Here is a 463,974-nt window from a genome sequence, read left to right on the forward strand (position 1 = left end):
GAATGGCAGGAGTGGAACAGAAGCAGCCGTTGAGGGTAGGAATGACACCTGTGTTTGTGTCCAGGTTTCTCTCCTCTTTGTCCCACTGTCCTGTGGCCTTGGCCAGCATGGAGCTGCAGGGAAAATTTGCCTATGGTCAGGCTTCTGCCTGGCTGCAAACCAAAAGCCAACTGTGTAAATCTTTTCAGTAGAACATACACAGAATAAACCCTTCCCCCAGGCTCAGCCTTGCCAGCCCCAGCCCCTCCCTGCCCTGCATTTTTGCCCAGCCCAGGCAGCTCCTGCACCAGGGGGTCCCGCACAGCACAGAGGTACAAGGCACTGTCAGAGCCCTCGACTTCCTCCAGCTGCAGGAGGCTAGATTTCTCTGTGGGGTTCAGCGACGTGGTGAGACGGGCGCTCCGCTTGGAGCCAGCTCCTGCATGAGATGTGATCAGCTGGGGAGCCTGGCCTTTCTTCTGCTGGTACCAGAACAAGCCATAAAATCTGGAAGTCTGGTAGATGCAGTTTGTGTGAAAGGTGTCTCCCTGTTTCACTGTGACTTCTCCTTCTTGCTGGGTGACGGTGAGCTGCCCCAGGGTGCCTGGAGGAAAGCAAGGGTCAGCATCTATGCAGGGAAAGGCTCTGAGCTGCAAACCACGAGGGGACGCAAAGTGTGGGAGGAGAAGCATCCCTTTACCTAGCTGAGAAGGGAAAGCCTCAGAAGAGCACGGGAAAGGGAGATCCCCAAGGGCTGAGCTTGGCTCTCAGTCAGGCCATTGTTCTCCTCTGTGGTGCTGCCTGGAGTCTCCAGGGCACAGCCTGGAGTGCCTGACCCTCCTCTGCTGCCTCCAGGACACCACCAGCAGCGGCAGGGTCCCGGCAACTCCTGGAAAGCTGATACGTCATTCTCTCCCTACAGAGAATTGTTGTGGGGCTGAGGGTCTGCTGGGGAGAAGAGGAATTGTGCCTCCAGCCCAAGGCAATGCTCACCCAGTGGCTGCCTCAGGAAGGCAGTGAGGAGGAGATACGCAAGGTGCCTGCTGCAACCACTCATCCTGCAGGGGTGAGAGGGACTGAGAGACTCCCACATACCCCCCTCAGAATCTAAGAGAGCAGAGCTGCCTTCAAGGACTTTGCAACGGAAGCAGAGAGTGCAATGGGGAGGAGAAAATGCTTGTTCCTAGCACAGCTGCAATGCTTGTGCTGGGCTCCTCCCTCCTCCAGCAGTGAGCAGTGTGGCTCCTGCAGCCAAGACCTTCTGCCTTTCCAAGATGAGGACTCTAAGGGGGTCACCAGGGTCTTCCCCTCCTAATCGGCCTCTTGCACATGTTGTGCAATACCATTTCCTTTGGATACCATTCCCTTTCTGGGTTGCAAGAACACATTGTCAGCTCCTGCTGTGTTTCTCATCCTCTAGATCCTCAAGCTATTCTCTTCAGGGCTGCTCTCAGTCCATTCTCCACACAACCTGCGCTTGTCCTTGGCATTGCCCTGATACTCCAGTGTCCCAAGTCCCTGAGCCTGGACACCTCCCCCCCCACAATATAACCACTACCCAAACTCCTTTTTTCAGTTGTGCACAGGCTGGGGAGCCCCAGCTGAGATCCAGCCTTCCTTGGGCCCAGCTCTAAACCAGAGGCCGACTGCCTCTGAGCTGTGACTTTGGCAAACCTTGAGCCCCCGTGGGTCTGGACAATGCTCGTCCAAGCTTTCATCCTTTCTCTAGGACTCTACATACAGAATAAATGCTGCTGTGTTTTGCATAGAGGGAAATCCTCTGCAACAGCCTCATGTTCTGGAACCTAAGGAGAAACTGTGAAGGTTTCAGTCCCCTCTCCATCAGCTTCTCCTGCCTGCATTGAGCTGAAACTCATGACTCTGCAGGATGGTTCCCAGTGCTGTCTGAGAACCCTGGGGGAAAAAATGGAGAAGATTGGAAGAACAAGTAACCTGATTCCCCTGAGGTTTCTTGATGCCAGTGGCAGTGGTGATGGTGCTGACAATGCCTGGTGGCTGGGGAATCAGACCAGGACATGGGCCAAATGGGGCTGGGTGGGGTGAGGTGGCCCAGTGAACAGAGCAGCATCGACCCTGGTTGTTGAGATTGGGGCTATCAGAGAACCATGGAACCATGGACTGAGAGAATGATTGGTTTGGAGCAGACACAGAAAGGTCATTGGGTCCAACCCTCCTGCCACGTGGAAGGACGAACTGTCGGTTAATCAGGTTGCTCAAAGCCCTGTCCACCAGACCTTGAAGACGTCCAGTGATGGGGCACCCCCAGCTTCTCTGGGGAACTGGGCCCGTGTCTGTCAGCCTCAGCATGGGCAATCCTTCCTTCTGTCCCACCTCAATCTCCCCTCTTTCAGTTTATACCCGTTACCTTTTGTTCTGTCACCACAGCCCCACGTCTCTTGGTCTCTCTACATCTGGCCTTTAATCCCCTTCAAGTAACATTTCTTTCTCTTGGTAGAGAGGGGGTTTCTCTTCAAGCAACTTCCCCAGCACAGCTTCCTCCCTGCTGTCCCAGCCCCATCATCTGCAGGTGCAGGGCATCTGGGTTCCCCAGATACGCAGCCCTTTGCTGCCAGGGGAACAGGACAGGGTGGCTGCTATGCCTGCCCTGACCTGGAACAGCTCCCACCCCTCCCCACCAGCCCTACAGGGACCACCAGGGATGGCTGGAGCTTGTCAGCCCTTGGGATCCATTTGCCTTGGCCAGTGGAGAACCCTGGAGCTGCAGCAGTGGGGCTGGGGCTTTGATTTTGTCTCTCCTGCACAGACTTTGCAGAGGAAGGGGCTGAATGTGCAGCCAAGGTCCTGCAGATTGGACCCCGATCCACCTTATGTCTTGCCTGTAAGGAGAACACAAAGGATTGGCCCCAAGCCACCCTCTGAGGAGCACATCCCCACACTCCTCATGCTCACAGGATTGCTGCTGCTGCTGCAGGGTATATAGGGAATCGACTCCTGATGAGTCTTTCCCCACCTCTTTTAGAACCACTGATGGTGGGAGTGCTCTGCCAGAGTTCATTCACTTTTTATTTAGTATTTAAGGTCTACAGTGTATTTAATTTCCCTCAAGGGGTCACTGTTTAACCAGAAGGGGCTTTTATCCCTAAGCACAATCAGCATAAAAGCCCAAACTCTCAGATGCTCTGTGAAATCAAGTTTTATTGAAGTTATCACAACAAGAATGGTAACAAATGATTAGCAGTGATCAAAAAGTAAACTGGAACAGCTTTCAAAGGCAATATGTCTAATCATTACTAGAAGGCAATAGGAACAGTGGTTAAGAAAGATACATCACCAATTGTTCCTTTATCATCATCATTGTCATGCAGATCTGCATTCCCTGGGGAGGTTGATCTTCCCAAGGAGGATATGGACATCGAGTCCCTGGACAATTAGGAGAGCCTGCACAGTGTACCTACTTGTAGCTGAGGTCTCCGACCATTGCTGAGAGCTGCTGAACTTTTAGACTATTGAGCAAACCCCTGCTGCTCATGGCCTCTCTATCTCATGTTTCTGGCACCAGCAATAGATGTGCATAACCACATGGAGAATAAATAGCTTTCTGACTCATTTAAGAACAGCACTGTTCCTGTGATAACAGTGATGTAAGAGGCCACAGACTGACCAGCATATACTGCAAGGTAACACAAATCCCTGTTGGGGCACCGACATTGCTCTGTGCCTCTTGATTGGGCCCTGTAACCTCATTTCATCCTCAGGCCCATTGAGGATTGGTATCCTTAATAATTCATTCATTCATTCTAGATCTAAGTGCAATATAAAAAGTGCTCTGATTGTTCTAAACAGGAATCATCCATAGGTCACAGAAAGGTTGCTCTCCATCAGCCTGCAGCCAGCCTGGCTGGCCGGGACACACCATCCCCTGCTGCCTGGGCAGCTCAGCACAACAGCCCTGCTCCCTGGGGAGGATCTGGACATGATCCCAGAGCCCTCCAAATCCACTGAGGAGCCTGCAAGGAGCCTACAAGGAGCCTAGGACATTCCTGGGCTGCATTTGTGCGTTGGACTATTTGCTTCTGAGTTCTGAACATGGAGAGGTCTTGGGTCTTTGGCAATACTGGTACAGGTGGAAAAATACTGAAGGGCTTTTCTTCCCAGCAGCCCAAGTTGGGAAGATAGAAGCCCAGCTCCCCTCAGCCCCAAGTGCTGCTGCTGAGCAGGGTGAGCTCAGAGCTCCAGGCAAGCAGTGGCATGTTTGAGTGCAGCGCTGCATGCTCTGGGCACCAGGGTGGGCTCAGCGCACAGAAATAGGCAGGGCTGTCCTGGAGCTCCACATCTTGCACGTGCAGAAACACCTGGGAATCATCGGCAGATATCACAGAGAAGAATCTACCTGAATCCACATGACGTTTCCATTTGGCCACCCACAGCAGCTGCTGAGGGGACTGGGTCTGGTGCTGCTGGTACCAGGAGAGGTAGGGAGCATAATCGCTGGTGGAGAAATTGCAGTGCAGAGTTGCGCTGTGTCCTTCCTGGATGGTCATCTCTGCTGGGAACTGGAACACAGAGTCCTTTTGGGCACCACCTGGGAAGCCAGAAAGCGCTTTCAGCTTTGCTTGCCTGTCAGCCTGTCTGTCTGTCTCTCCAGCACCTTGCTCACTGTCCCCACTGCCCAGCTCCCTTTTCCCAGCCTCTCAAAGCCTGAGCTCTCTGTCCCTGCTCTCTTCTCTCTCCAGGACCCTGCCACCCCTCACACCCCACATCCCCATCCCTCCTGAGCTGGACCCCATCCTTTGCCATCCCCCCCGCACAGCCCCTGCTCTCCTGACACAAACCCTCGCAGGGCCCAGGGACTCAGCACTCCCGGCTCCTCCTTCCACCCCCAGCGCCACAACCTTGTGCCTCCTTCTGCCCAGCCTCCCGCTCCCATCTCACCCAAGGCTGCCAGTGCCAGCAACGCTGCCAGGAGAAGGAGGACCATGTCCCACTGTCCCTGTCAGCAGGAGGGATCTGATGCTCTGCCCTTGCCCTCTGCTGCCCCTGCCAGCTCCAAGAGGCGTCCAAGTCCCAGCCCCGAGGGTGGAGCCAAAGCCTGTCCCTGTGACTCCACCATGTCCTCAGCACAGGAGCCCTTGGGCTTGGCTCCTGGAGCTTCTTCCTTACAACGATGCTTCAAACACCACACCAGAGTGACCCAGGCTGACAACACTTTATTTTTCCAGATGTGACCATCTCTGGAGCTGAGTTTTCTGCCCACAGGGCTGCGTTGCTGCCCTGGAGATCCTTAGACCTTTCATCCCAGGACTCAGAAGAAGCCTTCTTTGAGGAATGGGCATGGAACACATGTGGAAATGAAAAGGCAGCAGTGATGGAAACCAAAGCCCAGTCCATATCATCAGCTGTGATGCTTTGCATTCAAGATGAGCTTGTCAGAACATTGTTGCTTCTGCAAAGGTGCCTCTTGCCCTGCGGCAATGAAGGGCAGGGATAAAAGCCAGCCCAAGCCTCTGCTCGCTCAGTCCATTCCTCTGCCTCCTTCTGCTTGGGAACCAGGTGAGTCTGAATCCTCTCCATCCCCACTCAGGAGTGCATTTGGCTGCTCCTCACACATTCCTGTGCTCTGTTTCCTCTCTCTTTCCTCTCCCAGGTACCCTCTGACTCTGAGCCATGTCCTGCTACAACCCGTGCCAGCCCTGCCAGCCCTGCGGCCCGTGCCCGCTGGCCAGCAGCTGCAATGAGTGCTGTGTGCGGCAGTGCCAGAGCTCCACCGTCGCCATCGAGCCCTCTCCCGTGGTGGTGACCCTGCCTGGCCCCATCCTCAGCTCCTTCCCTCAGAACACCATTGTGGGCTCCTCCACCTCCGCTGCTGTTGGCAGCATCCTCAGCTCTCAGGGAGTGCCCATCAACTCCAGGGGCTTTGGCCTCTCTGGCATTGCCGGCCGCTACTGTGGCAGGAGGTCCCTCTTGTGAAAAACATGTTGGAGAATACCCAGGGAGACACCTTGAGGAACTTGGAGCATGGTGCTGGTCAGAGAACCAAGATCTTTCATTGTGGATACCAAGAGAGTTTGAACAGTTTTGCCTTTCTTCCCTTTTCCTTCCTTGTTTTGTTCCACTTGACAGCAAGTTCTACCAAGGCCAACCTGGTGGGGACCCTCTGTCTTCTTTCCCTCCATGGGGCAGATTGACATGGGAACTTCACTACAGCAAGGATCTCAAACTCTACGCTGGTCACTGGACTCCCTGCACTTCTAACTTCCACTTGGAGTGACTTGGTTTCCCGCTGCTGACTTATTAAATTCTGCTCCATTCAAGCCTGGACTCCATGTGCTTGTTCCTTCTTGGGTGCTGCCCATGGTTTCAAAGGAGAAAGGTGCTGCTCTGGTAGAGAAGTGGAAGAGGGCACGAGGAGACCCAAACAGAGCTGATCACAAACATACAATGTAGAGAACCCCTATGGGAACACAATGTACCCTGGAATCTGCTGAGGAAACTAAGGACAAGGACAGCAGGACAGGAATGTGCTGGGGAAGGCTAAGTCCACGGCATTGTTTGTGTGCTCACAGGCTGCACAGAGAGGGGACCTGGCAAATCGATCCAGTATTTCTCCTGCGGGCAGTGTTAGGCAGGATGGGGTGAAAACCCATCAGCAAACGCACCCACCTGGGGAGGCAACAACCAGGGACAATCAGGGTGAGCTGAGGAGGGCGGGAAAGAGAAGGACAGGGCATGTCCTCCTCCTGACCATGGGAACCTACTGCTCCAGCAGATGTTTTGCTTTGCAGAATGGCAGGAGTGGAACAGAAGCAGCCATTGAAGGTAGGAATGATGCCTGTCTTCGGCTCTAGGTTTCTCTCCTCTCATACCTGCAGTCCTGTGGCCTTGGCCGGCATGGAGCTGCAGGGAAAATTTGCCTATGGCTCAGGCTGCTGCCTGGCTGGAAACCAAAAAACAACTGTGCAAAGCTTTTCAGTAGAACATACACAGAATAAACCCTTCCCCCAGGCTCAGCCTTGCCAGCCTCAGCCCCTCCCTGCCCTGCATTTTTGCCCAGCCCAGGCAGCTCCTGCACCAGCGGGTCCCGCACAGCACAGAGGTACAAGGCACTGTCAGAGCCCTCGACTTCCTCCAGCTGCAGGAGGCTGGATTTCTCTGTGGGGTTCAGCAACGTGGTGAAACGGCCGCTCCGCTTGGAGCCAGCTCCTGCATGAGAGGCGATCAGCTGGGGAGCCTGGCCTTTCTTCCGCTGGTACCAGTACAGTTGAGGAGGGTAGGATGTTTGGTAGGTGCAGGTTGTTCGAAATGTTTCTCCCTGTTTCAAGGCGACTTCTCCTTCTTGCTGGGTGATGGTGACCTGTCCCAGGGTGCCTGGAGGAAAGCAAGGGTCAGCATCTCTGCAGGGAAAGGCTCTGAGCTGCAAACCAAGAGGGGATGCAAAGTGTGGGAGGGGAAGGCTCCCTGTGCCTGGCTGAGATGCCGGAGCTTCAAGGATGGAAAGAACAAGGCAGATGGTCCTTCAGGCAAGAGGTCTGAGATCTCAGCTCAGCGTGGCTCTCTCAGCACAATAATGACAGTTCCCTCCTTCACGGAGACCCCCAGAGCAGAGATGGGCTCTCACTCAGGTCTAGATTCTCCTCTCTGTTGCTTTGAGGAGTCTCCAGGACACAGCCTGCAGTGCCTGGCCCTCCTCTGCTCCCTCCAGGACACCTCCAGCAGGGGCAGGGTCCTGCCAACTCCTGCCAAGCTGATCCATCCTGCTCTCCCCACAGAGAATTGTTGTGGGGCTGAGGGTCTGCTGGGGAGAAGAGGAATTGTGCCTCCAGCCCAAGGCAATGCTTACCCAGAGGCTGCCTCAGGAAGGCAGTGAGGAGGAGATACACAAGGTGCCTGCTGCGACCACTCATGCTGATGGAATGGGAGAGACTGAGAAAACCCCACATCCCCTGAGAGCCTGAGAGAGCAGAGATGCCAGCAAGGATTGTGCTGAGAGTGAAATGGGGAGGAGGAAATGCCTGTTCCTGGCACAGCTGCAATGCTTGTGCCTGGCTCCTCCCTCCTCCAGCAGTGAGCAGTGTTGCTTCTGCAGCCCAGACCTTCTGCCTTTCCAAGGTGAGGGCTCTAAGAGGATTACCAGGGTTTCCTCTCCTGAGCAGCATCTCACACATGTTCTGCTGTGTGAACGATATTTGCTTTCTGGGCTGCAAGCACACATTGTCAGTTCCTGCTGTGCTTCTCATCCACAAGCTCCTAGAGCTCTTCTCATCAGGGCTGCTCTCAGTCCATTCTCTACACAACCTGTGTTTTCCTTGGCATTGCCCTGACACTCCAGTGTCCCAAGTCTCTCAGCCTGGACACTTCCCAAAACCACAATATAACCACCACTGCCAAACTCCATTTTTCAGATCTGTACAGGCTGTGGAGACCCAACTCAGATCCAGCCTTCCCTGCGCCATCTCTAAACCAGAGCCCGACTGCATCTGAGCTGTGACTTTGGCAACCTTTGAGCCCCAGTGGGTCTGCAGAACAAATGGATCTTCATTCTGTGGAGGGACATTCACTGTGAAATCCTCAAGTTCTGGAACATGGGGAGAAAGCGTGAAGGTTTCAGTCCCCTCTGCATCAGGTTCTCCTGTCTGCATTGAGCTCAAACTCCTGACACTACAGGGTGATTTGCAGTACTGGCAGAGACCCCTGGGGGAAATGATGGAGAAGCTTGAAAGAACAAGTAACCTGATACCCATGGGGTTTCTTGATGCCAGTGGCAGTGGTGATGGTGCTGACAATGCCTGGTGGCAAGGGAATCAGACCAGGACATGGTCCCACTCCTCCCCACCAGCCCTACAGGGACCACCAGGGATGGCTGGAGCTTGTCAGCCCTTGGGATCCATTTGCCTGGTGAGTGGAGAACCCTGGAGCTGCAGCAGTGGGGCTGGGGCTTTGATGTTGTCTCTCCTGCACAGGCTTTGCAAAGGAAGGGGTTGAATGTGCAGCCAAGGTCCTGCAGCTTGGACCCCGATGCACCTTGTATCTTGCCTGTAAGGAGAACACAAAGGATTGGCAGCAGAGCCCCAAGCCACCCTCTGAGGAACACATCCGCACACTCCTCATGCTCACACGATTACTGCTGCTGCTGCTGCAGGGTATAGAGGGAATTGGCTCCTGATGAATCTTTGCCACCTCTTTTAGAACCACTGGTGGTGGGAGTGCTCTGCCCAAGTTCATTCACTTTTTATTTAGTATTTAGGGTCCACCGGGTATTTAATTCCCCTCAAGGGGTCACTGTTTCACCAGAAGGGGCTTTTATCCCTAAGCACAATCAACATAAAAGCCCAAACTCTCAGATACTCTGTGAAATCAAGCCTTCCTGAAGTTATTACTGTAAGAAGGGTAACAAATGATTAGCAGTGATCAAAATGTTTAGAGGCATAGCTTTGAAAGGCAATGTGTCTAATCATTACTAGAAGGTAATAGGAACAGTGATTAAGAAAGATACGTTACCAATTGTCCCTTTACCATCATCATCATCATGCAGATCCACATTCCCTGGGGAGCTTGATCTTCCCAGGAAGGATTTAGACATCCAATCCCTCAACAACTGGTAGAGCCTTCACAGTGTATCGACTTGTAGCTGAGGTCTCCGACCCTTGCTGAGCTTTTAGATCATTGAGAAAAGACCTTACATCAGCCTAAAAACTTGGAGTCTCTGGGACCTGCTGCTCACAGACTCTCTTTCTCATGTTTTCTTGAAGCAACAATAGGCCAGCACAATAACACGGGAAATAAATCATTTTCAGACACTGTTATTTACTAAGAATAGTACAATTCTAGTGATAACAGCGATGTAAGAGGCCACAGATTGAGCAGCACATACAGCAAGGCAACAAAAATCCAGGTGCTGCTGCTGTGCAGGCTGAGCTCAGAGCTCCAGACAAGCAGTGGCAGAGAGGGAACCGCTCCCCAGAGCACCCACCATGTTTTTGTGCAGCGCTGCACGCTCTGGGCACCAGGGTGGGCTCAGCACACAGAAATAGGCAGCGCTGTCCTGCAGCTCCGCATTCTGCACGTGCAGAAACACCTGGGAGTTCTCTGCAGACAGCACAGAGGAGAATCTCCCTGCACCCGCACGAGGTTTGCTTTTTGCAACCCAGAGCAGCATCTGAGGGGACTGGGTCTGATGCTGCTGGTACCAGAGGATGTAGAAATCGGGATAACGGGTGGAGAAATTGCAGTGCAGAGTTGCGCTGTGTCCTTTCTGGATGGTCATCTCTGCTGGGAACTGGAACACAGAGTCCTTCTGGGCACCACCTGGGAAGCCAGAAAGGGCTTTCAGCTTTGCTTGCCTGTCAGCCTGTCTGTCTGTCTCTCCAGCACCTTGCTCACTGTCCCCACTGCCCAGCTCCCGTTTCCCAGACTCTCAAAGCCTGAGCGCTCTCTCCCTGCTCTCTTCTCTCTGAAGGTCCCTGCCACACCTCAAACCCCACAGACCCCTGCTTTACAGCCACACTCCCCACACTTTCCCTCCACTCCTTCTCCCCACATCTCTAAGGTTCTCCCCATCCACACAGAGACTGGTATCCTTGGATCCACTGCACACAGCAGAGCAGCTCCCTCCCACAGGGAGACCCCCAGAGCAGAGCAGGGCTCTCTCCCAGGCCTTCGTTCTCCTCTCTGGTTCTGCCTGGAGTCTCCAGGGCACAGCCTGGAGTGCCTGGCCCTCCTCTGCTGCCTCCAGGACACCTCCAGCAAGGGCAGGGTCCTGTCAACTCCTGCAGAGCTGATCCATCATTCTCTCCATACAGAGTATTGTTGTGGGGCTGAGGGTGTGCTGGGGAGAAGAGGAATTGTGCCTCCAGCCCAAGGCAATGCTTACCCAGTGGCTGCCTCAGGAAGGCAGTGAGGAGGAGGTACGCAAGATGCCTTCTGGAACCACGCATCCTGCCAGGCTGAGAGAGACTGAGAAACCCAAAGATGCCCCCTTAGAGGCTGAGAGAGCAGAGCTGGCAGGAAGGAATTTGCAAGGGTAGCTGAGAGTAAAATGGGGAGGAGAAAATGCTTGTTACTAGCAGAGCTGCAATGCTTGTGCTGGGCTCCTCCCTCCTCCAGCTGTGACCTTTGTTGCTCCTGCAGCCCAGACCTTCTGCCTTTCCAAGGTGATGGCTCTAAGGGGGTCACCAGGGTCTTTTGCCTGCCATATTCTACTGTGTGGATTGCATTCACTTTTTGGGCTGCAAGCATTCACTCTGGGGATCGTTGACCCTCAGTTGGATTTTGACAAGGCGTGTCCAAGCTTTCATCCAGGAAATTACCTGCAGAAGAAATGGCTCTGCATCTGGTGTGGAGGGAAGCGCTCTATGATAGCCTTATAGTCTGGAACCTTGGATAAAGCGTGAAGATTTCAGGCCCCTCTTCATCAGCTTCTCCTGTCTGCATTGAGCTGAAACTCCTGACACTGCTGGATGTCTTCCCAGTGCAGGCAGAGACCCCTGAGGGAAACAATGGAGATGTTTGTGAGAACAAGTCTGCTGATTTCCATGTTGTTGCTTGATAGTGTGGTCAGTGCTCATGGTGCTGACAATGTCTGCAGCGAGGGCCAAGTGGGGCTGGGAGGGGTGAGGTGACCCCAGCGAGCAGAGCAGCAGTGACACCAGCGGGTGAGCCTGGGGCTGTGAAAGAATCATGGAACCATGGAGTGAGAGAATGGTTGGCTTGGAACAGACTCTGAAAGGACATCGAGTCCAACCCGCCTGCTACATGCAGGGACATTTGTCGGTAGATCAGGTTGCTCAAAGGCTTGTCCAAGATACCTTGAAGAGGTCCAGCAATGGGGCACCCCCAGCTTCTCTGGGGAACTATGCTCGTGTCTGGCAGCCTCAGCGTGGACAAGTCTTCCTTCTGTCCCACTTCAATCTCCCCTTTAAGTTTAAACCCACTGCCCCATGTCACCACAGGCTCTGGAAAAATGTCTCGCTTCAAGTAACATTTCTTCCCCTTTGTAGAGAAGGGGTTTCACTTCAAGCAACTTCCCCAGCACAGCTTCCTCCCTGCAGTCCCAGCCCCATCATCTGCAGGTGCAGGGCATCTGGCTGCCCCAGACACACAGCCCTTTGCTGCCAGGGGAGCAGGGCAGGACGACCCCTCTGCCTGCCCTGATCTGGAACTGCTCCCACCTTTTATTTAGTATTTAGGGTCCACCGGGTATTTATTTCCCCCCAAGGGGTCACTGTTTCACCAGAAGGGGCTTTTATCCCTAAGCACAATCAGCATAAAAACCCAGGCTCTCAGATACTCTGTGAAATTAAGCTTTCCTGAAGTTATTACAGCAAGAATTTTAACAAATGATTAGCAGTGATCAAAAATTAGGAGGAAAAGCTGTGAAAGGCAACGTGCCTAATCATTACTGGAAGAAAATACGTACAGTGTTTAAGAAAGATACATCACCAATTGTCCCTTTATCATCATCATCATCGTCAAGCAGATCCACATTCCCTGGGGAGCTTGATCTTCCCAGGAAGGATTTGGACATCCAGTCCCTGGACAACTGGGCAAGCTTACGCAGTGTATTGACTTGTAGCTGAAGTCTCCGAGCATTGCTGAGAGTGACTGAGCTTTTAGATCATTGAGCAGACACCTTACATCACCCTAAAAACTTGGAGCCTCTGTGCCCTGCTGCTCACGGCCTCTCTTTCTCATGTTTTCTTGAAGCAACAATAATATGGGAAATAAATCACTTTCAGACACTGTTATTTACTAAGAATAGTACAATTCCAGTGATAACAGCGATGTAAGAGGCCGCAGATTGACCAGCACATACAGCAAGGCAACACAAATCCAGGTGCTGCTGCTGTGCAGGGTGATCTCAGAGCTCCAGGCAAGCAGTGGCAGGGAGGGAACTGCTCCCCAGTGCACCCACCACGTTTCTGTGCAGCGCTGCACGCTCTGGGCACCAGGGTGGGCTCAGCGCACAGAAATAGGCAGCGCTGTCCTGGAGCTCCGCATTCTGCACGTGCAGAAACACCTGGGAGTTCTCTGCAGACAGCACAGAGGAGAATCTCCCTGAATCCACACGAGGTTTCCTTTTGGTCACCCAGAGCAGCATCTGAGGTGGCTGGGTCTGATGCTGCTGGTACCAGAAGAGGTAGGGAGCAGAATTGCTGGTGGAGAAATTGCAATGCAGAGTTGCGCTGTGTCCTGTCTGGATGGTCATCTCTGCTGGGAACTGGAACACAGAGTCCTTCTGGGCACCACCTGGGAAGCCAGAAAGGGCTTTCAGCTTTGCTTGCCTGTCAGCCTGTCTGTCTGTCTCTCCAGCACCTTGCTCACTGTCCCCACTGCCCAGCTCCCTTTTCCCAGCCTCTCAAAGCCTGAGCTCTCTGTCCCTGCTCTCTTCTCTCTGCAGGTCCATGCCACCCCTCACACCACACATCCCCATCCCTCCTGAGCTGGCCCCCATCATTTGCCATCCCCTCTCCCTGCGCAGCCCCTGCTCTCCAGACACAAACCCTCGCAGGGCCCCAGGGACTCAGCACTCCCGGCTCCTCCTTCCACCCCCAACACCACAACCTTGTGCCTCCTTCTGCCCAGCCTCCCGCTCCCATCTCACCCGAGGCTGCCAGTGCCAGCAGCACTGCCAGGAGAAGGAGGACCATGTCCCACTGTCCCTGTCAGCAGGAGAGACCTGATGCTCAGCCCTTGCCCTCTGCTGCCCCTGCCAGCTCCAAGAGGCGTCCAAGCCCCAGCCCCGAGGGTGGAGCCAAAGCCTGTCCCTGCTGCTCCACCATGTCCTCAGCACAGGAGCCCTTGGGCTTGGCTGCTTGGGCTTCTTCCTTTCAACAGTGCTTCAAACACCACACCAGAGTGACCCAGGCTGACAACACTTCATTTTTCCAGATGTGACCATCTCTGGAGCTGAGTTTTCTGCCCACAGGGCTGCGTTGCTGCCCTGCAGATCCTTAGACCTTTCATCCCAGGACTCAGAAGAAGCCTTCTTTGAGGAATGGGCATGGAACACATGTGGAAATGAAAAGGCAGCAGTGACGGAAACCAAAGCCCAGTCCACATCATCAGCTGTGATGCTTTGCGTTCAAGATGAGCTTGTCAGAAAATTGTTGGTTCTGCAAAGGTGCCTCTTGCCCTGCGGCAATGAAGGGCAGGGATAAAAGCCAGCCCAAGCCTCTGCTTGCTCAGTCCATTCCTCTGCCTCCTTCTGCTTGGGAACCAGGTGAGTCTGAATCCTCTCCATCCCCACTCAGGAGTGCACTTCGCTGCTCCTCACACACTCCTGTGCTCTGCTTCCTCTCTCTTTCCTCTCCCAGGTACCCTCTGACTCTGAGCCATGTCCTGCTACAACCCGTGCCAGCCCTGCCAGCCCTGCGGCCCGTGCCCGCTGGCCAGCAGCTGCAATGAGTGCTGTGTGCGGCAGTGCCAGAGCTCCACCGTCGCCATCGAGCCCTCTCCCGTGGTGGTGACCCTGCCCGGCCCCATCCTCAGCTCCTTCCCTCAGAACACCGTTGTGGGCTCCTCCACCTCCGCTGCTGTTGGCAGCATCCTCAGCTCTCAGGGAGTGCCCATCAAGTCCGGGGGCTTTGGCCTCTCTGGCATTGCCGGCCGCTACTGTGGCAGGAGGTCCCTCCTGTGAATAAGATGTTGGAGAATACCCAGGGAGACACCTTGAGGAACTTAAGCATGGTGCTGGTCAGAGAACTGAGATCTTTCATTGTGGATACCAAGATAGTCAAGCAATTTTGCCTTTCTTCCCTTTTCCTTCCTTGTTTTGTTCCCCTTGACAGCAAGTTCCACCAAGGCCAGCCTGCTGGGGACCCTCTGTCTTCTTTCCCCCCATAGGGCAGATTGACATGGGAACTTCTCTACAGCCAAGGATCTCAAACTCTACGCTGATCACTGGGCTCCCTGCACTTCTAACTTCCACTTGGAGTGACTTTGTTTCCCTCTTCTCACTCATTAAAGTTCTGCTTCGTTCAAGCCTGGACTCTGTGTGCTCCTTCCTTCTTGGGTGCTGCCCATGGTTTCAAAGGAGAAAGGTGCTGCTCTGGTGGAGAAGTGGAAGAGGGCACGAGGAGACCCAAACAGAGCTGATCACAAACATACAATGTAGAGAACCCCCATGGGAACACAATGAACCCTGGAATCTGCTGAGGAATCTAAGGACAAGGTCAGCAGGACAGGAATGTTCTGGGGAAGGATAAGTCCACGGCATTGTTTGTGTGCTCACAGGCTGCACAGAGAGGGGACCAGGCAAATCGATCCAGTATTTCTCCTGTGGGCAGTGTTAGGCAGGATGGGGTGAAAACCCATCAGCAAACACACCCACCTGGGGAGGCAACAACCACTTCTTGGCACTACTATTTACTAAGAACAGCAGAATTCTAGTGATAACAGCAATGTAAGAGGCCACAGATTGACCAGCACATTCTGCAAGACAACACAAATCCAGGTGATGCTGCTGTGCAGGCTGAGCTCAGAGCTCCAAGCAAGCTGTGGCAGGGAGGGAAAGGCTCCCCAGAGCACCCCCCACATTTTTGAGCAGCGCCGCACGCTCTGGGCACCAGGGTGGGCTCAGCGCACAGAAATAGGCAGCGCTGTCCTGGATCTCCGCATTCTGCACGTGCAGAAACACCTGGGAGTTCTCTGCAGACAGCACAGAGGAGAATCTCCCTGCATTCACACGAGGTTTGCTTTTTGTAACCCGCAGCAGCATCTGAAGGGACTGGGTCTGATGCTGCTGGTACCAGAGGATGTAGAAATCGGGATAACGGGTGGAGAAATTGCAGTGCAGAGTTGCGCTGTGTCCTTTCTGGATGGTCATCTCTGCTGGGAACTGGAACACAGAGTCCTTCTGGGCACCACCTGGGAAGCCAGAAAGGGCTTTCAGCTTTGCTTGCCTGTCAGCCTGTCTGTCTGTCTCTCCAGCACCTTGCTCACTGTCCCCACTGCCCAGCTCCCTTTTCCCAGACTCTCAAAGCCTGAGCTCTTTGTCCCTACTCTCTTCTCTCTGAAGGTCCCTGCCACCCCTCAAACCCCACAGACCCCTGCTTTACAGCCACACTCCCCACACTTTCCCTCCACTCCTTCTCCCCACATCTCTAAGGTTCTCCCCATCCACACAGAGACTGGTATCCTTGGATCCACTGCACACAGCAGAGCAGCTCCCTCCCACAGGGAAACCCCCAGAGCAGAGCAGGGCTCTCTCCCAGGCCTTCGTTCTCCTCTCTGGTGCTGCCTGGAGTCTCCAGGGCACAGCCTGGAGTGCCTGGCCCTCCTCTGCTGCCTCCAGGACACCTCCAGCAGGGGCAGGGTCCTGCCAACTCCTGCAGAGCTGATCCATCATTCTCTCCATACAGAGTATTGTTGTGGGGCTGAGGGTGTGCTGGGGAGAAGAGGAATTGTGCCTCCAGCCCAAGGCAATGCTTACCCAGTGGCTGCCTCAGGAAGGCAGTGAGGAGGAGGTACGCAAGATGCCTTCTGGAACCACGCATCCTACCAGGCTGAGAGAGACTGAGAAACCCAAAGATGCCCCCTTAGAGGCTGAGAGAGCAGAGCTGGCAGGAAGGAATTTGCAAGGGTAGCTGAGAGTAAAATGGGGAGGAGAAAATGCTTGTTACTAGCAGAGCTGCAATGCTTGTGCTGGGCTCCTCCCTCCTCCAGCTGTGACCTTTGTTGCTCCTGCAGCCCAGACCTTCTGCCTTTCCAAGGTGATGGCTCTAAGGGGGTCACCAGGGTCTTTTGCCTGCCATATTCTACTGTGTGGATTGCATTCACTTTTTGGGCTGCAAGCATTCACTTTGGGGATCGTTGACCCTCAGTTGGATTTTGACAAGGCGTGTCCAAGCTTTCATCCAGGAATTTACCTGCAGAAGAAATGGCTCTGCATCTGGTGTGGAGGGAAGCGCTCTATGATAGCCTTATAGTCTGGAACCTTGGATAAAGCGTGAAGATTTCAGGCCCCTCTTCATCAGCTTCTCCTGTCTGCATTGAGCTGGAACTCCTGACACTGCTGGATGTCTTCCCAGTGCAGGCAGAGACCCCTGAGGGAAACAATGGAGATGTTTGTGAGAACAAGTCTGCTGATTTCCATGTTGTTGCTTGATAGTGTGGTCAGTGCTCATGGTGCTGACAATGTCTGCAGCGAGGGCCAAGTGGGGCTGGGAGGGGTGAGGTGACCCCAGCGAGCAGAGCAGCAGTGACACCAGCGGGTGAGCCTGGGGCTGTGAAAGAATCATGGAACCATGGAGTGAGAGAATGGTTGGCTTGGAACAGACTCTGAAAGGACATCGAGTCCAACCCGCCTGCTACATGCAGGGACATTTGTCGGTAGATCAGGTTGCTCAAAGGCTTGTCCAACATACCTTGAAGAGGTCCAGCAATGGGGCACCCCCAGCTTCTCTGGGGAACTATGCTCGTGTCTGGCAGCCTCAGCGTGGACAAGTCTTCCTTCTGTCCCACTTCAATCTCCCCTTTAAGTTTAAACCCACTGCCCCATGTCACCACAGGCTCTGGAAAAATGTCTCGCTTCAAGTAACATTTCTTCCCCTTTGTAGAGAGGGGGTTTCACTTCAAGCAACTTCCCCAGCACAGCTTCCTCCCTGCAGTCCCAGCCCCATCATCTGCAGGTGCAGGGCATCTGGCTGCCCCAGACACACAGCCCTTTGCTGCCAGGGGAGCAGGGCAGGACGACCCCTCTGCCTGCCCTGATCTGGAACTGCTCCCACCTTTTATTTAGTATTTAGGGTCCACCGGGTATTTATTTCCCCCCAAGGGGTCACTGTTTCACCAGAAGGGGCTTTTATCCCTAAGCACAATCAGCATAAAAGCCCAGACTCTCAGATACTCTGTGAAATTAAGCTTTCCTGAAGTTATTACAGCAAGAATTTTAACAAATGATTAGCAGTGATCAAAAATTAGGAGGAAAAGCTGTGAAAGGCAACGTGCCTAATCATTACTGGAAGAAAATACGTACAGTGTTTAAGAAAGATACATCACCAATTGTCCCTTTATCATCATCATCATCGTCAAGCAGATCCGCATTCCCTGGGGAGCTTGATCTTCCCAGGAAGGATTTGGACATCCAGTCCCTGGACAACTGGGCAAGCTTACACAGTGAATCTACTTGTAGCTGAGGTCTCCGAGCATTGCTGAGAGTGACTGAGCTTTTAGATCATTGAGCAGACACCTTACATCACCCTAAAAGCTTGGAGCCTCTGTGCCCTGCTGCTCACAGCCTCTCTTTCTCATGTTTTCTTGAAGCAACAATAATATGGGAAATAAATCACTTTCAGACACTGTTATTTACTAAGAATAGTACAATTCCAGTGATAACAGCGATGTAAGAGGCCGCAGATTGACCAGCACATACAGCAAGGCAACACAAATCCAGGTGCTGCTGCTGTGCAGGCTGAGCTCAGAGCTCCAGACAAGCAGTGGCAGGGAGGGAACTGCTCCCCAGAGCACCCACCACGTTTCTGTGCAGCGCTGCACGCTCTGGGCACCAGGGTGGGCTCAGCGCACAGAAATAGGCAGCGCTGTCCTGGAGCTCCACATCCTGCACGTGCAGAAACACCTGGGAGTTCTCTGCAGACAGCACAGAGGAGAATCTCCCTGAATCCACACGAGGTTTCCTTTTTGACACCCAGAGCAGCATCTGAGGTGGCTGGGTCTGATGCTGCTGGTACCAGAAGAGGTAGGGAGCAGAATTGCTGGTGGAGAAATTGCAGTGCAGAGTTGCGCTGTGTCCTGTCTGGATGGTCATCTCTGCTGGGAACTGGAACACAGAGTCCTTCTGGGCACCACCTGGGAAGCCAGAAAGCGCTTTCAGCTTTGCTTGCCTGTCAGCCTGTCTGTCTGTCTCTCCAGCACCTTGCTCACTGTCCCCACTGCCCAGCTCCCTTTTCCCAGCCTCTCAAAGCCTGAGCGCTCTCTCCCTGCTCTCTTCTCTCTGTAGGTCCCTGACACCCCTCACACCCCACATCCCCATCCCTCCTGAGCTGGCCCCCATCCTTTGCCATCCCCCCCGCCCCAGCCCCTGCTCTCCTGACACAAACCCTCCCAGGGCCCCATGGACTCAGCACTCCCGGCTCCTCCTTCCACCCCCAACACCACAACCTTGTGCCTCCTTCTGCCCAGCCTCCTGCTCCCATCTCACCTGAGGCTGCCAGTGCCAGCAGCGCTGCCAGGAGAAGGAGGACCATGTCCCACTGTCCCTGCCAGCAGGAGGGACCTGATGCTCAGCCCTTGCTCTCTGCTGCCCCTGCCAGCTCCAAGAGGTGTCCAAGCCCCAGCCCTGAGGGTGGAGCCAAAGCCCAGCCTTGCTGCTCCACCCTGTCCTCACAGTATTTCTCCTGCAGGCAGTGTTAGGCAGGATGGGGTGAAAACCCATCAGGAAACAAACCCACCTGGGGAGGCGACAACCAGGGACAATCAGGGTGAGCTGAGGAGGGAGGGAAAGAGAAGGACAGGGCATGTCCTCCTCCTGACCATAGGAACCTACTGCTCCAGCAGATGTTTTGCTTTGCAGAACGGCAGGAGTGGAACAGAAGCAGCCATTGAAGGTAGGAATGATGCCTGTCTTCGGCTCTAGGTTTCTCTCCTCTCATTCCTGCAGTCCTGTGGCCTTGGCCGGCATGGAGCTGCAGGGAAAATTTGCCTATGGCTCAGGCTGCTGCCTGGCTGGAAACCAAAAAACAACCGTGTAAAGCTTTTCAGTAGAACATACACAGAATAAACCCTTCCCCAAGGCTCAGCCTTGCCAGCCTCAGCCCCTCCCTGCCCTGCATTTTTGCCCAGCCCAGGCAGCTCCTGCACCAGCGGGTCCTGCACAGCACAGAGGTACAAGGCACTGTCAGAGCCCTCGACTTCCTCCAGCTGCAGGAGGCTGGATTTCTCTGTGGGGTTCAGCGACGTGGTGAAACGGCCGCTCCGCTTGGAGCCAGCTCCTACATGAGAGGCGATCAGCTGGGGAGCCTGGCCTTTCTTCTGCTGGTACCAGTACAGTTGAGGAGGGTAGGATGTTTGGTAGGTGCAGGTTGTTCGAAATGTTTCTCCCTGTTTCAAGGCGACTTCTCCTTCTTGCTGGGTGATGGTGACCTGTCCCAGGGTGCCTGGAGGAAAGCAAGGGTCAGCATCTCTGCAGGGAAAGGCTCTGAGCTGCAAACCAAGAGGGGATGCAAAGTGTGGGAGGAGAAGGCTCCCTGTGCCTGGCTGAGATGCTGGAGCTTCAAGGATGGAAAGAACAAGGCAGATGGTCCTTCAGGCAAGAGGTCTGAGATCTCAGCTCAGCGTGGCTCTCTCAGCACAATAATGACAGTTCCCTCCTTCACGGAGACCCCCAGAGCAGAGATGGGCTCTCACTCAGGTCTAGATTCTCCTCTCTGTTGCTTTGAGGAGTCTCCAGGACACAGCCTGCAGTGCCTGGCCCTCCTCTGCTCCCTCCAGGACACCTCCAGCAGGGGCAGGGTCCTGCCAACTCCTGCCAAGCTGATCCATCCTGCTCTCCCCACAGAGAATTGTTGTGGGGCTGAGGGTCTGCTGGGGAGAAGAGGAATTGTGCCTCCAGCCCAAGGCAATGCTTACCCAGTGGCTGCCTCAGGAAGGCAGTGAGGAGGAGATACACAAGGTGCCTGCTGCGACCACTCATGCTGCTGGACTGGGAGAGACTGAGAAAACCCCACATCCCCTGAGAGCCTGAGAGAGCAGAGATGCCAGCAAGGATTGTGCTGAGAGTGAAATGGGGAGGAGGAAATGCCTGTTCCTGGCACAGCTGCAATGCTTGTGCCTGGCTCCTCCCTCCTCCAGCAGTGAGCAGTGTTGCTTCTGCAGCCCAGACCTGCCTTTCCAAGGTGAGGGCTCTAAGAGGATTACCAGGGTTTCCTCTCCTGAGCAGCATCTCACACATGATCTGCTGTGTGAACGATATTTGCTTTCTGGGCTGCAAGCACACATTGTCAGTTCCTGCTGTGCTTCTCATCCACAAGCTCCTAGAGCTCTTCTCTTCAGGGCTGCTCTCAGTCCATTCTCTACACAACCTGTGTTTTCCTTTGGATGGATACCATCCCCCCTGCACAGACCCAGCGAGGAAAGATGCCACAGATTGACCAGCGTATTCTGCAAGGCCACAAGAATCCAGGTGCTGCTGCTGTGCAGGCTGAGCTCAGAGCTCCAGGCAAGCTGTGGCAGGGAGGGAACTGCTCCCCAGAGCTCCCCCCACATTTTTGTGCAGCGCTGCACGCTCTGGGCACCAGGGTGGGCTCAGCGCACAGAAATAGGCAGCGCTGTCCTGCAGCTCCACATTCTGCACGTGCAGAAACACCTGGGAGTTCTCTGCAGACAGCACAGAGGAGAATCTCCCTTCATCCACACGAGGTTTGCTTTTTGTAACCCAGAGCAGCATCTGAGGGGACTGGGTCTGGTGCTGCTGGTACCAGGAGAGGTAGGGATAGCGATTGGTAGTGGAGAAATTGCAGTGCAGAGTTGCGCTGTGTCCTGCCTGGATGGTCATCTCTGCTGGGAACTGGAACACAGAGTCCTTTTGGGCACCACCTGGGAAGCCAGAAAGCGCTTTCAGCTTTGCTTGCCTTTCAGCCTGTCTCTCCAGCACCTTGCCGACTGTCCCCACTGCCCAGCTCCCTTTTCCCAGCCTCTCAAAGCCTGAGCTCTCTGTCCCTGCTCTCTTCTCTCTCCAGGTCCCTGACACCCCTCACACCACACATAACCATCCCTCCTGAGCTGGCCCCCATCATTTGCCCTCCCCCCCACACAGACCCTGCTCTCCTGACACAAACCCTCGCAGGGCCCCAGGGACTCAGCACTCCCGGCTCCTCCTTCCACCCCCAGTGGCACAACCTTGTGCCTCCTTCTGCCCAGCCTCCCGCTCCCATCTCACCTGAGGCTGCCAGTGCCAGCAGCGCTGCCAGGAGAAGGAGGACCATGTCCCACTGTCCCTGTCAGCAGGAGGGATCTGATGCTCTGCCCTTGCCCTCTGCTGCCCCTGCCAGCTCCAAGAGGCGTCCAAGTCCCAGCCCCGAGGGTGGAGCCAAAGCCTGTCCCTGCTGCTCCACCATGTCCTCAGCACAGGAGCCCTTGGGCTTGGCTGCTGGAGCTTCTTCCTTACAACAATGCTTCAAACACCACACCAGAGTGACCCAGGCTGACAACACTTTATTTTTCCACATGTGACCATCATTGGAGCTGAGTTCTCTGCCCACAGGGCTGCGTTGCTGCCCTGGAGATCCTTAGACCTTTCATCCCAGAACTCAGAAGAAGCTTTCTTTGAGGAATGGGCATGGAACACATGTGGAAATGAAAAGGCAGCAGTGATGGAAACCAAAGCCCAGTCCCTATCACCAGCTGTGATGCTTTGCATTCAAGATGAGCTTCTCAGAAAATTGTTGCTTCTGCAAAGATACCTCTTGCCCTGCGGCAATGACGGGCAGGGATAAAAGCCAGCCCAAGCCCCTGCTTGCTCAGTCCATTCCTTTGCCTCCTTCTGCTTGGGAACCAGGTGAGTCTGAATCCTCTCCATCCCCACTCAGGCGTGCATTTGGCTGCTCCTCACACACTCCTGTGCTCTGTTTCCTCTTTCTTTCTTCTCCCAGGTACCCTCTGACTCTGAGCCATGTCCTGCTACAACCCGTGCCAGCCCTGCCAGCCCTGCGGCCCGTGCCCGCTGGCCAGCAGCTGCAATGAGTGCTGTGTGCGGCAGTGCCAGAGCTCCACCATCGCCATCGAGCCCTCTCCCGTGGTGGTGACCCTGCCCGGCCCCATCCTCAGCTCCTTCCCTCAGAACACCGTTGTGGGCTCCTCCACCTCCGCTGCTGTTGGCAGCATCCTCAGCTCTCAGGGAGTGCCCATCAACTCCGGGGGTTTTGGCCTCTCTGGCATTGCCGGCCGCTACTGTGGCAGGAGGTCCCTCTTGTGAAAAACATGTTGGAGAATACCTAGGGAGACACCTTGAGGAACTTGGAGCACGGTGCTGGGCAGATAACCAAGATCTTTCATTTTGGATAACAAGATAGTTTGAACAGTTTTGCCTTTCTTCCCTTTTCCTTGTCTGCTTTTGTTCCCCTTGACAGCAAGTTCTACCAAGGCCAGCCTGGAGGGGACCCTCTGTCTTCTCTCCCTCCATGGGGCAGATTGACATGGGAACTTCACTACAGCAAGGATCTCAAACTCTACGCTGGTCACTGGGCTCCCTGCACTTCTAACTTCTCCTGGAGTGACTTTGTTTCCCGCTGCTGACTTATTAAATTCTGTTCCATTCAAGCCTGGACTCCGTGTGCTTGTTCCTTCTTGGGTGCTGCCCATGCTTTCAAAGGAGAAAGGTGCTGCTCTGACGGAGAAGTGGATGCGGGCACGAGGAGACCCAAAAAGAGCTGGTCACAAACATACAATGTAGAGAACCCCTATGGGAACACAATGAACCCTGGAATCTGCTGAGGAAACTAAGGACAAGGACAGCAGGACAGGAATGTGCTGGGGAAGGATAAGTCCACGGCATTGTTTGTGTGCTCACAGGCTGCACAGAGAGGGGACCAGGCAAATCCATCCAGTATTTCTCCTGCAGGCAGTGTTAGGCAGGATGGGGTGAAAACGCAGCAGCAAACGCACCCACCTGGGGAGGCAACAACCAGGGACAATCAGGGTGAGCTGAGGAGGGAGGGAAAGAGAAGGACAGGGCATGTCCTCCTCCTGACCATGGGAACCTACTGCTCCAGCAGATGTTTTGCTTTGCAGAATGGCAGGAGTGGAACAGAAGCAGCCATTGAAGGTAGGAATGATGCCTGTCTTCGGCTCTAGGTTTCTCTCCTCTCATTCCTGCAGTCCTGTGGCCTTGGCCGGCATGGAGCTGCAGGGAAAATTTGCCTATGGCTCAGGCTGCTGCCTGGCTGGAAACCAAAAAACAACCGTGTAAAGCTTTTCAGTAGAACATACACAGAATAAACCCTTCCCCAAGGCTCAGCCTTGCCAGCCTCAGCCCCTCCCTGCCCTGCGTTTTTGCCCAGCCCAGGCAGCTCCTGCACCAGCGGGTCCTGCACAGCACAGAGGTACAAGGCACTGTCAGAGCCCTCGACTTCCTCCAGCTGCAGGAGGCTGGATTTCTCTGTGGGGTTCAGCGACGTGGTGAAACGGCCGCTCCGCTTGGAGCCAGCTCCTGCATGAGAGGCGATCCGCTGGGGAGCCTGGCCTTTCTTCTGCTGGTACCAGTACAGTTGAGGAGGGTAGGATGTTTGGTAGGTGCAGGTTGTTCGAAATGTTTCTCCCTGTTTCAAGGCGACTTCTCCTTCTTGCTGGGTGATGGTGACCTGTCCCAGGGTGCCTGGAGGAAAGCAAGGGTCAGCATCTCTGCAGGGAAAGGCTCTGAGCTGCAAACCAAGAGGGGATGCAAAGTGTGGGAGGGGAAGGCTCCCTGTGCCTGGCTGAGATGCCGGAGCTTCAAGGATGGAAAGAACAAGGCAGATGGTCCTTCAGGCAAGAGGTCTGAGATCTCAGCTCAGCGTGGCTCTCTCAGCACAATAATGACAGTTCCCTCCTTCACGGAGACCCCCAGAGCAGAGATGGGCTCTCACTCAGGTCTAGATTCTCCTCTCTGTTGCTTTGAGGAGTCTCCAGGACACAGCCTGCAGTGCCTGGCCCTCCTCTGCTCCCTCTAGGACACCTCCAGCAGGGGCAGGGTCCTGCCAACTCCTGCAAAGCTGATCCATCCTGCTCTCCCCACAGAGAATTGTTGTGGGGCTGAGGGTCTGCTGGGGAGAAGAGGAATTGTGCCTCCAGCCCAAGGCAATGCTTACCCAGTGGCTGCCTCAGGAAGGCAGTGAGGAGGAGATACACAAGGTGCCTGCTGCGACCACTCATGCTGCTGGACTGGGAGAGACTGAGAAAACCCCACATCCCCTGAGAGCCTGAGAGAGCAGAGATGCCAGCAAGGATTGTGCTGAGAGTGAAATGGGGAGGAGGAAATGCCTGTTCCTGGCACAGCTGCAATGCTTGTGCCTGGCTCCTCCCTCCTCCAGCAGTGAGCAGTGTTGCTTCTGCAGCCCAGACCTGCCTTTCCAAGGTGAGGGCTCTAAGAGGATTACCAGGGTTTCCTCTCCTGAGCAGCATCTCACACATGTTCTGCTGTGTGAGCGATATTTGCTTTTTGGCATTGCCCTGACACGCCAGTGTCCCAAGTCTCTCAGCCTGGACACTTCCAAAAACCACAATATAACCACCACTGCCAAACTCCATTTTTCAGATCTGTACAGGCTGGGGAGACCCAACTCAGATCCAGCCTTCCCTGCGCCATCTCTAAACCAGAGCCCGACTGCATCTGAGCTGTGACTTTGGCAACCTTTGAGCCCCAGTGGGTTTGCAGAACAAATGGATCTTCATTCTGTGGAGGGACATTCACTGTGAAATCCTCAAGTTCTGGAACATGGGGAGAAAGCGTGAAGGTTTCAGTCCCCTCTGCATCAGGTTCTCCTGTCTGCATTGAGCTCAAACTCCTGACACTACAGGGTGATTTGCAGTACTGGCAGAGACCCCTGGGGGAAATGATGGAGAAGCTTGAAAGAACAAGTAACCTGATACCCATGGGGTTTCTTGATGCCAGTGGCAGTGGTGATGGTGCTGACAATGCCTGGTGGCAGGGGAATCAAACCAGGACATGGTCCCACTCCTCCCCACCAGCCCTACAGCGACCACCAGGGATGGCCAGAGCTTGTCAGCCCTTGGAATCCATTTGCCTGGTGAGTGGAGAACCCTGGAGCTGCAGCAGTGGGGCTGGGGCTTTGATGTTGTCTCTCCTGCACAGGCTTTGCAAAGGAAGGGGCTGAATGTGCAGCCAAGGTCCTGCAGCTTGGACCCCGATGCACCTTGTGTCTTGCCTGTAAGGAGAACACAAAGGATTGGCAGCAAAGCCTCAATCCACCCTCTGAGGAACACATCCCCACACTCCTCATGCTCACACGATTACTGCTGCTGCTGCTGCAGGGTATAGAGGGAATTGGCTCCTGATGAATCTTTGCCACCTCTTTTAGAACCACTGGTGCTGGGAGTGCTCTGCCCAAGTTCATTCACTTTTTATTTAGTATTTAGGGTCCACCGGGTATTTAATTCCCCTCAAGGGGTCACTGTTTCACCAGAAGGGGCTTTCATCCCTAAGCACAATCAACATAAAAGCCCAAACTCTCAGATACTCTGTGAAATCAAGCCTTCCAGAAGTTATTACTGTAAGAAGGGTAACAAATGATTAGCAGCGATCAAAATGTTTAGAGGCATAGCTTTGAAAGGCAATGTGTCTAATCATTACTAGAAGGTAATAGGAACAGTGATTAAGAAAGATACGTTACCAATTGTCCCTTTACCATCATCATCATCATGCAGATCCACATTCCCTGGGGAGCTTGATCTTCCCAGGAAGGATTTAGACATCCAATCCCTCAACAACTGGTAGAGCCTTCACAGTGTATCGACTTGTAGCTGAGGTCTCCGACCCTTGCTGAGCTTTTAGATCATTGAGAAAAGACCTTACATCAGCCTAAAAACTTGGAGTCTCTGGGACCTGCTGCTCACAGACTCTCTTTCTCATGTTTTCTTGAAGCAACAATAGGCCAGCACAATAACACAGGAAATAAATCATTTCCAGACACTGTTATTTACTAAGAATAGTACAATTCTAGTGATAACAGCGATGTAAGAGGCCACAGATTGAGCAGCACATTCTGCAGGGCAACAAAAATCCAGGTGATGCTGCTGCGCAGGCTGAGCTCAGAGCTCCAGGCAAGCAGTGGCAGGGAGGGAACTGCTCCCCAGAGCACCCACCACGTTTTTGTGCAGCGCTGCACGCTCTGGGCACCAGGGTGGGCTCAGCGCACAGAAATAGGCAGCGCTGTCCTGGAGCTCCGCATTCTGCACGTGCAGAAACACCTGGGAGTTCTCTGCAGACAGCACAGAGGAGAATCTCCCTGAATCCACACGAGGTTTCCTTTTTGTCACCCAGAGCAGCATCTGAGGTGGCTGGGTCTGATGCTGCTGGTACCAGAAGAGGTAGGGAGCAGAATTGCTGGTGGAGAAATTGCAGTGCAGAGTTGCGCTGTGTCCTGTCTGGATGGTCATCTCTGCTGGGAACTGGAACACAGAGTCCTTCTGGGCACCACCTGGGAAGCCAGAAAGCGCTTTCAGCTTTGCTTGCCTGTCAGCCTGTCTGTCTGTCTCTCCAGCACCTTGCTCACTGTCCCCACTGCCCAGCTCCCTTTTCCCAGCCTCTCAAAGCCTGAGCGCTCTCTCCCTGCTCTCTTCTCTCTGTAGGTCCCTGCCACCCCTCACACCCCACATCCCCATCCCTCCTGAGCTGGCCCCCATCATTTGCCATCCCCCCCGCCCCAGCCCCTGCTCTCCCGACACAAACCCTCGCAGGGCCCCAGGGACTCAGCACTCCCGGCTCCTCTTTCCACCCCCAACACCAGAACCTTGTGCCTCCTTCTGCCCAGCCTCCCGCTCCCATCTCACCTGAGGCTGCCAGTGCCAGCAGCGCTGCCAGGACAAGGAGGACCATGTCCCACTGTCCCTGTCAGCAGGAGGGACCTGATGTTCAGCCCTTGCCCTCTGCTGCCCCTGCCAGCTCCAAGAGGCGTCCAAGCCCCAGCCCTGAGGGTGGAGCCAAAGCCTGTCCCTGCTGCTCCACCATGTCCTCAGCACAGGAGCCCTTGGGCTTGGCTGTTGGAGCTTCTTCCTTACAACGATGCTTCAAACACCACACCAGAGTGACCCAGGGAGGCAACACTTTATTTTTCCACATGTGACCATCTCTGAGTTTTCTGCCCACAGGGCTGCGTTCCGGCCTTGGATATCCTTGGACCTTTCATCCCAGGGCTCAGAAGAAGCCTTCTTTGAGGAATGGGCATGGAACAAATGTGGAAATGAAAAGGCAGCAGTGATGGAAACCAAAGCCCAGTCCATATCATCAGCTGTGATGCTTTGCATTCAAGATGAGCTTGTCAGAAAATTGTTTCTTCTGCAAAGGTGCCTCTGGTCCTGCGGCAATGAAGGGCAGGGATAAAAGCCAGCCCAAAGCCCTGCTTGCTCAGTCCATTCCTTTGCCTCCTTCTGCTTGGGAACCAGGTGAGTCTGAATCCTCTCCATCCCCATTCAGGAGTGCACTTGGCTGCTCCTCACACACTCCTGTGCTCTGCTTCCTCTCTCTTTCGTCTCCCAGGTACCCTCTGACTCTGAGCCATGTCCTGCTACAACCCGTGCCAGCCCTGCCAGCCCTGCGGCCCGTGCCCGCTGGCCAGCAGCTGCAATGAGTGCTGTGTGCGGCAGTGCCAGAGCTCCACCGTCGCCATCGAGCCCTCTCCCGTGGTGGTGACCCTGCCCGGCCCCATCCTCAGCTCCTTCCCTCAGAACACTGTTGTGGGCTCCTCCACCTCCGCTGCTGTTGGCAGCATCCTCAGCTCTCAGGGAGTGCCCATCAACTCCGGGGGCTTTGGCCTCTCTGGCATTGCCGGCCGCTACTGTGGCAGGAGGTGCCTCCTGTGAATAAGATGTTGGAGAAGCTCCAGGGAGACACCTCGAGGAACTTGGAGCGTGGTGCTGGACAGAGAACCAAGATCTTTCATCATGGATACCAGGATAGTTTGAAGAGTTTTGCTTTTCTTCCCTTTTCCTTCCTTGTTTTGTTCCCCTTGACAGCAAGTTCCACCAAGGCCAGCCTGGTGGGGACCCTCTGTCTTCTCTCCCTCCATGGGGCAGATTGACATGGGAACTTCACTACATCAAGGATCTCAGACTCTACGCTGATCACTGGGCTCCCTGCACTTCTAACTTCCACTTGGAGTGACTTTGTTTCCCTCTTCTCACTCATTAAAATTCTGCTCCATTCAAGCCTGGACTCCATGTGATTGTTACCCCTTGGGTGCTGCCCATGCTTTCAAAGGAGAAAGGTGCTGCTCTGGTGGAGAAGTGGAAGAGGGCACGAGGAGACCCAAACAGAGCTGATCACAAACATACAATGTAGAGAACCCCCATGGGAACACAATGTACCCTGGAATCTGCTGAGGATGCTAAGGACAAGGACAGCAGGACAGGAATGTTCTGGGGAAGGATAAGTCCACGGCATTGTTTGTGTGCTCACAGGCTACACAGAGAGGGGACCAGGCAAATCCATCCAGTATTTCTCCTGTGGGCAGTGTTAGGCAGGATGGGGTGAAAACCCATCAGCAAACGCACCCACCTGGGGAGGCAACAACCAGGGACAATCAGGGTGAGCTGAGGAGGGAGGGAAAGAGAAGGACAGGTCATGTCCTCCTCCTGACCATGGGAACCTACTGCTCCAGCAGATGTTTTGCTTTGCAGAATGGCAGCAGTGGAACAGAAGCAGCCGTTGAAGGTAGGAATGACGCCTGTCTTCAGCTCTAGGTTTCTCTCCTCTCATTCCTGCAGTCCTGTTGCCTTGGCCAGCATGGAGCTGCATGGAAAATTTGCCTATGGCTCAGGCTGCTGCCTGCCTGGAAACCAAAAGCCAACTGTGTAAAGCCTTTTGGCAGAACATACACGGAATAAACCCTTCCCCCAGGCTCAGCCTTGCCAGCCTCAGCCCCTCCCTGCCCTGCGTTTTTGCCCAGCCCAGGCAGCTCCTGCACCAGTGGGTCCCACACAGCACAGAGGTACAAGGCACTGTCAGAGCCCTCGACTTCCTCCAGCTGCAGGAGGCTGGATTTCTCTGTGGGGTTCAGCGACGTGGTGAGATGGCTGCTCCGCTTGGAGCCAGGTCCTGCATGAGACGCGATCCGCTGGGGAGCCTGGCCTTTCTTCTGCTGGTACCAGTACAGTTGAGGAGTGAAGGGTGACTCGTAGATGCAGTTTGTGTGAAAGGTGTCTCCCTGTTTCACGGTGACATCTCCTTCTTGCTGGGTGACAATGACCTGTCCCAGGGTGCCTGGAGGAAATCAAGGGTCAGCATCTCTGCAGGGAAAGGCTCTGAGATGAAAACCAAGAGGGGATGAAAAGTGTGGGAGGAGAAGGCTCTCTGTGCCTGGCTGAGATGCCAAAGCCTCAAGGATATGAAGAACAAGGCAGATGGTTCTTCGGGTAAGAGGTCTGAGACCTTAACTCAGAGCGTCTCCCTGAGCACACTAATGCCAGTTCCCTCCTTCAGGGAGACCCCCAGAGCAGAGCTGGGCTCTTATCCAGGTCTTTGCTCTCCTCTCTGGTGCTGCCTGGACTCTACAAGGCACAGCCTGGAGTGCCTGGCCCTACTCTTCTGCCTCCAGGACACCTCCAGCAGGGGCAGGGTTCTGTCAACTCCTGCAAAACTGATCTATCATTCTCTCCCCAGAGAATTGTTGTGGGGCTGAGGGTGTGCTGGGGAGAAGAGGAATTGTGCCTCCAGCCCAAGGCAATGCTTACCCAGAGGCTGCCTCAGGAAGGCAGTGAGGAGGAGATAGGCAAGGTGCCTGCCGCGACTACTCATGCTGCTGGACTGGGAGAGACTGAGAAAACCCCAGGTCCCCTAAGTGTCATAGAGAGAAGAACTGCCTGTAAGGACTTTGCAAGAAAAGCAGAGAGCGCAATGGGGAGGAGAAAATGCTTGTTCCTGGCACAGCTGCAATGCTTGTGCTGGGCTCCTCCCTCCTCCAGCAGTGACCCTTGTTGCTCCTGCAGCCCAGACCTTCTGCCTTTCCAAGGTGAGGGCTCTAAGGGGGTCACCAGGGTCTTCCAGTGCTGAGCAGTCTCTCACACAATATTCTGTTGTGTTGATACCCTTTGCTTTCTGGGCTACAAGCACACATTGTCAACTCCTGTTGTGCTTCTCATCCACCAGCTCCTCAAGCAGTTTTCTTCAGGGCTACTCTCAGTCCATTATCCAACCACTCTGTGTTTGTCCTTGGCATTGTCCTGACACTCCAGTGTCCCATGTTCCTGAGCCTGGACACCTTCCCACCCCACAATATAACCACCAAAAATAAACTCCTTTTTTAAGTTCTGCACAGGCTGAGGAGCCATAGCTCAGATCCAGCCTTCCCTGGGCCCAGCTGTAAACCCGAGCCCGACTGCCTCTGAGCTGTGACTTTGGCAACCCTTGAGCCCCAGTGGATATGGACAAAGCGTGTTTAAGCTTTAATCCTGTCTCATGTTCTGGAACCTGGGGAGAAAGCCTGAAGGTTTCAGTCCCCTCTCCATCAGCTTCTCCTGTCTGCATTGAGCTCAAACTCCTAACTGCAGGATGGCTTCCCAGTGCTTGCAGAGCCCCCTGGGGGAAATGATGGAGAAGCTTGGAAGAACAATTAACCTGATTCCCCTGGGGTTTCTTGATGCCAGTGGCAGTAGTGATGGTGCTGACAATGCCTGGTGGCAGGAGAATCAGACCATGACGTGGGCCATATGGGGCTGGGTGGGGTGAGGTGGCCCAATGAGCAGATCAACATCGACCCTGGTGGGTAAGGCTGGGGCTATCAGAGAATCATGTAACCATGGACTGAGAGAATGGTTGGTTTAGAATAGACACCGAAAGGTCATCGAATCCAACCCTCCTGCCACATGGAAGGACAAACTGTCAGTCGATCAGGTTGCTCAAAGGCCTGTCCACCAGACCTTGAAGAGGTCCTGTGGTGGGTCACCCCCAGCTTCTCTGGGGAACTGGGCCCATGTCTGGCAGCCTTAGCATGGACAAGTCTTCCTTCTGTCCCACCTTAATCTCCCCTCTTTCAGTTTAAACCGCTGCCCCTTCTTTGGTCACCACAGGCCCGGGTGAAATGTCTCTCTCCATATGTCCTTTAAGCCTCTTCAAGTAACATTTCTTCTCTTTGTAGAGAGGAGATTTCTCTTCAGGCAACTTCTCCAGCGCAGCTTTCTCCCTGCTGTCCCAGCCCCATCATCTGCAGGTGCAGGGCATCTGGCTGCCCCAGACACACAGCCCTTTGCTGCCAGGGGAGCCGGACAGGGCGGCCCCTCTGCCTGCCCTGATCTAGAACTGGTCCCACCCCTCCCCACCAGCCCTACAGGGACCACCAGGGATGGACGGAGCTTGTCAACCCTTGGGATCCATTTGCCTTGGCCAGTGGAGAACCCTGGAGCTGCAGCAGTGGGGCTGGGGCTTTGATTTTGTCTCCCTGCCTGGAGGAGAGGGACCTGGGGGTGTTGGTTGACAGCCGACTGAATATGAGCCAGCAGTGTGCCCAGGTGGCCAAGAAGGCCAATGGCATCTTGGCTTGGATCAGAAACGGCGTGACCAGCAGGTCCAGGGAGGTTATCCTCCCTCTGTACTCGGCACTGGTGAGACCGCTCCTCGAATACTGTGTTCAGTTCTGGGCCCCTCACCACAAGAAGGATGTTGAGGCTCTGGAGAGAGTCCAGAGAAGAGCAACAAAGCTGGTGAAAGGGCTGGAGAACAGGCCTTATGAGGAGCGGCTGAGAGAGCTGGGGTTGTTTAGCCTGGAGAAGAGGAGGCTGAGGGGTGACCTCATTGCTCTCTACAACTACCTGAAAGGACGTTGTAGAGAGGAGGGTGCTGGCCTCTTCTCCCAAGTGACAGGGGACAGGACAAGAGGGAATGGCCTCAAGCTCCGACAGGGGAGGTTTAGGCTAGACGTTAGGAAAAAATTCTTTACAGAAAGGGTCATTGGGCACTGGAACAGGCTGCCCAGGGAGGTGGTTGAGTCACCTTCCCTGGAGGTGTTTAAGGCACGGGTGGACGAGGTGCTGAGGGATATGGTTTAGTGTTTGCTAGGAACAGTTGGACTCGGTGATCCGGTGGGTCTCTTCCAACCTGGTTATTCTGTGATTCTGTGATTCTGTGATTCTCCTGTACGGACTTTGCAGAGGAAGGGGCTGAATGTGAAACAGACTATTCTGAGGCTCACATGGTCCTCTTCGGGACCGATCATCCTCCCAGTGTGCAGGGAGCTGTGCTGGGATGGAGCTCAGCAGAAGATGACCTTGAACTCCACCACAATCCGTGTGGAGAGAAGAGAGGGAATCAGGGGAGAGGGAATCAGAGAGAGGCACAAGAGCCTGGGGCTGCTGCCTGGGTTTGCCAAGGGGGTGCCAGGAGTTCCCTAATCCCTGCTCTTCACTGCAGCGTGTTTGGAGAGTGCCTGCCCCTAGGGAAAGGGACCCATGGATCTGCTGCAAGGAAGGGCTGCACTTTCTGAAACACCTCTGCCCAGGGCCTGGCTCAAGGGTTTCCTTGGCAGCAGAGCCCCAATCCACCCTCTGTGCAACACATCTGCGTGTCTTCTAGCACCACACATCATTTCCTGTGCATCTGCTTCCTGCAGAGCCAGCCACAAAACCTTGCCTTGCTCTTTCTGAGCTTAATGACATTCCTGTCAGCCCATTCTTCTATGGTCAAAGCTCTTTGAGCCTGGCAGTCTGGATAATTTTTCATCTACCTTATAGCTTCTGACTGAATGCGTTAATCTCCACTTTGGTCATAAAAGAAGAATGAGAGAGGCTCACAAATTTGTTCCTAAACTCTAGGCATCTCAGGAGAACAGAGCAGAGGGCAAGAATCAGCTCCCTCCACCTGCTGGCCATGATTCCTTGGACACAACCCAGGCTTTTGGGGTTAGCAGCACACATTATCAGCTCATTCTCAGTTTTTAACCCACCAATACCTCCACGTTCGTCTCCACAGAGTTGCGCTCAATCCATTCTTTACCCAGCCTTTATCCAAGACTGGGATATCCCTGACCCAGGTGCAAGACGATTTATTTGGGTTGTTGAATTTCCTGAGGTTTGCACTCTACACCCTGTCAGGTTAAGCACTGAAAGCACCTGCCACGTTTCTGTGCAGTGTTGCACGCTCTGGGCACCAGTGTGCGCTCAGCGCACAGAAATAGGCAGCGCTGTCCTGGAGCTCCACACCCTGAACGTGCAGAAACACCTGGGACTTCTCTGCAGACAGCACAGACGAGAACCTCCCTGCATTCACACGAGGACTCCATTTAGCCATTTCCAGCAGCCGCTGAGGGGTCTGAGTCTGGTGCTGCTGATACCAGAAGACGTTGGGATAGCGATCGGTAGTGGAGAAATTGCAGTGCAGAGTCGCGCTGTGTCCTGCCTGGATGGTTATCTCTCCTGGGAACTGGAACACAGAGTCCTCTTGGGCAACACCCGAGGCTGCCAGTGCCAGCAGCACTGCCAGAACAAGGAGGACCATGTCCTGCTGTCCCTGCCAGCAGGAGGGACCTGATGCTCGGCCCTTGCCCTCTGCTGCCCCTGCCAGCTCCAAGAGGCGTCCAAGCCCCAGCCCCGAGGGTGGAGCCAAAGTCTATCCCTGCTGCTCCGCCATGTCCTCAGCACAGGAGCCCTTGGGCTTGGCTGTTGGAGCTTCTTCCTTACAACGATGCTTCAAACACCACACCAGAGTGACCCAGGCTGACAATTTTTATTTATTTTTCCAGATGTGACCATCACTGGAGCTGAGTCTTCAGCCACAGGGCTGCATTCTGGCCCTGGAAATCCTTGGACCTTTCATCCCAGGACTCGGAAGAAGCCTTCATTGGGGGTTGGGCATGGAACACATGTGGAAATGAAAAGGCAGCAGTGATGGAAACCAAAGCCCAGTCCATATCATCAGCTGTGATGCTTTGCATTCAAGATGAGCTTGTCAGAAAATTGTTTCTTCTGCAAATATGCCTCTGGTCCTGCGGCAATGAAGGGCAGGGATAAAAGCCAGCCCAAGCCCCTGCTTGCTCATTCCACTCCTTTGCCTCCTTCTGCTTGGGAACCAGGTGAGTCTGAATCCTCTCCATCCCCACTCAGGAGTGCACTTGGCTGCTCCTCACAAACTCCTGTGCTCTGTTTCCTCTCTCTTTCCTCTCCCAGGTACCCTCTGACTCTGAGCCATGTCCTGCTACAACCCGTGCCAGCCCTGCGGCCCGTGCCCACTGGCCAGCAGCTGCAATGAGTGCTGTGTGCGGCAGTGCCAGAGCTCCACCGTCGCCATCGAGCCCTCTCCCGTGGTGGTGACCCTGCCCGGCCCCATCCTCAGCTCCTTCCCTCAGAACACCGTTGTGGGCTCCTCCACCTCCGCTGCTGTTGGCAGCATCCTCAGCTCTCAGGGAGTGCCCATCAACTCCGGGGGCTTTGGCCTCTCTGGCATTGCTGGCCGCTACTGTGGCAGGAGGTCCCTCCTGTGAATAAGATGTTGGAGAATACCCAGGGAGACACCTTGAGGAACTTGGAGCATGGTGCTGGTCAGAGAACCAAGATCTTTCATTGTGGATAACAAGATAGTTTGAACAGTTTTGCCTTTCTTCCCTTTCTTGTCTGCTTTGGTTTATCTTGACAACAAGTTCCCCTGAAGGCCCTCCTGGAGGGACCCTCTGTGTCCCATCCCTCCATGTGGGAGATTGACAGAAATTACATGGGAACTTCTCTACAGCCAAGGATCTCAGACTTTAAGCTGCTTGTTGGGCTGCTTGCTGCTGGCTGATGTCCTGTCTAAAGGCATGGTCTCGTATCTGAATTATCTTCTCTTTTTTTTTCTCCATCTAGCACTAATAAATGGCATTTAAGGAAAGCTTTCAGGAGCCTGAGTTCCTCTCTTACCCGGGTGTGTTGGTATCATTTGTGGTTTCTAAGCTTCAGTGTTTGCAGCCTGAGGGGATTTTGGCTTGTCCTAGGTACAGCACCCTCTCCTGTTGTGTGAATACACCCCTCTGGTTCCCCTCCCTTTACAGAGCTGGGTCTGCTCCCTCATCCCAACATCTCCCTGTCGGAGATCACTTGGGACATCAGGGAGCATCTAAGAGCAAGGGGATAAGAGCCATGTAAAGAACAGCTACTGCTCTTTCAGGAGATGGGTCCAATTACCACGAAGCAAACCCAACCTCTGGCTACCAGGCCATTGTCTGAGGTGTAAAACCTGTGTGGATCCTGCAGTTTTCTGCCTTTACAAGGTCTCTTGGGTTGGGCAGGCAAACCAGGGCTCATGCCAAGAGCCACAGCAGCACCTGGGCAGTGCCTGGACCAAAGGGCTCCTTGGTCTGTTAGAAGAAATGCCATCTCTCCCTCTCCAACAAGGATAATAGCAGATACCATTGTCATTATGAGATCTTTTATGGTGGGGATTGGAAGTCCAGCCGTGCTGCTGCAGGTGATGTTAGTTGATAGCTTGACTGGGGGAAACTGTTTCAGAACTGTTTTAGAACTGTTTCATCAAAGATTGGCCTTCAGTGGTTCTGAGATATGCTTCATCAGTCAGAATTCCCTGGAGGAGGATATTGGTGTCAGGGTTTATGTTCTTCCACTTGTATGTTTTTTTCAAGATATCTGGATTTTCATATCGGAAATAGGAAGGGAGACTAAAGTGGCTGCCAAGAGAAATTTCCACCAAGCAGAGGAATGAGATCTACATGTAACAACACCTCTCCCCAGAAAGGAAGCAATGTCTGAGCACAGACTCTCAAGGGGAATGAATGAAAGAGCAAATATCTCTGTATTCACCTACAGCTCTCCTGGGAAGTGCCCCCACTGTCCTTGTCTTTGTTGATCTTCACATTCCCCTGCATGCTATTTGAGAGAGCAACTTCCTCTCTTCCAGAACTAAACCCTTCCACCTTCTCCATTTCTGTGATGGTTGCCCTCAGCTCCCACAGACTCAGCTCTAATTTCCAGCCTTGATGAATTCAGCACCACTGATGTGAGGGCATATGATATAGAGGAAAAAGTCAGAAAAACTTAGAAGGTTTAGCTCACTGAAATACGCGCTGTCTGCTAGAAAAGGCCTTGAAGACCCTGGGAGAGGAAAGAGAGAGGAAACAGAGCACAGGAGTGTGTGAGGAGCAGCCAAGTGCACTCCTGAGTGGGATTGGAGAGGATACAGAATCAACTGGTTCCCAAGCAGAAGGAGGCAAAGGAATGGACTGAGTGAGCAGGGGCTGGGGCTGGCTTTTATCCCTGCCATTCATTGCTGCAGGACCAGAGGCACCTTTGCAGAAGAAATAATATTCTAACAAGCTCATCTTGAATGCAAAGCATCACAGCTGATGATATGGACTGGGCTTTGGTTTCCATCACTGCTGCCTTTTCATTTCCACATTTGTTCCATGCCCAACCCCCAATGAAGGCTTCTTCCGAGTCCTGGGATGGAAGATCCAAGGATTTCCAAGGCAGCAACGCAGCCCTGTAGGCAGAAGACTCAGCTCCAGTGCTGGTCACTTGTGGAAAAATGAAGTGTTGTCAGCCTGGGTCACTCTGGTGTGGTGTTTGAAGCATCGTTGTAAGGAAGAAGCTCCAGCAGCCAAGCCCAAGGGCTCCTGTGCTGAGGACATGGTGGAGCAGCAGGGACGGGCTTTGGCTCCACCCTCGGGGCTGGGGCTTGGACGCCTCTTGGAGCTGGCAGGGGGAGCAGAGGGCAAGGGCTGAGCATCAGATCCCTCCTGCTGACAGGGACAGTGGGACATGGTCCTCCTTCTCCTGGCAGCGTTGCTGGCACTGGCAGCCTCGGGTGAGATGGGAGCAGGAGGCTGGGCAGAAGGAGGCACAAGGTTGTTGCGCTGGGGGTGGAAGGAGGAGCTGGGAGTGCTGAGTCCCTGGGGCCCTGGGAGGGTTTGTGTCTGGAGAGCAGGGGCTGCACATGCGGGATGGCAAATGATGGGGGCCAGCTCAGGAGGGATGGGGATGTGGGGTGTGAGGGGTGGCAGGGACCTGGAGAGAGAAGAGAGCAGGGACAGAGATCTCAGGCTTTGAGAGGCTGGCAAAAGGGAGCTGGGCAGTGGGGACAGTGAGCAAGGTGCTGGAGAGACAGTTTGAAAGGCAAGCAAAGCTGAAAGCGCTTTCTGGCTTCCCAGGTGGTGCCCAAAAGGACTCTGTGTTCCAGTTCCCAGCAGAGATGACCATCCAGGCAGGACACAGCACAACTCTGTTCTGCAATTTCTCCACCCGTGATCCCGATCCCTACCTCTTCTGGTACCAGCAGCACCAGACGCAGTCCCCTCAGAGGCTGCTGTGGGTGGCAAAGTACAAAGCTCGTGTGGATGCAGGGAGGTTCTCCTCTGTGCTGTCTGCAGAGAACTCCCAGGTGTTTCTGCATGTGCAGAATGCAGAGCTCCGGGACAGCGCTGCCTATTTCTGTGCGCTGAGCCCACCCTGGTGCCCAGAGCGTGCAGCGCTGCACAGAAACCTGGGGGGAGCTCTGGGGAGCGTTTCCCTCCCTGCCACTGCTTGCCTGGAGCTCTGAGCTCAGCAGCAGCACCTGGGGCTGAGGGAAATCTGTGCTTCTCTCTTCCCACCATGAGATACTGTGAAGAAAATCGCGGCAGGACTTTTCCACCTGTACTAAAATTGACGAATGCCCAAGACCTCTCCATGTTAAGAACCCAGAAGCAGAGAGACCAATACACAAATGCAGCCCAGGAGTGTCCTGAGCTCCTTGCAGGCTCCTTAGTGCATTTTGAGGTTCTGGTTATTTCCAACCCAACCATTCTCTCAGTACATGCTTCCACGATTATCTGATATTCCCCAGCCTTGCCCAGCAGGGCCACTGCTACTCTGCTCACTGGGCCACTTCACCTCACCCAGCCCTGTTTTGCCCACGTCCCAGTCTGATTCTGCTGCCACCAGGCATTGTCAGCACCATCACCACTGCTATTGGCATCAAGAAATCCCACGGGAATTGGGTTTCTTGTTCTTAAGGGCTTCTCCATCATTATCCCCAGGAGTCTGTGCAAGCGCTGGGAAGCCATCCTGCAGAGTGAGGAGTTTGAGCTCAATGCAGACAGGAGAATCTGGTGGAGAGGGAACTGAAACCTTCACACTTTCTCCCCAGGTTTCAGAACATGAGGATTTCCCTCTACGCCAAATACTGAGCCATTTGTTCTGCAGGTAGAGTCCTGGAGAAAGGATGAAAGCTTGGACACGCCTTGTCCAGACCCACTGGGGCTCAAGGGTTGTCAAAGTCACAGCTCAGAGGCAGTCGGGCTCTGGTTTACAGCTGGGCCCAGGGAAGGCTGGATCTCAGCTGGGGCTCCCCAGCCTGTGTAGCTCTGAAAAAAGGAGATTTGGGGGGTGGTGGTTATATTGTGGGGTGGGGAGTTGTCCAGACTCAGAGACTTGGGACACTGGAGTGTCAGGGCAATGCCAAGGACAAACACAGGGTGGTTGAAGAATGGACTGAGAGCAGCCCAGAAAAGAAGGGCTTGAAGAGCTGTTGGATGAGAAGCACAGCACTAACTGTAACTATGTGCTTGCAGCCCAGAAGACAAATGGTATCTGCACAGCAAAACATGTACAAGAGGCCACTCAGTCGGGGAAGACGCTGGTGACCCCCTTAGAGCCCTCACCTTGGAAAGGCAGAAGGTCTGGGCTGCAGGAGCAACACTGCTCACTTCTGGAGGAGGGAGGAGCCCAGCACAAGCATTCAGTTGTGGTATGAAAAAACATTTTCTCCTCCCCATTTCACTCTCAGCTTCCCTTGCACAATACGTGCCAGCATCTCTGCTGTCTCAGGATCTAAGGGGGAACGTGGGGGTTCCTCAGTTTCTCTCACCCCTGCAGGATGAGCGGTCAAGGCAGGCACCTTGCATATCTCCTCCTCACTGCCTTCCTGAGGCAGCCACTGGGTAAGCATTGCCTTGGGCTGGAGGCACGATTCCTCTTCTCCCCAGCAGACCCTCAGCCCCACAACAATTCTCTGTGGGGAGAGCAGGATGGATCAGCTTTGCAGGAGTTGGCAGGACCCTGCCCCTGCTGGTGGTGTCCTGGGGGGAGCAGAGGAGGGCCAGGCACTCCAGGCTGTGCCCTGGAGACTCCAGGCAGAACCAGAGAGGAGAACGAAGGCCTGGGAGAGAGCCCAGCTCTGCTCTGGGGGTCTCTCTGTGGGAGGGAGCTGCTTTGAGAGGTGCAGTGGATCCAAGGGTACCAGTCTCTGTGTGGATGGGGAGAACCTTGGAGATGGGCGGAGAAGGAGTTGAGGGAAAGAGCAGGGAGTGTGGCTGAAAAGCAGTGGGATGAGGGGTGGCAAGGACCTGCAGAGAGAAGAGAGCAGGGACAGTGAGCTCAGGCTTTGAGCGTCTGGGAAAAGGGAGCTGAGCAGTGGGGACAGTGATCAATGTTCTGGGGAGACAGATGGACAGGCTGACAGGCAAGCAAAGCTGAAAGCCCTTTCTGGCTTCCCAGGTGGTGCCCAAAAGGACTCTGTGTTCCAGTTCCCAGCAGAGATGACCATCCAGGAAGGACACAGTGCAACTCTCCACTGCAATTTCTCCACAAATGATCCTTATCTCAACATCCTCTGGTACCAGCATCACCAGAACAAGTCCCCTCAGAGGCTGCTGTGGGTGAACAAGTACAAAGCTCGTGTGGATGCAGGGAGGTTCTACACTGTGATGTCTGCAGAGGACATACAGGTATTTCTGCACGTGCAGAACGCAGAGCTCCAGGACAGCGCTGCCTATTTCTGTGTGCTGGAGCCACCCTGGTGCCCAGAGCATGCAGCACTGCACAAAAACGTGGGGGGTGCTCTGGGGAGCGGTTTCCTCCTTGTTACTGCTTGTCTGGAGCTCTGAGCTCAGCCTGCCCAGCAGCATAACCTGGTGCTGAGGAGAAGTTGGGTCTCTTCCTCCCCTGCCTGGGCTGCTGGGAAGAAGAGCCCATCTGGACTTTTCCAGCTGCAGGCAGCTCCAGGGTCTTTGAAAAGAGTCTAAGAACCCTGACAGCTGCAGCCTAACCAAGCAAAAGCAGGCTTGGAAATGCCCTCTGCTTCAAAGAGCTGGACCACGGAGTGCAGTCTTAGTGCAAGGAACATCTCTGCTCATCTCCTTCGCTTGCCCTGTGCCTCCACTGGTGGTCACAGCTGGAGAATGAGGCTTTTGGGAGGAGGCTCGGGGCACTCATGGTTTTTTCCCCACGTCCATAGGGAAGAGCCCTTCCTTTCCCTGAATCTGGATATCAGCAAGTTGAAACGATCCATCAGTACTGGACAGGATTCCCTCTTCAAGCCCTTCCTGCACTCATCCATGACTGGAGAGTGGTCTCACTCTATTTTGAGTTTCTTCTCCTTGTCAGGGAAAAACCCACTGCTGGAGAGAGACCCTGTGTTCCTCTACCCATACTGGTTTATCTGTGCAACAAATGGTAACCACATCTCCTTGAACTTTTTTTTCCCCTGGGCAACAGAAATGGCCCCGGGGGCTTGTTGTCATGCACTGCCACCCCAGCCCAGCATGGGGAAGCTCAGCTGGAGCACGCTGACTTTCCAGCCCTGTCACTTGGAGTCTGTTGCTCATGAAGCATCATCCGCTTCCCCTGAGATGTCCCAGGGCGCTTAGTTGTTGTGGTCCTGCTGTTCCAGGACAGCTGCCTCTCGCAAGAGGTGTGCGGCTGCCCTGCCAGCCCTGCTGGAGGCTTTGACCACCCCTGTTTCTCTCCCAACAGGTCCAGGCAGCATTGGTGGGGAATTGATGGAGCCCTAAGTGTCCCGCAGTCTTCTGTGTCTCAGGTGCCTTGGACATTTCAGGTGCTGCTGTAGTTGCTCTCCGGGGCTGCCAATGGCTTTAACCCTCCACAGGCAGTTCTCCCCAAAGCAAGGAATGATAAGGAGTCCTCAGGACCTGAGGACAGACCCAGGCTCAGGCTCTTTCTCCAGCAGGGGCTTGGGCTGGCTTTTATCCCTGCCTTTCATTGCTGCAGGGCCAGAGGAACCTTTGCAGATGCAACAATTTTCTGACAAGCTCATCTTGAATGCAAAGCATCACAGCTGATGATATGGACTGGGCTTTGGTTTCCATCACTGCTGCCTTTTCATTTCCACATTTGTTCCATGCTCACTCCGCAATGAAGGCTTCTTCTGAGCCCTTGGATGAAAGGTCCAAGGATTTCCAGGGCAGCAACGCAGCCCTGTGGGCAGAAGACTCAGCTCTAATGCAGGTCAGGTGTTAAGAATAAAAGTGATGTCATCCTGGGTCATTCTGATGTGGTTTTTGAAGTGTCATTCTCAGGAACAACCCCCAGCACCCAGGCCCTTGGGCTCTGGTGCATGAGGACTGCTTATCTCAGGGAAGAGATTTCTCAGGGGAGACCTTCTTGCTTTCTACAATAACTTGTTCAGAGGAGAGAAAGGAGAGTGGTGCCAGCACATAGTGCATCCCCAGGGTGGAGCTGGTGGCAGTGATTGAAGGCAGCAGAGAGGAGATCCTGGGACCAGAGCAGAGAGCCCAGGCTGCTGATGGGCAGTGTGGCACAGGCAGCAGAGGGTGGGATGTGTAGGGCTGGTGGGGCTGCCTGCAGTCCCACTGAGTGTGCAGAGTGGACATCAGCTGTGAGTGGACAGTTCTTAATAACTCTCTTCCCCTCTCTCTATCTGTGCCATCTCACTCCCCAGTTTCCAGGCTCTGAGTCCCACCTTGCTATTCTGCTATTTTCCCATCAACTCTGCTGGTAAGAATGTGCTTGCATGGGTGGCTGCCTTTTAGCAGACGCACTCTCTCCCTTGCGCACTCAAAAGGTTTTGCCGTGAATATACTACTCTGTCTTTCACTGTAACACCCACTGCCCCTTCCAGTTTTACTCTTGCTTAATCCAGCCATCCTTTCATCCACACACCCATTCACCTTTTGACCCATCTCTCCTCCCATCTTCAATTTCTAACCCTCTTTTTCTTCACTCTCAGAGCCCCCCTCATCTTTCTCTGCTTTCTTCACATCAGTAGGCAGAAGATCACTTTCCTGCACCTTTCCATCATTCCACACATCTGTGCAGTCTCTTGTCCTTCCAGTATTCATTCTGGTTCTGAACTCGGGCCTTTCTCTGACACTGTAATGCTCCCTATTCTCCTGCCTGCTCTTCCTCTCTCTCCATCCATCCATCCATCCATTCATTCAACATTTCTGCCCTCTCTCCATAAACCTCTTCGAAATTCCCTCCCAGTCCTATCCCCTTGCTCCACAAAACCATACCAGGATCACTCTCTCTCTCACTGCCACTGTTCTTGACCATTCCTCTGGGAAAGGAGCAATCGGAGCCTGGGATCTCTGGAGATGTGGGGCCTTTCCTTCTCCTTTCTCAGCAGCACCTGCTGGTGGAGCAAATGAGGTGCAGATGAGGCGTTGGCAGAGACCACCAAGGGTAGCAGCATCAGCATCACCTGCTGATATCAAACACACAGCCCACTGAGTTCATCCCCTGGCAACATCTGCTCCCTGGCTGAGGTCTCATGGGTAATCTAAAAGGTCCAAGGTGCTGCTTGAGCCCCTGGAGCGGCCGTCAGCGGTGGCTGAGCAGTGGTCCAGAACCATGTGGCTCCTGCGGCCCTGGCACGGGGCTGTGGCCGTGCAGTCCTGGGAGACACGGGGAGAGGACCATGAGGGACAACTGGAGGTATTGCCACAGCACACGCCAGGGTCTCCTTGCCACACCTGTCCTTGGAAGACGGAAAGTCGAGCCCCGTCCCTGTCTCAGCCTAACACTGTGGTGGCAGCTTGAGGTGTCTGACAAGGGAATTCCTGGCAGACATTCAGTCCCTGGAGAGCAGAGGGCACTCAGTGTCCTTCTGCTATGGCCTCGAGTAAGCAACAGGAACTGAAGGTGCTGAGGGAGCTGGGCTGAGAGTGGGGCTGCTGTGCTGAGAACCTGCTTCCTGCAGACCCTGCCAGCCATGTGAGACAGACCCCTGAGAGAAGCGGCTGGAGGAGCCCTGCTCGCAGCACAGGCAAGAGAAGACATAACAGTCAAGCAGCCTTCTCGTTTGCCTGGATGTCAGGTTCTGGGGTTGGCGAGGGAAAGGCAGCTGGAGGCTGTGGGCAATGTGAGAGGGTGAAGGGAGACAGAGGGGCTGCCTGTAGAGCCAGGAGCTGTGCTCAGGGTCTGCCCCTGCCAGAGGGAGGGAGTGTGCCTATCCCCAGGGAAATGGGTTCTGCAGCAGACGCTCTTGAAAGAGATGTTTCTCTCCAGGAACCTTCTCCACAGCCAGAGGTGAAGAGAGTGTGAGTGGGACCTGGATCAACGCCCTTGAGCTGCCCCTGATCCTCCCTCCATGCCAAAGCCCAGAACACAGGGTGATGGCAGTGGTGCCTTCTGTGTCTCCTTGGGTCACTCTGGTGTGGTGTTTGAAGCATCGTTGTAAGGAAGAAGCTCCAGCAGCCAAGCCCAAGGGCTCCTGTGCTGAGGACATGGTGGAGCAGCAGGGCTGGGCTTTGGCTCCACCCTCGGGGCTGGGGCTTGGCTGCCTCTTGGAGCTGGCAGGGGCAGCAGAGGGCAAGGGCTGAGCATCAGGTCTCTCCTGCTTGCAGGGACAGTGGGACATGGTCCTCCTTGTCCTGGCAGTGCTGCTGGCACTGGCAGCCTCAGGTGAGATGGGAGCGGGAGGCTGGGCAGAAGGAGGCACAAGGTTGTGGTGTTGGGGGTGGAAGGAGGAGCCGGGAGTGCTGAGTCCCTGGGCCCTGGGAGGGTTTGTGTCTGGAGATCAGGGGCTGTGCGGGGGGGATAGCAAAGGATGGGGTCCAGCTCAGGAGGGATGGGGATGTGGGGTGTGGCAGGGACCTGGAGAGAGAAGAGAGCAGGGACAGAGAGCTCAGGCTTTGAGAGGCTGGGAAAAGGGAGCTGGGCAGTGGGGACAGTCGGCAAGGTGCTGGAGTGACAGACAGACAGGCTGACAGGCAAGCAAAGCTGAAAGCCCTTTCTGGCTTCCCAGGTGGTGCCCAAAAGGACTCTGTGTTCCAGTTCCCAGCAGAGATGACTGTCCAGGCAGGACACAGCGCAACTCTGTTCTGCAATTTCTCCACCAGAGATTCTGTTCCCTACCTCTCCTGGTACCAGCAGCACCAGACCCAGTCCCCTCAGAGGCTGCTGTGGGTGAACAAGTACAAAGCTCGTGTGGATGCTGGGAGGTTCTACACTGTGATGTCTGCAGAGAATTCCCAGACGCTTCTGCATGTGCAGAATGCAGAGCTGCAGGACAGCGCTGCCTATTTCTGTGTGCTGGAGCCACCCTGGTGCCCAGAGCATGCAGTGCTGCACAAAAACGTGGGGGGTGCTCTGGGGAGAGGTTTCCTCCTTGTTACTGCTTGCCTGGAGCTCTGAGCTCAGCCTGCCCAGCAGCATAACCTGGTGCTGAGGAGAAGTTGGGTCTCTTCCTCCCCTGCCTGGGCTGCTGAGAACAGTCCAGCGGGACTTTTCCAGCTGCACGAAGATCTGGGGTTGATGATGATGGAAAGAGTCCAAGACCTCTGATGGCTGCAGCCTAACTTAGCAAAGCAGGCTTGGAAGTGTCCTCTGCTTCAAAGAGCTGGACCACAGAGTGCAGTCTTAGTTCAAGGAACCTCTCAGCTCATCTTTTCCTTCCCTTGCTCTGTGCCTCCCATGGTGGTCACATCTGGAGAATGAGGCTTTTGGGAGGTGGGACAGTTGCACTCATGTTTTACCCCATGGCCCAAGTAGGGGGAAGAGTCTGCATGGAACGGGGCAAAACTGCACCCCTAAGAAGTCAGAGTGAACAGAGCAACCCAGGCCCTTTCCTAAAGCAGTGGGACAGCTGCTGGGATCACTCTGGGGATTCAAGTGAATCCCTGACGAAGTGAAGCACTGCGCAAACTGGAACACAAACCCGAGGGAGGAACCACTCCTCCCTTGTCTGGTTGGAGAACCCTTACTGCAGGGGTTGGTCACCCTTCCCAAGTGCTGCTCTTTTGAGCACTGTGAGGCATTTGGTGTTTACCCCAGAGAAAACAGAGGGAGGTGGGGGCTTTAGAAGTGAGGTTCAACCCAGATTAAGAGGACTGTAATGTGGGTGAGAGGAGCCCTAGGGGAACTGTTGTCTCCTCATGCCCTTGACGCACAGGGACACTTGCGCTTTGGTGAGAGATTGTGCAGGGACGTGGTGATGGGCGGGAGAGGGTGTCTCTCTCTTCTCCCACTGAGGCCCTTCAAAAGTCACTTCATTTTCTCTGGAAAGCCTGCCCAAGAGCTTGCTTCACTTCTTTGTTCCTGAGTGTGTAAATGAAGGGGTTCAAGAGCGGAGTTATAACTGTGTTGAAGGTATTGACGAGCTTGTTCAGCTCCAGGGAGTTCTGGGCCGATGGCTTGACATACAGGAACATGGCGGAGCCGTACCAGATCGTGACGACACCGAGATGGGCAGAGCAAGTGGAAAAGGCCTTTCTGCGGCCATGGGCTGACTGGATTCTCAGGATGGAGGAGATGATGAACACGTAGGAGAGCAGGGTGCCCACACAGGAGGCCACCACAACAACGATGGAGACCAGGAAGGTTGCCAGCTCCACGGGCCACGTGTCACTGCAGGAGAGGGCGAGGCAGGAATCGATATCGCAGAGGAAATGGTTGATGACATCTGGCCCACAGAACGTCAACCTGGAGGTCAGAAAGGCCAGCAGGGAAATGGCCAGAAAGCCTCCCAGCCAGGAGCCGAGCACCAGGCAAACAGAGAGGCCCCTGCTCATGAGGGAGCTGTATCTCAGGGGGCAGCATACGGCCAAGTAGCGGTCATAGGCCATGACAGAGAGGAGAAAACACTCAGTGGAGCCCAAAGAGAAAACGAAGAACAACTGCAGGATGCAGACACGGAAGGAGATAGTCTGGCTCGTTCCCAGCAGGACTCCTATGGCTTTGGGAACAACACCCGTAGTGTACCAGATCTCCAGAAAGGAGAGATTGCAGAGGAAAAAGTACATTGGGGTCTGGAGTTTCCTGGTTGTCCACACGAGGGCTATGATGGATGTGTTGCCCATTACTGTCAGGGAGTAGATCAGGGCAAATAGCACCGCAAGGGAGACCCGGAAATGCCACGTGCCTGGGAAGCCAAGCAGGATGAACTCTTCCACACTTGTCCCGTTCTCCACATCCTCCCGAGTGTCCAGTTCCATCTGCAAAGACAGGAAAGTTTTTGTTAGGGTTTTCTTGCCTGTGCTGATCCTTCAGGTGCTCCTGGTAGCAAGACAAAGCCATCACCTTGAAAAAGGGGTTGATGCAGAGCATGGGAAACAGCATGTGCCCCAGGTTCCACTGGTCAGGGAAATCCTTTGCTGCAGAGCCATGTTTGGAGAACTAGACCTCACCCTGATGGCAAGACCTTCACCATCTCATGCACGTGGAGAAACATTTCTCAGAGCACACACAGAGCTGTCTCCTTTAGAACACGGTGTCTGCAATCACCTCTGGGAGACGAATAACCAATTTAGGAAAGGGATGAGAGCTGAGGATCTGCAGCTCTGTGAGAGGCTGTTGCAGTGGGGGAGAGAAGAGCCCAGCTCCACTCCTTGGGGCAGCCAGGACTGATCTATGGTTTCAGCCAATGAGACCGAGGGTCTTGTCTATTTTCTTCCTCCCATGTTTCAGCACAGGAATCTTTTGCAAATCCCTCCAGGGCCTCCATCTGCTTCTCAGTACAGCATGGGTAGGATTCACCTCGGCCATCTCAGAGACAGGAGCAGGACTTTTGCTGACCAAAGATAAAGATCTATGATGAAATGCTCCTGCCTCAGCTCCTCTTTGCTGTCATTTCTGAGTGGGCTGAGAGATAGAGAATCCTAGAATGGTTTGGGTTGGAAGGGACCTTAGAAGCCCATCCAGTTCCAACCACCTTGCCTAGGCATGGACACCTCCCACTGGATCAGTTGTGCCAAGCTCCATTCCTCTTGGCTTTGAACACCTCCAGGGATGGGGCAGCCAGAGCTTCCATGGGAAATATGTGTCAGTGCCTCCCCACCCTTGTGAAGAATTTTTTCCTAATCTCTAATCTAAATCTTCCTCCTTCCAATCTGTAGCCATTCTGGCTTGTCCTATCAGTGCAGGCCGCTAAAAAATAGTCCCTCCACATCTTTCTTGTTGCCCCTTTTGGTAATGGAAGGCCACTATAAGTTCTCCTTGGAGCCTTCTCTACTCCAGGCTGAACAATGCCATCTCTCTCAGCTTGTCCTCATAGGAGAGGTGCTGTAGCCCTTGGATCATCTTCTTGGCCTCCTCTTGACCCATTTCAACAATTCCATATCTTTCTTATGTGGGAATTCCAGAACTAGATACAGGACTCCAGGTGGACATGGTTCATCTCACCTCACACACAGGGCTAAAATCCCTCTAGAAGTGCCAGACCAAGGCAGGACTCTAATGAGGAGCTCAGATAGGTCAGTTGGGCATCTCAGCTGGAGCAGAGTTATCTGTCACTTAGTGACTGAAGACAGAATTCTCTGAGCTGAATCCCCTGCTGAGGTCACTCTGCAGAGAAGCCAGCCCAGGTGCAGGGTATGATCTCTGCCCTCCCTGCTGACAACAGAGGATTCTTGACCAGATCCTTAGGGGAGAACTGATCTTAGCTTGGGTAGGTGCCTAAGACAGATGGTGTGGAATCCCCATCTGCAGGATCCCTTTCTCTCCTTTCTTCCTCCTTAGGGATTTATATCCCAGAAATCTCCTATTGTTGCTAAGGGACAGAGCAATCCCCCTTAACCTGGTTCTCCTTAAATGTTCACGGCATTGGAGGTCTGTGCTGTGGGTCTGGGAAGGCTTCACTCACCGGCTCAGCCAAAGGAAATGATCCAAGCGACATCTCTTCCTGCACCATCCTCCAGATGAAGCCAGGGTCTCCTTGGCTGAGGGAAAACATTGGGAAGAGTCTGATTTATTGGAGGAGCTCTGGAGCCATGACATCAGGAGAAGCTCCCACCTTGCCCACTCACTTCAAGCTGTCGACAACTGCCTGATGTTGTTTCCTCTCTTTCTACCCAGGAGGTATTAACAGCTTCTGCTCCTGCTTTTCTTTCCCCCTCACAGCCACCACTGCACTACCCCAAAGGGGACCCTGTGTGCCCACAGGCTGTAAACTCTCTCCCGGTCAGCTCCACACAGGGAGAGCAAACATCAGAATAACCAACATCGCTAGCATGAAACCGTCCCACACCCACCTCATGAGCTCACTGAAGCTCAACCTGGCCAGACAGAGATGTTTTCTGTTTTCCCTCTGTGCCCCAGGGAGTTTGATCTCTGAGGGATCTCCTATAGTTGGTGCGGATGGATGATGGTCTCTCTTCACAAAGGCCAATTAAAGAGCTGGAAGGCAATTCTCTGGAGTGGCTGGATGTTTGCTCCTTCCCCCAGCTGTGGTTCATTAAACTTGTGAGGAGCTTACTGCTCTCTTGAGTGACAAGTCACTGACATGCAGGGAATGTCTGAGCAACACACACCCCAAGAGACTGGGATCGAGAAACAGTTGGTGCTGGATGCTAACACAGTCTTGATACCACCCAGGTGGCACCTGTGGTCACCTGAATCCAGAGAGAGTAAGGGAAAGTATTCACATCCCTCAGTTCAGAGCCTGTAGCTGCAGTTAAGGCCCCAGCCTTCAGGCTTCCTGTAAGTGAAGATCTATGCACAAAGTCCAACAAGAATTGAGTAGGGGGGGGAACTGATCTCTGTCTGCAGAGCAGGGTCTCAAGTGAGTGACTCATCTTGCTCCTCTGATAATAAGCAGAGAGAAATAAGTGCTGTACAGCATCAGTTCAGCTCATTCAGAAGATGCTGTCTTACACATCAGGTGATCCATGACTTAGAAACACTTGGGTTTCTTCCATGGGTGCTCAAGATTAACTGGACAGCAGGCTTAAACAGCACACAGACATACAAATCTGGACCAAGGTCTGTGTGTTATGGGTAACATCAGAACTCTATTGGTGTAGCCAGAAAGAATCCCATCATTATAAGTTGGAACATTCTTACAGCCTTAGATGCTCCCTGCTGTCCCAAGTGATCTCCTTAAGGGAGATCTGGGGATGTGGGAGCAGCCCCAGCTTTGAAAAGAGAGGGGATCCTGAGGGGTGTATTCACACATCAGCAGAGGGTGGTGTGCCTGGGAGAAGCCAGACTCCCCTCAGGCTGCAAACTCTGAGGCTGGGACACCACAAATGATACCAAAATACCCCGGTAAGACAGGCACTCAGGCTCTTCAAGGCGTTCCTTAAATGCCATTTATTAGTGCTAGGTCTAGAAAGAAAGAGAAGACAATCCAGATGCCCTTCGATCCCTCCAGATGCTGGGAGCTCTGAGCTGCTCAAAATCAGCTGCTCTCACAGATTCAGAGAATTACGAATCACATAAGGTGGAGAGGGACCTCTGGTGGTCATCTGGTCCAACTACCTGCTCAGGCAGGGCCATCCAGAGCCAGGTGCTCAGGGCTGTCTTGAGGTAGGTGCTGAATATCTCTAAGGAAAGAGACTCTGCAACCACCCCAAGCACCACATGCCAGTGCTTGGTCACTCACACGACACACTCTGGGGCACAGGAGAGTGTGCGCATCCCATCCACAGAAGCGCTGGCCTATTTTTGTCAGTTGACGATTTCTTCAAAGGAAACAGTTCTGCTCCTCCTTTCAGCTGTCAAACATCCCTGCCAGTTGTTCATTGCATGGGAACAAATGCCAGCAGCTTCCACATCCCTGTTTCTCGGGAGCCAAATCACAGGGTTCAGCAAGGGGTAAGAGCCATGTAAAGAACAGCTGCTGCTCTCTCAGGAGATGGGTCCAATCACCATGAAGCAAACCCAATCTCTGGTTACAAGGCCCTTGTTTGAGGTGTAAAACCTGCATGGATCCTGTGCTTTTCCTCTGCCTTTGCAAAGTCTCTTCATTGGGCAGGCAAACCAGGGCTCCTGCCAAGAGCCACAGCAGCACCCGGGCAGAGCCTGCACTAAAGGGCTCCCTGGTCCATCAGATAAAATGCCATCCCTCCAACAAAGATAACTGCAGATGCTGCCATCATTAGGAAGGACCTTCTGCTTATTATGGGGTCTGCTATGGTGGACTTAAGAAGTCCAGCCGTGCTGCTGCAGAAGATGTTTATTGACAGCATGGCTACGGAAAAGGTATTTCAGACTTGATGGTGAAATCTTTATCAAAGATTGGCCTTCAGTGGTTCTGAGAGCACTAAGGAGGAAGTACTCAGCAGTGAGGGATCATGCCCAAAGAAAAGACCCTACAGGAGATCCCAGCTTCCCCTTCCTCTTTGAAAAGAAAAGGGTCTCCTCATGCCCTCTGTCTTCTCCACCAGAGCAACACCTTTCTCCTTTAAAAGCGTGGGGAGCACCCAAGAATGACAAAGCACAGGGAGTCCAGGCTTGAATGGAGCAGAACTTTAATGAGTCATAGAGGGAAACTAAGTCACTCCAAGTGGAAGTTAGAAGTGCAGGGAGCCCAGCAAGCAGCTTAGAGTCTGATATCCTTGACTGTAGAGAACTTACTATGTGTATTCTGTCAATTTGCCCCATGGAGTGAGAGGAGACAGAGGATCCCCACCAGGAGGACCTTGTTGTCAAGGAAAAGAAAAGCAAACAAGGAGAAGGGAAGAAAGGCAAAACCGTTCAAAGTGTGAAAGATAAAAGATGTCTGGTTCTCTGCTGGTTCTCTGCCTAGCACCACGTTATGAGTTCCTCAAGGTGTCTCCATGGGGTTTCTCCAACATCCTATTCACAGGACGTACCTCCTGCCACAGTAGCGGCCAGCAATGCCAGAGAGGCCAAAGCCCCCGGAGTTGATGGGCACTCCCTGAGAGCTGAGGATGCTGCCAACAGCAGCGGAGGTGGAGGAGCCCACAACGGTGTTCTGAGGGAAGGAGCTGAGGATGGGGCCAGGCAGGGTCACCACCACGGGAGAGGGCTCGATGGCGACGGTGGAGCTCTGGCACTGCCACACACAGCACTCATTGCAGCTGCTGGCCAGTGGGCACGGGCCGCAGGGCTGGCAGGGCTGGCACGGGTTGTAGCAGGACATGTCTAAGAGTCAGAGGGTACCTGGGAGAGGAAAGAGAAAGGAAGAAATGTACAGGCACATGTGTGAGGAGTCTGAGAGTGATGCTTGTAACAGCCCCATCAGAGTGACCCAGGCTGACAGCACTGGGACCTGACCAGCACTGGAGCTGTGTCCTCTGTCCTCAGGGCTGTGTTCTTGCCCTGGAAATCCTGGGGCCTTTGATCCCAAGGCTCAGAAGAAGCCTTCATTGGGGAATCAACATGGAACAAATGTGGAAATGAAAAGGCAGCAGTGATGGAAACCAACGCCCAGTCCCTATCATCAGCTGTGATGCTTTGCATCCAAGATGAGCTTGTCAGAAAATTGTTGCTTCTGCAAAGGTGCCTCTGGTCCTGCGGCAATGAAGGGCAGGGATAAAAGCCAGCCCAAGTCCCTGCTCACTCATTCCCTCTCTTGCCTTCTTCTGCTTGGGAACGAGGTGAGTCTGAAGCCCCTTTTCCTCCTCTTCCAAAGTGAGATCTCCACTTGTTGGATCTCTCTGTTGATGTTGGTTTTGTTACCTGTTTGGGCTTGTTCATCTTGTCATGACAGATTTAAGTGGGGAGAACATCTGCTTTGAGCGGTGCTGGGACATGGCTGAGCGGGCATTTTACTTCATAAACAAAGAAAGATCTTCCTTGTACCAGGCTGCTTTTTGTAGGACCCAGGCCGGATGAGGCACTGAAGACCATGTGGGTCCTGGCAGAGCTTCCAGTTCCCTCTTCCTCCTCTGTGACAGGATAACCAGCCTGCTCCTCACCCATTCTTCTGCTCTCATTCCTCTCTGCTTCTCCCCAGGTGCAGCTGCAGCCCCCAGACATGTCCTGCTACAACCCATGCCAGCCCTGCCAGCCCTGCGGCCCGTGCCCGCTGGCCAGCAGCTGCAATGAGTGCTGTGTGCGGCAGTGCCAGAGCTCCACCATCGCCATCGAGCCCTCTCCCGTGGTGGTGACGCTGCCTGGCCCCATCCTCAGCTCCTTCCCTCAGAACACCGTTGTGGGCTCCTCCACCTCCGCTGCTGTTGGCAGCATCCTCAGCTCTCAGGGAGTGCCCATCTCCTCCGGGGGCCTTGATCTCTCCTGCATCACCAGATGCTACAGTAGCAGAAGGTGCCCTCCCTACTAAAGCTGCTGGACGCAGCTCTTGGAAGTCTCCCCGAGATCTACAGACATGGTGCTGCATAAAGAATGAATATTCAGGCCGTTGCTTTCTCAGGACTTCACCATCTTTTTCTCCTCCTGAAAATGATGGGAGGAGGGGCAAAGTTTGGGGTCATGTATCTCCTTTCATTTTCCCACCTACTTCTCTTTCTCCCTTTGTTCTTTTTTGCTCCTCCCCAGGTCTGTTTGGCTCCCAAAGCCAGCCTTCACTCTGCAGGATAGGCAGAAGGGTGCCCTGCGTGAACTGTACCACATCCAAGTGGTGCAGTCTCTTGCATGCTCCTTGTCATCCTTGCACTGAGGGTCTTTGCTTGAAGTGACCTTCATTCCCTTTTCTGACTCATTAAAGATTTCTGCAACTCAGTTTGCATCTCTGGATGGTCCTTTTGTCCATGTGTGCTCTCACAAGGTGCCCAAGAAGAATGGCTTTGATTTTGGCTGGGTTAAGATAAGGGTACGAGGGGACCCTGATGACTCCCAGAAGACTGGGAGGTTGTGACACACTGCAGAGGGTCCTCTTGGGCTCCTCTCCTGTGGCAGAATGCAGAACATCCCTAGTGATCCACAGATGCTTGCCATGCAGCATCTGTGCCCACACACACCACTCAGGTCCTGCAGAAAAATACTAGGACAGTGGGAGTCCATTGAGACATGGCACCCAGCAGGCTTAAGGGACTGAGCGGCCTTCTCCTCTTGGTCAGTGCTATGCGGGGGAAGGAGGAGAAGGAACACGCCCCCAAAATATGGCAAGAATTTGGATGGGGGGAACAGACAAAGGGATGGGCCATGGACCCACCTTCACCTTCATCTCTTATCCATTGACCAGTCTGGGGCCATGGACAACATGCAGGGGCATGGGCAGCAGGGATCAGTGCCTCCTGCAGCCCCACTACCACTCCTACAGCACTTGGTGGGCCCCAGAATTTGTCAGGCGTGCAGGTCTCACATGGAGTTGTCTGCATCTGGTGAAACATGTGTTAAAGGAGATGGCTGAGAGGATCAGGAACTCAGTCACAACCAGGGAAAGGTGGAAAAAAAAGACTTTTCCAGGCAGCAGGAAACACAAATCGTGGTCCTGGTGATGAGGAAATTCTCCAGTATTTTGGGGACAAAGGTTGTGATGCAGAAGATCTCCAAGAAGGAAAGCCCTGAAAAGTAGAACTCTACTGAGATCCTCAGGACCTGCTTAATCCCAGAGGGACAAGGAGGAAGCTTTTCCCACCATGGTTAAGAGACACATGGAGAAGACAAAGACAAGCAGGACCATGCACAACCTGCTTGACTATGTCTGAATTTCTTTGAGGCAAGGCACTGTCCCATTGGGAACAACTGTCATGCCCAGAAGTGACGGAGACCAGCTCACAGGGACGTCTAAGAGAGACTAGACGGACTACTGCTCTGGTGGCAAGTAGCAAATCTTTATTCCTCAACCAGAGTTTTTATACTCTCCTGGGAGAGCTTGTCAGTTTCTACCAAGCTTGAGTGCGCTGTTTACATTACGGCTATTCTTACCGTGAGAATACAAGTTATGTAAGTTCTACAAGTGAGGGACTACGTGTCTGTTCAAGGATTCACACATTCTTCTGTTTGTGCTGGTCTTATCTTAGACCTGCAGGTGCCCTGGAAATATATTTAACTCGGGCCCTGGAATGATGAGAAACTAAGCATGTTGCCAAGAGCCCTGATAGTCCACAACCTCCCTTTCAGGAGGAGCAGCTTTGTTGTTGGCATGATACTCTGTTCCTGACCCTTTCAGGCCAGACAGAATATTGCTCTCCAGGCTCTTGGCTTTCATTATTCTGTCTTTGACCCTTTCAGGCCCCCAGAATGTCTAATAGTTCTCCTCATTCCACCCTTTCTTATTTGTTAAATTGAAAGTGGTATTGGCTTGTCTCTAATATGTTCCAATTTAATTTTTCTCAAATCTACTATTACTTGTTGGAATTGTTTTATGATAAGTCTTAGTACATATGGACAGACAAGTAGTCCCAACAAGATTACAACAGCAATTATAATCAGGCCATAAATCCCTTGTTTGAAAGATTCAAAAGACGGAAAAGCAGATTTTAAAGCATTGACAAAAGTTTCTGTCTGTTCAGCTACAGATAGATCTATCTTATGAGAATTTAACATATCTTGAATATGTTGCCTCAATTCACCCAGGTCCAAGGAAGTATTGGCATTATCCCAAATGCCTTGTAAGTGACTTTGGACTTTCTGCCATGAGAATACAGTGCAATTATATTTCACTGGAGTTACACAAATAGTACGATATTTTGCATGGCACAAAAGGGATTCTCGAGTTGCTAAGATCTGCAATTGTCTCCCCATAATATCAACAGTGTCTTTAAGCGAATTCAAACGTAGTTCAATTTTCTCATCCCAATTGATTTGATTTTGGAATGCCTTTGATATGTTTATTGATAGCTCATTGACATACGTGGCTGTTTGAATACTTGTGGTCAAAGAAATGGAGGCTACTGTTGTTACAGTAATAGCAGTAATTAAGGCTGTAATTCCTGCTATTATTAGTCCAATCATTCTCTTATGCCGGTGCATGAGTTGCTGCGTTGCCTTTTCCAATATTTCTGATCCTCTATCCGCATACCAGTTTGTGATAGTTTGACAGGTAAATACACATAATCAGGCTGTTTTACCAATAAAAAGGAATCACTAGTGCTGTTTATGCAATTGGAAATTTGACAGTTGGTACAATTAACTGTATTATTAATAATGGTCAACATTCCACTTAGGAACGCATAAGGTTCTGGAACACAAGCCCGCATATAAAACTGAATGACATTTTGTGTCTCTCCCATTGCCCATACTGATCCTATTTGAGTCCATGTAATATTTAGTTTTTTTGCCTTAACTTTTCCCATGGCGGCAACAGCCTTCCATAAATTAGAATAGAATGTACGATTATTTTTTGTCCATATTCCAGAAACTAAATTTATTTGCCGCAATTGTTTATTAATTATATTCCAGTCACATAGAGATGTATTTGAACACGTTGTTTCATTAGCGTGACACACTCTCCAAGATGGTGCAAAATCCATCTGTGGAGGAGATAAATTTCGACATGGGGGAATATGCGGAGGGGGTACTCCAGAACCTTTACTTCCATTCGTAAGATTTGGATAATAAAAATCTAAAGCCCAATGAATCCCTGCCGACACATTAGTATCCCAATCATGCTGAACAATCACTTCTTCACACAATAATTCAGTATGATTAGTTTGAAAACACATTGGATTCCCATCTATTTTCCCAGAAAAGTTAAAGTTTGCTGAAAAGGCCATAATATGTTTATCAGAATATTGTCCCATAAATATAGTCCGATTATTGTATACAGGTATGTCCACTGGTTCTTCCCATGTGACTGGATGGATAACAGGAGGATTGGGGACAAAAGCCCAATAGGTTTCTGCCTTACATCCGTGTTGTATCAGCCATAGGGTGCTCAGCAGCATTGCTACCAACCGGATCCTCGTCTCCCAGTCTCTGCTCAACGACAGTCTTTGCATTCGTCTCCGCAGCTTTCCCATTTTTGTTTTTGGCATGTCGGACGCACCGTTCTGGAATCCACCGGGGTGAGGTTTCATCTGTTGGAAAAACACAAACATACCCTCTGCCCCAGATTAGTACCGGATCAGGACCACGTATTTTTCCATCCATTGGATCTTTCCAATATATGTCAGGCTTATTGTTATTTTTATAATCCCAATGTCTGTCAGCAGCAGACTGACCATCTTCATCCAATGTTAAAAAATTTAGAACAAATAAGGCATGTGATAATAAGGAAAATGGGGTATCCTTTATTCCCCATGTCCCCCTTTTTAGTTTATTAATTTGAGTTTTTAGAAGGTGATTGTATTTCTCAACTATACCTTGTCCTTGCGGGTTATACGGAATGCCTGTCTTGTGTTGAATAGAAAATTGTTGACAAAAGGTTTTGAATCCTTGACTAATGTAGGCAGGGCCGTTGTCAGTTTTTATCGTTTTCGGAATCCCCATAACACTAAAGCAATGAAGTAAATGTGTACATACGTGCGATAATTTCTCCCCTGACAGAGCAGATGCAACGGAAAAATGTGAAAAAGTATCTATGGTGACATGAACATACGAAAGTTTCCCAAAAGCTGGAATATGAGTAACGTCCATTTGCCATAAATCATTAGGCAACAAGCCTCTAGGGTTAACGCCGTAGTGAGGGGCAGGCAGTAATGGAGCACAAGAGGAGCAATCTTTAACGATCAATCGTGCTTGTTCTCGTGTAATATTACACATTTTTCTTAAGGTACGGGCAGATAAGTGATGTAATTCATGGAGTTGTTTAGCCTTACATATATTGTATATTTGCGGTTTTGTCAGATCATCAGCTAATTGATTGCCTTGTGCCATAGGACCAGGCAGATTAGAATGACTACGAATGTGCCCCACAAAAACTGGGCAGTCCCTTTGCAGCAACAGGGACTGTATAAGACTTAAATGCTGTTGAATGAAAGTTACCTTAGAATGTATCATTGGTACTGTTTCAAGCATACACAGAGCCTGTACAATATACAAACTATCAGTAATAATGTTCAAAGGTTGCGCATATTTCAGTAATGCCTGGTAAACAGCATATAGTTCAGCCATTTGTGCAGAAACATCCTGTAAAATCCAAACAAAATGATCAGGTGGTGATAATAGTACAGCACGACCATTTGAAGATCCGTCAGTATATACAGTCAAAGCATCCTGTAAAGGTGCTTGTTTTACAATTTTGGGAAAAACAATAGAGTGATATGTTGCAAAACTGAGTAATTTGTTTAATGGGTACTTGTTAGATATTTCTCCTGGAAAATTTGCAAGGGATAAGGCAAAGTCATCCATCATATTGAGCAACCATGTAATTTGATCAGGTTTATAAGGCAAGATTATTTTTACTGGCTCTTTTCCAAGATAAGTTATACTTAGTTTTCGACCTTGTTGCACACACTCTGCAACTTTATGGGGGTACGATTTTAAGACAACATTCTGACCATGACGGCCATGAATCCAACAGAGGATTCCATCCTGATACAATACTCCTGTAGGAGATAATTTAGTGGGAAGAATAATTCCCAAGGCTTATTTATGTCAGCGTAATTTAATCTCGCATCTGTCATGGCCTTTTCTACTTTTGTCAAGGCTTGAGAGGCTTCCTCAGTCAAGCCACGAGGGGAATTAGGGTCAGGGTTTCCTTCCAATATCTTAAATAAAGGGCTGAGGTCAGAAGTGGTGAGTTTCAGAAACGGCCGTATCCAATTAATGTCACCTAAAAGTTTTTGGAAATCATTCAAGGTTGTTAGATGTTGTACTGAAAGAGCAATTTTCTGTGGTGCAAAATACTTAGGATACAATTGAAATCCTAGATATTTAAAGGGAAAGGTTCGCTGTATTTTATCTTGGGCTATCTTCAGCCCATTTCGCTCTAATTGTTGTTCCATGTGAGAATAGGCTGCTGTCAGTAATTCCACAGATTCAGCAGCCAACAAAATATCATCCATATAGTGAATGCAAATTAATGTTGGAAAACACAATCTAGTTTGTTCAAGACTTTTGTTTACAAATTTCTGACATAAAGTGGGACTATTAGCCATACCTTGAGGTAAAACTTTCCATTGATATTGGTCCATAGGTTCACTGTAATTGACAGAAGGAACGCTGAAAGCAAATCTCTGGCAATCATCGGGATCTAACAATATTGTATAAAAACAGTCCTTTAAATCAATTATTATTTTCTGATAATTTGGTGGTATTGCCATAGGGCTAGGTAGCCCAGGTTGCAGAGCACCCATAGGATGCATGGTCTTATTTACTGCTCGAAGATCTTGCAATAATCTCCATTTACCTGTTTTCTTTTTCACTACAAATATAGGAGAATTCCATGGAGATGTAGATGGTTCAATAATGTCATGACTGGGTAAATGGATGTCAATACTTTCTGGATAATCTATTAGATCTACTTATAAATTCAAAATATTTGCTATGCAGCACTTAGCATATTCATTTATCATTGTGATATAAATGATTGTTGAGCCTTGGCCTAATAACTGAACACTTCTTTTTCTTCCTTTAGTGATTATCATTATAATCATTTAAATTTTAGTGAATATAGTTTTTGGGGTTAATGTGGCAAAATATCTACTCAATAATTTGTAATGAAGCTTTTGAATTTTCGTCTATTATTGCCTCAATTATCCCTAAAGGTTGTCTGCACTAGGACCCAGCAATTGCTGACGAGCAACAGTGGAATGCAGAGCGTTCTCACAACATTTTCCTAGAACGATAACACCGTTAACTCCTTTAGACTGCTGCAAAGCTGAAAGAAAAAACTTAGAAAGGAAAGAGAAGGGTGGGAGGGCGGGGCGTCGGGGGGGCACTCACACACATACAGCTGCATGTTTTGCTAGGCATTTTAAAACTTTTTTTTTTACTAGGTATTTTAAAACTTTTCCTTCTGAAGCCTTTCATTCCAAAGATCTCCAGGTAAATCTACCTGTTTGCCGGCTTAGTGGACATTTGAGATTGAAAGGTCCCAGAGATATATTTTCAAGGTTAATCAAAAACAATTTTTAAGTCTTACAAACGTTTGAAGCGCTTCAAACACACACACGCACACCCACTCATTTCTCAGCTAGCCGAATACAGTCATACAATGTTGGTTATTACTATTGGATCCACAATTTTTCCATGTTACGGATGTTTAAATTACACACGGTACTGGGAACATACAACACTTAAATTACGTAGATGCATTATCTAATAAGGCTTATATCGATTGTCTAACAAATATTTCACTTATGGTAATCTTTTGTAGTTTCTGTATTGATAGAATCACGGACTGGTCAGTTGAACCACAGCCTCTGTCTCTTCATGGGGTACAACTGCTGAAAAACAAATCAGTTGAATGATTCTAGTGTCCTTTGATATAAAGTCAGGAGGCATAGGCATTCAAGCTATTACTTGCATCGCTCTCATAAAGTCGGCATCAGTCAATTCTGGTAAAACAAGCAATCTTTGTAACAGGTGATCATGCAATTAACAATGCACAAAGTCCATCTTTGGATTCTTTTAGGCTGATCATTTAAGCAACACTTATCTAGCGGTGATATTGTCTGCTTGCTTATCTAGGGTCTCTTGTAGTTTGTCTAGAAAAGTCATGTAATAAATGCCATTTTCTAGATTTCTTTTTTATTACAAATACGGGTATGTTCCAAGGACTATTAAATGGGACTGTATGCCCGTGATCTATTTGCTCTTCCACTAAATTTTGAAATGTACCCAATTTTTCACTCGTTCATGATTCCAATGTCTATTCCCATTGTATTTAACACATCTCTCCCCCACAAGATTAGTGGAACGTGCACAACTAAGGGTTACACTACATTTCAACATAAGAGGCTGAGTTTATAGGGACTAAGCCAAATGTATTTCAGGGATTCTAATGGACTCAAATCTTTGTGAGTCATGCTCTACAGAGTCAGCTTGGAACACAATTGCTTTGAATAAAATTAAATACACTATTCAGCTATCTGTTGGTATTAATACTAGTGGAAATGGTGTTCGTAACACTAGTGGAGACAGCATTCATACTCTTGCTTAAATCGTTCCAGTACAGCCTGCATTAATGACCCCAGGTAAAACAAAGATTCCCAATCGAATTATTGACAATCATTCTAATTACAAGTTAGTAAACCCACCCCCCAATGGTCCGTTTACGTTCCGTGGTGTTGTGTGAAGTGCAGACGATTGCAGCACCACTTGGTTTCGTGGCGGCAGTGGTGGTGGTGAGCGGCTGGAGAGGAGCTCTGTGACCCCGGGGGGGGGGGGGGTGGGGGGGGTGGGAAAGCATCCAGAGACTTAGAACAGGGAAGCGAATGATACAGTCGTTTAATGGAGGAGCGCGTTTCTCTTACCCACTTTTCATCACCTGTGTCTCCTCTTAAACATTCTTTAACCAGAGACCACAAGGTGAAGGCATCAATAGGGACCTTTTCAGGCCCATGAATAGTATAATAGCTTTGAATCTTATCTCCTACCTTATTCCAAGTTTCAATATTAATTGTACCATCTTTAGGAAACCATGGACAAACTTCTTGTATGAAATCTAAAAAATGATCAACTTGTTTTCTTGTAACTTTTACCCCCCTAGCACAAAGCAGGGACTTTAACATACTTGCAAAGATGTTACGTTCATTACTGAAAGCAATGCCCATTTTTTTTTATTTTTTTTTTTATTATTCTTCTCTTTTTTCCTTTTCTCTTTCTTTCTATTCTTCTCTCTCTTTCTCTTTTCTTTCGTCTGCCTCAAAATCCCTTGTCCTCGCCCTCGATTTCAACTTGCCAACCGCGGCTCGTGAAGGCGAGCGACGTCCTGTCCTTTAGCAACTGAGTATCCCGGGTTTCGGCACCAAATGACGGAGACCAGCTCACAGGGACGTCTAAGAGAGACTAGACGGACTACTGCTCTGGTGGCAAGTAGCAAATCTTTATTCCTCAACCAGAGTTTTTATACTCTCCTGGGAGAGCTTGTCAGTTTCTACCAAGCTTGAGTGCGCTGTTTACATTACGGCTATTCTTACCGTGAGAATACAAGTTATGTAAGTTCTACAAGTGAGGGACTACGTGTCTGTTCAAGGATTCACACATTCTTCTGTTTGTGCTGGTCTTATCTTAGACCTGCAGGTGCCCTGGAAATATATTTAACTTGGGCCCTGGAATGATGAGAAACTAAGCATGTTGCCAAGAGCCCTGATAGTCCACAACCTCCCTTTCAGGAGGAGCAGCTTTGTTGTTGGCATGATACTCTGTTCCTGACCCTTTCAGGCCAGACAGAATATTGCTCTCCAGGCTCTTGGCTTTCATTATTCTGTCTTTGACCCTTTCAGGCCCCCAGAATGTCTAATAGTTCTCCTCACAGAAGGAATCAACTACCCAGGCAAGAGGGAGGAAACACAGGTGTGCTCAGGTAAATCCTTTGTCTGCGTGGGTGTCAGAAACATAAAATGAACCATTGCTGCAAGGCAAGGGAACCAGTTCACCCCAGAGGAAGACCTGTCCCAGACAGAGTTGGAGAACTGTTGTGAGACCGCAGGAAGGAGAACTTGGCAGAGCTCTGAGAAAATTTTCTGGTTTGTTGGAGTGGAGCTTTGCCAGGTTAGAGCTGGCTCCTGTTGCAACTCATTCTATGTCTGATAATTCCTGGGTGCATTGGTTTCTTGATGGCCCATTTCCTACTTACCTCATTTTTAATTGCCTACTTGAAGTGTCAATGGAGCCCATTAATGATGATCTAAAACTTGTGTGGAGATCTTATCACATGTCCTCAGGAAGGGAAAAAAACCTGGGTGGAGCTCCTGGTGTGTTTGTACAAGGCAGATGAGATATAAGACAACACTGAATGAGCTGAGCATCCTCTAGAATCAATGAGGGTCAGGTTCTTCATATAACCATGAAATTCTTCAGCCATGTCTTCTTAACCTGCCCTCAAGGCAAGCCTGATGGGGACCATGTAGCTTCTCATAGTCTGTGGGGCAGGCAAACGAACATCATGGAGGAACCAGCATGAAAATCCATAGCTAAGCAGTGCAGGCTCTCTGCTTCCCACAGTGCTCCCTGCACTGATCACCTCCACTTTGACAGACTCTGTTTCCCTCTTTAGAAGGGAAAGTGACCTCCATGAGGACCTTTAATCCGTGGATGCTTTCCCAGTTCCTAAGGAGAGTGGAAGGGCATGAGAGAACAAGGAAACCCATTTCCATTCACTGAGGAAAGAAGGATCAGGACACCTGAAGCAGCTGTTCCTTTGAGGAGCATCCATTGGAAAAGAGGAAGACATCCCTGGCTTCTCTGCTGCCAGTGACCACCACTGCCGTGCCCAGGCCCACAGAAGCTATTAAACACAGGAGGCCCTGGAGAGTCAGGAGCCCCATGAGCTCTTGAGGAAGGACATTCCTGTTGCTATTCTTGGAGCTGCATGGGCATGATAAGAGGTGGGTGATCAGCTCTGGAATGTGATTTGCTTTTGAGATTGGCAGGAATTGTAGTTCAGGGAACAGCCTGATGGAAGCCATAAAGCAGTTGCTGCGTCCTCTGCCCCCCTGTATTTGAACAGGGGAAGCAAAAGGAGCTCTAAAATGCTTCCTCAGGACAGGGGAGGGCAGCAGGCAGCCTCCATAGGGAAACATTCTCTTTGTGCAGGGACAGAGGGAAAGAGAACAATCCAGAGAGGAGGCTTTTAAATTCTGTCAGTGCTGCTCTATCATGATCTCTGTAATGCTGTCACTGTCCACATTGACACTGTTACCCACCGTGAGATCCCTCTGGGCCTCCAAATGGGTCTTTTCCCTGCTTGTCACAATCAGAGCCATGTCTTTAACCTCTCCATCACACTCGTCTCGAGGCTGCAAGAAGCTGCAGGATTTAGGGGCTGGTGGCCAAAACTCCATGATCAGCTCATCCGGCAAACACTTGTGTGTCGAGGGGATCTCAATGCCCTGGACACCTCCCATGTGTCACTGAGGCTGTGTCAAGGTGAAGACAATGGTCTGGCACGGAACCTGAGAGACTGTAAAGCTCTGGGTGTGCACGTGCTGCTGGGAAGCACACTCCACAACTGCCAGGGCTGTCCTCCAGGGTCAGCTTCCCTTTGGCAGGATTCCATGAGACAGTAGCCACATCCTCAACAATAAAACCCAGAGAGGACACACCATAAGCTGGAGAGAAAAGAGAACCACTAGGGTCATCTGATTGCCTTCTGATGATGATGCTGAGTAGGTTGGATCTTTGTCCAGCCTTTCCCACAGAGAATTTATACCAGTTTGGCCATTTGGCATATCACAAGGCTTTTCTTACTGTGCTCAGATGACAAAGTGACATTTTTTCTGCCTGCCCAGGTCCAACAAATTTTGCGTAGTGAGTGATGCCTGATGTAATTAATAATTCTGTATCTTGGAGATATTGCTGAGCTACAAACCTGAAGCTCAGCGAGTGCTGCTGCCTGATGGACTCGATGGAAGCCGCGAGGTGGATGCTGCTTCCTCTGCCCCAACTGTATCTGAATGTAAGGGCCAATAGGGACTCTCAAATGCTTCCTCAGGACTGGGAAGGGAAGCAGGCAGCGTCCCTAGGAAGACCTCTTCATCATGCTGGGAGGGAGGGAAAGACCCAGTATGTCCTCCCTCAAGGACAGCCCTTGGGTGACCAGCAAAGGATTGCAGGGTCTCTGTTTCCAACGCGGCCACTGGCAACCCCACTACTGTGCCCCAGTCCAGCATCAGTTGCCTGCACAGCACCCATGTGGCACTTGAGCTGAGTCTTCTCCTGGCACTAACACATTCCTGACCCAGAAATCCTGGAACGTCTCCATCCCAGCACGCAGAAGAAGCTTCCAGGAGGGAAGGGACATGGCATAAGGCAGGAAATGAACAAGGAGGGTTGGGGAAAACAAGCACCCAGCCCATGTCATTAGCTGGGATGTTTTCCGTCCATCATGAGCACCTTCAGAAAATTGCCACTTCTGTGGAAGCTGCGTCTGAGCCTGAGGCGGGTCAGGGCCACCATAAAAGCCCGTGCAGCTACTCGCTCTCATCCACTTCTCTCTCCTCCTTCTCCTTGGGAACCAGGTGAGTCTGAAGCCCTTTCCTCCTGTCCTTCTTCTAGTCATGAAGATTCCTGCTCTTCAACCAACTGGGAGGGGGAAGAAGGGAAAATTTCTGACTGAACTTGTACTGGGGTCTTGCATGAAGAGGCTCTTCTTTGTAGAAATAGGCTGCAGCCTCACAGGGGCTGGCGACACCCAGGGGTAAAACGCTGTCTGAATGAAGCCAAGAAATCCTTTTCCTCACCACCCACTTTCTACCTCCCACCTCAGCAGATCCATTTGACCCCTTTGCAGTGGTGTTCTGGATTCATGACACACTTCTCCTCCCATGTTTCTGTGCTCTGATTCCTCTCTGCTCTCTTTCCTGGTTCACCTCCAGCCCCTAGACATGTCCTGCTGCAACCCGTGCCAGCCCTGCCAGCCCTGCGGCCCGTGCCCGCTGGCCAGCAGCTGCAATGAGTGCTGTTGCAGGCAGTGCCAGAGCTCCACCATCGCCATCCAGCCCTCTCCCGTGGTGGTGACCCTGCCTGGCCCCATCCTCAGCTCCTTCCCTCAGAACACCGTTGTGGGCTCCTCCACCTCCGCTGCTGTTGGCAGCATCCTTAATTCTAATGGAGTTCCCATCTCCTCCGGGGGCCTTGACCTCTCCTGCATCACCAGCGGCTACTGTGGCAGCAGATGTCGGCCCTGCTAAACCTCTGATGACAGCCCAGATAAGGATCTCCAGGACACCAGACCTCAATTCTGAACTAAGGACAGAGCTCCTGGCTATCACTTTCAGAGAAGCTCAGAATCCACTGCTGCACTTCCAAAGGAGAACAGCTGAGTCTCTCTGAAAACATGTCCAAAGTCTAACTTCGGTGCTTTCCTCTTTCTCCCATTCTTTCCTGTCTTGTGTTCTTCTGGGCTGTAAGATCCTCAAAGCCAGCATGGGGGATTTGCTGACCCCTTTCCCTCCATGTAGCAGCAGATGGATGCCCTGTGGGATCTCTGCTGTGGGCAATGGGCACAGACTTTAGAGAGCTGCCATGCTCTCTGTGCTCTGTCTGCCTCCTCCTCTAGAAGTGACCTCACTGCCCCCTTCAGAGTCATTAAAGTTTTCTGCATTCCAGTCTCTGCCTCCATGGACTTCTTCTGGTGTCATTGTCTTGAACTCTCATGGAAGAAAAGGTATTATCTTGGGTGGTGATGGCTCATGTGGCCCTTTTCATCATTTCCAGATGAATGGTAGGGTTGGACACAGAACAATCCGTCATATCCAGTTCCTGTCTGTTGGAGCTGAAGAACACATACTCATCTTCTCTTAAGCCAGTGATGATCAGGCCCTTCATTCTGGCATTAGGCCTTTGAAATTGTTCCCCACAACAACCTTTCCTGGAGGTATATATTTTTGTGGTTGGACTCTTTGGATTCAGTTGGATGGTCATATCCAGAGGGTATTTGTCAACAGCTTGATGTCCAGATGGAGATCTTTGACAAGTGATGTCCCTCAGGGGTTTGTACTGGAACTAGTGGCGTTTAATATTTCCATTAATGGTATAGACAGTGAGATCAAGGTCATGCTCTGTAAGTCTGTCACTGACACCAAGCTGAGTTTTGATGTTTTCATGCCAGAAGTACGGAATCTCATCCAGAGGGACAAGCTGGAAAAACGGGCCTGTGTGAACCTGAGTTCAAAGAGGTCAAGTATAGAGTCCTACACCTGGTTCAGGGCAATCCATGGTTTCAATACCAGCTTGGGGACAACATGATTGGGAGCAGCCTTGCAGAGAAGGGCTTGAGATGCCAGTAATGACAAACTCAAAATTAGCTAGCAATGTGTGTCACTACCCAGAAGGCCAACTGTGTCCTTAACTGCATCAAAAGAAGCATTTCCAGGAGGAAAAGTGAGGTGATTTTGCACATCTGCACATCTCCTATGACACCCCTCCAGAAGACCTGTTTCCTGCTTTGGAATTGTAAACACAAGAAGGGCAGGGAACTGTTGTAACAGATCCAGAGGAGTCTAGGAAAATGATCTTTGGGCTGGAGCACCTCTGCTATGAGGACAGGCTGTGAGACCTAGGCTAATGCTTGTCCCAATGACAACCTAGCTGGGGATGTCTAGGCCTTCATCCCTCTGAAGGGCAGGCAGATGGATGCCCCTGGTGCTCCTTCATGCAGACCCATGGAATGGGTTCAATCTATTCTATCTTATGCTTACTCAGGACCTTCCTGCTGATCAACAACACCCACTGACCCACCATCAAGGTCTGATCATACCTGGGCAGAGCTCAGGGTGAGTAACAAGTCAGAAAGGAAAGGCCCTGGCAGATATAGGACCATCAGTTCTAGTTTGCTGGAAATGAGCTTTGCCAGAAAATGACGGAATCCCATTGAACCTCATTCTATGTATGGAATTCGATGGGTGCACTGGTGTCTTAATTGCCTCCATGAAATGCCCAAAGGGCCTATAAGCTGAGACCTAGAGGAAGACGGATAATTCATGCTGGTAAAAGTGACTTTGCCCAAAGGAGCATATTTTTGGTGAGATACATGGTAACCAGGGAATGCTTAGGTAGCAATTAAGATTAGTTTGTTCAGGAAACCCTGAAATTAATTTACCGTGTTACCCAGTGAAAAGATCCATTGCAAGGATTCCCACCCTCCCCTTCCTCCACCTTTTCTTTCCCCTGAGCAGATGGGAAGAGTTGCCCAAAATAAGGAGGACTCAGAGGCCCAGGCTTAAATGCAGCAGAATTTTAATGAGTAAAAAGAAGGAAAGGAGGTGCCTCCCAGGGAGCATAGAGGCAGCCACCAAGACACATGGACCCCCTGTAGGGTTTCAGTCTTCTTGCCTTGTAGAGGGTGGGAGGCCAACATGTGTACATTAAGTGGCATTAGGAGAAAAGAACAGCAAGGAAAAGAGAGAGAAGAGAGAGGAAAAAAGAAAAAGAGTCCTGAAACTCTGAACACACTGTCTTAAGCTCTATCTCCTGTCCAGTGCCATATTCTCTTGTCTTGAAGGATCTTGTCCAGGGCTGTAGCCAGCAGATTTAGCAGGGGCGACACCTGTTGCCACAGTAGCAGCTGGTGAGGCAAGAGAGGTCACAGCAGCCAGTGTTGATGGACACTCCGTTAGAGCTGAGGATGCTGCCAATAGCAGCGGAGGTGGAGTTTCCCACAGCGGTGTTCTGAGGGTAGGAGCTGAGGATGGGTCCGGGCAGGGTCACCAGCACAGGAGAGGGCTCGATGACCACAACGGAGTCCTGGCACTGCCTGCAACAGCACTCATTGCAGCTGCTGGCCAGCGGGCACGGGCCGCAGGGCTGGCAGGGGCCGCAGGGACGGCACTGGTCACAGCCGGACATGTCTTGTGGCTGGAGGTGCTCCTGAGAGAGAAGTGATAAAAAAGAGCATGGGGACACATGAGGAGCAGCACTGCCAAGCCCAGGCCCTAGGGTGGCAAGACACCTCCTGGCCCACTAGAAGCTGCCCAGCTCAAAGCCCACCAGACACCTCAACCAAGTCCCAGCCCTTTTCCGGGAAAGGCCTCCTCTGCACTTCCCTATCCCAGCAGAAGCAGCTCCCAGCGCGGCGCTAGGACAGCCCAAAGGAGCTGAAACAGACAAGGATGAACAGACCTGGCCTTGAAGGAGGAGGAGAAGTTGCTTCACACTCACCTGGTTCCCAAGGAGAGGAGGCGAGAGAAGTGGATGAGAGAGCAGGGAGCTGGGCTGCCTTTTATAGTGCTCCTGCCCTGCCTCAGGCCCAGGGGATTCCTCTGGGCAAGGGAGAATTTTCTGACAAGCTCATGTCAAACGCAAATCATCCCAGATAATGGCATGGGCTCTGTCCTGCTTTCCTGCCCTGCTGCCTTCTCATTTCCTGCCTGATGTCATGGACTTCCTACATGAAGGTTCCTCAAAGTTCCGGGATAAGACACCTGAGGATTTCTGGGGTAGAAACACATCAGTGAGAGGGCATACTCCATCCCTTCTTCTTCACAGTAAATTGAAGTCACCATGGGCCTTTGGAAATGCTTGGACTCCTTTGGGAGTTCAGGCACAATCTTGTGCACACATGCGTGCCCTGACACCTGCCCAGCAGGCACAAGTATGCACAAAGATCTTCCCAGATGCATAAGAGAAAGCAAACATGAATGAGGGCACAGACCGGTGGAGATGAGTACAAGAACTCAGACCTAGGCAAAAATGTTCTCTCAGAAGCCGTTGGAGGACAAGGGAAGGCTGGCAGGGCTGGAAGAAGCGGAGGTCCTTCCTGTCCCAGCATCATAACAGAAGAAGCCACCGCAGTGTCCCAGGCTGATGCCATCACCAAATTCTTCTGGCACTCAGTGCGTGTCTGTGCCCGCACCAACTCATCCAACCCTGCAGATCACGAGGCCTCTCATCCCAGCATCCAAAGAAGCATCCCCGAGGCAATGGCCATGACATCAAGCAGGAAATGCAAAGGCAGCACAGGGGGAAACAGTCACGCTGCCATGTCATTACCTGGGATGTTTCCGTTCCTGAGGAGCACACAGGAAAATGCTTGTGGCTGCCTTTGGGCCCAAGGCAGGAAGAGGCTAGGATATAAGCAAGCCCAGCTGTTTGCTCTCTCCACCACTTCTGCCTCCTCCTTCTCCTTGGGAACCGGGTGAGTTGGAACACTCTTTGTCCTGTACCTCCCTCTCTCAGTCTGGTCTGGCCTCCAAGGACAAGTGAGCTGATCCCTGCTCCTTGGTCTTGTGTCGGTGCTCTGAGATGGTGGTGTTGGGAGAGGGCAGAGGAGAGGTGGTCTGTCCTGGAGAGAGGCTGGGGCTGGGCTGAGGTGCCTCTTTTCTCCCAGCTGGTCAGAAGGATCCCAGATCCTGTCTGCTGTGTGACGGACCGCGCTCGCTCAGGAAGAGAAGCCCTTGTTCAGTCCTGCACAGCCGCTGACTCTGTGCCTGGAAGGCGCCTTGGCTTTCATTTGGAGGGTTTGCAGACAGTTCCTGATGTGTCCCTGTGTTCTGTTTCCTCCCAGATTCACCTCCAGCCACAAGACATGTCCGGCTGTGACCAGTGCCGTCCCTGTGGCCCCTGCCGGCCCTGCGGCCCGTGCCCGCTGGCCAGCAGCTGCAATGAGTGCTGTTGCAGGCAGTGCCAGGACTCCGTTGTGGTCATCGAGCCCTCTCCTGTGGTGGTGACCCTGCCTGGACCCATCCTCAGCTCCTTCCCTCAGAACACCGCTGTGGGAAACTCCACCTCCGCTGCTGTTGGCAGCATCCTCAGCTCTAACGGAGTGCCCATCAACACTGGCTGCTGTGACCTCTCCTGCCTCACCAGCAGCTACTGTGGCAACAGGTGTCGCCCCTGCTAAATCTGCTGGCTACGGCCCTGGACAAGAACCTCCAAGACTTCAGAACCTGATGCTGGACAGGAGATAGAGCTTGAAGCACTGTGTTCAGAGTTTCAGGCCTCCGTTTCCACTATCCTCTCTCTTCTCTCTTCTTTCTCCTAATATTCCCTTGGTGCACATCTCTTTGCCTCTGTCCCTCTGCAGGGCAGGTAGACGGACACCCTGCAGGAGCTCCACAGTGTCTTGGTGGATGCTCCCTGGGAGCCACCTCCTTTCCTACTTGAGAGTCATTAAAGTTCTGCTGCATTGATGCCTGGGCCTCTGAGTCCTCCTTATTCTGGGGCAACTCTTCCCATCTGCTCAGAGGAAAGAAAAGGTCGAGGAAGGGGAGGATGGGAGTCCTTGAAATGGATCTTTTCTCTGGGTCACATAGTAAATTAATTTCAGGGTTTCCTGAACAAACTGATCATAATTGCTGCCAAGGAATGACCAGGTTACCATGTATCTCAAGGGAACTTTGCTGCTTTGGGCAAAGTCATTGTTACCAGCATGAAAATTCCACCCTCACTAGATCATAGCTAATATGTCCTTTGACCATTTCAAGGGGGCAATTAAGAAGGAGACAATTAAGACACCAGTGCATCCACCAAATTCCACACATAGAACTAGGTGCAACTGGATTCTGTCATTTCCCTGCAAAGCTCGATTCCAGCAAACCAAAACTGACGGTCCTGTATCTGCCAGATCCTTTCCGTTCTACTTTGCTACTTGCCCTGTGATCTGCCCAGGCATCGTCAGGCCTTGGTGGAGGGTCAGTGGATGTTGTCAGGTGGCAACAAGACCCTAAGAAAGCAAGAGGAAGAATAGATAGAACCCACTAAAGGTCTGAACCTTCACTCTTGTCTGGGAGCTGGTTCCTTCTGGTCACATACTGAGCCACAACAAAAGAGACCAAGACACCAGTAAAGGGTCTCCTTCTCCAAGCTCAGGAGGAAAGCATTCCAGCAAAGGGGAGTCAGGGGAAAACACCACAAAGAGGCCTCCACGGGTGAACAAGGGACACCTGAACAACCCAAATACAAACAGGCAGCCTTCAGAGGCTGGAAGCAAGGCCAGGTGACGTGGGAGGAACACAGGAATCTTGCCTGTGCTGCCAGGGATCGGGTTAGGAAAGCTAAAGCCCTGAGTGAATTCAGTTGGGTCAAGGATGTCAAGAGCATCAAGAAAAGTTCTCTAGGTATTCTCTTCTAGGATAAAAGGAGGACTAGGGAGAATGTGGGTCCTTTTCAGAAGGAAACGGGAGATCTTATGCCCAAGGCAGTGGAGAAGGCTGTGGTACTCAAGGACTCTTTTACCTCTGTTTCTACCAATGAGGTCTCAAGCCACACAACCCACTCCCCTAAAGGAAAATCACTGCTTCACTAAAGGGCAAATGTTCCTCACAAATGTGTTGATCTTCTGTGATGGGGCTATAGCTTTCTTGGACAAGGAAAGAATAACCAACACCCTCTGCTGGGACGGGTGGAAGGCATTTCTTCGTGTCCCTCACAACATTCTTGTCTCTACATTGGAGAGACAAGGAATTTACTGATGGACCACTCGTTGGATAAGGAATTGCCATGAGAGTCACACTCAATGAGTGATGGTCAATAGCTGAGTGTCTTAGTGGAGACCAGTGACAAGGTCACTACAAGGTTTTTGTAGGGGTCGGTATTTGGACTGATGGTGTTTAACAGCTTCGTTGTAGACATGGAAAGTGGGATTAGGGCACCCTCATCAAGTTCAGCGATGACACCAAACTGTGGGCACGGTCGACACTCTGGAGGGAAGGGATGCCATGTAGTAGGACCATGAAGGGTTGAGAGGTGGGTCTGTGTGAATGACATGCAGTTCCGTGAGGCCAAGTGTAAGGTCCTGCACCGGCGTTACAGATATCCCATGCAACACCACAGGCTCAAGGGAGAACAGTTTTGGAGCAGCCCTAAAGTGAAGGACTTTGAGGTGCTTGTGGATTAGAAGCTAACCTTGAGCTGGCAGTGTGTGCCTCCAGCCCAGACAGAAAACTCTTTCCCAGTTTGCATTAAAGGCAGTGGGAGTAGCAGGATTAGTGAGGGGATTCACCCTATCTCCTCTGCTCTCATGAGAGCTTACCTGGAGCTCTGAGTGCCCTTCTGGAGCCCTCAGCACTGGAAGGAAATGGGTCTGCATGAGTGAGACCAGAGGGGGCCAGAGAGATGATCCGAGGGCTGGAGAACCACCCATTCAAGGACAGTCTGAGAGAGCTGGGAGCACTGGTTTGGCTCCTCATCCACACAATGTGCTCCAAGGCACAGAGCTCCAACCTCATCTGGGAAGAGTTGCAGCAACGCTGGAAGGAGGGATGGCCATGGACTGAGGAGCAGCCAGGATTGTCTTCTGCAGCACCAGGGCACAAAGGACAACCCAGTGCTACCCTCTCCTTCCCTGGGGAATGAGGAAGACTCCTCTCTCTCATGCAGGCTTATCTAGTCAAAAAAGCCCCTTTTGCCCTGAGCAGATGGGAAGAGTTGTTGCAGAAGGAAGGAGGACTCAGAGACCAAGGCTTGGATGCAGCACAACTTTAATGAGTCTAATGAAGAAAAAGAGGTGGCTCCCAGGAGCACCAGGGGTAGCAACCAAGATGTGGTGGAGATACTTCAGGGTGTCCGTCTGCCAGCACTGCAGAGTGAAAAGGCCAACAGGCCACCACTAGGCTGGCATTGGGACTAGAAAAGAGCAAAGGAAAGAGAGAGAGAAGAGTGTGGAAGAAGGAAACTAATACTCAAAGATCTAAAGACAATGCCTCAAAATCCTATCAGGTGCCCAGCACGACATTCTCTTGTCTTGGAGGTTCTTGTCCAAGGCCATAGCCAGCAGATTTAGCAGGGGCGACACCTGTTGCCACAGTAGCAGCTGGTGAGGCAGGAGAGGTCACAGCAGCCAGTGTTGATGGACACTCCGTTAGAGCTGAGGATGCTGCCAATAGCAGCGGAGGTGGAGTTTCCCACAATGGTGTTCTGAGGGTAGGAGCTGAGGATGGCTCCGGGCAGGGTCACCAGCACGGCAGAGGGCTGGATGGCAATGTTGGAGCTCTGGCACTGCCTGCAACAGCACTCATTGCAGCTGCTGGCCAGCGGGCACGGGCCGCAGGGCTGGCAGGGTCCACAGGGACGGCACTGGTCACAGCCGGACATGTCTTGTGGCTGGAGGTGAATCTAGGAGGAAACAGAACACAGGGACATATCAGGAAAACCCTGTAAAACCTCCAAATGAAAGCCAGGCACCATTTACATGGACAGGCAGTGGCTGTGCCAGACAGAACTAGGGCCTCTTTCCCTGAGCCAACACGGTCCTTCACACAGCAGCCAGGATCTGGGATCGTCCTGAGCAGCCAGGAGAAAAGAGGCACCTCAGCCCAGCCCCAGCCTCTCTCCAGGACAAACCACCTCTCCTCTGCCCTCTCCCAACACCACCATCTCAGAGCATCAACACAAGACCAAGGAGCAGGGATCAGCTCACTTGTCCTTGGAGGCCAGACCAGACCAAGAGAGGGAGGTGGAGGACAAAGAGGGTTCCAACTCACCCGGTTCCCAAGGAGAAGGAGGAGGCAGAAGTGGTGGAGAGAGCAAACAGCTGGGCTTGCTTATATCCTAGCCTCTCCCTGCCTTGGGCCCAAAGGCAGCCACAAGCATTTTCCTGTGTGCTCCTCAGGAACGGAAACATCCCAGGTAATGACATGGCAGCGTGACTGTTTCCCCCTGTGCTGCCTTTGCATTTCCTGCTTGATGTCATGGCCATTGCCTCGGGGATGCTTCTTTGGATGCTGGGATGAGAGGCCTCGTGATCTGCAGGGTTGGATGAGTTGGTGCGGGCACAGACACGCACTGAGTGCCAGAAGAATTTGGTGATGGCATCAGCCTGGGACACTGCGGTGGCTTCTTCTGTTATGATGCTGGGACAGGAAGGATCCCAGTGATTACTGGGTGTCCTCACTGAGTTTGGTGTTGGGCTCAGGTCAAGCTGGGAAATCAGACGCATGCCAAGGTCCAAATGGAGAGCAGCAGGGTCTTTGTGCAGACACAGGCACAGATGTGTCACAGCTGGAGATGCATCTCATGTTGGGGTCAAGTGCTAGTACTGAAGCCTCAAAGCTTGCCTCATGGGAAGGGGTGAAGACCCTGGCTGAATTCTCCCAGCAGCGCCAACTGAAAATGGTCTCAGCAAGGCCAGGAGTGGGAAGGAGAAGCCCTCAACTCTGCTATGCCTACATTGGAAAACTCTCTTACATCTCTCGGACAAAGAATGTCTGGACGTTGGTGCGACCATGGGTAGCCTGTGTCCCCTCCCAGTCACTGGCAGCACAACTTCACAAGGGGATCCACTCAGTGACATTGGCCTGTGTGATGTGGGCAGGGTTTCTCAGCATTTCACCCTTTCTATAGAAACCTGGTAGCTTGTGGGGCTCATGAAGGTGCCAGGGCAGAGTCTCCCTGCAGACACATAAAGGGTCACAAAGGAGAGACAGACAGACAGACGAGTGGTAATGCACTGCGGTGGAGAGTCATGCAGAAATCTGTATGGGCACAGCAAGTTCCTATAGAGACAAGAATAAACAAAAAGAAAACTAAAGGCAGCTGTGGTCTCTGCTGAGGAGATGCTGGGGACCATAGAGGCAGAAGAGGACTAAGTAGCCCAGGGAAGGACCAGGCCCCAGAGAGGCTGATGGTGTTGCCTGAGGACCCGCAGAGACCATACAGAGAGGAGAGGAGGGAAATGAGCCCAGCAGAACTGTCCAGAGAACGCGGTCAGTGTTGTGATGAGGTCAAAGCCTTGTAGCAGAAGCCCCTCTGCATGCGACAATCAGCGGCCATCACAGAGAGGAAGAGGAAAAGGAAGAGATGGGGCGTGTCCTCTCATGTGGGAGACTTTAGGCACTAGGACAGGGAATGTGAGAGCGGTGCCCATTTCCTGACTCCTTTGTCACAAAGAAACTCAAAGCAATGATCAGGTGCACCTCATCTGCATGCATAGGATGACACCAGCTCCCTGGCTGAGCCGTCTGCCTTCACTGATGTGTTTCTACTCTGCAAATCCTCACGTGTCTTATCCCAGAACTTTGAGGAACCTTCATGTGGGAAGTCCATGGCATCAGGCAGGAAATGAGAAGGCAGCAGGGCAGGAAAACAGGACAGAGCCCATGCCATTAGCTGGGATGCTTTGCATTTGACATGAGCTTGTCAGAAAATTCTCCCTTGCCCAGAGGAATCCCCTGGGCCTAAGGCAGGGCAGGAGCACTATAAAAGGCAGCCCAGCTCCCTGCTCTCTCATCCACTTCTCTCGCCTCCTCTCCTTGGGAACCAGGTGAGTGTGAAGCAACTTCTCCTCCTCCTTCAAGGCCAGGTCTGTTCATCCTTGTCTGTTTCAGCTCCTTTGGGCTGTCCTAGCGCCGCGCTGGGAGCTGCTTCTGCTGGGATAGGGAAGTGCAGAGGAGGCCTTTCCCGGAAAAGGGCTGGGACTTGGTTGAGGTGTCTGGTGGGCTTTGAGCTGGGCAGCTTCTAGTGGGCCAGGAGGTGTCTTGCCACCCTAGGGCCTGGGCTTGGCAGTGCTGCTCCTCATGTGTCCCCATGCTCTTTTTTATCACTTCTCTCTCAGGAGCACCTCCAGCCACAAGACATGTCCGGCTGTGACCAGTGCCGTCCCTGTGGCCCCTGCCAGCCCTGTGGCCCGTGCCCGCTGGCCAGCAGCTGCAATGAGTGCTGTTGCAGGCAGTGCCAGGACTCCGTTGTGGTCATCGAGCCCTCTCCTGTGGTGGTGACCCTGCCCGGACCCATCCTCAGCTCCTACCCTCAGAACACCGCTGTGGGAAACTCCACCTCCGCTGCTGTTGGCAGCATCCTCAGCTCTAACGGAGTGTCCATCAACACTGGCTGCTGTGACCTCTCCTGCCTCACCAGCAGCTACTGTGGCAACAGGTGTCGCCCCTGCTAAATCTGCTGGCTACGGCCCTGGACAAGAACCTCCAAGACAAGAGAATGTTGTGCTGGGCACCTGATAGGATTTTGAGGCATTGTCTTTAGATCTTTGAGTATTAGTTTCCTTCTTCCACACTCTTCTCTCTCTCTTTCCTTTGCTCTTTTCTAGTCCCAATGCCAGCCTAGTGGAGACCTGTTGGCCTTTTCACTCTGCAGCGCTGGCAGACGGACACCCTGAAGTATCTCCACCACATCTTGGTGGCTGCCCCTGGAGCTCCCTGGGAGCCACCTCTTTTTCTTCATTAGACTCATTAAAGTTGTGCTGCATCCAAGCCTTGGTCTCTGAGTCCTCCTTCCTTCTGCAACAACTCTTCCCATCTGCTCAGGGCAAAAGGGGCTTTTTTGACTAGATAAGCCTGGTTGAGAGAGAGGCACCTTCCTCATTCCCCAGGGAAGGAGAGGGTAGCACTGGGTTGTCCTTTGTGCCCTGGAGCTGCAGAAGACAATCCTGGCTGCTCGTCTGCCCATGGATATCCCTCCTTCGAGCATTACTGGACCTCTTCCCTGACAGGGCTTAAGCTCTGTGCCTTGGAGCACGTTCTCTGAATGGGGAGCTGAAATACTGTTCTCAGCTCTCTCAGACTGTCCTTAAATGAGTGATTCTCCAGCCCATGAATTATCTCTCTGGCCTCCTCTGGATTCACTCACACAGATCCATTTCCTTCCAGTGCTGAGAGCTCCAGAACTGGACTCAGAGCTCCAGGTGAGCTCTCAAGAGAGTACAATAGAGGTGGGAAATCTCCTTCCTTCCCCTGCTGGTCCCACTGCTTTTAATGAAACCTGAGATGTGGTTGGCTCTCTGGGCTGCAGGCACACATTGCCAGCTCATGTCGAGCCTCTAATCCACCAAGACCCCAAAGTCTTCAACCCAAACTGGTGGTTGCTCCAAATCTATTCTCCCCTGAGCTGTTGGTTTTGAATGGGATTTCTGCCACCCCGGTGCAGGACTTTGTACTCAGCCTCATGGAACCTCATTCACACAACCCCACCTCTCAACCCTTCATGGTCCCGCTACATGGCATCCCTTCCCTCCAGCATGTCGACTGTGCCCACAGGTTGGTGTCATTGCTAAATTTGATGTGGGTGCCCTAGTCCGAATCCCTGTGTCTGCAACAAAGCTGTTAAATACCATTGCTCCCAATAATGATCCCTGTTGAACACAGCTTGTCACTGGTCTCCACTGAGACACTGAGCTTTTGACCACAATTTTCAGAGTGTGGCTGTCCAGCCAATTCCTTATCTGACGAGCGGCCCATCAGTCAATTCCTTGTCTCTCCAAATTAGGGGCAAGAATGTGATGAGGGACAATGAGAAATGCCTTCCACGAGCCACAGCAGAGGATGTCGGTTACTCTTTCCTCTTCCACAAAAGCTGTAGTCTCCATCAAAGTAGGCCATAAAATTTGTCAGGAACTATTGTCATTTAGTGAAGCAGTGATCATCCGTTAGTGAAGTGGGTGGTCTGGCTTGAGCCCCTGTTGGGGAAGACAGAGCCAAGGAAGTCACTGAGCACTGCAGTGTTCTGCACAGCTTTGGAAATAAGAACTCCCGTTTCTCTCTGGAGAGGGCCCAGATTCTCCTACTCCTATTTTGGCCTGGAAGGAATACCTAGAGAATCTTTTCTGGTTACTAGTGACATCTTAGGCCTGATTGAATTCAGTCAGGGCTTTAGCTTTCCTAACCTGATCCCTGGCAGCGTGGACAACGTTCCTGTGTTCCTCTGAGGTCACCTGCCCTTGCTTCCAGCCTCTCAAGGCTGCCTGTGTGTATTTGGGTTGGTTCAGTTGTCCCTTGTTCACCCCTGGAGGCCTCTTTGTGGTGTTCTCCCCTGACTTCCCCTTTGCTGGAATGCTTTGCTGGACTGCAACCGCTGACCCTCCACCAAGGTCTGACCACGCCTGGGCACAGCTCAGGGCAAGGAGCAAAGCAGAATGGAAAGGACCGGGCAGATATAGGAATGTCAGTTTTGGTTTGCTGGAATTGCTCCTCATCCTATGTGTGGTATTTGATGTGTGCAATGGTGTCTTAATTGCATCCTTCTTAATTGCCTGCGGGAAATGCTCTAAGGACCTATTAGCTGTGACCTAGAGAGGGTGGCAAATTCATGCTGGTGACAATGACTTTGCCCAAAGGAGCAATGTTCCCTTGAGATACACGGTAACCTGGTCATCCCTTGGCAGCAATTGTGATTAATTTTTTTCAGGAAACCCTCCATTTAATTTACCATGTGATCCAGAGAAAAGATCCATTTCAAGGATTCCCACCATCCCCTTTCTCCATTTTTTCTTTCCCCTCAGCAGAAGGGAAGAGCGACCCCAGAATAAGGAGGACTCAGAGGCCCAGGCATCGATGCAGCACAACTTTAATGAGTCTAAAGAAGGGAAAGAGGTGGCTCTCACGGAGCACCAGGGGCAGCCACAAAGACACATGGAGCTCCTGTGGGGTGCCGGTCTTCTCACCCTGCATAGGGTGGGAGGCCAACAAGTGTGCACTAAGGTGGCATTCAAAGAAAAGAGCAGGCAAGAGAAGAGAGAGAAAAGAGAGGAAAGAATTAATGTAGAGCCTCAAGATCTATCTCCTGTCCAGCAGCATGCTCTCAGGTCATGGAGGTTCTTGTCCAGGGCCATAGCCAGCAGATTTAGCAGGGGCGACACCTGTTGCCACAGTAGCAGCTGGTGAGGCAGGAGAGGTCACAGCAGCCAGTGTTGATGGGCACTCCGTTAGAGCTGAGGATGCTGCCAACAGCAGCGGAGGTGGAGTTTCCCACAGCGGTGTTCTGAGGGAAGGAGCTGAGGACAGGTCCAGGCAGGGTCACCAGCACGGCAGAGGGCTCGATGACCACAACGGAGTCCTGGCACTGCCTGCAACAGCACTCATTGCAGCTGCTGGCCAGCGGGCACGGGCCGCAGGGCTGGCAGGGGCCGCAGGGACGGCACTGGTCACAGCCGGACATGTCTTGTGGCTGGAGGTGAATCTAGGAGGAAACAGAACACAGGGACACATCAGGAAAACCCTGTAAAACCTCCAAATGAAAGCCAGGCACCATTTACATGGACAGGCAGTGGCTGTGCCAGACAGAACTAGGGCCTCTTTCCCTGAGCCAACACGGTCCTTCACACAGCAGCCAGGATCTGGGATCGTCCTGAGCAGCCAGGAGAAAAGAGGCACCTCAGCCCAGCCCCAGCCTCTCTCCAGGACAGACCACCTCTCCTCTGCCCTCTCCCAACACCACCATCTCAGAGCACCGACACAAGACCAAGGAGCAGGGATCAGCTCACTTGTCCTTGGAGGCCAGACCAGACCGAGAGAAGGAGGTAGAGGACAAAGAGGGTTCCAACTCACCCGGTTCCCAAGGAGAAGGAGGAGGCAGAAGTGGTGGTGAGCAAACAGCTGGGCTTGCTTATATCCTAGCCTCTCCCTGCCTTGGGCCCAAAGGCAGCCACAAGCATTTTCCTGTGTGCTCCTCAGGAACGGAAACATCCCAGGTAATGACATGGCAGCGTGACTGTTTCCCCCTGTGCTGCCTTTGCATTTCCTACTTGATGTCATGGCCATTGCCTCGGGGATGCTTCTTTGGATGCTGGGATGAGAGGCCTCGTGATCTGCAGGGTTGGATGAGTTGGTGCGGGCACAGACACGGACTGAGTGCCAGAAGAATTTGGTGATGGCATCAGCCTGGGACACTGCGGTGGCTTCTTCTGTTATGATGCTGGGACAGGAAGGATCCCAGTGATTACTGGGTGTCCTCACTGAGTTTGGTGTTGGGCTCAGGTCAAGCTGGGAAATCAGACGCATGCCAAGGTCCAAATGGAGAGCAGCAGGGTCTTTGTGCAGACACAGGCACAGATGTGTCACAGCTGGAGATGCAGCTCACGTTGGGGTCAAGTACTAGTACTGAAGCCTCAAAGCTTGCCTCACGGGAAGGGGTGAAGACCCTGGCAGAATTCTCCCAGCAGCGCCAACTGAAAATAGTCTCAGCAAGGCCAGGAGTGGGAAGGAGAAGCCTTCAACTCTGCTATGCCTACATTGGAAAACTTTCTTACATCTCTCAGACAAAGAATGTCTGGACATTAGTGCAACCATGGGTAGCCTGTGTCCCCTCCCAGTCACTGGCAGCACAACTTCACAAGGGGATCCACTCAGTGACATTGGCCTGTGTGATGTGGGCAGGGTTTCTCAGCATTTCACCCTTTCTATAGAAACCTGGTAGCTTGTGGGGCTCATGAAGGTGCCAGGGCAGAGTCTCCCTGCAGACACATAAAGGGTCACAAAGGAGAGACAGACAGACAGACGAGTGGTAATGCACTGCGGTGGAGAGTCATGCAGAAATCTGTATGGGCACAGCAAGTTCCTATAGAGACAAGAATAAACAAAAAGAAAACTAAAGGCAGCTGTGGTCTCTGCTGAGGAGATGCTGGGGACCATAGAGGCAGAAGAGGACTAAGTAGCCCAGGGAAGGACCAGGCCCCAGAGAGGCTGATGGTGTTGCCTGAGGACCCGCAGAGACCATACAGAGAGGAGAGGAGGGAAATGAGCCCAGCAGAACTGTCCAGAGAACGCGGTCAGTGTTGTGATGAGGTCAAAGCCTTGTAGCAGAAGCCCCTCTGCATGCGACAATCAGCGGCCATCACAGAGAGGAAGAGGAAAAGGAAGAGATGGGGCATGTCCTCTCATGTGGGAGACTTTAGGCACTAGGACAGGGAATGTGAGAGCGGTGCCCATTTCCTGACTCCTTTGTCACAAAGAAACTCAAAGCAATGATCAGGTGCACCTCATCTGCATGCATAGGATGACACCAGCTCCCTGGCTGAGCCGTCTGCCTTCACTGATGTGTTTCTACTCTGCAAATCCTCACGTGTCTTATCCCGGAACTTTGAGGAACCTTCATGTGGGAAGTCCATGACATCAGGCAGGAAATGAGAAGGCAGCAGGGCAGAAAACCAGGACAGAGCCCATGCCATTAGCTGGGATGCTTTGCATTTGACATGAGCTTGTCAGAAAATTCTCCCTTGCCCAGAGGAATCCCCTGGGCCTAAGGCAGGGCAGGAGCACTATAAAAGGCAGCCCAGCTCCCTGCTCTCTCATCCACTTCTCTCGCCTCCTCTCCTCGGGAACCAGGTGAGTGTGAAGCAACTTCTCCTCCTCCTTCAAGGCCAGGTCTGTTCATCCTTGTCTGTTTCAGCTCCTTTGGGCTGTCCTAGCGCCGCGCTGGGAGCTGCTTCTGCTGGGATAGGGAAGTACAGAGGAGCCCTTTCCCGGAAAAGGGCTGGGACTTGGTTGAGGTGTCTGGTGGGCTTTGAGCTGGGCAGCTTCTAGTGGGCCAGGAGGTGTCTTGCCACCCTAGGGCCTGGGCTTGGCAGTGCTGCTCCTCATGTGTCCCCATGCTCTCTTTCATCTCTCCTCTCTCAGGAGCACCTCCAGCCACAAGACATGTCCGGCTGTGACCAGTGCCGTCCCTGTGGCCCCTGCCAGCCCTGCGGCCCGTGCCCGCTGGCCAGCAGCTGCAATGAGTGCTGTTGCAGGCAGTGCCAGGACTCCGTTGTGGTCATCGAGCCCTCTCCTGTGGTGGTGACCCTGCCCGGACCCATCCTCAGCTCCTACCCTCAGAACACCGCTGTGGGAAACTCCACCTCCGCTGCTGTTGGCAGCATCCTCAGCTCTAACGGAGTGCCCATCAACACTGGCTGCTGTGACCTCTCCTGCCTCACCAGCAGCTACTGTGGCAACAGGTGTCGCCCCTGCTAAATCTGCTGGCTACGGCCCTGGACAAGAACCTCCAAGACAAGAGAATGTTGTGCTGGGCACCTGATAGAATTTTGAGGCATTGTCTTTAGATCTTTGAGTATTAGTTTCCTTCTTCCACACTCTTCTCTCTCTCTTTCCTTTGCTCTTGTCTTGTCCCAATGCCAGCCTAGTGGTGGCCTGTTGGCCTTGTCACTCTGCAGTGCTGGCAGACGGACACCCTGAAGTATCTCCACCACATCTTGGTGGCTGCCCCTGGTGCTCCTGGGAGCCACCTCTTTTTCTTCCTTAGACTCATTAAAGTTGTGCTGCATCCAAGCCTTGGTCTCTGAGTCCTCCTTCCTTCTGCAACAACTCTTCCCATCTGCTCAGGGCAAAAGGGGCTTTTTTGACTAGATAAGGCTGGGTGAGAGAGAGGAGTCTTCTTCATTCCCCAGGGAAGGAGAGGGTAGCACTGGGTTGTCCTTTGTGCCCTGGTGCTGCAGAAGACAATCCTGGCTGCTCCTCAGTCCATGGCCATCCCTCCTTCCAGCGTTACTGCAACTCTTCCCAGATGAGGTTGGAGCTCTGGGCCTTGGAGCACATTGTGTGGATGAGGAGCCAAACCAGTGCTCCCAGCTCTCTCAGACTGTCCTTGAATGGGTGGTTCTCCAGCCCTCGGATCATCTCTCTGGCCCCCTCTGGTCTCACTCGTGAAGACCCATTTCCTTCCAGTGCTGAGGGCTCCAGAAGGGGACTCAGAGCTCCAGGTAAGCTCTCATGAGAGCAGAGGAGATAGGGTGAATCCCCTCACTAATCCTGCTACTCCCACTGCCTTTAATGCAAACTGGGAAACAGTTTTCTGTCTGGGCTGGAGGCACACACTGCCAGCTCAAGGTTAGCTTCTAATCCACAAGCACCTCAAAGTCCTTCACTTTAGGGCTGCTCCAAAACTGTTCTCCCTTGAGCCTGTGGTGTTGCATGGGATATCTGTAACGCCGGTGCAGGACCTTACACTTGGCCTCACGGAACTGCATGTCATTCACACAGACCCACCTCTCAACCCTTCATGGTCCTACTACATGGCATCCCTTCCCTCCAGAGTGTCGACCGTGCCCACAGTTTGGTGTCATCGCTGAACTTGATGAGGGTGCCCTAATCCCACTTTCCATGTCTACAACGAAGCTGTTAAACACCATCAGTCCAAATACTGACCCCTACAAAAAACCACTTGTCACTGGTCTCCACTAAGACACTGAGCTATTGACCATCATTCATGGAGTGTGACTGTCCGGGCAATTCCTTATCCAACAAGTGGTCCATCAGTAAATTCCTTGTCTCTCCAATGTAGAGACAAGAATGTTGTGAGGGACACAAAGAAATGCCTTCCACAACCCCCTGCAGAGGATGTCAGTTATTCCTTCCTCATCCACCAAAGCTGTAGCCCCATCACAGTAGGCCAAGACATTTGTCAGGAACATTTGCCCTTTAGTGAAGCAGTGATTTTCCTTTAGGAATTTGGTGGTCGTGCTCAAGCCCCTTTTGGTGAAGGCAGAGGCAAGGAAGTCCTTGAGTACCACAGCCTTCTCCAAAGCCTTGGGAACGAGATCTCTTGTTTCCTTCTGGAGACGGCCCACATTCCCCCTAGTCCCCCTTTTAGCCTGGAAGAGAATACCTAGAGAAGCTTTTCTTGATGCTCTTGACATCCTTGACCCAACTGAATTCACTCAGGGCTTTAGCTTTCCTAACCTGACCCCTGGCAGCACAGGTAAGATTCCTGTGTTCCTCCCACCTCACCTGGCCTTGCTTCCAGCCTCTGAAGGCTGCCTGTTTGTATTTGGGTTGTTCAGGTGTCCCTTGTTCACCCGTGGAGGCCTCTTTGTGGTGTTTTCCCCTGACTCCCCTTTGCTGGAATGCTTTCCTCCTGAGCTTGGAGAAGGAGACCCTTTACTGGTGTCTTAGTCTCTTTTGTCGTGGCTCAGTATGTGACCAGAAGGAACCAGCTCCCAGACAAGAGTGAAGGTTCAGACCTTTAGTGGGTTTTATCTATTCTTCCTCTTGCTTTCTTAGGGTCTTGTTGCCACCCGACAGCATCCACTGACCCTCCACCAAGGCCTGACCACGCCTGGGCAGAGCTCAGGTCATTGGCTCCTTGAAATGCTCAAAGGATGTATTAGCTATGACCTAGTGAGGGTGGAATTTTCATGCTGGTAACAATGACTTTGCCCTAAGGAGCAAAGTTCCCATGAGATACATGGTAACCTGGTCATCCCTTGGCAGCAATTATGATCAGTTTGTTCAGGAAATCCTGAAATTAATTTACCATGTGATGCAGAGAAAAGATCCATTTCAAGGATTCCCATCCTCCCTTTCCTCAACGTTTTCTTTTCCTTGAGCAGATGGGAAGAGTTGCCCCAGAAAAAGGAGGACTCAGAGGCCCAGGCTTGGATGCAGCAGAACTTTAATGAGTCTAAAGTAGGAAAGGAGGTGGCTCCCAGGGAGCACCAGGGGCAGCCACCAAGATACGATGAAACTCCTGCAGGTTGTCCATCTTCCTGCCCTGCCGAGGGACAGTGTTCCTACAGATGTGCATCAAGGTGGCTTTAGGAGAAAAGAGCAGCAAAGAGAAGAGAGAGAAGAGAGAGGAAAGAAGAAACAGTGTCCTGAAGCTCTGAACGCAGGGCATCAAGCTCTATCTCCTGTCCAGCATCAGGTTCTGAAGTCTTGGAGGATCTTGTCCAGGGCTGTCGCCAGCAGATTTAGCAGGGGCGACACCTGTTGCCACAGTAGCAGCTGGTGAGGCAGGAGAGGTCACAGCAGCCAGTGTTGATGGGCACTCCGTTAGAGCTGAGGATGCTGCCAACAGCAGCGGAGGTGGAGTTTCCCACAGCGGTGTTCTGAGGGAAGGAGCTGAGGATGGGTCCGGGCAGGGTCACCAGCACGGCAGAGTGGCTGTCCAGCCAATTCCTTATCTGACGAGCGGCCCATCAGTCAATTCCTTGTCTCTCCAAATTAGGGGCAAGAATGTGATGAGGGACAATGAGAAATGCCTTCCACGAGCCACAGCAGAGGATGTCGGTTACTCTTTCCTCTTCCACAAAAGCTGTAGTCTCCATCAAAGTAGGCCATAAAATTTGTCAGGAACTATTGTCATTTAGTGAAGCAGTGATCATCCGTTAGTGAAGTGGGTGGTCTGGCTTGAGCCCCTGTTGGGGAAGACAGAGCCAAGGAAGTCACTGAGCACTGCAGTGTTCTGCACAGCTTTGGAAATAAGAACTCCCGTTTCTCTCTGGAGAGGGCCCAGATTCTCCTACTCCTATTTTGGCCTGGAAGGAATACCTAGAGAATCTTTTCTGGTTACTAGTGACATCTTAGGCCTGATTGAATTCAGTCAGGGCTTTAGCTTTCCTAACCTGATCCCTGGCAGCGTGGACAACGTTCCTGTGTTCCTCTGAGGTCACCTGCCCTTGCTTCCAGCCTCTCAAGGCTGCCTGTGTGTATTTGGGTTGGTTCAGTTGTCCCTTGTTCACCCCTGGAGGCCTCTTTGTGGTGTTCTCCCCTGACTTCCCCTTTGCTGGAATGCTTTGCTGGACTGCAACCGCTGACCCTCCACCAAGGTCTGACCACGCCTGGGCACAGCTCAGGGCAAGGAGCAAAGCAGAATGGAAAGGACCGGGCAGATACAGGAATGTCAGTTTTGGTTTGCTGGAATTGCTCCTCATCCTATGTGTGGTATTTGATGTGTGCAATGGTGTCTTAATTGCATCCTTCTTAATTGCCTGCGGGAAATGCTCTAAGGACCTATTAGCTGTGACCTAGAGAGGGTGGCAAATTCATGCTGGTGACAATGACTTTGCCCAAAGGAGCAATGTTCCCTTGAGGTACACGGTAACCTGGTCATCCCTTGGCAGCAATTGTGATTAATTTTTTTCAGGAAACCCTCCATTTAATTTACCATGTGATCCAGAGAAAAGATCCATTTCAAGGATTCCCACCATCCCCTTTCTCCATTTTTTCTTTCCCCTCAGCAGAAGGGAAGAGCGACCCCAGAATAAGGAGGACTCAGAGGCCCAGGCATCGATGCAGCACAACTTTAATGAGTCTAAAGAAGGGAAAGAGGTGGCTCTCACGGAGCACCAGGGGCAGCCACAAAGACACATGGAGCTCCTGTGGGGTGCCGGTCTTCTCACCCTGCATAGGGTGGGAGGCCAACAAGTGTGCACTAAGGTGGCATTCAAAGAAAAGAGCAGGCAAGAGAAGAGAGAGAAAAGAGAGGAAAGAATTAATGTAGAGCCTCAAGATCTATCTCCTGTCCAGCAGCATGCTCTCAGGTCATGGAGGTTCTTGTCCAGGGCCATAGCCAGCAGATTTAGCAGGGGCGACACCTGTTGCCACAGTAGCAGCTGGTGAGGCAGGAGAGGTCACAGCAGCCAGTGTTGATGGGCACTCCGTTAGAGCTGAGGATGCTGCCAACAGCAGCGGAGGTGGAGTTTCCCACAGCGGTGTTCTGAGGGAAGGAGCTGAGGACAGGTCCAGGCAGGGTCACCAGCACGGCAGAGGGCTCGATGACCACAACGGAGTCCTGGCACTGCCTGCAACAGCACTCATTGCAGCTGCTGGCCAGCGGGCACGGGCCGCAGGGCTGGCAGGGGCCGCAGGGACGGCACTGGTCACAGCCGGACATGTCTTGTGGCTGGAGGTGAATCTAGGAGGAAACAGAACACAGGGACACATCAGGAAAACCCTGTAAAACCTCCAAATGAAAGCCAGGCACCATTTACATGGACAGGCAGTGGCTGTGCCAGACAGAACTAGGGCCTCTTTCCCTGAGCCAACACGGTCCTTCACACAGCAGCCAGGATCTGGGATCGTCCTGAGCAGCCAGGAGAAAAGAGGCACCTCAGCCCAGCCCCAGCCTCTCTCCAGGACAGACCACCTCTCCTCTGCCCTCTCCCAACACCACCATCTCAGAGCACCGACACAAGACCAAGGAGCAGGGATCAGCTCACTTGTCCTTGGAGGCCAGACCAGACCGAGAGAAGGAGGTAGAGGACAAAGAGGGTTCCAACTCACCCGGTTCCCAAGGAGAAGGAGGAGGCAGAAGTGGTGGTGAGCAAACAGCTGGGCTTGCTTATATCCTAGCCTCTCCCTGCCTTGGGCCCAAAGGCAGCCACAAGCATTTTCCTGTGTGCTCCTCAGGAACGGAAACATCCCAGGTAATGACATGGCAGCGTGACTGTTTCCCCCTGTGCTGCCTTTGCATTTCCTACTTGATGTCATGGCCATTGCCTCGGGGATGCTTCTTTGGATGCTGGGATGAGAGGCCTCGTGATCTGCAGGGTTGGATGAGTTGGTGCGGGCACAGACACGGACTGAGTGCCAGAAGAATTTGGTGATGGCATCAGCCTGGGACACTGCGGTGGCTTCTTCTGTTATGATGCTGGGACAGGAAGGATCCCAGTGATTACTGGGTGTCCTCACTGAGTTTGGTGTTGGGCTCAGGTCAAGCTGGGAAATCAGACGCATGCCAAGGTCCAAATGGAGAGCAGCAGGGTCTTTGTGCAGACACAGGCACAGATGTGTCACAGCTGGAGATGCAGCTCACGTTGGGGTCAAGTACTAGTACTGAAGCCTCAAAGCTTGCCTCACGGGAAGGGGTGAAGACCCTGGCAGAATTCTCCCAGCAGCGCCAACTGAAAATAGTCTCAGCAAGGCCAGGAGTGGGAAGGAGAAGCCTTCAACTCTGCTATGCCTACATTGGAAAACTTTCTTACATCTCTCAGACAAAGAATGTCTGGACATTAGTGCAACCATGGGTAGCCTGTGTCCCCTCCCAGTCACTGGCAGCACAACTTCACAAGGGGATCCACTCAGTGACATTGGCCTGTGTGATGTGGGCAGGGTTTCTCAGCATTTCACCCTTTCTATAGAAACCTGGTAGCTTGTGGGGCTCATGAAGGTGCCAGGGCAGAGTCTCCCTGCAGACACATAAAGGGTCACAAAGGAGAGACAGACAGACAGACGAGTGGTAATGCACTGCGGTGGAGAGTCATGCAGAAATCTGTATGGGCACAGCAAGTTCCTATAGAGACAAGAATAAACAAAAAGAAAACTAAAGGCAGCTGTGGTCTCTGCTGAGGAGATGCTGGGGACCATAGAGGCAGAAGAGGACTAAGTAGCCCAGGGAAGGACCAGGCCCCAGAGAGGCTGATGGTGTTGCCTGAGGACCCGCAGAGACCATACAGAGAGGAGAGGAGGGAAATGAGCCCAGCAGAACTGTCCAGAGAACGCGGTCAGTGTTGTGATGAGGTCAAAGCCTTGTAGCAGAAGCCCCTCTGCATGCGACAATCAGCGGCCATCACAGAGAGGAAGAGGAAAAGGAAGAGATGGGGCATGTCCTCTCATGTGGGAGACTTTAGGCACTAGGACAGGGAATGTGAGAGCGGTGCCCATTTCCTGACTCCTTTGTCACAAAGAAACTCAAAGCAATGATCAGGTGCACCTCATCTGCATGCATAGGATGACACCAGCTCCCTGGCTGAGCCGTCTGCCTTCACTGATGTGTTTCTACTCTGCAAATCCTCACGTGTCTTATCCCGGAACTTTGAGGAACCTTCATGTGGGAAGTCCATGACATCAGGCAGGAAATGAGAAGGCAGCAGGGCAGGAAAGCAGGACAGAGCCCATGCCATTAGCTGGGATGCTTTGCATTTGACATGAGCTTGTCAGAAAATTCTCCCTTGCCCAGAGGAATCCCCTGGGCCTAAGGCAGGGCAGGAGCACTATAAAAGGCAGCCCAGCTCCCTGCTCTCTCATCCACTTCTCTCGCCTCCTCTCCTCGGGAACCAGGTGAGTGTGAAGCAACTTCTCCTCCTCCTTCAAGGCCAGGTCTGTTCATCCTTGTCTGTTTCAGCTCCTTTGGGCTGTCCTAGCGCCGCGCTGGGAGCTGCTTCTGCTGGGATAGGGAAGTACAGAGGAGCCCTTTCCCGGAAAAGGGCTGGGACTTGGTTGAGGTGTCTGGTGGGCTTTGAGCTGGGCAGCTTCTAGTGGGCCAGGAGGTGTCTTGCCACCCTAGGGCCTGGGCTTGGCAGTGCTGCTCCTCATGTGTCCCCATGCTCTCTTTCATCTCTCCTCTCTCAGGAGCACCTCCAGCCACAAGACATGTCCGGCTGTGACCAGTGCCGTCCCTGTGGCCCCTGCCAGCCCTGTGGCCCGTGCCCGCTGGCCAGCAGCTGCAATGAGTGCTGTTGCAGGCAGTGCCAGGACTCCGTTGTGGTCATCGAGCCCTCTCCTGTGGTGGTGACCCTGCCCGGACCCATCCTCAGCTCCTACCCTCAGAACACCGCTGTGGGAAACTCCACCTCCGCTGCTGTTGGCAGCATCCTCAGCTCTAACGGAGTGCCCATCAACACTGGCTGCTGTGACCTCTCCTGCCTCACCAGCAGCTACTGTGGCAACAGGTGTCGCCCCTGCTAAATCTGCTGGCTACGGCCCTGGACAAGAACCTCCAAGACAAGAGAATGTTGTGCTGGGCACCTGATAGAATTTTGAGGCATTGTCTTTAGATCTTTGAGTATTAGTTTCCTTCTTCCACACTCTTCTCTCTCTCTTTCCTTTGCTCTTGTCTTGTCCCAATGCCAGCCTAGTGGTGGTCTGTTGGCCTTGTCACTCTGCAGTGCTGGCAGACGGACACCCTGAAGTATCTCCACCACATCTTGGTGGCTGCCCCTGGTGCTCCTGGGAGCCACCTCTTTTTCTTCCTTAGACTCATTAAAGTTGTGCTGCATCCAAGCCTTGGTCTCTGAGTCCTCCTTCCTTCTGCAACAACTCTTCCCATCTGCTCAGGGCAAAAGGGGCTTTTTTGACTAGATAAGGCTGGGTGAGAGAGAGGAGTCTTCTTCATTCCCCAGGGAAGGAGAGGGTAGCACTGGGTTGTCCTTTGTGCCCTGGTGCTGCAGAAGACAATCCTGGCTGCTCCTCAGTCCATGGCCATCCCTCCTTCCAGCGTTACTGCAACTCTTCCCAGATGAGGTTGGAGCTCTGGGCCTTGGAGCACATTGTGTGGATGAGGAGCCAAACCAGTGCTCCCAGCTCTCTCAGACTGTCCTTGAATGGGTGGTTCTCCAGCCCTCGGATCATCTCTCTGGCCCCCTCTGGTCTCACTCGTGAAGACCCATTTCCTTCCAGTGCTGAGGGCTCCAGAAGGGGACTCAGAGCTCCAGGTAAGCTCTCATGAGAGCAGAGGAGATAGGGTGAATCCCCTCACTAATCCTGCTACTCCCACTGCCTTTAATGCAAACTGGGAAAGAGTTTTCTGTCTGGGCTGGAGGCACACACTGCCAGCTCAAGGTTAGCTTCTAATCCACAAGCACCTCAAAGTCCTTCACTTTAGGGCTGCTCCAAAACTGTTCTCCCTTGAGCCTGTGGTGTTGCATGGGATATCTGTAACGCCGGTGCAGGACCTTACACTTGGCCTCACGGAACTGCATGTCATTCACACAGACCCACCTCTCAACCCTTCATGGTCCTACTACATGGCATCCCTTCCCTCCAGAGTGTCGACCGTGCCCACAGTTTGGTGTCATCGCTGAACTTGATGAGGGTGCCCTAATCCCACTTTCCATGTCTACAACGAAGCTGTTAAACACCATCAGTCCAAATACTGACCCCTACAAAAAACCACTTGTCACTGGTCTCCACTAAGACACTGAGCTATTGACCATCATTCATGGAGTGTGACTGTCCGGGCAATTCCTTATCCAACAAGTGGTCCATCAGTAAATTCCTTGTCTCTCCAATGTAGAGACAAGAATGTTGTGAGGGACACAAAGAAATGCCTTCCACAACCCCCTGCAGAGGATGTCAGTTATTCCTTCCTCATCCACCAAAGCTGTAGCCCCATCACAGTAGGCCAAGACATTTGTCAGGAACATTTGCCCTTTAGTGAAGCAGTGATTTTCCTTTAGGAATTTGGTGGTCGTGCTCAAGCCCCTTTTGGTGAAGGCAGAGGCAAGGAAGTCCTTGAGTACCACAGCCTTCTCCAAAGCCTTGGGAACGAGATCTCTTGTTTCCTTCTGGAGACGGCCCACATTCCCCCTAGTCCCCCTTTTAGCCTGGAAGAGAATACCTAGAGAAGCTTTTCTTGATGCTCTTGACATCCTTGACCCAACTGAATTCACTCAGGGCTTTAGCTTTCCTAACCTGACCCCTGGCAGCACAGGTAAGATTCCTGTGTTCCTCCCACCTCACCTGGCCTTGCTTCCAGCCTCTGAAGGCTGCCTGTTTGTATTTGGGTTGTTCAGGTGTCCCTTGTTCACCCGTGGAGGCCTCTTTGTGGTGTTTTCCCCTGACTCCCCTTTGCTGGAATGCTTTCCTCCTGAGCTTGGAGAAGGAGACCCTTTACTGGTGTCTTGGTCTCTTTTGCTGTGGCTCAATATGTGACCAGAAAGAACCAGCTCCCAGACAAGAGTGAAGGTTCAGACCTTTAGTGGGTTTTATCTATTCTTCCTCTTGCTTTCTTAGGATCTTGTTGCCACCCGACAGCATCCACTGACCCTCCACCAAGGCCTGACCACGCCTGGGCAGAGCTCAGGTCATTGGCTCCTTGAAATGCTCAAAGGATGTATTAGCTATGACCTAGTGAGGGTGGAATTTTCATGCTGGTAACAATGACTTTGCCCTAAGGAGCAAAGTTCCCATGAGATACATGGTAACCTGGTCATCCCTTGGCAGCAATTATGATCAGTTTGTTCAGGAAATCCTGAAATTAATTTACCATGTGATGCAGAGAAAAGATCCATTTCAAGGATTCCCATCCTCCCTTTCCTCAACGTTTTCTTTCCCCTGAGCAGATGGGAAGAGTTGCCCCAGAAAAAGGAGGACTCAGAGGCCCAGGCTTGGATGCAGCAGAACTTTAATGAGTCTAAAGTAGGAAAGGAGGTGGCTCCCAGGGAGCACCAGGGGCAGCCACCAAGATACGATGAAACTCCTGCAGGTTGTCCATCTTCCTGCCCTGCCGAGGGACAGTGTTCCTACAGATGTGCATCAAGGTGGCTTTAGGAGAAAAGAGCAGCAAAGAGAAGAGAGAGAAGAGAGAGGAAAGAAGAAACAGTGTCCTGAAGCTCTGAACGCAGGGCATCAAGCTCTATCTCCTGTCCAGCATCAGGTTCTGAAGTCTTGGAGGATCTTGTCCAGGGCTGTCGCCAGCAGATTTAGCAGGGGCGACACCTGTTGCCACAGTAGCAGCTGGTGAGGCAGGAGAGGTCACAGCAGCCAGTGTTGATGGGCACTCCGTTAGAGCTGAGGATGCTGCCAACAGCAGCGGAGGTGGAGTTTCCCACAGCGGTGTTCTGAGGGAAGGAGCTGAGGATGGGTCCGGGCAGGGTCACCAGCACGGCAGAGGGCTCGATGACCACAACGGAGTCCTGGCACTGCCTGCAACAGCACTCATTGCAGCTGCTGGCCAGCGGGCACGGGCCGCAGGGCTGGCAGGGGCCACAGGGACGGCACTGGTCACAGCCGGACATGTCTTGTGGCTGGAGGTGAATCTGGGAGGAAACAGAACACAGGGACACATCAGGAACTGTCTGCAAACCCTCCAAATGAAAGCCAAGGCGCCTTCCAGCTACAGAGTCAGCGGCTGTGCAGGACTGAACAAGGGCTTCTCTTCCTGAGTGAGCGTGGTCCTCAACACAGCAGACAGGATCTGGGATCCTCCTGAGCAGCCAGGAGAAAAGAGGCACCTCAGCCCAGCCCCAGCCTCTCTCCAGGACAGACCACCTCTCCTCTGCCCTCTCCCAACACCACCATCTCAGAGCACCGACACAAGACCAAGGAGCAGGGATCAGCTCACTTGTCCTTGGAGGCCAGACCAGACCGAGAGAGGGAGGTAGAGGACAAAGAGTGTTCCAACTCACCCGGTTCTCAAGGAGAAGGAGGAGGCAGAAGTGGTGGAGAGAGCAAACAGCTGGGCTTGCTTATATCCTAGCCTCTCCCTTCCTTGGGCCCAAAGGCAGCCACAAGCATTTTCCTGTGTGCTCCTCAGGAACGGAAACATCCCAGGTAATGACATGGCAGCGTGACTGTTTCCCCCTGTGCTGCCTTTGCATTTCCTGCTTGATGTCATGGCCATTGCCTCGGGGATGCTTCTTTGGATGCTGGGATGAGAGGCCTCGTGATCTGCAGGGTTGGATGAGTTGGTGCAGGCACAGACAGAGACTGAGTCCCAGAATGATGCAGTGGAGTCAGGTGCCGTCAGCCTGGGGCACTGCGGTGGCTTCTTCTCTTGTAATGATGGGACAGGAAGGAGCCCAGAGATCTCCAGATGCCTTTACACAGATGGGGCCTGACTCAGGGAAAGCTGGGAAATCCTGTGGATGTCAAGGTCCAATTGGAGAGAAGTGAAGTCCTTGTGCAGACACAGGCACGGATGTGTCACTGCTGGAGATGCAGCTCAGGTTGGGATCAAGTGCTAGTACTGAAGCCTCAAAGCTTGACTCATGGGAAGGGGAGAAGGCCCTGGCTGAAGTCTCCCAGCAGCGCTAACTAACAGTGGTCTCAGCAAGGCCAGGAGTGGGAAGAAGCAGCCCTCAGCTGTGCTACTCTCCTGTTGAGAGTCATGCAAAAACCTGTATGGACACAGCAAGCTCATAGACAAATAAAAAGAAACGTAAAAGCAGCTGTGGCCACTGCTGAGGAGATGCTGGGGACCACAGAGGCAGAAGAGGACTAAGTACCCCAGGGAAGGACCAGGCCACAGAGAGGCTGAAGGTGTTGCTTGAGGAAATGCAGAGACCATACAGAGAGGAGAGGAGGGAAATGAGCCCAGCAGAACTGTCCAGAGAACACGGTCAGTGTTGTGATGAGGTCAAAGCCTTGTAGCAGAAGCCCCTCTGCATGCGACAATGAGCGGCCATCACTGAGAGGAAGAGGAAGAAGAAGGGATAGGATATGTCCTCTTACGTGGGAGTCTTTAGGTATTAGGACAGGGAATGTGAGGGTGGTGCCCATTTCCTGACTACTTTGTCACAAAGAAATACTAAGCCATGGACCAGGAATACATCAGCTGCCTCCACAGGATGCCGCCAGCTCCACAGCTGAATCTTCGGCCTTCACTGATGTGTTTTACCCCGGAAATCCTCAGGTGTCTTATGTCGGCACTTTGAGAAACCTTCATGTGGGAAGTCCCTGGAATCATCCAGGAAATGAGAAGGCAGCAGGGCAGGAAAGCAGGACACAGCCCATGCCATTAGCTGGGATGATTTGCGTTTGACGTGAGCTTTTCAGAAAATTCTCCCTTGCCCAGAGGAATCCCCTGGGCCTAAGGCAGGGCAGGAGCACTATAAAAGGCAGCGCAGCTCCCTGCTCTCTCATACACTTCTCTTGTGTCCTCTCTTTGGGAACCAGGTGAGTGTGAAGCCACTGCTTCTCATCTGTCAAGGCCAGGTCTCTCCTGGATGTCTGACCCAGCACCTTTCGGCTGTCCTAACACAGGGCTGGGATCTGCTTCTTCTGGGATAGGGAAAGACAGAGTAGGACTTGCCTGGAGAGGTTTTGGGACTTGATTGATGTGTCCAGTGGGCGTTGAGCTGAGCAGCATCTGTTTGGCCAGGAGCTGCCTTGCATCTCTCAGGCTTGGTTTCTGCTCGTCAGTTGTCCCCATGCTCTCTCTCCTCTCCACTCTTTCTCAGGAGCACCTCCAGCCACAAGACATGTCCGGCTGTGACCAGTGCCGTCCCTGTGGCCCCTGCCAGCCCTGCGGCCCGTGCCCGCTGGCCAGCAGCTGCAATGAGTGCTGTTGCAGGCAATGCCAGGACTCCATTGTGGTCATCGAGCCCTCTCCTGTGGTGGTGACCCTGCCCGGACCCATCCTCAGCTCCTACCCTCAGAACACCGCTGTGGGAAACTCCACCTCCGCTGCTATTGGCAGCATCCTCAGCTCTAACGGAGTGTCCATCAACACTGGCTGCTGTGACCTCTCCTGCATCACTAGCTGCTACTGTGGCAACAGGTGTCGCCCCTGCTAAATCTGCTGGCTACGGCCCTGGACAAGAACCTCCAAGACAAGAGAATGTTGTGCTGGGCACCTGATAGAATTTTGAGGCATTGTCTTTAGATCTATGAGTACTAGTTTCCTTCTTCCACACTCTTCTCTCTCTCTTTCCTTTGCTCTTGTCTTGTCCCAATGCCAGCCTAGTGGTTGCCTGTTGGCCTTGTCACTCTGCAGTGCTGGCAGACGGACACCCTGAAGTATCTCCACCACATCTTGGTGGCTGCCCCTGGTGCTCCTGGGAGCCACCTCTTTTTCTTCATTAGACTCATTAAAGTTGTGCTGCATCCAAGCCTTGGTCTCTGAGTCCTCCTTCCTTCTGCAACAACTCTTCCCATCTGCTCAGGGCAAAAGGGGCTTTTTTGAGTAGATAAGGCTGGGTGAGAGAGAGACACATTCCTCATCGCCCAAGGAAGGAGAGGGTAGCACTGGGTTGTCCTTTGTGCCCTGGTGCTGCAGAAGACAACCCTGGCTGCTCCCCTGCCCACGGATATCCCTCCTTTGAGCATTACTGGACCTCTTCCCTGACAGGGCTTAAGCTCTGTGCCTTGGAGCACGTTCTCTGAATGGGGAGCTGAAATACTGTTCTCTGCTCTCTCAGACTGTCCTTAAATGAGTGATTCTCCAGCCCATGAATTATCTCTCTGGCCTCCTCTGGATTCACTCACACAGATCCATTTCCTTCCAGTGCTGAGAGCTCCAGAACTGGACTCAGAGCTCCAGGTGAGCTCTCAAGAGAGTACAATAGAGATGGGAAATCTCCTTCCTTCCCCTGCTGGTCCCACTGCTTTTAATGAAACCTGAGATGTGGTTGGCTCTCTGGGCTGCAGGCACACATTGCCAGCTCATGTCGAGCCTCTAATCCACCAAGACCCCAAAGTCTTCAACCCAAACTGGTGGTTGCTCCAAATCTGTTCTCCCCTGAGCTGTTGGTTTTGAATGGGATTTCTGCCACCCCGGTGCAGGACTTTGTACTCAGCCTCATGGAACCTCATTCACACAACCCCACCTCTCAACCCTTCATGGTCCCGCTACATGGCATCCCTTCCCTCCAGCATGTCGACTGTGCCCACAGGTTGGTGTCATTGCTAAATTTGATGTGGGTGCCCTAGTCCGAATCCCTGTGTCTGCAACAAAGCTGTTAAATACCATTGCTCCCAATAATGATCCCTGTTGAACACAGCTTGTCACTGGTCTCCACTGAGACACTGAGCTTTTGACCACAATTTTCAGAGTGTGACTGTCCAGCCAATTCCTTATCTGACGTGCGGCCCATCAGTCAATTCCTTGTCTCTCCAAATTAGGGGCAAGAATGTGATGAGGGACAATGAGAAATGCCTTCCACGAGCCACAGCAGAGGATGTCGGTTACTCTTTCCTCTTCCACAAAAGCTGTAGCCTCCATCAAAGTAGGCCATAAAATTTGTCAGGAACTATTGTCATTTAGTGAAGCAGTGATCATCCGTTAGTGAAGTAGGTGGTCTGGCTTGAGCCCCTGTTGGGGAAGACAGAGCCAAGGAAGTCACTGAGCACTGCAGTGTTCTGCACAGCTTTGGAAATAAGAACTCCCGTTTCTCTCTGGAGAGGGCCCAGATTCTCCTACTCCTATTTTAGCCAGGAAGGAATACCTAGAGAATCTTTTCTGGTTACTAGTGACATCTTAGGCCTGATTGAATTCAGTCAGGGCTTTAGCTTTCCTAACCTGATCCCTGGCAGCGTGGACAACGTTCCTGTGTTCCTCTGAGGTCACCTGCCCTTGCTTCCAGCCTCTCAAGGCTGCCTGTGTGTATTTGGGTTGGTTCAGTTGTCCCTTGTTCACCCCTGGAGGCCTCTTTGTGGTGTTCTCCCCTGACTTCCCCTTTGCTGGAATGCTTTGCTGGACTGCAACCGCTGACCCTCCACCAAGGTCTGACCACGCCTGGGCACAGCTCAGGGCAAGGAGCAAAGCAGAATGGAAAGGACCGGGCAGATATAGGAATGTCAGTTTTGGTTTGCTGGAATTGCTCCTCATCCTATGTGTGGTATTTGATGTGTGCAATGGTGTCTTAATTGCATCCTTCTTAATTGCCTGCGGGAAATGCTCTAAGGACCTATTAGCTGTGACCTAGAGAGGGTGGCAAATTCATGCTGGTGACAATGACTTTGCCCAAAGGAGCAATGTTCCCTTGAGGTACACGGTAACCTGGTCATCCCTTGGCAGCAATTGCGATTAATTTTTTTCAGGAAACCCTCCATTTAATTTACCATGTGATCCAGAGAAAAGATCCATTTCAAGGATTCCCACCATCCCCTTTCTCCATTTTTTCTTTCCCCTCAGCAGAAGGGAAGAGCGACCCCAGAATAAGGAGGACTCAGAGGCCCAGGCATCGATGCAGCACAACTTTAATGAGTCTAAAGAAGGGAAAGAGGTGGCTCTCACGGAGCACCAGGGGCAGCCACAAAGACACATGGAGCTCCTGTGGGGTGCCGGTCTTCTCACCCTGCATAGGGTGGGAGGCCAACAAGTGTGCACTAAGGTGGCATTCAAAGAAAAGAGCAGGCAAGAGAAGAGAGAGAAAAGAGAGGAAAGAATTAATGTAGAGCCTCAAGATCTATCTCCTGTCCAGCAGCATGCTCTCAGGTCATGGAGGTTCTTGTCCAGGGCCATAGCCAGCAGATTTAGCAGGGGCGACACCTGTTGCCACAGTAGCAGCTGGTGAGGCAGGAGAGGTCACAGCAGCCAGTGTTGATGGGCACTCCGTTAGAGCTGAGGATGCTGCCAACAGCAGCGGAGGTGGAGTTTCCCACAGCGGTGTTCTGAGGGAAGGAGCTGAGGACGGGTCCGGGCAGGGTCACCAGCACGGCAGAGGGCTCGATGACCACAACGGAGTCCTGGCACTGCCTGCAACAGCACTCATTGCAGCTGCTGGCCAGCGGGCACGGGCCGCAGGGCTGGCAGGGGCCGCAGGGACGGCACTGGTCACAGCCGGACATGTCTTGTGGCTGGAGGTGAATCTAGGAGGAAACAGAACACAGGGACACATCAGGAAAACCCTGTAAAACCTCCAAATGAAAGCCAGGCACCATTTACATGGACAGGCAGTGGCTGTGCCAGACAGAACTAGGGCCTCTTTCCCTGAGCCAACACGGTCCTTCACACAGCAGCCAGGATCTGGGATCGTCCTGACCAACCAGGAGAAAAGAGGCACCTCAGCCCAGCCCCAGCATCTCTCCAGGACAGACCACCTCTCCTCTGCCCTCTCCCAACACCACCATCTCAGAGCACCGACACAAGACCAAGGAGCAGGGATCAGCTCACTTGTCCTTGGAGGCCAGACCAGACCGAGAGAAGGAGGTAGAGGACAAAGAGGGTTCCAACTCACCCGGTTCGCAAGGAGAAGGAGGAGGCAGAAGTGGTGGTGAGCAAACAGCTGGGCTTGCTTATATCCTAGCCTCTCCCTGCCTTGGGCCCAAAGGCAGCCACAAGCATTTTCCTGTGTGCTCCTCAGGAACGGAAACATCCCAGGTAATGACATGGCAGCGTGACTGTTTCCCCCTGTGCTGCCTTTGCATTTCCTACTTGATGTCATGGCCATTGCCTCGGGGATGCTTCTTTGGATGCTGGGATGAGAGGCCTCGTGATCTGCAGGGTTGGATGAGTTGGTGCGGGCACAGACACGCACTGAGTGCCAGAAGAATTTGGTGATGGCATCAGCCTGGGACACTGCGGTGGCTTCTTCTGTTATGATGCTGGGACAGGAAGGATCCCAGTGATTACTGGGTGTCCTCACTGAGTTTGGTGTTGGGCTCAGGTCAAGCTGGGAAATCAGACGCATGCCAAGGTCCAAATGGAGAGCAGCAGGGTCTTTGTGCAGACACAGGCACAGATGTGTCACAGCTGGAGATGCAGCTCACGTTGGGGTCAAGTACTAGTACTGAAGCCTCAAAGCTTGCCTCACGGGAAGGGGTGAAGACCCTGGCAGAATTCTCCCAGCAGCGCCAACTGAAAATAGTCTCAGCAAGGCCAGGAGTGGGAAGGAGAAGCCTTCAACTCTGCTATGCCTACATTGGAAAACTTTCTTACATCTCTCAGACAAAGAATGTCTGGACATTAGTGCAACCATGGGTAGCCTGTGTCCCCTCCCAGTCACTGGCAGCACAACTTCACAAGGGGATCCACTCAGTGACATTGGCCTGTGTGATGTGGGCAGGGTTTCTCAGCATTTCACCCTTTCTATAGAAACCTGGTAGCTTGTGGGGCTCATGAAGGTGCCAGGGCAGAGTCTCCCTGCAGACACATAAAGGGTCACAAAGGAGAGACAGACAGACAGACGAGTGGTAATGCACTGCGGTGGAGAGTCATGCAGAAATCTGTATGGGCACAGCAAGTTCCTATAGAGACAAGAATAAACAAAAAGAAAACTAAAGGCAGCTGTGGTCTCTGCTGAGGAGATGCTGGGGACCATAGAGGCAGAAGAGGACTAAGTAGCCCAGGGAAGGACCAGGCCCCAGAGAGGCTGATGGTGTTGCCTGAGGACCCGCAGAGACCATACAGAGAGGAGAGGAGGGAAATGAGCCCAGCAGAACTGTTCAGAGAACGTGGTCAGTGTTGTGATGAGGTCAAAGCCTTGTAGCAGAAGCCCCTCTGCATGCGACAATCAGCGGCCATCACAGAGAGGAAGAGGAAAAGGAAGAGATGGGGCGTGTCCTCTCATGTGGGAGACTTTAGGCACTAGGACAGGGAATGTGAGAGCGGTGCCCATTTCCTGACTCCTTTGTCACAAAGAAACTCAAAGCAATGATCAGGTGCACCTCATCTGCATGCATAGGATGACACCAGCTCCCTGGCTGAGCCGTCTGCCTTCACTGATGTGTTTCTACTCTGCAAATCCTCACGTGTCTTATCCCGGAACTTTGAGGAACCTTCATGTGGGAAGTCCATGGCATCAGGCAGGAAATGAGAAGGCAGCAGGGCAGAAAACCAGGACAGAGCCCATGCCATTAGCTGGGATGCTTTGCATTTGACATGAGCTTGTCAGAAAATTCTCCCTTGCCCAGAGGAATCCCCTGGGCCTGAGGCAGGGCAGGAGCACTATAAAAGGCAGCCCAGCTCCCTGCTCTCTCATCCACTTCTCTCGCCTCCTCTCCTTGGGAACCAGGTGAGTGTGAAGCAACTTCTCCTCCTCCTTCAAGGCCAGGTCTGTTCATCCTTGTCTGTTTCAGCTCCTTTGGGCTGTCCTAGCGCCGCGCTGGGAGCTGCTTCTGCTGGGATAGGGAAGTACAGAGGAGGCGTTTCCCAGAAAAGGGCTGGGACTTGGTTGAGGTGTCTGGTGGGCTTTGAGCTGGGCAGCTTCTAGTGGGCCAGGAGGTGTCTTGCCACCCTAGGGCCTGGGCTTGGCAGTGCTGCTCCTCATGTGTCCCCATGCTCTCTTTCATCTCTCCTGTCTCAGGAGCACCTCCAGCCACAAGACATGTCCGGCTGTGACCAGTGCCGTCCCTGCGGCCCCTGCCAGCCCTGTGGCCCGTGCCCGCTGGCCAGCAGCTGCAATGAGTGCTGTTGCAGGCAGTGCCAGGACTCCGTTGTGGTCATCGAGCCCTCTCCTGTGGTGGTGACCCTGCCCGGACCCATCCTCAGCTCCTACCCTCAGAACACCGCTGTGGGAAACTCCACCTCCGCTGCTGTTGGCAGCATCCTCAGCTCTAACGGAGTGCCCATCAACACTGGCTGCTGTGACCTCTCCTGCCTCACCAGCAGCTACTGTGGCAACAGGTGTCGCCCCTGCTAAATCTGCTGGCTATGGCCCTGGACAAGAACCTCCAAGACAAGAGAATGTCGTGCTGGGCACCTGATAGAATTTTGAGGCATTGTCTTTAGATCTTTGAGTATTAGTTTCCTTCTTCCACACTCTTCTCTCTCTCTTTCCTTTGCTCTTGTCTTGTCCCAATGCCAGCCTAGTGGTGGTCTGTTGGCCTTGTCACTCTGCAGTGCTGGCAGACGGACACCCTGAAGTATCTCCACCACATCTTGGTGGCTGCCCCTGGTGCTCCTGGGAGCCACCTCTTTTTCTTCCTTAGACTCATTAAAGTTGTGCTGCATCCAAGCCTTGGTCTCTGAGTCCTCCTTTCTTCTGCAACAACTCTTCCCATCTGCTCAGGGCAAAAGGGGCTTTTTTGACTAGATAAGCCTGGGTGAGAGAGAGGAGTCTTCCTCATTCCCCAGGGAAGGAGAGGGTAGCACTGGGTTGTCCTTTGTGCCCTGGTGCTGCAGAAGACAATCCTTGCTGCTCCTCAGTCCATGGCCATCCCTCCTTCCAGCGTTACTGCAACTCTTCCCAGATGAGGTTGGAGCTCTGGGCCTTGGAGCACATTGTGTGGATGAGGAGCCAAACCAGTGCTCCCAGCTCTCTCAGACTGTCCTTGAATGGGTGATTCTCCAGCCCTCGGATCATCTCTCTGGCCCCCTCTGGTCTCACTCGTGAAGACCCATTTCCTTCCAGTGCTGAGGGCTCCAGAAGGGCACTCAGAGCTCCAGGTAAGCTCTCATGAGAGCAGAGGAGATAGGGTGAATCCCCTCACTAATCCTGCTACTCCCACTGCCTTTAATGCAAACTGGGAAACAGTTTTCTGTCTGGGCTGGAGGCACACACTGCCAGCTCAAGGTTAGCTTCTAATCCACAAGCACCTCAAAGTCCTTCACTTTAGGGCTGCTCCAAAACTGTTCTCCCTTGAGCCTGTGGTGTTGCATGGGATATCTGTAACGCCGGTGCAGGACCTTACACTTGGCCTCACGGAACTGCATGTCATTCACACAGACCCACCTCTCAACCCTTCATGGTCCTACTACATGGCATCCCTTCCCTCCAGAGTGTCGACCGTGCCCACAGTTTGGTGTCATCGCTGAACTTGATGAGGGTGCCCTAATCCCACTTTCCATGTCTACAACGAAGCTGTTAAACACCATCAGTCCAAATACTGACCCCTACAAAAAACCACTTGTCACTGGTCTCCACTAAGACACTGAGCTATTGACCATCATTCATGGAGTGTGACTGTCCGGGCAATTCCTTATCCAACAAGTGGTCCATCAGTAAATTCCTTGTCTCTCCAATGTAGAGACAAGAATGTTGTGAGGGACACAAAGAAATGCCTTCCACAACCCCATGCAGAGGATGTCAGTTATTCCTTCCTCATCCACCAAAGCTGTAGCCCCATCACAGTAGGCCAAGACATTTGTCAGGAACATTTGCCCTTTAGTGAAGCAGTGATTTTCCTTTAGGAATTTGGTGGTCGTGCTCAAGCCCCTTTTGGTGAAGGCAGAGGCAAGGAAGTCCTCGAGTACCACAGCCTTCTCCAAAGCCTTGGGAACGAGATCTCTTGTTTCCTTCTGGAGACGGCCCACATTCCCCCTAGTCCCCCTTTTAGCCTGGAAGAGAATACCTAGAGAAGCTTTTCTTGATGCTCTTGACATCCTTGACCCAAGTGAATTCACTCAGGGCTTTAGCTTTCCTAACCTGACCCCTGGCAGCACAGGTAAGATTCCTGTGTTCCTCCCACCTCACCTGGCCTTGCTTCCAGCCTCTGAAGGCTGCCTGTTTGTATTTGGGTTGTTCAGGTGTCCCTTGTTCACCCGTGGAGGCCTCTTTGTGGTGTTTTCCCCTGACTCCCCTTTGCTGGAATGCTTTCCTCCTGAGCTTGGAGAAGGAGACCCTTTACTGGTGTCTTGGTCTCTTTTGCTGTGGCTCAATATGTGACCAGAAGGAACCAGCTCCCAGACAAGAGTGAAGGTTCAGACCTTTAGTGGGTTTTATCTATTCTTCCTCTTGCTTTCTTAGGATCTTGTTGCCACCCGACAGCATCCACTGACCCTCCACCAAGGCCTGACCACGCCTGGGCAGAGCTCAGGTCATTGGCTCCTTGAAATGCTCAAAGGATGTATTAGCTATGACCTAGTGAGGGTGGAATTTTCATGCGGGTAACAATGACTTTGCCCTAAGGAGCAAAGTTCCCATGAGATACATGGTAACCTGGTCATCCCTTGGCAGCAATTATGATCAGTTTGTTCAGGAAATCCTGAAATTAATTTACCATGTGATGCAGAGAAAAGATCCATTTCAAGGATTCCCATCCTCCCTTTCCTCAACGTTTTCTTTCCCCTGAGCAGATGGGAAGAGTTGCCCCAGAAAAAGGAGGACTCAGAGGCCCAGGCTTGGATGCAGCAGAACTTTAATGAGTCTAAAGTAGGAAAGGAGGTGGCTCCCAGGGAGCACCAGGGGCAGCCACCAAGATACGATGAAACTCCTGCAGGTTGTCCATCTTCCTGCCCTGCCGAGGGACAGTGTTCCTACAGATGTGCATCAAGGTGGCTTTAGGAGAAAAGAGCAGCAAAGAGAAGAGAGAGAAGAGAGAGGAAAGAAGAAACAGTGTCCTGAAGCTCTGAACGCAGGGCATCAAGCTCTATCTCCTGTCCAGCATCAGGTTCTGAAGTCTTGGAGGATCTTGTCCAGGGCCGTAGCCAGCAGATTTAGCAGGGGAGACACCTGTTGCCACAGTAGCAGCTGGTGAGGCAGGAGAGGTCACAGCAGCCAGTGTTGATGGACACTCCGTTAGAGCTGAGGATGCTGCCAACAGCAGCGGAGGTGGAGTTTCCCACAGCGGTGTTCTGAGGGAAGGAGCTGAGGATGGGTCCGGGCAGGGTCACCAGCACGGCAGAGGGCTCGATGACCACAACGGAGTCCTGGCACTGCCTGCAACAGCACTCATTGCAGCTGCTGGCCAGCGGGCACGGGCCGCAGGGCTGGCAGGGGCCACAGGGACGGCACTGGTCACAGCCGGACATGTCTTGTGGCTGGAGGTGAATCTGGGAGGAAACAGAACACAGGGACACATCAGGAACTGTCTGCAAACCCTCCAAATGAAAGCCAAGGCGCCTTCCAGCTACAGAGTCAGCGGCTGTGCAGGACTGAACAAGGGCTTCTCTTCCTGAGTGAGCGTGGTCCTCAACACAGCAGACAGGATCTGGGATCCTCCTGACCAGCCAGGAGAAAAGAGGCACCTCAGCCCAGCCCCAGCCTCTCTCCAGGACATACCACCTCTCCTCTGCCCTCTCCCAACACCACCATCTCAGAGTACTGAACCAAGACCAAGGAGCAGGGATCAGCTCACTTGTCCTTGGAGGCCAGACCAGGCTGAGAGAGGGAGGTAGAGGACAAAGAGTGTTCCAACTCACCCGGTTCTCAAGGAGAAGGAGGAGGCAGAAGTGGTGGAGAGAGCAAACAGCTGGGCTTGCTTATATCCTAGCCTCTCCCTGCCTTGGGCCCAAAGGCAGCCACAAGCATTTTCCTGTGTGCTCCTCAGGAACGGAAACATCCCAGGTAATGACATGGCAGCGTGACTGTTTCCCCCTGTGCTGCCTTTGCATTTCCTGCTTGATGTCATGGCCATTGCCTCGGGGATGCTTCTTTGGATGCTGGGATGAGAGGCCTTGTGATCTGCAGGGTTGGGTGAGTTGGTATGGGCACAGACAGAGACTGAGTCCCAGAATGATGCAGTGGAGTCAGGTGCCGTCAGCCTGGGGCACTGCGGTGGCTTCTTCTCTTGTAATGATGGGACAGGAAGGAGCCCAGAGATCTCCAGATGCCTTTACACAGATGGGGCCTGACTCAGGGAAAGATGGGAAATCCTGTGGATGTCAAGGTCCAATTGGAGAGAAGTGAAGTCCTTGTGCAGACACAGGCACGGATGTGTCACTGCTGGAGATGCAGCTCAGGTTGGGATCAAGTGCTAGTACTGAAGCCTCAAAGCTTGACTCATGGGAAGGGGAGAAGGCCCTGGCTGAAGTCTCCCAGCAGCGCTAACTAACAGTGGTCTCAGCAAGGCCAGGAGTGGGAAGAAGCAGCCCTGAGCTGTGCTACTCTCCTGTTGAGAGTCATGCAAAAACCTGTATGGACACAGCAAGCTCATAGACAAATAAAAAGAAACGTAAAAGCAGCTGTGGCCAATGCTGAGGAGATGCTGGGGACCACAGAGGCAGAAGAGGACTAAGTACCCCAGGGAAGGACCAGGCCACAGAGAGGCTGAAGGTGTTGCTTGAGGAAATGCAGAGACCATACAGAGAGGAGAGGAGGGAAATGAGCCCAGCAGAACTGTCCAGAGAACACGGTCAGTGTTGTGATGAGGTCAAAGCCTTGTAGCAGAAGCCCCTCTGCATGCGACAATGAGCGGCCATCACTGAGAGGAAAAGGAAGAAGAAGGGATAGGATATGTCCTCTTACGTGGGAGTCTTTAGGTATTAGGACAGGGAATGTGAGGGTGGTGCCCATTTCCTGACTACTTTGTCACAAAGAAATACTAAGCCATGGACCAGGAATACATCAGCTGCCTCCACAGGATGCCGCCAGCTCCACAGCTGAATCTTCGGCCTTCACTGATGTGTTTTACCCCGGAAATCCTCAGGTGTCTTATGTCGGCACTTTGAGAAACCTTCATGTGGGAAGTCCCTGGAATCATCCAGGAAATGAGAAGGCAGCAGGGCAGGAAAGCAGGACACAGCCCATGCCATTAGCTGGGATGATTTGCGTTTGACGTGAGCTTTTCAGAAAATTCTCCCTTGCCCAGAGGAATCCCCTGGGCCTAAGGCAGGGCAGGAGCACTATAAAAGGCAGCGCAGCTCCCTGCTCTCTCATACACTTCTCTTGTGTCCTCTCTTTGGGAACCAGGTGAGTGTGAAGCCACTGCTTCTCATCTGTCAAGGCCAGGTCTCTCCTGGATGTCTGACCCAGCACCTTTCGGCTGTCCTAACACAGGGCTGGGATCTGCTTCTTCTGGGATAGGGAAAGACAGAGTAGGACTTGCCTGGAGAGGTTTTGGGACTTGATTGATGTGTCCAGTGGGCGTTGAGCTGAGCAGCATCTGTTTGGCCAGGAGCTGCCTTGCATCCCTCAGGCTTGGTTTCTGCTCGTCAGTTGTCCCCATGCTCTCTCTCCTCTCCACTCCTTCTCAGGAGCACCTCCAGCCACAAGACATGTCCGGCTGTGACCAGTGCCGTCCCTGCGGCCCCTGCCAGCCCTGTGGCCCGTGCCCGCTGGCCAGCAGCTGCAATGAGTGCTGTTGCAGGCAGTGCCAGGACTCCGTTGTGGTCATCGAGCCCTCTCCTGTGGTGGTGACCCTGCCCGGACCCATCCTCAGCTCCTACCCTCAGAACACCGCTGTGGGAAACTCCACCTCCGCTGCTATTGGCAGCATCCTCAGCTCTAACGGAGTGTCCATCAACACTGGCTGCTGTGACCTCTCCTGCCTCACCAGCAGCTACTGTGGCAACAGGTGTCGCCCCTGCTAAATCTGCTGGCTACGGCCCTGGACAAGAACCTCCAAGACAAGAGAATGTCGTGCTGGGCACCTGATAGGATTTTGAGGCATTGTCTTTAGATCTTTGAGTATTAGTTTCCTTCTTCCACACTCTTCTCTCTCTCTTTCCTTTGCTCTTGTCTTGTCCCAATGCCAGCCTAATGGAGACCTGTTGGCCTTTTCACTCTGCAGCGCTGGCAGACGGACACCCTGAAGTATCTCCACCACATCTTGGTGGCTGCCCCTGGAGCTCCCTGGGAGCCACCTCTTTTTCTTCCTTAGACTCATTAAAGTTGTGCTGCATCCAAGCCTTGGTCTCTGAGTCCTCCTTCCTTCTGCAACAACTCTTCCCATCTGCTCAGGGCAAAAGGGGCTTTTTTGAGTAGATAAGCCTGTGTTAGAGAGAGACACATTCCTCATCGCCCAAGGAAGGAGAGGATAGCACTGCGTTGTCCTTTGTGCCCTGGAGCTGCAGAAGACAATCCTGGCTGCTCCTCTGCCCACGGATATCCCTCTTTTAAGCATTACTTGACCTCTTCCCTGACAGGGCTTAAGCTCTGTGCCTTGGAGCACGTTCTCTGAATGGGGAGCTGAAATACTGTTCTCTGCTCTCTCAGACTGTCCTTAAATGAGTGATTCTCCAGCCCATGAATTATCTCTCTGGCCTCCTCTGGATTCACTCACACAGATCCATTTCCTTCCAGTGCTGAGAGCTCCAGAACTGGACTCAGAGCTCCAGGTGAGCTCTCAAGAGAGTACAATAGAGGTGGGAAATCTCCTTCCTTCCCCTGCTGGTCCCACTGCTTTTAATGAAACCTGAGATGTGGTTGGCTCTCTGGGCTGCAGGCACACATTGCCAGCTCATGTCGAGCCTCTAATCCACCAAGACCCCAAAGTCTTCAACCCAAACTGGTGGTTGCTCCAAATCTGTTCTCCCCTGAGCCGTTGGTTTTGAATGGGATTTCTGCCACCCCGGTGCAGGACTTTGTACTCAGCCTCATGGAACCTCATTCACACAACCCCACCTCTCAACCCTTCATGGTCCCGCTACATGGCATCCCTTCCCTCCAGCATGTCGACTGTGCCCACAGGTTGGTGTCATTGCTAAATTTGATGTGGGTGCCCTAGTCCGAATCCCTGTGTCTGCAACAAAGCTGTTAAATACCATTGCTCCCAATAATGATCCCTGTTGAACACAGCTTGTCACTGGTCTCCACTGAGACACTGAGCTTTTGACCACAATTTTCAGAATGTGACTGTCCAGCCAATTCCTTATCTGACGAACGGTCCATCAGTCAATTCCTTGTCTCTCCAAATTAGGGGCAAGAATGTGATGAGGGACAATGAGAAATGCCTTCCACGAGCCACAGCAGAGGATGTCGGTTACTCTTTCCTCTTCCACAAAAGCTGTAGCCTCCATCAAAGTAGGCCATAAAATTTGTCAGGAACGATTGTCATTTAGTGAAGCAGTGATCATCCGTTAGTGAAGTAGGTGGTCTGGCTTGAGCCCGTGTTGGGGAAGACAGAGCCAAGGAAGTCACTGAGCACCGCAGTGTTCTGCACAGCTTTGGAAATAAGAACTCCCGTTTCTCTCTGGAGAGGGCCCAGATTCTCCTACTCCTATTTTAGCCAGGAAGGAATACCTAGAGAATCTTTTCTGGTTACTAGTGACATCTTAGGCCTGATTGAATTCAGTCAGGGCTTTAGCTTTCCTAACCTGATCCCTGGCAGCGTGGACAACGTTCCTGTGTTCCTCTGAGGTCACCTGCCCTTGCTTCCAGCCTCTCAAGGCTGCCTGTGTGTATTTGGGTTGGTTCAGTTGTCCCTTGTTCACCCCTGGAGGCCTCTTTGTGGTGTTCTCCCCTGACTTCCCCTTTGCTGGAATGCTTTGCTGGACTGCAACCGCTGACCCTCCACCAAGGTCTGACCACGCCTGGGCACAGCTCAGGGCAAGGAGCAAAGCAGAATGGAAAGGACCGGGCAGATATAGGAATGTCAGTTTTGGTTTGCTGGAATTGCTCCTCATCCTATGTGTGGTATTTGATGTGTGCAATGGTGTCTTAATTGCATCCTTCTTAATTGCCTGCGGGAAATATTCTAAGGACCTATTAGCTGTGACCTAGAGAGGGTGGCAAATTCATGCTGGTGACAATGACTTTGCCCAAAGGAGCAATGTTCCCTTGAGGTACACGGTAACCTGGTCATCCCTTGGCAGCAATTGCGATTAATTTTTTTCAGGAAACCCTCCATTTAATTTACCATGTGATCCAGAGAAAAGATCCATTTCAAGGATTTCCACCATCCCCTTTCTCCATTTTTTCTTTCCCCTCAGCAGAAGGGAAGAGCGACCCCAGAATAAGGAGGACTCAGAGGCCCAGGCATCGATGCAGCACAACTTTAATGAGTCTAAAGAAGGGAAAGGAGGTGGCTCTCACGGAGCACCAGGGGCAGCCACAAAGACACATGGAGCTCCTGTGGGGTGCCGGTCTTCTCACCCTGCATAGGGTGGGAGGCCAACAGGTGTGCACTAAGGTGGCATTCAAAGAAAAGAGCAGGCAAGAGAAGAGAGAGAAAAGAGAGGAAAGAATTAATGTAGAGCCTCAAGATCTATCTCCTGTCCAGCAGGATGCTCTCGGGTCATGGACGTTCTTGTCCAGGGTCGTTGCCAGCAGATTTAGCAGGGGCGACACCTGTTGCCACAGTAGCAGCTGGTGAGGCAGGAGAGGTCACAGCAGCCAGTGTTGATGGACACTCCGTTAGAGCTGAGGATGCTGCCAACAGCAGCGGAGGTGGAGTTTCCCACAGCGGTGTTCTGAGGGAAGGAGCTGAGGACGGGTCCAGGCAGGGTCACCAGCACGGCAGAGGGCTCGATGACCACAACGGAGTCCTGGCACTGCCTGCAACAGCACTCATTGCAGCTGCTGGCCAGCGGGCACGGGCCGCAGGGCTGGCAGGGGCCGCAGGGACGGCACTGGTCACAGCCGGACATGTCTTGTGGCTGGAGGTGAATCTAGGAGGAAACAGAACACAGGGACACATCAGGAAAACCCTGTAAAACCTCCAAATGAAAGCCAAGGCACCATTTACATGGACAGGCAGTGGCTGTGCCAGACAGAACTAGGGCCTCTTTCCCTGAGCCAACACGGTCCTTCACACAGCAGCCAGGATCTGGGATCGTCCTGAGCAGCCAGGAGAAAAGAGGCACCTCAGCCCAGCCCCAGCCTCTCTCCAGGACAGACCACCTCTCCTCTGCCCTCTCCCAACACCACCATCTCAGAGCACCGACACAAGACCAAGGAGCAGGGATCAGATCACTTGTCCTTGGAGGCCAGACCAGACCGAGAGAAGGAGGTAGAGTACAAAGAGGGTTCCAACTCACCCGGTTCGCAAGGAGAAGGAGGAGGCAGAAGTGGTGGTGAGCAAACAGCTGGGCTTGCTTATATCCTAGCCTCTCCCTGCCTTGGGCCCAAAGGCAGCCACAAGCATTTTCCTGTGTGCTCCTCAGGAACGGAAACATCCCAGGTAATGACATGGCAGCGTGACTGTTTCCCCCTGTGCTGCCTTTGCATTTCCTACTTGATGTCATGGCCATTGCCTCGGGGATGCTTCTTTGGATGCTGGGATGAGAGGCCTCGTGATCTGCAGGGTTGGATGAGTTGGTGCGGGCACAGACACGCACTGAGTGCCAGAAGAATTTGGTGATGGCATCAGCCTGGGACACTGCGGTGGCTTCTTCTGTTATGATGCTGGGACAGGAAGGATCCCAGTGATTACTGGGTGTCCTCACTGAGTTTGGTGTTGGGCTCAGGTCAAGCTGGGAAATCAGACGCATGCCAAGGTCCAAATGGAGAGCAGCAGGGTCTTTGTGCAGACACAGGCACAGATGTGTCACAGCTGGAGATGCAGCTCACGTTGGGGTCAAGTACTAGTACTGAAGCCTCAAAGCTTGCCTCACGGGAAGGGGTGAAGACCCTGGCAGAATTCTCCCAGCAGCGCCAACTGAAAATAGTCTCAGCAAGGCCAGGAGTGGGAAGGAGAAGCCTTCAACTCTGCTATGCCTACATTGGAAAACTTTCTTACATCTCTCAGACAAAGAATGTCTGGACATTAGTGCAACCATGGGTAGCCTGTGTCCCCTCCCAGTCACTGGCAGCACAACTTCACAAGGGGATCCACTCAGTGACATTGGCCTGTGTGATGTGGGCAGGGTTTCTCAGCATTTCACCCTTTCTATAGAAACCTGGTAGCTTGTGGGGCTCATGAAGGTGCCAGGGCAGAGTCTCCCTGCAGACACATAAAGGGTCACAAAGGAGAGACAGACAGACAGACGAGTGGTAATGCACTGCGGTGGAGAGTCATGCAGAAATCTGTATGGGCACAGCAAGTTCCTATAGAGACAAGAATAAACAAAAAGAAAACTAAAGGCAGCTGTGGTCTCTGCTGAGGAGATGCTGGGGACCATAGAGGCAGAAGAGGACTAAGTAGCCCAGGGAAGGACCAGGCCCCAGAGAGGCTGATGGTGTTGCCTGAGGACCCGCAGAGACCATACAGAGAGGAGAGGAGGGAAATGAGCCCAGCAGAACTGTCCAGAGAACGCGGTCAGTGTTGTGATGAGGTCAAAGCCTTGTAGCAGAAGCCCCTCTGCATGCGACAATCAGCGGCCATCACAGAGAGGAAGAGGAAAAGGAAGAGATGGGGCATGTCCTCTCATGTGGGAGACTTTAGGCACTAGGACAGGGAATGTGAGAGCGGTGCCCATTTCCTGACTCCTTTGTCACAAAGAAACTCAAAGCAATGATCAGGTGCACCTCATCTGCATGCATAGGATGACACCAGCTCCCTGGCTGAGCCGTCTGCCTTCACTGATGTGTTCCTACTCTGCAAATCCTCACGTGTCTTATCCCGGAACTTTGAGGAACCTTCATGTGGGAAGTCCATGACATCAGGCAGGAAATGAGAAGGCAGCAGGGCAGAAAACCAGGACAGAGCCCATGCCATTAGCTGGGATGCTTTGCATTTGACATGAGCTTGTCAGAAAATTCTCCCTTGCCCAGAGGAATCCCCTGGGCCTAAGGCAGGGCAGGAGCACTATAAAAGGCAGCCCAGCTCCCTGCTCTCTCATCCACTTCTCTCGCCTCCTCTCCTCGGGAACCAGGTGAGTGTGAAGCAACTTCTCCTCCTCCTTCAAGGCCAGGTCTGTTCATCCTTGTCTGTTTCAGCTCCTTTGGGCTGTCCTAGCGCCGCGCTGGGAGCTGCTTCTGCTGGGATAGGGAAGTGCAGAGGAGGCCTTTCCCGGAAAAGGGCTGGGACTTGGTTGAGGTGTCTGGTGGGCTTTGAGCTGGGCAGCTTCTAGTGGGCCAGGAGGTGTCTTGCCACCCTAGGGCCTGGGCTTGGCAGTGCTGCTCCTCATGTGTCCTCATGCTCTTTTTTATCACTTCTCTCTCAGGAGCACCTCCAGCCACAAGACATGTCCGGCTGTGACCAGTGCCGTCCCTGCGGCCCCTGCCAGCCCTGTGGCCCGTGCCCGCTGGCCAGCAGCTGCAATGAGTGCTGTTGCAGGCAGTGCCAGGACTCCGTTGTGGTCATCGAGCCCTCTCCTGTGGTGGTGACCCTGCCCGGACCCATCCTCAGCTCCTACCCTCAGAACACCGCTGTGGGAAACTCCACCTCCGCTGCTATTGGCAGCATCCTCAGCTCTAACGGAGTGTCCATCAACACTGGCTGCTGTGACCTCTCCTGCCTCACCAGCAGCTACTGTGGCAACAGGTGTTGCCCCTGCTAAATCTGCTGGCTACGGCCCTGGACAAGAACCTCCAAGACAAGAGAATGTCGTGCTGGGCACCTGATAGGATTTTGAGGCATTGTCTTTAGATCTTTGAGTATTAGTTTCCTTCTTCCACACTCTTCTCTCTCTCTTTCCTTTGCTCTTTTCTAGTCCCAATGCCAGCCTAGTGGAGACCTGTTGGCCTTTTCACTCTGCAGCGCTGGCAGACGGACACCCTGAAGTATCTCCACCACATCTTGGTGGCTGCCCCTGGAGCTCCCTGGGAGCCACCTCTTTTTCTTCATTAGACTCATTAAAGTTGTGCTGCATCCAAGCCTTGGTCTCTGAGTCCTCCTTCCTTCTGCAACAACTCTTCCCATCTGCTCAGGGCAAAAGGGGCTTTTTTGACTAGATAAGCCTGGTTGAGAGAGAGGCACCTTCCTCATTCCCCAGGGAAGGAGAGGGTAGCACTGGGTTGTCCTTTGTGCCCTGGAGCTGCAGAAGACAACCCTGGCTGCTCGTCTGCCCATGGATATCCCTCCTTTGAGCACTACTGGACCTCTTCCCTGACAGGGCTTAAGCTCTGTGCCTTGGAGCACGTTCTCTGAATGGGGAGCTGAAATACTGTTCTCAGCTCTCTCAGCCTGTCCTTAAATGAGTGATTCTCCAGCCCACGAATTATCTCTCTGGCCTCCTCTGGATTCACTCACACAGATCCATTTCCTTCCAGTGCTGAGAGCTCCAGAACTGGACTCAGAGCTCCAGGTGAGCTCTCAAGAGAGTACAATAGAGGTGGGAAATCTCCTTCCTTCCCCTGCTGGTCCCACTGCTTTTAATGAAACCTGAGATGTGGTTGGCTCTCTGGGCTGCAGGCACACATTGCCAGCTCATGTCGAGCCTCTAATCCACCAAGACCCCAAAGTCTTCAACCCAAACTGGTGGTTGCTCCAAATCTATTCTCCCCTGAGCTGTTGGTTTTGAATGGGATTTCTGCCACCCCGGTGCAGGACTTTGTACTCAGCCTCATGGAACCTCATTCACACAACCCCACCTCTCAACCCTTCATGGTCCCGCTACATGGCATCCCTTCCCTCCAGCATGTCGACTGTGCCCACAGGTTGGTGTCATTGCTAAATTTGATGTGGGTGCCCTAGTCCGAATCCCTGTGTCTGCAACAAAGCTGTTAAATACCATTGCTCCCAATAATGATCCCTGTTGAACACAGCTTGTCACTGGTCTCCACTGAGACACTGAGCTTTTGACCACAATTTTCAGAGTGTGGCTGTCCAGCCAATTCCTTATCTGACGAGCGGCCCATCAGTCAATTCCTTGTCTCTCCAAATTAGGGGCAAGAATGTGATGAGGGACAATGAGAAATGCCTTCCACGAGCCACAGCAGAGGATGTCGGTTACTCTTTCCTCTTCCACAAAAGCTGTAGCCTCCATCAAAGTAGGCCATAAAATTTGTCAGGAACTATTGCCATTTAGTGAAGCAGTGATCATCCGTTAGTGAAGTGGGTGGTCTGGCTTGAGCCCCTGTTGGGGAAGACAGAGCCAAGGAAGTCACTGAGCACCGCAGTGTTCTGCACAGCTTTGGAAATAAGAACTCCCGTTTCTCTCTGGAGAGGGCCCAGATTCTCCTACTCCTATTTTGGCCTGGAAGGAATACCTAGAGAATCTTTTCTGGTTACTAGTGACATCTTAGGCCTGATTGAATTCAGTCAGGGCTTTAGCTTTCCTAACCTGATCCCTGGCAGCGTGGACAACGTTCCTGTGTTCCTCTGAGGTCACCTGCCCTTGCTTCCAGCCTCTCAAGGCTGCCTGTGTGTATTTGGGTTGGTTCAGTTGTCCCTTGTTCACCCCTGGAGGCCTCTTTGTGGTGTTCTCCCCTGACTTCCCCTTTGCTGGAATGCTTTGCTGGACTGCAACCGCTGACCCTCCACCAAGGTCTGACCACGCCTGGGCACAGCTCAGGGCAAGGAGCAAAGCAGAATGGAAAGGACCGGGCAGATATAGGAATGTCAGTTTTGGTTTGCTGGAATTGCTCCTCATCCTATGTGTGGTATTTGATGTGTGCAATGGTGTCTTAATTGCATCCTTCTTAATTGCCTGCGGGAAATGCTCTAAGGACCTATTAGCTGTGACCTAGAGAGGGTGGCAAATTCATGCTGGTGACAATGACTTTGCCCAAAGGAGCAATGTTCCCTTGAGATACACGGTAACCCGGTCATCCCTTGGCAGCAATTGCGATTAATTTTTTTCAGGAAACCCTCCATTTAATTTACCATGTGATCCAGAGAAAAGATCCATTTCAAGGATTCCCACCATCCCCTTCCTCCATCTTTTCTTTCCCCTCAGCAGAAGGGAAGAGCGACCCCAGAATAAGGAGGACTCAGAGGCCCAGGCATCGATGCAGCACAACTTTAATGAGTCTAAAGAAGGGAAAGAGGTGGCTCTCACGGAGCACCAGGGGCAGCCACAAAGACACATGGAGCTCCTGTGGGGTGCCGGTCTTCTCACCCTGCATAGGGTGGGAGGCCAACAAGTGTGCACTAAGGTGGCATTCAAAGAAAAGAGCAGGCAAGAGAAGAGAGAGAAAAGAGAGGAAAGAATTAATGTAGAGCCTCAAGATCTATCTCCTGTCCAGCAGCATGCTCTCAGGTCATGGAGGTTCTTGTCCAGGGCCATAGCCAGCAGATTTAGCAGGGGCGACACCTGTTGCCACAGTAGCAGCTGGTGAGGCAGGAGAGGTCACAGCAGCCAGTGTTGATGGACACTCCGTTAGAGCTGAGGATGCTGCCAACAGCAGCGGAGGTGGAGTTTCCCACAGCGGTGTTCTGAGGGAAGGAGCTGAGGACGGGTCCGGGCAGGGTCACCAGCACGGCAGAGGGCTCGATGACCACAACGGAGTCCTGGCACTGCCTGCAACAGCACTCATTGCAGCTGCTGGCCAGCGGGCACGGGCCGCAGGGCTGGCAGGGGCCGCAGGGACGGCACTGGTCACAGCCGGACATGTCTTGTGGCTGGAGGTGAATCTAGGAGGAAACAGAACACAGGGACACATCAGGAAAACCCTGTAAAACCTCCAAATGAAAGCCAGGCACTATATACATGGACAGGCAGTGGCTGTGCCAGACAGAACTAGGGCCTCTTTCCCTGAGCCAACACGGTCCTTCACACAGCAGCCAGGATCTGGGATCGTCCTGAGCAGCCAGGAGAAAAGAGGCACCTCAGCCCAGCCCCAGTCTCTCTCCAGGACAGACCACCTCTCCTCTGCCCTCTCCCAACACCACCATCTCAGAGCACCGACACAAGGAGCAGGGATCAGCTCACTTGTCCTTGGAGGCCAGACCAGACCGAGAGAAGGAGGTAGAGGACAAAGAGGGTTCCAACTCACCCGGTTCGCAAGGAGAAGGAGGAGGCAGAAGTGGTGGTGAGCAAACAGCTGGGCTTGCTTATATCCTAGCCTCTCCCTGCCTTGGGCCCAAAGGCAGCCACAAGCATTTTCCTGTGTGCTCCTCAGGAACGGAAACATCCCAGGTAATGACATGGCAGCGTGACTGTTTCCCCCTGTGCTGCCTTTGCATTTCCTACTTGATGTCATGGCCATTGCCTCGGGGATGCTTCTTTGGATGCTGGGATGAGAGGCCTCGTGATCTGCAGGGTTGGATGAGTTGGTGCGGGCACAGACACGCACTGAGTGCCAGAAGAATTTGGTGATGGCATCAGCCTGGGACACTGCGGTGGCTTCTTCTGTTATGATGCTGGGACAGGAAGGATCCCAGTGATTACTGGGTGTCCTCACTGAGTTTGGTGTTGGGCTCAGGTCAAGCTGGGAAATCAGACGCATGCCAAGGTCCAAATGGAGAGCAGCAGGGTCTTTGTGCAGACACAGGCACAGATGTGTCACAGCTGGAGATGCAGCTCACGTTGGGGTCAAGTACTAGTACTGAAGCCTCAAAGCTTGCCTCACGGGAAGGGGTGAAGACCCTGGCAGAATTCTCCCAGCAGCGCCAACTGAAAATGGTCTCAGCAAGGCCAGGAGTGGGAAGGAGAAGCCCTCAACTCTGCTATGCCTACATTGGAAAACTTTCTTACATCTCTCAGACAAAGAATGTCTGGACATTAGTGCAACCATGGGTAGCCTGTGTCCCCTCCCAGTCACTGGCAGCACAACTTCACAAGGGGATCCACTCAGTGACATTGGCCTGTGTGATGTGGGCAGGGTTTCTCAGCATTTCACCCTTTCTATAGAAACCTGGTAGCTTGTGGGGCTCATGAAGGTGCCAGGGCAGAGTCTCCCTGCAGACACATAAAGGGTCACAAAGGAGAGACAGACAGACAGACGAGTGGTAATGCACTGCGGTGGAGAGTCATGCAGAAATCTGTATGGGCACAGCAAGTTCCTATAGAGACAAGAATAAACAAAAAGAAAACTAAAGGCAGCTGTGGTCTCTGCTGAGGAGATGCTGGGGACCATAGAGGCAGAAGAGGACTAAGTAGCCCAGGGAAGGACCAGGCCCCAGAGAGGCTGATGGTGTTGCCTGAGGACCCGCAGAGACCATACAGAGAGGAGAGGAGGGAAATGAGCCCAGCAGAACTGTCCAGAGAACGCGGTCAGTGTTGTGATGAGGTCAAAGCCTTGTAGCAGAAGCCCCTCTGCATGCGACAATCAGCGGCCATCACAGAGAGGAAGAGGAAAAGGAAGAGATGGGGCATGTCCTCTCATGTGGGAGACTTTAGGCACTAGGACAGGGAATGTGAGAGCGGTGCCCATTTCCTGACTCCTTTGTCACAAAGAAACTCAAAGCAATGATCAGGTGCACCTCATCTGCATGCATAGGATGACACCAGCTCCCTGGCTGAGCCGTCTGCCTTCACTGATGTGTTTCTACTCTGCAAATCCTCACGTGTCTTATCCCGGAACTTTGAGGAACCTTCATGTGGGAAGTCCATGACATCAGGCAGGAAATGAGAAGGCAGCAGGGCAGAAAACCAGGACAGAGCCCATGCCATTAGCTGGGATGTTTTGCATTTGACATGAGCTTGTCAGAAAATTCTCCCTTGCCCAGAGGAATCCCCTGGGCCTAAGGCAGGGCAGGAGCACTATAAAAGGCAGCCCAGCTCCCTGCTCTCTCATCCACTTCTCTCGCCTCCTCTCCTCGGGAACCAGGTGAGTGTGAAGCAACTTCTCCTCCTCCTTCAAGGCCAGGTCTGTTCATCCTTGTCTGTTTCAGCTCCTTTGGGCTGTCCTAGCGCCGCGCTGGGAGCTGCTTCTGCTGGGATAGGGAAGTGCAGAGGAGGCGTTTCCCGGAAAAGGGCTGGGACTTGGTTGAGGTGTCTGGTGGGCTTTGAGCTGGGCAGCTTCTAGTGGGCCAGGAGGTGTCTTGCCACCCTAGGGCCTGGGCTTGGCAGTGCTGCTCCTCATGTGTCCCCATGCTCTCTTTCATCTCTCCTGTCTCAGGAGCACCTCCAGCCACAAGACATGTCCGGCTGTGACCAGTGCCGTCCCTGCGGCCCCTGCCAGCCCCGCGGCCCGTGCCCGCTGGCCAGCAGCTGCAATGAGTGCTGTTGCAGGCAGTGCCAGGACTCCGTTGTGGTCATCGAGCCCTCTCCTGTGGTGGTGACCCTGCCCGGACCCATCCTCAGCTCCTACCCTCAGAACACCGCTGTGGGAAACTCCACCTCCGCTGCTGTTGGCAGCATCCTCAGCTCTAATGGAGTGTCCATCAACACTGGCTGCTGTGACCTCTCCTGCCTCACCAGCTGCTACTGTGGCAACAGGTGTCGCCCCTGCTAAATCTGCTGGCTACGGCCCTGGACAAGAACCTCCAAGACAAGAGAATGTTGTGCTGGGCACCTGATAGAATTTTGAGGCATTGTCTTTAGATCTTTGAGTATTAGTTTCCTTCTTCCACACTCTTCTCTCTCTCTTTCCTTTGCTCTTGTCTTGTCCCAATGCCAGCCTAGTGGAGACCTGTTGGCCTTGTCACTCTGCAGCACTGGCAGACGGACACCCTGAAGTATCTCCACCACATCTTGGTGGCTGCCCCTGGTGCTCCTGGGAGCCACCTCTTTTTCTTCCTTAGACTCATTAAAGTTGTGCTGCATCCAAGCCTTGGTCTCTGAGTCCTCCTTTCTTCTGCAACAACTCTTCCCATCTGCTCAGGGCAAAAGGGGCTTTTTTGACTAGATAAGCCTGGGTGAGAGAGAGGAGTCTTCCTCATTCCCCAAGGAAGGAGAGGGTAGCACTGGGTTGTCCTTTGTGCCCTGGTGCTGCAGAAGACAATCCTGGCTGCTCCTCAGTCCATGGCCATCCCTCCTTCCAGCGTTACTGCAACTCTTCCCAGATGAGGTTGGAGCTCTGGGCCTTGGAGCACATTGTGTGGATGAGGAGTCAAACCAGTGCTCCCAGCTCTCTCAGACTGTCCTTGAATGGGTGGTTCTCCAGGCCTCGGGTCATCTCTCTGGCCCCCTCTGGTCTCACTCGTGAAGACCCATTTCCTTCCAGTGCTGAGGGCTCCAGAAGGGGACTCAGAGCTCCAGGTAAGCTCTCATGAGAGCAGAGGAGATAGGGTGAATCCCCTCACTAATCCTGATACTCCCACTGGTTTTAATGCAAACTGGGAAATGGTTTTCTGTCTGGGCTGGAGGCACACACTGCCAGCTCAAGGTTAGCTTCTAATCCACAAGCACCTCAAAGTCCTTCACTTTAGGGCTGCTCCAAAACTGTTCTCCCTTGAGCCTGTGGTGTTGCATGGGATATCTGTAACGCCGGTGCAGGACCTTACACTTGGCCTCACGGAACTGCATGTCATTCACACAGACCCACCTCTCAACCCTTCATGGTCCTACTACATGGCATCCCTTCCCTCCAGAGTGTCGACCGTGCCCACAGTTTGGTGTCATCGCTGAACTTGATGAGGGTGCCCTAATCCCACTTTCCATGTCTACAACGAAGCTGTTAAACACCATCAGTCCAAATACTGACCCCTACAAAAAACCACTTGTCACTGGTCTCCACTAAGACACTGAGCTATTGACCATCATTCATGGAGTGTGACTGTCCGGGCAATTCCTTATCCAACAAGTGGTCCATCAGTAAATTCCTTGTCTCTCCAATGTAGAGACAAGAATGTTGTGAGGGACACAAAGAAATGCCTTCCACGACCCCCTGCAGAGGATGTCAGTTATTCCTTCCTCATCCACCAAAGCTGTAGCCCCATCACAGTAGGCCAAGACATTCGTCAGGAACATTTGCCCTTTAGTGAAGCAGTGATTTTCCTTTAGGAATTTGGTGGTCGTGCTCAAGCCCCTTTTGGTGAAGGCAGAGGCAAGGAGGTCCTTGAGTACCACAGCCTTCTCCAAAGCCTTGGGAACGAGATCTCTTGTTTCCTTCTGGAGACGGCCCACATTCCCCCTAGTCCCCCTTTTAGCCTGGAAGAGAATACCTAGAGAAGCTTTTCTTGATGCTCTTGACATCCTTGACCCAACTGAATTCACTCAGGGCTTTAGCTTTCCTAACCTGACCCCTGGCAGCACAGGTAAGATTCCTGTGTTCCTCCCACCTCACCTGGCCTTGCTTCCAGCCTCTGAAGGCTGCCTGTTTGTATTTGGGTTGTTCAGGTGTCCCTTGTTCACCCGTGGAGGCCTCTTTGTGGTGTTTTCCCCTGACTCCCCTTTGCTGGAATGCTTTCCTCCTGAGCTTGGAGAAGGAGACCCTTTACTGGTGTCTTGGTCTCTTTTGTCGTGGATCAGTATGTGACCAGAAAGAACCAGCTCCCAGACAAGAGTGAAGGTTCAGACCTTTAGTGAGTTTTATCTATTCTTCCTCTTGCTTTCTTAGGATCTTGTTGCCACCCGACAGCATCCACTGACCCTCCACCAAGGCCTGACCACGCCTGGGCAGAGCTCAGGGCATTGGCTCCTTGAAATGCTCAAAGGATGTATTAGCTATGACCTAGTGAGGGTGGAATTTTCATGCGGGTAACAATGACTTTGCCCTAAGGAGCAAAGTTCCCATGAGATACATGGTAACCTGGTCATCCCTTGGCAGCAATTATGATCAGTTTGTTCAGGAAATCCTGAAATTAATTTACCATGTGATGCAGAGAAAAGATCCATTTCAAGGATTCCCATCCTCCCTTTCCTCAACGTTTTCTTTCCCCTGAGCAGATGGGAAGAGTTGCCCCAGAAAAAGGAGGACTCAGAGGCCCAGGCTTGGATGCAGCAGAACTTTAATGAGTCTAAAGTAGGAAAGGAGGTGGCTCCCAGGGAGCACCAGGGGCAGCCACCAAGATACGATGAAACTCCTGCAGGTTGTCCATCTTCCTGCCCTGCCGAGGGACAGTGTTCCTACAGATGTGCATCAAGGTGGCTTTAGGAGAAAAGAGCAGCAAAGAGAAGAGAGAGAAGAGAGAGGAAAGAAGAAACAGTGTCCTGAAGCTCTGAACGCAGGGCATCAAGCTCTATCTCCTGTCCAGCATCAGGTTCTGAAGTCTTGGAGGATCTTGTCCAGGGCCGTAGCCAGCAGATTTAGCAGGGGCGACACCTGTTGCCACAGTAGCAGCTGGTGAGGCAGGAGAGGTCACAGCAGCCAGTGTTGATGGGCACTCCGTTAGAGCTGAGGATGCTGCCAACAGCAGCGGAGGTGGAGTTTCCCACAGCGGTGTTCTGAGGGAAGGAGCTGAGGATGGGTCCGGGCAGGGTCACCAGCACGGCAGAGGGCTCGATGACCACAACGGAGTCCTGGCACTGCCTGCAACAGCACTCATTGCAGCTGCTGGCCAGCGGGCACGGGCCGCAGGGCTGGCAGGGGCCACAGGGACGGCACTGGTCACAGCCGGACATGTCTTGTGGCTGGAGGTGAATCTGGGAGGAAACAGAACACAGGGACACATCAGGAACTGTCTGCAAACCCTCCAAATGAAAGCCAAGGCGCCTTCCAGCTACAGAGTCAGCGGCTGTGCAGGACTGAACAAGGGCTTCTCTTCCTGAGTGAGCGTGGTCCTCAACACAGCAGACAGGATCTGGGATCCTCCTGACCAGCCAGGAGAAAAGAGGCACCTCAGCCCAGCCCCAGCCTCTCTCCAGGACAGACCACCTCTCCTCTGCCCTCTCCCAACACCACCATCTCAGAGTACTGACACAAGACCAAGGAGCAGGGATCAGCTCACTTGTCCTTGGAGGCCAGACCAGGCTGAGAGAGGGAGGTAGAGGACAAAGAGTGTTCCAACTCACCCGGTTCTCAAGGAGAAGGAGGAGGCAGAAGTGGTGGAGAGAGCAAACAGCTGGGCTTGCTTATATCCTAGCCTCTCCCTGCCTTGGGCCCAAAGGCTGCCACAAGCATTTTCCTGTGTGCTCCTCAGGAACGGAAACATCCCAGGTAATGACATGGCAGCGTGACTGTTTCCCCCTGTGCTGCCTTTGCATTTCCTGCTTGATGTCATGGCCATTGCCTCGGGGATGCTTCTTTGGATGCTGGGATGAGAGGCCTCGTGATCTGCAGGGTTGGATGAGTTGGTGCAGGCACAGACAGAGACTGAGTCCCAGAATGATGCAGTGGAGTCAGGTGCCGTCAGCCTGGGGCACTGCGGTGGCTTCTTCTCTTGTAATGATGGGACAGGAAGGAGCCCAGAGATCTCCAGATGCCTTTACACAGATGGGGCCTGACTCAGGGAAAGATGGGAAATCCTGTGGATGTCAAGGTCCAATTGGAGAGAAGTGAAGTCCTTGTGCAGACACAGGCACGGATGTGTCACTGCTGGAGATGCAGCTCAGGTTGGGATCAAGTGCTAGTACTGAAGCCTCAAAGCTTGACTCATGGGAAGGGGAGAAGGCCCTGGCTGAAGTCTCCCAGCAGCGCTAACTAACAGTGGTCTCAGCAAGGCCAGGAGTGGGAAGAAGCAGCCCTCAGCTGTGCTACTCTCCTGTTGAGAGTCATGCAAAAACCTGTATGGACACAGCAAGCTCATAGACAAATAAAAAGAAACGTAAAAGCAGCTGTGGCCAATGCTGAGGAGATGCTGGGGACCACAGAGGCAGAAGAGGACTAAGTAGCCCAGGGAAGGACAAGGCCCCACGGAGGCTGATGGTGTTGCCTGAGGACCCGCAGAGACCATACAGAGAGGAGAGGAGGGAAATGAGCCCAGCAGAACTGTCCAGAGAACATGGTCAGTGTTGTGATGAGGTCAAAGCCTTGTAGCAGAAGCCCCTCTGCATGCAACAATGAGCAGCTATCACAGAGAGGAAGAGGAAGAAGAAGGGATAGGATATGTCCTCTTACGTGGGAGTCTTTAGGTATTAGGACAGGGAATGTGAGGGTGGTGCCCATTTCCTGACTACTTTGTCACAAAGAAATACTAAGCCATGGACCAGGAATACATCAGCTGCCTTCACAGGATGCCGCCAGCTCCACAGCTGAATCTTCGGCCTTCACTGATGTGTTTTACCCCGGAAATCCTCAGGTGTCTTATGTCGGCACTTTGAGAAACCTTCATGTGGGAAGTCCCTGGAATCATCCAGGAAATGAGAAGGCAGCAGGGCAGGAAAGCAGGACACAGCCCATGCCATTAGCTGGGATGATTTGCGTTTGACATGAGCTTGTCAGAAAATTCTCCCTTGCCCAGAGGAATCCCCTGGGCCTAAGGCAGGGCAGGAGCACTATAAAAGGCAGCCCAGCTCCCTGCTCTCTCATCCACTTCTCTTGTGTCCTCTCTTTGGGAACCAGGTGAGTGTGAAGCCACTGCTTCTCGTCTGTGAAGACCAGGTGTCCTGGATGTCTGTCCCAGCTCCTTTTGGCTGTCCTAACACAGGGCTGGGATCTGCTTCTACTGGGATAGGGAAAGACAGAGTAGGACTTGCCTGGAGAGGTTTTGGGACTTGATTGATGTGTCCAGTGGGCGTTGAGCTGAGCAGCATCTGTTTGGCCAGGAGCTGCCTTGCATCCCTCAGGCTTGGTTTCTGCTCGTCAGTTTTCCCCATGCTCTCTCTCCTCTCCACTCTTTCTCAGGAGCACCTCCAGCCACAAGACATGTCCGGCTGTGACCAGTGCCGTCCCTGCGGCCCCTGCCAGCCCTGCGGCCCGTGCCCGCTGGCCAGCAGCTGCAATGAGTGCTGTTGCAGGCAGTGCCAGGACTCCGTTGTGGTCATCGAGCCCTCTCCTGTGGTGGTGACCCTGCCCGGACCCATCCTCAGCTCCTACCCTCAGAACACCGCTGTGGGAAACTCCACCTCCGCTGCTGTTGGCAGCATCCTCAGCTCTAACGGAGTGTCCATCAACACTGGCTGCTGTGACCTCTCCTGCCTCACCAGCAGCTACTGTGGCAACAGGTGTCGCCCCTGCTAAATCTGCTGGCTACGGCCCTGGACAAGAACCTCCAAGACAAGAGAATGTCGTGCTGGGCACCTGATAGGATTTTGAGGCATTGTCTTTAGATCTTTGAGTATTAGTTTCCTTCTTCCACACTCTTCTCTCTCTCTTTCCTTTGCTCTTTTCTAGTCCCAATGCCAGCCTAGTGGTGACCTGTTGGCCTTTTCACTCTGCAGCGCTTGCAGACGGACACCCTGAAGTATCTCCACCACATCTTGGTGGCTGCCCCTGGTGCTCCTGGGAGCCACCTCTTTTTCTTCATTAGACTCATTAAAGTTGTGCTGCATCCAAGCCTTGGTCTCTGAGTCCTCCTTCCTTCTGCAACAACTCTTCCCATCTGCTCAGGGCAAAAGGGGCTTTTTTGAGTAGATAAGGCTGGGTGAGAGAGAGACACATTCCTCATCGCCCAAGGAAGGAGAGGGTAGCACTGGGTTGTCCTTTGTGCCCTGGTGCTGCAGAAGACAATCCTGGCTGCTTCCCTGTCCACGGATATCCCTCCTTTGAGCACTACTAGACCTCTTCCCTGACAGGGCTTAAGCTCTGTGCCTTGGAGCACGTTCTCTGAATGGGGAGCTGAAATACTGTTCTCTGCTCTCTCAGACTGTCCTTAAATGAGTGATTCTCCAGCCCATGAATTATCTCTCTGGCCTCCTCTGGATTCACTCACACAGATCCATTTCCTTCCAGTGCTGAGAGCTCCAGAACTGGACTCAGAGCTCCAGGTGAGCTCTCAAGAGAGTACAATAGAGGTGGGAAATCTCCTTCCTTCCCCTGCTGGTCCCACTGCTTTTAATGCAAACTGGGAAACGGTTTTTCTGTCTGGGCTGCAGGCACACATTGCCAGCTCATGTCGAGCCTCTAATCCACCAAGACCCCAAAGTCTTCAACCCAAACTGGTGGTTGCTCCAAATCTGTTCTCCCCTGAGCCGTTGCTTTTGAATGGGATTTCTGCCACCCCGGTGCAGGACTTTGTACTCAGCCTCATGGAACCTCATTCACACAACCCCACCTCTAAACCCTTCATGGTCCCGCTACAAGGCATCCCTTCCCTCCAGCATGTTGACTGTGCCCACAGCTTGGTGTCATTCCTAAATTTGATGTGGGTGCCCTAGTCCAAATTTCTGTGTCTGCAACAAAGCTGTTAAATACCATTGCTCCCAATAATGATCCCTGTTGAACACAGCTTGTCACTGGTCTCCACTGAGACACTGAGCTTTTGACCACAATTTTCAGAGTGTGACTGTCCAGCCAATTCCTTATCTGACGAGCGGTCCATCAGTCAATTCCTTGTCTCTCCAAATTAGGGGCAAGAATGTGATGAGGGACAATGAGAAATGCCTTCCACGAGCCACAGCAGAGGATGTCGGTTACTCTTTCCTCTTCCACAAAAGCTGTAGCCTCCATCAAAGTAGGCCATAAAATTTGTCAGGAACGATTGCCATTTAGTGAAGCAGTGATCATCCGTTAGTGAAGTGGGTGGTCTGGCTTGAGCCCCTGTTGGGGAAGACAGAGCCAAGGAAGTCACTGAGCACCACAGTGTTCTGCACAGCTTTGGAAATAAGAACTCCCGTTTCTCTCTGGAGAGGGCCCAGATTCTCCTACTCCTATTTTAGCCTGGAAGGAATACCTAGAGAATCTTTTCTGGTTACTAGTGACATCTTAGGCCTGATTGAATTCAGTCAGGGCTTTAGCTTTCCTAACGTGAGCCCTGGCAGCGTGGACAACGTTCCTGTGTTCCTCTGAGGTCACCTGCCCTTGCTTCCAGCCTCTCAAGGCTGCCTGTGTGTATTTGGGTTGGTTCAGTTGTCCCTTGTTCACCCCTGGAGGCCTCTTTGTGGTGTTCTCCCCTGACTTCCCCTTTGCTGGAATGCTTTGCTGGACTGCAACCGCTGACCCTCCACCAAGGTCTGACCACGCCTGGGCACAGCTCAGGGCAAGGAGCAAAGCAGAATGGAAAGGACCGGGCAGATATAGGAATGTCAGTTTTGGTTTGCTGGAATTGCTCCTCATCCTATGTGTGGTATTTGATGTGTGCAATGGTGTCTTAATTGCATCCTTCTTAATTGCCTGCGGGAAATGCTCTAAGGACCTATTATCTGTGACCTAGAGAGGGTGGCAAATTCATGCTGGTGACAATGACTTTGCCCAAAGGAGCAATGTTCCCTTGAGATACACGGTAACCTGGTCATCCCTTGGCAGCAATTGCGATTAATTTTTTTCAGGAAACCCTCCATTTAATTTACCATGTGATCCAGAGAAAAGATCCATTTCAAGGATTCCCACCATCCCCTTCCTCCATCTTTTCTTTCCCCTCAGCAGAAGGGAAGAGCGACCCCAGAATAAGGAGGACTCAGAGGCCCAGGCATCGATGCAGCACAACTTTAATGAGTCTAAAGAAGGGAAAGAGGTGGCTCTCACGGAGCACCAGGGGCAGCCACAAAGACACATGGAGCTCCTGTGGGGTGCCGGTCTTCTCACCCTGCATTGGGTGGGAGGCCAACAGGTGTGCACTAAGGTGGCATTCAAAGAAAAGAGCAGGCAAGAGAAGAGAGAGAAAAGAGAGGAAAGAATTAATGTAGAGCCTCAAGATCTATCTCCTGTCCAGCAGCATGCTCTCGGGTCATGGACGTTCTTGTCCAGGGTCGTTGCCAGCAGATTTAGCAGGGGCGACACCTGTTGCCACAGTAGCAGCTGGTGAGGCAGGAGAGATCACAGCAGCCAGTGTTGATGGGCACTCCGTTAGAGCTGAGGATGCTGCCAACAGCAGCGGAGGTGGAGGAGCCCACGATGGTGTTCTGAGGGAAGGAGCTGAGGATGGGTCCAGGCAGGGTCACCACCACGGCAGAGGGCTGGATGGCAATGTTGGAGCTCTGGCACTGCCTGCAACAGCACTCATTGCAGCTGCTGGCCAGCGGGCACGGGCCGCAGGGCTGGCAGGGTCCACAGGGACAGCACTTGTCACAGGAGGACATGTCTTGTAGCTGGAGGTGAATCTGGGAGGAAACAGAACACAGGGACATATCAGGAAAACCCTTTAAAACCTCAAATGAAAGCCAGGCACCATTTACATGGACAGGCAGTGGCTGTGCCAGACTCAACTAGGGCCTCTTTCCCTGAGCCAACACGGTCCTTCACACAGCAGCCAGGATCTGGGATCGTCCTGACCAACCAGGAGAAAAGAGGCACCTCAGCCCAGCCCCAGCCTCTCTCCAGGACAGACCACCTCTCCTCTGCCCTCTCCCAACACCACCATCTCAGAGCATCAACACAAGACCAAGGAGCAGGGTTCAACTCACTTGTCCTCGGAGGACAGACCAGACCAAGAGAGGGAGGTAGAGGACAAAGAGGGTTCCAACTCACCTGGTTCCCAAGGAGAAGGAGGAGGCAGAAGTGGTGGAGAGAGCAAACAGCTGGGCTTGCTTATATCCTAGCCTCTCCCTGCCTTGGGCCCAAAGGCTGCCACAAGCATTTTCCTGTGTGCTCCTCAGGAACGGAAACATCCCAGGTAATGACATGGCAGCGTGACTGTTTCCCCCTGTGCTGCCTTTGCATTTCCTGCTTGATGTCATGGCCATTGCCTCGGGGATGCTTCTTTGGATGCTGGGATGAGAGGCCTCGTGATCTGCAGGGTTGGATGAGTTGGTGCGGGCACAGACACGCACTGAGTGCCAGAAGAATTTGGTGATGGCATCAGCCTGGGACACTGCGGTGGCTTCTTCTGTTATGATGCTGGGACAGGAAGGATCCCAGTGATTACTGGGTGTCCTCACTGAGTTTGGTGTTGGGCTCAGGTCAAGCTGGGAAATCAGACGCATGCCAAGGTCCAAATGGAGAGCAGCAGGGTCTTTGTGCAGACACAGGCACAGATGTGTCACAGCTGGAGATGCATCTCATGTTGGGGTCAAGTGCTAGTACTGAAGCCTCAAAGCTTGCCTCACGGGAAGGGGTGAAGACCCTGGCTGAATTCTCCCAGCAGCGCCAACTGAAAATGGTCTCAGCAAGGCCAGGAGTGGGAAGGAGAAGCCCTCAACTCTGCTATGCCTACATTGGAAAACTCTCTTACATCTCTCGGACAAAGAATGTCTGGACGTTGGTGCGACCATGGGTAGCCTGTGTCCCCTCCCAGTCACCTGCAACACAACTTCACAAGGGGATCCACTCAGTGACATTGGCCTGTGTGATGTGGGCAGGGTTTCTCAGCATTTCACCCTTTCTATAGAAACCTGGTAGCTTGTGGGGCTCATGAAGGTGCCAGGGCAGAGTCTCCCTGCAGACACATGAAGGGTCACAAAGGGTAACAGGACAGACAGTGCTCATGCTCTCCTGTGGAGAGTCATGCAAAAACCTGTATGGGCACAGCAAGCTCATAGACAAATAAAAAGAAACGTAAAAGCAGCTGTGGCCACTGCTGAGGAGATGCTGGGGACCACAGAGGCAGAAGAGGACTAAGTACCCCAGGGAAGGACAAGACCCCACGGAGGCTGATGGTGTTGCCTGAGCACCCGCAGAGACCATACAGAGAGCAGAGGAGGGAAATGAGCCCAGCAGAACTGTCCAGGGAACACGGTCAGTGTTGTGATGAGGTCAAAGCCTTGTAGCAGAAGCCCCTCTGCATGCGACAATCAGCGGCCATCACAGAGAGGAAGAGGAAAAGGAAGAGATGGGGCATGTCCTCTCATGTGGGAGACTTTAGGCACTAGGACAGGGAATGTGAGAGCGGTGCCCATTTCCTGACTCCTTTGTCACAAAGAAACTCAAAGCAATGATCAGGTGCACCTCATCTGCATGCATAGGATGACACCAGCTCCCTGGCTGAGCCGTCTGCCTTCACTGATGTGTTTCTACTCTGCAAATCCTCACGTGTCTTATCCCGGAACTTTGAGGAACCTTCATGTGGGAAGTCCATGACATCAGGCAGGAAATGAGAAGGCAGCAGGGCAGGAAAGCAGGACAGAGCCCATGCCATTAGCTGGGATGCTTTGCATTTGACATGAGCTTGTCAGAAAATTCTCCCTTGCCCAGAGGAATCCCCTGGGCCTAAGGCAGGGCAGGAGCACTATAAAAGGCAGCCCAGCTCCCTGCTCTCTCATCCACTTCTCTCGCCTCCTCTCCTTGGGAACCAGGTGAGTGTGAAACAACTTCTCCTCCTCCTTCAAGGCCAGGTCTGTTCATCCTTGTCTGTTTCAGCTCCTTTGGGCTGTCCTAGCGCAGCGCTGGGAGCTGCTTCTGCTGGGATAGGGAAGTGCAGAGGAGGCCTTTCCCGGAAAAGGGCTGGGACTTGGTTGAGGTGTCTGGTGGGCTTTGAGCTGGGCAGCTTCTAGTGGGCCAGGAGGTGTCTTGCCACCCTAGGGCCTGGGCTTGGCAGTGCTGCTCCTCATGTGTCCCCATGCTCTCTTTCGTCTCTCCTCTCTCAGGAGCACCTCCAGCCACAAGACATGTCCGGCTGTGACCAGTGCCGTCCCTGCGGCCCCTGCCAGCCCTGTGGCCCGTGCCCGCTGGCCAGCAGCTGCAATGAGTGCTGTTGCAGGCAGTGCCAGGACTCCGTTGTGGTCATCGAGCCCTCTCCTGTGGTGGTGACCCTGCCCGGACCCATCCTCAGCTCCTACCCTCAGAACACCGCTGTGGGCTCCTCCACCTCCGCTGCTGTTGGCAGCATCCTCAGCTCTAACGGAGTGTCCATCAACACTGGCTGCTGTGACCTCTCCTGCCTCACCAGCTGCTACTGTGGCAACAGGTGTCGCCCCTGCTAAATCTGCTGGCGACAGCCCTGGACAAGATCCTCCAAGACTTCAGAACCTGATGCTGGACAGGAGATAGAGCTTGATGCCCTGCGTTCAGAGTTTCAGGACACTGTTTCTTCTTTCCTCTCTCTTCTCTCTCTTCTCTTTGCTGCTCTTTTCTCCTAAAGCCACCTTGATGCACATCTGTAGGAACACTGTCCCTCGGCAGGGCAGGAAGATGGACAACCTGCAGGAGTTTCATCGTATCTTGGTGGCTGCCCCTGGTGCTCCCTGGGAGCCACCTCCTTTCCTACTTTAGACTCATTAAAGTTCTGCTGCATCCAAGCCTGGGCCTCTGAGTCCTCCTTTTTCTGGGGCAACTCTTCCCATCTGCTCAGGGGAAAGAAAACGTTGAGGAAAGGGAGGATGGGAATCCTTGAAATGGATCTTTTCTCTGCATCACATGGTAAATTAATTTCAGGATTTCCTGAACAAACTGATCATAATTGCTGCCAAGGGATGACCAGGTTACCATGTATCTCCTGTAAACAGGAGATCTTATTCCCATGGCTGTGGAGAAAGTTTTGGTAGTCAAGGTCTTCTTTACCTCCCTCTTTCCCAACAGGGGCTCAAGCCAGACAACCCACTTCACTAAAGGAAAATCACTGCTTCACTAAAGGGCAAATGTTCCTGACAAATTTGTTGTCCTTCTGTAATGGGGCTACAGCTTTTGTGTATGAGGAAAGAGTAACCGACATCCTCTGCTGGGGCTTGTGGAAGGCATTTCTCACTTCCCTCAAAACATTCTTTTCTCTAAATTGGAGAGGCAAGTACTTAACTGATAGGCCACTTGTCGGATAAGGAATTGACTGGATGGTCACACTCAAAGAATTGTGGCCACAATATTACTGTCTCAGTGGAGACCAGTGACAACTGGAGTTTGACAGGGGTCATTATTTGGACCAGTTGTGTTTAAGAGTTTTGTTGCAGACATAGAAATTTGGACCAGGGCACCCACATCAAATTTAACAATGACACCAAGCTGTGGGCACAGTCGACATGCTGGAGGGAAGGGATGCCATGTAGCGGGACCATGAAGGATTGAGAGGTGGGGTTGTGTGAATGAGGTTCCATGAGGCTGAGTACAAAGTCCTGCACCGGGGTGGCAGAAATCCCATTCAAAACCAACAGCTCAGGGGAGAATAGATTTGGAGCAACCACCAGTTTGGGTTGAAGACTTTGGGGTCTTGGTGGATTAGAGGCTCAACATGAGCTGGCAATGTGTGCCTGCAGCCCAGACAGAAAACCGTTTCCCAGTTTGCATTAAAAGCAGTGGGACCATCAGGGGAAGGAAGGAGATTTTCCATCTCTATTGTACTTTCTTGAGAGCTCACCTGGAGCTCTGAGTCCAGTTCTGGAGCTCTCAGCTCCGGAAGGAAATGGATCTGTGTGAGTGAATCCAGAGGAGGCCAGAGAGATAATTCGTGGGCTGGAGAATCACTCATTTAAGGACAGTCTGAGAGAGCTGAGAACAGTATTTCAGTTCCCCATTCAGAGAACGTGCTCCAAGGCATAGAGCTTAAGCCCTGTCTGGGAAGAGGTCCAGTAATGCTTAAAGGAGGGATATCCGTGGGCAGACGAGCAGCCAGGATTGTCTTCTGCAGCACCAGGGCACAAAGGACAACCCAGTCCTACCCTCTCCTTCCTTGGGGAATGAGGAAGGTGCCTCTCTCTCACCCAAGCTTACCTACTCAAAAAAGCCCCTTTTGCCCTGAGCAGATGGGAAGAGTTGTTGCAGAAGAAAGGAGGACTCAGAGACCAAGGCTTGGATGCAGCACAACTTTAATGAGTCTAATGAAGAAAAAGAGGTGGCTCCCAGGGAGCTCCAGGGGCAGCCACCAAGATGTGGTGGAGATACTTCAGGGTGTCCGTCTGCCAGCGCTGCAGAGTGAAAAGGCCAAAAGGTCTCCACTAGGCTGGCATTGGGACAAGACAAGAGCAAAGGAAAGAGAGAGAGAAGAGTGTGGAAGAAGGAAACTAACACTCAAAGATCTAAAGACAATGCCTCAAAATCCTATCAGGTGCTCAGCACAACATTCTCTTGTCTTGGAGGTTCTTGTCCAGGGCCGTAGCCAGCAGATTTAGCAGGGGCGACACCTGTTGCCACAGTAGCAGCTGGTGAGGCAGGAGAGGTCACAGCAGCCAGTGTTGATGGACACTCCGTTAGAGCTGAGGATGCTGCCAATAGCAGCGGAGGTGGAGTTTCCCACAGCGGTGTTCTGAGGGAAGGAGCTGAGGATGGGTCCGGGCAGGGTCACCACCACAGGAGAGGGCTCGATGACCACAACGGAGTCCTGGCACTGCCTGCAACAGCACTCATTGCAGCTGCTGGCCAGCGGGCACGGGCCACAGGGCTGGCAGGGGCCGCAGGGACGGCACTGGTCACAGCCGGACATGTCTTGTGGCTGGAGGTGCTCCTGAGAGAGGAGAGATGAAAGAGAACATGGGGACACATGAGGAGCAGCACTGCCAAGCCCAGGCCCTAGGGTGGCAAGACACCTCCTGGCCCACTAGAAGCTGCCCAGCTCAAAGCCCACCAGACACCTCAACCAAGTCCCAGCCCTTTTCCGGGAAAGGCCTCCTCTGCACTTCCCTATCCCAGCAGAAGCAGCTCCCAGCGCTGCGCTAGGAGAGCCCAAAGGAGCTGAAACAGACAAGGATGAACAGACCTGGCCTTGAAGGAGGAGGAGAAGTTGCTTCACACTCACCTGGTTCCCAAGGAGAGGAGGCGAGAGAAGTGGATGAGAGAGCAGGGAGCTGGGCTGCCTTTTATAGTGCTCCTGCCCTGCCTCAGGCCCAGGGGATTCCTCTGGGCAAGGGAGAATTTTCTGACAAGCTCATGTCAAACGCAAAGCATCCCAGCTAATGGCATGGGCTCTGTCCTGCTTTCCTGCCCTGCTGCCTTCTCATTTCCTGCCTGATGTCATGGACTTCTCACATGAAGGTTCCTCAAAGTTCCGGGATAAGACGCCTGAGGATTTGCAGAGTAGAAACACATCAGTGAAGGCAGAAGGCTCAGCCAGGGAGCTGGTGTCATCCTATGCATGCAGATGAGGTGCACCTGATCATTGCTTTGAGTTTCTTTGTGACACAGGAGTCAGGAAATGGGCACCACCCTCACATTCCCTGTCCTAGTGCCTAAAGTCTCCCACATGAGAGGACATGCCCCATCTCTTCCTTTTCCTCTTCCTCTCTGTGATGGCCGCTGATTGTCGCATGCAGAGGGGCTTCTGCTACAAGGCTTTGACCTCATCACAACACTGACCATGTTCTCTGGACAGTTCTGCTGGGCTCATTTCCCTCTTCTCCTCTCTGTATGGTCTCTGCGGGTCCTCAGGCAACACCATCAGCCTCCGTGGGGCCTGGTCCTTCCCTGGGGTACTTAGTCCTCTTCTGCCTCTGTGGTCCCCAGCATCTCCTCAGCAGTGGCCACAGCTGCTTTTACGTTTCTTTTTATTTGTCTATGAGCTTGCTGTGCCCATACAGGTTTTTGCATGACTCTCCACAGGAGAGCATGAGCACTGTCTGTCCTGTTACCCTTTGTGACCCTTCATGTGTCTGCAGGGAGACTCTGCCATGGCACCTTCATGAGCCCCACAAGCTACCAGGTTTCTATAGAAAGGGTGAAATGCTGAGAAACCCTGCCCACATCACACAGGCCAATGTCACTGAGTGGATCCCCTTGTGAAGTTGTGCTGCTAGTGACTTGGAGGGGACACAGGGTCTTCATGTTCATGCCAATGTCCAGACATTGTTTGACTGCGAGATTTAAGAGAGTTCGCCAGTGCAGAGGCAGCACAGATGAGGGCTGCTTCTTCCCACTCCTGGCCTTGCTGAGACCATTTTCAGTTGGCGCTGCTGGGAGACTTCAGCCAGGGCCTTCTCCCCTTCCCGTGAGGCAAGCTTTGAGGCTTCAGTACTAGCACTTGACCCCAACGTGAGCTGCATCTCCAGCTGTGACACATCTGTGCCTGTGTCTGCACAAAGACCCCGCTGCTCTCCATTTGGACCTTGGCATGCGTGTGATTTCCCAGCTTGATCTATGTTCAGACCCATCCATGTAAAGGCACCTGGTGATCACTGAGGTCCTTCCTGTCACATCATCATAACAGAAGAAGCCACCGCACTGCCCCAGGCTGATGGCACCTGACTCCACTGCATCCTTCTGGGTTCTCAGTCCGTGTCTGTGCCCACACCAACTCATCCAACCCTGCAGATCACGAGGCCTCTCATCCCAGCATCCAAAGAAGCATCCCCGAGGCAATGGCCATGACATCAAGCAGGAAATGCAAAGGCAGCACAGGGGGAAACAGTCACGCTGCCATGTCATTACCTGGGATGTTTCCGTTCCTGAGGAGCACACAGGAAAATGCTTGTGGCTGCCTTTGGGCCCAAGGCAGGGAGAGGCAAGTATAAAAGCAAGCCCAGCTGTTTGCTCTCTCCACCACTTCTGCCTTCTCCTTCTCCTTGGGAACCAGGTGAGTTGAAACCCTCTTTGTCCTCCATCTTGCTCTTTTGGACTATGTCTGTCCTCCAAGGACAAGTGAGCTGATCCCTGCTCCTTGGTCTTGTGTTGATGCTCTGAGATGGTGGTGTTGGGAGAGGGCAGAGGAGAGGTGGTCTGTCCTGGAGAGAGGCTGGGGCTGGGCTGAGGTGCCTCTTTTCTCCTGGCTGCTCAGGACGATCCCAGATCCTGGCTGCTGTGTGAAGGACCATGTTGGCTCAGGGAAAGAGGCCCTAGTTCTGTCTGGCACTGCCACTGCCTGTCCTTGTAAATGGTGCCTGGCTTTCATTTGGAGGTTTTACAGGGTTTTCCTGATATGTCCCTGTGTTCTGTTTCCTCCCAGATTCACCTCCAGCCACAAGACATGTCCTCCTGTGAAAAGTGCTGTCCCTGTGGACCCTGCCAGCCCTGCGGCCCGTGCCCGCTGGCCAGCAGCTGCAATGAGTGCTGTTGCAGGCAGTGCCAGAGCTCCAACATTGCCATCCAGCCCTCTGCCGTGGTGGTGACCCTGCCTGGACCCATCCTCAGCTCCTTCCCTCAGAACACCATTGTGGGCTCCTCCACCTCCGCTGCTGTTGGCAGCATCCTCAGCTCTAACGGAGTGTCCATCAACACTGGCTGCTGTGACCTCTCCTGCCTCACCAGCTGCTACTGTGGCAACAGGTGTCGCCCCTGCTAAATCTGCTGGCAACGACCCTGGACAAGAACGTCCATGACCCGAGAGCCTGCTGCTGGACAGGAGATAGATCTTGAGGCTCTACATTAATTCTTTCCTCTCTTTTCTCTCTCTTCTCTTGCCTCTTCTTTTCTTTGAATGCCACCTTAGTGCACACCTGTTGGCCTCCCACCCAATGCAGGGTGAGAAGACCGGCACCCCACAGGAGCTCCATGTGTCTTTGTGGCTGCCCCTGGTGCTCCGTGAGAGCCACCTCCTTCCCTTCTTTAGACTCATTAAAGTTGTGCTGCATCGATGCCTGGGCCTCTGAGTCCTCCTTATTCTGGGGCCGCTCTTCCCTTCTGCTGAGGGGAAAGAAAAGATGGAGGAAGGGGATGGTGGGAATCCTTGAAATGGATCTTTTCTCTGGATCACATGGTAAATTAAATGGAGGGTTTCCTGAAAAAAATTAATCGCAATTGCTGCCAAGGGATGACCAGGTTACCGTGTATCTCAAGGGAACATTGCTCCTTTGGGCAAAGTCATTGTCACCAGCATGAAATTGCCATCCTTTCTAAGTCACAGCTAATAGGTCCTTAGAGCATTTCCCGCAGGCAATTAAGAAGGATGCAATTAAGACACCATTGCACACATCAAATACCACACATAGGATGAGGAGCAATTCCAGCAAACCAAAACTGACATTCCTATATCTGCCCGGTCCTTTCCATTCTGCTTTGCTCCTTGCCCTGAGCTGTGCCCAGGCGTGGTCAGACCTTGGTGGAGGGTCAGCGGTTGCAGTCCAGCAAAGCATTCCAGCAAAGGGGAAGTCAGGGGAGAACACCACAAAGAGGCCTCCAGGGGTGAACAAGGGACAACTGAACCAACCCAAATACACACAGGCAGCCTTGAGAGGCTGGAAGCAAGGGCAGGTGACCTCAGAGGAACACAGGAACGTTGTCCACGCTGCCAGGGCTCACGTTAGGAAAGCTAAAGCCCTGACTGAATTCAATCAGGCCTAAGATGTCACTAGTAACCAGAAAAGATTCTCTAGGTATTCCTTCCAGGCTAAAATAGGAGTAGGAGGATCTGGGCCCTCTCCAGAGAGAAACGGGAGTTCTTATTTCCAAAGCTGTGCAGAACATTGTGGTGCTCAGTGACTTCCTTGGCTCTGTCTTCCCCAACAGGGGCTCAAGCCAGACCACCCACTTCACTAACGGATGATCACTGCTTCACTAAATGGCAATAGTTCCTGACAAATTTTATGGCCTACTTTGATGGAGGCTACAGCTTTTGTGGAAGAGGAAAGAGTAACCGACATCCTCTGCTGTGGCTCGTGGAAGGCATTTCTCATTGTCCCTCATCACATTCTTGCCCCTAATTTGGAGAGACAAGGAATTGACTGATGGGCCGCTCGTCAGATAAGGAATTGGCTGGACAGTCACACTCTGAAAATTGTGGTCAAAAGCTCAGTGTCTCAGTGGAGACCAGTGACAAGCTGTGTTAAACAGGGATCATTATTGGGAGCAATGGTATTTAACAGCTTTGTTGCAGACACAGAAATTTGGACTAGGGCACCCACATCAAATTTAGCAATGACACCAAGCTGTGGGCACAGTCGACATGCTGGAGGGAAGGGATGCCATGTAGCGGGACCACGAAGGTTTGAGAGGTGGGGTTGTGTGAATGAGGTTCCATGAGGCTGAGTACAAAGTCCTGCACCGGGGTGGCAGAAATCCCATTCAAAACCAACAGCTCAGGGGAGAATAGATTTGGAGCAACCACCAGTTTGGGTTGAAGACTTTGGGGTCTTGGTGGATTAGAGGCTCGACATGAGCTGGCAATGTGTGCCTGCAGCCCAGACAGAAAACCGTTTCCCAGTTTGCATTAAAAGCAGTGGGACCAGCAGGGGAAGGAAGGAGATTTTCCATCTCTATTGTACTTTCTTGAGAGCTCACCTGGAGCTCTGAGTCCAGTTCTGGAGCTCTCAGCACCGGAAGGAAATGGATCTGTGTGAGTGAATCCAGAGGAGGCCAGAGAGATAATTCGTGGGCTGGAGAATCACTCATTTAAGGACAGGCTGAGAGAGCTGAGAACAGTATTTCAGCTCCTCATTCAGAGAACGTGCTCCAAGGCACAGAGCTTAAGCCCTGTCAGGGAAGAGGTCCAGTAATGCTCGAAGGAGGGATATCCATGGGCAGACGAGCAGCCAGGATTGTCTTCTGCAGCACCAGGGCACAAAGGAATACCCAGTGCTACCCTCTCGTTCCTTGGGGAATGAGGAAGGTGCCTCTCTCTCACCCAAGCTTACCTACTCAAAAAAGCCCCTTTTGCCCTGAGCAGATGGGAAGAGTTGTTGCAGAAGGAAGGAGGACTCAGAGACCAAGGCTTGGATGCAGCACAACTTTAATGAGTCTAATGAAGAAAAAGAGGTGGCTCCCAGGGAGCTCCAGGGGCAGCCACCAAGATGTGGTGGAGATACTTCAGGGTGTCCGTCTGCCAGCGCTGCAGAGTGAAAAGGCCAAAAGGTCTCCACTAGGCTGGCATTGGGACTAGACAAGAGCAAAGGAAAGAGAGAGAGAAGAGTGTGGAAGAAGAAAACTAACACTCAAAGATCTAAAGACAATGCCTCAAAATTCTATCAGGTGCCCAGCACGACATTCTCTTGTCTTGGAGGTTCTTGTCCAGGGCCGTAGCCAGCAGATTTAGCAGGGACGACACCTGTTGCCACAGTAGCAGCTGGTGAGGCAGGAGAGGTCACAGCAGCCAGTGTTGATGGACACTCCGTTAGAGCTGAGGATGCTGCCAATAGCAGCGGAGGTGGAGTTTCCCACAGCGGTGTTCTGAGGGAAGGAGCTGAGGATGGGTCCGGGCAGGGTCAACACCACAGGAGAGGGCTCGATGACCACAACGGAGTCCTGGCACTGCCTGCAACAGCACTCATTGCAGCTGCTGGCCAGCGGGCACGGGCCACAGGGCTGGCAGGGGCCGCAGGGACGGCACTGGTCACAGCCGGACATGTCTTGTGGCTGGAGGTGCTCCTGAGAGAGGAGAGATGAAAGAGAACATGGGGACACATGAGGAGCAGCACTGCCAAGCCCAGGCCCTAGGGTGGCAAGACACCTCCTGGCCCACTAGAAGCTGCCCAGCTCAAAGCCCACCAGACACCTCAACCAAGTCCCAGCCCTTTTCCGGGAAAGGCCTCCTCTGCACTTCCCTATCCCAGCAGAAGCAGCTCCCAGCGCGGCGCTAGGACAGCCCAAAGGAGCTGAAATAGACAAGGATGAACAGACCTGGCCTTGAAGGAGGAGAAGTTGCTTCACACTCACCTGGTTCCCGAGGAGAGGAGGCGAGAGAAGTGGATGAGAGAGCAGGGAGCTGGGCTGCCTTTTATAGTGCTCCTGCCCTGCCTCAGGCCCAGGGGATTCCTCTGGGCAAGGGAGAATTTTCTGACAAGCTCATGTCAAACGCAAAGCATCCCAGCTAATGGCATGGGCTCTGTCCTGCTTTCCTGCCCTGCTGCCTTCTCATTTCCTGCCTGATGCCATGGACTTCTCACATGAAGGTTCCTCAAAGTTCCGGGATAAGACGCCTGAGGATTTGCAGAGTAGAAACACATCAGTGAAGGCAGAAGGCTCAGCCAGGGAGCTGGTGTCATCCTATGCATGCAGATGAGGTGCACCTGATCATTGCTTTGAGTTTCTTTGTGACAAAGGAGTCAGGAAATGGGCACCGCTCTCACATTCCCTGTCCTAGTGCCTAAAGTCTCCCACATGAGAGGACATGCCCCATCTCTTCCTTTTCCTCTTCCTCTCAGTGATGGCCGCTGATTGTCGCATGCAGAGGGGCTTCTGCTACAAGGCTTTGACCTCATCACAACACTGACCGTGTTCTCTGGACAGTTCTGCTGGGCTCATTTCCCTCCTCTCCTCTCTGTATGGTCTCTGCGGGTCCTCAGGCAACACCATCAGCCTCCGTGGGGCCTGGTCCTTCCCTGGGGTTCTTAGTCCTCTTCTGCCTCTGTGGTCCCCAGCATCTCCTTAGCAGTGGCCACAGCTGCTTTTACGTTTCTTTTTATTTGTCTATGAGCTTGCTGTGCCCATATAGGTTTTTGCATGACTCTCCACAGGAGAGCATGAGCACTGTCTGTCCTGTTACCCTTTGTGACCCTTCATGTGTCTGCAGGGAGACTCTGCCATGGCACCTTCATGAGCCCCACAAGCTACCAGGTTTCTATAGAAAGGGTGAAATGCTGAGAAACCCTGCCCACATCTGCTACCCATGGTCGCACCAATGTCCAGACATTCTTTGTCTGAGAGATGTAAGAGAGTTTTCCAATGTAGGCATAGCAGAGTTGAGGGCTTCTCCTTCCCACTCCTGGCCTTGCTGAGACCATTTTCAGTTGGCGCTGCTGGGAGACTTCAGCCAGGGCCTTCTCCCCTTCCCGTGAGGCAAGCTTTGAGGCTTCAGTACTAGCACTTGACCCCAACATGAGCTGCATCTCCAGCTGTGACACATCTGTGCCTGTGTCTGCACAAAGACCCCGCTGCTCTCCATTTGGACCTTGGCATGCGTGTGATTTCCCAGCTTGATCTATGTTCAGACCCATCCATGTAAAGGCACCTGGTGATCACTGAGGTCCTTCCTGTCACATCATCATAACAGAAGAAGCCACCGCACTGCCCCAGGCTGATGGCACCTGACTCCACTGCATCCTTCTGGGTTCTCAGTCCGTGTCTGTGCCCACACCAACTCATCCAACCCTGCAGATCACGAGGCCTCTCATCCCAGCATCCAAAGAAGCATCCCCGAGGCAATGGCCATGACATCAAGCAGGAAATGCAAAGGCAGCACAGGGGGAAACAGTCACGCTGCCATGTCATTACCTGGGATGTTTCCGTTCCTGAGGAGCACACAGGAAAATGCTTGTGGCTGCCTTTGGGCCCAAGGCAGGGAGAGGCAAGTATAAAAGCAAGCCCAGCTGTTTGCTCTCTCCACCACTTCTGCCTCCTCCTTCTCCTTGGGAACCAGGTGAGTTGAAACCCTCTTTGTCCTCCACCTTGCTCTTTTGGACTGTATCTGTCCTCCAAGGACAAGTGATCTGATCCCTGCTCCTTGGTCTTGTGTCGGTGCTCTGAGATGGTGGTGTTGGGAGAGGGCAGAGGAGAGGTGGTCTGCCCTGGAGAGAGGCTGGGGCTGGGCTGAGGTGCCTCTTTTCTCCTGGCTGCTCAGGAGGATCCCAGATCCTGGCTGCTGTGTGAAGGACCGTGTTGGCTCAGGGAAAGAGGCCCTAGTTCTGTCTGGCACAGCCACTGCCTGTCCATGTATATAGTGCCTGGCTTTCGTTTGGAGGTTTTAAAGGGTTTCCCTGATATGTCCCTGTGTTCTGTTTCCTCCCAGATTCACCTCCAGCCACAAGACATGTCCTCCTGTGACAAGTGCTGTCCCTGTGGACCCTGCCAGCCCTGCGGCCCGTGCCCACTGGCCAGCAGCTGCAATGAGTGCTGTTGCAGGCAGTGCCAGAGCTCCAACATTGCCATCCAGCCCTCTGCCGTGGTGGTGACCCTGCCCGGACCCATCCTCAGCTCCTTCCCTCAGAACACCATTGTGGGCTCCTCCACCTCCGCTGCTGTTGGCAGCATCCTCAGCTCTAACGGAGTGTCCATCAACACTGGCTGCTGTGACCTCTCCTGCCTCACCAGCTGCTACTGTGGCAACAGGTGTCGCCCCTGCTAAATCTGCTGGCTATGGCCCTGGACAAGAACCTCCATGACCTGAGAGCATGCTGCTGGACAGGAGATAGATCTTGAGGCTCTACATTAATTCTTTCCTCTCTTTTCTCTCTCTTCTCTTGCCTGATCTTTTCTTTGAATGCCACCTTAGTGCACACTTGTTGGCCTCTCACCCTATGCAGGGTGAGAAGACCGGCACCCCACAGGAGCTCCATGTGTCTTTGTGGCTGCCCCTGGTGCTCCGTGAGAGCCACCTCCTTCCCTTCTTTAGACTCATTAAAGTTGTGCTGCATCGATGCCTGGGCCTCTGAGTCCTCCTTATTCTAGGGCCGTTCTTCCCTTCTGCTGAGGGGAAAGAAAAGATGGAGGAAGGGGATGGTGGGAATCCTTGAAATGGATCTTTTCTCTGGATCACATGGTAAATTAAATGGAGGGTTTCCTGAAAAAAATGAATTGCAATTGCTGCCAAGGGATGACCAGGTTACCGTGTATCCCTCATAACATTCTTGCCCCTAATTTGGAGAGACAAGGAATTGACTGATGGGCCGCTCGTCAGATAAGGAAGTGGCTGGACAGTCACACTCTGAATATTGTGGTCAAAAGCTCAGTGTCTCAGTGGAGACCAGTGACAAGCTGTGTTCAACAGGGATCATTATTGGGAGCAATGGTATTTAATAGCTTTGTTGCAGACACAGAAATTTGGACTAGGGCACCCACATCAAATTTAGGAATGACGCCAAGCTGTGGGCACAGTCGACATGCTGGACGGAAGGGATGCCTTGTAGCGGGAACATGAAGGGTTGAGAGGTGGGATTGTTTGAATGACATTTATTTCCATGAAGCCAAGTGCAAGGTCCTGCATTGGGGTGACAGATATCCCACGCAAAACCAAAGTCTTAGGAGAGAATAGAATTGGAGTGGTCCTCAAGTGAAGGACTTTGGGGTGTTGGTGGATTAGAGGCTCGACATGAGCTGGCAATGTGTGCCTGCAGCCCAGAGAGCCAACCATGTCTCAGGTTCCATTAAAAGCAGTGGGACCAGCCGGGGAAAGAAGGAGATTTTCCATCTCTATTGTACTTTCTTGAGAGCTCACCTGGAGCTCTGAGTCCAGTTCTGGAGCTCTCAGCACTGGAAGGAAATGGATCTGTGTGAGTGAACCCAGAGGAGTCCAGAGAGGCAATCTGAGGGCTGGAGAACCTCCCATTTGAGGCTGAGAGAGCTGGAAGCAGTACTTCATCTCCCTATTCATGGAATGTGCTCCAGGGCACAGAGCTCAATCCTTATCTGGGAAGAGGTGCAGTAATGCTGAAAGGACTGATGGCCATAGGCTGAGGAGCAGCCAGGATTTACTTCTACAGCTCCAGGGAACAAAAGACAACCCAGTCCTACCTTCTCCTTCCTTGAAGAATGAGGAAGGCTCCTCTCTCTCACTCAATATCATATTACAAAAAAAGCCCCTTTTCCCTTAGCTGGAGGGAAGAATTGTCACACAAGGAAGGAGGACTCAAGGGACACAGGCTTGGGTGCAGCACAACTTTAATGATTCCAATGAAGAAAAGGAGGTGTCTCCCAGGAATCTCAAGGGGGAACCACCAAGATACTTTGGAACTCCTACAGGGCATCCATCTGCCAGACTTTCAGAGGTAAGGAGGCCAACAGGTCCCCCACTAGGCTAGTATTTAGAGAATACAAAAGCAAATGTAAGAGACATAGAGAAGAGTGTGGAAGAAGGAAACTAAAACTCGAAGATATAAAGACAATGCCTCAAGCTCTATCTTGTGTCCACCAACATGTTTTCTTATTATGGATGTTCTTTTTCAGGGCCGTTGCCAGCAGATTTAGCAGGGGCAACACCTGTTGCCACAGTAGCAGCTGGTGATGCAGGAGAGGTCACAGCAGCCAGTGTTGGTGGGCACTCCGTTAGAGCTGAGGATGCTGCCAACAGCAGCAGAGGTGGAGTTTCCCACAACGGTGTTCTGAGGGAAGGAGCTGAGGATGGGTCCGGGCAGGGTCACCACCACAGGAGAGGGCTCGATGACCACAACGGAGTCCTGGCATTGCCTGCAACAGCACTCATTGCAGCTGCTGGCCAGTGGGCACGGGCCACAGGGCTGGCAGGGGCCGCAGGGACGGCACTGGTCACAGGAGGACATGTCTTGTGGCTGGATGTGCACCTGAGAGAGAGCGGAGAGGAGAGAGAGAATGGGGACAACTGATGAGCAGAAACCAAGCCTGAGGGATGCAAGGCAGCTCCTGGCCAAACAGATGCTGCTCAGCTCAACGCCCACTGGACACATCAATCAAGTCCCAAAACCTCTCCAGGCAAGTCCTGCTCTGCCTTTCCCTCTCCCAGAAGAAGCAGCTCCCAGCCCTGGGTACCTAGGACAGCCGTTAGGAGCTGGGACAGACATCCAGGAGAGACCTGGTCTTGAAGGATGAGAAGAAGCTGCTTCACACTCACCTGGTTCCCTAAGAGAGGACACAAGAGAATGATGGATGAGAGAGCAGGGAGCTGCGCTGCCTTTTCTAGTGCTCCTGCCCTGCCTCAGGCCCTGAGTCTCCCTCTGGGCAAGTGCAGAGGATATGGACACCACACGACCAATATGATCTAGTGAAGGCATTTTATTCAGATTTCACATTACATTTGTACCCCTCTTCAGCAGGGGTGAGCCATGGTGTTACAAGCTGATTTGTCAGTTCTCCTTTAGCAGTAAACAATCATTGCTTACCTACAGTATTATGCTTTCCCATGAGAAACGGCTATGTGAGCACTTCTGGACTACAAAACAACAAGTCACGGACTACTGAGGAAAGCTTCCCTTGAGAAGTGAGAGGAGTACAAGGCAGAGCAAACTTCCAATAATACAGAGAGAAACCTTAAAGGCAACATGTCCTCTACAGTAAATAATTCTTTTACAAGGCTAACTTTATTCAGCTGCAAAAGCTGGGTTGTGCACATCTAAATATCCATGCCCATTTTGATCTAAAAATTCCTCAAGAGGCAAGGGAGAATTTTCTGACAAGCTCACGTCAAACGCAAATCATCCCAGCTAATGGCGTGGGCTCTGTCCTGCTTTCCTGCCCTGCTGCCTTCTCATTTCCTGGATGATTCCAAGGACTTCCCACATGAAGGTTTCTCAAAGTGCCGACATAAGACACCTGAGGATTTCCGGGGTAAAACACATCAGTGAAGGCCGAAGATTCAGCTGTGGAGCTGGTGGCATCCTGTGGAGGCAGCTGATGTGTTCCTGGTCCATGGCTTAGTATTTCTTTGTGACAAAGTAGTCAGGAAATGGGCACCACCCTCACATTCTCTGTCCTAATACCTAAAGACTCCCACGTAAGAGGACATATCCTATCCCTTCTTCTTCCTCTTCCTCTCTGTGATGGCCGCTCATTGTTGCATGCAGAGGGGCTTCTGCTACAAGGCTTTGACCTCATCACAACACTGACCGTGCTCTCTAGACAGTTCTGCTGGGCTCATTTCCCTCCTCTCCTCTCTGTATGGTCTCTGCGGGTGCTCAGGCAACACCATCAGCCTCCGTGGGGCCTGGTCCTTCCCTGGGCTACTTAGTCCTCTTCTGCCTCTGTGGTCCCCAGCATCTCCTCAGCAGTGGCCACAGCTGCTTTTACGTTTCTTTTTATTTGTCTATGAGCTTGCTGTGCCCATACAGGTTTTTGCATGACTCTCAACAGGAGAGTAGCACAGCTCAGGGCTGCTTCTTCCCTGTCTTGGCCTTGCTGATACCATTGTTAGTTAGCGCTGCTGGGAGACTTCAGCCAGGGCCTTCTCCCCTTCCCATGAGGCAAGCTTTGAGGCTTCAGTACTAGCACTTGACCCCAACCTGAGCTGCATCTCCAGCAGTGACACATCTGTGCCTGTGTCTGCACAAGGACTTCACTTCTCACAATTGGACCTTGACATCCACAGGATTTCCCAGCTTTTCCTGAGTCAGGCCCCATCTGTGTAAAGACACCTGGAGATCTCTGGGCTCCTTCCTGTCGCATCATCATAACAGAAGAAGCCACCGCAGTGCCCCAGGCTGACGGCACCTGACTCCACTGCATCATTCTGGGACTCAGTCTGTGCCCATACCAACTCATCCAACCCTGCAGATCACGAGGCCTCTCATCCCAGCATCCAAAGAAGCATCCCCGAGGCAATGGCCATGACATCAAGCAGGAAATGCAAAGGCAGCACAGGGGGAAACAGTCACACTGCCATGTCATTACCTGGGATGTTTCCGTTCCTGAGGAGCACACAGGAAAATGCTTGTGGCAGCCTTTGGGCCCAAGGCAGGGAGAGGCTAGGATATAAGCAAGCCCAGCTGTTTGCTCTCTCCACCACTTCTGCCTCCTCCTTCTCCTTGGGAACCAGGTGGGTTGGAACACTCTTTGTCCTCTACCTCCCTCTCTTGTTCTGGTCTGTCCTTCAAGGACAAGTGAGCTGATCCCTGTTCCTTGGTCTTGTGTTGATGCTCTGAGATGGTGGTGTTGGGAGAGGGCAGAGGAGAGGTGGTCTGTCCTGGAGAGAGGCTGGGGCTGGGCTGAGGTGCCTCTTTTCTCCTGGTTGGTCAGGACGATCCCAGATCCTGGCTGCTGTGTGAAGGACCGTGTTGGCTCAGGGAAAGAGGCCCTAGTTCAGTCTGGCACAGCCACTGCCTGTCCATGTAAATGGTGCCTGGCTTTCATTTGGAGGTTTTACAGGGTTTTCCTGATGTGTCCCTGTGTTCTGTTTCCTCCCAGATTCACCTCCAGCCACAAGACATGTCCGGCTGTGACCAGTGCCGTCCCTGCGGCCCCTGCCAGCCCTGCGGCCCGTGCCCGCTGGCCAGCAGCTGCAATGAGTGCTGTTGCAGGCAATGCCAGGACTCCGTTGTGGTCATCGAGCCCTCTCCCGTGGTGGTGACCTTGCCCGGACCCATCCTCAGCTCCTACCCTCAGAACACCGCCGTCGGCTCCTCCACCTCTGCTGCTGTTGGCAGCATCCTCAGCTCTAACGGAGTGTCCATCAACACTGGCTGCTGTGACCTCTCCTGCCTCACCAGCTGCTACTGTGGCAACAGGTGTCGCCCCTGCTAAATCTGCTGGCTACGGCCCTGGACAAGAACCTCCAAGACTTCAAAATGTGGTGCTGGACAGGAGATAGAGTTTTCAGTCCTCTACAGTTTTGACCCATTCTTTCCTTCTTCGATTCTCTTCTCTCTCTCTTTCCTTTGCTTTTGTCTTTTCCAAGTTCTGTCCTGTGGTGACCTATTTGCCTCCCTTCCTCTGCAGGGCAGGCAGATGGACACCTCATAGGAGTTCCATGTGTCTTTTTGGCTGCCCCTGGTGCTCCGTGAGAGCCACCTCCTTCCCTTCTTTAGACTCATTAAATTTGTGCTGCATCCAATCCTCAGTCTCCGAGTCCTTCTTCCTTCTGCAAAATCTTTTCCCGTCTGTTCACAGGAAAAAGGGGGCTTTCTGGAGAAGATTGATTTCGGTATAACAGAGGAGCCTTCCTCATCTTTTAAGGACAATGATGGTAGCGCACATTTCACAGGGTTATCTTTTGCGCCATGTTCCTTGGTGCTGCAGGAGATATTTCTGGCTACTACTCAGCCCATGTTCATCAGTTCTTCCAATCTTGCTGCAACATCTCTCAGATTAGCCCAGATGCTTCTAGATGCTTCCTAGAAGCATCTATGGGACTCTAGAGGGATGCTGGGACTCTGTTCAGGGGTCCTGAGGGCCCTAGATAGGTACCCATGGGCTCTAGATAGGTCTGGGTGCCTTTAGAAGGGTCCCAGAGGTCTTGGGAGTCTATTGAGGGGTCCTGTTGGTTGTAGAAGGGTCCTGGAAGGTCTTAAGGGGGTGCCAGGGTGCTCTTGGTGTGGTCCTTGGAGTCCAAGAGGGGTGCTTGGAGGCCTTAAAGGGGTTCCAGGGCTATCTATATGGGTCCAGAGGGTCCCAGATGGGTCCTAGGGTCCTAGAAATGTCCTGGAAGGCCTTAAAGGTGTCCCAGGGGGCACTAGAGGTGTCCAGGTGTTAAAAAAGTGGTCCTAGAAGGCCCTAAATAGGTCCCAGGAGGGCTCTAGAGGGACCCAAGGAGTGTAAAAAGGGTCCTGGAAGGCCTTAAAGGGATTACAGGGCCATCTATAGGGGTCCAGAGGGTCCAAGATGTGTTCTGCATGTCTCTAAAGGGGTCGTGCAGGTCCTTATTTGGTCCTAGAATGCCCTAAAGTGGTCCCAGGGTGCTCTAGAGGGGTCCTGATGGTCCTAGAAGGGTCCCAGGGAGATCTAGAAGGGTCCAGGGAGTCTCTGTAAGTGTCCTAGAGGGCTCTAGAGCGGTGCTGGGGATCCCAACAGGGATCCTGAATGCCCTAGAGGGGTAATTAGGGGCTCTAGATAGCTCTGGGTGTCTTTAGATTGGTCCTAGGAGTTTCTAAAGGGATCCTGGGTGTCTCTAGTTGGGTGCTGGGGGTCCTAGAAGGGTCCAGGGCGTCTCTGCAAGTGTCCTAGGGGGCTCTAGAGCGGTGTTGGGGATCCCTACAGGGATCCTGAATGCCCTAGAGGGGTACTCAGGGGCTCTAGATAGCTCTGGGTGTCTTTAGATTGGTCCTGGGGGTCTCAAGATCCTGGGTGTCTCTAGTGGGGTGCTGGGGGTCCTAGAAGGGTCCTAGAGAAGTCCAGGGGGTCTCTACAAGTGTCCTAGGGGGCTCTAGAGGGGTGCTGGGGGTCCCTACAAGGGTCCTGAGTTCCTTAGATGAGCATTCAGGGGATCTAGAAAAGTCTGGGTGCCTTTAGAAGTGTCCTGTGGGGTCTCTAGAGAGACCCTGCAGATCCAAGAGTGGTCATGGGTTAGTCTATAGGGGTCCAGTGGGTCCTGGATGTCCAAGAAGGGTCTGTGAAGGCCCTAAAGGGGTAACAGAAAGTTGTAGATGTTTCCTGGGGTACTGGAAGGGATCTAGGGGGCCCTGGAGTGGTCATGAGGGACCCTAAAGGCGTACTGAAAGACCTAGATGAGTACTCGAGGGCTCAAGATAGGTCTGGGATAGGACCTAAGGGTCCTAGAAGTATCCTAGGGATCTCTAGGGGTGTCCTGGGGCTCTAATAGGGGTCCTGGAGGGCCTTAAAGTGCTCCCAGGGTGCTCTAGAGGGGTCCTGGTGTTCTAAGTGGAGTCCTGAAAGGACTTAAAGGGGTCCCAGGGGGCTCTTCAGTGGTCAGGGGTGTCCTGGAGTGGTCATGGAAGTCCTTAAAGGGGCCTCTGTTTGCCCTGTAAGGGTCCTAGAGATCCAAGATGAGTTATGCATTGTTCTAGAGTGGTAGGGTCCTCATCCCTAGAAGCATTCAAAAGATGTGTAGCCATGGCACTTCAGGATATGGTTTATTTGGCATATTGGGCTCAAGTTGAAAATATAATTTCATGGGCTTAAGGACCTCTCCCAACCATAACGATACTATCATTTCCTAAGAGCCAGAGGGGCTGCTGACATCATCCATTGCCTTCCCACAGCCATAGGACCCTCCCTCAAGGGCAGCAGTGGTTGGGCTCATCATTCAATGACCTCCAGGTCCATCAGGAAAGACGTAAAGTGAGGCTGGAAGGACTGGTGGCTGTGAATCCGGAGTAACTAGGAATGATTTCTACGGCTCCAAGGGATGGGGAGAAACGGACAATCCATTGCGATTAGTTGTACCCTCTCCTTCCTCGTGGAATGTGGAAGGCTCCACTGTTGCATCCAACACAATCTTCTATAATAAAAACCTCCTAAGCAGACACAAAGAGTTTACCCAGAAGAAAGGAGGACTCAGAGACCCAGGCGTGGATGCAGTACAACTTTAATGAGTCTAAAGAAGGGAAGGAGGTGGCTCCCAGGCAGCAGCAAGTGCATCACCAAGATGCTGTGAAGCTCCTGCGGGGCATCCATCTGCCTACCCTACAGAGAGAGGAAGGCCAACAGGTCCCCACTAGGCTGGCATTGGGACAAGGCAAAAACAAATGAAAGAGAGAGAAAGGACTGGAAGAAGGAAGCAATGGCTCAATGCTTTAGCAGGGCTGACATCTGCTGCCACAGTAGCCACTGGTGATGCAGGAGAGGTCAAGGCCCCCGGAGGAGATGGGAACGCCGTTAGAATTAAGGATGCTGCCAACAGCAGCGGAGGTGGAGGAGCCGACGGCGGTGTTCTGAGGGTAGGAGCTGAGGATGGGTCCGGGCAGGGTCACCACCACGGGAGAGGGCTCGATGACCACAACGGAGTCCTGGCACTGCCGCACACAGCACTCATTGCAGCTGCTGGCCAGCGGGCATGGGCCACAGGGCTGGCAGGGCTGGCACGGGTTGCAGCAGGACATGTCTCTGGGCAAGAGGTGCACCTGGGAGAGAGGAAAGAGAGCATGGGGACACCTTAAGATAAACACTGCCCAGACCAAGCCCAGGAGAGGCAGGGTACCACCTAGTCCAGCAGACACTGCCCAGCTCAAAACCCAGCAGACAACTCAAACTAGTCCAAGCCCCACTCCGGGCAAGACCTGCTATTCCGTTTCTTCTCCCAGGAGAAGCAACTCCCAGCCCTGTGCTAGGACAGCCCACAGCAGTTGAGACAGACATGGATGAACAGACCTGGTCTTGAAGGAGGAGGAGAAGCGGCTTCACACTCACCTGGTTCCCAGGGAGAGGACACAAGAGAAGTGGATGAGAGAGCAGGGAGCTGGGCTGCCTTTTATAGTGCTCCTGCCCTGCCTCAGGCCCAGAGGCTCCCTCTGGGCAAGGGAGAATATTCTGACAAGCTCACGTCAAACGCAAAGCATCCCAGCTAATGGCATGGGCTGTGTCCTCGGTTCCTGCCCTGCTGCCTTCTCATTTCCTGCCTGATGCCCTGTGCTTTCCCACATGAAGGATTCTGTCAGTGCTGGGATGAGAAGGCTGAGGATTTCTGGGACAGAAACACCCAAGTATGGGCGGAAGGCTCAGCTTCAGTGCTGGTGGCATCCCGTGCAGGCAGCTGATGTGTGCCTGGCTCATTGCTGCGGGCTTGGTTGTGGCAACGTTGTCAGGAAACAGGCACCATTCCTGTGTTTCCCCTTGGATGCCCAAGGAATCCCACATGACAGAGAATCTCTGGACACAGAATCACAGAGAGCTTTAGATGAGAGGGATCTTTCCCAGGGTTTTTTTCCAAGCCCCCTGCTAAAGAAGGAACATCTTTGACTTTTCACATCTTCGTCTTTCCCTCCCAACTCTTTCTTGTCTTCCATTCTTCTGGGCTACGCGACGCTCAAAGCCAATGTGGGGGATCTTCTGACCTCTCTCCCTCCACGTAGAAGCAGGTGGATGCCCTGTGGGATCTCTTCTGTGTGGAATGGGTACAGATTTTTGTGTGGTGTCAGTGCTCGCTGTGCCCTGGCTGCCTCCTCCTCTCAAAGGGACCTCAGTGCTCCATTCCAAATCATTGAAGTCTTCCGTAACCCATCTCTTCCTACATGCAATTTATTTTCGGGGTCATTGTCTTGACTATTCAAGAAAGAAGTGCATTGTCTTGAATGGTGGGATGAAGGAGGTTGCACAAGTGGTCCTGGGACCATTCCCAGAGGAAGTGGAGGCTGGGACACAGGACAATGGTTCATCGAGAGTGGGATCAAGTGCAGCCTCTGTAAGTCTGCAGGTGACACCAAGATGACTAGCATAGTTGACATAGCTGAGGGAGGGGATGTCATGCAGAGGGTCCTAGAAAAGCTCGATGGAAGCTGTGAGGTGTATGTTGGTTCCTATGCCCCTACTCTGTTTGAACAGGGGTGCAAAAGGGACACTCAAATGCTTCCTCAGGACTGGGCAGGGCAGAAAGCAACAACCCGAGGAAAACCTCATCACCATGATTAGAGGGAAAGACAGAGAAAGACCAGGCATTTCATCCCTTCAAGACAGCCCTCAGGTGACCAGCCAAGGACTGCAGGGTCTCTGCCGGCAAACACAGCCATGGCCAGCCCCTCCACTGCACCCCAGTCCAGAATCAGTTGCCTGCACAGCACCCATGCGGCACTTGAGCTGAGTCTTCTCCTGGCACTGACACATTCCTGACCCAGAAATCCTGGAATGTCTCCAACCCAGCATGCAGAAGAAGTTTCCAGGAGGAAAAGGGCATGGCATAAGGCAGGAAAGGATCAAGGAGGGTTGGGGAAAACAAGCACTCAGCCCATGTCATTAGCTGAGATGTTTACCATCCATCATGAGCACCTTTAGAAAATTGCCATTTTCGTGGAAGCTGCGTCCGAGCCTGAGGCAGGTCAGGGCCACCATAAAAGCCCGTGCAGCTCCTCGCTCTCTCATCCACTTCTCTCTCCTCCTTCTCTTTGGGAACCAGGTGAGTCTGAAGCCCTATGCTCCCCTCCCTTTCCTGGTCCTGCAGATTCCTGCTCCTCCATCCTCTGCAGGATAGTGGTGCTGCTTATCATGGGAGGGTGTAGAAGAGAAAATTTCTGACTCAAGTCGTATTGAGGACTTGCTGGAAGAGGTTCTTCCTTGAAGAAATAGACAGCAGCTTCACTGGGGCTGGTGACACTTTTCAAGACCGAATCTGGATGAGGCCAAGAAAATCCTGTGCCTCACTGGCAATGTTCTAACTCCCATCTCAGCAGATCTGTTAGACCCCTTTGCAGCGATTAGTAGTGAAGTGCTCCTCCCAGTCTCTGTGCTCTGATTCCTCTCTGCTCTCTCTCCAGGTTCACCTCCAGCCCAGAGACATGTCCTGCTGCAACCCGTGCCAGCCCTGCCAGCCCTGCGGCCCGTGCCCGCTGGCCAGCAGCTGCAATGAGTGCTGTGTGCGGCAGTGCCAGAGCTCCACCATCGCCATCCAGCCCTCCGCGGTGGTGGTGACCCTGCCCGGACCCATCCTCAGCTCCTTCCCTCAGAACACCGCCGTCGGCTCCTCCACCTCCGCTGCTGTTGGCAGCATCCTTAATTCTAATGGAGTTCCCATCTCCTCCGGGGGCCTTGACCTCTCCTGCATCACCAGCGGCTACTGTGGCAGCAGATGTCGGCCCTGCTAAACCTGCTGGAAATGTGCCTGCAAAAGCACCTCCTAAAACCTCAGAACGTGGTGGTGCACAGAAGTGCTTTGAGGCATTGTGTTTAGAGCTTTAAGCCATTTATTTCCTTCTTCCACTCTCCTCTCTCTTATTCCTTTGCTGTTGCCAATTAAAGGCGTGCTGCATCCAAGCCTGGGCCTCTGAGTCCTCTTTTGTTCTCTGTCAACTCTTCCAGTTTCTTCAGGGGAAAAGGAGTTTTTTCGGAGGGCATTTGGCTTAGTGCAACCAGAGAGCCTTGCTCAATGCCCAAGGAACCAGAGGGTAGGACTCGGTTCACTGCCTTGCATTTGTTTTTGACATGACTTTGGAGGTGCCCAAGACATTCCTGCTTCTCTTCAGCCCATGGCCATTGGTCCTTCTTGCCTTACTTCACCTCTTCCCAGATGAGTCTGGAGTGCTTGGTTCCAGAGTACATTCTCTTCATGGGAAGTCCAAGCACTTCTGGGCCTTGTCGCTGGGAGGCCACTGGTAGCGTTCAGCAGCTCCTCTGGCTTTTGGGAATCATAGAACCATAAAGGTTCAAGCAAACCTCTAAGATCATCACATCTTTCCGTCAGTGCAACCCTTCGATGTCTTCAAAGCCACGTCCTTACAGGTCACGGCCATGCATTCTTGTAACACTTCCAGGTATTTAGACTCAACTACTGACCTGGTTGGCCTCTGCCAGGGCTTCACCTTCTTTCAGTCGGGAAATATTTCCTTATACCCAGTCTAAACTTCTCCTGGGGACACTTGTGGCCATTTCCTCACATCTTATCTCTTTCCAGTAGGGAGAAGAGACCAACATGCACCTCACTGCAATCTCCTTTCAAGGAGGTGATGAGGTCTCCCCTCCATACAACTCTCTGGACTTGCCTAGACAGCCAGTTTTTTTTCCCCAATAAAAATTTGGCCCAACCAAGCCAGGAAGAAGACGAGGAAGAGGAGACTTTGAGGTCTAGTGAAGTTGAATTCTCCTAGTATACTCTCCTTCCATCCTTACAGCCATCATCTGACAAAGGCTTCTCCCACAGCACAGCTCCCTCCTAAGCAGGAGGAACAGCCCTGAGTACTTGTGCGGCTGCTGACCTGCCAGGTCCTCCTGCAGCACTGGGATTCTCCCACGAAGGCAGCATGAGCTGAGATCAGCTTCTGAGGCCAAGGGGAATATTTCTGGTCCGTGAGGGATACGCCGATGGTCACTGGCTGTGGAGAAGCCAGAGATGTAGCTCTCAGAGCTAAGGGAAAGGGGGAGGCCCACAGTCAGTGTGTCCTGCCCTCCCATCAATCCAGGAATGAGAGAGGGCCCATTGCTCACCCATTTGTTCCCTCCCAGTACAATTTCTTTCTTCCTAGGTCGCTTTAGAGAGAATCCAGGAAGGAAAGGATCACTCAGATTTTGTGGCTGGGCTGCAGCAGGGGTTAAGGAGTGTAAAGAGGGGACTAAGATGTCTCTGAGGACAGAGGTCTGATTGGTAAGATTGACCTGGGCAGCCAAGAGTCAGTGCCCAACAGAGAAAAGGCCAGGTAGGTCCCCCTCCATGTAAACTGGCCTTGGAAGAAGCCTCAAGATCTGGAGAAGTGCAAAAGAAGAAGGGAAAAGGAAGGAACGGAGTGAGTGGAGGAAGGCAATGAGAAACATTGGCCATGTTATCAGAGAGTTCAGGCTGGCCCCTCTCGCAGAGCTCAAACCCGTTGCAGGAGAAGAGAGTCCAGGTCCACCCCTCTCACAGAAGTGGCCATCATCTCCCTCCTTCTGCCTGGCATCATCATCACCTGGGAGGCTGTGAACCCAAGGCAACAGTTTTCATGCTGTCTCCAGGCAGACTTGGAAGGGCTAGATTCCTTGATCAGGTCTTTGCTCTTGACCCATTAAAATCTTGGAGGTTACAGTGTTGTCCTGTCTCTGTTGAGATGGTAGAGCCCTATCTACTGACTGGCCCTTGTGACTGACCCTTGTGACTGTCCCTTGTGTCCCTAGCTTTTGTTTCAAAGCAGGTTCCTTATGGGCATCAGGTTCCTGATAGGCATTGTTCAGCTGCTGTGTGGCATCAGCCTGGAAAGGTGAGCCATTCAGATTCCTCCCTGATGCCTCCAGTGTTCAAGCCCAAAGTGTCCACCATTTGAATTGATGTTTCCCCTCCTATCCAGACAACAGGGGTCAATGAGACTGGAAGGACTGATGGCTGTGGGCTCAGGAGTAACCAGGAATAACTTCCGCAACTCCAGGTTTCAAGGCACAAAAGAAATACCAGTGCGCTGAGTCCTACCCTCTCCTTCCACGGGGAATGGAAAACGATCCTCTGTTGCCCCCAAGACAATCCTGTCCAGAAAGCCACCTTTTCCCATGAGCAGATTGGAAGAATTGTCACAGAAGGAAGGACTCGGAGGCCATGGTGTGGATGCAGCACAACTTTAATGAGTCTAAAGAAGAAAAGGAGGTGGCTCCAAGGTAAAACCATGGGCAGCCACCAAGGCATGGAGCAGCTCCTGCAAGGTGTCCATCTGCGTGCCCTGCAGAGGGAGGGTGGCCAACAGGTCCCCACTAGGCTGGCATTGGGACAAGGCAACAGCAAAGAAAAGAGAGAGAAAGGACTGGAAGAAGGAAGCAGTGGCTCAAAGCTCTAAACACAATGCCCCGGCGCTCTGTCTCTCGTCCAGATCGACATTCCGAGGTCTTCAGAGGTTCTTGTCCATCGATGTTGTGAGCAGGTTTAACAGGGCCGACATCTGCTGCCACAGTAGCCGCTGGTGATGCAGGAGAGGTCAAGGCCCCCGGAGGAGATGGGAACGCCGTTAGAGCTGAGGATGCTGCCAACAGCAGCGGAGGTGGAGGAGCCGACGGCGGTGTTCTGAGGGTAGGAGCTGAGGATGGGTCCGGGCAGGGTCACCACCACGGGAGAGGGCTCGATGACCACAACGGAGTCCTGGCACTGCCGCACACAGCACTCATTGCAGCTGCTGGCCAGCGGGCACGGGCCACAGGGCTGGCAGGGCTGGCACGGGTTGCAGCAGGACATGTCTCTGGGCAAGAGGTGCACCTGGGAGAGAGGAAAGAGAACATGGGGACACCTGAAGAGAAGCACTGCCCAGACCAAGCTCAGGGGAAGCGAGGCACCTCCTGGACCGGCAGTCACTGCCCAGCTCAAAGCCCACCGGACAACTCAAACAAGTCCCACATGCTCTCTGGGCAAGACCTGCTCTTTCCTTCCCTCTCCCAGGAGAAGCAGCTCCCAGCCCTGTGCTAGGGCAGTAAACAGCAGCTGAGACAGACACGGATGAACAGACCTGGTCTTAAAGGAGGAGGAGAAGAGGCTTCACACTCACCTGGTTCCCAGGGAGAGGACACAAGAGAAGTGGATGAGAGAGCAGGGAGCTGGGCTGCCTTTTATAGTGCTCCTGCCCTGCCTCAGGCCCAGAGGCTCCCTCTGGGCAAGGGAGAATATTCTGACAAGCTCAAGTCAAACGCAAAGCATCCCAGCTAATGGCATGGGCTGTGTCCTCGGTTCCTGCCCTGCTGCCTTCTCATTTCCTGCCTGATGCCCTGTGATTTCCCACATGAAGGATTCTGTCAGTGCCGGGATGAGAAGGCTGAGGATTTCTGGGACAGAAACACCCAAGTATGGGCGGAAGGCTCAGCTTCAGTGCTGGTGGCATCCCGTGCAGGCAGCTGATGTGTGCCTGGCTCATTGCTGCGGGCTTGATTGTGGCAACGTTGTCAGGAAACAGGCACCATTCCTGTGTTTCCCCTTGGATGCCCAAGGAATCCCACATGACAGAGAATCTCTGGACATAGAATCACAGAGAGCTTTAGATGAGAGGGATCTTTCCCAGGGGTTTTTTCCAAGCCCCCTGCTAAAGAAGGAACATCTTTGACTTTTCACATCTTCGTCTTTCCCTCCCAACTCTTTCTTGTCTTCCATTCTTCTGGGCTACGCGACGCTCAAAGCCAATGTGGGGGATCTTCTGACCTCTCTCCCTCCATGTAGGATCCCTGTGGGATCTCTTCTGTATGGAATGGGTACAGATTTTTGCGTGGTGTCAGTGTTGGCCGTGCCCTGGCTGCCTCCTCCTCTCAAAGGGACCTCAGTGCTCCATTCCAAATCATCGAAGTCTTCTTTATCTCAGCCGCTGCCTCCATCCAATACTTTTTTGGGGCCGCTCTACTGACTGTTTAAGAAAGAAGCAAAATATCTTGGATGGTGGGAGGAAGGAGGTTGCACAAGTGGTCCTGGGACCATTCCCAGAGGAAGTGGAGGCTGGGACACAGGACAATGGTTCATTGACAACGGGATCAGGTGCAGCCTTTGTAAGTCTACAGGTGGCACCAAGATGATTAATGTGGCTGACATAGCTGAGGGAGAGCATGGCACCCAGAGGGTCCTACACAAGCTCAAAGGAAGCCTTTGATGTATATGCCAAGCCCTCTGCCCTTGCTGTATTTGAATGGGGGTGCCAAAAGGGACTCTCAAATGCTTCCTCAGGATCGGGCAGGGAAGCAGGCAGCATCCCTAGGAAAAACTCTTCGTTATGCAGGCAGGGAGGGAAAGAAAAAGACCCACCATATCTTCCCTCAAGGACAGCCCTTGGGTGACCAGCCAAGGATTGCAGGGTCTCTGCCTGCCAACGCAGCCACCGGCAGCCCCACCACTGTGCCCCAGTCCAGCATCAGTTGCCTGCACAGCACCCATGCGGCACTTGAGCTGAGTCTTCTCCTGGCACTGACACATTCCTGACCCAGAAATCCTGGAACGCCTCCATCCCAGCACGCAGAAGAAGCTTCCAGGAGGGAAGGGGCATGGCATAAGGCAGGAAATGAACAAGGAGGGTTGGGGAAAACAAGCACCCAGCCCATGTCATTAGCTGGGATGTTTTCCGTCCATCATGAGCACCTTTAGAAAATTGCCACTTCCGTGGAAGCTGCGTCCGAGCCTGAGGCAGGTCAGGGCCACCATAAAAGCCCGTGCAGCTCCTCGCTCTCTCATCCACTTCTCTCTCCTCCTTCTCTTTGGGAACCAGGTGAGTCTGAAGCCCTTTCCTCCCCTCCCTTTCCTGGCCCTGCAGAATCCTGCTCCTCCCTCCTCTGCAGGATAGTAGTGCTGCTTATCATGGGAGGGTGAAGAAGAGAAAATTTCTGACTCAAGTCGTATTGAGGACTTGCTGGAAGAGGTTCTTCCTTGAAGAAATAGGCAGCAGCTTCACTGGGGCTGGTGACACTTTATGATAGTGTGTCTGGATGAGGCCAAGAAACCCTTTTGTCTCACTGGCAATGTTCTAACTCCCATCTCACCAGATCTATTTGACCCCTTTGCAGTGATGTGGTGGATTCGTTGTAAAGTGCTCCTCCCATGTCTCTGTGCTCTGATTCCTCTCTGCTCTCTCTCCAGGTTCACCTCCAGCCCCCAGACATGTCCTGCTGCAACCCGTGCCAGCCCTGCCAGCCCTGCGGCCCGTGCCCGCTGGCCAGCAGCTGCAATGAGTGCTGTGTGCGGCAGTGCCAGAGCTCCACCATCGCCATCCAGCCCTCCGCGGTGGTGGTGACCCTGCCCGGACCCATCCTCAGCTCCTTCCCTCAGAACACCGCCGTCGGCTCCTCCACCTCCGCTGCTGTTGGCAGCATCCTCAGCTCTAACGGCGTTCCCATCTCCTCCGGGGGCCTTGACCTCTCCTGCATCACCAGCGGCTACTGTGGCAGCAGATGTCGGCCCTGCTAAACCTGCTGGAAATGTGCCTGCAAAAGCACCTCCTAAAACCTCAGAACGTGGTGGTGCACAGAAGTGCTTTGAGGCATTGTGTTTAGAGCTTTGAGCCAGTTTTTCCCTTCTTCCACTCTGTTCTCTCTTATTCCTTTGCTGTTGCTAATTAAAGGCGTGCTGCATCCAAGCCTGAGCCTCTGAGTCCTCTTTTGTTCTCTGTCAACTCTTCCAGTTTCTTCAGGGGAAAAGGAGATTTTCGGAGGGCATTTGGCTTAGTGCAACCAGAGAGCCTTGCTCAATGCCCAAGGAACCAGAGGGTAGGACTCGGTTCACTGCCTTGCATTTGTTTTTGACATGACTTTGGAGGTGCCAAAGACATTCCTGCTTCTCTTCAGCCCATGGCCATTGGTCCTCCTTGCCTTACTTCACCTCTTCCCAGATGGGTCTGGAGTGCTTGGTTCCAGAGTACATTCTCTTCATGGGAAGTCCAAGCACTTCTGGGCCTTGTCGCTGGGAGGCCACTGGTAGCGTTCAGCAGCTCCTCTGGCTTTTGGGAATCATAGAACCATAAAGGTTCAAGCAAACCTCTAAGATCATCACATCTTTCCGTCAGTGCAACCCTTCGATGTCTTCAAAGCCACGTCCTTACAGGTCACGGCCATGCATTCTTGTAACACTTCCAGGTATTTAGACTCAACTACTGACCTGGTTGGCCTCTGCCAGGGCTTCACCTTCTTTCAGTCGGGAAATATTTCCTTATACCCAGTCTAAACTTCTCCTGGGGACACTTGTGGCCATTTCCACACATCTTATCTCTTTCCAGTAGGGAGAAGAGACCAACATGCACCTCACTGCAATCTCCTTTCAAGGAGGTGATGAGGTCTCCCCTCAATACAACTCTCTGGACTTGCCTAGACAGCCAGGTTTTTTTCCCCAATAAAATTTGGCCCAACCAAGCCAGGAAGAAGACGAGGAAGAGGAGACTTTGAGGTCTAGTGAAGTTGAATTCTCCTAGTATACTCTCCTTCCATCCTTACAGCCATCATCTGACCAAGGCTTCTCCCACAGCACAGCTCCCTCCTAAGCAAGAGGAACAGCCCTGAGTGCTTGTGTGGCTGCTGACCTGCCAGGTCCTCCTGCAGCACTGGGATTCTCCCACGAAGGCAGCATGAGCTGAGATCAGCTTCTGAGGCCAAGGGGAATATTTCTGGTCAGTGAGGGATACGCCGATGGTCACTGGCTGTGGAGAAGCCAGAGATGTAACTCTCAGAGCTAAGGGAAAGGGGGAGGCCCACAGTCAGTGTGTCCTGCCCTCCCATCAATCCAGGAATGAGAGAGGGCCCATTGCTCACCCATTTGTTCCCTCCCAGTACAATTTCTTTCTTCCTAGGTCGCTTTAGAGAGAATCCAGGAAGGAAAGGATCACTCAGATTTTGTGGCTGGGCTGCAGCAGGGGTTAAGGAGTGTAAAGAGGGGACTAAGATGTCTCTGAGGACAGAGGTCTGATTGGTAAGATTGACCTGGGCAGCCAAGAGTCAGTGCCCAACAGAGAAAAGGCCAGGTAGGTCCCCCTCCATGTAAACTGGCCTTGGAAGAAGCCTCAAGATCTGGAGAAGTGCAAAAGAAGAAGGGAAAAGGAAGGAATGGAGGGAGTGGAGGAAGGCAATGAGAAACATTGGCCATGTTATCAGAGAGTTCAGGCTGGCCCCTCTCACAGAGCTCAAACCCGTTGCAGGAGAAGAGAGTCCAGGTCCACCCCTCTCACAGAAGTGGCCATCATCTCCCTCCTTCTGCCTGGCATCATCATCACCTGGGAGGCTGTGAACCCAAGGCAACAGTTTTCATGCTGTCTCCAGGCAGACTTGGATGGGCTAGATTCCTCGATCAGGTCTTTGCTCTTGACCCATTAAAATCTTGGAGGTTACAGTGTTGTCCTGTCTCTGTTGAGATGGTAGAGCCCTATCTACTGACGGTCCCTTGTGCAGAGGGGAGGAGCTTTTGTTTCAAAGCAAGCGTCCTGGGAAAGTGGTTTGGCATTGGCCAGCTGATGTCCTTCCGCAGGAGAAGCCGGAGCTGCATGTTTTGAAACCTCCAGCAGGATTCTTGCCAAGTCCAGCTGCTTGTTGTCAGTGTTCCTAGGTTACCATTTCTTCCTTTTGGGAAGACACCACAACGCAGAGTGATGGCATCCTGTCTCTAACTCTTTAGTGCCTCAACATCCTCCTCCTGCGGGGAGAGTCCAAGGGAAACTGCTCCTGTCTGTGTCCTGGCAAACACCCACCCTGCAAAGGGCACTTGACAGCCTGGGCTGCCTTGGCTGCTCTGCTCAGCGAGACTGATGAGCAGAAACCCCTCAGGTTCCTGATGGGCATTGTTGAGCTGCTGTGTGGCATCAGCCTGGAAAGGTGAGCCATTCAGATTCCTCCCTGATGCCTCCAGTGTTCAAGCCCAAAGTGTCCACCATTTGAATTGATGTTTCCCCTTCTATCCAGACAACAGGGGTCAATGAGACTGGAAGGACTGATGGCCATGGGCTCAGGAGTAACCAGGAATAACTTCCGCAACTCCAGGTTTCAAGGCACAAAAGAAATACCAGTGCGCTGAGTCCTACTCTCTCCTTCCACGGGGAATGGAAAACGATCCTCTGTTGCCCCCAAGACAATCCTGTCCAGAAAGCCACCTTTTCCCATGAGCAGATTGGAAGAATTGTCACAGAAGGAAGGACTCGGAGGCCATGGTGTGGATGCAGCACAACTTTAATGAGTCTAAAGAAGAAAAGGAGGTGGCTCCAAGGTAAAACCATGGGCAGCCACCAAGGCATGGAGCAGCTCCTGCAAGGTGTCCATCTGCGTGCCCTGCAGAGGGAGGGTGGCCAACAGGTCCCCACTAGGCTGGCATTGGGACAAGGCAACAGCAAAGAAAAGAGAGAGAAAGGACTGGAAGAAGGAAGCAGTGGCTCAAAGCTCTAAACACAATGCCCCGGCGCTCTGTCTCTCGTCCAGATTGACATTCCGAGGTCTTCAGAGGTTCTTGTCCATCGATGTTGTGAGCAGGTTTAACAGGGCCGACATCTGCTGCCACAGTAGCCGCTGGTGATGCAGGAGAGGTCAAGGCCCCCGGAGGAGATGGGAACGCCGTTAGAGCTGAGGATGCTGCCAACAGCAGCGGAGGTGGAGGAGCCGACGGCGGTGTTCTGAGGGTAGGAGCTGAGGATGGGTCCGGGCAGGGTCACCACCACGGGAGAGGGCTCGATGACCACAACGGAGTCCTGGCACTGCCGCACACAGCACTCATTGCAGCTGCTGGCCAGCGGGCACGGGCCACAGGGCTGGCAGGGCTGGCACGGGTTGCAGCAGGACATGTCTCTGGGCAAGAGGTGCACCTGGGAGAGAGGAAAGAGAACATGGGGACACCTGAAGAGAAGCACTGCCCAGACCAAGCTCAGGGGAAGCGAGGCACCTCCTGGACCGGCAGTCACTGCCCAGCTCAAAGCCCACCGGACAACTCAAACAAGTCCCACATGCTCTCTGGGCAAGACCTGCTCTTTCCTTCCCTCTCCCAGGAGAAGCAGCTCCCAGCCCTGTGCTAGGGCAGTAAACAGCAGCTGAGACAGACACGGATGAACAGACCTGGTCTTAAAGGAGGAGGAGAAGAGGCTTCACACTCACCTGGTTCCCAGGGAGAGGACACAAGAGAAGTGGATGAGAGAGCAGGGAGCTGGGCTGCCTTTTATAGTGCTCCTGCCCTGCCTCAGGCCCAGAGGCTCCCTCTGGGCAAGGGAGAATATTCTGACAAGCTCACGTCAAACGCAAAGCATCCCAGCTAATGGCATGGGCTGTGTCCTCGGTTCCTGCCCTGCTGCCTTCTCATTTCCTGCCTGATGCCCTGTGCTTTCCCACATGAAGGATTCTGTCAGTGCCGGGATGAGAAGGCTGAGGATTTCTGGGACAGAAACACCCAAGTATGGGCGGAAGGCTCAGCTTCAGTGCTGGTGGCATCCCGTGCAGGCAGCTGATGTGTGCCTGGCTCATTGCTGCGGGCTTGATTGTGGCAACGTTGTCAGGAAACAGGCACCATTCCTGTGTTTCCCCTTGGATGCCCAAGGAATCCCACATGACAGAGAATCTCTGGACATAGAATCACAGAGAGCTTTAGATGAGAGGGATCTTTCCCAGGGGTTTTTTCCAAGCCCCCTGCTAAAGAAGGAACATCTTTGACTTTTCACATCTTCGTCTTTCCCTCCCAACTCTTTCTTGTCTTCCATTCTTCTGGGCTACGCGACGCTCAAAGCCAATGTGGGGGATCTTCTGACCTCTCTCCCTCCATGTAGGAGGGATCCCACAGGGGTGGGATCTCTTCTGTATGGAATGGGTACAGATTTTTGCGTGGTGTCAGTGTTGGCCGTGCCCTGGCTGCCTCCTCCTCTCAAAGGGACCTCAGTGCTCCATTCCAAATCATCGAAGTCTTCTTTATCTCAGCCGCTGCCTCCATCCAATACTTTTTTGGGGCCGCTCTACTGACTGTTTAAGAAAGAAGCAAAATATCTTGGATGGTGGGAGGAAGGAGGTTGCACAAGTGGTCCTGGGACCATTCCCAGAGGAAGTGGAGGCTGGGACACAGGACAATGGTTCATTGACAACGGGATCAGGTGCAGCCTTTGTAAGTCTACAGGTGGCACCAAGATGATTAATGTGGCTGACATAGCTGAGGGAGAGCATGGCACCCAGAGGGTCCTACACAAGCTCAAAGGAAGCCTTTGATGTATATGCCAAGCCCTCTGCCCTTGCTGTATTTGAATGGGGGTGCCAAAAGGGACTCTCAAATGCTTCCTCAGGATCGGGCAGGGAAGCAGGCAGCATCCCTAGGAAAAACTCTTCGTTATGCAGGCAGGGAGGGAAAGAAAAAGACCCAGCATATCTTCCCTCAAGGACAGCCCTTGGGTGACCAGCCAAGGATTGCAGGGTCTCTGCCTGCCAACGCAGCCACCGGCAGCCCCACCACTGTGCCCCAGTCCAGCATCAGTTGCCTGCACAGCACCCATGTGGCACTTGAGCTGAGTCTTCTCCTGGCACTGACACATTCCTGACCCAGAAATCCTGGAACGCCTCCATCCCAGCATGCAGAAGAAGCTTCCAGGAGGGAAGGGGCATGGCATAAGGCAGGAAATGAACAAGGAGGGTTGGGGAAAACAAGCACCCAGCCCATGTCATTAGCTGGGATGTTTTCCGTCCATCATGAGCACCTTTAGAAAATTGCCACTTCCGTGGAAGCTGCGTCCGAGCCTGAGGCAGGTCAGGGCCACCATAAAAGCCCGTGCAGCTCCTCGCTCTCTCATCCACTTCTCTCTCCTCCTTCTCTTTGGGAACCAGGTGAGTCTGAAGCCCTTTCCTCCCCTCCCTTTCCTGGCCCTGCAGAATCCTGCTCCTCCCTCCTCTGCAGGATAGTAGTGCTGCTTATCATGGGAGGGTGAAGAAGAGAAAATTTCTGACTCAAGTCGTATTGAGGACTTGCTGGAAGAGGTTCTTCCTTGAAGAAATAGGCAGCAGCTTCACTGGGGCTGGTGACACTTTATGATAGTGTGTCTGGATGAGGCCAAGAAACCCTTTTGTCTCACTGGCAATGTTCTAACTCCCATCTCACCAGATCTATTTGACCCCTTTGCAGTGATGTGGTGGATTCGTTGTAAAGTGCTCCTCCCATGTCTCTGTGCTCTGATTCCTCTCTGCTCTCTCTCCAGGTTCACCTGCAGCCCCCAGACATGTCCTGCTGCAACCCGTGCCAGCCCTGCCAGCCCTGCGGCCCGTGCCCGCTGGCCAGCAGCTGCAATGAGTGCTGTGTGCGGCAGTGCCAGAGCTCCACCATCGCCATCCAGCCCTCCGCGGTGGTGGTGACCCTGCCCGGACCCATCCTCAGCTCCTTCCCTCAGAACACCGCCGTCGGCTCCTCCACCTCCGCTGCTGTTGGCAGCATCCTCAGCTCTAACGGCGTTCCCATCTCCTCCGGGGGCCTTGACCTCTCCTGCATCACCAGCGGCTACTGTGGCAGCAGATGTCGGCCCTGCTAAACCTGCTGGAAATGTGCCTGCAAAAGCACCTCCTAAAACCTCAGAACGTGGTGGTGCACAGAAGTGCTTTGAGGCATTGTGTTTAGAGCTTTGAGCCAGTTTTTCCCTTCTTCCACTCTGTTCTCTCTTATTCCTTTGCTGTTGCTAATTAAAGGCGTGCTGCATCCAAGCCTGAGCCTCTGAGTCCTCTTTTGTTCTCTGTCAACTCTTCCAGTTTCTTCAGGGGAAAAGGAGATTTTCGGAGGGCATTTGGCTTAGTGCAACCAGAGAGCCTTGCTCAATGCCCAAGGAACCAGAGGGTAGGACTCGGTTCACTGCCTTGCATTTGTTTTTGACATGACTTTGGAGGTGCCAAAGACATTCCTGCTTCTCTTCAGCCCATGGCCATTGGTCCTCCTTGCCTTACTTCACCTCTTCCCAGATGGGTCTGGAGTGCTTGGTTCCAGAGTACATTCTCTTCATGGGAAGTCCAAGCACTTCTGGGCCTTGTCGCTGGGAGGCCACTGGTAGCGTTCAGCAGCTCCTCTGGCTTTTGGGAATCATAGAACCATAAAGGTTCAAGCAAACCTCTAAGATCATCACATCTTTCCGTCAGTGCAACCCTTCGATGTCTTCAAAGCCACGTCCTTACAGGTCACGGCCATGCATTCTTGTAACACTTCCAGGTATTTAGACTCAACTACTGACCTGGTTGGCCTCTGCCAGGGCTTCACCTTCTTTCAGTCGGGAAATATTTCCTTATACCCAGTCTAAACTTCTCCTGGGGACACTTGTGGCCATTTCCACACATCTTATCTCTTTCCAGTAGGGAGAAGAGACCAACATGCACCTCACTGCAATCTCCTTTCAAGGAGGTGATGAGGTCTCCCCTCAATACAACTCTCTGGACTTGCCTAGACAGCCAGGTTTTTTTCCCCAATAAAATTTGGCCCAACCAAGCCAGGAAGAAGACGAGGAAGAGGAGACTTTGAGGTCTAGTGAAGTTGAATTCTCCTAGTATACTCTCCTTCCATCCTTACAGCCATCATCTGACCAAGGCTTCTCCCACAGCACAGCTCCCTCCTAAGCAAGAGGAACAGCCCTGAGTGCTTGTGTGGCTGCTGACCTGCCAGGTCCTCCTGCAGCACTGGGATTCTCCCACGAAGGCAGCATGAGCTGAGATCAGCTTCTGAGGCCAAGGGGAATATTTCTGGTCAGTGAGGGATACGCCGATGGTCACTGGCTGTGGAGAAGCCAGAGATGTAACTCTCAGAGCTAAGGGAAAGGGGGAGGCCCACAGTCAGTGTGTCCTGCCCTCCCATCAATCCAGGAATGAGAGAGGGCCCATTGCTCACCCATTTGTTCCCTCCCAGTACAATTTCTTTCTTCCTAGGTCGCTTTAGAGAGAATCCAGGAAGGAAAGGATCACTCAGATTTTGTGGCTGGGCTGCAGCAGGGGTTAAGGAGTGTGAAGAGGGGACTAAGATGTCTCTGAGGACAGAGGTCTGATTGGTAAGATTGACCTGGGCAGCCAAGAGTCAGTGCCCAACAGAGAAAAGGCCAGGTAGGTCCCCCTCCATGTAAACTGGCCTTGGAAGAAGCCTCAAGATCTGGAGAAGTGCAAAAGAAGAAGGGAAAAGGAAGGAACGGAGGGAGTGGAGGAAGGCAATGAGAAACATTGGCCATGTTATCAGAGAGTTCAGGCTGGCCCCTCTCACAGAGCTCAAACCCGTTGCAGGAGAAGAGAGTCCAGGTCCACCCCTCTCACAGAAGTGGCCATCATCTCCCTCCTTCTGCCTGGCATCATCATCACCTGGGAGGCTGTGAACCCAAGGCAACAGTTTTCATGCTGTCTCCAGGCAGACTTGGATGGGCTAGATTCCTCGATCAGGTCTTTGCTCTTGACCCATTAAAATCTTGGAGGTTACAGTGTTGTCCTGTCTCTGTTGAGATGGTAGAGCCCTATCTACTGACGGTCCCTTGTGCAGAGGGGAGGAGCTTTTGTTTCAAAGCAAGCGTCCTGGGAAAGTGGTTTGGCATTGGCCAGCTGATGTCCTTCCGCAGGAGAAGCCGGAGCTGCATGTTTTGAAACCTCCAGCAGGATTCTTGCCAAGTCCAGCTGCTTGTTGTCAGTGTTCCTAGGTTACCATTTCTTCCTTTTGGGAAGACACCACAACGCAGAGTGATGGCATCCTGTCTCTAACTCTTTAGTGCCTCAACATCCTCCTCCTGCGGGGAGAGTCCAAGGGAAACTGCTCCTGTCTGTGTCCTGGCAAACACCCACCCTGCAAAGGGCACTTGACAGCCTGGGCTGCCTTGGCTGCTCTGCTCAGCGAGACTGATGAGCAGAAACCCCTCAGGTTCCTGATGGGCATTGTTGAGCTGCTGTGTGGCATCAGCCTGGAAAGGTGAGCCATTCAGATTCCTCCCTGATGCCTCCAGTGTTCAAGCCCAAAGTGTCCACCATTTGAATTGATGTTTCCCCTCCTATCCAGACAACAGGGGTCAATGAGACTGGAAGGACTGATGGCCATGGGCTCAGGAGTAACCAGGAATAACTTCCGCAACTCCAGGTTTCAAGGCACAAAAGAAATACCAGTGCGCTGAGTCCTACTCTCTCCTTCCACGGGGAATGGAAAACGATCCTCTGTTGCCCCCAAGACAATCCTGTCCAGAAAGCCACCTTTTCCCATGAGCAGATTGGAAGAATTGTCACAGAAGGAAGGACTCGGAGGCCATGGTGTGGATGCAGCACAACTTTAATGAGTCTAAAGAAGAAAAGGAGGTGGCTCCAAGGTAAAACCATGGGCAGCCACCAAGGCATGGAGCAGCTCCTGCAAGGTGTCCATCTGCGTGCCCTGCAGAGGGAGGGTGGCCAACAGGTCCCCACTAGGCTGGCATTGGGACAAGGCAACAGCAAAGAAAAGAGAGAGAAAGGACTGGAAGAAGGAAGCAGTGGCTCAAAGCTCTAAACACAATGCCCCGGCGCTCTGTCTCTCGTCCAGATCGACATTCCGAGGTCTTCAGAGGTTCTTGTCCATCGATGTTGTGAGCAGGTTTAACAGGGCCGACATCTGCTGCCACAGTAGCCGCTGGTGATGCAGGAGAGGTCAAGGCCCCCGGAGGAGATGGGAACGCCGTTAGAGCTGAGGATGCTGCCAACAGCAGCGGAGGTGGAGGAGCCGACGGCGGTGTTCTGAGGGTAGGAGCTGAGGATGGGTCCGGGCAGGGTCACCACCACGGGAGAGGGCTCGATGACCACAACGGAGTCCTGGCACTGCCGCACACAGCACTCATTGCAGCTGCTGGCCAGCGGGCACGGGCCACAGGGCTGGCAGGGCTGGCACGGGTTGCAGCAGGACATGTCTCTGGGCAAGAGGTGCACCTGGGAGAGAGGAAAGAGAACATGGGGACACCTGAAGAGAAGCACTGCCCAGACCAAGCTCAGGGGAAGCGAGGCACCTCCTGGACCAGCAGTCACTGCCCAGCTCAAAGCCCAGCGGACAACTCAAACAAGTCCCACATGCTCTCTGGGCAAGACCTGCTCTTTCCTTCCCTCTCCCAGGAGAAGCAGCTCCCAGCCCTGTGCTAGGGCAGTAAACAGCAGCTGAGACAGACACGGATGAACAGACCTGGTCTTAAAGGAGGAGGAGAAGAGGCTTCACACTCACCTGGTTCCCAGGGAGAGGACACAAGAGAAGTGGATGAGAGAGCAGGGAGCTGGGCTGCCTTTTATAGTGCTCCTGCCCTGCCTCAGGCCCAGAGGCTCCCTCTGGGCAAGGGAGAATATTCTGACAAGCTCAAGTCAAACGCAAAGCATCCCAGCTAATGGCATGGGCTGTGTCCTCGGTTCCTGCCCTGCTGCCTTCTCATTTCCTGCCTGATGCCCTGTGCTTTCCCACATGAAGGATTCTGTCAGTGCCGGGATGAGAAGGCTGAGGATTTCTGGGACAGAAACACCCAAGTATGGGCGGAAGGCTCAGCTTCAGTGCTGGTGGCATCCCGTGCAGGCAGCTGATGTGTGCCTGGCTCATTGCTGCGGGCTTGATTGTGGCAACGTTGTCAGGAAACAGGCACCATTCCTGTGTTTCCCCTTGGATGCCCAAGGAATCCCGCATGACAGAGAATCTCTGGACATAGAATCACAGAGAGCTTTAGATGAGAGGGATCTTTCCCAGGGGTTTTTTCCAAGCCCCCTGCTAAAGAAGGAACATCTTTGACTTTTCACATCTTCGTCTTTCCCTCCCAACTCTTTCTTGTCTTCCATTCTTCTGGGCTACGCGACGCTCAAAGCCAATGTGGGGGATCTTCTGACCTCTCTCCCTCCATGTAGGATCCCTGTGGGATCTCTTCTGTATGGAATGGGTACAGATTTTTGCGTGGTGTCAGTGTTGGCCGTGCCCTGGCTGCCTCCTCCTCTCAAAGGGACCTCAGTGCTCCATTCCAAATCATCGAAGTCTTCTTTATCTCAGCCGCTGCCTCCATCCAATACTTTTTTGGGGCCGCTCTACTGACTGTTTAAGAAAGAAGCAAAATATCTTGGATGGTGGGAGGAAGGAGGTTGCACAAGTGGTCCTGGGACCATTCCCAGAGGAAGTGGAGGCTGGGACACAGGACAATGGTTCATTGACAACGGGATCAGGTGCAGCCTTTGTAAGTCTACAGGTGGCACCAAGATGATTAATGTGGCTGACATAGCTGAGGGAGAGCATGGCACCCAGAGGGTCCTACACAAGCTCAAAGGAAGCCTTTGATGTATATGCCAAGCCCTCTGCCCTTGCTGTATTTGAATGGGGGTGCCAAAAGGGACTCTCAAATGCTTCCTCAGGATCGGGCAGGGAAGCAGGCAGCATCCCTAGGAAAAACTCTTCGTTATGCAGGCAGGGAGGGAAAGAAAAAGACCCAGCATATCTTCCCTCAAGGACAGCCCTTGGGTGACCAGCCAAGGATTGCAGGGTCTCTGCCTGCCAACGCAGCCACCGGCAGCCCCACCACTGTGCCCCAGTCCAGCATCAGTTGCCTGCACAGCACCCATGCGGCACTTGAGCTGAGTCTTCTCCTGGCACTGACACATTCCTGACCCAGAAATCCTGGAACGCCTCCATCCCAGCACGCAGAAGAAGCTTCCAGGAGGGAAGGGGCATGGCATAAGGCAGGAAATGAACAAGGAGGGTTGGGGAAAACAAGCACCCAGCCCATGTCATTAGCTGGGATGTTTTCCGTCCATCATGAGCACCTTTAGAAAATTGCCACTTCCGTGGAAGCTGCGTCCGAGCCTGAGGCAGGTCAGGGCCACCATAAAAGCCCGTGCAGCTCCTCGCTCTCTCATCCACTTCTCTCTCCTCCTTCTCTTTGGGAACCAGGTGAGTCTGAAGCCCTTTCCTCCCCTCCCTTTCCTGGCCCTGCAGAATCCTGCTCCTCCCTCCTCTGCAGGATAGTAGTGCTGCTTATCATGGGAGGGTGAAGAAGAGAAAATTTCTGACTCAAGGCGTATTGAGGACTTGCTGGAAGAGGTTCTTCCTTGAAGAAATAGGCAGCAGCTTCACTGGGGCTGGTGACACTTTATGATAGTGTGTCTGGATGAGGCCAAGAAACCCTTTTGTCTCACTGGCAATGTTCTAACTCCCATCTCACCAGATCTATTTGACCCCTTTGCAGTGATGTGGTGGATTCGTTGTAAAGTGCTCCTCCCATGTCTCTGTGCTCTGATTCCTCTCTGCTCTCTCTCCAGGTTCACCTCCAGCCCCCAGACATGTCCTGCTGCAACCCGTGCCAGCCCTGCCAGCCCTGCGGCCCGTGCCCGCTGGCCAGCAGCTGCAATGAGTGCTGTGTGCGGCAGTGCCAGAGCTCCACCATCGCCATCCAGCCCTCCGCGGTGGTGGTGACCCTGCCCGGACCCATCCTCAGCTCCTTCCCTCAAAACACCGCCGTCGGCTCCTCCACCTCCGCTGCTGTTGGCAGCATCCTCAGCTCTAACGGCGTTCCCATCTCCTCCGGGGGCCTTGACCTCTCCTGCATCACCAGCGGCTACTGTGGCAGCAGATGTCGGCCCTGCTAAACCTGCTGGAAATGTGCCTGCAAAAGCACCTCCTAAAACCTCAGAACGTGGTGGTGCACAGAAGTACTTTGAGGCATTGTGTTTAGAGCTTTGAGCCAGTTTTTCCCTTCTTCCACTCTGTTCTCTCTTATTCCTTTGCTGTTGCTAATTAAAGGCGTGCTGCATCCAAGCCTGGGCCTCTGAGTCCTCTTTTGTTCTCTGTCAACTCTTCCAGTTTCTTCAGGGGAAAAGGAGATTTTCGGAGGGCATTTGGCTTAGTGCAACCAGAGAGCCTTGCTCAATGCCCAAGGAACCAGAGGGTAGGACTCGGTTCACTGCCTTGCATTTGTTTTTGACATGACTTTGGAGGTGCCGAAGACATTCCTGCTTCTCTTCAGCCCATGGCCATTGGTCCTTCTTGCCTTACTTCACCTCTTCCCAGATGGGTCTGGAGTGCTTGGTTCCAGAGTACATTCTCTTCATGGGAAGTCCAAGCACTTCTGGGCCTTGTCGCTGGGAGGCCACTGGTAGCGTTCAGCAGCTCCTCTGGCTTTTGGGAATCATAGAACCATAAAGGTTCAAGCAAACCTCTAAGATCATCACATCTTTCCGTCAGTGCAACCCTTCGATGTCTTCAAAGCCACGTCCTTACAGGTCACGGCCATGCGTTCTTGTAACACTTCCAGGTATTTAGACTCAACTACTGACCTGGTTGGCCTCTGCCAGGGCTTCACCTTCTTTCAGTCGGGAAATATTTCCTTATACCCAGTCTAAACTTCTCCTGGGGACACTTGTGGCCATTTCCACACATCTTATCTCTTTCCAGTAGGGAGAAGAGACCAACATGCACCTCACTGCAACCTCCTTTCAAGGAGGTGATGAGGTCTCCCCTCAATACAACTCTCTGGACTTGCCTAGACAGCCAGGTTTTTTTCCCAATGAAAATTTGGCCCAACCAAGTCAGGAAGAAGACGAGGAAGAGGAGACTTTGAGGTCTAGTGAAGTTGAATTCTCCTAGTATACTCTCCTTCCATCCTTACAGCCATCATCTGACCAAGGCTTCTCCCACAGCACAGCTCCCTCCTAAGCAAGAGGAACAGCCCTGAGTGCTTGTGTGGCTGCTGACCTGCCAGGTCCTCCTGCAGCACTGGGATTCTCCCACGAAGGCAGCATGAGCTGAGATCAGCTTCTGAGGCCAAGGGGAATATTTCTGGTCCGTGAGGGATACGCCGATGGTCACTGGCTGTGGAGAAGCCAGAGATGTAACTCTCAGAGCTAAGGGAAAGGGGGAGGCCCACAGTCAGTGTGTCCTGCCCTCTCATCAATCCAGGAATGAGAGAGGGCCCATTGCTCACCCATTTGTTCCCTCCCAGTACAATTTCTTTCTTCCTAGGTCGCTTTAGAGAGAATCCAGGAAGGAAAGGATCACTCAGATTTTGTGGCTGGGCTGCAGCAGGGGTTAAGGAGTGTAAAGAGGGGACTAAGATGTCTCTGAGGACAGAGGTCTGATTGGTAAGATTGACCTGGGCAGCCAAGAGTCAGTGCCCAACAGAGAAAAGGCCAGGTAGGTCCCCCTCCATGTAAACTGGCCTTGGAAGAAGCCTCAAGATCTGGAGAAGTGCAAAAGAAGAAGGGAAAAGGAAGGAACGGAGGGAGTGGAGGAAGGCAATGAGAAACATTGGCCATGTTATCAGAGAGTTCAGGCTGGCCCCTGCCTCAGAGCTAAAACCCGTTGCAGGAGAAGAGAGTCCAGGTCCACCCCTCTCACAGAAGTGGCCATCATCTCCCTCCTTCTGCCTGGCATCATCATCACCTGGGAGGCTGTGAACCCAAGGCAACAGTTTTCATGCTGTCTCCAGGCAGACTTGGATGGGCTAGATTCCTTGATCAGGTCTTTGCTCTTGACCCATTAAAATCTTGGAGGTTACAGTGTTGTCCTGTCTCTGTTGAGATGGTAGAGCCCTATCTACTGACGGTCCCTTGTGCAGAGGGGAGCAGCTTTTGTTTCAAAGCAAGCGTCCTGGGAAAGTGGTTTGGCATTGGCCAGCTGATGTCCTTGCGCAGGAGAAGCCGGAGCTGCATGTTTTGAAACCTCCAGCAGGATTCTTGCCAAGTCCAGCTGCTTGTTGTCAGTGTTCCTAGGTTACCATTTCTTCCTTTTGGGAAGACACCACAACGCAGAGTGATGGCATCCTGTCTCTAACTCTTTAGTGCCTCAACATCCTCCTCCTGCGGGGAGAGTCCAAGGGAAACTGCTCCTGTCTGTGTCCTGGCAAACACCCACCCTGCAAAGGGCACTTGACAGCCTGGGCTGCCTTGGCTGCTCTGCTCAGCGAGACTGATGAGCAGAAACCCCTCAGGTTCCTGATGGGCATTGTTGAGCTGCTGTGTGGCATCAGCCTGGAAAGGTGAGCCATTCAGATTCCTCCCTGATGCCTCCAGTGTTCAAGCCCAAAGTGTCCACCATTTGAATTGATGTTTCCCCTCCTATCCAGACAACAGGGGTCAATGAGACTGGAAGGACTGATGGCCATGGGCTCAGGAGTAACCAGGAATAACTTCCGCAACTCCAGGTTTCAAGGCACAAAAGAAATACCAGTGCGCTGAGTCCTACCCTCTCCTTCCACGGGGAATGGAAAACGATCCTCTGTTGCCCCCAAGACAATCCTGTCCAGAAAGCCACCTTTTCCCATGAGCAGATTGGAAGAATTGTCACAGAAGGAAGGACTCGGAGGCCATGGTGTGGATGCAGCACAACTTTAATGAGTCTAAAGAAGAAAAGGAGGTGGCTCCAAGGTAAAACCATGGGCAGCCACCAAGGCATGGAGCAGCTCCTGCAAGGTGTCCATCTGCGTGCCCTGCAGAGGGAGGGTGGCCAACAGGTCCCCACTAGGCTGGCATTGGGACAAGGCAACAGCAAAGAAAAGAGAGAGAAAGGACTGGAAGAAGGAAGCAGTGGCTCAAAGCTCTAAACACAATGCCCCGGCGCTCTGTCTCTCGTCCAGATCGACATTCCGAGGTCTTCAGAGGTTCTTGTCCATCGATGTTGTGAGCAGGTTTAACAGGGCCGACATCTGCTGCCACAGTAGCCGCTGGTGATGCAGGAGAGGTCAAGGCCCCCGGAGGAGATGGGAACGCCGTTAGAGCTGAGGATGCTGCCAACAGCAGCGGAGGTGGAGGAGCCGACGGCGGTGTTCTGAGGGTAGGAGCTGAGGATGGGTCCGGGCAGGGTCACCACCACGGGAGAGGGCTCGATGACCACAACGGAGTCCTGGCACTGCCGCACACAGCACTCATTGCAGCTGCTGGCCAGCGGGCACGGGCCACAGGGCTGGCAGGGCTGGCACGGGTTGCAGCAGGACATGTCTCTGGGCAAGAGGTGCACCTGGGAGAGAGGAAAGAGAACATGGGGACACCTGAAGAGAAGCACTGCCCAGACCAAGCTCAGGGGAAGCGAGGCACCTCCTGGACCGGCAGTCACTGCCCAGCTCAAAGCCCAGCGGACAACTCAAACAAGTCCCACATGCTCTCTGGGCAAGACCTGCTCTTTCCTTCCCTCTCCCAGGAGAAGCAGCTCCCAGCCCTGTGCTAGGGCAGTAAACAGCAGCTGAGACAGACACGGATGAACAGACCTGGTCTTAAAGGAGGAGGAGAAGAGGCTTCACACTCACCTGGTTCCCAGGGAGAGGACACAAGAGAAGTGGATGAGAGAGCAGGGAGCTGGGCTGCCTTTTATAGTGCTCCTGCCCTGCCTCAGGCCCAGAGGCTCCCTCTGGGCAAGGGAGAATATTCTGACAAGCTCAAGTCAAACGCAAAGCATCCCAGCTAATGGCATGGGCTGTGTCCTCGGTTCCTGCCCTGCTGCCTTCTCATTTCCTGCCTGATGCCCTGTGCTTTCCCACATGAAGGATTCTGTCAGTGCCGGGATGAGAAGGCTGAGGATTTCTGGGACAGAAACACCCAAGTATGGGCGGAAGGCTCAGCTTCAGTGCTGGTGGCATCCCGTGCAGGCAGCTGATGTGTGCCTGGCTCATTGCTGCGGGCTTGATTGTGGCAACGTTGTCAGGAAACAGGCACCATTCCTGTGTTTCCCCTTGGATGCCCAAGGAATCCCACATGACAGAGAATCTCTGGACATAGAATCACAGAGAGCTTTAGATGAGAGGGATCTTTCCCAGGGGTTTTTTCCAAGCCCCCTGCTAAAGAAGGAACATCTTTGACTTTTCACATCTTCGTCTTTCCCTCCCAACTCTTTCTTGTCTTCCATTCTTCTGGGCTACGCGACGCTCAAAGCCAATGTGGGGGATCTTCTGACCTCTCTCCCTCCATGTAGGATCCCTGTGGGATCTCTTCTGTATGGAATGGGTACAGATTTTTGCGTGGTGTCAGTGTTGGCCGTGCCCTGGCTGCCTCCTCCTCTCAAAGGGACCTCAGTGCTCCATTCCAAATCATCGAAGTCTTCTTTATCTCAGCCGCTGCCTCCATCCAATACTTTTTTGGGGCCGCTCTACTGACTGTTTAAGAAAGAAGCAAAATATCTTGGATGGTGGGAGGAAGGAGGTTGCACAAGTGGTCCTGGGACCATTCCCAGAGGAAGTGGAGGCTGGGACACAGGACAATGGTTCATTGACAACGGGATCAGGTGCAGCCTTTGTAAGTCTACAGGTGGCACCAAGATGATTAATGTGGCTGACATAGCTGAGGGAGAGCATGGCACCCAGAGGGTCCTACACAAGCTCAAAGGAAGCCTTTGATGTATATGCCAAGCCCTCTGCCCTTGCTGTATTTGAATGGGGGTGCCAAAAGGGACTCTCAAATGCTTCCTCAGGATCGGGCAGGGAAGCAGGCAGCATCCCTAGGAAAAACTCTTCGTTATGCAGGCAGGGAGGGAAAGAAAAAGACCCAGCATATCTTCCCTCAAGGACAGCCCTTGGGTGACCAGCCAAGGATTGCAGGGTCTCTGCCTGCCAACGCAGCCACCGGCAGCCCCACCACTGTGCCCCAGTCCAGCATCAGTTGCCTGCACAGCACCCATGCGGCACTTGAGCTGAGTCTTCTCCTGGCACTGACACATTCCTGACCCAGAAATCCTGGAACGCCTCCATCCCAGCATGCAGAAGAAGCTTCCAGGAGGGAAGGGGCATGGCATAAGGCAGGAAATGAACAAGGAGCGTTGGGGAAAACAAGCACCCAGCCCATGTCATTAGCTGGGATGTTTTCCGTCCATCATGAGCACCTTTAGAAAATTGCCACTTCCGTGGAAGCTGCGTCCGAGCCTGAGGCAGGTCAGGGCCACCATAAAAGCCCGTGCAGCTCCTCGCTCTCTCATCCACTTCTCTCTCCTCCTTCTCTTTGGGAACCAGGTGAGTCTGAAGCCCTTTCCTCCCCTCCCTTTCCTGGCCCTGCAGAATCCTGCTCCTCCCTCCTCTGCAGGATAGTAGTGCTGCTTATCATGGGAGGGTGAAGAAGAGAAAATTTCTGACTCAAGTCGTATTGAGGACTTGCTGGAAGAGGTTCTTCCTTGAAGAAATAGGCAGCAGCTTCACTGGGGCTGGTGACACTTTATGATAGTGTGTCTGGATGAGGCCAAGAAACCCTTTTGTCTCACTGGCAATGTTCTAACTCCCATCTCACCAGATCTATTTGACCCCTTTGCAGTGATGTGGTGGATTCGTTGTAAAGTGCTCCTCCCATGTCTCTGTGCTCTGATTCCTCTCTGCTCTCTCTCCAGGTTCACCTGCAGCCCCCAGACATGTCCTGCTGCAACCCGTGCCAGCCCTGCCAGCCCTGCGGCCCGTGCCCGCTGGCCAGCAGCTGCAATGAGTGCTGTGTGCGGCAGTGCCAGAGCTCCACCATCGCCATCCAGCCCTCCGCGGTGGTGGTGACCCTGCCCGGACCCATCCTCAGCTCCTTCCCTCAGAACACCGCCGTCGGCTCCTCCACCTCCGCTGCTGTTGGCAGCATCCTCAGCTCTAACGGCGTTCCCATCTCCTCCGGGGGCCTTGACCTCTCCTGCATCACCAGCGGCTACTGTGGCAGCAGATGTCGGCCCTGCTAAACCTGCTGGAAATGTGCCTGCAAAAGCACCTCCTAAAACCTCAGAACGTGGTGGTGCACAGAAGTGCTTTGAGGCATTGTGTTTAGAGCTTTGAGCCAGTTTTTCCCTTCTTCCACTCTGTTCTCTCTTATTCCTTTGCTGTTGCTAATTAAAGGCGTGCTGCATCCAAGCCTGAGCCTCTGAGTCCTCTTTTGTTCTCTGTCAACTCTTCCAGTTTCTTCAGGGGAAAAGGAGATTTTCGGAGGGCATTTGGCTTAGTGCAACCAGAGAGCCTTGCTCAATGCCCAAGGAACCAGAGGGTAGGACTCGGTTCACTGCCTTGCATTTGTTTTTGACATGACTTTGGAGGTGCCAAAGACATTCCTGCTTCTCTTCAGCCCATGGCCATTGGTCCTCCTTGCCTTACTTCACCTCTTCCCAGATGGGTCTGGAGTGCTTGGTTCCAGAGTACATTCTCTTCATGGGAAGTCCAAGCACTTCTGGGCCTTGTCGCTGGGAGGCCACTGGTAGCGTTCAGCAGCTCCTCTGGCTTTTGGGAATCATAGAACCATAAAGGTTCAAGCAAACCTCTAAGATCATCACATCTTTCCGTCAGTGCAACCCTTCGATGTCTTCAAAGCCACGTCCTTACAGGTCACGGCCATGCATTCTTGTAACACTTCCAGGTATTTAGACTCAACTACTGACCTGGTTGGCCTCTGCCAGGGCTTCACCTTCTTTCAGTCGGGAAATATTTCCTTATACCCAGTCTAAACTTCTCCTGGGGACACTTGTGGCCATTTCCACACATCTTATCTCTTTCCAGTAGGGAGAAGAGACCAACATGCACCTCACTGCAATCTCCTTTCAAGGAGGTGATGAGGTCTCCCCTCAATACAACTCTCTGGACTTGCCTAGACAGCCAGGTTTTTTTCCCCAATAAAATTTGGCCCAACCAAGCCAGGAAGAAGACGAGGAAGAGGAGACTTTGAGGTCTAGTGAAGTTGAATTCTCCTAGTATACTCTCCTTCCATCCTTACAGCCATCATCTGACCAAGGCTTCTCCCACAGCACAGCTCCCTCCTAAGCAAGAGGAACAGCCCTGAGTGCTTGTGTGGCTGCTGACCTGCCAGGTCCTCCTGCAGCACTGGGATTCTCCCACGAAGGCAGCATGAGCTGAGATCAGCTTCTGAGGCCAAGGGGAATATTTCTGGTCAGTGAGGGATACGCCGATGGTCACTGGCTGTGGAGAAGCCAGAGATGTAACTCTCAGAGCTAAGGGAAAGGGGGAGGCCCACAGTCAGTGTGTCCTGCCCTCCCATCAATCCAGGAATGAGAGAGGGCCCATTGCTCACCCATTTGTTCCCTCCCAGTACAATTTCTTTCTTCCTAGGTCGCTTTAGAGAGAATCCAGGAAGGAAAGGATCACTCAGATTTTGTGGCTGGGCTGCAGCAGGGGTTAAGGAGTGTAAAGAGGGGACTAAGATGTCTCTGAGGACAGAGGTCTGATTGGTAAGATTGACCTGGGCAGCCAAGAGTCAGTGCCCAACAGAGAAAAGGCCAGGTAGGTCCCCCTCCATGTAAACTGGCCTTGGAAGAAGCCTCAAGATCTGGAGAAGTGCAAAAGAAGAAGGGAAAAGGAAGGAACGGAGGGAGTGGAGGAAGGCAATGAGAAACATTGGCCATGTTATCAGAGAGTTCAGGCTGGCCCCTCTCACAGAGCTCAAACCCGTTGCAGGAGAAGAGAGTCCAGGTCCACCCCTCTCACAGAAGTGGCCATCATCTCCCTCCTTCTGCCTGGCATCATCATCACCTGGGAGGCTGTGAACCCAAGGCAACAGTTTTCATGCTGTCTCCAGGCAGACTTGGATGGGCTAGATTCCTCGATCAGGTCTTTGCTCTTGACCCATTAAAATCTTGGAGGTTACAGTGTTGTCCTGTCTCTGTTGAGATGGTAGAGCCCTATCTACTGACGGTCCCTTGTGCAGAGGGGAGGAGCTTTTGTTTCAAAGCAAGCGTCCTGGGAAAGTGGTTTGGCATTGGCCAGCTGATGTCCTTCCGCAGGAGAAGCCGGAGCTGCATGTTTTGAAACCTCCAGCAGGATTCTTGCCAAGTCCAGCTGCTTGTTGTCAGTGTTCCTAGGTTACCATTTCTTCCTTTTGTGAAGACACCACAACGCAGAGTGATGGCATCCTGTCTCTAACTCTTTAGTGCCTCAACATCCTCCTCCTGCGGGGAGAGTCCAAGGGAAACTGCTCCTGTCTGTGTCCTGGCAAACACCCACCCTGCAAAGGGCACTTGACAGCCTGGGCTGCCTTGGCTGCTCTGCTCAGCGAGACTGATGAGCAGAAACCCCTCAGGTTCCTGATGGGCATTGTTGAGCTGCTGTGTGGCATCAGCCTGGAAAGGTGAGCCATTCAGATTCCTCCCTGATGCCTCCAGTGTTCAAGCCCAAAGTGTCCACCATTTGAATTGATGTTTCCCCTCCTATCCAGACAACAGGGGTCAATGAGACTGGAAGGACTGATGGCCATGGGCTCAGGAGTAACCAGGAATAACTTCCGCAACTCCAGGTTTCAAGGCACAAAAGAAATACCAGTGCGCTGAGTCCTACTCTCTCCTTCCACGGGGAATGGAAAACGATCCTCTGTTGCCCCCAAGACAATCCTGTCCAGAAAGCCACCTTTTCCCATGAGCAGATTGGAAGAATTGTCACAGAAGGAAGGACTCGGAGGCCATGGTGTGGATGCAGCACAACTTTAATGAGTCTAAAGAAGAAAAGGAGGTGGCTCCAAGGTAAAACCATGGGCAGCCACCAAGGCATGGAGCAGCTCCTGCAAGGTGTCCATCTGCGTGCCCTGCAGAGGGAGGGTGGCCAACAGGTCCCCACTAGGCTGGCATTGGGACAAGGCAACAGCAAAGAAAAGAGAGAGAAAGGACTGGAAGAAGGAAGCAGTGGCTCAAAGCTCTAAACACAATGCCCCGGCGCTCTGTCTCTCGTCCAGATTGACATTCCGAGGTCTTCAGAGGTTCTTGTCCATCGATGTTGTGAGCAGGTTTAACAGGGCCGACATCTGCTGCCACAGTAGCCGCTGGTGATGCAGGAGAGGTCAAGGCCCCCGGAGGAGATGGGAACGCCGTTAGAGCTGAGGATGCTGCCAACAGCAGCGGAGGTGGAGGAGCCGACGGCGGTGTTCTGAGGGTAGGAGCTGAGGATGGGTCCGGGCAGGGTCACCACCACGGGAGAGGGCTCGATGACCACAACGGAGTCCTGGCACTGCCGCACACAGCACTCATTGCAGCTGCTGGCCAGCGGGCACGGGCCACAGGGCTGGCAGGGCTGGCACGGGTTGCAGCAGGACATGTCTCTGGGCAAGAGGTGCACCTGGGAGAGAGGAAAGAGAACATGGGGACACCTGAAGAGAAGCACTGCCCAGACCAAGCTCAGGGGAAGCGAGGCACCTCCTGGACCGGCAGTCACTGCCCAGCTCAAAGCCCAGCGGACAACTCAAACAAGTCCCACATGCTCTCTGGGCAAGACCTGCTCTTTCCTTCCCTCTCCCAGGAGAAGCAGCTCCCAGCCCTGTGCTAGGGCAGTAAACAGCAGCTGAGACAGACACGGATGAACAGACCTGGTCTTAAAGGAGGAGGAGAAGAGGCTTCACACTCACCTGGTTCCCAGGGAGAGGACACAAGAGAAGTGGATGAGAGAGCAGGGAGCTGGGCTGCCTTTTATAGTGCTCCTGCCCTGCCTCAGGCCCAGAGGCTCCCTCTGGGCAAGGGAGAATATTCTGACAAGCTCAAGTCAAACGCAAAGCATCCCAGCTAATGGCATGGGCTGTGTCCTCGGTTCCTGCCCTGCTGCCTTCTCATTTCCTGCCTGATGCCCTGTGCTTTCCCACATGAAGGATTCTGTCAGTGCCGGGATGAGAAGGCTGAGGATTTCTGGGACAGAAACACCCAAGTATGGGCGGAAGGCTCAGCTTCAGTGCTGGTGGCATCCCGTGCAGGCAGCTGATGTGTGCCTGGCTCATTGCTGCGGGCTTGATTGTGGCAACGTTGTCAGGAAACAGGCACCATTCCTGTGTCTCCCCTTGGATGCCCAAGGAATCCCACATGACAGAGAATCTCTGGACATAGAATCACAGAGAGCTTTAGATGAGAGGGATCTTTCCCAGGGGTTTTTTCCAAGCCCCCTGCTAAAGAAGGAACATCTTTGACTTTTCACATCTTCGTCTTTCCCTCCCAACTCTTTCTTGTCTTCCATTCTTCTGGGCTACGCGACGCTCAAAGCCAATGTGGGGGATCTTCTGACCTCTCTCCCTCCATGTAGGATCCCTGTGGGATCTCTTCTGTATGGAATGGGTACAGATTTTTGCGTGGTGTCAGTGTTGGCCGTGCCCTGGCTGCCTCCTCCTCTCAAAGGGACCTCAGTGCTCCATTCCAAATCATCGAAGTCTTCTTTATCTCAGCCGCTGCCTCCATCCAATACTTTTTTGGGGCCGCTCTACTGACTGTTTAAGAAAGAAGCAAAATATCTTGGATGGTGGGAGGAAGGAGGTTGCACAAGTGGTCCTGGGACCATTCCCAGAGGAAGTGGAGGCTGGGACACAGGACAATGGTTCATTGACAACGGGATCAGGTGCAGCCTTTGTAAGTCTACAGGTGGCACCAAGATGATTAATGTGGCTGACATAGCTGAGGGAGAGCATGGCACCCAGAGGGTCCTACACAAGCTCAAAGGAAGCCTTTGATGTATATGCCAAGCCCTCTGCCCTTGCTGTATTTGAATGGGGGTGCCAAAAGGGACTCTCAAATGCTTCCTCAGGATCGGGCAGGGAAGCAGGCAGCATCCCTAGGAAAAACTCTTCGTTATGCAGGCAGGGAGGGAAAGAAAAAGACCCAGCATATCTTCCCTCAAGGACAGCCCTTGGGTGACCAGCCAAGGATTGCAGGGTCTCTGCCTGCCAACGCAGCCACCGGCAGCCCCACCACTGTGCCCCAGTCCAGCATCAGTTGCCTGCACAGCACCCATGCGGCACTTGAGCTGAGTCTTCTCCTGGCACTGACACATTCCTGACCCAGAAATCCTGGAACGCCTCCATCCCAGCATGCAGAAGAAGCTTCCAGGAGGGAAGGGGCATGGCATAAGGCAGGAAATGAACAAGGAGGGTTGGGGAAAACAAGCACCCAGCCCATGTCATTAGCTGGGATGTTTTCCGTCCATCATGAGCACCTTTAGAAAATTGCCACTTCCGTGGAAGCTGCGTCCGAGCCTGAGGCAGGTCAGGGCCACCATAAAAGCCCGTGCAGCTCCTCGCTCTCTCATCCACTTCTCTCTCCTCCTTCTCTTTGGGAACCAGGTGAGTCTGAAGCCCTTTCCTCCCCTCCCTTTCCTGGCCCTGCAGAATCCTGCTCCTCCCTCCTCTGCAGGATAGTAGTGCTGCTTATCATGGGAGGGTGAAGAAGAGAAAATTTCTGACTCAAGTCGTATTGAGGACTTGCTGGAAGAGGTTCTTCCTTGAAGAAATAGGCAGCAGCTTCACTGGGGCTGGTGACACTTTATGATAGTGTGTCTGGATGAGGCCAAGAAACCCTTTTGTCTCACTGGCAATGTTCTAACTCCCATCTCACCAGATCTATTTGACCCCTTTGCAGTGATGTGGTGGATTCGTTGTAAAGTGCTCCTCCCATGTCTCTGTGCTCTGATTCCTCTCTGCTCTCTCTCCAGGTTCACCTGCAGCCCCCAGACATGTCCTGCTGCAACCCGTGCCAGCCCTGCCAGCCCTGCGGCCCGTGCCCGCTGGCCAGCAGCTGCAATGAGTGCTGTGTGCGGCAGTGCCAGAGCTCCACCATCGCCATCCAGCCCTCCGCGGTGGTGGTGACCCTGCCCGGACCCATCCTCAGCTCCTTCCCTCAGAACACCGCCGTCGGCTCCTCCACCTCCGCTGCTGTTGGCAGCATCCTCAGCTCTAACGGCGTTCCCATCTCCTCCGGGGGCCTTGACCTCTCCTGCATCACCAGCGGCTACTGTGGCAGCAGATGTCGGCCCTGCTAAACCTGCTGGAAATGTGCCTGCAAAAGCACCTCCTAAAACCTCAGAACGTGGTGGTGCACAGAAGTGCTTTGAGGCATTGTGTTTAGAGCTTTGAGCCAGTTTTTCCCTTCTTCCACTCTGTTCTCTCTTATTCCTTTGCTGTTGCTAATTAAAGGCGTGCTGCATCCAAGCCTGAGCCTCTGAGTCCTCTTTTGTTCTCTGTCAACTCTTCCAGTTTCTTCAGGGGAAAAGGAGATTTTCGGAGGGCATTTGGCTTAGTGCAACCAGAGAGCCTTGCTCAATGCCCAAGGAACCAGAGGGTAGGACTCGGTTCACTGCCTTGCATTTGTTTTTGACATGACTTTGGAGGTGCCCAAGACATTCCTGCTTCTCTTCAGCCCATGGCCATTGGTCCTCCTTGCCTTACTTCACCTCTTCCCAGATGGGTCTGGAGTGCTTGGTTCCAGAGTACATTCTCTTCATGGGAAGTCCAAGCACTTCTGGGCCTTGTCGCTGGGAGGCCACTGGTAGCGTTCAGCAGCTCCTCTGGCTTTTGGGAATCATAGAACCATAAAGGTTCAAGCAAACCTCTAAGATCATCACATCTTTCCGTCAGTGCAACCCTTCGATGTCTTCAAAGCCACGTCCTTACAGGTCACGGCCATGCATTCTTGTAACACTTCCAGGTATTTAGACTCAACTACTGACCTGGTTGGCCTCTGCCAGGGCTTCACCTTCTTTCAGTCGGGAAATATTTCCTTATACCCAGTCTAAACTTCTCCTGGGGACACTTGTGGCCATTTCCACACATCTTATCTCTTTCCAGTAGGGAGAAGAGACCAACATGCACCTCACTGCAATCTCCTTTCAAGGAGGTGATGAGGTCTCCCCTCAATACAACTCTCTGGACTTGCCTAGACAGCCAGGTTTTTTTCCCCAATAAAATTTGGCCCAACCAAGCCAGGAAGAAGACGAGGAAGAGGAGACTTTGAGGTCTAGTGAAGTTGAATTCTCCTAGTATACTCTCCTTCCATCCTTACAGCCATCATCTGACCAAGGCTTCTCCCACAGCACAGCTCCCTCCTAAGCAAGAGGAACAGCCCTGAGTGCTTGTGTGGCTGCTGACCTGCCAGGTCCTCCTGCAGCACTGGGATTCTCCCACGAAGGCAGCATGAGCTGAGATCAGCTTCTGAGGCCAAGGGGAATATTTCTGGTCCGTGAGGGATACGCCGATGGTCACTGGCTGTGGAGAAGCCAGAGATGTAACTCTCAGAGCTAAGGGAAAGGGGGAGGCCCACAGTCAGTGTGTTCTGCCCTCCCATCAATCCAGGAATGAGAGAGGGCCCATTGCTCACCCATTTGTTCCCTCCCAGTACAATTTCTTTCTTCCTAGGTCGCTTTAGAGAGAATCCAGGAAGGAAAGGATCACTCAGATTTTGTGGCTGGGCTGCAGCAGGGGTTAAGGAGTGTAAAGAGGGGACTAAGATGTCTCTGAGGACAGAGGTCTGATTGGTAAGATTGACCTGGGCAGCCAAGAGTCAGTGCCCAACAGAGAAAAGGCCAGGTAGGTCCCCCTCCATGTAAACTGGCCTTGGAAGAAGCCTCAAGATCTGGAGAAGTGCAAAAGAAGAAGGGAAAAGGAAGGAACGGAGGGAGTGGAGGAAGGCAATGAGAAACATTGGCCATGTTATCAGAGAGTTCAGGCTGGCCCCTCTCACAGAGCTCAAACCCGTTGCAGGAGAAGAGAGTCCAGGTCCACCCCTCTCACAGAAGTGGCCATCATCTCCCTCCTTCTGCCTGGCATCATCATCACCTGGGAGGCTGTGAACCCAAGGCAACAGTTTTCATGCTGTCTCCAGGCAGACTTGGATGGGCTAGATTCCTTGATCAGGTCTTTGCTCTTGACCCATTAAAATCTTGGAGGTTACAGTGTTGTCCTGTCTCTGTTGAGATGGTAGAGCCCTATCTACTGACGGTCCCTTGTGCAGAGGGGAGGAGCTTTTGTTTCAAAGCAAGCGTCCTGGGAAAGTGGTTTGGCATTGGCCAGCTGATGTCCTTCCGCAGGAGAAGCCGGAGCTGCATGTTTTGAAACCTCCAGCAGGATTCTTGCCAAGTCCAGCTGCTTGTTGTCAGTGTTCCTAGGTTACCATTTCTTCCTTTTGGGAAGACACCACAACGCAGAGTGATGGCATCCTGTCTCTAACTCTTTAGTGCCTCAACATCCTCCTCCTGCGGGGAGAGTCCAAGGGAAACTGCTCCTGTCTGTGTCCTGGCAAACACCCACCCTGCAAAGGGCACTTGACAGCCTGGGCTGCCTTGGCTGCTCCGCTCAGCGAGACTGATGAGCAGAAACCCCTCAGGTTCCTGATGGGCATTGTTGAGCTGCTGTGTGGCATCAGCCTGGAAAGGTGAGCCATTCAGATTCCTCCCTGATGCCTCCAGTGTTCAAGCCCAAAGTGTCCACCATTTGAATTGATGTTTCCCCTCCTATCCAGACAACAGGGGTCAATGAGACTGGAAGGACTGATGGCCATGGGCTCAGGAGTAACCAGGAATAACTTCCGCAACTCCAGGTTTCAAGGCACAAAAGAAATACCAGTGCGCTGAGTCCTACCCTCTCCTTCCACGGGGAATGGAAAACGATCCTCTGTTGCCCCCAAGACAATCCTGTCCAGAAAGCCACCTTTTCCCATGAGCAGATTGGAAGAATTGTCACAGAAGGAAGGACTCGGAGGCCATGGTGTGGATGCAGCACAACTTTAATGAGTCTAAAGAAGAAAAGGAGGTGGCTCCAAGGTAAAACCATGGGCAGCCACCAAGGCATGGAGCAGCTCCTGCAAGGTGTCCATCTGCGTGCCCTGCAGAGGGAGGGTGGCCAACAGGTCCCCACTAGGCTGGCATTGGGACAAGGCAACAGCAAAGAAAAGAGAGAGAAAGGACTGGAAGAAGGAAGCAGTGGCTCAAAGCTCTAAACACAATGCCCCGGCGCTCTGTCTCTCGTCCAGATCGACATTCCGAGGTCTTCAGAGGTTCTTGTCCATCGATGTTGTGAGCAGGTTTAACAGGGCCGACATCTGCTGCCACAGTAGCCGCTGGTGATGCAGGAGAGGTCAAGGCCCCCGGAGGAGATGGGAACGCCGTTAGAGCTGAGGATGCTGCCAACAGCAGCGGAGGTGGAGGAGCCGACGGCGGTGTTCTGAGGGTAGGAGCTGAGGATGGGTCCGGGCAGGGTCACCACCACGGGAGAGGGCTCGATGACCACAACGGAGTCCTGGCACTGCCGCACACAGCACTCATTGCAGCTGCTGGCCAGCGGGCACGGGCCACAGGGCTGGCAGGGCTGGCACGGGTTGCAGCAGGACATGTCTCTGGGCAAGAGGTGCACCTGGGAGAGAGGAAAGAGAACATGGGGACACCTGAAGAGAAGCACTGCCCAGACCAAGCTCAGGGGAAGCGAGGCACCTCCTGGACCGGCAGTCACTGCCCAGCTCAAAGCCCAGCGGACAACTCAAACAAGTCCCACATGCTCTCTGGGCAAGACCTGCTCTTTCCTTCCCTCTCCCAGGAGAAGCAGCTCCCAGCCCTGTGCTAGGGCAGTAAACAGCAGCTGAGACAGACACGGATGAACAGACCTGGTCTTAAAGGAGGAGGAGAAGAGGCTTCACACTCACCTGGTTCCCAGGGAGAGGACACAAGAGAAGTGGATGAGAGAGCAGGGAGCTGGGCTGCCTTTTATAGTGCTCCTGCCCTGCCTCAGGCCCAGAGGCTCCCTCTGGGCAAGGGAGAATATTCTGACAAGCTCACGTCAAACACAAAGCATCCCAGCTAATGGCATGGGCTGTGTCCTCGGTTCCTGCCCTGCTGCCTTCTCATTTCCTGCCTGATGCCCTGTGCTTTCCCACATGAAGGATTCTGTCAGTGCCGGGATGAGAAGGCTGAGGATTTCTGGGACAGAAACACCCAAGTATGGGCGGAAGGCTCAGCTTCAGTGCTGGTGGCATCCCGTGCAGGCAGCTGATGTGTGCCTGGCTCATTGCTGCGGGCTTGATTGTGGCAACGTTGTCAGGAAACAGGCACCATTCCTGTGTTTCCCCTTGGATGCCCAAGGAATCCCACATGACAGAGAATCTCTGGACATAGAATCACAGAGAGCTTTAGATGAGAGGGATCTTTCCCAGGGGTTTTTTCCAAGCCCCCTGCTAAAGAAGGAACATCTTTGACTTTTCACATCTTCGTCTTTCCCTCCCAACTCTTTCTTGTCTTCCATTCTTCTGGGCTACGCGACGCTCAAAGCCAATGTGGGGGATCTTCTGACCTCTCTCCCTCCATGTAGGATCCCTGTGGGATCTCTTCTGTATGGAATGGGTACAGATTTTTGCGTGGTGTCAGTGTTGGCCGTGCCCTGGCTGCCTCCTCCTCTCAAAGGGACCTCAGTGCTCCATTCCAAATCATCGAAGTCTTCTTTATCTCAGCCGCTGCCTCCATCCAATACTTTTTTGGGGCCGCTCTACTGACTGTTTAAGAAAGAAGCAAAATATCTTGGATGGTGGGAGGAAGGAGGTTGCACAAGTGGTCCTGGGACCATTCCCAGAGGAAGTGGAGGCTGGGACACAGGACAATGGTTCATTGACAACGGGATCAGGTGCAGCCTTTGTAAGTCTACAGGTGGCACCAAGATGATTAATGTGGCTGACATAGCTGAGGGAGAGCATGGCACCCAGAGGGTCCTACACAAGCTCAAAGGAAGCCTTTGATGTATATGCCAAGCCCTCTGCCCTTGCTGTATTTGAATGGGGGTGCCAAAAGGGACTCTCAAATGCTTCCTCAGGATCGGGCAGGGAAGCAGGCAGCATCCCTAGGAAAAACTCTTCGTTATGCAGGCAGGGAGGGAAAGAAAAAGACCCACCATATCTTCCCTCAAGGACAGCCCTTGGGTGACCAGCCAAGGATTGCAGGGTCTCTGCCTGCCAACGCAGCCACCGGCAGCCCCACCACTGTGCCCCAGTCCAGCATCAGTTGCCTGCACAGCACCCATGCGGCACTTGAGCTGAGTCTTCTCCTGGCACTGACACATTCCTGACCCAGAAATCCTGGAACGCCTCCATCCCAGCATGCAGAAGAAGCTTCCAGGAGGGAAGGGGCATGGCATAAGGCAGGAAATGAACAAGGAGGGTTGGGGAAAACAAGCACCCAGCCCATGTCATTAGCTGGGATGTTTTCCGTCCATCATGAGCACCTTTAGAAAATTGCCACTTCCGTGGAAGCTGCGTCCGAGCCTGAGGCAGGTCAGGGCCACCATAAAAGCCCGTGCAGCTCCTCGCTCTCTCATCCACTTCTCTCTCCTCCTTCTCTTTGGGAACCAGGTGAGTCTGAAGCCCTTTCCTCCCCTCCCTTTCCTGGCCCTGCAGAATCCTGCTCCTCCCTCCTCTGCAGGATAGTAGTGCTGCTTATCATGGGAGGGTGAAGAAGAGAAAATTTCTGACTCAAGTCGTATTGAGGACTTGCTGGAAGAGGTTCTTCCTTGAAGAAATAGGCAGCAGCTTCACTGGGGCTGGTGACACTTTAGGATAGTGTGTCTGGATGAGGCCAAGAAACCCTTTTGTCTCACTGGCAATGTTCTAACTCCCATCTCACCAGATCTATTTGACCCCTTTGCAGTGATGTGGTGGATTCCTTGTAAAGTGCTCCTCCCATGTCTCTGTGCTCTGATTCCTCTCTGCTCTCTCTCCAGGTTCACCTCCAGCCCCCAGACATGTCCTGCTGCAACCCGTGCCAGCCCTGCCAGCCCTGCGGCCCGTGCCCGCTGGCCAGCAGCTGCAATGAGTGCTGTGTGCGGCAGTGCCAGAGCTCCACCATCGCCATCCAGCCCTCCGCGGTGGTGGTGACCCTGCCCGGACCCATCCTCAGCTCCTACCCTCAGAACACCGCCGTCGGCTCCTCCACCTCCGCTGCTGTTGGCAGCATCCTCAGCTCTAACGGCGTTCCCATCTCCTCCGGGGGCCTTGACCTCTCCTGCATCACCAGCGGCTACTGTGGCAGCAGATGTCGGCCCTGCTAAACCTGCTGGAAATGTGCCTGCAAAAGCACCTCCTAAAACCTCAGAACGTGGTGGTGCACAGAAGTGCTTTGAGGCATTGTGTTTAGAGCTTTGAGCCAGTTTTTCCCTTCTTCCACTCTGTTCTCTCTTATTCCTTTGCTGTTGCTAATTAAAGGCGTGCTGCATCCAAGCCTGGGCCTCTGAGTCCTCTTTTGTTCTCTGTCAACTCTTCCAGTTTCTTCAGGGGAAAAGGAGATTTTCGGAGGGCATTTGGCTTAGTGCAACCAGAGAGCCTTGCTCAATGCCCAAGGAACCAGAGGGTAGGACTCGGTTCACTGCCTTGCATTTGTTTTTGACATGACTTTGGAGGTGCCCAAGACATTCCTGCTTCTCTTCAGCCCATGGCCATTGGTCCTTCTTGCCTTACTTCACCTCTTCCCAGATGGGTCTGGAGTGCTTGGTTCCAGAGTACATTCTCTTCATGGGAAGTCCAAGCACTTCTGGGCCTTGTCGCTGGGAGGCCACTGGTAGCGTTCAGCAGCTCCTCTGGCTTTTGGGAATCATAGAACCATAAAGGTTCAAGCAAACCTCTAAGATCACCACATCTTTCCGTCAGTGCAACCCTTCGATGTCTTCAAAGCCACGTCCTTACAGGTCACGGCCATGCGTTCTTGTAACACTTCCAGGTATTTAGACTCAACTACTGACCTGGTTGGCCTCTGCCAGGGCTTCACCTTCTTTCAGTCGGGAAATATTTCCTTATACCCAGTCTAAACTTCTCCTGGGGACACTTGTGGCCATTTCCACACATCTTATCTCTTTCCAGTAGGGAGAAGAGACCAACATGCACCTCACTGCAATCTCCTTTCAAGGAGGTGATGAGGTCTCCCCTCAATACAACTCTCTGGACTTGCCTAGACAGCCAGGTTTTTTTCCCAATGAAAATTTGGCCCAACCAAGTCAGGAAGAAGACGAGGAAGAGGAGACTTTGAGGTCTAGTGAAGTTGAATTCTCCTAGTATACTCTCCTTCCATCCTTACAGCCATCATCTGACCAAGGCTTCTCCCACAGCACAGCTCCCTCCTAAGCAAGAGGAACAGCCCTGAGTGCTTGTGTGGCTGCTGACCTGCCAGGTCCTCCTGCAGCACTGGGATTCTCCCACGAAGGCAGCATGAGCTGAGATCAGCTTCTGAGGCCAAGGGGAATATTTCTGGTCCGTGAGGGATACGCCGATGGTCACTGGCTGTGGAGAAGCCAGAGATGTAACTCTCAGAGCTAAGGGAAAGGGGGAGGCCCACAGTCAGTGTGTCCTGCCCTCTCATCAATCCAGGAATGAGAGAGGGCCCATTGCTCACCCATTTGTTCCCTCCCAGTACAATTTCTTTCTTCCTAGGTCGCTTTAGAGAGAATCCAGGAAGGAAAGGATCACTCAGATTTTGTGGCTGGGCTGCAGCAGGGGTTAAGGAGTGTAAAGAGGGGACTAAGATGTCTCTGAGGACAGAGGTCTGATTGGTAAGATTGACCTGGGCAGCCAAGAGTCAGTGCCCAACAGAGAAAAGGCCAGGTAGGTCCCCCTCCATGTAAACTGGCCTTGGAAGAAGCCTCAAGATCTGGAGAAGTGCAAAAGAAGAAGGGAAAAGGAAGGAACGGAGGGAGTGGAGGAAGGCAATGAGAAACATTGGCCATGTTTTCAGAGAGTTCAGGCTGGCCCCTGCCTCAGAGCTCAAACCCGTTGCAGGAGAAGAGAGTCCAGGTCCACCCCTCTCACAGAAGTGGCCATCATCTCCCTCCTTCTGCCTGGCATCATCATCACCTGGGAGGCTGTGAACCCAAGGCAACAGTTTTCATGCTGTCTCCAGGCAGACTTGGATGGGCTAGATTCCTTGATCAGGTCTTTGCTCTTGACCCATTAAAATCTTGGAGGTTACAGTGTTGTCCTGTCTCTGTTGAGATGGTAGAGCCCTATCTACTGACGGTCCCTTGTGCAGAGGGGAGGAGCTTTTGTTTCAAAGCAAGCGTCCTGGGAAAGTGGTTTGGCATTGGCCAGCTGATGTCCTTCCGCAGGAGAAGCCGGAGCTGCATGTTTTGAAACCTCCAGCAGGATTCTTGCCAAGTCCAGCTGCTTGTTGTCAGTGTTCCTAGGTTACCATTTCTTCCTTTTGGGAAGACACCACAACGCAGAGTGATGGCATCCTGTCTCTAACTCTTTAGTGCCTCAACATCCTCCTCCTGCGGGGAGAGTCCAAGGGAAACTGCTCCTGTCTGTGTCCTGGCAAACACCCACCCTGCAAAGGGCGCTTGACAGCCTGGGCTGCCTTGGCTGCTCCGCTCAGCGAGACTGATGAGCAGAAACCCCTCAGGTTCCTGATGGGCATTGTTGAGCTGCTGTGTGGCATCAGCCTGGAAAGGTGAGCCATTCAGATTCCTCCCTGATGCCTCCAGTGTTCAAGCCCAAAGTGTCCACCATTTGAATTGATGTTTCCCCTCCTATCCAGACAACAGGGGTCAATGAGACTGGAAGGACTGATGGCCATGGGCTCAGGAGTAACCAGGAATAACTTCCGCAACTCCAGGTTTCAAGGCACAAAAGAAATACCAGTGCGCTGAGTCCTACCCTCTCCTTCCACGGGGAATGGAAAACGATCCTCTGTTGCCCCCAAGACAATCCTGTCCAGAAAGCCACCTTTTCCCATGAGCAGATTGGAAGAATTGTCACAGAAGGAAGGACTCGGAGGCCATGGTGTGGATGCAGCACAACTTTAATGAGTCTAAAGAAGAAAAGGAGGTGGCTCCAAGGTAAAACCATGGGCAGCCACCAAGGCATGGAGCAGCTCCTGCAAGGTGTCCATCTGCGTGCCCTGCAGAGGGAGGGTGGCCAACAGGTCCCCACTAGGCTGGCATTGGGACAAGGCAACAGCAAAGAAAAGAGAGAGAAAGGACTGGAAGAAGGAAGCAGTGGCTCAAAGCTCTAAACACAATGCCCCGGCGCTCTGTCTCTCGTCCAGATCGACATTCCGAGGTCTTCAGAGGTTCTTGTCCATCGATGTTGTGAGCAGGTTTAACAGGGCCGACATCTGCTGCCACAGTAGCCGCTGGTGATGCAGGAGAGGTCAAGGCCCCCGGAGGAGATGGGAACGCCGTTAGAGCTGAGGATGCTGCCAACAGCAGCGGAGGTGGAGGAGCCGACGGCGGTGTTCTGAGGGTAGGAGCTGAGGATGGGTCCGGGCAGGGTCACCACCACGGGAGAGGGCTCGATGACCACAACGGAGTCCTGGCACTGCCGCACACAGCACTCATTGCAGCTGCTGGCCAGCGGGCACGGGCCACAGGGCTGGCAGGGCTGGCACGGGTTGCAGCAGGACATGTCTCTGGGCAAGAGGTGCACCTGGGAGAGAGGAAAGAGAACATGGGGACACCTGAAGAGAAGCACTGCCCAGACCAAGCTCAGGGGAAGCGAGGCACCTCCTGGACCGGCAGTCACTGCCCAGCTCAAAGCCCAGCGGACAACTCAAACAAGTCCCACATGCTCTCTGGGCAAGACCTGCTCTTTCCTTCCCTCTCCCAGGAGAAGCAGCTCCCAGCCCTGTGCTAGGGCAGTAAACAGCAGCTGAGACAGACACGGATGAACAGACCTGGTCTTAAAGGAGGAGGAGAAGAGGCTTCACACTCACCTGGTTCCCAGGGAGAGGACACAAGAGAAGTGGATGAGAGAGCAGGGAGCTGGGCTGCCTTTTATAGTGCTCCTGCCCTGCCTCAGGCCCAGAGGCTCCCTCTGGGCAAGGGAGAATATTCTGACAAGCTCAAGTCAAACGCAAAGCATCCCAGCTAATGGCATGGGCTGTGTCCTCGGTTCCTGCCCTGCTGCCTTCTCATTTCCTGCCTGATGCCCTGTGCTTTCCCACATGAAGGATTCTGTCAGTGCCGGGATGAGAAGGCTGAGGATTTCTGGGACAGAAACACCCAAGTATGGGCGGAAGGCTCAGCTTCAGTGCTGGTGGCATCCCGTGCAGGCAGCTGATGTGTGCCTGGCTCATTGCTGCGGGCTTGATTGTGGCAACGTTGTCAGGAAACAGGCACCATTCCTGTGTTTCCCCTTGGATGCCCAAGGAATCCCACATGACAGAGAATCTCTGGACATAGAATCACAGAGAGCTTTAGATGAGAGGGATCTTTCCCAGGGGTTTTTTCCAAGCCCCCTGCTAAAGAAGGAACATCTTTGACTTTTCACATCTTCGTCTTTCCCTCCCAACTCTTTCTTGTCTTCCATTCTTCTGGGCTACGCGACGCTCAAAGCCAATGTGGGGGATCTTCTGACCTCTCTCCCTCCATGTAGGATCCCTGTGGGATCTCTTCTGTATGGAATGGGTACAGATTTTTGCGTGGTGTCAGTGTTGGCCGTGCCCTGGCTGCCTCCTCCTCTCAAAGGGACCTCAGTGCTCCATTCCAAATCATCGAAGTCTTCTTTATCTCAGCCGCTGCCTCCATCCAATACTTTTTTGGGGCCGCTCTACTGACTGTTTAAGAAAGAAGCAAAATATCTTGGATGGTGGGAGGAAGGAGGTTGCACAAGTGGTCCTGGGACCATTCCCAGAGGAAGTGGAGGCTGGGACACAGGACAATGGTTCATTGACAACGGGATCAGGTGCAGCCTTTGTAAGTCTACAGGTGGCACCAAGATGATTAATGTGGCTGACATAGCTGAGGGAGAGCATGGCACCCAGAGGGTCCTACACAAGCTCAAAGGAAGCCTTTGATGTATATGCCAAGCCCTCTGCCCTTGCTGTATTTGAATGGGGGTGCCAAAAGGGACTCTCAAATGCTTCCTCAGGATCGGGCAGGGAAGCAGGCAGCATCCCTAGGAAAAACTCTTCGTTATGCAGGCAGGGAGGGAAAGAAAAAGACCCAGCATATCTTCCCTCAAGGACAGCCCTTGGGTGACCAGCCAAGGATTGCAGGGTCTCTGCCTGCCAACGCAGCCACCGGCAGCCCCACCACTGTGCCCCAGTCCAGCATCAGTTGCCTGCACAGCACCCATGCGGCACTTGAGCTGAGTCTTCTCCTGGCACTGACACATTCCTGACCCAGAAATCCTGGAACGCCTCCATCCCAGCATGCAGAAGAAGCTTCCAGGAGGGAAGGGGCATGGCATAAGGCAGGAAATGAACAAGGAGGGTTGGGGAAAACAAGCACCCAGCCCATGTCATTAGCTGGGATGTTTTCCGTCCATCATGAGCACCTTTAGAAAATTGCCACTTCCGTGGAAGCTGCGTCCGAGCCTGAGGCAGGTCAGGGCCACCATAAAAGCCCGTGCAGCTCCTCGCTCTCTCATCCACTTCTCTCTCCTCCTTCTCTTTGGGAACCAGGTGAGTCTGAAGCCCTTTCCTCCCCTCCCTTTCCTGGCCCTGCAGAATCCTGCTCCTCCCTCCTCTGCAGGATAGTAGTGCTGCTTATCATGGGAGGGTGAAGAAGAGAAAATTTCTGACTCAAGTCGTATTGAGGACTTGCTGGAAGAGGTTCTTCCTTGAAGAAATAGGCAGCAGCTTCACTGGGGCTGGTGACACTTTATGATAGTGTGTCTGGATGAGGCCAAGAAACCCTTTTGTCTCACTGGCAATGTTCTAACTCCCATCTCACCAGATCTATTTGACCCCTTTGCAGTGATGTGGTGGATTCGTTGTAAAGTGCTCCTCCCATGTCTCTGTGCTCTGATTCCTCTCTGCTCTCTCTCCAGGTTCACCTCCAGCCCCCAGACATGTCCTGCTGCAACCCGTGCCAGCCCTGCCAGCCCTGCGGCCCGTGCCCGCTGGCCAGCAGCTGCAATGAGTGCTGTGTGCGGCAGTGCCAGAGCTCCACCATCGCCATCCAGCCCTCCGCGGTGGTGGTGACCCTGCCCGGACCCATCCTCAGCTCCTTCCCTCAGAACACCGCCGTCGGCTCCTCCACCTCCGCTGCTGTTGGCAGCATCCTCAGCTCTAACGGCGTTCCCATCTCCTCCGGGGGCCTTGACCTCTCCTGCATCACCAGCGGCTACTGTGGCAGCAGATGTCGGCCCTGCTAAACCTGCTGGAAATGTGCCTGCAAAAGCACCTCCTAAAACCTCAGAACGTGGTGGTGCACAGAAGTGCTTTGAGGCATTGTGTTTAGAGCTTTGAGCCAGTTTTTCCCTTCTTCCACTCTGTTCTCTCTTATTCCTTTGCTGTTGCTAATTAAAGGCGTGCTGCATCCAAGCCTGGGCCTCTGAGTCCTCTTTTGTTCTCTGTCAACTCTTCCAGTTTCTTCAGGGGAAAAGGAGTTTTTTCGGAGGGCATTTGGCTTAGTGCAACCAGAGAGCCTTGCTCAACGCCCAAGGAACCAGAGGGTAGGACTCGGTTCACTGCCTTGCATTTGTTTTTGACATGACTTTGGAGGTGCCCAAGACATTCCTGCTTCTCTTCAGCCCATGGCCATTGGTCCTCCTTGCCTTACTTCACCTCTTCCCAGATGGGTCTGGAGTGCTTGGTTCCAGAGTGCATTCTCTTCATGGGAAGTCCAAGCACTTCTGGGCCTTGTCGCTGGGAGGCCACTGGTAGCGTTCAGCAGCTCCTCTGGCTTTTGGGAATCATAGAACCATAAAGGTTCAAGCAAACCTCTAAGATCATCACATCTTTCCGTCAGTGCAACCCTTCGATGTCTTCAAAGCCACGTCCTTACAGGTCACGGCCATGCGTTCTTGTAACACTTCCAGGTATTTAGACTCAACTACTGACCTGGTTGGCCTCTGCCAGGGCTTCACCTTCTTTCAGTCGGGAAATATTTCCTTATACCCAGTCTAAACTTCTCCTGGGGACACTTGTGGCCATTTCCACACATCTTATCTCTTTCCAGTAGGGAGAAGAGACCAACATGCACCTCACTGCAATCTCCTTTCAAGGAGGTGATGAGGTCTCCCCTCAATACAACTCTCTGGACTTGCCTAGACAGCCAGGTTTTTTTCCCAATGAAAATTTGGCCCAACCAAGTCAGGAAGAAGACGAGGAAGAGGAGACTTTGAGGTCTAGTGAAGTTGAATTCTCCTAGTATACTCTCCTTCCATCCTTACAGCCATCATCTGACCAAGGCTTCTCCCACAGCACAGCTCCCTCCTAAGCAAGAGGAACAGCCCTGAGTGCTTGTGTGGCTGCTGACCTGCCAGGTCCTCATGCAGCACTGGGATTCTCCCACGAAGGCAGCATGAGCTGAGATATTTCTGGTCCGTGAGGGATACGCCGATGGTCACTGGCTGTGGAGAAGCCAGAGATGTAACTCTCAGAGCTAAGGGAAAGGGGGAGGCCCACAGTCAGTGTGTCCTGCCCTCCCATCAATCCAGGAATGAGAGAGGGCCCATTGCTCACCCATTTGTTCCCTCCCAGTACAATTTCTTTCTTCCTAGGTCGCTTTAGAGAGAATCCAGGAAGGAAAGGATCACTCAGATTTTGTGGCTGGGCTGCAGCAGGGGTTAAGGAGTGTAAAGAGGGGACTAAGATGTCTCTGAGGACAGAGGTCTGATTGGTAAGATTGACCTGGGCAGCCAAGAGTCAGTGCCCAACAGAGAAAAGGCCAGGTAGGTCCCCCTCCATGTAAACTGGCCTTGGAAGAAGCCTCAAGATCTGGAGAAGTGCAAAAGAAGAAGGGAAAAGGAAGGAACGGAGGGAGTGGAGGAAGGCAATGAGAAACATTGGCCATGTTTTCAGAGAGTTCAGGCTGGCCCCTCTCACAGAGCTCAAACCCGTTGCAGGAGAAGAGAGTCCAGGTCCACCCCTCTCACAGAAGTGGCCATCATCTCCCTCCTTCTGCCTGGCATCATCATCACCTGGGAGGCTGTGAACCCAAGGCAACAGTTTTCATGCTGTCTCCAGGCAGACTTGGATGGGCTAGATTCCTTGATCAGGTCTTTGCTCTTGACCCATTAAAATCCTGGAGGTTACAGTGTTGTCCTGTCTCTGTTGAGATGGTAGAGCCCTATCTACTGACGGTCCCTTGTGCAGAGGGGAGGAGCTTTTGTTTCAAAGCAAGCGTCCTGGGAAAGTGGTTTGGCATTGGCCAGCTGATGTCCTTCCGCAGGAGAAGCCGGAGCTGCATGTTTTGAAACCTCCAGCAGGATTCTTGCCAAGTCCAGCTGCTTGTTGTCAGTGTTCCTAGGTTACCATTTCTTCCTTTTGGGAAGACACCACAACGCAGAGTGATGGCATCCTGTCTCTAACTCTTTAGTGCCTCAACATCCTCCTCCTGCGGGGAGAGTCCAAGGGAAACTGCTCCTGTCTGTGTCCTGGCAAACACCCACCCTGCAAAGGGCGCTTGACAGCCTGGGCTGCCTTGGCTGCTCCGCTCAGCGAGACTGATGAGCAGAAACCCCTCAGGTTCCTGATGGGCATTGTTGAGCTGCTGTGTGGCATCAGCCTGGAAAGGTGAGCCATTCAGATTCCTCCCTGATGCCTCCAGTGTTCAAGCCCAAAGTGTCCACCATTTGAATTGATGTTTCCCCTCCTATCCAGACAACAGGGGTCAATGAGACTGGAAGGACTGATGGCCATGGGCTCAGGAGTAACCAGGAATAACTTCCGCAACTCCAGGTTTCAAGGCACAAAAGAAATACCAGTGCGCTGAGTCCTACCCTCTCCTTCCACGGGGAATGGAAAACGATCCTCTGTTGCCCCCAAGACAATCCTGTCCAGAAAGCCACCTTTTCCCATGAGCAGATTGGAAGAATTGTCACAGAAGGAAGGACTCGGAGGCCATGGTGTGGATGCAGCACAACTTTAATGAGTCTAAAGAAGAAAAGGAGGTGGCTCCAAGGTAAAACCATGGGCAGCCACCAAGGCATGGAGCAGCTCCTGCAAGGTGTCCATCTGCGTGCCCTGCAGAGGGAGGGTGGCCAACAGGTCCCCACTAGGCTGGCATTGGGACAAGGCAACAGCAAAGAAAAGAGAGAGAAAGGACTGGAAGAAGGAAGCAGTGGCTCAAAGCTCTAAACACAATGCCCCGGCGCTCTGTCTCTCGTCCAGATCGACATTCCGAGGTCTTCAGAGGTTCTTGTCCATCGATGTTGTGAGCAGGTTTAACAGGGCCGACATCTGCTGCCACAGTAGCCGCTGGTGATGCAGGAGAGGTCAAGGCCCCCGGAGGAGATGGGAACGCCGTTAGAGCTGAGGATGCTGCCAACAGCAGCGGAGGTGGAGGAGCCGACGGCGGTGTTCTGAGGGTAGGAGCTGAGGATGGGTCCGGGCAGGGTCACCACCACGGGAGAGGGCTCGATGACCACAACGGAGTCCTGGCACTGCCGCACACAGCACTCATTGCAGCTGCTGGCCAGCGGGCACGGGCCACAGGGCTGGCAGGGCTGGCACGGGTTGCAGCAGGACATGTCTCTGGGCAAGAGGTGCACCTGGGAGAGAGGAAAGAGAACATGGGGACACCTGAAGAGAAGCACTGCCCAGACCAAGCTCAGGGGAAGCGAGGCACCTCCTGGACCGGCAGTCACTGCCCAGCTCAAAGCCCAGCGGACAACTCAAACAAGTGCCACATGCTCTCTGGGCAAGACCTGCTCTTTCCTTCCCTCTCCCAGGAGAAGCAGCTCCCAGCCCTGTGCTAGGGCAGTAAACAGCAGCTGAGACAGACACGGATGAACAGACCTGGTCTTAAAGGAGGAGGAGAAGAGGCTTCACACTCACCTGGTTCCCAGGGAGAGGACACAAGAGAAGTGGATGAGAGAGCAGGGAGCTGGGCTGCCTTTTATAGTGCTCCTGCCCTGCCTCAGGCCCAGAGGCTCCCTCTGGGCAAGGGAGAATATTCTGACAAGCTCACGTCAAACGCAAAGCATCCCAGCTAATGGCATGGGCTGTGTCCTCGGTTCCTGCCCTGCTGCCTTCTCATTTCCTGCCTGATGCCCTGTGCTTTCCCACATGAAGGATTCTGTCAGTGCCGGGATGAGAAGGCTGAGGATTTCTGGGACAGAAACACCCAAGTATGGGCGGAAGGCTCAGCTTCAGTGCTGGTGGCATCCCGTGCAGGCAGCTGATGTGTGCCTGGCTCATTGCTGCGGGCTTGATTGTGGCAACGTTGTCAGGAAACAGGCACCATTCCTGTGTTTCCCCTTGGATGCCCAAGGAATCCCACATGACAGAGAATCTCTGGACATAGAATCACAGAGAGCTTTAGATGAGAGGGATCTTTCCCAGGGGTTTTTTCCAAGCCCCCTGCTAAAGAAGGAACATCTTTGACTTTTCACATCTTCGTCTTTCCCTCCCAACTCTTTCTTGTCTTCCATTCTTCTGGGCTACGCGACGCTCAAAGCCAATGTGGGGGATCTTCTGACCTCTCTCCCTCCATGTAGGATCCCTGTGGGATCTCTTCTGTATGGAATGGGTACAGATTTTTGCGTGGTGTCAGTGTTGGCCGTGCCCTGGCTGCCTCCTCCTCTCAAAGGGACCTCAGTGCTCCATTCCAAATCATCGAAGTCTTCTTTATCTCAGCCGCTGCCTCCATCCAATACTTTTTTGGGGCCGCTCTACTGACTGTTTAAGAAAGAAGCAAAATATCTTGGATGGTGGGAGGAAGGAGGTTGCACAAGTGGTCCTGGGACCATTCCCAGAGGAAGTGGAGGCTGGGACACAGGACAATGGTTCATTGACAACGGGATCAGGTGCAGCCTTTGTAAGTCTACAGGTGGCACCAAGATGATTAATGTGGCTGACATAGCTGAGGGAGAGCATGGCACCCAGAGGGTCCTACACAAGCTCAAAGGAAGCCTTTGATGTATATGCCAAGCCCTCTGCCCTTGCTGTATTTGAATGGGGGTGCCAAAAGGGACTCTCAAATGCTTCCTCAGGATCGGGCAGGGAAGCAGGCAGCATCCCTAGGAAAAACTCTTCGTTATGCAGGCAGGGAGGGAAAGAAAAAGACCCAGCATATCTTCCCTCAAGGACAGCCCTTGGGTGACCAGCCAAGGATTGCAGGGTCTCTGCCTGCCAACGCAGCCACCGGCAGCCCCACCACTGTGCCCCAGTCCAGCATCAGTTGCCTGCACAGCACCCATGCGGCACTTGAGCTGAGTCTTCTCCTGGCACTGACACATTCCTGACCCAGAAATCCTGGAACGCCTCCATCCCAGCATGCAGAAGAAGCTTCCAGGAGGGAAGGGGCATGGCATAAGGCAGGAAATGAACAAGGAGGGTTGGGGAAAACAAGCACCCAGCCCATGTCATTAGCTGGGATGTTTTCCGTCCATCATGAGCACCTTTAGAAAATTGCCACTTCCGTGGAAGCTGCGTCCGAGCCTGAGGCAGGTCAGGGCCACCATAAAAGCCCGTGCAGCTCCTCGCTCTCTCATCCACTTCTCTCTCCTCCTTCTCTTTGGGAACCAGGTGAGTCTGAAGCCCTTTCCTCCCCTCCCTTTCCTGGCCCTGCAGAATCCTGCTCCTCCCTCCTCTGCAGGATAGTAGTGCTGCTTATCATGGGAGGGTGAAGAAGAGAAAATTTCTGACTCAAGTCGTATTGAGGACTTGCTGGAAGAGGTTCTTCCTTGAAGAAATAGGCAGCAGCTTCACTGGGGCTGGTGACACTTTATGATAGTGTGTCTGGATGAGGCCAAGAAACCCTTTTGTCTCACTGGCAATGTTCTAACTCCCATCTCACCAGATCTATTTGACCCCTTTGCAGTGATGTGGTGGATTCGTTGTAAAGTGCTCCTCCCATGTCTCTGTGCTCTGATTCCTCTCTGCTCTCTCTCCAGGTTCACCTCCAGCCCCCAGACATGTCCTGCTGCAACCCGTGCCAGCCCTGCCAGCCCTGCGGCCCGTGCCCGCTGGCCAGCAGCTGCAATGAGTGCTGTGTGCGGCAGTGCCAGAGCTCCACCATCGCCATCCAGCCCTCCGCGGTGGTGGTGACCCTGCCCGGACCCATCCTCAGCTCCTTCCCTCAGAACACCGCCGTCGGCTCCTCCACCTCCGCTGCTGTTGGCAGCATCCTCAGCTCTAACGGCGTTCCCATCTCCTCCGGGGGCCTTGACCTCTCCTGCATCACCAGCGGCTACTGTGGCAGCAGATGTCGGCCCTGCTAAACCTGCTGGAAATGTGCCTGCAAAAGCACCTCCTAAAACCTCAGAACGTGGTGGTGCACAGAAGTGCTTTGAGGCATTGTGTTTAGAGCTTTGAGCCAGTTTTTCCCTTCTTCCACTCTGTTCTCTCTTATTCCTTTGCTGTTGCTAATTAAAGGCGTGCTGCATCCAAGCCTGGGCCTCTGAGTCCTCTTTTGTTCTCTGTCAACTCTTCCAGTTTCTTCAGGGGAAAAGGAGTTTTTTCGGAGGGCATTTGGCTTAGTGCAACCAGAGAGCCTTGCTCAACGCCCAAGGAACCAGAGGGTAGGACTCGGTTCACTGCCTTGCATTTGTTTTTGACATGACTTTGGAGGTGCCCAAGACATTCCTGCTTCTCTTCAGCCCATGGCCATTGGTCCTCCTTGCCTTACTTCACCTCTTCCCAGATGGGTCTGGAGTGCTTGGTTCCAGAGTGCATTCTCTTCATGGGAAGTCCAAGCACTTCTGGGCCTTGTCGCTGGGAGGCCACTGGTAGCGTTCAGCAGCTCCTCTGGCTTTTGGGAATCATAGAACCATAAAGGTTCAAGCAAACCTCTAAGATCATCACATCTTTCCGTCAGTGCAACCCTTCGATGTCTTCAAAGCCACGTCCTTACAGGTCACGGCCATGCGTTCTTGTAACACTTCCAGGTATTTAGACTCAACTACTGACCTGGTTGGCCTCTGCCAGGGCTTCACCTTCTTTCAGTCGGGAAATATTTCCTTATACCCGGTCTAAACTTCTCCTGGGGACACTTGTGGCCATTTCCACACATCTTATCTCTTTCCAGTAGGGAGAAGAGACCAACATGCACCTCACTGCAATCTCCTTTCAAGGAGGTGATGAGGTCTCCCCTCAATACAACTCTCTGGACTTGCCTAGACAGCCAGGTTTTTTTCCCAATGAAAATTTGGCCCAACCAAGTCAGGAAGAAGACGAGGAAGAGGAGACTTTGAGGTCTAGTGAAGTTGAATTCTCCTAGTATACTCTCCTTCCATCCTTACAGCCATCATCTGACCAAGGCTTCTCCCACAGCACAGCTCCCTCCTAAGCAAGAGGAACAGCCCTGAGTGCCTGTGTGGCTGCTGACCTGCCAGGTCCTCCTGCAGCACTGGGATTCTCCCACGAAGGCAGCATGAGCTGAGATCAGCTTCTGAGGCCAAGGGGAATATTTCTGGTCAGTGAGGGATACGCCGATGGTCACTGGCTGTGGAGAAGCCAGAGATGTAACTCTCAGAGCTAAGGGAAAGGGGGAGGCCCACAGTCAGTGTGTCCTGCCCTCCCATCAATCCAGGAATGAGAGAGGGCCCATTGCTCACCCATTTGTTCCCTCCCAGTACAATTTCTTTCTTCCTAGGTCGCTTTAGAGAGAATCCAGGAAGGAAAGGATCACTCAGATTTTGTGGCTGGGCTGCAGCAGGGGTTAAGGAGTGTAAAGAGGGGACTAAGATGTCTCTGAGGACAGAGGTCTGATTGGTAAGATTGACCTGGGCAGCCAAGAGTCAGTGCCCAACAGAGAAAAGGCCAGGTAGGTCCCCCTCCATGTAAACTGGCCTTGGAAGAAGCCTCAAGATCTGGAGAAGTGCAAAAGAAGAAGGGAAAAGGAAGGAACGGAGGGAGTGGAGGAAGGCAATGAGAAACATTGGCCATGTTATCAGAGAGTTCAGGCTGGCCCCTCTCGCAGAGCTCAAACCCGTTGCAGGAGAAGAGAGTCCAGGTCCACCCCTCTCACAGAAGTGGCCATCATCTCCCTCCTTCTGCCTGGCATCATCACCACCTGGGAGGCTGTGAACCCAAGGCAACAGTTTTCATGCTGTCTCCAGGCAGACTTGGATGGGCTAGATTCCTTGATCAGGTCTTTGCTCTTGACCCATTAAAATCTTGGAGGTTACAGTGTTGTCCTGTCTCTGTTGAGATGGTAGAGCCCTATCTACTGACGGTCCCTTGTGCAGAGGGGAGGAGCTTTTGTTTCAAAGCAAGCGTCCTGGGAAAGTGGTTTGGCATTGGCCAGCTGATGTCCTTCCGCAGGAGAAGCCGGAGCTGCATGTTTTGAAACCTCCAGCAGGATTCTTGCCAAGTCCAGCTGCTTGTTGTCAGTGTTCCTAGGTTACCATTTCTTCCTTTTGGGAAGACACCACAACGCAGAGTGATGGCATCCTGTCTCTAACTCTTTAGTGCCTCAACATCCTCCTCCTGCGGGGAGAGTCCAAGGGAAACTGCTCCTGTCTGTGTCCTGGCAAACACCCACCCTGCAAAGGGCGCTTGACAGCCTGGGCTGCCTTGGCTGCTCTGCTCAGCGAGACTGATGAGCAGAAACCCCTCAGGTTCCTGATGGGCATTGTTGAGCTGCTGTGTGGCATCAGCCTGGAAAGGTGAGCCATTCAGATTCCTCCCTGATGCCTCCAGTGTTCAAGCCCAAAGTGTCCACCATTTGAATTGATGTTTCCCCTCCTATCCAGACAACAGGGGTCAATGAGACTGGAAGGACTGATGGCCATGGGCTCAGGAGTAACCAGGAATAACTTCCGCAACTCCAGGTTTCAAGGCACAAAAGAAATACCAGTGCGCTGAGTCCTACCCTCTCCTTCCACGGGGAATGGAAAACGATCCTCTGTTGCCCCCAAGACAATCCTGTCCAGAAAGCCACCTTTTCCCATGAGCAGATTGGAAGAATTGTCACAGAAGGAAGGACTCGGAGGCCATGGTGTGGATGCAGCACAACTTTAATGAGTCTAAAGAAGAAAAGGAGGTGGCTCCAAGGTAAAACCATGGGCAGCCACCAAGGCATGGAGCAGCTCCTGCAAGGTGTCCATCTGCGTGCCCTGCAGAGGGAGGGTGGCCAACAGGTCCCCACTAGGCTGGCATTGGGACAAGGCAACAGCAAAGAAAAGAGAGAGAAAGGACTGGAAGAAGGAAGCAGTGGCTCAAAGCTCTAAACACAATGCCCCGGCGCTCTGTCTCTCGTCCAGATCGACATTCCGAGGTCTTCAGAGGTTCTTGTCCATCGATGTTGTGAGCAGGTTTAACAGGGCCGACATCTGCTGCCACAGTAGCCGCTGGTGATGCAGGAGAGGTCAAGGCCCCCGGAGGAGATGGGAACGCCGTTAGAGCTGAGGATGCTGCCAACAGCAGCGGAGGTGGAGGAGCCGACGGCGGTGTTCTGAGGGTAGGAGCTGAGGATGGGTCCGGGCAGGGTCACCACCACGGGAGAGGGCTCGATGACCACAACGGAGTCCTGGCACTGCCGCACACAGCACTCATTGCAGCTGCTGGCCAGCGGGCACGGGCCACAGGGCTGGCAGGGCTGGCACGGGTTGCAGCAGGACATGTCTCTGGGCAAGAGGTGCACCTGGGAGAGAGGAAAGAGAACATGGGGACACCTGAAGAGAAGCACTGCCCAGACCAAGCTCAGGGGAAGCGAGGCACCTCCTGGACCGGCAGTCACTGCCCAGCTCAAAGCCCAGCGGACAACTCAAACAAGTCCCACATGCTCTCTGGGCAAGACCTGCTCTTTCCTTCCCTCTCCCAGGAGAAGCAGCTCCCAGCCCTGTGCTAGGGCAGTAAACAGCAGCTGAGACAGACACGGATGAACAGACCTGGTCTTAAAGGAGGAGGAGAAGAGGCTTCACACTCACCTGGTTCCCAGGGAGAGGACACAAGAGAAGTGGATGAGAGAGCAGGGAGCTGGGCTGCCTTTTATAGTGCTCCTGCCCTGCCTCAGGCCCAGAGGCTCCCTCTGGGCAAGGGAGAATATTCTGACAAGCTCAAGTCAAACGCAAAGCATCCCAGCTAATGGCATGGGCTGTGTCCTCGGTTCCTGCCCTGCTGCCTTCTCATTTCCTGCCTGATGCCCTGTGCTTTCCCACATGAAGGATTCTGTCAGTGCCGGGATGAGAAGGCTGAGGATTTCTGGGACAGAAACACCCAAGTATGGGCGGAAGGCTCAGCTTCAGTGCTGGTGGCATCCCGTGCAGGCAGCTGATGTGTGCCTGGCTCATTGCTGCGGGCTTGATTGTGGCAACGTTGTCAGGAAACAGGCACCATTCCTGTGTTTCCCCTTGGATGCCCAAGGAATCCCACATGACAGAGAATCTCTGGACATAGAATCACAGAGAGCTTTAGATGAGAGGGATCTTTCCCAGGGGTTTTTTCCAAGCCCCCTGCTAAAGAAGGAACATCTTTGACTTTTCACATCTTCGTCTTTCCCTCCCAACTCTTTCTTGTCTTCCATTCTTCTGGGCTACGCGACGCTCAAAGCCAATGTGGGGGATCTTCTGACCTCTCTCCCTCCATGTAGGATCCCTGTGGGATCTCTTCTGTATGGAATGGGTACAGATTTTTGCGTGGTGTCAGTGTTGGCCGTGCCCTGGCTGCCTCCTCCTCTCAAAGGGACCTCAGTGCTCCATTCCAAATCATCGAAGTCTTCTTTATCTCAGCCGCTGCCTCCATCCAATACTTTTTTGGGGCCGCTCTACTGACTGTTTAAGAAAGAAGCAAAATATCTTGGATGGTGGGAGGAAGGAGGTTGCACAAGTGGTCCTGGGACCATTCCCAGAGGAAGTGGAGGCTGGGACACAGGACAATGGTTCATTGACAACGGGATCAGGTGCAGCCTTTGTAAGTCTACAGGTGGCACCAAGATGATTAATGTGGCTGACATAGGTGAGGGAGAGCATGGCACCCAGAGGGTCCTACACAAGCTCAAAGGAAGCCTTTGATGTATATGCCAAGCCCTCTGCCCTTGCTGTATTTGAATGGGGGTGCCAAAAGGGACTCTCAAATGCTTCCTCAGGATCGGGCAGGGAAGCAGGCAGCATCCCTAGGAAAAACTCTTCGTTATGCAGGCAGGGAGGGAAAGAAAAAGACCCAGCATATCTTCCCTCAAGGACAGCCCTTGGGTGACCAGCCAAGGATTGCAGGGTCTCTGCCTGCCAACGCAGCCACCGGCAGCCCCACCACTGTGCCCCAGTCCAGCATCAGTTGCCTGCACAGCACCCATGCGGCACTTGAGCTGAGTCTTCTCCTGGCACTGACACATTCCTGACCCAGAAATCCTGGAACGCCTCCATCCCAGCATGCAGAAGAAGCTTCCAGGAGGGAAGGGGCATGGCATAAGGCAGGAAATGAACAAGGAGGGTTGGGGAAAACAAGCACCCAGCCCATGTCATTAGCTGGGATGTTTTCCGTCCATCATGAGCACCTTTAGAAAATTGCCACTTCCGTGGAAGCTGCGTCCGAGCCTGAGGCAGGTCAGGGCCACCATAAAAGCCCGTGCAGCTCCTCGCTCTCTCATCCACTTCTCTCTCCTCCTTCTCTTTGGGAACCAGGTGAGTCTGAAGCCCTTTCCTCCCCTCCCTTTCCTGGCCCTGCAGAATCCTGCTCCTCCCTCCTCTGCAGGATAGTAGTGCTGCTTATCATGGGAGGGTGAAGAAGAGAAAATTTCTGACTCAAGTCGTATTGAGGACTTGCTGGAAGAGGTTCTTCCTTGAAGAAATAGGCAGCAGCTTCACTGGGGCTGGTGACACTTTATGATAGTGTGTCTGGATGAGGCCAAGAAACCCTTTTGTCTCACTGGCAATGTTCTAACTCCCATCTCACCAGATCTATTTGACCCCTTTGCAGTGATGTGGTGGATTCGTTGTAAAGTGCTCCTCCCATGTCTCTGTGCTCTGATTCCTCTCTGCTCTCTCTCCAGGTTCACCTCCAGCCCCCAGACATGTCCTGCTGCAACCCGTGCCAGCCCTGCCAGCCCTGCGGCCCGTGCCCGCTGGCCAGCAGCTGCAATGAGTGCTGTGTGCGGCAGTGCCAGAGCTCCACCATCGCCATCCAGCCCTCCGCGGTGGTGGTGACCCTGCCCGGACCCATCCTCAGCTCCTTCCCTCAGAACACCGTTGTGGGCTCCTCCACCTCCGCTGCTGTTGGCAGCATCCTCAGCTCTAACGGCGTTCCCATCTCCTCCGGGGGCCTTGACCTCTCCTGCATCACCAGCGGCTACTGTGGCAGCAGATGTCGGCCCTGCTAAACCTGCTGGAAATGTGCCTGCAAAAGCACCTCCTAAAACCTCAGAACGTGGTGGTGCACAGAAGTGCTTTGAGGCATTGTGTTTAGAGCTTTGAGCCAGTTTTTCCCTTCTTCCACTCTGTTCTCTCTTATTCCTTTGCTGTTGCTAATTAAAGGCGTGCTGCATCCAAGCCTGGGCCTCTGAGTCCTCTTTTGTTCTCTGTCAACTCTTCCAGTTTCTTCAGGGGAAAAGGAGATTTTCGGAGGGCATTTGGCTTAGTGCAACCAGAGAGCCTTGCTCAATGCCCAAGGAACCAGAGGGTAGGACTCGGTTCACTGCCTTGCATTTGTTTTTGACATGACTTTGGAGGTGCCCAAGACATTCCTGCTTCTCTTCAGCCCATGGCCATTGGTCCTTCTTGCCTTACTTCACCTCTTCCCAGATGGGTCTGGAGTGCTTGGTTCCAGAGTACATTCTCTTCATGGGAAGTCCAAGCACTTCTGGGCCTTGTCGCTGGGAGGCCACTGGTAGCGTTCAGCAGCTCCTCTGGCTTTTGGGAATCATAGAACCATAAAGGTTCAAGCAAACCTCTAAGATCATCACATCTTTCCGTCAGTGCAACCCTTCGATGTCTTCAAAGCCACGTCCTTACAGGTCACGGCCATGCGTTCTTGTAACACTTCCAGGTATTTAGACTCAACTACTGACCTGGTTGGCCTCTGCCAGGGCTTCACCTTCTTTCAGTCGGGAAATATTTCCTTATACCCGGTCTAAACTTCTCCTGGGGACACTTGTGGCCATTTCCACACATCTTATCTCTTTCCAGTAGGGAGAAGAGACCAACATGCACCTCACTGCAATCTCCTTTCAAGGAGGTGATGAGGTCTCCCCTCAATACAACTCTCTGGACTTGCCTAGACAGCCAGGTTTTTTTCCCAATGAAAATTTGGCCCAACCAAGTCAGGAAGAAGACGAGGAAGAGGAGACTTTGAGGTCTAGTGAAGTTGAATTCTCCTAGTATACTCTCCTTCCATCCTTACAGCCATCATCTGACCAAGGCTTCTCCCACAGCACAGCTCCCTCCTAAGCAAGAGGAACAGCCCTGAGTGCCTGTGTGGCTGCTGACCTGCCAGGTCCTCCTGCAGCACTGGGATTCTCCCACGAAGGCAGCATGAGCTGAGATCAGCTTCTGAGGCCAAGGGGAATATTTCTGGTCCGTGAGGGATACGCCGATGGTCACTGGCTGTGGAGAAGCCAGAGATGTAACTCTCAGAGCTAAGGGAAAGGGGGAGGCCCACAGTCAGTGTGTCCTGCCCTCCCATCAATCCAGGAATGAGAGAGGGCCCATTGCTCACCCATTTGTTCCCTCCCAGTACAATTTCTTTCTTCCTAGGTCGCTTTAGAGAGAATCCAGGAAGGAAAGGATCACTCAGATTTTGTGGCTGGGCTGCAGCAGGGGTTAAGGAGTGTAAAGAGGGGACTAAGATGTCTCTGAGGACAGAGGTCTGATTGGTAAGATTGACCTGGGCAGCCAAGAGTCAGTGCCCAACAGAGAAAAGGCCAGGTAGGTCCCCCTCCATGTAAACTGGCCTTGGAAGAAGCCTCAAGATCTGGAGAAGTGCAAAAGAAGAAGGGAAAAGGAAGGAACGGAGGGAGTGGAGGAAGGCAATGAGAAACATTGGCCATGTTATCAGAGAGTTCAGGCTGGCCCCTGCCTCAGAGCTCAAACCCGTTGCAGGAGAAGAGAGTCCAGGTCCACCCCTCTCACAGAAGTGGCCATCATCTCCCTCCTTCTGCCTGGCATCATCATCACCTGGGAGGCTGTGAACCCAAGGCAACAGTTTTCATGCTGTCTCCAGGCAGACTTGGATGGGCTAGATTCCTTGATCAGGTCTTTGCTCTTGACCCATTAAAATCTTGGAGGTTACAGTGTTGTCCTGTCTCTGTTGAGATGGTAGAGCCCTATCTACTGACGGTCCCTTGTGCAGAGGGGAGGAGCTTTTGTTTCAAAGCAAGCGTCCTGGGAAAGTGGTTTGGCATTGGCCAGCTGATGTCCTTCCGCAGGAGAAGCCGGAGCTGCATGTTTTGAAACCTCCAGCAGGATTCTTGCCAAGTCCAGCTGCTTGTTGTCAGTGTTCCTAGGTTACCATTTCTTCCTTTTGGGAAGACACCACAACGCAGAGTGATGGCATCCTGTCTCTAACTCTTTAGTGCCTCAACATCCTCCTCCTGCGGGGAGCGTCCAAGGGAAACTGCTCCTGTCTGTGTCCTGGCAAACACCCACCCTGCAAAGGGCGCTTGACAGCCTGGGCTGCCTTGGCTGCTCTGCTCAGCGAGACTGATGAGCAGAAACCCCTCAGGTTCCTGATGGGCATTGTTGAGCTGCTGTGTGGCATCAGCCTGGAAAGGTGAGCCATTCAGATTCCTCCCTGATGCCTCCAGTGTTCAAGCCCAAAGTGTCCACCATTTGAATTGATGTTTCCCCTCCTATCCAGACAACAGGGGTCAATGAGACTGGAAGGACTGATGGCCATGGGCTCAGGAGTAACCAGGAATAACTTCCGCAACTCCAGGTTTCAAGGCACAAAAGAAATACCAGTGCGCTGAGTCCTACCCTCTCCTTCCACGGGGAATGGAAAACGATCCTCTGTTGCCCCCAAGACAATCCTGTCCAGAAAGCCACCTTTTCCCATGAGCAGATTGGAAGAATTGTCACAGAAGGAAGGACTCGGAGGCCATGGTGTGGATGCAGCACAACTTTAATGAGTCTAAAGAAGAAAAGGAGGTGGCTCCAAGGTAAAACCATGGGCAGCCACCAAGGCATGGAGCAGCTCCTGCAAGGTGTCCATCTGCGTGCCCTGCAGAGGGAGGGTGGCCAACAGGTCCCCACTAGGCTGGCATTGGGACAAGGCAACAGCAAAGAAAAGAGAGAGAAAGGACTGGAAGAAGGAAGCAGTGGCTCAAAGCTCTAAACACAATGCCCCGGCGCTCTGTCTCTCGTCCAGATCGACATTCCGAGGTCTTCAGAGGTTCTTGTCCATCGATGTTGTGAGCAGGTTTAACAGGGCCGACATCTGCTGCCACAGTAGCCGCTGGTGATGCAGGAGAGGTCAAGGCCCCCGGAGGAGATGGGAACGCCGTTAGAGCTGAGGATGCTGCCAACAGCAGCGGAGGTGGAGGAGCCGACGGCGGTGTTCTGAGGGTAGGAGCTGAGGATGGGTCCGGGCAGGGTCACCACCACGGGAGAGGGCTCGATGACCACAACGGAGTCCTGGCACTGCCGCACACAGCACTCATTGCAGCTGCTGGCCAGCGGGCACGGGCCACAGGGCTGGCAGGGCTGGCACGGGTTGCAGCAGGACATGTCTCTGGGCAAGAGGTGCACCTGGGAGAGAGGAAAGAGAACATGGGGACACCTGAAGAGAAGCACTGCCCAGACCAAGCTCAGGGGAAGCGAGGCACCTCCTGGACCGGCAGTCACTGCCCAGCTCAAAGCCCAGCGGACAACTCAAACAAGTCCCACATGCTCTCTGGGCAAGACCTGCTCTTTCCTTCCCTCTCCCAGGAGAAGCAGCTCCCAGCCCTGTGCTAGGGCAGTAAACAGCAGCTGAGACAGACACGGATGAACAGACCTGGTCTTAAAGGAGGAGGAGAAGAGGCTTCACACTCACCTGGTTCCCAGGGAGAGGACACAAGAGAAGTGGATGAGAGAGCAGGGAGCTGGGCTGCCTTTTATAGTGCTCCTGCCCTGCCTCAGGCCCAGAGGATCCCTCTGGGCAAGGGAGAATATTCTGACAAGCTCAAGTCAAACGCAAAGCATCCCAGCTAATGGCATGGGCTGTGTCCTCGGTTCCTGCCCTGCTGCCTTCTCATTTCCTGCCTGATGCCCTGTGCTTTCCCACATGAAGGATTCTGTCAGTGCCGGGATGAGAAGGCTGAGGATTTCTGGGACAGAAACACCCAAGTATGGGCGGAAGGCTCAGCTTCAGTGCTGGTGGCATCCCGTGCAGGCAGCTGATGTGTGCCTGGCTCATTGCTGCGGGCTTGATTGTGGCAACGTTGTCAGGAAACAGGCACCATTCCTGTGTTTCCCCTTGGATGCCCAAGGAATCCCACATGACAGAGAATCTCTGGACATAGAATCACAGAGAGCTTTAGATGAGAGGGATCTTTCCCAGGGGTTTTTTCCAAGCCCCCTGCTAAAGAAGGAACATCTTTGACTTTTCACATCTTCGTCTTTCCCTCCCAACTCTTTCTTGTCTTCCATTCTTCTGGGCTACGCGACGCTCAAAGCCAATGTGGGGGATCTTCTGACCTCTCTCCCTCCATGTAGGATCCCTGTGGGATCTCTTCTGTATGGAATGGGTACAGATTTTTGCGTGGTGTCAGTGTTGGCCGTGCCCTGGCTGCCTCCTCCTCTCAAAGGGACCTCAGTGCTCCATTCCAAATCATTGAAGTCTTCTTTATCTCAGCCGCTGCCTCCATCCAATACTTTTTTGGGGCCGCTCTACTGACTGTTTAAGAAAGAAGCAAAATATCTTGGATGGTGGGAGGAAGGAGGTTGCACAAGTGGTCCTGGGACCATTCCCAGAGGAAGTGGAGGCTGGGACACAGGACAATGGTTCATTGACAACGGGATCAGGTGCAGCCTTTGTAAGTCTACAGGTGGCACCAAGATGATTAATGTGGCTGACATAGCTGAGGGAGAGCATGGCACCCAGAGGGTCCTACACAAGCTCAAAGGAAGCCTTTGATGTATATGCCAAGCCCTCTGCCCTTGCTGTATTTGAATGGGGGTGCCAAAAGGGACTCTCAAATGCTTCCTCAGGATCGGGCAGGGAAGCAGGCAGCATCCCTAGGAAAAACTCTTCGTTATGCAGGCAGGGAGGGAAAGAAAAAGACCCAGCATATCTTCCCTCAAGGACAGCCCTTGGGTGACCAGCCAAGGATTGCAGGGTCTCTGCCTGCCAACGCAGCCACCGGCAGCCCCACCACTGTGCCCCAGTCCAGCATCAGTTGCCTGCACAGCACCCATGCGGCACTTGAGCTGAGTCTTCTCCTGGCACTGACACATTCCTGACCCAGAAATCCTGGAACGCCTCCATCCCAGCATGCAGAAGAAGCTTCCAGGAGGGAAGGGGCATGGCATAAGGCAGGAAATGAACAAGGAGCGTTGGGGAAAACAAGCACCCAGCCCATGTCATTAGCTGGGATGTTTTCCGTCCATCATGAGCACCTTTAGAAAATTGCCACTTCCGTGGAAGCTGCGTCCGAGCCTGAGGCAGGTCAGGGCCACCATAAAAGCCCGTGCAGCTCCTCGCTCTCTCATCCACTTCTCTCTCCTCCTTCTCTTTGGGAACCAGGTGAGTCTGAAGCCCTTTCCTCCCCTCCCTTTCCTGGCCCTGCAGAATCCTGCTCCTCCCTCCTCTGCAGGATAGTAGTGCTGCTTATCATGGGAGGGTGAAGAAGAGAAAATTTCTGACTCAAGTCGTATTGAGGACTTGCTGGAAGAGGTTCTTCCTTGAAGAAATAGGCAGCAGCTTCACTGGGGCTGGTGACACTTTATGATAGTGTGTCTGGATGAGGCCAAGAAACCCTTTTGTCTCACTGGCAATGTTCTAACTCCCATCTCACCAGATCTATTTGACCCCTTTGCAGTGATGTGGTGGATTCGTTGTAAAGTGCTCCTCCCATGTCTCTGTGCTCTGATTCCTCTCTGCTCTCTCTCCAGGTTCACCTCTAGCCCCCAGACATGTCCTGCTGCAACCCGTGCCAGCCCTGCCAGCCCTGCGGCCCGTGCCCGCTGGCCAGCAGCTGCAATGAGTGCTGTGTGCGGCAGTGCCAGAGCTCCACCATCGCCATCCAGCCCTCCGCGGTGGTGGTGACCCTGCCCGGACCCATCCTCAGCTCCTTCCCTCAGAACACCGTTGTGGGCTCCTCCACCTCCGCTGCTGTTGGCAGCATCCTCAGCTCTAACGGCGTTCCCATCTCCTCCGGGGGCCTTGACCTCTCCTGCATCACCAGCGGCTACTGTGGCAGCAGATGTCGGCCCTGCTAAACCTGCTGGAAATGTGCCTGCAAAAGCACCTCCTAAAACCTCAGAACGTGGTGGTGCACAGAAGTGCTTTGAGGCATTGTGTTTAGAGCTTTGAGCCATTTTTTCCCTTCTTCCACTCTGTTCTCTCTTATTCCTTTGCTGTTGCTAATTAAAGGCGTGCTGCATCCAAGCCTGGGCCTCTGAGTCCTCTTTTGTTCTCTGTCAACTCTTCCAGTTTCTTCAGGGGAAAAGGAGATTTTCGGAGGGCATTTGGCTTAGTGCAACCAGAGAGCCTTGCTCAATGCCCAAGGAACCAGAGGGTAGGACTCGGTTCACTGCCTTGCATTTGTTTTTGACATGACTTTGGAGGTGCCGAAGACATTCCTGCTTCTCTTCAGCCCATGGCCATTGATCCTCCTTGCCTTACTTCACCTCTTCCCAGATGGGTCTGGAGTGCTTGGTTCCAGAGTACATTCTCTTCATGGGAAGTCCAAGCACTTCTGGGCCTTGTCGCTGGGAGGCCACTGGTAGCGTTCAGCAGCTCCTCTGGCTTTTGGGAATCATAGAACCATAAAGGTTCAAGCAAACCTCTAAGATCATCACATCTTTCCGTCAGTGCAACCCTTCGATGTCTTCAAAGCCACGTCCTTACAGGTCACGGCCATGCGTTCTTGTAACACTTCCAGGTATTTAGACTCAACTACTGACCTGGTTGGCCTCTGCCAGGGCTTCACCTTCTTTCAGTCGGGAAATATTTCCTTATACCCGGTCTAAACTTCTCCTGGGGACACTTGTGGCCATTTCCACACATCTTACCTCTTTCCAGTAGGGAGAAGAGACCAACATGCACCTCACTGCAATCTCCTTTCAAGGAGGTGATGAGGTCTCCCCTCAATACAACTCTCTGGACTTGCCTAGACAGCCAGGTTTTTTTCCCAATGACAATTTGGCCCAACCAAGTCAGGAAGAAGACGAGGAAGAGGAGACTTTGAGGTCTAGTGAAGTTGAATTCTCCTAGTATACTCTCCTTCCATCCTTACAGCCATCATCTGACCAAGGCTTCTCCCACAGCACAGCTCCCTCCTAAGCAAGAGGAACAGCCCTGAGTGCTTGTGTGGCTGCTGACCTGCCAGGTCCTCCTGCAGCACTGGGATTCTCCCACGAAGGCAGCATGAGCTGAGATCAGCTTCTGAGGCCAAGGGGAATATTTCTGGTCAGTGAGGGATACGCCGATGGTCACTGGCTGTGGAGAAGCCAGAGATGTAACTCTCAGAGCTAAGGGAAAGGGGGAGGCCCACAGTCAGTGTGTCCTGCCCTCCCATCAATCCAGGAATGAGAGAGGGCCCATTGCTCACCCATTTGTTCCCTCCCAGTACAATTTCTTTCTTCCTAGGTCGCTTTAGAGAGAATCCAGGAAGGAAAGGATCACTCAGATTTTGTGGCTGGGCTGCAGCAGGGGTTAAGGAGTGTAAAGAGGGGACTAAGATGTCTCTGAGGACAGAGGTCTGATTGGTAAGATTGACCTGGGCAGCCAAGAGTCAGTGCCCAACAGAGAAAAGGCCAGGTAGGTCCCCCTCCATGTAAACTGGCCTTGGAAGAAGCCTCAAGATCTGGAGAAGTGCAAAAGAAGAAGGGAAAAGGAAGGAACGGAGGGAGTGGAGGAAGGCAATGAGAAACATTGGCCATGTTTTCAGAGAGTTCAGGCTGGCCCCTGCCTCAGAGCTAAAACCCGTTGCAGGAGAAGAGAGTCCAGGTCCACCCCTCTCACAGAAGTGGCCATCATCTCCCTCCTTCTGCCTGGCATCATCATCACCTGGGAGGCTGTGAACCCAAGGCAACAGTTTTCATGCTGTCTCCAGGCAGACTTGGATGGGCTAGATTCCTTGATCAGGTCTTTGCTCTTGACCCATTAAAATCTTGGAGGTTACAGTGTTGTCCTGTCTCTGTTGAGATGGTAGAGCCCTATCTACTGACGGTCCCTTGTGCAGAGGGGAGGAGCTTTTGTTTCAAAGCAAGCGTCCTGGGAAAGTGGTTTGGCATTGGCCAGCTGATGTCCTTCCGCAGGAGAAGCCGGAGCTGCATGTTTTGAAACCTCCAGCAGGATTCTTGCCAAGTCCAGCTGCTTGTTGTCAGTGTTCCTAGGTTACCATTTCTTCCTTTTGGGAAGACACCACAACGCAGAGTGATGGCATCCTGTCTCTAACTCTTTAGTGCCTCAACATCCTCCTCCTGCGGGGAGAGTCCAAGGGAAACTGCTCCTGTCTGTGTCCTGGCAAACACCCACCCTGCAAAGGGCCCTTGACAGCCTGGGCTGCCTTGGCTGCTCCGCTCAGCGAGACTGATGAGCAGAAACCCCTCAGGTTCCTGATGGGCATTGTTGAGCTGCTGTGTGGCATCAGCCTGGAAAGGTGAGCCATTCAGATTCCTCCCTGATGCCTCCAGTGTTCAAGCCCAAAGTGTCCACCATTTGAATTGATGTTTCCCCTCCTATCCAGACAACAGGGGTCAATGAGACTGGAAGGACTGATGGCCATGGGCTCAGGAGTAACCAGGAATAACTTCCGCAACTCCAGGTTTCAAGGCACAAAAGAAATACCAGTGCGCTGAGTCCTACCCTCTCCTTCCACGGGGAATGGAAAACGATCCTCTGTTGCCCCCAAGACAATCCTGTCCAGAAAGCCACCTTTTCCCATGAGCAGATTGGAAGAATTGTCACAGAAGGAAGGACTCGGAGGCCATGGTGTGGATGCAGCACAACTTTAATGAGTCTAAAGAAGAAAAGGAGGTGGCTCCAAGGTAAAACCATGGGCAGCCACCAAGGCATGGAGCAGCTCCTGCAAGGTGTCCATCTGCGTGCCCTGCAGAGGGAGGGTGGCCAACAGGTCCCCACTAGGCTGGCATTGGGACAAGGCAACAGCAAAGAAAAGAGAGAGAAAGGACTGGAAGAAGGAAGCAGTGGCTCAAAGCTCTAAACACAATGCCCCGGCGCTCTGTCTCTCGTCCAGATCGACATTCCGAGGTCTTCAGAGGTTCTTGTCCATCGATGTTGTGAGCAGGTTTAACAGGGCCGACATCTGCTGCCACAGTAGCCGCTGGTGATGCAGGAGAGGTCAAGGCCCCCGGAGGAGATGGGAACGCCGTTAGAGCTGAGGATGCTGCCAACAGCAGCGGAGGTGGAGGAGCCGACGGCGGTGTTCTGAGGGTAGGAGCTGAGGATGGGTCCGGGCAGGGTCACCACCACGGGAGAGGGCTCGATGACCACAACGGAGTCCTGGCACTGCCGCACACAGCACTCATTGCAGCTGCTGGCCAGCGGGCACGGGCCACAGGGCTGGCAGGGCTGGCACAGGTTGCAGCAGGACATGTCTCTGGGCAAGAGGTGCACCTGGGAGAGAGGAAAGAGAACATGGGGACACCTGAAGAGAAGCACTGCCCAGACCAAGCTCAGGGGAAGCGAGGCACCTCCTGGACCGGCAGTCACTGCCCAGCTCAAAGCCCAGCGGACAACTCAAACAAGTCCCACATGCTCTCTGGGCAAGACCTGCTCTTTCCTTCCCTCTCCCAGGAGAAGCAGCTCCCAGCCCTGTGCTAGGGCAGTAAACAGCAGCTGAGACAGACACGGATGAACAGACCTGGTCTTAAAGGAGGAGGAGAAGAGGCTTCACACTCACCTGGTTCCCAGGGAGAGGACACAAGAGAAGTGGATGAGAGAGCAGGGAGCTGGGCTGCCTTTTATAGTGCTCCTGCCCTGCCTCAGGCCCAGAGGCTCCCTCTGGGCAAGGGAGAATATTCTGACAAGCTCAAGTCAAACGCAAAGCATCCCAGCTAATGGCATGGGCTGTGTCCTCGGTTCCTGCCCTGCTGCCTTCTCATTTCCTGCCTGATGCCCTGTGCTTTCCCACATGAAGGATTCTGTCAGTGCCGGGATGAGAAGGCTGAGGATTTCTGGGACAGAAACACCCAAGTATGGGCGGAAGGCTCAGCTTCAGTGCTGGTGGCATCCCGTGCAGGCAGCTGATGTGTGCCTGGCTCATTGCTGCGGGCTTGATTGTGGCAACGTTGTCAGGAAACAGGCACCATTCCTGTGTTTCCCCTTGGATGCCCAAGGAATCCCACATGACAGAGAATCTCTGGACATAGAATCACAGAGAGCTTTAGATGAGAGGGATCTTTCCCAGGGGTTTTTTCCAAGCCCCCTGCTAAAGAAGGAACATCTTTGACTTTTCACATCTTCGTCTTTCCCTCCCAACTCTTTCTTGTCTTCCATTCTTCTGGGCTACGCGACGCTCAAAGCCAATGTGGGGGATCTTCTGACCTCTCTCCCTCCATGTAGGATCCCTGTGGGATCTCTTCTGTATGGAATGGGTACAGATTTTTGCGTGGTGTCAGTGTTGGCCGTGCCCTGGCTGCCTCCTCCTCTCAAAGGGACCTCAGTGCTCCATTCCAAATCATCGAAGTCTTCTTTATCTCAGCCGCTGCCTCCATCCAATACTTTTTTGGGGCCGCTCTACTGACTGTTTAAGAAAGAAGCAAAATATCTTGGATGGTGGGAGGAAGGAGGTTGCACAAGTGGTCCTGGGACCATTCCCAGAGGAAGTGGAGGCTGGGACACAGGACAATGGTTCATTGACAACGGGATCAGGTGCAGCCTTTGTAAGTCTACAGGTGGCACCAAGATGATTAATGTGGCTGACATAGCTGAGGGAGAGCATGGCACCCAGAGGGTCCTACACAAGCTCAAAGGAAGCCTTTGATGTATATGCCAAGCCCTCTGCCCTTGCTGTATTTGAATGGGGGTGCCAAAAGGGACTCTCAAATGCTTCCTCAGGATCGGGCAGGGAAGCAGGCAGCATCCCTAGGAAAAACTCTTCGTTATGCAGGCAGGGAGGGAAAGAAAAAGACCCAGCATATCTTCCCTCAAGGACAGCCCTTGGGTGACCAGCCAAGGATTGCAGGGTCTCTGCCTGCCAACGCAGCCACCGGCAGCCCCACCACTGTGCCCCAGTCCAGCATCAGTTGCCTGCACAGCACCCATGCGGCACTTGAGCTGAGTCTTCTCCTGGCACTGACACATTCCTGACCCAGAAATCCTGGAACGCCTCCATCCCAGCATGCAGAAGAAGCTTCCAGGAGGGAAGGGGCATGGCATAAGGCAGGAAATGAACAAGGAGGGTTGGGGAAAACAAGCACCCAGCCCATGTCATTAGCTGGGATGTTTTCCGTCCATCATGAGCACCTTTAGAAAATTGCCACTTCCGTGGAAGCTGCGTCCGAGCCTGAGGCAGGTCAGGGCCACCATAAAAGCCCGTGCAGCTCCTCGCTCTCTCATCCACTTCTCTCTCCTCCTTCTCTTTGGGAACCAGGTGAGTCTGAAGCCCTATCCTCCCCTCCCTTTCCTGGCCCTGCAGAATCCTGCTCCTCCCTCCTCTGCAGGATAGTAGTGCTGCTTATCATGGGAGGGTGAAGAAGAGAAAATTTCTGACTCAAGTCGTATTGAGGACTTGCTGGAAGAGGTTCTTCCTTGAAGAAATAGGCAGCAGCTTCACTGGGGCTGGTGACACTTTATGATAGTGTGTCTGGATGAGGCCAAGAAACCCTTTTGTCTCACTGGCAATGTTCTAACTCCCATCTCACCAGATCTATTTGACCCCTTTGCAGTGATGTGGTGGATTCGTTGTAAAGTGCTCCTCCCATGTCTCTGTGCTCTGATTCCTCTCTGCTATCTCTCCAGGTTCACCTCCAGCCCCCAGACATGTCCTGCTGCAACCCGTGCCAGCCCTGCCAGCCCTGCGGCCCGTGCCCGCTGGCCAGCAGCTGCAATGAGTGCTGTGTGCGGCAGTGCCAGAGCTCCACCATCGCCATCCAGCCCTCCGCGGTGGTGGTGACCCTGCCCGGACCCATCCTCAGCTCCTTCCCTCAAAACACCGCCGTCGGCTCCTCCACCTCCGCTGCTGTTGGCAGCATCCTCAGCTCTAACGGCGTTCCCATCTCCTCCGGGGGCCTTGACCTCTCCTGCATCACCAGCGGCTACTGTGGCAGCAGATGTCGGCCCTGCTAAACCTGCTGGAAATGTGCCTGCAAAAGCACCTCCTAAAACCTCAGAACGTGGTGGTGCACAGAAGTGCTTTGAGGCATTGTGTTTAGAGCTTTGAGCCATTTTTTCCCTTCTTCCACTCTGTTCTCTCTTATTCCTTTGCTGTTGCCAATTAAAGGCGTGCTGCATCCAAGCCTGGGCCTCTGAGTCCTCTTTTGTTCTCTGTCAACTCTTCCAGTTTCTTCAGGGGAAAAGGAGATTTTCGGAGGGCATTTGGCTTAGTGCAACCAGAGAGCCTTGCTCAATGCCCAAGGAACCAGAGGGTAGGACTCGGTTCACTGCCTTGCATTTGTTTTTGACATGACTTTGGAGGTGCCCAAGACATTCCTGCTTCTCTTCAGCCCATGGCCATTGGTCCTTCTTGCCTTACTTCACCTCTTCCCAGATGGGTCTGGAGTGCTTGGTTCCAGAGTACATTCTCTTCATGGGAAGTCCAAGCACTTCTGGGCCTTGTCGCTGGGAGGCCACTGGTAGCGTTCAGCAGCTCCTCTGGCTTTTGGGAATCATAGAACCATAAAGGTTCAAGCAAACCTCTAAGATCATCACATCTTTCCATCAGTGCAACCCTTCGATGTCTTCAAAGCCACGTCCTTACAGGTCACGGCCATGCGTTCTTGTAACACTTCCAGGTATTTAGACTCAACTACTGACCTGGTTGGCCTCTGCCAGGGCTTCACCTTCTTTCAGTCGGGTAATATTTCCTTATACCCAGTCTAAACTTCTCCTGGGGACACTTGTGGCCATTTCCACACATCTTATCTCTTTCCAGTAGGGAGAAGAGACCAACATGCACCTCACTGCAATCTCCTTTCAAGGAGGTGATGAGGTCTCCCCTCAATACAACTCTCTGGACTTGCCTAGACAGCCAGGTTTTTTTCCCAATGAAAATTTGGCCCAACCAAGTCAGGAAGAAGACGAGGAAGAGGAGACTTTGAGGTCTAGTGAAGTTGAATTCTCCTAGTATACTCTCCTTCCATCCTTACAGCCATCATCTGACCAAGGCTTCTCCCACAGCACAGCTCCCTCCTAAGCAGGAGGAACAGCCCTGAGTGCTTGTGTGGCTGCTGACCTGCCAGGTCCTCCTGCAGCACTGGGATTCTCCCACGAAGGCAGCATGAGCTGAGATCAGCTTCTGAGGCCAAGGGGAATATTTCTGGTCCGTGAGGGATACGCCGATGGTCACTGGCTGTGGAGAAGCCAGAGATGTAACTCTCAGAGCTAAGGGAAAGGGGGAGGCCCACAGTCAGTGTGTCCTGCCCTCCCATCAATCCAGGAATGAGAGAGGGCCCATTGCTCACCCATTTGTTCCCTCCCAGTACAATTTCTTTCTTCCTAGGTCGCTTTAGAGAGAATCCAGGAAGGAAAGGATCACTCAGATTTTGTGGCTGGGCTGCAGCAGGGGTTAAGGAGTGTAAAGAGGGGACTAAGATGTCTCTGAGGACAGAGGTCTGATTGGTAAGATTGACCTTGGCAGCCAAGAGTCAGTGCCCAACAGAGAAAAGGCCAGGTATGTCCCCCTCCATGTAAACTGGCCTTGGAAGAAGCCTCAAGATCTGGAGAAGTGCAAAAGAAGAAGGGAAAAGGAAGGAACGGAGGGAGTGGAGGAAGGCAATGAGAAACATTGGCCATGTTATCAGAGAGTTCAGGCTGGCCCCTCTCGCAGAGCTCAAACCCGTTGCAGGAGAAGAGAGTCCAGGTCCACCCCTCTCACAGAAGTGGCCATCATCTCCCTCCTTCTGCCTGGCATCATCATCACCTGGGAGGCTGTGAACCCAAGGCAACAGTTTTCATGCTGTCTCCAGGCAGACTTGGATGGGCTAGATTCCTTGATCAGGTCTTTGCTCTTGACCCATTAAAATCTTGGAGGTTACAGTGTTGTCCTGTCTCTGTTGAGATGGTAGAGCCCTATCTACTGACGGTCCCTTGTGCAGAGGGGAGGAGCTTTTGTTTCAAAGCAAGCGTCCTGGGAAAGTGGTTTGGCATTGGCCAGCTGATGTCCTTCCGCAGGAGAAGCCGGAGCTGCATGTTTTGAAACCTCCAGCAGGATTCTTGCCAAGTCCAGCTGCTTGTTGTCAGTGTTCCTAGGTTACCATTTCTTCCTTTTGGGAAGACACCACAACGCAGAGTGATGGCATCCTGTCTCTAACTCTTTAGTGCCTCAACATCCTCCTCCTGCGGGGAGAGTCCAAGGGAAACTGCTCCTGTCTGTGTCCTGGCAAACACCCACCCTGCAAAGGGCGCTTGACAGCCTGGGCTGCCTTGGCTGCTCCGCTCAGCGAGACTGATGAGCAGAAACCCCTCAGGTTCCTGATGGGCATTGTTGAGCTGCTGTGTGGCATCAGCCTGGAAAGGTGAGCCATTCAGATTCCTCCCTGATGCCTCCAGTGTTCAAGCCCAAAGTGTCCACCATTTGAATTGATGTTTCCCCTCCTATCCAGACAACAGGGGTCAATGAGACTGGAAGGACTGATGGCCATGGGCTCAGGAGTAACCAGGAATAACTTCCGCAACTCCAGGTTTCAAGGCACAAAAGAAATACCAGTGCGCTGAGTCCTACCCTCTCCTTCCACGGGGAATGGAAAACGATCCTCTGTTGCCCCCAAGACAATCCTGTCCAGAAAGCCACCTTTTCCCATGAGCAGATTGGAAGAATTGTCACAGAAGGAAGGACTCGGAGGCCATGGTGTGGATGCAGCACAACTTTAATGAGTCTAAAGAAGAAAAGGAGGTGGCTCCAAGGTAAAACCATGGGCAGCCACCAAGGCATGGAGCAGCTCCTGCAAGGTGTCCATCTGCGTGCCCTGCAGAGGGAGGGTGGCCAACAGGTCCCCACTAGGCTGGCATTGGGACAAGGCAACAGCAAAGAAAAGAGAGAGAAAGGACTGGAAGAAGGAAGCAGTGGCTCAAAGCTCTAAACACAATGCCCCGGCGCTCTGTCTCTCGTCCAGATCGACATTCCGAGGTCTTCAGAGGTTCTTGTCCATCGATGTTGTGAGCAGGTTTAACAGGGCCGACATCTGCTGCCACAGTAGCCGCTGGTGATGCAGGAGAGGTCAAGGCCCCCGGAGGAGATGGGAACGCCGTTAGAGCTGAGGATGCTGCCAACAGCAGCGGAGGTGGAGGAGCCGACGGCGGTGTTCTGAGGGTAGGAGCTGAGGATGGGTCCGGGCAGGGTCACCACCACGGGAGAGGGCTCGATGACCACAACGGAGTCCTGGCACTGCCGCACACAGCACTCATTGCAGCTGCTGGCCAGCGGGCACGGGCCACAGGGCTGGCAGGGCTGGCACGGGTTGCAGCAGGACATGTCTCTGGGCAAGAGGTGCACCTGGGAGAGAGGAAAGAGAACATGGGGACACCTGAAGAGAAGCACTGCCCAGACCAAGCTCAGGGGAAGCGAGGCACCTCCTGGACCGGCAGTCACTGCCCAGCTCAAAGCCCAGCGGACAACTCAAACAAGTCCCACATGCTCTCTGGGCAAGACCTGCTCTTTCCTTCCCTCTCCCAGGAGAAGCAGCTCCCAGCCCTGTGCTAGGGCAGTAAACAGCAGCTGAGACAGACACGGATGAACAGACCTGGTCTTAAAGGAGGAGGAGAAGAGGCTTCACACTCACCTGGTTCCCAGGGAGAGGACACAAGAGAAGTGGATGAGAGAGCAGGGAGCTGGGCTGCCTTTTATAGTGCTCCTGCCCTGCCTCAGGCCCAGAGGCTCCCTCTGGGCAAGGGAGAATATTCTGACAAGCTCAAGTCAAACGCAAAGCATCCCAGCTAATGGCATGGGCTGTGTCCTCGGTTCCTGCCCTGCTGCCTTCTCATTTCCTGCCTGATGCCCTGTGCTTTCCCACATGAAGGATTCTGTCAGTGCCGGGATGAGAAGGCTGAGGATTTCTGGGACAGAAACACCCAAGTATGGGCGGAAGGCTCAGCTTCAGTGCTGGTGGCATCCCGTGCAGGCAGCTGATGTGTGCCTGGCTCATTGCTGCGGGCTTGATTGTGGCAACGTTGTCAGGAAACAGGCACCATTCCTGTGTCTCCCCTTGGATGCCCAAGGAATCCCACATGACAGAGAATCTCTGGACATAGAATCACAGAGAGCTTTAGATGAGAGGGATCTTTCCCAGGGGTTTTTTCCAAGCCCCCTGCTAAAGAAGGAACATCTTTGACTTTTCACATCTTCGTCTTTCCCTCCCAACTCTTTCTTGTCTTCCATTCTTCTGCGCTACGCGACGCTCAAAGCCAATGTGGGGGATCTTCTGACCTCTCTCCCTCCATGTAGGATCCCTGTGGGATCTCTTCTGTATGGAATGGGTACAGATTTTTGCGTGGTGTCAGTGTTGGCCGTGCCCTGGCTGCCTCCTCCTCTCAAAGGGACCTCAGTGCTCCATTCCAAATCATCGAAGTCTTCTTTATCTCAGCCGCTGCCTCCATCCAATACTTTTTTGGGGCCGCTCTACTGACTGTTTAAGAAAGAAGCAAAATATCTTGGATGGTGGGAGGAAGGAGGTTGCACAAGTGGTCCTGGGACCATTCCCAGAGGAAGTGGAGGCTGGGACACAGGACAATGGTTCATTGACAACGGGATCAGGTGCAGCCTTTGTAAGTCTACAGGTGGCACCAAGATGATTAATGTGGCTGACATAGCTGAGGGAGAGCATGGCACCCAGAGGGTCCTACACAAGCTCAAAGGAAGCCTTTGATGTATATGCCAAGCCCTCTGCCCTTGCTGTATTTGAATGGGGGTGCCAAAAGGGACTCTCAAATGCTTCCTCAGGATCGGGCAGGGAAGCAGGCAGCATCCCTAGGAAAAACTCTTCGTTATGCAGGCAGGGAGGGAAAGAAAAAGACCCAGCATATCTTCCCTCAAGGACAGCCCTTGGGTGACCAGCCAAGGATTGCAGGGTCTCTGCCTGCCAACGCAGCCACCGGCAGCCCCACCACTGTGCCCCAGTCCAGCATCAGTTGCCTGCACAGCACCCATGCGGCACTTGAGCTGAGTCTTCTCCTGGCACTGACACATTCCTGACCCAGAAATCCTGGAACGCCTCCATCCCAGCATGCAGAAGAAGCTTCCAGGAGGGAAGGGGCATGGCATAAGGCAGGAAATGAACAAAGAGGGTTGGGGAAAACAAGCACCCAGCCCATGTCATTAGCTGGGATGTTTTCCGTCCATCATGAGCACCTTTAGAAAATTGCCACTTCCGTGGAAGCTGCGTCCGAGCCTGAGGCAGGTCAGGGCCACCATAAAAGCCCGTGCAGCTCCTCGCTCTCTCATCCACTTCTCTCTCCTCCTTCTCTTTGGGAACCAGGTGAGTCTGAAGCCCTTTCCTCCCCTCCCTTTCCTGGCCCTGCAGAATCCTGCTCCTCCCTCCTCTGCAGGATAGTAGTGCTGCTTATCATGGGAGGGTGAAGAAGAGAAAATTTCTGACTCAAGTCGTATTGAGGACTTGCTGGAAGAGGTTCTTCCTTGAAGAAATAGGCAGCAGCTTCACTGGGGCTGGTGACACTTTATGATAGTGTGTCTGGATGAGGCCAAGAAACCCTTTTGTCTCACTGGCAATGTTCTAACTCCCATCTCACCAGATCTATTTGACCCCTTTGCAGTGATGTGGTGGATTCGTTGTAAAGTGCTCCTCCCATGTCTCTGTGCTCTGATTCCTCTCTGCTCTCTCTCCAGGTTCACCTCCAGCCCCCAGACATGTCCTGCTGCAACCCGTGCCAGCCCTGCCAGCCCTGCGGCCCGTGCCCGCTGGCCAGCAGCTGCAATGAGTGCTGTGTGCGGCAGTGCCAGAGCTCCACCATCGCCATCCAGCCCTCCGCGGTGGTGGTGACCCTGCCCGGACCCATCCTCAGCTCCTTCCCTCAGAACACCGTTGTGGGCTCCTCCACCTCCGCTGCTGTTGGCAGCATCCTCAGCTCTAACGGCGTTCCCATCTCCTCCGGGGGCCTTGACCTCTCCTGCATCACCAGCGGCTACTGTGGCAGCAGATGTCGGCCCTGCTAAACCTGCTGGAAATGTGCCTGCAAAAGCACCTCCTAAAACCTCAGAACGTGGTGGTGCACAGAAGTGCTTTGAGGCATTGTGTTTAGAGCTTTGAGCCATTTTTTCCCTTCTTCCACTCTGTTCTCTCTTATTCCTTTGCTGTTGCCAATTAAAGGCGTGCTGCATCCAAGCCTGGGCCTCTGAGTCCTCTTTTGTTCTCTGTCAACTCTTCCAGTTTCTTCAGGGGAAAAGGAGATTTTCGGAGGGCATTTGGCTTAGTGCAACCAGAGAGCCTTGCTCAATGCCCAAGGAACCAGAGGGTAGGACTCGGTTCACTGCCTTGCATTTGTTTTTGACATGACTTTGGAGGTGCCCAAGACATTCCTGCTTCTCTTCAGCCCATGGCCATTGGTCCTTCTTGCCTTACTTCACCTCTTCCCAGATGGGTCTGGAGTGCTTGGTTCCAGAGTACATTCTCTTCATGGGAAGTCCAAGCACTTCTGGGCCTTGTCGCTGGGAGGCCACTGGTAGCGTTCAGCAGCTCCTCTGGCTTTTGGGAATCATAGAACCATAAAGGTTCAAGCAAACCTCTAAGATCATCACATCTTTCCATCAGTGCAACCCTTCGATGTCTTCAAAGCCACGTCCTTACAGGTCACGGCCATGCGTTCTTGTAACACTTCCAGGTATTTAGACTCAACTACTGACCTGGTTGGCCTCTGCCAGGGCTTCACCTTCTTTCAGTCGGGTAATATTTCCTTATACCCAGTCTAAACTTCTCCTGGGGACACTTGTGGCCATTTCCACACATCTTATCTCTTTCCAGTAGGGAGAAGAGACCAACATGCACCTCACTGCAATCTCCTTTCAAGGAGGTGATGAGGTCTCCCCTCAATACAACTCTCTGGACTTGCCTAGACAGCCAGGTTTTTTTCCCAATGAAAATTTGGCCCAACCAAGTCAGGAAGAAGACGAGGAAGAGGAGACTTTGAGGTCTAGTGAAGTTGAATTCTCCTAGTATACTCTCCTTCCATCCTTACAGCCATCATCTGACCAAGGCTTCTCCCACAGCACAGCTCCCTCCTAAGCAGGAGGAACAGCCCTGAGTGCTTGTGTGGCTGCTGACCTGCCAGGTCCTCCTGCAGCACTGGGATTCTCCCACGAAGGCAGCATGAGCTGAGATCAGCTTCTGAGGCCAAGGGGAATATTTCTGGTCCGTGAGGGATACGCCGATGGTCACTGGCTGTGGAGAAGCCAGAGATGTAACTCTCAGAGCTAAGGGAAAGGGGGAGGCCCACAGTCAGTGTGTCCTGCCCTCCCATCAATCCAGGAATGAGAGAGGGCCCATTGCTCACCCATTTGTTCCCTCCCAGTACAATTTCTTTCTTCCTAGGTCGCTTTAGAGAGAATCCAGGAAGGAAAGGATCACTCAGATTTTGTGGCTGGGCTGCAGCAGGGGTTAAGGAGTGTAAAGAGGGGACTAAGATGTCTCTGAGGACAGAGGTCTGATTGGTAAGATTGACCTTGGCAGCCAAGAGTCAGTGCCCAACAGAGAAAAGGCCAGGTAGGTCCCCCTCCATGTAAACTGGCCTTGGAAGAAGCCTCAAGATCTGGAGAAGTGCAAAAGAAGAAGGGAAAAGGAAGGAACGGAGGGAGTGGAGGAAGGCAATGAGAAACATTGGCCATGTTATCAGAGAGTTCAGGCTGGCCCCTCTCACAGAGCTCAAACCCGTTGCAGGAGAAGAGAGTCCAGGTCCACCCCTCTCACAGAAGTGGCCATCATCTCCCTCCTTCTGCCTGGCATCATCATCACCTGGGAGGCTGTGAACCCAAGGCAACAGTTTTCATGCTGTCTCCAGGCAGACTTGGATGGGCTAGATTCCTTGATCAGGTCTTTGCTCTTGACCCATTAAAATCTTGGAGGTTACAGTGTTGTCCTGTCTCTGTTGAGATGGTAGAGCCCTATCTACTGACGGTCCCTTGTGCAGAGGGGAGGAGCTTTTGTTTCAAAGCAAGCGTCCTGGGAAAGTGGTTTGGCATTGGCCAGCTGATGTCCTTCCGCAGGAGAAGCCGGAGCTGCATGTTTTGAAACCTCCAGCAGGATTCTTGCCAAGTCCAGCTGCTTGTTGTCAGTGTTCCTAGGTTACCATTTCTTCCTTTTGGGAAGACACCACAACGCAGAGTGATGGCATCCTGTCTCTAACTCTTTAGTGCCTCAACATCCTCCTCCTGCGGGGAGAGTCCAAGGGAAACTGCTCCTGTCTGTGTCCTGGCAAACACCCACCCTGCAAAGGGCGCTTGACAGCCTGGGCTGCCTTGGCTGCTCCGCTCAGCGAGACTGATGAGCAGAAACCCCTCAGGTTCCTGATGGGCATTGTTGAGCTGCTGTGTGGCATCAGCCTGGAAAGGTGAGCCATTCAGATTCCTCCCTGATGCCTCCAGTGTTCAAGCCCAAAGTGTCCACCATTTGAATTGATGTTTCCCCTCCTATCCAGACAACAGGGGTCAATGAGACTGGAAGGACTGATGGCCATGGGCTCAGGAGTAACCAGGAATAACTTCCGCAACTCCAGGTTTCAAGGCACAAAAGAAATACCAGTGCGCTGAGTCCTACCCTCTCCTTCCACGGGGAATGGAAAACGATCCTCTGTTGCCCCCAAGACAATCCTGTCCAGAAAGCCACCTTTTCCCATGAGCAGATTGGAAGAATTGTCACAGAAGGAAGGACTCGGAGGCCATGGTGTGGATGCAGCACAACTTTAATGAGTCTAAAGAAGAAAAGGAGGTGGCTCCAAGGTAAAACCATGGGCAGCCACCAAGGCATGGAGCAGCTCCTGCAAGGTGTCCATCTGCGTGCCCTGCAGAGGGAAGGTGGCCAACAGGTCCCCACTAGGCTGGCATTGGGACAAGGCAACAGCAAAGAAAAGAGAGAGAAAGGACTGGAAGAAGGAAGCAGTGGCTCAAAGCTCCAAACACAATGCCCCGGCGCTCTGTCTCTCGTCCAGATCGACATTCCGAGGTCTTCAGAGGTTCTTGTCCATCGATGTTGTGAGCAGGTTTAACAGGGCCGACATCTGCTGCCACAGTAGCCGCTGGTGATGCAGGAGAGGTCAAGGCCCCCGGAGGAGATGGGAACGCCGTTAGAGCTGAGGATGCTGCCAACAGCAGCGGAGGTGGAGGAGCCGACGGCGGTGTTCTGAGGGTAGGAGCTGAGGATGGGTCCGGGCAGGGTCACCACCACGGGAGAGGGCTCGATGACCACAACGGAGTCCTGGCACTGCCGCACACAGCACTCATTGCAGCTGCTGGCCAGCGGGCACGGGCCACAGGGCTGGCAGGGCTGGCACGGGTTGCAGCAGGACATGTCTCTGGGCAAGAGGTGCACCTGGGAGAGAGGAAAGAGAACATGGGGACACCTGAAGAGAAGCACTGCCCAGACCAAGCTCAGGGGAAGCGAGGCACCTCCTGGACCGGCAGTCACTGCCCAGCTCAAAGCCCAGCGGACAACTCAAACAAGTCCCACATGCTCTCTGGGCAAGACCTGCTCTTTCCTTCCCTCTCCCAGGAGAAGCAGCTCCCAGCCCTGTGCTAGGGCAGTAAACAGCAGCTGAGACAGACACGGATGAACAGACCTGGTCTTAAAGGAGGAGGAGAAGAGGCTTCACACTCACCTGGTTCCCAGGGAGAGGACACAAGAGAAGTGGATGAGAGAGCAGGGAGCTGGGCTGCCTTTTATAGTGCTCCTGCCCTGCCTCAGGCCCAGAGGCTCCCTCTGGGCAAGGGAGAATATTCTGACAAGCTCAAGTCAAACGCAAAGCATCCCAGCTAATGGCATGGGCTGTGTCCTCGGTTCCTGCCCTGCTGCCTTCTCATTTCCTGCCTGATGCCCTGTGCTTTCCCACATGAAGGATTCTGTCAGTGCCGGGATGAGAAGGCTGAGGATTTCTGGGACAGAAACACCCAAGTATGGGCGGAAGGCTCAGCTTCAGTGCTGGTGGCATCCCGTGCAGGCAGCTGATGTGTGCCTGGCTCATTGCTGCGGGCTTGATTGTGGCAACGTTGTCAGGAAACAGGCACCATTCCTGTGTCTCCCCTTGGATGCCCAAGGAATCCCACATGACAGAGAATCTCTGGACATAGAATCACAGAGAGCTTTAGATGAGAGGGATCTTTCCCAGGGGTTTTTTCCAAGCCCCCTGCTAAAGAAGGAACATCTTTGACTTTTCACATCTTCGTCTTTCCCTCCCAACTCTTTCTTGTCTTCCATTCTTCTGCGCTACGCGACGCTCAAAGCCAATGTGGGGGATCTTCTGACCTCTCTCCCTCCATGTAGGATCCCTGTGGGATCTCTTCTGTATGGAATGGGTACAGATTTTTGCGTGGTGTCAGTGTTGGCCGTGCCCTGGCTGCCTCCTCCTCTCAAAGGGACCTCAGTGCTCCATTCCAAATCATCGAAGTCTTCTTTATCTCAGCCGCTGCCTCCATCCAATACTTTTTTGGGGCCGCTCTACTGACTGTTTAAGAAAGAAGCAAAATATCTTGGATGGTGGGAGGAAGGAGGTTGCACAAGTGGTCCTGGGACCATTCCCAGAGGAAGTGGAGGCTGGGACACAGGACAATGGTTCATTGACAACGGGATCAGGTGCAGCCTTTGTAAGTCTACAGGTGGCACCAAGATGATTAATGTGGCTGACGTAGCTGAGGGAGAGCATGGCACCCAGAGGGTCCTACACAAGCTCAAAGGAAGCCTTTGATGTATATGCCAAGCCCTCTGCCCTTGCTGTATTTGAATGGGGGTGCCAAAAGGGACTCTCAAATGCTTCCTCAGGATCGGGCAGGGAAGCAGGCAGCATCCCTAGGAAAAACTCTTCGTTATGCAGGCAGGGAGGGAAAGAAAAAGACCCAGCATATCTTCCCTCAAGGACAGCCCTTGGGTGACCAGCCAAGGATTGCAGGGTCTCTGCCTGCCAACGCAGCCACCGGCAGCCCCACCACTGTGCCCCAGTCCAGCATCAGTTGCCTGCACAGCACCCATGCGGCACTTGAGCTGAGTCTTCTCCTGGCACTGACACATTCCTGACCCAGAAATCCTGGAACGCCTCCATCCCAGCATGCAGAAGAAGCTTCCAGGAGGGAAGGGGCATGGCATAAGGCAGGAAATGAACAAGGAGGGTTGGGGAAAACAAGCACCCAGCCCATGTCATTAGCTGGGATGTTTTCCGTCCATCATGAGCACCTTTAGAAAATTGCCACTTCTGTGGAAGCTGCGTCCAAGCCTGAGGCAGGTCAGGGCCACCATAAAAGCCCGTGCAGCTCCTCGCTCTCTCATCCACTTCTCTCTCCTCCTTCTCTTTGGGAACCAGGTGAGTCTGAAGCCCTTTCCTCCCCTCCCTTTCCTGGCCCTGCAGAATCCTGCTCCTCCATCCTCTGCAGGATAGTAGTGCTGCTTATCATGGGAGGGTGAAGAAGAGAAAATTTCTGACTCAAGTCGTATTGAGGACTTGCTGGAAGAGGTTCTTCCTTGAAGAAATAGGCAGCAGCTTCACTGGGGCTGGTGACACTTTATGATAGTGTGTCTGGATGAGGCCAAGAAACCCTTTTGTCTCACTGGCAATGTTCTAACTCCCATCTCACCAGATCTATTTGACCCCTTTGCAGTGATGTGGTGGATTCGTTGTAAAGTGCTCCTCCCATGTCTCTGTGCTCTGATTCCTCTCTGCTCTCTCTCCAGGTTCACCTCCAGCCCCCAGACATGTCCTGCTGCAACCCGTGCCAGCCCTGCCAGCCCTGCGGCCCGTGCCCGCTGGCCAGCAGCTGCAATGAGTGCTGTGTGCGGCAGTGCCAGAGCTCCACCATCGCCATCCAGCCCTCCGCGGTGGTGGTGACCCTGCCCGGACCCATCCTCAGCTCCTTCCCTCAGAACACCGTTGTGGGCTCCTCCACCTCCGCTGCTGTTGGCAGCATCCTCAGCTCTAACGGCGTTCCCATCTCCTCCGGGGGCCTTGACCTCTCCTGCATCACCAGCGGCTACTGTGGCAGCAGATGTCGGCCCTGCTAAACCTGCTGGAAATGTGCCTGCAAAAGCACCTCCTAAAACCTCAGAACGTGGTGGTGCACAGAAGTGCTTTGAGGCATTGTGTTTAGAGCTTTGAGCCATTTTTTCCCTTCTTCCACTCTGTTCTCTCTTATTCCTTTGCTGTTGCCAATTAAAGGCGTGCTGCATCCAAGCCTGGGCCTCTGAGTCCTCTTTTGTTCTCTGTCAACTCTTCCAGTTTCTTCAGGGGAAAAGGAGATTTTCGGAGGGCATTTGGCTTAGTGCAACCAGAGAGCCTTGCTCAATGCCCAAGGAACCAGAGGGTAGGACTCGGTTCACTGCCTTGCATTTGTTTTTGACATGACTTTGGAGGTGCCCAAGACATTCCTGCTTCTCTTCAGCCCATGGCCATTGGTCCTTCTTGCCTTACTTCACCTCTTCCCAGATGGGTCTGGAGTGCTTGGTTCCAGAGTACATTCTCTTCATGGGAAGTCCAAGCACTTCTGGGCCTTGTCGCTGGGAGGCCACTGGTAGCGTTCAGCAGCTCCTCTGGCTTTTGGGAATCATAGAACCATAAAGGTTCAAGCAAACCTCTAAGATCATCACATCTTTCCATCAGTGCAACCCTTCGATGTCTTCAAAGCCACGTCCTTACAGGTCACGGCCATGCGTTCTTGTAACACTTCCAGGTATTTAGACTCAACTACTGACCTGGTTGGCCTCTGCCAGGGCTTCACCTTCTTTCAGTCGGGTAATATTTCCTTATACCCAGTCTAAACTTCTCCTGGGGACACTTGTGGCCATTTCCACACATCTTATCTCTTTCCAGTAGGGAGAAGAGACCAACATGCACCTCACTGCAATCTCCTTTCAAGGAGGTGATGAGGTCTCCCCTCAATACAACTCTCTGGACTTGCCTAGACAGCCAGGTTTTTTTCCCAATGAAAATTTGGCCCAACCAAGTCAGGAAGAAGACGAGGAAGAGGAGACTTTGAGGTCTAGTGAAGTTGAATTCTCCTAGTATACTCTCCTTCCATCCTTACAGCCATCATCTGACCAAGGCTTCTCCCACAGCACAGCTCCCTCCTAAGCAGGAGGAACAGCCCTGAGTGCTTGTGTGGCTGCTGACCTGCCAGGTCCTCCTGCAGCACTGGGATTCTCCCACGAAGGCAGCATGAGCTGAGATCAGCTTCTGAGGCCAAGGGGAATATTTCTGGTCCGTGAGGGATATGCCGATGGTCACTGGCTGTGGAGAAGCCAGAGATGTAACTCTCAGAGCTAAGGGAAAGGGGGAGGCCCACAGTCAGTGTGTCCTGCCCTCCCATCAATCCAGGAATGAGAGAGGGCCCATTGCTCACCCATTTGTTCCCTCCCAGTACAATTTCTTTCTTCCTAGGTCGCTTTAGAGAGAATCCAGGAAGGAAAGGATCACTCAGATTTTGTGGCTGGGCTGCAGCAGGGGTTAAGGAGTGTAAGGAGGGGACTAAGATGTCTCTGAGGACAGAGGTCTGATTGGTAAGATTGACCTGGGCAGCCAAGAGTCAGTGCCCAACAGAGAAAAGGCCAGGTAGGTCCCCCTCCATGTAAACTGGCCTTGGAAGAAGCCTCAAGATCTGGAGCAGTGGAAAAGAAGAAGGGAAAAGGAAGGAACGGAGGGAGTGGAGGAAGGCAATGAGAAACATTGGCCATGTTTTCAGAGAGTTCAGTCTGGCCCCTCTCGCAGAGCTCAAACCCGTTGCAGGAGAAGAGAGTCCAGGTCCACCCCTCTCACAGAAGTGGCCATCATCTCCCTCCTTCTGCCTGGCATCATCACCACCTGGGAGGCTGTGAACCCAAGGCAACAGTTTTCATGCTGTCTCCAGGCAGACTTGGATGGGCTAGATTCCTTGATCAGGTCTTTGCTCTTGACCCATTAAAATCTTGGAGGTTACAGTGTTGTCCTGTCTCTGTTGAGATGGTAGAGCCCTATCTACTGACGGTCCCTTGTGCAGAGGGGAGGAGCTTTTGTTTCAAAGCAAGCGTCCTGGGAAAGTGGTTTGGCATTGGCCAGCTGATGTCCTTCCGCAGGAGAAGCCGGAGCTGCATGTTTTGAAACCTCCAGCAGGATTCTTGCCAAGTCCAGCTGCTTGTTGTCAGTGTTCCTAGGTTACCATTTCTTCCTTTTGGGAAGACACCACAACGCAGAGTGATGGCATCCTGTCTCTAACTCTTTAGTGCCTCAACATCCTCCTCCTGCGGGGAGAGTCCAAGGGAAACTGCTCCTGTCTGTGTCCTGGCAAACACCCACCCTGCAAAGGGCACTTGACAGCCTGGGCTGCCTTGGCTGCTCCGCTCAGCGAGACTGATGAGCAGAAACCCCTCAGGTTCCTGATGGGCATTGTTGAGCTGCTGTGTGGCATCAGCCTGGAAAGGTGAGCCATTCAGATTCCTCCCTGATGCCTCCAGTGTTCAAGCCCAAAGTGTCCACCATTTGAATTGATGTTTCCCCTCCTATCCAGACAACAGGGGTCAATGAGACTGGAAGGACTGATGGCCATGGGCTCAGGAGTAACCAGGAATAACTTCCGCAACTCCAGGTTTCAAGGCACAAAAGAAATACCAGTGCGCTGAGTCCTACCCTCTCCTTCCACGGGGAATGGAAAACGATCCCCTGTTGCCCCCAAGACAATCCTGTCCAGAAAGCCACCTTTTCCCATGAGCAGATTGGAAGAATTGTCACAGAAGGAAGGACTCAGAGGCCATGGTGTGGATGCAGCACAACTTTAATGAGTCTAAAGAAGAAAAGGAGGTGGCTCCAAGGTAAAACCATGGGCAGCCACCAAGGCATGGAGCAGCTCCTGCAAGGTGTCCATCTGCGTGCCCTGCAGAGGGAGGGTGGCCAACAGGTCCCCACTAGGCTGGCATTGGGACAAGGCAACAGCAAAGAAAAGAGAGAGAAAGGACTGGAAGAAGGAAGCAGTGGCTCAAAGCTCTAAACACAATGCCCCGGCGCTCTGTCTCTCGTCCAGATCGACATTCCGAGGTCTTCAGAGGTTCTTGTCCATCGATGTTGTGAGCAGGTTTAACAGGGCCGACATCTGCTGCCACAGTAGCCGCTGGTGATGCAGGAGAGGTCAAGGCCCCCGGAGGAGATGGGAACGCCGTTAGAGCTGAGGATGCTGCCAACAGCAGCGGAGGTGGAGGAGCCGACGGCGGTGTTCTGAGGGTAGGAGCTGAGGATGGGTCCGGGCAGGGTCACCACCACGGGAGAGGGCTCGATGACCACAACGGAGTCCTGGCACTGCCGCACACAGCACTCATTGCAGCTGCTGGCCAGCGGGCACGGGCCACAGGGCTGGCAGGGCTGGCACGGGTTGCAGCAGGACATGTCTCTGGGCAAGAGGTGCACCTGGGAGAGAGGAAAGAGAACATGGGGACACCTGAAGAGAAGCACTGCCCAGACCAAGCTCAGGGGAAGCGAGGCACCTCCTGGACCGGCAGTCACTGCCCAGCTCAAAGCCCAGCGGACAACTCAAACAAGTCCCACATGCTCTCTGGGCAAGACCTGCTCTTTCCTTCCCTCTCCCAGGAGAAGCAGCTCCCAGCCCTGTGCTAGGGCAGTAAACAGCAGCTGAGACAGACATGGATGAACAGACCTGGTCTTAAAGGAGGAGGAGAAGAGGCTTCACACTCACCTGGTTCCCAGGGAGAGGACACAAGAGAAGTGGATGAGAGAGCAGGGAGCTGGGCTGCCTTTTATAGTGCTCCTGCCCTGCCTCAGGCCCAGAGGCTCCCTCTGGGCAAGGGAGAATATTCTGACAAGCTCACGTCAAACGCAAAGCATCCCAGCTAATGGCATGGGCTGTGTCCTCGGTTCCTGCCCTGCTGCCTTCTCATTTCCTGCCTGATGCCCTGTGCTTTCCCACATGAAGGATTCTGTCAGTGCCGGGATGAGAAGGCTGAGGATTTCTGGGACAGAAACACCCAAGTATGGGCGGAAGGCTCAGCTTCAGTGCTGGTGGCATCCCGTGCAGGCAGCTGATGTGTGCCTGGCTCATTGCTGCGGGCTTGATTGTGGCAACGTTGTCAGGAAACAGGCACCATTCCTGTGTTTCCCCTTGGATGCCCAAGGAATCCCACATGACAGAGAATCTCTGGACATAGAATCACAGAGAGCTTTAGATGAGAGGGATCTTTCCCAGGGGTTTTTTCCAAGCCCCCTGCTAAAGAAGGAACATCTTTGACTTTTCACATCTTCGTCTTTCCCTCCCAACTCTTTCTTGTCTTCCATTCTTCTGGGCTACGCGACGCTCAAAGCCAATGTGGGGGATCTTCTGACCTCTCTCCCTCCATGTAGGATCCCTGTGGGATCTCTTCTGTATGGAATGGGTACAGATTTTTGCGTGGTGTCAGTGTTGGCCGTGCCCTGGCTGCCTCCTCCTCTCAAAGGGACCTCAGTGCTCCATTCCAAATCATCGAAGTCTTCTTTATCTCAGCCGCTGCCTCCATCCAATACTTTTTTGGGGCCGCTCTACTGACTGTTTAAGAAAGAAGCAAAATATCTTGGATGGTGGGAGGAAGGAGGTTGCACAAGTGGTCCTGGGACCATTCCCAGAGGAAGTGGAGGCTGGGACACAGGACAATGGTTCATTGACAACGGGATCAGGTGCAGCCTTTGTAAGTCTACAGGTGGCACCAAGATGATTAATGTGGCTGACATAGCTGAGGGAGAGCATGGCACCCAGAGGGTCCTACACAAGCTCAAAGGAAGCCTTTGATGTATATGCCAAGCCCTCTGCCCTTGCTGTATTTGAATGGGGGTGCCAAAAGGGACTCTCAAATGCTTCCTCAGGATCGGGCAGGGAAGCAGGCAGCATCCCTAGGAAAAACTCTTCGTTATGCAGGCAGGGAGGGAAAGAAAAAGACCCAGCATATCTTCCCTCAAGGACAGCCCTTGGGTGACCAGCCAAGGATTGCAGGGTCTCTGCCTGCCAACGCAGCCACCGGCAGCCCCACCACTGTGCCCCAGTCCAGCATCAGTTGCCTGCACAGCACCCATGCGGCACTTGAGCTGAGTCTTCTCCTGGCACTGACACATTCCTGACCCAGAAATCCTGGAACGCCTCCATCCCAGCACGCAGAAGAAGCTTCCAGGAGGGAAGGGGCATGGCATAAGGCAGGAAATGAACAAGGAGGGTTGGGGAAAACAAGCACCCAGCCCATGTCATTAGCTGGGATGTTTTCCGTCCATCATGAGCACCTTTAGAAAATTGCCACTTCCGTGGAAGCTGCGTCCGAGCCTGAGGCAGGTCAGGGCCACCATAAAAGCCCGTGCAGCTCCTCGCTCTCTCATCCACTTCTCTCTCCTCCTTCTCTTTGGGAACCAGGTGAGTCTGAAGCCCTTTCCTCCCCTCCCTTTCCTGGCCCTGCAGAATCCTGCTCCTCCATCCTGTGCCGGGTAGTAGTGCTGCTTATCATGGGAGGGGTAAAAAAGGACAATTTCTGATTCAAGTTGTACAGGTTTCTTGTGTGAAGAGGCTCTTCCTTGAAGAAACAGGCAGCAGCTTCACTGGGGCTGGGGACACTTTTCAAGACCGTATCTGGATGAGGCCAAGAAACCCTTTTACCTCACGGGCAGCGTTCTACCTCCCATCTCAGCAGATCTATTTGACCCCTTTGCAGTGATGTGGTGGATTTGTAGTGAAGTGCTCCTTCCATATCTCTGTGCTCTGATTCCTCTCTGCTCTCTCTCCAGGTTCACCTCCAGCCCCCAGACATGTCCTGCTGCAACCCGTGCCAGCCCTGCCAGCCCTGCGGCCCGTGCCCGCTGGCCAGCAGCTGCAATGAGTGCTGTGTGCGGCAGTGCCAGAGCTCCACCATCGCCATCCAGCCCTCCGCGGTGGTGGTGACCCTGCCCGGACCCATACTCAGCTCCTTCCCTCAGAACACCGTTGTGGGCTCCTCCACCTCCGCTGCTGTTGGCAGCATCCTTAATTCTAATGGAGTTCCCATCTCCTCCGGGGGCCTTGACCTCTCCTGCATCACCAGCGGCTACTGTGGCAGCAGATGTCGGCCCTGCTAAACCTGCTGGAAATGTGCCTGCAAAAGCACCTCCTAAAACCTCAGAACGTGGTGGTGCACAGAAGTGCTTTGAGGCATTGTGTTTAGAGCTTTGAGCCAGTTTTTCCCTTCTTCCACTCTGTTCTCTCTTATTCCTTTGCTGTTGCTAATTAAAGGCGTGCTGCATCCAAGCCTGAGCCTCTGTGTCCTCTTTTGATCTCTGTCAGCTCTTCCAGTTTCTTCAGGGGAAAAGGAGCTTTTTGGAGGGCATTGGGTTCAGCGCAACAGAGGAGCCTTGCTCAATCCCCAAGGAACCAGAGGGTAGGACTCAGTACACTGCATTGAATTCTTTTACATGAAACTTGGAGACACAGAAGATGTTCCTGGTTACTCTCCAGCCCAAGGCCATTGGTCCTTCTTGCCTTACTTCACCTCTTCCCAGATGGGCCTGGATTCCTTGGAGTCGGAACTCGTTCTCTTTATGCAAAGCCCAAGCACTGCTGCCCTAAATGAGAGGGGACCTGTCGCTGATAGGCAACTGGATGCGGTCAGCAGCTATTCTGGCTCTAGGTAAATCAAGGAACCATAAAGGTTCAAGCAAATCTCTAAGATCATCAGATCATCCCATCAGTGCAACCCTTCGATGTCTTTAAATATACGTCCTTAAACGCCACTGCCACGTGTTCTTGTAACACTTCTAGATATTCGGACTCAGCCACTGACCAGGTCGGCCTCTGACAGGGCTTCACCTTCTTTGACTCAAATAATTTTTCCTCATTCCCAGTGTAAACTTTCCCTGGGGACACTTGTGGCCATTTCCTCACATCTTATCTCTTTCCAATTGGGAGAAGAGACCAACATGCACCTCACTGCAATCTCCTTTCAAGGAGTTTTTCATGGTGATGAGGTCTCCCCTCAATACAACTCTCTGGACTTGCCTTACCAGCCAGTTTTTTTCCAATGAAATTTTAGCGAACACAAGCCAGGAAGAAGAAGAGGAAGAGGAGACTTTGAGGTCTAGTGAAGTTGAATTCTCCTAATATCCTTTTCCTCCATCCTTATAGCCATCATCTCCCAAAGGCTTCTCCGACAGCACAGCTCCCTCCCAAGCAAGAGGAACAGCCCTGAGTCCTTCTGCGGTCACTGACCTGCCAGGTCCTCCTGCAGCACTGGGATTTTCCCATGAAAGCAGCATGTGCCTCTGAGGCCAAGGGGAATATTCTGGACAGTGAGGGATACACTGATGGTCACTGGCTGTGGAGAAGCCAGAGACGTCACTCTCAGACTTAAGGGACCGGAGGAGGCCCACAGTCAGTGCGTTCTGCCCTCCCATTAATCCAGGAATGAGAGAGGGCCCATTGCTCACACATTTGTTCCCTCCCAATGCAACTGCTTTCTCCCTGGGTGGCTGTAGAGAGCAACCAGAGATGAAAGGATCACTCAGATTTTGTGGCTGGGCTGCAGCAGAGGTTAAAGAGTGTAAAGGAGGGATTAAGAAGTCTTTGAGGAGGGGGGACTGAGTGGTAAGATTGACGTGGGAAGCCAAGAGTCAGTGTCTAACAGAGAGAGGGCCAGGCACGTCCACCCCTCTCACAGAAGTGGCCATGATCTCCCTCCTTCTGCCTGGAATCATCATCACCTGGGAGGCGGTGAACCCAAGCCAACAGTTTTCATGCTGAATCCAGGCAAACTTGGATGTGCAAGGTTGCTTGATCAGGTCCTTGCTCTTGACCCATTAAAATCTTAGAGGTTACAGGGTTCTCCTGTCTCTGTTGAGATGGGAGAGCCCTGTCTACTGATTAGCCCTTGAGCGGAGGGAGGAGCTATTTTTTCAAAGCAAGCATCCTGGAAAAGTGGTTTGGCATTTGCCAGCTGAAGCCCTTCACCAACAGAAGCTGGAGCTGCATGTCTTGACTCTTCCAGCAGGATTCTAGCCAAATCCAGCTGCTTGTTATCAGTGTTCCTGGGTTGCCATCTCTCCCTTTCATGAAGACATCACTACTGACAGCGGTGGCATCCTGTCCCCAACTCTGTAGTGCCTCACCATCCTCCTCCTGCAGGATGAGTCCAAGGGAAACTGCTCCTGTCTGTGTCTTGTTTACCCACCCTGGCAAGGGCAGTTGACAGCCTGGACTGCCTTGGCTGCCCTGCTCAGCGAATTGGAGGAGCTGAAACCCCTCAGGTTCCTGACAGGAATTGGTGAGCAGCTGTGTGGCATCAGTCTGAGACCAAGTGCCGTTCAGATTCATCCCTGATACCACCAGTCTTCAAGCCTGAACTCTCCACCGTTTCCGTGGATGTTTCCCCTCCTATCCAGACACCAGGGAGTCTGTCAGCCTGTACTCAGTGACCATCGGGAGAGCAGGAGCTGGTCTCAGTAGGGCAAAATCTGCCCTGGACTGGTCATGAGCTCCACAGAGCAGCACCTTCCCGTTGCTACAAGGCTTGGTGGTCATAATGGAATCTGTACCCATTCACAGAAGGTGCTCCAGGGCACAGAGCACAAGATCCATCAGGGAAAAGGTGCAATAAGGCTGGAAGGACTGATGACCATGGGCTCAGGAGTAACCAGGAATAACTTCTGCAACTCCAGGTTTCAAGGCACAAAAGGAATACCAGTGCACTGAGTCCTACCCTCTCCTTCCACGGGGAATGGAAAATGCTCCTCCGTTGCCCTCAAGACAATCCTGTCCAAAAAGCCACCTTTTCCCATGAGCAGATTGGAAGAATTGTCACAGAAGGAAGGATGCAGAGGCCATGGTGTGGATGCAGCACAACTTTAATGAGTCTAAAGAAGAAAAGGAGGTGGCTCCCTGGTAGAAAAAACTGAAGTCACCAAGGCACGATTGAGCTCCTGTGGGGCATCCGTATGCCTGTCCTGCAGAGGGAGGGAGGTCAACAGGTCCCCACTAGGCTGGCATTGGGACAAGGCAACAGCAAAGGAAAGAGAGAGAAAGGACTGGAAGAAGGAAGCAGTGGCTCAAAGCTATAAACACAATGCCTCAAAACACTATCCCTTGTCCAGGTCGATATTCTGATGTCTTCAAAGGTTCTTATCCATCGATGTTGTGAGCAGATTTAGCAGGGCCGATATTCTGATGTCTTCAAAGGTTCTTGTCCATCGATATTGTGAGCAGATTTAGCAGGGCCGACATCTGCTGCCACAGTAGCCGCTGGTGATGCAGGAGAGGTCAAGGCCCCCGGAGGAGATGGGAACTCCATTAGAATTAAGGATGCTGCCAACAGCAGCGGAGGTGGAGGAGCCGACGGCGGTGTTCTGAGGGAAGGAGCTGAGGATGGGTCCGGGCAGGGTCACCACCACGGGAGAGGGCTCGATGACCACAACGGAGTCCTGGCACTGCCGCACACAGCACTCATTGCAGCTGCTGGCCAGCGGGCACGGGCCGCAGGGCTGGCAGGGCTGGCACGGGTTGCAGCAGGACATGTCTGGGGGCTGCAGGTGAACCTGGAGAGAGAGCAGAGAGGAATGGGAACAGAAAAACATGGGAGGATCAGTTTGCCACAAATACATCGGCTCACTTGAAGACGTTAAAGGTATTGCTGAGATGGGATATTTGAAAGTGGTCACTGAGGCCAAAGGTTTCTTGGCCTCATCCAGACACGGTCTTGAAAAGTGTCCAGCCCAGTGAAGCTTCTGCCTATTTCTTCAAGGAAGAACCTCTTAACACAAATCCCCAACACAAGTCGAGTCAGAAATTTGCCTTTCATCCCTCTATCATGGTAAACAGCACCACTACCCGGCACAGGATGGAGGAGCAGGATTCTGCAGGGCCAGGAAAGGGAGGGGAGGAAAGGGCTTCAGACTCACCTGGTTCCCAAAGAGAAGGAGGCGAGAGAAGTGGATGAGAGAGCGAGGAGCTGCACGGGCTTTTATGGTGGCCCTGACCTGCCTCAGGCTCGGACGCAGCTTCCACGGAAGTGGCAATTTTCTAAAGGTGCTCATGATGGACGGAAAACATCCCAGCTAATGACATGGGCTGGGTGCTTGTTTTCCCCAACCCTCCTTGTTCATTTCCTGCCTTATGCCATGCCCCTTCCCTCCTGGAAGCTTCTTCTGCATGCTGGGATGGAGGCGTTCCAGGATTTCTGGGTCAGGAATGTGTCAGTGCCAGGAGAAGACTCAGCTCAAGTGCCGCATGGGTGCTGTGCAGGCAACTGATGCTGGACTGGGGCACAGTGGTGGGGCTGCCTATGGTTGCGATGGAAGCAGAGACCCTGCAATCCTTGGCTGGTCACCCAAGGGCTGTCCTTGAGGGAAGATATGCTGGGTCTTTTTCTTTCCCTCCCTACCAGCACAACAAAGAAGTTTTCCTAGGGACGCTGCCTCCTACCCTTCCCAGTCCTGAGGAAGCATTTGAGAGTCCCTTTTGGACCCCTCCTCCACTCAAATTTAGCGGGGGCAGTGGAAGGAACGGCCTTCTCATGGCTTACATCAAGTCCATCAGGCAGTAGCACTGGCTGAGCCACAGGTTTGGAGCTAAGTAATGTGTGGAATAAATCAGACTTTTAATTTCTTTCAGGCATTGCTGATATTGTTGATGGGGCCTCATCGAGAGGGCTAAAAAGATTCACGTGCCCCACGGATGATCCATGTTGAGTTGCCATTTGTATATGTTCGCATTTTTCTTATCAATAGAATTGTGCTGTGTGAGAAGGAGTTTCCTGGCCGGCATTATCAGTAGAACTGGACTCTGCCACCTTACTTGTAGCTTCTCAAATATCCAAGAGGAGAAAAGAAAGCTCTCGCTAACCATTGTGACCAATCAACTCGAGCGTGGATGCTGTGAGATAGAGAGTGGAGCTGTGCAGGGAAGGTGCATCTCTACACCACCAGCTCCGAAACTGAGCCTTCTGCCTTTACTTAGGGGTTTCTGTCCCAGAAATCCTCAGCCTTCTCATCCCAGCACTTACAGAAGCCTTCATGTGGGAAGTCCATGGCATCAGGCAGGAAATGAGAAGGCAGCAGGGCAGGAACCGAGGACACAGCCCATGCCATTAGCTGGGATGCTTTGCGTTTGACTTGAGCTTGTCAGAATATTCTCCCTTGCCCAGAGGGAGCCTCTGGACCTGAGGCAGGGCAGGAGCACTATAAAAGGCAGCCCAGCTCCCTGCTCTCTCATCCACTTCTCTTGTGTCCTCTCCTTGGGAACCAGGTGAGTGTGAAGCCTCTTCTCCTCCTCCTTCAAGAACTTATCTCTTCTCTATATCTGTCTCAGCTGCTGTGGGCAATCCTAGCACAGGGCTGGGAGCTGCTTCTCCTGGGAGAGGGAAGGAAAGAGCAGGTCTTGCCCAGAGAGCATGTGGCACTTGTTTGAGTTGTCCGCTGGGCTTTGAGCTGGGCAGTGACTGCCGGTCCAGGAGGTGCCTCGCTTCCCCTGAGCTTGGTCTGGGCAGTGCTGCTCCTCAGGTGTCCCCATGCTCTCTTTCCTCTCTCCCAGGTGCACCTCTTGCCCAGAGACATGTCCTGCTGCAACCCGTGCCAGCCCTGCCAGCCCTGCGGCCCGTGCCCACTGGCCAGCAGCTGCAATGAGTGCTGTGTGCGGCAGTGCCAGGACTCCGTTGTGGTCATCGAGCCCTCTCCCGTGGTGGTGACCCTGCCCGGACCCATCCTCAGCTCCTACCCTCAGAACACCGCCGTCGGCTCCTCCACCTCCGCTGCTGTTGGCAACATCCTCAGCTCTAACGGCGTTCCCATCTCCTCCGGGGGCCTTGACCTCTCCTGCATCACCAGCGGCTACTGTGGCAGCAGATGTCGGCCCTGCTAAATCTGCTCACAACATCGATGGACAAGAACCTCTGAAGACCTCGGAATGTCGATCTGGACAAGAGACAGAGCTCCGGGGCATTGTGTTTAGAGCTTTGAGCCACTGCTTCCTTCTTCCAGTCCTTTCTCTCTCTTTTCTTTGCTGTTGCCTTGTCCCAATGCCAGCCTAGTGGGGACCTGTTGGCCACCCTCCCTCTGCAGGGCACGCAGATGGACACCTTGCAGGAGCTGCTCCATGCCTTGGTGGCTGCCCATGGTTTTACCTTGGAGCCACCTCCTTTTCTTCTTTAGACTCATTAAAGTTGTGCTGCATCCACACCATGGCCTCTGCATCCTTCCTTCTGTGACAATTCTTCCAATCTGCTCATGAGAAAAGGTGGCTTTTTGGGCAGGATTGTCTTGGGGGCAACGGAGGAGCACTTTCCGTTCCCCGTGGAAGGAGAGGGTAGGACTCAGCACACTGGTATTTCTTTTGTGCCTTGACCCTAGGAGTTGTGGAAGTTATTCCTGGTTACTCCTGAGCCCATGGCCATCAGTTCTTCCAGCCTTATTGCACCTTTTCCCTGATGGGTCTTGTGCTCTTTAACCTGGATCAACTTCTGTGAATGGGGAGCTACAGATTCCATTATGACCACCAAGCCTTGTAGCAACGGGAAGGTGCTGCTCTGTGGAGCTCATGACCAGTCCAGGGCAGAGTTGCCCTACTGAGACCAGCTCCTGCTCTCATGAGGGTCACTGAGTACAGGCAGACAGACCTCCTTGTCTGGATGGGAGGGGAAAAACCAATGGAAACAGTGGAGGTTTTGTGCTGGAACACTGGAGGTATCACGGAGGAACCTGAATGGCACTCAGTCCCAGACTGATGCCACACAGCTGCTCACCAATTCCTGTCAGGAACCTGAGGGGTTTCAGCTCCTCCATCTCGCTGAGCAGAGCAGCCAAGGCAGCCCAGGCTCACAACTGCCCTTTCCAGGGTGGGTGTTTGCCAGGACACACACAGGAGCATATTTTCCCTTGGACTCTCCCTGCAGGAGGAGGATGTTGAGGCACTAAACAGTGCCTCAGTAGTGATGTCTTCATGAAAGGGAGAGGTGGCAACCCAGGAACACTGACAACAAGCAGCTGGACTTGGCTAGAATCCTGCTGGAGGAGTCAAAACATGCTGCTTCTTCTTCTCTTGCTGAAGGTCTTCAGCTGGCAAATGCCAAACCCTGTTGATGGGGGCACCACGGAATCAAACGCAGAGATCAATATGATCAGCGAGTGTTCACTTTATTGAGCTTAGCTATTTCTTTATAAACCCTTTTTGATTACATAACTGGGTGCCTACGAGAGTATCTACAGTGTATTATTAGTTAAAGGTAGTTGTCCATAAAGCTGTTACTAACAAATCATTGGCTAATCTAATACACATGCTAAGAAACCAACTTACACTAAAATTAAATATGTTGATAGTTCTCTTGAATTATTTTTCTTTCAGCTGGTACTGGTCCCCACTGAATTAGCTGTTGTAATCCTTTCAGCTGGCATTATTTCATCTTTTGTCTCTCTGTTTCAAGGCCTTGTTAGAGTTGTTCAGTATCACAGCATCCAGGCCTTGTTCCCTGTAAAATGTACCCACAAAACCCCTTTCCCAGGACGCTTGCTTTGAAACAAAAGCTCCTCCCTCTGCACAAGGGACGGTCAGTAGACAGGGTGCTACCATCTCAGTAGAGACAGGAGAACCCTATAACATCCAAGATTTTAATGGGTCAAGAGCAAAGACCTGATCAAGCAATCTGGCCCATCCAAGTCTGCCTGGAGACAGCATGAAAACTGTTGCCTTGGGTTCACAGCCTCCCAGGTGACGATGATGCCAGGCAGAAGGAGGGAGATGATGGCCACTTCTGGGAGAGGGGTGGACCTGGACTCCCTTCTCCTGCAAAGGGTTTTAGCTCTGTGGCAGAGGCCAGCCTGAACTCTCTGAAAACATGGCCAATGTTTCTCATTGCCTTCCTCCACTCACTCCGTTCCTTCCTTTTCCCTTCTTCTTTTGCACTTCTCCAGATCTTGAGGCTCCTTCCAAGGCCAGTTTACATGGAGGGGGACCTACCTGGCCTTTTCTCTGTTGGGCACTGACTCTTGGCTGCCCAGGTCAATCTTACAAATCAGACCTCTGTCCTCAGAGACATCTTAGTCCCCTCTTTACACTCCTTAACCCCTGCTGCAGACCAGCCACGAAATCTGAGTGATCTTTTCCTCTCTGGATGCTCTCTACAGCGACCCAGGGAGAAAGCAGTTGCATTGGGAGGGAACAAATGGGTGGGCAATGGGCCCTCTCTCATTCCTGGATTAATGGGAGGGCAGAACGCACTGACTGTGGGCCTCCTCTTGTCCCTTAGGTCTGAGAGTTACATCTCTGGCTTCTCCGCAGCCAGTGACCATCAGCGTATCCCTCACTGACCAGAAATATTCCCTGTGGCCTCAGAGCCTCATGTTGCTTTCGTGGGAAAATCCCAGTGCTGCAGGACCTTGAAATTCAGTGGCCGCACAAGGACTCAGGCTGTTCCTCTTGCCTGGGAGGGAGCTGTGCTGGGGGAGAAGTCTTTGGGAGATGATGGCTATAAGGATCGAAGAAGAGGATATTAGGAGAATTCAACTTCACTAGACCTCAAAGTCTCCTCTTCCTCGTCTTCTTCCTGGCTTGGTTGGGCCAAATTGTCATTGGGAAAAAAAACTGGCTGTCTAGGCAAGTCCAGAGAGTTGTATTGAGGGGAGACCTCATCTCCATCCAAAACTCCTTGAAAGGAGATTGCAGTGAGGTGCATGTTGGTCTCTTCTCCCTACTGGAAAGAGATCAGAGTTGAGCTAATGGCCACAAGTTTCCTCAGGAGAAGTTTAGACTGGGTATAAGGAAATATTTCTCGACTGAAAGAAGGTGAAGCCCTGGCAGAGGCCAATCAGGTCAGTAGTTGAGTCTAAATACCTGGAAGTGTTACAAGAATGCATGGCTGTGACGTTTAAGGACGTGGCTTTGAAGACATTGAAGGGTTTCACTGATGGAAAGATCTGATGATCTCAGAAGTTTGCTTGAACCTTTATGGTTCTCAGATTTCCCAAAAGCCAGAGGGGCTGCTGACCGTATCCAGTGGCCTCCCAGCAACAGGGCCCAGCAGCTGTTGGGCCTCCCATTAAGAGAATGTGCTCTGGGTCCAAGCACTCCAGACCCATCTGGGAAGAGGTGAAGTAACACTGGAAGGACCAATATCCATGGGCTGAAGATTGTACAATGCAGTGTACTAAGTCCTACCCTCTGGTTCCTTGGTTATTGAGCAAGGCTCCTCTGCTGCACTCATCACAATCCCCGCCAAAAAGCTCCTATTCTCCTGAAGAAACTGGAAGAGTTGACAGAGAACAACAGAGGACTCAGAGGCCCAGGCTTGGATGCAGCACGCCTTTAATTAGCAACAGCAAAGGAAAGAGAGAGAGGAGAGTGGAAGAAGGAAATAAACAGCTGAAAGCTCTAAACACAATGCCTCAAAGCACTTCTGTGCACCACCACGTTCTGAGGTTTTAGGAGGTGCTTTTGCAGGCACATTTCCAGCAGGTTTAGCAGGGCCGACATCTGCTGCCACAGTAGCCGCTGGTGATGCAGGAGAGGTCAAGGCCCCCGGAGGAGATGGGAACGCCGTTAGAGCTGAGGATGCTGCCAACAGCAGCGGAGGTGGAGGAGCCGACGGCGGTGTTCTGAGGGAAGGAGCTGAGGATGGGTCCGGGCAGGGTCACCACCACCGCGGAGGGCTGGATGGCGATGGTGGAGCTCTGGCACTGCCGCACACAGCACTCATTGCAGCTGCTGGCCAGCGGGCACGGGCCGCAGGGCTGGCAGGGCTGGCACGGGTTGCAGCAGGACATGTCCGGGGGCTGGAGGTGAACCTGGAGAGAGAGCAGAGGGGAATCAGAGCACAGAGATATGGAAGGAGCACTTCACTACAAATCCACCATATCACTGCAAAGGGGTCAAATAGATCTGCTGAGATGGGAGGTAGAACGCTGCCCGTGAGGTAAAAGGGTTTCTTGGCCTCATCCAGATACGGTCTTGAAAAGTGTCCCCAGCCCCAGTGAAGCTGCTGCCTGTTTCTTCAAGGAAGAGCCTCTTCACACAAGAAACCTGTACAACTTGACTCAGAAATTGTCTTTTTTACCCCTCTCATTATAAGCAGCACAACTACCCAGCACAGGATGGAGGAGCAGGATTCTGCAGGGCCAGGAAAGGGAGGGGAGGAAAGGGCTTCAGACTCACCTGATTCCCAAGGAGAAGGAGGCGAGAGAAGTGGATGAGAGAGCGAGGAGCTGCACGGGCTTTTATGGTGGCCCTGACCTGCCTCAGGCTCGGACGCAGCTTCCACGGAAGTGGCAATTTTCTAAGGTGCTCATGATGGACGGAAAGCATCCCAGCTAATGACATGGGCTGGGTGCTTGTTTTCCCCAACCCTCCTTGATCCTTTCCTGCCTTATGCCATGCCCCTTCCCTCCTGGAAGCTTCTTCTGCGTGCTGGGATGGAGACGTTCCAGGATTTCTGGGTCAGGAATGTGTCAGTGCCAGGAGAAGACTCAGCTCAAGTGCCGCATGGGTGCTGTGCAGGCAACTGATGCTGGACTGGGGCACAGTGGTGGGGCTGCCTATGGTTGCGATGGAAGCAGAGACCCTGCAATCCTTGGCTGGTCACCCAAGGGCTGTCCTTGAGGGAACACGTACTGGGTCTTTTTCTTCCTCTCCCTCCCATCACGATGAAGGGATTTTCCTAGGCTTGCTGCCTTCTGCCCTGCCCCGTCCTGAGGAAGCATTTGAGAGTCCCTTTTGGCACCGATGTTAAAATACAGCAAGGGCAGAGGAATCAGCATAAACCTCACGGCTTCCATCGAGCTTGTGTAGGACTCTCTACATGACATTCTCTCCCTCAACTGTGTCAACCACACTATTCAGCTCGGTTTCACCTGCAGACTTGTAGAGGTTTCACTCGATCCCTTTGTTGATGAACCACTGTCATGTGTCCCAGCCTCCACTTCCACTTGCAATTGTCAAAGGACCACGAGTGGCACAACCTTCCTCCCACCATCCAAGACAACACACTTCTTTCTTGAGTACTCAAGACCATGACCCAAAAAAGGATTACATGGAGGCAGAGGCTGGGATACAGATAATTTTAATGATTCTGAAGGGGGTACTGAAGTCACTTCTAGAGGAGGGGGCAGCCAGAGCACGTAGAGTACTGGAAACACGCAAAAATCTGTGCCCTTTCCCAACAGAAGAGATCCCACAGGACATCCATCTGCTCTTACATGGAGGAAGAGGATTCAGCAGATCCCCCACGATGGCTTTGAGGGTCACATATAAGACGAGAGAGTTGGGAGAGAGAGGAAGATGTCAAATGTCAAAGATGTTCCTTCTTCAGCAGGGAGCTTGGACTAGATGACTGAGAAAGATACCCCTCATCTAAAAGCTCTCTGTGATTCTATGTCCAGAGATGCTCTGTCATGTGGGATTCCTTGAGCATCCAAGGGGAAACACAGGAATGGTGCCCGTTTCCTGACAACTTTGCCACAATCAAGCCCACAGCAACGAGCCAGGCACTCATCAGCTGCCTGCGCGGGATGCCACCAGCACTGAAGCTGAATCTTCTGCCCGTACTTGGGTGTTTCTGTCCCAGAAATCCTCAGCCTTCTCCTCCCAGCACTGAGAGAAGCCTTCATGTGGGAAAGCACAGGGCATCAGGCAGGAAATGAGAAGGCAGCAGGGCAAGAAACCAGGACACAGCCCATGCCATTAGCTGGGATGCTTTGCATTTGATGTGAGCTTGTCAGAAAATTCTCCCTTCCCCACAGGGAGCCTCTGGGCCTAAGGCAGGGCAGGAGCACTATAAAAGGCAGCGCAACTCCCTGCTCTCTCATCCACTTCTCTTGTGTCCTCTCCTTGGGAACCAGGTGAGTGTGAAGTCATTTCCTCACCTCCCATTCCTGGTCATGCAGATTCCTGCTCCTCCATCCTCTACTGTGTAGTGGTGCTGCTTATCATGGGAGAGGGAAGAAGGGCAAATTTCTGACTCAACTTGTGCTGGGGACTTTTGTGAAGAGGCTCTTCCTTGAAGAAATAGATGGCAGCTTCACTGGGGCTGGAGAAACTTTGCAATACTATGTCTGGATGAGGTCAAGAACCCTTTTTGCCTCTCTGCCCACTTCCTACATCCTGTCTCAGCAAATGCATTTTGTCACCTTTGCAGTGATGTGGTGGATTAGTGGCAAAATGCTCCTCCCATGTCTCTGTGCTCTGATTCCTCTCTGCTCTCTCTCCAGGTTCACCTCCAGCCCCCAGACATGTCCTGCTGCAACCCGTGCCAGCCCTGCCAGCCCTGCGGCCCGTGCCCGCTGGCCAGCAGCTGCAATGAGTGCTGTGTGCGGCAGTGCCAGAGCTCCACCATCGCCATCCAGCCCTCCGCGGTGGTGGTGACCCTGCCCGGACCCATCCTCAGCTCCTTCCCTCAGAACACCGTTGTGGGCTCCTCCACCTCCGCTGCTGTTGGCAGCATCCTTAATTCTAATGGAGTTCCCATCTCCTCCGGGGGCCTTGACCTCTCCTGCATCACCAGCGGCTACTGTGGCAGCAGATGTCGGCCCTGCTAAACCTCTGATGACAGCCCAGATGAAGACCCCTACAAATGCAGACATCAATTCTGAACTAAGGACAGATCTCCTGGACATTGCTTTCGGAGAGTCTTAGCATCCGTTGTTTCCCTTCCAACAGAGGGTGGCTGGATGTCTCTGAAAACGTGGCTACAGTCTGAGTTCCCAGTCTTCCTCTCTCTCTATCCCAACTCTTTCTTGTCTTCCATTATTCTGGGCTACATCACCCTCAAGGCCAATGTGGGGGATCTGCTGAGCTCTCTTCCTCCATGTAGCAGCAGATGGATGCCCTGTGGGATCTCCACTGTGGGGAATGGGCACGTGTTTTTGCATGCTGACAGTGCTCTCTGTGCTTTGGCTGCCCCCTCCTCTAGGATTGACTTCAGAGACATTCAGAGTGCCTCCTTGAGAGTCATTAAAGTTTTCTACATTCCATCCTCAGCCTCCATGTAATCCTTTTTTGGTGTCAGTGTCTTGAGTTTTCAAGGAATCAACACATATAAAGAACCATTGCTGCAAGGCAGGGGAACCAGTTCACCCCAGGGGAAGACCTGTCCCAGACAGAGTTGGAGAGCTGGTGGGAGACCGCAGGAAAGAGCACTTGGCAGAGCTCTGAGAAACTTTTCTGGTTTGTTGGAGTGGAGCTTTGCCAGGTTAGAGCTGGCTCCTGTTGCAACTCATTCTATGTCTGATAATTCCTGGGTGCATTGGTTTCTTGATGGCCCAGTTCCTAATTGCCTCATTTTTAATTGCCTACTTGAAGTGTCAGAGGTGCCCATTAATGATGATCTAAAACTTGTGTGGAGATCTTATCACATGTCCTCAGGAAGGGAAAAAACCCTTGGTGGAGCTGCTGGTGTGTTTGTACAAGGCAATGAGCTATAAGACAACACTGAATGAGCTGAGCATCCTCTAGAATCAATGAGGGTCAGGTTCTTCATATAACCATGAAATTCTTCAGTCATGTCTTCTTAACCTGCCCTCAAGGCAAGCCTGATGGGGACCATGTAGCTTCTCATAGTCTGTGGGGCAGACAAACAGACATCATGGAGGAACCAGCATGAAAATCCATAGCTAAGCAGTGCAGGCTCTCTGCTTCCCACAGTGCTCCCTGCACTGATCACCTCCACTTTGACAGACTCTGTTTCCCACTTTAGAAGGGAAAGTGACCTCCATGAGGACCTTTAATCTGTGGATGCTTTCCCAGTTCCTAAGGAGAGTGAAAGGGAACAAGGAAACCCTTTTCCATTCACTGAGGAAAGAGGGATCAGGGACCTTTGCAGTAGCTGTTCCTTTGGGGAGCATCCATTGGAAAAGAGGAAGACATTCCTGGCTTCTCTGCTGCCAGTGACCACCAGCACTGTGCCCTGGCCCACACAAGCTATTAAACACAGGAGGCCCTGGAGAGTCAGGAGCCCCATGAGCTCTTGAATGAGGGCATTCCTGTTGCTGTGGTTGGAACTGTATGGGCATTATTGAAACTAACTCCAGTTGGTGGCCGGTCGCAAGTGGGTTTCACCAGGCCTCAGTAAAAACATACAGCTACAGCTTCTCCTTCTGAGGGACATCAGATGGAAAATGCCCAAACCCTTTCCCAGGATGCTTGCTTTGAAACAAAAGCTCCTCCCTCTGCACAAGGGCTAATCAGTAGATAGGGTGCTACCATCTCAACAGAGAGAGGAGAACCCTGTAACCTCCAAGATTTTAATGGGTCAAGAGCAAAGGCCTTATCAAGGAATCTAGCCCATCCAAGTCTGCCTGGAGACAGCATGAAAACTGTTGCCTTGGGTTCACAGCCTCCCAGGTGATGATGATGCCAGGCAGAAGGAGGGAGATGATGGCCACTTCTGGGAGAGGGGTGGACCTGGACTCCCTTCTCCTGCAAAGGGTTTTAGCTCTGTGGCCAGGGCCAGCCTGAACTCTCTGAAAACATGGCCAATGTTTCTCATTGTCTTCCTGCACTTGCTCCATTCCTTCCTTTTCCCTTGTTCTTTTCCTCTGCTCTGGGTTTCAAGGCTCCTTCCAAATCCAGCTTAGGTTGTGGGGGGAGGGGACCCTACCTGGCCTTTTCTCTGTTGGGCACTGACTCTTGGCTTCCCAGGTCAATCTTTCCACTCAGACCTCTCTCCTCAGAGATATGTTAATCCCCTACTTTCAATCCTTAACCTCTGCTGCAGACCAGCCACCAACTCTGTGTATTTCCTTTCGTCTCTGGATGCTGGTTAAATCCACCCAGGGAGAAAGCAGTTGCATTGGGAGGGAACAAATGGGTGAGCAATGGTCCTTCTCTCATTCCTGGATTAATAGGAGGGCAGAACGCACTGACCTCCTCCTTTCCCTTAGGCCCGAGAGTGACATCTCTGGCTTCTCCACAGCCAGTGACCATCAGTGTATCCCTCACTGACCAAAATATTCCCCTTGGCCTCAGAGGCTGATCTTTGCTCGTGCTGCCTTCCTGGGAGAATCCCAGTGCTGCAGGAGGACCCTGCAGGCCAGCAGCCACACAAGCACTTAATGTGGTTTCTTATTTCTCAGGAGGGAGCTGTGTTGAGGGAGAAGCCTTTGGCAGACAATAGCTGTGAGGATGGAAGGAGAGGATGGAAGAAGAAATCATCTTTGCTACCACTCAAAGTCTCCTCCTCGTCGTTTCTCCTGGCTTGGTTGGTCGTAATGTTTGTTGGGAAGACCTGGTTTGCTAGCCACGTCTGGAGAGTTTTACTGAGTGGAGCTCGTTCCAGTTGGTGTCTGGTCACAAGTTTAATATCCTTATCAACGGCCTAGTTTTGAGGATTGATTGAACCCTCAGGATGCTTGCAGTTGACAGCAAGCTGGGCTGGATTGTCGATCAGCTCCAAGACAGGAAGGCTCTGCAAAGGAATCTGGGACAAGCTGGCTTGATGGACGGTTGGCAATAGGGAGGTGTTAAACAACGTCAAATTCTGGGTCTTGCACTTGGATCAAATAGCCCCATGAGGCTCTCCAGGCTTGGACAAGTGTGGCTGGATCACTGCCTGGAGGAAAAGGCCCTGGGGGTGCTGGTTGACTGTGGCTGAAGATGATCCAGCCGTTTCCCAGGTGTCTGAGAAGTCCAAAAGCATCGTGGCCTGGATCAGCCATGGTGTGTCCAGCAGGAGCAGGGAAGATCCTGTCCCCAGGCACGCAGCACTGATGACGCTTAACTTGAAATCTTGTCTATAGGTTTTGGACCCTTCCCAACAAGAAAGATATGGAGGGGCTGTAGCACGTGTCCACAGAAGAGGAACAGAGCTGGAGAAGGATCTGGAGCCAGGGAGTTCTGGTAGTGGCTGAGAGACCTGAGAATTTTTATCTAGAAAAGAGGAGCCTGAGGGCTAATCCACAACTCCTTGAAAGGAAATTGCAGTGAGATGCACACTGGTCTCATCTTCCAGTTGGAAAGTGATAGGAGTTGAGGAAATAGCCTCAAGTGTCTCCAGGGGTGGTTTAGACTAGGTATGAGGAAACATTTCTTGACGGAAAGTAGGTGGAGCCCTGGCAGAGGCTGACCAGGTCAGTGCTTGAGTCTGAATACCTCGAAGTGCTGCAAGAACACGTGGCTGTTGCGTTTAAGGACATGGCTTTAAAGACATCGAAGGGTTGCACTGATAGAAAGACCTGATGATTTTAGAGGTATGCCTGAACCGTTATAATTCTAGGATTTCCCAAAAGCCAGAGGGGCTGCTAACCACATCCAGTGGTCTTCAAGGGACAAGGTCTCCTCCCTTTTAGGGCAGCAGTTCTTGGGCTTATTAAGAGAATGTGCCCTGGGGCTAAGAACTCCAGGCCCATCTGGGAAGAGGTGAAGTAAGGCTGGAAGGACCAATGGCCATGGGCTGAAGAGAAGCAGGAATGTCTTCGGCACCTCCAAAGTCATGTCAAAAACAAATGCAAGGCAGTGAACCGAGTCCTACCCTCTGGTTCCTTGGGCATTGAGCAAGGCTCTCTGGTTGCACTAAGCCCAGTGCCCTCCAAAAAAACTCCTTTTCCCCTGAAGAAACTGGAAGAGTTGACAGAGAACAAAAGAGGACTCAGAGGCCCAGGCTTGGATGCAGCACGCCTTTAATTAGCAACAGCAAAGGAATAAGAGAGAACAGAGTGGAAGAAGGGAAAAACTGGCTCAAAGCTCTAAACACAATGCCTCAAAGCACTTCTGTGCACCACCACGTTCTGAGGTTTTAGGAGGTGCTTTTGCAGGCACATTTCCAGCAGGTTTAGCAGGGCCGACATCTGCTGCCACAGTAGCCGCTGGTGATGCAGGAGAGGTCAAGGCCCCCGGAGGAGATGGGAACTCCATTAGAATTAAGGATGTTGCCAACAGCAGCGGAGGTGGAGGAGCCGACGGCGGTGTTCTGAGGGAAGGAGCTGAGGATGGGTCCGGGCAGGGTCACCACCACCGCGGAGGGCTGGATGGCGATGGTGGAGCTCTGGCACTGCCGCACACAGCACTCATTGCAGCTGCTGGCCAGCGGGCACGGGCCGCAGGGCTGGCAGGGCTGGCACGGGTTGCAGCAGGACATGTCTGGGGGCTGGAGGTGAACCTGGAGAGAGAGCAGAGGGGAATCAGAGCACAGAGATATGGAAGGAGCACTTCACTACAAATCCACCACATCACTGCAAAGGGGTCAAGTAGATCTGCTGAGATGGGAGGTAGAACGCTGCCTGTGAGGTAAAAGGGTTTCTTGGCCTCATCCAGATACGGTCTTGAAAAGTGTCCCCAGCCCCAGTGAAGCTGCTGCCTGTTTCTTCAAGGAAGAACCTCTTCACACAAGAAACCTGTACAACTTGAATCATAAATTGTCCTTTTTTTACCCCTCTCATGATAAGCAGCACCACTACCCGGCACAGGATGGAGGAGCAGGAACCTGCAGGACCAGGAAAGGGAGGGGAGGAAAGGGCTTCAGACTCACCTGGTTCCCAAGGAGAAGGAGGTGAGAGAAGTGGATGAGAGAGCGAGGAGCTGCACGGGCTTTTATGGTGGCCCTGACCTGCCTCAGGCTCGGACGCAGCTTCCACGGAAGTGGCAATTTTCTAAGGTGCTCATGATGGACGGAAAACATCCCAGCTAATGACATGGGCTGGGTGCTTGTTTTCCCCAACCCTCCTTGTTCATTTCCTGCCTTATGCCATGCCCCTTCCCTCCTGGAAGCTTCTTCTGCATGCTGGGATGGAGGCGTTCCAGGATTTCTGGGTCAGGAATGTGTCAGTGCCAGGAGAAGACTCAGCTCAAGTGCCGCATGGGTGCTGTGCAGGCAACTGATGCTGGACTGGGGCACAGTGGTGGGGCTGCCGGTGGCTGCGTTGGCAGGCAGAGACCCTGCAATCCTTGGCTGGTCACCCAAGGGCTGTCCTTGAGGGAAGATATGCTGGGTCTTTTTCTTTCTCTCCCTCTCTGCTTAACGAAGAGTTTTAACCAGGGATGCTGCCTGCTTCCCTGCCCGATCCTGAGGAAGCATTTGAGAGTCCCTTTTGGCACCCCTGTTCAAATACAGCAAGGGCAGAGGAGCTGGCATACACCTCACGGCTTCCTTTGAGCTTGTCTAGGACCCTCTGCAGTTCATCCTCTCCCTCAGCTATGTCAATCACACTAATCAGCCTGGTGTCTCCTGCAGACTTACAGACGCTGCACTCGATCCCACTGTCAACGAACCATTGTCCTGTGCCCCAGTCTCCACTTCCTCTGGGAATTGTTAAAGGACCACTTATGCAACCACCTTCCTCCCACCATCCAAGATATTGTGCTTCTTTCTTAAATAGTCAAGAGAGTGGCCCCAAAAAAGTTTTGCATGGAGGCAGAGGCTGAGATACACAACAGTTGAATGACTCAGAAGGGAACACTGAGGTCCCTTTGAGAGGAGGAGGCAGCCAGGGCACGGTGAGCACTGGCACCACACAAAAATCTGTACCCATTCCACACAGAGGAGATCCCACAGGGCGTCCACCTGCTCCTACGTTGAGGGAGAGGGGTCAGAAGATCCCTCACGTTGGCTTGAGCATCACGTAGCCCAGAATGGAAGACAAGAAAGAGCTGGGAGAGAAAGAGGAAGATGTGAAAAGCCAAAGATGTTCCTGCTTCTGCAGGGGTCTTGGACCAAATCACTGAGAAAGATCCTCCTCATCTAAAAGCTCCCTGTGATTCTATGTCCAGTGATTCTCTGTCATGTGGGATTCCTTGGGCATCCAAGGGGAAACAACCAAGCCCACAGCAATGAGCCAGGCACACATCAGCTGCCTGCACAGGATGCCAGCAGCACTGAAGCTGAATCTTGGGTGTTTCTGTCCCAGAAATCCTCAGCCTTCTCATCCCGGCACTGACAGAATCCTTCCTGTGGGAAAGCACAGGGCATCAGGCAGGAAATGAGAAGGCAGCAGGGCAGGAAAGCAGGACACAGCCCATGCCATTAGCTGGGATGCTTTGTGTTTGATGTGAGCTTGTCAGAAAATTCTCCCTTGCCCAGAAGGAATCCCCTGGGCCTGAGGCAGGGCAGGAGCACTATAAAAGGCAGCCCAGCTCCCTGCTCTCTCATCCACTTCTCTTGTGTCCTCTCCCTGGGAACCAGGTGAGTCTGAAGCTTCTTCTCCTCCTCCTTCAAGACCAGGTCTGTGCTCCATGTCTTTCTCAGCTGCTGTGGGCTGTCCTAGCATAGATCTGGGAGCTGCTTTTCCTGGGAGAGGGAAGAAGAGAGGTCTTGAAAAGAGTTGGACTAAGACTTTTTTGATTTCTCTGCTGGTCTTTGATCTGGGCAGTGCCTGATGGGCCTGGAGATGCCTTGCCTCTCCTGGGCTTCATCTGGGCAGTGTTTCTCCTCAGGTGTCCCCATGCTCTCTTTCCTCTCTCCCAGGTGCACCTCTTGCCCAGAGACATGTCCTGCTGCAACCCGTGCCAGCCCTGCCAGCCCTGCGGCCCGTGCCCGCTGGCCAGCAGCTGCAATGAGTGCTGTGTGCGGCAGTGCCAGAGCTCCACCATCGCCATCCAGCCCTCCGCGGTGGTGGTGACCCTGCCCGGACCCATCCTCAGCTCCTACCCTCAGAACACCGCCGTCGGCTCCTCCACCTCCGCTGCTGTTGGCAGCATCCTTAATTCTAATGGAGTTCCCATCTCCTCCGGGGGCCTTGACCTCTCCTGCATCACCAGCGGCTACTGTGGCAGCAGATGTCGGCCCTGCTAAATCTGCTCACAACATCGATGGACGAGAACCTCTGAAGACCTCGGAATGTCGATCTGGACGAGAGACAGAGCTCCGGGGCATTGTGTTTAGAGCTTTGAGCCACTGCTTCCTTCTTCCAGTCCTTTCTCTCTCTTTTCTTTGCTTTTGCCTTGTCCCAATGCCAGCCTAGTGGGGACCTGTTGGCCTCCCTCCCTCTGCAGGGCACGCAGATGGACACCTTGCAGGAGCTGCTCCGTGCCTTGGTGGCTGCCCATGGTTTTACCTTGGAGCCACCTCCTTTTCTTCTTTAGACTCATTAAAGTTGTGCTGCATCCACACCATGGCCTCTGAGTCCTTCCTTCTGTGACAATTCTTCCAATTTGCTCATGAGAAAAGGTGGCTTTTTGGACAGGATTGTCTTGGGGGCAATGGAGGATTGTTTTCCATTCCCCGTGGAAGGAGAGGGTAGGACTCAGCACACTGGTATATCTTTTGTGCCTTGACCCTAGGAGATGTGGAAGTTATTCCTGGTTACTCCTGAGCCCATGGTCATCAGTTCTTCCAGCCTTATTGCACCTTTTCCCTGATGGATCTTGTGCTCTATGCCCTGGAGCACCTTCTGTGAATGGGGAGCTACCGATTCCATTATGACCACCAAGCCTTGTAGCAACGGGAAGGTGCTGCTCTGTGGAGCTCATGACCAGTCCAGGGCAGAGTTGCCCTACTGAGACCAGCTCCTGCTCTCATGAGGGTCACTGAGTACAGGCAGACAGACCTCCTTGTCTGGATGGGAGGGGAAAAACCAATGGAAACAGTGGAGGTTTTGTGCTGGAACACTGGAGGTATCACGGAGGAACCTGAATGGCACTCAGTCCCAGACTGATGCCACACAGCTGCTCATCAATTCCTGTCAGGAACCTGAGGGGTTTCAGCTCCTCCATCTCGCTGAGCAGAGCAGCCAAGGCAGCCCAGGCTCACAACTGCCCTTTCCAGGGTGGGTGTTTGCCAGGACACACACAGGAGCATATTTTCCCTTGGACTCTCCCTGCAGGAGGAGGATGTTGAGGCACTAAACAGTGCCTCAGTAGTGATGTCTTCATGAAAGGGAGAGGTGGCAACCCAGGAACACTGACAACAAGCAGCTGGACTTGGCTAGAATCCTGCTGGAGGAGTCAAAACATGCTGCTTCTTCTTCTCTTGCTGAAGGCCTTCAGCTGGCAAATGCCAAACCCTGTTGATGGGGGCACCACGGAATCAAACGCAGAGATCAATATGATCAGCGAGTGTTCACTTTATTGAGCTTAGCTATTTCTTTATAAACCCTTTTTGATTACATAACTGGGTGCCTACGAGAGTATCTACAGTGTATTATTAGTTAAAGGTAGTTGTCCATAAAGCTGTTACTAACAAATCATTGGCTAATCTAATACACATGCTAAGAAACCAACTTACACTAAAATTAAATATGTTGATAGTTCTCTTGAATTATTTTTCTTTCAGCTGGTACTGGTCCCCACTGAATTAGCTGTTGTAATCCTTTCAGCTGGCATTATTTCATCTTTTGTCTCTCTGTTTCAAGGCCTTGTTAGAGTTGTTCAGTATCACAGCATCCAGGCCTTGTTCCCTGTAAAATGTACCCACAAAACCCCTTTCCCAGGACGCTTGCTTTGAAACAAAAGCTCCTCCCTCTGCACAAGGGACGGTCAGTAGACAGGGTGCTACCATCTCAGTAGAGACAGGAGAACCCTATAACATCCAAGATTTTAATGGGTCAAGAGCAAAGACCTGATCAAGGAATCTAGCCCATCCAAGTCTGCCTGGAGACAGCATGAAAACTGTTGCCTTGGGTTCACAGCCTCCCAGGTGATGATGATGCCAGGCAGAAGGAGGGAGATGATGGCCACTTCTGTGAGAGGGGTGGACCTGGACTCCCTTCTCCTGCAACGGGTTTGAGCTCTGTGAGAGGGGCCAGCCTGAACTCTCTGATAACATGGCCAATGTTTCTCATTGCCTTCCTCCACTCCCTCCGTTCCTTCCTTTTCCCTTCTTCTTTTGCACTTCTCCAGATCTTGAGGCTCCTTCCAAGGCCAGTTTACATGGAGGGGGACCTACCTGGCCTTTTCTCTGTTGGGCACTGACTCTTGGCTGCCCAGGTCAATCTTACCAATCAGACCTCTGTCCTCAGAGACATCTTAGTCCCCTCTTTACACTCCTTAACCCCTGCTGCAGACCAGCCACGAAATCTGAGTGATCTTTTCCTCTCTGGATGCTCTCTACAGCGACCCAGGGAGAAAGCAGTTGCATTGGGAGGGAACAAATGGGTGGGCAATGGGCCCTCTCTCATTCCTGGATTAATGGGAGGGCAGAACGCACTGACTGTGGGCCTCCTCTTGTCCCTTAGGTCTGAGAGTTACATCTCTGGCTTCTCCGCAGCCAGTGACCATCAGCGTATCCCTCACTGACCAGAAATATTCCCCGTGGCCTCAGAGCCTCATGTTGCTTTCGTGGGAAAATCCCAGTGCTGCAGGACCTTGAAATTCAGTGGCCGCACAAGGACTCAGGCTGTTCCTCTTGCCTGGGAGGGAGCTGTGCTGGGGGAGAAGTCTTTGGGAGATGATGGCTATAAGGATCGAAGAAGAGGATATTAGGAGAATTCAACTTCACTAGACCTCAAAGTCTCCTCTTCCTCGTCTTCTTCCTGGCTTGGTTGGGCCAAATTGTCATTGGGAAAAAAACCTGGCTGTCTAGGCAAGTCCAGAGAGTTGTATTGAGGGGAGACCTCATCTCCATCCAAAACTCCTTGAAAGGAGATTGCAGTGAGGTGCATGTTGGTCTCTTCTCCCTGCTGGAAAGAGATCAGAGTTGAGCTAATGGCCACAAGTTTCCTCAGGAGAAGTTTAGACTGGGTATAAGGAAATATTTCTCGACTGAAAGAAGGTGAAGCCCTGGCAGAGGCCAACCAGGTCAGTAGTTGAGTCTAAATACCTGGAAGTGTTACAAGAATGCATGGCTGTGACGTTTAAGGACATGGCTTTGAAGACATTGAAGGGTTTCACTGATGGAAAGATCTGATGATCTCAGAAGTTTGCTTGAACCTTTATGGTTCTCAGATTTCCCAAAAGCCAGAGGGGCTGCTGACCGTATCCAGTGGCCTCCCAGCAACAGGGCCCAGCAGCTGTTGGGCCTCCCATTAAGAGAATGTGCTCTGGGTCCAAGCACTCCAGGCCCGTCTGGGAAGAGGTGAAGTAACACTGGAAGGACCAATATCCATGGGCTGAAGATTGTACAATGCAGTGTACTAAGTCCTACCCTCTGGTTCCTTAGGGATTGAGCAAGGCTCTCTGGTTGCACTAAGCCCAGTGCTCTCCAATAAAACTCCTTTTCCCCTGAAGAAACTGGAAGAGTTGACAGAGAACAAAAGAGGACTCAGAGGCCCAGGCTTGGATGCAGCACGCCTTTAATTAGCAACAGCAAAGGAATAAGAGAGAACAGAGTGGAAGAAGGGAAAAACTGGCTCAAAGCTCTAAACACAATGCCTCAAAGCACTTCTGTGCACCACCACGTTCTGAGGTTTTAGGAGGTGCTTTTGCAGGCACATTTCCAGCAGGTTTAGCAGGGCCGACATCTGCTGCCACAGTAGCCGCTGGTGATGCAGGAGAGGTCAAGGCCCCTGGAGGAGATGGGAACTCCATTAGAATTAAGGATGTTGCCAACAGCAGCGGAGGTGGAGGAGCCGACGGCGGTGTTCTGAGGGTAGGAGCTGAGGATGGGTCCGGGCAGGGTCACCACCACCGCGGAGGGCTGGATGGCGATGGTGGAGCTCTGGCACTGCCGCACACAGCACTCATTGCAGCTGCTGGCCAGCGGGCACGGGCCGCAGGGCTGGCAGGGCTGGCACGGGTTGCAGCAGGACATGTCTGGGGGCTGCAGGTGAACCTGGAGAGAGAGCAGAGGGGAATCAGAGCACAGAGATATGGAAGGAGCACTTCACTACAAATCCACCACATCACTGCAAAGGGGTCAAGTAGATCTGCTGAGATGGGAGGTAGAACGCTGCCTGTGAGGTAAAAGGGTTTCTTGGCCTCATCCAGATACGGTCTTGAAAAGTGTCCCCAGCCCCAGTGAAGCTGCTGCCTGTTTCTTCAAGAAAGAGCCTCTTCACACAAGAAACTTGTACAACTTGACTCAGAAATTGTCCTTTTTTTACCCCTCTCATTATAAGCAGCACCACTACCCGGCACAGGATGGAGGAGCAGGATTCTGCAGGGCCAGGAAAGGGAGGGGAGGAAAGGGCTTCAGACTCACCTGATTCCCAAGGAGAAGGAGGCGAGAGAAGTGGATGAGAGAGCGAGGAGCTGCACGGGCTTTTATGGTGGCCCGGACCTGCCTCAGGCTCGGACGCAGCTTCCACGGAAGTGGCAATTTTCTAAGGTGCTCATGATGGACGGAAAGCATCCCAGCTAATGACATGGGCTGGGTGCTTGTTTTCCCCAACCCTCCTTGATCCTTTCCTGCCTTATGCCATGCCCCTTCCCTCCTGGAAGCTTCTTCTGCGTGCTGGGATGGAGGCGTTCCAGGATTTCTGGGTCAGGAATGTGTCAGTGCCAGGAGAAGACTCAGCTCAAGTGCCGCATGGGTGCTGTGCAGGCAACTGATGCTGGACTGGGGCACAGTGGTGGGGCTGCCGGTGGCTGCGTTGGCAGGCAGAGACCCTGCAATCCTTGGCTGGTCACCCAAGGGCTGTCCTTGAGGGAACACGTACTGGGTCTTTTTCTTTCCCTCCCTGCCTGCATAACGAAGAGTTTTTCCTAGGGATGCTGCCTGCTTCCCTGCCCGGTCCTGAGGAAGCATTTGAGAGTCCCTTTTGGCACCGATGTTAAAATACAGCAAGGGCAGAGGAATCAGCATAAACCTCACGGCTTCCATCGAGCTTGTGTAGGACTCTCTACATGACATTCTCTCCCTCAACTGTGTCAACCACACTATTCAGCTCGGTTTCACCTGCAGACTTGTAGAGGTTTCACTCGATCCCTTTGTTGATGAACCACTGTCATGTGTCCCAGCCTCCACTTCCACTTGCAATTGTCAAAGGACCACGAGTGGCACAACCTTCCTCCCACCATCCAAGACAACACACTTCTTTCTTGAGTACTCAAGACCATGACCCAAAAAAGGATTACATGGAGGCAGAGGCTGGGATACAGATAATTTTAATGATTCTGAAGGGGGTACTGAAGTCACTTCTAGAGGAGGGGGCAGCCAGAGCACGTAGAGTACTGGAAACACGCAAAAATCTGTGCCCTTTCCCAACAGAAGAGATCCCACAGGACATCCATCTGCTCTTACATGGAGGAAGAGGATTCAGCAGATCCCCCACGATGGCTTTGAGGGTCACATATAAGACGAGAGAGTTGGGAGAGAGAGGAAGATGTCAAATGTCAAAGATGTTCCTTCTTCAGCAGGGAGCTTGGACTAGATGACTGAGAAAGATACCCCTCATCTAAAAGCTCTCTGTGATTCTATGTCCAGAGATGCTCTGTCATGTGGGATTCCTTGAGCATCCAAGGGGAAACACAGGAATGGTGCCCGTTTCCTGACAACGTTGCCACAATCAAGCCCACAGCAATGAGCCAGGCACTCATCAGCTGCCTGCACGGGATGCCACCAGCACTGAAGCTGAATCTTCTGCCCGTACTTGGGTGTTTCTGTCCCAGAAATCCTCAGCCTTCTCCTCCCAGCACTGAGAGAAGCCTTCATGTGGGAAAGCACAGGGCATCAGGCAGGAAATGAGAAGGCAGCAGGGCAAGAAACCAGGACACAGCCCATGCCATTAGCTGGGATGCTTTGCATTTGATGTGAGCTTGTCAGAAAATTCTCCCTTCCCCACAGGGAGCCTCTGGGCCTAAGGCAGGGCAGGAGCACTATAAAAGGCAGCGCAACTCCCTGCTCTCTCATCCACTTCTCTTGTGTCCTCTCCTTGGGAACCAGGTGAGTGTGAAGTCATTTCCTCACCTCCCATTCCTGGTCATGCAGATTCCTGCTCCTCCATCCTCTACTGTGTAGTGGTGCTGCTTATCATGGGAGAGGGAAGAAGGGCAAATTTCTGACTCAACTTGTGCTGGGGACTTTTGTGAAGAGGCTCTTCCTTGAAGAAATAGATGGCAGCTTCACTGGGGCTGGAGAAACTTTGCAATACTGTGTCTGGATGAGGTCAAGAACCCTTTTTGCCTCTCTGCCCACTTCCTACATCCTGTCTCAGCAAATGCATTTTGTCACCTTTGCAGTGATGTGGTGGATTAGTGGCAAAATGCTCCTCCCATGTCTCTGTGCTCTGATTCCTCTCTGCTCTCTCTCCAGGTTCACCTCCAGCCCCCAGACATGTCCTGCTGCAACCCGTGCCAGCCCTGCCAGCCCTGCGGCCCGTGCCCGCTGGCCAGCAGCTGCAATGAGTGCTGTGTGCGGCAGTGCCAGAGCTCCACCATCGCCATCCAGCCCTCCGCGGTGGTGGTGACCCTGCCCGGACCCATCCTCAGCTCCTTCCCTCAGAACACCGTTGCGGGCTCCTCCACCTCCGCTGCTGTTGGCAGCATCCTTAATTCTAACGGAGTTCCCATCTCTTCCGGGGGCCTTGACCTCTCCTGCATCACCAGCGGCTACTGTGGCAGCAGATGTCGGCCCTGCTAAACCTCTGATGACAGCCCAGATGAAGACCCCTACAAATGCAGACATCAATTCTGAACTAAGGACAGATCTCCTGGACATTGCTTTCGGAGAGTCTTAGCATCCGTTGTTTCCCTTCCAACAGAGAGTGGCTGGGTGTCTCTGAAAATGTGGCTACAGTCTGAGTTCCCAGTCTTCCTCTCTCTCTATCCCAACTCTTTCTTGTCTTCCATTATTCTGGGCTACATCACCCTCAAGGCCAATGTGGGGGATCTGCTGAGCTCTCTTCCTCCATGTAGCATCAGATGGATGCCCTGTGGGATCTCCACTGTGGGGAATGGGCACGTGTTTTTGCATGCTGACAGTGCTCTCTGTGCTTTGGCTGCCCCCTCCTCTAGGATTGACTTCAGAGACATTCAGAGTGCCTCCTTGAGAGTCATTAAAGTTTTCTGCATTCCATCCTCAGCCTCCATGTAATCCTTTTTTGGTGTCAGTGTCTTGAGTTTTCAAGGAATCAACACATATACAGAACCATTGCTGCAAGGCAGGGGAACCAGTTCACCCCAGGGGAAGACCTGTCCCAGACAGAGTTGGAGAGCTGGTGGGAGACCGCAGGAAAGAGATCTTGGCAGAGCTCTGAGAAACTTTTCTGGTTTGTTGGAGTGGAGCTTTGCCAGGTTAGAGCTGGCTCCTGTTGCAACTCGTTCTATGTCTGATAATTCCTGGGTGCATTGGTTTCTTGATGGCCCAGTTCCTAATTGCCTCATTTTTAATTGCCTACTTGAAGTGTCAGAGGTGCCCATTAATGATGATCTAAAACTTGTGTGGAGATCTTATCACATGTCCTCAGGAAGGGAAAAAACCCTTGGTGGAGCTGCTGGTGTGTTTGTACAAGGCAATGAGCTATAAGACCACACTGAATGAGGTGAGCATCCTCTAGAATCAATGAGGGTCAGGTTCTTCATATAACCATGAAGTTCTTCAGCCATGTCTTCTTAACCTGCCCTCAAGGCAAGCCTGATGGGGACCATGTAGCTTCTCATAGTCTGTGGGGCAGACAAACAGACATCATGGAGGAACCAGCATGAAAATCCATAGCTAAGCAGTGCAGGCTCTCTGCTTCCCGCAGTGCTCCCTGCACTGATCACCTCCACTTTGACAGACTCTGTTTCCCACTTTAGAAGGGAAAGTGACCTCCATGAGGACCTTTAATCCGTGGATGCTTTCCCAGTTCCTAAGGAGAGTGAAAGGGCATGAGGGAACAAGGAAACCCTTTTCCATTCACTGAGGAAAGAGGGATCAGGGACCTTTGCAGTAGCTGTTCCTTTGGGAAGCATCCATTGGAAAAGTGGAAGACATTCCTGGCTTCTCTGCTGCCAGTGACCACCAGCACTGTGCCCTGGCCCACACAAGCTATTAAACACAGGAGGCCCCGGAGAGTCAGGAGCCCCATGAGCTCTTGAATGAGGGCATTCCTATTGCTGTGGTTGGAACTCTGTGGGCATTATTGAAACTAACTCCAGTTGGTGGCCGGTCGCAAGTGGGTTTCACCAGGCCTCAGTAAAAACATACAGCTACAGCTTCTCCTTCTGAGGGACATCAGATGGAAAATGCCCAAACCCTTTCCCAGGATGCTTGCTTTGAAACAAAAGCTCCTCCCTCTGCACAAGGGCTAATCAGTAGATAGGGTGCTACCATCTCAACAGAGAGAGGAGAACCCTGTAACCTCCAAGATTTTAATGGGTCAAGAGCAAAGACCTTATCAAGGAATCTAGCCCGTCCAAGTCTGCCTGGAGACAGCATGAAAACTGTTGACTTGTGTTCACAGCCTCCCAGGTGACGATGATGCCAGGCAGAAGGAGGGAGATGATGGCCACTTCTGGGAGAGGGGTGGACCTGGACTCCCTTCTCCTGCAAAGGGTTTTAGCTCTGTGGCCAGGGCCAGCCTGAACTCTCTGAAAACATGGCCAATGTTTCTCATTGTCTTCCTGCACTTGCTCCATTCCTTCCTTTTCCCTTGTTCTTTTCCTCTGCTCTGGGTTTCAAGGCTCCTTCCAAATCCAGCTTAGGTTGTGGGGGGAGGGGACCCTACCTGGCCTTTTCTCTGTTGGGCACTGACTCTTGGCTTCCCAGGTCAATCTTTCCACTCAGACCTCTCTCCTCAGAGACATGGTAATCCCCTATTTACAGTCCTTAACCTCTGCTGCAGACCAGCCACCAACTCTGTGTATTTCCTTTCGTCTCTGGATGCTGGTTAAATCCACCCAGGGAGAAAGCAGTTGCATTGGGAGGGAACAAATGGGTGAGCAATGTTCCCTCTCTCATTCCTGGAGTAATGGGAGGGCAGAACACACTGACCTCCTCCTTTCCCGTAGGCCCGAGAGTGACATCTCTGGCTTCTCCACAGCCAGTGACCATCAGTGTATCCCTCACTGACCAAAATATTCCCCTTGGCCTCAGAGGCTGATCTTTGCTCGTGCTGCCTTCCTGGGAGAATCCCAGTGCTGCAGGAGGACCCTGCAGGCCAGCAGCCACACAAGCACTTAATGTGGTTTCTTATTTCTCAGGAGGGAGCTGTGTTGAGGGAGAAGCCTTTGGCAGACAATAGCTGTGAGGATGGAAGGAGAGGATGGAAGGAGAAATCATCTTTGCTACCACTCAAAGTCTCCTCCTCGTCGTTTCTCCTGGCTTGGTTGGTCGTAATTTTTGTTGGGAAGACCTGGTTTGCTAGCCACATCTGGAGAGTTTTACTGAGTGGAGCTCATTCCAGTTGGTGTCTGGTCGCAAGTTTAATATCCTTATCAACGGCCTAGTTTTGAGGATTGATTGAACCCTCAGGATGCTTGCAGTTGACAGCAAGCTGGGCTGGATTGTCGATCAGCTCAAAGACAGGAAGGCTCTGCAAAGGAATCTGGGACAGGCTGGCTTGATGGACGGTGGGCAATAGGGAGGTGTTAAACAACGCCGAATTCTGGGTCTTGCACTTGGATCAAATAGCCCCATGAGGCTCTCCAGGCTTGGACAAGTGTGGCTGGATCACTGCCTGGAGGAAAAGGCCCTGGGGGTGCTGGTTGACTGTGGCTGAAGATGATCCAGCCGTTTCCCAGGTGTCTGAGAAGTCCAAAAGCATCGTGGCCTGGATCAGCCATGGTGTGTCCAGCAGGAGCAGGGAAGATCCTGTCCCCAGGCACGCAGCACTGATGACGCTTAACTTGAAATCTTGTCTATAGGTTTTGGACCCTTCCCAACAAGAAAGATATTGAGGGGCTGCAGCACGTGTCCACAGAAGAGGAACAGAGCTGGAGAAGGATCTGGAGCCAGGGAGTTCTGGTAGTGGCTGAGAGACCTGAGAATTTTTATCTAGAAAAGAGGAGCCTGAGGGCTAATCCACAACTCCTTGAAAGGAAATTGCAGTGAGATGCACACTGGTCTCATCTTCCAGTTGGAAAGTGATAGGAGTTGAGGAAATAGCCTCAAGTGTCTCCAGGGGTGGTTTAGACTAGGTATGAGGAAACATTTCTTGACGGAAAGTAGGTGGAGCCCTGGCAGAGGCTGACCAGGTCAGTGCTTGAGTCTGAATACCTCGAAGTGCTGCAAGAACACGTGGCTGTTGCATTTAAGGACATGGCTTTAAAGACATCGAAGGGTTGCACTGATAGGAAGACCTGATGATTTTAGAGGTATGCCTGAACCGTTATAATTCTAGGATTTCCCAAAAGCCAGAGGGCTGCTAACCACATCCAGTGGTCTTCAAGTGACAAGGTCTCCTCCCTTTTAGGGAGTTCTTAGGGAGTTAGCAGTTCTTGGGCTTATTAAGAGAATGTGCCCTGGGGCTAAGAACTCCAGGCCCATCTGGGAAGAGGTGAAGTAAGGCTGGAAGGACCAATGGCCATGGGCTGAAGAGAAGCAGGAATGTCTTCGGCACCTCCAAAGTCATGTCAAAAACAAATGCAAGGCAGTGAACCGAGTCCCACACTCTGGTTCCTTGGGGATTGAGCAAGGCTCTCTGGTTGCACTAAGCCCAGTGCCCTCCGAAAAAACTCCTTTTCCCCTGAAGAAACTGGAAGAGTTGACAGAGAACAAAAGAGGACTCAGAGGCCCAGGCTTGAATGCAGCACACCTTTAATTAGCAACAGCAAAGGAAAGAGAGAGAGGAGAGTGGAAGAAGGAAATAAACAGCTTAAAGCTCTAAACACAATGCCTCAAAGCACTCTGTGCACCACCACGTTCTGAGGTTTTAGGAGGTGCTTTTGCAGGCACATTTCCAGCAGGTTTAGCAGGGCCGACATCTGCTGCCACAGTAGCCGCTGGTGATGCAGGAGAGGTCAAGGCCCCCGGAGGAGATGGGAACTCCATTAGAATTAAGGATGCTGCCAACAGCAGCGGAGGTGGAGGAGCCGACAGCGGTGTTCTGAGGGAAGGAGCTGAGGATGGGTCCGGGCAGGGTCACCACCACCGCGGAGGGCTGGATGGCGATGGTGGAGCTCTGGCACTGCCGCACACAGCACTCATTGCAGCTGCTGGCCAGCGGGCACGGGCCGCAGGGCTGGCAGGGCTGGCACGGGTTGCAGCAGGACATGTCTGGGGGCTGCAGGTGAACCTGGAGAGAGAGCAGAGAGGAATCAGAGCACAGAGATATGGAAGGAGCACTTCACTACAAATCCACCACATCACTGCAAAGGGGTCAAGTAGATCTGCTGAGATGGGAGGTAGAATGCTGCTGGTGAAGCAAAAGGGTTTCTTGGCCTCATCCAGACACGGTCTTGAAAAGTGTCCCCAGCCCCAGTGAAGCTGCTGCCTGTTTCTTCAAGGAAGAGCCTCTTCACACAAGAAACCTGTACAACTTGACTCAGAAATTGTCCTTTTTTTACCCCTCTCATGATAAGTAGCACTACTATCCTGCAGAGGATGGAGGAGCAGGAATCTGCAGGACCAGGAAAGGGAGGGGAGGAAAGGGCTTCAGACCCACCTGGTTCCCAAGGAGAAGGAGGTGAGAGAAGTGGATGAGAGAGTGAGGAGCTGCACGGGCTTTTATGGTGGCCCTGACCTGCCTCAGGCTCGGACGCAGCTTCCACGGAAGTGGCAATTTTCTAAGGTGCTCATGATGGACGGAAAGCATCCCAGCTAATGACATGGGCTGGGTGCTTGTTTTCCCCAACCCTCCTTGTTCATTTCCTGCCTTATGCCATGCCCCTTCCCTCCTGGAAGCTTCTTCTGCGTGCTGGGATGGAGGCGTTCCAGGATTTCTGGGTCAGGAATGTGTCAGTGCCAGGAGAAGACTCAGCTCAAGTGCCGCATGGGTGCTGTGCAGGCAACTGATGCTGGACTGGGGCACAGTGGTGGGGCTGCCGGTGGCTGCGTTGGCAGGCAGAGACCCTGCAATCCTTGGCTGGTCACCCAAGGGCTGTCCTTGAGGGAACATGTACTGGGTCTTTTTCTTTCTCTCCCTCTCTGCTTAACGAAGAGTTTTAACCAGGGATGCTGCCTGCTTCCCTTCCCAGTCCCGAGGAAGCATTTGAGAGTCCCTTTTGGCACCCCTGTTCAAATACAGCAAGGGCAGAGGAGCTGGCATACACCTCACGGCTTCCATCGAGCTTGTCTAGGACCCTCTGCAGTTCATCCTCTCCCTCAGCTATGTCAATCACACTAATCAGCCTGGTGTCTCCTGCAGACTTACAGACGCTGCACTCGATCCCACTGTCAACGAACCATTGTCCTGTGCCCCAGTCTCCACTTCCTCTGGGAATTGTTAAAGGACCACTTATGCAACCACCTTCCTCCCACCATCCAAGATATTGTGCTTCTTTCTTAAATAGTCAAGAGAGTGGCCCCAAAAAAGTTTTGCATGGAGGCAGAGGCTGAGATACACAACAGTTGAATGACTCAGAAGGGAACACTGAGGTCCCTTTGAGAGGAGGAGGCAGCCAGGGCACGGTGAGCACTGGCACCACGCAAAAATCTGTACCCATTCCACACAGAGGAGATCCCACAGGGCGTCCACCTGCTCCTACGTTGAGGGAGAGAGGTCAGAAGATCCCTCACGTTGGCTTGAGCATCACGTAGCCCAGAATGGAAGACAAGAAAGAGCTGGGAGAGAAAGAGGAAGATGTGAAAAGCCAAAGATGTTCCTGCTTCTGCAGGGGTCTTGGACCAAATCACTGAGAAAGATCCTCCTCATCTAAAAGCTCCCTGTGATTCTATGTCCAGTGATTCTCTGTCATGTGGGATTCCTTGGGCATCCAAGGGGAAACAACCAAGCCCACAGCAATGAGCCAGGCACACATCAGCTGCCTGCACGGGATGCCACCAGCACTGAAGCTGAATCTTGGGTGTTTCTGTCCCAGAAATCCTCAGCCTTCTCATCCCAGCACTGAGAGAAGCCTTCATGTGGGAAAGCACAGGGCATCAGGCAGGAAATGAGAAGGGAGCAGGGCAGGAAAGCAGGACACAGCCCATGCCATTAGCTGGGATGCTTTGTGTTTGACGTGAGCTTGTCAGAAAATTCTCCCTTGCCCAGAAGGAATCCCCTGGGCCTGAGGCAGGGCAGGAGCACTATAAAAGGCAGCCCAGCTCCCTGCTCTCTCATCCACTTCTCTTGTGTCCTCTCCCTGGGAACCAGGTGAGTCTGAAGCTTCTTCTCCTCCTCCTTCAAGACCAGGTCTGTGCTCCATGTCTTTCTCAGCTGCTGTGGGCTGTCCTAGCATAGATCTGGGAGCTGCTTTTCCTGGGAGAGGGAAGAAGAGAGGTCTTGAAAAGAGTTGGACTAAGACTTTTTTGATTTCTCTGCTGGTCTTTGATCTGGGCAGTGCCTGATGGGCCTGGAGATGCCTTGCCTCTCCTGGGCTTCATCTGGGCAGTGTTTCTCCTCAGGTGTCCCCATGCTCTCTTTCCTCTCTCCCAGGTGCACCTCTTGCCCAGAGACATGTCCTGCTGCAACCCGTGCCAGCCCTGCCAGCCCTGTGGCCCATGCCCGCTGGCCAGCAGCTGCAATGAGTGCTGTGTGCGGCAGTGCCAGAGCTCCACCATCGCCATCCAGCCCTCCGCGGTGGTGGTGACCCTGCCCGGACCCATCCTCAGCTCCTTCCCTCAGAACACCGTTGTGGGCTCCTCCACCTCCGCTGCTGTTGGCAGCATCCTTAATTCTAATGGAGTTCCTATCTCCTCCGGGGGCCTTGACCTCTCCTGCATCACCAGCGGCTACTGTGGCAGCAGATGTCGGCCCTGTTAAACCTGCTCACAACATCGATGGACAAGAACCTCTGAAGACCTCGGAATGTCGATCTGGACAAGAGACAGAGCTCCGGGGCATTGTGTTTAGAGCTTTGAGCCACTGCTTCCTTCTTCCAGTCCTTTCTCTCTCTTTTCTTTGCTGTTACCTTGTCCCAATGCCAGCCTAGTGGGGACCTGTTGGCCTCCCTCCCTCTGCAGGGCAGGCAGATGGACACCTTGCAGGAGCTGCTCCGTGCCTTGGTGGCTGCCCATGGTTTTACCTTGGAGCCACCTCCTTTTCTCCTTTAGACTCATTAAAGTTGTGCTGCATCCACACCATGGCCTCTGAGTCCTTCCTTCTGTGACAATTCTTCCAATCTGCTCATGAGAAATGGTGGCTTTTTGGACAGGATTGTCTTGGGGGCAACGGTGGAGCACTTTCCGTTCCCCGTGGAAGGAGAGGGTAGGACTCAGCGCACTGGTATTTCTTTTGTGCCTTGACCCTAGGAGTTGTGGAAGTTATTCCTGGTTACTCCTGAGCCCATGGTCATCAGTTCTTCAAGCCTTATTGCACCTTTTCCCTGATGGATCTTGTGCTCTGTGCCCTGGAGCACCTTCTGTGAATGGGGAGCTACAGATTCCATTATGACCACCAAGCCTTGTAGCAACGGGAAGGTGCTGCTCTGTGGAGCTCATGACCAGTCCAGGGCAGAGTTGCCCTACTGAGACCAGCTCCTGCTCTCATGAGGGTCACTGAGTACAGGCAGACAGACCTCCTTGTCTGGATGGGAGGGGAAAAATCAATGGGAACAGTGGAGGTTTTGTGCTGGAACACTGGAGGTATCACGGAGGAACCTGAATGGCACTCAGTCCCAGACTGATGCCACACAGCTGCTCACCAATTCCTGTCAGGAACCTGAGGGGTTTCAGCTCCACCATCTCGCTGAGCAGAGCAGCCAAGGCAGCCCAGGCTCACAACTGCCCTTTCCAGGGTGGGTGTTTGCCAGGACACACACAGGAGCATATTTTCCCTTGGACTCTCCCTGCAGGAGGAGGATGTTGAGGCACTAAACAGTGCCTCAGTAGTGATGTCTTCATGAAAGGGAGAGGTGGCAACCCAGGAACACTGACAACAAGCAGCTGGACTTGGCTAGAATCCTGCTGGAGGAGTCAAAACATGCTGCTTCTTCTTCTCTTGCTGAAGGCCTTCAGCTGGCAAATGCCAAACCCTGTTGATGGGGGCACCACGGAATCAAACGCAGAGATCAATATGATCAGCGAGTGTTCACTTTATTGAGCTTAGCTATTTCTTTATAAACCCTTTTTGATTACATAACTGGGTGCCTACGAGGGTATCTACAGTGTATTATTAGTTAAAGGTAGTTGTCCATAAAGCTGTTACTAACAAATCATTGGCTAATCTAATACACATGCTAAGAAACCAACTTACACTAAAATTAAATATGTTGATAGTTCTCTTGAATTATTTTTCTTTCAGCTGGTACTGGTTCCCACTAAATTAGCTGTTGTATTCCTTTCAGCTGGCATTATTTCATCTTTTGTCTCTCTGTTTCAAGGCCTTGTTAGAGTTGTTCAGTATCACAGCATCCAGGCCTTGTTCCCTGTAAAATGTACCCACAAAACCCCTTTCCCAGGACGCTTGCTTTGAAACAAAAGCTCCTCCCTCTGCACAAGGGACGGTCAGTAGACAGGGTGCTACCATCTCAGTAGAGACAGGAGAACCCTATAACATCCAAGATTTTAATGGGTCAAGAGCAAAGACCTGATCAAGCAATCTGGCCCATCCAAGTCTGCCTGGAGACAGCATGAAAACTGTTGCCTTGGGTTCACAGCCTCCCAGGTGACGATGGTGCCAGGCAGAAGGAGGGAGATCATGGCCACTTCTGTGAGAGGGGTGGACCTGGACTCGCTTCTCCTGCAAAGGGTTTTAGCTCTGTGGCAGAGGCCAGCCTGAACTCTCTGAAAACATGGCCAATGTTTCTCATTGCCTTCCTCCACTCACTCCGTTCCTTCCTTTTCCCTTCTTCTTTTCCACTGCTCCAGATCTTGAGGCTCCTTCCAAGGCCAGTTTACATGGAGGGGGACCTACCTGGCCTTTTCTCTGTTGGGCACTGACTCTTGGCTGCCCAGGTCAATCTTACCAATCAGACCTCTGTCCTCAGAGACATCTTAGTCCCCTCTTTACACTCCTTAACCCCTGCTGCAGACCAGCCACGAAATCTGAGTGATCTTTTCCTCTCTGGATGCTCTCTACAGCGACCCAGGGAGAAAGCAGTTGCATTGGGAGGGAACAAATGGGTGGGCAATGGGCCCTCTCTCATTCCTGGATTAATGGGAGGGCAGAACGCACTGACTGTGGGCCTCCTCTTGTCCCTTAGGTCTGAGAGTTACATCTCTGGCTTCTCCGCAGCCAGTGACCATCGGCGTATCCCTCACTGACCAGAAATATTCCCCGTGGCCTCAGAGCCTCATGTTGCTTTCGTGGGAAAATCCCAGTGCTGCAGGACCTTGAAATTCAGTGGCCGCACAAGGACTCAGGCTGTTCCTCTTGCCTGGGAGGGAGCTGTGCTGTGGGAGAAGTCTTTGGGAGATGATGGCTATAAGGATCGAAGAAGAGGATATTAGGAGAATTCAACTTCACTAGACCTCAAAGTCTCCTCTTCCTCGTCTTCTTCCTGGCTTGGTTGAGCCAAATTGTCATTGGGAAAAAAAACTGGCTGTCTAGGCAAGTCCAGAGAGTTGTATGGAGGGGAGACCTCATCTCCATCCAAAACTCCTTGAAAGGAGATTGCAGTGAGGTGCATGTTGGTCTCTTCTCCCCACTGGAAAGAGATCAGAGTTGAGCTAATGGCCACAAGTTTCCTCAGGAGAAGTTTAGACTGGGTATAAGGAAATATTTCTCGACTGAAAGAAGGTGAAGCCCTGGCAGAGGCCAACCAGGTCAGTAGTTGAGTCTAAATACCTGGAAGTGTTACAAGAATGCATGGCTGTGACATTTAAGGACGTGGCTTTGAAGACATTGAAGGGTTTCACTGATGGAAAGATCTGATGATCTCAGAAGTTTGCTTGAACCTTTATGGTTCTCAGATTTCCCAAAAGCCAGAGGGGCTGCTGACCGTATCCAGTGGCCTCCCAGCAACAGGGCCCAGCAGCTGTTGGGCCTCCCATTAAGAGAATGTGCTCTGGGTCCAAGCACTCCAGACCCATCTGGGAAGAGGTGAAGTAACACTGGAAGGACCAATATCCATGGGCTGAAGATTGTACAATGCAGTGTACTAAGTCCTACCCTCTGGTTCCTTAGGGATTGAGCAAGGCTCCTCTGCTGCACTCATCACAATCCCCGCCAAAAAGCTCCTTTTCCCCTGAAGAAACTGGAAGAGTTGACAGAGAACAACAGAGGACTCAGAGGCCCAGGCTTGGATGCAGCACGCCTTTAATTAGCAACAGCAAAGGAAAGAGAGAGAGGAGAGTGGAAGAAGGAAATAAACAGCTGAAAGCTCTAAACACAATGCCTCAAAGCACTTCTGTGCACCACCACGTTCTGAGGTTTTAGGAGGTGCTTTTGCAGGCACATTTCCAGCAGGTTTAGCAGGGCCGACATCTGCTGCCACAGTAGCCGCTGGTGATGCAGGAGAGGTCAAGGCCCCCGGAGGAGATGGGAACTCCATTAGAATTAAGGATGCTGCCAACAGCAGCGGAGGTGGAGGAGCCGACGGCGGTGTTCTGAGGGAAGGAGCTGAGGATGGGTCCAGGCAGGGTCACCACCACCGCGGAGGGCTGGATGGCGATGGTGGAGCTCTGGCACTGCCGCACACAGCACTCATTGCAGCTGCTGGCCAGCGGGCACGGGCCGCAGGGCTGGCAGGGCTGGCACGGGTTGCAGCAGGACATGTCTCTGGGCTGGAGGCGAACCTGGAGAGAGAGCAGAGGGGAATCAGAGCACAGAGATATGGAAGGAGCACTTCACTACAAATCCACCACATCACTGCAAAGGGGTCAAATAGATCTGCTGAGATGGGAGGTAGAACGCTGCCCGTGAGGTAAAAGGGTTTCTTGGCCTCATCCAGATACGGTCTTGAAAAGTGTCCCCAGCCCCAGTGAAGCTGCTGCCTGTTTCTTCAAGGAAGAGCCTCTTCACACAAGAAACCTGTACAACTTGAATCATAAATTGTCCTTTTTTTACCCCTCTCATGATAAGCAGCACAACTACCCAGCACAGGATGGAGGAGCAGGATTCTGCAGGGCCAGGAAAGGGAGGGGAGGAAAGGGCTTCAGACTCACCTGATTCCCAAGGAGAAGGAGGCGAGAGAAGTGGATGAGAGAGCGAGGAGCTGCACGGGCTTTTATGGTGGCCCGGACCTGCCTCAGGCTCGGACGCAGCTTCCACGGAAGTGGCAATTTTCTAAGGTGCTCATGATGGACGGAAAGCATCCCAGCTAATGACATGAGCTGGGTGCTTGTTTTCCCCAACCCTCCTTGATCCTTTCCTGCCTTATGCCATGCCCCTTCCCTCCTGGAAGCTTCTTCTGCGTGCTGGGATGGAGACGTTCCAGGATTTCTGGGTCAGGAATGTGTCAGTGCCAGGAGAAGACTCAGCTCAAGTGCCGCATGGGTGCTGTGCAGGCAACTGATGCTGGACTGGGGCACAGTGGTGGGGCTGCCTATGGTTGCGATGGAAGCAGAGACCCTGCAATCCTTGGCTGGTCACCCAAGGGCTGTCCTTGAGGGAACATGTACTGGGTCTTTTTCTTCCTCTCCCTCCCATCACGATGAAGGGATTTTCCTAGGCTTGCTGCCTTCTGCCCTGCCCGGTCCTGAGGAAGCATTTGAGAGTCCCTTTTGGCACCGATGTTAAAATACAGCAAGGGCAGAGGAATCAGCATAAACCTCACGGCTTCCATCGAGCTTGTGTAGGACTCTCTACATGACATTCTCTCCCTCAACTGTGTCAACCACACTATTCAGCTCGGTTTCACCTGCAGACTTGTAGAGGTTTCACTCGATCCCTTTGTTGATGAACCACTGTCATGTGTCCCAGCCTCCACTTCCACTTGCAATTGTCAAAGGACCACGAGTGGCACAACCTTCCTCCCACCATCCAAGACAACACACTTCTTTCTTGAGTACTCAAGACCATGACCCAAAAAAGGATTACATGGAGGCAGAGGCTGGGATACAGATAATTTTAATGATTCTGAAGGGGGTACTGAAGTCACTTCTAGAGGAGGGGGCAGCCAGAGCATGTAGTTCCCATCTCCTCCGGGGGCCTTGACCTCTCCTGCATCATCAGCGGCTACTGTGGCAGCAGATGTCGGCCCTGCTAAACCTCTGATGACAGCCCAGATGAAGACCCCTACAAATGCAGACATCAATTCTGAACTAAGGACAGATCTCCTGGACATCGCTTTCAGAGAGTCTTAGCATCCGTTGTTTCCCTTCCAACAGAGGGTGGCTGGGTGTCTCTGAAAATGTGGCTACAGTCTGAGTTCCCAGTCTTCCTCTCTCTCTATCCCAACTCTTTCTTGTCTTCCATTATTCTGGGCTACATCACCCTCAAGGCCAATGTGGGGGATCTGCTGAGCTCTCTTCCTCCATGTAGCAGCAGATGGATGCCCTGTGGGATCTCCACTGTGGGGAATGGGCACGTGTTTTTGCATGCTGACAGTGCTCTCTGTGCTTTGGCTGCCCCCTCCTCTAGGATTGACTTCAGAGACATTCAGAGTGCCTCCTTGAGAGTCATTAAAGTTTTCTGCATTCCATCCTCAGCCTCCATGTAATCCTTTTTTGGTGTCAGTGTCTTGAGTTTTCAAGGAATCAACACATATAAAGAACCATTGCTGCAAGGCAGGGGAACCAGTTCACCCCAGGGGAAGACCTGTCCCAGACAGAGTTGGAGAGCTGGTGGGAGACCGCAGGAAAGAGATCTTGGCAGAGCTCTGAGAAACTTTTCTGGTTTGTTGGAGTGGAGCTTTGCCAGGTTAGAGCTGGCTCCTGTTGCAACTCGTTCTATGTCTGATAATTCCTGGGTGCATTGGTTTCTTGATGGCCCAGTTCCTAATTGCCTCATTTTTAATTGCCTACTTGAAGTGTCAGAGGTGCCCATTAATGATGATCTAAAACTTGTGTGGAGATCTTATCACATGTCCTCAGGAAGGGAAAAAACCCTTGGTGGAGCTGCTGGTGTGTTTGTACAAGGCAATGAGCTATAAGACAACACTGAATGAGCTGAGCATCCTCTAGAATCAATGAGGGTCAGGTTCTTCATATAACCATGAAGTTCTTCAGCCATGTCTTCTTAACCTGCCCTCAAGGCAAGCCTGATGGGGACCATGTAGCTTCTCATAGTCTGTGGGGCAGACAAACAGACATCATGGAGGAACCAGCATGAAAATCCATAGCTAAGCAGTGCAGGCTCTCTGCTTCCCGCAGTGCTCCCTGCACTGATCACCTCCACTTTGACAGACTCTGTTTCCCACTTTAGAAGGGAAAGTGACCTCCATGAGGACCTTTAATCCGTGGATGCTTTCCCAGTTCCTAAGGAGAGTGAAAGGGCATGACGGAACAAGGAAACCCTTTTCCATTCACTGAGGAAAGAGGGATCAGGGACCTTTGCAGTAGCTGTTCCTTTGGGGAGCATCCATTGGAAAAGTGGAAGACATTCCTGGCTTCTCTGCTGCCAGTGACCACCAGCACTGTGCCCTGGCCCACACAAGCTATTAAACACAGGAGGCCCCGGAGAGTCAGGAGCCCCATGAGCTCTTGAATGAGGACATTCCTATTGCTGTGGTTGGAACTGTATGGGCATTATTGAAACTAACTCCAGTTGGTGGCCGGTCGCAAGTGGGTTTCACCAGGCCTCAGTAAAAACATACAGCTACAGCTTCTCCTTCTGAGGGACATCAGATGGAAAATGCCCAAACCCTTTCCCAGGATGCTTGCTTTGAAACAAAAGCTCCTCCCTCTGCACAAGGGCTAATCAGTAGATAGGGTGCTACCATCTCAACAGAGAGAGGAGAACCCTGTAACCTCCAAGATTTTAATGGGTCAAGAGCAAAGACCTTATCAAGGAATCTAGCCCGTCCAAGTCTGCCTGGAGACAGCATGAAAACTGTTGACTTGTGTTCACAGCCTCCCAGGTGACGATGATGCCAGGCAGAAGGAGGGAGATGATGGCCACTTCTGGGAGAGGGGTGGACCTGGACTCCCTTCTCCTGCAAAGGGTTTTAGCTCTGTGGCCGGGGCCAGCCTGAACTCTCTGAAAACATGGCCAATGTTTCTCATTGTCTTCCTGCACTTGCTCCATTCCTTCCTTTTCCCTTGTTCTTTTCCTCTGCTCTGGGTTTCGAGGCTCCTTCCAGATCCAGCTTAGGTTGTGGGGGGAGGGGACCCTACCTGGCCTTTTCTCTGTTGGGCACTGACTCTTGGCTTCCCAGGTCAATCTTTCCACTCAGACCTCTCTCCTCAGAGACATGTTAATCCCCTATTTACAATCCTTAACCTCTGCTGCAGACCAGCCACCAACTCCGTGTATTTCCTTTCGTCTCTGGATGCTGGTTAAATCCACCCAGGGAGAAAGCAGTTGCATTGGGAGGGAACAAATGGGTGAGCAATGTTCCCTCTCTCATTCCTGGAGTAATGGGATGGCAGGACACACTGACCTCCTCCTTTCCCGTAGGCCCGAGAGTGACATCTCTGGCTTCTCCACAGCCAGTGACCATCAGTGTATCCCTCACTGACCAAAATACTCCCCTTGGCCTCAGAGGCTGATCTTTGCTCGTGCTGCCTTCCTGGGAGAATCCCAGTGCTGCAGGAGGACCCTGCAGGCCAGCAGCCACACAAGCACTTAATGTGGTTTCTTATTTCTCAGGAGGGAGCTGTGTTGAGGGAGAAGCCTTTGGCAGACAATAGCTGTGAGGATGGAAGGAGAGGATGGAAGGAGAAATCATCTTTGCTACCACTCAAAGTCTCCTCCTCGTCGTTTCTCCTGGCTTGGTTGGTCGTAATTTTTGTTGGGAAGACCTGGTTTGCTAGCCACATCTGGAGAGTTTTACTGAGTGGAGCTCATTCCAGTTGGTGTCTGGTCACAAGTTTAATATCCTTATCAACGGCCTAGTTTTGAGGATTGATTGAACCCTCAGGATGCTTGCAGTTGACAGCAAGCTGGGCTGGATTGTCGATCAGCTCAAAGACAGGAAGGCTCTGCAAAGGAATCTGGGACAAGCTGGCTTGATGGACGGTTGGCAATAGGGAGGTGTTAAACAACGCCGAATTCTGGGTCTTGCACTTGGATCAAATAGCCCCATGAGGCTCTCCAGGCTTGGACAAGTGTGGCTGGATCACTGCCTGGAGGAAAAGGCCCTGGGGGTGCTGGTTGACTGTGGCTGAAGATGATCCAGCCGTTTCCCAGGTGTCTGAGAAGTCCAAAAGCATCGTGGCCTGGATCAGCCATGGTGTGTCCAGCAGGAGCAGGGAAGATCCTGTCCCCAGGCACGCAGCACTGATGACGCTTAACTTGAAATCTTGTCTATAGGTTTTGGACCCTTCCCAACAAGAAAGATATTGAGGGGCTGCAGCACGTGTCCACAGAAGAGGAACAGAGCTGGAGAAGGAGATCTGGAGCCAGGGAGTTCTGGTAGTGGCTGAGAGACCTGAGAATTTTTATCTAGAAAAGAGGAGCCTGAGGGCTAATCCACAACTCCTTGAAAGGAAATTGCAGTGAGATGCACACTGGTCTCATCTTCCAGTTGGAAAGTGATAGGAGTTGAGGAAATAGCCTCAAGTGTCTCCAGGGGTGGTTTAGACTAGGTATGAGGAAACATTTCTTGACGGAAAGTAGGTGGAGCCCTGGCAGAGGCTGACCAGGTCAGTGCTTGAGTCTGAATACCTCGAAGTGCTGCAAGAACACGTGGCTGTTGCATTTAAGGACATGGCTTTAAAGACATCCAAGGGTTGCACTGATAGGAAGACCTGATGGTTTTAGAGGTATGCCTGAACCGTTATAATTCTAGGATTTCCCAAAAGCCAGAGGGCTGCTAACCACATCCAGTGGTCTTCAAGCGACAGGGTCTCCTCCCTTTTAGGGAGTTCTTAGGGCGTTAGCAGTTCTTGGGCTTATTAAGAGAATGTGCCCTGGGGCTAAGAACTCCAGGCCCATCTGGGAAGAGGTGAAGTAAGGCTGGAAGGACCAATGGCCATGGGCTGAAGAGAAGCAGAAATGTCTTCGGCACCTCTAAAGTCATGTCAAAAACAAATGCAAGGCAGTGAACCAAGTCCTACCCTCTGGTTCCTTGGGCATTGAGAAAGGCTCTCTGGTTGCACTAAGCTCAGTGCTCTCCAAAAAACTCCTTTTCCCCTGAAGAAACTGGAAGAGTTGACAGAGAACAAAAGAGGACTCAGAGGCCCAGGCTTGAATGCAGCACGCCTTTAATTAGCAACAGCAAAGGAAAGAGAGAGAGGAGAGTGGAAGAAGGAAATAAACAGCTTAAAGCTCTAAACACAATGCCTCAAAGCACTTCTGTGCACCACCACGTTCTGAGGTTTTAGGAGGTGCTTTTGCAGGCACATTTCCAGCAGGTTTAGCAGGGCCGACATCTGCTGCCACAGTAGCCGCTGGTGATGCAGGAGAGGTCAAGGCCCCCGGAGGAGATGGGAACTCCATTAGAATTAAGGATGCTGCCAACAGCAGCGGAGGTGGAGGAGCCGACGGCGGTGTTCTGAGGGAAGGAGCTGAGGATGGGTCCGGGCAGGGTCACCACCACCGCGGAGGGCTGGATGGCGATGGTGGAGCTCTGGCACTGCCGCACACAGCACTCATTGCAGCTGCTGGCCAGCGGGCACGGGCCGCAGGGCTGGCAGGGCTGGCACGGGTTGCAGCAGGACATGTCTGGGGGCTGGAGGTGAACCTGGAGAGAGAGCAGAGAGGAATCAGAGCACAGAGACATGGGAGGAGCACTTTACAACGAATCCACCACATCACTGCAAAGGGGTCAAATAGATCTGGTGAGATGGGAGTTAGAACATTGCCAGTGAGACAAAAGGGTTTCTTGGCCTCATCCAGACACACTATCATAAAGTGTCACCAGCCCCAGTGAAGCTGCTGCCTATTTCTTCAAGGAAGAACCTCTTCCAGCAAGTCCTCAATACGACTTGAGTCAGAAATTTTCTCTTCTTCACCCTCCCATGATAAGCAGCACTACTATCCTGCAGAGGAGGGAGGAGCAGGATTCTGCAGGGCCAGGAAAGGGAGGGGAGGAAAGGGCTTCAGACTCACCTGGTTCCCAAAGAGAAGGAGGAGAGAGAAGTGGATGAGAGAGCGAGGAGCTGCACGGGCTTTTATGGTGGCCCTGACCTGCCTCAGGCTCGGACGCAGCTTCCACGGAAGTGGCAATTTTCTAAAGGTGCTCATGATGGACGGAAAACATCCCAGCTAATGACATGGGCTGGGTGCTTGTTTTCCCCAACCCTCCTTGTTCATTTCCTGCCTTATGCCATGCCCCTTCCCTCCTGGAAGCTTCTTCTGCATGCTGGGATGGAGGCGTTCCAGGATTTCTGGGTCAGGAATGTGTCAGTGCCAGGAGAAGACTCAGCTCAAGTGCCGCATGGGTGTTGTGCAGGCAACTGATGCTGGACTGGGGCACAGTGGTGGGGCTGCCGGTGGCTGCGTTGGCAGGCAGAGACCCTGCAATCCTTGGCTGGTCACCCAAGGGCTGTCCTTGAGGGAAGATATGCTGGGTCTTTTTCTTTCCCTCCCTGCCTGCATAACGAAGAGTTTTTCCTAGGGATGCTGCCTGCTTCCCTGCCCGATCCTGAGGAAGCATTTGAGAGTCCCTTTTGGCACCCCCATTCAAATACAGCAAGGGCAGAGGGCTTGGCATATACATCAAAGGCTTCCTTTGAGCTTGTGTAGGACCCTCTGGGTGCCATGCTCTCCCTCAGCTATGTCAGCCACATTAATCATCTTGGTGCCACCTGTAGACTTACAAAGGCTGCACCTGATCCCGTTGTCAATGAACCATTGTCCTGTGTCCCAGCCTCCACTTCCTCTGGGAATGGTCCCAGGACCACTTGTGCAACCTCCTTCCTCCCACCATCCAAGATATTTTGCTTCTTTCTTAAACAGTCAGTAGAGCGGCCCCAAAAAAGTATTGGATGGAGGCAGCGGCTGAGATAAAGAAGACTTCGATGATTTGGAATGGAGCACTGAGGTCCCTTTGAGAGGAGGAGGCAGCCAGGGCACGGCCAACACTGACACCACGCAAAAATCTGTACCCATTCCATACAGAAGAGATCCCACAGGGATCCTACATGGAGGGAGAGAGGTCAGAAGATCCCCCACATTGGCTTTGAGCGTCGCGTAGCCCAGAAGAATGGAAGACAAGAAAGAGTTGGGAGGGAAAGACGAAGATGTGAAAAGTCAAAGATGTTCCTTCTTTAGCAGGGGGCTTGGAAAAAACCCCTGGGAAAGATCCCTCTCATCTAAAGCTCTCTGTGATTCTATGTCCAGAGATTCTCTGTCATGTGGGATTCCTTGGGCATCCAAGGGGAAACACAGGAATGGTGCCTGTTTCCTGACAACGTTGCCACAATCAAGCCCGCAGCAATGAGCCAGGCACACATCAGCTGCCTGCACGGGATGCCACCAGCACTGAAGCTGAGCCTTCCGCCCATACTTGGGTGTTTCTGTCCCAGAAATCCTCAGCCTTCTCATCCCGGCACTGACAGAATCCTTCATGTGGGAAAGCACAGGGCATCAGGCAGGAAATGAGAAGGCAGCAGGGCAGGAACCGAGGACACAGCCCATGCCATTAGCTGGGATGCTTTGCGTTTGACTTGAGCTTGTCAGAATATTCTCCCTTGCCCAGAGGGAGCCTCTGGGCCTGAGGAAGGGCAGGAGCACTATAAAAGGCAGCCCAGCTCCCTGCTCTCTCATCCACTTCTCTTGTGTCCTCTCCCTGGGAACCAGGTGAGTGTGAAGCCTCTTCTCCTCCTCCTTTAAGACCAGGTCTGTTCATCCGTGTCTGTCTCAGCTGCTGTTTACTGCCCTAGCACAGGGCTGGGAGCTGCTTCTCCTGGGAGAGGGAAGGAAAGAGCAGGTCTTGCCCAGAGAGCATGTGGGACTTGTTTGAGTTGTCCGCTGGGCTTTGAGCTGGGCAGTGACTGCCGGTCCAGGAGGTGCCTCGCTTCCCCTGAGCTTGGTCTGGGCAGTGCTTCTCTTCAGGTGTCCCCATGTTCTCTTTCCTCTCTCCCAGGTGCACCTCTTGCCCAGAGACATGTCCTGCTGCAACCCGTGCCAGCCCTGCCAGCCCTGTGGCCCGTGCCCGCTGGCCAGCAGCTGCAATGAGTGCTGTGTGCGGCAGTGCCAGGACTCCGTTGTGGTCATCGAGCCCTCTCCCGTGGTGGTGACCCTGCCCGGACCCATCCTCAGCTCCTTCCCTCAGAACACTGCCGTCGGCTCCTCCACCTCCGCTGCTGTTGGCAGCATCCTCAGCTCTAACGGAGTTCCCATCTCCTCTGGGGGCCTTGACCTCTCCTGCATCACCAGCGGCTACTGTGGCAGCAGATGTCGGCCCTGCTAAATCTGCTCACAACATCGATGGACAAGAACCTCTGAAGACCTCGGAATGTTGATCTGGACAAGGACAGTGCTTGGACGCATTGTGTTTAGAGCTTTGAGCCACTGCTTCCTTCTTCCAGTCCTTTCTCTCTCTTTCCTTTGCTGCTGCCTTGTCCCATTGCAAGCCTAATGGGGACCTGTTGACCTCCCTCCCTCTTCAGGTCAGGCATACAGATGCCCCACAGGAGCTCCACTGTGCCTTGATTACTTCAATTTTGCTACCAGGGAGCCACCTCCTTTTCTTCATCAGACTCATTAAAGTTGTGCTGCATCCACACCATGGCCTCTGAGTCCTTCCTTCTGTGACAATTCTTCCCACCTGCTCATGAGACAAAGTTTCTTTCTGGACATGATTGTCTTGGGGGCAACAGAGGATCATTTTCCATTCTCCATGGAAGGAGAGGGTAGGACTCATCGCACAGAGTTTTGTTTTGTGCCTTGACCCTTGGAGCTGCAGAAGTTATTCCTTGCTACTCCTGAGACCATGGCCATCAGTCCTTCCAGCCTTATTGCACCTTTTCCCTGATGGATCTTGTGCTCTGTGCCCTGGAGCACCTTCTGTGAATGGGGAGCTACCGATTCCATTATGACCACCAAGCCTTGTAGCAACGGGAAGGTGCTGCTCTGTGGAGCTCATGATCAGTCCAGGGCAGAGTCGCCCTACTGAGACCAGCTCCTGCTCTCATGAGGGTCACTGAGTACAGGCTGACAGACCTCCTTGTCTGGATGGGAGGGGAAAGACCAATGGAAACAGTGGAGGTTTTGTGCTGGAACACTGGAGGTATCATGGAGGAATCTGAATGGCACTCAGTCCCAGACTGATGCCACACAGCTGCTCACCAATTCCTGTCAGGAACCTGAGGGGTTTCAGCTCCTCCATCTCGCTGAGCAGAGCAGCCAAGGCAGCCCAGGCTCACAACTGCCCTTTCCAGGGTGGGTGTTTGCCAGGACACACACAGGAGCATATTTTCCCTTGGACTCTCCCTGCAGGAGGAGGATGTTGAGGCACTAAACAGTGCCTCAGTAGTGATGTCTTCATGAAAGGGAGAGGTGGCAACCCAGGAACACTGACAACAAGCAGCTGGACTTGGCTAGAATCCTGCTGGAGGAGTCAAAACATGCTGCTTCTTCTTCTCTTGCTGAAAGGCTTAAGCTGGCAAATGCCAAACCCCTTTGCCAGCATGTTAGCTTTTAAACAAAAGTTCCTCCCTCTGGACAGTGGTGAGTCAGTAGATAGGGCTGTACAATCTCTACAGAGAGAGGAGAACCCTGTAACCTCCAAGATTTTAAGGGGTCAAGGTCCACAGCCAGTGACTATCATTGTATCCCTCACTGACCAGAAATATCACCCGTGGCATCAGAGGGGGAGCCCAGATTGTGCTGCCTTCATGGGAGAATCCCAGTGCTGCAGGAGGACCTGGCAGGTCTGCGGCCACACAAGCACGCAAGGTAGTTCCTCTCACTCTGGGGGTAGCTGTGATCGGGGAGGAGAATTTGGCAGATGATTGCTGTTAGGACAGAAGGAGAGCATGGTAGGAGAAATCACCTTTGCTAGACTTCAGAACCTCCTCTTCCTCATCTTCCTACTCATCTCCAGAAGGAGGAGGCATAGAATGCATCCAAGTGCAAAGACAGCTTGGGCAAGTCTTCTGTTTTCTGTCCTTCATCTTCTCCCACACTGCATTGTGTCCCGTCTCCTCTGGGGGCCTTGACTTCTCCTGCATCACCAGCAGCTAATGTGGCAGCAGATGTTGTCCCTGCTAAAGCCTCTGATGACAGCCCAGATGAAGACCCCCAGGAATCCAGACCTCAGTTCTCAACTAAGGACAGAGCTCCTAGATGTCACTTTCAGAGACCCTGAGCATCCACTATTGCCCTTCAATAAGAGGAAACCTGGGGCTCTCTGAAAACATGGCCACAGTCTGACTTCCCAGCTTCCTCTCTCTCTCCCACCTCTTTCTTGTCTTCTGTTCTTCTGGGCTACAAGACCCTCAAAGCCAGCGTGGGGGTTTTGTGTAACCCTCTCCCTCCTTGTAGCAGCAGATGGATGCCCTTTGGGATCTCTGCTGTGGGCAATCAGCACAGACTCTGAGAGCTGTCACTGCTCTCCCTGCTCTGGCTGCCCCCTCCTCTAGATGTGACCTCACAGCAACCTTCAGAGTCATTAAAGTTTACTGCATTCCAGCCTCTGCCTTCATGCAACCACTTTTTGGTGTCATTGTCTCAAGCTGTCAGGGAAGAAAATGGTATGTCTTGGATGGTGGGGAGAGGTACAGAAGTGGCATAGGTGGTTCTTTCATCATTGGCAGGGGAAAGGGGAACACAGAGCAATGGTTACCTTAATGTCCCTGTGTCTTGAAGCTATGCTAACAGATGTAAGCCCTGATAAATCTCCTGTCAATATCCATTGACAACAACCTCCTGTGACCTCAGAACATGGTGCTGGATATGAGATACAGCTTGGAGGAATTTTATTCAGATCTTTGAATAATTGGTTCCTCCTTCCACTCTCTTCTCTATCTCTTTCCTTTGCTGTTGCCTTGTCCCAGTGAAAGCCTATTAAAGACCTGTTGGCCTCATGTCCCCTGCAGAGTGGGCACACTGACACCCCACAGGAGCTCCACTGCATCATGTCTTGGGTACAGTTTCTGGTGGGGAAGAATTCCTGAAGCAGCAACCAAATATCTTCTGCTGCACAGGCCCTGAGGACAGAGGAGTTCCTCAAGCAGTTCAGTGAAACACAAATCCTCAATGATGCTGGGACTCTTGTGGAATACAGTGTACTCAAGGAGTCAGTGAACAGGAGAAACCCCTGTCTACTTGAATGGGCTGTGAACTTACGGCTTGAGAAGCCCAAAGGTTGGAACAAGTACAGGTGTAAGCGAACACGCTGGAGTTGTGGAAAGGCTGTGGAGGTTTTCTACCTAGACTTTAGTAATGCCAGAGGGGCTGCTGTCATTATCCATTGTACGTCAACAGCACGGGGCGCAAAGCCCATCTGGGAAGACATGCAGTAAGGCAAGAAGGACTTGTGACCATGGGCTGAGGAGGAGTTAGGAATATCTTCCTTAGCTCCAAGGGAAAGGGTACGAAAGACAACCCAGTGCAATGAGTCCCTACCCTCTACTTCCTCAGGGAATGATGAAGGCTCCTCTATTGTACCCAACAAAATCCTCTCCAAAAAACCACTTTTTCCACTGAGCAGACTAGAATTCTTCCCACAGAAGAAAGGAGGACTCAGAGGCCCAGACTTGGATGCAGCAAAACTTTAATGAGTCTAAAGAAGAAAAGGAGGTGGATCACAGGAAGAACCAGGAGCGGGCATGGAGATGCAGTGGAGCTCTTGCTGGGAGCCCCTGGATGGGGCTGGCATTAGGACAAGGCAACAGCAAAATAGAAAGAGAAGAGATTGGAAGGAGGAAACAATTATAGAAAGATCTGAATAAATGCCTCCAAGCTCAATCTCGTGTCCAGCACCATTTGCTGAGGTCATAGGAAGTTCTTGTCAGGTATGTTGCCAGCAGATTTAGCAGGGCCAACATCTGTTGCCACAGTAGCAGCTGGTGAGGCAGGAGAGGTCACAGCAGCCAGTGTTGATGGACACTCCGTTAGAGCTGAGGATGCTGCCAATAGCAGCAGAGGTGGAGTTTCCCACAGCGGTGTTCTGAGGGTAGGAGCTGAGGATGGGTCCGGGCAGGGTCACCACCACGGGAGAGGGCTCGATGACCACAACGGAGTCCTGGCACTGCTTGCAACAGCACTCATTGCAGCTGCTGGCCAGCGGGCACGGGCCGCAGGGCTGGCAGGGGCCGTAGGGACGCCTTCATCTCCTTTGCTGACCCTGGTGTTCCCTTGAGCCACTTCCTTTTCTTCTTGAGAGTCAATAAAGTTTTACTGCATCTGAGGCTGGGCCTCTGAGTCCTCTCTCCTTCTACGGCAGCTCTTCCAGTCTGCTTGTGGGAAAAGGTGGCTTTTTGGAGAGGATTGGGGTGAGTGTACAAACTGTGTGCAGAATCAAAGCAAAAAGATCTATTCTCTACTTGCCATCAGTAAAGGTATTTGCCAGCAAAGCCAAAATACTCCAGTTATGTTTATGTTGAATTTAACTAAGACTACACTTTAGTGTGAAACTCTCCTTGCTGGCACTTGAAATTTTCTGTTGCTGAGTGAGAAACCTGGAGAATCAGGAAGAGGGCTCAAGGAGACAAGATCCAGAGGAGGCCACAGAGATCATCCGAGCACCTCTGCTCTGAAGACAGGCTGAAAAAGTTGGCGTTGTTTAACCTGGAGAAGAGAAGGCTCCAGGGAAGCCTTAGAGCAGCTTCCAGTACCTGAAACATCTACAGGAAAGCTGAGGATTGGCTTTTTACAAGGGCCTTTAGTGAGAGGACAACTGGGAATGGCTTAGCAAGAAATTCTGAATGAAGAGGATGGGTAGGCCCTGGCTCAAGTTGCCTGGGGAAGCAGTGGATGCCCCCTCCCTGGAGATGTTTAAGGCCTGGTTGGATGGGGCTTTGAGAACCTGATACAGTGGGAGGTGTCCCTGCATAAGGCAGGAGTTTAGAACTGGATGGGCTTTAATGTCCTTTCCAATCGAAACTATTCTGTCATTTTGTGACAGTGCCTATGTGCTTGACAGATTTCCACCAGGTCACCATCATCACCGAACAGCTGCAGCTGGGCTCCTCCTGGCCTGGGGAAGCTGCTGCTCTGTGATGCTCATGGGCAGAGCAGTAGAGATTGCCCCTGCCATGAGCTGCATGTTCCCTCATGACAAGTGACACACAAGGATGTTGCAACTTGTAATTGCATGGACTCGTTCTGGGATGCAGAGTGAGACAACTTTATTCTCAACCTGACTACTTTTCTCGATAGAAATCATGTACTAAGTACAAAACTTATGTCCAATCACCATTGTTAGCGTATACCTATAAACCAATCAACTAACAGATCATGTGCTCGTTATGCACCTATTTACTGCTAACTTAACATAATTTTAAGTATTTTCCCACTACTATCAGCAGACAAGGCAAGTTTCACAATAAGAAATAACTTCCTCATAGAATCATAGAATCATAGAATCACAGAATAACCAGGTTGGAAGAGACCCACCAGATTATTGAGTCCAACCATTCCTATCAAACTCTAAACCATGTCCCTCAGCACCTCATCCACCCGTCCCTTAAACACCTCCAGGGAAGGGGACCCAACCCCCTCCCTGGGCAGCCTCTGCCAGGGACCAATGACCCTTTCTGACTAGTGGTTACATAGTTAAAACACCTATCTAAGCAATGCCACAATGCTTTATGCATTCATTGTGTGTACTAAATTCTTGCCTCCTCATCCCACGATTTTGTTCCAACAAGCATGACAGTGTCCTTCTCCCAAGGCCACTCTCACTCCATCCACGCATTTGAGCTTGCTCTGGAAATCCCCACACAAGGACACAGGAATACACATGACCATGCGTATCTCCATGGAGTCATGCATATCTCCATGGAGTCATGCACAATTTTGTGCACCCCCATGCATTCACAGAGATCTATATGCACGAATGCTCGCACAAGCAAGCACACGTGCCTTAAGCAAGTTAACTGTGGGCTTCAGAGAGAAGACGCTGCCTCAGTTTTGCTCAGAGCAGGTTGAATTGCCACAGAGACCTTGCTGGAGTTGTTGACACACTTTCCACCAGCTCATAATTTCCTTCTCACAGGGATTATTTACACAATGCTCACTCCCTGAAGTCCCGAGGGGAGAAGAGATGCAACAAGCATCTATAAGCAGCAGGAGAGTTTGGAGAGCAGGTACATTCAGGCACTGTTAACGACTCACAGCAGGAACTGCTGGAAGCAGAGAGCAGGAGTGAGGCTGCTTGTGTGGCAGGGCTCAGGGTCTGAAAGAGATAAGAAGGAAGGAAAGGAGGTGAACAGGAGGAAAATGAGTGTGAGATCCAGCACTTGGGTTTTGCTCACAGATACCATGAGAGAAGCCAGTGCTTCATGCTGAGGGTTAGAGGTAGGTGCTGTGTTTGCACAGGATAATCTTCTATTACTTAGCTTGTAGCTTTTGCATAGTGTCTGTTATACAATACCTGTGTCTGTCTTGTCCTTTTCTGGGTGTCTTCTCTCCTGAGATCCCTCCATCCTCATTTACTGCTTCTCTGTCTCTGTCATTGCTGATTTCTCAGGCAGTGAGGCTGTTACAGCTCAGAGCTGTGTTCCTACTGTGCGGGTACCAGCTCAGGGGCACTCCCACACCTCAGATGGACTGTAGGAAGGGTCTGGGAAGGTGTGTGGGTGCCTGAACATGTGACCTCATCTCTCACCATGAAATTCCACTGCTGTTTTTCTCTCTCTTTCATTTTTGTCTCTGGGATCAGTCTCTCATCTTCTGCTTTCTTACATTAGACCCTACACTGCTGTCCAGGTACAGCACTGATTTTGGGCCCTTCTCTTCATAGAAGTACATCACAGAACAACTCTTCCCAGCCCAAGAAGTGCTTGTCATGGAGTTGGTGTCATTGCCAGTTTTAAGGTACCCGTCCTTCCTCTCACCTCACTGCGGTCACTGTTTTCTATGGGTCCCTCCTCATTGTCTACATGCTGCCGAGAACAGTGCCACTGAGACAGCTCTGCAAAATGCTCTCCTTTTTTTACACAGTCCTCACACCTCTCATCAATCCACTCATCTACAGTCTGAGGAACAGAGAGGTCAAGGAGGTGCTGGAGAGGGTGCTCAGGAGGCCTGCTACTTGCACTGATGGCTCCAGCTAGGTGTGGATATCCCAGCATGAAGCCGATTCTCCTTCAAACTGACAAAGAGAACATGGCAAGGAACATCCTGGGCATTAACTGTCAGCTTTCACCTAATTGTGCAATGGCAAGAGGCAAAGGGAGAAGAGGGTCTTAGCAAAACCCAGTTAAACCAGGGTTAGGTTGGACAATAGGAAAAGGTTCTTCCCCCGGAGGATGGTGGAACACTGGAACAGCTCCCAGGAAAGCAGTCACAGCACCAAGCCTGACAATATTCCAGAAGCATTTGGACAACACCCTTAGACACATGCTGTGGATATTGGGGTTGTCCTGTGCAGAGACAGGACACAGGACTTGATGATCCTTGTCAATATGATTCCGTGATTGGATTTACCAACATTTTTCTGAACTCTTTCCCAGTTTATGCTTATAACCAAACTGTTGCAGTATAAGTTGGACAAGTAAAGTTTGAAGTGGATGAAAAATTCACTAGATATCTGGGCTCAGAGGATTCTCAAGGCACTTTGGTGGAATGAATTTGCAACATCCGAACGTTTTGCCTTTATTAGAAACAATAGGCAAAGATTGAGACTAAAGAAGACAGAAGAAAAGCTGTTGTGTTGAGAGCTAATTAAAATCTTACTGTTTACCATCTCCATTGCCAATAAAGACAAACCTACAAAACAGGAAAAGCTCACTAATTAGCCCCATGGGAATGGTTTGTTTTCCAAATCTTAATCAGTGGTAAAAAACATCCCACACTTCAGTAAGGGCGGGGCTGAGTGGTGCTAGCCTTTAGGTCTCGTCATCTCCTCTTTTTAGCCAAGATCTGGCTTTGTCCCAACTAAAGAGGGGCATTTAAATTAAGTGACCCAATTCAGAGTATGATTATACAGTTTTATACAACCTGGAGTCAGATGAGATGGGTAAGGTCCTCTGGTGGGGCCTCTCATGATTGCTTCCATTTTTTCAGGATTCCAAGGACTCAATCCTCCTTCAGGGTCCCATTGAAGTTCCTTCTACAGTGTTCATTCAGTTCTATCCCCATTTAACTTCAGAAAACAAAGCCAGGTGTGAATCTTCATGATGTCTGATTCGCTGCCCCTTGGTCATTCATCCACCACTGTCCCCGAAGACTGAGTACAAACACACAGACACAAGTTTGCTCTTCATCCAGAACATGGAGTTACACCTTAAGCACCCAGCTACAGACACCTCTCTCTGAAAGGCACTGCACATGACCAAAAGGAGATAAAGACCTCATGCTGCATCCTGTGGAGGGTGTTCTCTACCAACTAATAAGTCCTTTCCTGCAGCTGCATGATAGAATAGGTGTTTACTGAAAGGAAAATATGCTCCTTCATCTCCCAACCTAGATGCAGTGCCTTAGTCATCAGGTCCAATATGTAATGGCTCCTGCTAGAAAGGATCCCAGCAAACAAGTGGGGAATTGTTGAGACCACAACTTGGGCAGGATCTACAAAATGGTGAGGTAAAGGAAAGTCCCAGCTGCCACTCTTCCCAGGATGATGACTCCTAGATTGCTGACGTCCTTGTCAATTCAAGTGGCCTAGTGACCACAAAAAAGCAGATGAGGGACATGGATACAAACAGTACCATGCAGAGGAGATATCCTTGTCATCAGGTTCCTCTCTGCCTTAGCTTAAAGGCCAAATTGAACACGATCTACCTGTCTAAGATTCCTTGAAGAGCTTCAGCACTTCCTATTAAGGGGTACAAAATCTGGTAGCCCACTAGAAATACTTCCATAATTCTGTGTCCAAGCCAATCAGTAGGAAGGCTCAGAATATATTCCAAATAATCACAATGCTCACAAGCAAACCACACAGTTCAACACTCCAAGAACTGTGGTCAATGACTCAATGTCTAAGTGGAGACCAGTGATGAGTGGCATTCCTTGGAGGTCAGCATTGATGTTGTTGAACATCTTTGTCACAGACATGGACAACAGGATTGAGGGCAACCTCAACAAGTTTGCCAATGACACAAACCTATGTGGTGCCGTTGACATGCTAGAGGAAGGGACGCCATCCAGAAGGACCTAGACAGGCTGGAGAACTGGAGAGATGTTGAAACAAATCATCTTCGCCGAGGCCAAGGGTAAAGTCCTGCACTTGGCTCAGGGCAAGTCCAAGCAGGTTGGGTGGAAAAGAAATTGAGAGCAGCTCTGAGAGAAGGACTTGAGGTAGCTGATGGATGTGAAGCTCAACATGAGCCAGCAATGTGTGCTTGCAGCACAGAAAGCCTACAGTGCCTAGGCTGCATCACCCTCCCCTTCCTCTGGGAATGCCGATGGCTTTCCTTTATCCCTGGAAGATCACCCCAGAGTGACACCTTTCTCTGTGGCAGCCAGGGAGATAATCTGGTGAGAAAAGGGTCACACAGAAAACCAGGCTGTGATGCAGTGGAACTTTAATGAGTGAAAAGAGGGAAAGGAGAGAGGCTATGAGTGAAGGGTAGCAGTTCCTTCCTTGGATGGGGAGAGCAGGTGCTCAGGGTGCAGGGGAGCAGAAGACATCAGAGAACACAGAGAGAAACAGGTAAGACAGACAAAGCCCATGTTCTCAGAGAGACCAGGCGCGCCTCTTCTGCCTTTCTTTAAAAGTGGAGAAATGGATGCTCTCTCTGAAAGCGACAGCCAGGATCTCCATGCTCAGTCCATTACCGTCTTGTGGGTTCCTGGAGGTCCTTCTGGGGGGCAACCTGGGGCAGTCTTAGCAGGATAGGCATGGCCTGGCACAGTAGCTGCTGGTGATGCAGGAGACATCACAGCACTCAGTGTTGATGGACACTCTGTTGGAGCTGAGGATGCTGCCAACAGCAGCGGAGGTGGAGTTTCCCACGGCGGTGTTCTGAGGGAAGGAGCTGAGGATGGGTCCGGGCAGGGTCACCACCAGGGTCTTGAAGCAAGCGCTTCAAGCACTCAGAGATGTGAGTAGAAATGCTCCCTGTGGCAGAGCTGTGTGATGCCAGGAAACCCTCAGAATGTTTTTCTCCACCCTTTGGGCTGAGGTTTTAAGGCTGCTTTGATCAGGCAGGGTGAGGAGCACACAGGAGCCTGCAAACTTCAGGTCCAACTTTCAGGAATCTCCCTGGGAAAATAATTGAGCGGAGTGTGAAATGCTCCAGGGTTTCTCAGCTGTATTGCTAGCACTGGCAGAGGCTGGTGAGACAGGAGTGCCAAGCTGAGGAGGGACAGAGCAATTGTGTGCGTGGGACTGTCAGCAGTAGAGGGGGAAGAGGGGAGTCCTAACCCTGTGACAAAATCAAGAGCTGTCCTTTTGGGACAGCGGAGGCTGCAGATGGCAAAAGAGATCACCTGCACTTAAAACCTCTGCCTCTTTTGGCAAGGCTGGAGGAAACACTGGCAGTCTTACCAGGGACAGGCATATTCCTACACCACCTACAAGGAAAGCCAAGTCAACACAAGGACAGCTGAAATGCTGCAGAATCACTTGATTGTAGAAGAAAGCCACAATGGGAAGTGAATGAGGAACATTCCACTGCTCTTCCTCAGCTGAGAGACTAAGAGGTTGTAGCTGCAGATGTCTTGTGACCGGAACTACAACCAGCAGAGCTATCAGTGAGGAGCAGATGAGAAGAAACCCATTGCAGCACTGCCATCACAGCTGCCAGGTGGAGAGAAGCCCTCCTGAAGCAAGAGCCACCAATAGGCAGAATTCTCATGTGCTGCTGGATGCAGAAGCAGCTACCAGTGACACCCCAAACTGCCAGTGCAGCAGAAGAGAAGGGGACCTCACTCGGTCAGTGGTTGGGCTCCCCATCACCTGCAGGGCAAGCTCAAAGGTGATGAAGGGCATTTGTGCACAAAGATGCAGCAGGGCAGGCCCTGAGAGCTCCTGGTTCTGCAGGACCAGGGACATCTTCCTTAGCTGAAAGAGACGGTGTCTTGAAAGGAGCCACTGCCTGTGTCTCACCCTTCCATTACGCCAGGAATGCCGATGGCTCTCATTCATCCCTGTAAGATCTGCCCATGCTAACACCTTTCTCTGTGGAAGCCAAGGAGAGAATCCAGAGAGAGAAGAATGATCACGCAGAAGACCAGGCTGTGATGCAGTGAAAATTTAATGAGTGGGAAGTCTGACAGGAGGTCCTCTGAGTGAGGTCCACAGTGCAGGGAGCACCAGGGATACCAAGGAGCCTTTGTCTCTTGGCCGGGTAGGAGTTTGCACCAGGCGTCTGTGTGCCTGTGCCTGAGAGGGAGGTGGGCAGCAGTTCCTTCATTGGATGAGGAGAGCAGGTGCTCAGAGTGCAGGGGAGCTGAAGACAACAGAGAACACAAGGAGAGAAAAGGCAGAGGGAACAGGCATGTTGGAGAACAGCCATGGTTTCAGAGAGCCCAGGTGCTTCTCTTCTGTCTTCCTTTGTGAGCAGAGGTAGGGATGCTCAGCCTCTCTGAAAGTCATGGCCAGGATCTCCATGCTCAGTCCATTACCGTTCTGTGGGACTCTTGAGATCCTTCTTTTGAGTGACCTGGGGCAGCCTTAGCAGGGCAGGCATGGCCTGCCACAGTAGCCACTGGTGATGCAGGAGAGGTCAAGGCCCCCAGAGTTGATGGGCACTCCCGCATCACTGAGGATGCTGCCAACAGCAGCGGAGGTGGAGGAGCCCACAACGGTGTTCTGAGGGAAGGAGCTGAGGATGGGTCCAGGCAGGGTCACCACCACGGGAGAGGGTTCGATGACGACGGTGGAGCTCTGGCACTGCCGCACACAGCACTCATTGCAGCTGCTGGCCAGCGGGCACGGGCCGCAGGGCTGGCAGGGCTGGCACGGGTTGTAGCAGGACATGGCTTGGGATTGGAGGTGAACCTTGGAGAGAGAGGTCAATGAGGAACATTCAGGTGTGTGAGGAGCAACCCATCAACTCACCACAGGGGAGCCACAGCACATGATGAGAGCGTGAGGCTGTGCAGAAAAACCCAGGCACCTCTTCACCAGTTCCACCTGTCACCATGCAAAGAGATACAGACCCACAAAACATTTTCTCTAGACTAACGCCAGAAGGACTTCTAAGCCCAGACCCAGCCCCTCTCCACTGCCTTCTCCCCACTTCCCCTCCAAGGAGACGCAGTCTGGAGCCCCGAGATAGAACACAGCTTCCTACTCACTTGCTTCCAAAGGAGAAGAGGAGCGCAGCGGATGAGAGAGTGAAGAGTTGTGATGGCTTTTATACTGGTCCTGCTCTGACCTGTGTCCAGAGGAATCCTCTGGGGGAGCAATAATTTTCAGAGAAGCTCATCTCAAATGCAAAACATCCCAGCTAATGATACAGGCTTTGCCTTGGTTTCCTGCATGGTTGCCTTTCATTTCCTTGTTTGGCCATGTGGTCCATGTGCTCTCCCACTTGGAGGCTCCTTTTCATTTTCGGAGTGGGATGTCCAAGTGCTGGAGGGGTCGGGTGAAGGGTGGGGACTTTGGCATCCTCATGAGAGGATGCTTGCAGTCCCATTGTCAGGAAGGGTCCTGCTGCTCCCAACTCTGTAATACCTGTATGGAAGCCAAAGGACTCTTGAGGGGAGCAATGAGCTACCTCTTCTTCCTCCCACTCTCCAAACTCTCTCTGATGGTTTCCAGCCCTTGTTTCAGCAGACAGTTAGTACAACTGGGCCTGGATGCTCAGACAGAAGAAAATGAAGTGGGTGATCAGAAACACAACCCCCATGACCATCCTCAGCAGGGCAAAAGGCTCGATTCTTTGGTCACGTAGACTTTTTCATCATGTCTCTGTGGAATTACCTTTCACACTGCTCCAGTAGACACACAAGAGTAGGTAAGAAAGCACCCTTGCCTACATGTGAGCAACAATGGATTCATCCAAAAAGACATGGGGAATCCTCTTTTCAGGACAGTGCTGCAGCACCCAGAGGCAAGAGAAGGCTCCAGACACAAAGATGGCTTTGGTGTTAGTGTTGGTAGGAGACACTTAGAGAGAGGCCAGAGAGAGGAGGAGGCCCAACAAGCACACCAAGTCTTACCCACGCAGCATTAGGGGGAAGATAGTCTAAAGCAGCAGAGCTGAACACCTACCTCTGGAGGCAATGGCTAGTGACCATCAGAGAGGGCTTGGAGGGGGGGAGTAGGTAATTGTGGCACCTCATCATACTCAAGGGCCTTTGGCATCCAAATATTTCAGGACTGGGAGCAGCAGAGCCCTTCCTGAAAATGGGACTGCAAATATCCTCTCTTGAGGTTACCGATGTCCCCACCCTTCACCTGACCCCTCCAGCACCTGGACCACCCACCCCAGAAATGAGAAAAAACCTTCAAGGGGGAGTGGGCATGGCCAAACAAGGAAATGAAAAGGCAGCCATGCAGGAAAACAAAGCACAGCCTGTATCATTACCTGGGATGTTTTGCATTTGCAATGAGCATCTCTGAAAATTATTGCTCTCAAAAGGATTCCTTTGGACTTGAGGCAGTGCAGGACTAGTATAAAAGCCATCACAGTTCTTCACTCTCTCATTCACTGCGCTCCCATCTTCACCTTCAGAAGCAAGTGAGTAGGAAGCTCTGTCCTATCTCAGGGCTCCAGACTGCGTCTCCTGGGAGGGGAAGCAGGTGGAAGGTCTGGTGTGGAGAGGGGGGTGAGCCTGGTCTGAGTATGCTCTTGGGCATTCGTCTAGGAAAGAGCTTTTGTGGGCCTGGATTGCTTTGCAGATTTTCTGTCAGGACTGGCAAAGATGTGCCTGCACTTTCCTGCACAGCCTGCAGCTCTGAGGACATGGGGAGGGTGCCTTCTTGCATGAATTCAGGTTGCTCGTCACATGGCTCCATGTCCCACATCTCCCTCTCTCTCCCAGGTTCACCTCCAGACCCCAGACATGTCCTGTCAGCCCTGCCAGCCCTGCCAGCCCTGCGGCCCGTGCCCGCTGGCCAGCAGCTGCAATGAGTGCTGTGTGCGGCAGTGCCAGAGCTCCACCATCGTCATCGAACCCTCTCCCGTGGTGGTGACCCTGCCTGGACCCATCCTCAGCTCCTTCCCTCAGAACACCGTTGTGGGCTCCTCCACCTCCGCTGCTGTTGGCAGCATCCTCAGTGATGCGGGAGTGCCCATCAGCTCTGGGGGCCTTGACCTCTCCTGCATCACCAGTGGCTACTGTGGCAGGCCATGCCTGCCCTGCTAAGGCTGCCCCAGGTCACTCAAAAGAAGGATCTCAAGAGTCCCACAGAACGGTAATGGACTGAGCATGGAGATCCTGGCCATGACTTTCAGAGAGGCTGAGCATCCCTACCTCTGCTCACAAAGGAAGACAGAAGAGAAGCACCTGGGCTCTCTGAAACCATGGCTGTTCTCCAACATGCCTGTTCCCTCTGCCTTTTCTCTCCTTGTGTTCTCTGTTGTCTTCAGCTCCCCTGCACTCTGAGCACCTGCTCTCCTCATCCAATGAAGGAACTGCTGCCCACCTCCCTCTCAGGCACAGGCACACAGACGCCTGGTGCAAACTCCTACCCGGCCAAGAGACAAAGGCTCCTTGGTATCCCTGGTGCTCCCTGCACTGTGGACCTCACTCAGAGGACCTCCTGTCAGACTTTCCACTCATTAAATTTTCACTGCATCACAGCCTGGTCTTCTGCGTGATCATTCTTCTCTCTCTGGATTCTCTCCTTGGCTTCCACAGAGAAAGGTGTTAGCATGGGCAGATCTTACAGGGATGAATGAGAGCCATCGGCATTCCTGGCGTAATGGAAGGGTGAGACACAGGCAGTGGCTCCTTTCAAGACACCGTCTCTTTCAGCTAAGGAAGATGTCCCTGATCCTGCAGAACCAGGAGCTCTCAGGGCCTGCCCTGCTGCATCTTTGTGCACAAATGTCCTTCATCACCTTTGAGCTTGCCCTGCAGGTGATGGGGAGCCCAACCACTGACCGAGTGAGGTCCCCTTCTCTTCTGCTGCACTGGCAGTTTGGGGTGTCACTGGTAGCTGCTTCTGCATTCAGAAACACCTGAGAGCCCTTCCTGGCAGGTACCTCTTGCTTCAGGAGCACTTCTTTCCCTGTGGCTGAACCTCACGGGCCCCATCGTTTCAGGGGACTTTCCCAGGAGAAGCCACAGCTGGAATATTCAGCTGGACAGATCTGCAGCTTTGGAAATTTCTTTCCCCCAGCAGGTATGTGCATGATTACTCAGCTCAGCCAGGAGGTGTCTATGTCCAAACCATACTGAGCCTCCACACCAGCAGGAAAATCTGTAGTGATCTAACTTCCCTGGGTAGGAAGCTTGTTCTCATGAATACCTTCCGAAGTCAAAGTCTCCTCTTATCTTTTGAATCTGGACCCACTGGAAAACAAAAGGGCAGGTGGAACCTCGGGAGGAAAGGTCAGATGAAATTACATTTTCACGTACAGCTCCACCAGCTCAAAGATGGCTTTGTTTCCTAGAGGTATAAGTGTAAGCAATGGCCTTGCTGCATCCCATGTGATCACTGATAGATAGAAACCCTGTGTGAAAAACACACCGTTAAAACTGTCAGAAAATGAAACTACTCAAACGACGCTGAGCTGAAATTAGAAAACTGACACTACTTTAGCTCAAACCAGAAAAAATCATCCACTAAAACTTCTTGAATCATGGTGAAAGCTTCACAGCAGAGAAGGATTGCCAGGAAAATGACAAAATGCATCAAGAACAGCAATGTTCATGTCCAACATTGGTCAGTTGAATAGGACCACTTCTTCATGACAATGCCCAACCCCATGTCCTGCAAATAACTGCAGAATCTGCATGAACTGGGCCATGAAACACTACCTCACCCAGCTTACTCCACAGATCTCTCTCCTACCAATAACCACATTTTCAAGCATCTCAACAACATTCTGGAAAAGACAATTTTTCCACAACAAAGCAGCAGCTCAAAATGCCTTTGAAGAATTTATCAGTTCCAGGACTGCAGAATTCTGTGCTACCAGAATAAGTAGACTTGTTTCTCTTTGGCAAAAGAAACCCCATAGACTCTAGAGGTTCTTATTTCAATTAATAAATTTTATTCTAAATTGAGATAGATTGCTTCAAAGTTGATGGTTAAATGCAGCAATTACTTTTTCACCAATCTAATATCATTGTGCTACCATTCAGAGGGACCTTGACAGCCTGTAGAAATGAACAGGCAAGAGTCGTGCAGTTCAGCAAAGGGAACAGCAAAATCATAGAATCATTGAATCATTAAAGTCAAAAAAGACCTCTCAGCTCATCCAACTGTCAGGCCAACCCCACCGTGCTGACCAAACCATGCCCTAAAGTGCCACAGCCACATGTTTTTCAAAGACCTCCAGTGATGGAGTTGCCACCACTGCCCTGGGCAGCTTCTGTCAGGGCTTCACTACTCTGTCAGTAAAGAAATGTTTCCTGACATCCAATCTAAACCTTCCCTTCTCTAGACTAAGCCTCCACTTCTCCAGACTAAACAGTCCCATGTCCCTCAACCACTCCGCATAAGACTTTTTCTCCAAACCCTTCCCATACTTTGTCACCCTCCTCTGGAGATGTTCAAGCCCATTAATGTCTTTCTGGTACTGAGAAGCCCAAAACTATCCTGTACATGGAGAGAAATAATATCCTCCACTGGTACAGGCTGGGGCTGACAACATGATAAACAGTTTTGGACAAAAAATGTTGAGGGTCCTGGTGGTAGACACCACATTAGAATGAACCAGCAATGCTCAAAGGTAGCCAATAACATCCCAGGCTTTATTAGGAAAAGCATTAGCTGGAGACTGAGGGACACAATACCCCAGGTGGTGTCTCATGAGAGATGAGTACAGAAGGAGCATCAGCTCCCTCAACCTACTCGCAATGCTTCTTTTGCTGCAGCTGAGGACACGGTTGCCTTCTGGGTCGTGAGTGAGCATTGCTGGATCATGTTAAGCTTCTCATCATTCAGAACACCAAGTCCTTCTCAGCAGGGCTGCTCTCAGCTACATCGTCCCCCAACCTGTACTGAAACCAGGAATTGCCCTGACCCAGGTGTAGGACTTTGTGCTTGGCACAGGGGAGACCTTACTTAAGACTTTAAATACAAAACAGGACTTAGAGAGTAAGAGAGGGACTTTTTACCAAGGCCTGTAGTGATGGGACAAGGAGCAACAGTTCTAGCCTGCAGTTGGATAGGTATAGATTGGACTTAAGAAAGAAATTTATTATAGTGAGGGTGATCAGACAATGGAAAAGGTGCCCAGGAGAATGATGGGATGGCCCACCTTTGTATATGTTCCAGGTCAGGTTTAATGGAACTTTGAGCAAAGTGATCCAGTGACAGCTCTCCCTGCCCAGGGCCAGAGAGTTGGACCACAGGACCTTTGAAAGACTCTTGCAACCCACCCCAGTCCATGGTTCGATGACAACATGGTTCTATGCTGAGGCAGCCACTGCCCTGTGTTCCACCCTTGGACAATGCTATGGTCAGGACAGGTTCTCCAGCCTCTCCTGGGAAGGCAGTGCCTGTGTCTTCTCAATACCTCATTCCCTCCTGAATGGCTTGTGTCACCGTGTTGAGTTTTCTGAGGGAAAAAAAAAAAAAACCAACACCAAATGGACAGTTGTCACTAAACAACATTGGAAAAATTGATCTCGATCATTATCAGGATGACAATTCCAGACAATGAGAGGATCACTCAATGCTCAACTCAGCACAATGCACACAAGCCTGTGTTGACAATCACTGACAAAACCATCCTCCAAAATGCTTCCCAGAACCATCTCCTTCCCTGACCATCGAGGGAGAGAACCTGCAGGGGAAAGGATGAGACAGAAGCACAGGCTGGGATGCATCAGAACTTTAATGAGTCAAAGGAGGGAAACGAGGCCGATGAGAGCAGGGACCTCAGTGCAGGCAGCAGCTTTAGCAGGGGAGGCACCTGGTGCCACAGTTGCGGCCACCAAAGCCAGACAAGCCAGAGAGGCCAAAGCCCCCGGAGTTGATGGGCACTCCCGCTTCACTGAGGATGCTGCCAACAGCAGCGGAGGTGGAGGATCCCACGGCGGTGTTCTGTGGGAAGGAGCTGAGGATGGGTCCAGGCAGGGTCACCACCACGGGAGAGGGCTGGATGACAACCCTGGAGTCCTGGCACTGCAGCCTACAGGGCTCATTGCAGCTGTTGGCCAGCGGGGTCGGGCCACAGGGCTGGCAGGGCAGGCACGTGTTGTAGCAGGACATGGCTTGGGGCTGGAGCTGCACCTGGAGAGAGAATCATAGAATCACCAGGTTGGAAAAGACCCACCGGATCATTGAGTCCAAACATTCCCGTCAATCACTAAACCATGCCCCTCAGAACCTCATCCACCCATCCCTTAAACCCCTCCAGGGAAGGTGACTCAACCCCCTCCCTGAGCAGCATCTGCCAGTGCCCAATGACCCTTTCTGTGAAAATTTTTTTCCTAATGTCCAGCTTAAACCTCCTCCGGCAGAGATTGAGGCCATTCCCTCTCGTCCTGTCCCCTGTCACTTGGGAGAAGAGCCCAGCTCCCTCCTCTCCACAACCTCCATTCACGTAGTTGTAGAGAGCAATAATGTGTCCCCTCAGCCTCCTCTTCTCCAGGCTATACAATCCCAGACAAAAGTTTAGCTGGAGAAGGGAGCTTTTCGCTGTGTAGGGAGTCCACCAGGCTTTACCGCCCCCTCATCCCAAAACAGCCCTCCAAAAAGCAACCAAGTCCACAGACGTCCACACCTTCCTCACTGCTCAGGAGACACCTCAGCCAGGACCCAACCTCTCACCATCCCACCCATTCTGACCCCTTCCCTCTCCCACAGGGAGCAGTTCCGAAATCTTGCATAGGACAAAGGGGCAGATCTTGTCTGAGAAATCCCAGAGGAGAAGGACAAGGAGGAGAAAAGGATTCAGACTCACCTTGTTCGCAAGAAGGAGGCGAGAGGAGTGGATGAGAGAGTGAGGAGAAGGGCCTGCTTTTATACTGCTCCTGCACCGCCCCAGGCCCACACTCACTGCACACAGGCAGTAATTTTCCTGCAGAGTCATCTCCAAAACAAAACAGCCTCCCTAATGGCACAGGTTGTGGTTTGGTTTCTGTCAATGCTGCGATTCCATTTCTTCATTTCTGACGTGCTTGGTCTGCAATGCAGGCTCCTTTCATGTGCTGGGGTGAGCAGCCCCAGGATGTGCCGGGCATCTTGTTTGGAGAACAAGACATCTTCTTCCATGTAGGTTTAGCAGTGAAGCCTGGGTAAGACAACCCCAACACTGAATGGGGCAGTGTCACTGGGGACAAGGGCTGCATGCAGGGCAAAGATACTTGAAGTGTTCTTGGCCTTGGTCTTTATGGTAGGGAGTTGCTATGAACAAATTGGGCTCCTGACATTCTCAGAAGGTCTGCTGGGATAAAGGGATAAAGGGAATAAGGTGCCACTCAGCCTCCCCTCAACCTCCAGTGAGGTGATGAAGCAAATCATCCGTGAAGCCATTTCTCAAGATGAAAAGACAATAAGGTGATTGAGAGTTTCAGCACGGATCTATGGAGGGGAAAGCAGGCCTGACCAACCTCATGGCCATCTTTCCTAAGGTGCTTGGCTTTTGTGGGTTAGGAGGTGCAGTAAAAGCTGTTATCTCATCCAAAGAAGGCTTTTGATAGCATGTGCTGTGGGAGTCCTCACAGACCAACTGGGGAAACACAGGCTCGGCAAGAGGGCACTGCAGGGGCTGAGGGAACATTACAGTGGCATGTCTGCTGGTCTCCCAGCCTTTTGATGAGTGGCATGAAGTCCAGGTAGGAGACACTCACTCCTTGTGCACTGCAGGATACCCAGACTGGGGCCAAGAGCCTTATGCAAAGTCCTACGCTGCAGGAGGAAGAACCACCTGCCCCACTCCAGGCTGGGGCTGATGGGTGGTCAAAGAGCTTTGTGGTCATGGGTGTGAGTCCTGGTGGATACCACATATTACTGTCCAGCTCACAGCTCCTCAATATGAGATGGGTGCAACCAAACTGGAACGAGTTCAGCAAAGGGCCATGGAGCCCATGAAGGAACTGAAGACCCTGAGGCAGGAGGGGCTCCAAGATGTGGGGCTGTGTGCCCTGGAGGGGAGAAGGCGTCCTGCCAGTGAAGGGACAAGAGGTAATTGGCACATACTGAAATGTGGGAAATCCCACAAGAACATGAGAAAAGCTATTGCATGTGTGAAGGTGGTCAAGCACCATCGGCAGGACCATCTTCCCACACGAACTAACGCTCCAGTGCACCTCCTTTCTCATACACAAAAAGTCTGCCCAGCCTGGAAAAGAACCCAGCACCACTGGAGAGGGAAGGAACCTTCCTGCATTTCCCAACAAGTGAGGATGCCAGGACCCTGCAGTGTCCTGTGCCTGAGGATGCTCAGGAACTGGATATAATTAGAAGAACCCACAGTATGAAAGCAGCTCTCAGATGGCACCAAGGAGGTGATGCACTTGCCTGCCCTGCAGACATGGAGGGAACTGGGACTCATCCCAGGAGGGCCTTCAGTAAGCAAGATTCCTCTCCCTACCCATAGTGAATCACACTCTACTCTTGGATTTACCTGTGTCAGCCTTTTGGGGTGAGGCCAAGGCAGGACTGCCCGCTCTCTGCAGAGCCATGTCAACACTGGGCTGAGTTCCCCTCTGGCAAGGGCACATCCATGTCCTAGTGGTCATCTCAGAAATGAGGAAATGGAATGGGAAGATTTACAGACACCAAAACCCAACCTGTGCCATCAGGGAGGCTGTTTTGTTTTGGAGGTGACTCTGCTGGAAATACCCTATCCATGTGCAGCCTGATCCCTTTGGCCAGGAACATGAGACCTGTGTATCCATTCCCTTCCATCAGGCAAGTCTTTCCCAAGGTTGATTCTGCTCCTGCAGGCAGATCGATCCGAGGAGGATCAAGGACTCCAAGGTCATAGTACAGTTCAGTTCCCAGTCTGTTCTGCTACACAAGATGCTTCCTTTCCAGGTGTACGAATTGTAATTAGTCTTCCCTGAACACTACAGTGATCTCACAGCCCCTGTGCCCCACGCCAAGAACCCCGACTTGCTCGGGACCTCAATACCATTTAGGAGGCATCTTCTGGTAAAAGTAACTTAATCTTGCCTGGAGGATCCATGGGAAGCTCATCCTGGGACATGAAAGGAGCCTGCATCACAGACCAAGCAATTAAATGCAATAATAAATGCAAATTAATGCAATTAAATGGCAACACTTGTGACACCAAAACCCAACCTGTGGCATCAGGGAGGCTGTTTTGTTTTAGAGGTGACTCTGATGGAAAATTACTGCCTGCACACAGTGAGTGAGGGCCTGGGGTGGTGCAGGGGCAGTATAAAAGCAGGTCCTTCTCCTCACTCTGTCACCCACTCCTCTCACCTCCATCTCCATCGGAACAAAGTGAGTCTGAAAGCCCTATCCTGTCCTCCTCTTCCTCCTCAGGATTTCTGAGGGCACTACCACATCTTTTTCCTATGCTGGGTCAAGGGACTGCTTCTCATGAGAGAAGGAAGGGGGCAAAAAGTGTATCATGGACATGGGGTGGGGATTGGCTGAAGTGAGCAATGGTTTTGGAGAGGCTCTTCCTGGGCTTAGTCCTTTATGTTAGGGAACTTCTGGGTTGAAGGGAAGGAGAAGACATGGGTCTCCCTACAACAACTAAAACCCTCCTCTCCAGCTTGGTCTGTCTTGGCCCTTTCAGGGTAGGTTTATAGGCTGCTTTTCACTCACCCCTCATGCTCTTTTTACCCTGTCCTCTCTCCAGGTTCAGTTCCAGCCCCAAGCCATGTCCTGCTACAACCCTTGCCTGCCCTGCCAGCCCTGCGGCCCGACCCCGCTGGCCAACAGCTGCAATGAGCCCTGTTTCAGGCAGTGCCAGGACTCCAGGGTTATCATCGAGCCCTCTCCCGTGGTGGTGACCCTGCCCGGACCCATCCTCAGCTCCTTCCCACAGAACACCGCCGTGGGATCCTCCACCTCTGCTGCTGTTGGCAGCATCCTCAGCGAAGCAGGAGTGCCCATCAACTCCGGGGGCTTTGGCCTCTCTGGCCTCTCTGGCTTTGGCGGTCGCTCCTGCGGCAGGAGGTGCTTCCCCTGCTAAAGCTGCTGCCCGTGGCCCTGGGGAAGGTCCCCATGGACACCATAGATTGTCCCATATTGGGGACTAAGCATGGGTCTGCTGCTTTGAGAGGGTCTGAGCAACCTCAGCACCCCTTTCAAAAGGACGGGGCCAGCCTGGGCTCTCACAAAGCACAGCCCATGCCTGCCTTTCCCCTCTGCCACTCTCTCCTTTCCCTCCTGTGTCCTTGTTCTCTTGTGTCTCCTGGGATGTGAGCCCCATGCAGCCACTGTGAGAGGACCTGCTGGCTCTGTTCCCTCTTGGGGGCAGACAGATGGACACCTGGTGGCGTCTCTTCCACAGCTGTGAGACAAATGTTCTATTCTTCCCCTGGTTCTCCCTGTACAGGGATCACCACTCAAAGGGAACTTGTTTCCCCCTTTTTACTCATTAAATTCTGATGCATCCCAGATGGCGCTTCTGTCTTTTTCTCTGCAGATTTTCTCCCTACATGTCCAGGGAGAGAGATGTTGCTTGGGGTTGTTCTGGGAGGGGGTTGTTGGCCATGGCTGTGCAGCAGCCATGAACACATGCTTGCTTTGAGAATACATATACATGCATCAGGTGGATGACCCTTTTCTTTTAAAATTCTCAGCAGTTCTGTCCTGGACAGAATGATGTGATTCTTTTCATTGGCTGTTGCTACTCCAGTCATGATTTAGGTTTCTCTTCAAATATTGTCTTCTCAAAAATCAATAAGCTTTCAGCCTCTCATGAGCAGCGAAATCTTCAGGATCACTCACTTTCCTGACCCCTCTCCTATGAACACCCCCAATTTGGTAAAAGGTTGTTCTTCCACTACAGCCCAGCATTCACACTGTGTTCTTTATGGTCACGAAAACACAGAGCGCAGTGGGATCCTCAGTCCCATCAATCTCTTGGCTACACTCTTCTCATCTTGCACAGGCTGTTGATGACAGCCCATGGTATCCAGGAGCAGAGCTGACAGTCACAGCTCTCTGGGTGGAGTTCCTGCTAAAGCACCTTTCCCTGGCCCTGCTTTCGGGCTGCTGCATGTCAGGGGCTGAAGGATGTGTGGGGAGACAGGGCTGGCTGCTCCCAAGACAGCTGCAACTAGGCTAAGAGTGGATATGTGTCATCTCACCCAGCTGGGACCTGCAGCAGGTCAGCACCTCTCTTTTCTGGGCTGCAAGCTCTTGGCAGCCTTTGCTGCTGGTCTCCATACTGCTCTGGAGAGCTCCTGGCCAGTCCTTGGAGACACTCAGCCTGCACCTGCTGCCTCTCCTGACCTGAGTCTCTCCATGTCTCCCTGCCCACCCAGAACCTTTCCCAGGAAGCCCTGGAAACAGACAGGGGAGGAGCAAGATCAGGAGCACGCACACTGCCTTTTGGTCTGTGCAGTGCTTTTACCAGTGATCCCAATAAAGTCAAGAGAGAAACAGAAGAACAAAGGAGTGAAGGAGGGTAGAGAGCAGGGCAGTCTGTGAAGGAAGGGGACAAAAGAGAAAGACACAGGAGGTTCAAAGGCAATCACCCACCACCTTGCATAAGCACACCAAGATGCAGTGTCTGAAGAGCAGCCAGTTTGAAAGACCATCAACTGTTCATTTCTGAGCCTGATGTTCTGTGACAGGGAATTGCCTTTGGGTCGATTCAGGTCATCCATCCAGGTTGTGTCCCCTCCCAGGTGCTTGCCCATCCCTTGCCTCCTCTTTTGGGGAAGCAGAATGAGAAGGAGAGATGGCCTTGATGCTGTGCAAGCCCCGTGCAGCAAGAGCTAAAGCTTTGGTGTGTCATCTGCACTGTTTTAGCCACAACACCACATGGGCTGCTATAAAGACAGTTCCCTCTGGTGCAGCCTGGCTCCCCCACTGCCTCTGCTGATCTCCTAAGGGGTCATTTTCTGTTCACGTCTCCTCATCCAGCACAGGGACATCCATGGCAAGAAATTCTCGTTTCACCTCCTCCCCATTTTCGACCCCTTTCCTAGAGACTGTGGGACTGCTGCGTTCTCAGGGTTTTTCACAGAAATTTATGATGCTGAAGGTCAGACACTGGAGAAGGTGTCCAGGAGAACGATGGGATCTTTGGAATTGTTCTGGGTCAGGATTAGTGGAACTTTGAACAATGTGGTGCAGTGACAGGTCTCCCTGCCCAGGGCCAGAGGATCTTTGAAATTCCCTTGACATCCCCCCCACTCAAAGATTCAATGAAAACATGGTTCTATGCTAAGACAGCCACTGCCTTTCCTTCGCCTTTGGACAATGCTATGGTCAGGGCAGGTTCTCCCGCCTCTCCTGGGAAGGCAGTGCCTGTGTCCTCCAATACCTTATTCCCTCCTGATGACTTTTGTAACCATGTTGTGCTTTCTGAGGGAAAAGAACACCTGCACCCAATGAAGTGAATGGTTGTCACTGAATAATGTCATGAGAATTCATCCTGACCTTTTTTGGAATGAAAATTCCAAACAATGAGAGGATGACTCGATGCACAACTCGGTACAATCCACACAAGCCTGTGTTGACAATCACTGACAGAACCATCCCCACAAATGCTTCCCAGAACCATCCCTGAGTGACATCTCTTTCTTGACCATCCCGGGAGAACACCTGCATGGGAAAGGATGAGACAGAAGTACAGGCTGGGATGCGTCAGAACTTTAATGAGTCAAAGGAGGGAAACGAGGCCGATGAGAGCAGGGACCTCAGTGCAGGCAGCAGCTTTAGCAGGGGAGGCACCTGGTGCCACAGTAGCGGCCACCAAAGCCAGACAAGCCAGAGAGGCCAAAGCCCCCGGAGTTGATGGGCACTCCCGCTTCACTGAGGATGCTGCCAACGGCAGCGGAGGTGGAGGATCCCACGGCGGTGTTCTGTGGGAAGGAGATGAGGATGGGTCCGGGCAGGGTCACCACCACGGGAGAGGGCTCGATGATAACCCTGGAGTCCTGGCACTGCAGCCTACAAGGCTCATTGCAGCTGTTGGCCAGCGGGGTTGGGCCACAGGGCTGGCAGGGCAGGCACGTGTTGTAGCAGGACATGGCTTGGGGCTGGAGCTGCACCTGGGGAGAGGGCAGGGGGAGAAACAGAGCAGAGGAAATTCATGAGGAGCAGCCTTTGTCCCTCAGCCATGAAGGAGACAAATACGAGCTGGAGAAGAAAACTGAAAGTTGTGTCAGAAATCCCACTGGCTTGACCTTTCCATCATCAAAAAGGTGACCTGCCCAGAGGGACCAAGCCCAGGCTACCCACCGGTCAGGAGGAACTTCAGCCAAGCCACAACCTCGCCACATCCCATATCTTCTGCCTCATTCCTTTAACAAGAAACCCCAAACCCAAGCACAGTACTAAAATGAAAGAAAGTGTTGAGAAATCCAGTGGAGGAAGGAGAGGAAGACAAGAAAGAGGAGACAGGCCTTCAGACTAACCTTGTTCCTAAGGAGAAGGAGGTGAGAGGAGTGGATGAGAGAGTGAGGAGAAGGGCCTGCTTTTATACTGCTCCTGCACTGCCCCAGGCCCACACTCACTGCACACAGGCAGTAATTTTCCAGTAGAGTCACCTCCAAACCAAATAGACTCCCTGATGTCACAGGTTGCGTTTTGTTGTCTGCCAAAACTGTCTTTCCATATCCCCATTTCTGACATGCTTGGTCTGCAATGCAGGCTCCTTTCATCTGCCAGGATGACAATCCCAAGGATGTCCAGGGAAGGACTGTGTCAATTCGGGCAACAGGAATTTAGAGTGGGGTCATCAGTGTTTCACTGCTGGTGGTATTGCACCCTCAACAGATCTCTAGATAACACGCAGTTGCAGAGGCAGGATAGGACTAATACAGAAGAGAGATGTTGTGCTGTTCAGGGGGATGTTGACAGCAAGGAGACATGAGCGAGCAGGAATAGTATGGGTTTCTGACAATAGAAATGCTGGAAGAACTTCATGCACCACCAAAGATTGGGGTTGAGGGGCTGTGGATCAGCTTTGCACCTGAGGACGTGCATTCTGAGAGACACTACAAGGCAGCATGTGACCTTGTGTCAAAGACTATGACAGCACACTGGGCAGCGTTGAGAAGAGGGCTTCAAGATGAATAAGGAACCACAAGCAACAAGCACCAAGAACAGCATCCTCCCCTAGAAGAGAGGCTGAAGCCTGGCAGAGGGCCTAGGGCTGAATGGGATGGCTGATTTCCTGAGAAGTGGGCAGAGAGCAGGCTGGGGAAGTCAAGGCCTTCCATTTCTCAGTCCTCACCTACAAGATCCCACGCCACTGAGCCCTCTGAAAGAGTAGAGAAAAAAGTGGGTTCTTTCCTAGGATGGGGTGGGCATCAGATGAAATTGTGCCTGAGAAAAGCTGACCTACAAGGTGTCTGATGTGCTCCAGGTCAGGGCTACTGTAAACGGAGTCCTAGATTGGCTCCAGAAAAGGGTCTGTGTGATTGTAATGGCATACTAGGAAGACAAATGACAAGTTGTACACCTGGAAATGAAGCACCTCTTGCAGCAGAACAAACTGGGGACTGAACTACGCTACGAGTCCTTGAACATCCTCCAGATCAATCAGCCCACAGAGGCAGAAACAACCTTGGGTAAAGACTTGGCCAGTAGAAGGGAACGAACGCACAGGCCTCATCTTCCTATCCAAAGAGACCAGGGTGTTGTGAGGAGCTCTCCTGAATACACTCCATGGAGCGAAAGACAGGATGAGAGAAAATGTCTCCCCACTCATTGGGACTCATCCCTACGGCCCAAGCCATATGTCTTCTCCTGGCATTAGGGCTTTAGCATGACCCTTTCCCAGGCCCCAGAGGATTCCGCTGCCTGGAGGAGCACTCAACACCTTTGGTAACTTAAGGAACCTTCCCCAGCCTCCCAAGGAGTGAGGGCTGCCAGGACCCTGCAGCACCACACACCTGAGGATACTTATGGAGGAGATGCGCTCAAAAGGGCCGTAGGTACAAACCCACAGTCCGCATCAAGGAGGTGATGAACTTCCCTGCCCTGCAGACATGGAGGAAGATGGGATGTGTCCCAGAAGGGAGACAAAAATGCCTTCAGTAGGCAAGACTCCTGGGACAGACTCTCCCTACCCCTGAAGAGTCACCCTCTAATTTTGGTTCTCTTGTGGATCAGCCTTTTGGAATGAGGCCAAGCCAGGAGTACGTGCTGACATGTGTTATATGGGTCTGAGTTCCCTTCCAGACATGGCAGTTCCATTTATCCCCCCAAAAAAATGATCCTCAAGCACTGGGTTATACCCAAGTATGCAGCTCCTTGTAGCCCCAGCGGCAATTGCTCTCAGCTTGACCTCCTTGGCCACAGCTCAGGTGCTTTGCACAACAGTCCTCATGTTTTGGGCAACTGGACAGGCATCTGGGTGTGGTGTTTGTCAGGGTCTAAAGTGTGTGGCCAAAGCGCGTGGTGGTCTGGGGAGAGAGGGAAAAAGAAGGCCCTGTCTGAGTCCCAACCCATCGCTCAGGTAGTGAGGAGGGACTCGACTCCTCAGGGGCCGATGAAGAATCACAGAGTTCAGAAGGACAACATTCTCCTTCCACAGGCTGGTGAGGGCACTAGTTGGGAACCCCCAGAGACTGACAGGAGAGGCCACAACTTTGCCAAAGAAACCATTAAATTTCTCCCCAGAAGCAGAAATTTCCCTTGGGTGAAGGCATTTGAAAGCAGAAGCGCAGCCCAACTCAGGTCACATCATTAGGCACAGGAGCCTTGGGGCACCCAGGAGAGTCCTCAGTCGAAGGAGGACCCTCTTGCAAAGGGGACACGAAACAACCTCAGCAGATCCCCCACCACCCATATCCAACGTCTGCACAGGACTCCTGCAACTCTTGGGGGTGCGTCTTCTGCCTGTGTTATCATGGTCCTGCCTGCAACATTCTTGGACCTCTTATTGCAGTACTTGGAAGGACCCTCCATGACCTACTTGCTGTTTCATAAGCGAGGAAATGGAATGGCAGCATTGACGCAAACCAGACCACAACCTGTGCCATCAGGGAGTCTGTTTTGTTTTGAAGGTGACTTTGCTGGAAAATTACTGCCTGCATGAAGTCAATGTGGGCCTGGGGCGGTGCAGGAGCAGTATAAAAGCAAGTTCTTCACCTCACTTTCTCATCCACTTCTCTCGCCTCCTCCTTCTTGGGAACAAGGTGAGTCTGAAGCTCTTTCTCCTACTTCTCCTCCTGTGCATTTCTCAACGCATATTTGCCCCTCATCCATCTCCTGTGTTGTACTTTTTCCCTGTTTCTCTCCCAGGTGCAGCTCCAGCCACAAGCCATGTCCTGCTACAACCCGTGCCTGCCCTGCCAGCCCTGCGGCCCGACCCCACTGGCCAACAGCTGCAATGAGCCGTGTAGGCTGCAGTGCCAGGACTCCAGGGTTATCATCGAGCCCTCTCCTGTGGTGGTGACCCTGCCCGGACCCATCCTCAGCTCCTTCCCACAGAACACTGCTGTAGGAAACTCCACCGCCGCTGCTGTTGGCAGCATCCTCAGCGATGCGGGAGTGCCCATCAATTCTGGGGGCTTCAGTCTCTCCGGCTTGTCTGGCTTTGGTGGCCGCTACTGTGGCAGGAGATGCTTCCCCTGCTAAATATTCTGCCCATGGCCCTGGGGAAGGTCCCCATGGACACCCAAGACAGAACATGGGCTTGTTGCTGTGAGAGGGGCTGAGCAACCCCAGCACGCCTTGTTAAAGGATGGGGCCAGCCTGGGCTCTCCCAAAGCACGGCCCATGCCTGCCTTTCTCCTCTGCCACTCTCTCCTTTCCCTCTCATGTCCTTATTCTCTTGTGGTCCCCTTGGGCTTTAAGTCCCACCAAGCCAGCCTAGGGAGGGTCTACTGGCCCTGCTCCCTCTGTGGGTCAAGCACATGGACACCTGGTGACATCTCTGCCACAGCCATGAGCGGAAGACTCCGTTCTGCCCATTGTGCTCCTTGTACTGGCACCTCCACTCAGAGACCTTCATTGTACTTGTTTCACTCAATAAAGTTCTGCTGCATCCCAGCCTGTGACTTTGACTCATGCTTCCCTCTCGATAAGTTTCCCTATGATGTCCAGGGACAGAGTGTTTGCTCAGCTGTGGCTCTGGGAGCTGGGGGGTGGGGTAGCTGTGCAGTGGTTTTCAACAAAGTTTTGTTTTAAGCAGGCTTGGTCTGAATTGCCTCTACCCTCTGCTTTCTACACTTGTCTGCCTGCGTGGGGTGCGCAGGGATAGAATGACTCAATGTAGCTTGATCACTGCCTCCTCTTTGTTCTCAACACCTTTTCTTTCACTCAGTTAGCTCAGCAACATGCAAGAAGCTTTCAGGGAGAGGTGGGATAAAGGTGTTACTGACAAGGAAGAGATAACAGGTTCCCAGAGAGCCCAGGACAACCTGTCTTAACCACAGCGTTTGGGTTTAGAGGTACGGGATGAGGAGAAGAACGGATGGAAAGCACAAGCATGGCAACAAAAATGGGAATGTATGGCCACTTTACCTTCGAGTGAAGTGGCCCAATAGCTGGGGTCCAAAGGTCCTGTGGACTTGTAGACGGTGTTGTGATGCTTTTGGAAGGCTTGAGTTTCTAAGGGGAGAGCATTGAGGAGAGCTCCTTCACACAACTTGTGTCCTCAGATGGGAAGCTGACCCGTTCCTCCTCATTGCTGTCCCTCTCTCCAGTGGGCAGAGGCCAGAAAAGCCGTCCTGGGACCATACAATCAGAGAATAATCAAGTTGGGAAGGTCTTCCAGAGACCATTTGGTCATTCCCTTTGCTCCAAGCTCAGTCAGCCTTGAACTTCCATGGACAGTTACCACACAGCCTCCCCAAGCAATCTGTTCCACTGGTTGATGCTCCTCTTGGGGAAAACCACTTTCCTCTTATTGAGTATAAATGTCTCATCTTTCTGCATGAGTCCAGAGTTTTGAATCCCCCAAGAACACACTATCCCATTTTTAGCTCTGCTCTGCCTTGTGAGGGATCTCATCATAGCTACTCCAAATCTGCTCTTTAGACTCTCACCCAAGCATCCTGGTAACAATCAGCAAGCTGCAAGTCCTCAGCCTCTTCTCCCCATCCAAGGGCTCAAGATCTCTCTCCATCCTGGACCCTCTCTGCTGAACACACTCCTCTGAACACACTCCCCTCAGTCAAGGTCATTCATGCATCAGAGCAGGGTTTGAAGTGCCATCAGGAAAGCGCTGAGCAGAGTGGGACAGTCACTGCCCTCTGTCTCCTAGCTCAGGTCCTGCTTATCTTGCCCAGATTGCTGATGACATCTCTCAGTGTCCAGGAGCAGTACTGGCAGTAGCACCTTTTTGGATGGGGTTCCTGCAAAAGCCCCTTTCCCTGGCCCTGCTTTTGGGCTGCTGCTTGTCATGGGCTGAAGGATGTGTAGGGAGACAGGGCTGGCTGCTCCCAAGACAGCTGCTAGTGGGAGCTCAGCGTGGGCATGTGTCATCTCACCCCACTGTGTCCTGCAGCAGGTCAGCAGCTCTCCTTTGTGGGCTGCAAGGCTCTTGGCAGCCTTTGCTGCTGGTCACCGCACTGCTCTGGAGAGCTCCTGCCCAGCCCTTGCAGACACTCATCCTGCACCTGCTGCTTCTCCTGCCCTGAGCCTCTCCCTGCGTCCCTGCCTGCCCAGAACCTTTCCCACAAAGCACTGGGCACAGACAGGAGAGGAGCAATATCAGGAGGATATGAACCATCTCTGGGCCTATGTGGTGTTTTTACCAGTGTTCCCAGTTGGGTCAGGGGAGAAGTAGATGAGTCAGAGAAAAACACCCATGAGTGGAGGTCAGGGCAGTCTGAGAAGGGAAGGGGCAAAACTAAAAAAGACAAGCAATGCCCAGTAAATCACACACCATCTTGCACAATCAGACCCTGCCCAGCCATCCACAGCAGAACAAATGCTTTGGAAAGTCTGCCAAGAACCTTTCAGTAACAACCACTGTATTAACAACCCCTATAAAACTACCCCTAACAACCCCTGCCAGAATCACCACAAAGGAACAAGTCTCTCCCTGAACATCTTGGGAGAGCCCAGGGAAAGGATGACACAGAGGCGTAGGCTGAGATGCAGCAGAGCTTTAATGAGTTGAAAGAGGGAGATGAGGTCGCTTGGACAGGAGATTCTGTTGCAGGGAGAACCAGGAGCAGAGGAGAACCTGTGCCCAATGGCTGTGGGACAGAGATGCCACCAGGTGTCCATCTACCTGCCCACCAGAGGGAGGAGGGCCAGCTGGTCCTCCCTAGGCTGGCTTGGTAGGTGTCACATCCCAGGGGACACAAGCAAAAAAGGATATGGGAGGGGAAAGAGGGAGTGGCAGAGTGGAAAGGTAGGCATGGACCATGCTTTGTGAGAACCCAGGCTGGCCCCGTCCATTTACAAGGCGTGTTGGGGTTGCTCAGCCCTTCTCAAAGCAACAAGCCGGTCCCTAGTGAGGGACCATCTGTGGTGTCCATGGGGACCTTCCCCAGGGCCATGGGCAGAAGATTTAGCAGGGGAAGCATCTCCTGCCACAGTTGCGGCCACCAAAGCCAGACAAGCCAGAGAGGCCAAAGCCCCCAGAGTTGATGGGCACTCCCGCATCACTGAGGATGCTGCCAACGGCAGCGCCGGTGGAGTTTCCGACAGCGGTGTTCTGTGGGAAGGAGCTGAGGATGGGTCCGGGCAGAGTCACCACCACAGGAGAGGGCTCGATGATAACCCTGGAGTCCTGGCACTGCAGCCTACACGGCTCATTGCAGCTGTTGGCCAGCGGGGTCGGGCCGCAGGGCTGGCAGGGCAGGCATGTGTTGTAGCAGGACATGGCTTGTGGCTGGAGCTGCACCTGGGAGAGAAACAGGGAAAAAGTACAACACAGGAGATGGATAAGGAGCAACATGTATCCACTCCACAACAGGGAAAATCCACCAGCACGAGACAAAAGGACAGCTCTTTGTGGCTCATGGGTTCCTCCTTCCATTCAGCCCAAAAGAGTCCTTCCAAGAAGGACCCAGGCAGATCCCTACGTACCCACAGCTCAGGGGACACCTCAGCATATCCATGTCTCTTCATCTCACACATTCTGCCTCCTTCCCTCTCCAGTGACAAGCAGCCCAGAACCCAAGCACAGGAATAAAGGGGCAGGGGCGTGTGAGCAATCCAGTGAAGAAAGAAGAGGAAGAGAAGAAGGAGATGACACAGCTTGAAACTCACCTTGTTCCCAAGGAGATGGAGGTGAGAGGAGTGGATGAGAGAGTGAGGAGAAGGACCTTCTTTTATACTGCTCCTGCACCACCCCAGGCCCACACTCACTGCACACAGGCAGTAATTTTCCAGCAGAGTCATCTCCAAAAGGATACCATGTCTCTGATGGCATAGGTTGTGGATTGGTTTTCATCAACACTGACATTTCATTTCTTTGTTTCTGACAGGCTTGGTGTGTGACGCACGCTCCATTCATGAGCTGGAGTGAGAGCCCCAAGGATTTCCCAAACAGAATTATATCCCTGTGGGCAGAAGATGCCTCCTAAGTGGTCATGACATCCTGAGCAGGCAGGGGATATTGACTTGGGACAGTGGGGCTGTGATACTGGCATAACATTCAAGGAAGACAAATGACAAGTTGTACATCTGGAAAGGAAGGACTTATTGAAGCAGAACAGACTGGAGACTAAACTGTGATACAATCTTAGAGTCCTTGAACCTCCTCTGCCCTCATGGGCAGAACTAATTTTGGGGAAAGACTTGGCTGGTAGAAGGGGATTAGCATACAAAACTCATTTCCTTGTCCAAGGGGACACGGCTGTGGTGAGGAGCTCTCCTGAATGCTGCAAGGAAGATTGCCATCCCCAGTCAGTCAGACCATATATCTTATTCGGGCATTACAGCCTTAGTATTACCCTTTCCCATGACCCAGAGCAAGTGTACAATGCCAGCTGGATGGGGCCTTGAGCAGCATGACATAGTTGGAGATGTCTCTGCATATGGCGTGGGGGTTAGAATTAAATGATCTTTAAGGTCCCTTCAAACTCAAACCATTCTACGATGCCTCTGCCTGGAGGACAACCCAACACTTTTGGTTGGGTAAGGAACCTTCCCCGACCTCCCAAGGAGCAAGAGCTGCAAGGATCATGCAGTGCCACATGCCTGAAGATGCCCACGGAGGGGATGTGCTCAGAAGGGTCCTGGATACAAACCCAGCCCTCAGACCTCATCAAGGAGGTGATGAACTTCCCTGCCCTGCAGGCCTGGAGGCAGATGGGAGGCAATCAAGCAGGGAGACAAAATGCCTTCAGCAGGCGAGATTACTGGGACAGACTCTCCCTACCCATGTCGAATTACCGTCTCATTTTAGGCAGTTAGTGGGTCATCCTTTGGGAATGAGGCCAAGCCAGGAGTACGTGCTGACCACTGGCCCGTGTACTACTTTCATCTGAATTTCCCTCCAGCAAGGGCAGCTGCGTTCTTTCTTCAGGAAATTTGCAACTTGGGCTGTACCCAAGTACACAACTCCTGGCAGACCCAAAGGCCATTGCTCTCAGTTGACATCCTTGGCCACACTCCCACACCTCAGGTGCTTTGCACAACAGTCCTCATGTTTTGGGCAACTGGACTGGCATTTGGGTGTGGTGCTGGTCACATCCTTAGGCACAGGAGCCTTGGGGCACCCAGGAGAGGCCTCAGTCAGTGGGAAGAAATGCTCAGACTCCTGTAAAGGGAGCACAAAACAACCTCAGCAGATCCCCCACCACCCATGTCCAGTGTCTGCACAGGACTCCTCCAGCTCTTAGAACACCTCTTCTGCCTGTGTTTTCATGGTCCTGCCTGCAACGTTCTTGGGCCTCTTATTGTAGTACTTGAAAGGACCCTCCGTGACCTACTTGTCATTTCAGAAACGAGGAAATGGAATGGCAGTGTTGATGCAAACCAGACCACAACCTGTGCCAACAGGGAGGCTGTTTTGCTTTGGAGGTGACTCTGCAGGAATATTACTGGCTGCATGAAGTCAGTGTGGGCCTGGGGCGGTGCAGGAGCAGTATAAAAGCAGGCCCTTCTCCTCACTTTCTCATCCACTCCTCTTGCCTCCATCTCCTTGGGAACAAGGTGAGTTTTAAGCTCTTTCTCCTACTTCTCCTGCTTTGGCTTCTTTCAGATCAATCCTGGCCCCTTTGTCTTACCCTGGATCTTGGAACTGCCTGATATGTGTAGGAGGAGAAAAAAAGGTATTGTATGCATTGAGGTTGAAGTTTCTCTGAGGTGTCTCCTGAGCGATGGTCTTTTCAGGTATCTTGCTGGGCTTGGTAACTCTTGACACGGCTCTTCTGAGAGAAAGTAGAAGTTTTTGCATCTCTTATCTGTAGTTCATTCCTTAGGTTCCTTGTGGAAGGGATATGGGCTGCTCCTCACTCATCTCCCCTGCTCTACTTCCTCCCTGTTTCTCTCCTAGGTGCAGCTCCAGCCCCAAGCCATGTCCTGCTACAACACATGCCTGCCCTGCCAGCCCTGCGGCCCGACCCCGCTGGCCAACAGCTGCAATGAGCCCTGTTTCAGGCAGTGCCAGGACTCCAGGGTTGTCATCCAGCCCTCCCCTGTGGTGGTGACCCTGCCCGGACCCATCCTCAGCTCCTTCCCACAGAACACAGCTGTCGGAAACTCCACCGCCGCTGCCGTTGGCAGCATCCTCAGCGATGCAGGAGTGCCCATCAACTCCGGGGGCTTTGGCCTCTCCGGCTTGTCTGGCTTTGGTGGCCGCAACTGTGGCAGGAGATGCTTCCCTTGCTAAAGCTGCTGCCCATGGCCCTGGGGAAAGTCCCCATGAACTCCCAAGATGGTCCCACACTGGGGACAGAGCATGGGCTTGTAGCTTTGAGAGGGGCTGAGCAACCCCTGTACCCCTTGCAGAAGGATGGGTACAGCCTGGGCTCTCACAAAGCACAGCCCATGCCTGCTTTTCTGCTCTGCCACTCTCTCCTTTCCCTCCCGTGTCCTTGTTCTCTTGTGCTCCCCTTGGGCTGTGTATCTTACCAAGCCAGCCTAGGGAGGACTTGCTGGCCCTGCACCCTCTGTTGGGCAGGTAGATGGACACATGGTGGCATCTCTGTGACAGCCATGACGGGAAGACTTCTTTCTACCCTTTGTGCTCCCTGCAATAGGGCCTCCACTCTGATAACTTCATTGTAGTCTTTTCACTCAATAAAGTCCTGCTGCATCCTAGCCCATGACTTTGACTCATGTTTTCCTTTGCAGATATTCCTTTTCAGGCTTGGTATGGATTGCCCGTACCCTCTGGTTTCCACACTTGTCTGCCTGCCTGGGGTCCACGGGCATAGAACAACCCAGTGCAGCTCAGTCAGTGCCTCCTCTTTTCTCTCAATACTTTTTCTTTGCCTCGGTGAGCTCAGGACCATGCAGCAAGCAGTCAGGAGGTGGAGGGATGAAGGTGTTACTGACAAGGCAGAGGCAACAGCCTCCCAGAGAGACTAGAAGAACCTGTCCTAACTATAGCATTGGGGCTTAGAGGTGCAGGATGAGGAGAAGACTATGTGGAAAACAAATGCCTGAGAAAAGCTTGGGAACGTACAGCCACTGCACCCTTGGGAAAACATTGTCCCTGTAGCTGGGGTCCACAGGTCCTGTGTTCTTCTAGCTCATGTTGAGGTGCTTTTGGCAGGCTTGAATTTCTGAGCAGAGAGAGTTGAGAAGCGATCCTTCACACAACTTCTGTCCTCAGATTAGGATGATGAGCTCCTCCTCCTCATTGCTGTCCCTATCTCCAGTGGGCAGAGGCCAGAAAGGCCATGGTGGAACCATACAATCAGAGCATAATCAAGTTGAGGAGGACCTCCAGAGGCAATTACTTTGTTCCCCTTGCTCCAAGCTCAGTCATGAGCATCCAAGGACGGTTACTGCACAGCTTCCCCAGGAAACCTGTTCCACTGCTTAATGCTCCTCTTGGGGAAAGCCATTTTCTTTGTATTGAGTCCAAACCTCTCATCTTCCTGCATGAGCCTAATGTTTTGAATCCTCCAAGAAAACACTAGCCCATTGTTTGCCTTTATCTGTCTTGCATAGAACCTCATCATAGCTACTCCAAACTGGTCTTTAGTCTCCCTTCAAAGTTTCTTTTTACACTCAGAGAGCCCAGTCTCCTAAACCTCTTCTTCCCAAACAAGGGCTTAAATACCCTCACATCCCTGGACACACTCTTCTGAGATTCACTTCATCACAGTCGTTATTCCATTAGAACAGGGTTCAGGAGGCCATCCGGAGAGTGCTAGCAGAGTGGGACAGTATCTGCGTTCCTACCTCAGGCCCTGCTTATCTTTCCCAGGATGTTAACAATGGCCCTCAGTTTCCAGGAGCAGAGCTGTCAGTCACACCTCTTTGGACGGAGTTCCTGCAGAAGCACCTTTCCCTGGCCCCAGTTTTGGTCTGCAGCTTGTCGTGGTCTGAAGGATGTGTGGGAAGGGAAGTAGAGGATGCACATTGCAGGTCGAGGATGTAGCCTGGGGCAAACTGGCTGTGGTATTGTCGTGGCATTCAAGGAAGACAAATGACAAGCCCTAGGCCTGAAAAGGAAGCACCTCTTGCAGTAGAATACACTGTGAACTGAACTGTGGTACAGCCTTAGAGTCCTGAACCTCCTCTAGACTGATCTGCCCTCAGAGGCAGAATAAACCTTGAGAAGATGCTTGGCCTGTAGAAGGGACTGGACACACAGGCTTCAACCTTCTGGCCAAAGGTACAAGGCTGTGGTGAGGAGCTCTCATCAGTAAGCTCCATAGAGGGACTGAAAGTTTGCAGTCCCCCACCAACTGGGACTTATTCCTGGCTCCCAAGCCATATGTCTTCTCCTGGCATTAAGGCTTTAGCATGACCCTTGCCCTGGCCCCAGGGGATTCCTCTGCCTGGGGTAAAATCCAACACCTTTGGATGGGTAAGGAACCTTCTCCAGCTTCCCAGGACCCTGCTGCCAGGACCCTGCAGTGCCACACGCCTGAGGATGCTCAGGGAGGGGATGTGCTCAGAAGGTCCCTGGATACAAACCCAGCCTTCAGACCACATCAAGGAGGTGATGAACTTCCCTGCCCTGCGGACATGGAGGCAGATGGGATGTGTCCCAGCATGGGAGGCAATGCCTTCAGCAGTCATGCTTCTTCAGCAGACTCTTGCTACTCTTGGCAGCACATTCTGATTTTGGATCAGTTGTGGTTCAACCTTTTGGTGTGAGGCCAAACCAGGAGTATGTACTGTTTACAGACCTGTGTACTACACAGGGCAGAATTCCCCTGCAAGCAATGAAGCTCCATGTCTCTCCCATAAAAACCATCATCCGCCTTTGGGCTGTACCCAAATACACAGCTCCTGCTAGTCCCAACAGCCACTGCTCTCAGCTTGACCTTCTTGCCCACACTCCCACACCTCAGCTGCTTTGCACTACCAGCATCACATTCTGGGAAACTGGCCAGGAAATACAAGAATGAATGTGACTGAGTGGAGTGAGTTCAGTAGAGGATGTCCAGGATGCTGAGGACGTTTGAGTCCTTGGATGGGTAAGAGACGTTTAGGAGACTGGACTCTCTGAGTGTTAAGAAAACAGTTTGTGGCAGAACAAAGATTAGCTTCGGAGTAGCTAAACTCTCCCACAAGACAGATCTAGGCTCAGTGCTGTGGCGGCGTGTGGTTGTAGGAATTGAAACACTGCTCTCATGATGAAAGGTGAGAGTTTTGATTGGATAGGAGGAAAATGGTTTCCCAAGAGGAACATTAAGCAGTGGAACAGATTGACTGGGGAGGCTGTGCGGTAACTGTCCCTGGATGCTCATGACTGAGCTTGGAGCAAGAGGAACTGCCTAATGGCCTCTGGAGGTCCTTATCAACTTGATTATGCTCTGATTGTATAGTCTCAGGATGGTTTTTATGGCCTCTGCCCACTGGGGGCAGGGACAGCAATGAGGAGGATAGGCTCAGCTTCCCATCCTAGGACAGAAGCTGTGTCAAGGAGCTCTCCTCAATGCTCTCTTGACAGAAACTCAAGATAGCAGAAAGAATCTCTGGACTGGCTAGAAGACCACAGGACCTTTGGACCAGCTGTTGGGACAATGCTTTTGCAAAGATGCCGTGGCTGTATGATCCTATGTGGTTCCCAGGCTGCAGATTTATTCTCCATCTGATCTTCTCACCCCACGCTTCTAAACCTCAGTGCCACGGTTGGGATAGGTTCTGCTGGGTTCTGTTGCCTCTGCCTTGTGTAGTAACATCTTCATCTCCTCTCTTCCTGACTGGGTTATGCACAGTGATTAGCTCACCACAGGAAAGAAAAGATGTTGAAAGCAAAGAGGAGGCTGTGACCAAGCTGCATTGGGTCGTTCAATCCCCACGCAACACACACAGGCAGACAAGTACAGAAACCAGAGGGTACAGGCAATTGAGAACTTGTTCGCTCAAAGCAAACCTCTGTTCAAAAATCACTACAAAACTACCCCACTCCCCTGCTCCCAGAACCACAGCTGAGTAAACTCTCTGTCCTTGGACATCATAGGGGGAAAATCTGGAGATGAAAGCATGAGTCAAAGTCACAGGCTGGGATGCAGCAGAACTTTATTGAGTGAAAGAAGTACAATGAAATTCTATGAGTGGAGGCCACAGTGCAAGGAGCACAATGGGAAGAAAGGAATCTTCCCATCATGGTTGTGGCAGAGATGCCACCAAATGTCCATGTGCCTGACCCACAAGAGGGAGCAGGGCCAGCAGGTCCTCCCTAGGCTGGCTTGGTGGGACTCACAGCCCAGGAGACACAAGAGAACATGGACATGACAGGGAAAGGAGAGAGTGGCAGAGGGGAAAGGCAGGCATGGGCTGTGCTTCGGGAGAGCCCAGGCTAGCCCCATCCTTTTTCAAGGGGTGTTAGGGTTGCTCAGCCCCTCTCAAAGCAACAAGCCCACATTCTGTCCCTAGTGTGGGACCATATTTGGTGTCCGTGTGGAACTTCCCGAGGGCCATGGGCAGCAGCTTTAGCAAGGGAAGCACCTCCTGCCACAGTAGCGGCCACCAAAGCCAGACAAGCCGGAGAGGCCAAAGCCCCCAGAGTTGATGGGCACTCCCGCATCACTGAGGATGCTGCCAACGGCAGCGGCAGTGGAGTTTCCTACAGCGGTGTTCTGTGGGAAGGAGCTGAGGATGGGTCCGGGCAGGGTCACCACCACAGGAGAGGGCTCGATGATAACCCTGGAGTCCTGGCACTGCCTGAAACAGGGCTCATTGCAGCTGTTGGCCAGCGGGGTCGGGCCACAGGGCTGGCAGGGGAGGCACGTGTTGTAGCAGGACATGGCTTGTGGCTCGAGCTGCACCTGGGAGAGAAACAGGGAGGAGGTAGAGCAGGGGAGATGAGTGAGGAGCAGCCCATATCCCTTCTGCAAGGAACTCAAGGAACAAACTGCAGACAATAGGTGAAGGTATGCAGGGAGACCCACACACTTCTCCTATCTCTCAGATGCGTCCTGTCTAGTGTTGCCAAGCCCATCACTCAGGAGACACCACAGACAAGCCTCAGCTTCTCATGATGCAAAAACCTATTCCCCCCACTTTCCCATACCAAACAGTTCCAAGACCCATGGTGAAAGAAATGGGGCAGTATGGGCTGAGAATTGCACAGGAGGAAGATGAGAAGGAGAAAGAGCTTCAGACTCACCTTGTTCCCAAGGAGATGGAGGCGAAAGGAGTGGATGAGAGAGTGAGGAGAAGGGCCTGCTTTTATACTGCTCCTGCACCTCCCCAGGCCCACACTCACTGCATGCAGGCAGTAATTTTCCTGCAGAGTCACCTCCAAAGCAAAACAGCCTCCCTGTTGGCACAGGTCGTGGTCTGGTTTGCATCAATGCTGCCATTCCATTTCCTCGTTTCTAAAATGACAAGTAGGTCTTGGAGGGTCCTTTCAAGTACTGCAATGAGAGGCCCAAGAATGTTGCAGGCAGAATCACGACAACACAGGCAGAAGAGGGGCCCCCAGGGGCTGGAAGAGTCCTGTGCAGACTTTGGACATGGGTGGTGGGGGATCTGCTGTGGTTGTTTTGTGCCCCCTTTGAGGAGAGTGAGCATTTCTTCCCACTGACTGAGGCCTCTCCTGGGTGCCCCAAGGCTCCTGTGCCTAAGGATGCGCTGCATCCTTCCCCCTCCCCTCCTGCATCCCTGCTCACTCCAGCACTCAGTGGTCGTTGCTTCCAGAAGTAGTTGGGCTGTGCTGCTGCTTTTAAATGCCTTCACCCAAGGGAAATTTCTGCTTCTGGGGAGAAATCTAATGGTTTCTTTGGCAAAGTTGTGGCCTCCCTTGTCAGTCTCAGAGAGTTCCCAACCGGTGCCCTCACCAGCCTTGTGGAAGGAGAACGTTGCCTTTCTGAACTCTGTGATTCTTCATCAGCCCCTGAGGAGTCGAGTCCCTCCTCACTACCTGAGCGACGGGTTGGGACTCAGACAGGGCCTTCTTTTTCCCTCTCTCCCCAGACCACCACGTGCTTTGGCCACACACTTTAGACCCTGACAAACACCACACCCAGATGCCTATCCAGTTGCCCAAAACATGAGGACTGTTGTGCAAAGCACCTGAGCTGTGGCCAAGGAGGTCAAGCTGAGAGCAATGGCCTTCGGGTCTGCCAGGAGTTGTGTACCTTGGTACAGCCCAGTGCTTGAGGATGGATTTCATGGAGCTACCCTGCCCAGAAGGGAACTCAGACCTTTTCATCACCTCCTTGATGTGGTCTGAAGGCTGGGTTTGTACCCAAGGCCTTTCATGAGGACATCCCTTCCCTGAGCATCCTCACTTGTGTGGCACAGCAGGGTCATGGCAGCCTTACGCAGCCAAAAGTGTTGGGTTATTGTCCAGGCAGAGGAACTCTCTGGGGCATCAGAAAGGGTTATGCTGACACTCTGATGCCGGGAGAAGACATATGGCCTGGGAACTAGGAATGAGTCCAGACTGATGGGAGATGGGAAATATTTCTTTAACTCCATGGAGCTTATTCAAAAGAGCTTCTCAACACAGCCTGGTCTGTTTTGCCAGGAAGCTGAGACCTGAAGCATAGCCCAGTTCCCAGACTGTTCTGCTGCAAGAGGTGCTTCCTTTCCAGGTGTATGACTTGTCATTTGTCTTCCTCAATAGCCATGACAGTCCTACAGCCCCTTCTCCCCAAGCCAAAATCTCCTGCTTGGTCGGGAACTCACAACTACTTACAAGTCATCTTTTGCCCAAAGGGACATGACTCTGAGTAGGAAATGCTTGGGCCTCTCTTCCCAGTACATGAAAGGAGCCTGCAATGCAGACCAAGCATGTAAGAAATTAGGAAATGGAATTGCAGGGATGATGGACAGCAAAATCCAACCTTGTGCCATCAGGGAGGCCGTTTTGTTTTAGAGGTGACTCTGCTGGAAAATTACTGCCTGTTGTGCAGTGAGTGTGGGCCTGGGGCAGTGCAGAACAGTATAAGAGCAGGCCGTTCTCCTCACCTTCTCACCCACTCCTCTCATCTCCATCTTCTTCTGAACAAGGTGAGTCTGAAGCCCTGTCTCCCCTCTTTTTCTTCCCGTTCCTCCTCTTTCTCTGCTGGATTTCTCAACTCATACCTGCTACATTGGTACCATATTTTGGTTTGGGTGTGCTTGTCAGGGGAGACGGAAAGGGGCAGAAGATGTGAGATTGAGTCTTGGTGTGACTGAGCTGTCCTCTGAGCTGTGGGTAGGTAGGGATCTGCCTGGGCTTCATCCCGCCTGGAAGGGCTCCTTTGGGCTGCATGGAAAGTGAAAAAGATGGGCTCCAGCAGCTCCACATCTCGTCTCATGCTGGTGGACTTTCCTCATTGTGGTGGAGTGACAGGCTGCTCCTGACCCACCCCTCATGCTCTGTTTCCCCTGCTTCTCTTTCCAGGTGCAGCTCCAGCCACAAGCCATGTCCTGCTACAACACGTGCCTGCCCTGCCAGCCCTGTGGCCCGACCCCACTGGCCAACAGCTGCAACGAGCCCTGTTTCAGGCAGTGCCAGGACTCCAGGGTTATCATCGAGCCCTCTCCCGTGGTGGTGACCCTGCCCGGACCCATCCTCAGCTCCTTCCCACAGAACACCGCTGTAGGAAACTCCACCGCTGCTGCTGTTGGCAGCATCCTCAGCGATGCAGGAGTGCCCATCAACTCTGGGGGCTTTGACCTCACCGGCTTCGGCAGCCGCTACTGTGGCAGGAGGCGCTTCCCTTGCTAAAGCTGCTGGTTGTGGCCCTTGGGAAGATCCCAAGATGGTCCTGCACTAGGGACGGAGCATGGGCTTGTTGCTTTGAGAGGGGCTGAGCAACCCCAGCACCCCTTTCAAAAGGACGGGGCCAGCCTGGGCTCTCCCAAAGCACAGCCGATGCCTGCCTTTCTCCTCTGCCACTCTCTCCTTTCCCTGTTGTGTCCTTGTTCTCTTGTGTTCCCCTTGTGCTGTGAGCCCCACCAAGCCAGCCTAGGGAGGACCTGCTGGCCCTGCTCCCACCTGGGGACAGGCACATGGACACCCGGTGGCACCTCTGCCACAGTCATGAAGTGAAAACTCCTTTCTGGCTTTTCATGCTCCCTGCACCGTGGCCTCCACTCAGATAGCTTCATTGTACTCTTTTGACTCATTAAAGTTCTGCTGCATCCCAGCCTGTGACTTTGACTCATCCTTTTCATGCAATCACAGAATGGTTTATGTCAGAAACAACCTTTAAGCCCATACTGTTTTGACTCCCCTCCCACTGGATCTGGTTGCTCAAAGCCCTTCCAGTCTGGTTTTGAACACCTCCACGGATGGAGCAGCCATCGCTTCTCTGCACAACCTGAGTCAGTTCACCACCAACGTTGTAGTGAAGAATTTCTTCCTAATATCTAGTTTAAACCTTCCCCCTTCTGCTTAAAGTCAGCCCCAGCTCCCCTTGTCCTAACACTACAGGTCCTTTTAAAGGGCCCATTCCCAGCTTTTCTGTAGCCCTTTCAGTTACTGGAAGGCCACTATAAGGCCTCCCTGGAGCCTTCTCTTCTCCAATTTGAACAATCCCAACTCTCTCAGTCTGTCCTCATAGCAGAGGTGATCCAGCCCTCTGATCATCCTTGTAGCCTCCTCTAGACTCACTCCTACAGTTCCATGTCCTGGTTATATTGAGGATTCCAGACAATATTATATTGAGGATACCTGGACAAAGGAGTCCAGGTAGTCTCATAAGAGCAGAGTAGAGGGGCAGAATCCTTTCTTTTGATGCAGCCCAGGACATGTCTGGCCTTTTGGACTGTGAGTGCCCGTTGTCCGCTCATGTCAAGCTTCTCATCACTCAGCACCTCAAGCCCTTCTCAGCAAGGCTGGTGCCAATCACATCTCCCATCCTCTATTGAAACTACGGATTGCCTTACCCAGGTGTAGGACCTTGTATGTAGCCTTGTTGAACCTCATGAGGTTCACACAGCTCCACTTCTCCAGTTTTCCAGGTTCCTACGGATGATTTACAGTCCTTCTTTTGTGACAATGGCAGCACTCAACCTGGTGTCATCCACAAACTTGTTGAGGGTACACTCAATCTCACTGTCTATCTCATGAATGGAAACATTAAACAGCACTGTTCCCAGTACAGACCCCTGAGGGACACCACTTGTCATGAATCTCAATCTGGACATCAAAACGTTGATCACTACTCTCTGAATTCAACCATCCAACCAATTCCTTATCAACCAAGCAGACCACCCATCAAATCCGTATCTCTCCAATTTAGAGAGGTGGGTGTTGTGGGGGATTGTTTCAAAGGCTTCATCGATGTCCACGTAGACAACATCCATTGGTTTTCCAGTGTCCACTCATGTGGTCACCTATTGTAGAAAGCAACTAGGTTGGTCAGGCAGGACTTGCCCCTGCTGAAGCCATGCTGGTGTTCTTGAATCACCTCCCTGCTTTCCTTATGCTTTAGCATAGCTTCTAGGAGGATCTGTTCCATGATCTTCCCAGGCACAGAGGTGAGGCTGACAGGTTGGTAGTTTACAGGGTCATTTTTTCTACCCTTTTGAAAAATGGTCAAAATATTGCCCTTCATCCAGTCACCAGGGACTTATTCTGGCTGCCATGACTTTTCAGATATCATGGAGAGTGGCTTAACCACCACATCAGCCAGAGTCTTCAGGACTCTGGGATGCATCTCATCAGATCCCATAGACTTATATACGTTCAGGTTCCTCAGGTGGTCACAAACCTGATCTTCCCCTACAGTGAGAAGGACTTTACACCCTTGGTCCCCATCCTCTTGGCCATTGACCCTAGAGCAGTGAGGAGAGGGATTGTCAGTGAAGATGGAGACAAAATTTTATTGAGTACCTCAATCTTCTCCTCATCTGTTGCTATGAGGTCATCATTTTTGTTCATCAGTGGGGATATGCTTTCTTTAACCTTCCTCTTCTGGATGACAGACCTACAGAAGCCCTTCTTGTTATTCTATGCTTCCCTGGCCAAGTTAATATACTGCTGTCTGATGGCTTTCATGGCCCAAGCCTACACAACCAGGCAGCGTCCCTATACTGTTCCCAGGTAACCTGTTCCTGCTTGCACTGCTTGTGTAGTTCCCTGTTGTTCATCACTTTGATGAGAAGGTCTCAACTCAGCCACACTGATATCTCTTCACTCTCCAGATGTTCCCCCAAGATTTCCAAGGACAGAGAGATCACCCAGCAGTGTCTCTGGGAGCCTGGATGTGGCGTAGTTGTGCAGTGATTGTCAACACAGGTTTGCTTTGAGAAGGCGTGGTGTGATTTGCCTGTATCCTCTGGTTTCTACATTTGTCTGCCTGCATGCCTCAGCTGAAATCACTCCACTCACTCGAGGTTGTTCTTGCATTACAGCAGAGTTCAAGATGCCATCAGGAGAGTGCTGAGGAGAGTGGCACAGTCACTGTCCTTTGCCTCTTAGGTCAGGTCCTCCTGATCCAGTGCAGGATGATGATGACAGCCCTTGCTGTCCAGCAGAAGAGCTGGGATTCGCACCTTTTGGATGGGATTCCTACAAAAGCACATTTCCCTGGCCCTGCTTTAGAGCTACTGCTTCACAGGGGCTGAAGGGTGTGTGGGGAAAAAAGTAGAGGATGTGCATTGCAAGAAGAAGACAGTGGTTTGGGGGGAAGGGTCTATAGGATTGTCATGGCATTCAAGGAAGAAAATGACAAGTCATACACTTAGAGTCCTGCATCTTCTCTTGATTGATCTGCCCACAGGGGCAGCATCAGCCTTGAGAAAGCTCTTGGAGAAAGCAGAGACTGAGCTGCACTGAGTTGTTCTATCCCAGTGAACCCCCTGCCATCAGACAAGTTCAGAAACCAGAGGTTACACGAATTCAGACCAACCCTGCTCAAAGCAAGTCTGTGTTGACAATCACTGGAAAAATACCTCATGACCCAGACCCCAGAGCTACTGCTGAACAAACTCCCTGCCCCTGGACATCCAAGGGAAATATATGGAGAGAAAAGGAGGAGTCAAAGGCATGGGATAGGATGCAGCATAACTTTATTTTCTGAAAATAGTACAATGAAAGTATCTGAGTAGAGATACTGATGCAGAGAAAACAAAGGAGAGAAGACTTTGTCCCCCATGACTGTAGAAGAGATGCCAAAAGGTGGCACATGCTGGCCCCACAGAGGGAACAGGGCCAGCATTTCCTTCCTAGGCTGGCTTTGTGGGCGTCAGATCCCAGGGGACACAAACAAACAAGGACACAGGAGGGAAATGAGTGAGTGGCAGAGGGGAAAAGCAGGCATGGGCCGGGTTTTGTGAAAGCCCAGGCTGGCTCCAGCCTTTAACAAGGTGTGCTGGGGTGGCTCAGCCCCTCTCAAAGCAACAAACCAACGCTCTGTCCCTCTTACAGGACCATTATGGGTGTTCATAAGGACCTTCCCCAGGGCCATGGGCAGCAGCTTTAGCAAGGGAAGCATCTCCTTCCACAGTAGCGGCCACCAAAGCCAGACAAGCCGGAGAGGCCAAAGCCCCCGGAGTTGATGGGCACTCCTGCTTCGCTGAGGATGCTGCCAACAGCAGCGGAGGTGGAGGATCCCACGGCGGTGTTCTGTGGGAAGGAGCTGAGGATGGGTCCGGGCAGGGTCACCACCACAGGAGAGGGCTCGATGATAACCCTGGAGTCCTGGCACTGCAGCCTACAGGGCTCATTGCAGCTGTTGGCCAGCGGGGTCGGGCCGCAGGGCTGGCAGGGCAGGCACGTGTTGTAGCAGGACATGGCTTGTGGCTGGAGCTGCACCTGGGAGAGAAACAGGGGAAAAAGAGCATGCATTGTGGTTGAAAAGCAGCCTGCACCCTGACCCTAAAAGAGCCGTGAGAGGCCAAGCTGGAGAGGAGGGCTTTAATGGATGTAGAGATACACAGAGCTTCTCCTTCCCTTCATTCATAAGTTCCCCAAAAAAGGGACCAAGTCCAGGTAGAATCAAGTCAAGTCCATCATTCACTTCAGCCAAGTCCCAGCCATCTCCATGCCACATATTTTGCCCCCTTCCCTGTCCCATGAGAAGCAGTACCTTGACCCAGAGCAGGACAAAAGCGTGGAAGTGCACTGAGAAATCCTGAGGAGGAAGAGGAGGAGGAGGATGGGACAGGGCTTCAGACTCACCTTATTCCCAAAGAGAAGGAGATAAGAGGAGTGAATGAGAGTGAGGAGAAGGACCTGCTTTTATACTGCTCCTGCACTGCCCCAGGCCCACACTCACTGCATGCAGGCAGCAATTTTCCAGCAGAGTCATCTCCAAAACAAAAAAAACCCTCTCTAATGGCACAGGTTGCGTTTTGGCGTCTATCAATGACTCCGTTTAATTCCGCATTCCTGAGATGATCCGTAGGACATGGAGGTGCCCTTGCCAGAGGGGAATTCAGCCCCATGTGGGACATTCTACTGCAGACAACACTTGCTTCTGCCTTGGCCTCACCCCAAAAGGCTGACACAAGGCAAATCCAAAAGGAGAGCATGATTCACCATGGGTAGGGAGAGTCTCTCCCAGGAATCTTGCCTGCTGAAGGCACTACTTTGCCCTCCTGGGATGAGTCCCAGTTCCCTCCATGTCTGCAGGGCAGGCAAGTGCATCACCTCCTTGGTGTCATGAGAGCTGCTTTGTACTTTGGGTCCTTCTATTTGCATCCACTTTCTGGGCATCCCAAGGCACAGGACACTGCAGGGTCCTGGCATCCTCACTTGTCGGGAAATGTAGGAAGATTCCTTCCCTCTCCAGTGGTGCTGGAGCTGGTTCTAGGCTGGGCAGGCTCTTTGTGTATGGGAAGGTAGGTTCACTGAAGCCCTAGTGCCTGGGAGAAGATGGTCCCGCATGGGACCTGAGGATGAGTCCCAGATGGCAGGGAGGTGTTTTCCGCACCTCCTTCTTTCCCTACATGGAGCACTCAGGAGAGTTCCTCACTGCAACCCAATGCCTTTCACCAGGGAGAGGAGGCCTTTGTGTCCATTCCCTCCCAACCTCTACATCCCTGTTTCTTTCCCTGAGTGTTATTCTGGACCCTTCTTGCTCTTGGGCCATAAAGCGCCTCAGGTGGTGCCAGCTTTTCTGAGCTCTGTTTCACTGCACATCTGCCTGCGTGGCATCCAACCTCATTCCAGCTTTGCCAACCTGTTCTTTTTAGGGTCAGCTGTGCATCTCCCATCTTTTGCCCATGACCCAATCACTGGATCCTTGAGGCTGGAGTTCTGGAGATCATCAAATGCCACTCTCCTGCCCAAAGCAGAGTCAGACTTGTGAGGATGCTGAGGGCCAGGCCCTGTCAGGTTCTCAATACCCAGAAGGAAGAAGAACCTACCACCTCTCTAGACAACCCCAGTTCATGTTCGACAACCATGACACTAACAAAGTTTTTGTGGAATTTCTGACATTTCTCCAAGTGCTGATTACCTCCTGTTGTTTCACTGGCTAAGACTCCTACCTTTACTGGGCTCATTCCAGTTTGGTTGTACCCATCTCATACTGGGGAGCCGTAAACTGGACAGCTATATGCGGTATCAGCAGTGCAGAGAGAAGAAGAGGGATCATCATCCACTGTCTGATAACAGAGAACTTCCTAATGCAGCCCAGGATGCTGTCAGACTTTATTTCCTCAGGGCTGCAGGACTGCCTCGTGGTGTCCACCAAGACTCACATCCACAACCACAAAGCTCTTTGTCAGCCCATCAGCCCCAACCTGGAGTGGAGCAGGAGGTTCTTCCCCCCTCAATGCAGAACATTGCATAATGCAGTGAAACACTTTTGACCCCAGTGTGGAGCCCTACAGTGCACCAGGAGTGAGTGTTTGTTAGGTGGACTTGATGCCACTTATCACAACCATGGGAGACCAGCAGACACCTCTGGAAAGAAGGTTGGTGAGGCCTGCTTTCCTCTCCATAGATCCGTGCTGATGGCTCTCAATCACTTTCTTGTCTTTCTGTCTTGAGAAATGGCATGCGGGATGATTTGTTCCATCACCTCAGCGAAAGCCGAGGCAAGGCAGAGTGGCACCTTATTCCCTTTATCCTCCTCTATGCCCTTCCTGAAATCAGGAGGCCAGCTCTCTTCTCTCTTTCTACCAGATGTCCTCTCCGTTCCCTGACTCCTGGGACACTCAAAGGGAGGTGAGAGCAACCTTCGAGTGACACCAACAAATCCCTTCGAATGCACGGGGTCAGGCCAGTTACAATCATCTCAGTGTAATGTGTTTACATGTTCCCAGTCCTGCTCCTCCTCTACTGTGGGTAAATCTCAGCAACTCCAGACCTTCTGAGAATGTCAGGAGCCCATTCTCTTCACAGCAACTCCTTACAATAAAGACCAAGGCCAAGAACATTTCAAGTGTCTTTGCCCTGCACGCAGCCCTTGTCCCCAGTGACACTGCCCCGTTCAGTGTTGGGGCTGCCTTTACCCGAGCTTCACTGCTAAACCTACGTGGAAGAAGATGTTTTGTCGTCCAAACAAGATGCCCGGCACATCCTGGGGCTGCTCACCCCAGCACATGAAAGGAGTCTGCATTGCAGAACAAGCACGTCAGAAATGAAGAAATGGAATGGCAGCATTGACAGAAACCAAACCACAACCTGTGCCATTAGGGAGGCTGTTTTGTTTTGGAGATGACTCTGCAGGAAAATTACTGCCTGCGTGCAGTGAGCGTGGGCCTGGGGCGGTGCAGGAGCAGTATAAAAGCAGGCCCTTCTCCTCACTCTCTCATCCACTTGTCTCTCCTCATTCTCCTTGAAAACAAGGTGAGTCTGAATCCTTGTCTCTCCTTGTCCTTCTCCTCTGGAATTTCCCAGCCCAGATCTGTCACTTTGATGCATGCAATGTTTGGAACTGCTCCCTGTGGGAGAGGGAAGGAGTCAGAGTGGGTGGGATGGTGAGGGGCTGGGTCCTGGCTGAGGTGTCTCCTGAGCAGTGAAGAAGGTGTGGACGTCTGTGGTTTTAGCTCCTTTTTGGACGGCTGTATTGCGATGAGGAAGAGGTAAAGCCTGGTGGACTCCGTACAAAACCAGAAGCTCCCTTCTCCAGCTATATTTTGTCTTCCTCATGATGGCACAAAAAGCTGATCCTCAATCATCCTCTTGCTCTGTTTCTCCTTGCCCCTGTTTCTCTCCAGGTGCAGCTCCAGCCTCAAACCATGTCCTGCTACAATCCGTGCCTGCCCTGCCAGCCCTGCGGCCCGACCCCGCTGGCCAACAGCTGCAATGAGCCCTGTAACCTGCAGTGCCAGGACTCCAGGGTTGTCATCCAGCCCTCCCCAGTGGTGGTGACCCTGCCCGGACCCATCCTCACCTCCTTCCCACAGAACACCGCCGTGGGATCCTCCACCTCCGCTGCTGTTGGCAGCATCCTCAGCGAAGCAGGAGTGCCCATCAACTCCGGGGGATTCGGCCTCTCTGGCTTGTCTGGCTTTGGTGGCCGCTACTGTGGCACCAGGTGCCTCCCCTGCTAAAGCTGCTGCCTGCACCGTGGTCCCTGGTCTCATCGGCCTCATTTCCCTCCTTTGACTTATTAAAGTTCTGACACATCCCAGCCTGCACTTCTGTTTCATCCTTTCTCCCTGAGGTGCTCTCCCAGAATGGCCAGGGGAGATGTCACTCAGGGATGGTTCTGGGAGAAGGTTGTTTAGGATGGTTTTGTCAGTGATTGACAACACAAGCTTGAGTAGATTACGCCAAGTCTTGCACTGAGTGATCTTCTCACTCCTGAAATTGTCTTGCTTTTTCAGTTGGGATAGAATTTCCTAATGTCGTTTAGTGACAACCATTCACTTCATTGGGCACAGTCTTATTTTCGCTCAAAAAACACAACATGGTAAAACAAGTCATTCAGCAGGAAATGTAGGATTGACAGGACACAGGCATTGCCTTCCAAGGAGGGACTAAAGAACCTGTCCAGACTATAGCATTGCACAAGGGAGGAAAACTGTTTGGATGGCCGGGCCCAGAGAGTGGTGGGAAATGGTGTGAAATCCAGCTGGAGGCCAGTGACAAGTGGGGTTCCCCAGGGCTCAGTGCTGGGTCCAGCCCTGTTCAATGTCTTTATCAATGACCTGGATGAAGGCATCGAGTGCACCCTTAGCAAGTTTGAGGACGACACTAAGCTGGGTGGAAGTGTGGATCTGCTGGAGGGTCGGGAGGCTCCAAAGGGATCTGAACAGGCTCGACCGCTGGGCAGAGACCAATGGCAGGAGGTTTAACAAGGCCAAGTGCCGGGTCCTGCACTTGGGGCACAACAACCCTATGCAGTGCTACAGACTAGGTGAAGTCTTTCTAGAAAGCTGCCTGGAGGAGAGGGACCTGGGTGTGTTGGTTGACAGTCGACTGAATATGAGCCAGCAGTGTGCCCAGGTGGCCAAGAAGGCCAATGGCATCTTGGCTTGGATCAGAAACGGCGTGACCAGCAGGTCCAGGGAGGTTATTCTCCCTCTGGACTCGGCACTGGTGAGACCGCTCCTTGAATACTGTGTTCAGTTCTGGGCCCCTCACCACAAGAAGGATGTTGAGGCTCTGGAGCGAGTCCAGAGAAGAGCAACAAAGCCGGTGAGGGGGCTGGAGAGCAGGTCTTATGAGGAGCAGCTGAGAGAGCTGGGGGTGTTTAGGCTGGAGAAGAGGAGGCTGAGGGGAGACCTCATTGCTCTCTACAACTACCTGAAAGGAGGTTGTGGAGAGGAGGGAGCTGGGCTCTTCTCCCAAGTGACAGGGGACAGGACAAGAGGGAATGGCCTCAAGCTCTGCCAGGGGAGGTTTAGGCTGGACATTAGGAAAAAATTTTTCACAGAAAGGGTCATTGGGCACTGGCAGAGGCTGCCCAGGGAGGTGGTTGATTCACCTTCCCTGGAGGTGTTTAAGGGACGGGTGGACGAGGTGCTGAGGGACATGGTTTAGTGTTTGATAGGAATGGTTGTACTCGATGATCCAGTGGGTCTCTTCCAACCTGGTTATTCTATGATTCTATGAACACAGGGCAGTGGTTGCCTTAGCGTAGAACCACATTATCATTGAATCATGGAGTGAGGTGGATTGGAAGAAATGTTCAAAGATCCTCTGTTCCAAGTCTCGGGCCCTGAGCCGGAAGAACTCTTACTAGATCATGTTACAGAAAGTTCCATCACACCTGCCCATGAACATTTACATAGATGGGCCATCCTGTCATTCTCCAAGAAAACTTTTCCGGTGTCTGACCACTTTCATCATCATAAATGTCTTCCTTATGTCCTATATACATCCACTCTATTGTGGTCCAAAACTGTTGTTCCTTGTCCCATTGCTATGGGCCTTGATAAAAAGTCACTCCCAGTCTTTCTTACCATCTCTGTCCAGACTCCAATGAGATCTTCCTTGAGCTTTCCTTTCTCCAGTCTTAAGGACCTCCATTCCCCTCCCGTACTTTGTAGGATGGATGATTCGTCCATCCTTCCCTGGACCTGCTCTAAGAGCTCACAAAGGAGAGCTGCTGACCTGCTGCAGAACCCAGCTGAGTGAGATGAAATGTCTCCAACTGAGCTCCACATGGGATCTGGCTTGGGAGCAGCCAGCCTTGTTTCCTCACATGTCCTTCAGCCCCTGACAAGCAGCAGCCCAAAAGCAGGATCAGGGAAAGGTTCTTTAGCAGGAACCCCACCCAGAGAGCTGCAACTGCCAGCTCTGCTCCTGGACACCATAGGCTCTCATCAACAGCTTGGGTAAGATGAGAAGGGTGTGGCCAGGATATCGATGGGAGTGAGGACCCCACTGTGCTCAGCATTTTCCTGTGAGCATCAACAATAAAGCATGAGTTCTGGGTTCTAGTGGTAGAACAACCTTGACCGTATTACGGGTGATTAGAGGCTAGAGTCCAGGAAAGTGAAGGGTCTTGAGCACTTGGCTGGAGAGGAGAGGCTGAAATGTGCTGAGCTTTCAGAAGAAAATGCTTTCAGGAGACACCTAAAATCATTAGCTCTAGCCATTTAATGCCTCAGTACATTCTGTCTAGCCCAGAAATGCAGAGAATGCAGAAGGCTAAGGGTCACCCACTTGATGCATGGGTACGTACACTCAAAACAAGCATGTGTTCATGACCACTGCACAGCCATGGCAAACAACCCACTCCCAGAAAAACCCTAAGAAACATCCCCTCCCTAGGCATGTTGGCAGAAAATCTGCAGAGAAAAAGAGGAGACAGAAGCGTCATCTGGGATGCATCAGAATTTTAATGAGTAAAAAGGGGGAAACAAGTTCACTCTGAGTGGCGATCCCTGTGCAGGGAGAACTTGGGGAAGAGAAGAGACAAATACAGATGGCTGTGGGACAGAGATGCCATCAGGTGTTCAACTGCCTGCCCCCGGAGGGAGCAGGGCTAGTAGGTCCCCTCACACTGGCTTTGTGGGGCTTACAGCCCCAGGAACACAAGAGAATAATGACAGGGGAGGGAAAGAACAGAGTGGCAGAGGCAAAAGGCAGGCATGGGCCGTGTTTTGTGAGAGCACAGGCTGGCCCCATCCTTTTGAAAGGGGTGCTGGGGTTGCTCAGCTCCTCTCAAAGCAACAAACCAATGCTCTGTCCCTCTTACAGGAACATCATGGGTGTCCATGAGGACCTTCCCCAGGGCCATGGGCAGCAGCTTTAGCAAGGGAAGCATCTCCTGCCACAGTAGCGGCCACCAAAGCCAGACAAGCCAGAGAGGCCAAAGCCCCCAGAGTTGATGGGCACTCCCGCATCGCTGAGGATGCTGCCAACAGCAGCGCCGGTGGAGTTTCCTACAGCGGTGTTCTGTGGGAAGGAGCTGAGGATGGGTCCGGGCAGAGTCACCACCACCGGGGAGGGCTGGATGACAACCCTGGAGTCCTGGCACTGCCTGAAACAGGGCTCATTGCAGCTGTTGGCCAGCGGGGTCGGGCCGCAGGGCTGGCAGGGCAGGCACGTGTTGTAGCAGGACATGGCTTGGGGCTGGAGCTGCACCTGGAGAGAAACAGGGGAAAAAGAGCATGTATTGTAGGTGAAGAGCAACCTGTACCCTGACCCTGACAGAGCCACCAGAGGTCAAGCTGGAGAGGAGGGTTTTAGTTGTTGTAGGGACATCAGTGCCTTCACCTTCCCTTCACTGAGAAGTTCCCTGACAAAAGCAGACCACTGCCTTGACCCAGCAAAGGACAAGGGTTGTAAGTGCTCTGAGAAATCCTGAGGAGGAATAGGAGGAGGAGGATGGGACAGGGCTTCAGACTCACCTTGTTCCCAAGGAGATGGAGGCGAGAGCAGTGAACGAGAGAGTGAGGAGAAGGACCTGCTTTTATACTGCTCCTGCACTGCCCCAGGCCCACACTCACTGCATGCAGGCAGCAATTTTCCTGCAGAGTCACCTCCAAAACAAAAAATCCTTCCTAATGACACAGGTTGGGTTGTGGTGTCCATCAATGACTGCCTTCAATTCCACATTCCTGAGATGATCAGTAGGACATGGAGGTGCCCTTGCCAGAGGGGAATTCAGCCCCATGTGGGACATGGTACTGCAGACAACACTTGCTCCTGGCTTGGCCTCACCCCAAAAGGCTGACACAAGGCAAATCCAAAAGGAGAGTGTGATTCACCATGGGGAGGGAGAGTCTCTCCCAGGAATCTTGCCTCCTGAAGGTGCTGTGTTGCCCTCCTGGGATGAGTCCCAGTTCCCTCCATGTCTGCAGGGCAGGCAAGTGCATCACCTCCTTGGTATAATCTGAGAGATGCTTTCTACTCTGGGTCCTTCTATTTGCATCCGCTTTCTGGTCATCCCCAGGCACAGGACACTGCAGGGTCCCGGCATCCTCACTTGTCGGGAAATGCAGGAAGATTCCTTCCCTCTCCAGTGGTGCTGGGTTCTTTTCCAGGCTGGACAGGCTTTTTGTGTATGGCAAGGGAGGTGGGCTCAACCCTTAGTGCCTGGGAGAAGATGGTCCTGAATGGGACCTGAGGATGAGTCCCAGATGGCAGGGAGGTGTTTTCCACACCTCTTTCTTTCCCTTCATGGAGCACTCAGGAGAGCTCCTCACTGCAATCCAATGCCTTTCACCAGGGAAAGGAGGCCTGTGTGTCCGTTCCCTCCCAACCTCTACATCCCTGTTTGTTTCCCCCATTGTTGTTCTGGACCCTTCTTGCTCTTGGACCATGAAGTGACCCAGGTGGTGCCAGCTTTTCTGAGCTCTGTTTCACTGCACATCTGCCTGCGTGGCATCCAACCTCATTCCAGCTTTGCCAACCTGTTCTTTTTAGGGTCAGCTGTGCATCTCCCATCTTTTGCCCATGACCCAATCACTGGATCCTTGAGGCTGGAGTTCTGGAGATCATCAAATGCCACTCTCCTGCCCAAAGCAGAGTCAGACTTGTGAGGATGCTGAGGGCCAGACCCTGTCAGGTTCTCAGTACCCAGAAGGAGGGAGAACCCACCACCTGTCTGGATAATCCCAGGCTGTGTTTTACCAGCCTGACACTAACAAGTCTATCCCATGTTTTTGTGGAATACTCCACATTTCAGCATGTACCAATTACCTCCTGTCCTTTCACTGGATAGGAGTCCTCCTCATTGCTAAGAAGATGGGGCCTTCTCCCTTCCTGGGTGAACAACCCCACCTCCTGGAGCCCATCCTTCTTCAGGGTCTCCAGTGCGTTCATGGGCTCCATGCTCCTTTGCTGGACTCATTCCAGTTTGGTTGTACCTGTCTCATACTGGGGAGCCGTAAACATGACAGCTATATGTGGTGTCAGCAGTGTGGAGAGAAGAGAGATCATCACCCACAGAGAACTTCCTGATGCAGCCCAGGATGCTGTCAGACTCCATGTTGTCAGGGCTGCAGGACTGCCTCATGATGCCCACCAGGACTCACATCCACAACCACAAAGCTCTTTGTCAGCCCATCAGCCCCAGCCTGGAGTCGGGGCAGGAGGTTCTTCCTCCTCCAAAGCAGGACTTTGCATAAGGCATTGAAAAACTCTCGGCCTGAATGTGGAGCCCTGCAATGCACCAGGAGTCATTGCCTGCTACCTGGACTTCACACCTGTCATCACAACCCTGGGAGACCCGCAGCCATGTCAGACTTTAATCCCTGCCGTGCCCTCTTCCCAAGCCTCTGTTTCCCCATTTGGTCTGTGAGGAGTCTCACAGTAGATAGAGTGAAAAGCCTTGTCCAGATGAGATAACGACATTTGCTGCACCTCCTAAAGAAACGGAGCCAGGCACATCATGAAAGAAGGTCTTGAGGCTGGTCAGGCCTGCTTTCCCCTCCGTAAATCTGTCCAGTCCTTTCATCTTGAGAAATAGCTACCAGGATGATTTACTCCATCAACTTCCTTGAAAACATCTTGAGGACAAGAGGATCCTTTGGTTTCTTTCCTTGCTCAGATGCTCTCAATGACTGTGGGCACTTTCAAAGGGAGTTGACAGCAACCTTGTAGTGATGACAACCAACTCCCTCGGGTGCTTGGCATCAGGTTCCCTGCAGTCACATGGACCTCTTGCTGCAAGGGTGTTTTCAAACAATAACATTTCATTGACTCAAAGGCAAAATTTTCTTCATGCACAGGACCCCACCAACATGAAGGAGGAATCCTCTGCCCACACTGATGTGATTCAGAGTGGGAAATTCTTGGTACTCTCATCCCGGCACATGAAAGGAGCCTGCATTGCAGACCAAGCATCTCAGAAACCAGGACATGAAATGACAGCATTGACGGACACCAAACCACAACCCACTGTTTTGTTTTGGAGGTGACTTTGCAGGAAAATTACTGCCTGTGTGCAGTGAGTGTGGGCCTGGGGCGGTGCAGGAGCAGTATAAAAGCAGGTCCTTCTCCTCACTCTCTCATCCACTCCTCTCACCTCCATCTCCTTGGGAACAAGGTGAGTTTTAAGGCCTGTCATCTCTTTCTGTTCTTCCTTCTCTTCCTCCACTGGATTTCTAAAGACATTCCTGCCCCATTCATCCTGTACCTTGGTTGGGGCTCTTTCTCATTGGAAAGGGAGGGTTCAGAAGGTGTGGGATGGAGAGGGCTTCTTTCTGGGCTGAGGTGTCTCCTGAGCTGTTGGTGATTTTTCATCTGCCTGGGCTTGGTCCTTGTTGTTAGAGCTCTTTTGACTGGAACGGGATGTGAAACCACTGGGACTCCTGGCAAAACCAAAACCTCCCTTCTCCACCTTGTTTTTATCTATTTCATAGCATCTGCCATAGGCTGCTCCTCATCCATTTCCCCTACTCAATGCTTTGTTTCTCCCTTTCCTCTCTCCAGGTGCAGCTCCAGCCCCAAGCCATGTCCTGCTACAACCCGTGCCTGCCCTGCCAGCCCTGCGGCCCGACCCCACTGGCCAACAGCTGCAATGAGCCCTGTAACCAGCAGTGCCAGGACTCCAGGGTCTTCATCCAGCCCTCCCCGGTGGTGGTGACCCTGCCCGGACCCATCCTCACCTCCTTCCCACAGAACACCGCCGTGGGATCCTCCACCTCCGCTGCTGTTGGCAGCATCCTCAGTGAAGCGGGAGTGCCCATCAACTCTGGGAGCTTCGGCCTCTCTGGCTTTGGTGGCCGCTACTGTGGCACCAGGTGCCTCCCCTGCTAAAGCTGCTGCCTGCACTGAAGTCTCTGCTCGTGTCGTCCTCGTTTCCCTCCTTTCACTCATTAAAGTTCTGATGCATCCCAGCCTGCACCTCTGTCTCATCCTTTCCCCTGCAGCTGCACTCCCCGGGTAACCAAATAAGATGTAACTTAGGGATGGTTCTGGGACGAGGTTGTTTGGGATGGTTTTGTCAGTGATTGTCACCACAAGTTTGTGTAGATTACACCGAGTCTTGCACTGAGTGATCCTTCCTTTCCGGAAATTATCTGCCTTTTTCAGTAGGGATAGAATACTCTCATGTCACTCTGCAACAACCATTGACTTGCATGTAGACTGTTTTTTTCTCCTTGCAATGCTCTACACAGCGATGCACGTCGCCGGGAGGAAATATGGTACTGACCGGACATAGGCACTGCCTTCCCAGGAGAGGCCGAAGAACCCATCCTGTCCACAGCATTGTACAGGGGGCAAGGCAGGGCAGTGGCTGCCATAGCGTAGAACCACATTGCCATTGAATCATAGAGTGGGATGGATTTCAAGAGCCTTTCCAAGATCCTCTGGTCCAACTCTCTTGCCTTACACTGGGAAAGCTGTCACTGGATCACATTTGTGGTCCAAAATTCTTGGTCTTTGTCCCATTACTACAGGCCTTGATAAAAAGTCCCTCCCAGTCATTCTTACCGGCTCTGTCCAGACTCCAGTGAGGTCTCCCTTGAATTTTCCTTTCTCCAGGCTGAAATACACCCATTCCTTTCGTGTACTTTGTAGGATGAGTGATTCCTCCATCCTTTCTGGACCGGCTCTAAGAGGCCTAAGTCTTTCTTGTATTAGAACTGGACAACGAGCTCCAGGGGAGTCTCTCAAAGTTACACTATAAGTAGAGAATTGCCTCTCTCGACCTGCTGGCCACGCTATTTCAAGGCAGCCCAGTTTATGGTTGGCTTTCTGGCCGTTACACTGGGCTTGGTTGAAGTTGTGGAGTCGAACATGGGACTATTTCTCATTCCTGCCTGGATTGCATCCTTTCTCTCAGGCGTATCAGCTGTACCCTCAGCTTGGTGTCATGCACAGACTTGCTGAGGGTGTGCTCAATCCCTCACTCTCTCTGTCCTTGATGAAGGTGTTGGACAATACTGGTCAAAATATGAACCCTGGAATGACACCACTAATGGCCAGTTTCCTCTTCAACCTTGAGCTGTTGATTCTGCCTTTTTCAATGCCATCAAAGTGTCCGACGGTACCTGTCACTTAAAGGAGAGCGAAGCAACCATGAATTCTCAGAATCTCTGACCATCAGGCCCAGCTTTTTCTCAGGAGTTGTTATTGAAGCATCTGGGCTGTAACAAGTCCACTTCTCTATCCACTGTGCATCCCCCTCTGTGGAGGACAGGGATGGAGAAGCACGTGGGAGGGGACACAAGCAGGACAGCCTTCCTAAACCTATCCGATGTCTATCCCATGTCACCAGACACATTCAGCAATGAACTGTGGGTGGTCTTTCCAAAGTAGCCGCACTTTGGAGACTGAATGGGTATGGCTCTGCTGATGTGAGGGGAAGGAGAATTGTTTTGCACCTCTAGAGATTTTATCCCTTCCCTGTCCCAATCTCCACCCAAAGGTATTTTTCAGTCTTGCCCTTAAATTTGTCTCACCACCACACCGGGACACAGGATCAAGATGACAGAGGATGGTGAGTGTTGCATGCTGGTAAATTGACCACAACAGGTTTGGAAGGCAAGGACTCAGGGCAGGAGAGGCAGTGGGTTCCGGCTGAGTGTCTACAAGGGCTGGCCAGGACCTCTCCCGAGCAGTATGGAGACCAACTGCAAACACTGCCAAGTGCCTTGGAGCTCTAGAAAGAGAGCTACAGGAGCTAGCTGGGCGAGATGGCACACGTCCAGCCTGAGCTCCCACCAGCAGCTGTCTTGGGAGCAGCCAGCCCTGTCTCCCCACACATCCTTCAGCCTCTGACAAACAGAAGCCCAAAAGCAGGGACAGGAAAAGGTGCTTTAGCAGGAACCCCACACACAGAGCTGCAACTGCCAGCTCTGCTCCTGGACACTGCAGGCTGTCATCAACATCCTGGGCAACATGAGGAGAGTGTGGCCAGGATATCGATGGAAGTGAGTAACCCACTGTGCTCAGCGATTTCCTGAGAGCATCAAGAGAAAAGCATAAGCTCTGAGCTGTAGTGGAACAACAACCTTGACCAAATCAGAGGATGACCATAGGAGATGGGCCTGGAAAGTGAAGGGTCTTGAGCACTTGGCTGGGGAAGAGAGGCTGAAATGTGCTGAGCTTTGAGAAGACAATGTTTTGAAGAGACACCTGAAATCATGCATGGATGAGCTCTGGCCATTGGAGAGCCTCAGGACATTCTGTCCAGACCAGAAATGTAGAGAATTCAGAAAGCAAAGTGTCACCCACATTATGCATATAATGTACATTCAAAGTGGGCATGTGTTCATAGCCACTGAAAAGCGATGGCCAACAACCCCCTCCCAGAACAACCCCAATAACATCTTCCTCCCTGGACTAGTTGGGAGAAAATCTGCAGAGAAAAACAGGAGACAGATGGGCTGTCTGGGATGCTTCAGAATTTTAATGAGTAAAAAGGAGGAAACAAGTTCACTTTGAGTAAGGATCCCTGTGAAGGGAGAACTGGAGGAAGAAAGGAGACAGCCTCACTACTGTGGGGCAGAGATGAAACCAGGTGTCCATGTACCTGTCCAACGGAGAGAGCAGGGCCAGCAGGTCCTCTCACACTGGCTTTGTGGGGGTCATATCCCAGTGGGCAGAAGAGAACTAGGACATGGGAGGGAAAGGAGAAAGTGGCAGAGGGGAAAGGCAGACATGAGCCGTGCTTTGGGAGAGCCCAGGTTGGACCTGTCCTTTTGCAAAGGGTGCTGGGGTTGCTCTGCCCCTCTCAAAGCAACAAGCTCATGCTCCATTCCCAGTGTGGGACCATCTTGGGAGTCCATGGGGACCTTTCTCTGGGCCATGGACAGCAGCTTTAGCAGGGGAAGCATCTCCTGCCACAATAGCGGCCACCAAAGCCAGACAAGCCGGAGAGGCCAAAGCCCCCGGAGTTGATGGGCACTCCCGCTTCACTGAGGATGCTGCCAACAGCAGCAGAGGTGGAGGATCCCACGGCGGTGTTCTGTGGGAAGGAGGTGAGGATGGGTCCGGGCAGGGTCACCACCACCGGGGAGGGCTGGATGACAACCCTGGAGTCCTGGCACTGCAGGTTACAGGGCTCATTGCAGCTGTTGGCCAGTGGGGTTGGGCCGCAGGGCTGGCAGGGCAGGCACGTGTTGTAGCAGGACATGGCTTGGGGCTGGAGCTGCACCTGGGAGAGAAACGGGAAAAAGAGCATGTATTGTAGGCGAAGAGCAGCCTGTACCCCAAACCTGACAGAGCCAAGAGAGGCCAAGCTGGAGAGGAGGGGTTTAGTTGTTGTAGGGAGACCAGTGTCTTCACTTTTCCTTCACTGAGAAGTTCCCTGACAAAAGGGACCAGTGCCTTGACCCAGCATAGGACAAGGGTTGTAAGTGCTCTGAGAAATCCTGAGGAGGAAGAGAAGGAAGAGGTCTGGACAGGGATTCAGACTCACCTTGTTCCCAAAGAGAAGATGGTGAGAGGAGTGAATGAGAGCGAGGAAAACTACCTGCTTTTATACTGCTCCATCACCACCCCAGGCCCACACTCACTGCATGCAGGCAGCAATTTTCCAGAAGAGTCACCTCCAAAAAAAAACCAGCCTCCCTAATGACACATGTTGGGTTTTGGTGTCCATCGATGACTGCCTTTAATTCCACATTCCTGAGATGATCAGTAGGACATGGAGGTGCCCTTGCCAGAGGGGAATTCAGCCCCATGTGGGACATGGTACTGCAGACAACACTTGCTCCTGGCTTGGCCTCACCCCAAAAGGCTGACACAAGGCAAATCCAAAAGGAGAGTGCGATTCACCATGGGGAGGGAGAGTCTCTCCCAGGAATCTTGCCTCCTGAAGGTGCTGTGTTGCCCTCCTGGGATGAGTCCCAGTTCCCTCCATGTCTGCAGGGCAGGCAAGTGCATCACCTCCTTGGTATAATCTGAGAGATGCTTTCTACTCTGGGTCCTTCTTTTTGCATCCACTTTCTGGGCATTTCCAGGCACAGGACAATGCAGGGTCCTGGCATCCTCACTTGTCGGGAAATGCAGGAAGATTCCTTCTGTCTCCAGTGGTGCTGGTTTCTTTTCCATGCTGGACAGGCGTTTTGTGTATGGCAAGGGAGGTGGGCTCAACCCTTAGTGCCTGGGAGAAGATGGTCCTGCATGGGACCTGAAGTTGAGTCTCAGATGGCAACAAGTGTTCTGCATCCCTTACTTTCCCTGCATCGAGCATTTATGATTGCTCCTCACTGCAACCCAATGTCTTTCACCAGGGAGAGGAGGCCTGTGTGTCCATTCCGTCCCAACCTCTACGTCCCTGTCTGTTTCCCTGAGTGTTGTGCTGACCCTTCTTGCTCTTGGACCATGAAGTGCCTCAGGTGGTGCCAGCTTTTCTGAGCTCTGTTGCACTGCACATCTGCCTGCATGGCATCCAACCTCCCAGCTGCCTGAGGAGGCTGAGGTCAGTGTACCTGGAGCCCAGGGGCTGTGCTCTGCTATTCGCATCCCTTCTCTCCTCAGGACTTGAGCTACAGTGGTTCTCAGGTGTGGCAGCCATGGCTGCCCCTCATTCCAGCCTTGCCACCCTGTTCTTTTTAGGGTCAGCTTTACATCTCCGTCTTTTGCCCGTGACATAATCGCATGATCCTTGAGGCTGGAAGGGAGCTCTGGAGATCATCGATTGCCACCCTCCTGCCCAAAGCAGTCAGACTTGTGAGAATGCTGAGGGTGAATTCCTGTCTGGCACGGAATACTCACAAGGAAGGAGAATCCATAATTGTCTGGGGAACGGCCAATGGTGCTTGGCCACCTTTCCACATAAAATGGCTTTGCTCCTGTTCTTGTGGGATTTCCCACGTTTCAGTATGTGCCAATTACCTCCTGTCCCTTCAGTGGCTAGGACCCCTCCTCATTGCTAAGAACATGTTCCAGGGCCTTCTCCCCTCCAGGGTGAACAACCCCACCTCTTGGAGCCCCTCCTGCATCAGGGTCTACAGTCCCTTTATGGGCTCTATGATCCTCTGCTGGACTCGTTCCAGTTTGGTCGTACCCATCTCATAGTGGGGAGCTGTGAATTGGACAGATATATGTGGTGTCAGCAGTGCAGGGGGAAGAAGAGGGATCATCATCCACAAACTGATAACAGAGAACTTCCTAATGCAGCCCACAAAGCTGTTGGACTCTATGTCCTCAGGGGTGAAGGACTGTCTCATGGTGTCCACCAGCACTCATATCCACTACTACAAAGCTCTTTGTCAGCCCATCAGCCCCAGCCTGGAGTCGGGGCAGGAGGTTCTTCCTCCTCCAAAGCAGGACTTTGCATAAGGCATTGAAAAACTCTCGGCCTGAATGTGGAGCCCTGCAATGCACCAGGAGTCATTGCCTGCTACCTGGACCTCATGCCACCCATCACAACCCTGAGAGACATGGAGCCATTACAATCTTGAATCCCTGCCGTGCCCTCTTCCCAAGCCTCTGTTTCCCTAGCTGGTCTGCGAGGAGTCTCACAGTAGATAGAGTGAAAAGCCTTGTCCAGATGAGGTAACGACATTTGCTGCACCTCCTAAAGAAACGGAGCCAGGCACACCATGAAAGAAGACCATGAGGTTGGTCAGGCCTGCTTTCCCCTCCGTAAATCCATCCAGTCCTTTCATCTTGAGAAATGGCTACCAGGACGATTTACTCCATCACCTTCCTTGAAAACATCTCGAGGACTCAAGGATCGTTTGCTTCCCCCTCTTGCTCAGATGCTCTCAATGACTGTGGGCACTTTCAAAGGGAGTTGACAGTGACCATGTAGTGACGACAACCAACTCCCTCGGGTGCTTGGCATCAGGTTCCCTGCACTCATATGGACCTCTTGCTGCAAAGGTATTTTCAAACAATCACACTTCATTGCCGCAAAGCCAACATTTTCTTCATGCACGGGACCCCACCAACATGAAGGAGGAATCTTCTGCCCACACTGACGTGATTCAGAGTGGAAAATTCTTGGGACTCTCATCCCGGCACATGAAAGGAGACTGCATTGCAGACCAAGCATCTCAGAAAACAGGACATGAAATGACAGCATTGACGGACACCAAACCACAACCTGTGGAAACCAGGGAGGCTGTTTTGTTTTGGAGATGACTCTGCAGGAAAATTACTGCCTGCGTGCAGTGAGTGTGGGCCTGGGGCGGTGCAGGAGCAGTATAAAAGCAGGTCCTTCTCCTCACTCTCTCATCCACTCCTCTCACCTCCATCTCCTTGGGAACAAGGTGAGTTTTAAGGCCTGTCATCTCTTTCTGCTCTTCCTTCTCTTCCTCCACTGGATTTCTAAAGACATTCCTGCCCCATTCGTCCTGTACCTTGGTTGGGGCTCTTTCTCATTGGAAAGGGAGGGTTCAGAAGGTGTGGGATGGAGAGGGCTTCTTTCTGGGCTGAGGTGTCTCCTGAGCTGTTGGTGATTTTTCATCTGCCTGGGCTTGGTCCTTGTTGTTAGAGCTCTTTTGACTGGAACGGGATGTGAAACCACTGGGACTCCTGGCAAAACCAAAAGCTCCCTTCTCCAGCTTGTTTTTTATCTATTTCATAGCATCTGCCAGTGGCTGCTCCTCACCAATTTCCCCTGCTCACTGCTTTGTTTCTCCCTTTCCTCTCTCCAGGTGCAGCTCCAGCCCCAAGCCATGTCCTGCTACAACCCGTGCCTGCCCTGCCAGCCCTGTGGCCCGACCCCACTGGCCAACAGCTGCAACGAGCCCTGTAACCAGCAGTGCCAGGACTCCAGGGTCTTCATCCAGCCCTCCCCAGTGGTGGTGACCCTGCCCGGACCCATCCTCACCTCCTTCCCACAGAACACCGCCGTGGGATCCTCCACCTCCGCTGCTGTTGGCAGCATCCTCAGTGAAGCGGGAGTGCCCATCAACTCCGGGGGCTTTGGCCTCTCCGGCTTGTCTGGCTTTGGTGGCCGCTACTGTGGCACCAGGTGCCTCCCCTGCTAAAGCTGCTGCCTGCCAGAGGTCTCTGCTCGTGTCGGCAGCATTTCCCTCCTTTGACTCATTAAAGTTCTCATGCATCCCAGCCTGTGCTTCTGTCTCATCCTTTCCCCTGCAGGTGCTCTCCCAGGGCAACCAGGGAAGATGATATCACTCAGGGATGGTTCTGGGAGAAGGTTGTTGGGGATGGCTTTGTCAGTGATTGTCAACACAAGTTCATGTATAATATGCCTCATCTTACATGTAGTGATCCTCTCATTCCTGAAATTGTCTTCCTTTTTCAGTTGGGATTGTATTTCCTCATGTCCTTCAGTGAACACCATTCACTTCATTGTGCACAGTTTTTGTTTTCCCTCTGAAAACGCAACATAGTAAAAGAAGTTGTTGAGGAGGGAATGTTGGATTGAGAGGACACAGGTACTGCCCTCCCAGGAGAGACTGGAGAACCTATCCTGACCATAGCATTGCACAAGGGAGGAACCCAGGGCAGTGGCTGCCTTGGCCTAGAACCACGTTTTCATTGAATCATGGAGTGAGGTGGATTACAAGAGACTTCCAAAGATCCTCCATTCCAACTCTCTTGCCCCATGAAAGGAGAGCTCTCACTGGATCATGATATAGAAAGTTCCATCACACATGCCCATGAACATTTACATAGATGGGCAATCCTGTCATTGTCCATGGAAAAATTTCCAGTGTGTGACCACCTTCATCATAAATGTCTACCTTTTGTGGTCTAAAATCGTTGATTCCTGTATCCTTGCTATGGGCCTTGGTATAAAGTCCCTCCCAGTCTTTCTTACCAGCTCTGTCCAGACTCCAATGAGGTCTCTCCTGAGCTTTCCTTTCTCTAGGCTGAAAGATGCATACTTTGTAGGATGGATGATTCAGCCGTCCTTCTCTAGGGCCGTTCTAAGAGACCCAAGTATTTCTTGTACTAGGACTGGAAAAAGAGCTCCAGGGGAGTCTCTCGAAGGTACACTGTAAGTAGAGAATTGCCTCTCTTGACCTAAGGTCCAAGTATGGACCCTGTAAAAGCATCTCTAATGATGGTTTTCCTCTTCAACCCTGACATGTTGACTGTATGTCTTTCAATGCCGCCAAGGGTACCCGTCACTTAAAGGAGAGTGAAGCAACCATGTACTCTCAGAATCTCTGACCATCAAGCCCAGCTTCTTCTCTGGAGTTGCTGTTGAAGCTTCTGGGCTGTGACAAGTCCACCTCTCTGTTCATTGTGCATTACCCTCTGTGGATGCAAGGGATGGGCACGCACCTGGAGGCGACACTAGCAGGACGGCCTTCCTAGATCTATCCAAGGTCTATCCCATGTCACAGAATGTCACATTCAGCAATGAACTGTGGGTGGTCTTTCCAAAGTAGCCGCTCTTTGGAGACTGGCTTGGCATGGCTCTGCTGATGTGACGGGGAGGGGAATTGCTTTGCACCTCTTGGATTTTTGTTCCTTCCCTTCCCTGGCGAAATCTCCACACAAACATATTTTTCAGTCTTGCCCTTGAGCTTGTCCCGCCACCACACTGGGATACAGGGTAAAGATGACACAGGATGATGAGTTCTGCATGCTGGTAAATTGACCATAGGTTTTGGGAGGCAGAGAGAGACTCAGGGCAGGAGAGGCAGCAGGTGCAGGCTGAGTGTCTGCAAGGGCTGACCAGGAGATCTCCAGAGCAGTGTGGAGACCAACAGCAATGGCTGTCAAGAGCCTTACAGTTCATGAAGGAGAGCTGCTGACCTGCTGCAGGACCCAGCTGGGCAGGAGAACATGTGTCCATTCTGAGCCCTCAATGGCAGCAAGCTTGGGAGGAGCCAGTCCTGTCTCCCCACACATCCTTCAACCTCTGAAGAGCAGCAGCCCAAAAGCAGGACTGGAGAAAGGTGCTTTTGCAGGAACCCCACCCAAAGAGCTGCGACTGCCACCTCTGCTCCTGGATAGCAAGAGCTGTGCAAGATGAGAAGAGTATAGACAGGAGATCAATGGGAATGAAGATCCCACTGTACTCAGCATTTTCCTGGCAGCATTGACAACACAGTGCAAATTCTGTAATGCAATAACTGTCTTCACCAAGTGGAGGAAGATGACAGGCTGGGGGCCAAGAAAGGGAGGGGTCTTGAGCACTTGACTGCAGAGGAGTAGCTGAAGATTGCTGAGCTTTGAGAAGACGATGTTTTACTGAGAAACTGAAAATCATCTCGTGAGTAGCTGTGGTCACTGAAAACCATTGAATCATTCCATCCAGCTCAGAAACACAGAGAAATCAGAAAGAAAAGCATCACCAGCCTGAAGGAAGGATATGTACACTCAAAGCAAGCATGTGTTCATGGTCACTGCACAGCTGTGGCCAACAACCACCTCCCAGAACAACCACAAGCAACACCTCCCTCCTTGGACATGTCGGCAGAAAATCTGCAGAGAAAAAGAGGAAACAGAAGTACCAGATGGAATGCATCAGAATTTTAATGACTCAGAGTGGTAGGTAAATGAGTTCCCCTTGAGTGGCAAACCCAGTGCAGGGAGAACCAGGGGAAGAAGGTAGACTTCACCTCATGGCTATGGGGCAGTGATGCCACCAGGTGTCCATCTACATACCCACCAGACGGAGCAGGGCCAGAAGGTCCCCTCTAGGCTGGCTTGGTGGGTGTCACATCCCAGGGGACACAAGAGAAAAAGGACATGGGAGGGAAAGAAGAGAGTGACAGAGGGGAAAGGCAGGCATGGGTTGTGCTTTGGGAGAGCCAAGGCTGGCCCCGTCCTGACCAGCTGACCTGGCCAGCTTCGTGGCCTTGCTTGTTGATGTGCCTGGCACCAGGGTTTTAGGAGACGCACCAAATATGATTGATCTCATCGAAACAAGGCATTAGATGCTGTTTGCTCTGACAGTCCTTACAGGTGAATTAGAGGCTCAGAAAGAGGGCAGTGCAGGTATTAACATCTGGCATGGCTGCTGGTCTCCCAGGATTTGATGTGTAATTTGCACCTGGACGCCACTCTGTCATAGAGACAAGAGTTTTGAGTGGGTCAGCAGCTGTTTCACTGCCATATAGACGACCTCCAGGATGGGAGGTATTGCACCCTCAACAAGTCTGCAGATACCGTGCAGTTGTAGGGGCAGCAGAGGATCACTGTGGCAGAGACACTTTGTGTTGTAAAGGAAGAGCCTCCTGCAGCAGGAATGACTGGGAACTGAACTGTGCTGCATTCTTAGAGTCCTTGAACCTCCTTGGAATTGATCAGTCAGCAGGGGCATAATCAACCCAGGGAAAGGCTTGACCGGTGAAAGGGAATGGACGCACAGACCTCATCTTCCTGGCCAAAGAGACCAGAGTGTGTTGAGGAGCAATCCTGAATGATCTGTGCAGGGAAAGAAAAGAGAGCAGGAAACATCTCCATCTCCAAGTTGCATGTCTTCTCCTGCATTAAGGCTTTAACATGCCCCCTTCCCATGGCCCAGAGGATTCCTCTACCTGGGGTAAAACGTGACAACTTTGGCTGGGTAAGGAACCTTCCCAGACCTCCCAAGGAGCAAGGGCTGCCAGGACCCTGCAGTGCCACATGCCTGAGGATGCTCAGGGAGGGGATGAGCTCAGAAGGGTCCTGGCTACAAACCCAGCCCTCAGACCACATCAAGGAGGTGATGAACTTCCCTGCCCTGCGGACACAGAGGCAGATGAGAGGCAATCCAGCAGGGAAAGAAAATGCCTTCAGTAGGCAAGATTCCTGGGACAGACTCTGCCCACCCATGGTGAGTCGTCCTCTCATTTTGGGTTGTTTGTCAGTCATCCTTTTGGTATGAGGTCAAGCCAGCAGTACGTGCTGACCACAGCCCCGTGTGTTGCACAGGGCTGAACTCCCCTCAAGCCAGGGCAGCTCCATGTCTGCCCCAGGAAATCCATCCTCAAGCACTGGGCTGTGCCCAAGTACGCAGCTCCTGGCAGACCTACAGCCACTGCCCTCAGCTTGACCTTGGGGCACAGGAGCCTTGGGGCACCCAGGAGAGGCCTCGGTGGGAAGAAATGCTCACTCTCCTGCAACGGGGGCTGGAAACAACCTCTCCAAATTCCCCCAACACCCATGTCCAATGTCCTTACAGGACTCCTCCAGCCCCTTGGGGCACATCTTCTGCCTGTGCTGATGTGTTCCTGAATGGGACGTCCTTGGCCTCTCATTTCAGTACTTGAAAGGACCCTCCGTGACCTAGTGGTCATCTCAGCAACGAGGAAATGAAATGGTAGCGTTGATGGACACAAAACCACAACCTGTGCCATCAGGGAGGCTGTTTTGTTTTGGAGGTGACTCTGCAGGAAAATTACTGCCTGCGTGCAGTGAGTGTGGGCCTGGGGCGGTGCAGGAGCAGTATAAAAGCAGGCCCTTCTCCTCACTCTCTCATCCACTCCTCTCATCTCCTTCTCCTTGGAAACAAGGTGAGTTTTAAGCCCTGTCTCCTCCATCTTTACTTCCGCTTCCTCCTGTTCCTCCACTGGATTTCTAAACACATTCCTGCCCCTTTCATCCTGTGCTTGGGTTTGGGGCTGTCTCTCATGGGAGAGGGACAGGGCAGAAGGTGTGGGATGGAGAGGGGTCGTTGCTGGGCTGAGGTGTCTCTGGAGCTGTGGGTACATTGGGATCTGCCTGGGCTTGGTCTTTGTTGTCAGGGCTCTTTTGAGCAGAGAGGGATGTGAAGCCAGTGGGACTCCTGACACAACTTCCAGCTTTATTCTCCAGCTCGTCTTTTGTCTCCCTCATGGCTGAGAGACAGACTGCTCCTCATCCATTTCCCCTGCTCACTGCTCTGTTTCTCCCTGCCCTCTCTCCAGGTGCAGCTCCGGCCCCAAGCCATGTCCTGCTACAACCCGTGCCTGCCCTGCCAGCCCTGTGGACCGACCCCGCTGGCCAACAGCTGCAATGAGCCCTGTAACCTGCAGTGCCAGGACTCCAGGGTTGTCATCCAGCCCTCTCCCGTGGTGGTGACCCTGCCTGGACCCATCCTCAGCTCCTTCCCACAGAACACCGCCGTGGGATCCTCCACCTCCGCTGCTGTTGGCAGCATCCTCAGTGAAGCGGGAGTGCCCATCAACTCTGGGGGCTTTGGTCTCTCTGGCTTGTCTGGCTTTGGTGGCCGCTACTGTGGCACCAGGTGCCTCCCCTGCTAAAGCTGCTGCCTGCACTGAGGTCTCCACTTGCATCGGCCTCGTTTCCCTCCTTTGACTCATTAAAGTTCTGATGCATCCCAACCTGTGCTTCTGTCTCATCCTTTCCCCTGGAGGTTCTCCCAGAATGTCCAGGGAAGGAGATGTCACTCAGGGATTTTCTGGGGCCGAGGGGTGGGGGTTGTTTGGGACAATTTTTGTCAGTGATTTCAAAACACGCATGTGTAGATTCTGCAGAGCCATGAAGCTTCATTGGGCACAGGTTTTGTTTTCCCTCAGGAAACACAATATGGTTAGTCATCAGGAGGGAAAGTGGTATTGAAAGGACACAGACTCTGCCTTCCTAGGAGAGGCTGGAGAAACCATCCTGACCACAGCATTGTCTGATGGAGAAACACAGGGCAGTGGCTGCCTTAGCATTGAACCACATTGTCATAGAATCACAGAGGGGGGTGGATTGCCAGACTTTTGAAGATGTTCTGTTACACTCTCTGGCCCTGGGCAGAAATAGCTGTCACTGGATCATGTTGCTCAAAGTTCAATCACACCTGACCCTGAACACATCCAAAGATCCCATCATTCTCCAGAACACCTTTTCCAGTGTCAGACGCACTTCAGCATCATAAATATCTTCTTTATGTCCAATCTACATCTACCTTACTGTGGTCTACAACTGTTACTCCTGGTCCCATTGCTACAGGCCTTGATAAAAAGTCTCCCACAGCTTCTTATGAGCTCTGTCCAGGCTGCAATGAGGTCTCCCCTGAGCCTTCCTTTCTCCAGGCTGAATGACCCCAGTTCCCATTTCACACTTTGTAGGAGGGATGATTCAATCTCTCCTTTCCTGGACTTGCTCTTACAGGTCCAAGTCTTTCTTGTGCTGGGGACAGGATATAGGTCCCCTGTGGAGCCTATGGAGAGCAGTCTGGAAGCAGAGCACTACCTCTCTTGGCCCGCTGGCCACAGTATTTTGATGTAGTCCAGTTTACAATTGGCTTTCTGGTCTGGAATTGCACATTGCTGGCTCATCTCAAATTTCTCATTCACCAGTGTCTCCAAGGCTGTCTCTGCTGGGCTGCTCTCCTTCAGTTCATTGTCCATTTTGCATTGATATTGGGTACTGCTCCAACCCAGGTGCCCACCCTTGCACTTGGCCTTGTTGAAGTTGCTGAGTTTCACATGGGGCCACCCTCAGCCTGGTGTCATGCACAGACTTGCTGAGGGTGCACTCAATCCAACTATATCTGGCACCGAAAGCCTCGAGGAGAGCATTTAGCACTGCTGTCCTCAGGGATTTGATGGATTGACTGTAAATGTTTGAATGCTGCCGAAGTGTCCTTGGGGCACCATCACTTGCAGGTGAGCAAGGCAACTATGACTCCAGCACATCCCTTGGCCATCAGGCCCAGATTTTCTGATCTTCTGCCCAGACAGGTCATTTTGGCCTCCATGCCCGTGCTGCTGAAGGGGTAGCGCAGTTACTGCTGATGTTGGTTGAGGAGCGTGGATTATGGAAAGCCCTGGGAAGGCAGCAGACCCACAGGTTCCTGGAAAGGTGGTAAGAACAGGGAGGAAAAGAATTGAAAAGAGGGAGATAAATACCTCTTTCCCTGGATTGTTCCTGTGCTGGATGAGGAGACATGAGCAGAAAATTTCCCCTTAGGAGACCAGCAGAGGCAGTGGGGAGCCAGGCTGCACCAGAGGGATCTGTCTTCACAGCAGCCTGTGTGGGACTGTGGCTAAAACAGTGCAGGTGGCATGCCAAAGCTTTAGCTCTTGCTGTACGGGGCTTGCACAGCATCAAGGCCATCTCTCATTCTCATTCTGCATTCCCTAAAGAGGAGGCAAGGGATGGGAAAGCACCTGGGAGCAAACACAAACAGGACAGGTGACCTGAATTGACCCAAGGGCAATTCTATGTCATAGAACATCATTCTTAACAATGAACAGTTGATGGTCTTTCAAACTGGCCACTCTTTGGAGATCGCATCTCGATCTGCTTTTGCAAGGTGGTGGGTGATTGCCTTTGCGCCTCCTGTTTCTTTCTCTTTTGTCCCCTTCCTTCACACACTGCCCTGCTCTCCACACACAGTTGTTTCACTCTCTTGCTCTTCCAATTCTCCCTTGACCTTATAGGGATCACTGGTAAAAGCACTGCACAGGCCAAAAGGCAGTGTGTGTCCTCTTGGTATTGCTCCTTCCCTGTCTGCATCCAGAGCTTCCAGGGAAAGGTTCTGGGCAGGCAGGGACGCAGGGAGAAACTCAGGGCAGGAAAAGCAGCAGGTGCAGGCTGAGTGTCTCCAAAGCCTGGCCAGGAGCTCTCCAGAGCAGTGTGGTGACCAGCAGCAAATGCTGCCAAGAGCCTTGAAGATCACAAAGGAGAGCTGCTGACCTGCTGCAGAACCCAGCTGGGTGAGATTAGGCGTGTCCAATCCAAGCTCCTACCAGCAGCTGTCTTGGGAGCAGCCAGCCCTGTCTCCCCACACATCCTTCAGCCCCTGAAGAGTAGCAGCCCAAAAGCAGGGCTGGAGAAAGGTGCTTTTGCAGGAACTCCATCCAAAGAGCTGTGACTGCCAGCTCTGCTCCTGGATACCAAGGGCTGTCATCAACAGCCTGTGCAAGATGAGAAGAGTATAGACAGGAGATCAATGGGAATGAAGGTGCTCAGCATTTTCCTGGCAGCACTGACAACACAGTGCAAATTCTGTAATGCAATAACTGTCTTCACCAAGTGGAGGAAGATGACAGGCTAGGGGCCAAGAAAGGGAGGGGTCTTGAGCACTTGACTGTGGAGGAGTGGCTGAAGATTGCTGAGCTTTGAGAAGACGATGTTTTACTGAGAGACTGAAAATCATCTCATGAGTAGCTGTGGTCACTGAAAAGCATTGAATCATCCAATCCAGCTCAGAAACACAGAGAAATCAGAAAGGAAAGCATCACCAGCCTGAAGGAAGGATATGTACACTCAAAGCAAGCATGTGTTCATGGTCACTGCACAGCTGTGGCCAACAACCACCTCCCAGAACAACCACAAGCAACACCTCCCTCCTTGGACATGTCGGCAGAAAATCTGCAGAGAAAAAGAGGAGACAGAAGCACCAGATGGAATGCATCAGAATTTTAATGACTCAGAGTGGTAGGTAAATGAGTTCCCCTTGAGTGGCAAACCCAGTGCAGGGAGAACCAGGGGAAGAAGGTAGACTTCACCTCATGGCTATGGGGCAGTGATGCCACCAGGTATCCATCTACATACCCACCAGACGGAGCAGGGCCAGAAGGTCCCCTCTAGGCTGGCTTGGTGGGTGTCACATCCCAGGGGACACAAGAGAAAAAGGACATGGGAGGGAAAGAAGAGAGTGACAGAGGGGAAAGGCAGGCATGGGTTGTGCTTTGGGAGAGCCAAGGCTGGCCCCGTCCTGACCAGCTGACCTGGCCAGCTTCGTGGCCTTGCTTGTTGATGTGCCTGGCACCAGGGTTTTAGGAGACGCACCAAATATGATTGATCTCATCGAAACAAGGCATTAGATGCTATTTGCTCTGACAGTCCTTACAGGTGAATTAGAGGCTCAGAAAGAGGGCAGTGCAGGTATTAACATCTGGCATGGCTGCTGGTCTCCCAGGATTTGATGTGTAATTTGCACCTGGACGCCACTCTGTCATAGAGACAAGAGTTTTGAGTGGGGTCAGCAGTGTTTCACTGCCATATAGATGACCTCCAGGGTGGGAGGTATTGCACGTTCAAGAAGGCTAGAAGATCGCAGGACCTGTGGACCCTAGCAGCTGGGACAATGTTTTGCAAAAGATGCCAGGTTGGGATGTTCCCATGCTGTTCTCATGCTTTTCTTTTCCATCTGGCCTTCTCCTCGTCCCGCACCTCTAAACCTCAATGCTATGGTTAGGACAGGTTCTCCTGGGCTCTCTGGGAAGCTGTTGCCTCTGCCTTGTCAGTAACACTTTCATCCCTCTTCCTCCTGAAAGCTTGCTGCACAGTACTGAGCTCACTGAGGGAAATAAAAGGTGTTGAGAGCATAGAGGTGGCAAATACTGAGCTGTATTGGGTTGTTCTGTCCCTGTGCACCCCACGCAGGCAGAGGGTACAGGCAATTCAATCTGTGTCAGCAATCACTATACAGCTACCCCACCCCCCAGCAACCAGAGCCACCGATGAGTGATCTCTCTGACCCTGGCCATCTTGTGAGACCACCTGAAGAGAAAAAGATGAGTCAAATGCACAGGCTGGGATGCAGCAGAACTTTATGGTGTGAAAAGAGAACAATGAATGTATGTAAGTGGAGGTCCCAGTGCAGGGAGCACAAAGGGTAGAAAGGAGTCTTCCCGTCATGGCTGTAACAGAGGTGCCACCAGGTGTCCATCTACCTGCCCACCAGAGGGAGCAGGGCCAGCAGGTCCTCCCCAGGCTGGCTTGGTGGGGCTCACAGCCCAAGGGGAGCACAAGAGATCAAGGACACAGGAGGGAAAGGAGAGAGTGGCAGAGGGGAAAGGAAGGCATGGGCTGTGCTTTGTGAGAGCCCAGGCTGACCCCGTCCATTTGAAAGGGGTGCTGGGGTTGCTCAGACCCTCTCAAATCAACAAGCCCATGCTCCATCCCCAGTGTCCATGGGGACGTTCCCCAGGGCCATGGGCAGCAGCTTTAGCAGGGGAAGCATCTCCTGCCACAGTAGCGGCCACCAAAGCCAGACAAGCCAGAGAGGCCAAAGCCCCCGGAGTTGATGGGCACTCCCGCTTCACTGAGGATGCTGCCAACGGCAGCGCCGGTGGAGTTTCCGACAGCGGTGTTCTGTGGGAAGGAGCTGAGGATGGGTCCAGGCAGGGTCACCACCACTGGAGAGGGCTCGATGACAACCCTGGAGTCCTGGCACTGCAGCCTACAGGGCTCATTGCAGCTGTTGGCCAGCGGGGTCGGGCCACAGGGCTGGCAGGGCAGGCACGTGTTGTAGCAGGACATGGCTTGAATCTGGAGCTGTACCTGTGAAGAAAAAAAGGGACAAACAGGGAAAGACGAGTGAGGTATGCTTTGTTACCTCATCACGAGGGACCCTTTCCATCAGCTCAAAAGAGCCCCACCAATTGCAGACAAGCCCATTGACATCCCCAGAAAGCCCATGGCTGAGTCGAAATCACAGCTAATCTCCAGTGTCTCTCCATGCAACAATTTCTTCTCCCTTCCCTCTGTCAGGGCCAGCAGCTTCAAGAGCCACCATGAGACAAAGGGTCCAGTATGGGCTTAGGAGTCCCAGGAAAGGCAGAAGAGGAAATGAAGAAGAGGACAAAGGGATTATAACTCACCTGGTTTCCAAGGAGAAGGAGGCGAGAGGAGTGGATGAGAGAGTGAGGAGAAGGGCCTGCTTTTATACTGCTCCTGCACCGCCCCAGGCCCACACTCACTGCACGCAGGTAGTAATTTTCCTGCAGAGTCACCTCCAAAACAAAACAGCCTCCCTGGTGCCACAGCTGGAGTTTTGGTGTCCATCAATGCTGCCATTTCATTTCCTGGTTTCTGAGATGCTTGTTCTGCAATGCAGGCTGCTTTCATGTGCCAGGATGAGTGTCTCAGGGACTTGCCAGTTGCAATCATGTCCCTAAGGGCAGAAGATGCCTCCTACATGAAGGAGTGATCCCGTGAAGGCAGAGTATGTTGGCTTGGGGAAATTAAATGTGATTGTTTGCAAATACCTTTGCAGCAAGAGCTCCATGTGAGTGCAGGCAACCTAATGCCAAGACCCAAGGTAGTTGTTTGGTGTCACTACAAGGTTGCTGTCAACTCCCTTTGGAAGTGCCCACAATCAGGGAGTGCATCTGAGCAAGGAAAGAAACCCAACAATCCTCTTGTCTTCAAGAAGTCTTCAGGAAAGGTGATGGGGCAAATCATCCTGGAAGCCACTTCTCAAGATGAAAGGAAAAGTAGGTCATTGGGACCAGTCAGCATGGATTTATGGAGGGGAAAGCAGACCTGACCAAACTCACGGGCTTCTTGATGCACTGGCACTGGTGGATTAGGAGGTGCAGCAAATGTTGATCTCACCAAAAGAAGGTGTTGGATGCTGTTTGCTCTGACAGTCCTTACAGGTGAATTAGAGGCTCAGAAAGAGGGCAGTGCAGGGATTAACATCTGGCATGGCTGCTGGTCTCCCAGGATTTGATGTGTAATTTGCACCTGGAGGCCACTCTGTCATAGAGACAAGAGGAGTTTTGAGTGGGTCAGCAGCTGTTTCACTGCCATATAGATGACCTCCAGGATGGGAGGTATTGCACCCTCAACAAGTCTGCAGATACCGTGCAGTTGTAGGGGCAGCAGAGGATCACTGCGGCAGAGACACTTTGTGTTGTAAAGGAAGAGCCTCCTGCAGCAGGAATGACTGGGAACTGAACTGTGCTGCATTCTTAGAGTCCTTGAACCTCCTTGGAATTGATCAGTCAGCAGGGGCATAATCAACCCAGGGAAAGGCTTGACCGGTGAAAGGGAATGGACGCACAGACCTCATCTTCCTGGCCAAAGAGACCAGAGTGTGTTGAGGAGCAATCCTGAATGATCTGTGCAGGGAAAGAAAAGAGAGCAGGAAACATCTCCATCTCCAAGTTGCATGTCTTCTCCTGCATTAAGGCTTTAACATGCCCCCTTCCCATGGCCCAGAGGATTCCTCTACCTGGGGTAAAACGTGACAACTTTGGCTGGGTAAGGAACCTTCCCAGACCTCCCAAGGAGCAAGGGCTGCCAGGACCCTGCAGTGCCACATGCCTGAGGATGCTCAGGGAGGGGATGAGCTCAGAAGGGTCCTGGCTACAAACCCAGCCCTCAGACCACATCAAGGAGGTGATGAACTTCCCTGCCCTGCGGACACAGAGGCAGATGGGAGGTAATCCAGCAGGGAAAGAAAATGCCTTCAGTAGGCAAGATTCCTGGGACAGACTCTGCCCACCCATGGTGAGTTGCCCTCTCATTTTGGGTTGTTTGTCAGCCATCCTTTTGGTATGAGGTCAAGCCAGCAGTACGTGCTGACCACAGCCCCGTGTGTTGCACAGGGCTGAACTCCCCTCAAGCCAGGGCAGCTCCATGTCTGCCCCAGGAAATCCATCCTCAAGCACTGGGCTGTGCCCAAGTACGCAGCTCCTGGCAGACCTACAGCCACTGCCCTCAGCTTGACCTTGGGGCACAGGAGCCTTGGGGTACCCAGGAGAGGCCTCGGTGGGAAGAAATGCTCACTCTTCTGCAACGGGGGATGGAAACAACCTCTCCAAATTCCCCCAACACCCATGTCCAATGTCCTTACGGGACTCCTCCAGCCCCTTGGGGCACATCTTCTGCCTGTGCTGATGTGTTCCTGCCTGGGACGTCCTTGGCCTCTCATTTCAGTACTTGAAAGGACCCTCTGTGACCTAGTGGTCATCTCAGCAACGAGGAAATGAAGTGGTAGCGTTGATGGACACAAAACCACAAGCTGTGCCACCAGGGAGGCTGTTTTGTTTTGGAAGTGACGCTGCTGGAAAATTACTGCCTGCGTGCAGTGAGTGTGGGCCTGGGGCGGTGCAGGAGCAGTATAAAAGCAGGTCCTTTTCATCACTCTCTCATCCACTCCTCTCATCTCCTTCTCCTTGGGAACAAGGTGACTTTTAAGCTTTGTCTCCTCCATCTTTACTTCTGCTTCCTCCTGTTCCTCCACTGGATTTCTAAACACATTCCATCTCTTTCATTCTGTGCTTGGGTTTGGGGCTGTTTCTCATGGGAGAGGGACAGGGCAGAAGGTGTGGGATGGAGAGGAGTTGTGGCTGGGCTGAGGTGTCTCTGGAGCTGTGGGTACTTTGGGACCTGCTTGGGCTTGGTCCTTGTTGTCAGGGCTCTTTTGAGCTGAGAGGGAGGTGAAGCCAGTGGGACTTAAAACACAACTTCCAGCTTTCTTCTCCAGCTCGTCTTTTGTCTCCCTCATGGCTGAGAGACAGACTGCTCCTCATCCATTTCCCCTGCTCACTGCTCTGTTTCTCCCTGCCCTCTCTCCAGGTGCAGCTCCAGCCCCAAGCCATGTCCTGCTACAACACGTGCCTGCCCTGCCAGCCCTGTGGCCCGACCCCGCTGGCCAACAGCTGCAATGAGCCCTGTAACCTGCAGTGCCAGGACTCCAGGGTTGTCATCCAGCCCTCTCCCGTGGTGGTGACCCTGCCCGGACCCATCCTCACCTCCTTCCCACAGAACACCGCCGTGGGATCCTCCACCTCTGCTGCTGTTGGCAGCATCCTCAGCGAAGCGGGAGTGCCCATCAACTCCGGGGGATTCGGCCTCTCTGGCTTGTCTGGCTTTGGTGGCCGCTACTGTGGCACCAGGTGCCTCCCCTGCTAAAGCTGCTGCCTGCACTGAGGTCGCGACTTGCATCGGCCTCATTTCCCTCCTTTGACTCATTAAAGTTCTGATGCATGCCTGCCTGTGCTTCTGTCTCATCCTTTCCCCTGGAGGTTCTCCCAGGATGGCCAGGGAAGGAGATGTCACTCAGGGATTTTCTGGGGCCAAGGGGCGGGGGGGTTGTTTGGGACAATTTTTGTCAGTGATTTCAAAACACGCATGTGTAGATTCTGCAGAGCCATGAAGCTTCATTGGGCACAGGTTTTGTCTTCCCTCAGGACACACAATATGGTTAGTCATCAGGAGGGAAAGTGGTATTGAAAGGACACAGACTCTGCCTTCCTAGGAGAGGCTGGAGAAACCATCCTGACCACAGCATTGTCTGATGGAGAAACACAGGGCAGTGGCTGCCTTAGCATTGAACCACATTGTCATAGAATCACAGAGGGGGGTGGATTGCCAGACTTTTGAAGATGTTCTGTTACACTCTCTGGCCCTGGGCAGAAATAGCTGTCACTGGATCATGTTGCTCAAAGTTCAATCACACCTGACCCTGAATACATCCAAAGATCCCATCATTCTCCAGAACACCTTTTCCAGTGTCAGACATGCTTCAGCATCATAAATATCTTCTTTATGTCCAATCTACATCTACCTTACTGTGGTCCACAACTGTTACTCCTGGTCCCATTGCTACAGGCGTTGATAAAAAGTCTCCCACAGCTTCTTATGAGCTCTGTCCAGGCTGCAATGAGGTCTCCCCTGAGCCTTCCTTTCTCCAAGCTGAATGACCCCAGTTCCCATTTCACACTTTGTAGGAGGGATGATTCAATCTCTCCTTTCCTGGACTTGCTCTTACAGGTCCAAGTCTTTCTTGTGCTAGGGACAGGATATAGGTCCCCTGTGGAGCCTATGGAGAGCAGTCTGGAAGCAGAGCACTACCTCTCTTGGCCCGCTGGCCACAGTATTTTGATGTAGTCCAGTTTACAATTGGCTTTCTGGTCTGGAATTGCACATTGCTGGCTCATCTCAAATTTCTCATTCACCAGTGTCTCCAAGGCTGTCTCTGCTGGGCTGCTCTCCTTCAGTTCATTGTCCAGTTTGCATTGATATTGGGTACTGCTCCAACTCAGGTGCCCACCCTTGCACTTGGCCTTGTTGAAGTTGCTGAGTTTCACATGGGGCCACCCTCAGCCTGGTGTCATGCACAGACTTGCTGAGGGTGCACTCAATCCAACTATATCTGGCACTGAAAGCCTCGAGGAGAGCATTTAGCACTGCTGTCCTCAGGGATTTGATGGATTGACTGTAAATGTTTGAATGCTGCCGAAGTGTCCTTGGGGCACCATCACTTGCAGGTGAGCAAGGCAACTATGACTCCAGCACATCCCTTGGCCATCAGGCCCAGATTTTCTGATCTTCTGCCCAGACAGGTCATTTTGGCCTCCATGCCCGTGCTGCTGAAGGGGTAGCGCAGTTACTGCTGATGTTGGTTGAGGAGCGTGGATTATGGAAAGCCCTGGGAAGGCAGCAGACCCACAGGTTCCTGGAAAGGCGGTAAGAACAGGGAGGAAAAGAATTGAAAAGAGGGAGATAAATACCTCTTTCCCTGGATTGTTCCTGTGCTGGATGAGGAGACGTGAGCAGAAAATTTCCCCTTAGGAGACCAGCAGAGGCAGTGGGGAGCCAGGCTGCACCAGAGGGATCTGTCTTCACAGCAGCCTGTGTGGGACTGTGGCTAAAACAGTGCAGGTGGCATGCCAAAGCTTTAGCTCTTGCTGTACGGGGCTTGCACAGCATCAAGGCCATCTCTCATTCTCATTCTGCATTCCCTAAAGAGGAGGCAAGGGATGGGAAAGCACCTGGGAGCAAACACAACCAGGACAGGTGACCTGAATTGACCCAAGGGCAATTCTATGTCATAGAACATCATTCTTAACAAGGAACAGTTGATGGTCTTTCAAACTGGCCACTCTTTGGAGATCGCATCTCGATCTGCTTTTGCAAGGTGGTGGGTGATTGCCTTTGCGCCTCCTGTTTCTTTCTCTTTTGTCCCCTTCCTTCACACACTGCCCTGCTCTCCACACACAGTTGTTTCACTCTCTTGCTCTTCCAGTTCTCCCTTGACCTTATTGGGATCACTGGTAAAAGCACTGCACAGGCCAAAAGGCAGTGTGTGTCCTCTTGATATTGCTCCTTCCCTGTCTGCATCCAGAGCTTCCAGGGAAAGGTTCTGGGCAGGCAGGGAGGCAGGGAGAAACTCAGGGCAGGAAAAGCTGCAGGTGCAGGCTGAGTGTCTCCAAAGCCTGGCCAGGAGCTCTCCAGAGCAGTGTGGTGACCAGCAGCAAATGCTGCCAAGAGCCTTGAAGATCACAAAGGAGAGCTGCTGACCTGCTGCAGAACCCAGCTGGGTGAGATTAGACGTGTCCAATCCAAGCTCCTACTAGCAGTTGTCTTGGGAGCAGCCAGCCCTGTCTCCCCACACATCCTTCAGCCCCTGAAGAGTAGCAGCCCAAAAGCAGGGCCAGGAAAAGGTGCTTTTGCAGGAACTCCACCCAAAGAGCTGTGACTGCCACCTCTGCTCCTGGATACCAAGGACTGTCATCAACAGTCTGTGCAAGATGAGAAGAGTGTAGACAGGAGATCAGTGGGAATGAAGGTGCTTAGCATTTTCCTGGCAGCATTGACAACACAGTGTGAATTCTGTAATGCAATAACTGTCTTCACCAAGTCGAGGAAGATGACAGGCTAGGGGCCAAGAAAGGGAGGGGTCTTGAGCACTTGACTGCAGAGGAGTGGCTGAAGATTGCTGAGCTTTAAGAAGACAATGTTTTACTGAGAGACTGAAAATCATCTCATGAGTAGCTGTGGTCACTGAAAAGCATTGAATCATTCAATCCAGCTCAGAAACACAGAGAAATCAGAAAGGAAAGCATCACCAGCCTGAAGGAAGGATATGTACATTCAAAGCAAGCATGTGTTCATGGTCACTGCACAGCTGTGGCCAACAACCCCCTCCCAGAACAACCCCAAGCAACACCTCCCTCCTTGGACATGTCGGCAGAAAATCTGCAGAGAAAAGAGGAGACAGAAGCACCAGATGGAATGCATCAGAATTTTAATGACTCAGGGTGGTAGGTAAGAGAGTTCCTTTTGAGTGGCAAACCCAGTGCAGGGAGAACCAGGGGAAGAAAGTCATCTTCACCTCATGGCTATGGGGCAGTGATGCCACCAGGTGTCCATCTACATACCCACCACAGAGAGCAGGGCCAGAAGTTCCCCTCTAGGTTGGCTTGGTGGGTGTCGCATCCAAGAGCTCACAAGAGAAAAAGAACACGGGAGCGAAAGGAGAGAGTGGCAGAGGGAAAAGACAGGCATGGGTCGTGCTTTGTGAGAGCCCAGGCTAGCCCTGTGCTTTTGCAAGGAGTGTTGGGGTTGCTCAGACCCTCTCAAAGCAACAAGCCCATGCTCCCCAGTGTGGGACCATCTTGGGAGTCCATGGGGACCTTCCCCAGGGCCATGGGCAGCAGCTTTAGCAGGGGAAGCACCTCCTGCCACAGTAGCGGCCACCAAAACCAGACAAGCCAGAGAGGCCAAAGCCCCCGGAGTTGATGGGCACTCCCGCTTCACTGAGGATGCTGCCAACGGCAGCGCCGGTGGAGTTTCCGACAGCGGTGTTCTGTGGGAAGGAGGTGAGGATGGGTCCAGGCAGGGTCACCACCACTGGAGAGGGCTCGATGACAACCCTGGAGTCCTGGCACTGCAGCCTACAGGGCTCATTGCAGCTGTTGGCCAGTGGGGTCGGGCCACAGGGCTGGCAGGGCAGGCACGTGTTGTAGCAGGACATGGCTTGAATCTGGAGCTGTACCTGTGAAGAAAAAAAGGGACAAACAGGGAAAGACGAGTGAGGTATGGTTTGTTACCTCATCACGAGGGACCCTTTCCATCAGCTCAAAAGAGCCCCACCAATTGCAGACAAGCCCATTGACATCCCCAGAAAGCCCATGGCTGAGTCGACATCACAGCTAATCTCCAGTGTCTCTCCATGCAACAATTTCTTCTCCCTTCCCTCTGTCAGGGCCAGCAGCTTCAAGAGCCACCATGAGACAAAGGGTCCAGTATGGGCTTAGGAGTCCCAGGAAAGGCAGAAGAGGAAATGAAGAAGAGGACAAAGGGATTATAACTCACCTGGTTTCCAAGGAGAAGGAGGCGAGAGGAGTGGATGAGAGAGTGAGGAGAAGGGCCTGCTTTTATACTGCTCCTGCACCGCCTCAGGCCCACACTCACTGCACGCAGGCAGTAATTTTCCTGCAGAGTCACCTCCAAAACAAAACAGCCTCCCTGGTGCCACAGGTGGAGTTTTGGTGTCCATCAATGCTGCCATTTCATTTCCTGGTTTCTGAGATGCTTGGTCTGCAATGCAGGCTGCTTTCATGTGCCAGGATGAGTGTCTCAGGGACTTGCCAGTTGCAATCATGTCCCTAAGGGCAGAAGATGCCTCCTACATGAAGGAGTGATCCCGTGAAGGCAGAGTATGTTGGCTTGGGGAAATTAAATGTGATTGTTTGCAAATACCTTTGCAGCAAGAGCTCCATGTGAGTGCAGGCAACCTAATGCCAAAACCCAAGGTAGTTGTTTGGTGTCACTACAAGGTTGCTGTCAACTCCCTTTGGAAGTGCCCACAATCAGGGAGTGCATCTGAGCAAGGAAAGAAACCCAACAATCCTCTTGTCTTCAAGAAGTCTTCAGGAAAGGTGATGGGGCAAATCATCCTGGAAGCCACTTCTCAAGATGAAAGGAAAAGTAGGTCATTGGGACCAGTCAGCATGGATTTATGGAGGGGAAAGCAGACCTGACCAAACTCACGGGCTTCTTGATGCACTGGCACTGGTGGATTAGGAGGTGCAGCTAATGTTGATCTCACCAAAAGAAGGTGTTGGATGCTGTTTGCTCTTGACAGTCCTTACAGGTGAATTAGAGGCTCGGAAAGAGGGCAGTGCAGGGATTAACATCTGGCATGGCTGCTGGTCTCCCAGGATTTGATGTGTAATTTGCACCTGGAGGCCACTCTGTCATAGAGACAAGAGGAGTTTAGAGTGGGTCAGCAGCTGTTTCACTGCCATATAGACGACCTCCAGGATGGGAGGTATTGCACCCTCAACAAGTCTGCAGATACCGTGCAGTTGTAGGGGCAGCAGAGGATCACTGTGGCAGAGACACTTTGTGTTGTAAAGGAAGAGCCTCCTGCAGCAGGAATGACTGGGAACTGAACTGTGCTGCATTCTTAGAGTCCTTGAACCTCCTTGGAATTGATCAGTCAGCAGGGGCATAATCAACCCAGGGAAAGGCTTGACCGGTGAAAGGGAATGGACGCACAGACCTCATCTTCCTGGCCAAAGAGACCAGAGTGTGTTGAGGAGCAATCCTGAATGATCTGTGCAGGGAAAGAAAAGAGAGCAGGAAACATCTCCATCTCCAAGTTGCATGTCTTCTCCTGCATTAAGGCTTTAACATGCCCCCTTCCCATGGCCCAGAGGATTCCTCTACCTGGGGTAAAACGTGACAACTTTGGCTGGGTAAGGAACCTTCCCAGACCTCCCAAGGAGCAAGGGCTGCCAGGACCCTGCAGTGCCACATGCCTGAGGATGCTCAGGGAGGGGATGAGCTCAGAAGGGTCCTGGCTACAAACCCAGCCCTCAGACCACATCAAGGAGGTGATGAACTTCCCTGCCCTGCGGACACAGAGGCAGATGGGAGGTAATCCAGCAGGGAAAGAAAATGCCTTCAGTAGGCAAGATTCCTGGGACAGACTCTGCCCACCCATGGTGAGTTGCCCTCTCATTTTGGGTTGTTTGTCAGTCATCCTTTTGGTATGAGGTCAAGCCAGCAGTACGTGCTGACCACAGCCCCGTGTGTTGCACAGGGCTGAACTCCCCTCAAGCCAGGGCAGCTCCATGTCTGCCCCAGGAAATCCATCCTCAAGCACTGGGCTGTGCCCAAGTACACAGCTCCTGGCAGACCTACAGCCACTGCCCTCAGCTTGACCTTGGGGCACAGGAGCCTTGGGGTACCCAGGAGAGGCCTTGGTGGGAAGAAATGCTCACTCTTCTGCAACGGGGACTGGAAACAACCTCTCCAAATTCCCCCAACACCCATGTCCAATGTCCTTACAGGACTCCTCCAGCCCCTTGGGGCACATCTTCTGCCTGTGCTGATGTGTTCCTGAATGGGACGTCCTTGGCCTCTAATTTCAGTACTTGAAAGGACCCTCCGTGACCTAGTGGTCATCTCAGAAACGAGGAAATGAAGTGGTAGCGCTGATGGACACAAAACCACAACCTGTGCCATCACGGGGGCTGTTTAGTTTTGGAAGTGACACTGCTGGAAAATTACTGCCTGCGTGCAGTGAGTGTGGGCCTGGGGCGGTGCAGGAGCAGTATAAAAGCAGGTCCTTTTCATCACTCTCTCATCCACTCCTCTCATCTCCTTCTCCTTGGGAACAAGGTGACTTTTAAGCTTTGTCTCCTCCATCTTTACTTCTGCTTCCTCCTGTTCCTCCACTGGATTTCTAAACACATTCCATCTCTTTCATTCTGTGCTTGGGTTTGGGGCTGTTTCCGATGGGAGAGGGACAGGGCAGAAGGTGTGGGGTGGAGAGGAATTGTGGCTGGGCTGAGGTGTCTCTGGAGCTGTGGGTACTTTGGGACCTGCTTGGGCTTGGTCCTTGTTGTCAGGGCTCTTTTGAGCTGAGAGGGATGTGAAGCCAGTGGGACTTAAAACACAACTTCCAGCTTTCTTCTCCAGCTCGTCTTTTGTCTCCCTCATGGCTGAGAGACAGACTGCTCCTCATCCATTTCCCCTGCTCACTGCTCTGTTTCTCCCTTTCCTCTCTCCAGGTGCAGCTCCAGCCCCAAGCCATGTCCTGCTACAACCCGTGCCTGCCCTGCCAGCCCTGCGGCCCGACCCCGCTGGCCAACAGCTGCAATGAGCCCTGTAACCTGCAGTGCCAGGACTCCAGGGTTGTCATCCAGCCCTCTCCCGTGGTGGTGACCCTGCCCGGACCCATCCTCACCTCCTTCCCACAGAACACCGCCGTGGGATCCTCCACCTCCGCTGCTGTTGGCAGCATCCTCAGTGAAGCGGGAGTGCCCATCAACTCTGGGGGCTTTGGTCTCTCTGGCTTGTCTGGCTTTGGTGGCCGCTACTGTGGCACCAGGTGCCTCCCCTGCTAAAGCTGCTGCCTGCACTGAGGTCTCCACTTGCATCGGCCTCATTTCCCTCCTTTGACTCATTAAAGTTCTGATGCATGCCTGCCTGTGTTTCTGTCTCATCCTTTCCCCTGGAGGTTCTCCCAGAATGGCCAGGGAAGGAGATGTCACTCAGGGATTTTTTGGGGCCAAGGGGCGGGGGGGTTGTTTGGGACAATTTTTGTCAGTGATTTTCAAAACACGCATGTGTAGATTCTGCAGAGCCATGAAGCTTCATTGGGCACAGGTTTTGTCTTCCCTCATTACACACAATATGGTTAGTCATCAGGAGGGAACGTGGTCTTGAAAGGACACAGACTCTGCCTTCCTAGGAGAGGCTGGAGAAACCATCCTGACCACAGCATTGTCTGATGGAGAAACACAGGGCAGTGGCTGCCTTAGCATTGAACCACATTGTCATAGAATCACAGAGAGGGGTGGATTGCCAGACTTTTGAAGATGTTCTGTTACACTCTCTGGCCCTGGGCAGAAATAGCTGTCACTGGATCATGTTGCTCAAAGTTCAATCACACCTGACCCTGAACACATCCAAAGATCCCATCATTCTCCAGAACACCTTTTCCAGTGTCAGACGCACTTCAGCATCATAAATATCTTCTTTATGTTCAATCTACATCTACCTTACTGTGGTCTACAACTGTTACTCCTGGTCCCATTGCTACAGGCCTTGATAAAAAGTCTCCCACAGCTTCTTATGAGCTCTGTCCAGGCTGCAATGAGGTCTCCCCTGAGCCTTTCTTTCTCCAGGCTGAATGACCCCAGTTTCCCTTTCACACTTTGTAGGAGGGATGATTCAATCTCATGTCATAGAACATCATTCTTAACAATGAACAGTTGATGGTCTTTCAAACTGGCCACTCTTTGGAGATCGCATCTCGATCTGCTTTTGCAAGGTGGTGGGTGATTGCCTTTGTGCCTCCTGTTTCTTTCTCTTTTGTCCCCTTCCTTCACACACTGCCCTGCTCTCCACACACAGTTGTTTCACTCTCTTGCTCTTCCAGTTCTCCCTTGACCTTATAGGGATCACTGGTAAAAGCACTGCACAGGCCAAAAGGCAGTGTGTGTCCTCTTGATATTGCTCCTTCCCTGTCTGCATCCAGAGCTTCCAGGGAAAGGTTCTGGGCAGGCAGGGAGGCAGGGAGAAACTCAGGGCAGGAAAAGCTGCAGGTGCAGGCTGAGTGTCTCCAAAGCCTGGCCAGGAGCTCTCCAGAGCAGTGTGGTGACCAGCAGCAAATGTTGCCAAGAGCCTTGAAGATCACAAAGGAGAGCTGCTGACCTGCTGCAGAACCCAGCTGGGTGAGATTAGACGTGTCCAATCCAAGCTCCTACTAGCAGTTGTCTTGGGAGCAGCCAGCCCTGTCTCCCCACACATCCTTCAGCCCCGGAAGAGTAGCAGCCCAAAAGCAGGGCCAGGAAAAGGTGCTTTTGCAGGAACTCCACCCAAAGAGCTGTGACTGCCAGCTCTGCTCCTGGATAGCAAGGGCTGTCATCAACAGCCTGTGCAAGATGAGAAGAGTGTAGACAGGAGATCAGTGGGAATGAAGGTGCTTAGCAATTTCCTGGCAGCATTGACAACACAGTGTGAATTCTGTAATGCAATAACTGTCTTCACCAAGTCGAGGAAGATGACAGGCTAGGGGCCAAGAAAGGGAGGGGTCTTGAGCACTTGACTGCAGAGGAGTGGCTGAAGATTGCTGAGCTTTAAGAAGACAATGTTTTACTGAGAGACTGAAAATCATCTCATGAGTAGCTGTGGTCACTGAAAAGCATTGAATCATTCAATCCAGCTCAGAAACACAGAGAAATCAGAAAGGAAAGCATCACCAGCCTGAAGGAAGGATATGTACATTCAAAGCAAGCATGTGTTCATGATCACTGCACAACTGTGGCCAACAACCCCCTCCCAGAACAACCACAAGCAACACCTCCCTCCTTGGACATGTCGGCAGAAAATCTGCAGAGAAAAGAGGAGACAGAAGCACCAGATGGAATGCATCAGAATTTTAATGACTCAGGGTGGTAGGTAAGAGAGTTCCTTTTGAGTGGCAAACCCAGTGCAGGGAGAACCAGGGGAAGAAAGTCATCTTCACCTCATGGCTATGGGGCAGTGATGCCACCAGGTGTCCATCTACATACCCACCACAGAGAGCAGGGCCAGAAGTTCCCCTCTAGGTTGGCTTGGTGGGTGTCGCATCCAAGAGCTCACAAGAGAAAAAGAACACGGGAGCGAAAGGAGAGAGTGGCAGAGGGAAAAGACAGGCATGGGTCGTGCTTTGTGAGAGCCCAGGCTAGCCCTGTGCTTTTGCAAGGAGTGTTGGGGTTGCTCAGACCCTCTCAAAGCAACAAGCCCATGCTCCCCAGTGTGGGACCATCTTGGGAGTCCATGGGGACCTTCCCCAGGGCCATGGGCAGCAGCTTTAGCAGGGGAAGCATCTCCTGCCACAGTAGCGGCCACCAAAACCAGACAAGCCAGAGAGGCCAAAGCCCCCGGAGTTGATGGGCACTCCCGCTTCACTGAGGATGCTGCCAACAGCAGCGCCGGTGGAGTTTCCGACAGCGGTGTTCTGTGGGAAGGAGGTGAGGATGGGTCCAGGCAGGGTCACCACCACTGGAGAGGGCTCGATGACAACCCTGGAGTCCTGGCACTGCAGCCTACAGGGCTCATTGCAGCTGTTGGCCAGTGGGGTCGGGCCACAGGGCTGGCAGGGCAGGCACGTGTTGTAGCAGGACATGGCTTGGGGCTGGAGCTGCACCTGTGAAGAAAAAAAGGGACAAACAGGGAAAGACGAGTGAGGTACGGTTTGTTACCTCATCACGAGGGACCCTTTCCACCAGCTCAAAAGAGCCCCACCAATTGCAGACAAGCCCATTGACATCCCCAGAAAGCCCATGGCTGAGTCGAAATCACAGCTAATCTCCAGTGTCTCTCCATGCAACAATTTCTTCTCCCTTCCCTCTGTCAGGGCCAGCAGCTTCAAGTGCCACCACGAGACAAAGGGTCCAGTATGGGCTTAGGAGTCCCAGGAAAGGCAGAAGAGGAAATGAAGAAGAGGACAAAGGGATTATAACTCACCTGGTTTCCAAGGAGAAGGAGGCCAGAGGAGTGGATGAGAGAGTGAGGAGAAGGGCCTGCTTTTATACTGCTCCTGCACCGCCCCAGGCCCACACTCACTGCACGCAGGCAGTAATTTTCCTGCAGAGTCACCTCCAAAACAAAACAGCCTCCCTGGTGCCACAGGTGGAGTTTTGGTGTCCATCAATGCTGCCATTTCATTTCCTGGTTTCTGAGATGCTTGGTCTGCAATGCAGGCTGCTTTCATGTGCCAGGATGAGTGTCTCAGGGACTTGCCAGTTGCAATCATGTCCCTAAGGGCAGAAGATGCCTCCTACATGAAGGAGTGATCCCGTGAAGGCAGAGTATGTTGGCTTGGGGAAATTAAATGTGATTGTTTGCAAATACCTTTGCAGCAAGAGCTCCATGTGAGTGCAGGCAACCTAATGCCAAGACCCAAGGTAGTTGTTTGGTGTCACTACAAGGTTGCTGTCAACTCCCTTTGGAAGTGCTCACAATCAGGGAGAGCATCTGAGCAAGGAAAGAAACCCAACAATCCTCTTGTCTTCAAGAAGTCTTCAGGAAAGGTGATGGGGCAAATCATCCTGGAAGCCACTTCTCAAGATGAAAGGAAAAGTAGGTCATTGGGACCAGTCAGCATGGATTTATGGAGGGGAAAGCAGACCTGACCAAACTCACGGGCTTCTTGATGCACTGGCACTGGTGGATTAGGAGGTGCAGCTAATGTTGATCTCACCAAAAGAAGGTGTTGGATGCTGTTTGCTCTTGACAGTCCTTACAGGTGAATTAGAGGCTCGGAAAGAGGGCAGTGCAGGGATTAACATCTGGCATGGCTGCTGGTCTCCCAGGATTTGATGTGTAATTTGCACCTGGAGGCCACTCTGTCATAGAGACAAGAGGAGTTTAGAGTGGGTCAGCAGCTGTTTCACTGCCATATAGACGACCTCCAGGATGGGAGGTATTGCACCCTCAACAAGTCTGCAGATACCGTGCAGTTGTAGGGGCAGCAGAGGATCACTGCGGCAGAGACACTTTGTGTTGTAAAGGAAGAGCCTCCTGCAGCAGGAATGACTGGGAACTGAACTGTGCTGCATTCTTAGAGTCCTTGAACCTCCTTGGAATCGATCAGTCAGCAGGGGCATAATCAACCCAGGGAAAGGCTTGACCGGTGAAAGGGAATGGACGCACAGACCTCATCTTCCTGGCCAAAGAGACCAGAGTGTGTTGAGGAGCAATCCTGAATGATCTGTGCAGGGAAAGAAAAGAGAGCAGGAAACATCTCCATCTCCAAGTTGCATGTCTTCTCCTGCATTAAGGCTTTAACATGCCCCCTTCCCATGGCCCAGAGGATTCCTCTACCTGGGGTAAAACGTGACAACTTTGGCTGGGTAAGGAACCTTCCCAGACCTCCCAAGGAGCAAGGGCTGCCAGGACCCTGCAGTGCCACATGCCTGAGGATGCTCAGGGAGGGGATGAGCTCAGAAGGGTCCTGGCTACAAACCCAGCCCTCAGACCACATCAAGGAGGTGATGAACTTCCCTGCCCTGCAGACACAGAGGCAGATGGGAGGTAATCCAGCAGGGAAAGAAAATGCCTTCAGTAGGCAAGATTCCTGGGACAGACTCTGCCCACCCATGGTGAGTCGTCCTCTCATTTTGGGTTGTTTGTCAGTCATCCTTTTGGTATGAGGTCAAGCCAGGAGTACGTGCTGACCACAGCCCCGTGTGTTGCACAGGGCTGAACTCCCCTCAAGCCAGAGCAGCTCCATGTCTGCCCCAGGAAATCCATCCTCAAGCACTGGGCTGTGCCCAAGTACGCAGCTCCTGACAGACCTACAGCCACTGCCCTCAGCTTGACCTTGGGGCACAGGAGCCTTGGGGCACCCAGGAGAGGCCTCGGTGGGAAGAAATGCTCACTCTCCTGCAACGGGGGCTGGAAACAACCTCTCCAAATTCCCCCAACACCCATATCCAATGTCCTTACGGGACTCCTCCAGCCCCTTGGGGCACATCTTCTGCCTGTGCTGATGTGTTCCTGAATGGGATGTCCTTGGCGTCTAATTTCAGTACTTGAAAGGACCCTCCGTGACCTAGTGGTCATCTCAGCAACGAGGAAATGAAATGGTAGCGCTGATGGACACAAAACCACAACCTGTGCCACCAGGGAGGCTGTTTTGTTTTGGAGGTGACTCTGCAGGAAAATTACTGCCTGCGTGCAGTGAGTGTGGGCCTGGGGCGGTGCAGGAGCAGTATAAAAGCAGGCCCTTCTCCTCACTCTCTCATCCACTCCTCTCATCTCCTTCTCCTTGGAAACAAGGTGAGTTTTAAGCCCTGTCTCCTCCATCTTTACTTCCGCTTCCTCCTGTTCCTCCACTGGATTTCTAAACACATTCCTGCCCCTTTCATCCTGTGCTTGGGTTTGGGGCTGTTTCTCATGGGAGAGGGACAGGGCAGAAGGTGTGGGATGGAGAGGGGTTTTTGCTGGGCTGAGGTGTCTCTGGAGCTGTGGGTACATTGGGATCTGCCTGGGCTTGGTCTTTGTTGTCAGGGCTCTTTTGAGCAGAGAGGGATGTGAAGCCAGTGGGACTCCTGACACAACTTCCAGCTTTATTCTCCAGCTCGTCTTTTGTCTACTTCATGGCTGAGAGACAGACTGCTCCTCATCCATTTCCCCTGCTCACTGCTCTGTTTCTCCCTGCCCTCTCTCCAGGTGCAGCTCCAGCCCCAAGCCATGTCCTGCTACAACCCGTGCCTGCCCTGCCAGCCCTGCGGCCCGACCCCGCTGGCCAACAGCTGCAATGAGCCCTGTAACCTGCAGTGCCAGGACTCCAGGGTTGTCATCCAGCCATCTCCCGTGGTGGTGACCCTGCCCGGCCCCATCCTCACCTCCTTCCCACAGAACACCGCCGTGGGATCCTCCACCTCCGCTGCTGTTGGCAGCATCCTCAGCGAAGCGGGAGTGCCCATCAACTCCGGGGGCTTTGGTTTGTCTGGCTTGTCTGGCTTTGGTGGCCGCTACTGTGGCACCAGGTGCCTCCCCTGCTAAAGCTGCTGCCTGCACTGAGGTCTCCACTTGCATCGGCCTCGTTTCCCTCCTTTGACTCATTAAAGTTCTGATGCATCCCAACCTGTGCTTCTGTCTCATCCTTTCCCCTGGAGGTTCTCCCAGAATGTCCAGGGAAGGAGATGTCACTCAGGGATTTTCTGGGGCCGAGGGGTGGGGGTTGTTTGGGACAATTTTTGTCAGTGATTTCAAAACACGCATGTGTAGATTCTGCAGAGCCATGAAGCTTCATTGGGCACAGGTTTTGTTTTCCCTCAGGAAACACAATATGGTTAGTCATCAGGAGGGAAAGTGGTATTGAAAGGACACAGACTCTGCCTTCCTAGGAGAGGCTGGAGAAACCATCCTGACCACAGCATTGTCTGATGGAGAAACACAGGGCAGTGGCTGCCTTAGCATTGAACCACATTGTCATAGAATCACAGAGAGGGGTGGATTGCCAGACTTTTGAAGATGTTCTGTTACACTCTCTGGCCCTGGGCAGAAATAGCTGTCACTGGATCATGTTGCTCAAAGTTCAATCACACCTGACCCTGAACACATCCAAAGATCCCATCATTCTCCAGAACACCTTTTCCAGTGTCAGACGCACTTCAGCATCATTAATATCTTCTTTATGTCCAATCTACATCTACCTTACTGTGGTCTACAACTGTTACTCCTGGTCCCATTGCTACAGGCCTTGATAAAAAGTCTCCCACAGCTTCTTATGAGCTCTGTCCAGGCTGCAATGAGGTCTCCCCTGAGCCTTTCTTGACCTTATAGGGATCACTGGTAAAAGCACTGCACAGGCCAAAAGGCAGTGTGTGTCCTCTTGGTATTGCTCCTTCCCTGTCTGCATCCAGAGCTTCCAGGGAAAGGTTCTGGGCAGGCAGGGAGGCAGGGAGAAACTCAGGGCAGGAAAAGCTGCAGGTGCAGGCTGAGTGTCTCCAAAGCCTGGCCAGGAGCTCTCCAGAGCAGTGTGGTGACCAGCAGCAAATGTTGCCAAGAGCCTTGAAGATCACAAAGGAGAGCTGCTGACCTGCTGCAGAACCCAGCTGGGTGAGATTAGACGTGTCCAATCCAAGCTCCTACTAGCAGTTGTCTTGGGAGCAGCCAGCCCTGTCTCCCCACACATCCTTCAGCCCCTGAAGAGTAGCAGCCCAAAAGCAGGGCCAGGAAAAGGTACTTTTGCAGGAACTCCATCCAAAGAGCTGCGACTGCCACCTCTGCTCCTGGATACCAAGGGCTGTCATCAACAGCCTGTGCAAGATGAGAAGAGTGTAGACAGGAGATCAATGGGAATGAAGGTGCTTAGCATTTTCCTGGCAGCATTGACAACACAGTGTGAGTTCTGTAATGCAATAACTGTCTTCACCAAGTCGAGGAAGATGACAGGCTGGGGGCCAAGAAAGGGAGGGGTCTTGAGCACTTGACTGCAGAGGAGTGGCTGAAGATTGCTGAGCTTTGAGAAGACAATGTTTTACTGAGAGACTGAAAATCATCTCATGAGTAGCTGTGGTCACTGAAAAGCATTGAATCATTCAATCCAGCTCAGAAACACAGAGAAATCAGAAAGGAAAGCATCACCAGCCTGAAGGAAGGATATGTACATTCAAAGCAAGCATGTGTTCATGATCACTGCACAACTGTGGCCAACAACCCCCTCCCAGAACAACCCCAAGCAACACCTCCCTCCTTGGACATGTCGGCAGAAAATCTGCAGAGAAAAGAGGAGACAGAAGCACCAGATGGAATGCATCAGAATTTTAATGACTCAGGGTGGTAGGTAAGAGAGTTCCCTTTGAGTGGCAAACCCAGTGCAGGGAGAACCAGGGGAAGAAAGTCATCTTCACCTCATGGCTATGGGGCAGTGATGCCACCAGGTGTCCATCTACATACCCACCACAGGGAGCAGGGCCAGAAGTTCCCCTCTAGGTTGGCTTGGTGGGTGTCGCATCCAAGAGCTCACAAGAGAAAAAGAACACGGGAGCGAAAGGAGAGAGTGGCAGAGGGAAAAGACAGGCATGGGTCGTGCTTTGTGAGAGCCCAGGCTAGCCCTGTGCTTTTGCAAGGAGTGTTGGGGTTGCTCAGACCCTCTCAAAGCAACAAGCCCATGCTCCCCAGTGTGGGACCATCTTGGGAGTCCATGGGGACCTTCCCCAGGGCCATGGGCAGCAGCTTTAGCAGGGGAAGCATCTCCTGCCACAGTAGCGGCCACCAAAGCCAGACAAGCCAGAGAGGCCAAAGCCCCCGGAGTTGATGGGCACTCCCGCTTCACTGAGGATGCTGCCAACAGCAGCGCCGGTGGAGTTTCCGACAGCGGTGTTCTGTGGGAAGGAGCTGAGGATGGGTCCAGGCAGGGTCACCACCACGGGAGAGGGCTGGATGACAACCCTGGAGTCCTGGCACTGCAGCCTACAGGGCTCATTGCAGCTGTTGGCCAGTGGGGTCGGGCCACAGGGCTGGCAGGGCAGGCACGGGTTGTAGCAGGACATGGCTTGGGGCTGGAGCTGCACCTGGAGAGAAACAGAAGAAAAAGAGAATATGTTGTAGCTGAAGAGCAGCCTGTACTCTGACCCTGACAGAACCTAGAGAGGCCAAGCTGGAGAGAAGAGCTTTGCTTCTTGAAGGGAGACCCATGTCTTCTCATTCCCTTCACCAAGAATTTCCTCAACAAAAAGACCAACCCCAGGAAGAGCCTCTCCAAGTCCCTTGCTCACTTCAGCCAAGCCCAGCCCATCTTTGTGCCACACTTTTTGCCTCCTTCCCTCTCTCACAAACAGTGCCTTTACCTAACACAGGGCAAAGTAGTGGAAGTGCTCTGAAAAATCCTGAGGAGGAAGTGGAGGATGGGACAGGGCTTCAGACTCACCTTGTTTCCGAGGAGAATGAGGTGAGAGGAGTGAATGATCGAGTGAGGAGAAGGACCTGCTTTTATACTGCTCCTGCACTGCCCCAGGCCCACATTCATTGCACGCAGGCAGTAATTTTCCTGCAGAGTCACCTCCAACACAAAACAGCCTCCCTGGTGACACAGGTTGGGTTTTGGTGTCTGTCAACATTGCCATTTAATTGTCTCATTTCTGACATGCTTGTTCTCTGATGCAGCCTTACTTCATGTCCCAGGATGAGCTTCCCAGGTATCCCCCAGGCAGGACTACATCACTTTTACCAGAACATGCCTCCTCAAATGTCATGAGCTAGCAAGGGAGGAGGGGTTGTTGGCATTGAGCAAAGGGGCTGTGGGGTTGTTGTGATATTAAAGGAAGACAGATGACAAGTTGTACAACTGGAAAGGAAGCTCCTCTTGTAGCAGAACGGACGGGGAACTGAACTGTGCTACTATCTTAGAGTCCTTGAACCTCCTCTGGATAAATCTGCCTGCAGGTGGAGAATCATCCTTGGTGAAAGTCTGGGCCGAAGGGAATGGACACACAAGCCTCACATTCCAAAAGGCAGCAAATGGTTAGAAATTTTCCAGCAAAGCAACCTCCAAAACAAAACAGCCTCCCTAATGGCACAGGGATTTGCGTTTTGTGTCCATCAATGCTGCCGTTTCATTTCCTCATTTCTGAGATGACAACTAGGACATGGAGGTGCCCTTGCCGGAGGGGAATTCAGTGACATGTGGGACATGGGGCTCCAGACAGCACGCATTTCTGCCTTGGCTGCACCCCAAAGGGCTTACACAAGGCAAATCCAAAAGGAGAGCGTGATTCACCATGGGTAGGGAGAGTCTCCCAGGAATCTTGCCTACTGAAGGCACTGCCTTGCACTCCTGGGATGAGTCCCAGTTCCCTCCATGTCCGCAAGGCAGGAAACTGCATCACCTCCTTGGTGTCACATGAGAGCAGCTTTCGTACTGTGGGTTCTTCTAATTATATCCACTTTCTAAGCATCCCCAGGTACAGGACACTGCAGGGTCCTGGCATCCCCACTTGTTGAGAAATGCAGGAAGATTCTTTCCCTCTCCAATGGTGCTGGGTTCTTTTCCAGACTGGGCTGGCTTTTTGTGTATGGAAAGGGAGGTGGGCTCAACCCTTAGTGCCTGGGAGAAGATGGTCCTGCATGGGACCCAAGGATGAGTACCAGATGAGAAGGAGATGTTTTCTGCACTCATCACAACCATAGGATACCAGCAGTCACCTCAAGAAAGGAGGCCATGAGGTTGATCAGGCCTGCTTTCCCCTCCATAGATCTGTGCTGATGGCCCTCAGTCACCTTCTTGTCCTTTCCTCTTGAGAAAGCTTCCCGGGTGATTTGTTCATCACCTCAGCAGATGTGGAGGGGAGGCTGAGAGGCACCTTATTCCCTTTATCTTCCTCCATGCCCTTCCTGAAGTCAGGAGGCCAACTCTCATTCTACCAGATGTTGTCTCCATTCCTTGACTCATGAGACACTCGAAGGGAGATGAAAGCAACTTGGTAGTGACAGTAACAAATCCCTTTGAGTGCATGGGTTCAGGTCAGTTGCAATCATCTCACTGTAATCTGTTTACACATTCCCAGTCCTGCTCCTCCTCTACTGTGTCTCCAACTCCAGACCTTCTGAGAATGTCAGGAGCCCAGTCTCTTCATAGCAACGCCTTACCATAAAGACCAAGACCAAGAAAACTTCAAGTGTCTTTGCCCTGCATGCAGCCCTTGTCCCCAGTGACACTGCCCCGTTCAGTGCTGGGGCTGCCTTTACCCGAGCCTCACTGCTAAACCTATGTGGAAGATGTTTTGTTGCCCAAACAAGATGCCCGGCACATCCTGGGGCTGCTCACCCCAGCACATGAAAGGAGCCTGCATTGCAGACCAAGCACGTCAGAAATGAAGAAATGGAATGGCAGTATTGACAGAAACCAAACCACAACCTGTGCCACCAGGGAGGCTGTTTTGTTTTGGAGATGACTCTGCAGGAAAATTACTGCCTGTGTGCAGTGAGTGTGGGCCTGGGGCGGTGCAGGAGCAGTATAAAAGCAGGCCCTTCTCCTCACTCTCTCATCCAATCCTCTCACCTCCATCTTCTCTGGAACAAGGTGAGTCTGAAGACCTGTCTCCTCCTTGTCCTTCTCCTCTGGGATTTCTCAGACAAGATCTGCCCCTTTGACCCATGCGAGGTCTTGGAAGTGCTTCCTATGGGAGAGGGAAGGGTTCAAAATGTGTAGGAGAGAGGCTGGGTCCTGGCTGAGGTGTCTCCTGAGCAGTGAGGAAGGTGTGGACGTCTATGGGCTTGGTTGCTTTTTGGAGAGCTGTTTTGGGATGAGGGGGAGGTAAATCCTGGTGGACTCCCTATACGACATCCAGCTCCCTTCTCCAGATAAACTTTTGCCTTCCCTATGGCGGCGTGACAGGCTGATCCTCAATCACCCTCATACTCTGTTTCTCCCTGCCCTCTCTCCAGGTGCAGCTCCAGCCCCAAGCCATGTCCTGCTACAACCCGTGCCTGCCCTGCCAGCCCTGCGGCCCGACCCCGCTGGCCAACAGCTGCAATGAGCCCTGTAACCTGCAGTGCCAGGACTCCAGGGTTGTCATCCAGCCCTCTCCCGTGGTGGTGACCCTGCCTGGACCCATCCTCACCTCCTTCCCACAGAACACCGCCGTGGGATCCTCCACCTCCGCTGCTGTTGGCAGCATCCTCAGCGAAGCGGGAGTGCCCATCAACTCTGGGGGCTTTGGCCTCTCTGGCCTCTCTGGTTTCGGCGGCCACTACTGTGGCACCAGGTGTCTCCCCTGCTAAAGCTGCTGCCTGCACTGAGGTCCCTGGTCTCATCGGCCTCATTTCTCTCCTTTGACTCATTAAAGTTCTGATGCATCCCAGCCTGCGCTTCTGTCTCATCCTTTCCCCTGCAGGTGCTCTCCCAGGATGGCCAGGGAAGGAGATGTCACTCAGAGATGGATCTAGGAGAGGATTGTTGGGATGATTTTGCAGTGATTGTCAACACAGTTTTGCATAGATTTTGCTGAGCCATGCATTGAGTGGTCATCTCATTGCTGGAAACATCATCCCGAAATAGGTTGGGATTAATTTTCCGCATCTTTTTCAGCGACAACCGTACCAACTGCATTGGGTGCAGGGATTATTTTCCCTCAGAAAGCACAACATAGTGACACAAGTCGTCAGGAGGGAATGAGGTATTGACAGGACACAGGCACTGCCTTCCCAGGAGACGCTGAAGAACCCATCATTGCCCAAGGGAGGAACACAGGGCAGTGGCTGCCTTAGCATAGATCCACGTTGTCATTGAATAAAAGAGTGAGGTGGATTGCAAGAGATTTTCAAAGATCCTGCAGTCCAACTCTCTGGGCCTGGGCAGGGTGATCACCTTGCTCAAACTTCCATTAAACCTGACCTGACCATTTGCAAAGGTGGGCTATCCCATCATTCTCTCTGACACTTTTTCCAGTGTCTGACCATCCTTACTATCATAAATGTCTTCCTGAAGTCCAATCTATACTTACCCAAGTGCAGGCCAAAACTATTGCTCCTTGTCCCATCACTACCAGCCTTGGTAAAAACTTCTCCTCTTACCCTGAAAAGCCCCGTTTTATATTGAAGGGCTGCAGTAAGTTGTCCCCTAAGCCTTATCTTCTCCAGACTGAAAGATCCTAAGTCCGTAAGCCTTGCTTCATAAGGGCGATTCATGAACTCATAGAATCATTTGTTTTGAAAATAACTTCGAGATCATTGAGTCCTACCATACCTGGAATTCTTCCCTCTGACTGTATTTGTAGTCCTTTCCTGGATCTGCTCTAACAGGTCCACGTCTTTCATCTGCTGGGAATCACAGAGGGGACAGAGTGCTCTCTGTGGAGAGCTGACTAGAAGTTGAGAATCACCTCTCTCGTCCTGATGGACGTGCTATTTCAATGCAGCCCAGGCTATGGTTTCCTTTCTGGTCTGCAAGTGCACTTTGCTTGCTCATCTCTGAGTTTTCATCTGCCATATCCCTAACTCCATCTCTGCTGGGATGCTCTCCTTCAATTCATCCTCCAATCTGTATTGGTATTGGGTACTGCTCCAACCCAGGTGCTGGCCCTTGCACCCGTCTTTGCCAAAGCGTCTGAGTGTCACATGGGACCATTCCTCAGCCCTGCCACAAACCCTCTGGATTGCATCCCCTCCTTCAAGAACATCAGTTGCCCCCTCAGCCTGAAGACATGCACAGACTTGATGAGTCTGCACTCAAGCCCACTCTCTCTGTCCTTCATGAAGATTTTATATAATATTGGTGTCAGTATAGACCCCTGGAGGACACCATTCATCACTGGTGTCCTCTAGGACTTGAGCTGTTGACTCTAACTGTTTAGATGCTGCCAAAGTGTCCTTGTTTCACTGTCACTTGCAGGTGAGCAAGGACACCGTGACTCCACCAAAGCCTCTGGAAATCAGGACCAGCTTTGCTGAGTCTCTTCCCACACATGCCCTACTGTGCTCTGTGCCCATGCTGCAGAAGAGGTGGTGTGGCTGCTGTTGACACTGGTTGAGCACCATGGATTATGAAGAGCCCTGGGCAGGCAGCAGACCCACAGTCTCCTCAGAAGGCACCAAGAGCAGGCACAAAGAGAAATGAGAAGACGAAGACAAATTCCTCTTGCCCAGGAAGTCCCTGTGCTGGAGGACAAGACATGAACAGAAAATGTCCCCTTAGAAGACCAGCAGAGGCAGTGGGTGGAGGAGCCAGGTTGCACCAGAGGGAACTGTCTTCACAGCAGCCCGTGTGGGGCTGTGGCTAAAAAAGTGCAGGTGATATACGAAAGCTTTAGCTCTTGCTGCATGGGGCTTGCACAGCATCAAGGCCAACTCCCCTTCTCATTCTGCATCCCCCAAAGAGGAGGCAAGGGATGGGCAAGCACCTGGGAGGGGACACAACCAGGACCAATGACCCAAATCGACCCAAGGGCAATTCGCTGTCATAGAACATCACGCTCAAAAATGAACTTTGGGTGGTCATTAAAATTGGCCACTCTTTGGAGACTTCATCTCGGTCTTCTGCGAGGTAGTGGGTGATTGCCTTTGCACCTCTGAATTCTTTAAGTGCTCGTAGTGTTTATATTGCATTTCCCTGTCTGTGCCCAGGGCTTCCTGGGAAAGGTTCTGGGACAAAGGGAGAGGCTCAGGGCAGGAGAGGCAGTGGGTGCAGGCTGAGTGTCTGCACGAGCTGGCCAGGAGCTCTCCAGAGCAGCACAGTGACCAGCAGCAATGGATGCCAAGAGCCTTGCAGCCCACAAAGCAGAGCTGCTGACCTGCTGCAGGTCCCAGCTGGGTGAGATGACGTGTCCACCCCGAGCTCCAAGCGGCAGCTGTCTTGGGAGCAGCCAGCCCTGTCTCCCCACACGTCCTTCAGCCCCTGACAGGCAGCAGCCCAAAAGCAGGGCCAGGGAAAGGTGTTTTTGCTGGAACCCCACCCAGAGAGCTTTGACTGCCAGCTCTGCTCCTGGACACCCAGGGCTGTCATCAACAGGCTGTGCAAGATGAGAAGAGTGTAGCCAGGAAGCAAGGATCCCATCGTGCTCAGCATTTTCCTGACACCATCAAGAACAATACTTGAGTTCTGGGCTGTAATGAAAGAACAAACTTGACCAAGTTGGGGGTCATCATAGGAGAGGGTCTAGGAAAGCGAGGGATCTTGAGCACTTGTCTGTGGAGAAATGGCTGAAGCTTGCTGAGCTTTGAGAGGACTGTGTTTTGCTGAAAGTCTCAAAATCATCGGATGAGTAGCTATGATTACTGAAAAGTATTGAATCATTCTGTCCAGCCCATAAAAAAAGAGAATTTAGAAAGCAAAGGGTCACCTGCCTGGTGCATGGATATGTACACTCAGACCAAGCATGTGTTCATGGCCACTGCACAGCCATGGCCAACAACCCCCTCCAAGAAAAACCCCAAGCAACATCTCCCTCCCCAGGCATGTTGGCAGAAAATCTGCAGAGAAAAAGAGGAGACAGAAGCGTCGTCTGGGATGCATCAGAATTTTAATGAGTAACAAGGGGGAAACAGGTTCCCTCTGAGTGGTGATCCCTGTGCACAGAAAACTAGGGAAAGGAAGGACATTTAGCCTCATGGATGTGGGGCAGAGATGCAACCAGGTGTACATCTGCCTGCTCACTAGAGGGAGCAGGGGCAGCAGGTCCTCTCACACTGGCTCTGTGGGGCTTACAGCTCCAGGGATACAAGAGAAAAAGGACATGGAAGGGAAAGAAGAGAGTGGCAGAGGGGAAGGGCAGGCATGGGCCATGTTTTGTGAGTGCCCAGGATGGCCCCGTCCTTTTGAAAGGGGTGCTGGGGTCGGCCAGCCCCTCTCAAAGCAACAAGCCCATGCTCTGCCCCAGTGTCAACCCATCTTGGCAGTCCAAGGGGACCTTTCCCAGGGCCATGGGCAGCAGCTTTAGCAAGGGAAGCATCTCCTGCCACAGTTGCGGCCACCAAAGCCAGACAAGCCAGAGAGGCCAAAGCCCCCGGAGTTGATGGGCACTCCTGCTTCACTGAGGATGCTGCCAACAGCAGCAGAGGTGGAGGATCCCACGGCGGTGTTCTGTGGGAAGGAGCTGAGGATGGGTCCAGGCAGGGTCACCACCACCGGGGAGGGCTGGATGACAACCCTGGAGTCCTGGCACTGCAGGTTACAGGGCTCATTGCAGCTGTTGGCCAGCGGGGTCGGGCCGCAGGGCTGGCAGGGCAGGCACGGGTTGTAGCAGGACATGGCTTGGGGCTGGAGCTGCACCTGGAGAGAGGAAAGGGAGAAACAGAGCATGAGGGTATATGAGGATCAGCCTGCCATGTCACCATGAGGAAGACAAAAGTTTAGCTGGAGAAGGGAGCTTTTGGTTGTGTATGGAGTCCACCAGGATTTACCTCCCCCTCATCCCAAAACAGCTCTCCAAAAAGCAACCAAGCCCACAGACGTCCACACCTTCCTCACTGCTCAGGAGACACCTCAGCCAGGACCCAGCCTCTCTCCTACACATTTTTGAACCCTTCCCTCTCCCATAGGAAGCACTTCCAAGACCTTGCATGGGTCAAAGGGGCAGATCTAGGCTGGGAAATTCCAGAGGAGAAGGACAAGGAGGAGACAGGGCTTCAGACTCACCTTGTTCCAGAGGAGATGGAGGCAAGAGGCGTGGATGAGAGAGTGAGGAGAAGGGCCTGCATTTATACTGCTCCTGCACCGCCCCAGGCCCACACTCACTGCACGCAGGCAGTAATTTTCCTGCAGAGTCATCTCCAAAACAAAACAGCCTCCCTGGTGGTACAGGTTGTGGTTTGGTTTCTGTCAATGCTGCCATTCCATTTCTTCATTTCTGACGTGCTTGGTCTGCAATGCAGGCTCCTTTCATGTGCTGGGGTGAGCAGCCCCAGGATGTGCCGGGCATCTTGTTTGGACAACAAAACATCTTCTTCCACGTAGGTTTAGCAGTGAAGCTCGGGTAAAGGCAGCCCCAGCATTGAATGGGGCAGTGTCATTAGGGACAAGGGCTGCATGCAGGGCAAAGACACTTGAAGTTTTCTTGGTCTTGGTCTTTATGGTAAGGCGTTGCTATGAAGAGAATGGGCTCCTGACATTCTCAGAAGGTCTGGAGTTGGAGACACAGTAGAGGAGGAGCAGGACTGGGAATGTGTAAACAGATTACTGTGAGATGATTGCAACTGACTTGACCCCGTGCACTTGGGAGCATTGTTTGGTGTCACTCAAAGGTTGCTCTCAGCTCCCTTTGGGTGTCCCAGGAGTCAGGGAATGAAGAGGACATCTGGTAGAATGAGAGTTGGCCTCCTGACTTCAGGAAGGGCACGGAGGAAGATAAAGAGAACAAGGTGCCACTCAGCCACCCCTCCACCTCCGCTGAGGTGATGAAGCAAATCACCTGGGAAGCCATTTCTCAAGATGAAAAGACAAGAAGGTGACTGAGAGCCATCAGCGCTATGGAGGCGAAAGCAGGCCTGACCAATCTCATGGTCTTCTTTCCTGAGGTGCTGTGAAATCTGATGACTTAATCTAAACAAGGCTTTTGATGTCTTGTGCTTTGGGAATCCTCACAGACCAACTGGTGAAACACAGTGTTAGGGAGAGGGCACTTCAGTGATTGAAATCTTGCATGGCTGCTGGTCTCCCAGGGTTGTGATGAGGATCATGAAGCCCAGGTAACAGATAATCACTTCTGGTGCACTGTACGGGATCAGTACTGGGGCCAGGAGTGTCTCACAGCTTTATGCAAAGTCCTGCACTGGGAGAGGAAGAACCTCTTGCCCAACTCCAGGCTGGGGCTGATGGGCTGACACAGAGCTTTGTGGTAGTGGATCTGAGTCCTGGTGGACAGCACGAGGCAGTCCTGCACCCCTCTGGAAATGGAGTCTGACAGCATCCTCAGCTATGTCAGGAAGTTCTCTGTTATCAGATTGTGGATGATGATCCCTCTTCTCCTTTCCACGCTGCTGGCACCACATATTGCTGTACAGTTCACAGCCCCCCAGTATGATACATTTATGACCAAACCAGAATGAATCCAGCAAAGGGTCACAGGGCCCATGAAGGGACTGGAGACCCTGAGGCAGGAGGGACTCCAGGAGGTGGGGCTGTGCACCCTGGAGGGGAGGAGGCCCCGCAACATGTTCTTAGCAATGAGGAGGCATCCTAGCCAGTGAAGAGACAGGAGGTAATTAGCGCATGCTGAAATGTGAGAAATTCCACAAAAACATGGGAAAATACTTTTTTAGCGTGAGGGTGGTCAAACGTGGCCTGGGATTGTCCAGACAGGTGGTGGGTGCTCCTTCCTTCTGGGTAATGAGAACCTGACATGGCTTAGCCCTCATCATCCTCACAAGTCTGACTGCTTTGGGCAGCAGGCTGACACTCGATGATCTCCAGGGCTCCCTTCCAGCCTCAAGGATCCAGCGATTGTGCCATGGGCAAAAGACGGATGATGCACAGCTGACCCTAAAGAGAACAGGTTGGCAAGGCTGGAATAAGGGGCAGCTAATGGCTGTCACACCTGAGAAACGCTGGACTTCAAGTCCTGAGGAGAGAAGGGATGTGAGTAGGAGAGCACAGATCCTGGGCTCCAGGCACACTGACTCCAGCCTCATCAGGCAACTGGGAAGTTGGATGCCATGCAGACAGATGTGCAGTGCGAAAGAGCTCAGAAAAGCTGGCAGCACCTGAGGCAATTCATGGCCCAAGAGCAAGAAGGGCACAGGACAACACTCAGAGAAACAAAGAGACATAGAGGGTGGAAGGGATTGGACACACAGGCCTCCTCTCCCTGGTGAAAGAGGCTGAGTTGCAGTGAGGAGCTCCCTGCAAAGAAAATAAGGGATATAGAAAACATCTCCCTGCGACCTGGTACTCAGCCTGGAAAACAACTCAGCACCACTGGAGATGGAAGGAATCTTCCTGCATTTCCCAACAAGTGAGGATACCAGGACCCTGCAGTGTCCTGTGCCTGATGATGCTCAGGAATTAATATATTATATATATATAATTAGAAGAACCCAGATTACAAAAGCAGCTCTCAGATGACATCAAGGAGGTGATGCACTTGCCTGCCCTGCAGCCATGAAGGAAATTGGGACTCATCTCACGAGTGCAAGGCAGTGCCTTCAGTAGGCACGATTCCTGGGACAGACTCCCTACCCATGGTGAATCACATTCTCCTTTTGGATTTGCCTCGTGTCAGCCTTTTGGGGTGAGGCCAAGGCAGAAGCGCACGCTGTCTGCAGAGCCGTGTAAACACTGGGCTGAGTTCCCCTCCAGCAAGGGCACCTCCAAGTCCTAGTTGTCATCTCAGAAATGAGGAAATGGAATGGCACCATTGATGGATACCAAAATGAAACCTGTGTCATTAGGGAGGCTGTTTTGTTTAGGAGTTGTATCTGCTGGAATATTTCTAACCATTTGCTGCCTTTTCTCTTTGGAATGTGAGGCTTGTGTGTCCATTCCCTTCGGCCAAGACTTTCACAAAGGATGATTCTCCACCTGCAGGCTGATTGATCCAGAGGAGGTTCGGCGACTCTAAGATTAGGCATAGTTCAGTTCCCAGTCTGGTCTGCTACAAGAGGTGCTTCCTTTCCAGTTGTACAACTTGTCATTTGCCTTCCTTGAATATCACGACAAACCTACAGCCCCTTTGTTCCAAGCCAACAACCCCTCCTTGATCGCTATCTCATGACCTGGGGGATCGCTGGGAAGCTCATCCCAGGACATGAAAGGAGGCTGCATCACAGAACAAGCATGTCAGAAATGAGACAATTAAATGGCAATGTTGATGGACACCAAAACTCAACCTGTGACATTAGAGAGGATTTTTTGTTGGAGATGACTCTGCTGGAAAATTACTCCCTGAATGCAGTGAGTGTTGGCCTGGGGCGGTGATGGAGCAGTATAAAAGCAGGTCCTTCTCCTCACACTCTCATCCACTCCTCTCACCTCATTCTTATCGGAAACAAGGTGAGTCTGAAGCCCTGTCCCATCCTCCTCCTCCTCTTCTTCCTCTCAGGATTTCTCAGTGCACTTCCAATACTTTGTCCCACAATGGGTCAAGAGATTGCTTGTCATGACAGAGGGAAGGAGGCAAAAAATGTGGCACAGAGATTGGAGAGGGCTTGGCTGAAGCGAGCAATGGGCTTGGAGACGCTTTTCCCAGGGTTGGTACTTTTTGTTGGGGAACTTCTGGGTGAAGGGAACGAGAAGATATGTGTCTCCCTACAACAACTAATGCTCTCCTCTCCAGCTTCACCTGTCTTGGCTCTGGCAGGATCAGCGTACAGACTGCTCTTCACCCACAACATATGTCCATTTTCCCCTGTTTCTCTTCCAGGTTCACCTCCAGCCCCAAGCCATGTCCTGCTACAACCCGTGCCTGCCCTGCCAGCCCTGCGGCCCGACCCCGCTGGCCAACAGCTGCAATGAGCCCTGTAACCTGCAGTGCCAGGACTCCAGGGTTGTCATCCAGCCCTCCCCAGTGGTGGTGACCCTGCCCGGACCCATCCTCACCTCCTTCCCACAGAACACCGCCGTGGGATCCTCCACCTCTGCTGCTGTTGGCAGCATCCTCAGTGAAGCAGGAGTGCCCATCAACTCCGGGGGCTTTGGCCTCTCTGGCTTGTCTGGCTTTGGTGGCCGCAACTGTGGCAGGAGATGCTTCCCCTGCTAAAGCTGCTGCCCACGGCCCTGGGGAAGTTCCCCATGGACTCCCAAGATGGTCCCACACGAGGGACAGTGCATGGGCTTGTTGCTTTGAGAGGCACTGAGGGACCCCAGCACCGCTTGCAAAAGGATGGGGCCAGTCTTGGCTCTCACACAGCACGGCCCATGCCTGCCTTTCCCCTCTGCCACTCTCTTCTTTCCCTCCCATGTCCTAGTTCTCTTCTTTCTTATGGGATTTTAGCCCCACAGAGCCAGTGTGAGAGGACCTGCTGGCCCTGTTCCCTCTGGGGAGACAGCAGATGGACACCTGGTGGCATCTCTGCCCCAAAGCCATGAGGCTGTCTCCTCTTTTCCCCTGGTTCTCCCTGCACAGGGATCACAACTCAGACGGAACTTGTTTCCCCCTTTTTAGTCATTAAAATTCTGATGCATCCCAGACGGCACTCCAGTCTCCTGTTTTTCTTTGCAGATTTTCTGCCAACACGTCCAGGGAGGGTGATGTTTCTTGGGGTTGTTCTGGGAGGGGGTTGTTGGCCATGGCTGTGCAGTTGCTGTGAACACATGCTTGCTTTGAGTGTATGTATCCATGCATTAGGCGGGTCACACTTATCCTTCTAAGTTCTCTGCATTTCTGGTCTGGACAGAATGTTCTGACCCTTTTAAATGAACAGAGCTCACACATACATGATTTTAGGTGTCTCTTCACAACATTGTCTTCTCAAAGCTCAGCACATTTCAGCCTTTCTTCCCCAGCCAAGTGCTCAAGACCCTTCACTTTCCTGGACTCTAGCCTCTAATCACCCAAACTCAGTCAAGGTTATTCTTCCACTACAGCCCAGAACTCATGCTTTGTTCTTGATGCTCTCAGGAAACCACTGAGCACAGTGAGATCCTCATTCCCATCAGTCTCCTGGCCACGCTCTTCTCATCTTGTGTAGGCTGTTGATGTGTCCAGGAGCAGAGCTGGCAGTCACAGATCTCTGGGTGGGGTTCCTGCAAAATCACTTTTCCCTGGCCCTGCTTTTGGGCTGCTGCTTGTCAGAGGCTGAAGGATGTGTGGGGAGACAGGGCTGGCTGCTCCCAAGACAGCTGCTGGTGGGAGCTGGGGGTGGGAAAGTGTCACCTCACCTAGCTGGGTTCTGCAGCAGGTCAGCAGCTCTCCTTTATGGGCTGCTGTTGGTCTCCACACTGCTCTGGAGAGGCCCCGGCCAGTATTTGGAGACACTCAGCCTGCACCTGCTGCGTTTCTGGCCCTGAGTATCTCCCTGCCTTCCAAAACATTGTGGTAAATTTACCAGCATGCAGCACTCACCATCCGGTGTCACCTTGATCCTGTGTCCCAGTGTGGTGGAGGGAAGTGCTTAAGGGCAAGACTGAAAATTATCTTTGGGTGAAGACTGGGACAGGAAAGGGACAAAAACCCAAGAAGTGAAAAGCAAGAGGTAGAATCAACAGCTCCTGTTTGAAGACGACACTGGCCATTACTGGTGTCATTCCAGGGTCCGTAATTGGATCAGTATTGTCCAACACCTTCATCAAGGACAGAGAGAGAGGGATTGAGCACACCCTCAGCGAGTCTGTGTATGACACCAAGCTGAGGGTACAGCTGATACGTGTGAGAGGAGGGATGCAATCCAGGCAGGAATGACAAATGGTACCCTGTTCAACTCAGCAGCTTATACTAAGCCCAGTGTAACTACCGGAAAGCCAACAATAAACTGGGCTGCATCGAAATAGCGTGGCCAGCAGGTCGAGAGAGGCAACTTTCTACTTGTAGTGCAACTTTGAGAGACTCCCCTGGAGCTCATTGTCCAATCCAAGCACAAGAAAGAGTTGGGGCTCTTAGAGCAGGTCCCAGGAAGGACAGATGAATCATCCAGCCTACAAAGAATTGGAAAGGAGTTGGGGGGGGCATTATTCAGCCTAGACAAAGGAAAGCTCAAGGGAGACCTCATCGCAGCCTGGACAGAGCTGGTAAGAAAGACCAGGAGGGACTTATTATCATAGTGTGTAGCAATGGGAGAAAGAGCAATAGTTTTGGACCACAAATGCGATCCAGTAACAGCCTTCCCTGCACATGGTAAAAGGGTTGGACTAGAGGACCTTTGAAAGGCTCTTGAAATCCACCCCACTCTATGATTCGATGACAAAGTGGTTCTACATTATGGCAGCCACTGCCCTACATTCCCCACTTCGACAATATAATTCACAGGATGGGTTCTCCGGCCTCTCCTGGGAAGGCAGTGCCTATGTCCTATCAGTACCACATTCCCACCTGGAGACGTGCATTGCTGTGTTGACATTTGCAAGGAGGAAAACACCAGTGCCAAACAAAGTCAATGGTTGTTGCTGAATGACATGAGGAAATTCCATCACAGCTGAAAAAGCCAGACGATTTCAGGAGTGAGAGGATCACTCAGTGCAAGACTCGGCATAATCTACACAAGCTTGTGTTGACAATCACTGAAAAAACCATCCCCAACAACCCCCTTCCAGAACCATCCCTGAGAGAAATCTCCTTCCCTGGCCATCCTGGGAGAGCACCTGCAGGGGAAAGGATGAGACAGAAGCACAGGCTGGGATGCATCAGAACTTTAATAAGTCAAAGGAGGGAAATGAGGCAGATGTGAGCAGAGACCTCAGTGCAGGCAGCAGCTTTAGCAGGGGAGGCACCTGGTGCCACAGTAGCGGCCACCAAAGCCAGACAAGCCAGAGAGGCCAAAGCCCCTGGAGTTGATGGGCACTCCTGCTTCACTGAGGATGCTGCCAACAGCAGCGGAGGTGGAGGATCCCACGGCGGTGTTCTGTGGGAAGGAGGTGAGGATGGGTCCGGGCAGGGTCACCACCACTGGGGAGGGCTGGATGACAACCCTGGAGTCCTGGCACTGCAGGTTACAGGGCTCATTGCAGCTGTTGGCCAGTGGGGTCGGGCCGCAGGGCTGGCAGGGCAGGCACGGGTTGTAGCAGGACATGGCTTGGGGCTGGAGCTGCACCTGGAGAGAGGGCAGGGAGAAACAGAGCAGTGAGCAGGGGAAAATGGTGAGGCACAGTCTGTCTCTCAGCCATGAGGGAGACAAAAGACAAGCTGGAGAAGGGAGCTTTTGGTTGTGTCAGGAGTCCCACTGGCTTCACATCCCTCTCAGCTCAAAAGAGCCCTGACAACAACGACCAAGCACAGGCAGATCCCAATATACCCACAGCTCAGGACACACCTCAGACCAGCAACAACTCCTTTCCATCCCACTCCTTCTGTCTCCTCCCTCTCACATGATGAACAGCCCAAAACCCAAGCACAGGATGAAAGGGGCAGGAATGTGTTTAGAAATCCAGGGGAGGAAGAGGAGGAAGGGAAGAAGGAGATGACAGGACTGAAAACTCACCTTGTTCCCAAAGAGAAGTTGGTGAGAGAATTGTATGAGAGAGTGAGGAGAAGGACCTGCTTTTATACTGCTCCTGCACCGCCCCAGGCCCACACTCACTGCACACAGGCAGTAATTTTCCTGCAGAGTCACCTCCAAAACAAAACAGCCTCCCTAGTGGTCACAGGTTGTGGTTTGGTGTCCGTCAATGCTGTCATTTCATGTCCTGGTTTCTGAGATGCTTGGTCTGCAATGCAGGCTCCTTTCATGTGCCAGGATAGGAGTCCCAAGAATTTCCCACTCTGAATCATGTCAGTGTGGGCAGAAGATTCCTCCTTCATGTTGGTGGGGTCCCGTGCATGCAGAAAATGTTGGCTTTGGAGCAATGAAGTGTGATTGTTGGAAAATACCTTTGCAGCAAGAGGTCCATGTGAGTGCAGGGAACCTGATGCCAAGCACCCGAGGGAGTTGGTTGTCATCACTACAAGGTCACTGTCAACTCCCTTTGAAAGTGCCCACTTGAGAGCATCTGAGCAAGGAATGTCTCCAGGATGCCCTTCCAGATTGGGTCATGGACAAAAGATGGGAGATGCAGAGCTGACCCTAAAAAGAACAGGTTGGCAAGGATGGAATGAGGTTGGATGCCATGCAGGCAGATGTGCAGTGAAACAGAGCTCAGAAAAGCTGGCACCACCTGAGTCACTTCATGGCCCAAGAGCAAGAATAGTCCAGAATAACACTCAGGGAAGGAAACAGGGACGTAGAGGTTGGGAGGGAATGGACACACAGGCCTCCTCTCCCTGGTGAAAGACATTGGGTTGCAGTGAGGAGCTTTCCTGAATGCTCTGTACAAAGAAAGTAAGGGATGCAGAAAACATCTCCTTGCCATCTGGGACTCATCCTCGGGTCCAATACAGGACCATATCAGAATGGTTGGACTCCATGATACAGTGGGTCCTTTTCAACCTAGTCATTTTATGATTCTATGATTCGATATTCTCCCAGGTACTAAGGCTTCCGTGAACCTCCTTTCCCATACACAAAAAGCCAGCCCAGCCTGGAAAAGAACCCAGCACCACTGGAGACAGAAGGAATCTTCCTGCATTTCCCGACAAGTGAGGATGCCAGGACCCTGCAGTGTCCTGTGCCTGGGGATGCCCAGAAAGTGGATGCAATTAGAAGGATCCAGCATATAAAAGCATCTCTCAGATGACACCAAGGAGGTGATGCACTTGCCTGCCCTGCAGACATGGAGGGAACTGGGACTCATACCAGGAGGGCAAAGTACTGCCTTCAGCAGGCAAGATTCCTCTCCCTCCCCATGGTGAATCACGCTCTCCTTGTGGATTTGCCTTGTGTCAGCCTTTTGGGGTGAGGCCAAGGCAGGAGCAAGTTTTGTCTGCAGCCCCATGTCCCACATAGGGCAGAATCCCCCTCTGGCAAGGACACCTCCATGTCCTACTGATCATCTCAGGAATGCGGAATTAAAGGGAGTCAGTGATGGACACCAAAACCCAACCCGTGAAATCAGGGGTGTTCTTTTGTTTTGGAGGTGACTCTGCAGGAAAATTACTGCCTGCGTGCAGTGAGTGTGGGCCTGGGCCGGTGCAGGAGCAGTATAAAAGCGGGTCCTCCTCCTCACTCTCTCATCCACTCCTCTCACCTCCATCTCTTTCGGAACAAGGTGAGTCTGAAGCCCTGTCCCATCCTCCTCCTCAGGATTTCTAATTTCACTTACAACCCTTTGTCCTATGCTGGGTCATGAGAGAGGGAAGGGGGCATAAAGTCTGTCACGGAGATGGGCTGGGACTTGGCTGTGGCCAGTGATGGACTCGATGGGGCTCTGCCTGGACTGGTCCCTCTTGTTGAGGAACATCTAGGAAAAGTGAAGTTGAAGACATTGGTCTCAATGAAACAACTAAAGCTCTCCTCTCCAGCTCAGCTTCTCATGGCTCTTTCCCGGTGACTTAAAAGGCTGCTCTACCCTCACCCTTCATGCCCTTTTATCCCTGTTTCTCTCCCAGGTGCAGCTCCAGCCCCAAGCCATGTCCTGCTACAACCCGTGCCTGCCCTGCCAGCCCTGCGGCCCGACCCCGCTGGCCAACAGCTGCAATGAGCCCTGTAACCTGCAGTGCCAGGACTCCAGGGTCGTCATCCAGCCCTCCCCAGTGGTGGTGACCCTGCCCGGACCCATCCTCACCTCCTTCCCACAGAACACCGCCGTGGGATCCTCCACCTCCGCTGCTGTTGGCAGCATCCTCAGTGAAGCGGGAGTGCCCATCAACTCCGGGGGCTTTGGCCTCTCTGGCTTGTCTGGCTTTGGTGGCCGCTACTGTGGCACCAGGTGCCTCCCCTGCTAAAGCTGCTGCCCACGGCCCTGGGGAAGGTCCCCATGGACACCATAGATGGTCTTGCACTAGGGACAGAGCATGGGTTTGTTGCTTTGAGAGGAACTGAGCATCTCCAGCCCACCTTGCAGAAGGACAGGGCCATTCTGGGCTTTCACAAAGCAGGACCTATGCCTGCCTTTCCCCTCTGCCACTCTCTCATTTCCCTCCTGTGCCTTGTTCTCTAGCATCCCCTGGGATATGAGCCCCAAAAAGCCAGCGTGAGATGACTTTCTAGCCCTACTCCCTCTGGGGGACAGGCAGTTTGACACCCAGTGGCATCTCTGTCCCACGGCCATGAGGCTGACTCTTCTCTTCCCCTGATTCTCCCTGCACAAGATTGCCATTGAGAGGGAACTTGTTTCCACATTTTTTCTCATTAAAATTCTGATGCATCCCAGACAGTGCTTCTGTCTCCTCTTCTTCTCTGCAGATTTTCTCCCAACATGTCGAGGGAGGGAGATGTTGCCTGTGGTTGATGTGGGAGGGGGTTGTTGGCCATGGCTGTGCAGTTGCTGTGAACATGATTGCTTTAAGTGCATGTATCCATGCATCAGGCAGGTGACCTGTAGCCTTCAAAGTTCTCTGCCATTGTGGGCTAGAAAGAATGTTCTGAGGCTTTTTAAACAACCAGAGCTAATCCATACATGTTTTTAAGTGTCTCTTCAAAACATTGTCTTCTCAAAGCTCAGCACATTTCAGCCTCTCTTCCCCAGCCAAGTGCTCAAGTCCATTCACTTTCCTGGACTCTTGCCTCTAACCACCCAAACTCGGTCAAGGTTTTTCTTCCACTACAGCCCAGAACTCATGCTTTGTTCTTGATGCTTTCAGGAAGACTCTGAGAACACTGGGTCCTTGCTCCCATCAATATCCTGACCTCATTCTTGCACAGGCTGTTGATGGCAGCCCTCAGTGTCCAGGAGCAGAGCTGGCAGTTGCAGTTGTAGCTTGGTTGGGTTCCTGCTAAAGCAGCTTTCTCTGACCCTGCTTTTGGGCTGCTGCCTGTCAGGGGCTGAAGAATGTGTGGGGAGACAGGGCTGGCTGCTCCCAAGACAGCTGCCCCTTGGAGCTCCGTGTGGACACAGGTCATCTCACCCAGCTGGGTCCTGCAACAGGTCAGCAGCTCTCCTTTTTGAGATACAAGGCTCTTGGCAGCCTTTGCAGCTGGTGTCCACACTGCTCTGGAGAGCTCTTGGCCAGCCCTTGCAGACACTCAGACTGCACCCACTGCCACTCATGCCCCGAGTCTCTCCCTGCATCCCAAAACCTGTGTGGTCAATTTACCAGCACGCAGAACTCACAATCCTGTGTCATCTTGATCCTGTGTCCCAGTGTGGTGGAGGGACAAGTTTAAAGGCAAGACTGAACAATACCTTTGGGTGGAGATTGGGGAAGGGAAGAGAAAAAAGACAAAGAAGCAAGAGTTGCAAAGCAATTCCCCGCCCCCTCACATGAGCAGGGCCATATCCAGCCAGTATCCAAAGAGCACCTACTTTGGAAAGACCACACACAGTTCATTGATGAACATGATGTCCTGTGATGTGGGATAGACCTCGGATAGATCTAGGAAGGCTGTCCTTCTTGTGGCCCTCCCAGGTGCTTGCCCATCCCTGGCCTCCACAGAGGGGGATGCACAGTGGACAGAGAGGTGGACTTGTCACAGCTGAGATGCTTCAACAGAATCTCCAGAGAAGAAGCTGGGCCAAATGGTCAGAGATTCTGAGAATTCATGGTTACTTCGCTCTCCTTTAAGTGACAGGTACTGTCGGACACTTTGATGGCATTGAAAAAGGCAGAATCAACAGCTCAAGGCTGAAGAGGAAACTGGCAATAAGTGGTGCGCTTCCAGGGCCCATATTTGGGCCAGTATTGTCCAACAGCTTCATCAGGAACACAGAGAGAGGGATTGAGCACACCCTCAGCGAGTCTGTGTATGACACCAACCTGAGGGTACAGCTGATATGCCTGAGAGGAGGGATGCAATCCAGGCAGGAATGAGAAATGGTCCCATGTTCGACTCCACAACTTCAACCAAGGCCAGTGTAACAACCAGAAAGCCAACCATAAACTGGGCTGCATTGAAATAGTGTGGCCAGCAGGTCAAGAGAGGCAATTCTCTACTTATAGTGTAACTTTGAGAGACACCCTGGAGCTCATTGTCCAGTCCTAATACAAGGAAGAGTTGGGCCTCTTACAGCAGGTCCAGGGAAGGACAGAGGAATCATCCATCCTACAAAGTGCACGAAAGGAATGGGCGTCTTTCAGCCTCGTGTAAGGAAAATTCAAGGGAGATTTCATTGGAGTCTGGCCAGAGCCGGTAAGAAAGACTGGGAGGGACTTTATATCCATGCCCATAGCAATGGCACAAGAAGCAACTGTTTTGGACCACAAATGCTAGAAATGTTTAGGACATAAGGAAGACATTTATGTTGATGTAGGTGGTCAGACACTGGAAAATTTTTCCAGGAGAATGAAAGGATGGCCCATCTATGTAAATCTTCATGGGCAGGTGTGATGGAACATTCTATAACATGATCCTGTACAAGGTCTTCTTGCCCAGGGCCAGAGAGTTGGAGCAGAGTATTTTTGAAAGTCTCTTGCAATCTACCTCACTCCATTATTCAATGACAACATGGTTCTACACTGAGGCAGCCACTGCATCGCTGTTTTGCTCCCTTGGACAACGCTATAGTCAGGATGGGTTCTTGCAGAATGACATCAGGAAATTCCATTCCAGCTGAAAAAGGCAGACAATTTCAGGAGTGAGAGGATCACTCAGTGCAAGACTCGGCATAATCTACACAAGCTTCTGTTGACAATCACTGACAAAACAAACCAAAACAAAGCCCTCCCAGAACCATCCCAGAGTGACATCTCCTTCCCTGGCCATCCTGGGAGAGAATCTGCAGGGGAAAGGATGAGACAGAAGCACAGGCTGGGATGCATCAGAACTTTAATGAGTCAAAGGAGGGAAATGAGGCCGATGAGAGCAGAGAGCCCAGTGCAGGCAGCAGCTTTAGCAGGGGAGGCACCTGGTGCCACAGTAGCGGCCACCAAAACCAGACAAGCCAGAGAGGCCAAAGCCCCCGGAGTTGATGGGCACTCCCGCTTCACTGAGGATGCTGCCAACAGCAGCGGAGGTGGAGGATCCCACGGCGGTGTTCTGTGGGAAGGAGGTGAGGATGGGTCCGGGCAGGGTCACCACCACTGGGGAGGGCTGGATGACAACCCTGGAGTCCTGGCACTGCAGGTTACAGGGCTCATTGCAGCTGTTGGCCAGCGGGGTCGGGCCGCAGGGCTGGCAGGGCAGGCACGGGTTGTAGCAGGACATGGCTTGGGGCTGGAGCTGCACCTGGAGAGAGGAAAGGGAGAAACAGAGCAGTGAGCAGGCAAAATGGGCGAGGAACAGAATCTCTCTCATCCATGAGGAAGACAAAAGATGAGCTGGAGAAGAAAGCTGGAAGTTTTGTCAGGAGTCCCACTGGATTCACATCCCCTTTATCTCAAAAGAGCCCTGACAACCGGACCAAACCCCAGACAGATCGAAAATCACTCACAGCTCAGGAGACCAGTAACCTCAGACCAGTTACAAGCCCTCTCCATCCTACACTTTCTACCTCCTCCCTCTCCCATGACAAACAGCACCAAACTCAAGCACAGGACAAAAGGGGCAGGAATGTGTTTAGAAATCCGTGGGAGGAAGAGGAGGAAGAAGAAGAGAAGAAGGAGGTGACAGGGCTTAAAACTCACCTTGTTCCCAAAGAGAAGTTGGCGAGAGAATTGTATGAGAGAGTGAGGAGAAGGACCTGCTTTTATACTGCTCCTGCACCACCCCAGGCTCACACTCACTGCACGCAGGCAGTAATTTCCCGGTAGACTCACCTCCAAAACAAAACAGCCTCCCTAGTGGCCATGGGTCATGGTTTGGTGTCCGTCAATGCTGTCATTTCATGTCCTGGTTTCTGAGATGCTTGGTCTGCAATGCAGGCTCCTTTCATGTGCCGGGATGAGAGTCCCAAGAATTTCCCACTCTGAATCATGTCAGTGTGGGCAGAAGATTCCTCCTTCATGTTGGTGGGGTCCCGTGCATGCAGAAAATGTTGGCTTTGTGGCAATGAAGTGTGATTGTTTGAAAATACCTTTGCAGCAAGAGGTCCATGTGAGTGCAGGGAACCTGATGCCAAGCACCCGAGGGAGTTGGTTGTCATCACTACAAGGTTGCTGTCAACTCCCTTTGAAAGTGCCCACAGTCATTGAGAGCACCTGAGCAAGGAATGTCTCCAGGACACCCTTCCAGCCTCAAGGATCCAGTGATTGGGTCATGGGCAAAAGATGGGAGATGCACAGCTGACCCTAAAAAGAACAGGTTGGCAAGGCTGGAATGAGGTTGGACGCCATGCAGGCAGATGCGCAGCGAAACAGAGCTCAGAAAAGCTGGCACCACCTGAGTCACTTCATGGCCCAAGAGCAAGAAGGGTCCAGAACAATAGTCAGGGAAACAAACAGGGACGTAGAAGGATGGAGGGAATGGACACGCAGGCCTCCTCTCCCTGGTGAAAGAGGCTGGGTTGCAGTGAGGAGCTTTCCTGAATGCTCTGTACAAAGAAAGTAAGGGATGCAGAAAACATCTCCCTGCCATCTGGGACACATCCTCAGGTCCCATGCAGGACCATCTTCTCCCAGGCAGTAAGGGTTGAGCCCACCTCCCTTCCCATACACAAAAAGCCTGCCCAGCCTGGAAAAGAACCCAGCACCACTGGAGATGGAAGGAATCTTCCTGCATTTCCCGACAAGTGAGGATGCCAGGATCTTGCAGTATCCTGTGCCTGATGACGCTCAGGAATTAATATATTATATATATATAATTAGGAGAACCCAGATTACAAAAGCAGCTCTCAGATGACATCAAGGAGGTGATGCACTTGCCTGCCCTGCAGACATGGAGGGAATTGGGACTCATCTCACGAGTGCAAAGCAGTGTGTACAGTAGGCAAGATTCCTGGGACAGACCCTCCCTACAAATTGTGAATCACACTCTCCTTTTGGATTTGCCTTGTGTCAGCCAAGGGGTGAGGCCAAGCCAGGAGCAAGTGTTGTCTGCAGTACCATGTCCCACATGGGGCTGAATCCCCCTCTGGCAAGGGCACCTCCATGTCCTACTGATCATCTCAGGAATGTGGAATTAAAGGGAGTCAGTGATAGACACAAAACCCCAACATGTGCCATTAGGGAGGACTTTTCGTTTTGGAGATGACTCTGCTGGAAAATTATTGCCTGCGTGCAGTGAGTGTGGGCCTGGGGCGGTGATGGAGCAGTATAAAAGCAGGTCCTTCTCCTCACTCTCTCATTCACTTCTCTCACTTCCATCTCCTTTGGAACAAGGTGAGTCTGAAGCCCTGTCCCATCCTCCTCCTCCTCTTCTTCCTCAGGATTTCACAGAGCACTTCCAACCCTTTGTCCTATGAGAGAGGGTAATGCCACAAACTCTGGCATGGAGATGGACTGAGACTTGGCTGCAACCAGTGGTGGATTTCACGGGGCTCTAACTGGACTTGGTCCCTCTTGTTGGGGAACTTCTGGGTAAAGAGAAGGAGAAGACATTGGTCTCCCTAACACAACTAAAGCTTTTCTCTCCAGATTGGCCTCTCGTGGCTCATTCCCATTGGCTTCACAGTCTGCTCTTCGCTCACTCATCATGCTCTTTTTCCCCTGTTCCTCTCCAGGTACAGTTCCAGCCCCAAGCCATGTCCTGCTACAACCCGTGCCTGCCCTGCCAGCCCTGCGGCCCGACCCCGCTGGCCAACAGCTGCAATGAGCCCTGTAACCTGCAGTGCCAGGACTCCAGGGTTGTCATCCAGCCCTCCCCGGTGGTGGTGACCCTGCCTGGACCCATCCTCACCTCCTTCCCACAGAACACCGCCGTGGGATCCTCCACCTCCACTGCTGTTGGCAGCATCCTCAGTGAAGCGGGAGTGCCCATCAACTCCGGGGGCTTTGGCCTCTCTGGCTTGTCTGGCTTTGGTGACCGCTACTGTGGCAGGAGATGCTTCCCCTGCTAAAGCTGCTGCCCATGGCCCTGGGGAAGGTCCCCATGGACTCCCAAGATGGTCCCACACTAGGGACAGAGCATGGGCTTGTTGCTTTGAGAGGCGCTGAGCAACCCCAACACTCCTTTCAAAAGGACGGGGCCAGCCTGAGCACTCCAAAGCATGGCCCATGCCTGCCTTTCGCCTCGGCCACTCTCTTCTTTCCATCCCATGTCCTTTTCCTCTTGTGTCCCTGGGGCTGTAAGCCCCACAAAGCCAGTGTGAGAAGACGTGCTGGCCCTGTTCCCTCTAGGGGGGTAGGTAGTTGAGCACGTGATGGCATCTCTGTCCCACAGCATTGAGGGTGTCTCCCCTTTTACCCTGGTTCTCCCTACAAAGGGATCACCACCAAGAGGGAAATTGTTTCCTCCTTGTTACTCATTAAAATTCTGATGCATCCCAGATGGTGCTTCTGTCCCCTCTTCTTCTCTGCAGACTTTCTCCCAACATGTCGAGGGAGGGAGATGTTGCTTGGGGTTGTTCTGGGAGGGGTTTGGTGGCCATGGTTGTGCAGTTGCCATGAACACGTTTGCTTTGAGTGTACATATCAACACATCAGGCGGATGATGCTTAGCCTTCTGAATTCTCTTCATATGGGGGCTAGATTCAGTGGGCTAGACTGAATGTTCTGAGGCCAGAGCTCATCCATACGTGATTTTAGGTGTCTCTTCAAAATATTGTCTTCTCAAAGCTCAGCAGATTTTAACCTCTCCTCCTCAGCCAATTGCTCAAGACCCTTCACTTTCCTGGACTCTAGCCTCTAAGCACCCCCAACAAGGTCAAGGTTGTTCTACCACTACAACCCAGAACTCATGCTTTGTTCTTGATGCTCTCAGGAAACCACTGAGCACAGTCAAATCACCGCTCCCATCGATCTCCTGGCTACACTTTTCTCAGCTAACCAAAGCTCTTTATGAGAGTCTGCATTGTCCAGGAGCAGAGGTGGCATGCACAGCTCCCTCGGTGTGGTTCCTGCTCAAGCATCTTTCTCTGACCCTGCTTTTGGGCTGCTGCCTGTCAGGGGTTGAAGGATGTGTGGGGAGACAGGGCTGGCTGCTCCCAAGACAGCTGCCCCTTGGAGCTCAGGATGGACACATGTCATCTCACCCAGCTGGGTCCTGCAGCAGGTCAGCAGCTCTCCTTTTTGGTCTGCAAAGCTCCTGGCAGCCTTTGCTGCTGGTGTCCGCACTGCTCCGGTGAACTCCTGGCCAGCCCTTGTAGACACTCAGTCTGCACCCACTGCCATTCGTGCCCCGAATCACTTCCTGCCTTCCAAAACCTGTTGTAGTCAATTTACCAACATGCAGCACTCACTATCCTGTGTCATCTTGATCCTGTGTCCCAGTGTGTTGGAGGGACAAGTTTAAAGGCAAGACTGAAAAATATCTTTGAGTGGAGACTGGGACAGGGAAGGGACAATAGACAAAGAAGCAAGAGTTGCAAAGCAATTCACCTTCCCTGCACGTCAGCAGAGCCATGCCCAGCCAGTCTCCAAAGAGCAGATACTCTGGAAAGACCACTCACATTTCATTTCTGAACATGATATTCTGTGACATGAGATAGACCTTGGATAGATCTAGGAAGGCTGTCCTTCTTGTGGCCCCTCCCAGGTGCTTGCCCATCACTGACCTCCACAGAGGGGGATGCACAGTGGACAGAGAGGTGGACTTGTCACAGCTGAGATGTTTCAACAGAATCTCCTGAGAAGAAGCTGGGCCCAATGGTCAGGGGCTCTGAGAATTCATGGTTACCTCGCTGTCCTTTAAGTGACAGGTATCCTTGGACACTTCGGTGGCATTGAAAGAGGTGCAGTCAACAGCTCAAGGTAGAAGAGGAAACTGGCCATTAGTGGTGTCATTCCAGGGTCCATACTTGGACCAGTATTGTCCAACAGCTTCATCAGGAACACAGAGAGAGGGATTGAGCACACCCTCAGCGAGTCTGCGCATGACACCAAGCTGAGGGTACAGCTGATACGCCTGAGAGGAGGGATGCAATCCAGGCAGGAATGAGAAATGGTCCCATGTTCAATTCCGCAACTTCAAGCAAGCCCAGTGTAACAGCCAGAAAGCCAACCATAAACTGGGCTGCATTGAAATAGCGTGGCCAGCAGGTCGAGAGAGGCAATTCTCTACTTATAGTGTAACTTCGAGAGACTCCCTGGAGCTCATGGTCCAGTCCTAATACAAGAAAGACTTGGGCCACTTAGAGCAGGTCCAGAGAAGGATGGAGGAATCATCCATCCTACAAAGTACGGGAAGGCAATGGGCATCTTTCAGCCTAGAGAAAGGAAAACTCAAGGGAGACCTCATTGGAGTCTGGACAGAGCTGGTAAGAAAGACCGTGAGGGAATTTTTGTCAGGGCCCACAGAAGTGGGACAATGAAAAACAGTTTTGGACCACAAAAGGGTAGATGTATATAGGACATAAGGAAGATATTAATGATGATGAAGGTGGTCAGACACTGGAAATGTTTTCCTGGAGAATGAAAGGATGGCCCATCTATGTAAATCTTCATGAGTAGGTGTGATGGAACTTTCTGTAATATGATCCAGTAAGAGCTCTTCCTGCCCAGGGCCAGAGAGTTGGAACAGAAGGTCTTTGGAAGTCTCTTGCAATCCACCTCACTCCGTGATTCAATGACAACGTGGTTCCACCCTAAGGTAGCCGCTGCCCTGTGTTCCTTCCCTGGACAACGCTACAGTCAGGACGGGTTCTCGCTGAATGACATCAGGAAATTCCATCCCAACTGAAAAAGCCAGACAATTTCAGGAGTAAGAAGATCACTCAGTGCAAGACTCAGCTAGCTTGTGTTGACAATCACTGCTGCTCACTGCAAGAGGTGCAAAGCAATTCACCTCCCCTTCACATCAGCAGAGCCATGCCCAGCCACTCTCCACAGAGCATCTACTTTGGAAAGATCACCCACTGTTCATTGCTGAACGTGATGTTTTATAGCACAGAATAGACCTGGGATATATTCAGGTACACTGTCCTGCTTGTGTCCCCTCCCAGGTGCTTGCCCATCCTTTCCCTCCACAGTGGGGAGAGGTGGACTTGTCACAGCCCAGACGCGTCAACAGCAACTCCTGAGAAAAAGCTGGGCCCAACGGTCAGAGGTTCTAACAATTCATGGTTGCCTCACTCTCCTTTAAGTGACAGGAATCCTTGAACACTTCGGAAGTACTGAAAAATGGTACAGTCAACAGCTCAAGGTTGGAGGGTACAGCTGATACGCCTGAGAGGAGGGATGCAATCCAGGCAGGAATGAGAAATGGTCCACGTTCGACTCCACAGCTTCAACCAAGCCCAGTGTAACAGCCAGAAAATCAACCATAAAATGGGTTGCATCAAAACAGCATGGCCAGCAGGTCGAGAGAGGCAATTCTCTACTTACAGTGTAACTTCGAGAGACCCCTTGTCCAGTTCAAGCAGAAGAAAGACTTGGGCCTCTTAGAGCAGGTCCAAGGAATGACGGATTAATCATCCACCCTACAAAGTATGGGAAGGGAATGGCATCTTTCAACCTACAGAAAGGAAAGCTCAGAGGAGACCTCATTGCAGCCTGGACAGAGCTGGTAAGAAAGATCGGGAGGGCTTTTTATAAAGGCCTGTAGAGATGGGACAAAAAGCAACAGTTTTGGACCACAAATGTGATCCAATGACATCTTTCCCTGCACATGGCAAGACACCTGGACCAGACGACCTTTGAAAGGCTCTTGAAATCCATCCTACTCTATGATTCAATGGCAACGGGATTCTGCACAATGACAGACACTGTAGTGCCTTCTCCCTTCGACAATATTCATGACAGGACGGGTTCTCCGGCCTCTCCTGGAAAGGCAGTGGCAAAGTCCTATCAGTACCACATTCCCTCCTGTTAACTTGAATCGCTCTGTTGAGTTTTGCAAGGAGGAAAAAAGCAGTGCCCAAAAAAGCCAATGGTTGTTTCTGAATAACATGAGGAAATTCCATCAGAGCTGAAAAAGCCAGACAATTTCAGGAGTGAGAGGATCACTCAGTGCAAGACTCGGCATAATCTACACAAGCTTGTGTTGACAATCACAGACAAAACCATCCCCAACAACCTCCTCCCAGAACCATCCCTGAGAGACATCTCCTTCCCTGGCCATCCTGGGAGAGCAACTCCAGGGGAAAGGATGAGACAGAAGCACAGGCTGGGATGCATCAGAACTTTAATAAGTCAAAGGAGGGAAATGAGGCCGATGCAAGCAGAGACCTCAGCGCAGGCAGCAGCTTTAGCAGGGGAGGCACCTGGTGCCACAGTAGCGGCCACCAAAGCCAGACAAGCCAGACAAGCCAAAGCCCCCGGAGTTGATGGGCACTCCTGCTTCACTGAGGATGCTGCCAACAGCAGCGGAGGTGGAGGATCCCACGGCGGTGTTCTGTGGGAAGGAGGTGAGGATGGGTCCGGGCAGGGTCACCACCACCGGGGAGGGCTGGATGAAGACCCTGGAGTCCTGGCACTGCAGGTTACAGGGCTCATTGCAGCTGTTGGCCAGCGGGGTCGGGCCGCAGGGCTGGCAGGGCAGGCACGTGTTGTAGCAGGACATGGCTTGGGGCTGGAGCTGCACCTGGAGAGAGGAAAGGGAGAAACAGAGCAGTGAGCAAGGGAAATGAGTGAGGAGCAGCCTCACTCTCTAAACCATGAGGGAGACAAAAGATGAGCTGGAGAAGAAAGCTGGAAGTTGTGTTGGGAGTCCTACTGGCTTCAAAATCCCTTCAGCTCAAAAGAGCCCTGACAACAAGGACCAAGCGCAGGCAGAACGAAAATCACCCACAGCTCAGGAGACACCTCAGACCGACCACAACACCTCTCCATCCCACACGTTCTGCACCCTCCCTCTCCCATGACAAGCAGCCCCAAAACCAAGCACAGGATGAAAGGGGCAGGAATGTGTTTAGAAATCCAGTGTAGGAACAGGAGGAAGAGAAGATGACAGGGCTTCAGACTCACCTTGTTCCAGAGGAGATGGAGGTCAGAGAAGTGAATGAGAGAGTGAGGAGAAGGACCTGCTTTTATACTGCTCCTGCACCACCCCAGGCCCACACTCACTGCACGCAGGCAGTAATTTTCCTGCAGAGTCACCTCCAAAACAAAACAGCCTCCCTAGTGGTCACGGGTCGTAGTTTGGTATCCGTCAATGCTGTCATTTCATTTCCTGGTTTCTGAGATGCTTGGTCTGCAATGCAGGCTCCTTTCATGTGCCCAGATGAGAGTAGGATGCCATGCAGGCAGATGTGCAGTGAAACAGAGCTCAGAAAAGCTGGCACCACCTGAGGCACTTCATGGCCCAAGAGCAAGAAGGGTCCAGAACAACACTCAGAGAAACAAACAGGGATGTAGAAGGTGGGAGGAAATGGACACACAGGCCTCCTCTCCCAGGTGAAAGACATTGGGTTGCAGTGAGGAGGTCTCCTGAATGCTCTGTGCAAATAGAGGTATGCAGAAAACATCTCCCTGCCATCTGGGACTCATCCTCAGGTCCCATGCAGGACCATCTTCTCCCAGGCACTAAGGGCTGAGCCCACCTCCCTTCCCATACAGAAAAAGCCTGCCCAGCCTGGAAAAGAACCCAGCACCACTGGAGATAGAAGGAATCTTCCTGAATTTCCCAACAAGTGAGGATGCCAGGACCCTGCAGTGTCCTGTGCCTGGGATGCTAAGAAAGTAGATGTAATTAGAAGGACCCAGACCAGAAAGCAGCTCGCAGATGACACCAAGGAGGTGATGCACTTGCCTGCCCTGCAGACATGGAGGGAATTGGGACTCATCCCAGGAGGGAACTGGGACTCATCCCAGGAGGGCAAAGTAGTGCCTTCAGCAGGCAAGATTCCTGGGAGAGACTCTCTCTACCCGTGGTGAATCACGCTTTCCTTTTGGTTTTGCCTTGTGTCAGCCTTTTGGGGTGAGGCCAAGCCAGGAGCAAGTGTTGTCTGCAGTACCATGTCCCACATAGGGATGAATTCCCCTCCGGCAGAGGCACCTCCATGTCCTACTGATCATCTCAGGAATGCGGAATTCAAGGGAGTCAGTGATGGACACCACAACACGACCTGCACCACCAGGGAGGCTGTTTTGTTTTGGAGGTGACTCTGCAGGAAAATTACTACCTGCGTGCAGTGAGTGTGGGCCTGGGGCGGTGATGGAGCAGTATAAAAGCAGGTCCTTCTCCTCACTCTCTCATTCACTCCTCTCGCCTCCATCTCCTTGGGAACAAGGTGAGTCTGAAGCCCTGTCCCAGCCTACTCCTCTTCTTCCTTCTCACGACTTCTCAGTGCACTTCCACCCCTTTGACCTACGCTGGGTCAAGGCACTGCTCATCACGAGAGAGGGAAAGGGGCGTAAAGTCTGGCATGGAGATGGGCTGGGACTTGCCTGCAGTGAGTGATGGACTTGACGGGGCTCTGCCTGAGCTTGGTCTCTTTTGGTGGGGAACTTCTGGGTAAAGAGAAGGAGAAGATATTCGTATCCATATAACAACTAAAGCTTTCCTCTCCAGCTTGGCCTCTCATGGCTCATTCCCGGTGGCATTAAAGGCTGCTCTTTGCTCACCTGTAATGCTCTTTTTCCCCTGTTTCTCTCCCAGGTGCAGCTCCAGCCCCGAGCCATGTCCTGCTACAACCCGTGCCTGCCCTGCCAGCCCTGCGGTCCGACCCCGCTGGCCAACAGCTGCAATGAGCCCTGTAACCTGCAGTGCCAGGACTCCAGGGTTGTCATCCAGCCCTCCCCTGTGGTGGTGACCCTGCCTGGACCCATCCTCACCTCTTTCCCACAGAACACCGCCGTGGGATCCTCCACCTCTGCTGCTGTTGGCAGCATCCTCAGTGAAGCGGGAGTGCCCATCAACTCTGGGGGATTCGGCCTCTCTGGCTTTGGTGGCCGCTACTGTGGCACCAGGTGCCTCCCCTGCTAAAGCTGCTGCCTGCACTGAGGTCTCTGCTCTCATCAGCCTCGTTTCCCTCCTTTGACTCATTAAAGCTCCGCTGCATCCCAGCCTGCACTTCTGTCTCATCCCTTCCCCTGGAGGTCCCCATGGACTCCATAGATCATCTTGCACTACGGATAGAGCAGGGGTTTTTTGCTTTGAGAGGCGATGACTAACTCCAACACCCCTTTCAAAAGGACGGGACCAGCCTGGGCTCTCACAAAGCACGCCCCATGCCTCTCTTTCCCCTCTGCCACTCTCTTCTTTCTCTCCCGTGCCCTTTTTCTCTTGTGTCCCAGGGGCTGTGAGCCCCACAAACCCAATGTGAGAGGACCTGATGGCCCTGCTCCCTCTGCGGGGCAGGCAGTTGGACACTTGGTGCCATCCCTGTCCCACATACATGAGGATAAATCTCTTCTCATCCCCTGGTTCTCCCTGCACAGGGATCACAACTCAGAGGGAACCTGTTTCCCCCTTTTCAATCATTAAAATTCTGATGCATCCCAGACGGCACTTCAGTCTCCTCTTTTTCTCTGCAGATTTCCTGCCAACACGTCCAGGGAGGGTGATGTTTCTTGGGGTTGTTCTGGGAGGGGGTTGTTGGCTGTGGATGTACAGTGGCTATGAACAAATGCTTCCTTTTAGTGTACGTATCCCTGCATCAGACGGATAACCCTTAGCCTTCTAAGTTCTCTGCCTTTGTGGGCGAGACAGAATGCTCTGAGCCTTTTAAATGGCCAAAGATACTCCCTCCGTGATTTTAGGTGTCTCTTCAAAACATTGTCTTTTCAAAGCTCAGCAAGCTTCAGCCTCTCTTCCACAGCCAAGTGCTCAAGACCCTCCGCCTTCCTGGACTCTAACATCTAATCACACCAAATACGGTCAATGTCTTTCTTCCACTACAGCCCAGAACTCATGCTTTATCCTTGATGCTTTCAGGAAAACCCACTGAGCACAGTGGGATCCTCACTCCCATCAATATCCTGAGCACATTCTCCTCATCTTGCACAGGTTGTTGATTACATCCCTCACTGTCTGGGAGCAGAGATGGCAGTCACAGCTCTCTGGGTGGGGTTCCTGCTAAAGCACCTTTCCCTGACCCTGGTTTTGGGCTGCTGCTTGTCCGGGGCTGAAGGATGTGTGGGGAGACAGGGCTGCTTGCTCCCAAGACAGCTGCCCCTTGGAGCTCGGGGTGGACACGTCATCTCGCCCAGCTGGGTCCTGCAGCAGGTCAGACGCTCTCCTTCGTGAGCTCCAAGGCTCTTGGCAGCCTTTGCTGCTGGTGTCCACACTGCTCTGGAGAGCTCCTGGCCAGCCCTTGCACACACACAGCCTCAATCTCTCCCTGCCTTCAAAAACCTGTGTGGTCAATTTAGCAGCATGCAGCACTCACCATCCTGTGTCATCTTGATCCTGTTTCCCAGAGTGGTGGGACAATACAAGATACCTTTGTGGAGATTGGAACGTAGATAGGAAGGAAAAGGAAAAGAAAAGAAAAACAAGTGGTGCAAAGCAATTCCCCTTCCCCTCATATAAGCAGAGCCAAGTCCAGCTGGTCTCCAAAGAGCAGCTACTTTGGAAAACCATCCACAGTTCATTGCTGAATGCGATGTTCTGCGACATGAGATAGACCTTGGATAGATCTAGGAAGGCTGTCCTGCTTGCGTCCCCTCCCAGGTGTTTGCCCGTCCCTGGCCTCCACACAGGAGGATGCACAGTGGAAAGAGATGTGGACTTGTAGCCCAGCCCAGACGCTTCAACAGCAGCTCCTGAGAAAAAGCTGGTCCTGATTGTCAGGGGCTCTGAGAATTCATGGTTGCCTCGCTCTCCTTTAAGTGATGGGTGCAGCAGGTCGAGAGAGGCAATTCTCTACTTATAGTGTAACTTTGAGAGACCCCCTGGAGCTCATTGTCCAGTCCAAGCACACGAAAGACTTAAGCCTCTTACAGCAGGTCCAGGGAAGGGCAGAGGAATCATCCATCCTACAAAGTACACGAAAGGAATGGGTGTCTTTCAGCCTGGAGAAAGGAAAGCTCAGGGGAGACCTCACTGCAGTCTGGACAGAGCCGGTAAGAAAGACTGGGAGGGACTTTATATCAAGGTCCATAGCAATGGCACAAGAAGCAACAGTTTTGGACCACAAAAGCGTAGAGGTGTTTAGGACATAAGGAAGATATTTATGATGATGAAGGTGGTCAGACATGGGAAAAGCTTTCCCGGAAAATGACAGGATGACCCATCTATGTAAATGTTCATGGGCAGGTATGATGGAACTTTCTGTATCATGATCCAGTGAGAGCTCTCCCTTCCCAGGGCCAGAGAGTTGGAATGGAGGTCTTTGGAAGTCTCTTGTAATCCACCTCACTCCATGATTCAATGAAAAAGTGGTTCTACACTACGGCAGCCACTGCCCTGTGCTCCTCCCTTGGACAACGCTACAGTCAGGACGGGTTCTTGCCAAATGAAATCAGGAAATCCCATTCCAGCAGAAAAAGGCAGACAATTTCAGGAGTGAGAGGATCACTCAGTGCAAGACTCGGCATAATCTACACAAGCTTGTGTTGACAATCACTGACAAAAGCCATCCCCAACAACCCCCTCCCAGAACCATCCCTGAGTGACATCTCCTTCCCTGGCCATCCTGGGAGAGCAACTCCAGGGGAAAGGATGAGACAGACGCGCAGGCTGGGATGCATCAGAACTTTAATAAGTCAAAGGAGGGAAATGAGGCCGATGCAAGCAGAGACCTCAGTGCAGGCAGCAGCTTTAGCAGGGGAGGCACCTGGTGCCACAGTAGCGGCCACCAAAGCCAGACAAGCCAGAGAGGCCAAAGCCCCCAGAGTTGATGGGCACTCCCGCTTCACTGAGGATGCTGCCAACAGCAGCGGAGGTGGAGGATCCCACGGCGGTGTTCTGTGGGAAGGAGGTGAGGATGGGTCCGGGCAGGGTCACCACCACGGGAGAGGGCTGGATGACAACCCTGGAGTCCTGGCACTGCAGGTTACAGGGCTCATTGCAGCTGTTGGCCAGCGGGGTCGGGCCGCAGGGCTGGCAGGGCAGGCACGTGTTGTAGCAGGACATGGCTTGGGGCTGGAGCTGCACCTGGAGAGAGGAAAGGGAGAAACAGAGCAGTGAGAAGGCAAAATGGGCGAGGAGCAGACTCTCTCTCATCCATGAGGGAGACAAAAGACGAGCTGGAGAAGAATGCTGGAAGTTGTGTCAGGAGTCCCACTGGCTTCACATCCCTCTCAGCTCAAAAGAGCCCTGACAACAACGACCAAGCCCAGTCAGACCCCAATGTACCCACAGCTCCAGAGACACTTCAGACCAATTACAACCCCTCTCCATCTCACACTTTCTATCTCCTCCCTCTTCCATCACTAACATCCCCAAACCCAAGAACAGGACGAAACAGGTAGTAATGTGTTCAGAAATGCAGTGGAGGAAGAGGAGGAAGAGGCGGAAGAGAAGAAGGAGGTGACAGGGCTTAAAACTCACCTTGTTCCCAAGGAGAAGGAGGCCAGAGGAGTGGATGAGAGAGTGATGAAAAGGACCTGCTTTTATACTGCTCCTGCACCACCCCAGGCTCACACTCACTGCACGCAGGCAGTAATTTTCCTGCAGAGTCACCTCCAAAACAAAACAGCCTCCCTAGTGGCCACGGGTCGTGGTTTGTTGTCCATCAATGTGTCATTTCATGTCCTGGTTTCTGAGATGCTTGGTCTGCAATGCAGGCTCCTTTCATGCGCCGGGATGAGAGTCCCAAGAATTTCCCACTATGAATCATGTCACTGTGGGCAGAAGATGCCTCCTACATGTTGGTGGGGTCCCGTGCGTGAAGAAAATGTTGGTTTTGCGGCAATGAAGTGTGATTGTTTGAAAATACCTTTGCAGCAAGAGGTCCTTGTGAGAGCAGGGAACCTGATGCCAAGCACCTGATGGAGTTGGTTGCCATCACTACAAGGTCACTGTCAACTCCCTTTGAAAGTGCCCACAGTCTTTGAGAGCATCTGAGCAAGGAATGTCTCCAGGACGCCCTTCCAGCCTCAAGGATCCAGTGATTGGGTCATGGGCAAAAGACGGGAGATGCACAGCTGACCCTAAAAAGAACAGGTTGGCAAAGCAGGAATGAGGTTGGATGCCATGCAGGCAGATGTGCAGTGAAACAGAGCTCAGAAAAGCTGGCACCACCTGAGTCACTTCATGGCCCAAGAGCAAGAAGGGTCCAGAACAACCTCCCTTCCCATAAACAGAAAGCCTGCCCAGCCTGGAAAAGAACCCAGCACCACTGGAGACAGAAGGAATCTTCTTGCATTTCCCCAACAAGTGAGGATGCCAGGACCCTGCAGTGTCCTGTGCCTGGGCATGCTCAGAAAGTGGATTCAATTAGAAGGACCCAGAGCAGAAAGCAGCTCGCAGATGACACCAAGGAGGTGATGCTCTTGCCTGCCCTGCAGACATGGAGGGAACTGGGACTCATCCCAGGAGGGCAAAGTAGTGCCTTCAGCAGGCAAGATTCCTGGGAGAGACTCTCCCTACAAATTGTGAATCACATTCTCCTGTTGGATTTGCCTTGTGTCAGCCTCTGGGGTGAGGCCAAGCCAAGGGGCAAGTGCTGTCTGCAGTACCATGTCCCACACGGGGCTGAATGCCCCTCTGGCAAGGGCACCTCCATGTCCTACTGATCATCTCAGAAATGCGGAATTAAAGGGAGTCAGTGATGGACACAAAACCCCAACATGTGCCATTAGGGAGGACTTTTTGTTTTGGAGGTGACTCTGCAGGAAAATTACTGCCTGCGTGCAGTGAGTGTGGGCCTGGGGCGGTGCAGGAGCAGTATAAAAGCAGGTCCTTCTCCTCACTCTCTCATTCACTCCTCTTGCCTCCATCTCCTTGGGAACAAGGTGAGTCTGAAGCCCTGTCCCAGCCTACTCTTCTTCTTCCTTCTCAGGATTTCTCAGTGCACTTCCACCCCTTTGACCTACGCTGGGTCAAGGCACTGCTCATCACGAGAGAGGGAAAGGGGCGTAAAGTCTGGCATGGAGATGGGCTGGGACTTGCCTGCAGTGAGTGATGGACTTGACGGGGCTCTGCCTGAGCTTGGTCTCTTTTGGTGGGGAACTTCTGGGTAAAGAAAAGGAGGAGACATTGGTATCCCTACAAAAACTACAGCTTTCCTCTCCAGCTTGGCCTCTCATGGCTCATTCCCGGTGGCTTTAAAGGCTGCTCTTTGCTCACCCTTCATGCTCTTTTTCCCCTGTTTCTCTCCAGGTGCAGCTCCAGCCCCAAGCCATGTCCTGCTACAACCCGTGCCTGCCCTGCCAGCCCTGCGGCCCGACCCCGCTGGCCAACAGCTGCAATGAGCCCTGTAACCTGCAGTGCCAGGACTCCAGGGTTGTCATCCAGCCCTCTCCAGTGGTGGTGACCCTGCCCGGACCCATCCTCACCTCCTTCCCACAGAACACCGCCGTGGGATCCTCCACCTCCGCTGCTGTTGGCAGCATCCTCAGTGAAGCGGGAGTGCCCATCAACTCCGGGGGCTTTGGCCTCTCTGGCTTGTCTGGCTTTGGTGGCCGCTACTGTGGCACCAGGTGCCTCCCCTGCTAAAGCTGCTGCCTGCACTGAGGTCCCTGGTCTCATGGGCCTCATTTCCCTCCTTTGACTCATTAAAGTTCTGACGCATCCCAGCCTGCGCTTCTGTCTCATCCTTTCCCCTGGAGGTCCCCATGGACTCCATAGATGGTCTTGCACTAGGGATAGAGCATAGATTTTTTGCTTTGAGAGGCGATGAGCAACCCCAACACCCCTTTCAAAAGGACGGGGCCAGCCTGGGCTCTCACAAATTACGCCCCATGCCTCTCTTTCACCTCTGCCACTCTCTTCTTTTTCTCCCGTGCCCTTTTTCTCTTGTGTCCCTGGGGCTGTAAGCCCCACAAACCCAATGTGAGAGGACCTGATGGCCCTGCTCCCTCTGGGGGACAGGCAGTTGGACACTCGGTGCCATCCCTGTCCCACAGACATGAGGATAAGTCTCTTCTCATCCCCTGGTTCTCCCTGCACAGGGATCACAACTCAGAGGGAACTTGTTTCCCCCTTTTTAATCATTAAAATTCTGATGCATCCCAGACGGCACTTCAGTCTCCTCTTTTTCTCTGCAGATTTCCTGGCAACACGTCCAGGGAGGGTGATGTTTCTTGGGGTTGTTCTGGGAGGGGGTTGTTGGCTGTGGATGTACAGTGGCTATGAACAAATGCTTCCTTTTAGTGTACGTATCCCTGCATCAGACGGATAACCCTTAGCCTTCTAAGTTCTCTGCCTTTGTGGGCTAGACAGAATGCTCTGAGCCTTTTAAATGGCCAGAGCTACTCCCTACGTGATTTTAGGTGTCTCTTCAAAACATTGTCTTTTCAAAGCTCAGCAAGTTTCAGCCTCTCTTCCACAGCCAAGTGCTCAAGACCCTCCGCTTTCCTGGACTCTAACATCTAATCACACCAAATACGGTCAATGTCTTTCTTCCACTACAGCCCAGAACTCATGCTTTGTTCTTGATGCTTTCAGGAAAACCCACTGACCACAGTGGGATCCTTACTCCCATCAATATCCTGAGCACATTCTCCTCATCTTGCACAGGCTGTTGATTACATCCCTCAGTGTCCGGGAGCAGAGCTGGCAGTCACAGCTCTCTGGGTGGGGTTCCTAGTAAAGCACCTTTCCCTGACCCTGGTTTTGGGCTGCTGCTTGTCAGGGGCTGAAGGATGTGTGGGGAGACAGGGCTGGCTGCTCCCAAGACAGCTGCCCCTTGGAGCTCGGGGTGGACACGTCATCTCGCCCAGCTGGGTCCTGCAGCAGGTCAGACGCTCTCCTTCGTGAGCTCCAAGGCTCTTGGCAGCCTTTGCTGCTGGTGTCCGCACTGCTCTGGAGAGCTCCTGGCCAGCCCTTGCACACACACAGCCTCAATCTCTCCCTGCCTTCAAAAACCTGTGTGGTCAATTTACCAGCATGCAGCACTCACCATCCTGTGTCATCTTGATCCTGTTTCCCAGAGTGGTGGGACAATACAATATACCTTTTGTGGAGATTGGAACATAGACGGGAAGGAAAGGGAAAAAAAAGAAAAACAAGTGGTGCAAAGCAATTCCCCTTCCCCTCATATGAGCAGAGCCAAGTCCAGCCGGTCTCCAAAGAGCACCTGCTTTGGAAAACCATCCACAGTTCATTGCTGAATGCGATGTTCTGCGACATGAGATAGACCTTGGATAGATCTAGGAAGGCTGTCCTGCTTGCGTCCCCTCCCAAGTGTTTGCCCATCCCTGGCCTCCACACAGGAGGATGCACAGTGGAAAGAGATGTGGACTTGTAGCCCAGCCCAGACGCTTCAACAGCAGCTCCTGAGAAAAAGCTGGTCCTGATTGTCAGGGGCTCTGAGAATTCATGGTTGCCTCGCTCTTCTTTAAGAGATGGGTGCAGCAGGTCAAGAGAGGGAATTCTCTACTTATAGTGTAACTTTGAGAGACCCCCTGGAGCTCATTGTCCAGTCCAAGCACAAGAAAGGGCAGGTCCAGGGAAGGACAGAGGAATCATCCATCCTACAAAATACACGAAAGGAATGGGTGTCTTTCAGCCTGGAGAAAGGAAAACTCAGGGGAGACCTCATTGGAGTCTGGACAGAGCCGGTAAGAAAGACTGGGAGGGACTTTATATCAAGGTCCATAGCAATGACACAAGAAGCAACAGTTTTGGACCACAAAAGCGTAGATGTGTTTAGGACATAAGGAAGATATTTATGATGATGAAGGTGGTCAGACACTGCAAAAGCTTTCCTGGAGAATGACAGGATGACCCATCTATGTAAATGTTCATGGGCAGGTGCGATGGAGCTTTGAGTAACTTGATCCTATGACAGCTCTTCCTGCTCAGGCCCAAAGAGTTGGAACAGAGGATATCGGAAAGGCTCTTGCAATCCACCTCACTCCATGATTCAATGATAACGTGGTTCTACATTAGGGCAGCCACTGCCCTGTGCTCCTCCCCGGACAACGCTACAGTCAGGACAGGTTCTCGCTGAATGACATCAGGAAATTCCATTCCAGCTGAAAAAGCCAGACAATTTCAGGAGTGAGAGGATCACTCAGTGTAAGACTCGGCATAATCTATGCTAGCTTGTGTTGACAATCACTGAAAAAACCATCCCCAACAACCTCCTCCCAAAACCAACCCTGAGTGACATCTCCTTCCCTGGCCATCCTGGGAGAGATACTCCAGGGGAAAGAATGAGACAGAAGCACAGGCTGGGATGCATCAGAACTTTAATAAGTCAAAGGAGGGAAATGAGGCTGATGTGAGCGGAGACCTCAGTGCAGGCAGCAGCTTTAGCAGGGGAGGCACCTGGTGCCACAGTAGCGGCCACCAAAGCCAGACAAGCCAGAGAGGCCAAAGCCCCCGGAGTTGATGGGCACTCCCGCTTCACTGAGGATGCTGCCAACAGCAGCGGAGGTGGAGGATCCCACGGCGGTGTTCTGCGGGAAGGAGGTGAGGATGGGTCCAGGCAGGGTCACCACAACGGGAGAGGGCTGGATGACAACCCTGGAGTCCTGGCACTGCAGGTTACAGGGCTCATTGCAGCTGTTGGCCAGCGGGGTCGGGCCGCAGGGTTGGCAGGGCAGGCACGGGTTATAGCAGGACATGGCTTGGGGCTGGAGCTGCACCTGGAGAGAGAAACAGGGGACATAGGTGAGGAGCACCCTCTGTCTCTCAGCTATGAGGGAGACAAAAGATAAGCTGAAGAAGAAATCTGGAAGTTGTGTTGGGAGTCCCACTGGCTTCACATCCCCTTCAGCTCAAAAGAGCCCTGACAACAAGGACCAAGCCCAGGCAGACTGCAAATCCCCACAGCTCAGGAGATAACTTTGACCAGCAGCAACCCCTCTCCTTCCGAGAACTTCAGACCCATCCCTCTCCCATGACAAACAGCCCTAAACCCAAGCGTAAAATGAAAGGGGCAGGAATGTGTTTAGAAATCCAGTGCAGGAACAGGTGGAAGAGAAGTAGGAGATGACAGGACTGAAAACTCACCTTGATCCCAAGGAGAAGGAGGCGAGAGAAGGGAATGAGAGAGTGATGAAAAGGACCTGCTTTTATACTGCTCCTGCACCACCCCAGGCTCACACTCACTGCACGCAGGCAGTAATTTTCCTGCAGAGTCACCTCCAAAACAAAACAACCTCCCTAGTGGCCACGGGTCATGGTTTGGTGTCCGTCAATGTGTCATTTCATGTCCTGGTTTCTCAGATGCTTGGTCTGCAATGCAGGCTCCTTTCATGTGCCGGGATAGAAGTCCCAAGAATTTCCCACTATGAATCATGTCCCTGTGGGCAGAAGATGCCTCCCACATGTTGGTGGGGTCCCGTGCGTGAAGAAAATGTTGGCTTTGCGGCAATGAAGTGTGATTGTTTGAAAATACCTTTGCAGCAAGAGGTCCATGTGAGTACAGGGAACCTGATGCCAAGCACCCGAGGAAGTTGGTTGTCATCACTACAAGGTCACTGTCAACTCCCTTTGAAAGTGCCCACAGTCATTGAGAGAACCTGAGCAAGGAATGTCTCCAGGACGCCCTTCCAGTCTCAAGGATCCAGCAATTGTGTCATGGGCAAAAGACGGGAGATGCACAGCTGACCCTAAAAAGAACAGGTTGGCAAAGCTGGAATGAGGTTGGATGCCATGCAGGCAGATGTGCAGTGAAACAGAGCTCAGAAAAGCTGGCACCACCTGAGTCACTTCAAGGCCCAAGAGCAATAAGGGTCCGGAACAACCTCCCTTCCCATACACAAAAAGCCTGCCCAGCCTGGAAAAGAACCCAGCACCACTGGAGAGGGGAGGAATCTTCCTGCATTTCCCCAACAAGTGAGGATGCCAGGACCCTGCAGTGTCCTGTGCCTGGGCATGCTCAGAAAGTGGATTCAATTAGAAGGACCCAGAGCAGAAAGCAGCTCGCAGATGACACCAAGGAGGTGATGCACTTGCCTGCCCTGCAGACATGGAGGGAACTGGGACTCATCCCAGGAGGGCAAAGTAGTGCCTTCAGCAGGCAAGATTCCTGGGAGAGACTCTCTCTACCCGTGGTGAATCACGTTCTGTTGGAATTGCCTTGTGTCAGGCTTTTGGGGTGAGGCCAAGCCAGGAGCAAGTGCTGTCTGCAGTGGAATGTCCCACATGGGGCTGAATGCCCCTATGGCAAGGGCACCTCCATGTCCTACTGATCATCTCAGGAATGTGGAATTCAAGCGAGTCAGTGATAGACGCAAAACCCCAACCTGTGCCACCAGGGAGGCTGTTTTGTTTTGGAGGTGACTCTGCAGGAAAATTACTACCTGCGTGCAGTGAGTGTTGGCCTGGGGCGGTGATGGAGCAGTATAAAAGCAGGTCCTTCTTCTCACTCTCTCATTCAGTTCTCTCGCCTCCATCTCCTTGGGAACAAGGTGAGTCTGAAGCCCTGTCCCAGCCTACTCTTCTTCTTCCTTCTCAGGATTTCTCAGTGCACTTCCACCCCTTTGACCTACGCTGGGTCAAGGCACTGCCCATCACGAGAGAGGGAAAGGGGCGTAAAGTCTGACATGGAGATGGGCTGGGACTTGCCTGCAGTGAGTGATGGACTTGACGGGGCTCTGCCTGAGCTTGGTCTCTTTTGGTGGGGAACTTCTTGGTAAAGAGAAGGAGAAGACGTTGGTCTCCCTACAACAACTACAGCTTTCCTCTCCAGCTTGGCCTCTCATGGCTCATTCCCGGTGGCTTTAAAGGCTGCTCTTTGCTCACCTGTAATGCTCTTTCTCCCCTGTTTCTCTCCCAGGTGCAGCTCCAGCCCCAAGCCATGTCCTGCTACAACCCGTGCCTGCCCTGCCAGCCCTGCGGCCCGACCCCGCTGGCCAACAGCTGCAATGAGCCCTGTAACCTGCAGTGCCAGGACTCCAGGGTTGTCATCCAGCCCTCTCCCGTGGTGGTGACCCTGCCTGGACCCATCCTCACCTCCTTCCCACAGAACACCGCCGTGGGATCCTCCACCTCCGCTGCCGTTGGCAGCATCCTCAGTGAAGCGGGAGTGCCCATCAACTCTGGGGGCTTCGGCCTCTCTGGCTTGTCTGGCTTTGGTGGCCGCTACTGTGGCACCAGGTGCCTCCCCTGCTAAAGCTGCTGCCTGCACTGAGGTCTCTGCTCTCATTGGCCTCGTTTCCCTCCTTTGACTCATTAAATTCTGATGCATCCCAGCCTGTGCTTCTGTCTCATCCCTTCCCCTCGAGATCCCCATGGACTCCATAGATCGTCTTGCACTACGGATAGAGCAGGGGTTTTTTGCTTTGGGAGGCGATGAGCAACCCCAACACCCCTTTCAAAAGGACGGGGCCAGCCTGGGCTCTCACAAAGCACACCCCATGCCTCTCTTTCACCTTTGCCACTCTCTTCTTTCTCTCCCGTGCCCTTTTTCTCTTGTGTCCCAGGGGCTGTAAGCCCCACAAACCACATGTGAGAGGACCTGATGGCCCTGCTCCCTCTGGGGGACAGGCAGTTGGACACTCGGTGCCATCCCTGTCCCAAAGACATGAGGATAAGTCTCTTCTCATCCCCTGGTTCTCCCTGCACAGGGATCACAACTCAGAGGGAACTTGTTTCCCCCTTTTTAATCATTAAAATTCTGATGCATCCCAGACGGCACTTCAGTCTCCTCTTTTTCTCTGCAGATTTCCTGGCAACACGTCCAGGGAGGGTGATGTTTCTTGGGGTTGTTCTGGGAGGGGGTTGTTGGCTGTGGATGTACAGTGGCTATGAACAAATGCTTCCTTTTAGTGTACGTATCCCTGCATCAGACGGATAACCCTTAGCCTTCTAAGTTCTCTGCCTTTGTGGGCGAGACAGAATGCTCTGAGCCTTTTAAATGGCCAGAGCTACTCCCTCCGTGATTTTAGGTGTCTCTTCAAAACATTGTCTTTTCAAAGCTCAGCAAGCTTCAGCATCTTCCACAGCCAAGTGCTCAAGACCCTCCGCCTTCCTGGACTCTAACATCTAATCACACCAAATACAGTCAATGTCTTTCTTCCACTACAGCCCAGAACTCATGCTTTGTTCTTGATGCTCTCAGGAAAACCCACTGAGCACAGGGGGATCCTCACTCCCATCAATATCCTGGCCATACCCTTCTCATCTTGCACAGGCTGTTGATTACATCCCTCAGTGTCCAGGAGCAGAGCTGGCATTCACAGCTCTCTGGGTGGGGTTCCTAGTAAAGCACCTTTCCCTGACCCTGGTTTTGGGCTGCTGCTTGTCAGGGGCTGAAGGATGTGTGGGGAGACAGGGCTGGCTGCTCCCAAGACAGCTGCCCCTTGGAGCTCGGGGTGGACACGTCATCTCGCCCAGCTGGGTCCTGCAGCAGGTCAGACGCTCTCCTTCGTGAGCTCCAAGGCTCTTGGCAGCCTTTGCTGCTGGTGTCCGCACTGCTCTGGAGAGCTCCTGGCCAGCCCTTGCACACACACAGCCTCAATCTCTCCCTGCCTTCAAAAACCTGTGTGGTCAATTTACCAGCATGCAGCACTCACCATCCTGTGTCATCTTGATCCTGTTTCCCAGAGTGGTGGGACAATACAATATACCTTTTGTGGAGATTGGAACATAGACGGGAAGGAAAGGGAAAAAAAAGAAAAACAAGTGGTGCAAAGCAATTCCCCTTCCCCTCATATGAGCAGAGCCAAGTCCAGCCGGTCTCCAAAGAGCACCTGCTTTGGAAAACCATCCACAGTTCATTGCTGAATGCGATGTTCTGCGACATGAGATAGACCTTGGATAGATCTAGGAAGGCTGTCCTGCTTGCGTCCCCTCCCAAGTGTTTGCCCATCCCTGGCCTCCACACAGGAGGATGCACAGTGGAAAGAGATGTGGACTTGTAGCCCAGCCCAGACGCTTCAACAGCAGCTCCTGAGAAAAAGCTGGTCCTGATTGTCAGGGGCTCTGAGAATTCATGGTTGCCTCGCTCTTCTTTAAGAGATGGGTGCAGCAGGTCAAGAGAGGGAATTCTCTACTTATAGTGTAACTTTGAGAGACCCCCTGGAGCTCATTGTCCAGTCCAAGCACAAGAAAGGGCAGGTCCAGGGAAGGACAGAGGAATCATCCATCCTACAAAATACACGAAAGGAATGGGTGTCTTTCAGCCTGGAGAAAGGAAAACTCAGGGGAGACCTCATTGGAGTCTGGACAGAGCCGGTAAGAAAGACTGGGAGGGACTTTATATCAAGGTCCATAGCAATGACACAAGAAGCAACAGTTTTGGACCACAAAAGCGTAGATGTGTTTAGGACATAAGGAAGATATTTATGATGATGAAGGTGGTCAGACACTGCAAAAGCTTTCCTGGAGAATGACAGGATGACCCATCTATGTAAATGTTCATGGGCAGGTGCGATGGAGCTTTGAGTAACTTGATCCTATGACAGCTCTTCCTGCTCAGGCCCAAAGAGTTGGAACAGAGGATATCGGAAAGGCTCTTGCAATCCACCTCACTCCATGATTCAATGATAACGTGGTTCTACATTAGGGCAGCCACTGCCCTGTGCTCCTCCCCGGACAACGCTACAGTCAGGACAGGTTCTCGCTGAATGACATCAGGAAATTCCATTCCAGCTGAAAAAGCCAGACAATTTCAGGAGTGAGAGGATCACTCAGTGTAAGACTCGGCATAATCTATGCTAGCTTGTGTTGACAATCACTGAAAAAACCATCCCCAACAACCTCCTCCCAAAACCAACCCTGAGTGACATCTCCTTCCCTGGCCATCCTGGGAGAGATACTCCAGGGGAAAGAATGAGACAGAAGCACAGGCTGGGATGCATCAGAACTTTAATAAGTCAAAGGAGGGAAATGAGGCTGATGTGAGCGGAGACCTCAGTGCAGGCAGCAGCTTTAGCAGGGGAGGCACCTGGTGCCACAGTAGCGGCCACCAAAGCCAGACAAGCCAGAGAGGCCAAAGCCCCCGGAGTTGATGGGCACTCCCGCTTCACTGAGGATGCTGCCAACAGCAGCGGAGGTGGAGGATCCCACGGCGGTGTTCTGCGGGAAGGAGGTGAGGATGGGTCCAGGCAGGGTCACCACAACGGGAGAGGGCTGGATGACAACCCTGGAGTCCTGGCACTGCAGGTTACAGGGCTCATTGCAGCTGTTGGCCAGCGGGGTCGGGCCGCAGGGTTGGCAGGGCAGGCACGGGTTATAGCAGGACATGGCTTGGGGCTGGAGCTGCACCTGGAGAGAGAAACAGGGGACATAGGTGAGGAGCACCCTCTGTCTCTCAGCTATGAGGGAGACAAAAGATAAGCTGAAGAAGAAATCTGGAAGTTGTGTTGGGAGTCCCACTGGCTTCACATCCCCTTCAGCTCAAAAGAGCCCTGACAACAAGGACCAAGCCCAGGCAGACTGCAAATCCCCACAGCTCAGGAGATAACTTTGACCAGCAGCAACCCCTCTCCTTCCGAGAACTTCAGACCCATCCCTCTCCCATGACAAACAGCCCTAAACCCAAGCGTAAAATGAAAGGGGCAGGAATGTGTTTAGAAATCCAGTGCAGGAACAGGTGGAAGAGAAGTAGGAGATGACAGGACTGAAAACTCACCTTGATCCCAAGGAGAAGGAGGCGAGAGAAGGGAATGAGAGAGTGATGAAAAGGACCTGCTTTTATACTGCTCCTGCACCACCCCAGGCTCACACTCACTGCACGCAGGCAGTAATTTTCCTGCAGAGTCACCTCCAAAACAAAACAACCTCCCTAGTGGCCACGGGTCATGGTTTGGTGTCCGTCAATGTGTCATTTCATGTCCTGGTTTCTCAGATGCTTGGTCTGCAATGCAGGCTCCTTTCATGTGCCGGGATAGAAGTCCCAAGAATTTCCCACTATGAATCATGTCCCTGTGGGCAGAAGATGCCTCCCACATGTTGGTGGGGTCCCGTGCATGAAGAAAATGTTGGCTTTGCGGCAATGAAGTGTGATTGTTTGAAAATACCTTTGCAGCAAGAGGTCCATGTGAGTACAGGGAACCTGATGCCAAGCACCCGAGGAAGTTGGTTGTCATCACTACAAGGTCACTGTCAACTCCCTTTGAAAGTGCCCACAGTCATTGAGAGAACCTGAGCAAGGAATGTCTCCAGGACGCCCTTCCAGTCTCAAGGATCCAGCAATTGTGTCATGGGCAAAAGACGGGAGATGCACAGCTGACCCTAAAAAGAACAGGTTGGCAAAGCTGGAATGAGGTTGGATGCCATGCAGGCAGATGTGCAGTGAAACAGAGCTCAGAAAAGCTGGCACCACCTGAGTCACTTCAAGGCCCAAGAGCAATAAGGGTCCGGAACAACCTCCCTTCCCATACACAAAAAGCCTGCCCAGCCTGGAAAAGAACCCAGCACCACTGGAGAGGGGAGGAATCTTCCTGCATTTCCCCAACAAGTGAGGATGCCAGGACCCTGCAGTGTCCTGTGCCTGGGCATGCTCAGAAAGTGGATTCAATTAGAAGGACCCAGAGCAGAAAGCAGCTCGCAGATGACACCAAGGAGGTGATGCACTTGCCTGCCCTGCAGACATGGAGGGAACTGGGACTCATCCCAGGAGGGCAAAGTAGTGCCTTCAGCAGGCAAGATTCCTGGGAGAGACTCTCTCTACCCGTGGTGAATCACGTTCTGTTGGAATTGCCTTGTGTCAGGCTTTTGGGGTGAGGCCAAGCCAGGAGCAAGTGCTGTCTGCAGTGGAATGTCCCACATGGGGCTGAATGCCCCTATGGCAAGGGCACCTCCATGTCCTACTGATCATCTCAGGAATGTGGAATTCAAGCGAGTCAGTGATAGACGCAAAACCCCAACCTGTGCCACCAGGGAGGCTGTTTTGTTTTGGAGGTGACTCTGCAGGAAAATTACTACCTGCGTGCAGTGAGTGTTGGCCTGGGGCGGTGATGGAGCAGTATAAAAGCAGGTCCTTCTTCTCACTCTCTCATTCAGTTCTCTCGCCTCCATCTCCTTGGGAACAAGGTGAGTCTGAAGCCCTGTCCCAGCCTACTCTTCTTCTTCCTTCTCAGGATTTCTCAGTGCACTTCCACCCCTTTGACCTACGCTGGGTCAAGGCACTGCCCATCACGAGAGAGGGAAAGGGGCGTAAAGTCTGACATGGAGATGGGCTGGGACTTGCCTGCAGTGAGTGATGGACTTGACGGGGCTCTGCCTGAGCTTGGTCTCTTTTGGTGGGGAACTTCTTGGTAAAGAGAAGGAGAAGACGTTGGTCTCCCTACAACAACTACAGCTTTCCTCTCCAGCTTGGCCTCTCATGGCTCATTCCCGGTGGCTTTAAAGGCTGCTCTTTGCTCACCTGTAATGCTCTTTCTCCCCTGTTTCTCTCCCAGGTGCAGCTCCAGCCCCAAGCCATGTCCTGCTACAACCCGTGCCTGCCCTGCCAGCCCTGCGGCCCGACCCCGCTGGCCAACAGCTGCAATGAGCCCTGTAACCTGCAGTGCCAGGACTCCAGGGTTGTCATCCAGCCCTCTCCCGTGGTGGTGACCCTGCCTGGACCCATCCTCACCTCCTTCCCACAGAACACCGCCGTGGGATCCTCCACCTCCGCTGCCGTTGGCAGCATCCTCAGTGAAGCGGGAGTGCCCATCAACTCTGGGGGCTTCGGCCTCTCTGGCTTGTCTGGCTTTGGTGGCCGCTACTGTGGCACCAGGTGCCTCCCCTGCTAAAGCTGCTGCCTGCACTGAGGTCTCTGCTCTCATTGGCCTCGTTTCCCTCCTTTGACTCATTAAATTCTGATGCATCCCAGCCTGTGCTTCTGTCTCATCCCTTCCCCTCGAGATCCCCATGGACTCCATAGATCGTCTTGCACTACGGATAGAGCAGGGGTTTTTTGCTTTGGGAGGCGATGAGCAACCCCAACACCCCTTTCAAAAGGACGGGGCCAGCCTGGGCTCTCACAAAGCACACCCCATGCCTCTCTTTCACCTTTGCCACTCTCTTCTTTCTCTCCCGTGCCCTTTTTCTCTTGTGTCCCAGGGGCTGTAAGCCCCACAAACCACATGTGAGAGGACCTGATGGCCCTGCTCCCTCTGGGGGACAGGCAGTTGGACACTCGGTGCCATCCCTGTCCCAAAGACATGAGGATAAGTCTCTTCTCATCCCCTGGTTCTCCCTGCACAGGGATCACAACTCAGAGGGAACTTGTTTCCCCCTTTTTAATCATTAAAATTCTGATGCATCCCAGACGGCACTTCAGTCTCCTCTTTTTCTCTGCAGATTTCCTGGCAACACGTCCAGGGAGGGTGATGTTTCTTGGGGTTGTTCTGGGAGGGGGTTGTTGGCTGTGGATGTACAGTGGCTATGAACAAATGCTTCCTTTTAGTGTACGTATCCCTGCATCAGACGGATAACCCTTAGCCTTCTAAGTTCTCTGCCTTTGTGGGCGAGACAGAATGCTCTGAGCCTTTTAAATGGCCAGAGCTACTCCCTCCGTGATTTTAGGTGTCTCTTCAAAACATTGTCTTTTCAAAGCTCAGCAAGCTTCAGCATCTTCCACAGCCAAGTGCTCAAGACCCTCCGCCTTCCTGGACTCTAACATCTAATCACACCAAATACAGTCAATGTCTTTCTTCCACTACAGCCCAGAACTCATGCTTTGTTCTTGATGCTTTCAGGAAAACCCACTGAGCACAGGGGGATCCTCACTCCCATCAATATCCTGGCCATACCCTTCTCATCTTGCACAGGCTGTTGATTACATCCCTCAGTGTCCAGGAGCAGAGCTGGCATTCACAGCTCTCTGGGTGGGGTTCCTAGTAAAGCACCTTTCCCTGACCCTGGTTTTGGGCTGCTGCTTGTCAGGGGCTGAAGGATGTGTGGGGAGACAGGGCTGGCTGCTCCCAAGACAGCTGCCCCTTGGAGCTCGGGGTGGACACGTCATCTCGCCCAGCTGGGTCCTGCAGCAGGTCAGACGCTCTCCTTCGTGAGCTCCAAGGCTCTTGGCAGCCTTTGCTGCTGGTGTCCGCACTGCTCTGGAGAGCTCCTGGCCAGCCCTTGCACACACACAGCCTCAATCTCTCCCTGCCTTCAAAAACCTGTGTGGTCAATTTACCAGCATGCAGCACTCACCATCCTGTGTCATCTTGATCCTGTTTCCCAGAGTGGTGGGACAATACAATATACCTTTTGTGGAGATTGGAACATAGACGGGAAGGAAAGGGAAAAAAAAGAAAAACAAGTGGTGCAAAGCAATTCCCCTTCCCCTCATATGAGCAGAGCCAAGTCCAGCTGGTCTCCAAAGAGCACCTGCTTTGGAAAACCACCCACAGTTCATTGCTGAATGCGATGTTCTGCGACATGAGATAGACCTTGGATAGATCTAGGAAGGCTGTCCTGCTTGCGTCCCCTCCCAGGTGTTGGCCCGTCCCTGGCCTCCACACAGGAGGATGCACAGTGGAAAGAGATGTGGACTTGTAGCCCAGCCCAGACGCTTCAACAGCAGCTCCTGAGAAAAAGCTGGTCCTGATTGTCAGGGGCTCTGAGAATTCATGGTTGCCTCGCTCTTCTTTAAGAGATGGGTGCAGCAGGTCAAGAGAGGCAATTCTCTACTTATAGTGTAACTTTGAGAGACCCCCTGGAGCTCATTGTCCAGTCCTAATACAAGAAAGACTTGAGCCTCTTACAGCAGGTCCAGGGAAGGGCAGAGGAATCATCCATCCTACAAAGTACGCAAAAGGAATGGGCGTCTTTCAGCCTGGAGAAAGGAAAGCTCAGGGGAGACCTCATTGGAGTCTGGACAGAGCCGGTAAGAAAGACTGGGAGGGACTTTATATCACAGAATCACAGAATCACAGAATAACCAGTTTGGAAGAGACCCACCGGATCATCGAGTCCAACCGTTCCCATCAAACACTAAACCATGTCCCTCAGCACCTCATCCACCCGTGCCTTAAACACCTCCAGGAAAGGTGACTCAATCACCTCCCTGGGCAGCCTGTTCCAGTGCCCAATGACCCTTTCTGTAAAGAATTTTTTCCTAACGTCTAGCCTAAACCTCCCCTGGTGGAGCTTGAGGCCATATCAAGGTCCATAGCAATGGCACAAGAAGCAACAGTTTTGGACCACAAAAGCGTAGATGTGTTTAGGACATAAGGAAGATATTTATGATGATGAAGGTGGTCAGACACTGGAAAAGTTATCCTGGAGAATGAAAGGATGACCCATCTATGTAAATGTTCATGGGCAGGTGTGATGGAACTTTCTGTATCATGATCCAGTGAGAGCTCTCCTTTCATGGGGACTGAGAGTTGGAATGGAGGATCTTTGGAAGTCTCTTGCAATCCACCTCACTCTATGATTCAATGAAAACGTGGTTCTACACTACGGCAGCCACTGCCCTGTGCTCCTCCCTTGGACAACGCTACAGTCAGGACGGGTTCTTGCCAAATGAAATCAGGAAATCCCATTCCAGCAGAAAAAGGCAGACAATTTCAGGAGTGAGAGGATCACTCAGTGCAAGACTCGGCATAATCTACACAAGCTTGTGTTGACAATCATTGACAAAAGCCATCCCAAATAACCCCCTCCCAGAACCATCCCTGAGTGACATCTCCTCCCCTAGCCATCCTGGGAGAGCAACTTCAGGGAAAGGATGAAACAGTAGCACAGGCTGGGATGCATCAGAACTTTAATGAGTCAAAAGAGGGAAATGAGGCCGATGAGACCAGGGACCTCAGTGCAGGCAGCAGCTTTAGCAGGGGAGGCACCTGGTGCCACAGTAGCGGCCACCAAAACCAGACAAGCCAGACAAACCAAAGCCCCCGGAGTTGATGGGCACTCCCGCTTCACTGAGGATGCTGCCAACAGCAGCGGAGGTGGAGGATCCCACGGCGGTGTTCTGTGGGAAGGAGGTGAGGATGGGTCCAGGCAGGGTCACCACCACTGGGGAGGGCTGGATGACAACCCTGGAGTCCTGGCACTGCAGGTTACAGGGCTCATTGCAGCTGTTGGCCAGCGGGGTCGGGCCGCAGGGCTGGCAGGGCAGGCACGGGTTGTAGCAGGACATGGCTTGGGGCTGGAGCTGCACCTGGAGAGAGGGCAGGGAGAAACAGAGCAGTGAGCAGGCAAAATGGGCGAGGAGCAGACTCTCTCTCAGCCATGAGGGAGACAAAAGACGAGCTGGAGAAGAATGCTGGAAGTTGTGTCAGGAGTCCCACTGGCTTCACATCCCTCTCAGCTCAAAAGAGCCCTGACAACAAGGACCAAGCCCAGTCAGACCCCAATGTACCCACAGCTCAGGACACACCTCAGACCAGTTACAACCCCTCTCCATCTCACACTTTCTATCTCCTCCCTCTTCCATCACAAACATCCCCAAATCCAAGAACAGGACGAAACAGGTAGTAATGTGTTCAGAAATGCAGTGGAGGAAGAGGAGGAAGAAGAAGAGATGAAGGAGGTGACAGGGCTTAAAACTCACCTTTTTCCCAAGGAGAAGGAGGCCAGAGGAGTGGATGAGAGAGTGATGAAAAGAACCTGCTTTTATACTGCTCCTGCACCACCCCAGGTCCACACTCACTGCACGCAGGCAGTAATTTTCCTGTAGAGTCACCTCCAAAACAAAACAGCCTCCCTAGTGGCCACGGGTCATGGTTTGGTGTCTGTCAATGCTGTCATTTCATGTCCTGGTTTCTGAGATGCTTGGTCTGCAATGCAGGCTCCTTTCATGTGCCGGGATAGGAGTCCCAAGAATTTCCCACCCTGATTCATGTCCCTGTGGGCAGAAGATGCCTCCTACATGCTGGTGGGGTCCCATGCGTGCAGAAAATGTTGGCTTTGCGGCAATGAAGTGTGATTGTTTGAAAGTACCTTTGCAGCAAGAGGTCCATGTGAGTGCAGGGAACCTGATGCCAAGCACCCGAGGGAGTTGGTTGTCATCACTACAAGGTCACTGTCAACTCCCTTTGAAAGTGCCCACAGTCATTGAGAGCATCTGAGCAAGGAATGTCTCCAGGACGCCCTTCCAGCCTCAAGGATCCAGTGATTGTGTCATGGGCAAGAGACGGGAGATGAACAGCTGACCCTAAAAAGAACAGGTTGGCAAAGCTGGAATGAGGTTGGATGCCATGCAGGCAGATGTGCAGTGAAACAGAGCTCAGAAAAGCTGGCACCACCTGATTCACTTCATGGCCCAAGAGCAAGAAGGGTCCAGAACAATAGTCAGGAAAACAAACAGGGACGTAGAAGGATAGAGGGAATGGACAGACAGGCCTCCTCTCCCTGGTGAAAGACATTGGGTTGCAGTGAGGAGGTCTCCTGAATGCTCTGTGCAAATAGAGGTATGCAGAAAACATCTCCCTCCCATCTGGGACTCATCCTAGGTCCCATGCAGGACCATCTTCTCCCAGGCAGTAAGGGTTGAGCCCACCTCCCTTCCCATACACAAAATCCTGCCCAGCCTGGAAAAGAACCCAGCACCACTGGAGACAGAAGGAATCTTCCTGCATTTCCCAACAAGTGAGGATGTCAGGACCCTGCAGTGTCCTGTGCCTGGGATGCTAAGAAAGTAGATGTAATTAGAAGGACCCAGAGCAGAAAGCAGCTCGCAGATGACACCAAGGAGGTGATGCACTTGCCTGCCCTGCAGACATGGAGGGAATTGGGACTCATCCCAGGAGGGAACTGGGACTCATCCCAGGAGGGCAAAGTAGTGCCTTCAGCAGGCAAGATTCTCTCTACCCATGGTGAATCACGCTTTCCTTTTGGATTTGCCTTGTGTCAGCCTTTTGGGGTGAGGCCAAGCCAGGAGCAAGTGTTGTCTGCAGTACCATGTCCCACATAGGGATGAATTCCCCTCCGGCAGAGGCACCTCCATGTCCTACTGATCATCTCAGGAATGCGGAATTCAAGGGAGTCACTGATGGACACCACAACCCAACCTGTGCCACCAGGGAGGCTGTTTTGTTTTGGAGGTGACTCTGCAGGAAAATTACTACCTGCGTGCAGTGAGTGTGGGCCTGGGGCGGTGATGGAGCAGTATAAAAGCAGGTCCTTCTCATCACTCTCTCATTCACTCCTCTCGCCTCCATCTCCTTGGGAACAAGGTGAGTCTGAAGCCCTGTCCCAGCCTACTCTTCTTCTTCCTTCTCAGGATTTCTCAGTGCACTCCACCCCTTTGACCTACGCTGGGTCAAGGCACTGCCCATCACGAGAGAGGGAGGGGGGCATAAAGTCTGGCATGGAGATGGGCTGGGACTTGTCTGCAGTGAGTGATGGACTTGACGGGGCTCTACCTGAGCTTGGTCCCTTTTGGTGGGGAACTTCTGGGTAAATAGAAGGAGAAGATATTCGTATCCATATAACAACTAAAGCTTTCCTCTCCAGCTTGGCCTCTCATGGCTCATTCCTGGTGGCTTTAAAGGCTGCTCTTTGCTCACCCTTCATGCTCTTTTTCCCCTGTTTCTCTCCCAGGTGCAGCTCCAGCCCCAAGCCATGTCCTGCTACAACCCGTGCCTGCCCTGCCAGCCCTGCGGCCCGACCCCACTGGCCAACAGCTGCAATGAGCCCTGTAACCTGCAGTGCCAGGACTCCAGGGTTGTCATCCAGCCCTCTCCAGTGGTGGTGACCCTGCCTGGACCCATCCTCACCTCCTTCCCACAGAACACCGCCGTGGGATCCTCCACCTCCGCTGCTGTTGGCAGCATCCTCAGTGAAGCGGGAGTGCCCATCAACTCCGGGGGCTTTGGCCTCTCTGGCTTGTCTGGCTTTGGTGGACGCTACTGTGGCAGGAGATGCTTCCCCTGCTAAAGCTGCTGCACGTGGCTCTGATAAAGTCCCCATAGAGACCATAGATGGTCTTGTATTAAGGACAGAGCACGGGTGTGTTGCTTTGAGAGGCACTGAGCAATCCCAACACCTCTTTCAAAATCACGGGGCCAGCCTGGGCTCTCACAAAGCACGGCCCATGCCTGCCCTTCCCCTCTGCCACTCTCTTCTTTCCCTCCCATGTCCTTTTTCTCTCGTGTCCCTAGGGCTGTAAGCCCCACAAAGCCAGTGTGAGGGGACCTGCTGGCCCTGCTCCCTCTGGGGGACATGCAGTTGGACACCCAATGGCATCTCTGTCCCACAGCAAGAGGGCCTCTATTCTCTTTCCCTGGTTCCCCATGCACAGGGATCGCCATTGAGAGGGAACTTGTTTCCTCCCTTTTACTCAATAAAATACTGATGCATCCCAGACAGCGCTTGTGTCTCCTCTTTTTCTCTGCTGATCTTCTCCCAACATGTCCAGGAAGGGGATCACAGAATCATAGAATAACCAGGTTGGAACAGACCCACCAGATCATCGAGTCCAACCATTCCTATCAAACTCTAAACCATGTCCCTCAGCAACTCATGCACCCGTGCCTTAAACATCTCCAGGGAAGGTGACTCAACCACCTCCCTGGGCAGCCTCTGCCAGTGCCCAATGACCCTTTCTGTGAAAAATTTTTTCTTAATGTCCAGCCTGAACCTCCCCTGGTGCAGCTTGAGGCCATTCCCTCTCATCCTGTCCCCTGTCACTTGGGAGAAGAGGCCATCACCCTCCTCTCCACAACCTCCTCTCAGGTAGTTGTAGAGAGCAATGAGGTCTCCTCTCAGCCTCCTCTTCTCCAGGCTAAACAACCCCAGCTCTCTCAGCCGTACCCCGTAAGGCCTGTTCTCCAGCCCCTTCCCCAGCTTCGTTGCTCTTCTCTGGACTCGCTCCAGAGCCTCAACATCCTTCTTGTGGTGAGGGGCCCAGAACTGACCCCAGGATTCGAGGAGCGGTCTCCCCAGTGCTGAGTTCAGAGGGAGAAGAACCTCCCTGGACCTGTTGGTCACGCCGTTTCTGATCCAAGCCAAGATGCCATTGGCCTTCTTGGCCACCTGGGCCACTGCTGTTGCTCTGGGTTCTTCTGGGAGGGGGTTGTTGGCCATGGATGTGCAGTTGCCACGAACACATCCTTGCTTTGAGTGTACGTATCCATCCATCAGGCGGGTGACCCTTAGCCTTCTGAATTCTCTGCATCTTCGGGCTAGACAGAATGTTCTGAGGCTTTTAAATGGCCAGAGCTCATCCATACATGATTTTAGGTGTCTCTTCAAAACATTGTCTTCTCAAAGCTCAGCACATTTCTGCCTCTCCTCCCCAGCCAAGTGCTCAAGACCCTTCACTCTTCTGGACCCTAGCCTCTAACCACCCTCAACACAGGCAAGGTTGTTCTTCCTCTACAGCCCACACCTCATGCGTTGTTCTTGATGCATTCAGGAAAACACTGAGCAGAGTGGGATCCTCGCTCCAATCGATCTCCTGGCAACACTCTTCTCATCTTGCCCAAGCTGTCAATGACAGCCCATGGTGTCCAGGAGCAGAGCTGGCAGTCAAAGCTCTCTGGGTGGGGTTCCTGGAAACGCACCTTTCCCTGACCCTGGTTTTGGGCTGCTGCCTGTCAGGGGCTGAAGGATGTGTGGGGAGACAGGGCTGGCTGCTCCCAAGACAGCTGCCCCTTGGAGCTCGGGGTGTACACGTCATCTCGCCCAGCTGGGTCCTGCAGCAGGTCAGCAGCTCTTTTTTGTGAGCTCCAAGGCTCCTGGCAGCCTTTGCTGCTGGTCACTGTGCTGCTCTGGAGAGCTCCTGGCCAGCCCTTGCAGACACTCAGCCTGCATGTTCTGCCTCTCCTGCCCTGAGTCTCTCCTTGCCTCCCAAAACCTGTGTGGTCAGTTTACAGCATGCAGCACTCACCATCCTGTGTCACCTTGATCCTGTGTCCCACCGTGGTGGAGGGACAAGTTTAAGGGCAAGACTGAAAAATATCTTTGGGTGCATACTGGGACATGGAAGGGAAGGGACAAAACACAAAAAAACAAGAGGTGCAAAGCAATTCACCTCCCCCTCACATCAGCAGAGCCATGCCCAGTCAGCCTCCAAAGAGCACCTACTTTGGAAAGACCACACACAGTAAATTGATGAACGTGATGTTCTGTGACATGGGGTAGACCTCGGATAGGTTTAGGAAGGCTGTCCTGCTTGTGTCCCCTCACAGGTGTTTGCCCATCACTGACCTCCACAGAGGGGGATGCACAATGGAAATAGAGGTGGACTTGTCACAGCCGAGATGCTTCAACAGCAACTCCTGATAAAACATGGGCCTGATGGCCAGAGGTTTTGAGAATTCATGGTTGCCTCGCTCTCCTTTAAGTGACAGGTATCCTCAGACACTTTGGTGGCATTGAAAGAGGTACAGTCAACAGTTCAAGGCTGAAGAGGAAACTGGCCATTAGTGGTGCCCTTCCAGGGTTCATATTTTGACCAGTATTGTCCAACACTTTCATCAAAGACAGAGAGAGAGGGATTGAGCACACCCTCAGTGAGTCTGTGCATGACACCAAGCTGAGGGTACAGCTGATACGCCTGAGAGGAGGGATGCAATCCAGGCAGGAATGAGAAATGGTCCCATGTTCGACTCGGCAATTTCAACCAAGCCCAGTGTAACAGCCAGAAAGCCAACCATAAACTGGGCTGCATTGAAATAGCGTGGCCAGCAGGTCAAGAGAGGCAATTCTCTACTTACAGTGTAACTTCGAGAGACTCCCCTGGAGCTCATTGTCCAGTCCAAGCACAAGAAAGAGTTGGGCCTCTTAGAGAAGGTCCAGTGAAGGACGGAAGAATCATCCATCCTACAATGTACAGGAAGGGAATGGAGATCTTTAAGCCTAAAGAAACGAAAGCTCAGGGGAGACCTCACTGCAGTCTGGAAAGAGCTGGTAGGAAAGACTGGGAGGGACTTTTTATCAAGGCCTGTAGTGATGGGACAAGGAGCAACAGCTTTGGACCACAAAAGCATATATGTGGATATGATATAAGGAAGACATTTATGATAAGGAAGGTGGTCAGACACTGGAAAAGTTATCCTGGAGAATGAAAGGATGGCCCATCTATGTAAATGTTCATGGGCAGGTGTGATGGAACTTTGAGTAAAATGATCCAATAACTGCTCTTCCTGCTCAGGCCCAGAGAGTTGGAACAGAGGATATTGGAATGGCTCTTGCAATCCACCTCACTCCATGATTCAATAGGAATGTCATTCTACATTAAGGCAGCCACTGCCCTGTGTTCCTCCCTTGGAAAACGCTATTGTCAGGATGGGTTCTCACTGAATGACATCAGGAAATTCCACCCCAACTGAAAAAGCCAGACAATTTCAGGAGTGAGAGGATCACTCAGTGCAAGACTCGGCATAATCTACGCAAGCTTGTGTTGACAATCACTGACAAAACCATCCCCAACAACCTCCTCCCAGAACCATCTCAGAGTGACATCTCCTTCCCTGGCCATCCTGGGAGAGATACTCCAGGGGAAAGAATGAGACAGAAGCACAGGTTGGGATGCATCAGGACTTTAATAAGTCAAAGGAGGGAAATGAGGCCGATGAGAGCAGAGACCTCAGTGCAGGCAGCAGCTTTAGCAGGGGAGGCACCTGGTGCCACAGTAGCGGCCACCAAAGCCAGACAAGCCAGAGAGGCCAAAGCCCCCAGAGTTGATGGGCACTCCCGCTTCACTGAGGATGCTGCCAACAGCAGCGGAGGTGGAGGATCCCACGGCGGTGTTCTGTGGGAAGGAGGTGAGGATGGGTCCGGGCAGGGTCACCACCACGGGAGAGGGCTGGATGACAACCCTGGAGTCCTGGCACTGCAGGTTACAGGGCTCATTGCAGCTGTTGGCCAGCGGGGTCGGGCCGCAGGGCTGGCAGGGCAGGCACGGGTTGTAGCAGGACATGGCTTGGAGTTGGAGCTGCACCTGGAGACAGGAAAGGGAGAAACAGAGCACTGAGCAGGCAAAATGGGCGAGGAGCAGACTCTCTCTCAGCCATGAGGGAGACAAAAGACGAGCTGGAGAAGAATGCTGGAAGTTGTGTCAGGAGTCCCACTGGCTTCACATCCCTCTCAGCTCAAAAGAGCCCTGACAACAAGGACCAAGCCCAGGCAGACCCCAATGTACCCACAGCTCAGGACACACCTCAGACCAGTTACAACCCCTCTCCATCTCACACTTTCTATCTCCTCCCTCTTCCATCACAAACATCCCCAAACCCAAGAACAGGACGAAACAGGTAGTAATGTGTTCAGAAATGCAGTGGAGGAAGAGGAGGAAGAAGAAGAGATGAAGGAGGTGACAGGGCTTAAAACTCACCTTGTTCCCAAGGAGAAGGAGGCCAGAGGAGTGGATGAGAGAGTGATGAAAAGGACCTGCTTTTATACTGCTCCTGCACCACCCCAGGTCCACACTCACTGCACGCAGGCAGTAATTTTCCTGTAGAGTCACCTCCAAAACAAAACAGCCTCCCTAGTGGCCACGGGTCGTGATTTGGTGTCTGTCAATGTGTCATTTCATGTCCTGGTTTCTGAGATGCTTGGTCTGCAATGCAGGCTCCTTTCATGTGCCGGGATAGGAGTCCCAAGAATTTCCCACCCTGATTCATGTCCCTGTGGGCAGAAGATGCCTCCTACATGCTGGTGGGGTCCCGTGCGTGAAGAAAATGTTGGCTTTGCGGAAATGAAGTGTGATTGTTTGAAAATACCTTTGCAGCAAGAGGTCCATGTGAGAGCAGGGAACCTGATGCCAAGCACCTGACGGAGTTGGTTGCCATCACTACAAGGTCCTTGTCAACTCCCTTTGAAAGTGCCCACAGTCTTTGAGAGCATCTGAGCAAGGAATGTGTCCAGGACGCCCTTCCAGCCTCAAGGATCCAGTGATTGTGTCATGGGCAAGAGACGGGAGATGAACAGCTGACCCTAAAAAGAACAGGTTGGCAAAGCAGGAATGAGGTTGGATGCCATGCAGGCAGATGTGCAGTGAAACAGAGCTCAGAAAAACTGGCACCACCTGAGTCACTTCATGGCCCAAGAGCAAGAAGGGTCCAGAACAACAATGAGGGAAACAAACAGGGACGTAGAAGGATGGAGGGAATGGACACACAGGCCTCCTCTCCCTGGTGAAAGACATTGGGTTGCAGTGAGGAGCTCTCCTGAATGCTCTGTGCAAATAGAGGTATGCAGAAAACATCTCCCTCCCATCTGGGACTCATCCTAGGTCCCATGCAGGACCATCTTCTCCCAGGCAGTAAGGGTTGAGCCCACCTCCCTTCCCATACACAAAATCCTGCCCAGCCTGGAAAAGAACCCAGCACCACTGGAGAGGGAAGGAATCTTCCTGCATTTCCCAACAAGTGAGGATGTCAGGACCCTGCAGTGTCCTGTGCCTGGGATGCTAAGAAAGTAGATGTAATTAGAAGGACCCAGAGCAGAAAGCAGCTCGCAGATGACACCAAGGAGGTGATGCACTTGCCTGCCCTGCAGACATGGAGGGAATTGGGACTCATCCCAGGAGGGAACTGGGACTCATCCCAGGAGGGAACTGGGAATCATCCCAGGAGGGCAAAGTAGTGCCTTCAGCAGGCAAGATTCCTGGGAGAGACTCTCTCTACCCATGGTGAATCACGCTTTCCTTTTGGATTTGCCTTGTGTCAGCCTTTTGGGGTGAGGCCAAGCCAGGGGCAAGTGTTGTCTGCAGTACCATGTCCCACATAGGGATGAATTCCCCTCCGGCAGAGGCACCTCCATGTCCTACTGATCATCTCAGGAATGCGGAATTCAAGGGAGTCACTGATGGACACCACAACCCAACCTGTGCCACCAGGGAGGCTGTTTTGTTTTGGAGGTGACTCTGCAGGAAAATTACTACCTGCGTGCAGTGAGTGTGGGCCTGGGGCGGTGATGGAGCAGTATAAAAGCAGGTCCTTCTCATCACTCTCTCATTCACTCCTCTCGCCTCCATCTCCTTGGGAACAAGGTGAGTCTGAAGCCCTGTCCCAGCCTACTCTTCTTCTTCCTTCTCAGGATTTCTCAGTGCACTTCCACCCCTTTGACCTACGCTGGGTCAAGGCACTGCCCATCACGAGAGAGGGAGGGGGGCATAAAGTCTGGCATGGAGATGGGCTGGGACTTGTCTGCAGTGAGTGATGGACTTGACGGGGCGCTACCTGAGCTTGGTCCCTTTTGGTGGGGAACTTCTGGGTAAATAGAAGGAGAAGATATTCGTATCCATATAACAACTAAAGCTTTCCTCTCCAGCTTGGCCTCTCATGGCTCTTTCCTGGTGGCTTTACAGGCTGGTCTTTGCTCACCCTTCATGCTCTTTTTCCCCTGTTTCTCTCCCAGGTGCAGCTCCAGCCCCAAGCCATGTCCTGCTACAACCCGTGCCTGCCCTGCCAGCCCTGCGGCCCGACCCCGCTGGCCAACAGCTGCAATGAGCCCTGTAACCTGCAGTGCCAGGACTCCAGGGTTGTCATCCAGCCCTCTCCCGTGGTGGTGACCCTGCCTGGACCCATCCTCACCTCCTTCCCACAGAACACCGCCGTGGGATCCTCCACCTCCGCTGCTGTTGGCAGCATCCTCAGTGAAGCAGGAGTGCCCATCAACTCCGGGGGATTCGGCCTCTCTGGCTTGTCTGGCTTTGGTGGCCGCTACTGTGGCAGGAGATGCTTCCCCTGCTAAAGCTGCTGCACGTGGCTCTGATAAAGTCCCCATAGAGACCATAGATGGTCTTGTATTAAGGACAGAGCACGGGTGTGTTGCTTTGAGAGGCACTGAGCAATCCCAACACCTCTTTCAAAAGGACGGGGCCAGCCTGGGCTCTCACAAAGCACGGCCCATGCCTGCCCTTCCCCTCTGCCACTCTCTTCTTTCCCTCCCATGTCCTTTTTCTCTCGTGTCCCTGGGGCTGTAAGCCCCACAAAGCCAGTGTGAGGGGACCTGCTGGCCCTGCTCCCTCTGGGGGACATGCAGTTGGACACCCAATGGCATCTCTGTCCCACAGCAAGAGGGCCTCTATTCTCTTTCCCTGGTTCCCCATGCACAGGGATCGCCATTGAGAGGGAACTTGTTTCCTCCCTTTTACTCAATAAAATACTGATGCATCCCAGACAGCGCTTGTGTCTCCTCTTTTTCTCTGCTGATCTTCTCCCAACATGTCCAGGAAGGGGATCACAGAATCATAGAATAACCAGGTTGGAACAGACCCACCAGATCATCGAGTCCAACCATTCCTATCAAACACTAAACCATGTCCCTCAGCAACTCATCCACCCGTGCCTTAAACATCTCCAGGGAAGGTGACTCAACCACCTCCCTGGGCAGCCTCTGCCAGTGCCCAATGACCCTTTCTGTGAAAAATTTTTTCTTAATGTCCAGCCTGAACCTCCCCTGGTGCAGCTTGAGGCCATTCCCTCTCATCCTGTCCCCTGTCACTTGGGAGAAGAGGCCATCACCCTCCTCTCCACAACCTCCTCTCAGGTAGTTGTAGAGAGCAATGAGGTCTCCTCTCAGCCTCCTCTTCTCCAGGCTAAACAACCCCAGCTCTCTCAGCCGTACCCCGTAAGGCCTGTTCTCCAGCCCCTTCCCCAGCTTTGCTGCTCTTCTCTGGACTCGCTCCAGAGCCTCAACATCCTTCTTGTGGTGAGGGGCCCAGAACTGACCCCAGGATTCGAGGAGCAGTCTCCCCAGTGCTGAGTTCAGAGGGAGAAGAACCTCCCTGGACCTGTTGGTCATGCCGTTTCTGATCCAAGCCAAGATGCCATTGGCCTTCTTGGCCACCTGGGCCACTGCTGTTGCTCTGGGTTCTTCTGGGAGGGGGTTGTTGGCCATGGATGTGCAGTTGCTACGAACACATCCTTGCTTTGAGTGTACGTATCCATCCATCAGGCGGGTGACCCTTAGCCTTCTGAATTCTCTGCATCTTCGGGCTAGACAGAATGTTCTGAGGCTTTTAAATGGCCAGAGCTCATCCATACATGATTTTAGGTGTCTCTTCAAAACATTGTCTTCTCAAAGCTCAGCACATTTCTGCCTCTCCTCCCCAGCCAAGTGCTCAAGACCCTTCACTCTTCTGGACCCTAGCCTCTAACCACCCTCAACACAGGCAAGGTTGTTCTTCCTCTACAGCCCACACCTCATGCGTTGTTCTTGATGCATTCAGGAAAACACTGAGCAGAGCGGGATCCTCGCTCCAATCGATCTCCTGGCAACACTCTTCTCATCTTGCCCAAGCTGTCAATGACAGCCCATGGTGTCCAGGAGCAGAGCTGGCAGTCAAAGCTCTCTGGGTGGGGTTCCTGGAAACGCACCTTTCCCTGACCCTGGTTTTGGGCTGCTGCCTGTCAGGGGCTGAAGGATGTGTGGGGAGACAGGGCTGGCTGCTCCCAAGACAGCTGCCCCTTGGAGCTCGGGGTGTACACGTCATCTCGCCCAGCTGGGTCCTGCAGCAGGTCAGTAGCTCTTTTTTGTGAGCTCCAAGGCTCCTGGCAGCCTTTGCTGCTGGTGTCCACACTGCTCTGGAGAGCTCCTGGCCAGCCCTTGCAGACACTCAGCCTGCATGTTTTGCCTCTCCTGACCTGAGTCTCTCCTTGCCTCCCAAAACCTGTGTGGTCAGTTTACAGCATGCAGCACTCACCATCCTGTGTCACCTTGATCCTGTGTCCCACCGTGGTGGAGGGACAAGTTTAAGGGCAAGACTGAAAAATATCTTTGGGTGCATACTGGGACATGGAAGGGAAGGGACAAAACACAAAAAAACAAGAGGTGCAAAGCAATTCACCTCCCCCTCACATCAGCAGAGCCATGCCCAGTCAGCCTCCAAAGAGCACCTACTTTGGAAAGACCACACACAGTAAATTGATGAACGTGATGTTCTGTGACATGGGGTAGACCTCGGATAGGTTTAGGAAGGCTGTCCTGCTTGTGTCCCCTCACAGGTGTTTGCCCATCACTGACCTCCACAGAGGGGGATGCACAATGGAAATAGAGGTGGACTTGTCACAGCCGAGATGCTTCAACAGCAACTCCTGATAAAACATGGGCCTGATGGCCAGAGGTTTTGAGAATTCATGGTTGCCTCGCTCTCCTTTAAGTGACAGGTATCCTCAGACACTTTGGTGGCATTGAAAGAGGTACAGTCAACAGTTCAAGGCTGAAGAGGAAACTGGCCATTAGTGGTGCCCTTCCAGGGTTCATATTTTGACCAGTATTGTCCAAGACCTTATCAAGGACACAGAGGGAGGGATTGAGCACACCCTCAGTGAGTCTGTGTATGACACCAAGATGAGGGTACATCTGATACGCCTGAGAGGAGGGATGCAATCCAGGCAGGAATGAGAAATGGTCCCATGTTCAATTCCGCAACTTCAAGCAAGCCCAGTGTAACAGCCAGAAAGCCAACCATAAACTGGGCTGCATTGAAGTAGCGTGGGCAGCAGGTCAAGAGAGGCAATTCTCTACTTGTAGTGTAAGTTCGAGAGACTCCCTGGAGCTCTTTGTCCAGTCCAAGCACAAGAAAGAGTTGGGCCTCTTAGAGAACGTCCAGTGAAGGACGCAAGAATCATACATACTACAATGTACAGGAGGGGAATGAAGATCTTTAAGCCTAAAGAAACGAAAGCTCAGGGGAGACCTCACTGCAGTCTGGAAAGAGCTGGTAGGAAAGACTGGGAGGGACTTTTTATCAAGGCCTGTAGTGATGGGACAAGGAGCAACAGCTTTGGACCACAAAAGCATATATGTGGATATGATATAAGGAAGACATTTATGATAAGGAAGGTGGTCAGACACTGGAAAAGTTATCCTGGAGAATGAAAGGATGGCCCATCTATGTAAATGTTCATGGGCAGGTGTGATGGAACTTTGCGTAACATGATCCAATAACTGCTCTTCCTGCTCAGGCCCAGAGAGTTGGAACAGAGGATATTGGAATGGCTCTTGCAATCCACCTCACTCCATGATTCAATAGGAATGTCATTCTACATTAAGGCAGCCACTGCCCTGTGTTCCTCCCTTGGAAAACGCTATTGTCAGGATGGGTTCTCACTGAATGACATCAGGAAATTCCACCCTAAGGTAGCCGCTGCCCTGTGTTCCTTCCCTGGACAACACTACAGCCAGGACGGGTTCTCGCTGAATGACATCAGGAAATTCCATCCCAACTGAAAAAGCCAGACAATTTCAGGAGTGAGAGGATCACTCAGTGCAAGACTTGGCATAATCTATGCAAGCTTGTGTTGACAATCACTGACCAAACCATCCCCAACAGCCTCCTCCCAGAACCATCCCTGAGAGACATCTCCTTCCCTAGCCATCCTGGGAGAGCACCTGCAGGGGAAAGGATGAGACAGAAGCACAGGCTGGGAAGTGTCAGAACTTTAATGAGTCAAAGGAGGGAAATGAGGCCGATGAGAGCAGAGACCTCAGTGCAGGCAGCAGCTTTAGCAGGGGAGGCACCTGGTGCCACAGTAGCGGCCACCAAAGCCAGACAAGCCAGAGAGGCCAAAGCCCCCGGAGCTGATGGGCACTCCCGCTTCACTGAGGATGCTGCCAACAGCAGCAGAGGTGGAGGATCCCACGGCGGTGTTCTGTGGGAAGGAGGTGAGGATGGGTCCAGGCAGGGTCACCACCACGGGAGAGGGCTGGATGACAACCCTGGAGTCCTGGCACTGCAGGTTACAGGGCTCATTGCAGCTGTTGGCCAGCGGGGTCGGGCCGCAGGGCTGGCAGGGCAGGCACGGGTTGTAGCAGGACATGGCTTGGGGCTGGAGCTGCACCTGGAGAGAGGAAAGGGAGAAACAGTGAGCAGTGAGCAGGCAAAATGGGCGAGGAACAGAATCTCTCTCATCCATGAGGAAGACAAAAGATGAGCTGGAGAAGAAAGCTGGAAGTTGTGTCAGGAGTCCCACTGGCTTCACATCCCTCTCAGCTCAAAAGAGCCCTGACAACAACAACCAAGTCCAGGCAGATCCCAACGTACCCACAGCTCAGGACACACCTCAGACCAGTTACAATCCCTCTCCATCTCACACTTTCTATCTCCTCCCTCTCCCATGACAAGCAGCCCCAAACCCAAGAACAGGACGAAACAGGTAGTAATGTGTTTAGAAATCCAGTGGAGGAAGAGGAGGAAGAAGAAGAGAAGAAGGAGGTGACAGGGCTTAAAACTCACCTTGTTCCCAAGAAGAAGGAGGCAAGAGGAGTGTATGAGAGAGTGAGGAGAAGGGCCTGCTTTTATACTGCTCCTGCACTGCCCCAGGCCCACACTCACTGCACGCAGGCAGTAATTTTCCAGCAGAGTCACCTGCAAAACAAAACAGCCTCCCTGATGGCATAGGTTGTGGTTTTGTGTCCATCAGTGCTACCATTTCATTTCCTCGTTTCTGAGATGACCACTAGGTCACGGAGGGTCCTTTCAAGTACTAAAATGAGTGGCCAAGGACGTCCCAGTCAGGAACACATCAACACAGGCAGAAGATGTGCCCCAAGGGGCTGGAGGAGTCCCGTAAGGACATTGGATATGGGTGTTGGGGGAATTTGGAGAGGTTGTTTCCAGCCCCCGTTGCAGGAGAGTGAGCATTTCTTCCCACCGAGGCCTCTCCTGGGTACCCCAAGGCTCCTGTGCCCCAAGGTCAAGCTGAGGGCAGTGGCTGTAGGTCTGCCAGGAGCTGCGTACTTGGGCACAGCCCAGTGCTTGAGGATGGATTTCCTGGGGCAGACATGGAGCTGCCCTGGCTTGAGGGGAGTTCAGCCCTGTGCAACACACGGGGCTGTGGTCAGCACGTACTCCTGGCTTGACCTCATACCAAAAGGATGACTGACAAACAACCCAAAATGAGAGGGCGACTCACCATGGGTGGGCAGAGTCTGTCCCAGGAATCTTGCCTACTGAAGGCATTTTCTTTCCCTGCTGGATTACCTCCCATCTGCCTCTGTGTCCGCAGGGCAGGGAAGTTCATCACCTCCTTGATGTGGTCTGAGGGCTGGGTTTGTAGCCAGGACCCTTCTGAGCTCATCCCCTCCCTGAGCATCCTCAGGCATGTGGCATTGCAGGGTCCTGGCAGCCCTTGCTCCTTGGGAGGTCTGGGAAGGTTCCTTACCCCACCAAAGTTGTCGGGTTTGATTCCAGGCAGAGGAATCCTCTCGGCCATGGGAAAGGGTCATGCAAAAGCCCTAATGCCGGAAGAAGACCTCCGACTCAGAGATGGAGATGTTTCCTGCTCTCTTTCCTTTCCCTGCACGGGTCGTTCAGGAGAGCTCCTCAACACAGCCTGGTCTGTTTGGCCAGGAAGATGAGGTCTGTGCAACCATTCCCTTCCACTGGCCAAGTCTTTGCCCAAGATCCTTTCCTGCCCCTACAACTGCACGGTATCTGCAGACTTGTTGAGGGTGCAATACCTCCCATCCTGGAGGTCATCTATATGGCAGTGAAACAGCTGCTGACCCCACTCAATACATCTCTTGTCCCTACGACAGAATGCGTCCAGGTGCAAATTACACATCAAATCCTGGGAGACCAGCAGCCATGCCAGATGTTAATCCCTACACTGTCATCTTTCAAGCCTCTATTTCACCAGTAAGGACTGTCAGAGCAAACAGCATCCAACACCTTCTTTTGGTGAGATCAACATTTGCTGCACCTCCTAATCCACCAGTGCCAGGCACATCAACAAAGAAGGCCATGAGTTTGGTCAGGTCTGTTTTCCCTTCCATAAACTCATGCAGACTGATCTCAATGACTTTCTTGTCCTTTCATCTTGAGAAGTGGCTTCCAGGATGATTTGCTCCATCACCTTTCCTGAAGACTTCTTGAAGACAAGACGATCATTGGGTTTCTTTCCTTGCTCAGATGCTCTCCCTGATCGCAGGAACTTTCAATAGGAGTTGACAGTGACCTTATAGTGACACCAACCAACTACATGGGCCTTGGCATCAGGTTGCTTGCACTCCCATGACCTCTTGTTGCAAAGGTATTTGCAAACAATCACATTTAATTTCCCCAAGCCAACATACTCTGCCTTCACGGGATCACTCCTTCATGTAGGAGGCATCTTCTGCCCTTAGGGACATGATTGCAACTGGCAAGTCCCTAAGACACTCATCCTGGCACATGAAAGCAGCCTGCATTGCAGAACAAGCATCTCAGAAACCAGGAAATGAAATGGCAGCATTGATGGACACCAAAAATCCACCTGTGCCACCAGGGAGGCTGTTTTGTTTTGGAGGTGACTCTGCAGGAAAATTACTACCTGCGTGCAGTGAGTGTGGGCCTGGGGCAGTGCAGGAGCAGTATAAAAGCAGGCCCTTCTCCTCACTCTCTCATCCACTCCTCTGGCCTCCTTCTCCTTGGAAACCAGGTGAGTTATAATCCCTTTGTCCTCTTCTTCATTTCCTCTTCTGCCTTTCCTGGGACTCCTAAGCCCATACTAGACCCTTTGTCTCGTGGTGGCTCTTGAAGCTACTGGCCCTGACAGAGGGAAGGGAGAAGAAATTGTTGCATGGAGAGACACTGGAGATTAGCTGTGATGTCTACTCAGCCATGGCCTTTCTGGGGATGTCAATGGGTTTGTTTGCAATTGGTGGGGCTCTTTTGAGCTGATGGAAAGGGTCTCCCTCGTGATGAGGTAACAAACCATACCTCACTCCTCTTCCTCTGTTTGAACCTGCTTTTCTCCCAGGTGCAGCTCCAGCCCCAAGCCATGTCCTGCTACAACCCGTGCCTGCCCTGCCAGCCCTGCGGCCCGACCCCACTGGCCAACAGCTGCAATGAGCCCTGTAGGCTGCAGTGCCAGGACTCCAGGGTTGTCATCCAGCCGTCTCCTGTGGTGGTGACCCTGCCTGGACCCATCCTCACCTCCTTCCCACAGAACACCGCTGTCGGAAACTCCACCGGCGCTGCCGTTGGCAGCATCCTCAGTGATGCGGGAGTGCCCATCAACTCCGGGGGCTTTGGCCTCTCTGGCTTGTCTGGCTTTGGTGGCCGCTACTGTGGCAGGAGGTGCTTCCCCTGCTAAAGCTGCTGCCCATGGCCCTGGGGAAGGTCCCCATGGACACCCAAGATGGTCCCACATTGGGACAGAGCATGGGCTTGTTGCTTTGAGAGGGGCTGAGCAACCCCAGTACCCCTTTCAAAAGGACGGGGCCAGCCTGGGCTCTCACAAAGCACAGCCCATGCCTGCCTTTCGCCTCTGCCACTCTCTCCTTTCCCTCCTGTGTCCTTGATCTCTTGTGCTCCCCTTGGGCTGTGAGCCCCACCAAGCCAGCCTAGGGAGGACCTGCTGGCCCTGCTCCCTCTAGTGGGCAGGTAGATGGACACCTGGTAGCCTCTCTGGCACAGCTGTAAGGAGAAGACTCCTTTCTACCCTTTGTGCTCCCTGCACTGGGACCTCCACTTACATACATTCATTGTTCTCTTTTCACACCATAAAGTTCTGCTGCATCCCAGCCTGTGTATTTGACTCATGCTTTTCTCTCCAGGTGGTCTCACAAGATGGCCAGGGACAGAGAGATCACTCATCGGTGGCTCTGGTTGCTGGGGGGTGGGGTAGCTGTACAGTGATTGCCAACACAGATTGAATTGCCTGTACCCTCTGCCTGCGTGGGGTGCACAGGGACAGAACAACCCAATACAGCTCAGTATTTGCCACCTCTATGCTCTCAACGCCTTTTATTTCCCTCGGTGAGCTCAGTACTGTGCAGCAAGCTTTCAGGAGGAAGAGGGATGAAAGTGTTACTGACAAGGCAGAGGCAACAGCTTCCCAGAGAGCCCAGGAGAACCTGTCCTAACCATAGTATTGAGGTTTAGAGGTGCAGGATGAGGAGAAGACCAGATGGAAAAGAAAAGCATGAGAACAGCATGGGAACGTACTGCCCTGGCATCTTTAGCAAAACATTGTCCCAGCTGCTAGGGTCCACAGGTCCTGTGGTCTTCTAGCCATCACTAAGATGCTTTTTGTAATCTTGAGTTTCTGTGCTGAGAGCATTGAGGAGAGCTCCTTCACATGGCTTGTGTACTCAGATCAGGAAGCTGAGCCCCTCCTCCTCATTGCTGGCCCTATTCACGGTGGGCAGTGGCCAGAAAAGCCATCCTGGGACCATAGGATCAGAGCATAATCAAGTTGGGAAGGACCTCCAGGGGCCACTAGGTCGTTTCCCTTGCTCCAAGCTCAGTCAGCCATAAGCGTCCATGGACAGTTACTGCACAGCCTCCCCAGGCAATCTGTTCCACTGCTTGATGCTCCTCTTGTGGTTGGACTCAATGATCCGATGAGTCTTTTCCAACCTGGTGATTCTATGATTCTTGGGGAAAACCATTTTCCATCTACTGAGTCCGTAACTCTCATCTTTCAACATGAGCCCAGTGTTTCAAGTTCTCCAAGCATGCACTTCCACGACATTGAACCTGGATTTGTCTTCTAGGGAACATCATCATAGCTACTCCAAAACAGAGCTACACTCAACAAAGCTTCCTCTTAACACTTGTCAAACTCCAAGCTCTCAGTCTCTCCTCCCCATCCAAAAGCTCAAGTCCCCTCACATCCTGGACAACCTCTGCTGAACACACTCCACTTGGTCAAAAGTTGTTCATGCATTAGAGCAGGCTTTGAGGTGCCATCAGGAGAGTGCTGAGCAGAGTGGGACAGTCACTGCCCTCTGCCTCCTAGCTCAGGTTCTGCTCCTCTTGCACAGGCTGTTGATGACAGCCCTCAGTGCTCTGGTGCAGAGCTGGCAGTAGCACCTCTCTGGGTGGGGTTCATGATAAAGCCCCTTTCCCTGGCCCTGCTTTTGGGCTGCTGCTTGTCATGGGCTGAAGGATGCGTGGGGAGACAGGTCTGGCTGCTCCCAAGACAGCTGCTAGTGGGAGCTCAGCGTGGGCATGTGTCATCTCACCCCACTGTGTCCTGCAGCAGGTCAGCAGCTCTCCTTTGTGAGCTGCAAGGCTCTTGGCAGCCTTTGCTGCTGGTCACCGCACTGCTCTGGAGAGCTCCTGCCCAGCCCTTGCAGACACTCAGCCTGCACCTGCTGCTTCTCCTGCCCTGAGCCTCTCCCTTTGTCCCTGCCTACCCAGAACCTTTCCAAGGAAGCCCTGGGCAGAGACAGGGAAGGGTCAAGATCAGGAGGACGTAAACTCCCCGTGGGCCTGTGTGGTGCATTTACCAGTGTTCCCAGTGAGGTGTGTGGAGAATTGGAAGAGCAAGAGAACAAAATATCCTTGGGTGGAGGTCAGGGCAGTTTGACAAGAGAAGGGGCAAAACCAAAAAAAGACAAGCAATGCCCAGTCAATCACACACCATCTTGCACAAGCAGACCCTGCCCAGCCATCTACAGCAGAACAAATGCTTTGGAAAGGCTGCCCAGAACCTTTCAGTAACAACCACTGTATTAACAGCCCTTCACAACCACCTCCACCAACCCCTGCCAGAATCACCCCAAGGAACAAGTCTCGCCCTGAACATCTTGGGAGAGCCCAGGTAAAGAATCACACAGAGGCATAAGCTGAGATGCAGCAGAGCTTTAATGAGTCAAAAGAGGGAGATAAAGTCGCTTGCCGTGGAAATTCTGTTGCAGGGAGAACCAGGAGCAGAGGAGAGTCTGTGCCCAATGGCTGTGGGACAGAGATGCCACCAGGTGTCCATCTACCTGCCCACCAGAGGGAGCAGGGCCAGCAGGTCCTCCCTAGGCTGGCTTGGTGGCGCTCGCAGCCCAAGAGGACCACGAGAGAACAAGGACACGAGAGGGAAAGGAGAGCATTGCAGAGGGGAAAGGCAGATGTGGGGCATGCTTTGTGAGAGCCCAGGCTAGCCCCATCCTTTTGCAAGGGGTACTGGGGTTGCACAGCCCCTCTCAAAGCTACAAGCCCATGCTCTGTCCCTAGTGAGGGATCATCTTCGGTGTCCGTGGGGACCTTCTCCAGGATCCTGGGCAGCAGTTTTAGCAGGGGAGGCATCTCCTGCCAGAGTAGCGGCCACCAAAGCCAGAGAGGCTGAAGCCCCCGGAGTTGATGGGCACTCCCGCTTCATTGAGGATGCTGCCAACGGCAGCGGAGGTGGAAGAGCCCACAACGGTGTTCTGTGGGAAGGAGCTGAGGATGGGTCCAGGCAGGGTCACCACCACTGGAGAGGGCTCGATGACAACAGTGGAGTCCTGGCACTGCCGAACGCAGCACTCATTGCAGCTGTTGGCCAGTGGGGTTGGGCCGCAGGGCTGGCAGGGCAGGCACGGATTGTAGCAGGACATGGCTTGGGGCTGGAGCTGCACCTGGAGAGAGGACAGGGAGAAGCAGAGCATGGGTGAGAAGCAGCCTCTATCACCCCACCATAAGAAAGGCTAGGCTTATACTGGGAACTGGAGTTTCTACAGGGATGGAATCCCATGGGCTTCTCCCTCCCCTCGACGCAAAATTGCCCTGCCAAGAGCAATGAAACCCAAGGAGATCCCTACGAAGCCTACAGCTCAGGAGATGCCTAAGCCAACACCCAGCCTCTCTCCATCCCATCTCTTTTCCCTCCTTCCTACTTCCACAACAAGGACCACCATGTCCTGCCGAGGCACGGTGGAGCAGGCATCAGTCGAGGTGTCCACTAGTGTGAGACCTCAGCCTGGGGAAGCATGAGAAGCAGAAAGATCTGCAGACTCACCTGTTTCCCAAGAAGAGCAAGGCAAGAGAAGTGAATGAGAGAACAAGGTTTTTGACTTACTTTTATACTGCTCCTGCACCACCTCAGGGCCTGACGCTGTCGCTGTGTGGGCTGTAATTTTCCAACAGACTCATCTTAAATGGAGAATAAACTTCCTAATCACACGGTTTGTAATTTCTGTTTCCTTCATTGCCTACTTTTCATTTCCTCATTTTTCAAGCGCCCTTTGAGCCAGAGACGCTCCTTCTTTAAACTGGAATGGGAAGCCCAAGGATTTCTGGGGCAGGAATGCAACAGTGCTGAGGAGAGAACTCAGGTGCTGAAGAGGTCCCTCACAGGCATGGGACACCATTTGGAGCTATCCTGGTGGGCTCATTTGCAACTCTTCTTTCTTTCCAGTACTCCAAGCATTGCAATCCTCAGCTACCTATCTACAGATTCCCATGAATAAGGACTTGCTCAATCCTTCCCCTCTATCCCAGCTCACTCTGACAGTCAATGGTCACTCCTCAGGCTGGTGGGTTGTGCTTCTGGTTTAGCTCCCATTCTCCTCATCCTGCAATGTTTGAAGAGAAATTTCCTCACTCTCTCCTCTCTGGTCTCTCACTTACGTGTTCAATCCAGCCTGGGACATCTAAGTGGCTCTAGCACCTAGAAGCGGCAGGATTCCCACCCCCATATCCCAGGAACTGGATAAAATGCCTCATACCTTCCAACCTTAACTATTCTATGATTCTATAGTGGCCGTCCAGTACCTGAAGGGGCTACAGGAAAGCTGAGGAGGGACTTCCTCCAAATGCATGCAGTGACAGGACAAGGGAGAGCAGCTTTAATCAGAAGGGGGAAGATTTAGATTAGATATTAGGAAGAAATGACCCTCTCAATGAGGGTCAGGAGGCCCAGGTTGCCCAGGGAATTCATGGCTGCCCCTATCCTGGAGGTGATGAAGGCCAAGTTGGATGGGGCTTTGAGCAGCCTGATCCAGCAGGAGGTGTCAATGGCAGGGGGATTGGAACTAAAAGGGCTTTAAGGTCCCTTCTAACCCAAACCATTCCATGGTTCTATAAGTCTATGATCACAGAATCACTGAGTTGGAAAAGACCCACAGGATCATCAAGTCCAACCATTTCTATCATATGATTTTCAACACAGTGACAAACAGCCCCACAGGAGAATCTCAGGCCGTTGTTATTGGCCCCCATTGGATTTCTACAAAGCAACTGGGTCATGTCTTCAACCCACAATGATGCATTCCTGACTGAAAAACCCTTGGGTCTCTCATCTTAGCACTTGAAAGGAAACTCAAAGGGAAATGGCCATGGCATAGATCACAATATGAAAGTACTGCACTATGGAAAGCCAAAGCAGAGTCTGTGCCATTGGCTGGATGTCTTCAATTACAGAGTCTAGTGGAAAATTACTGCCTATATACAGCATGACTGCACACCTGGGGCAGAGATGGAGCACTATAAAAGCCATCCCAAACACCCAGTCCTTCATCCAGCTCTCTCGTCTCTTCCTTTTTGAGGATCAGGTGAGTCTGAAGCTTTCTCTTTTCCTTTCTCTCCTCTGAGCAGCATTCAGCTCCCCACCTAGCAAATGTCCTGCATCTCCTGTGGTGGGGTGACAGAGGCGGCTTCTCACTCAGAACCCATGCTCTGTTTCCCCTGTTTCTCTCCCAGGTGCAGCTCCAGCCCCAAGCCATGTCCTGCTACAATCCGTGCCTGCCCTGCCAGCCCTGTGGCCCGACCCCACTGGCCAACAGCTGCAATGAGTGCTGCGTTCGGCAGTGCCAGGACTCCACTGTTGTCATCGAGCCCTCTCCAGTGGTTGTGACCCTGCCTGGACCCATCCTCAGCTCCTTCCCACAGAACACCGTTGTGGGCTCTTCCACCTCCGCTGCTGTTGGCAGCATCCTCAATGAAGCGGGAGTGCCCATCAACTCCGGGGGCTTCAGCCTCTCTGGCTTTGGTGGCCGCTACTCTGGCAGGAGATGCCTCCCCTGCTAAAACTGCTGCCCAGGATCCTGGAGAAGGTCCCCACGGACACCCAAGATGGTCTCACACTGGGGACGGAGCATGGGCTTGTAGCTTTGAGAGGGGCTGAGCAATCCCAACACCCCTTGCAAAAGGATGGGGCCAGCCTGGGCTCTCACAAAGCATGCCCCACATCTGCCTTTCCCCTCTGCAATGCTCTCCTTTCCCTCTCGTGTCCTTCTTCTCTTGTGCTACCCTGGGCTGTGAGCCCCACCAAGCCAGCCTAGGGAGGACCTGCTGGCCCTGCTCCCTCTGGTGGGCAGGTAGATGGACACCTGGTGGCATCTCTGTCCCACAGCCATTGGGCACAGACTCTCCTCTGCTCCTGGTTCTCCTTGCAGAAGAATCTCCACTCAGAGTGATCTCATTTCCACCTTTTATTCAATAAAGTTCTGCTGCATCTCAGCCCATGACTTTGTGTTGTCCTTTTCCCTTGCAGTCCCTCTCCCAAGAAGATGCCGGGGGAGAGAGATGTTGCTCATGGGTGGTTTGGGGAAGGTGTTTTTTGGCGGTGGTTGTGCAGTGGTTGAGAGCACAATGATTGTTAACTACCACCAGGACCGTCTTTGTTGATCCTTTGTCCAGAAATGCCATCTTGGCCTCTGTGCGCATGTATGGAAGGACAGCAGCCACTCCAAGCTCAGCTGAGGACCTTGGGCAGTGCACAGTCCTGGGAGGGTAGCAGCCCCACAACATCTCGAGGAGGGGAGGAAAGGGAATTCTTCTTGCTCTGGATGCTGGTGTGCTTGGGGGAAAGGCTCAGGTAGAAAATGGACCATGAGAACAGCAGGAGGGAAAATGACACGAAGAGGTTCACAGTGCACATCATCTTCCTGCCTCCATCTGTGCTGAGAACCTGTAGCGAATAAGGCACGGACCCTGTCAATGAGGCAACACGTGAGATCACCTCTATTGAGAGGATGCAAACCTTACACAGTGTTTCTGTATCCAGTCAGCAGCTATCCCAGTGAATTTCCACCTGTGAGAAACCCACAATTACAGTGACAGAGTGCAACCTGCTATTTACCACAGATGTGCCCTTTATCTTTATGTTTTCCGTCTAATACATTCTTTTATTTTTAACTCACGGGTCTTAGCAAAGATTCCAAGGTCTCAACAAGCAAGCAAGCAGTAGAACACCAGCTGTTTGCTCTGTGCTTGCTGCCAATATCACTGCTATGTCAAGGCATCGGCTGCTTTCACCACAGTGAAATCTTTCATGCCTGCAAGGGCTTCTGGAAAGACACTGAGAGCAAGGAGAGAGACAGTGGGTTGTGCCCAATCATTCTTTAAGGGGAGTTGGGAAGCTCTCTGAAGCGGCGCTGTCACCAGCAGAAAGAGTGCATAGAGGGTAGCAGCTGAAGAAGGGAAGCTCCTCAACTGCTTCAGGACATCCCCGAGCATGATGAGGCCAGACCCTCCCAGAGCCTAACCAGCAGTGAACTTGGTAGTAGAGACACAGCCAACTTTCTGCACACAAGAAAATGTGTTCTGCTGGACAACTCCATCAATATAACCATGTTCCCCACTGTAGAGATCTTCCCACTGTGAGCAGGGTCTGCTGGGGTGATCAGTCTAAGAAGGAAACACACATGGCTTGGTTTCCTTGCCAAAGGGGCTGCTGTGTCCATGACATCTCTTGAATACACCACAACACACACCCCTGAACTTCAAGAATTGTCGGGACAGACTGTCAGGAGGTGAGCGAGTAGCTGCTTTCCCTTTTGCTTGCATTGTCTTCAAGAAAAAGAAGAGGTGAAGTCAGACATCACGGTAGAGGAGTTTGATTTCTCATGGACAACCAAATGGAAGATGAAATGGCAACTCAGCAATGCAAGCCCAGAGGAGACAATCAGCCAGAAAGTGAGCAATGGGCCTTTGATGCAGCAGCACAGCAGCAACGCACCTCCAGCATGGACTCCACGGCCTTCAGCAGGGTCTCCAGAGCCTTCAGTAGGGACTCCAGAGCCTTCAGTGGGGACTCCAGAGCCTCCAGCTCCAGGTATGTTTATCAGATGCTGATAGCGCTGAAGAGACAGTGATAGGAGAATTTCCAGTGCCCAAAAGAAGCCAGGATGGGGATGTGTCTCAGTTGAATATCTCCCTCCACGCTTTCAAATTCACAGGAGAAGGGATGTGTGTCCCCTACTGGGATCCTGGGAAACCAAGCACTTGCTGAGAACAGTGATGAGACCCCTTAATTGTTCAAGCCTCCTGGAAAGATCTCACAGTGCCTCTAGGGAGTGTTACTTGCATCAGAGTGGGCAGTGCAAGGTGGCCAGAGAGTCACCCTAACAGTAGGCCTTTCTGTGGACATCTCCAGTTCATGGCTCCTGTGTTCACCTGAAAGAGCTGCAGATGTGTCCCTCTGAGAGGGGCTTTCCAGCTCAGGGTTCCACTGGAATCAGTGAAAGTTCATGGCAGAGATGCAGACCTGGAAGCTCCAATGTGGAGGAGTCTGCATGGTGGACAGGAATGGAGGGGTTCTACGCCACCACGCTTTGATGCTCTTGGCCTGTTTATACCAGGAAACTTTGCAAGAGAGCCAACACACTGGAGCTACACTAACCTCCAAAGAGCAGCAAACTCTTTTCAGATGTTTGTTGTCCTTTCCTGCCCTGGAAAAAAAAGTGGGAAACTGGAGAGAGAAGCTATGACCACACTGCGGTGGAAAATATACCTCTTCTTCCAGTTATTCAGGTTTTGTTCCCTCATCCCTTAAGGAAACTAAGTCACAGAATCAGAGTCATTTAGGTTGGAGAAGACCTTTAAGATTGAGTCCAACCATGTAACATAAGGACAGAGATCTCTTCATGGAGCAGAGAACATCCATGCCCCTGAGGAGCTCATGAACTATATAATCTCCCATCTTCCACACACACATCCATGCTCCCCAGGTCTGTGTGTCCACAGCTAAACCGTGTCCCACTCCACAGCAGCACAGCCAGGCCTGAGACCTGCTTGTGAGTCCAGTCGACAGGAGCCAGTGCTCCAGCTGTGCTCCAACCACCGGGCTGCATCCCTGTGTGGCATCTGAAGGGACCTGGGTGGTGGTTTGCAGAATCCAGGCCTGTGCGTCACAAGACTTCTGCTTTGAATACGTATTGACAGTGGAATTGAGGGCACACTCAGCCAGTTTACCAATGACACGAAGCTGGTGGTGTGGTTGACATGCTGGAGGGAAGGGATGCCATGCAGGGGATCCTGGACACGCTGGAGAGGTGAAGCTGTGTGAATAACATGAAGTACAACAAGGCCAAGTGCAAGATTCTTATCCGAGGCCTTATGAAGAGCGGCTGAGAGAGCTGGGGGTGTTTAGCCTGGAGAAGAGGAGACTGAGGGGAGACCTCATTGCTCTCTACAACTACCTGAAAGGACGTTGTGGAGAGGAGGGAGCTGGGCTCTTCTCCCAAGGGACAGGGGACAGGACGAGAGGGAATGGCCTCAAGCTCCACCAGGGGAGGTTTAGGCTGGACATTAGGAAAAAAATTTTCACAGAAAGGGTCATTGGTCCCTGGCAGAGGCTGCCCAGGGAGGGGGTTGAGTCACCTTCCCTGGAGGGGTTTAAGGGACAGGTGGACGAGGCGCTGACGGGCATTGTTTAGTATTTGATAGGAATGGTTGGACTCGATGATCCAGTGGGTCTCTTCCAACCTGGTGATTCTATGATTCTATTCTGCACCTGGGTCAGGGCAATCCCAAGCACAGGCTGGGTGGAGAATGGATTGGGAGCAGCCCTGAAGAGAAGGACTTGGGTGCTGGGGGATGAGAAGCTCAACATGAGCTGGCAATGTGGACTTGCAGCCAAAAAGCCAACCACATCCACCACAGGGGAACCAGCAGAGCAAAGAAGGGGATTCTGCACCTTCAGTTCTGGACTCCCCAGCACAGGAAGGACAGGGAGCTGTTGGAGTGAGTTCTGACAAGGACATGGAGATGATCTGAGGGCTGGAGCATGTCCTGTACTAGGACAGACTGAGACAGTTGGGGTTGTTTTAATTTTAGACTAGACATTTGGAGGAAATTCTTCACGGTGAGGGTGGGGAGGCCCTGGCACAGGTTGCTCAAAGCAGTGGTGGCTGCTCCATCTCTGGAGGTTTTCAAGGCCAGGTTGGATGCAGCTTTGAGCACCTGGATCCAGCGACAAGTGTCCCTGCCCGTGGCAGTGGGTTGGAATCCAATCATCTTTAAGGTCCCTTCTGACTCAAACCATTCTGAGATTCAGCCTGCTGAAGAGAAGCCTCTGAGACCTTAGAGCAGCTTCCAGTGCTGAAAGGGGCTCCAGGAAAGCTGGGGAGGGGCTCTGGATCAGGGAGGGCAGGGACAGGACGAGGGGGAATGATTTTGAGCAGAAAGAGGGGAGATTGAGATGAGATTTTAGGGAGAAATGTTTTCTTGAGAGGGTGGGGAGGCCCTGGCCCAGGTTGCCCAGAGCAGTGGTGGCTGCCCCATCCCTGGAGGGGTTCAGGGCCAGGTTGCATGGGGCTTGGAGCAACCTGATCCAGTGGGAGGTGTCCCTGCCCATGGCAGGGGTGGGACTGGGACTGGGTGGGCGTTCAGGTCCCTTCCAACCCATCCCACGCCGCGAGGCGCTGCCCGGGGCGGCCCCGGGACCAGGCGCAGGCGCGGGAGGGACCGAGAGCGGCGGGAGCGGGGCCGGCATGGAGCTGGAGGAGGAGTGCGGTGAGGGGAGGGAGAGGGGAGAAAGGGAGGGGAAAGGAGGGAGGGGGAGGCGAAGGAAGAAAAGGGGGAAGGGGAAAGGAAGCGGGGAGGGAAGGGAAATCATAGAATCATAGAATAGTCTGAATCGGAAGGGACCTCGAAGCTCACCCAGCCCCACCCCCGGCCATGGGCAGGGACACCTCCCGCTGGATCAGGGGCTCCAAGGCCCATCCAACCTGGCCTTGAACCCCTCCAGGGATGGGGCAGCCACAACTTCCCTGGGAAACCTGTTCCAGGGCCTCCCCACCCTCATAGTGAAGAAATTTCTCCTTATGTCCAGTCTAAATCTGCCCCTCTGCAAGTTTATACCCATTGCCCCTTGTCCTATCACTTCATGCACTTGTGAACAGTCCCTCCCCAGCTCTCTTGTAGCCCCTTCAGGTACTAGAAGCTGCTCTAAGGTTTCCTCGGAGCCTTCTCTTCTCCAGGCTGAATAACCCCAACTCTCTCACCCTGTCCTCAGACAGGAGGTGCTTCAGCCCTCTGATCATCCTTGTAGCCTCCTCTGGGCCCGATCCAACAGTTCTATATCCTTCTTATGTAGAGGATTCCAGAACTGAACACAGTATTGCAGATGAGGTCTTACCAGAGCGGAGCAGAGGGGGAGAATCCCCTCCCTTGCCCTGCTGGCCACGCTGCTTTGGATGCAGCCCAGGACACGGTTGGTTTCTGGGCTGCGAGCACACACTGCTGGCTCATGTCAAACTTCTTATCAACCAGCACCCCAAGTCCTTCTCTGCAGGGTCACTCTCAATCACATCATCCCCCATCCTGTATTGAAACCAGGGGGTTCCCCAACCCAGGTGCCCCCCCCGTTTTACTCCTTTCCTCCTCTCTTTTTCTCCTTCCCCCCCTTTTTTTTCCTTTCCCCCTCTTTTTTTCTCCTTTCCCCCCCATAAAAAGAGCAGCAGAGCAGAAAGAATGAAAGAAGCTAGGTCATATCATGCATTTAGGCACTCCTGCTACTTCGCTGTTCAGTGCCTCAATTCACAGAGCCTCAATTCACAGATGTTTTAGCCAATTTACTAACTCCTTAGTTCCTAAATAATTGCATGACCTATGAAAAATTCCACTTAGAAGTCAGGTGCACTGTGTTAGGGATGCAGCTTCCTCAGCGATGAAACAACATTGTCTGGTATCCTTCCTCCAGTAAAACTGGCTGGTGATCAAAAGCAACTTGGTTCAGACTGAGGATGATCCTGCAGGCACTGGTAGGTGTCGGCATCCCACAGATTTTCCTCTGAGATAGCTGGAAAAGGGTTTTCGTCATGGAGTGAGTGTGGTTACAATCTAATATAGTGACTTAGAGTTGTTATGCTCAGTGCTGCTGACAGTTCTGTGTCTGCTCTGACCAACATCCAATCATGGCAAACTTCAAAATGCAGTTATGCAAAGCAGGCGCCTGCCTCAATGAATGGGTTCAAACTGGGAACAACTGGTTTCACTCCCGGAGGTCACAGCCCCGTTGTGGTGGAATGGCTTGTTCCCACCTGGCTGTGTTACTGTCACAAAGATCTTGTCTTTCTTACCTGTTTTTTTTCTCTCTCTTCTTCTGTTCTACAGATGTTTTGGATCCAGAGAGATTAATTCAATGTCCGTATAACAAACATCATCACATCAGAGCCTGCCGGTTTCCCTATCACCTTGTGAAGTGCCGGAAGGTAAGTGCCGAACGAGGCACTGGATGGGAGCGATTCTGTGCCTCTAAATCTGACATGTGTGTTCTCGCTCGTCTTACATTTTTGGGCTGGCTTGAGTACAAACAGCCTTTTTTTAGCCTTTATTCCATACACCTTTATTATTTGCTTAGGAATAGCTTCAAGCAAATATGAATTCACCCAAGCCCAGCGTGGCTGTGTTGAAAGGAGATGCAGGTTCTTCCTGGTTTGATCAGGGAGGGAATTCACTCTCTTCCAGTGGAGGCCAGATACATTTTCCCACATAGAGAGTCTGAGTTACGTGCACCCCTCTGGCTAAGGCAGAGAAGTGTTGGAATGCTGCAATTCACTCCTAAGCGCTGGAAATGCAGCTGCAGAGCAGGTTTTGGTGTTTTGTTTTGCTAATAACTGCTTGATGTGAGTCTGGAAGAAACTGCACATCCAGAGCTGAGTGCGTATGGGAGAGGGTTTTTCCCCTCTCCATCTTTTATCCAGAATTTGAATACAAGTCATTTAGTGGGAAAGGATTCTTTCCTCTCTTCTGTTGTCCCCGTGGTTTATTTTCTTTAAATCTTTCATCTGACTGAGTTCTGGGTTTTTGCTGAGACCTTTTAAAACCCAATTGCTCCTCTTTACATTTACCAGTAAGTTTGCCAAGTGTAATTTTAAAACAGTGTAGTAGTGCCAAGCCTCCCACGTTAGAAGGGTTTGTGTCCTGGCATCTGTACTGATAAATAATTCATTTTGTGCCTTAAAAATATTAAGTAACAAGAGAAAATGATGGACAGGGCTAAATAGCTCATACCTCCATCTTCCAGCATTCTGGAGGGCTAAAATTGTCCATCCTCTGAAAACTGTGGCAAGAGGGTGTATGCCAGCCAGGTGGACAGTGTTGGCGAGTAAGCTTTTCACCATGTTGGGTTTGTCCTTTTGTTTCATACCTGATGGCCACACAGTTGTGGTGAGACTGTAGAATTGTAGAATGGTTTGGGTTGGAAGTGACCTCAAAGCCCATCCAGTTCCAACCCTGCCACAGGCAGGGACACCTCAAGGTGCTCCAAGCCCCATCCAAACTGGCCCTGAACACCTCCAAGGATGAGGCAGCCACAACTTCCCTGGGCAACTTGGGCCAGGGCCTCCCCACCCTCATCAGGAAGAATTTCTTCCTAGTGTCTAATCTAAATCTTCTCCCTCGTTAGGATGATGTGGTGAGATAGTGATCACCAGTCCAACTGTCAGACGCAGCTGGTGTCAGTAAGCAATTAGCAAAAGAGCTCGGGATTATTATCTGATCCATCAAAAGATGCTACTGTGTGATTACTTGCAGTGGCAAGCGCCTGGGTGGAGATTGTCCTTCTTGCTTGGTAGTTTGTTGAATTCCCTATGCATGAAATCTAATTAAATGCTTCTACAAGCTTCCCATTGTTTATGTAAAATGCAGCCTTGCCTTGCAAATGAGGACGCTGCAAGCAGAGCAGGGTGAGTTCTTTCTGCTTGAACTGTGTCAGAATCACAGAATCATAGAATCGTTTGAGTTGGAAGGGACTTTAAAGTCCATTCGGTTTCAGGCCCCTGCCATGGGCTGGGACACCTCCCACTGGATCTGGTTGCTCAAAGCCCCATCCAACACGGCCTTGAACACCCCCAGGGATGGCGGCAACCTGGACCAGTGCCTCCCCACCCTCACAGGGCAACATTTCTCCCTAAGGTCTCATTTCAATCTCCCCTCTTTCAGCTGAAAACCATACCTCTTGGTCCTATCCCTGCCCTCCCTGATGAAGACCCCCTCCCCAGCTTTCCTGGAGCCCCTCTCAGCACTGGAAGCTGCTCTAAGGTCTCCCTGGAGCCTTCTCGTCTCCAAACTGAACAACCCCACCTCTCTGAGCCTGTCCTCACAGCAGAGGTGCGCCAGCCCTCAGATCAATTAGCATTGAGAAGCTTCTGCTGTGCAGCCAGAATAACTTGCTCTTGCTTGAAAGAAACAGTGGAGACATGAGGACATGACAACCCTGACTGTATCGATGTGGGAACAGCAGCTGCCTTGGGTGTCCTTGCAGCCTGTGCCACAGGGGAGGGGGTTCTGTACAAGACACCTGCATCCTGGAGTGTGAGACGGATCCCTGACCAGCAGAGCTGCCTCAGCCAGAACCAGGCAGTTGCTGGGACAGTGGAAGAGTTGTGCTTTACCCCAAAAGGCTTTATCATGAGGTTCAACAAGGCCAAGTGCAAGGTCCTGTACCTGGCTCAGGGCAATCTATGGTTTCAGTACAGGATGGGGCCTGATGTGATTGAGATCAGCCTTGCAGAGAAGAACTTGGGGTGCTGATTGATGAGAAGCTTGATGTGAGCCAGCTATGTGCGATTGCAGCCCAGAAGGCCAATTGTGTCCTAGGCTGCATCAAAAGAAGCGTGGCCAGCAGGGTGAGGGAGGGGATTCTGCCCCTCTATTCCTCTCTTGTGAGACCTCATCTGGAGTGTTGTGTCCAGTTCTGGAATCCTTAACGTAAGAAGGAGATGGAGCTGTTGGAACGGGTCCAGAGGAGGCTACAAGGATGATCAGAGGGCTGGAGCACCTCCCATACAAGGACAGGGTGAGAGAGTTGGGCTTGTTCAACCTGGAGAAGAGAAGGCTCCAAACGGACTGTATAGTGACCTTCCAGTACTTGAAGGGGGCCTACAGGAGAGCTGGAGAGGGACTTTTTACAAAGGTATGGAGTGATAAGACTAGGGGCAATAGGTACAAACTGGAAAGGGGCAGATTTAGACTGGACATAAGAAGGAATTTCTTCACTATGAGGATGGGGAGGCACTGGAACAGGTTTCCCAGAAAAGTTGTGGCTTCCCCATTCCTGGAGGTGTTCAGGGCCAGGTTGGATGGGCCTTGGGCAGCCTGATCCAGTGGGAGGTGTCCCTGGCTATTGCAGGGGGTTTGGAATTAGGTGGTCTTTAAGGTCCCTTCCAACCCGAACTGTTCCATGATTCTGTGATCATCTGCAAGGGTTGGGCTGATTTCCCGCAGGGACAGCCCGGTGCTGCCAGTAGAACCTGGGTCCAGGAGAGTTTTATTTGAATGGTGATCCTGTAGCACCAAAGTCCCCAGGGAGACCAACTCCCTGACTGTTTAGAAAGGTGTAAGGAATTTCTCTGCCTTCGGGCAGAAGTTTAAACTTCAGTGGGTTAGAGTTGCCTGACATCTCTCAGCTGTTGTTATTAAAATGTTTTCATCTGTGCTTTAAAACACCAGCCACGTGGCCAGCCTTGCAGCCAGCTACAGGGAGTTTGGCTGGGAATGTATTATTTTGGTCACATCCTGTGTGGCTCAGTTTCTCAGTGAACAATGTTTAAAGAGTGTCCTGTTGGTTTCATAGCATCAGCATTGCTTGGTTGGAAAAGACCTTTGAAATTGTCAAATCCAACCATACCTGTCCACTACTGAACCATCCCTGAGCTCCTCATCCACCCATCTGCTACGTCCCCGCAGGGATGGAGACTCCACCAACTCCCTGGGCAGCCTCTGCCAGTACCTCAGACCCTTGCAGTGAAGAAATTTTTCCTAATACCCAATCTAAACCTTCCCTGGTGCAACCTGAGGCCATTTCCTCTCATTATCACCCGTCACTTGGGAGAAGATACCAACACCCACTTCACCACCACCTGCTTTCCAGGAGCTGCAGAGGATGATGAGATCTCTCCTCAGCCTCCATTTCTCCAGGCTAAACAACCCCAGGTCCTTTAGCCACAAGGTTTCCCCTTGTATTTTCATTAAGTCTCTGGACAATATGTTGCCATTCCTTATTTCATCTTTTTTTTTTAAAGCAACAGCAAATATCCTCTTTTTTTTTTTTCCTATGGATCAGCAAGAGATAAGTGGACACAAGAGATACAGGACATGAGTTTTATGAGGAGCAGTTGAGGGACCTGGGGCTGTTTAGTCTGCAGAAGAAGAGGCTGAGGGGAGACCTCATCACTCTCCGCAGCTCCCTGAGAGGAGATTGTGGTGACGCCGGAGCTAGTCTCTTCTCCTGAGTAACAAGTGAGAGGAAATGGCCTCAAGTTGTACCAGGGAAGGTTTGGATTGGATATTAGGAAAAAATCCTCTCCCAAAAGGGCAGAGGTGAAGTCTCCATCCCTGGAAGAATTCAAAAAGTGTGTAGGTGTGGTGCTTGGAAACATGGTTTCGTCAGCACCGTGGTGTTGAGCTGACAGTTGGACTGGATGAGCTTAGAGGTCTTTTCCAATCTTAATGATTCTGTGATTTTATAGTTTTGTTTTTTCATTGTCTAGAGCCACCCTGAAGTTGCAAAGGAACTGGCCGTGTGCCCCTTCAACGCTCGCCATCTGGTCCCTCAGGCTGAGCTCAGCGATCACATCACGAAGTGCACTGACAGAGGGCTCATCGAACAAGTTGTAGGTAAGACACCCACCCCTGCTCTGAGATGTTTGTTCCTTCTAGAGACTGAGGGTTCCTGTTTGTCAGGACAGCTCATAGAACAACCAAAAAGTGGGAATCAAATTATTGTCTGTAATTTTGTATGACACAGCATTTTTGGGGAAAACTAAGTCTTATTTGTGTTGATTTATTGAGCAAGTTCATGAGAACATTGCAGTGCTCCCAGCAGGCCTTGTGCATGTTTTATCACCAGGTTTTTTGAATAAAAAGGACGTACCCTAGGCTGCACACACTGAAGAACCTCCAGCAGGAGCTTGGATGCCTTAATGACCAGGACAGGTCCTTCTTTTTGTCGAGCTTATCTCCCTTTGTTGAGGCTGTGCTTGCTCTGCAGCTGTGCTTCCTTCATCTGCCGTACAATTAAGACTTCAGTCTCCTACTCAGTGGGAGGGCGGCTATCCAAGAGCCCAAAAATATTTAGGAAGATATCATGTCCTATGCAATCTCTTCTATCCACTGCAGTGGCTCTGGTGATGCCAGCATTGGTGTGAGCGGGTTTCCTCTTCACTCAAGCATTCCTGCTGCAAAGTTCCAGTGGGCAGAGTCTTTTCCTGTTCTTTGACAAAGGACAGATTTGAAGTTGCTCTGTTTCAGATCAATACCAGGCTCCTAAGTGGACCCAACCCATGTGGGGTTTCCCCTAAAGCCAAGAGCTGTTCCACAGCTTAACCCAAAGCACTTTGTGCCTCTGAAGCAGGATGAGTTTCCTCTCTTCCAGAAATGAATCAGTCCTCTGGCTTCCAGAGAGAGCAGATGAACGCTGTGAGCACATGGCAGGCACCTCCGTGTGATGAAGACTGGGAAAGAGGTGAGGAACTTCCCATCTGCCACACTGCTGCCTGCTTCGTGGTCCTGTCCTTGAGGTCCACTTGTGAGTCCAGGGATGCTGTTCACTCAGGTCCCAGTTGTAGGACACCCTGCTTATGTTCATTCCAGAGAACACGCAGGCTTTTCATGGTGTAGAGAACTCAACGTGTCTGCGTAGGTGGCATGGAGGTAGATTACCCAACATTTGCTCCTTCCCAGATAAGTTTCTGTACGTACAATGATGGCAGTGGAAGTGGAACTTGAAATTCTGGAGCATGTCTAGAGGAGAGCAACAAAGCTGGTGAAGGGGCTGGAGGACAGGTCTTGTGAGGAACAGCTGAGGGAGCTGGGGTTGTTTAGCCTGGAGAAAAGGAGGCTGAGGGGAGACCTCATCGCTGCCTACAAATACATGAAGGGAGATTGTAGAGAGATGGGTGCTGGGTTCTCCTCCCAAGTGATAGGTGATAGGATGAGGGGAAATGGCCTCAAGTTGCCCCAGGGGAGGCTTCAGGCAGGATATTAGGAAAAATTTCTTCACTGAAAGGGTTCTCAGGCACTGTCTGAGACTGCCCTGAAAGGTGGTGATTCTATGATTCTATGTGGTGGGGCCACCATCCCTGGAAGTGTTTAAAAGGTGGGCGGATGAAGTGCTTAGGGATTTGCTTTAGTAGTGGACAGGTACAGTTGTGCTTGATGATCTCAAAGATCTTTGCCAACCTGGTGATTCTATGATCCTTTTCCTGTTCCTCAGTTAAATGACAGTGAAGCAGACACATTCATTATTAGATCAGCTTTTACTCCCCCTTGAACATGTAAAAGTGTGACAGAGATATTCCTGATCTGATGGTGGTTGCTGGAGCTTCAGTTCAGAGCCGTAACATGTGTTTCATTTTGCAGAGTTGTCGGAGCAGTCGGATTCTCCTTTTGTTTGGGGCATGACCAGTTTTGGCATGAACAGGTAGGGAATATGAGCTTCATTCCTTAAAACAATGCTTTGTCTAGTGGGAATACTGCAGCCCTCTCGCAACCCAGCCCCGATGGCTGGACACGGGCTAACTCTGCTGCTGTAAAGACCCCGGAGGAGCGATACTGATGAACAGCGAACATTCTTAGGGTGCTGCTCCACTGTTAACACGTTGTCCAGTGACTGGCGCCTACGAGAGAAGGAAGCCCTTAGGTGCACAGATACTCTGCTCTTGTGTGCACTTGGCATTCTGTTCCTGCTGGAGGCCTGGCCAATGCACTGGGAAGAGAAGTGGTGAGCCTTCAGCTGCCTTTGGAAATCATAGAATCATAGAAAAACGAGGTTGGAAGAGACCCACTGGATCATCAAGTCCAACCATTCCTATCAAACACTAAACCGTGCCCCTCAGCAACTCATGCACCCATGCCTTAAACCCCTCCAGGGAAGGTGAATCAACCAACTCCCTGCGCAGCCTCTGCCAGTGCCCAATGACCCTTTCTGTGAAAAATTTTTTCCTAATGTCCAGCATAAACCTCCCCTGGCGGAGCTTGAGGCCATTTCCTCTCGTCCTGTCCTGGCTAGAGAACAGGCCTTATGAGGAATGGCTGAGAGAGCTGGGGGTGTTTAGCGTGGAGAAGAGGAGGCTGAGGGGAGACCTCATTGCTCTCTGCAACTACATGAATGGAGGTTGTGGAGAGGAGGGAGCTGGGCTCTTCTCCCAAGGGACAGGGGACAGGACGAAAAGGAATGGCCTCAAGCTCCACTAGGGCAGGTTCAGGCTGGACATTAGGAAAAAGTTTTTCACGGAAAGGGTCATTGGGCACTGGCAGAGGCTGCCCAGGGAGGTGGTTGAGTCACCTTCCCTGGAGGTGTTTAAAGAACGGGTGGACGAGGTGCTGAGGGGCATGGTTTAGTATTTGATAGGAATGGTTGGACTCGATGACCCGATGGGTCTTTTCCAACCCAGTGATTCTATGATTCTAAATCAGACCCCCCCCCCGCCTCACCCTTTGTAAAGCACAGTCACAGTTTGGGGTTTGAGGGACTTGTCACTTGTCACGCTTTTGGGAAAACTTTCTAGTGTCGAAAGTGTACACAGCTCTCCAAGCACCACCCGACTGTCAGGGTACCCCTGTGGTTCTGCTCTCCATGCTCTAGTAAAATGCATAACTTCGAACAAGTGCATTTGTTGGGAGAAGTAACTGCTGCCTTTCAGTTCCAGTATCGCCTTGGCACAGAAGAACTGCTTGCCCTCTAGAGTGCGTGTCCCTGAGTCCCTCCCCTACACCGTATCGTGGAGAGTCTGTAAGTACACTCTGTGCTGACTTCTGTAGATGGCGAAAGTTGCTGAAATCTCTGGCTGCTTCTGAAGGAATCTGATTTCTGGAGCATCCTCCATGTCCTTTATTTCATATTCCTGACAGGCCCTTCTTTAAAGGGTTCCAGCTGGAGCAGCCTGGCTCCCCAGCCACTCTGGTTCTGCCTCTAAACATGTCCTTCCATGCTATCTTTTGCTGACTTTTTTAATCATCCCATCTTAAACCAAATTAGTGCCTTGCTTTTTGCAACTCCACTCACTGTCAGATGCTGCCAAGTCAGAACAGGGGTAAAACCAGGCTTAAACCAGCACAGCTTGGGGGAAAAACTATGTCTGGATGTGGGAAGGAGGGAGCTTCCCCTGTGGAAGTGCCTGATGCTGAAATCCCAGACCGTTATTTGCCATTAGCTGAAAGCAGAAGCTTGAAAGTGCTTTGAGGAATGACCATCTTGCTTCCCCATCAGAGATACTAAACCCAGTACTCTTGTTGCTTCGCAGACGTGGCTCTGCATGCACAGTCCAGGGACACTGCAATGGTGTCAGCCTCAACCTGCCAAACAAACTGAGATGCCACTTGTAGATAAGCGCAGTTACAAAGGTGACAAGTGCTGCCTCTTCAGCACAGGACGCTCTCACCTTGGGGAGTGGAGGAAATTCCCCTATTTTTCTGCAACTGATGCAAAAAACCCGTCTTAGTGTATTACTGTCTCGTCCTCCTGGAAGTCCGTTCCTTCCCAGCACTAAATTACTCCCTTTGTAGGACCACAGAGCTCCTGTGGATGACGCCTACAGGAGAGCTGGGGAGGGGCTCTTGATCAGACAGTGAAGGGATAGGATGAGGGGGATGGTTTTCAGCTGAAAGAAGGGAGATTGAGATGAGATCCTAGGAAGAAATGTTTCCCTGTGAGGGTGGGGAGGCCCTGGCCCAGGTTGCCCAGAGCAGGAGTGGCTGCCCCATCCCTGGAGGGGTTCAAGGCCAGGTTGGATGGGGCTTGGAGCAACTGGATCCAGTGGGAGGTGTCCCTGCCCATGACAGGGGGTGGAACTGGATGGGCTTTGAGGTGCCTTCCAACCCAAAGCAGAAGGGATGCAATCAATGCTGGGGCTAGAGGGAAACGCTCACCAAAAAAAGGCAGGTGGGCGTGAGTTCAGGCCTTGGTGTGGTAGAAACTCTGTAGTCCCATTTCAGTGGAAGTTAGGGACCACACACAAAGGAATTTCTACCCTGCACCATAAGGATGTGTCTTGCATCTGCGAAGGAACACTCTCTATTCCTATTTTTGGGCATTTGTGGTTTCTGGAGTGATTTCTGTGGAACTTACGCGGGCCATTAGTGAGAAGGTTTGGTGGTTTGCTGGGGAGGTGCAGAAAATCCTCTGCAGGGAGCTGTGGTCATAGCATGCATGGCTTGTGACCTCGTGTTTGAGGGCCTGCTACAATCTGCAGAGCATCAAGTCAGTCCTGAGAGTTTCTCCAGCCTGTAAAGAGGCTTCCAACTGGGTAACGTTGAATCAAAGTCATATGGATCAGCCAAACTTGAGAAGTATTTTTGTGTGCGTGACTGTTTGCATTTTGCCTTCTCCGTGTCCAAGCACATTCCTGCAGAGTGTGGGAAGGGGACAACTTGGGCTTCAAACCACACTGGCATTTACAGAGACTTCTACCTCCTTCTAGGAAGCATCCAGGTCACAGCTCTGCAGCATCAACCCTTCACTTTGTCACATGGGTGCTTCCAGCCAGATTCCCAACAGGAATCTTCAGGGAATTCTGTAGAATACGCTTAAAACCAAACAGGTGACATTTGAAGAGTACAGTTCAGTACTTGTTGAGTTTCCTTTAGGGTTTTGTAGTTTTCTTTAGACATCAAACACCTTTAAGAGCTCTACCTTAAATGTTCCTTGCTGGGATGGGGGTTGGGGCGGGAAGAACAGTTTAAATCATTAAAAATACATGTTTGCAATTGTGTAAACATTTGGATTAAGCAGTTTACATCTAAAAATTGAGGCAAAGTACAAAATTAAGTCTAAATATGCAAAGAATTAAGAAACCGGCCATGGGATCTGTCTAGAAAGAAATTAATGCCTCACATTTTGAAAAGGAAGGGTTTTTTTTAAGTTCTGTTCTGTCAAGGTTCTTGTTGGCAATTGAGAATAAAAAGGTTCTGAACCCTTGGCCCCGTGTTGTGTTTTTTAAAGACGTGAGCAGTGATTCATTACGCTCGTGTTCTGTTGAATAAGCAACCACTTACACAGTGAGCTCCACTCCACCTTCATTTTTGTGACTTGGATTGAAAGTGGTGACAAGTAGTGGCTGTTGGATGGTTCCTGGTTTGAACGCAGCAGCTCATTTCCAGGGTTTGTGGGCAGAGCTTTCTAATTCCACAGCTAGGCACCATAATTGGGCCTCATTATCCATTTAATTGTGGGTTGGTGACAGACCGGCAGTACTCAGTGCAGTAATTGCCTGCTTTTCCTTGTCTGCACTGCAGAGGAGGTGAGCCTGGCATGAACCTACTTCTGGGAGGCAGAGAATCATGGAATCATTAAGGTTGGAAAAGACCTCTAAGCTCATTCGGTCCTACCATGAGCCCAACTCCGCCATACCT

The 463,974-nt window shown here is 52.5% G+C and overlaps 88 protein-coding genes and 6 pseudogenes across 90 annotated transcripts; 50 read left to right on the forward strand and 44 right to left on the reverse strand.

Moving 5' to 3' along the window:
- The first annotated feature begins 5,625 nt into the window (after positions 1-5,625).
- Positions 5,626-5,928, forward strand: LOC138731026 (feather keratin Cos1-2-like). Its single transcript, XM_069876718.1, has one exon. It carries the CDS (start codon positions 5,626-5,628, stop codon positions 5,926-5,928), a length of 303 nt encoding a protein of 100 aa, XP_069732819.1.
- Positions 5,929-14,290: 8,362 nt separating this feature from the next.
- LOC138731027 (feather keratin Cos1-2-like) lies at positions 14,291-14,593 on the forward strand. The gene has a single exon (XM_069876719.1). It carries the CDS (start codon positions 14,291-14,293, stop codon positions 14,591-14,593), a length of 303 nt encoding a protein of 100 aa, XP_069732820.1.
- A 7,989-nt stretch (positions 14,594-22,582) lies between these two features.
- On the forward strand, positions 22,583-22,885 carry LOC138731028 (feather keratin Cos1-2-like). Its single transcript, XM_069876720.1, has one exon. The coding sequence runs from the start codon at positions 22,583-22,585 to the stop codon at positions 22,883-22,885; it is 303 nt and encodes a 100-aa protein (XP_069732821.1).
- A 5,297-nt stretch (positions 22,886-28,182) lies between these two features.
- LOC138731029 (feather keratin Cos1-2-like) lies at positions 28,183-28,485 on the forward strand. Its single transcript, XM_069876721.1, has one exon. The coding sequence runs from the start codon at positions 28,183-28,185 to the stop codon at positions 28,483-28,485; it is 303 nt and encodes a 100-aa protein (XP_069732822.1).
- Positions 28,486-34,796: 6,311 nt separating this feature from the next.
- Positions 34,797-35,090, forward strand: LOC138731030 (feather keratin Cos1-2-like). Its single transcript, XM_069876722.1, has one exon. The coding sequence runs from the start codon at positions 34,797-34,799 to the stop codon at positions 35,088-35,090; it is 294 nt and encodes a 97-aa protein (XP_069732823.1).
- A 10,734-nt stretch (positions 35,091-45,824) lies between these two features.
- On the reverse strand, positions 45,825-48,505 carry LOC138731169 (olfactory receptor 6F1-like). The gene is made up of 2 exons (XM_069876916.1): positions 48,416-48,505; positions 45,825-46,769 (listed from the first exon to the last, which is right to left on the reverse strand). Exons 1-2 carry the CDS (start codon positions 48,503-48,505, stop codon positions 45,825-45,827), a joined length of 1,035 nt encoding a protein of 344 aa, XP_069733017.1.
- Positions 48,506-51,355: 2,850 nt separating this feature from the next.
- LOC138731032 (feather keratin Cos1-2-like) lies at positions 51,356-51,658 on the reverse strand. The gene has a single exon (XM_069876723.1). The coding sequence runs from the start codon at positions 51,656-51,658 to the stop codon at positions 51,356-51,358; it is 303 nt and encodes a 100-aa protein (XP_069732824.1).
- Positions 51,659-80,928: 29,270 nt separating this feature from the next.
- Positions 80,929-81,893, forward strand: LOC138731277 (feather keratin Cos1-1/Cos1-3/Cos2-1-like). Its single transcript, XM_069877099.1, has 2 exons — positions 80,929-80,957; positions 81,249-81,893. Exon 2 carries the CDS (start codon positions 81,270-81,272, stop codon positions 81,582-81,584), a length of 315 nt encoding a protein of 104 aa, XP_069733200.1. The 5' UTR covers positions 80,929-80,957; positions 81,249-81,269; the 3' UTR covers positions 81,585-81,893.
- Positions 81,894-144,097: 62,204 nt separating this feature from the next.
- LOC138731323 (feather keratin Cos1-2-like) lies at positions 144,098-150,817 on the forward strand. Its single transcript, XM_069877177.1, has 2 exons — positions 144,098-144,113; positions 150,436-150,817. Exon 2 carries the CDS (start codon positions 150,457-150,459, stop codon positions 150,760-150,762), a length of 306 nt encoding a protein of 101 aa, XP_069733278.1. The 5' UTR covers positions 144,098-144,113; positions 150,436-150,456; the 3' UTR covers positions 150,763-150,817.
- Positions 150,818-153,474: 2,657 nt separating this feature from the next.
- Positions 153,475-153,827, reverse strand: LOC138731132 (feather keratin Cos1-1/Cos1-3/Cos2-1-like). The gene has a single exon (XM_069876871.1). The coding sequence runs from the start codon at positions 153,798-153,800 to the stop codon at positions 153,495-153,497; it is 306 nt and encodes a 101-aa protein (XP_069732972.1). The 5' UTR covers positions 153,801-153,827; the 3' UTR covers positions 153,475-153,494.
- A 2,332-nt stretch (positions 153,828-156,159) lies between these two features.
- LOC138731077 (feather keratin Cos1-2-like) lies at positions 156,160-156,595 on the forward strand. The gene has a single exon (XM_069876781.1). The coding sequence runs from the start codon at positions 156,189-156,191 to the stop codon at positions 156,492-156,494; it is 306 nt and encodes a 101-aa protein (XP_069732882.1). The 5' UTR covers positions 156,160-156,188; the 3' UTR covers positions 156,495-156,595.
- A 2,916-nt stretch (positions 156,596-159,511) lies between these two features.
- LOC138731153 (feather keratin Cos1-1/Cos1-3/Cos2-1-like) lies at positions 159,512-159,864 on the reverse strand. Its single transcript, XM_069876894.1, has one exon. It carries the CDS (start codon positions 159,835-159,837, stop codon positions 159,532-159,534), a length of 306 nt encoding a protein of 101 aa, XP_069732995.1. The 5' UTR covers positions 159,838-159,864; the 3' UTR covers positions 159,512-159,531.
- Positions 159,865-162,233: 2,369 nt separating this feature from the next.
- On the forward strand, positions 162,234-162,641 carry LOC138731084 (feather keratin Cos1-2-like). Its single transcript, XM_069876796.1, has one exon. The coding sequence runs from the start codon at positions 162,235-162,237 to the stop codon at positions 162,538-162,540; it is 306 nt and encodes a 101-aa protein (XP_069732897.1). The 5' UTR covers position 162,234; the 3' UTR covers positions 162,541-162,641.
- Positions 162,642-165,557: 2,916 nt separating this feature from the next.
- Positions 165,558-165,910, reverse strand: LOC138731141 (feather keratin Cos1-1/Cos1-3/Cos2-1-like). The gene has a single exon (XM_069876881.1). It carries the CDS (start codon positions 165,881-165,883, stop codon positions 165,578-165,580), a length of 306 nt encoding a protein of 101 aa, XP_069732982.1. The 5' UTR covers positions 165,884-165,910; the 3' UTR covers positions 165,558-165,577.
- Positions 165,911-168,228: 2,318 nt separating this feature from the next.
- Positions 168,229-168,678, forward strand: LOC138731087 (feather keratin Cos1-2-like). The gene has a single exon (XM_069876800.1). The coding sequence runs from the start codon at positions 168,272-168,274 to the stop codon at positions 168,575-168,577; it is 306 nt and encodes a 101-aa protein (XP_069732901.1). The 5' UTR covers positions 168,229-168,271; the 3' UTR covers positions 168,578-168,678.
- Positions 168,679-171,594: 2,916 nt separating this feature from the next.
- Positions 171,595-171,947, reverse strand: LOC138731148 (feather keratin Cos1-1/Cos1-3/Cos2-1-like). Its single transcript, XM_069876889.1, has one exon. The coding sequence runs from the start codon at positions 171,918-171,920 to the stop codon at positions 171,615-171,617; it is 306 nt and encodes a 101-aa protein (XP_069732990.1). The 5' UTR covers positions 171,921-171,947; the 3' UTR covers positions 171,595-171,614.
- A 2,360-nt stretch (positions 171,948-174,307) lies between these two features.
- Positions 174,308-174,715, forward strand: LOC138731086 (feather keratin Cos1-2-like). The gene has a single exon (XM_069876799.1). It carries the CDS (start codon positions 174,309-174,311, stop codon positions 174,612-174,614), a length of 306 nt encoding a protein of 101 aa, XP_069732900.1. The 5' UTR covers position 174,308; the 3' UTR covers positions 174,615-174,715.
- A 2,916-nt stretch (positions 174,716-177,631) lies between these two features.
- Positions 177,632-177,984, reverse strand: LOC138731152 (feather keratin Cos1-1/Cos1-3/Cos2-1-like). Its single transcript, XM_069876893.1, has one exon. The coding sequence runs from the start codon at positions 177,955-177,957 to the stop codon at positions 177,652-177,654; it is 306 nt and encodes a 101-aa protein (XP_069732994.1). The 5' UTR covers positions 177,958-177,984; the 3' UTR covers positions 177,632-177,651.
- Positions 177,985-180,344: 2,360 nt separating this feature from the next.
- On the forward strand, positions 180,345-180,752 carry LOC138731096 (feather keratin Cos1-2-like). Its single transcript, XM_069876809.1, has one exon. It carries the CDS (start codon positions 180,346-180,348, stop codon positions 180,649-180,651), a length of 306 nt encoding a protein of 101 aa, XP_069732910.1. The 5' UTR covers position 180,345; the 3' UTR covers positions 180,652-180,752.
- Positions 180,753-183,668: 2,916 nt separating this feature from the next.
- On the reverse strand, positions 183,669-184,021 carry LOC138731142 (feather keratin Cos1-1/Cos1-3/Cos2-1-like). The gene has a single exon (XM_069876882.1). The coding sequence runs from the start codon at positions 183,992-183,994 to the stop codon at positions 183,689-183,691; it is 306 nt and encodes a 101-aa protein (XP_069732983.1). The 5' UTR covers positions 183,995-184,021; the 3' UTR covers positions 183,669-183,688.
- Positions 184,022-186,363: 2,342 nt separating this feature from the next.
- Positions 186,364-186,789, forward strand: LOC138731160 (feather keratin Cos1-2-like). The gene has a single exon (XM_069876907.1). It carries the CDS (start codon positions 186,383-186,385, stop codon positions 186,686-186,688), a length of 306 nt encoding a protein of 101 aa, XP_069733008.1. The 5' UTR covers positions 186,364-186,382; the 3' UTR covers positions 186,689-186,789.
- Positions 186,790-189,705: 2,916 nt separating this feature from the next.
- Positions 189,706-190,058, reverse strand: LOC138731156 (feather keratin Cos1-1/Cos1-3/Cos2-1-like). Its single transcript, XM_069876900.1, has one exon. The coding sequence runs from the start codon at positions 190,029-190,031 to the stop codon at positions 189,726-189,728; it is 306 nt and encodes a 101-aa protein (XP_069733001.1). The 5' UTR covers positions 190,032-190,058; the 3' UTR covers positions 189,706-189,725.
- Positions 190,059-192,390: 2,332 nt separating this feature from the next.
- LOC138731095 (feather keratin Cos1-2-like) lies at positions 192,391-192,826 on the forward strand. The gene has a single exon (XM_069876807.1). The coding sequence runs from the start codon at positions 192,420-192,422 to the stop codon at positions 192,723-192,725; it is 306 nt and encodes a 101-aa protein (XP_069732908.1). The 5' UTR covers positions 192,391-192,419; the 3' UTR covers positions 192,726-192,826.
- Positions 192,827-195,720: 2,894 nt separating this feature from the next.
- Positions 195,721-196,073, reverse strand: LOC138731145 (feather keratin Cos1-1/Cos1-3/Cos2-1-like). The gene has a single exon (XM_069876886.1). It carries the CDS (start codon positions 196,044-196,046, stop codon positions 195,741-195,743), a length of 306 nt encoding a protein of 101 aa, XP_069732987.1. The 5' UTR covers positions 196,047-196,073; the 3' UTR covers positions 195,721-195,740.
- Positions 196,074-198,405: 2,332 nt separating this feature from the next.
- On the forward strand, positions 198,406-198,841 carry LOC138731098 (feather keratin Cos1-2-like). Its single transcript, XM_069876811.1, has one exon. The coding sequence runs from the start codon at positions 198,435-198,437 to the stop codon at positions 198,738-198,740; it is 306 nt and encodes a 101-aa protein (XP_069732912.1). The 5' UTR covers positions 198,406-198,434; the 3' UTR covers positions 198,741-198,841.
- A 2,917-nt stretch (positions 198,842-201,758) lies between these two features.
- LOC138731161 (feather keratin Cos1-1/Cos1-3/Cos2-1-like) lies at positions 201,759-202,111 on the reverse strand. Its single transcript, XM_069876908.1, has one exon. The coding sequence runs from the start codon at positions 202,082-202,084 to the stop codon at positions 201,779-201,781; it is 306 nt and encodes a 101-aa protein (XP_069733009.1). The 5' UTR covers positions 202,085-202,111; the 3' UTR covers positions 201,759-201,778.
- A 2,318-nt stretch (positions 202,112-204,429) lies between these two features.
- On the forward strand, positions 204,430-204,879 carry LOC138731110 (feather keratin Cos1-2). The gene has a single exon (XM_069876825.1). The coding sequence runs from the start codon at positions 204,473-204,475 to the stop codon at positions 204,776-204,778; it is 306 nt and encodes a 101-aa protein (XP_069732926.1). The 5' UTR covers positions 204,430-204,472; the 3' UTR covers positions 204,779-204,879.
- A 2,916-nt stretch (positions 204,880-207,795) lies between these two features.
- On the reverse strand, positions 207,796-208,148 carry LOC138731144 (feather keratin Cos1-1/Cos1-3/Cos2-1-like). Its single transcript, XM_069876885.1, has one exon. It carries the CDS (start codon positions 208,119-208,121, stop codon positions 207,816-207,818), a length of 306 nt encoding a protein of 101 aa, XP_069732986.1. The 5' UTR covers positions 208,122-208,148; the 3' UTR covers positions 207,796-207,815.
- Positions 208,149-210,509: 2,361 nt separating this feature from the next.
- LOC138731143 (feather keratin Cos1-2) lies at positions 210,510-210,916 on the forward strand. The gene has a single exon (XM_069876884.1). It carries the CDS (start codon positions 210,510-210,512, stop codon positions 210,813-210,815), a length of 306 nt encoding a protein of 101 aa, XP_069732985.1. The 3' UTR covers positions 210,816-210,916.
- Positions 210,917-213,832: 2,916 nt separating this feature from the next.
- On the reverse strand, positions 213,833-214,158 carry LOC138731327 (feather keratin Cos1-1/Cos1-3/Cos2-1-like). Its single transcript, XM_069877180.1, has one exon. The coding sequence runs from the start codon at positions 214,156-214,158 to the stop codon at positions 213,853-213,855; it is 306 nt and encodes a 101-aa protein (XP_069733281.1). The 3' UTR covers positions 213,833-213,852.
- Positions 214,159-216,527: 2,369 nt separating this feature from the next.
- On the forward strand, positions 216,528-216,953 carry LOC138731104 (feather keratin Cos1-2-like). The gene has a single exon (XM_069876818.1). The coding sequence runs from the start codon at positions 216,547-216,549 to the stop codon at positions 216,850-216,852; it is 306 nt and encodes a 101-aa protein (XP_069732919.1). The 5' UTR covers positions 216,528-216,546; the 3' UTR covers positions 216,853-216,953.
- A 2,916-nt stretch (positions 216,954-219,869) lies between these two features.
- LOC138731151 (feather keratin Cos1-1/Cos1-3/Cos2-1-like) lies at positions 219,870-220,222 on the reverse strand. Its single transcript, XM_069876892.1, has one exon. It carries the CDS (start codon positions 220,193-220,195, stop codon positions 219,890-219,892), a length of 306 nt encoding a protein of 101 aa, XP_069732993.1. The 5' UTR covers positions 220,196-220,222; the 3' UTR covers positions 219,870-219,889.
- A 2,318-nt stretch (positions 220,223-222,540) lies between these two features.
- LOC138731111 (feather keratin Cos1-2) lies at positions 222,541-222,990 on the forward strand. The gene has a single exon (XM_069876826.1). It carries the CDS (start codon positions 222,584-222,586, stop codon positions 222,887-222,889), a length of 306 nt encoding a protein of 101 aa, XP_069732927.1. The 5' UTR covers positions 222,541-222,583; the 3' UTR covers positions 222,890-222,990.
- Positions 222,991-225,906: 2,916 nt separating this feature from the next.
- LOC138731165 (feather keratin Cos1-1/Cos1-3/Cos2-1-like) lies at positions 225,907-226,259 on the reverse strand. The gene has a single exon (XM_069876911.1). It carries the CDS (start codon positions 226,230-226,232, stop codon positions 225,927-225,929), a length of 306 nt encoding a protein of 101 aa, XP_069733012.1. The 5' UTR covers positions 226,233-226,259; the 3' UTR covers positions 225,907-225,926.
- Positions 226,260-228,577: 2,318 nt separating this feature from the next.
- On the forward strand, positions 228,578-229,027 carry LOC138731136 (feather keratin Cos1-2). The gene has a single exon (XM_069876876.1). The coding sequence runs from the start codon at positions 228,621-228,623 to the stop codon at positions 228,924-228,926; it is 306 nt and encodes a 101-aa protein (XP_069732977.1). The 5' UTR covers positions 228,578-228,620; the 3' UTR covers positions 228,927-229,027.
- Positions 229,028-231,943: 2,916 nt separating this feature from the next.
- Positions 231,944-232,296, reverse strand: LOC138731326 (feather keratin Cos1-1/Cos1-3/Cos2-1-like). Its single transcript, XM_069877179.1, has one exon. It carries the CDS (start codon positions 232,267-232,269, stop codon positions 231,964-231,966), a length of 306 nt encoding a protein of 101 aa, XP_069733280.1. The 5' UTR covers positions 232,270-232,296; the 3' UTR covers positions 231,944-231,963.
- Positions 232,297-232,831: 535 nt separating this feature from the next.
- Positions 232,832-235,064, forward strand: LOC138731240 (feather keratin Cos1-2-like). Its single transcript, XM_069877052.1, has 2 exons — positions 232,832-232,915; positions 234,637-235,064. The coding sequence occupies exons 1-2, from the start codon at positions 232,832-232,834 to the stop codon at positions 234,961-234,963; spliced, it is 411 nt and encodes a 136-aa protein (XP_069733153.1). The 3' UTR covers positions 234,964-235,064.
- A 2,998-nt stretch (positions 235,065-238,062) lies between these two features.
- Positions 238,063-238,406, reverse strand: LOC138731089 (feather keratin Cos1-1/Cos1-3/Cos2-1-like). The gene has a single exon (XM_069876802.1). The coding sequence runs from the start codon at positions 238,384-238,386 to the stop codon at positions 238,081-238,083; it is 306 nt and encodes a 101-aa protein (XP_069732903.1). The 5' UTR covers positions 238,387-238,406; the 3' UTR covers positions 238,063-238,080.
- A 1,984-nt stretch (positions 238,407-240,390) lies between these two features.
- On the forward strand, positions 240,391-240,950 carry LOC138731088 (feather keratin Cos1-1/Cos1-3/Cos2-1-like). Its single transcript, XM_069876801.1, has one exon. It carries the CDS (start codon positions 240,422-240,424, stop codon positions 240,725-240,727), a length of 306 nt encoding a protein of 101 aa, XP_069732902.1. The 5' UTR covers positions 240,391-240,421; the 3' UTR covers positions 240,728-240,950.
- A 3,195-nt stretch (positions 240,951-244,145) lies between these two features.
- On the reverse strand, positions 244,146-245,158 carry LOC138730985 (feather keratin Cos1-2-like). Its single transcript, XM_069876675.1, has 2 exons — positions 245,009-245,158; positions 244,146-244,641 (listed from the first exon to the last, which is right to left on the reverse strand). The coding sequence occupies exons 1-2, from the start codon at positions 245,156-245,158 to the stop codon at positions 244,315-244,317; spliced, it is 477 nt and encodes a 158-aa protein (XP_069732776.1). The 3' UTR covers positions 244,146-244,314.
- Positions 245,159-247,061: 1,903 nt separating this feature from the next.
- Positions 247,062-247,434, forward strand: LOC138731167 (feather keratin Cos1-2-like). The gene has a single exon (XM_069876914.1). The coding sequence runs from the start codon at positions 247,081-247,083 to the stop codon at positions 247,384-247,386; it is 306 nt and encodes a 101-aa protein (XP_069733015.1). The 5' UTR covers positions 247,062-247,080; the 3' UTR covers positions 247,387-247,434.
- A 4,080-nt stretch (positions 247,435-251,514) lies between these two features.
- On the reverse strand, positions 251,515-251,940 carry LOC138731328 (feather keratin Cos1-2-like). Its single transcript, XM_069877181.1, has one exon. The coding sequence runs from the start codon at positions 251,919-251,921 to the stop codon at positions 251,616-251,618; it is 306 nt and encodes a 101-aa protein (XP_069733282.1). The 5' UTR covers positions 251,922-251,940; the 3' UTR covers positions 251,515-251,615.
- Positions 251,941-254,264: 2,324 nt separating this feature from the next.
- On the forward strand, positions 254,265-254,636 carry LOC138731330 (feather keratin Cos1-2-like). The gene has a single exon (XM_069877185.1). The coding sequence runs from the start codon at positions 254,265-254,267 to the stop codon at positions 254,568-254,570; it is 306 nt and encodes a 101-aa protein (XP_069733286.1). The 3' UTR covers positions 254,571-254,636.
- A 3,421-nt stretch (positions 254,637-258,057) lies between these two features.
- On the reverse strand, positions 258,058-259,004 carry LOC138730986 (feather keratin Cos1-2-like). Its single transcript, XM_069876677.1, has 2 exons — positions 258,855-259,004; positions 258,058-258,485 (listed from the first exon to the last, which is right to left on the reverse strand). The coding sequence occupies exons 1-2, from the start codon at positions 259,002-259,004 to the stop codon at positions 258,159-258,161; spliced, it is 477 nt and encodes a 158-aa protein (XP_069732778.1). The 3' UTR covers positions 258,058-258,158.
- A 1,170-nt stretch (positions 259,005-260,174) lies between these two features.
- LOC138730987 (feather keratin Cos1-2-like) lies at positions 260,175-261,233 on the forward strand (annotated as a pseudogene).
- Positions 260,527-302,996, forward strand: LOC138731318 (feather beta keratin-like). Its single transcript, XM_069877172.1, has 2 exons — positions 260,527-260,537; positions 302,565-302,996. The coding sequence occupies exon 2, from the start codon at positions 302,586-302,588 to the stop codon at positions 302,898-302,900; it is 315 nt and encodes a 104-aa protein (XP_069733273.1). The 5' UTR covers positions 260,527-260,537; positions 302,565-302,585; the 3' UTR covers positions 302,901-302,996.
- LOC138730988 (feather keratin Cos1-2-like) lies at positions 265,483-266,328 on the reverse strand. The gene is made up of 2 exons (XM_069876678.1): positions 266,179-266,328; positions 265,483-265,809 (listed from the first exon to the last, which is right to left on the reverse strand). Exons 1-2 carry the CDS (start codon positions 266,326-266,328, stop codon positions 265,483-265,485), a joined length of 477 nt encoding a protein of 158 aa, XP_069732779.1.
- Positions 266,467-268,438, forward strand: LOC138730989 (feather keratin Cos1-2-like; annotated as a pseudogene).
- Positions 271,862-272,330, reverse strand: LOC138731329 (feather keratin Cos1-2-like). The gene has a single exon (XM_069877184.1). It carries the CDS (start codon positions 272,328-272,330, stop codon positions 272,025-272,027), a length of 306 nt encoding a protein of 101 aa, XP_069733285.1. The 3' UTR covers positions 271,862-272,024.
- On the reverse strand, positions 277,857-278,340 carry LOC138731231 (feather keratin Cos1-2-like). Its single transcript, XM_069877042.1, has one exon. It carries the CDS (start codon positions 278,318-278,320, stop codon positions 278,015-278,017), a length of 306 nt encoding a protein of 101 aa, XP_069733143.1. The 5' UTR covers positions 278,321-278,340; the 3' UTR covers positions 277,857-278,014.
- On the forward strand, positions 280,676-281,039 carry LOC138731109 (feather keratin Cos1-1/Cos1-3/Cos2-1). The gene has a single exon (XM_069876824.1). The coding sequence runs from the start codon at positions 280,709-280,711 to the stop codon at positions 281,012-281,014; it is 306 nt and encodes a 101-aa protein (XP_069732925.1). The 5' UTR covers positions 280,676-280,708; the 3' UTR covers positions 281,015-281,039.
- On the reverse strand, positions 292,331-292,636 carry LOC138731033 (feather keratin Cos1-1/Cos1-3/Cos2-1-like). Its single transcript, XM_069876724.1, has one exon. It carries the CDS (start codon positions 292,634-292,636, stop codon positions 292,331-292,333), a length of 306 nt encoding a protein of 101 aa, XP_069732825.1.
- LOC138731034 (feather keratin Cos1-1/Cos1-3/Cos2-1-like) lies at positions 294,670-294,972 on the forward strand. Its single transcript, XM_069876725.1, has one exon. The coding sequence runs from the start codon at positions 294,670-294,672 to the stop codon at positions 294,970-294,972; it is 303 nt and encodes a 100-aa protein (XP_069732826.1).
- LOC138731175 (feather keratin 1-like) lies at positions 298,624-299,819 on the reverse strand. The gene is made up of 2 exons (XM_069876923.1): positions 299,691-299,819; positions 298,624-299,017 (listed from the first exon to the last, which is right to left on the reverse strand). Exons 1-2 carry the CDS (start codon positions 299,817-299,819, stop codon positions 298,682-298,684), a joined length of 465 nt encoding a protein of 154 aa, XP_069733024.1. The 3' UTR covers positions 298,624-298,681.
- A 2,530-nt stretch (positions 302,997-305,526) lies between the features above and the next one.
- Positions 305,527-305,952, reverse strand: LOC138731056 (feather beta keratin-like). Its single transcript, XM_069876752.1, has one exon. The coding sequence runs from the start codon at positions 305,914-305,916 to the stop codon at positions 305,602-305,604; it is 315 nt and encodes a 104-aa protein (XP_069732853.1). The 5' UTR covers positions 305,917-305,952; the 3' UTR covers positions 305,527-305,601.
- Positions 305,953-307,358: 1,406 nt separating this feature from the next.
- Positions 307,359-309,515, forward strand: LOC138731035 (uncharacterized). Its single transcript, XM_069876727.1, has 4 exons — positions 307,359-307,461; positions 308,006-308,031; positions 308,881-309,033; positions 309,140-309,515. The coding sequence occupies exons 1-4, from the start codon at positions 307,359-307,361 to the stop codon at positions 309,473-309,475; spliced, it is 618 nt and encodes a 205-aa protein (XP_069732828.1). The 3' UTR covers positions 309,476-309,515.
- Positions 309,516-312,362: 2,847 nt separating this feature from the next.
- On the reverse strand, positions 312,363-312,934 carry LOC138731036 (feather beta keratin-like). Its single transcript, XM_069876728.1, has 2 exons — positions 312,884-312,934; positions 312,363-312,698 (listed from the first exon to the last, which is right to left on the reverse strand). Exons 1-2 carry the CDS (start codon positions 312,932-312,934, stop codon positions 312,363-312,365), a joined length of 387 nt encoding a protein of 128 aa, XP_069732829.1.
- A 1,997-nt stretch (positions 312,935-314,931) lies between these two features.
- LOC138731314 (feather keratin 1-like) lies at positions 314,932-315,750 on the forward strand. The gene is made up of 2 exons (XM_069877166.1): positions 314,932-314,956; positions 315,300-315,750. Exon 2 carries the CDS (start codon positions 315,321-315,323, stop codon positions 315,633-315,635), a length of 315 nt encoding a protein of 104 aa, XP_069733267.1. The 5' UTR covers positions 314,932-314,956; positions 315,300-315,320; the 3' UTR covers positions 315,636-315,750.
- A 3,752-nt stretch (positions 315,751-319,502) lies between these two features.
- On the reverse strand, positions 319,503-322,378 carry LOC138731037 (feather beta keratin-like). The gene is made up of 3 exons (XM_069876729.1): positions 322,352-322,378; positions 320,544-320,696; positions 319,503-320,202 (listed from the first exon to the last, which is right to left on the reverse strand). Exons 1-3 carry the CDS (start codon positions 322,376-322,378, stop codon positions 319,867-319,869), a joined length of 516 nt encoding a protein of 171 aa, XP_069732830.1. The 3' UTR covers positions 319,503-319,866.
- A 412-nt stretch (positions 322,379-322,790) lies between these two features.
- LOC138731038 (feather beta keratin-like) lies at positions 322,791-323,096 on the forward strand. The gene has a single exon (XM_069876730.1). It carries the CDS (start codon positions 322,791-322,793, stop codon positions 323,094-323,096), a length of 306 nt encoding a protein of 101 aa, XP_069732831.1.
- Positions 323,097-326,531: 3,435 nt separating this feature from the next.
- Positions 326,532-341,550, reverse strand: LOC138731312 (feather keratin 1-like). The gene is made up of 3 exons (XM_069877164.1): positions 341,542-341,550; positions 340,695-341,277; positions 326,532-326,547 (listed from the first exon to the last, which is right to left on the reverse strand). The coding sequence occupies exon 2, from the start codon at positions 341,254-341,256 to the stop codon at positions 340,942-340,944; it is 315 nt and encodes a 104-aa protein (XP_069733265.1). The 5' UTR covers positions 341,257-341,277; positions 341,542-341,550; the 3' UTR covers positions 326,532-326,547; positions 340,695-340,941.
- Positions 326,750-327,627, reverse strand: LOC138730990 (feather beta keratin-like; annotated as a pseudogene).
- On the forward strand, positions 329,985-330,840 carry LOC138731309 (feather keratin 1-like). The gene is made up of 2 exons (XM_069877161.1): positions 329,985-330,116; positions 330,488-330,840. The coding sequence occupies exons 1-2, from the start codon at positions 329,985-329,987 to the stop codon at positions 330,821-330,823; spliced, it is 468 nt and encodes a 155-aa protein (XP_069733262.1). The 3' UTR covers positions 330,824-330,840.
- Positions 333,858-334,603, reverse strand: LOC138731313 (feather beta keratin-like). Its single transcript, XM_069877165.1, has 2 exons — positions 334,577-334,603; positions 333,858-334,310 (listed from the first exon to the last, which is right to left on the reverse strand). The coding sequence occupies exon 2, from the start codon at positions 334,287-334,289 to the stop codon at positions 333,975-333,977; it is 315 nt and encodes a 104-aa protein (XP_069733266.1). The 5' UTR covers positions 334,290-334,310; positions 334,577-334,603; the 3' UTR covers positions 333,858-333,974.
- On the forward strand, positions 337,129-337,931 carry LOC138731322 (feather beta keratin-like). Its single transcript, XM_069877176.1, has 2 exons — positions 337,129-337,218; positions 337,605-337,931. Exon 2 carries the CDS (start codon positions 337,626-337,628, stop codon positions 337,929-337,931), a length of 306 nt encoding a protein of 101 aa, XP_069733277.1. The 5' UTR covers positions 337,129-337,218; positions 337,605-337,625.
- A 2,662-nt stretch (positions 341,551-344,212) lies between the features above and the next one.
- On the forward strand, positions 344,213-345,074 carry LOC138731308 (feather beta keratin-like). The gene is made up of 2 exons (XM_069877160.1): positions 344,213-344,344; positions 344,732-345,074. The coding sequence occupies exons 1-2, from the start codon at positions 344,213-344,215 to the stop codon at positions 345,065-345,067; spliced, it is 468 nt and encodes a 155-aa protein (XP_069733261.1). The 3' UTR covers positions 345,068-345,074.
- Positions 345,075-346,614: 1,540 nt separating this feature from the next.
- On the forward strand, positions 346,615-350,308 carry LOC138730991 (feather keratin 1-like). Its single transcript, XM_069876679.1, has 3 exons — positions 346,615-346,644; positions 349,346-349,498; positions 349,892-350,308. Exons 1-3 carry the CDS (start codon positions 346,615-346,617, stop codon positions 350,225-350,227), a joined length of 519 nt encoding a protein of 172 aa, XP_069732780.1. The 3' UTR covers positions 350,228-350,308.
- A 4,521-nt stretch (positions 350,309-354,829) lies between these two features.
- Positions 354,830-357,873, reverse strand: LOC138730992 (feather keratin Cos1-1/Cos1-3/Cos2-1-like). Its single transcript, XM_069876680.1, has 3 exons — positions 357,736-357,873; positions 355,532-355,663; positions 354,830-355,211 (listed from the first exon to the last, which is right to left on the reverse strand). The coding sequence occupies exons 1-3, from the start codon at positions 357,871-357,873 to the stop codon at positions 354,876-354,878; spliced, it is 606 nt and encodes a 201-aa protein (XP_069732781.1). The 3' UTR covers positions 354,830-354,875.
- Positions 357,842-358,615, forward strand: LOC138731320 (feather keratin 1-like). Its single transcript, XM_069877174.1, has 2 exons — positions 357,842-357,846; positions 358,239-358,615. Exon 2 carries the CDS (start codon positions 358,260-358,262, stop codon positions 358,572-358,574), a length of 315 nt encoding a protein of 104 aa, XP_069733275.1. The 5' UTR covers positions 357,842-357,846; positions 358,239-358,259; the 3' UTR covers positions 358,575-358,615.
- Positions 358,616-361,889: 3,274 nt separating this feature from the next.
- Positions 361,890-362,784, reverse strand: LOC138731319 (feather beta keratin-like). Its single transcript, XM_069877173.1, has 2 exons — positions 362,763-362,784; positions 361,890-362,442 (listed from the first exon to the last, which is right to left on the reverse strand). The coding sequence occupies exon 2, from the start codon at positions 362,419-362,421 to the stop codon at positions 362,107-362,109; it is 315 nt and encodes a 104-aa protein (XP_069733274.1). The 5' UTR covers positions 362,422-362,442; positions 362,763-362,784; the 3' UTR covers positions 361,890-362,106.
- Positions 362,676-365,880, forward strand: LOC138730993 (uncharacterized). The gene is made up of 4 exons (XM_069876682.1): positions 362,676-362,804; positions 363,158-363,377; positions 364,939-365,078; positions 365,471-365,880. Exons 1-4 carry the CDS (start codon positions 362,676-362,678, stop codon positions 365,804-365,806), a joined length of 825 nt encoding a protein of 274 aa, XP_069732783.1. The 3' UTR covers positions 365,807-365,880.
- A 2,148-nt stretch (positions 365,881-368,028) lies between these two features.
- LOC138730994 (feather beta keratin-like) lies at positions 368,029-371,258 on the reverse strand. The gene is made up of 3 exons (XM_069876683.1): positions 371,190-371,258; positions 368,916-369,047; positions 368,029-368,595 (listed from the first exon to the last, which is right to left on the reverse strand). The coding sequence occupies exons 1-3, from the start codon at positions 371,256-371,258 to the stop codon at positions 368,260-368,262; spliced, it is 537 nt and encodes a 178-aa protein (XP_069732784.1). The 3' UTR covers positions 368,029-368,259.
- LOC138731241 (feather keratin 1-like) lies at positions 371,142-372,035 on the forward strand. Its single transcript, XM_069877053.1, has 2 exons — positions 371,142-371,231; positions 371,625-372,035. The coding sequence occupies exon 2, from the start codon at positions 371,646-371,648 to the stop codon at positions 371,958-371,960; it is 315 nt and encodes a 104-aa protein (XP_069733154.1). The 5' UTR covers positions 371,142-371,231; positions 371,625-371,645; the 3' UTR covers positions 371,961-372,035.
- Positions 372,036-376,851: 4,816 nt separating this feature from the next.
- LOC138731276 (feather beta keratin-like) lies at positions 376,852-377,824 on the forward strand. The gene is made up of 2 exons (XM_069877098.1): positions 376,852-376,983; positions 377,349-377,824. Exons 1-2 carry the CDS (start codon positions 376,852-376,854, stop codon positions 377,682-377,684), a joined length of 468 nt encoding a protein of 155 aa, XP_069733199.1. The 3' UTR covers positions 377,685-377,824.
- Positions 377,825-381,277: 3,453 nt separating this feature from the next.
- LOC138731307 (feather keratin 1-like) lies at positions 381,278-382,167 on the reverse strand. The gene is made up of 2 exons (XM_069877158.1): positions 382,036-382,167; positions 381,278-381,669 (listed from the first exon to the last, which is right to left on the reverse strand). The coding sequence occupies exons 1-2, from the start codon at positions 382,165-382,167 to the stop codon at positions 381,334-381,336; spliced, it is 468 nt and encodes a 155-aa protein (XP_069733259.1). The 3' UTR covers positions 381,278-381,333.
- Positions 382,168-388,742: 6,575 nt separating this feature from the next.
- Positions 388,743-389,057, reverse strand: LOC138731039 (feather keratin 1-like). Its single transcript, XM_069876731.1, has one exon. It carries the CDS (start codon positions 389,055-389,057, stop codon positions 388,743-388,745), a length of 315 nt encoding a protein of 104 aa, XP_069732832.1.
- A 2,414-nt stretch (positions 389,058-391,471) lies between these two features.
- Positions 391,472-391,923, forward strand: LOC138731321 (feather keratin 1-like). Its single transcript, XM_069877175.1, has one exon. The coding sequence runs from the start codon at positions 391,490-391,492 to the stop codon at positions 391,802-391,804; it is 315 nt and encodes a 104-aa protein (XP_069733276.1). The 5' UTR covers positions 391,472-391,489; the 3' UTR covers positions 391,805-391,923.
- Positions 391,924-394,847: 2,924 nt separating this feature from the next.
- On the reverse strand, positions 394,848-395,162 carry LOC138731040 (feather keratin 1-like). Its single transcript, XM_069876732.1, has one exon. It carries the CDS (start codon positions 395,160-395,162, stop codon positions 394,848-394,850), a length of 315 nt encoding a protein of 104 aa, XP_069732833.1.
- A 7,014-nt stretch (positions 395,163-402,176) lies between these two features.
- Positions 402,177-404,145, reverse strand: LOC138731041 (feather beta keratin-like). Its single transcript, XM_069876733.1, has 2 exons — positions 404,119-404,145; positions 402,177-402,512 (listed from the first exon to the last, which is right to left on the reverse strand). The coding sequence occupies exons 1-2, from the start codon at positions 404,143-404,145 to the stop codon at positions 402,177-402,179; spliced, it is 363 nt and encodes a 120-aa protein (XP_069732834.1).
- LOC138731324 (feather keratin B-4-like) lies at positions 404,140-404,855 on the forward strand. The gene is made up of 2 exons (XM_069877178.1): positions 404,140-404,160; positions 404,529-404,855. Exon 2 carries the CDS (start codon positions 404,550-404,552, stop codon positions 404,853-404,855), a length of 306 nt encoding a protein of 101 aa, XP_069733279.1. The 5' UTR covers positions 404,140-404,160; positions 404,529-404,549.
- A 2,637-nt stretch (positions 404,856-407,492) lies between these two features.
- Positions 407,493-413,961, reverse strand: LOC138731317 (feather keratin 1-like). Of its 3 annotated transcripts, none has more exons than XM_069877170.1 (2): positions 413,940-413,959; positions 407,493-407,969 (listed from the first exon to the last, which is right to left on the reverse strand). In XM_069877170.1, exon 2 carries the CDS (start codon positions 407,946-407,948, stop codon positions 407,634-407,636), a length of 315 nt encoding a protein of 104 aa, XP_069733271.1. In that variant the 5' UTR covers positions 407,949-407,969; positions 413,940-413,959; the 3' UTR covers positions 407,493-407,633. The 3 variants fall into 3 exon arrangements, with proteins under 3 accessions (XP_069733271.1, XP_069733270.1, XP_069733269.1); XM_069877169.1 differs by lacking the exon at positions 413,940-413,959 and adding an exon at positions 408,366-408,385 and having other exon boundaries at positions 407,494-407,969; XM_069877168.1 differs by lacking the exon at positions 407,493-407,969 and adding an exon at positions 413,165-413,572 and having other exon boundaries at positions 413,940-413,961.
- Positions 408,041-410,508, forward strand: LOC138731042 (uncharacterized). The gene is made up of 3 exons (XM_069876735.1): positions 408,041-408,166; positions 409,619-409,771; positions 410,139-410,508. Exons 1-3 carry the CDS (start codon positions 408,041-408,043, stop codon positions 410,472-410,474), a joined length of 615 nt encoding a protein of 204 aa, XP_069732836.1. The 3' UTR covers positions 410,475-410,508.
- A 341-nt stretch (positions 413,962-414,302) lies between the features above and the next one.
- LOC138731043 (feather keratin 1-like) lies at positions 414,303-416,093 on the forward strand (annotated as a pseudogene).
- Positions 416,094-418,730: 2,637 nt separating this feature from the next.
- Positions 418,731-419,530, reverse strand: LOC138731067 (feather keratin 1-like). The gene is made up of 2 exons (XM_069876768.1): positions 419,509-419,530; positions 418,731-419,141 (listed from the first exon to the last, which is right to left on the reverse strand). The coding sequence occupies exon 2, from the start codon at positions 419,118-419,120 to the stop codon at positions 418,806-418,808; it is 315 nt and encodes a 104-aa protein (XP_069732869.1). The 5' UTR covers positions 419,121-419,141; positions 419,509-419,530; the 3' UTR covers positions 418,731-418,805.
- A 341-nt stretch (positions 419,531-419,871) lies between these two features.
- Positions 419,872-421,662, forward strand: LOC138731044 (feather keratin 1-like; annotated as a pseudogene).
- Positions 421,663-424,638: 2,976 nt separating this feature from the next.
- LOC138731045 (feather keratin 1-like) lies at positions 424,639-425,703 on the reverse strand. The gene is made up of 2 exons (XM_069876736.1): positions 425,686-425,703; positions 424,639-424,974 (listed from the first exon to the last, which is right to left on the reverse strand). Exons 1-2 carry the CDS (start codon positions 425,701-425,703, stop codon positions 424,639-424,641), a joined length of 354 nt encoding a protein of 117 aa, XP_069732837.1.
- A 28-nt stretch (positions 425,704-425,731) lies between these two features.
- LOC138731046 (feather keratin 1-like) lies at positions 425,732-427,740 on the forward strand (annotated as a pseudogene).
- Positions 427,741-431,367: 3,627 nt separating this feature from the next.
- Positions 431,368-431,682, reverse strand: LOC138731047 (feather keratin 1-like). The gene has a single exon (XM_069876737.1). The coding sequence runs from the start codon at positions 431,680-431,682 to the stop codon at positions 431,368-431,370; it is 315 nt and encodes a 104-aa protein (XP_069732838.1).
- Positions 431,683-433,732: 2,050 nt separating this feature from the next.
- LOC138731316 (feather keratin 1-like) lies at positions 433,733-434,505 on the forward strand. The gene is made up of 2 exons (XM_069877167.1): positions 433,733-433,755; positions 434,124-434,505. The coding sequence occupies exon 2, from the start codon at positions 434,145-434,147 to the stop codon at positions 434,457-434,459; it is 315 nt and encodes a 104-aa protein (XP_069733268.1). The 5' UTR covers positions 433,733-433,755; positions 434,124-434,144; the 3' UTR covers positions 434,460-434,505.
- A 3,612-nt stretch (positions 434,506-438,117) lies between these two features.
- LOC138730995 (feather keratin 1-like) lies at positions 438,118-439,927 on the reverse strand. Its single transcript, XM_069876684.1, has 3 exons — positions 439,877-439,927; positions 438,949-439,080; positions 438,118-438,553 (listed from the first exon to the last, which is right to left on the reverse strand). The coding sequence occupies exons 1-3, from the start codon at positions 439,925-439,927 to the stop codon at positions 438,218-438,220; spliced, it is 519 nt and encodes a 172-aa protein (XP_069732785.1). The 3' UTR covers positions 438,118-438,217.
- Positions 439,928-440,301: 374 nt separating this feature from the next.
- LOC138730996 (feather beta keratin-like) lies at positions 440,302-441,850 on the forward strand. Its single transcript, XM_069876685.1, has 3 exons — positions 440,302-440,352; positions 440,981-441,133; positions 441,455-441,850. Exons 1-3 carry the CDS (start codon positions 440,302-440,304, stop codon positions 441,788-441,790), a joined length of 540 nt encoding a protein of 179 aa, XP_069732786.1. The 3' UTR covers positions 441,791-441,850.
- A 2,429-nt stretch (positions 441,851-444,279) lies between these two features.
- On the reverse strand, positions 444,280-445,447 carry LOC138731331 (feather beta keratin-like). The gene is made up of 2 exons (XM_069877186.1): positions 445,415-445,447; positions 444,280-445,034 (listed from the first exon to the last, which is right to left on the reverse strand). Exon 2 carries the CDS (start codon positions 445,011-445,013, stop codon positions 444,708-444,710), a length of 306 nt encoding a protein of 101 aa, XP_069733287.1. The 5' UTR covers positions 445,014-445,034; positions 445,415-445,447; the 3' UTR covers positions 444,280-444,707.
- A 1,402-nt stretch (positions 445,448-446,849) lies between these two features.
- On the forward strand, positions 446,850-447,423 carry LOC138731310 (feather beta keratin-like). Its single transcript, XM_069877162.1, has 2 exons — positions 446,850-446,948; positions 447,097-447,423. The coding sequence occupies exons 1-2, from the start codon at positions 446,850-446,852 to the stop codon at positions 447,421-447,423; spliced, it is 426 nt and encodes a 141-aa protein (XP_069733263.1).
- Positions 447,424-452,053: 4,630 nt separating this feature from the next.
- Positions 452,054-463,541, forward strand: LOC138731306 (gametocyte-specific factor 1-like). Its single transcript, XM_069877157.1, has 7 exons — positions 452,054-452,133; positions 453,736-453,833; positions 458,115-458,241; positions 458,999-459,088; positions 459,985-460,045; positions 461,268-461,356; positions 463,044-463,541. Coding segments are annotated over exons 1-7 (489 nt in total). The 5' UTR covers positions 452,054-452,111; the 3' UTR covers positions 463,046-463,541.
- The last annotated feature ends 433 nt before the right edge of the window (positions 463,542-463,974 follow it).

This window comes from Phaenicophaeus curvirostris, chromosome 26 (assembly GCF_032191515.1).
Source record: "Phaenicophaeus curvirostris isolate KB17595 chromosome 26, BPBGC_Pcur_1.0, whole genome shotgun sequence".
In the NCBI taxonomy this organism is placed as follows: domain Eukaryota; kingdom Metazoa; phylum Chordata; class Aves; order Cuculiformes; family Cuculidae; genus Phaenicophaeus; species Phaenicophaeus curvirostris.

What these genes read in the sequence shown, in the direction of transcription:
- LOC138731026 (XM_069876718.1), top strand. Translation starts at nt 5,626, where the DNA reads ATGTCCTGCTACAACCCGTGCCAGCCCTGCCAGCCCTGCGGCCCGTGC.
- LOC138731027 (XM_069876719.1), top strand. Translation starts at nt 14,291, where the DNA reads ATGTCCTGCTACAACCCGTGCCAGCCCTGCCAGCCCTGCGGCCCGTGC.
- LOC138731028 (XM_069876720.1), top strand. Translation starts at nt 22,583, where the DNA reads ATGTCCTGCTACAACCCGTGCCAGCCCTGCCAGCCCTGCGGCCCGTGC.
- LOC138731029 (XM_069876721.1), top strand. Translation starts at nt 28,183, where the DNA reads ATGTCCTGCTACAACCCGTGCCAGCCCTGCCAGCCCTGCGGCCCGTGC.
- LOC138731030 (XM_069876722.1), top strand. Translation starts at nt 34,797, where the DNA reads ATGTCCTGCTACAACCCGTGCCAGCCCTGCGGCCCGTGCCCACTGGCC.
- LOC138731169 (XM_069876916.1), bottom strand. Translation starts at nt 48,505, where the DNA reads ATGTTTTCCCTCAGCCAAGGAGACCCTGGCTTCATCTGGAGGATGGTG. An exon ending in CATTTCCTTTGGCTGAGCCG is followed by an intron (nt 46,770 to 48,415) that starts GTGAGTGAAGCC and finishes CTGTCTTTGCAG; the next exon opens with ATGGAACTGGACACTCGGGA.
- LOC138731032 (XM_069876723.1), bottom strand. Translation starts at nt 51,658, where the DNA reads ATGTCCTGCTACAACCCGTGCCAGCCCTGCCAGCCCTGCGGCCCGTGC.
- LOC138731277 (XM_069877099.1), top strand. Translation starts at nt 81,270, where the DNA reads ATGTCCGGCTGTGACCAGTGCCGTCCCTGTGGCCCCTGCCAGCCCTGC.
- LOC138731323 (XM_069877177.1), top strand. Translation starts at nt 150,457, where the DNA reads ATGTCCTGCTGCAACCCGTGCCAGCCCTGCCAGCCCTGCGGCCCGTGC.
- LOC138731132 (XM_069876871.1), bottom strand. Translation starts at nt 153,800, where the DNA reads ATGTCCTGCTGCAACCCGTGCCAGCCCTGCCAGCCCTGTGGCCCGTGC.
- LOC138731077 (XM_069876781.1), top strand. Translation starts at nt 156,189, where the DNA reads ATGTCCTGCTGCAACCCGTGCCAGCCCTGCCAGCCCTGCGGCCCGTGC.
- LOC138731153 (XM_069876894.1), bottom strand. Translation starts at nt 159,837, where the DNA reads ATGTCCTGCTGCAACCCGTGCCAGCCCTGCCAGCCCTGTGGCCCGTGC.
- LOC138731084 (XM_069876796.1), top strand. Translation starts at nt 162,235, where the DNA reads ATGTCCTGCTGCAACCCGTGCCAGCCCTGCCAGCCCTGCGGCCCGTGC.
- LOC138731141 (XM_069876881.1), bottom strand. Translation starts at nt 165,883, where the DNA reads ATGTCCTGCTGCAACCCGTGCCAGCCCTGCCAGCCCTGTGGCCCGTGC.
- LOC138731087 (XM_069876800.1), top strand. Translation starts at nt 168,272, where the DNA reads ATGTCCTGCTGCAACCCGTGCCAGCCCTGCCAGCCCTGCGGCCCGTGC.
- LOC138731148 (XM_069876889.1), bottom strand. Translation starts at nt 171,920, where the DNA reads ATGTCCTGCTGCAACCCGTGCCAGCCCTGCCAGCCCTGTGGCCCGTGC.
- LOC138731086 (XM_069876799.1), top strand. Translation starts at nt 174,309, where the DNA reads ATGTCCTGCTGCAACCCGTGCCAGCCCTGCCAGCCCTGCGGCCCGTGC.
- LOC138731152 (XM_069876893.1), bottom strand. Translation starts at nt 177,957, where the DNA reads ATGTCCTGCTGCAACCCGTGCCAGCCCTGCCAGCCCTGTGGCCCGTGC.
- LOC138731096 (XM_069876809.1), top strand. Translation starts at nt 180,346, where the DNA reads ATGTCCTGCTGCAACCCGTGCCAGCCCTGCCAGCCCTGCGGCCCGTGC.
- LOC138731142 (XM_069876882.1), bottom strand. Translation starts at nt 183,994, where the DNA reads ATGTCCTGCTGCAACCCGTGCCAGCCCTGCCAGCCCTGTGGCCCGTGC.
- LOC138731160 (XM_069876907.1), top strand. Translation starts at nt 186,383, where the DNA reads ATGTCCTGCTGCAACCCGTGCCAGCCCTGCCAGCCCTGCGGCCCGTGC.
- LOC138731156 (XM_069876900.1), bottom strand. Translation starts at nt 190,031, where the DNA reads ATGTCCTGCTGCAACCCGTGCCAGCCCTGCCAGCCCTGTGGCCCGTGC.
- LOC138731095 (XM_069876807.1), top strand. Translation starts at nt 192,420, where the DNA reads ATGTCCTGCTGCAACCCGTGCCAGCCCTGCCAGCCCTGCGGCCCGTGC.
- LOC138731145 (XM_069876886.1), bottom strand. Translation starts at nt 196,046, where the DNA reads ATGTCCTGCTGCAACCCGTGCCAGCCCTGCCAGCCCTGTGGCCCGTGC.
- LOC138731098 (XM_069876811.1), top strand. Translation starts at nt 198,435, where the DNA reads ATGTCCTGCTGCAACCCGTGCCAGCCCTGCCAGCCCTGCGGCCCGTGC.
- LOC138731161 (XM_069876908.1), bottom strand. Translation starts at nt 202,084, where the DNA reads ATGTCCTGCTGCAACCCGTGCCAGCCCTGCCAGCCCTGTGGCCCGTGC.
- LOC138731110 (XM_069876825.1), top strand. Translation starts at nt 204,473, where the DNA reads ATGTCCTGCTGCAACCCGTGCCAGCCCTGCCAGCCCTGCGGCCCGTGC.
- LOC138731144 (XM_069876885.1), bottom strand. Translation starts at nt 208,121, where the DNA reads ATGTCCTGCTGCAACCCGTGCCAGCCCTGCCAGCCCTGTGGCCCGTGC.
- LOC138731143 (XM_069876884.1), top strand. Translation starts at nt 210,510, where the DNA reads ATGTCCTGCTGCAACCCGTGCCAGCCCTGCCAGCCCTGCGGCCCGTGC.
- LOC138731327 (XM_069877180.1), bottom strand. Translation starts at nt 214,158, where the DNA reads ATGTCCTGCTGCAACCTGTGCCAGCCCTGCCAGCCCTGTGGCCCGTGC.
- LOC138731104 (XM_069876818.1), top strand. Translation starts at nt 216,547, where the DNA reads ATGTCCTGCTGCAACCCGTGCCAGCCCTGCCAGCCCTGCGGCCCGTGC.
- LOC138731151 (XM_069876892.1), bottom strand. Translation starts at nt 220,195, where the DNA reads ATGTCCTGCTGCAACCCGTGCCAGCCCTGCCAGCCCTGTGGCCCGTGC.
- LOC138731111 (XM_069876826.1), top strand. Translation starts at nt 222,584, where the DNA reads ATGTCCTGCTGCAACCCGTGCCAGCCCTGCCAGCCCTGCGGCCCGTGC.
- LOC138731165 (XM_069876911.1), bottom strand. Translation starts at nt 226,232, where the DNA reads ATGTCCTGCTGCAACCCGTGCCAGCCCTGCCAGCCCTGTGGCCCGTGC.
- LOC138731136 (XM_069876876.1), top strand. Translation starts at nt 228,621, where the DNA reads ATGTCCTGCTGCAACCCGTGCCAGCCCTGCCAGCCCTGCGGCCCGTGC.
- LOC138731326 (XM_069877179.1), bottom strand. Translation starts at nt 232,269, where the DNA reads ATGTCCTGCTGCAACCCGTGCCAGCCCTGCCAGCCCTGTGGCCCGTGC.
- LOC138731240 (XM_069877052.1), top strand. Translation starts at nt 232,832, where the DNA reads ATGAGAAGGCTGAGGATTTCTGGGACAGAAACACCCAAGTATGGGCGG. An exon ending in GCTGGTGGCATCCCGTGCAG is followed by an intron (nt 232,916 to 234,636) that starts GCAGCTGATGTG and finishes CTCTCTCTCCAG; the next exon opens with GTTCACCTCCAGCCCCCAGA.
- LOC138731089 (XM_069876802.1), bottom strand. Translation starts at nt 238,386, where the DNA reads ATGTCCTGCTGCAACCCGTGCCAGCCCTGCCAGCCCTGCGGCCCGTGC.
- LOC138731088 (XM_069876801.1), top strand. Translation starts at nt 240,422, where the DNA reads ATGTCCTGCTGCAACCCGTGCCAGCCCTGCCAGCCCTGCGGCCCGTGC.
- LOC138730985 (XM_069876675.1), bottom strand. Translation starts at nt 245,158, where the DNA reads ATGCTTTCCGTCCATCATGAGCACCTTAGAAAATTGCCACTTCCGTGG. An exon ending in TCCTTCTCCTTGGGAATCAG is followed by an intron (nt 244,642 to 245,008) that starts GTGAGTCTGAAG and finishes CTCTCTCTCCAG; the next exon opens with GTTCACCTCCAGCCCCCGGA.
- LOC138731167 (XM_069876914.1), top strand. Translation starts at nt 247,081, where the DNA reads ATGTCCTGCTGCAACCCGTGCCAGCCCTGCCAGCCCTGCGGCCCGTGC.
- LOC138731328 (XM_069877181.1), bottom strand. Translation starts at nt 251,921, where the DNA reads ATGTCCTGCTGCAACCCGTGCCAGCCCTGCCAGCCCTGCGGCCCGTGC.
- LOC138731330 (XM_069877185.1), top strand. Translation starts at nt 254,265, where the DNA reads ATGTCCTGCTGCAACCCGTGCCAGCCCTGCCAGCCCTGCGGCCCGTGC.
- LOC138730986 (XM_069876677.1), bottom strand. Translation starts at nt 259,004, where the DNA reads ATGCTTTCCGTCCATCATGAGCACCTTAGAAAATTGCCACTTCCGTGG. An exon ending in TCCTTCTCCTTGGGAATCAG is followed by an intron (nt 258,486 to 258,854) that starts GTGAGTCTGAAG and finishes CTCTCTCTCCAG; the next exon opens with GTTCACCTGCAGCCCCCAGA.
- LOC138730988 (XM_069876678.1), bottom strand. Translation starts at nt 266,328, where the DNA reads ATGCTTTCCGTCCATCATGAGCACCTTAGAAAATTGCCACTTCCGTGG. An exon ending in TCCTTCTCCTTGGGAACCAG is followed by an intron (nt 265,810 to 266,178) that starts GTGGGTCTGAAG and finishes CTCTCTCTCCAG; the next exon opens with GTTCACCTGCAGCCCCCAGA.
- LOC138731329 (XM_069877184.1), bottom strand. Translation starts at nt 272,330, where the DNA reads ATGTCCTGCTGCAACCCGTGCCAGCCCTGCCAGCCCTGCGGCCCGTGC.
- LOC138731231 (XM_069877042.1), bottom strand. Translation starts at nt 278,320, where the DNA reads ATGTCCTGCTGCAACCCGTGCCAGCCCTGCCAGCCCTGCGGCCCGTGC.
- LOC138731109 (XM_069876824.1), top strand. Translation starts at nt 280,709, where the DNA reads ATGTCCTGCTGCAACCCGTGCCAGCCCTGCCAGCCCTGTGGCCCGTGC.
- LOC138731033 (XM_069876724.1), bottom strand. Translation starts at nt 292,636, where the DNA reads ATGTCCTGCTACAACCCGTGCCAGCCCTGCCAGCCCTGCGGCCCGTGC.
- LOC138731034 (XM_069876725.1), top strand. Translation starts at nt 294,670, where the DNA reads ATGTCCTGTCAGCCCTGCCAGCCCTGCCAGCCCTGCGGCCCGTGCCCG.
- LOC138731175 (XM_069876923.1), bottom strand. Translation starts at nt 299,819, where the DNA reads ATGACTCTGCAGGAAAATTACTGCCTGTGTGCAGTGAGTGTGGGCCTG. An exon ending in GCCTCCTTCTTGCGAACAAG is followed by an intron (nt 299,018 to 299,690) that starts GTGAGTCTGAAT and finishes TTCTCTCTCCAG; the next exon opens with GTGCAGCTCCAGCCCCAAGC.
- LOC138731318 (XM_069877172.1), top strand. Translation starts at nt 302,586, where the DNA reads ATGTCCTGCTACAACCCTTGCCTGCCCTGCCAGCCCTGCGGCCCGACC.
- LOC138731056 (XM_069876752.1), bottom strand. Translation starts at nt 305,916, where the DNA reads ATGTCCTGCTACAACACGTGCCTGCCCTGCCAGCCCTGTGGCCCAACC.
- LOC138731035 (XM_069876727.1), top strand. Translation starts at nt 307,359, where the DNA reads ATGAAGCACCTCTTGCAGCAGAACAAACTGGGGACTGAACTACGCTAC. An exon ending in AGAGGCAGAAACAACCTTGG is followed by an intron (nt 307,462 to 308,005) that starts GTAAAGACTTGG and finishes CTTGTGGATCAG; the next exon opens with CCTTTTGGAATGAGGCCAAG. An exon ending in TCCTCCTTCTTGGGAACAAG is followed by an intron (nt 309,034 to 309,139) that starts GTGAGTCTGAAG and finishes TTTCTCTCCCAG; the next exon opens with GTGCAGCTCCAGCCACAAGC.
- LOC138731036 (XM_069876728.1), bottom strand. Translation starts at nt 312,934, where the DNA reads ATGTGTGAGATGAAGAGACATGGATATGCTGAGGTGTCCCCTGAGCTG. An exon ending in AGGTGTCCCCTGAGCTGTGG is followed by an intron (nt 312,699 to 312,883) that starts GTACGTAGGGAT and finishes TTTCTCTCCCAG; the next exon opens with GTGCAGCTCCAGCCACAAGC.
- LOC138731314 (XM_069877166.1), top strand. Translation starts at nt 315,321, where the DNA reads ATGTCCTGCTACAACACATGCCTGCCCTGCCAGCCCTGCGGCCCGACC.
- LOC138731037 (XM_069876729.1), bottom strand. Translation starts at nt 322,378, where the DNA reads ATGGAGATGAGAGGAGTGGGTGAGAAG. An exon ending in TGAGAGGAGTGGGTGAGAAG is followed by an intron (nt 320,697 to 322,351) that starts GTGAGGAGAACG and finishes CTGTGCCAACAG; the next exon opens with GGAGGCTGTTTTGCTTTGGA. An exon ending in TCCATCTCCTTGGGAACAAG is followed by an intron (nt 320,203 to 320,543) that starts GTGAGTCTGAAG and finishes TTTCTCTCCCAG; the next exon opens with GTGCAGCTCGAGCCACAAGC.
- LOC138731038 (XM_069876730.1), top strand. Translation starts at nt 322,791, where the DNA reads ATGTCCTGCTACAACACGTGCCTGCCCTGCCAGCCCTGTGGCCCGACC.
- LOC138731309 (XM_069877161.1), top strand. Translation starts at nt 329,985, where the DNA reads ATGACTCTGCAGGAAAATTACTGCCTGCGTGCAGTGAGCGTGGGCCTG. An exon ending in TCATTCTCCTTGAAAACAAG is followed by an intron (nt 330,117 to 330,487) that starts GTGAGTCTGAAT and finishes GTTTCTCTCCAG; the next exon opens with GTGCAGCTCCAGCCTCAAAC.
- LOC138731313 (XM_069877165.1), bottom strand. Translation starts at nt 334,289, where the DNA reads ATGTCCTGCTACAACACGTGCCTGCCCTGCCAGCCCTGCGGCCCGACC.
- LOC138731322 (XM_069877176.1), top strand. Translation starts at nt 337,626, where the DNA reads ATGTCCTGCTACAACCCGTGCCTGCCCTGCCAGCCCTGCGGCCCGACC.
- LOC138731312 (XM_069877164.1), bottom strand. Translation starts at nt 341,256, where the DNA reads ATGTCCTGCTACAACACGTGCCTGCCCTGCCAGCCCTGCGGCCCAACC.
- LOC138731308 (XM_069877160.1), top strand. Translation starts at nt 344,213, where the DNA reads ATGACTCTGCAGGAAAATTACTGCCTGCGTGCAGTGAGTGTGGGCCTG. An exon ending in TCCATCTCCTTGGGAACAAG is followed by an intron (nt 344,345 to 344,731) that starts GTGAGTTTTAAG and finishes TCCTCTCTCCAG; the next exon opens with GTGCAGCTCCAGCCCCAAGC.
- LOC138730991 (XM_069876679.1), top strand. Translation starts at nt 346,615, where the DNA reads ATGACACAGGATGATGAGTTCTGCATGCTG. An exon ending in ATGATGAGTTCTGCATGCTG is followed by an intron (nt 346,645 to 349,345) that starts GTAAATTGACCA and finishes CTGTGCCATCAG; the next exon opens with GGAGGCTGTTTTGTTTTGGA. An exon ending in TCCTTCTCCTTGGAAACAAG is followed by an intron (nt 349,499 to 349,891) that starts GTGAGTTTTAAG and finishes CCCTCTCTCCAG; the next exon opens with GTGCAGCTCCGGCCCCAAGC.
- LOC138730992 (XM_069876680.1), bottom strand. Translation starts at nt 357,873, where the DNA reads ATGGAGGAGACAAAGCTTAAAAGTCACCTTGTTCCCAAGGAGAAGGAG. An exon ending in ACACTCACTGCACGCAGGCA is followed by an intron (nt 355,664 to 357,735) that starts GTAATTTTCCAG and finishes TTTGTTTTGGAG; the next exon opens with GTGACTCTGCAGGAAAATTA. An exon ending in TCCTTCTCCTTGGAAACCAG is followed by an intron (nt 355,212 to 355,531) that starts GTGAGTTATAAT and finishes TTTTCTTCACAG; the next exon opens with GTACAGCTCCAGATTCAAGC.
- LOC138731320 (XM_069877174.1), top strand. Translation starts at nt 358,260, where the DNA reads ATGTCCTGCTACAACACGTGCCTGCCCTGCCAGCCCTGTGGCCCGACC.
- LOC138731319 (XM_069877173.1), bottom strand. Translation starts at nt 362,421, where the DNA reads ATGTCCTGCTACAACACGTGCCTGCCCTGCCAGCCCTGTGGCCCGACC.
- LOC138730993 (XM_069876682.1), top strand. Translation starts at nt 362,676, where the DNA reads ATGAGACAAAGGGTCCAGTATGGGCTTAGGAGTCCCAGGAAAGGCAGA. An exon ending in TTCTCAAGATGAAAGGAAAA is followed by an intron (nt 363,378 to 364,938) that starts GTAGGTCATTGG and finishes GGGGCTGTTTAG; the next exon opens with TTTTGGAAGTGACACTGCTG. An exon ending in TCCTTCTCCTTGGGAACAAG is followed by an intron (nt 365,079 to 365,470) that starts GTGACTTTTAAG and finishes TCCTCTCTCCAG; the next exon opens with GTGCAGCTCCAGCCCCAAGC.
- LOC138730994 (XM_069876683.1), bottom strand. Translation starts at nt 371,258, where the DNA reads ATGGAGGAGACAGGGCTTAAAACTCACCTTGTTTCCAAGGAGAAGGAG. An exon ending in TGAGAGGAGTGGATGAGAGA is followed by an intron (nt 369,048 to 371,189) that starts GTGAGGAGAAGG and finishes TTTGTTTTGGAG; the next exon opens with GTGACTCTGCAGGAAAATTA. An exon ending in TCCTTCTCCTTGGAAACCAG is followed by an intron (nt 368,596 to 368,915) that starts GTGAGTTATAAT and finishes TTTTCTTCACAG; the next exon opens with GTGCAGCTCCAGCCCCAAGC.
- LOC138731241 (XM_069877053.1), top strand. Translation starts at nt 371,646, where the DNA reads ATGTCCTGCTACAACCCGTGCCTGCCCTGCCAGCCCTGCGGCCCGACC.
- LOC138731276 (XM_069877098.1), top strand. Translation starts at nt 376,852, where the DNA reads ATGACTCTGCAGGAAAATTACTGCCTGTGTGCAGTGAGTGTGGGCCTG. An exon ending in TCCATCTTCTCTGGAACAAG is followed by an intron (nt 376,984 to 377,348) that starts GTGAGTCTGAAG and finishes CCCTCTCTCCAG; the next exon opens with GTGCAGCTCCAGCCCCAAGC.
- LOC138731307 (XM_069877158.1), bottom strand. Translation starts at nt 382,167, where the DNA reads ATGACTCTGCAGGAAAATTACTGCCTGCGTGCAGTGAGTGTGGGCCTG. An exon ending in TCCATCTCCTCTGGAACAAG is followed by an intron (nt 381,670 to 382,035) that starts GTGAGTCTGAAG and finishes TCCTCTCTCCAG; the next exon opens with GTGCAGCTCCAGCCCCAAGC.
- LOC138731039 (XM_069876731.1), bottom strand. Translation starts at nt 389,057, where the DNA reads ATGTCCTGCTACAACCCGTGCCTGCCCTGCCAGCCCTGCGGCCCGACC.
- LOC138731321 (XM_069877175.1), top strand. Translation starts at nt 391,490, where the DNA reads ATGTCCTGCTACAACCCGTGCCTGCCCTGCCAGCCCTGCGGCCCGACC.
- LOC138731040 (XM_069876732.1), bottom strand. Translation starts at nt 395,162, where the DNA reads ATGTCCTGCTACAACCCGTGCCTGCCCTGCCAGCCCTGCGGCCCGACC.
- LOC138731041 (XM_069876733.1), bottom strand. Translation starts at nt 404,145, where the DNA reads ATGGAGGCGAGAGGAGTGAATGAGAGA. An exon ending in CGAGAGGAGTGAATGAGAGA is followed by an intron (nt 402,513 to 404,118) that starts GTGAGGAGAAGG and finishes TCCTCTCTCCAG; the next exon opens with GTGCAGCTCCAGCCCCAAGC.
- LOC138731324 (XM_069877178.1), top strand. Translation starts at nt 404,550, where the DNA reads ATGTCCTGCTACAACCCGTGCCTGCCCTGCCAGCCCTGCGGTCCGACC.
- LOC138731317 (XM_069877170.1), bottom strand. Translation starts at nt 407,948, where the DNA reads ATGTCCTGCTACAACACGTGCCTGCCCTGCCAGCCCTGCGGCCCGACC.
- LOC138731042 (XM_069876735.1), top strand. Translation starts at nt 408,041, where the DNA reads ATGAGGGAGACAAAAGACGAGCTGGAGAAGAATGCTGGAAGTTGTGTC. An exon ending in AAGCCCAGTCAGACCCCAAT is followed by an intron (nt 408,167 to 409,618) that starts GTACCCACAGCT and finishes ATGTGCCATTAG; the next exon opens with GGAGGACTTTTTGTTTTGGA. An exon ending in TCCATCTCCTTGGGAACAAG is followed by an intron (nt 409,772 to 410,138) that starts GTGAGTCTGAAG and finishes GTTTCTCTCCAG; the next exon opens with GTGCAGCTCCAGCCCCAAGC.
- LOC138731067 (XM_069876768.1), bottom strand. Translation starts at nt 419,120, where the DNA reads ATGTCCTGCTATAACCCGTGCCTGCCCTGCCAACCCTGCGGCCCGACC.
- LOC138731047 (XM_069876737.1), bottom strand. Translation starts at nt 431,682, where the DNA reads ATGTCCTGCTACAACCCGTGCCTGCCCTGCCAGCCCTGCGGCCCGACC.
- LOC138731316 (XM_069877167.1), top strand. Translation starts at nt 434,145, where the DNA reads ATGTCCTGCTACAACCCGTGCCTGCCCTGCCAGCCCTGCGGCCCGACC.
- LOC138730995 (XM_069876684.1), bottom strand. Translation starts at nt 439,927, where the DNA reads ATGGCCGAGAGGATTCCTCTGCCTGGAATCAAACCCGACAACTTTGGT. An exon ending in AACCCGACAACTTTGGTGGG is followed by an intron (nt 439,081 to 439,876) that starts GTAAGGAACCTT and finishes TTTGTTTTGCAG; the next exon opens with GTGACTCTGCTGGAAAATTA. An exon ending in TCCTTCTTCTTGGGAACAAG is followed by an intron (nt 438,554 to 438,948) that starts GTGAGTTTTAAG and finishes TCCTCTCTCCAG; the next exon opens with GTGCAGCTCCAGCCCCAAGC.
- LOC138730996 (XM_069876685.1), top strand. Translation starts at nt 440,302, where the DNA reads ATGCCAGATGTTAATCCCTACACTGTCATCTTTCAAGCCTCTATTTCA. An exon ending in TTCAAGCCTCTATTTCACCA is followed by an intron (nt 440,353 to 440,980) that starts GTAAGGACTGTC and finishes CTGTGCCACCAG; the next exon opens with GGAGGCTGTTTTGTTTTGGA. An exon ending in TCCTTCTCCTTGGAAACCAG is followed by an intron (nt 441,134 to 441,454) that starts GTGAGTTATAAT and finishes CTTTTCTCCCAG; the next exon opens with GTGCAGCTCCAGCCCCAAGC.
- LOC138731331 (XM_069877186.1), bottom strand. Translation starts at nt 445,013, where the DNA reads ATGTCCTGCTACAATCCGTGCCTGCCCTGCCAGCCCTGCGGCCCAACC.
- LOC138731310 (XM_069877162.1), top strand. Translation starts at nt 446,850, where the DNA reads ATGACTGCACACCTGGGGCAGAGATGGAGCACTATAAAAGCCATCCCA. An exon ending in TCTTCCTTTTTGAGGATCAG is followed by an intron (nt 446,949 to 447,096) that starts GTGAGTCTGAAG and finishes TTTCTCTCCCAG; the next exon opens with GTGCAGCTCCAGCCCCAAGC.
- LOC138731306 (XM_069877157.1), top strand. Translation starts at nt 452,112, where the DNA reads ATGGAGCTGGAGGAGGAGTGCG. An exon ending in GCTCATCGAACAAGTTGTAG is followed by an intron (nt 458,242 to 458,998) that starts GTAAGACACCCA and finishes CCTCTCTTCCAG; the next exon opens with AAATGAATCAGTCCTCTGGC. An exon ending in ACCAGTTTTGGCATGAACAG is followed by an intron (nt 460,046 to 461,267) that starts GTAGGGAATATG and finishes GCTGCCTTTCAG; the next exon opens with TTCCAGTATCGCCTTGGCAC.